Raw genomic sequence first — 576,716 nt, forward strand, 5'->3', positions numbered from 1 at the left:
GCTGCCTGCCCACGCGGCTGAGTGGCTGTTTAAAGGCAGCGCGGATCCTTTGGGAATGCTCGCAAAATGACCACACTATTGTTCCTGTCTTTTTCGGCTTGTAAATAAAGGGTGCTGCCGCAGCTATTGTCTGTGTCTTTTTTCACTTGGAAACAATGTTTCCGAGGTCGGCAGTAAGCCAGTAAGCCCCGGCGATCCCGCGATTGTGTTACTAAATGACGACTTTGTGAAAGTTCGCTGCGAACTAAAGTGCGGCTAATATTCGGGATGCGGCTTTTTTATTGACAAAGACATCAATGTTGCCAACACACCAGATATGTGGCTTATACTCCGTGCGGCTTGTATTCGTGAAATTACTGTAATTTAAAAACAAATGGATGAAGAATACATTGGATGAAGAATACATGCTCCATACTAGTAAGAGGGGTACATTCTTCCAGCATTGAGTTCATCTGAACATTGTTACAGGGACTGCAATCCATTTTTTTCAAGCTGAAATTTTGCATAGGTTACATTCTGTGCACATAGGAAAGAATATTGTAAATCAAAGATTTACACTTGGAAAATGCTTGCTTTAGATGCAGCTCCAAACAGTAGATAAACCTGCTGGTGGCCCAACAATTCTAGAGAATAAGCTTACTTCTTTACATATAGCTTAAATATACATATATTAAATTATAATCACTACCTCCTTCAACCACAGTTTGGGAGTTTCTTCACAGCCAATGAGCAGAAATCCCAAACACTTTTTTCTTTAAGAATCCCTCAGATGGTAATATTTTCTGAAACTACCTGATGGATGAGGAGGACCAAAACACTGATGTGCCAACATGTGTTACTTCATCATTGTGGCACTTTTGTTACTCGTGCCTCCAGTTACCCACACCATAAATGTGGCATAGCTTGTCCTTCCTTATTAGATTGCTCATCCTTTGATTGCAGCAGATATGCACTGTAGGGGTGAATCAGAGAGGCTGGTGGAAATCTAATCACTGACCTTGAGAATATTCAAAATAGTCTCACAAACACTTAATCTCAGAGAACTGAAGGTAGTGGTAGCACACATGGCTTCCTGTTTTGCCCTTTATGGTTTGGTCTAAAGAAGGGGTTGCAAATCGACCAGTTAAGGGGGACAATAATCTAAGTAGACTGGCTCCTGCTCAGGAAGAAGTATTAAGATCCTGACACTGTTAAATGTTACCCCTTTGTCTAATTTCACTCTAAGGAAGAGATGGACATCATATTGCTGAAAAGAATAGACGTCCTGTGATTTCAGATAAGGATAAAGCAATCCATGTATTAATGATAAAAGTAGAAGTATTATGTATAGGATTATAATTAATGGTGTTAAGATACCAATTTCTCTTAAAGTACCAGTAGAGTGAGATTCAGACACCCACATGCCTTCAAAAAGAGCTGTATGATGCAGGACTCACAGAGGTCTGGCAATAGCAGATTGTGTAACTGGAGAAGCAAACAATCACTATGGTCAAGGCTCCTATCTTTACACATGACACTGGGTATAATTCTGAATGTATGAGGGTATTCTGCTTGACTTGCAGTGGTCATTATGGCTGGACATGGATCTCCCACATTTGGTTGGTCACAGGAGGGTACACACAAGGCTGTTCAACAACCATTGTGTCATGCCATAGAGTCACCATATTGTCTGTCCAAAGCTGATGGATATAACACAAGATCTATATGTGATTTGTATTGTTTTTTGAATATTAAGTGGAATACCTAGACAGAAGTAATTTCAACCACAGGTAGGTGGATGGAATGAACCCTCAGTGCAATATTGGCAACTCCAATGTGGATGTTCCAGACACCATGCGCTGGCTGCTGGAGGTGGAACCAGGCATACATGTTTGGGCAGGTGAATCTCCTTGGTGCTGAGCTGAATCACTCTCTAGGCATGATGACTCTAGCACATATTACATTGCTTATAGATTGCCTTGAACTGTCAAGGGCTCAGTTCAATTACCTGAATGCAAGCATCTTCTGAGATGCCCTGAGGCCCCCAGGACATTAGCACAGAATTACCAAAGTACAGGGTTTTTGTAGCAAGGTTTTTGTAGAAAGGGTGGTTTCTGGGAAAACTGCCAGAAGCTTCCCACATGTTCAACAGAGCAAATGAAGATGGCTACAAGATGGACTTGGCACTGGCCGAGCCCATCAGTGATGAATGTAGACTCCTGGGATAACAGGTTTAAGAAGGAAAAAAGTTACTGTGGAGGAGCAATTGCAGCTGGAGGGAGGAGTGAGAATAAGTGAGAGGAATATGTGACAGGAATAGCCCTGCAGTCACCAGGGTCAGTGGAGAAGAAGGGGGAGGATGTTCTCCAGGCACTGGAACTGAAATTCCCCAGCAGTCTGTGGTGAAGACCATGTGGAGGGTCAGCTATACCCCTGCAGCCCATGGAGGTCCATGGGGAAGCAGAGATCCACCTGCTGCCCATGGAGGAGTCAATCCAGAGCAAATTTTCTGGCAGGACCCCACACGAGACCCATGCTGGAGCAACTTGTTCCTGGAGGATTGCACCACATTGAAGAGACCCACATTTGAGCAATTCATGCAGAACTACAGTCCATGGGAAGGATTCCATGGGAAAAGTTCATGGACTACTGTCTTCCTTGGGCAGGTCCCCATGTTGGATTAGGGTAACCACATGAGGAGTCCTCTCCCTCAGGAGGAAGGTTCAGCAGAGATAATGTGTGATGAACTGACCACGAACATCTCATTACTTGGCTGCAAAGTTAGGTACAAACTTTAAATTTCATTGCTGCAAGCCTACTTACTATGGAAATTATGAGACCTTCAGTTATTGAAGCAGTGCAGTAGGTAGCAGCGGTGAAGAAATGCTTAATGCAAAATGGCTACTGGCCATGCATCTATGCTTTCATATCTCAGAGGTGAAATTCATTGCAATAATTGTCAAGGCTTTTTTTCTTATTTTTTTTTTTTCTTTTATTAGAATGGTCTACTTTTCAAGTCTGAACTGTTACAGCATACTCCATCTTGGTTGGCCTAATCTGGTTCAACTCCTCAACCACATTTGAAGAGGCAAACCCTGTGTAACTGTGCATACTTGCGTTTTGGTAATAAATGTCTTGACTTCCTAGTGGTTTTGAGCCGATCTTGGAAACACAGGAGTAAACCCTTGGTAGAGCAACTGGAAATGGCTTCCAAGTGCATTTATGTTAGTACACAGCAGCACTAAAATGCTAAACTACTACTCAGTTGATTATAAAGCACATTTCAGTACTACGCACTTCACATGGAACCGAGACTAAGTTTTTGCTCTTTGGAAATTGATTTTGTGTAACGTAATAGTTGTGTTTATTAAAGAACATCATATAACTGAAGCTGTAAAAAAATGTTTATGCATTTGCAGCCAGTGTTGCCTGTACATTTAGTGATGTAGCAGCTTAGTGCAATATATTTTAAAATAATAGTGTACAAAGTTTCATCTCAGTTCAGTTTAATGTGATATAACTCTTAACTGCAAAAGTGTCATTTAGGCAGAAAATCTGACAAAGAATTAACACACTACAGTAGTATTTTAAACCAATCCTATTTCTTTGTGAGCAACTCTTTGCCTTGTAGTAAATGAGGCCAATATTTTCATGAGCTGAAATTGAAAAGAAATAAGTATCTGAACTGCAGTGTCATTCAAGTGCTTACTGAAGTACAGAGTTAGCAAGTACAGAAGTAGTATTATCAATTTACCTACAGAAAGTGATCTAAAGATATGATGATAGAAGCAATTTTGCAACACATTCTTCCCTCACTGAATTTAATGCATAAAATTTCAATTTCCATGTACGTAAAACTCAGCATTGCTTTTTCATTTTTGAATAGTAGTGCTTTTTATTTCTTCATTTAAGTCCCTGTGGATCTTTCTTTTCATAGAAGGTGTGGCATTTTGGCAGAAGTTTTAAAATACTGGGAATTTGAAGAGTGAATGGAAATGCTTCAGCTGTGCCTGAACTGAAGAGATAGGATGACTGTATTTGAAAAGTCACCATACATGTCTCCAGAGTGCTGTCAGCTCTACACTAAGACGCAGGATTCAAGTTTTTGAGCCATCCTGTGGAGACTGAATGAAATTGGTTCCAAAATGATAACAGTGTATCACAAGCAGAAATTAAAAGAGCAATGAGAAGAATGAAATTATCTTTCTGGTCCTTTTATACTGCATGAGACCAGAATTTTCACAGGTATGCAACTCCTAGAGTTGAGATCCAGTCCCCCCAGATCCATCATCTAAATTGTTAAATCTTTTTCACCCTTGTGAATGGTCAAGTCACTCTGCTTTCCAGGATTTTCTACCCCAAACGAGCCAAAATTCATTAGGCAACTAACTCCCTGTTTGGTCTGTAATTTCCCTTGACACCCACTGTCACTGTTCATACAGGCTCAGCAGACCCTATGGAAATGCATCTATTTCTTCAGCCACTGCAATCAGGGTTCCACTCAAGTCTAAAAACCAGCTGAAGCCTGTGGCTCATGAGCTGCATGGCTGGAGTCAGCAAGGGGCACTCTTCTACCCTTTCTCTTCTCCCTCAGCTCTGAACTCCTCTTGCCAGACAAATTCACGTCTCCTGTGCAGGACTGGGAGAGCGAGGCTGTATCCACCTCTTCATTACCCACCTTCTTAGGAGAGAGGCAACTTCTTTTCCCTTGTGTCTTTTCCCATCCCTTCTTTCACCCATTCAGAAGGCACTTTTGATGACAGGGAGATCATCTACAAACTAAAGTGTCCATGATCCAGAACAAGGCGTTGGAAAAAAATGGAGTTGAGAGTGACTTGGTGCTTAGAGATATGAGACAGGAGCCTTCAACATCTTCCCAAGCATGCCACTGCACTGCATTTACTACATCAGCAGGTTTATTTTGAACCTGAAAATACCCCATTCCTAATTTCAATTCAATCAATCACTAGCTGTCTCTAAGATCATTCTGAATGTACAGTGAATACATTTAAGTAGTGTGATCATGGGAGAAAGAAGGAACAGGTATGGAAGGCCACATTTTTTCAAGGAAACTGGACTTGCAAGAGAAAGAGCTTATGTGCCTTGTAATCTGTGGTGTTCAGGCAGGGATGAAGAAGGTAAATGTAGAATGCTGTAGGACATCTTTCCACTGGAAACAGCTATTGATGAGGAAGTGGAAGTAAAATTTGACAGCTCAGCAGTTTGCATCTAACAGACAGAATAAGGAAGTAGTATTGTTATGCAGCAATGTCAGAGAAAGCACTCAAGTCTAAATCAAGTGCTGATTTTTTAAAGCATTTTTTCCAAGTGTTAGCAAATACTTTTATGTCTTGAGATGAAATGCTGAGACTGAAAATCTATTATCCAAGGCTATTTTCAATTGGCTGTATGGCTGTATGCATTTGGAAGTATGTTTGCGAAGAGAGAAGGGGCATTAAAACAGGAGATGGTGGTTTCAGGCACTGAGATCACTTGTTCCACCACAGATGCTACTGGTATATGGCTTCTAGCTCTTCTCTGGAGATCTTAAAATGATAAAGGGGTTTGCTGCATTGAAGCATGATATTACCTCAGGGGAAGTTGTTAAATGAATCTAAAGCAGTAATAGAGTTATTTTACCTAAAATTAAGTATCCCAGAAGATTCAGCCCCTTTGGGATATAAACATAAGTGTTCAGTCAGAGCACTGTTGAGTTTGATTGCATGGACTGACTCTATATCTAGCAAAGAAAATCTCAGCACAGCCTGAAGGAAGATTATAATGGCACAGTCCTATACATTATGCATATTATCAAAAGTCGAATGTTCAATAATCACCAAAACAAATAGACTGAAAGTCAAATCCTAATCTGCTTACCTGGGGCAGAATTGAAAGTGTGCTTGCTCAGCAACATGGACACAATGCAGCCACACTTTGAACTCAAGGAGCAGTGAGGGAGACCTGGATGTCTGCAAGTGTTTGGCTGACCTTTCTGCATGGTTAATATTGCACAGAGTTTGTTAGGCTGTCTGCTAGGGAAAAGAAATATATTGGCCCACAGCACTCGGTAATTGTGTTGTCCTAAGACATGAAAACAAGTTTTCTAAGAAAAAAAGCAAAAACAACGCATGGAACTGGAGGCCACACTACACATTTTCTGTAATTTACATGCACACACAAAAAAGGATAAAGTTTTCATCTGGCAGACATGCAAGTAAAGTAACAGCTGAAGTGACAGCTTTGTGCCACCAGCTTATGGTGAGGTTTTTTCCCACAAAAATGGGCTTCTTGCTTTGGGAGTACAGTCCACTGTATCCTTGACAGTTTTTGGATAATGTAGCCTTCTTCAGAAGTTGTCTAGACTGACATAGAGTAATACCATGAGGCCATTTTTTTCCTTGACTGTTGATAGGCTCTGGAAGAAACAAGCTCCCTAGTGAAGGAGCTTCAGTTCAGTTCAGTGTCTACTTATTGGTGCTGCCCAAGTACAAATAGTTTTGACCTAAGTTTTTAGTTAATAATTAGCACATGAAAAAAGAATGTGCCATGATGTATTTAAAAATCTCATGTCCCTATATACTCGATTTTTTTTTCCCCTTAAATATTAGCAATAGACTTACCATCACTAATAACCAGGTGCTGGTGTTTCTGAGACATGCCTGTACATCCCAATTTTAAAAATACTTTGTCAGCAAGATCCAGTGAAGATACTATGCTTCCCTTGAAATCAGATCTGCAGCTGAACTGGAGCCTGGCTCTCCACTCCTCACAGAGGGACAATTGCAGCAATGCCCCAGTGCACTTAACAATTATCTCTAGTTTCTGCAAGTCACTAACAGGTGATGCCAAACCATTTTTCTGTTGTTGTATCTGAAGTTGTAATTTACTTAGATTGTAATTGCATTTCAGCACCTTCTCAGACTGTATCCCAAACTGACTCCTGGAAGACACTCCTGTTCCTGCCCTACAAGCCTCCTCCTTTAGGGAAGGGCTGTCGATTGTTCCTTGGACTGTTCAGATCCCCCTTACATGGCAATTAGTTAATAGCCACAGTGGAAAACTAACTCTACATCTTTGGTCTCTTTAAAAAAAGTACAATTAAATCTCCAAAACTGTTCTGGATCAGTGCAGAAAACGTGGAAGTTTTAGAAATGGGCATGGCAAATGCCCTGCCTGTATTTGGAAGACGTGAGAGCCCATCCTGTGTACAAAAGAGAACCTTCATTAGTTCACAACTGGCATTTAAATCCATTGACTCATTATTAGCGATTATCTGTAATTTTTCCCCTGAGGACGTTTATTTTCTAAAAATAAAAAGGAATTATCTAAAGGCCTTCATTCTGTAGTTAAACACCAGCCTTATCTCCTGGGAACATCTCTCTGTGCCTAACAGCCTGTCTAGTAGATGTATTTTATTCTTAGGTGTCCCAAATGACACCACTGAATACCAGGTTCTACAATGTGTTGGGCTGTTTCTTGCTTCGCAGTCTTGGTTGAATTACTCTGTCCAAAGAAGACGCAAAGGGCAGTTCGAGACCTGCCTTTAAAGAGCATTCTATGCCTCACGCCTGCTCACTTAGTTACAAAATGTAACTCAGTAATCAAACTTAGCTGTCTTTGTTTCCTCTCCGTAAAGATCCGTGTGGCATTTCTAACTGGAGCTTGCTTTCTGTGCAGCAAGCGAACACATATACCAACCTCCTACTCCAGGAAAGAAAGGTGTTGTTACTGGGAGGTGACAGCCCATGAATTCTCGGGGAGCGGGTGGGGAGGAACGAGTGTACCATGTCCTTGGACAATGAGTTTCTCCGCAACTGCTGCTACATGAGAGATCGCAGGTGAGATGTGACTTGCTAAAGTACCACGAAGGAAATACTGAGTGAAGGGAAAAGCGTTTTTATTTCCTCGCCTTTTCCCGCACCCCTGCCCCAAGCCCCGCGATCGCTCCCCCCACTTCGGTGCGGCGCAGGGGCTGCTGCCCCACGGACTCCCCGACGGCGGCACTGCAACGGGGCACGGGAAGGGACTGCGATCAGCCCCTCAGAAGGGACGGATCCGGCCTTCGAGGGCTGTTCCAATGGGAGGAAAGGCGGCAGGGCAGCGGCGAGGGTCCCGCTTCCGAGGGCACACCCGCAGCCGCAGCGAGGTGCGGGCGCCCGGCGGGGCGGGCGAAGGGCTGCGGCACGCCGCCCGCCGCCCGAGATCTCCGCCTTTGAGGGGCCGTGGCGGTACCCACGGGCGCTCTGAGGGGGCGAGAGGGTCCACTTATCCCCGAGGAGCCCACTCCCCGCTTCCCCCCTCTCCTCCCCGCCCGCCCCGTCTCACGCCCTGGCTCCCGCCCCCGGCGGCAGCTCTCCCCGATGGAACCGGCTGAGAAGGATGCAGGCGGCAGCTCCGAGGTAATTATTAATGGCCGTGCCCACCGGGGCGGGAGGGGGGGGGCACGAGGTGAGATAAAATGGGGCGGCGGGGAGCTGGGAGGCGGGGGCTGCCGTCGCGGAGCCCCGCCGGGAGCATGGCTCTGGCCGCGTCGCTGCTGCCACCGCTGCTGCTGCTGTTGGGGCGGCCGGGCTTGGCGGCGCCGGGGCAGGGCGCGGGCACCTGGTCCCGCTTCGCCCGGCTGCCCTACCCGCAGGACCAGCTCTTCCTCCACGACACCTTCCCCGACGGCTTCCTCTGGGGCGCGGGCAGCGCCGCCTACCAGACGGAGGGCGGCTGGCGCCAGGGCGGCAAGGGCGCGTCCGTCTGGGACACCTTCGCCCACCGCCCGGCCACGCCGCCGGGGGCAGCCCCGCCGGGGCCCGTGGACGGCGACGTGGCCAGCGACAGCTACAACAACCTGTTCCGCGACGTCGAGGGGCTGCGGCGCCTGGGGGTCTCGCACTACCGCTTCTCGCTGTCCTGGGCCCGGCTGCTGCCCAACGGGACCGGGCCGCCCAACCCCGCCGGGCTGGCGCACTACGGGCGGCTGCTGGCCCGCCTGCGGGAGCTGGGCGTCGAGCCCGTCGTTACCCTCTACCACTGGGACCTGCCGCAGGCCCTGCAGGACGCCTTCGGCGGCTGGGCCAGCCCCGTCCTGCCTCGGCTCTTCCGCGACTACGCCGAGCTGTGCTTCCGGCACTTCGGCGGGCAGGTGCGCTACTGGCTGACCATGGACAACCCCTACGTGGTGGCCTGGCACGGCTACGGCACGGGGCGGCTGCCGCCCGGCGTGCGGGGTGGCCCGCGCCTGGGCTACCTGGCGGCCCACCACCTGCTCCAGGTAAATGGCGGCCAAGGGGCCCGGCGGCTGCTCGGCCGTGCCAAGGTGCGGGGTGTGCAGGCCGCCTCAGCTCGCCCCACCGGCACACCTGTCCCCTGCTCCCACACTGGCGTGGAGAACAGATCCGTGTGCCCGACAGAGCGCGGGCAGCAGGCCTATGGCAAAGGAGGCAAAACTCATGGTGTGAGGCAGGAGCTTCGCGACTGAGCTGGTGGAGCGACGGAGAGTTAAAGAACTCTGTTTCTTGCAGCGCTTCTGCGTGGGTGAGGGTCTGCAGTCCCTGGACTGTGCCAGTCCAGCGCTGCCTTTCTAAGGTGGAAATGCTTAGTATGACAGTAAAGGGAATTTGTGCATTTGAGACTTGCTGAATTAATGGAAGTGCTAGAGATTGCCAAAATGTTGTGCAGAGACGTTTTCTTGACAAAGTATGATGTATTTTTGAGCGAGCACTTTTTGGGAAAAGAGACCCTTAATTCCCCAGTTAGTCTTGTAAGTGGCACAATTAGTTTGCTATACTTAATTTTTATTCTGTATATCTATGTGGTGTAGTTGTAATATTTGCTGGGAGCAGCCTGTCAGGATTTTCAGAGAGAATTAAGAGAAGTGTGTACAAATCCTTTCAATGATGGGAGAAAGGAGAAAACCTGTCTGGAATGGGGTGGTCATTTAGGCATGATATCTTGTACTTTTAATATACATTCACAAATTCTGATAATGTCTGTCTGCTCAGCACACACTTCCTGGCAGGAGTTGTATCCTAATGAGCATTGTGTATTAGATGTGAGCATGAAGAAAACATCCAATGCATGCATTATTTGACTTTTTTTTCACTTTCCAGTATTACTTATTCTTAAATGTTACAAATAAGTCAAAGGGAAAACAGAGGTGAAGAAAATGTGGGTAAAATTTCAGGTTAATTTCCACATCCTGAAAATTTTAAGCTCTTCATGTAGTTACCATGGTGTGTACTTGGCCGTGTTTCATGCTTGAGTATATCCTGCATTGCCATAGTATCAGAGTGCCTCATAAGCATATGCTTGTTCACATAAAAGCTCTGTGAAGGAAGATACTTTTTTATTTAATAAATGAGAAACTGGGGCACAGTCTTGCCCACACCATATCAAAAGTGTGATTAAACCAGGAAGGTGTACCCATACTTGCTTTAGTGACAGAACTGTAGTATTAAGTTCTGTCCCAGTGACTGTCAGTCAGGATTTGCACATCAGTGAACATTTCTTTTTACGTGCGGTGGAAGGCAGCAAGGTAGCACTTTTTCCCTCCCCACCTTTTATGAAAGAGGAGCTGAAACATAGATGCAGTTAAGAGCCAAAGTGGCCACTGGTTGTTAGTGCCCTTTTCCTGGTGTGTGATCTTTGTAGCATATTATATTTTTATCTTATATTTATCTTCGTAGCATATTCATTATACTTCCAGCTCTTCTACAAGTTGTATCCCCAGAGCTCAAATCACCTGCAGAGAAAATCAGGGACATACATTAAGTGCAGAGGAGCTCACATCCCTGACTTCTCCAGGTAAGAGTCTTTGTGGAGGCAGAGGTAGAGCCTAACTCTTCAGTACATTTGTGTAAGAAAGGATTAAAGTTCTACCATAGATTATAAAGAGAGAATTACATTTCACACGTAAATTAAATTCTTACACAGTTCTTGAGTGTTTGACTTTGCAATTTCAGTGTTATTCTTTAATGTGTGTCTGTGGGTTGCATAGTTTTGTAGGTGAGTTTGGTCATTTTTTGGGACTGTGCACAGCTTTGGTTTGTATCAGAAGGGTGCACAGCAGTACTGCTTTATCACATAAACTGCAGGATGTGTGCAGCACTGGACAGTGTTGCTGGGAGATACAGTCTTCTTGTACCCACTGCAAAAGATGTGGCTGAATCCTCTCACCTGAAGAAAACCCCCTTTCATTGTCTAACCTTTTACTCCTTATGTTGTAAGATCTGGTCCCTGATTTCTTCTTAATCCTTTTCCCTTCTCTTTGTCATTCTTGTATTTTATTTTTTTCTGGGGAAATTGAGTTTGCAGAACATGTTTGGGGTTTTTTTTGGAAGTTAGAATTTGTTGTCATAATTGTTTGTTTCTCAGCAAATGTGCAGTCTAGCTCTTAATACCAGATTTCTGACTTTTCCCGCCCCCTGTATTTAAAAAATGCAGTTTTAAGAGTCTTCTCTCTGCATTTACTCAAAGCAAAGACTTGCATAGCTAAAGGTAATGAAAGCTGAGGCTTCGTAATTTATTTTACTGGATGCTAATTATGTTAAAAAGCAAAATAATTTCCTTTAAGTTCTTTAAAATTCAAAAAATATAAATGTGGATTTGGGGCTTTGTTTTTCTGAGCGACTTATTTATTATCTGAAGAAATAATCAAATAAGAGTTTGATTCAATTTAGGTTGTTCAATTCAGAGCTGGTGAAAAGAGGGCAATGAAGTTTAAGTAATGCTGTTTGAATTCAGCTTGAATGGATTTTGTCATATTGTACTGAGTTTTTAAATTACTTCTCATTTTTCTGAACTTCCTTAAGTGAGTCGCTTCCTTAAGTGAGATGCTAAATTGATAGAGACACTTTTTTATAGATAGGACCAAATAAAAATAGTGTAAAAAAACTTGTAAGGAAAAATGATTTTATTAATGCATCCTTGGTGTGTTCTTGAGGGATGTTCATCAGTATTCAGTGAAAATTTCACCCTTTTATAGCATTTCCACTGACACTTGTCACTTTGGATATGTCTAAGCCCTTCAAATGTGGTAAGAAATGGAGGAAGCTGTTCATGTTTATTCACAAAATAAATGGAATGGATCAAGTATATTTCATAAAAGTTGGCATTCTCTCAAGTCAACAGCCAGAAAATGTAATGCCAGCAATCTGTCATGTATATGATGCATCTCTTTTCTCCAAATCAGAGTTGAGAGAGGTCAGTGTATTATGTTCTGGTTTTTGCAAATGCGTTTTTTTCGTTAATGGTTCACAGTATGTTGTCTGAGTTGAACCTACTTGGATTTACTCATTATAAACAGCATTTGCAGAAACAGAAGAACATGTCGTTTCCCCGAAGAAGTGAGTGGAACTGCTGCCTGGAAACCAGTCACATAGCAACAGACTGATTTCTATTCCAAAACTTTCCAAAACAGAAGGTAAGTACTCTTTTGTTGACCTTCAGTGCTAAACCTAATAAAGTATTAGTATTTCAGCATAGGAGAGTGGTCTTTTCTTGGTGTGTATTGTTTCTTTCAAAATTGAGACAGCCCTCAAACTTTCACTCAGTGCAAATAGAATAATTTGGGATTTTCCTGACACTAGCATAGCTCATTGTAGTTGTGAAGGCATACCTAGTTTTTAGAAAGAAGGAGGAATACTGCTGAGTAGCAGTACTTTTTTCTCCTATTCCTGCTTTCTTAGGGCATAATTCAAAGAGGAGCAACGAAGTTGATTCTTACCTGGGTTTGAATATTAGTTGGGTGGTATATGTTTACACTAGTGATTATTCTACTCATTAATCATTTGAATCAGGTTTCTTTCAAATACTGGATTTGAAAAAGAAGTGCAGTCAAACCACAGTGCAGGTTCAGGACTAATGTGGTAGTTTTCTGTGCCAGTAGCTGCCAAAAGTTAGGCTATGTTCACAAATTATATTAAAAGCCATAACAAGTTGTTTCTAAGCTTTAATCATGAAAAGAAAAAAAAATGCATTGAGTTTCATTTTAAAATCTGATAAACAGAGTAGTTTGCGTTTCAGTAACACTTGTTTTAATAAAATTATTTCCAAAGATAGATTACATAACTTTCCTTTTGCTATTCCTACTTGATTCCCTACACATTTGCAAAAGGATTGTTGTTTTCTAATATTCCATTTTAACAAAAAAAGCTGTTTGTTGCCTTTCTGGAGTACTTTGATTTTTCTTCATAGAAATAGCAGGACTTCATGGAGAATATAGTGTTACCATGGGAGAGTGGATCTCCCTCAAGTGTGGGGGTTCCACAACTTGAAAAGCTTTTTAGAGATTATAGGAAGAAATTTTAGCAAAACTCAACAGGAAGGATCTGGAAAGACCACGCTGAGGTGACTGAAATGGAATGGAAGCAGAATTTGTTTGTTCTCTGTGTGGAAGAAAACCAAGTCAGGCCTGTAGGTATATTAAGTCCCACCTCAGCTCTTTTGCTGTTCATTATGAGGATAAGGATTTCTTGAAGAGTCTGTTCATTATGAGGTTTTGAGTGCTTGGTAGCTGTGGCTGTGTATAGCCGTGAATCTCGATAAATTGTATTGGCAGCCCTAAATCTGTGTTTTCACGTCTCATTTTAAGTGCCACCTGCCTGATTTCTAATCACTATTGTAGCTTATTCTGGAGGCACCTAGGTGATATTTCTGATTCTGTCCAAGGTAGTCTAGTATGCTTCCTTTTTAGATAGCAGTTGTTCATGTTGGGCAGGGCTCTGCTCAGAACTGGGAAGATAATGACTGCTGGTTAACAGCAGTTTGATGCAGATAGGGGCATTTAGATTGACAACATAGAATTCACATCTGGTAAAATCTCATTGGGTACATGAGTGTAAAGCTCCTTAATACTGTTCCATTTTGCATTAATAAAACCTCATAAAGTGTATTCTTCATTCTTCCCTTCAGCCTCTCTCCTCAAACAGAAAAAATTCTGTATTTGTTGTAGTTTTGGGGTTTCCAGAATGAAGCATGTGGTAGAACTCGTGTCACTCTGTATTCCTTTGTATTGCAAACTTTTCCAGTTTCCGTTTCACCTTGTTTCTATGGACGGTTTCCAGTACTTAAAGATAGTTGATGGATATAGTTCCTAGCTGTAGTTGGGACCTGGGAAATAAATGTAGTGAAACATCTGTTGTAGTTTAATATAGTTCACTATTTTTTAGTACCTGCATTTCCTTTTGGCTGAAGGCTAGGAGCTCTTAGTGCTTTTCCCATGACAGGCCCAATAGAAACCTCTGTTCTGCAACCATCAGCAGGTTAGAAGTGCAGAGATTGTCCTTCCTTTTAAAAATGTTACCTTCTGTAAGGAAGAAATGCTCTATTATGTAAGAGGAGGTTGTTTCACTCATAATGTACCCATCTTCTAGAAGGTCAAATTGATTTCTCTCGCTTTGGTTGAAATGGCACTTACCTTAGGTTTGTTCCTCACACTTATTAACTCTTTCTTAACAGCATTTTCCCAGTGTGCCTGGGAGACACAATATTTTTCTCTTCATCTTTCATTATTTCTTCACCTAGTTAGAAGCAGTGAGTATGTCAATACAGCTGGTGGCAATGTTGGCAAGCAGTGACCATTAGGACAGGATGTAGGCATTTACAGGCATTTAATTTTAATAATTTTGGATATTGTGATGCATATCCTTCTTACTGTGGGAGAAACAGGAAAGAGCAGATGTGTATGTAGACACATCTGTAGTTTGCTTAACTCCAGTTGAAGAGTCTTGTGGCTTTCAGTTAGTAATTGGCAGAGTTCAAAGGCAGTTTGATAATCCTTGCAAATGATTGTGTCTTGGGTTGTTGCTGATGAACAGATGAAACGCTGAACTTAATCTGAAGGTGTAGAGCCAATGCTGGCAAAGTTTAAAAAAGGCCAAGAATCAGAGGAGTCTGCTTGTATAGACTTGTAGGTGAAGAAATGTACACAGGAGAATTTATTATTTTTTTTTTCCAATATGGTAAAAATAAAGAAGAGGAAATTATGAAGACATGCTTCTGAAGAAGTAGAGGGAGTGCCCTGCACATACAATGATGAGACCTGGTTGGATGGGGCTTTGGGCAACCTGGTCTAGTGTAAGGTGTCCCTTCTGCCCACGACAGTAAGATTGGAACTAGATGACTTTTAAGGTTCCTTCCAACCCAAGATATTCTGTGATTCTATGGCAGGTTTTAGCAATTAAAGGATGTGTGTTACCAGTTTTAAATAGTAAATGAAAACTCATGCTTGCATATTTGTCTGCCAAAGTATATAGAGAAATATCACAGTCAAAACTGTGCATGTTGATTTTAGATTAAATCAGAAGAATGGAACAGAAGAATATGGTTGTAGACAAAAATCTCAGGATCCTTAGGAAATTACTGAAATGAAGATTGGACAGATACCTGAAAGAGAAGATGACTCATTGAATATGACTGTGAAAGAAGAGATTGGCTTCTGGAGAACAGCTGAGTTACTTCACATGAGAGAAAATGTGTCAGCAGAAGGAGAAGGTGAGTTTTCAAGAAGGAAGAATAACTGAGTACAAAAGGAGAAAGGGATAATTGACCACTGCAAGAGACTGGAGCCTTTGGTAAAATGGGATGAGTAGAAGATGAATGATACCAAAGAAAAGAAGGAATTAGAATCACACTGTTGCTTTCTGTAAATACTCCTGGGCATAAATATCAACAACAGGAAGAAAATTCAGACTTAAAAGACCATATGCATACACACACCACAGGATATGAATACAGTTAGATTGACTCTTAGAAGTCATGGACTTTGGAATAAAGAGCTGCTGGAATGGCCTTTCAGTATTAATGGTAGGAACAAAAATCTTTTAAGACAGCTAGAGCAGTTTGGGAAAATAGATTTGATGCCTTTAGTAACAGTGGAGGTGACTGTAGCAGTAAATGTGAAATCTTCCTCTTTGCTTTGCAAAATTCTTAACAGTGATATAAGGCATGGTCTAAATCTGAGGACATAAATCAATGAAAAAACCACAAAATACAGTCTATATTAACAGTAAACAGTTTGTTTAGTCTGTCAGTGATGACAACTTCTGTATTGCTGTAGCTTCAGCTCTTTTCTGAGAGCACAAAACACTCATGAGAAGCCTGGCCTGTTAAGTTTGTGGTATGTCTCCCTGTAGATTTTGCAGGGAGGGTCCTTTGAGGTGTGTAGTGGAGTAAGAAAAAGGACTTTTAAGAATATTTAGATTTAGCCACATTGAAGCCCATTTGTGTTGCTTCATCTTTGTGTATGTTTAGTTTGAGAAGAGATAGAAGATAGACTTCTGTGTTATGAAGAATTGCAAAGGTTTAAAGCTTAGTTTTGTTTTGATTCTGAAAAAATCCCAACCTGTATTTTGAATTCTCCCAGTTACTGAAATCTTTACAGATGCTGTTTATGCTTGATACAGGAACTGAGAGACTGGGGCCATAGGTGGTTCCAGTGCCACCTGACGGCTGGATCTCTGTGTGATACGTCTCTCATCTGCATGATGGAAAGCACAGGGGCTTTTTCTCATCTCAGGATCTGACCAGCTTGGAGGGCTAAAAGGCCAGGGAGTGCTGCAAGGCACCCTGCAACACATTCTTCAGCAATGGAGGGAGCTGACAGAGGGCTGTGCATATTGCCGGGGGGCTGTCACTTCAGTCTGCGCATGATCAATTTGTTACTTGCACATTAGCTCTCATGCTGGCAGCTGAGATTTGACTTTTGTTTTCAGTCACAACTCTAAAGACAGCTGAATGGTTCAAAATTGGCTGGGAGAGACTATCCTATGGAAATGCCTTGCAATTTTGTGAGTCCAAAAGTCAACCCAGGAATTCTTTTGTAGGTTTATCGGTTTAATGCTCTTACTAAGGGCTAAAAAATGTCTGTACCACTGGGATTATATTTGATAAGATTTTTCTTTACAGTTGGGAAGACAGTAGCATCTGTTTTGATCCTGCTTCTAGAAAAGACTTCAAATGGTCAGGTGGGGAAAAGGGACAGATTTGTAGCAGCTGGTCACACATTCTGGTAAGAGTTCACAGTGATTTTCCAATGCCTTTTCTCAGTCAGCTTTTTTCTTGTTCTGTTGAATATGTAGTAGCTCCACTGGATCAGTTGTTTTTCAGAGCTGAGGGCAAAGTTTACTCAGTTTGTTTGTTTAACTTCCGGCGTTTTGAGAAATGAAATAATTTTTTTGCTGCAGGCATGGAACTGTTGAACATAGTTATTGATTAATTATTCTAATTATGGTTCCTTAGACATGTATGGAAATGGTAGAATTATGCAACATGTCTTTTCTTTTGAGAAACTAAGTTGGAAAATACTACATTGTCAGCTCAGTGATATTTTTTTTGGAGAATTTATTTTGTAAGTAATAACGTATTGCTTAAAAATCAATTGAACAAATCTGACCTTAGGTTGAAAAGAAAGTTCAGCTGACACCTGGCTGTACAGTGATGACACACTCTTTACAACACACTTATTTAATTCCTCATTTATTTTCCTCTCATAGTACAGTGTTAGCTTGGGTACAAATGATGCTTGCAGAGAGAACGACCACCACACCAGAATGTTCATGACCAGTTATGTTCCCCCTCAGGAGGCAAAATCCAGTCCAAAAAGAGTTGTAGTAAAACATGGGAAGGAGGAATGTTGAGAAAACAGATAATGCATGAAGATCTGGTGAAATATGGAGATGACTGGTCAAGAGTGGGACTGCAGGAGCTGGATTTATGAGACAATAATCCATTTTTGTGTGTATATTTGGTATTAAAAATTAAACGCAGTGTGAAATGAGATGCCCGGAGTCTTCAAGGATGAGTTTTTTGTTCCCTGTTTCCTTTTTTTTTTTTTATAAATGTCATATGAACTTTTTTGAGGAAGCTGACTGGAGGTTTACAGAAATCACAGACCATGATTCACAAGGATGGGGCCTGCTTCAAAGTCTGTCTTGGCTTATGGTGTCCACTTGCTGTCGCCATGTTGCCATCAGCACTCCCCACCAGGGAGTGGGGGACACTGTGAGTAGCCTGCTAAAGAAAGGACAGATGATACATTATATCTGAGTTTCTCAAAGCAGCTTAAGGAAATTAAGTGAAAATTGAATTTCCCTTTAGCTTTTTGGGGAACCCTGTAACTTTCAAGCAGTTAAGTAAATTAGCAAATTGAACAGATGTATTCCTCTTACCTCGAGGAAAGTGTGCATTCCCATATTCAAATAGCATCTCTGCATATGAAATGCAAGACCTTGGATACACTCAAGGAGCTCTTGAACTCAGTTTATCATCCTACTTCCCTTGCCAGCTATGAACATGTCTCTTGTTTTGAGAGAAGTGAATATTGGAGTATATAATGCAGAGCAGGGAACAGAGCTGCATATGATTCAACTGCAGTTTTGCATCTTAATTATATGCTTGGTGGACAAAAAATCCCTTTTTCTTCATACCCCCCTGTCATATCAGCTAGCTTATTCTAATCTTCCTAATACCTCCCAAATTCACAACGTAATATAATGTCGTTAGAGCAAGTTGGAAAGATCTAAAGTCTTTGAAACTAGAATTTGCTGATTCATTGGAATTAAAATATTTGAGAGACTTCAGTTTTCCAGAAAACGTTGAGAACTAGGGGAAAGAAATACTAATAATTCTTTTTTTTTCTGTAGAAATTCTTGGTTTTCCATTTTAATATGATACTGAAAAAATTCATTTTGATGTAGTGAGTCAGTCAGTCATTTCACACTCTACCGTCTGTATTCTTTCACTGGATGAGTGCCCACTGCTTCAAACTGGGTCAGTTTACCCTTGTGAAATTGCTGTTTAACCTGCTGCAATACGACTGACTTATTGAAGCTGCAGATTGATGCTTTTTATTCTTTGATGAAAGAAATAAAATGGGGCTGTCAGGACAGAGACAGAATTCTTGTACTGTAGAGGTTACTCTGTGTCTTGTATTAGTACATGGGCAGCTTGTGCCACTTTTGTGTGAAACTGTAATTATTCAGTCATTTATCCAGCTCCTTTTTCCTATTTCTGGTAAAAAGTGGTATTTGAAGGAGGCAGTTGCTTAAAAGGGGGAAAAATTCTAATAAAAGCAGCATCAAATTCTGTCATTCTGATTCTGAGCATAAGAACCAGCAAACTGGTAGTAACATAGGGAAGTTCAGAAACAGCCTTTTTCCACAGCTCAGCTTGGGATAATGAAATAGAGACCACTTCAAAATTGGTTGGTGGTGAAATAGTTATAGCAAGAGCATTGTACCAGTAAGCCATGAAAGGTGGGAATCCTAAACCACACCAGTCAGATCTCACTTTACCCAAGCTGGACTCTTATGGAGAGTAACATTTCCTGTGTTAGTGGTAATTTGGAATAAGTTTGTAGAAACCAGAGGGAGGGGTGAGCATTGGTCTGGATTAGATACTGATGCTGGCATGTAGGAGCTGATTTTGTTGATTTGTGGTCAGGAAAGAATTTAAATTGTCAAGGAACAGTGTTGTTTTTTGTTAGGTCTCTTTTTTCCCTTTCTCTGTGCCATGGCCAGGCTCCCAGGATCACTGAGGCATTTTACCTGAATAATTTGCCTTTTGTTGCAAGGGTTTAGGAGTGTGATGATATCTTTGCTTTTCCTGGTTTATTCCTGTGACCCACTGTCTGGAACATTTGGCATGTTTTTTTGGTGCTGAATATCTTGGAATTGTCTTTTTGACTCATAATGCCACAAACATAGAATAACAAAATCATGGGATGGTTTCTTTTGGAAGGAAATGTAAAGATCATCTAGTTCCAAACGCTCTGCCATGTTGTGACATCCCACCCTCAAGGGGGAGGGAGCACCCAAGATTCATGAATTCTCATGGTTGAAAAGGAATGACAACAATCAGAGTGTCTACAGCTTGTCCTCTAGACTTCCATACATGGGAAGGGACACCTTCTGCTCAAAGCCCTGCTTAGCCTGACCTTGATCAAAGGAATTGCACACCCACAGCTTTTCTGACCAACCTGTTCCACTACCTCACCACCTACAATATTGCAGGCAAATACAAACCCAAGGCATTGCAGTGATAACAAGGTGGGTTGGACACCCTTTGAAGTTACTCTTCTGTTATTCTCTACAACGGTAAGAAAACAGTACATTCTCAATCCCCACATTATATTTCTGGTAAAATTAATTATTGACCCCACTCCTGAATAATCCACTATTTTTTTGAGCAGTATCTATGCAGAAGGTTTTGAAGCAACATCCCAGAGCATCAGGGCAAAGGTAAGTCACATATATATATATATTTAGTAAGTGGGTGTCATTCTGGAGTGTGGCCAATGAAACCACTGCAGTTCTGCACTGGAAGAATGGCACTGCTGACATAAATGCTGAAAAAAATGTATCTGTAAATGCAACCATATCATAGGATGGCAGTTCAGATACAGCTAAATACCTGTTCTAAGTGAAAAAAATTGTCATTTCTTTTGTTGACTATGAAATGGTTTAACTGAAGAGTAGTCTGGCAGATAGGCAAGTAATTTTTTTTGTCGGCTTGTGTCATCCAGATTGAAAACACAGGAGAATATGCAAGGAAAACCAGTCTACCTATCCAAGGCTGGATATGGCCCATACAGAATGATCTGTTTTGGTGTCAGCTGGTCACCACCTCTCAAGCAAGCTTGAAGCTCTGTGGGGCTCATAGGAGAGCTGGGTGGAGATCAGAGCCTGCAGAGTCCCTGCACTCATCTTTGTGTATCCCATACAGCTTGGAAATAATTTGTGGGTGCAGCTGGGACAGTCTTCAACCTGCAAAGATTATCAATAGCAAATGATACTTACCCACTGGCTGAAAAAACAGTGTTAAAGTACCCATAGTTCAAGTCCACCCCCAACTACAGCTGTCGGCAGCAGGGCATTTTCTTACTTTGAGTGAGGCTGTAGTATGGAAAATTACTGCTGTCCCACACTTTAGAAACATCATCATTGTGCTGGTCTTCCAAGCAGTGTTTGCATCAGCCCTGAGACACAGTTTGGCATCTGCTTGGCCTTGCAATAGCTGGCTTTCCAGTAACCATTATAAAATGTTGTTTAGTGTAGAGATACTTCTTTTAAAGTGGTTTGGCAGCATTCCCAGCGATCCCAGAGGGAAGAGCAACTAGGACTTGTTCTCCAGCTCTGAGGCAGCTGTCCACTGGGCTGACCAGGGTGGAGCTGTATGTACTTTGGCTCTGCACCACAACTAGCGAGAAAAGGCACGGACTGAGTTGTCCTTGGCTGTCTGCAATCCTTCAGTGTAGGGCTATGTCATGTGAAGTGGTGGGCCAGCAGCTCCAGGGTTGTGCAGTGGCTCTGTGGGAGGGCTTGTGATGGCTGGGTGGAGAGGAAGTGCAATGCATGGGCTTTGCTATTAGATGAAATACAACCATCTCCCTTGAACACTGTGGAAGTAAATGCAGGGGGCAGCAGTCACACTCGATCTAATTTTAGGATGTGTTCATCGAGCTTGGTATCCTAGGTTCCTTTTCCAGGTAATGGAGAGTAGTGAGCATGGTATCTCTTGTTCTATGACCAAAAAATACAGTAATTGTCCCATTTCTGTCTGTAGGGTATAGGTAAACCTGTGGTGACAAACTCAAGCCCACACTTTTGGTAGACAGACTTTTATCCTTAGTCTAATTAGAGTGTGGAGGAGTTCAGTAGATGACAGAGGAGGGGAGCACTAAGGGAGCAGTACAAAAAATAGCTTGAGGTGCTTTCTGTTCCTGTGACTTCTCAGAGGGTGAGCTCTGGCATATGGTCTGGATCAAATGCAAATTTTGTTTCAGTCTCCCCTAGTTCAGGCATGTGGTATCTCCTGCATGTCTGTGGGGAATACCTGTATCACATACTTTCCCCTGGTTTTCCTGGGCATGGAGGTGAGTCTTCTGACCCAGGAAAGCAGCCGATATTCCCCCCTGCTAGGGTGGTCAGTAACACCTGTTTGGTTCTGCAAAGCCAGAGCAGGCAGATGGCTGTGGTGTCCCATGTAAAATGTCATGGCCATTGAGTTTCTCCATCCTGCAGCTCTTTGTTCCTTTTTCCCACTCATCTGCTGTTGACCCACTGTGCTGCTGGAGTATGCTGAAGGCATTTTGTGCTTTTTTCCAAAATATAAAGAGAGCAGTTTTTGTAAAATATTGTTAAAAACATAAACCGCCCCCCCCCCAAAACCCCAAAAAACCCCTTTAAAATAGCACAGTCTTTTTAGCACTAGTTGGAACTGATATGCACATGCAAACATGCGCTAGTTGCCACAGTCTCCTTCTGTCTGGAAACGAAAGATATCTCTCCTTTAGGAGCCCAGTTCTATTCTGCAAGGAAGTTATTGAACCCCGCATTGAGTAATGGAATAAGTATTTATTAGCTATCCTAGAAAATTTTAAAATGTGCATTCAGTCTTAAATAAAACCTCATTATTTTAAAACAAAACACAGATATCTTCCAGTCACCTAAGAAAAAGTAGCACAAGGAAAGACATACAGCCAAGAGACATACTCTTTTTCTGGGGAGAAAAAGAGTTTAAAAAATTGTACTTCCAAAATGCTTTTTGTCAGATCTGTCAAGAAAAGTGATCATGTTGAGCACTGGGATTCATAGACAGGAAAGGTTAATGAGGGTGAGGATTAGATAAATGTTGGTAACTGCAGGTGCAATGAATGTAAAATGCTGTGAATTTACAGTATCAAAGTCAAGCCAGGCCCATTTGATAACTTTCTGTGATAACTGATTTTCTAAAAAAATAAAATATGATAAATGTAATCAATCTGTATTTTCAGTAACACCCTTGAAATGGTGGCTCATGGAGAGTTACTGTTTCAGTGGAGAAGGAAGAGAATATTCAGCAGTAGCTAGGAAATTGCTAAAGCAAACATCATAGTGCGTTGTCCTGGAAATAGAAGCATCAGTCTCAAAGGGCAGTTCACAGCTGAACTTCTTAATGTACAGTAGTTTCACGAATACAAGCCGCACGGATTATAAGCCGCACCCCCGGTGCCTCGACAATGTTGCTGTCTTTGTCAATAGATAAGCCGCACCCCGAATATTAGCCGCACTTTCGTTCGTCGCGAGAATCCGTGCGCAGCTTTCACAAATTGGCCAATTAGTAACAGGATCGCGGCATAGCGGGCTTTACTGGCTCGGGGCGGGGCCAGGCAGGCTCGGCCCACTCATGGTTGCCGACGGGACCGGGTGGCCCAGCTCAGCGCCACGGCTCGGCGGGGCTGGCCGGCTGGTGCTGCCGCCGCCGCCGGGCTCGCTGGCCCCCCTCTCCCGTCAGCACCACCCCGCTGCCGCGTTCGCTCGCCCGGCTGGCAGGGCTGCCGCCGCCGGGCTCGCCGTCCGCCCCGCTGCCGCTTTCGCTCGCCCCGCGCCGCGCCTCGCGAGCGCCGCGCCCGCCCCGTGCCGCGCCCGCCCCGCGGCGCTTTCGCGGCTCGCGGCTCGCGGCTCGCGGCTCGTGGCTCGCGGCGGCGCGCTCGCAGCTCGCGGCTCGCGGCGGCGCTTTCGCGGCGGCGCTTTCGCGGCTCGCGGTTCGCGGCTCGCGGCGGCGCTTTCGCGGCTCGCGGTTCGCGGCTCGCGGCGGCGCGTTCGCGGCTCGCGGCGGCGCTTTCGCGAGCGGCGCTTTCGCTCGCCCCGCCGGCAGGGCTGCCGCCGCCGCCACCACGCTCGCCGGCCGCCCCCTCCCGTCTGCACCGCCGCCGCGTTTCCTCGCCCTGGCCGGCACTGCAGGCCCCCGCACCGCCGGGCTCCCCCACGCTGCTGGCCCCGATTATGCTGGGCTTCCCCCGCTGCCAGGCAGCCCCACCCGCCGGCCTTCCTGCTTCTGCCATGCTCCCCTGCACTGCTAGCCCCAGTTCTCCCGGGCTCCCCCGCCCTGCTGGCTCAGGCTCTGCCGCCCGCCCCCGACACTGCTGGCCCCGCCTCTGCCAGGCTTTCCCACCTCAGCCGGGGCCGGCCGGGCTCCAGCTTGGCTTGGGGCTGCCGCGGGCTCTCACTTCCGTGTTGGCAGCTTTTAGAATTTTGTTAATAGATTAGCCGCCCCGGAATATTAGCCGCACTTCCGGGTTTCCATCAAAATTTTGGTCAAATTGGTGCGGCTTGTATTCGTGAAATTACTGTATTTTAACTCCAATACCTTGATGCAGGCTACGATTGCACTATTGAGAGCATGAGCTAAAATTCAGGAAACAGTGCCAGTGTAAAGGATAATCAAAATAATAAACAGATGAAACAGAAAGAGTAAAATTTTTTTCTGCAAGAAGAGAACTTGCTGATCACAGCATGACCATCAGATGGGAATATAATCCAACTGTGACAAAGACACATTTGTTTCTAGTCTGTATCAGGTGATTTTTCCAGCAGAGAGGAGGAATTACTTTACCAGAATATGGCTTATTTACCTGAGCAAGAACACTAGGAGAGGATATACTTCATGTCTATAAATAGATCAGTGGTAAAAACAAGTGAAGGAAAATAAGTGCAGGGAAAGTTTTGCTGCAAGAACAACTGTTTGGACTGAGTATGAATAAATTTAACTTGAAAGTCGGGGGAAAAAAGCAAACCATTTGTGAAGTGTGACTCTGTAGTCATCTTCCAGAGAGAGTAGTAGTCAGCTTCTAGAGAGTGACCTTATCACTCTCTGCAACTCCCTGAAAGGTGGCTGTAGTCAGGTGAGGGTTGGTCTCTTCCACCAGGCAGCCACTGACAAAGCCAGAGGACACAGTCTCAAGCTGTGCCAAAACATATAGGTTGGATATTAGAAGAAAGTCTTTTATGGAAAGAATAATAAAGTATTGGAATGCTTTATCTGGGGAGGTGGTGGAGTCACCATCCCTGGATGTATTTTAAAAACAACTGGATGTGGCACTTGTTGCCATGCCTTAGTCGAGGTGTTAGGGTGTGGATTTGACTTGGTGATCTTGGAGGTCTCTTCCAACCTTGTGATTCTGTGATAGCATGAATGAAATATGTAGCCTAAAGTGAATCTGAATCAGGTTATAAATAGGACTGTGTCATATATTGCCCATAGAAGCACTGTATTGAATCTGATACCCTTGAGGCGCTTCCTAATTTTATAATCCTGTTTTCCTAATTCCTGGCAGATAGTAGATACAGAATCATAAATATGGTAATGACTTTTATTTTCAGTAAGGTATTTCTTGTATTTCTGTTAAAATTCCCTGCAATTTTAATTTTTTCCAGCACGGTAATATCACTCATCATTGTCTCCTCTTTACCATATCATTTAACAAAGCATTTGAAGTCTTACTCAGAATGCTTCATGCTTTTATGTGCCATCCATTGTGGGTCCACAATGAAAATATCATCTTGCAGGAACTTAGGAAGATTGACAATTAACAGGAATAACTTCCGGTCTTCAGTAGATTGGGCTTCTACTGAAAGTGAAAGGCTTCTACTTTCATTCCTGCTTTTTTCCTGCAACACAGAGTTATCTCTGAAAGAAGAGGTTATGGAGGCAGTACTCTCCGAGTAGTAATAAACTTTATATATATGTATATACTTTATATATATATATATAAAGTATATATATCTATAAAGTATATATATATATAAAAATATACCAAATATGCTCATTTGATAATAAGCATCTAATGCATCTAATGTACTTGACTGTAATACTGTATGTATTAACCAGCACATGCCCTTTTCTGTGAGGCTTAGATTAAACCATTGCCCTAATAACACACCTCCTTTAGGTGTTTCACTGTGATTTTTCTCTTCATTGCAAAGGATGAGCTTGCAGTATATTGATGTAGTAAAACCCCCCTATCCTATATTGCTTAATATAAAAATATGGAATATGGTTTGAAAAAGGAAACAACTGTAGCTCATACTTTTATATCAATTTTTAACATTCAGCTTCTTATCAACAACATTTAAACATTTACTCACTATTACGTCCTCCAGACAAGTTAAATTCTTGTATACAGGCAAAACAGCTTAATTTCAGCAGGTAATCAACAATATGAAGATTTTGTTCATAAAGCAAGAATTAGATATTTGCTTTTAAATACTTTTTGTTTGTTGCAGTTATGTGTTCTACAAGAGTCCAACTTTTATTAGAAATCGTGGTTCTTATTCTACCAGCTACAAGAGTAACGCAGGAAAACTTTTATGTGTACACTTTTGAGTTAACACTCATCTCTGCAGTAAAGCTATTTTATGTCTACCATTAAACATGCATTTAGAAACAGGCATAAAGGGACTTATTCATACCTCAAAAGTGTGTTTTCATGATTTCAGCATGCTTTGGATGAGATTCTAAATGTATTTCCTAATCAAAGGAGGTATAAATTGAATCCAGTTTAATCTGTGACTGCAGTACAGTCAAAAACTTGTAGAAAAACCTGGATAAATACACATAAATCACCCTTGCTGCTGAAGAAATGCAAAGATCCAAAGTTTGTTTCCAATCTGAAACTGGGTGCCCCATTTTGTCTTCCGTCTCTTGACTCATGTTGTTGCTCTAATTTAAAAAAGTGATACCCCAAGAGTTTCACTTCTCCTAATTAATCATTCCCCCCCCCCATCTTTCCTTGCACTGGAATTTCTCTTTCCTCTTCTGAATTTTGATTTGAACAGCTGCTCTTCTTGGTGGCTGCTGAGGAGCATTTACACTGGCTTACAAGTTTGACAGAGATCTGCAGGTGATCCATACTCTTTTGTAGCAGCAGGTCCTGGTTAGGCAGGTTCTCTGTGAGATCCTATTGACACAAAAGCTACACCAAAAGTTACTGGATTAAAGTTAATTTGCTGTATAATTTCAGCGAGTTTTGCAATTGAACATTCCTTTTGAAAGTATATGATTGAAATCAAATACTTCAGTCATTTCTATTACATGTGCCCAAACCAGAACATTTCAGGCAGGTTACACACAATGGGATAAGCCTGTAGTGGTTGCTTTTTGTTGAGTATGCATGAAAACGCAGCTGGATCTGACATAAACAGTTGCAGACTGACTGGAAAAAGAAGGAAGAATGGCGTATTCACATCTAGTCAAATTGTAGTCTAAACAGTTGTCTGAAAATTGAAAACTGGTACCTTCAATTTATATTGCTTATCCTGATGTGCTGCTTTCTGCATCAATCTGGAGGGCTGAATGGGACATTCTATCTTATTTTATAGCCTGTTGTCATTGATGCATAGTTCTAATCTCAGAAGGGTTAAATTTAGGCTAAGCTTACAGCAGACTAAGCACAGGTTGTCATGTTAAGTGACTGAACTAGATTTGGGCGTGAACAGTCCAAATGTTTGGTGTAAAAAGAATTTTGCAGCAATTGCTTCAAGCTAGTCTACTTCATTCTAGTTTTCATTTGCCTGTATTATATATAGCACAGAGCTCTATTCTAATATGTTGGTTCCTATGTGATCGAATTTGTAATTCCTATGACAATTATGTTGAGCTGAATGCCTTCATATTATTAATTTGTACCCTCCGCCGCTAGAAACTCTTCCAGTTCCTTTACTGTTGATGTCTAGTTGTTTGTTTTTTTCTCACAGAAGAACTCATAGTAGGAAAAGCTATCCACCAGTGCATTTATCGGGAAATACCTTCTGAAACCATTTGATGTACCTGGGCACTGCAGTACCTTTCTGTGGTGAGACTGATTAAGGATCTTCCATTTTATATTTGCAACTGTGGAACTGATATCTTGGAGTGCTGAAAAGAAAGAGGATCCAGTTTATCTTCTAGAAACATTTATTGTAGTACAAATTAAATAATTCTGTAGCAGTTGCTTAATACCTTCTCCCAGAGGGACCTACCTTTCTCTCGTTCTAGCCTCTTTAAAGTGACTTTTCATGTGAATAAATTGGGTGAGAGCCCCATGATATGCTCTGGAGACCACCTGTTCTTGCAGTTCACTCTTCTGCCGAGCCCACACTGTTCATACACTTAAATGTGCTGAGCTTAGTGATTGCACCTTTCACCCAGTCTGTAATTTCTGAGTCACGGCGCTGAGTCTCCCAGGAGCACCATGTGTACCTTTTTGTACAGTGAACTGACTGACTTCCTTTGGTTTTGCAATAACATAATCTCTACTGCTTCCGGAGAGGATGACAAAGTATAAATGAAATGGCTGTGCTGGAACAGCATCCCGTGTGGCTATCTATGCCAGCCTTTTTGAATGCTGCTGAGATCTTTTTTTTATGAGATCTGAGGTTTTGTCCTGATCTCCACTCCCATTCCTGCACCTTCCTTAAAACCTTGGTTAAGGGCTTAATTGTGTCTGCAAACACCGATACAGAATTCTGGGGAAGAATAAAACTTACAAAACATTGCATCTTATGTGAACTTGTAGAGCAAGGAGCTTCTTACTAATTTTTCTCATTCATCTTTCTAAGGTTGTTAGTCTGTTCCTAAATATTTTTCGCTTTCATGTACCGCTTGACCTGTTCATCAGTTGACTTAGAAGTGAACAGCTCCCAAAATTATGGCTTATATTTGGATAATTCACTCTTTCAGTGGTGTTTGAATCTGACTGCAGGTTAATGCATCATTTATTCATGAAATTACATGGATTTGATCAACCTCTGATAAATTTTTCCATGTTTGATTGATATGAATATTGCATAAAGCTAGAGCACAGTGAAATCCTGAGGCAGTAGATGCTTGTAAAATGGTATTGCTGCCCTGCAAATGTAGGGGGAAATTCTTCCATCCTTGCCCTCATAACAAAATCCCAAAGACAGCATATGCTAAATCTGTTCTGCCAGACTGTCATTTTTTGATACAACAGGTGTGGTTTATGGTATAACAGAATTAATTGCTCAGATTCCAGCCATTACCCAGTAAATCCTGCTGTCTGCTTTTATGATAGGCCAGATTGGAGCATCAGAAAGGCCTCATCTTTGTGCAACTATCTGTTACTCTTGTAAGCTTTTTTCTGTGGTTTGGCGATATTTTTACTGATTCTGTGGTTGATGATCTGGCCTCAAAGACTTTGCCATACTCTTGCAGACTACTTTCTTTTGAGACTCTGATTGTGGAAAAGCCTCTACCCATTCATCTCTAGTTGAACTTCTGGAGCTTTTTAGGGCAGCACATTCATGCACCTCAGGAATAATTTCTGACTGCCAGTCTGCCAGCCTTTCCCAACTCTGTGAACATGGATTTTCCAGTATCATTTGATGTTCTTGTAATAATAGCATGACAGGGATCTCTCTCTGTCTGTCTTTTGGGAGCATTAAGTTGCACTCAAAATGTTCCAGTACCTCTCCAGGAGCAGTTGGGTCAATTTATTTTTAATCTGCTGGTGTGCCCAGGATAAGATTCAGGGTTAATTATTAACACCAGAGCATCAGAGCATCTGTTCTGTAAATGCAGGGATGGTGGTAATGAGTTACCTGGGTTCTATATTCTATAATATTCCTGCCAAAATGTAGACTTTCTTCTGAGCTGTGTTTTTGGTTTAGCTAGTTAGATTAGGACCAGCAAGCTGAAATCTTTTTGTCACTTTCTTATCTGTTGGGTACATATATTGATGATGGACTTTAGTCTTATTTGTGTTTACCTGTATATCTCTTGCTCAGAAAATTTTTCATTCTAACGTACTATTTTGTTTTTTCAGCTTCTGCTGTCTGCTCAGACTTTTCAAAACTATTTTTTTCATGTGCTTCCACTAAACCATCAGAAATACATTTTTTTCTCCCTGCGAAACATCTGGCTTAGCAAATTTAGAGAAGTATGTTGAGGGGCTGAATATGAACAGATGAGCATTTGGCTTCTCTATATGCATCTACCAGAAAACCAAGTGATGCATCAAACCTAGAAACATGCTTGACATTAGGCAACTCTTCCAGAATTTTTGCCCTTAAAGGTATTGGAGATGTTTGTCTTTTACATTTATTTAGTTATTTTGATTCTGCATTTAACCAAAAATAGTTTCTATTTTTTTTTAAGGCTGATGTCACTAAAGTTTATTTTGTTTGTCCTTCTCACTGTTGCTTTGGAGGCCAACAGTTGGCCCAAGGAAGAGTTGTGACTCCAGGGGCTTTGGCTTCTAAAGCTGTGTAGTTTGAGAGCTTCTGTGGGCAGCCCTCCTCTTCCTCCTCTTCTGGTTTTTACTCTTTTTTTCAATCCAGTTTGTACAAATGTTTGTGAAACCACAGGTTTGAAGTCTTAATGGTGGATCCCTTCTCCTTGACAGTACTATTACAACGACTGGGAGTTTTGGTTTTTAGCATTCATTTACTCTCAGTGCTCTAATGGGGCATTGCTTTAGTACTATTGCATATTCTATATATGTTTTTGATACATCATTTTTGTGCGAGTTTTATGAAAGTTTTTCTCATTTTTTCTCGCTGCTGATTCTAGTATCATTCTTTCCAACCAGAATGTGGCTTAAAATCCACCAGTGTTCCATTTTTTTTCCTGGCTAATGGTGTATTCAGTTGTCAAAAGTGTTACCATCATTCCCATTAGGTGTTTGCCCAAAGTCATGGTGCTTTTTTTATCCTGCTTGTTCATGTGTCTGACAAATAGCAGCTCCTGAAAAGTGGTGTTTTCTTGGCTTGTGCTGTTTACTAGAGCTTGTGTAGTTCTGTGTGCTTGCTTTTCTGGATTACAACTAAGTTCTTCATGTGTTTTCCCTTGTGTCTATATTCTGTGTACTTGAGTATGGTCATGATGATTGGAGCCTGGCCTGTCTTCCAAGAGCTTCATGTTTTGGTAGAGGACTTTGCAGGTCATTCTCAGTACTGGAGCTTTTGTATGTTTATGTATCTCTAACACACCAAAAGCAATTTTGATGGTAATGATTTTATCTTGGTCTTCCCCTAAATACTGTCTGAGCATCGTGTCCCAGATTTCAAGTCTTTTATCTGTGACTATTTTAGTTCACTCCAGTACTGCAAGATTGTCTCTAAATCACTCAATAGTTCTGCACTGTACTTTTATCTTCTTTTTGTACTCTGTTTAAGAATCTCTCATATCTTTAATATTCACATGGGTCACAACATTCCTTGAACTATTTTGGTGCAGTTCCGTAATTAATCTTTTCTGTCAGAGGTAACGGAAAATGATTAAACACATCAAGTGTCTCAGAAGCACTTGTCAGAAATAAAGCTATTTTTATCTTGTCTCCCATTGCTTCACAAAGTCAAATGCTGCTTAATTCTTTTCCAGATGACCTTTATATTTTCAGAGACTGTTTTCATCTCAGGAGACTTGAAACTGCTTTCCCAGCCCACTTGTCTCTTGGTGCTTTAGTTTATTTGGACAGGATGTCGACTCCAGTGGTTGTGCCAGCCTGTCTGTGTGATGAGTGGAGTGAAACAGGCACTTTGTCATCTCACTCTTGTCTGGGCATTAAAAATGGCTTGAGTGAATTGTGGCCCAGAGATATCCCTGCCTGCACTGCATGAGAAGTACTTCAGATGCAGGTGATGGCAAACATGGGATGAGTCCCTGCCCAAGAGTGTGTCCTGTGTTTGCACAGCCTCTGATGGTGTCGGTGGGGTTGGCAGAGTGCTCTGTGCAGTCCAGCTGCTTCTCTCTGGCTACCATGCCACAGGATGCTGGCCCAGTGGGTGGCCTTTCAAAACAAGGTGAGCCTGAGGGAGGTTTAACTCTGGGCTTGTGCCATGACATCTCAGATTTCTGTACTTCAAAGGAGAGGTTTCCTGCAGCAGCCATCTGACACAGTGGGATCAAGGGTTTTTTGTTTCTTTCTATCACGCTGCGGTCACTGTCTCTCCCTGCTGCATACTTGATAATGTTCATTATGGCTGTGCATACAGTGTGTGAAAGTAAAAGCCTTCCAAGACTTTCATCTACTCTAAAATTCAATAGCAAACTGTAAAAATAACTCTTACCTGCTTTCTTATCTTTCGAGTTTGTTTTTTTCCCCTTCTGCTAATATTTTTGGAGTACTTGCAATGCATCCTGATGCCTGTGGCGTAGCTTCATGCTTTCAGGCTTCCTTCACCCTTTTGTTTTCATGCAAGCAAAGCTCTATTTTGCCTATGATGAGGAAAAATGGTATTCTATATAGCCACTGTGTCTAGCCGCAAATACTTAATGCTTTTTTTGGGTATTTTTTCTGTAAAGGTAAGTATCACATTAAATAGAGTCACTTATTCTGGAGTTAATACCTGGTCTACAACTTGGGATATCTAGTTTAATTTTTCTTTTTCTGTGCATATTGTAATATCTCTGTTCCCAATTCTTAAAATAGGAATGATATTGCTTTGTGCTTAATGTGTGGCTGCTATAAATTCATTCATGTTCATGAGGCATCAGAATGTTCCAATAACCAGCACAGTGTGAAAAGCACTGACTAATGTATATTGAGAAAGGAACTGGAACAAAGAGTGTAGTTCATATGCGTGATCAATACTTAGAGCTGTAATTCTAGCAAATTTTACATGGAGTGGTTGTAGACTGAAAAATGTTCACTTGATGTTCTATGTACCATTTACAGAGCCTAATTCTATTGCAAGGTTATTGAGATTGGTCAAAAATATTGAAATTATCATCTGTGGTAATGTTGACTAATAGATTGTAAAAATAAAACAGGAACACTACATATTTGGGAAGGAATAACTGGGAAAAAACAGAGTAACTATGTAACTAATATCTATAAAAGTCATCTGCTTAATATATGAAGATGTTATTTTACTAGTTTGAAAGTATGGGAAGAACCTTAAGTAATTTCAACATACCTCTATCTGTTATTCAGTATTAAGAATATAACTTGATTGTGAAAGAGAATGTTTACCCAAAGACTGTGTGGGTAAAACTGACTTAGGATCTAAGGGTGAAAAGTACATTAAATGTGTTGCATATTTTGATTCAAATACTTACTTTTGATGATATGGGTGAAAAAACACACTTTCCCCTTCCTGGTAAAAGGCATGTTGTGACTAATACATACTAGGTTTTCCCATGCCATTCATTCCCATGTCATTCAAATATTTATTTCCGTTTCAGAAGGGCTTTTGATGTGGAACTGAATAATGATGTTTTTGTTGGAAGTATATCAGCCCAGTTTCTACTAATCATAACCCCTTTGTACACCTTTTCCAATTAACTCTTCTCTTTGTATTGCTAAATAATTTAACTTGGAAAAAATCACCCTCTCTGGGCAGCCTGTGGCAGGGCTTGACAGCTCTTTCTTTCAGTGATGAAATTTTCCCCACTATCCAATCTAAACCTCTCTTGGTGCAACTTGAGGCCATTTCCTCTTGTCCTGTCAGTTGTTTCATGGGAGAAGAGACCAACCCCCACCTGGCTACACCCTCATTTTAAGTGGTTGTAATGAATGATAAGATTCTCCCTGTGCCTCAGTTTCTCCAGGCTAAACAGCTCCCTCAGTTGCTCCTCATCAGACTTGTGCTCCAGACCCTCTGTGAGCTCCCTTGCCCTTCTCTGGATATGCTCCAGCACCTCAGTGTCCTTGTAGTGAAGGGCCCAGAACTGGACACAGAGCTTGAGGTGTCACCTCACCAGTGCCACGTACAGTAACACTTTCCAATTCAGTTTCAATAATATGCAAAATACAGTTAATAGGCAAAGGTAATTCATCTGAGGGTGGAGAACAAGGCATTAGTGCAATTTATTTGTGAAGTGAATGGTATTATTACTGGTTCAGAAAACACAGAACTTAAAATTGAGAGAACTTGTTCTGGAGGAATGAACACAAACTATGGAATTGTGATGTTCCCAATTAAAATTCTTGATTTGCTCTTGTGGAGGCTGTGCATGATGACAGATGTAAATACTGAGAACTTGCAGAATGATCCACATCAGTGCCAGGCTCAGGAAGATCTTAATGATCATGTAATTTAGAGGAGTAGTCAGGCAAACAAATGTCTTTGTATTACTAAATTGTCTTCACATAGTGATTCTTGGACTATATAGATCTGTCTTGCCACAGAGTGGACAATCTGTGACACAGTAGGACTTTGTCAGATTATGAAGCTTGTGTGTTGAATTACTTCTGCTCTCACTGGAGGACTTTGGTAGGACCTAGCCCATGCTATGACATTGCAGGGTTTTTTTCTGCCTTGGAAATGTGTTTGACCCTTCTCAGGCTGTTCAGGTCTCCTGCATGGAAATGACAGGTATGACCTGAGTCTTCATTATTCTCAAGTGGCAACTAGTTGCCTGTGTTGAGGCAGCTGGTGGAGCCAGAAATCTCCACTGGCTGTAGTGGGAGCTTGGGCTCACATGTGGACAGTGAAATATAAGGTGTCTTCAGCTCAAAAAGATTCCCACCCTAGAAACAGGATTCATTTGCCTGAACATAGCTGTAGGTGCAAATTATCATTTGATGTGTTCTGTAGTATCTCAGGTGTCTCTGTGGAGCTAAGAGATGCTATTTAGGGTTTATTGGGAGAGTCACAGCTTTCTGAAACTGGCTGAAATTTGGGCTGGAAGTCTAGTTTGCTCTGAAGTCTCTAAAACGGTATTAATCACCTAATTTTAGGCAAATGAATTATCTTCCAAATTGCCATCTAGGCTTTCTGCTTTGTCACTGGCTTCTCCAGCTTTATATGCAGTTTTGACTGCTTCATTAATCTACATCCACAGAGCCTGGGGACTATAATGCACTGTTTTCTATGTTTAGCATTTTTTAAGTGGAAATAATATAATTCCACTTTCATGCACACTCTGGAGGGTAGACATTTAAGTGGGGTTCTTCTTGCCACTTTTCATCTGCTTATAGAATATGTTGTGTCTAAACTGAATAACATGTTTTGTCTGTCATCAGTGGAGAGAGATGGATTTATAAAGAGTGAGTCACACTTTATAACTTAGACAACAGTCTTCTCATTTTCTGTGGAGACAGACCAGGTGACTTAGAAAGTAAAGTTGAGTGAGATAATCCCGTGTTACTACACTTCATTGTTTTTCGTTGCAGTGAGAGAGTAAACAGCACCTTGTTATGCATGTAGTGGGGTAATCTGTGGAATTATTTTTGTCTTTTCTGCATGGTAGATCCAAAGCTACTAAAATGCTGGAAGATCTCTCTCCACTGATAGGAAACAGGGAGGGCAAAGAGTTCTGAGGGCCACAGTCCTCAAGGTGTTCTGCAGATGGGCAGCATCCTTGCAAATGAAGCTGATAGAGATGAAATTATGTGTTTGAGAGTGTGCATGATGGTATATTAACATTTGAGATGGTAAACTGGAGATGAGTCGTGTCTAACAGAGGAAGAATATTCGGCCCCTTTATGAGAGAAAATTTGGGTGTGCAAATTTTAGTTTGCAAGTAGTGACAAATTTGTTCCCAATGGCATTTTAAAAGTCGTATTTTAAGTGTTGGGTGTTGGTCCTGATGTGTAATGTCTTTTGTTCTTTCCTGACCATAACAGAGTTTCGGTGTGAAGTAAAACAAAGTCTGTACTTAGGTCAGCTCTCATTTTTGGCATGAGATTTTGAAGTGTTTACTATAGTTTCTCATCAAAACCCCTTGTATTAATATGGACAGATGGTCAGGCTGCATCATGTTTATTGGAGCTATTGATGTATTATAAATGAGAGCATCTACACTGAAGTCTGCAACTGAAACCTTGATTCAGAAACATGCACATAGGTGTGGACTGTGATTCACAGTTTCTGAGACTGTTCTTTTTGGGTTTTGGTGACCGCTCTGAAAGTGTATGGGTCTAGTCTCTTGTAGGGCCTGTGTCAGATCTGTGCAGATGTTTTATATACTCAAAGGCAGCAGGGGTTATTGGCCTTGCCTTTAGTTGTCCTTCACTTCCAGTAGTCTTCCTCCCAGCAGTGATACTTAAAACTCTGCTAAAGAAGTAAAATGGTAGAATTTACTATTTTGCTGGGTAAATAACAATGTTGATGTAAAAAATTATATTCCTAGTAATGCTGGCAACTAGAAGTGATTGTACTTCAAAGCTTACATGGTAAGAGTATATGAAAATAAAACCCTAAACAGCAGCTATCAGTAAATTAATGATAAAATTTGCCAACATGCCAACTACATGGAGTGGAATTAAAAGGCTTTCTATATGATTTATATTTCAGGGAGGACTAAAAATGCATGTGACATTTTGATATATGTTCATTTGGTCAGTGACTCTGTATGGCGAAAGTGGACGTTCATGTCATTGCAGCACATGTGAACAAATACTGAGTGATGAGTCTCAAAATGAAAATGTAAACTGTTAGTAGAGTTATTAGGTAGGTTTTTATTCTAATGAGTGGATCTCAGAATTACAAAATCACAGAATGGATCAGGCAAGAAAAGACCACAGTGGTTCGTCTGGTCCAACCTCCCTGCTCAAGCAGAGTCATGCTGGATCACATTGCACAGAATTGTATCTAGACAGTTCTTGAATATCTCCAGTGAGAGAAACTCCACAACCCCTCTGGGCAGCCTATTCCAGTGCTTGGTGATTTCTACAATAAAAAAGTTCTTCCTTATATTCAGGTGGAACTTCCTGTGCATCAGTTTCTGCCCGTTGCCTGTTGTCCTATAGCTCAGCACTGCTGAGCAGAGCCTGGATCCATCCTCGTGGCACTCTCCTGTGGATGCTTACAGGCACTGACGATGTCCCCTCTCAGTCATCTCTTCTCAGGGTGGAACAGGCCCAGCTGCCTCAGCTTTGCCTTGTAAGAGAGATGCTCCAGTCCCCCAGGCATCCTTGCTCTTCTCCACTGGACTCTTTCCAGGACCTCCATGTCTCTCTCATCCTGAGGAGCCCAGAACTGGACACAGCACTCCAGATGTGCCTCACCAGGCCTGAGTAAAGGGGCAGGATGCCCTTCCCTGGCCTGCTGGCAGTGGTCTCCCATCCTAATCCACCCCAGGATGCCACTGGCCTCCTTGGCCACAAGGGCACTGCTGGCTCAGGGACAGCTTGTTGTCCACCAGGATGCCCAGGTCCTTCTCTGCACAGCTGCTTTCCAGCAGATTTCCCCCAGCTTGTCCTGGGACATAGGTATATTTGGTGCAGGACCCTACATTTGCCTTTCTGGAACTTCAGACAGTTCTTCTCTGCACATCTCTCCAGCCTCTCAAGGTCCTTCTGGAGGGTTACACAGAACTCTGTTGTATTGCCCACTTTCCACCTTTGTGTTGTCAAATCTCATATTTTTACCTTTTTATCAATGACCTAGAAAAAAAAAATTACAATTTCTGCTAATGTGTAGAGTGCATGAGATGGGATATTGATTCACAGAACAGTCAAAATTCTTTGATAAGCTAGGTTCAAAGAAAAGATATGTTTTAGATCATGAAGGGCTATGGAGATATGGTAGTTTGGATATGCATATGCTCACAGTGTAATTCTGTGACCACATAAGCAGAAATGGTATGGTAAATTCTCTCTGCTTTTACTGTTGGCAAGGCTGCCACTGGCGTGTTATGTCCAATTCTGCTTCTGCAGTTAAAGACAAATGATGACAAATTGGAAGAGAATCAGAGGAGAGCAGTGAGAGTGGTTAAAGAGCTTGAAGGTAATACCTGAAGATAATGCAAGGCTTCAGGAACTTAATCCATTTAGCTTTCAAAGGGAACATCAAGAGACTGTTACAACTGACTCTGCAAGACCTCAGGAAAGAAATTTGGTACAAAATATGTTCTTACAGTAAAAGATAAAATTATACCAAGACAAGTGCTTAAATTCTGATGCTAGGTGTAAATAGTAAATTTTAGTATATTAAATTGAATTATTGGTATAATTTTTGAGGACCTGTTGCAATTTTTTTCACCAGACTTTCTAAAGTCCAGATAGGTAGCTATATATTCCTATATTGTGTGTTCTGATTCAAAAGAGTATTAAGTTTAAAGGTGTTTCTTTGTTTTGTACTGTTTCAGAGTTTGGGGCAGTTCTTAAGACTCTTCTTCATATATCCACGAATCTGTAGATAAAGTGATATTCCTATAATGACAATCTTTTTTGAAGCATTTTTGGTTAAATGCATTTTCATTTTTGTAAATACTGGTACATCTGAACTCAATAATAGTAAATAAAGCCAGAAGCATGTTCAGTCCCTGTAATAGTATCTCATGGAAAACGGAGATGCTCTTTTCTCCAACCAAGTAGCAATTTCTGGTTGATATGTGGTATTAATATGGTATTAAGAGTTAATTTTGTAAACTATCGATGAATGAATAAGACTGAGCCCCAGTACTTGAGAATAATTGTGTTACTTAAAATGGATTTTGGGTCCATTAATTACAGCCTTTCTTTTTTCAACAGGCCCATGCTAAGGTCTGGCATCTCTACAATGACCATTTCCGTCCAACTCAAAGAGGAAAAGTGTCCATTGCCCTTAGCTCCCACTGGATAAAACCCCAGCGTATGACTGAAAAGAACATCAAAGAATGCCAAAAATCCCTTGATTTCGTACTTGGCTGGTTTGCTAAGCCCATATTTATTGATGGTGACTATCCAGACAGCATGAGGAGCAACCTCTCGTCTCTGTTGCCTGAATTCAGTGAGGCTGAAAAGAAATATATCAAGGGAACAGCAGACTTTTTTGCACTTTCTTTTGGAGCTACCCTGAGTTTCCAGCTTTTGGACTCCCACATGAAATTCCAGCAGTTGGAATCAATAAGCCTGAGGCAGCTCCTTTACTGGATAAACAGTGAATATAACAGCCCCCAAATATTCATTGTGGAGAACAGCTGGTTTGTTTCTGGTACCACCAAGAAAGATGATGCCAAATATATTTACTATCTCAAGAAGTTCATTATGGAAACTTTAAAAGGTAGGATTTACTTTGTATTAATACATACTTGAAAAAAATCATACTTCCATATAGCCTACAGAGGTGTGTTGAGGCACCAGGCTAAAAAACTGCTTTTTGTGTTTAGCATTCATCTTGGCATTTGTGAAATGAGACTTCAGATCTCTTTCCTGGGTTTATTTTTTTTTCCTTGAAGAACTCTCTTATCTGCAGATAGTGTTTGGTGAGCTTGATGCTGCTGTCCTTGAAGTCAGTAGGAAAATTTCTACTGTCTTTGGTAGGACGAAGTGCAAGATGTAAACTATATTCTCAGTAGCCTTAGGAGAATTTTCTGTGTTATATATTAATAACTGTTTTCCTTATCTGAATGCATATGTACTAAACATAGGAATATATATATAGGAAGGTAAATACTATGCAATAGGAATTCTCCTGAAAAAACCCATAAGGCTGAAATAGTACATTTTAAAATGAAATATTGGAACCTTTTCATTCTGCGTCTCACCCTTGCACAAATTTTACATTTGTGCAGTTGTGGGCATCAATCACAGTAATTTGAATTTACATCAGTTAAAGGAGAACTGAATGGTTGAGGATATATAGTAAAAATAATTTGTTAGCCTATTATTTTTTCCAAGCAGTAAGAGAAATAAACCCCCTTAGATGACTTATTTGATGTTTTCCCATTTCCTTCTAGAAAAACATTTTTTTCAATCCTAGTAGTCGCCAATAAGTTGTTGGGGTTCCCATTTCCACTTTCATTGTCTTTTAATTTCTAAATTTACAATTAATTAAGTGATTTACTTGTCGACGGTTTACTGTTCTTGGTTTAAAAAGTATTATTTTATCTATTAGTTCAGACGAAATAGACATTGTATTACATTGCCATTTTCATATGGTGAATGAGAAAAAATTGCCTGCATTTTATTCTCAGCAGTAATGAAGATGCAGAGGACTCCCAAATTGGCTTCATCTGCTATTTCAGAAACCTAATTATTGCAAATAAATTAAAAGGTGAATAAATACCTGAGCCTGTGGATCCAAAATAAAAGGATGGAAGCAAAACAGTAACTAATGTTGTATAAAGTCAGATGAAAAGCTCATCTTCATGAAGGGGTCATAGTCCAGTTACCCCTATTTCTGCTTAGAATTTAAATTGCTGGAAATACATACATGCATCTGTCTTTTAATCATAGCTGGCTGGAAACAATCTCAATTTACAAAGTGTCTTTTGTATAATTGTATCACTCAATAAATAATAATAACAGCAACAATGGTATGATGGACTTGTCATAAGATACTGGCACTTGTCTAATCCTTTAATAGTAAAAAAAGGAACAAAGAAAGCAGAGACAGATTGGGTTTGTAGAAGAGACTTTGGTATCATTAAAATGGAAAGTATTGCACCCAAATGTTCTGTTGTTAAAATCTGCAGAATCCAATGTAAATACCAAAGTTCTCTATGTAATACCTTGGGGAATTTAGCTGAGAAAAATAAAAAAAAGGCATCATGCTGTCTGTGAGCAGAACTGTTGGACAGCATTAAAAACCAAACACAAAGGCACTAGCTTTCTCTCAGAGATGTAGATATGCCCATCCAGTGAAATGAAGCACTGTAATATGAAGATTTTTGAGGTATTTACCATGAAATTTACTCCAGTGTTGAAGGGACAGTAAAATGACACTGGACCTGTAACACTGAGAAGCAAGGATGATTAATTTAGACACAGGGCCACATAACTGGGATTTTGCTACTTGCTAGATCTTGCCAGTATCTGTGCTTCGTTGTGTGTGTGCACTGGTTCAGACAGAACTGCTTATTTCTGCATCTACTTTAACAAGTAAGTGCAGCCTAGTTGGTACAAACCTGTACAGTGAAAAAGAATTGGTGTTGAGGGCCAGGTGTCCACACTGTATGTATTCCCATTTCTGGATTAATTTCACCCCAAAGGAACCCAGGCCATGCATTCTGAGTCCACTGTGTCATGTGAACTGAAGCATAATGAGGGAGATTTGCTCAAAAGTGTAAATGATTTCACTTGAAGTGCTGATGTAGGTGTCCATTATGATACTGCATGCTGTAGACAAGCTCTGTACATTTTTTAAAATTCATTTTTTAATTTTCCTTTGGGAAAGGATATTTATTTGGGATTCACAGCCCTGTTTGCTAATATTTTTTCCCCCAAGCACCATTTAGGGTTGATTAGAGTAAATAGAGCTGTAGTATAAAATTTTTAAATATTATTTAGAGATGTTAATTGGTTGGAGATTTCTTCACCCATGTGTGGATATCTCACCACTTACTGTGGGGTCATATTCACTTCCCTTCTCTGTGTCTGGTGCAACAAACAAATTGATTGTGCCTTGTAAAGCAGAGCAAGTTGCCTGGGAGGGCATCCAAGCTCCTCTGGGTCATATTGACTAGTGGAGGGCAGGTCACTGTCTGTCACTGTCTGTACCAGATCTGAATTCAGAGTCTTAAGCAGAAAATGAGCAACCAGGCTCATGACAGGTAGGACCAAGCTATTCTCAGGTATGTCCAGAGGCAAAATATAGATTTTGGGCACCTTCCAGATGGAAGCATGGGCTGAGGGCTTCACACACCTCCCCTTCAGTCACTGGGGTTGGAGAGCAGCTGAGCAGAGGGTTTTAAAGATCTGTAGTTGATACTTAAGGTTCTGCCACGTTTCCTTGCATGACTTCTATACTGTTGAGCCAAGCAGGGCATGAGCTGAACTGCTGTTTAATTTTTAACCCAGTTCTGGCAGAGTTCTGGTCTGTACAGTATCACACTTGTAGGCATGCTCTGGGGGATTGCTCAAATCAGGAGTCACTTGCAGTGGTAGTATGGACGAGGCCACTCAGTTTCAGAAGCAAGGAGAGTGTAGGTTTCAGTCAGCCCTGTTTGGTCACCAGCAGACATAAAAGGAAAAAAGAGATACACACGGAAAGGAAGAAAAGAAAAAAGAGAAGAGAGAAGAGAAGAGGAAGAGAAGAGAGGAGAGGAGAGGAGAAGAGAGGAGAGGAGAGGAGAAGAGAAGAGAAGAGAAGAGAAGAGAAGAGAAGAGAAGAGAAGAGAAGAGAAGAGAAGAGAAGAGAAGAGAAGAGAAGAGAAGAGAAGAGAAGAGAAGAGAAGAGAAGAGAAGAGAAGAGAAGAGAAGAGAAGAGAAGAGAAGGGGAAAGGAGCAAAGATATATTAATTTTCATTGTGGTTTCCTAGTAATATGCGATCCATGAGGGATACGGTGTTGGAGACTTCCAGACTTTTTGGAACTTCCGAACATTTTTTGAGTTGCTTCTTTCCTAGGTGACACTTAAAAGTTAATACTTTTTTTTCAAAAGGATTTGAGGAGGAATTTTGCAAGGCACTCAGGAAGTGTGGGAGTGCTGTGTGATGACTTACAGAAGGGTGAGATGCTATTCAAAAAAGTTCTCACTGAAACTGGTTCACACAGTGAACCTGTACTGGCTTTTACTCTGCTGTATGGCAGATGTCATCATGGGTGCATGCAGAGGTTAGAAAAATAGTGACATTTGCCAAACACAAAAGAATGGTGCCTTTAGGAGGAGAAGTATTCCATTTCCTTAGACATTTTCTCATGACCTCTGACAAAGACTGGGCCAAATTTGTTGCTTATTTAACCGTATTGTTCCTTTAATTGATTCAAACAGGGTTACAATCAAGAATCCATGTGGTCCCTCGTAGCTGATTGTAATGAGGTACATTAGCAGAAAATTAGGATCTTGTTATTCTGCTTGCCTGAAATAACGCTTTCTGTTACTAGGCTGGTAAATATTATATTCAGTTAGTATCCAGTTTGGGCTGACAGAAAATGGTGAGTAATAAAGATAAACTTTGCTGGCTACAGAGCCAAACACCAGTTCAAAAGAACGTTTAAGAATGTGCTTAAATACGTTGCTGAATTAGGGTGGGTCTAATTATGTAATTAGAATAAGCACACTCCTTTGTGCTTTCCTGGAGCTGAGCCTTGCTCAGGAACATTTTGCTGAATCTCAGTGTTTAATACAGCTAAAAGTGAGTATCATATGGAATCCTATAATAATGCTGGTAAAACTAACAGATGCCAGTAGATCCTGACATTAACCTTCAAAGCATGTGGTGATTTTAGAAGTCAAACACTTGACCTAGAACACACACATATTTTTAGAAAGCCTTAAGTATTTGAGCTGTAAAATTCTGTGCCATAAAGATGTGAAGAGACAGAATTGCCAGATAAACAGAGTCTTTCTGTATTATCACTTCTACTTGGAATCTATGGTAATAAAAATTCATGTGCACACCAAACGTGCTGTGAGGTTTTTTCTCACTATGTATTTGGAGTGGAGAGGGAGGAGATGAAAAGGAGTGTAACTTTTGTTTGCATACAGGGTAGTGCTGCAGTAACAGCTACTCTGGAGTGAGCTGCAGTGTGAGCAGAGCAGAGGGCAGTGCAGGGCAGTCACAGATCCATGGCTGCAGATGGCTCAGGCTCTACTCCGAGGCTGAGGTTTGGCTGATGAGCAGCACTGCTCAAACCATTGCTGTACAGCTTCTCTTTCTAAATCTCGCTGCTTTAAAGCCAAGCAGGCACCTGTGCTGCCTTCTACCATAATCTGGCAGCTCCCCGAGTGCAGCTGAAATATATTCCCTGAATAGGCTTTGAGGAAGGCCCTGAGATACTTATCTGACCTGTTGCATTGTTCTTACACACTAATGCTGCAAACATTGCTGATTGGCTGTAATCTACAGAGGAAAAATGAGCACCCTGATAAGTTTGGGTTTGTTCTTTCCTCAGCTATCCGGTACGACGGAGTTAATGTGTTTGGCTACACAGTCTGGTCCCTCCTGGATGGCTTCGAGTGGCATAGGGGGTACAGCATTCGGCGGGGACTGTTCTATGTGGATTTTCAAAGCCATGACAAGAAGTTGATACCCAAATCTTCTGTCTTGTTCTATCAAAAGCTGATAGAAAAAAATGGCTTCCCACCTTTGCCTGAAAACCAGCCCATAGAAGGTATTTTTCCCTGCGGCTTTGCTTGGGGAATTGTTGACAACTACATTCAGGTGAGTCTGATAATAAAACCGACAGGCTGTCCACCCGTATCAGTGCACAAGTTCACAGTGATATATTTGCTAAATTGAGTGTCCTTGCCACACTCTATGTGTATTACCACAGTGCTGCAAGGAGACTGGTACAAGGCTTTTGTGCCAAACACCGTGTCTTTGATTCTTCACCAGATTTGCTGTGTGTGACCAAGTCAGATTGAGACACTATAAGTAATGTTTCAGAAAAATGTGTGAAAATGGGAAGGAGTATGGTGGTTTTTTGCCTGAACATGTGTGGTCAGTTATGGGAAGTCAGTTCTTACCAAAGGGAAGTCAATTAAATCTGCTAAACTGTAAAATACATGTTTTAGAAAACTTCCTGAAAACTGCTAAAACTCCAGTGGCATGTTTTTACATCTTATGCATATACATCCTGGTACTGTTCTTAGAGAGAATTTATATAAAAGGAAGTGAACTATACTAGATTTAAATGAAATTTCTGTATTTCTTCTATTTCATTTTATGTTGTATTGTGTCTGATGAGGGCCTGCAGTGCCCCTGCATAGAACCTAGCTAGTTCGTGACCTTCAGTCTTTATTTCAACTGATTTGATACTTTGGGAGAATTTTTCAAATTCTAAGACTTTATAACATGAGAAAAAATTGTACCTTAGTTATGATCACTTTAACTGTTGGGCTCTGTAATTCTGAGATGCTATTGTGGGTGTAGAGCTTCTCTAACCACAATAAAAAGGTGTAAATTCAAAGCCAAGGCTTCATCCAAGAACAGAATTTTAAATTTATTTTTTCCACAAAGGCAGAATCTTTCTTAAGGCCAGAGTGTGAGGAGCTTGTTAGCTTGTTTGTTTTTTCTCACTCCAAATGTAAGATTTGGCTTTGTTCTCTGGAGAAATACTGCAGCCTTCTTACCTCATGCACTGATTTCCAAGAAAATTCAAGTCATCCTCCTAGCTCTCAGATAGATTAAGAATTGGAAATGGAATTGCTGCTTTTGGAGTCAATAACAGCTATAAAGTTGTGGAGTCAGTCAGCTTACAACAGCTAAAAAATCCCTCCCATCCTCAAAACCTTCAAAGCTGAATATTTTCTTTTCAAAAGACCATTCAAACATTTTGTGCCGTAAGGCTTAGGTAGTTTGATTTGTAGATGCATCACAGTGGAAAAACTGTTTTGACAGCATTCCCACAGTATTAGTGGCAATGCATGCTTTAGTAATCTACAAGGGACAATTCTCCAGAAAAGCAATTTCCCTCAGACATGCTGTTTTTTATTACTTTCTTCTATAAGCGCAGTACTGACCTCTCCGGAGAAAACAGCAACTGATTTTCAGCAGCTTCTTTTATACAGTCTGCAGAGCCTGAGCTACAAGTTGAACACTGGTTGTAGGCTGACACCTGCTTTTCAAACAGAGGGCAGGACAAGGAATCTGAACTCAGGGGGAAACCACACACCAAAGATTAAAAAGAAAGAGAAAAGTACAAATAAAGACCATGGTGCCATTATCCTGTTGTTTGGGTCTAGAAAGAATTACACAGCATATAATGAGGAAATTTCACACTGTGCATTATTACAAGTAGTTTAATTTTTCATTTTCTAATCCTTACTATGCTGGTGATTTTCATTAAAAAGTGAAAGTATAATTGTGAACAGCCCTGAGAAACTCATCTTGTACTGTGATACTGTGTGTCATACAGGCAGTTCTGACATCTGAAACCCTAAAGACTTCTCAGAAATGCATTTCCTGTTGGAGTAACATATAGTGGGTTTACTCAGAGGCCCAAAAAATTGATTCAGACGTCAACAGCCTGCTGAAATAACTTGGAAATGACTTCAGTATGAATTAAATAAAAAGGGATGTCTTCAGCCAGAAAGAAAAATTTTGCTTGTCAACTGAATTTTTTGCTAGAAATCAAGTGGAGAGCATTACTCATCTTTCATTATAGTCAGGAAAAGAGCAGAACACAGAAATGATGTTGTATTCATGATTTCTTTTCCTGCATTCAAGGAGTGGTCTTGAAACTGACTGTACTGGGTAATTTGCAACAGAAAATCTGTCCTTAATCTCTCCTTAACCTTGAAAGAAAAACATTTTAAAAATTACGGAAGTCTTCGTTGAAGATCTCCTTCTCTGGAGAAGTTTTAGTGGCTTATCCCTGAGCAATGCCTTGTTTCTTTTGGAAACTGGAACAACTTAGAGAGGACATAAATGTGATGACCATTAGCATAAGGTTGTTTGGGAAGTATAGTGAAAATGATGTATAGATTTGGCACTTTTGTGACATCACTTGTTAACAGAAAAGTCATTCATTCATATGAGCCTGAGATGCCAGTATCAAAGATGCTGAATGCAATACTTTGACTAGGCTGTGCCTGATGGTTGTGATGTTCCCACCCACCTGGAACAAGCAGCTTGAATCTGGTGTGCTTCTTGCTCTTCCTAGGTAGACACGACACCCGCCCAGTTCGTTGACTCCAGTGTTTATGTGTGGGATGTTCACCAGACGAAGAAGCTCATTAAAGTGGATGGAGTTTACACCTCGAAGCGCAAGCGTCACTGTGTGGACTTTGCTGCTATCAGGCTCCAGATCTCTCTTCTGCAAGAAATGCATGTCACACACTTCCATTTTTCACTGAAATGGTCTTTAATCCTTCCTTTAGGTAACCTTTCTCTAATTAATCACACACTTGTACATTACTATCAGTGTTTTGCTAGTGAACTTCTCAGAGTTAACATAACTCCTGTTGTTGCTTTATGGCAACCTATGATTGAGAATCAAGAGCTTCCAGTTTCTCTTGCCAAATATGGAGCCTGGGAGAACGCAGAAACTGTTCAGGCTTTTGTTGAGTATGCCAGATTCTGCTTTACAAGTCTTGGGGACCATGTCAAATTTTGGATCACCATGAATGAACCATCTGTAAAAAACCTGACATACACAGCAGGGCACAACCTTTTGAAAGCCCACGCAAAAGTCTGGCATCTTTATGACAAAGAATTCAGGAGATCTCAGAAGGGCAAAATATCTATAGCTTTGCAAGCTGACTGGGTAGAACCAGCTTGTCCTTTTTCCAGGAATGACCAAGAAGTTGCTGACAGAATTTTAGAGTTCGACATTGGCTGGCTTGCAGAGCCCATCTTTGGGAATGGAGACTACCCAGAGGTGATGAGAGCATGGCTTCACCGAATAAATGGTGTTGACCTGTATAATTTCCACTTGCCTTACTTCTCAGAAGATGAAAAGAAGTTAATACAGGGCTCATTTGATTTTTTTGCCTTGAGTCACTACACTACAACCCTTGTGGGCTCAGAGAAAGAAGATGCAGTAAAATATGACCACTTCCTTGAAGTTCAAATGATCAATGACATCACATGGCTTCACTCTCCCAGCAGAGCTGCAGTAGTGCCCTGGGGACTGCGCAAATTGCTCAAGTGGGTGAAATCAAAGTATGGCAATGTCCCAATTTATGTTATGGCTAATGGGATTGACGATGACCAGAATATGGTGCACGATAAGCTCAGAGTGTATTACATACAGAATTACATCAATGAAGCTTTAAAAGGTAAGGAACCACAGATGGTTTGTAAGTCACAAATCCCATTATTAGTATACACTATGTGATAGAGTATGTTTGGCTTTAAAAGACATGTTCTCTGTAGAATACTCCATAAATGAAATGTTGCTATAATGTAACAGGTAATTTTCCCCTTGATTTATGATTGATTGGTGTTACTAAATGTCAGGAAAACTGACCTGGCTTATATTCTGCATAAGACAGCAAAAGTTTTTTATGGATTCAATAAATTTAAATAGAAGTTAGGTGAGTAGCTCCACATTTATTTAGATTTTCATCTTACTGCACTTCTACTGTTTTGCTTTGTTGCTTCTCTCCACTGAGGTGTCTCAGGGCTAGCTATGAGTTCCGTTCCTCAGTTGTCTCTGTATCTTATTCAACAGTGGTCTTATCCAAGAGTGACCTTCATAATAATTCATCTGTCTACCTCATTATGCCATTTCCCGGACTGTTTCCTGCTATTCAGAACACATACCAGTTTCTTTCTCTGTCTCAAAGATTCATAAATTATAAGCAAAAAGGAGGCATTTTGAGTCATCTTGTCTTACAGCACATGCTGTTTTTTCAGAAAAGCACAAGACCCAAATGAGATAATTTTTTACTGATGAAGAATTTGGCACCTAACAGTGTGTGTGTGTGTTTATATATATATGTATGTATATATATCTCACTTCTACTATTAATTGCTCTAGCTTCAGTTTTAAGCAATTTTGTTGTGCATTTCCACATGTATTTTATCTATGTAGGTATTTGCAGACACAAGACAAGCTATCTCTCATTTATCTCTTTGATAGATAATACAGACAAAGCTCTTTGTGTCCCTTGCTATTAAGCATAATTTCAAAGCTCTGAGTTGTTAACTTTTTCCCTGTATGCTGTCATTCCTCATGAGAGGGGTAAACCTAGACCAGGACACATTGTTCCTGTCACACTTAGGCAGGTGTAACATAACCTCTTACCCTCCTCATTTCTACATGCATACAGGCTGTTGGCCTTCTTGGATGTAGCAACAGGTTAATTACACAGATTCTCTGGTGATTTACTGACATTTTAAACTTAGTTACAGATTCCTACACCCCATTCCAAGCAGGATTGCCTCTTCAAAAGTAGGTCTGCTTGTTCTTCGACATCTTCACATTTGGTCATGTTCAAATGCCTGCTGCTTGTTTGTGCAAATCTTGCTGCTCTAGCTAAGTTATGTCTCTAATCTTTGTGATACTTGCACATTGTAAGAGATAATTTTCCATTTATTTCAGGTTGCTGATATATTTAAGATCATTAAATAACAGTGCTAGAAACCGAGCTCCATGACCAGGGTAGAAATACACACACTGTGACACTTTCCTGCAATTACTTTCTAGACTGACTTCTATTACTTCTTAATTCTACTTGAGACCAGTTGAAATCTGTTTAATATGGGCTTCCCTTGACCTCATAACATTCTATGTTCTTATTCCAAATGCCATATAATACCAAGTCATTTACCTTGTGAAGCTCTAACCTCAAACATCATTACTTTTATTGATCTGCTGATCTCAGAAAAAGATGTCAAATTATTTTGGCAAGATTTATTTTTCATAAAGCTAAGCTGATTGACATTAATCATGTACTATCTCCTAACTTTCATATTTATCAAGCTTTATATAATCTGTTCCACTCTTTTGATAGTAGTAGTGAATGATGACTGGCAGTTCCTGTCCACTTTATTAACTATTGGCTTTGACTTCCTCCTCTGTAATTTCCACCTCTTTCGCAAATTACTGAACATCAATGTTAAGTGCCCAGGAGTTCATTCTCCAGCATTTTGTAGCACTGGATGCATGTTTTATAAATCTATAGTTAAAAATCACAATTTGGCTATATTTGGACTTGTGGTTTCAAACTGGTTTTTTTCTGTATTGCTTGTCTCCTTGACCCTTCTGTTTTCAAAGGGTCTGTGGATATGGGCTTTTCTCCCAGTTCCCATTAGCAAGAACACCTACACATGCCTCTGTTCTTTGCAGAACTCTGCCCTTTGAACTGTTTGGTACCACTGTCCCCTAGTAAGTTCTTTCTCCCTCTTCTCTCCAGCCTGTAAATAGCTTCTATGTTTTTCAGCTTAACCTATTTTCTCATCTTTTTTTCTCACCTTCTTTGTGATGGATAAATATGTCTCTGCTAACTAGCCATAGTACTTTTCCTAAAGCTTAATCTCCCTCTTTAGACACTGTACACTCCTCCTTAGTGTTTGGTCCATCAGCTTTTCCATTTTTTCTTCTCCCTCTCTGGTATTGCACTTTTGTCCATCTTGTCATTACATAACCGTGGCATCATGACTGATTCAGGTTTCTCCAAGACTTGCATTTCTTTTTTGCAAGACCTTGTGCAGTAACTGAGATGAATTAGAAATCTTGTGTCCTTACCTCAGCGTCACAGTGTAGAAGAGGATTGGTGTGTGTATGCCTTGGCCTTAAAGTCCCTATTCTGCCTTCTTCCTCCAGCTAGTTTCAGGTACTGCATGTGGAAATTTTTGTGCGTGTAATATTGCTCACCTGCATTGTTCCAGGGGAACCTGTGCAGATAAATGATTCCAGCATACAGTACGGGACCCTTTGGACTGAGGCCGTATTTTGAAGTACTTTGTACTCTGTTTAAGTACATCTTTGCCAATTGAAAATAAAGAACAGTAGAAACCGTTTATGTAACACTGTTAAGTCCACCTGCAGTTCTGCAAACACAACTAAATATCCTCGGCAGCAGCTCTGTTAAAGGACAGGTAAATTATTTCGTTTTACACATGAAAAGTAGGTTAGAGATGCTAAAGTCTTGTATTGGGCTTCAGAAATATTTGTTTCCAGAAGCAAATGAAAATTCAGCCTGTGTTCATCTGCTTTAATTTGTTAGAACAATGGTTTTGAGATATAAAATATTGCAGTTTGTGTTTACTACCTTAGATTGATTTTTTGTGTCAAGCAGGATGGATGGCTCAAGGTTAGCACTGCAGCTGCTGCACCTCTTCCAGTAGCTGAGTTAGCAGTATGGATTTGTGGACATGTTCTCAATAAAGACTAATACAGGTCATCTTGGATCAGGAACTTGTTAATAACAAGAGAGGGCAGTGATTTGCATAACCTTTCCCCTTGCACCAGTGGTATCCTAGTACCCGACCTCAGCATGCCTGTGTGGTTTTTCTGGTGTCACTGTGCCTTTGCTAGTGAGAAGTACAGCCTGACATCCTCTGTTTGACTGTCCCCATCAGGACGTGCCCTGCAAGGGAGAAGGAGTAATCAGAGAAACAGGCTGCAGAAAACTGGGGGCAGGAAGCCCAAAACCTGTATTCTTTCATACATAACAAAGAGAGAACATCTTTTCGTGATAGGCTCCATGCTGATCATTAAACACAGTCAGTCACTCACAGCTGTGTTTACCAAGCACAAGGAAATAAATTGCAGGATACTTACAGATCACACTGTTTGGCAGTGGCTGACGGATTCTTACTTTTTATGAGAAACACTTAACAGATGTACATATACCTTACCTAATTTTGGAGAGGAGGAGTGCAGATGTGAGTTTAACACTCCCCTGCCCCTCCTTCACATGTGGACATATGGTACTGCTCTTGAATGCAGAGTGACATTGATTCATTTCTTCAACACTTTGTTTTTTTTTGCAGCTTACACCTTGGATGACGTTAACCTTCAAGGATATTTTGTCTATTCTTTTAATGACAAGACTGCTCCTAAGTATGGTCTCTACAGCTATGTTGCAAATCAATATGAACCAAAGCCTTCTCTGAATCATTACAGAGAGATAATTGGCAATAATGGTTTTCCTGGTCCTGAAACTCCGGAGTTGCAGTGTCCAGAAGAGGTTGCCTTGTGTCCTGAATGCCACTTCTTCCGAACAAGAAAATCGTTATTAGCCTTTATCTCTTTCATATTTGTTGCTTTTATTGCTACTATATTCTTCATTACTTACTACTCCAAGAGGGTAGAAAGAGGGTATAAATAGAGCAGCTCATTTGAATACATCACTTACTGTCCTTTTTCTTGCATCCCCTTGAGAAATCTGAAATAAGAATGCACAATGCTGTGATTGCTTCAGCATTAGGAAGGCATTTACATTGCCTGATACTACTGGATATTGACAGAGAGAAGCTACTGCTTGCATATGGCTTCCAGAAATAATGTTCTCTGTTACAGTACCTTTGGTGTATAAGCAGTCCTTGATTCCTGTAGTTGGAGTTGTCCCACAGCTTTGCCTGGGGCCTTTTGTTGAGCAGATGCTTTCTCCTTCTTGGATTTACCTCACTGAACTGGACAGGTTTTGAAAACAGTGTGATAGCCTAAATGTCAAATTCTCCAAGACTGGGGTGGAACGAGTTTACTTTTCCTGATTAGGTTTAACACTGATGTTTCTTAACCAGAGCTAAAACCTAACTGGAGCAGGGATCATAACTGAGAAGAAAGATGGAGGAGAATGGCAAAAAGCAGTGCCAGGGGAAAGATTGACCCCTTTCCTAAAGCAGATGCAGGAGGAAGAACAGGGGGAAATGAGTCTATATTGCTGGGACCTCTTGGTAAATCAGTTAACTAGTACTGAGACTACATCTGACTTCAGGATGCCATTGGGGAACTTCAGTTAAATGAACTGTGTCCTTCTCAGGGGGTTAAGCAGCAGGGATATATCCAGGGATTGCAGGGATCATGTCAACTACAGAGAAGAGATGGGAAGGGTGAAAGGGCTTCCCTTTGATTTGCTCAGAAAAAAAAAGCAGAGAGCAGGAACTGGGATGTCTCACTGTCTCAGTTGGCAGAAAGGTCTGTGCCTGACCCTATGCCCTCTTGCCCTGTACCCAGGGACATGGAACAGCTGGGACATCCCGTTTCTGCACCTCTCACAGCCAGCTGAATTCAGCTGCCACTGCTGCTGCCCTGCTACTTACCTGTTGGAAACCTGTGGTAACAGCATGGATGGTCTCTGCTTGCTATTTGTGTGAGTGCAGAGACTTTAAAAGCCAGCATTTTGGTGTAATAGTGCAGCACTTTATGCTGACAGGGACTGAGACTGTGGAGCTGTTGGGTCAAACCTTTCACAAGTTGGCTGGAGGTTCTCCTTTGAGCAACTGGACCTGGCAGTGTTTCATCTTGAAGCATTACTGCATGTCTGAGGTCCTCTTGTTTTTCTCTCAACAAGATAAAGCAGCAGAATGTTAGCACCATTGTTTATTAGTAGAAATAGAGAGAGAATGGGGAAAAAACCCTGTGTCATTTTGCCTGTCTTGTGAATTGCTGCATTTGGAGGGTCCTCAATATAAAGGAGTATGGGCATTTTTCTCTGCTCTCTAACTCTAGGTCTGCATTCCCTTCAGCTGTAATTGTATTTTTATTGTTATGTGAACAATGTCACTCACTGGAAAGAACATTTTAAAAGAAATGTGCTCTGTGTTAATCAAGAATTATTTATCTACTAAAGCTGATTATGCTGTATTGAATGTGATCTTTATCTACTAGATTATTAGAATAATCTCCCAGGGTTCCTTTCAACCTGAAAACTCTATGATTCTATATTGTAATTTAAAACTTACATATGAAATATTATTTTAATTTGTAATTTAAGATTATATTTTTTCTTAAATAATGTATAGGAAAAAAAAAGAATTAGTATCTTCTCATAGTGATTAATATATTTTTCCTCCGGTTCCAGTCTTAAAATGGTCTTTCTTCGCAATTACGTATAATTTTGGTGTTGAGATTAAGGTGCACATTTCAGGGATGAAGTATTACAAATATGTATAAAAATTATTTATAGACTGATAGGACTTGCTGTAGAAGAGAACATTTCAAACTGCTGTATATTTATGCATTGGTGCCTGGTGCACTGAGGATTATGAAGAAATAGCTCTCCCTGAGTGTATGAAATGTGGAATGGCTTTTCCCTGGCACGGCAATGAATCACCGTGCAATACGTTATGCCAGCTGCCAGCTGCCTTTGCAATAGGTAACAAAAAGTGACATTCATTTAGCACAGGCTGTACCCAGGTCATGCCCAGCTTGTGCATTTTGTGTGTGTGTGTGTGTGATGTGTGTTTTGCTGTTGGTAAACGTCGGGGCCTGATGTTTCTGAGGAGCCAAGTGTACCTGGGTGGTTCCTGCCTCCTCTGAGTTTGAGGGGGCTCCGAGGGCCTGGGCAGGGCAAATCCAGAAGAGCAGAGGTGCCATGGGCACAGTGCTGGTGGACACTGGCCTGACCCGATGCTTCACAAACAGTTCCCATCCCTCCAGCTGCTGCTGGGAGCTATGGAATGGCCCAGGTGCAGCACAGTGTGTGAAACAGCAGTCCTAGCACGGAGGAGACAGGCAGGCTCTTCCCATAGAGGCTGGGTGATATGTAGCCACCGACAGGCAGATGGCACCAGCTGGATAGCTAATTTGTAGGTAAACTGGGATTTGTTACTGTGTGATTTTATCCGCTCATGGAGCCATGACCCATGGAGCTAGCACAGCCTTTGGCATAGTTACCTTCAGAAGAGGTTTTAAATATCACTGCAGAACACAGCTGGCTTGAGCAGGGCACAGTGATTGCCAGAGCCTTCTCCCAAGCATCCTGCCTGTGGTGCTGCCTGGGCCAGTGAATTGCACAGTGATGGGCTGTTCTGATGGAGATAAAGGTATGGTTTTGCCTCTGGAATCAGCCTTATTTTATGTAATCAGGGGACAGTGCAAGTTTCCTGTCAATTGTCTTGAAAAAAATCACTCTTCACTAACAACAAAGAAACCCTTGAATAGGCAAAGACTGGGTACCTTTAAGGTGTGCTTATGCAAACTGATGTGGCAATCACCTCCTCTGTCCTGCTGTGGGGCACTTGCTGCCTTCGATGCCCACACTGGAGCAGTGATCTGGCACTCCCGACCCCATCTGTGCATGCTGAGCAGAAATGCAGGCAGCAGCAAGGACTCGGGGCTGAGGGGCTCCCTATTCAGCCTGCAAAGACAGCTTGGTGGTGGCTGGTGGTTTGTTTTCTGAAGAGCAGCAAGGCTCGGCATGTTCAACTTGCAGTTTTTTAGGTAGACTGCTTTCTTGATTTTAAACTGTGTTTATAGAATGAAATACTGTTGCCAGTTTGCTCAGTGCTCCAGATTAAACATTATATCTGTTCAAAATATTTTTGTGATATGTGTGCAAAGCTTCTGGTTTATTTCTTGAATAGATTGTGCAGAGTGACTGTGGGAGGGATGTCTTTGCTAAATGACAGGATGAATGTTATATTGTTTTTATAACAATCACAGAAGTGAAATAAAGATACTGAATGTAACAAATTGTAACATGATTTTACTGTTTAATCTGTCCAGTTTCTTTGCCTGCAGCATGAAGTACAGAGTATCTCAGGAGAGGCTATTGTGATAACTCTGCAAGGAGTTTATGTTGCTGTTTGTTTTTCCAGTGACACAGAAATAACTCTAACTTTTGTTGGAGATTTCTGGGGCCTGTGGCTAAACAGATGTTTTTCCAACAGACCTAGGAGTTTGGAGGGTTTTTGTTATTTGAGGGTTTTTTTATTTTATTATGTTTTAAAGTGACTGTTGCTATTTAGAAAGTCTGTGGAAGTAACCATACCAATTTAAGAGTGCTTTGGTGCGATATCTTATTCCATAGTAACACTGCAGTAAATCTGAAAACCCTTTTATTCCAGTAGAGTTACTCCCAGGCTTCAGGGATTCTGTCAGCATAGTTCAGCACTAGGCTGTCTGTGGCATCGTTGTTAAACATCCTAAGGGTAGTAAATGTCAAGATTAAGGGAAGTGGGAGTAGAATGGGACAAACCCAATGAACGGAACAGTCACCATACAAGTCTCAGCATGTTAAACACACAATTTGCCCTTTTCTGTTTGCATTGTAGGTGTTGCTTTCAAGTCACTTAGAAAACTTGATCTGTTCATTCTCCTTGCAGAGACTGCTGAGGTGAAAATTCCCTTATTCGGGTTGAAAAAGTCAATTCTAGGTGCCAGACTTCAACTTTGGCAAGGAAAGTTCAACCCTGTTCCTTCTTTGCTCAAGCAAAGCCAAGAAAAAGAGGCATGGAAAAGAAAAGGGAAAGCTCTTCCTGTCTGTGATGTGCCAATCCTGAATTGCCAAACTATCCTTCCTCAACCCTCTCAAGGCTATGCTGGTGCAGGCTTGTTAAGCCCACCCTTTATAAGAGTTTGGAAAAAGGAATAATGAGGTGAGAAGAAAGTGTCAGTGCCCAATGTATCAGAACCTTTTACTTCGCTTCATGAGTTGAACAGAAACACCACTGTCAAGCAGTTCTGAGAAAAATTAAGATTTTTAAGAAATCAGAAAGTTGAAATAACAGCAGCCTGCAGCCAGGACAGCTTGTGGGTGCTGACATTTCACTGGCTATTATTTTGTGATGCTTTCTGTGTTTCTGAAGGCGCAGCAAAAGCACCAGTGAGGCAGAGAGAAGACAGGGAAAATACTAATGAAGCAGGGCAGAAAAGCCACAGACACAAGCAGATGTGCAGGTTCCTCATCCTGGTAGCTAAGTGAGCAGTCCTGTTCTGTGGGGATGGGCCATGTGACTTCGAATATTCTTTGTTAAAATAATTTTTTTTCCATATTTCTCCCTCAGTGACATACCTCCTTCAATGATACACCTCCTACATGAGGAATTTGACTGTCAAAAGCCTTTTTCTTGTCTCAAGAATTACTTACAACATGGTGAAACCTCATTATCTGATCCTAGCTCTTCTGAGATCATCCAAATCTGGCCCAAGTCCCAGGAGATCCGCAGGAGTCTGAGGTGCAGGAGGGGTGGTCAGTCACCAGCACTGAGCTAAGCAGTGGGAATTACAGCAGTGATGTTTTCTAAATGCTGCAAATTCACAGTGAGTGGGATTAGTTTCTACTTTAGTTCTTTTCTGTTAGTGGAAATTTACTAGTGGAAATTTAGTGTTTTTTTACTAAAAGTAACACACAAAACTTCAGATGTTTGGGGTTTTTTTATTTTTTTGGGGCAGGGTTGGGTTTAGTTTTGGTTTTTTGTGGGTTTTTTATTTGTTTGTTTGATTTTTATTTAATGGGGAAGGGTGATTTTTAACATTTCCCCTGTAATCTGGGGTGTATGATGGACTTCTCCCTGATGTTTTTTATTACATCAGTCCTTGCAGGGGAGGAGAACACCTTGGTAGTGACTTCTCAGTCCTGCCTGTTTAGTTCTCAGGAGCTTCCAAGGCAGAGCTCCCCTTGGGGCTGTGGTTTATGAGGTGCATTTCCAAGCTGGAGCACACCTCCCAAGTGGGACTTGTGCTGGGGCCTGGAGGAAAAGCAGGGCCAATGGCATGTCCTGGCTGAAATAGTGGTTTGGCTCTCAGCACTGAGCTGGCCAGTGCATCACTGCCTTCTGCATCCAGGTCTCTGTAAAAGGAACTCGGCAGCTCTGTAAACCAGCAGGGCTGCACAAACACAACACCTGACCCAAGAAATCTGGTTTTCCTCCCACCAGAGGAAACTGTGAATTGGCTGAGTGTTCAGTTCAAGAGGTGTAATGGTATAAACTACCTGCGCTGTAAAGTTTTACGAGGTGACAAAGTTTTGTAGTCTGGCAATAGTGCAGTTGAGCTGGAGGCCATGGGGTGCCCTGCCAGGAAAGGGACGGGGGCAAGAAGGTGAGGAGGGCTTCCCAGCAGGCTGCAGCCTCTCTGGACAGCCTGGAGGATGCCTTGAGGGGTGCAAGGTTGCTGGTCTCCAGTCTGGATAGCATGGCCCAGGCACTTAGTGCTGTGTGAAGAATGGAGCAGAGCGAACTCCAGCTCTTTCATCACCCCTTCTTCCCGCTTTGGGCACATACCTTTGGGCTATGAAATGGGGAGCTATAAATACGGAGGTATGACAGAGGTATGTCAAGGCATATAGCTTACTTAGGAGGCAAAACAGGCCTTACAGATTCTTTGTCAATAGTTTTCCCTTTGCAGCAATCCTTCTGCCTCCCTCTCTCCACTAGGATCTAATGGGTCTTGTTTCCAAAAGCTAAGAAAATAAGTGCTCATAAAGGAAACTGCCAGTATTGCAGCTGCCTCTCCCAGCACTTGCTGAGCTTTTAAGTCCACTTGTGATGCAAGTTTGTGAATTTTATAGACATTTGTAACTCATTTATCTGCCACATTGCTGCGGGATCCATGAGCGGATATTGCCTTTCCTTGCACCTCACAGCAGGAGGCGGCGGGGTCCTGCTCCAGGCAGCACGTGGTTGCTCCTGCTTGGTATTCACAGGCACATTCCTCTGGCTGATGATATATTATTATTGGGCTGGAAGAAAAATAATGCAACCAAGCTCTTATTATTTTCTCCTTTTATCTGTTTAGTCATATTAATGTGGGATCATCGTTACATAAATGAACAAGAGATGCAGTCAAGGACATGTTCATTTTTAAAGTCCTCCAATGCTCTTGTACTTCAGTCATTCATCTTCTGTCTTTAATTACAGCAAGTGATCTCAGAGGCACTTAAAAGATTAAATTACTCAATTATTTGAAAAACCCAAATGCAATAACTGTATCTTTTTGCTGATAAATACCAGCCATTGCTGGAAAAGGTTGCCCAAGGCAAAACTTATTTTAAGGCCAAGGAGGCCATATTGTAACATTTTGCCTTAACCCAGTGATACCCTTTTAATTTTTCATCATTTGCAACCTTTATTTTTATTTGATAATAACCACAAACTTTTCCGTTGCTGTCCTGGTGGTTGCAGCAGTGTGATGAATGTCACTGCCCAGCACTTTACAAGTGTCCTGGCACCTCCTTGGCTGTGGAGAGAAGGACATGAGGACAACCATAGATTAAAAAGGCTGGGCATCAGCATGGCCAGGCAGTGAACCCCATCCAAGGCAATGCTTGTGGATGGGGGATGGTTCAGTGTTTGGGAATGGGATGTAATTAAAACACAGGTAGTGGCTCTCTCCGTGATGAGGTGGGTGAGCTCCCTGTTGGCAAAGCTGAGCATCCATGCTGTGCTAGTGGGCAGCTGGCTTGGGCTTCCATGTAAGAAACAGGAAAGAGGGACAAAAACTGGCTCTGAAATGGTGTTCTGGGTGTCCCATGGCCACAGAGGAAGCTGTTGATGTGCCCTGCATGTGGGTGTTGCTGCCAATACTGCATCAGTGCATCTGCAGCAGCAGTTTGTCCATCTTGACCAGCAGCCCTATTGCTCACTGGAGATCGCCAAGAACAGCCACTGAACAATGGGAAGTTTTCTCTAAACCATTTTTTGGCCTCTTTTGCAAAGCAACAGGTGGGGTTGAATCCGGTTCTGGCAGCCTGGTTAAGGCCCTTGTGTGATCCCTCCTCCCTGGGCCAGGAGAAAAGAGACATGATTCTTCAGGGAAAGAGAAACCCTGGCTAAAGAGTTAAAATACTGTACTTCCTCTTTATAGATCCAATTCTGAGTTCCTGCTGGGCACCAAACAACACTGGGTGAAATACCAGAGAAGCCACGAACCCGGAGTGCTCTACACTTTGGCTATGGTGGGCTTCTTTCTCATGCTGGGTGGCCAGCAGTGTGGCACAGGGATGGGTTTTTCTTGTTAATAAAAACTTCCCACTTTGGACTACCCCCATGGTAAGTCTCTAAACTGAAAGGATCTGGGGGCAAAAGGACTCGCTGTTTGTTGTCAAGCCAGATCAGCTGTGGTGCTTCATGTCCTGCTGCCATGAAGAGCAAGCCTGGCTGGTATTAGCAGGGAGCAGTGAGGTGGCCACATGAGCTGTGTGGGTCTGAGGGTCAGGCTGCCCTCAGCCAGCATCTGTCCCGTACGCGTGCTGGGGCACTGCTGGCCCGCAGATGCTGCTGCTGAGAGGGTTACTGTCTTCTGCTCCACCACCTGTGGTTCCCACGTTTATTTAATTAAAAAAAAAAAAGAAAAAAGAAAAAAAAGAAGTAAGTAATTTGATACATATCCTCTCAACAAAGAGCAGCCGTTCCAGCAAGGAGCAGGCCAGTGGTCTGGGGAAGGACAGATGGCCCTGCGGCTAATTTGCTCCCATAAATCGCAAGCTGTTGTAAATCCTCACTGCAGTAAATGCTGGCTCTGTGTTTGTGGCCATGTGTCTATCTTGGGGCTGCTATGAGCAGGAGATAGAGCAGAATCTGTAGTTTTAGGCTGAGTTTCCTTTGTGCCTTTTGCAGAATTGAGCATTTTGATTAAGAAAAAGGCTATACTCCTGTAGCTGGATACCAGCAGAGCTCCGTTCAACTGCTTTTGCAGCAGAACCAGGTATTCTCTTGAATATACTCATTCTCTTGAAGCACCAGCACAGCCAGGAGCTCATCCTGTCCCCTTGCAAACTGCTAGGGGCCTGCAGACTGCAGTTTGAGTCTCTGCTTACGGCAGAGAGCAGTTCACTGACTTCAGCCTCTCCATCTTGCAGGATTCTCATCCCTGGGAGAGGATCAAAAGCCCCAACTTGTCATTGCATGGGACTGAAGCTTATAGCTATTTCAATGCTCTGGCCTTCCTGAAGAGAAGCAGAAATCATCTCTCCTCACCCTGGAGCTTTGTCCCTACTGTGGGACACAGGACATTTTGTACTCAAGCCCTGACAGGCTGGCCATGCCTGCCTCCCTGTTGCAGCTGGAGCTGATACCACTGACCACCTGGCCATGGTCACCCGCCCTAAAGGCTGTGTCCCCCTGTGCATCCTGTCTGGGTGAGCAGGTGCTGGGTGGAGCCCAGCCTGCAGGCAGGCATGCAGGGACTGAGTGGGACAGAGGGCATGCTGGGCTCAAGGACTCTGCTCAGGCAGTAGAAAAGAGCCATGAAAAATAACTACCTGTGAGAGGTCAGTACTAAGTTATGGGGATAGAATCCTTGTTTCAGAGTCAAAGGGGTGGAAGGAGCTAAGTGTCCACGTTACTTTTTCTGCAAGAGATGCTGACCTTCGTCAGAGGCATAGAGGCTCTGGTGTCTGGGACCTGCTGTGGGGTTAGGGAGGGGATCTCAGGTGTGTGAGACCTCCCCAACATCAACCTATGTAGGACAGGCAAATAGTTCTCTGCACTGTTGTGACATTTTTTCTGTCGTTTACTCATTAACCCGGACCCACTGCTCTGGCCTGCATTTGCCCTTGAGTTCCACACGTCCTTGTGTTTGCTGAGCAGAGTCTTGCACAATGGAGCAGGGCAGCCTGCAGTTACACAGTGGGCTCTCCTTTGCATCCATTGCTGCTCTGGGGGACTTGTTGGCTTTCTACATTGTATTGCTGAGTGGCCCAGGATATTGAGGATCACAATATAAAATGTATATTTTAGGAAAATCCAAAAACCTATCTTGTTACCAATCTGTGGCTTGGTCCTGTCACACCCTGATGTGTAACTCTGTTGTAACAACAGTCTGCCAGGTCTAGCACCCATCAATATGACCCCCATATGCAGCTGTGGCTGACACACATCTGGCAAGGAGACCATGACAGGATCATGCTGAATTCCCATGGGATCATGAGTGGGTCATGCTACTTTTTGTCTGGCAAGGTCTGTGTTCATTCCCCAGCATTTTCACATCACGACTGAGCTGGAGCAGCAGTACGTGTTTTCATCCTCTTCTATCTGATTGGCAGGACCCAGCAATCTTCTGGATATTTATTCCAATATTTTCACCTCACAGTCATCTCAGGCTGCTCAGTCTGTGCTTTTGTATAACAACTACCAGCCACTTTGGACAGCAGCGCCTCTAGGGCCTGCCAAAATCCTCTGAGGTGACACTGATTCTGCAGTGTAAATGCATCAAGCAGAGGGATTGCCCTGCCGCTGACTCCTGCAAGGATGTAGAGAGGATGGGCTCCCAAGAATTCAACACTATAAAGTCTGTGCATACCAACAGCTGAAACATCAGTGCTGTTAGGGCTAAGACAACCTGACTGCCCTGACATTGCTGCAGGTGGGGGGGAGGGAGAAATGGGAATGAGAGCGCATGACATACAGTGTTTTTTTGCAGCAAAGGATGGACTTACACAGCTGACCATCTCTGCCATGGCAGACAACTGGAAGAAGTTTCCTTTCAATCCAAAATTTAAAACAGAGCTTTCTCTGAATGGTGGGATATAAGGGCTTATCTCCTCCTAGATGGTCTCTCATAGCTGACTCTGCTCAGCACCCTGCTTTCTGAGACTCTGCTTCTTTTAGTAAGTCAAGTGAGAGCTGGAGGGATATAGGCACATGACCTGCTTACAGCTGCAATAGAGTTAATTTTCTTTTAAAAACTGGTATAGTGCTGTGTTTGTATTCAGTATGGGAATAATGTTGGTAACACAGTGGTGTTTTGGTTGTTGTTAAGTGGTTCTCACCCTAAATCAAGGACTTTCCACTTTCCCATGCTCTGCCAGTGAGGAGCTGCACAAGAGGCTGGGAGGGTGCATGGCCAGAACAGCTGACCTGAACTGGCCAAAGGGATATTCCATACTGTGGACCATCATGACCAGTACATAAACTGGAGGCTGTTGACAGGGGGGCACAATTGCTGTTCAGGGATAGGCTGGGCATCAGTCACTGAGTGGTGAGCAATTGCATTGTGCATCATTTGAGTTTCTTGCATTTTATTCTCTTTTTATCCTCCTGTTGTTGTTGTTAATAATATTAATAACAATAATTATTAGTAACAACAACAACAACAACAATAATTTTGCTTTATTTCAATTATGAAATTATTCTTAACTCATAGGTTTCACCTTTTTCTGATTCTCTTCCCTATCCCTCCAGGTGGCAGGATAGAGAGTGGTTCTTAGTTGCCAGCTGGGGTTATAACACAACACCCATCCAAAGGAACATTTAATCCATGTGTAGAATGTATAAGACAAACCACCGAAATCACTGTCATGCCACTGCATGTTTTACTCTTTTGCACTGGCTTGATGGATTTGAGATGGCTGATGTCTGATGATGTGAACCAGCACTCATCCTCCCAGCTCCAGTCACTCCTGTGAATCTAGACCTAAATTATTGACAAGAAAATAGATGCAGAAACATGGCTGAATTTGGAAAACATAATCTTTGCCATGAAGCTCATGTACGCATAAGGATACTACAGGCTAAGTATAATGGACAACAATATAATTTTGAGCCTGCAGTCGTTACTGAAGTTCCACACAAGAACAGTTTAGTGTATAGCAGGTTGCAGTAAAGAAATCAAGGGCAGAATTTCTTGAGCCAATGGATGAAAAAAGAGCACAAAGAAACATGATTCTTTAGTGTATGCAAATTTATTCAACTCTGAAATTATTTATTTACAAGTAATGACTGATACCAACAGATGAGGTAAAAATATGAGGTATTGATACAACATTTAAAAATGCAATTATAATGTATCATGTAACAATACAAAATACTGTGGTAGCTGAATGGTAGACATGGCATAATGTGCATTTTAAAGAAATCTTATTTCAACAATACATGGCTTGGAGATGCCAGAAACTCACGACAGAGCTTCTGCAAGGGCAGGAAAACAACCCTACCTTGCTAAGGGTGGCAGGCAGCACAGGGCCTCTTCCAGCTGAGCAATGACTTGTGAGATAGGATAAAACCACTGTCCAGGTTTTCCCTTCTTTTCCTTAAGAAATTATTTATTGCCAGACGCTGCCATTCCTATGGCTAGAAATTCTGTGCCTTTTAATGCTGAGGCACTGCTGTATTTATTTATGTAAACTAATGTAGCAGAAGTACTCTAATTGCTCGTGTTTTGGAAAACAACCGGCATGGAATCTGCTGCTATGGCCACTGGCATTTGGGAGGAGGTGCTGCTTTCTGGAATGGCATTCCCAACTGGGGAGGCACTGTTTGCTCCTGGGAAGGCTGAGCCTGGACGGTGGTGGTGCCCAGTGGGTGACTGCCAGACCCCACTATGGCCACACAAGGGCCCCGTGAGTGCTCCCCTGTCTGCAGGACTTAAAGCTTGTGATAATTGCACGTTGCAACTATTGTTGGCCATAAACTCGAGGCAGGAGCTCCCAGGCAGCCAACATCCCTGATCCTTTGCACAACCAAATATGAGTGACACAGCTCATGGGTGAAGATGACAGTGACTTTTTGGAGTCCTGCTCCTTCACAAGGACACACTGGAGTACTGTGGGTCACCTTGGGTCACCCTGTCTACCCTGAGCTCCCACAGGTGTGCTTCCTCAGCTCACAGGGCTGTCCCCTTCCATCACAGCCCCCATGTGTGTGCAGGATGGCATGTGGGGTCATGCTCTAGCAAGCAAACACAGCCACTGCACAGCTCCCACACCTGGGGATTGTTCAAAGCTCTGGCTTTGAAGAGATTTCCTCATTCACTGAATTGGGGCACAAAGCTGTAGGAAATGCATCCTGCTTAATCGACCTCATACTAATCCTTCTGGATTTTGTTGGCAGGACTGAGCTGAAACACTGGCTGTGAGTGACTGCGCTGGTTTATGCAGCAATAAATAAAGTCTAAGTGAACAAATGTGATTAATGAAGAACAGTATTAACAGACTTGTACATTCTTATTGAGTCATAGATGTAATAACATTTTGGTCGTAGGTTAGTTAAAAACAAAATGGAACCCTGCCTCAAAGGCAATGGCGACAAATTATTATTATTACTTTTAAAGCATTCTTCCATTAGCAAAATAATAGGTCCCTGAAAATGAAATTATATAATAGGCTTAAATGGCTCCTACTCCTCATAGTCCTAATCCTGCTCCCACCAATGCCTCCAGAGGTGGGATCATGCAGATCAGTGCAATATAAGATGAAAATGCTTGCTGTTACTATAAAAGCAATCTTTCCAAGAATAGCATTTATTTAGTCTCTTAAATATCCAAGATGTATTTAAAATCTTAAAAAAGCATAGTTATTTGTATAGTAAGAATATTAAAAGGCATGGTGTTCATCTGCACGTCTTTGTGTCCACTGGATGTGGAAAACCTGCTTTGGATTAGCCATCTCTACGGGAGAAGGAAAGAACACAGAAACACTCAGAACCTAGACAGAATGCTTACAAAAAATAAGTAATTTACAGCTTAATAAGTTACGAGTCTGATTTCAGCCATCTCAGGACACACAGCATTACCTTGTGCTGTCCGAGGATGAGCAGTTTCCTGGAACACTGCACGCAGTGAGGATCTCTACTGACAAACACCAGTCATTAAGGCAACAGGTAAGATTTCAACACCTTCTACTAAAAGTCACAATTCTGCAGCTGAACATAAATGGCCCCCACAATGACTGTCTCAGATGCATCTCCATATATTTTATTTGGTGAGACTGATTCCCTCAATTTTTAAATGCACTGTAACCTCCTTCTTCCTTAGTTCCTGTAGTTCTTCCTACATCTATTTCTAGGTACCTTCTCATAGCACACACGAACACAAAACATATTTGAGCATATGTATCTGTTATCACAGAAATTATGCCTGGTAGCCCTGTGATAACAGCAAACACAGCTTATGTAGCAGTGACACACTAAGAAACAAGTGACAGATCCACTTAAGGTCCAACTGATGCAAGTGATTTGCACTGAGTTATATACAAAATAATTAATTTATACATATACATATATATATATGGATAGAATATAGATAAATATATACATACTGTACATTACTTATTTACAATTAAAATATGCTTCTTAGAAGCCTTTAAATAACAGAGTTACATAACATACAAGTAATGGCAATAATCTGTTTTTAAAGTAATAAAAGCTCTCTGAAGAAATGTTTAGTTCAATAATCCAAATTAATACAGAGTGGACATGTGGGAGAGGGAAGGTGAAGTCTCCAGAATAAAAGAATTTTCCTATAAAATTCCTTTTTCAGCTTTGTATAGACCCAGGTCTGGTCAGATTTCTGCAGCTTAAATAAGAGCTTTGCTTTCAGTATACCTGTTCCCTGCCAGACCCTGATTTATGCTCATATGCTCCCAGGAATACTTCCTCAGATTTTTGTTTCTGGTCCCTCAGCAATCAGAGGTTGAAATGAGTTTCTGATCCTGGCAACTTCTGCTGCACACAGATGTCCAAAGCCTTTGTTGTACCACTCTGGGGAATGTCCTCTGAAGAAATGAAAAGAGAATTATTGAGAAACTCGGCTACTCAAGAAACATGCCCCACAGAAACGTGCTTGTCATGCTTCCTGCTTCCCACTGCCCATGGTGGTGGTGGAGATTCAAATACTTGTCTTTTTACATGTACTCTGAAGTTCTCCCTTGCAGTAACCAAACAAGCAGATTCTATTTCTAAGATCGTGTTCTAACAGTGGTAGGCACTGAGTGGAGAAAAGACTGCAGGAAAATTCCAAAGCAGCAAAGCTACCCTAACCATGCCCTCTGTTCCCAGCATCTCCCCTCCCTGAGCTTGAGGGTTTTGTCCTGCTGCATGGACATTACTTTGCGCAGGTGGGATACTTACTTTAGGTCAATCCTGCAGATGTGGGTCAGCCTGGCTTTTCCTGAGCCACAGGGCTCTATCAAGTACTGGGAGTCCATTACAATGGCCCGCACAGCTCCCATGAGAGGAGCCTCTTCATGCTCCACAGAGATGGCAACCAGCATGCACATCCCCTTGGGCAGATCTGTCCTCCATGTCCTGCAGGAATGGATGCAAGATGGAATCACATTAGCATTGAAACTTTTGGGCACATGAGTAAGAACCAGAACTGAAGTTTGTTTCTCTGCCCATCCTTGCTGCCTGCAATGCCAGGGGACTGTCCTAGAAGTCCCTGGTGGAGTTTCATGTTCCCCAGCTGGTAGTCTGACCGTGATGTGGAATGGCCACCCACCTCTGTGGCTCCAGGTAGAGAAGTTTTGCTTCTCCACTGGAGTATTTTGTAACCATTAGTGTTCTAGGGCATGATAGAGCCTTTTGCAATCAGACAAAAGTTTTGGAGAAGACAAAGATCGATGATAAGCCATTCAGCAAAACCTGAAACTGCATTGCACCCATGCAGGCTTACAGAACAAGAAATGCAGTTTAGTACAGCAGAAATCCTCATTAATACCCAGAATATGTTTCAAGAGTGTCTGAATTAAAAACAAAATGTCCTTCCATTTCTTTCCTCTCCCAAGTTTCTAGCCTCTCTTACATGCTGGAGAAGTTTTCCACCAAGTTCAAGATACCTAGACTTTAGTACTTAACATTTTTTTATTGTTCTGTAAGCATTCTCTACATCCCCTTGTGTCTCACATCTTTCTCATCTGCACTCAATCTCAGAGGATAGGTCTGTGCTCTTTCCTATGCTATGGGGAGAAATGAAAAATTCCCACTGTGCTGTGCAACATGCATCATCTTGCTGTGGATTGTCTGAGACAGGGATTATGCTTCCTTGGGAAGTATCATATTTTAGCAGGTCAGCTGCTTTCAAGAACTGTTGAAGTTTGGACTTCAGCAGATAATTTTAACATTCTGCATTTTTCTTACATGAAATGGAGCTGTTATTCAAGACACTGCAGGAAGACACTGACCTGAAGGTTTTACATATGCCTGGGCATTAATGAAATTGATGAGCTATCTTGGCAGATGAAACACACGGGAGAAGGAAATCAGAGCTGAGATCCAGTATGAGAAATGCTGAACCACCTCCTGCTTGTGCTTTCACAGTGTTTAGATGAACCCACATCATTTTGGTAACTACCCAGCACTACCTGAGCCATTTGGGAAGTGGAAAGTTCTCTCTCCCAGAGATTTCAGAAGACTTATGTTTCCTGTTCCCATTCATATGGATTTAGGCTAGTTTCAGTAGTTTTTAAATGCCTTACAGTAGTAAAAATCAGGCATGGCACCTAACTCACCAAAATGCTGTCACACTTAATGAACATTGAACACTTGTGGATTCTTTAATAAAAGTGATGCCTGTGCAGGGCAGTTGAGAGCTGTGTCATATCCCAGGCATATGAAACATTTCCCCTCTCCTCTTACCATCAGAGTGTTCTCTAGGGAGCCTAATCCCCTTGTTATGACTGTCACATTGAAAAAAAAGGGATCAACTAAGTTGATCCTTTCACAGCCCCAAGTTTGACTGAGAAGGAGAAAATTGCCATCTGTTAAAATATATTTATTCATGTCCCCAGAGGTGTATTATAATTTCACTGTTCACTTCCCACCAATCATAAGGTATCAAATTGACTGCGGTATTGCTGGCTAACCTTGCTCTAGACTTAATGATATCAATCAAAAGAGATAAACAACAGAACCTGACAGATCTGCCTGATGGCTGTTTTCAGCCCTTAAGAACCCACCAGGATTCATTTTTATGATATGTATTTCAGTCCTCGGGGGTCATTCTGCCTGGGTTAGTGAAAAGAATGAGAACTTGATAGCAGGATTTGCCTTTAACTGATGTGACTGCACAGCAGGTTTTTAAAGAACATAAACCACCACAAAACCTAATAGTGAACTAAGTGGCAAATGAGAGGACCAAATTACGGCCATCAGAACCTCCCCGCTGCTCACAGACAATCTTCTCGGTGCCATGCAGAGGGCCAAATTTATCACTGGTTCAAGCTAATGACATTATATAGGAAGATCATTTGTAAAATAATGATATATATATAATTATATAAAATATATAATGTATATTTGATTATAAAATAGTTAATTTTGCCCAGTATACTGTGGGAAGGCAAAGGAAATAGAGTAATGGGAGCATTGGTTACAGAAATCATTTTTTAAATCTTCCCCTAAGAGTTCCAATAATTTTCCCTTATACCAATAATATCTGTATGTTGTCATCCTTTAAGAGACTACTAAAGTTCATAAAAGGGATGTACTTTTGTAATTCTATTTTATTTGGCTCATATTTTTCCTTCAATCTTCATTCCCTTTAATGCAATTCTGACTCCCTGGACTATTTCCTTTGTCAGAACTGCTTTGTATTTCTCCAGCACATCCTTTCAATCAAAGAAAGCAGGGACCAAAAATGTGAATGCGCAAAATCATCCTGAAATAAATAACTGTAGGACTGACCCTGTAAGTGGAATATTTCAGCAGCTCCACAATAGCACCTAGCAAGCAAAGGCTAGGAGTTCAAAGACAGAAGGTGTATAAGAGGGGTTTTTTTGACTGTTCTGTACAGGCAGATAGACAATGGCAGAACTGGGATTGAATGTGGCATATTGATACACAGCTATACATTTATTTGAGAGAAGTCATCCCCTGGAAAAGAGAATACAAATCTACTGCCTCTTTCTGTTCATTTCCACATTAGGATTTTTATGGATCAGCATTTCTTCATTTACAAAGACTACAACTGAAAATTTAGGATAATAACTTATATAGACACTGTATAACAGCCTTAGCTTAAAAGCACCACTATCTTCTCTTCTAAACATTTGGCTCTTAAACATCAAACATTCCCCAGAGAACAGCAAAAGCAGCGTAAAAAACAATTGGGTTCTATTTGCACTGTTTTGACAACAAACAAAGCTAAGAGAGAAGAGCAGCTATTATCAGACATCTGTTCTGAGGAAGAAATGATATTTATGGCCTCAGGAGTATGTGCTGCTCAAATTACATCAGAGAAAAGGTCAGCATGCTCTAGGTGTATGACTAATTCAGTTTGAGAAATCAACACTGCTGCCCAGAAGTAGAGTTCCTGGAGAGCAATTATACAGATGTGAAGGCTGAGATAAGTCCAGATCTTCCTTTATGCACTGCAGGAGACAAAGGTACCAGAGAACCGCCCTCAGCTTACCTGAGAACAACAAAGTCTCGGACAGGGTGAGGAGCCATGCTGTTCAAAACATACTGGTAAACTTCTGTCTGCTTGTCCAGGCTCTCCACCACCTTCCACTGCAAGAAGTCCTCGTCCCAGAGGTGACGTTCCCTCAGCACTCGGTTCAGGACAACTGATGGGGGGGCTTCAACTTCAACTGAGGCTTTCCAAAGCCTTAGTGGGTTCCCATCCCCAACCTGGAGAGAAGTGACCAAGAACACAAACCCTGATAATTTATATGCCTATGTTCAGCAGATGATAACTGAGGACAAGATCTCAATGTGTGTATCTGACTTTGCTGCCGCTCTATTAGTCCTGGATGGAAATCTGAAGTGATTCATTACTCTGCTCTCACAACAGAATATATCTGGACTAGTTCCCATAGTGCCAGTGAGGTTCTGCATTACATCTGGTGTGACAGACAGTTTTCCAAGAATTTTCCAAGTCCAAACATCCTAAGTGTAATGATGAATATGTGTCTGCGGAAGTAAAAAGAGATGAGAGACTGAAACCCTGGGCTGAAATAAAGCAACTGCCTTAGGCAATCTTATACACAACCTGGGACTGAGGGTCAATTAACCCTCCTGGTTAATTCTAGGGGAACAGAACATATATTGATTCAGTTATATGCCAGGTACACAGATGTTTGCTCCTCAAAATAGCTGCAAGGGTGGCATTGGTAAAACACCTTTCAAAGAGCACAGACTGATTGCTAACTCCTCCTTGCTCGCAGATCCTGTTTCTTGAAACACCTCCACAGCTTACAGAAAGGGGAGCAGAAAGTGCTGGGCTGTGCACAAGCTGAATGTCCTAGATTGCACACATACAGCTTTTCTGCATGGTTTTAGGGGTCCTATTTCAGGCAGTAAACAAGTTAACTGTAATGATTGGATCTTTAAAGCACTGCTTTTCTGACCCTTCCTACCCTACTGTTCTCATATACCAATGTGAGCACTTCGGAAACCTCTAGTACCTCCCACAGACCCCAGATTGTTTCTCCAGAAACCCACCTTCCACACCTCCCACTTTAAATTATTTCATGTTACTGTAATTCTTTCTCCCCAAAGTTTTCAGTTCCCCATTTCCCCTGCCCTGGAGCCCCAGGCTCCCAATCCCCTCTGTAGTCCAACAGGTCCTTGACCACTGGTTGTTCAGGCCTCTATTCCCTCTCTCCTATCTCCCACATCCTGCTCCCACCTGAGCTCTATAACTGTCCCCAGCCTTCCAGAGACCCTCTCTGGAGAGGTCACTCATGGAACCTGGCTAAAAAACACAGTAACTGCAATTTCTTCGCCCTGACAGAGGGGTTGCACTTTCCCAAGCTGGGGTAATGCTGCCTCCTGCCCCTTCACTATCCAGATCTCACATTCTTCCCAGTGCTCTTATCCCACCTAATTAGTGTCACCCACCCCTGATCCATCCCCTCCTCTTGCTAGCTGCTGCTGGTTTGGAGACCTCTGCTTTGCTATTGCATTTCCAGCAGCCCTGAACTCCACTCTCTGCAGGGACCCTGCAGCACCCTCTGCCTCACTGCAGAGCTATGGCTTTCCCTGAAAAAGTGATGGAGCCTAAAACAAATTCAGAAATTTTAATAAAAGCTGCAGTATCAAAAATCCACATGAAAAAAGGACAAAAGGATCAGGGATAAAACTGGCCTGCTTAAAAAAGCATAGGAGAACCTGAAGAAGTTTTTAAATTACCTATATTCTAGCTGTGTTCTCCAAACTACCAGCAAACATCAAGAACTGGTCAGAAACTTTTCATGTCCCCCATCCAAAGAGCCTGTCTAGATAATGTTCTCTGTTGTTTAACACCTCAGCTCAGTCTCTGGTTGTGTTGTTTGCTGTATCACTTACTTGATCTATTTGGAGACCTCAGCTTGTTTTGTGTGCCTTTTTCTGGAATCTCATACATGAATCACTATTATATTGCATTTTTAACTTCTTTTAGTAAACTTTTAAAAAAATAATAATAATAATAAAAAAGAGTGCCTTTCCAGAAAGAAGGGTGTGAGTTTTACCATGAAACATGCCAGAGTGCCCCATAGCTGAGCTGCATTTTGCTTTGGTTTTCTTACTGCTTCTTTCATATGTCCCCAAATTACCTTTTTGTAGGCGAGTTCTGCGTTCTCTACACTGGAACATGTGACCCATCCTTTGAATTTCTCTTTTGCTTCTTTCTGGAGATTCTGCATGAGAGTTTCCAGGTACATCTGATAGTTCCCTCCTTCCTCATCCACTTGTTTCCCAAGCTCGTCCAGGGTAGGAGAATGCACTTCTGCATCAACATAGGAGTTTCGGGATTGGGTGATCATCTCGTGTGGGACCTGTACCACAGAGGGAGGGAAAACAGACAAGGAGAATCTCCTGCTGAGAACTTTTCCTCAAGACAATGTGTTTCTAGGCTGATGGAACATTCAGCATCTGACTGGACAGACCTATGAGCTGTAAAATGCACACCAATTTCTATCTTTATGCAAGACAAAACATCAAAGTAGTCTAATGAAACAGCCGATGAACAGAACAGCACTGCCCATGCAGAGCCCTGTTAGACTGTTCATCTGGATGCCACTGTTACTCCTTCAGCCCTCAGAAATATTGCCTTGTGCTTCTGGGGAAACAAGATATGACCATTTGCTCTCCTCCAGATGCAGTGTAAGCAGCTGCAGAATGATTGCAGCTCTCTATGTGATTTTTTGCTTTATTGCATGACACAAAGAAACAAAATGTATAAGCAATTATTTTTAAGACTAATAAGTTTTCATTGAGGCCTTAAAAGCATTGTAATAAAATTTTACACTTTTTACTGCTTTTTTTAAAGCAGATTTTTATTTGAATTAGGCTAAAATTTCCTAATCCAATGGTTTTAGGTTGAAAACTGTCACAGAATAATTACCCTGCATCTTTTGAATACTAAAAGGGAACTACCATAAAGAAATGAGATGAATAAACTTTGGATGAAGCAATTTTACAAGTCAGTGAGGCACCAATCTCTGAGCTAACACAAAACAGAAAATATAAGCATAAACATAAATACTTCAAAGGGTGCTGCATTATGTGCCCATGAATAATGCTGTTTGAGTCTCTCACTCACCTCAAAAAGTTTGTTGCATTCCATTATCATGTGAGCAAGTCCCTGAGTAGCTGCCAGGTTTTCACTGAGGTCCTTCTGATCTGGCTTCCCTGTTGCATATTTTTTCTGTATTACTCTGTAATTGAATTCAGTATCTCAGGTAAAGAGCTGAATCTTTTTAATATGAAAGCAAAAAGCAGCAGGATATTCCCAACATCAGAGAGAAAACCCCCTATCTTTAGTTTCTATTTATCACCAAGACTGCTCAAGCTGTTGGGCATTTTTTAAAGGAAAAATGTTTATCTAAAATATTGCTCACCCAAAGGTAAAAGCAGGGAAAGTTATGCATGTCCCACATGATGTGTTGCACATTTTGAAATGGATTTTTAACAGACATGATGTAAAGTGGTTTACATTGTTACTGCTTAAAGCCCTTGTTCAGACATGGGTTATAGATGTACTTGACCAAGAATCTCAGTGTATCCTGAACCAGGTGGGAGGGAAAAAAGTCAAGAGGGACAACTAATGTTTACTTGGGCTATGCCCTGTTTAGTCTACACTCACCATGTTACAATTTTAATGTGGCCTGAAATAAACCCTGTTTCCCAAATGGCAGAATGTAGACAGTAAATTGAAAGTGAAAAAAACCACTCATTGAAAATCTACCATTTAAAGCATGGTTAATCTTTGACTTCACCAGAGAAAAAATCAACTCCTTTTCCTTTACAGAAGTTAACATTACTCATGCAAAACTCACTAGTGCCCCATTGAAAATTTCACATGGAAAGCAGGCACGGCATATTCACAACAGACAACCAGAAATGCCTGCTGGGCTTGTGAAAACAAGTGTGCTTCTGGCTCTTCAGCAGGGGTTTTCCCCTCTTATTGAAGCCATGCCCTGTTTAATGTGTGCTGGAAAGCAGATGGTTTGGAAAATTTTGTCCTGCATACCACTGAAGGCATCACTCCATATTCAGTATGTGACTATTTATAATTCTGAGAAAAAACATACCTTGGGGAGCTTTCTTTCTTCACTATATTGAGATGGAAGAGGGAAGGGGCCAGACAAACAGCGATGTTCATGGGAGTCATCTGATTTTCCTCCACAGAGGTGACGTCGCTGAGGAAGCAGAGCAGAGTCTGCAGAACCTCCCGGTTCTCATCAGCCATGAGCATGATGGCAGCCTGCACCGCCTGCAGCCGCTGCTCCTTGGGGACATCTGGGGGGAGCAAGTGATGGTCAGGGCGTCAGTTGTAGGGTCAGATAAGGAGCCAGAAAGATAAAGTTACCACAGACATTCACAGTCCCCGAGAGTGCTCAAAAGCCACGCAGACGCGGTGCTTAGGGACGTGTTCCCGTGTGGACCTGGCAGTGTTAGGTTAATGGTTGACTCACAGAGGTCTTTCCCAACCTTAGTGATGGCTTTGGGAAAAGACAGATGACAGGAGATCAAGGGGAAAAGATCAGCTGGCTTCTGGAGAGCTCCACAAAGCACAGCTTCCCTTGCCAGTGTTTGGCATTTCTCTGTTTCTTGGGAAGGCTGCTCCCAAGAAGGACACTGGACTTCATTTGAAGTTTAATAAAGAAGAACAGTACACAGTACTCATAGCTTTAAATGTTATTTTTCAGGTTTTCTTTATCCCCTGGCAAGACAGGTCTAAAAGTCTTAGGGAAGGTCTGGGAACACTTACATTTGTGTCTTAAACCATAGAATAGTTTAATGGAAGAAGTTGTGGATATGCTGAAATAGCACCTCAGACAGATTCATTTCTGAAACTACCCTAAGTTCTCTCAGTTTGGACTTCGAGCCCTCCTTTGGGTATTACATACTCTCTATAATTGAATGGAAGAAGAACAAAAGCAGATTTACAGTAGAGGGAACAGCCAGCTTTTAAGTTTTGACTGCTAGCCTTGTACAAGCGCTTTATTTTAAAAGCTTTCAGACGTGAATGACAAAATGAGCACAACTCAATACTTCTAAAGTTTCTGAAAGCAGCAAGGCCAGGTTTTTCTAAGAAGTCAGGGGAGCCTTTGCTAAATCCATGCAATGTGTCTTTTCTTCCCACAACACCTTCTGGCACTCCCTCCCTCCCCTTTATTGTTGCTCTGATGAGTCTGGTACATGAAGTAGAAGATCAGCCAGTGCTTCAAGTCACAGGTAAACATTAACCAACTGGGAGTTTTAGGAAAATGGAGAAAGTTTCATCAATGCTATGTCATTAGACTATCTCATCCCAAATCCTATGTGTTACAGCAATTCAAGCCATTCTGGATACATAAAAAAGGACTTAGATACATGAAAAATATCTTCAGTGAGTCCCAGAAAATCAGAAATCCCCTGCAAATTCACTAGGAGAGGAAAAATCCTTCCTAACTTCACATTAACAATTTGTTAAACAAAGCAAAGGGCAAGAAAAAAAATCTCAGTTACAGATTAGTTTAATTTCAGATGTTTTGAAATACAACTGGTATCCCAGAAATGTTCAACATTTTTCTTTCTGTGAAAGAACATTTGTCAGTACTTTCTGAAATGGAAAAATATATTTGTTGTTGGCGACACGGAAAAAAACCCCTGCTACTCATTCTTAATCCAAACAATATTTTCCGGTGTCTACAGAGCCCATCTTTTCTTGCTCCTACCTTGCTTTAAAGAGACTCATCCTCAAGTCTGTCTGAAATCCTTTAACTCCTGGTGCATTTTGAGAACATCTTTCCTAGCTATTTTTTCCCCCTTCTGACCAGTGTAAAGGGATGTTTTTCAGACTTCCCACTGCAGCACCACTCAGACATTACAGAGTCAGCCCATGCCTCTTCTTTACATTTTTTTGTTGGCTGGTATTAATGCTTCCCCGTTCAGCCTCCTGTCTTGGAAAAGGGGAGCCCTTCTGGCTACAGACCTGCTTATGCTGATGCCACTGGGATCTGCCACGTCTCCCTTTAGCAAGGGGGTAATTTACTCGCAGTCTCTTCTGTGCAAAGATGGGACATCCCCAATTTTCATCAAGCAATAGTGTAAAGGTGATTTGTTTCCAAGGACATGTAGAACATGTCCTTGTAGTGGACAATCTTCTCCTTGGCCTCCTCCCCATGGTAATGATTGCCATTTTATTAGAGGCCAAAATTCCGGTTGCTTTTCTGGACAAGCCTATTAATGTGTGTGCAGGCAGATAACTTGTGAGCAGGAAAGAAGGGGAAATGATGGTCCAGGGCTAGGCACCAACTCTTGGAGTTAACTTATGTTCCAAGACATCACGAACAGCCAAACCCACTAAATTTATTTGCAGTGCTGTCTCTCACATGCAGAATCCCAGCATTCTCTACCAGTTACAGACACTGTGATGGTAAATTCATTAGCAACTGTGTGCCACAGACAGATTTTTACAGTAAAGGGAAGTGACGGAAGTATCTGAGATTCTTAAGCACTGGGATTATACAGTGTTTTAAAATGGCTTTCTATTGTTTTGGCAGCTGAAAATGTCTGCAAGTGGAAAGACCAGACACACTTCTCTTTAGTGCTTCCAATTATTTGGCTTAGGCTGGCTGCATCTGCCAGAGTGCTGGCTGACTGGTCCTCATAATGGACATTGTCAGGAAAAAAACTAATTCCTCTGGCTGTTCAGTGCTTTCCTCACTGTTTATTTCTCCCTCAGTCTGGAGAAGAGATACACAGTCATTTCCTGACTCACAGGGACTTTCATTATTCTGATATATCTGAGTCTCAGATTTTTCTGAAGATTGCTTATGCTGGAAAGAAAAGAGAAATCCCCTGGTTTTATTCTTTCTCTATGAGTTTTTTATATAGAGCTTATGATCTACATGAAGGCAGCTTGTTTTTTCCTGTACATTTTGTTGACTATAATGAAAAAATAAATAATCAAAAGCCACATCAAGGAAGGGGACTACAGAGACATGTATTCTCATGGTCAAGTACCACTTCTGCATGCCCAGAAGAATCACTTATGTTGAGATACAAGTGCATGAAATGGGCCCACAGTTTAAAGAAATCTGACAAAAAAAATGAGTCTTCATGCTTTTTATGTCCAGCAGCCTGTTCTTCTGACTTCTTTCTGATTGTGAGGCTAGTATGAACATTGTCTTACCATTAAATTTGACACTGAAACATTTAGGTGGTTCTAAAGACTTCTTAGTTAAAGATTTTGAGGGCAGAGGGTTTTTTTATATCTTAAAAGTCAGCAGAAAGAAACACATCCACTGTTAACATGCCAGAATTATTTACAGTATATTACTATATAATAGGTAACATTTTCTAATTTTTTATAATGATAGAGATATGTAGAAATATCAACTTACATTGATAGATGTGCAGAAAAGTCTCTCCTAGTTTACTTGTGAGGAGAGGTTCTGGCAAGTCCCTGAAGAATTGCTTGACCATGTCAGCCACGTCATATGCTGACTGGTCTTCATAGTTGACATTTTCTGGGGAGCTCTCGTTCATCTGACGCAGGGCCTGGATTCGGGATTTCACTCCAGATTTCCGAAACAGACCCACCTGAAAATGTACCATATTGAGTAGGTAACAGGGAAAATGGCAATTGAAGAATATATATGTGTTATATACATTTGTTTATACATGGAGATTTTGATCATGACCAAAGCTTGGGTTGCTTATTTCACAAGTCTCGTAGGCATGCACAGGGTCCCACAGCAGGATTGCAGGGGTTAACAATGCTGCTGCTCTCTGTCCCATCCTAGAGAGAGGGTTCAGAGTGCTTTGTGGTTTCTCTGCTGCCTGAGAAGTTTAAGCAAGATGCTCTGCTGATATAAATCAGCCTGGCTTGCTTGGCTTGGGTGACTGTCTGTTGATTTACTCCAGCTGAGAATCTGGCCCTGCATGTTTATTTGGGTATATATTTTGAAGACTAACAGAAAATATTACGCTTAGCTAAGTAATAAATGCTGTGGCAAAAGATTAGTACCTCCTGGTAGAGCTTTAAAATCAAGATGAAATCTATCTTTTCTCTCATGCTCTCTGCTTCCAAGAGTTCTCCCAAATCCCACTGAAAAGTCCAGTTCAAAAGTGGGGGCCACAGAGGGATTACTTGTGCAGTGTCACTAAGATACATTTTTATGCTGTTTGCTTTCTGTTTTGAAAGGAAGTGGTAATTCTTCAAATGATGCCTTTGAGGCAGGGCTGCCCTTTCTTGTCCTCTGCCCCAGGAATTTCCCCCTGGGTGAATTCCTGGGCCTCAACCACATTATTTATTCCCAAGTGAGTTTACAGAGTTCCATTTGGAAAATGTTAACACTGTTTCCCTCCAGTTTTGCAGGGGAAAAAAGGTGAAACAGAGAGATGTATGGAACAGGCACATTTCCAGTCGGGAATTATATACCCTTGTTCCTCTGTGATTGCTGTCTTGGTGGTGATCCATGCAGCTTCCTGCATGGCACAGTCCATCAATAAACAGTAAAGGCGAGGGGATAACGCCTTCTGGCCTTCTTCCCCTTACTTCTGAGTAAGAAGCAGCACAGAGCTCACAGAGGACCCTCCTCTCTCTAGAGCACCTCCCATGCTCGCCTGGAGGGTATTTAGGACTTTGGTTAACTCACACATTAATGGCACTAATTGCATAGATCACAGCTCTGTGAGGGAGTATATTTATTTAATCACTTATATGGAGATGAATCGCGGCACCAGACTGGCTGTAGGCAGCTCTTCTATGTCTTCTTATTGATGAATTCAGTGTCATTTGAGAGCTAAATTTATGTATGACAAGTAGAGAACTGGAGTGTGCCCTCTGCTCTGTACTTATGATCCCAAGTGAAGCTCTGCTCCTCCTCCTGACAAGAGCATACAAGAAAGAGCATCCAGCTCTTTTCATCTGGTTTTCCCTTTCCCTTTCTCTTCTTCTTTTTAGATGCCTTTTCCTCTTAGATGTGTGCTGAAGATGAAGAACGCAGACTTGCTAATTCTGTCCAAAAAATAAAGTTTTGGCCTCCAGTAGATAAATGTCAGAGCAAAGGCTCAGTTCTCCCCTTTTGATGGAAAGTGTCCTTGCTGGCATAAACAACCATTAAAAACTTCCAGCTAAGTCTGATTTGAGAGGTCAGATGTCAAATCTCACCCATGCAATCTCCTGCTGCACATCATTTTGCTACTCCTGATCTCTCTTTAAAGACATTTATCCAAAATTTTATTTCCTGTTTTTTATTTTTATTATTGGGAAAATTAATAATTAATTAAATGAGTTCTTCATTCAATAGAAAAAGATGTTTTAGGCTCTGTTATGCATTACAGACTTATTCTGTAAGTAAAAAGGAACTAAAAATCCAGAGGTTAGTCTGCCCCAATCTCTTTATTATCCTCATGCTGTGTGGATCATCTTCCCTACCAGCAGCCATATGACACATGACAGAAAAAAAGATGCAGTTGGAAAAGGCAAAGCAGTTTCTATTTCACAAGTCAAACTGAATTACATATCCTACTGTGGGGCTCCTCATGCCAGTTTATGGATTTCAGGGGCAAGAGCCAGACCTTGCAATGGTTTAGAGCAACCTCAGCTTTACCAAGTGTGTGCAGTAGAAGCTGTGACACCTGTTCTGAACTCTACACCACCTTCTGCAGCGCACAGAAGAGATGCATAAGCAAGATGCTGGAGGAGACTGGAGGCTACCCAGGTCTCTGCCCATGCATTAGGAGACTTTGAATTAAATGGGAACAAAGGAAGTAACTGTATTGTAAGGAAGCTGAACTGCTTGTAGTGTTTTTCCTAGAAAGGTTTTTGGTGAAAAGATATTTTAAAGGATCCAAATTTGTACGTCTCCTCCTTCTTTTTTTTTTTAATTCAGTATTTTCTCAATTTCACTCCAAGAAGAAACCAAAGCTGAGTTGAAATGGCCCTTCACAGATGCTTCTCAGCCCGTAAACACAAACAGAGCAGAGAGTTGTCTGAGACTTGCAACACCTTTTAACTGCCTCAAATCTCTCAAGAACTTTTTCTTTCTCTTTTATACTCCATTTTACATTCTCCCCAATTAATCCTCTCTCTTCTCTTTCTTCCTCTTGCTCCGCTTCTTAGCTGACAAGCCCATCCCTATCCTTATATCTCCTGTTCCTCTTATTTGGGCGTCTCCTCCTCCAATCTCATCACTAATTCCAGGCTTGCTGCATCACTTTTCTTCCTACACTGGCTTTCCCAGCTCAGTACACAAACCCAGATGAGCACTGTGGCAACCAGGCATGTTAGCTCCTGAATATATCACTTCTACTTGTCTCTATGCATCTTTCCCTTTCATCTTCTCTTAATAAATTTCTGACAAGCTGTTCATCCCGCCCCTCAGCTCCCGCACTACATGTGGCTGGCAGAACTCATCTCACCTCACTTTTGACACTGTGGAGTTAGATGGCAAGGTCTGAGCATTACGGGATCCCTTTACAGAGAGAATTGATAGGAAGGACCTGTGTCTTTCCCACTGGCTGCAAAGGGAAATGGTTGTGATTCACTGGAATGCCTTCAGTTTTTTTCAGATTTTTTTTTCAGATTTCAGTTTTGGACAAGATGACTGTCACCCAACAAAAAACCTGAACAGCAACCAGAATGGTGATTAGAAAATGTGAAGATTCGGAACAGACTAATTCCACCCTTTTCAGGGTGGAACAGATTATTTCCACCCCTTGTGCATAGAGCCAGGAAAGCAGCAAAATCTGCAGAGCAAAGTGCTGGTTGCTCCTTTTGAACGTACAACTATCTGAAGGCAGATATGAAAGAGGTCATATGACATGAGGTCAATAACAGTAGAGGGCTGAACATAAACAGCCAGGGGGTTTCTCCCAGTCCTATGTTCATAAAAATACACATCCTCATCCTTAGGGGAAGAACAGTAAAGATATGATTATTATGTCCCTCTGTAGCTAAAGAGAATAAAAAAATGTGAAATACTTTGAGCATGAGGGTATCCCAGCTGGCTTGTTGTAGCTAAGAACGCTATAAAAGGGCAATGCACCATAATGGCTTTGGCATTGAACCCCTGCTGACCTAACTATCTGGATATATCTGACTCTGTCAACAGAATACTTGGAATGTTTTGCTGAGTTTGCTCTCTATTCTCTTTTCTGTCTTTGCTAAGTAAATAAAACCTTTTGTACCATATCTTGTGAAATGGTGAATGCAGTTAACCCTCAATGGCAATAGTCAAGCATAAGCAGTACAGATACATGTAGGAGTGGGGAGTCCTGATCTCTTCCCAGGTTTCATTCAATATACATGAAGATCTAAAAATGTTCTTTGAAGTAGACTGTGGTACACAAATCAGCAGGACTGTTATAGCTACAAAAATTCAACAGATTAGCTGGATACAAATCTCAAAATGGAAAACTTTTAGTATTGGCACCAACTATCAAATCACCAGAGGAGATTGAGGCCCAACATGAGAGATAATAATCTCCAAATAATCCTGGCACTTAGAACCAATATGCTCACTGTTGCCTGCTTAAAGTGGCTTTTCAGAAGAAACCAACAAGTCCATGGAGTAAAGTTCCCACCTGGTCTAGACAGTTGCTCCGTAGGTAACGCAGAGCTTGTTGTATGCTCTGGGGAAGAGGCTGCCCCGTTCTCTGGACATGAACTATCAGGGGCACACCAAAGACATTCTTGTCCTTGTAGTCAGGGACTTTCATCCTCTTCATGAACTTCGGCACAGACCTGAAAATTAACATGAATAGGCTGCATGAAAAAATCAGGGTATTTACACACTTTCTGAGTAATACTACTGACAGAAATTGGTAACCAGGACCTTTTTAATAAAGATGGTGAAATAATGCTTCATGCACAATACACAGACATTTTACAATTTGCATAACTGATTAATTTCTCAATATCTATAAGTGGATGGCCTCTAAAGTATAGCATAACATCAGTTCTAACAAAAACATTTTACTATGCAGATGTCATCCTGATAGAGCCAACAAGGTTTAAAGCATCTTTTAGGGACTCACAGGAATGGCAGAGCAAACCTGAGTGGAGAGGGTATCTGAGGGAAAAGGAGGTTCAGTCCTCTAATATGCTGAATGATTTTTGTACTACCAGTTATATGATTTAGTATTTCTATTGACTAAAAATTTACAATAAGAAATGATGGTGGGAAATCCCTATGTGTCAGATTCCTCTCTTGTTTTATATGATTTATTCTAGTTGAGTAACTTAAATGAAGCGGGTGAGCTTGCTTTCTGCAAAAAATTGTGATGAAAACAAGAACTAACTGGATTCCCTTTTTTGGGAGTCATGACTGCCATGGAATTAAAATAAAAAGGAAGAATATGACCTGAATATGACTAAGAGTTTTGTCATCTGTGTGGGAAGAAGTGAAAACTCATTTTAAATTACCTACTGAAGAAGTACAGTGCGTAACTCTACAGCTATTTAGACTCCCTATCTTAAAAACCCTTAGAGACTGATTATAAAAACTGAAGAAATATCTCTCAGGACAAAAACCCTGTACAAACAGCAGGACCTAGAATTTGCTGTATTCTAGTCTTAGGGACTATTCTAGGCTTATTTGAAGTTGGATAAGGTGAGATTCATTTCAGTGCAGATATCAGCTAGCCACAGGGAGTACACCAAAAGAGAACAGTGAAATAGGGATTAATCTTACTGAATTTTATATCTCTTATTAGAAAGAGTCAGCAGTCTGGACTACCTCTGTACCTACTCTAGAGAGAGACACCTCTGGAGATGACCCAAACCCTCAGCCTTGGATACAATGGGCTGCTTTGGGGCTGCCTGTCCTTTTCCTCTGACCACAAACAGCCAACCCGACTTTCTCAGATTGGATTTGTAACAGATTACTCTTTTAACTTTTCCTAATGACTGATGCCAGTGAGGTGAATCTCACATGTATCTATTGCATCTATTTTTCTATTTCTAAAGGGAAACTTGTCTTATGTAGCTCACAGATTAATTTAGTGGGATTTTGGAGAGGTGTTTTGAGCATGAAAATCACAATATAAATATCAAGTCATACTATATCTGGACTGGGTGCCTCAGTGTATTAGGGAAAGAGTCTGTCACCCTTTTGATTATTTGTCTGATACTTTTAAACTCTTATCCATGTCCATTTCCATTTCTGGTGTACCTCAATCTGTGGGGCCCACCAAGGTTTGTGTACCATGAAACATGCCAGTTGTTACAGAAGGAGCCACATTTGTGAGCATTCACATCCATGTGCGCTTCCCTCCACTCCCTGAGTGACCAGGTAGCTGCCACAGCTGCCAGGGCTGCAAGCTCCCTCTAACAAAGGTCCAGGCCTAGGCTAAACCTGCATCTTTGATTTCTAGAGAAAAGTCCCATAACTACTCTAACCCTTCTTTTAAAGCACAAACAAAGCAATAACAAACACACGAAGCAGCAGCTGTTTCTTTTTGAATCACCAAACGAATTCTGGGTAGGACTTACTGTAAACTTTTCCTACTTTTTAGTCACTCTCTCCTACTCCTGTTTATTTTTCTGGAGCTGTAGCATTGTTCGAAAGGCCAGGGTTGTCTCTCTGTTAGAACACAGGAATTTACATTTCCAGGGTCTATTCTGATTTAGCCATTAGGCAGCAATGGATTAAAAGGGACAGTTTCAAATCCTACGCTTGAAGTCAATGGTTCCTTTCAACTGAATTTACTTACTAATGGAGTAACAGAATTAGGAGAAACTATTTTCTTCTAAAAAGTCTCCTTCCAGTTACCAGTGGTACTCACCAGGTCCAGCCATGCTTGTTTGACATGGAGTACTTTTCCATGATTGCAGTGAGACGAAGCAGAGAGAATTTTTGCAGTAGATTCAGCTGGGCTGCTGACTGGTTGCTGATGTGAAGTGATGCAATGGAGCGGCTCAGGCGATGAGAGATTTGGAAACTATGCCATCGTAATTGCCTTTAGCAGAAGAAATGATAGAAAAAAATCAGAGAACTGCTTTAGTTGGGCAGAAAAGATAGTGTGCTGTGAGATAGGACTGGGTAGTATATAAAACATACATAAACACACTCATACATGATGGCTTGTGTAGTGTCAACTAAAAGAAAATGTACCTTGGAGATAAAGAAAACAACTCTTTAATTTCTGAAATGCCCAAGTTTTGTCTTTTTAACATTAGATTCACAAATGGCTATGGGTCCTGTCCATGTGCTTGGGGAAGCAGTGCTGCCTGCTATGGTCTTTAGCCCACACACTTTCAACAGGATGTGGGAGATTTAGATACAAATGTTCTTTGCCTGACTCAGAACTGATTTGATGCCTAGTCCCTCACCTCCCAGGGGACTGACCTGACCACTGAGGTATTTGGAGATGAGGTTCTCGAAAAACCTCTGCTGTTAAATGCTGAAGGATTTTTTTGAAAAAGGATTAAACCCTGTGTCTCCTTAGCTAGAGCTATAACCACCAAGCTATTGAACCACACACATCTTTTTACTCCAATGCACTTTCTCTATATACTGGATTCATCAGAATAAAAAAAAAACCAACTCTAATTTTATTTTCTTGTTTCACTAAATATAAATTCTGGCTCAAATCCAAAAAGCTTTGGCACTGCTCATTTACTCAATAGTTTTCTCCAGTACACTTTCACTTTTGTGGTGGTGGTGAGCAAGCACAGGCAGCAGCAAACCATGGCATGGCAGAGTCCTCTGTCAGGGTGTGACAAGACTGACAGCAGATTGGAAAATGCCAGTATTATCAGGAATACCAGTATCAGAAAATACTAGGTATAGTCTCCCTGCTTTTTCACTTACAAAGGCACCCTACATGCAACAGGTTAGACCCACAAAAGCTTTTGCCAGGTCCATTGGTACTTGGCTCAACAGAAGCTCATCAGTCTGACTTAAAACAGGTCTGCAAACTTGTAACAAAATTCCACCCTACTGAGAAGTCACCATCATTTCATCCCACCCATGTAAGGGGCTAAGGGAGAGTAAGAAACTTCTCTTTGAGCACAAAGGGGCACATTTTAAAGCAGATCAGTGCAGATTCATAAAGACCTGGGAGCATAACTTAGAAGACAAATTAAAAATACATCCTACAACATATACAGGGTCCTACTAAATAATCAATGGATCAAGGGATACAAAATGCCTTAGTTTGCTCTATTAAACCAATTCTGACTCCATTCCATGTAAGAATCTCCACAGCAGGATGTCCCTTCCCTGAAAGTCCCCCTTTTCCCTGGGAAGTCCCCATCTCCATACAGGATGAGCACTACTTGTAATGCTACCCTGTGCCTTTTGACTCCCAGGCTGAGAACCTCTGCCTCATTACATTGTATTTCACAGTTGGTGGATTTGTATACAAAATTTTGCTACTTACCTGCTTGGCCTTGTGAGTGATGCTCCCACCCCAGAGTCCCTCCTGTCCCTAACACCAGTGGGTTCGGATTCATTCAGGGATGTTCCATCTCTGTCCATGTCACTCGGGGTGGTCCGGCCATCAGATACAGAGTTTCCTTCAAAATCGAGAGTGATCTGCGTAGGCGACTGGAAGGGCAATGATGGGGATTCCCTGGCTGACACTTCACCAACTGGCAGACCTGGCAACACCTTCTTGGACCAGCCATCTACCACCTCCTGCAGTCCATTGACATGTTGCAAAATGTCATCTAACTGAGGAAAAAGGACATCTTTCTCTATGTCCAGGAGATCTCCAGTGCTAGCATACAAGTGGGAACCTGGCACATTGTCATAAATACTAATTCTGCTCTCTTTAGGACAGCAAGCCATCAGTCCCGATTCCTTTGGAGTAGAGCAGTTCTGCTTTCCCAAAGAGATGCTGCCTGTCCTCCAGTTTACATTGCTACTGTTGTCTGTAGGTGAGAGGCTTTCGATGGAAAGTGCCTTTGGGAAGGTCCCTGGTTTGTGATCCTTGGGAATGTGCACAACCAAGCTCTCCTGGGAATGAAATTCATTTTTGCGGTTTTGGTCCACCACTTGCCGTAAGGCCGTTCCTGCCAGAACATCCAGGTCTTCCAGGTACATCCCACCTCTCTTGTTCGCTTCATGACATTTGCGTTCCTTCAAACACGGCGTGCTCACCCCACTGCTGCTGTTTTCGGACTGACTACTGTCACTGCTGGATTTGGCAGAAAAGGGAACCCCTCTTTTGACTGAATCTTGCCCCAAATTTTGGAGATCACCATTCACTATCTGTACACAGTGCATGTCTTTCAAGGATTTGGGCTCAAACTGGAGAACCGGTCCACTGATCTCTAAAGGACCTGTTCTTCCTGAGCCTTTTAGTTTTCCATGCACAGCCTTTGCTTTCAGTGTCTCCATGCGTTTCAGAAAGGTTTTTGCTCTGGCTCGTGTTGGATTTTCATTCTTCAGGCCCTCCTTGGAGGACAGGGTGGTGTTTATTGCAGTGGAGTCCTGCAGCAGGGTGCTTTCCACATCATGATGGGCAGAGCAGTCGCAGGTTTCCCTGGCAGCGCTGGTGGTGCCAGACTGACTCCTGTTGTCACTGCCCCCACTGCTCTCGCTGTGAATCGATGAGACCTCAGGCTCACTCAGATCTGTAAGGACGCTCTCACTGCTCGTCGTGTTTTTCATTTTAATGTCCCCAGAAGAGCCATGTCTGTCAGGTCGGTGAAGCAAAGCGTCAATGTCGTCCACCCGAGACCATCGTCTGCTGGTTCTTTGGAAAGTCCATTTATTACTGATAGCACAGAGGTCTTCTTCATCTGAATCGTCACTCTGGAAAAAAAGCAGGTGGCACATGTTAAAACTGTGTGCTTTAACTTGATATTTGAATTAACGCAATTGGGCTGCTCCAGGTGAGCAACAAAGCCTCTCTGAAGCAAGTTTATGGAAGACTAGGCAGCACTCCTTTCATAACACCCTCTTTCATTTAATTGTGAACACTGCAAACATCTTAAAAAGAAAGGAATATAAGCCTGCTCCATGTTAGGAGTCCCACTGACACATCTTGGATTCCATGGACTGCCTGTGCACTGAATTGTGTAGGGCTGATGCCCACAGTGACTGTTTAGGGGGGAACAAAATGTTTTGAAAGGCCAAAGTAAAGGAATCCTGATTTGTAGGGGCGGTGTTAAGATACACATAGTAAAGAGAGGGATACTTAGTAGGATACTACAGCAATGTGAGCTATTTAAAAATCCAAGACAGCAAATATCTGGTGCTGCATGTAGTTTTTCAGTGAGAACTAAATAAACATCTATAAATTTCACAGGCCAGATATATCTAAAAAGATTTATGTTTCAGGAACATAACTGCAGATAAATAACCATGATGCTTAAAAGAACAATAAAAAGTAGTATTTGGCAGTATTGCTTAGGGTGTGTCTGAGTGCAGGCAAAGGAAAGCAGAGAAGGCAGCCATGGGGGTGTGGGCAGGAGGAGCAGCCAGGCTCAGGCTGGGATGGGGTAGCATCTGCAGCTGAGGTGAGCTTTCCTACAGTGGGAACCACTGCCTTCACTGCCATCACCATCAGAGGCACCCCAAACTTGATGACCTACAGCCTGCCCCATTGTCTCTGGCTTCCTCCAACCTCTCCCAGGGCAGCAGCAGCCCCACAGCCCTTCCTGGTCTCATCCGTCAGCCTGAGCTGTGCAGTGCTATGCTTATGTTTAGGCAGCTCCAGCAATGCAGAGAATGTGTGCCTTGAAAAAAAAAATAGATAAAAAACTTCACTCTATGACATTTTTCTCATCTGTTTGCTCAAACAAAATAGATACATCTCCAGCATGAAGCCCACAGTTGCTAATGAGTACCCTTTTCCTGACTTTGAACTGGACTTATACTGCATTATTCTTGTGCATTTGTTTTAAAGCAGAACAAACTAACTTCACCTACACGACATCCAAACAGCTCTTCACATTCTTGGAAGCAGTATGAAGGCAGTAAAATATGACAGGCTGTCAGACTAAAATGAGGTGCTAAACCAGAAAGACTATTTCGGGACTGGAAAAATTCTCATTTTAAAAGTCTATTATTAGACGTATTTTTATATGAAGTTTCAATGGTAAAGTTATCTCCAATCTCTGACTAGATCTTCTCTGGCCTGTCTAATTGAAAAATGTAAACCAAATTTTACAAGAGGGCCCAAAATCTTAAAAAATGTGAAACCTCAAAAGCTAGAGATTGGGATCAGCAGCATGCCAGTTCTCACTGATGCCATAAACTTTTGCCAGTTTATCACTTCAAGTTAGCCAGATGTTTTAGATCATGTCCAAACCATAAAATAAAATATAGCTGTGAAATTTTGGGTTTAGGCATTCCTCTTTCTTTTGTTAATGTTGAGGTGTGCAGTGCTCCTGTGAGTTTACAGGAATGAATGGAGATCCTCATTCTGTGGCTTGTTAGAGAGAAAAATTGAGCACCTAGTGAAGTATGAGGGAAGGGGCTAGAAAAGGCTAATACTGCTTTGGCTATTTTGTCTGCAGGGAAGAAATGGCACATCAGACAGTGCTATCTTTGTTTTTACTCCACAGCTTGCTGTATGCATATATGGACCAAAGGACTGCACAGCCTCAGGAACTTAAAAATCCATTTATTGTGGTCTTAGTAGTGCCACAAAGTGGATATTTTAAAAACCGCAAGGGTACGTACTTTTAAATATTTAGCAGTGGTAATTATATCTACAAAGCATACCACTGCTGAAGCGTTGGTGGCACCAGCCAACACGATAAACATATTTTTAAAGTTTGTTCTACATTGCAATATGCCAAAGGGACCTTAAAGAAGATTCTTGGCTGACACAAATCCCTGTAGCTGCACTGACATTACTGTATGAGCTGACAGGATTTAGCCTGTATTTTGTACAAGCTGGAATCGATTAAAGTAGCCAAAGTGGTAGAGACATTGCAAAAAACATCAAGAAGAGAGCACTGAGCAGAAGACAGAAATAAAAAAAAATTCAGTGGTAAATATACTTTAAATCAAAAGTTTGTGCTTTTTTTTTGGGTTTTTTGTGTTTTTTTGTTTTGTTTTGTTTTGTTTATTTGAGTTTGTTGGTTGGTTGGTTTGTTTTTTTTTTTTGACAAAGCCAAGATGAACAGAAATGGATACTGTAGTAAACAAGTTTTGCCTCTAACCACAGCAAAGACAGGATTACATTCTGCCCAAGAATCACTTAGAAAATACAGAGGCTTTTCGATGTCAAAATTTGCAGCTCAATTAAATAAAGGCTTAGTTTTGGATTCTTTTTAATTGATAAAGAAACATGCTTGTGTTTCATCAGAAGCAAAATCAGGCAAACATGAAATGAAATATCTGGATGCTGAAATACTGCTGTGGTGACTCACTACAAATTCAGCTTCTCTGTGAGTCCTATGACATACTGTGCTTTTCTTTTGATGAAATCAGTAGAAATTCTGGAAGCCACGAACATTCTGAATGACCCACTGTTCTTGTCAGATATCTGAGTGTCCTGACAAACAAAACTGCCCCCAAAAAAAAGTTGAGAGCATTTAGCCCACCCACATGTCACCAGTTAGGGGGACAGTGGATCAAGAGAAGGTCTGAAAGCAATGATTCATCTGACACAGGCAGAGCAGACATTTTGGAGCAGTGACTGTATATTTCTACTGACCTGGGGTGAAATCAAGTGCACAGCTTTGGAACATATTCAAAAGTCCAGTTAATACCATTATGTTTGGAAAGATGAGAAGGGGCAAGTTTCTTGAGGGGTGACTGGTAACATATGCCAAAGAGAAAGAGGTTTTGATTCACAGATTTGTCACAGCAGATTTAAAATAGTACAGCTTTTTGACTAAGAGTGTACTTGCCTGAAATACAGAGGGATGCTAACAAAAGGCAAATAGTGGATTTATTTGCAGTGGAATTCTGCCACATTTTTCCAGCTGGGGGCAGGAATTCTCATAAATCGACAGCTGCAGAAGGCAGTTAATCCAAAGGCTAATCTCTGTCTGTCCAAATCGCTTACGGACATATTTGCAACACATACAGGAGGATTTCTGTTCGCATCTTGACAAAGCCAAGGGAAGACAGCAGCCCAAGTGGGGATGGCCTGGGCGGGACAGTGGGCAGTGGGGAATGCTCATGCTGTGCTGGCTTTCACAGGAACCTTGCCTGGCAGCTTGCTTGGTCAAATTTTGTTGAATCATTCAAGTAGCTCAGCTAGTCCTGTGCATACCTGTTATGCTGAAGTTCCAAAGCAGGCTGATTTTGCATTTTGTTGTTCAGATCACCATAGAGACTATTAGGAAAGGCAGTATCTACAGCAAAAGATTTATTTAGTTCGGTGATCAATTTCAGACCCAGTTTCTGGCTTTTACACTTGCATTTACATTTCCTCCTGTCAGCAGGCTCTCCCTCTTCTTGTCTCACCCATATTCTCTTCTACTTTCAGTTGCTCTGTATCTGTGGACTAAAATCTCCTCTGGCTCCTCTTTGTCTACATTTTTCTGTGCTCAGCTTTTCTGTGGCCTTGTGCAGGTATGGACTCAACTAGCTTCTGTCCTCTTGAAAGAGTATCAAGCAGGGCCATGTGTCTTCCACCTCAAATTATTAGTCATCTGCAAGGAGAGCAGCTGAGGACTTCATTCAGAACAGGGAGGAATGGCAGCAAAAAACTAATGAAAAACAAACATTAAAAAAATCCTCCCTTTTTAACACAACATAAAATCCAAGGCAAGAAAAAACCCCTGATGCAGTGAAGTCTCTGCAGCTCCAGGGAACAAGCAAAACAGAAGCTAAAGAGGTTAGTACACAGAGGAACAAGTAGACATGTGCCAAAGCAGGATATCTGGACATTAAAACCATCCTCTGTTCAAGTTCCCTCCAACACTGAATAGACTATGATGAGACTGAATTTGCAAAGACATCAAAAATGCAGCTCTCGGAAGCAGTTTTTAAAAAGCACTAGACAAACACTCTAGGAAGGAAAAACAGCAACCAAGATTTCTCAGAGCTGACAACTACCACTGTACAGCACTCAAGGACTTTGGGGAATTTGTGACCAGAAAACCAAACATTCAACAGTTAATGCTGGACATGTTACAAAACTCTCAAAATCAACAGGCTGTTTCTGCAGCCTTCACTGAAAGCCTTTATGCTCAGATAACTCCCATGTTACACAGCAGCTTGTAAGGATGACAGAGTTTATTTTCATATTCTTAACTGGAAGAAGTCAGTACAAGAAACAAAGAAAAGCTGTTATTTTCATCTGAGGAGCTTCAATTTTTTCTGAGCAGGATTTTCCACTGTGTACTCATAGGGCATTGACAAACAAGCCAGTCTAGTGAAGCTTTACTGTCTTTTCACCCACTAACTTTAATTGCACACATGTAGAGTCTAAGTACTGCATGAGCCTTTCTAACACACGTAGTATTTACTCACAGTTTCTACTCTATTTATGATTTAAAGATTCAACAATTCACTTTATCATGCATCCAGATAATGCTGACATGCATGTTCAAAGTAAAATAAACTTAACTTACTTTTAAGAGAATTACTGAATCAAAGGCTAAACTGGGGTGGTCTTATCTCAAAAGTCAGGGTATATTTAATGAATTTCCCTTACCTTTTTTCTTTGGAAGTTCACATCGAGTTTCATTGAGGCGCACTTGTTCAGTGTGTTCAGTCGTCTACAGGGCAAAGCAAATTCAAAAGATTAGCAGCCTCTGACTAAAGGGCATGATTTTTTGCAAGTACAAAACATTTCCTCTTATCTTACTGTAGGGTGCCAACTGCATATAACAGCTTCAGAAAGGTTACTGGTCATCTATTCCAGCTACATGACCACTGCATGAAAAGGGATCCCTATTTTCACTTTACTTGACAGTCAGGTTTGATAGATTGCTTTTTAATTCATAGACATTTCCATACTTAACACAGGAAACAACTATAACCAAACACATGTGATAGCTGGGGAAATGACAGGAGAAGGAGGTGAGTTGCCTTATGCAAGACTATAACATAATTGGTGTAAAATGGGGATTTCAAAGCACTGGTGAAAGACCAAACAAAAAACCAGCTGTAGTTCCTCACTTTTGGCAGTTGGCATATCCTTAAAAAAGTTGACATTAAGAACTTCTAGTTGCTACTTAAAAGTTTCTCCAAAGTCAATAGTTTATTTTCTCCTGTCTGTGGATCTTATACACAAGTTAACACACCCAATGTGTAACAAATCTTATATTTTAAAAGAAATATTTTTAGCTATTTTTTTATCATCAGTTCATACTGATGTTACTAGAGTCCCTGTAAGGCTTCTGCTCCTTAAATCCAAGGTTATCCTGTGATGACAGTGAGTTGAAATGACAATGTGTGTGTGTGTGTGTGTGTCCCCATGTGCAAGGACAGCCAGAGGACAAGTAAACATGCTCTTTCAATAGAGAACCTACTGCGGTAATGATAATTGATTTTGTTTTATTTATACTTAAAGATCCTGATCCATGAAACCATCCAACTTATAAAAGCAGAGGCTCCAAGTTAAATATGTTTCACTTTGAATATTTTCCATATCTAGGACTGAATTTCAAAATAAAGGGAGGCAGAGTGAGAAAGCCACGTGTCCACAAGCAGTCCTCTGTTGGCTGCCTGCATTTCCTGTCCTTATAGCAAGACCTGTCTCTGTTGTTTTTGGGTCACAGGGAAAGGCCTGCAATTTCCACAACTTTACACTTGAAATGCATGTGATAAGTTACAAGGACACATGAAAAAAGTATCAGATCAATAATATAATCTCTCACATAGCATAAGAAGATTATGGCATTAACATATTCCTCTGCAGAACTTCTAATATTAGAATACCTTTCAAATTGTCACCACTAACAAAGAACTGACCCACCAAATGTGGATCTTCCTTAAAAAAAAAATTCCCTCTCAAAATATCATCAAAATATCACCTACTCATTTTTAGATTCCTCTCTAACTCAAGCCAATAAATCCATTATGCTGCATCAGAAAAGTCCTGTGCTCCTGGTATTAATTTGGGTATAATGTATGCACAAGCACAGCCTGCATTCATGATAGCAATGTTGAAATAAATCCCAGGGTTTGTGGCTGTGTTGCTATATCTGCAGCCTTCTGCCCACAAATCTTCTTCTTGGATTACATCCATTATTGCAAAACTCCTCTTTTGCCCAAACACAGGATTTCTCAACCCAAAGTGGCATTATCTTGAGGCCCGGGGGCTGAATAATGTTCAGTGCTTCTTTCGAGCACAAAATGTTTAAATGTGTGTATCAATATCAATTCCAAGTATACAGAGGCACAGACACATTTTCAAAGGAGTCCAGCCCAGCTTTCTATCTTTGGGGACAGCTTCCTCTGAGTGGTGAATACTGGCTAATATTGGAGTCCCTGCACTTCTTTGTCAGCTGGCCTGTGCTGAAGGGAAAAGTCTGTAGCTACATTTCCACACTTGCCCCACCAAAACCAAAACTACTTTTTACTGGACGCCAGGGATTTCAACCCCAGGTTTTAAATTCATCCCTCTATGAAACACTGGTATGGTTTTTTGGGGCTCTTCCAGGGCTGGAAAGATTTGCCAATGAAATTAGAGAGCTAATGATCGTATTTGTGAGTTTGTCTGGTACTAACAGCTCAAATCAAAGTCAGTCTGCTTTAGCTTCTTTCGCCTTGTTGATGTGCCAGTGGTGGCAGAAAGTTTTTCTCCTCAGTTTAAAGCTGTTAGACGACTGACAGACAACTCCTCAGCAAGTCTTTCAAAAAGAAAAAAACCCCAGAAGTTTCTGGCTACAGAGGCTGTCACCAGTGTCCCAGCTTTTACACTTTTATGCCACTGCTTAAAAACATGGGAAAAGAATGTCTGTTTGCAATGTTAACAAAACACTAAGTCTGGACTTGAGAAAAGGCAGGGAAAAACACATTAAATAAACACATGAGAGGAGGCTATATAAAACCCAAATAATCTAGCATGCATTTTAAAGTATTTCTGGGAATTTCTGCATTGTTCAGGGAAAGACTGCAAAACATGTAGTACAGCAAGTGTTCCAGTACTGTTAATTTTATTTCTCCTCCAGAGCATCACAGGTAATTTAACACTTTGAAATAATTCTTAAAAAGCCAGCAGAGATATCCAGGTGCCCAAACAGATGTTACTGGTGCTACTTTAGATCCCCTGGAGTATCAAGCCTGGCCTTCAGCTGTTGCAGGTACCTTGGACCAGACAACACATGAAGTCTGGACTATCTAAGGAGATTTAAGATGGCCATAGACACAAGTCCTTAGGGCTCTGAATCCCAACCTCAGCGCTGTAATTCTTAGCTCTTAAGACAGAATTTCTTCAGAAGCAGAAAATCTCCAACTTTTGCATCCTTTACAGCACTGAGCAGTGTTTACAAATAAATACAAGATTGTAGCTATGCAGGCTCAGGCCAGCTGGGAAACCTTGTGGGGTACCTGTTGTCCTGCTTTAAGAGCAATCCAAGCAAGAGGTAGCAATCTAAGCAATAGGGAGACAGCTCTGAAGTGAGCTGAAGTTCCAGGAGAATCCCTGGACCTGTTCTGCTGCTCTGTCAAGCAGGTGAAGCCAGAGCCAGTCACAAAGGAGAGGCGTCATGGGGAGGACAAGCATGGACAGCACAGTGTCTCCTGCATCAGCAGATCAGAAATGCCCTCTCTTATGGATTTTGACCAGGAAAACACACTATGGTCCCTGAAGGACCCACAACACTGTTTCTTTGCTTTATTGTTATCCCTAGCCAAGTTTAGGTGCTGCATACACATGTCCCTGCCAGGCTTCTTCTGGCGCTGCCAGCTTTGGGAAGAGGACATCAAGCTCCTGATGCTGGGCTTTTCTGAGGTCTTAACACTGAATGAGAGCCCTCCCAGCACCATTAGGGCTGGTGTGCAAGGCTGGCACTGGTATGTCCCTGCTTCACCAGTTTTATGCATGAAGAGAATATACTGTTTCCCAGTCATACCACCTTTTTATCATGGCTGCCACTGAGGGAGTTACCTCGTAGGCTCCGTGCTCACATGAGATGAGTAATTTCTCCTGGAAGTCAGTGGGAGCCATTCTATTGCCTCCAGAGCAGGGCTTTCTGTCCTGCATGTGGAGAGCCAGGGTTATCCCCCAACAGCATCTAGAGCAAGGTAACTCAGCAGATGTATGTCCCATCCCATACAGCAACCTTCACTTTGTTTACCAGCTGAGACAACAGCTATGGAAAAAAAGGCTGCTGACTGCTTGACACAGCTCAGATTTTAAGAGCTTGGTTTAGGGAACTAGGTATCAGACTGTTATATAATTGTGTTTCATGTTCTTAGTCACTGTATTTACGTGAATACAAAAAGTACAACGTGGCTTGGCTTCTCCTTCTCACCCTCTTATCACAGCAGCCACAAAAGTTCCCAGAGCAGAGTTGGTTGCTGCTATTTTGGAAGTGACACAGCTATAAAATTTTCATGCTCAATTATTGTTTTGGCAGCCTGACAGCGTTTGCCTGCAGATTGCCTGGCAATTCTCTATTGTTCATTACTCAATAAAATCTGAGTGGAATCTCTTGATAGATACGCCTCTAACTCAAAGGCCTCAAATTTGGTTTTTACTCTGCCAAATTTTCGAATTATATTGTAAACAGTAGGAATGTTAGAATATCTCGAAAAGGTCACTGAAATCTTTTACAACAGGGAGTCTTAGAGTTTCTGACTAAAGTACTACCAGCTGCCTTAAAAAAAGATTCCTTCTCATTTGTGCCTCATGTTGTCTGGTATACTTCAATGCCATAGGAAAACTGATTATAAAATGAGATCGAGAGTCTGATTTCAACACACAAGAGCAGAGAAATTCAGTGTTTATGGTATTACTATTCAGAGCTAAAACTGTTCAAACTGATTATCCATGCTGGCATTTCAGCTTTAGAATTATCTTCCAAAAAAAAAAGAGAAGCCCATTTTGTTCAGCACGATGTGCTGAATGCATTATTAGCCAGTGTGATGGCTTGGTCATGCATAGCTTTAAGGGCAGCTTTGAATGTTTGAAGAATGGAAGTTTGACTGCCAACTTGGGAATCTGTGCACAGAGAAATAATACCCAGCCTTTTTTAACTTTCTCTTTCCTCAAAGTGCAGCTCTCATGTGGTACCTTGGCATGTACCTTACAGCAACACCATCGCAGAGCAAAGGAAGGGCAGAGAACCGGCCACAGTGGTCAGCTGAGCTGTGAGGATTTCCATTGCACTGGAAAACTTGGGAAATGCTGGTTTGATAGCTCACAGAGTAACAAAGCTGGCACTGGGGGCAGCAGCTGACACTGTTCACTGTTTCTGGTGAATCTGAATCTTGGCATTTGGTACAATGCCTTTTTATGGCTTGCTTTCAGGGAAGGGTTTGAAGCTGCTGAGTTACATCAAATTAAATGTCTGCAATCCGAAAACATAACCTGTATACAATACTTGTATTTCTAATATTGTGAGGAGTTATTCTTTTTTGAGATCTAAGCTGTTTAAAAACTCCCAACAAAAATTCAAGTCAACAGATGCTGTCTTCTGAATAAAATAATCACAGAAAAATTGTTAGAAAGTCATAAACCCATTTATCTTCAAAGTGTGGAAATATCTGTGTCTATGCTTGCCCCTTGATTGTCCCTTGATTTAGGCTAATGTAAAGCATCTTTCTCCCATGAGCACATCTATCCAGCTGCTAGTTAATTTTTCAAACTCTCCTATTTCAATAAAAGAGAAAAAAAACCCCAACCCAATGAACTCTCTAGCTTCTCACCTTGAAGAATAATCCTCATAAATATATCAACATAGTGTAACTGTAGGTGTATCTGTGAGTCCACAGAGGGGCTGAAGGAGCAAGAGGTGAGCTGTTCCCATTTTTAGCTGTGTAGGTGTTGGATGCCTGGTGACCATGACTGTAGCAGCACCATTGCCAATCACTCCAGAGAAGAATGATTAGGGAGAGTCACAGAGCTCTGAAATGACTGTATCTCACTGTTCTCTCTCACAAGAAAGGGGCAGGAGCAGACATCATTATTGAATTTTTTTAGTGGTCCTTCAGTTTTGTGGTAAAGGGCAGAGGGGATGAGATCTCCATCTCCTATCTCTATCACCTTCCAGTTCCCAAATTGCAGCAAAGTATGTCTTCCATCATGTCAGACTGAAGCAGGGGGATGTACATATGTATGGGATGAAGGTTTCTTAGCTGTGGGCATAGTAATCTCTCTCAGCAAGCAGCACAGAACAGCAGTGGATCAAGTCTGCAGTTAATTCTGTTCTCAGGCATCTGTGAGAGAGATATCTAGAGAATCCAAGTCTTTCCTACTGATTTATCTTCAGACACAAAGGCTATTACACAGAGAAAGAGAATATTCTGCTCCCCATAGCCATTATAGACAGCATGAGAAGCAACAGATCTTGCTTGCAGCGGGAGAGTTTTGGGAAAGCAATCTGACAGCCATGCCCAGAAATTACCTGGATCTGCCAGGAAGTGGGGCATAGCCTGGAATGGAGAGGCAGACTAGATGAAGTCTCTTCCAATCCTATTTTTGGTGATTCTCAGAAGCCTTCTCTGCCTTCCTTCACCACAAAGTCATTAATCCTTGCAATGTACAGTATGATGGGGAATAGCACCTCCTAAAGCCATCTCTGCTGACTTTAGCCACAGTTGCAGAAGGTGAAATAGAGTCTTGTCCAATTATATTGATGTTAGTGTTGTGAAAGTTTCCATAACATGTAATGAAGCCTGCTTGGTTAAGGGCCAGATGCTCCTTTGTCCTGACTTGAAGAGCAGAGGAGCTGAACCCAGCTTGAGCTGAGCACAGGGGAAAGAAGAGGGGAACAATGTCTCTGCAATGTGGTTTTGCAAAACTGCAACAGAATTGCTGTGTCTTGAGTCCTGGGGGACAGGACTTGAGCAATGCAGTACGGTATATTCATCACAGAGTATGAAAAAAAAGATAAACAGCAAACACAGGGGAGGGGCAAAGCACCAGTCAATTGTAACATCTGTAGTACTGGGTCTGGTCCCACTTCTGTTACTGGTGCCAAATGAGAGTACCAAGGGAATCACAGCAGCATGAAAACTGTGCCTGCTGCCAGAGAAAAGGGCCTACAGAATTCTCTGCAATGAAGTTCCATCTTTTTCGCTGGACTTAGACATAAGAGTTATTAATGTGCAACTCAAATGTGACTCTCATTTATTCAGGGTTTGCTTGCACTACTGCTAGTTCTTAAAAAGCATCTGTTTCAAATCCATTGAATTTGGGTCTTCTAAATCATGTGATGCTTTCTGTGAGAGTAGTGGGTCTCCTACTGCAGCATCTTCTGTAAGAGAAATTAACTCAGAATGGTGGCTTTATAGACCTCATCACTTAATGCACCTGGACAAGCACACATCTCTACTGCTGCTATACCAACCATTCAAAAATCAGCTCATAATTTTAAATTATGAGAAGAGAAACTTTTCTGTTATTTACCTGCAAAGAGGTTCTACAAGGTCCTTGTCAAGAAAATCATGATCTTTCTTTACTGCAGCAATGTCAATGGGAAACCGGGAGTCTGTAAAAGGACATTCAATATTAAGAAGACTGCTTGCTACTCAAATGAAAATACATTGTCTACATCTAAATTGCTTTGTAAGTGCTTGCTCACTGAAATCTAGTATGACCAATTTCACTCAGCTCTGGTTCCCTTCCAGCTGTATCTGTGACCCTTTCCAACACCATATTGCTTTTCTTTTTTTCTGTTAAAGCTATAGCTGAACATCCAGTACATTAGAGTGACAGCAAAATAATTTCATTTTGGGTTTAAAAAACACTCAACTGTTACCTGTTCATTTTAGCCCCTTGCACAAATGGATGGGATCAGGGAATTACCACCACCTTTATCTACATGAACAACAATGTTTTCCCTTCTCATTACAGTGACTTAATGAGTTACTTGCTAGACCGACTTTGCCCAAGCCCAGAAATGTTCTGTGCTTTTTGTTTTAAAAACAGATCCAAATAACGATGATTTCAGACAGAGGGTTACTCAAATAACAGACAGAAAATCTTCATGAAAACCCACCAAAACTGAATTATAATCCCCAATATTAGCTTAAAAGGCAGAATAGTATGCTGAAAGCTGACATTTGTAATGAAAAGCGACACAGGTCTGTAACAGTGGGATGGGTTCCAGGGCTGTGGCTGCGCTCCAGACTGCTCTGCCATGCTTAGGTACCTCAGCAGGATGCTGGGATACAGGAACTTCAGCCAGCATTTTCAGACACTACTGCTCAGCACTGACATAATAGATGCCTGAGAAAAGCACCTTGTTTTCTGAGACATAAACTGTCTAGACCACATATTGACTGCACGGGAACTGCTGGACCACAGCACAGGTTGTTTTTCTGGAGAGAACATCCCTTTGAGTTAAGCAGGCAGCAGGTGCTCCTTTCTGTGGTGGAGTCAGTATCTGACATACTCTGAATACAAGCAGACACAAAAGTACTACTGGCTACCCAGAGACTGATAGATACACATTTGTGTCAGCTTTGGTCTGGCAGGCTTATGGGTCTTAGATCCTTGTTGGATTTAACAGAGTCTGCCTGCCTCCCGTGGAGCCACCTGAGCATCTCTGAACGGAGCTCCTGTCCCCAGGCACCTGAGCAGCCCAACAAGACCCAACACCTGAGCCCTAATGGACCTCAGCTGGCCATGGGAGGATCCTCAGCATCCCATTCCCTGCCATCCTCAGCCCTACACGAGGGGAGGGATGGCATCCAAGCTGACTCCCTGCAGACTTGGCTCTGACCCACGAGGCTCCTTGGCCCTCATTCCATGCGTGGATCTGTGCTGCCTCCAGACTCATGCTGACCCTGGAAGGTGTCCAGAGGTGTTTGGCAGACCTGCCTTTTGGCTAATAAGCCCAAGTGGGCCTGAGCTGGCTCTGTCTCTGCCAGGGAGAACATGCATTTTGGGAAAAATGGGGCTCAGCCACAGTTTCCCTCTTAGCATTGAGCTGGGGAGAGGAGGAAAAACCCAGCTCCAGTCCCCAAACTTCTACTGAACACAGCAGCAGTGCAATCACTCACCCTGCACTCAGGGACATTGCTTGCCTGGGCATGGACCTTGTACCTAGGAAGGGGCACGACCATTTGCACCGAGTTAGCACTGAACTATCAGCTTTTCTTGCTCTGCGAATGTGAAGTACAACTCCGATTACTCACTTTTGGTAACTCTGCAGAGTTTTCAGTCTTACTTTCAGCATGATTGAGATTTTCAGTAACTTCTAGTGTTTTAATCTTATTTCAGGCACAGTTCAGAAAGTTTTTAGAAAATCGACTCATGTTTCTAGATATTTTGTAGCTGTTTTTGTTAACCTTTGAGGTTTACACAAGCTATGTCCCTCTTGTTTTTTTTGTTTTTTTAAACTTCCCATGGCTACGAGGGTAAGAATCTTACTTTTCTTTACGCACTGGTATGACTCCAGCAGCTGAGGCTTTGTGAAGCATCCAGCCATGGCCATAACTCAGTCAAATGTGGAGTTGGCTGACTGCAAGCTCTCCTGGCAAGGGCCCAGTGCACTTTCAGAACCACACAAAGAGGAGAAAGACCTACTTACCCTCATAGAACTGAGCATATTGGGGAAATCCAGCTGCACGTAACCAGTCACACGCTTCCTTTGCTTCGATTTCTGAGCAAAAAGAGGAAAGAGAAAAAAGTTCACACTTTGTTATTTTGAATTAGAAGTTCTTTCAATTACAAAGAAATAACAAAGAAATTTGGTAGGATCTATTTACTGAATCACACTTTGTATCATCAGAAGAGAATCCCCCTGAGAAATTTGCGCATCTCCACAGGACCCTGGGGTGCATAAAGCCACTGGGTGGCTGGGATAAAGTGTTAACCATCTGCTTGCAACAGAAGTTGCTCAGCCAGGTTTGTGGCTCTGTGATCTACTTTCCCCTAAGGGTAAGTTGCTGGTAAGAGGTGAAGATGGAGCAGGGTGAAAACGGGGTGACATGGAGTAGGCACTGCGTTCTCTCCTGTTCTGACATTTCTTGTGGAGCAGAATGCCATGTGAAATCCATGGAAAGCTCTGCCAGGAAAACCCCAGTGCAGGTGTCGTGATACTGAAGGGACAATTGCAGGGGCACCTCTATTTTTAGCAAGCTCCATGGGCTCATATCCTGGATAGCAGTGTGCTGGGTACAGGTCTGCCCAGCACCTGCACTGCCTGTGTGTGCAGCTGCTCTGGGACCAGCTGGGGGAACAACTGAAAACAGAGGCTCATCCACACAAATGTGGGTTTCAGGGGAAACCTGGGAAACATCTCTTTGCTGTCTAAACCTAGATCAGGATCTACCACTTGAACAGCTTTGGTTTACTGGATGAAAGTCAAAGCCACATATCTGTACCTCTTACATTTGCAAAACACGAAGAACAGAGCATGCAGGTGTTGAAGAAAGTAGACGTTTTATGCAGCTTATTAATCGACCTGAATAAGCCAGTCAGGGGTTTTGGCACATTTGTGGTTGTAAAATCTAGAAAGCCATAATACAAAACCCTAACTATAAAGAAACAATGGAACTGGAAAACTAGGATCAGGCTCAGTTGCTCTTCTGCATATTTTGCCTTGGATGGGAAAAAAAATTCCAGTTGTGAATCAGTTTTCTACTAAAATGCATTTTTATAGGTAAGAGATGCTGGCGTGAATTTTTGCCCATGTAATTCTGTTCAGATCACTTGTCATACCCTTAATGACTTTACCCACTGAAGCTCACTATAAAATCTGCTTTGAATAGACTCTGCAGTATGTGACCTGCACACCTTTCTGATCTCCCAAATAATGAATCAGACCAGCAAATTTTGTAGCAGAAATCAAAATTCAGAATACAAAGTCTATGTATCAAAAGCTCGATTTCCCAAAGACGATTAGACAGCCAGGAACTGCTCCACAATGGTCACAATCATTAGCAGTGCTGAAAAGGATTTACCACAAGGTCTTCATTTGCTTTGACATTAGTTCATGTCAAGGCCAAAAAACGGAGTATGAAAGTACATTCAGTTCTTGACACTGCACAAAAGAATAAGCAGCTTACATAAAACGTGGCTCTCACTACAGCACATCTGTGTGCTGAAAGCACATCTCTATTATGTTCCAGTTAGACTATTTCTATTAAATGCTTGGAAAAAAGACAAGTCTTTATACTTTGTTCCTTTTGCTTAATTCAATCTCATGAAACACAGACAAATCAATCCCATTTCAAAATGTATTTTACAACTCAGAACAGCTGTACGTACATTCTAGCTTCATCTGGCCTGGAAACACAACTGACAGAGGCTGTGGGTGATGGAGAATGCTACCATTTAATGCTCTTATACGCTTATCGTATTTCAGTGTTTTTTTGCAGTTGGCTGCTCTAGGAGCTTGCTGAGAAATATTCCTGCAGCCCAAATAAGATCTAAAATATCTCAAGTTGCAATGGGTGAGTAATTATAGGGAATAACCAAGAAAGTAGATCTCAGTCTTTTCTGAGGTCTTGTGTTTAGTTTTTTGTGGTGTTTTTGTTTGTTTTTTACATTTTTTTGTGAAGTTGTTTGCAACACACTGTATTCAGTCAAATATCATTGGCTGATTAACTTCTGCCTTCAAAACTTTGACTCTATATCCTCCATGAAGGCATTTCTGGGGGGTATTCTCATTTTCTGAATGACTACCTCAGACCTAAGTAAGATTTGCTAAGCTTCCAGGATACTGGATCTCAAGACACATATCAGTTCCCAGTTGTCTCCCATATCTCTCTTTCTGGTCTTATTCAGAGGACAGCAGGGGGAGAGAAGTGCACCAGGTTGCTGGCACAGCCCAAACCATTACTTTGCTCATACAAGTGTGTTCCCACTGTCTAAGGGCACCTGTTCCAGTCATTCCTTTCTTGGCCCCTCCTACATTTTAGGTGAAAAGGCACAACAAAGAATTCACTCCTCAGCAGACATCAAAGGTGATTTCTACTATTTTGCCCTGGGCATGTAACCCACGTTATAGTTCAGAATGCAACACAGATGCTTTTACTATTGCACACTGCAATGTTTGAACAGTATTTTGACATGCTAACTTTAGCCTTCTCTTTTTGTGCCCATATCTTAATACTTGCTTTTTCTTACTTCATAGTGAAACATCAGTGAAGATTGCTTTGGGAAGAGATGTGCAGCACCAAAAAGACCTCAGTGGAGATGCCAATGAAGAGTGGTAGAAATACTTTTGGCAATGTTGTCCCAGCTCTGTTCCCATGTCCAGGCTAATACAGGGGTTGGATCCTGCCTGCAGCAGATGCACTGTCTCGGTGCAACACTGAAGGACTTAGAAACCCACGTTTCCAAGTTTCCACATGTGTTCACAGGTGGCACCAAGGCAGTTTGTCAACGGCACAGAGAAGGGCTGTCATGGTGAGAACAGCAATTTCAGAGAGGACATGGCTCAAGGCAGGCAGGAGGCACAGTTCCTCCAGTTCCTACCAGAAACACGTGAGCCACCACTGACCCATAAGCACATCTCCATTGGCAGGCCCAAAAAGGCTGCTTGCCCCAGCACACCTGATGATGGGTTTGTCCTTATGCACTGCTGTTCTGCTCTGAGGCTGGAAAAAAATAAGGGATAATTTGCCTACTGCTTTCCACCTGCTTGGGCAGCAGCTAACAATGATCATTAATTATTAAGGTTAGATAATAATTCAGTCCCAAATATTGACAACTGCCAGTAAGTCTCACAAGACTTGAATTCTAAGGAGTTTTTTTTCAGTTTCTAATTGAAGCTTGGAAGAAAACAAATTTCTCTTTTCCATTTCATATTTTCACTAGTAGTGAGTTATAATTCAGAGCAAAATGAGGAGAGAGGTTCACTCAGGAAATGTGACAAGTATTCAGAGCACAGCTGGGTCTTGTCTAGTATTAAACAAGTTTGAGCTTATCGCCTACAAACCGTGTGGGTGGCTCTGGCTGTTCTGGGGTTGAAATGGACATAGGTGTTTGCCATCTTTCCTGTTACTCCAATACTTTCTCTGATTCTTCACAAACCACTTTGTTTCTGCCCAACACCAGACAAACAGTCTAGCAGCCAGCTGCCACCAAAGGGGACATCCTTGCCCTGCCTATCCAATGCTAGATTGCTTCTCCAGCTTCACTTTGTGCCACCTCAGCTCCTGGCTAACCCTTCAGGGACCCAGCTCAACCCCCTAAACTGGTGGAAAACCAATCCTCCAAAAGTGGGAATGGTCTGCTGTTGGATTAGCATGCTGACCCAGATCTCTAAGTTACTCATGTAAACAAATTAATTTTCTGGCTTGGAATCTTATCACCACCTACAAATATCAATGATAAGACCTAGTTACTATAGTCCTTTCCCTTTTCCTGTCTAGATATCAGTGTTTCATCTTATTTCTGCCTTTCTGCCATTGTCCCTGCCTCTTCTATCTTCTGTTTTGGTGTTGTTCCTTTTTTTAAAAAAACTAAATTTTTATTTAAAATTCAGCTGTCCCTTTGCACAATGCAGTGGAAGATTTAGCAACTAGAATAAATAAGGTACATAATTACCCCATCTATTGTGTTTATGTCAACTTTATGTGATAACCTTTACTGTTCATCTTCTGTAACAAATCACTGTTAATGTTCACTTTAGTATTTCCCCTGTATTGCTCACCACCTAAATCTAATTTACTAGATTCAGATAAAATATGTGAGAATGTTAGAGAAAATGATTATTAAATTATTGGAAAGAAGTGCATTTTACTGTGGAGCCACACCAGTGAGCAAGTGGTTACTCTGGTGTTACTAACCGAAGGTTACATCAACTTTTGGTCCTTGTCTTGTTCTTTCCTGCAAGAGGAGAAAAACTGTTGGGATGAGTTTCTACTACATCTTCCAGAACAAAATCTACCTGGCATTCTAGAGTCAGTTTGGAGGCCTTTTACTCTCAGGAATTGCTGGGGACTTCTATGAAAGGTAAACCAGAGAACACTCCTGGTGAGGAAACACTGATGATGCCTTAGACCTGAGGCATGCTCTAGGAGCTGTAGACACTGAGACAGCCTTTTCTCACAGGTTCTGGTACATCCCTTGTGCCCCATAAACCTGTCAAGTCACCAACAAGCAATGTCACCACCCCGATGTCTTCTGAGAAGAGCACTCATGAGGGAAGATGGATCCTTTAGAAAAGTTCAGCTCAGGCTGAAGCTGTGTAGAAAAACTCTAGCATGTTTCAGCTTCTTCATGCAGCTTAGTCTGAGATACTTCAATGGCTGCCATTACTCTCCTGGCCCTATATCTCACAGTCTTTAGGATATTTATCAATGTTACTCTTATTTTACGGATGGGGATTTAAAGCACTTCAGAAGTACATAAGCAGGTTAGAGGTAAGGTTGATGGGAATTACATGCCTGACACTTATCTGGCCATAAAAATAGGGTTATGCCACTTCTCAGTTACCCTTAGAAATCTAGTCTGGACAATTCAAATTCCAAATTTCTAACACTTAAATGCATCACTCTACCATCCCTGAGCTATGATGCAACATTAAAGGCAGACAAATGCCAATGAGTGGCATTTGAAAAGCTTCTTCAGAGCTCAGGAATTAGATTACAGTAGGGTGTAAGGGTGCTAAATTGGAAAGAACAGGAATATATTTGTAAATACAAGAAAATATGACTTTTCAACTCAAGTGGGAAACTCACAGTAAAACAAGAGTTCACATGTGAACAACCTGGTCTAGTGAAAGGTGTCCCTGCCCACTGCAAGGGGGTTGTAATCTTAAGGTCCCTTCCAGCTGTTCTGTGGTTTTATGACTCCATGATCTACAGCTTGCAAGGAGCAGGTTAATACCTTAATTACTGTATTATCATCTCACCTCACTAGTGCAAGCGATTAGTGTAGAGCATAGAAACATTAAACTTGTCATGTTCCCTAAGAAAAAATCCCCACATCAATTAAATAAAGACAGATACAATTTTCAGTAACCTTTCATGCTTTTAGGTAGAGGTATGATGGTTTACCTCATACCCATCCACTCTGTAGGACTGTTACAGAATAATTCCAATAATAATGCAACAGCAATTGTACCATGTAGCTGTAAAATTACCCTTTATAGTACAAATATATAATAAATAAAATAAACTATAAGCATACAATAAATTTATGTGTTTCACTGTACTGTGGTTTATACTCGTCAATAAATCCTGATAATAAGGTTTTCAAAAGTGGAATTTCATTCGAATTATTTTATATCATGCCATATAATTAGTGTTAGAGACAAGGTTATGTTTTGCAAGGAAGGGACAAATAAAACTGCCAAAGTGTTATTTTAATAGTCCTAAACCTTTCATGGAATATTGTGGTACTAGTAATATTGCAATAAAATATGGACCTTTTAAACTACTGAGGCTAAATATAATTTAAATGTCAATAAAAAAAATCTTTCATGAGTAGTTCCTTTATGTGTAATTCTTTATCCTCGGTGAATAATAGTCAAATGATGTCCATTCATGCTCTGACTTCTTAGGGAAGTTGAAAGTGAGAAGCCTGATTATTTATGGACATGAAAAAAATAAATCTGGTATGCTGAGAGATTAAAAGAGTGTGACTGTTTACCTTGGAGAGCTGATGAATAAGGAAGGGTTATGCTAAAAGGGTATAAAATCAGGGGAAATACAAAAATAGGAAATTGAGAACCACTATTCACTCTACATACAACAAAGAGCAGGGAGATTAATAAAATAGAAGGGAAAAAAAAAAGAAGCGAGGCGATCTGAACTGACATTGCCACATGACACTGGTATCAGGAGACAAGTTGGAGCTGGAATCTTATCTCACTACTCACTGCTACCACCACAGATTTGGAAAAGAATTCTCCAGAATGGAATAAATGAAACCAAACTAAAGACAGTGTTATGAAAAGGTTTTTTCCTGGTTAGGCAATCAGCTTATACAGCTTTTCCTTCTGAGCTACTGACACTTCTCTTACTAAGACATAGTCTGGGATTGCATAAAATGTTTATTTCAATGACTAAAACAATTGTTCTTTTCTCTACTGCAACCAAATTCTGCACAGCCCAGCTGGGAGACTTCTCATCAGCCTTTTATCTTCAGCAAGGCTGCATTTCCCAAGAAAAAAAGGTGTGTTATTCCAGCAAGGAGTTAGGAAGCTATGTCCCCTTGGGTGAATGGATTATGCTGAATTCCTTTCTCAAATTAATGGGATACTGGTAGAAGTGGTAGATCTGAGATTTGTAGCAGGTTCACCAAGCACAAAACTTGACAGGTTTGGGAGCAGTGTCTGCATTAGTGTTTTTCACATCTAAGTATTATCAGAGCTAGGTGTACAACACAATGAGTTTCCTCATGCAAACAGCAAGAAGGCAACTGCGCAAACAGCAAGAGGAAAATCAGAGTTTGCAGTGCAGGACAGACCTTTGTGCAAGGTGCTATGCTCCACATGCTCTTTAAGCTGAGAGGTGACTTGCAGGGGCCACCGAAGCAGTCAGCACACCAAAACAGCAGGGACATACAGTAAATTCACGAATACAAGCCGCACTGAGTATAAGCCGCATCTCTGGGTGTTGGCAAATATTTCGGTTTTTGTCCATAGATAAGCCGCACACGAATATAAGCTGCTCTGTCGTTCACAGCGAGGACCCGCGTGCAATTAGTAACAGAACGGCGGGAGGGCGGGGTTTACTGGCTGAGCTAAGGTTGTGCAGGCTCGGCCCGCTAGGGGCCGCTGACGGGGCCAGCTGGCCCAGCCCGGTGCTGCCGCTCGGGGCCGGCCGCCGCTGCCACTGGGCTCGGTCACCCTGGGTCGGCACTGCCCCGCGGTGGCAGGCAGGGACGGAGCTTCCCCCGCTCCTACGGCAGCGGCGGCGGGCGGGGACAAAGCACCCCGCCTCCTCCCTGGGCCGCGGCAATGGCGGCGCCCCCCCCCCCGTCGACTCCCCGGGCCGCGGCAATGGCGGTGCGCTCCCCCCCCCCCGTCCTCCCCTGGGCTGCGGCAGAGGAGGAAAGAAGAGAGCTCTCCCGCCTCTCTCCCCGCCCCCCGTGCTGCCTGCAGGGAGCCAGGGCAACACAGTAACACTGTTACAATCGCGGAATGCCGGCTTTTACTGGCAGGTGCTTGGCTCGGCACCCTGGCTGGCACGTCTGGGTTTGTAAGTGTCAGAAAATTATTCACATATTAGCCGCCCCCGACTATTAGCCGCACTTCTGGGTTTCCACCAAAATTTTTGTCAAATTGCTGCGGCTTGTATTCGTGAAATTACTGTAATAATGACCTTAGGAATAGGAAATGTCTTGAGGGACTCCCACTCCAGACCAATTAGCCACTCTATCAGGCAGACATTACTGTTCCAGAAAGTCTAGCATAAAATCAACTCCCTCAATTCTATAGACTTCCAAAGAACTCCTTGTAACAGGGTGTATGGCACAATCAGGCAACTGAACACAAGAATGCAATGAGATTTAAATGCCAACTGGTTTAAAAATTTGAGAGTTTCAGACATAACATCAATAACACAGCAAAGGTGTTTAACAGGTGTTTAATGCTGAAAATCCCATCCATGTTATATGGTCCAGTAATGTGATAAAAAACAAGAGATTCAGGTCTTCCTTTGAGCATACACTTGAGATTTTGGGTTGCTCATCATCATCATCATCATCATCATCATCATCATCATCATTCCTATTTACTGCTATTCCCTTCCTCCTTTCCTTCCTATGTCTTCCACTCTGAAGTTACTTAAAACTAATTTCCTGTCATTCATTTCTCTGACATCTTTGCTACCCAGTCCCACTCAGTTTACACAGCCTTACTCCAAGCTAGTTTGTTTCCCACTTTTTGCCATCTTCCTTTCAAATTCCTGAAACATGATTTTAAATCCCTCCTAACCAAAAAAATCTCTACCTTCAAATATCACTTCGAAGCCACTCTTCTTCTTAGCTTACAAATGATTTGTACAATGCAGCACTTCGTGATGACATTTATAAAACAATAGTTTGCAACCTACATCTGATCTTGAGGCACTTTAAATGGTTATAAAAACTGAAGAGAAAGTTATACATAGGGATCACTTCATCCATGGGTGAAATGCAGCTGCATTAGGATGAAATGCAGCAGCTGCACAAAAGAATGCTGCAGCAGTTTATGACAAGAAACAAGGAGAGTATTTTATCCAGCTGAAACCAATAACAGGATTTATGAGATAGAATAAATTTTGCATTATATATATGTATATATAGCGAGAGGGAGCTGACAAGGACATCAGGCTCTCCTCCCTTTAGTCTCAAGAAAAATATTCTGGTATTGCTAATGTATAAAAGTGATTAAGAACTTGGTTCCCTTAACATCCTCCTCCTTCCCCATTAGGATTTATGTTCCTTTTGCTGCCTTCTGACAGCCCCCACGAGCATTGGTTTTGTATATATTTCGAGGACAGAGTACCACCCATCCATTCCTCAGTACCACACTGCCCATCCCACCTATTTGGCCTGTCATTCAAGAGATGATAACTGCTGACTTGAGAATTAACAGAGCTCTTATACATTATATGCCCACTGAAAAATGTGTTTGGAAAAGAGTCTGGAAAATGTAAGTCTTTAAAGACTTTATACAAAGTATATAGTATTTTTAATGTGGAAGAAACACTATCAAACAGGTAGAGAAGAGGTAACAATTCCACTGCTTGGGATCTATTTAAAAACTTCTGGCGACTCCTAGAGTCACTATGAGACAAATTTTGAAAACAGATTCTTCTTTTACAAGTTTCTGGCTTTGGGTTCCCAAACTAAGAGATCTAGGCAGCATCTAAACTTCCATGTATTATGGACCAAAGAGTGGAATAGCTGCTGAGCTCACATTGAAAAGGGAAATGTTGAGTCCAGCTGGTATTTAGAAAATTTCTGGCTCCCTGGATGTGTAATAAAGTGATTTTTGCAATGTACCATTGCTAGTCCAATACCTACAGATGTTATTAGTAAGTAGTCAGTGAAACTGCAGCTATATGTACTTATTCAAGCTGTATATTTCTGTTATATACTCTTGTCATGTGTCTTCTACTGAATCACTATTGTTGAGGAGTGAAGAACCCAAAGACTACAAAGCAGCTTTGCAGAAAACAACCTGGGTGCCTGGTGGACACCAACAGAACACACAGCAGCCAAGTGCCCTTCTGCCAAGGAAGGCAGACAGCACACTGGGCTGCACTAGGAGGGGTGACAGCAAGTGAAGGGAGGTGACTCTTCCCCTCTTCTGACCACTGGTGAGGCCACATCTGGTGTGCTGCGTCCAGTTACGGATTCCCCAGTAAAAGGAAAATATAGATTTACTGGAGTGAGTCCAGCACAGGACTATGAAGATGATTAAGGGCCTGGAGCATCTGAGAGATGAAGAAAGACTGAGAGAGCTGCAACTTCAGCCTGGGGAAGAGAAGCCACAGTGGAATCTTCTCTGTCAGGATAAATATCTGAAGGGAGGGTGCAAAGAGGGTAGAGAGACAGGATGTTCTCAGTGGTGCCCAGTGAAAGGCAATGGGCACACACTGACACACAGAAGGCTCTGTACATCATGAAACACTTTTTTCCTGAAAGGGTAACCAAGCACTGACACATGATCCTCAGGGAGCTGGCGGAGGCTTCATCTTTGGAGATATTCAAAAGCTACCTGGACACAGCTGGCTATGGGTTGGTGGCCTTGCTTGAGCAATTGGGTTGGACAAGATGACCTCCAGATGCGCTTTCCTACTTCCACCATTCAGTGACTGTTTCAAGAAGTGACTCAGCAGTAAGGAGTAAGATATCTTCATCAGCAACACCATACTTTCTTTAGCAAAGAATTTCAGATGAAGACTCACTGTAAGCTCCTCTAGACCTCTTTTCATCTTGAGGAAAACTAGCACTATTGATTTTTGAACCCAGAAAGTCACAGGAGGGGCAAGAATAACACCAAGGAGATGAATAGCTAATAGGAAGTATATATGTAACAATTCCAGCTGTGACACTACTGGAAACTTGCCACAGCTTTATACTTGGAATTTTAAGTGTTATTATTTTTGTAGCTAGACCAACTCTTTTATTAGATTGCTAATACTTTAATCACTAGAGCAGTAAATTCTTCAATTTGTACACAAGGTATGCTTCTTCACTGCACATAAAGTGCCCAAGGTGTTTTGTCTGCTACTCTGCCCTTGAGATCTGGTTTGAATTTGGATGCAGCAGATGGACCCCACTACGTGTAGCTTGCAGCTACCCTCTGTCCTTGCAAGGTTTTGAAAAATGTCATCTCTTGCGGGGCTAAGGGAGACTTCCAGACAGCCTGAACTTGAACAGCATACAAGATGTCTCTGGAGTGCCCTGACATTCAGAGGGCTCCCAAGAGGATACAGTGCTCATCTGACCATTAGTTTTGACTCTCATATGTATTCGTAACTCCAATTAAATACAAAGATTTAATGTCTCTGGAAGTCAGGGTTTTCAAGCTCAGTATCCTAAACTGGATGTCAAGTTTCAGACTTCAAGGCCTTGCTTAGATTTTCCACAATACCCAACGTGGTTTGCCTGTGTGCGGTACTGAAGTTAATTGGCCAGACAGTAATTGGAGCTTGGCAGATGAAAGGCACTATGGAATGCAGGAGAATGCTTCATGTTATAATTTGAGCGAGAATGTAAACAATACCCCAAAAGATAGATGTTGTCATCATAAACTTTCTCTCTGAATTATGCAGATAAGTAGAACAAAATGTAATTCCTTATCAACATATTAATTATTCTTTGATTACGCCCTTCATGTTCTGTAGATGTTCAAATTACATATGAGCAATCAGATATACATCAGAGAAACTCTACCCATCTGAGGTGCTCTTCATGCTGTGAATTTATATTAAACACTGAACATTAATATGAAAGTAACTCCCCTTGGAGATAATACTTTGATGTATTAATAAAAAAGACTTCACAGTTCTTGTTTACCATAAATTAAGATTAAAACACTTTCTTTTGCAGTTCTGTGTGAGATGAGTAATTTGTAGTGCAAGGAACATTGATAAAACACAGCATATGCGGCAGAGTTCAAATATTCAAAACTGAAGTCTAAATCCATGTCTTGCTCAGCAATGCAAAGTCCTGAGCTCTCACCTTGTGTTGTCAGCGTTATCTCCTGTTATCAGCTGATTAACACTACAAGCAGATCTGTCTTTAGATCCCACTGTTTCCTTATTATCTCTTTTCATGCAAGGGCCTATGGAGAAAGATGTCCTATGCGTTTCTTCCGAAAAAGAAGAACCCCAAACAGCAGATGGTGACTTATTCACACAGTTTGTAAGAAACTGTCATCTATTTTAAACCCAGGAGCAGGCAGGTTGACATTATCCTGAAAGTACAGGCAAGACCTACAAACCCAGATGTCTCTTTCTGATTCACAACTATACAACTATTGTTGCCATTGAAGTATATTAACATTTCACCATGCCTTGAGACTGCAGGGAAAAAATATTCATAAAATGAAGGTTAACTTTATTTGTAGATAGTTACTGTTTTATTATGACTATTTCTGAGAGGATCAAGCACCCATATCTGTTTAATGCTTTATCCCAGCTGCTATTTTCTGTAAGAATATTACTACGGAAAACTACCATGATGTCTTTTATGACTCTATGAAGAAATGAAAATTCAGTAAATTAATACTCAGTGCAAATTATTATTTTCTTTTATTGGACATTCTGAACTTGATCTACCTTCCTTTTTGGAGCTGAATTGATCCTGTGTCAGTGCCAGATGTGACGTGATAAACTGACTCTGCCCTGGGCAGGGGTTGGGCCAGATGACCTCCATTGTTTGATGGGTCCACTAATTTTTAAAATTATTTCAGTGATGAAAGAAATAACATATGCTTACGGAAAGACATTATTGTGAACTAAATTTTACCCTTAGCTTTATGCAGTGCTGTAAGAACAGCGGAGTCACACCAGTGTGTTTCAGCATGATCTAGTCCAGAGCTACTAATTACATGGCTGTGTTCTGATCTTTGTAGAGTCATGAGAAAAAAACAAAGAGATTAAAGGAAACAATTACTCACCTACTAAAAAAAGAACATCTTTCCTCACTCTGTTTTCACAAAAGCACCCATTTTTACAGAAGTGCTTTTCAAACACTTTTCTCCAACATGTAAACAGTATTAACGTGGGAAAGTAAAATTAAGGTTCTTTTTTAGACAGCAGTGGAGCTACTGCTCAGACAGCTGTTCAGTTTCCATGATCCACCATGTGATGGAAATTTTATGTAATTTTACTGAATAGATATAGATAACTTTCAATATCCAAAGTCAGAATTTTAAGGGTATTTAAATTTCTGAACTGGTAGGGTACAGATTTCAAAGATGTTAAAAGTATTTAACCCTCATTAAATTGCCTCCTCAAGCACACTGGATTATGATTTACCCAGTCCTGTCTTCTACTACCAGATGGCTGCAGACATTTTTTGTGCACTCCAGCACATACACATCTAAATGTTCTTCAAACATCCGAAGGGATAATACAGAGACAATGGTTTTCCCAATGAACTCAGATATTCTGGATATGTGAACTAACAAAATTCCATGACTTTTCTTCACCCAAATAATTAGATTCTTTTTGTTCATTCCCCTTTACAATGCAGTCCATATGGTTGCAGAGCAATGCACAGAAAACAGGCTAAAACAATTCTTACATGATAGCTGCACATAAACATTTATTCATTCATACCGGAGGAAAGAAGGAACAGACAACTTGGCTATGATGGTATAGTTATTATTTTTAGCCTTTTGGCTGAAGCCTTTAGTTTCCTTTCCATACATTTTTAAATAGAAGGCTGTGGGGGTTTTATGTGCTCCTCCAAGTAGGGAACAGACTTTGGATATAGTAAAAATACTGATTTTCCATTCTGCAGCTCACCTAGGTCTGTTTCCATCTAATAAGCCATTGTACAAAATAACTGTTTCCTATAACAGGGAATTCTGCTATGGCAGAAGTAACACTGGGTATCCGTAGTACTGACACTTCTCATTTCCTTACACTTGTTGCACTGCAGTGCAAATGGGAGCCAGATTCATAGGAGCCCTGTAATTACTTGACAATAATCACTGCCAGTGAAGCAGAGTTAGCAAAGAACTAATTAGCACACCACCCAGGACTAACAACACTCTACACCTTTTTCCTGCTATTTTTAGCTACAAGCAGGAAATATACAAATTTCTGTATTATCAAATAGCATGAAAGAGCTTAGATAAGTTAGATGTTTGCAGTTATCACTCTATAAAGCTGGACTCTAGTCTTCCGCTATGTTCCATATATTAGCTTGGAAGAAGACAACAGAAAGGCTGGAGACCTACCAGTGCTTGCTCCCTGCCGGTGACAGAGAGTGGATCTGTGGGGTACCTGTCAGGAGACACCAAAGCTACCAAAGAAGGACATGCCTCCTGTTTTCATGTCAATGTCTCTTGCTGGATAACAGGAGGGAATACTGAAAGGTTGGCTCTGCATATATCAGTGAAATACAGACACTGTCACTTTTTAACTTGCTGGATGAATTTCAACTATTTCTTAATCTTGCCATGGTTGATGGGAAGTCACTTGGATAGTTTCAGTTGCTATCCCATGGATGGAGTCCCTTTCCTCTGACTGCTGGAGAGCACATTCCCACTCGTCTGACTCATTACTGGCCTGACTGTGCGCAAAGATGGTTTGGTCTCTAGACAGTGCTAGCAACTAGACATTTGGAAAGTAAATGAGTAATCCCTTGCCCAGCTAGACTTTCAGTGGGAAATGAGACACATCACTTAACGCTTACACTTCAGTTTAAAAATGGAAGAATTATTCTTCCCTCCTTAGGAAGCAAAATCATTAGACTGCATATGCTGAAGTGTGTACTATGCTCAAAATATGCTCCAGATCCATGAGGGCCACATAGCTAGCTTGCATGAGCTCATCTTCTCTTACCACTTTAACAAACAGGTGGCCTCTTAAACTGGAAAGATTTTTTTTAGTGCTACTTAAGATTTAGTCCAGCCATTGGCTGATCTCTAAATGAATTTATTTCACAGTATCCTCTGCCCACAGACAGACACAAAATACTTGCTTTTCCAGCAGATATTACCCAGTTAGTCAGAAGCTGCCTTAGGCCATGACCTGATTCAGAATCAATTAGAGAGCATTCACCAGGAGATCAATGAATGTAAGTCCATGCTATAATTTAAGGTCAGTTTAGTCCAGGAGAGAGGCTAGCAAAATAAAAATAAACAAATAAATACCATGGGTTTTTATAAAAAACTGAGAAGAGTGCTGAAGGGCATACTTGAAATATTTCCTCTGAACTCCACAGTGCAGCTGGCACACCATGGGTTTAACACTCGGTGCCTGTTCAACGTGTGCCACGTGGATGCACCAAACCTGCACACACAGAATGCCAAACAGAATGACAGAGGTAATGTGACTATTTCTGGAAAATGAAGTGTTTATGGCTTGCTCAGTTTCAGAGTATGTTTCATAATCTTCGACACTCACAATGTGTCACTCATGGGCTTGCAACATGTTCCCTCTGAACAGAAGCTGCTTTGTGCTCATCACTGAAGAAGCATGTGCTGTGCAAGTGCCATACTGTATTTTGGCAGTAGCTGTTAGAAGTAAATTTACAGAGGATTAAGGAGATGGAAGGCAGCGTGCCTCACACTGTAATTCTCCAAAGCACTAAAATACCCTGTTTAAAGCAGAGATGAGAGATGGCAGCTATTCAAAATCTTGGGGCCTGAGGTTCAGTTTGTTTTGACCAAATTTGCATTTGGTCCTTGAGAAGTCTCTGCAGAGCAGCTGCCCTTGCCCAGAAGGAGTGTGTGAAGACACCTCCCTCCTTTGGCAGTCACCTTCAGCACAAGGTGGGAGCTGTCCCCAGGGGCACAGAGTCACTCAGACCTGCTCCAGAGGGAAGCTCCTGCCAACTGCTGTGCTGCCACTGGGATCAGCCCTTCCCCATCTCCAGATGCGCTCCATGAAGCACAGGATTCCAGGGCTGCCCTCAGTTTATGTCCCCTCAAGGCCAGGAGAATGAAAGTATGTGCTGAGGACATGAGACATTTCTGGCTGTCCAGAGCTACAATAATGACATACCGATATGCAGATAAACACACAGACTGAAATTTGGTTGTGTGTGCTTTGAAGGAAACTTTTTTTTTTCCAAGCATATTCTTTTTCTAGACTTGACCTTGGTCTGCACTTTTAAGAATTTGACATTTTTTGATGGTTTATTTCACTTTCAGATTTTGGCAGGGTGTAGCCTTAGATACGCCAGAAGTATGATGAGACAAGTTATTCTCCAGACAGAAATAGAAGCAGAAAGCAGGCAGTTGCCTACAAAAGAGGGTCTCTCCTACAGATTTTACCATAAAAAATGCCCAGCTCATGTTTTGAAAGGAGAAGACTAAATCTGACTATGAAATCTCAGCAAAATGGCAGTTAAAGACCTCAAATAAACACCTTAGAGCCCACATGTTGCTCTGAAACCACTGAAGACTGAAGACATGATAAACCACTGAAAAACTGAAGACATGATAAAGGTATTTTGATTTAGGAGATGTGCTGTATCAGGCAGGGAGTTTTGAAGTTTTAAAGTTTCTTGTGATGTTTTCCTGATGTTTTTTCACACTGTAATGGTATTTAGAAACCCATTACCCACAGTATTCTATGGCCAGGGCATTAGGCTCTGAATTACTTATTGGTAAGGAATCACATTGGTGTACTGAAAATTACAGTTCCATATTTTCTGGTACAGCTTCATCCTTAAGGACAAACAATAATCCAAACAAATCAGCCTGGAAGTCACTGTTTTACCTGCACTGGAGGATGTGCAGGGAAGGTAACACTGCCAAAAGGTGAAAATTATAATTCTGATGCTCCATTGCCTGACACTGATTTTGGGAAGAGAGCTGGGACTTTCATTAATCTTTCCATAACTACAAGCCAAAACCAATTTGAAGCTGCTAAAAGTAGCCTCAAAGCTGAGACTACAACGCTCCTATTTGTTGTATGTATTTCAAAGAATTTCCTTCATTCATTGTTTACCAATCTGACCTTTCCTCATTGGGAGTAGAAAAACATAATGAACGCTTATCACCTGCAAGCTCAAATCCCACTGGAAAGCTTTTTTTCAGGAAAATGTTATTGTGGTGAGGACTTTCAGGGAGTGTTGGAGTTTTAAAGTTTCTCATGATGTTTTGCATTTTTCTTCTAAATGAACAGGAAAAAACTCATCTGGCTCTCATTTGAATTCTCAATAGGCTTTAGAGAGGAAATTCCAACCAGAGCAGTATTCCTGCACCTAAAATCTACATGGGAATGATACAGCATGCTTGTTTTAAATCCACAGCAGCCAGAAGCAGAGTTGGGTCAGTGGCACGCCCGTGTGCTCCACACAACAGTAATGGTCTCAGCAGAGGGGCTGGTTTTATAAAACAGCCTTCAATAGGACTTAAATACCTACATATCCTGCCTTCACAACAGCCATTCCATCATGCATGCGAAATATTTATTAACATACATGGGGATTTTTGGATATAAAGAATGGAAATCATCTCTATCTGCAACGGCATTGGAGCTATTAATCCTAGGTGCTACTGAAGGCTGAGAAGAAGGTACTTCCTTTAAAATATTTATCTTATCTTAATGTGTGAAAGAGGTAAAATGGCTTGTGCACAGAAAGCTCATTCTTCTCTATGGTTTATACGGAGAATATGGGATGTACAAGCAGATAAAGCTAAAGACATTCCCAGTGAGATTCTTCTTTGAGGCACATCCTGTTAATGCATGGTGTGATTTAAGGTCCCTAATTTCACTTAATTGCACCTGATATTCACCATCTGCAGTGGTGGCAATAGTGATCCATATCAATGTTTGCAATGGGATTTGAGATTTATGTAGGAACATCCCTGTGTAGGTGTTTACCACAAACAGCATGTATTTCCCACACAAAGCACATAATGGAATTAGCTACCTGACCTCAAAATCCACTAATCTGAAACATAAACAACATAAATGAGTACTTATGTTGTTCACCCCTTAATCACCACAATGCCTCATTGATAAACAATTCATCTGTTGGATTCCATAAGTATCTCTATCTATATATTCCATATATATGTATGCATACATGTATTATATGTATAGCTCACCAGAATTAAGCTACAATTATCAAGATTCCCCCCATCCAGTTGATACTATAGATTCTTGGTATCCAGGTTTTCTTAATTGTTTTATAAGATGAAGTACCTGAAGTGCATAAACAACTCCCAGTACTTTCAAGTTTTAGTATTTGCCAGCAAAATGCTTTTCTTTCCCTAAATATGTAGGCTGCCTCTGGACAAAGATATTAACTCAAAGGTGATTCCAATTAAAGTCAGGTTGAGGGCAGGTCTTCTCAGACAGATGAGCAGGGATTTCCACTTTCCAGCTTCCTAAGAGCCCTGTTCCTAGTTCTTCCTAGCCATAACAAGGGAACTGATTTCTCAGTGCACAACAGAGACTAATGTGAGAATGTAATCTTGGCAGAGCCTCACCAGAAGATTCTTGTAATTGATGTGAAGACAATATAACTGATTTGTAGACACATCACTCTGTACCATTCTTACTTTATCAGCTTCCCACAACTCTTGTTGATTGCCTCCTTCTCCAAGCATTTTCTTCTCCCTCAGTTTAGAAACTCCGGGAAAAAAGTTGTAATAGCAATTTGTTTGTGCCATGCCTATTTGGCATGCTGCGCCACACTCTTACACAAATAAACAGGGAACATGATGTAACACCACAGCAGCAGATTTAACTAAGATCCAATTGTGCTTGGTGCCATCTGAATATGGGAAGAATGTTCCCTTAAATGAAAATTCTTCAACAGAAAAACAAGTTCACCCTTCATAAGTATGTACCATAACATGGGACAATGCACCGTCTTTGACTTATGACTTCATTGGTAAGAAATTGGCCTGTTGGAGCATTTCTCCTCTAATAGGCAGCACTGCTCTATATTGTTCTTTCTGTACAGATCTGAATTTGGGGTGTCTTTTAGAGCTAGTATGAAGCCAGTCTTTGCTAAGAAGTAGTAGTCTGTCCAAAATCACCTCTCAAATAATTTACCTTTGGCTGAACCACCAGTGTTTGGATGCGGGTGGCTACCGGCTCTTGATTTATATTAGGAGATTGTAAGCAACTAGAACAAATAGTTTATATTTCAAGGTGCAATTTATGAATTTAACGTCTCACTTTTACTGAGTTACTCACACCAAAAGCTCAGCGACAGCCTGAGTAAATGCTCTGGCTTGAAACTTAAGTCACCTAAAATATTAATGATGAATTATTTTCCCAAAAATCTTAAGAACAAACACATTTCCAGGGCCTCTGAAGAGGAAATACCTCAGGGAAAATATTGTTTTTAGGTGACACTGAGCAAATGCTTAAGCAGGAGTGATTGAAGCAGACTGAGTACCCTAAGAATTTAATGAGCAGCTTGAAGGAGTTGATGGCCTGAGGCATAGCCCCAGGTCATTAAATCTCAAATGGTTATTAATCCCTAGGAAGTGCTTTCTGTCAAGGTCATTAGTGCTATTATACAGTGGAAACTGAGGGTGTATCAAGAAATTAGCATATAGCCTGTTTGCAGGAAAAATATTCTCAGAGAACATGGGCAGGTCATTTCCAGGAGGATGCTGCAGTGTCCACAAGTCACCTGGCTTGGCTGAACTTTCATGTACCTCTCTGCACCACTTCTAAGCTGAGCTGCTCTTTCACAGTACTACAGGAGCTTTACCATGCACCGAGCAGTTTGGCATAAGGGATAACATCAGCTGAAATCCCTCCCACTTAGCATACGATTTTAGATTGGAATCCTGCTCTACTGTTGTTCCTTAGAATAAATCCAGGAAATCTGATTCAGTTGAAGCGTACTAGCTACCAAAGGCTGAAACTGTACAGGTGTTGGGATCACTGCCCTTTTCTCAGAATTTCCTAGGATAAAGGTAATTTCACTGCCTTCAAGCAGAAATACCTGGATTTAGAAAAAATATATCAATTGGCACTTGTGGGGTTAAGGCCAAGGGACTGATCAGCAGGCAGGGAAGAGCAGGAGGTGGTGAGATCCCAGTCTGGGGTTTCCCTCTTGGATCCCATCCGTGTATGGGACACCTTGTGAATAAAACCTCAGTTTCACACTCATTACTACAATCTTCCAGTTAAGCATAGACAGTGTTGGTGTAGAGATCCTCAATTTTATGAACAGTCTAGAGTTCAGGTAGTTATTTGATGCATTTTCCGTAGCTAAAGTCATGATTAGGTGTCAGATTTAGTGATTAAAGTTTTCCCGATTCTCATGCTGGTTTGTGATCTGAATCTGGCAAACCAAATCCCGTAATTCTGTTAAACTGTCTTTGTGGAACAGGTTTTCCTACACTGCAGCTATATCTACAACAGTGGTTATTCTGAATTTTGAATTAGGTTTATTTACAAGTGACCTGGATACCTTATACAATATAATTGTTGTATTATAATGATCAATGCTTGACTTTAAGGTAATGCAAGAGATTGCAATTACCTAAATCTCTTTCTTTTGCTCTAAACTAAGTAGAAAACCCTGAGAATTGTTACATAGCAGAATCATCCCTGAGGATGATTTAGCACCCAAATTATGCAGCTGTCGAAATTAAGTGAAGAGATCTTTCTTTATTAAAGACCCTGAGGAGATTAAGAAAGCAACAGTATATTATATTAAATAAAAAGAAAGAACAAAAGGACATCATGATCTATTTAATTCTTCTGACAATGTCTGCATTAACTGATCAATGCTTAGACATACATTGCTATTTACTGTTTGATTAAGTGTTTCACATTCACTGGCATCAGCTAATGCATCCTATCTAAATGGAATTTATGCAAATGTTATTTCAATTACACATTTCTACATAGGCGTCAGGAACATGCTCATATATGGGAAGCTGAGAGCAAATTCACTCTTTCTTTTTTTTTTTTGACTGCTTTCCTGAAAGATATTCATTGAGTAGAATTGGTAAATTATTGAAGTAGAGAAAACTACTTTCACAATGATAATAAGAAAAAACCCTCCCTTGTAGGATACGACTCCATGTTTTTTGCATGTGTTGAGTCCTTGATTTTGTTAAGCACATCATAGATATGTTTGAGCACTGATACTGCAAGAAATGAAGTTACACTTTTAAAATGTAAAAGGTGAAATTGCACCTTAAAAGTATAACTGAGTATTTTTAGAAGGAAAATTTTGCATAATTTAAATGTTAGCATTCCAAATACCTTAAAAAGAACTGCATACATATCACGGTAAAGAAAATTTTATTTGGCACTACTGACTTAGACATAGCTGTGAAGCCATAAATCAGATAAAGTACGTATGTGTCCACTAAATTATTTTTGGACTTGGAAAATTCCAGTAATGCTATATTTTTACAGCAGTATATTCTTGTAACCTAGATCACAATCAAATGATACATGTAATTTTCTTCTGAGGAAAAGAAAAATTTAAACTCCTGTTGTAAGGGGTCCAACTATGCAGTTTCACACTGTCTTAAGGAATATGGTTGTTGTCCTGACCAAAATTGTTAACAGATTTTTGTTATTGAAATCACTGCACCTAAATATGTCTAACATTCATTTCCATCCTTGCTTTGCTGGATTATGCCATAAGGTATGCATTGTACTATTTTACGTAAGAAGCAGATCTGAAAAAGAATCCCACATCCTTCATCTCTCCTGTATTTTTAACAAAATAGAGAATTCCTTACTGCTGAGCTCCTTTTTGCTTTTATTTTCACAAGTATCTTTTCCTTCTGGCTCTCCAACTGTGTTTTTTACTGCCTTGGTTTTCACAGCTATCCCACTAATGCTCAGGATACTTCAGTGAGTCTCTGTCAAATTTCATTCCTCCATGTGCTCTGTCACTGAATTTAGGAAAACACTGAACTCCATTGCCTGTGAAGGCAGTCACACTTTCTTCACCAGATCTTATGCAAACACTGAGAAGGGAATAACTTGATAATTCCACCATCTGACTCAGGTACTGGGACTGATAATAACTGTGGCCACATCCTGTAAAATGGCCAGTTTACAACACATTAAAATAAATAGAGATGGCTTTTTCTCCTCCCAAGGATGGCCATGCTCATTTTTATTTTAAAAATATTTCATTTAAAAAGTTGAAATAAACCATGGAAAATAAGGCCAAAGTGGAGAGTGAAAGTTCATCTAATCCACTCTCTTTCAAAACCTGCAGGACTAATATTTACTCTTCCTTAGAGGAATCCTGGGTTCAGGACAATTTCTGAGATGCACCTGACTAAACAGGTTGCTTTGGTCTCAGACCAGCTAGGCGGCAAATTTACAACTCTTTGCTGAAGTTGATGTTTTGATGATACAGTTCCAGCTCTGTTCTCAGGAGGAGACATTAACTTGAGCAGTGTGTGGCTGGAATGCAGTGCTTACTTTTCCAGACCTTGCATTTAACTACCTCTGGATTGCCACACCTGTAGCAGAAACTCCATAAACTTCTCTTCTTTGCTTGCAAGCAGTATCTTATATTCCTGCCATGCTGGCATCTCAACATCATTTGCATCCCTGCTCACAGAAATGGTGTCATTTCATGCAATGCTGCTTTCCATGGTGTGTAAGGGGTGCTGGATGATAACCTCAGCTGCAGTGCTCAGATTCGTTAACCCTCACTTCTGAAGATCACAAAAGTGCAGATCTCCCCAAACTATCACAGGTTTCTTTGGATCAGAGGTCTGCATGACTGTGAGTTTCAGAAGGCGGAAGAGCGGATTCCAGGAAAGCAAAACCACCAGTGAATGAAAAGCTAAGAAAACACTTTGGGTGAAGCATGGAAGAGGGAATTGCCAATTCCTCAAATAACATTGTTTATTTAACAGTATCCTGTCGGGGAGAACTACGCAACTGCAGTGACTCTGAGTAACTGTGCGTACTTATGTCATGATAATGTAATGGATTATCATGGAGGTTTACTCTCAAGTGAGCAATATTTTTGTCAGGAAATACAGTCTTCTAAATAGCACATGGTTATCCTGCACAGGGCACAACGAATAAAAAAGTGTGTCTGATCAACCAGGAGTATGTTCTCTAAAAAAAAATAAAAAATCCCTAAATCATAATCTTAGCAATAAATACCTCTCCTTTTACCAAACACCAGACACTCTCACTACTAATAAATAACCTGAAGAGTACATTCCTATTTAGTATCAGTAAAAATATCAGCATTTAGCCCTAAAAGCTTTTGCATTTAAAACCTTGTGAGTAGTTCACAGAAAATGATGACTGTGTTTCTCTGCTTTGGCAAAGAAAGATATTCAATCAAATATATACTCGCTTATTTATAGTTCTTTGAAAAACCTGGCAGAATTTGAAGAACAAAATCTCTGTATAATCAAGTCTCTGCATTTAGCTGGTGTCTGCAATCTGCAGCACACGTAAAGTAGTAAAGAATTAATTAGTATTAATTAATTAATTAATGTCAAATAATTGTTTTTCTTCAGTCTCAGGGACTGAGCACTAATATTCTCCAATAACGTTCCAAACCATCAATGCAGAGACTGCACTCCTCCCCACCACCTGCTCTTTTCTACTCCCTTTCCTTTTAGAATATTTGAAGGTTGAGGTAGTAGAACATAGAAAAGATGATATTTAGTCTCTCTTCCAACACAGACGGCTTTGAAGGAAAGCAGTATAGGCTTATTCCAAAAAAACCAGATTACTTTTTGGAAAACTTGCACACATTGAGTGTGAGGTTTAGTAAAGACACCTCCTGTAGCACTAAACAGATGCAGATCTCCTTCCTCACTTAATTCCTCAGTTTCAGGTCTCAGTTCATAGTCTTGATAGTTCATACTATGTGATGAACAAAATCCAAACAGAACTTGCAAGGAATGGCATTTAAAAAAATCCTCAAATGTCCTCTACTATAATTTTCCATTTTTATTGCTAAGGAAGATGTCATTGTGGTCAGACGAGAGAAAAATACAGATGCAAAAAGAATAATTTAGAAAAGTAGTCTTAGAAAAAGCTGTTACTCAAGAGTCTGTCAAGGGGATGAGGTACAATTGTTCTGTTTCATTAATTTTTAATCACATCTGGCAACTGGCCTCAAAAGTCTCCAAGACTTTATGATGCCTCAAAATGAAAAGGGCAAAATGCTCTCCTCCATCATTTTGGAAGACATCAGGTGGTAAATGTAAAGCCCCTTCCAAAGTGGCCTTAAGGGCTGAATGCTAAAGGAGCTGCTCGAAGGACAGCAATTAGCCATGAGACCAGTAGCACCAGCTCATTTTTATCAGAATGACACCGTACCCCTAAGGCAAATATTGCTTTCAGGAGAAGAAAAAAGGAGAAATGACAGCATCACAAATGAGACCCTAGGAATGTTAAGATGGAAGATGCCTAACTAAAATATAATAAATACCTTTACTGTGGGGTTTTGCCTTTATTTATTTAATATTTAGTTAGTAATTGTTTCATGCATAAATATACAAAATTTGTAAGTTATTTAGATCGATTCTGCCAGACACCTTCTCAAGCAATTTTCTACTGGAAAAAATCTGCAGTAGCCATTGAAATTTTAAATTCTAACCATAGCCAGATTTTTATTTTTTTTTTAAAGCAGACTCTGGACTTCCAAATCTGATTTTATCTATCTCTTAAATGTTATTTAATAAAATGGGCACATAGAGTTAACAACACTTTAATAGTTTGCCACTTTTAAAGGTGGCAAAGTAGTAGATGACCAAAACAACTGTCACTTCATAGGTGCGATGTACTGATATAATTTTAACCATCTGTGAGCTGTATAGGTGTTTACTATGCTTGATAAGTTCAGACCAAATTCATCATTGGCTAGGCTGGAACAGATTAGAATGAACTGGTAGGATGAGTCGCACATTTTCCTCATGCTGGAGAAGTAACTCAGTTGATGAACTGCTCAATAATTTTTCAATATAATAATTTAAAAAATTTACAGCAAACCTAGAAATGTATTCCTTCTATGTCTTCCTTTACAACACAACTCACACAGCTTCACCCACTAATTTCTTCATAAGTCTTTTAATTTCTGCATGCATTACAGTATATTTGTACAACTGCTTCTTAAAGAAATAATATCCATACCACCTGTCTCTCTGGGACACTCTCCTGCCCCCCATAATAAATTCAGAATTTACTGGCTAGTTTCAGTAGAATCTGACAGGAGGAGTCATGTCTTAAAATATTACATTTCAGAAAAGTTGGAGCTGAGGAAAGTACACAAATTAGCATTCCAGCAAGGGAAAAGCATTTGTGGGGTGACCCACTGTGCATGCTGAGAAGCAGCAGACAGTTGGCTGAAGAGTACATGACATTCTGCATCAGTATCAGTGTCTGTACCACTTCTCTTGCAAATATTTAAAAGATGGGAGAGAGATCTGGGAAGTGACATGGAGGAGGCGAAGGACTTATTTTCAGAGAGGTGGGGGAAAAGAACGCAAATTCGTAGGAAATCAGGCTGCACTGATGTCAGTGCTCAGAAAGCAGAAATTCATATAGCTCAGTTTTACAATAATGTCTAAGATGGAAATAAAGGTCAACCACTAGTCACCCCTGGGTAATGGGCTGTTCCAATTTTCGGCTGCTCCAGGATGACTCATGAAAGGAACACATCACTGCTGCATTCTTCGCCAGTGTTGCAGGAGTGAACACATAATGTCCCCAGAGCACAATGTCCCACACTGCTCTCAGCCACATCCATCCCTCCCTCCCACTGCTTTCTTCTTTAGAAACTTCAAGAGAAAAGGATAGTGAGGGGCTGCATCACTGAGTAGGAGCTCTGCAGCCTACCCCTGCCCTGAGCTATGTACATACTTGCCCAGGTCCAAAAAAACCTCCTAAAAGAGTAATTTGCAAGAAAGGCCCTTGGAGCATCATATTTCCCAGTCCTACAGATCTGCCAAGCTCCAGTGTGAATGTCTCTAGAAGAGACAACAAAAATGAGGACATAATAATGGCCATATCAAACCATCAAGCAACTAGCAATTCCCCAAAATCAAATCCAACACCTCTGCAGAGCCATACTCTATTTCACAAACCATTTCACAATGAAAGGCTGTACAAAACCCAACTTTTATCCGAACCAGACAAAAATATGTAATGCATTCACAAGAACAAAGTTTTTACTCAGCATTTTTGTGGTGTGAAGAGACAAATTTGCACAAGTATTCTCATCAGTTATATTTCATTACAAAGCCAAAATCAGAATCTTGCAACAGTCAGTGATGTTCAAATGCTTAATGACAAACTTGCTGGTGCCCTACAGAGTTTACAATCCTCACAGACAAGCAGAAAAAGAAAGGATAAAAAACCAAAAATCATGGAGACTTACGGATGGTCATCCTACGAAGGGAGGAATTTAGCTCTTCTGAGTTAAATGTAGGAGATGTGAGCTCACACTCAGAACAAGTAGAGCCCAGGACTGCCTCTCTCTGGGGGGAGTGCTCTAATTCCTGGGCTATTATGCAAGAGGAAGATAAGTCACATCCATCTTCAAATGAGTAAAACCCAACTGCATGGAGCTGCCAGCATTTATTTCCTATTGTTCCTCCATAATCCCAGTGGAAGAGGCATTTACTTGAATGAGGCAGACTGACTCATCCTTGAGTGGGTGGGTGGATGGATGGATGGATAGATGGATGGAGAGGGGGAACAGATTTTCCTCCTCAGATCTTCAGTAAGCAACTGCTGCACTCAGACTGTACAAGGAATTTAAGCAGTTGTGACAAATTGACTGCATCATCTGCTTAACCCCAGGTACCTAAATCTTGAATTAAATGGAGTGAGCTCTCCACAAGACACGTAGTCTCTCTAGCAAATGCCACTTTTTCTTGATTTTTCAGACAAATACCTGGTATTGCTAATTATGGTGGGCCTGACTTTCATCTGGAATAAATGAGTGTTGTTGCTGCCAGTGATTGACCTAGAAAATCCATGTAAGACTGAGGGATCCTTGTAAGAAAATGAGGTTCTGTGTTAGGTGGGGCCTTGTTGTTAGGAAGACCTGTTGCTGAATGTTTTAATCCAAAATATTAAAAACATTATTTCACATTATGGTCTCTGACTTAGTACAGTAAACAACCTTCAAAACCACAATCCAGTAACAGTGCCTTTGTCCCTGCTTGCCATCAATGGCAGATTCTCCTCTCTTTTCTTTTTCTTTCAAAATTATTGAGAAAAATACAACAGGATAGACCCAGGAACTAACCACTTTTTCAAAAGTAAAACATAATTTATTCTTTATAACAGAGAACAGAAGAGCGTGGGTTTTCTCTGACTGTGGACTTCTTGTAATTTCACTGAAGATAAATATTTAGATAGCAACCAATGGGATATTTAATTGTCAGGAACTATTATATTTAAAGAAAGTGCAAGAGATTTTCAGAGTTGTTTTCCTATGTGTGTTGACAACTTATTCCCATAATTTACCTTCTGTATGACACATAAATACAATCACTGCTGTAATATGTAAATTGTTAATATTAGTACTGTAGGGATGGCTATGCTTTCAGTTGTACCTAGCGAAAGACAGCTTTTACATCAACATCATCAACATCTGGATGACCTTCATTACTTTCCCATCCATTATTTGTACTCCTCCTCCTTCTCCTTGGCCTTTCTATTTTTTTCTTGTTGCGGCCCTGTCTGATTTCATCCAGGAAGCTGCACACCCTGACTGCTCTTGGCTCCTGTGATACTCATAAACCATGAGACAAATAAACACAGAAACCAAAGCAGGAGGAGATCTGGCAAACCTACCTATGTGGATCCTCCAGCTGTGCACATAATCAGTCCATGGCAGCATCTGAGCTGAGAAACAGTATTCCGCCTACTCCTTCCATCCTTTCTCCTCCTCAGGTCAGGACCAAAACTTCGCATAAACCTGACCAGCACTCACAGAAATAGAACTGGCAATGAGACAACTGGTTTGCTAAATGATACAGTCCTGTCAGGAACTAATCCACAGATCTGATAAACCCCTAACAGGTAGAATAAGGTGTCAGATTTCAATTTCAGGAGCTATTGTCAGTACTATTTACTCTTTAGGGTACGTTTTCCACATCGTAGCTTATCTAAGTGTGAAATATATTCTATAATAACATGTAGTTCAAAGAGATCCTGAGAAGTGTTACTACTTGGAACTTCAGATCTCTGGAGGAGGAAAAGCACCCTGAAGGTATGTAATAACTGGAATTGCATGGACAGAGTCTCCAGCTGGTTACCAGTGAAGTTACAGATTAAATACTAGGTTAACATATGCAGCAAAAGAAGTTGAGTAAGAAATGTACGTATCAGTAGAAATGTATTTAATGACTTTATCAGCTTACATTAGTCAAATCCTGTTGTGTTTTGAGCACAGCCACAGAAACATCCCCCAAAAGGATCAAAAGAATGTTATTTCTCATACCAGAAAAATAATTTTGCTTGGAGAATAAGAAAATGAAACAACTTCTCATGAAGAAAAATGACCTTGTAAGATGATGCAGCTCTGAACCAAATTACATATATTCCACTAATCAATAAAATACAGTTGTCAAGGAAACACTGACATCAGAAAGTGAAATACAGAAGTCTGTCTTACATAAACACATACACATACCAATATGTTATGTGAACTTTTGTAATCTAGCAATGACTTCAAGGAAAAATATGTTTTTACAAAAGAACTCATATTTTCCCAGGCTTGATAGATTCTTGTGGAAGAGCTTTTATGAGATTTTAGACAAGTTACATTTTGTTTGGTAGTCTTTGTTCTTATTCTTTTTTTTTTAACTGGAAAAGAAATGTTGCAAAAAAACCTGCTTTCAGTGAAAATTTAGTCTTGCTATAAAAGTGATTTAAGACAGTGACAATTAGATGGGAATTAAAACTCAACCAAAGCATTTGAATATTGATCCTGAACATAATTTAGACTAAAAAGAAAAGAATTTGTAAATTCTATTTGTATTATACTATGCAGACTTCAAGGGACAAGTTCTGAGAACAAAGACTAATTAGAAAGGATTTTCTTTTCACAGGTCTTACAATTCTCATTATCTGGGTTTTCCACCTTCAAACTCACTTCTGATGCCTTATTCAACAATTATAATCCCAGTGAGCTGAGTGGAGCAAATTACAGAGCGGAATATTATTATGACGATAGGTGATACCAGCCATCCCCGTCTAATCTCTGATCCTGTCTTTATTTTAAACAGATCATTAAATTATTTCATAGCTTACCACCAGAACCTCTCAGTGCATGTGCAGGTTGCTGGTACAGGCAGTTTCTCTGGCTGTAGCTATATAAAGCCCAGGTTTCCCAGCAAGGTTCACAACTTCTTGCCCCTTTTTGCAAAAACCGTGGACAATACCTTCTGGTCACAGGACACCACCTCATGGCTCCCTAAATTACAGTAATTTCACGATTATAAGCAGCACTGAGTATAAGCCGCACTTCTGGCTGTCAGCAACTTTTCATTCTTTGTCCATACATAAGCTGCACCTGATTATAAGCTGCATGTTACAGTACAGAGTGTGATAAAAGGTATCTATTCTATGACCATCTGTTGAGGGTGGGGGCAGTGATCCTTATCTCCACGGGAGATATTCTGGTAATGGGCCATCCACTGAAACCAGGCAGGGCATTGTTCTTTATCTTTTCACAACCCATCCTTCCTCCAGCGAGTCATTTTCTGCTAATGGCCCATTGAGTCCCACTGTGTGACTGATAAAATTACTTCATCCCATTGGAAGTTGCTCCAGCCAGGGGGAAGAGCCCAACGTTTCTTACCAAGATAAAAACAGAGGCTTTGGGACACTAAGGGAGCCCCTTTCTCCACTGGACTCCAGAGGAAAACTGGATTTCTCCACATCACCACTGGACCTCTGGAGGAAAACTGCACCTTCTACAGGAGCACTGCTCCAACTGAATCACATCTGTCACTGCAAGAGGATGCAGCCACCATTTAATGGGACTGCTGCCAACACCCTGCCTGACGGGGTGTCAGGCTGTACTCTGACTTTGTCAGGGTTTGGAGTTTTTTTCTTTGTACTACTGTATTTCTATTTTAATTTCCCTAGAAAAGAACTGTTATTCCTAATTCCCATATCCTTGCCTGAAATCCCCTTGATTTCAAAATTATAATAATTTGGAGGGAGGGGGTTTACATTCTCCATTTCAAAGAGAAGTTCCTGCCTTTCTCAGCAGACACCTGTCCTCCAAACTAAAACAGCAACTTTTTGTTCTTTGTCCATATATTGGCCGCATCTGATTATAAGCCGCACTTCTGGGTTCGGACCAAAATTTTAGTCAAAATGGTGCGGCTTATAATCGTGAAATTACTGTACTGTTCATGTTTCACCTACCTGTGTGCTCAGCCACTTGGAGCTGGCAGATATTTTCCCAACCTGGATGCTATAGCAACCAGGGCTGCAGAATCAAGGCAGACTACAGCTGTCTATTGAATTTGCTCTGGAAGTTTGTGTGGACAATATAAATGTAATATAAATAAATAATATGAAGCATGAGGATGTTTGACTCCTGCCTTAGATGTCTGCAAGCATGCTCATTATAAGCATCAGATTTTCAAGACTCTTTTTTCTGAAGGATGGTTTTCCAGCAGTTCTTAAAAATTAACTAGTTTAGCTCATTTTCACTGAAAAACTTCTTTGGAGACATCCCACTGAGATCTGGGTCAGCCTCCTAATTTTCAGTTCAGTTAAAAAATGAAGCTAAATCATTATGCAGCTGTCTGAAATATTCTTGTAACTGCAAACCCATGGTGTTTTTACAAAGAACTGAGAATATGGGATGGTATTTTCAGGTATAAGCAATTATAGTCCAAACAAAATATCATCTTCATTCCTCATTGGGTTAAGTGATGAAAAGACCGACTGTTATGTGTGATTACCTCCATTAATTTGGATGTACAAATTAGACATGTTCCTGCAGGTTGATGGAGATTAAATGCACTATGCAAGTGCTAAATATTAACATAAATCTACATTTTGAATTCAGTGGTTCAGAAGCACAAGAGAAGTGTACATCATTGTGCCTCTATCAACCACATTCACTTCTGGTAATCTTGTGTACACGTTCTTGCAAACCAAATTAATGCAACAGAGCTGCTCATGCAGCTCATTAGCCACTGGTGGAGGGATGTGACAAACTAAACATCTCCTGAACAAATCTTCTAAATCTTCTGGCCAAAGAAGTTGTGGGTGCCCCATCTCTGGCAGTGCTCAAGGCCATGTTGGGTGGCCTGATCTAGCGGGAAGCATCTCTGCCCATGGCAGGAGTTTGAAATTAGATGATCTTTAAGGTCCTTTCCAACCCAAACCACTCTGTGCATCTATGAGTGTACTGAACTCTCCTTCTGTGACAAGTGAGGGCCCATCCCCTGCTCTAGGTGCACCAGCTGGGGTTCACAGACACAGGAGAGACACAGAAGGAGCAATGCCTCAATGCTAGCTCTGCTGTGCTGGAAAAGAAGATGCAGAGGCTGTTTTTGGAACTGGAGTTTAGGTACAGAAATGGGGGCCCCAAGGTCACGGGCAGGAGAAAGTAGGTGCAATCTTCAAGTATTTCCCTGAAACTAAGCTAGTTTGAGACAATTTTGTGACTTTCCAATGGCACATCAGTGCTCATGGCTGGCAAAGGACTGCCTTTTGTAGTTTTTGTCCCTGCCCAAAGCCTGTATAACAAGTGCTAAAGCACACAGTGCTCCTATTTCCCACAAAGTCACCCCCGAATGGAAGAGAAATTTCACACTGAATGGGGTAAGTTCAGCATCACTTCTCCCAACCCCTTTTGCAGGATTGCTGGTTCCCAGGCTCCTTCTGCCTAAACTGTTGGCTGCACTGGCAGATTTAAAGAAATGAGGCAGCCCTAATTAGTAATTTCACAAGACCTTCCATTCATTTGCAATTCAGTAACTCAATTCCACTTTTTAGAGATATCTACCACTGGTTTTGCCATCTCCACAGAAATTCCCTCCATCAGTCCTTTCCTTTTGTCTATAGCGTCCACAGATACACAGAATGATTCTGTTTTACTGAGTCTACTTGCCTTCAAAAACATCAATAAATCAACAAACCAGAGGTAATTAAGGAACAAAAACAATGCTAAGGGTTTGATTTAAATACATAAACCCCAGAACATTCAGGACTCAACCTCAGCCCATCCTGCCTGTTCCTGTGCAAAATGTTTAAATAGCAAGTGAGCTTATCTCTTCTAGATGTGTTTGGTGGATGGAAACTTAATTTAATGTAGCTTCCCTGTCTTTTATCTGCTTACATCAGAACCCCATTATTATTTTAACCTTACAATGACTTAATTAATGTCCTAGCCAAAAAAAAATTTGCCTGGGTGGCCTGAATATTATACCTCCATATTTTTTCATGAGGTGACCTTTCTGAGTTCAAGAAACCATGTTTGATCACTGGTTTTGGGTGGGAGTTTTGCTTGTGAGGATTATGAGTGCATTACAAGGAAAGTCTACTTGATTTATGCATAATTTTTCACCAAAGGTACAAAACAAGTAGCCATCAACTTAATGCCACTTAATGCTGAAGGTTTTAAAGGGTCACATAAAGTCATCCTTCTTACAGAACAGCAAACAGTCATGATTCTAGGTTAGAGTTATAAATGAGGAAGTAAATCATTGCATTCAGTTGGCCCCCTCTCTGAACTCATCTAGTACATAACAGCTTGGCTGTTGCCGCATGTCCTGCGCAGACATTCAGTAGGTGGTTTCATCATGTTCCACAGCCTACAGAGCTCCTTTAATTTTTTTTTATTTAATCTAATTTACTGTTTTTATCAGTATCTGATAAGAAAAAAAGAGGCAGCTGTAGCTCTACCACCCGCCCCATGCTTGTCACATGCTATATTACAAAGTACGAATGGACAAAATTTGTTTAAAAATGGGATAATATGCAGCATGTCTAAAATACGGTCTGAGATATTTTGTTTGTAAGAACTTGCACACTCAGGAAGGCACTTTTGTGGTGGCCACATGAAAAAAGATTCCATGTAATGAAGAGATTTAAGAGCTGGCTAATAAAAATCTAGGGACTGCATGGGCAGCAGACTAAATGGCTGGAGCCTGACCACACAGCCCTACCAATCCTTACGGAAGAGGAATGATCAGAGGCTAAAAGCCCTCAAACATGCTCCAAATTACTAGGAGAATGCACTCTCATTGGATGGAAAAACAAACTTGCATCAGTTTAGACCACTCTTTTCCCCTCCTGACCAAATTCAAGATTAAAGGGAGACACCGGATTTACAGTGGATCTGTTTACCAGCACTCTCTCTCAAGGAAGAGAGACCCCACCAAGATCCCCGTGGTAAAGACAAATCTAAAAATGTAACTGGGGCACTAAATTAGCTCTGGATCATCACGGAGCTCAGTGGCATACCCGAGGAAGGTAACTGATACCTGCCCCTAGAACCCATGGCACTACCCACTGTCCTCTTGAGTTAGATGTATCAAAAAGCAGGAAAGGCTCAAACTAAGTTAATGAAGAGCAAAAGTAGCTATGCCTCTGTGAGGGTGCCTACAAGGAACTATTCTGTGGGAGGATAATCAGAACATGAAGTGTCTGAAAAGGAAGTGAAGGAAATGAAGAAAATAGAAAAGGTTACAATTAATATAAATTCCTGTAAACTTAAAAATCCAAATCAGAGGTCAACATATGAGTAAAAACCAAATGTCTGATAGCCATAGAACACCCTCAAAACACAGAGAAAGAAAATGAGTGCACATTAAGATGACATGAGGAGCAGTGAGACTGAAGAATCTGAATGGGCTGAATGATAGTACATGGCAAGATGCAGTACAGAACAGAGGTGATGCTGAGTTTATTCTTGGGATACTGTTCAAGCACAGTGCTTAACTGTTCCTACTGCTCTGATAAAAATACTTGGTAAATATAGGAAACTTCCTCAGCAGTTAGGGTACATTACAAGATTTTCTCTTTCTTTCTTTCTTTCTTTCTTTCTTTCTTTCTTTCTTTCTTTCTTTCTTTCTTTCTTTCTTTCTTTCTTTCTTTCTTTCTTTCTTTCTTTCTTTCTTTCTTTCTTTCTTTCTTTCTCTTTCTTTCTTTCTTTCTTTCTTTCTTCTTTCTTTCTTTCTTTCTTTCTTTCTTTCTTTCTTTCTTTCTTTCTTTCTTTCTTTCTTTCTTTCTTTCTTTCTTTCTTTCTTTCTTTCTTTTTCTTTCTTTCTTTCTTTCTTTCTTTCTTTCTTTCTTTCTTTCTTTCTTCCTCCCTTCCTCCCTTCCTCCCTTCCTCCCTTCCTCCCTTCCTCCCTCCCTCCCTCCCTCCCTCCCTTCCTCCCTTCCTTCCTTCCTTCCTTCCTTCCTTCCTTCCTTCCTTCCTTCCTTCCTTCCTTCCTTCCTTCCTTCCTTCCTTCCTTCCTTCCTTCCTTCCTTCCTTCCTTCCTTCCTTCCTTCCTTCCTTCCTTCTTTTCCTTTCTTTCTTTCTCTCTCTCAGATCTCTTGACTGTACTAAGTGGTTATATCTGGGAAAGTAGATGTGATGGGGGACACACAATAATTTTCCCTTTCCTGTTTGTTAATGTCATTCTGCGTTGGACTTGGCATTGTAGTCATTAGTAGAGGACCCTGTGAAGAGCCTAAAGGGCACCAAATGAAGTAGCATTGTCAATTGAAAAATCCATTTTCCTTTCCATTTTTGTTAATGCAGTAGCAGTGTTAGTAAGTAGCAGTACTTACAGACTAGAAAACATATCCCCCACCCTTTTGTTTCATCATATGAAAATCTTGGCACTCATTCCTTGCAACATGAAAGCAAATGCCTGTAGACATGCCTGATATATAACAAGTGCCTGTCATGCTGTGATGTGAGCTGAACTGATTTGAAGGCAAACACCTTGACAGACAGGCCGTTAGAGCACACATAAAAAAACCAGAGAGATAAATTAATAACACTGATGTACAGCATATTCCTGTTGTTTCTAATGTGCTTGGCAAGTTCTTTACTCCGTATAAATAATATAAAAAAGACAGGAATTGTGGTTTTTTTAACAAAAAAACAGTATCATCACACTAGCATACAAATCTTATGTGTTGAAGAGGGACAAGTTATTTCTGCAAGCCTCACACACTGAAAACAGACTTTCCCCCCATACCTTTCACAAAGTCTTTCCTCCCTGTTCAGTAACAGCACCCACCATCACCCAAGCTTTTGGCAGGTTACAGAGACCTGTACCCACTTCTGTCCTTTCCCCTTCAAACCTCTGCAATCATAACTTCCAGAATGTGCCTGGCATTAATGGAAGCACAACTTGCAACTCTCAGCTGACTGTGTGCAGTAGCAAGACATGTCCAGCACGGTCCCTTCAAAAGGTGCCAATAACCCCAACCAGAACAGGATGTCAGGATAATGCAAAGAATCCACTTTTTGCCCCAGTTGTCCCTGCCATCAGTCACTGTGACCCCTCCTCCTAAGTAAATGAAATCAATCAGCAGGGATTTCTGTAAAATACATAAAACAGTCATCTTCCAGACTCTACCAGAAGATAAATGGTTCCAGACATTGGACTGCAGCCATTTTCCCACACATGCTACAGTGTTTTGTCATCCATATTGGGCCATAATAGTGAGTGGGTTTTACTTTTTGGTTTTTTTTTTCTCAGTCAGCAGCCAATGCTTCTGCTTCTAACTCGTACACTAAAACCACAGCAACAAGAGTAATTTTTCTTTACAATTTGTAATAGAACAGTTTCACTCCCAATCAGACAGTCTGGGGTCTTGTACAGAACTTTGACACTTTTCTGCTACAGATAATATCATCTTATCACTCCCAGCTGGAGTTCCACAAACCTTTTTAGGATTAAAACATATCACCCCAAATACAAGCCACTGAAGTGAAATGAGCATGAAATTACAAGCAATGCAAACCTTATCTGAGAACCTGCTAACAAGAAATAATAGGATTGCTTACAATATCTCATGCTGGCTTTTGTGCTAATTTCAGGGAAGGATACAAGTATATGACAAAAGATGCATCACAGTGTGAGTTTTCAATTAATTTTAACGTATTTTTGAGCAAGTCCTTAATAATCTGTTAACATAAAATGCACTTTGGAAAGAACCATGGGGCTTTTTCATTATTAAGAAATGTGCAACCAAATTCTATCCTTAATTAAATCAGGAGTAATTTTATTAACTACAGTAGACTTAAACCTGACTTACATCAGTGTAACTGAGGGTAGGATTTAGCCCCGGGGTGTTTATACACTGTAGTTCCAGTTAGTTTAGATCTATTTGGGTGGGAACTCCTTTCCCCTTTCCAGAAAAAATATTCTTGCCTACCCTTTTTCACCTCGCAGCTGGGGCCAAAACAGCCTTTTCTTCTAAAATATTTTTCTGAAAGGTTATGAACAAATCTTATCCTCGACAGGAGGTGACCTTATTAAACAAAAAAACACCCTCTGAAGTAAGGGACACCAGCAGTTTTAAAGTTTGTTTACAAGTTTTTAAACAAGCCACCTCAAACAGATAAGCTTATTTACATCTTACAAATAAATAAAAACTTTAAGTATAAGCTACTTAATACAGGAGCTACTTATGTCTGTTCTCAAAGCTGAAAAGCCCTTTCAAACTATTAGTTGTATTAAACATCCCTGTTCCAGTATAGAAACTTACTGTCCACAGATATCCTTGGGCTCCCACTGCACCTCTGAACCAAAATCACTTTCTTCTTTACTTCATTTTCTGCTCTCTTGAAATCAGATTCCCAGCTCCTGACAGATGGCTCCTCTGTCACCGAGCTCTGCTTCCGCCTCCTTATCGCTGCCAGCTAATACTTGCACGATGCTTAGCTGTTGTCTGCGGAGCTGTGCTCTACATCATTTCTACTCTGATCAATGCTCCGCTTGGTTTTAGGTTGGTTTCTAGTCCCGCCTCCTGCTCTTGAAGAAACGAAAACTCACAGCTGGATTTTCTATAAATCATCCCTTTTAAGAGTGGCTCAGCAAGTATGGCAAATACTACAGCTAAGACCTGCTGCTCTATTTGAAACTTCAAAAACAATTCCTCATTTTAATGATGCACACATGAAAGTTAATCATGTACTAAAATCACTAATACTGAAAAATAGTGGCCAGATAATTGTGACCTTCAGGGCTTAGATGCTGATTAATGTAATACAAAACTCCTCTCTGTTCTGGGGGTGGGGGGATATGGTAAAACCTACTGCCTCGGTGAACTGCTTTATATAGTGCTGCACTCTGAACAGGAGCTTGTCGTTCTTACAAAGATAAATTTACATTTGCAGTACAGAGCTTTCTGACAGACTAGCCCAGTGTACTCACTGTTTAGGCTGGCAGCCCTAAGCTTGAAAAGAGACTTTACCATCACAGTAGCTCTTCTATAGTGTGGGCAGGAAATACTTTTATTTTCTGCACAGCACTAAGTGCAGTACACAGCACTGAGCTCATTACCATGTTTAACAAAGCGTGGAATATAAAAGCAAGGTGTTACCATAAAACCAGCACTACGAACTTTGTTCCCATGAAAACAGCAAAACAGAGCTGAGTTTTTGTAAACTGTTAGTTATTCTAATCCTCCACCCTCCAGATCTTAAGAAACTGTGCTGTGGAAATGAAAAATGACGGTGCAGATCTGGATACAGTCTGAATGGGCTGTGAAATCCTGGTGTTTTCTTTAGGGTTTTTCTATGGTGAGAGCTGCATCCCAGCTAAAGTGTTGTCAGGGCTAAAACCAACTCCTTCCTTACTAACAGCTGCCTGTGTCCTGGTGGCCCATGAGTTTCTCTGACTGCTGCCCACACTGCAGAGCAGTTGAGCTGCTGCTGTAGCCTTGATGAAGAGCTCCTTGGATTTCCAATCAGGGAAGTGTGCAAGAGCAGCACGTGCCAGCAGTGTCTCTTCCTTAAGTGTGCCACTCAACCCCCAGCAAACTGGGCCCTGTGGGTTTCTCCTGCCAGCTGCTGGAGCTGGACTATTGCGTCACTAGTCTTCCATGAGTGGATCTCAGTCCTTTTGGAGTCTTGTTCATCCTACCCTACCATGCTACAAAAATGCAGTGGAAAAACACCAAAAAAAGCACTTTTATGCATTTATTCTGACTCTCTGACCACTTCATTACATGCCCCACAATTCTCCCAAGTTTTTCCACATGATAGATGACTTTGTGGGCTTCTGTCAGATCCAATTTGAGTGTCTTTTTCCCTTAAGCTGAAGAATTTCCTCTGCTTCATTCTGGGGCTGCTCAGCCTTTCTGCTCATCACCGTAGGTACTGTTGCTCCCATAAGCACTGCAGCCAGCCCTGTAGTTCACCTGATAGAAGCTGATGCCACAGCACCCGAGCTCAAGCCTTGCTCCCAGTCCATGACTGGCATGTTTGAAGATATTCTCACTTTCTTTGCTTTCAGTTCTGCACACAGTGAGTGAGGACAGTCAGTTGTCACCTTGTGATCTCCACCACCATGGCATGAGTGACCTACGCACAAGAATTTCAGAACAACCACACCAGAATAATTTCCAAATGCCTACTAGCCTGGCAGCCCAGGAGAAAGCAGTATGGATTAAGTAGCCAGGAATGCTCTGAGCCAAGGACAACACCACTCTGAAGCAGTTACTACTCTCTTAACCAGCAGCCATAAGACATAGGTCCTGGGCTCCTGTCCAAGCTGTGACTCAGATCAGAAGCGCTGCAACGACAGTGCTCTCCTGTGGATGCACTGGTTGATCAGTGACAGTAATTTGATGATGGAGAGTGAAATGAGTGTGGGCAGAGCACTATCCCTACACCTAATCAAAATATGCAACGGTAAATATAGCAAATCTGCTTTCCAGGTGCTGTGGTACATTCAGTACTTATCAGCTGTCAAAAAAACCCATATAACCGATTAAAATTACTTGTTTGACCTTTAAAATGTACTTGGAAATCCATAACTGAGACCCATCAGTAGTACTTGAATAACAACAGAATTTTGAAAGGTTTCCAAAGAGATTAAATATTCAATACCATGGTGTGACATGCACTATATGGATGGAGATCTTCCAAGGACTTTTATAGAGCTTTTTGTTTGTCTGGAGTAATGTTTATGGTACAGAGGTCAAAATTTGCTCTTTCTCTGTCCTGAGATTGCTGGCCATCACCTGAATAACAAGAAAAAGAGTTTGCTGCGGGTGAAAATAAATATATTTATGCTACATCATTCTCTGTGTTCTTTAGTTCCAGGAAGTGCACTGAGTTCTTGGGGGATGAAAAGCAAGATGTGCTGCTACCATTAGTGAGTGTTCAGTTCACACCCTCAAACTAGAGTAAATCCCCAAAAAGGCAGCAAAATGTGATAACACAGATGATGGTTTATCAGGACTTTTTCTCTTTTTAATTGGGCCACACTACTTGCTAATTTTGAAGAGAGCCCTACAGCAGCCAAGTATGGCTGAACCCAAGGCCATGGAACGAGATCAGGTCCCAGGAAACAATCTCCTACATTGTTGGTCCCTGTTTTGGACCACTTCTACCAACTTCTTCCTAAGCAGTCTGTCTGTGTTCCCTGGCTGTGGATCCCTCACTCTCCCTTGTTTGGTAGTGTAGATCTTGTCCCAGGGATGAAGGACAGTGGGATAGTTCCTCCTGTCACTGTTGTGCAGCCCTCACTTCCCTCTCACTTGGAGATGGTTGTGAGATTTGCTGAGACCCTGCTGGCACACCAAACTCACAAATGGTTTCAGCTCCCTATAACTACCTAGGGAAGGGGAAGAAAAAGGAATAAATGACTTGCCATTTCCCTCCAGTGACTTGTGACTAGAAATGCTCAGACTTCTCCATGCAACCAGAATAGCCCTGTCGGTTTGGCTGTGAACTCTTTCTGGGAATTGTAAATATTTAACATGTCAAGTCTTCTACCATGAGTCTGTCTGGGGAAAACTTTTATCAGTTTAAAGGCACCCTGACTGTAGTGTATTTGCCTATAATATGGTAGATAGAACTACTAAAAGCCTTGCCTTTTGCATCTTAAAACTCTAAGGTACTCAAAAACACATTATTTCTTCTTACTGTCAGATTTTGCTTTGCTAAGACAGAATGTGAGACTCTAGACAGATGTGGCAAAGCCTTAAATTCTTTGAAAAGAAACAGCAGGTATGAGGACACTGATGGAAAGACGAGCAAGGTGAAGATGCTTATCTATGAAGATGAGCACTTGTGTCTGCCTACAGATCCTCTGCACCACTGGTCTGCAGCCTTCCTTCTCTGATAGTCTGAACATCCATTTTCAGCTGAAACTTCTCCACAGCTGAGCTACACTTGGGTTGTGCAGCTCAAGTTTGCCTCATTAGTTTTCACCATCCATTTGAAGGGAACAAGACCAGCCAGGAGATCTTTGGATCCTGGAGCACAGTTCTGTTCCAGTCTCCTTTGCTGAAATAAGCCATCCCTTCTACCAGCTTTTCTGAATCCTCTGATGCAAGCCGAATGGGGGTTGGACCACGAGGAATGAGAACTGAGTGCGGCATTGCAGATGTGTCCCCCTGAGCCATGTACTCACCTCTCCCATGGGAACACACTACCAGACAGAGCCACGGGCAGGCTGCACTGCCAGCCCACATTTCAGGAGTGACTTGCAATTATTCTCCAGTCTGCAAACACACTCAAGCCTTTGATCTCCTCTGTTGCTCCCAACTGCCAGCCTCCCAGATTCTGCCAACATTTCCTGCTGCTGCTCCCTAGTCACGTTACCACGCCACTGATAACCATGGTACAACTGCAAACTGAGTTGCCTGGAGAGGAAGGGCATGTGGAGCCAGTGCCCCACTGCATGGCCCCTTCCTTTCATCACACTTTCTTATTGCATGTCCTCTGCTAATCCTGTGAGATTCTGGAAGAAAACCTGAGGTTCTTAAGTTTTTTTTTTGAGGAACTTAAGGTTTTACTTTGTGCTACTAGGAATGGACAAACCCTGCTTTCAGGTTTCCCCTAGAAACATACTCATATTTTTTCCTAAAGATGATGGAATTTGGTAAGTTATAGAGATGAGGGAAAATAAAGTGCTGCATCATTTTCCTCAAGAAGACAAGGGGGAAAGTAAAAACAATACTGGGTTATTACTATTTGAAACTGCATCAAAATGGATATTTGGAGGCAAAATCAAAATGAAAAAGCAAATTGAAAACTTCCTATCTAAAACAAAAAACTGTAATAGTAACGTGTTGAGTGGGGATTTTCTCCTGGGCAACTTTCATACAGTAAATGCTCTTACCGCTGACTGCCATTTCCCAAAGAGATCCTGAACTGTTTGTCATTCATTTAGTATTGAGGTTGTTACGTAAAGTAGGACAAATGTGCTATCACCACCTGATGAGAAAGTCATACACTTTTGCATTTTAACATTAAACACATTCTTTAAAAAATCAAAATATGCATTACCTAACTTTTCAGAAAAACCTTTCTCATTTATACTTGGTCCTCATTTAGTCTTTCTTCTGCTGGAAAGTCTCTAGAGTTAACATGGCATACCTCTGTGTCACATGTGTTCCCTTTAATAGCCAACATAAATGTTTTTCCGCTCTGGACTCTACAGCTCGAGTCTCACTTAGGAAAGCCAAGCAGCGCCTCTCTGCTTTACTCATCAGGTGACTGAAGGACGCCAATCTCCCGCCTGTCCACGGGCAAAGCAGGGCTCCCAGAGCCTGGCACAACACAACTCCCTTTGGTTTGATCCAACTGATAAACTCCATCCTGATTCCAAACACTCTACAGCAGTGTTTCCCAGTATTTTTCCCTTCCCAAGGACCAGGAGTGCCATGCTGCCCGACTCAGTGTCACCTCCCCCTCGCCCCTGTGCCCCTCAGGCTGGGTCTGGGACAGGGCAGCTGTACCCTCCTGCCAAGGGACACTGTGTGACCAAACATGGCAAAGGTCCCAAAAGTGCTACTTGCCACAGTGACACAGGCACAGTATTTCATTAGTATGTTAAAATGCTTCAAAGAGTTCAGAAATAAAAATTCTTGGAATTGCTGTGTGAGTCAAAACTTTAAGAAGTCTATATTAAAATATGAATCACTGGCTTGCTTCAAGGGAGGAAAAGAATTCTTGTCTTCAGCAGAAAGTTAATTGGGTGTCCTGAAAATCAGTAATTAAAAACACCATTAGTAGACAATAATCATCTGCAGTGCTACTTTCCTTCTGTACATAAAAGGGTTTAAAAGGACACAGTAAGAGAGAAAAGTTCAGCATCAGCATTTGCCTCAAGACCCAACGCACCTGGGGGCTGGCCCAGCATCCCTTGTGCAGAGAAATGAGAGCTAGAAAAGATATTTTTGTTGCTGTGAATAAAAGTTGGATTTCTGAAGCTATATGCCTACACCATTTAAAATGAACTTGTTTACAGACAAGTGAAACCTGAAATGTGATCCTGAGGGACAGCACCACCATGGCTATCATCCCCTACACACATCAGAGAGAAGTGCCACCACCCTGGGCAGAAAATGTAGCCACTCTGCTGTGCAACAACACAAGGTTGGAAGCAAAGAATATGGTTTCCAAATTAAACAGCAGGAGTAATTTCTGCCAACAGGATGTAATTACTCCTCTTGTAAAAGGGCTGTGGAACACTTAATGGTTTCGAGCACTAATACATGTGGAAACAGAGTGTTCCACAAATACACAGCCAAGTGTTAGAGAGCACCACTGGCTTGGAGAGCAGAAAAAGGCCAAGAACACATCCTGTACTGCCTAAAACTTCAAGGGCCTCTTTCCAAATGTCACTCTAGCGGGGCTGCTGAAGTTTCTGTAACAGGTATGGTCACTGCCCAGGGTGAAATTTCTTGTCTCTCACAGCAGCTGTAGCTAAGGCAGCTGACTGTGTCACAACACTAGGCATAGATTTATCACCATCATATCTCAATGTTAGGTCTGTAACTATTTCAGGTAGTTAGCAGAGTGCTATCCTCCCAAACATCTCTTTATGAGCAAGCAGGATCTGAGACTATGTCAAATATATCAAGGTAATTCCATAGGATATATGGAATCTCAAAGTTGATGTGCTGATACTAATTTTCTTAAGACCTGACCAAAATACATTTCCAGATCAGAAATAAATAACAGGACCTAAATGCAGGCATTTTAAAATTATGGCCAGAACATTCCGAGCATCTGAAAGCCCATTCAAAGAAAGTGTATTTGTTGAGTGAAGGATGTTAGGCCTTAAAAACCCCATGGCAACTCAGCTCCCACATTTACATGCAAAAAATTAATAGCCGTACTTAGGAAAACAGACAAGCAGAGTTCTCCACAGAGCAGTTCTCCTGGTACAAGTTTTTTACTACCTTTACTACTGCAGACTGGAGCCTGGGAGGAAGCAAATGTCCCAGCACCTCCACTTTCACGTCCACATCCACATGCATAAAACCTCCTACAACAAAACCAGCTCCCCTCACAACTCTCACAGAGTACCATGCATTTCAGAGATTTTAAGGTGGGATTTGCTAAAATTAAGAACAGTCTTCTTATCACAGGAGAAAATTGTCAGGAAGAAAAGACAAAGTTTTTCTGCACAGCCCTGCATCAAACATCAGCAGAAAAATTGCTTACATCCTGACAACTCATTTGAGGAACTGCTCTGGAGCTTAACAGGCTGTAATCAAGACATCAGATGTTTATTTTGAACAAGCACTTGGGAGAATGGGCGTGAATTCTCCACGAAAGCAATGCCCCTCAGTGTGTGATTCTCTCATCTGCACACTGACTGAAGAGGAAGCAAATGAGGTTGGTTGGTGACTATTTCATTATATAAAATTTATTTCCTAAACATGCAAAGATTCTTTTTGAGCCAAATTCAGCATGATTGAGGTGTATGCAACATTGTCTTCCTGACCTTTCAGAAATCAAAAAAATATAACATTTGGTTCTTTGGTCAGTTATGCTATTGACAAATTCATTTTCTTTCAACACACACATGCACAAAAAACTTTACTAATCATATTTCTATTACCATCATCCATCAGATCTTTTATCATGATTTACAGAGGGGGAAAAATGAAAGAAAAACAAAAACTGGCAGTACATTATGCAGCTTTGGGCAAAGAAGATGATGGATTCTCCCAAAGTAATTTCCTGCAAAGTGAGATTTGATATAAGGATCTTGATTATGTATGTCAGTGCTGGGAAGGTACCCAGACATGTGAGACTATCATTTACAACCAACGCAGCCAAGACAGAGGCCACTACTGGGTTTTAGAAATGAAGAGCATTAGTAAAGAGAACAGAAAGGATTTTTTCACAAGAGCCAGAGACAGCAATATTTGATTTAACTTACAATATTACCTCCTAAGATGGTCCCAATTAGACCTATTTCTGCATACCACACTTGGTGAATGATGCCACACTTGGTCTTGTCCTCCTCTCTTGGCAAAAGCAACAAAGACTTCCTAGCACTAAAAGGCCACACTGTGGTTTTGCTTTCAAAAATCACTTCTAGGAAAAATGAGAGGGTAAAAAAAACCTCTGTGAGATACTCTGTATCCAAGGACAAAGCAGAATGGTTCCATGTGAGTCATTTTCAGTCTTTGCAGGCTTGGCATTTGTGGTATGAACTCAGAAAAGCCATTACCAGTAATTCTGTCATTTCAAGTGTTTGCAACACACGAGAAATAAATGCTTCTAAAATGAAAATCCCATCCTAACCACTTCAGTAACACTTACAGATCAACTTCCTACAATTTCAATCTAAATCCATTTCACTATACTTCAAAAAATATTTCTGGATGCTCTAAGTAAACCAAGGAATTCAACCTCTGACTTGACAAAGAGGTTTTCAAACAAAAATGTTGCAAGAAGCAAGATGTTTAAGGAGACAACACATTTCCGTTTGTTCACTTGAAGGACTGCTTGTTGGATTAACCGAAAGTGAGCTTGCAGTCCAGCCATATATTTTCTCCCATCTTTAACAAGCAAAAACAAACAAAAGAAAAGGTATCACATGTGCAGTCACTTTGCAGGAAAGTTTTAAGCAGTCTAAATTAATTCCTTTGTTCCTACTGTCATATGGAAACTGCTTCACTGAATTCTGACGAAGAATCCATATCTGAGTTTCCTTTTTATTTGCTATATTTAATGACTGCTGTAATAAACCAAGCTAAAAACAGAAAGAAAGAAAATACAAGATTTGGGTCTTTCAAGCACCAGTTTAGGTTTATAAGCAACAAAGTTGGCATTGTGCTGTGATGGTCTGGGTAGTCCCAGTAACCTGGCGTCTCCCCTCTCCCTTTCCAGCAGGACTATCTGACAGTGTCATGGAAAAGACATGATTTTAAAGTCTCAAATTATCAAACTAAATTAAAGGTCAGAATTTCTATGGGCGCACGTGCAAATGTGACTCACATTTCAAGGGATTTCAAAGCAGCTTTTTCCATAGATGCAAACCCTCTCTGATACCATTATTTTGGGTGCCTTGTATGGTAATAATCTTGCCGTCAGAAAACACCGAATTCCCCCTTGATGCGGGCACACCTATTGACACAAACTGGAGGCACCGGTTGTGAAATCCCTGCGCCTCTGCCGAACCAACCTGGAATCAGAGTCGGTGTTTGCACAAGCCTTGTTTCCATAGGAAACCAGGGTAAACACACCCCCATTTACAAAATGCACGGTTTTCCATGGCAGTCAGTGCCTGGGAGGTTCTGCAGCTCTGGCCATTCCCCACTAGAGGCCGTGAAGCTCTTATGCCTGCCCTGGCCCTGGCTGTCACAATCCAGCAAAGAGGAGATGAGGAATGGGAAGCACCAAAAAGGAGACTTTTTTTTTTCCCCCTGACATTAAAATCTTAATACTTAGTGCAGCGAGGAACCCCAGTCCTGGCAGGCCAGTGGGAGCAGCAGGACCTGCTGTGGGTAGCCAGCTCCGCTCACAAACAGCTGGAAACCTGAGGAGGAGATGGATGAGGAGGATGATCAGAAAAATGAGAAGCTACAGCTGGCTGGAGGGAAGCTACTCCTCTGTAGCTTTCTGACAAGCCCAAATTAACAATGAGTAGCCAAATTTAATGGGTCACTTTTAAAATTAATCGTGCTTTTTGAACATCGCTCACTGGAGCCTGGCAAGCTGCAGCAGTCAACAGAAAGGATGCCAAGCATAAGGGAAATTTAATGAGCAGTGTTTGCTGGAAAACTGAAGCAACAAACACATGTGCACAGAAAACACTGTGGAGGCTGTTTGTGGGGAAGAAATCCGAGGGTGTTTCTCAGTATGCTGAGAAACACATAGGAGTAGTATAACAAAAATAAGCAATATTCAGTTTCTCCGGTTTAACTCCAAATGGTTACTCAGAGATTATATCTCACTTCTCTGTGAGACGAAAATTAGGAGAGGAGACCTGCCCAAATCTATGCTCTAAGAGAGTACATCAAACCTGAACTTCCACAGGAGGCACAAGAAAATGGCCCCTACAGAGCCTAAGGCTGGAAATCACATCTAAATGTCTTCTTGCAAGCTTGTGACAGGTTATCTAGAAAACTATTAAGGGTCAATGTAGATCAGATTATTCTTCTTATTATTCACAGCTATTGATTGCCCTGCTTTTTGCAATGTTGAATTTCATCTGGCATTGTGCTGTGCATACACCTATCTTAATTATGTCCCATTTTAAGTTCCTTTATGTTCTGCCATCTGGATTAGTTAAATACTTTTGTGTCTTCTGCAATCTCTGTCATGTTCCACACTTTTGCCACAGAACATTAAACAGCATAAATATCACACAATTCTTAAAATGAAATTTCAGGTTAGCCCAATAAAAACCAATGACCTTAGTAAAAATGTGTATTTATTTGTCTTGCATTGTTCTCAAGTACTTGGCAACCTTGTGGTGAAACATTCTATTAACACTGGGGAATGTGGGTTTAAGTACCTTCTGGCTGGTGGTCAGACATCTCAAAAGCATTAAGGTATGATGCAAAATGTGAGTGCCACTATGTCCTTGGACAGCCATTTTATGGTTCAGTGTGGAAGAAGAGGATTTTGGCTTTTGATTTCCATAAGGATATTAGTGGCAGCTGTTGGCAAGTACCTCAGTGCAGGAGGCTGTTTGGGTTGATGCCCCTTGCCCTGCAGGGCTGAGGCTGACAGCCCTCCTAGCACGACGTGATGGAGATCCCTGGCCTGTGGCAGTTGGCTCGTCCTGAGGCAGCACCAGGGATGCCACAGCAGAGCTCATGCTGTGACAGCAGCTCCAGAGCAGGAGGAGACCAATACACAGTTTGTGAAGGTGCAGCACACCCTGCACACCCAACCACTGTGCTGGGAGCAGTGTGCAAAGCACTGTCTGGGGCTCTTGCTGGGATTGGTCCTTTATCAAAGGAGGGCAAATAAATTTAAGACAGATCTGGCTGCATTAATGAAGACAAATTTTTTCTGGTGATTTGTTAGCAAAAGAAAAAATGTGGGAAGTGGCACAAGTGTTTTTCCACTTTATGAAGGCAACTATGAGGGAGGGGGGTGCCTGGAGATGTGGAAGCACATCTCCACCTCACACTTCCAGCCACAGCTCCACTGGGCAGCTTGCAGTCCCTCTGGCTAATGCTCGGGGAAAAGCTGGGTCCTTATCTCTAATGTGTTCCAGTTAGGCGGTCCTGAGAGCAACCCCAGGTGTTCACACAGTCTCTAATCCCATTAGGGCTCTTTTAAAGCAAGTGGTTTGTTGTTTTTTTTTCTGGTGTCACAGAATTTAGACTTAATGGGTTTGCAGTTATTAGGCAGTTAGAAAAGTTATTTGCACTTTGTGGTTTGCAGCCAGAAGTGTAGCAAGAGACAAGCACTGAAGTCCTTGTGAATCCCACAGCTGCTGTGACTTTTCCATGTGAGGAAGGAACAGTTGCCGGAGGCATTTCAGAGAAATGCAAGAACACAGGAACAGTTCATTAATACTGGAAGTGAATTTGCAATTACTGAGAGCAGATGGCCAGCTCACACAGTGAATGAACCTTACACCATCTAGACTTACAAGACTACTGCAAACATTGAAACACTACCAAATTCACATACAAAAAAAAAAAAAACCCAACAAATCCTACATGCTCACAGTCAGAAGTCAGCTCAGATTTGGATCCTATATACAGTGGCTTAAGTCCAGATAAAGTTGTCAATATTAAACTGAGTCAGTAGATTTACCACAGAGTTCATACCCCTTCTTTTTACTTGCACAAAAAACCTCTCAGAGCTGTCCAAGATAAGCAAAAATAACAAGAACCTTAATAAAATAATAGTATCAGCATCATTAATAAAGCTAGGAATCAAGCTAATCCTCCCTTGTACCACGGCAACTCAGTTGTATCAGAAATGGGGTAGCAGCATTAATAAGAATAGAAATCAAAGCTGAAGTTACATGATTAAGTTATTCATTGCTTTATACAAAAAAGCCCATACACACACTACTTTAACAAATGTAACTGTGATGCACTCCAGAGCTGTTGAATTCTTTCCATATACATGCTGCTTGTAAATGCACTGTGAAGGAGCTTAAGGGAGACGTGTACCTTGAAAGAACTCCTAAGTGCAGCTCACGGACAAATTAGAACTATTATTGCTATAGGCATGTAACAGTACATATGTGCAAAGGGAAGGACTTAGCCCCACGTGCATTTCCCCCTGCCAGCTCTTCATTTGGCCTGGCAAACAAGGCTATAATTACTGGGGGGAAGAGGGAGGCTATAAGCAAAGAGCTGTGTTGCATGGTTCTTCCTGCACATGTCCAGGGAGTGAAATGCAATGGCTCTACCATCTCTGAGGAGGTCATGCAGCCATCCTTCAAAATCTTTTCCCCTATGACAAAGAGTTTCAGCAGCCCAGCTGTGCACCTCTGGACAGCTAACAGTGAAGGCTCCCTAACACGACCTGCAGTTTACAGGTCTTTGTGAATGGGTGCACAAGAGCTCCAGCGCTGTGTGGATGTCAAGGCATCTGGCAGGGAGAGATGACACATCACATTTGCCAAAGCCTTGTGCAAGAAGATAACTGCAATTGGACTGCACTCTGAAGACCAGCTGAAAGGTTGCAACAGCAACAAAGGACATAGGCAAGGTATGTAACTTAAAAAAGAATGGTGATTGGATTTTCAGATGAGGAAGGGTTGTTGGCCTGGTGGCACTTGTGATCAGTGCAACTTGCTGAGCAAGGAATAGTGGTAACTTAGAGACAGATCCCTCCAGTCAGGACAACTGCCAACAAGGCATCCAAAGATTTGTCCTTGGTCTCCCTCACAAAGTTAAGGGAGCATGAACTTTTACTCACAAGCAGGATAGAATTTAAATTTTCAGGGATGTACTTGGGGCAAAAAGCTCAGGTTTACTTTGCACAATGAACTTAATTCTTCTCTTAAGCCAGAAAACTGCATAGCAGGTCAGTTTATTTAGAGATTGTGAAATAATTCAGCAATTTCCTCGTCTGGCTTCATGGCATAATGTACAAAAATATGTCAATGCATGTGATGAGCTTATACTTAAACCAAAAGGCTACTCTCATACCTGTAGCAATAGAAAGTGTGAAGTGTTGTAGCTACTTTCAGATACCTTCCTTCCCTTTACACTTCCTTTTCTAAAAGAAAAAGCAGAAAGCACAGGATTCTTGAAGAGTTCTGCAGTGCCAGCTATTACATGGTTAAGACATTGTTATGTTGATTCAATATCTCAGAACTGCTTTAAAGTTTTCCAAAACTTTAGGAAAACAAAGTTTATATGAGAAGTTATTTTGACAGAAAGTGGTTTACATATGCATCTATTCAGTATGCTGAAATAAAGTATTAAAAAACCTGTTGACTATAAAAAGCTATTTCTAGAAATATCTTAAAAACCCTGGCTATTCTTTGAAACATTTTGCATTCCTCTGAAATTGTGTGATTCCAGAAGTATTTTAAGTAACCTATACTATGGCATATGCCATATCAATTCCACTTAGCCTCTGGGTCCAATTCTGCATCTGGCCTTGGCCATTAAAAATTAAATTGAAATTCTTTTTCTCCAACATATATTTATCCCATTGTAGACTGATTAAATATATGGTAGCACTTGTAAACTTTGTGATGACACAATGCTTGGACCTCTCTCCCTTAGCAAAGACAGATCTGGAGCAGACACTGGCTTACATACTCAAGGATTTCAGATTTCCAGACACATTTCTAATTTTGTATAAATCATTTTTTTTCCTTCTAAATCTGACATTACTCTTCATTAAGGGCTGGGATTTAGGAAAAAAAAAAAGAGCAGAAAATCCCATGGGATTGAAAACAACAGATGTTGTCTGTTTTAAGCTTCCTTTATTCCAAATCACTGAATTTTATGCTTTTAAGATTTTCCTGCCTCTCTTTTCAGAGCCCCATGATTTGCTCTTTAAATAGATTTTCAAGAGGCTGACTCTGACTGGAATGTATGTAAGAGAGATTTTCCACCTAAAATGCACCTTTTTTTTTTTAATTGAAGTTACTAGAAACATACTAAAAATATTATAGAAGCACTTCCAGGGCAGTATCACTGTGCATCCACACTGTGAGCAATAAACCCCCACAGGATACCATCCCGACAAATAGGAGGTGTGTGCTACTCACTCCCACCCACAACTCCTTCCTTCTTCCTGCTCCTTCATTTCAACACTGCTGAACTGCCAACCTCAAAATCCAAAATACCACCCCAGGACATCCACAAAGGGATTTTAAAGCTTTCCTTAGAATCAATTTTCTTCCCCATAATCAGCAGCTTTCCCGTACTTGCCTGCCCTCCATCCATCCAAAGAGCCCCTGCCCTTAGGAGGTAAAACTCATTCCTTCTTCAGGTGAGTGACTGCATCCTTTGAAAAGATGATGTGATCATGAAGTCATTGATTCCAAAATGGTCTGGGTGAAGAAATAGCTGTGTAATGCTGTGGAAAACATGCTATGTAATTTGATCCCTAAAGATATGTCAGGGAACTAATAAACAGGCAAGGATGTTGGGGACAAATTTGACACCCTTTTTTAAAAAAAAAATTGAGAGGTTTCAAAGACAGCTATAGGAATTATTTATGTATTGGATAAAGTAATAGCACAGTGTGGAGCAGTAATTTTGCCTATCCAAAAACCCAAAACTTGATAAATAGTTCTATCGGAATGCAGTGATATCTGACAGTGAAAATCTCTCGATTCCAGAAAGAAATCACAAGAAGAATGTCTGAAATGTGAAGTCAGAAAAATTCAAATTAGAAGTTAGGCATATGATTTTCATACATTATATTTTTCAAAAAATTTTGTCTTCTAGTCAATACAGGGTGAATTTCTAGGAAGGATATTGAAGCCAAGCAACCAAATTCTGTTTTCAACACATTAGATAGACAGGAGGCCAGGCTAAATGAACTAATGAGTTTAAGCTTTACAAGGTCAAACCTTTCTATTAAGTGTCAGAAACTCCGTGTTTACAGTGATTATATTCATGGTCATTAATAAAAATAATTGGAAGTGACTAGCCCTTTGATTTAATCAAATTTGCATTGGTACAAGTCCATTGAATTGCAGATGGAAGAAATAGTAAACCTCACCCCTTCACAGATGGTAAGATTTTAACAATGCCTTCACAAAGTCTCAATTGATATTTTATGCCTTGACTTCCTCTTGTATACCAGTTTTTTTTGCAACAGCACATGCACTACAGAAGCAATAGAAGCTAAGCTGTAATACAGTTTTGTTTTCCAAGACTGAGTGGATGCAAACATCCATCGTTTGAGAATTAGTATGTCATTCATGTTCTTTTATAAATAAAAATCTATTTTCAAGTTAGAAAATAGGAAAACAAAGATGGATTTTCTGGTCATCAGTAAGACCATCTCTGCTTCCACCTTCCGTAAGCTTTTGTTGGTCCTGAGGCTCTCAGATACTGATTTCTCCTGTTCATCCATTTACTCTGGTGTTGTTGAACAGCTGGAAAAGTTAAGTGTCTGCAATACCTGACACATGCAGGAGATGCAGAAATTCAGTTGCACTTTCTGTAGGATCAAAGGTGATTTTTCTAAATTTTCTTCCAAAATGGAATTCTAACATATTCACCCTTCAGAAACACCAGAAAAAGAGTGCTTGGCTCTGGCCTTTGCTAATGCCTCTAGATTTCCCAGCTGAAGGACAAGGATGCAACAACACAATCTTTGACGTGAAATCAAAACCCAGGTCGCTGACAACAGCAACACCAGTAGCAGCCAGCAGCTATCATGAGCTCCAAGCCTGGCAATTCTGAGGTGTTTAGAGGTCATTTATCTTCAGTCTGTGAACTCAGAAGACCCTCATATGAATAGACGTGCCCTGAGCAGCAAGTATGAAAGCCTGTGCCATGATTTCCAGGATGGTGAATAGGACACAGGGAATCTGGAGAATTGGCCTTGCATCAGCTCAAGGGACTTTGGCAGCTCTGGCTTCCTCAGCAGTTCACCAGCTGAGATATTGAAAGACACATTGGTTCACTGGAATACTGTCAAATCTGGCAAGCTTTTACTAAAAGTTTCAAGCCCATCACATCTCCCAGACACAAAAGACCTGAGAGAGTTTAACTTTGATAGACTGAAATACCAGCGTTCCCAGCAATACTCTGGGGTGTGTGTTTGGAATGAACTGTGGCAGCTGAGGTGGCTGAAGTGTTGAGTAGCACAGCAGAGGGCAAAAAGACTTCAAACTTAATTTGATTCATATACCTAGATTAGACAGGAGGGAGAAATGCCCATTCAGAGATATGGGATATGCCAGCATAGTACTGGCAATGGAACCACAGCAGCTGGGGGGTCAGGAGAGAGTAGCGCACAAAATCACATTGGATAACTACTGATAAGTGACTTAGCTAATATGCATATTTCTGATTTTCATTGATGACTGAGGAAACTCTCAAATATATGGCAGTTCAGCCAGTGACTGTTGTCCTGTTATTAAGAAATTGCCTGTGAAATGAACTGAAATTTGGAAAAATGTACAAGACAAAAATATTGAAGTTCAGCACTTGTTAACACATTCACTCTTGATGTCCCTTCAGAAAAGATGGGTGGGCTTTGACATGTTCCTTCTTTTCAGCATTTTTTCCTCATCTATATAACTTACTGTCACAGCTCTGCAATTTTACTGACAGCTCTGATCTGTGAATTGCAGACTTGCTGTAGTTTGTGGGTCTCCTCTTGGTCTGGATTGTTTTTGTCCTGCAGAATATGGGACAGTTTTGGAAACAACATGTGCTGATAGTGATTAGGATTCTCCACAGCAGCTTCCCAGAAAACTGTGGAAACTGTATTTTGTCTGACAATTCATGTGTCAAAGCATGTCCTATAAATTTTCATAATCAAACTTTAGGAGAAATATGCAAAGGTTTCATAATCAGTAAGGGGAAAGCACAGAAAAGAAACAAATGTCTATGTCTATGTCTATGTCTATGTCTATGTCTATGTCTATGTCTATGTCTATGTCTATGTATATATCTATATCTATATCATCTATATCTATCTATATCTATATCTGTATCTGTATCATCTATCTATATCTATAGCTATATCTATATCTATCATCTATAGATATCCATATCTATATATAGACACATACAACACATAACACAGTCATCTGGGGAAGTCAGCTACTTTGAGGAGAGACATAATGGTTAGATGTTTACAAGAAGCAGAAGCAAGTTGTATACCTCCAGCCTGTTCCTGGGAAAATCCTGATGAGTGCAAAGAGAACAACTGTGAAACACTAAACATGCTGCTAATGTGCAAAGCCCTATGTTCTGGGGAGAGAAGAGCATTCAGAAATAATTGAATCATCCAGGGCTGTGCTCAGTGCATACCCTAAGGTGATTATGTTCAGAATAGACGCTTTCAGAATGTCATTTAGTAAATGAAAACTGAGTTGGATACCAGTAATAAACCAGTGCCCTCAAGCTACTCATTTTTTATAGTGACTTAATTGAAACTAACAAATCACTGAATGCCAGATACTGGGAAAGGGGGCAGCACTGAGACCAGGGCCAGAGACACTGAGATCCAGCAACAAATCATGATTTTGCCTCCAGTTTATGGCTACAATTTTCTTCCTCTGGTGTCATGCTTTGAGTGCTCAACTGTACTCCCAGGATAGGTACAGAGCTGGGTACTAACTTGTTTTTAACTTTCTAATTGCTGATCAACCCATTAAAATGAAACCAAGCTAAAAGTTTTGTTTTTGTTATTGCAACAAGAAGGCTTTTTAAAACTGCAGTAGCTCCTTAATCACATTTCTATTACCTAATTTGCAGGAAGCATAATTCTATTATCTTTAAAAAGCAAGCATACATTTAACTCTTACTCATTGCCATTCAAATTATATACATCGGCATTTCTGTCTTTTTTATATACATTTAGCACTTTCTTATCATAAAAAAGAAATAAAACTTAAGCAAGATTTCCAAGTTTTTTAAATTAGTACTACTTCTTGCAGAGAGATGTCCCTAACATAGTTGTTCTATTAAACTTTACACAAGAACTAAATTGGCTTTGAAAATGTAGCATTGTAGTTTTCCAGAGCTGAAGCCCAAGAAGAAAAAAAATATTTCTTTGGATGTAATAAATCTTCAGTGATGAATAAAACATGAAGGAAGCCTCTCTCTTCTTGAAAGCAGGGGACACTCCCTTCTTTTCTAATAACGTACTACAAGGCAGAACTCCCAGCCTGTCATTTTACACACAAATGGCTCATCAGAGTGGTTGAGAATGGACATGAGTCTGAACATGAATTTGGGCACTGACATTACTTGCTCAAACCTGAATTAAATCATCCTGGGAGGGGAAAAGGCGTCAGGGAAGATCCTCACACTCCAAAGGCAAAGAACCACCCCCGGTCTGCCCATGCAACCCTTCCTACCAGGCGTTGCTTCACTGAGGAGTTTTGGCTGCAAGCCTTCTACAAATCCGAGTCTCCAGCCAGTGTTCCTCATTCATCCTACCTATTCTCAGCCATTTTTCCATTGCTGAAGACTGAGCATATCACACAACTGCAGTTAACAGAGGATTTTGCAGCCTGCCTCTCCCAACCAAGAGAGCTTCATCACTTTCTGCAGAAGATTAGTTCAGTGTTAGTTGCTTTGAAGATAATTGCTCAACAACAAATTCAGTTCTTAACCCTCATTTACATTTCCTAGAAGTTCTGTCAAGATAGTGCCTTTGGGGTTGATGCTTTCTGGGCTTAATCTCAGTCCAAAGGTGATTTTCATGCATGTAAATGTAAATCCAAACACTTTAATTGTTCTCAAACCAGACACACATATGACATGATTTTTCACAGTACCTCTATCCAAAAAGCTCTGTAATTGCTCAGTATTAGGAAAATATTTCCCAGTTCTCACTGAGCTCCAAGGAATACTCCAAGTTAGAAGAAAATCCTATTTCAAAGACATGAAGAAATGAAATAAGAAATAAAAGTAATGAAGAACAGCATTGAGCTGCCTGATTTTCTCACTGGGTTAGTGTGGGAAACAAGAGTGACATGGAATATCCAAAGCAAGTACTTAATTTACAGTCTGAGACACTCAGTTCTATCCCCAGCCTCTCTGAAGGAGATGTGACAACTTCTGGCTCTGCTCAGCACCCCTGACTACTTGCATCTACCCCAGTATGTGGATGGCCAAGCCCCAGAAAGGTTCTCAGTCATCACACACTGTCAGAAAATATTAATTACCCAGGTTTTCAATAATTCAGACTCCCGGCCATGTCAGCACCACAAACATCTGTGTCCATCCTGATTTTATATATGTACATACATACATACATACATACACACACATCTTCTTCACTTCCACTGAAAGGTGGGAGCTGGGTGTAAAATCTGGGTTTATTCATTGCACATCAAACCCCTGCCTGTGGTCTGCTATCATCTGTTCACATTCAGGATAGAGAGCCTTAATTATGGCAACTGGTGTGGGGAAATTAATCACTGAACACTACAAAATAGAAATCAATGCTTCTGTGTCTTTCTGAAATGGTCTATTGCTAGATAGATATTCATGGCTATATTTCTCTCATCCTGTGAATATTAACAAGGTAGCAAAGACTACAGATATATATATATATATATATATATATCAAAGCCTTGGAAACAAAGCTACTGCTAATGCAGGTCCTCGGCAGTAACATGTTATAGCTACCAGCTGACTGATTTGTGGGATGCTAAGTAACAGCTCCAGTATAATACAGTCTTTCATTTTCTATTCTGAAACTTGTTTACTTCTGTTGCCATTTATTAAACTACTGTCCAGCTGTAATTAAAAAGGACAGGACTACAATAACCTTTAGTACCTCCTTGGAGTGATAAGCGAGATGCTTAAACAAGAGCTTAGACAGTTGACAGGCAAGTACAAATGGGGCTAAATTCACTTTGATGAGCTGTGTGACGGCTTCTTCCACAAATGAGACACAACAGAGAGGCAGGTCTTTAGAAATTACCTTGCAATGGGATGACTGGCACATACAGCTTTTGCAATCCTGTTAAGCTATTGCCACTGAATGAAAGCACCTTCTTATTGCAGGAGTAGGCAAGAGATGTTTATATCTGGTGTGAAGGGCTGCCTGTTCCTGAGACACCATGCTTGGGTAAATACGCCCAATGCCTCTGGCCTGATTCAGCCTGGGTGGTGATATAGATCTTAAATGAATTTCAAGGCATGAAGCTATTAAAAAATGGATTTAATACTGAAAGACTGTCTTACTGTATTTGTTCCACTGTGTTGTATCATAATTTAATAAATCAGAAAGTGTAAAGATGACAAACAGGTAAGCAAAGGGTAAAGTACATATTGGTGAGTCACCTAATGCATGGGCCTCTAGGATCCTGACATGGGACCCTAGTGGGAAAAAAGCCCCAGCTTGCTTCAACCTCTCACCACGATATCTGATCCACATACAGGGTATTTGATATGGTAGCCACAACCCATATAACAAACACACAATGAAAATTCCGATTTTTTTGCAGCATTAGACTGTTTCTCAGATGCCCAGGAGTACAACCAGTGACACTTGGTGACCTGTTTTGTGGGATTATCAGGCATTCCTAATCAATCCTGGGCATGGGCTTTCCATGTGGTCATGAAGTATTCCTTGTTGTACAGTAACATAATGAAGCAACTATTCAGTTATGACTAAAGTCCATTGCTATTTATGCCCTAAGAATACTTTGTCCCTATTACAGGGAAAGTGGAGACAAATGTTATATGATAGTCTCATTTTACTATCTAATGCAATTATATACCAGTTTTAAGCATGAGAAACCTAATTTCTCATCAGGCAATGTTTTAATTTTTTTTTAATTACTGAGTGTGGAAGAAATACTGTGTATGTACTCATACAGAAGCCATATGTACATATCATTTGCCTCTGGTCTTGCTATGTTTTCAATTGCTGATAGTTATATCTTTCTTAGCATGTGCTCCTCCCATCTGTTGTAACCAAATGTTGTTCCTAAGCCTATGCTCGGTTTGGAACCTACAATGACTCACTCAGTTGCTCAACATAACCTCCTTTGTTTGGGTGGAACTCTACACAGTGCACCAAGATAAGGGTTAGAGCCATTACTGTAAGCTTTTTGAAGCACTAAAGTTATTTTGTCAAATGACTACTGAAAGCCTGAAACAATGGAACTGTGGCTGCAATGCAAATAGCACTGTTCCCTGAGCTGACATGGGCTGATTCAAGAGACTCAATGTGAGCAGATTTAAACTTGACAGGTAATGCCAGAGCTCCTGGACAGATATAACAATATGAAATGTAAATGATGGCCTTGCAGAAGAGGTCTGTGAACTGGCAAGTCAAATGTCCATGTCCATCAGCTGCAGGTTTCTGAGCAGACCCCACTGCCATAGCTGGACAGTTCCTCCAACTGAGCAGGTGCTTTTTGTACAATATCACTTCTTAGTCTCAGGCCTATTTTGAGCTTTCTCTCATACTGCATTTGAAAAATGGGAGAAAGATCCCATTTATATGGTGAAATTCTCTTCTACCTATTTTTATAAGCCAATTTTTAATACAAAACTTGGAGAAACTTATATGAGAGAGATCTAGTCCACAAAGACCTTTTGAAAGATTTTTTTGGTTCAATCTATGTTTAGACCGATTTCCTAAGGAAAAGCCACTGACGTGGCCAGACTTTGTGTTTTTAGTCTGTCTCCCTTTCTTGTGTCAGGCTCCTTATTACCCCCACCAATAACTTCTGAATGAATTGGCTGATTTGAAGGAGGGACAGATGGTTCAAAGGTATTAAACTCTTACAAGTTTTGTGAAAATAAGCAGCAGGGTAATGGAAAGAGAGCCTCTTAGTGGCTCACTGAAGAAAAGGCTTCGGCACAAATTCAATCCTTATTAAGCCAAAGAAAATCTGCACAAAGCTGAACCCTGATGTGCAAACGCATCACAAACAAGCCTTTGCTGCGGCCAGTGTTCAAGAACTAGTTTGTGTTATCCATTGCAAAGCAAGCATCATCTTGATCATCTTGTTTACTGTAGAAATAGCAAGCTAAATTTTTAATAGGACATGGCTGAGGCAGTTAATATACAATGCAATGATATTCATTACAAAGACACTATAATCCACAAGCCTTGTTGAACTTAGACACTGCCTAACTTTGACAGTGCACCTGAGGAAAGAGTTGTATCAGTACTTAGGACTCAGTTTAAGATATTTGACATTGGCACATACATCTAACCTCATACAGCAGGTTTGATATTAAACAAATCGCACTTGGCACTTGTTGAATCCACTTGTTCCCCCCACCACACACACATTGTCCTACAAAGACCCTAGGTGGAGAAGGTCTGCACTTGAATCTGACAGGAAGCTTTGATCAGACAATTAGGACAGGCTTTTATACAGAGTTCCTGTCTCTACAGACTGTGTTTGATGGCAGTGTCCCTGCTGGAAACTCCTCTTCCATCATCACTCACCTCATGGTGCTCAGCTTACAAAGGACACTGCACTCCCCAATTTTTTTGCCTATTCTGTGCCACTTAGTTGTTATGAGGACACTTGGAATGTTGGTATTTTAATGCTTACTTACTTTTCAATTAAATGTTATGACCTAAAACTATACCAGTTTCTGAGAGCTTAGCTAAGAAAGAAGAGGCACAAACCTGTATCTAGAGCTTTTAACCACATTTCTCAAATAGGGACACATAAACAGTGTAAAAATAAACAATAGTGATATCACACAGCATTGCATCCCCTGCTGTAGTGGTACTGAGTGGCTGCAGTGAGGAAAACTGCAATTTCTGGGCGCATTTGAAGACACTGAGCACACTGGAACTTTTGTAGCACCACCATTGAGTCTTCAGTTGGACAAATGTCCTCTCCACCACAAAACAGTGAATAGGATTTTCTTCCTCTGTTTGCTCTTATCCCTTGATGCAGTTTCATACACAAAAGCAGCAGGTAACTGATGGCACAGACAACTGAGAAAGGTAATTATTCTCAGAGCAAAAGGAGATTCCTTCTCCTCAAGCAGGTAAATGCCAGACTTCCTGGACACGTCAGCACCACACACTGCCAGCAGAACCTCAGCTACCTGCTTTTGGGGCCACCTTACATCTGCAATCCTTTCTGCTGATGTGCTCCTCAAGGCAAGCAAATATTGCCACCATCAGCCCAACTCACCTAAACTAACTTTTCTTGAGGCAAATAGTATATTACATACTAGCCACTAGTTCATCATACCTGGGTCTTCTCTCAAATCCCCACAGGATCACTGCTTATTGACTTCTAACACCAATCTTTGAGCCTGTGACAGTGTAGTGATGGCACCTAACTTCTGGGCTGGGATGGTGTTCAAAACTTGCATCTGCATGGTTGCCTCTGGCTAACCTCAAGAGCCTTATGCAAAACTACTTGATGGTTGTCTTAATCTCCATGAGCATGTAATCCCCTCACTGGTGCACTCCCTCCATGCCAGACATTCCTGTCTGCATGCAGCTGTGCCACAGGGATTGCAACAGGCAACAGCTGCTGTCCCAGAGGTCCCTCAGTGCTCATGATCTCACCATTCCTGTCTTGGGTCACAAGCCATTTTGTAATACCCCACAAATTCCTCCTAGACTGGATCCACATCATGTTGCAAGGAGGGCACAGCCCACTGCAGAACAATCTGTCTCTGTGCACTGGCTCTGCACCTGGCCATAGCTAGAGACACAACATAGCTATATAACTATACATATATATATAACAGAACTAAAGGGAGTATGCACAGCCAAAGGTCTTTCTTTAGTGTGTTACCCAAAAGCTTAGCAGGGACAGCCACAGAGCCCCACAACAAACTGTCACACGATTTGCTGAAGGCTCTAAGGAGCTAAGAGCCTGCTCTGTTATGCTGCTTGAAGTGCTATCCTTGGGTGTCCACAGGGCAGAACTCTCCCGAATGGGTATGAGCTGGGACATTCACAGGTGGAACTGGCAATAAACCTTGCAGGAGAGAGGAAGGAAACAGGTGACTGACTGATGGATACATTGCTGCTGGAGCACTCCCAAAATTCTCATGGGCGAAGTCAGCAGTACAGAATTTCTTGCATAAATGAATTTCATCTTCTTCATGGCATGTGGCAGAGCTATTTAGGGCATATTGAGCATATGTTATGTGTTTATATAGCTGAATTTTGCTGCATTGCAAGTGTATTAGAACATACATGGGGTAGACAGGAATCCTTATTCAGTCTACCTTCAGTGAGCTTTAATTCCACATGTATTAATTATTACAGTGCTTAAATAACTAAAATTATGGGAGGATGCACTCAAATGTGTGATGTGGCAGTGTAGAGTTCCCAAGCAGCCACACTGCTGTAGTTAATTCTTGAACAAGCTGTGGACAAGAAACCACCTTTGTCTAAAGGAAAAAGATCTGAGAACACCTTGAATGAAGTAAATCATCCTAACACTACAAAACTAGGAAATTTTCCTGATTCCAGTCCGGCAATGTCCCTGTGGGGTCAGCTGTTGCCAAGAACAGCACATGGCCCTCAAGGGGACTTCTAGAGGGCTGTGATGAGTTCCCCTCTATCACAGAAGCTCTGTTAGTGCTGCCTTGCACTCTGTCCTGCTTTCCCAGCTGCCAGGGAATTTGTACTACAGACTCCCCAAATGATACCACTTGGGAACGTGCTATTTTTGCTCATGAGTGTGTCTGCAGATGAGTGTTCATCTGATTTGTAAATGTGCAGCAACAAAGGCTCCCAAATATAAAACTTGTATTTTTAACTACAGCTGATACATAATAAAAACATTCCAAATCCTTGATTTTTTAAAATTATCAGCTTAAAGGCATATTTCCATTTCCATTTTGTTTAGAGAGTAGGGAGGCAAAATGAGAAGAAAAAAGAAGAAAAAAGGGTTAAAGGGGCAACTACATAAGCAGACTCTGTGCAGTGAAATTAAAATGTGCATAAACACTGAAAGAAATGTCCATAAAGTAAAAAAAAAGTAAGATTTTGTTCAGACAGTTTTTTAAAATGATCACTGATGTTATGCATGCTAGTGTTCTGTCAAACATGTAAAGGCACATTGCTAGCATACTTTCTTAGCAGATTTGGAAGAGGGAGCATGTGCGTAGTGTGATAAGGAAGGGGAAAATACCAAAATGAAAATGGCAGTTATGGAAAGTTATCTCTGTAGGCAGATGCAAAACATAGGGCCAAAATCTGTGTTATTATTTCTTATGGCAGAGAGTGATAAGGCAAGAAAGCAAAGCAAATAGAGGAGAAAAATCAGACTAGTAGATAGATAAGCAATTAAATCAAGAGCTTAGACCTGTTCTGAACCTCTGCATTTCCCAAACATGCTTAAAGAGCACTATGATATTACTGGCACATTGCAGCCTCCTACCTCCTGATTCACATGGGGTCCCAATATTTCTCTTTATGAATAATGCCAGAAGAATCTGGCTTTTCTCTTCCTAAGCACTGTATGCTTTGCTTGTGCTGATCTTGAAATGTCAACTTTACATTTCCAATATCCACAAAGAAATTCTTAATAAAAAGATATGATCTGCATTTCAGAATGAGACCTTTAAATCCTTTAGCCCTGCCAGTTTCTAGGGAACTTTTGTTAAGAATTAAACACCCTGCTTAATAACTGCTTTCCAATAGTAATCAAGAGAGTTGCAAAGATCAGTGGACCACAGACAATAAAGGCAGTACAATCCAGGCAAGGGAAAAAGGGATTTTACCCAGGATTCTTGTAAACAACTGCGAACAACAATTTAAAATATGTTCTGTGCATAACCTTGCCATATTTTAATTAGATTTCCAACTAAGATATTCTGAAATGTCTATTTAAAATAATTCTATTGAGTTATGACATAAGGACACATTAGAAATGTGCAAACAAATCTAATACACCCAGCTGCTTTTTTGCCTTTCTCTGTATTGCTTGTGCAGCTACAATCTTTGCTTTTAATTCAGTAACACTGCTGATTGACATTAAACAGAGTTGTCCCATTCCTCACTAGGCATTCTTATCACCTACCTGGTAATAAAACCATACAAGCACAATCTTTTGAGCCAATGGCCTGAACAAGTCATCCCGTAGTCACACTTTTAGCAGCCTCCATCCAGGGGAGGGAAGTGACTGGGAACAAAACCAGTCCTTTTGGCAAGAATGTGCATTTCATCTGGATTACATGTCCAGTGACACTGCCCAGAGCTGGGGCTGAACTGTGAGCTGCTCCCTTCATCCAGGTTACAGCCATGGCTGCAGAAACAAGCCCCAGACCTTGCCCCACTCACTCCGAGACTCTAACTGAGCACAAGAAATTTCATTCAGGTCTTCAGTGGAGATATTTGTGGTTGGAGTTTCAGTTTAGTTATAAGAGGTGTTACGTGGTGTAATTTTTATATAAGGTCAAGGATTTCCCCCAGGGTGCTCCATGCAGCTACTGGCCCAGACTGATACCTTCTGGCTGATGTGCAGAGATGTTATGCACCTCACTGGTGCCACATCTGTCACCTTGCTACTGCCATACCCTTGCCAATTCCTTTGGAAAGAGCTGTAGGTAAAAGGCCCCATGAAATAAATAGTAGTATTTTAGTGTCAGAATGCCTTTTGTCTTTCTGTTCTTGCAAAGCAGTGTGATCTAATGTACTTGAACACAGTGCTGGGGACTTTGGAACTGTAACTCTGGTTTCGCTGCTCTGCTGCCATCTGTCCTCCGTCAAAATCTCTGAGCTTTACTGTGTCCATCTTCTGATCTTGAAATTGCAGTAACAGCTACAGAGTCCAATTTACAGAGATGCTACCAGAGTTTTCTAAGGGTGCTGAACACCTGTCACTTCTGCTTACCTCAAAGGTTTCAAATGGTCTGAGGAGGAGGGTTAGGGAGATTAAAAACCAGCATCTTTAAGGTCATGCTTTACTTCAAAAGCACCACTTATAAAAAATGGTAAGCTTAATTATTTCTGCTAGCCAGTGGGAACTTTTTACAGTTTTTGATGTGGTACAAAACATACCAATTAAGAAGAGACTAGTAAAGTTTTCTAGGTTTTCCAGATACAGAATCACAGTGGACTCCTTATAAGCTAAAGTCCTCCAGGCTTTTTAAAGTTAAAATATTTTAAAGCCAATACTTCAGAGGCACATTTTTTAAATGAGTGATTTACTTTATTATTAAAGCAAATAAAACTACTTATCTAGCTAAGTTAATTCCTGCAGTCCAATTACTCTGATTATATAAAGATATCTGTGATGGTCTTTGGCCTTTTAAATGTTTCCTAGAAAGAGTAAGCAATTTTTTTAACATGTTTGTTTTCTGGGATTTTTTTTCTTCCTCTACTGATAGGAATTGGGACAGATGATATAAAAAAAAGTAGATAACAATATCTAGATGCCTATTTTTAGCTCCAAACTCTTTTGTCTTCATAGGACTAAAATCCTGTGTAGATTCATTTTCTTATGTGTACCTCCCTGCAGTGGACCTGCATTTACTTGCCCTCCTTTACCTGAGTCATATTTGTAATCCTGGATAGATAATGACAGTTTGAATACAGCATCTGTTGCCTGGGGCAAAACTAAGACTCAGATGCCAGAGTGAAAAACAACTTCTGATTCAGCATCCCTGGATATTTTTTGTGGACTCCTCTACCTCCTGCATTAATGACAACAGTGACCTATCTACCTTGCCTGTCTCCTTACCCCTCATTTGCCTTAGATTTGATCACTGTTGTGGCTTGTTCAGTTGCTCTGCAGATGTGGCCTCATCTCATGCTGCACACTGGAAATGAAGATACTGGGAAGGGTGGAGCAGACATGCTGCTCCCCTTTTATCTCACCCTGTATCTCTTTGCTCCAAATTTTATTAGACTAATCTGCAGCTCCTCAGGCTGGCACAAAACAACTTAATTCAAATGGCATCAACTCATTGGACTTGACTGAATATACATTAACAGCTCACCAAGACAAATCACAAATAAACAAAGCTACAAATTCAGTTTATTTTTTCTCTGCTTTCATCCTATTTTCTTTTTAAAGACTGCAGAACCACAGGTTAGTTTCATTCAATGAATTATGGATCCAATACCATGTATGCTACCGAACTGGAAGGTCTACTGAGACTGACTATGCAGCATAGTGCTTATGGCACAGATCAATGAAATTGGAGGTCTTGGTTCAATTATCTGTGCTGATGTATAATTATTTATTTATATAAAATTGAAGCTGACAGTAGTTACAAATGAGAAAGGTTTACTGTTGCTTATGCCATAGGAATGTGGGCAAGATCTTGAACTTGAGTAATTTGTAGACACAGCATTAAGTATGCAAGAACCCATGAGCTGTTAGGGACTAGTTAGTGAAGGAGACAGAACAAGGAGGCTTGTCTTTAACTCGGTCCCACCACATCCTTACAGCCAAACCAGGTAAATGAATGATAGATTACATAGATAACAAATGGTGAGACAAATTACTGGACCACTGGTCTCACAGTTGCACTACAAAGTCCAGCTGGTTTTTGGTTACCATTGGTATCCCTGAGGCAATACTGGGCTGATACTGTTTAATGTCTCTAATTACAACCTGGATGATGGAATAAAGTACACTCTCAGCAAATCTGTGGACGATACCAAACTATGGAAGAGTGGTTGAGATGCTGGAGAGCTGCTTTTCAAAGTACCTTGACAGGCTGGAGGAATTGCTGACAGGAACTTCATAAATTCCACATGAGCATATGTAAAGTTCTGCAGCTGGGATGGAATAACCCTCTGCAACCAGGCAGACTGGGGCTAGCTGGACAAGGACAGCCCTTGCAAAAAAGTCCTTCGGGGTTCCATCTGCAACAAACTGAACATAATTTGCCCTTTTGGCCAATGATACCACCCTCACATTAGGCTAGTGCATTAGGAAGGATGTAGCCAGCAGATCAAGGTACATGATTGCCTTTTAGTTATGCACACTTGTGAAACTACAGGCTACTCTGTTCATTTTGGGGTTCCCCAGCACGATGACGTGATGAGCATATCACAGCAAGTCCTGCCATGGAAAGACTAGCAGAGCTGGGTTTGTAAACTGTGAGAAGAAAAGGCTTGGAGAGCTACCTGATGGCTTCATCTACTTAACAGGAAAGTGAAGCCAGGGCCTTTTTAGAGGTACACAACTGTAGGATGAAAGGCAACAGAAACAAGGTTGCAGAATTTTAAATCCAGTTAGACATAAGAGAAAAGAAAATTCACCATTATGGTGATCAAATAACATCACAAGCTGCCAGAGCATGTGTGGAAGTTGATATCAGTCCTTGGAGAACTCAGAACTAAACCTGAGCAACCTGATCCAGCTGTGCCTGCTCTGACCAGGAGCTGGACCGGACAACCCCACCCCCAGTGTCTCTTCCAACCGGAATTATTCTGTGATTCTGTAAAGTTCTCAGTCTTGTCGCCTGGGCAGTTCTTGTACGTTGAAGCTTTGGAGGGCTTAGGATGTAGACATATCAAACAAGAAATCATGGTTTCTGCTACTGCCAGGATTATTTCTTGCACTTAGCGGTGCTACAGTGATGCTCCTACATAGATTATTTTTATGCAAACTAGAGCTATTTTCTTTCAGCACAGTGTTTTTCTCTGCTGGGGATCTGAACTATGGGTCCCTAAGACAGCAAAGGAATATGTGCCTTACCCAGCTGGTGTGAAGTCGTGTAACCACACAGACAGAGTCAGAGTGAATGTCGCCCGAGTTCTACTTAAAACCAGAATCTGGACTGTATTTCAGTAGATTGCAGTTTGATTAAAAACAGAATGGGTGAAAACTCAAGTCCAAAAGTCAATAGTCATTTCAGTGAAATAGAACTATGTGGAGTCTCATGTATATTTTTAATCCATACTAAAGAGTTTCATAAAATGTCAAGAGTCCAGCCTGCTGAATGTAACATTTCCCTCCAGGTTAAGCCTCAGAATGGAAACCATCAAATCTGTCAATCTCTCATGTGAGCAAGAAATGGTCTAAAATTGCCTTGGTGCCAACAACACATTTTACAGATTGCCTGATACCTTTTGTACTTTTTCAGTGCAAAATTAAAATAGATCACAGAGAATATAAGGTAATGGAAAATCGAGTTATTCATAAATTTTCCATTTTAGAGAAGATGCAGGTTCATACCCATGTGCCTTTCTAAACATTTCTGAAGCATAAATGACTCAGGTATTTATTGGTGTCTCAGACTGAAGAGTACACTAGTGCCCTTAAAAAACCAAACTCTTCTAAATTACACAATAAACAGAATGGCAGTGTCTGATTTGACAGCTGCCACTGCCATAACGATCTCCACTTCTGCTAATAAAAGGATGACATGTAAATACTTTTGCTTAAATCAGCATATTAATTTGTAACTTTTTCATTGCTATAAAGTTGCAGGAAGTAAAATTTTACACTTACACAAATGCTAAAGCCATGACAACAGGCAATTAGATTATTTTTAGTAGATTGTTAAAAAAGCGTCGCAGTTCAATATTTTAAACTCCTGGTACAAGCTTTTTGCACCTCTTAAATATTAATCCTGATTTTAAATATTTTTTTTAATGGTTACACAAAGAAGCAGACCTAAATTCAGTATGAATTACATCAGTAGTTAAATATCTAACAAGAAATTAACATCACTATAAATCTATTTTACATTTTACAATGATTATTTAGGACAGCTGAGCCTCATATATGCTGAAAGAGTATGTCAGCATACAGCAGCTGCTGATAATAACCAGCATGTGTTGGCAGGAGCTTTTTGTTTTCTGAAGATAATTAAAACTTGCTATAGTTTTCCAGCTGCTACAGAGTCAATAAGGAATAGTTTTTAAAAATGAGAGGCACGTTTTTGGTTCACTTTAAATGGATTGTGGCTATGTCTATTGAATATTCACTAAAGAAAATTATTCTACAATTTTGGGTTTTCATAAGTTTTCTAAAAAACAAGCTATATGGCAATAGTTTCAACCTATTCAGAAATTCAGATTCAGGTGCTCAGGAGGAAGAAAGCATTCTAGTAACAGGAATGTTTTACTGAACAAGAAAATCTATTCACTCAACTACTTGCATCCTTAAAATTCTGTGTACTATATATTCAGATTTCATTTTAAAAGCTCTCTTTATTGGTCTCAGAAGTTTTTTTTTAAAACTTTCTGTTCTTAGAAACATTCACAGGCACCATGGAGCTGTAAAAGGCCTTGCTAGTGTGGGAGTCAGTGGCTCTGCAGAGCTACCATGGAAATGCAAAAGTATTGTACTGATCCTCATTGAAGACTCAAGATGGGGGATTTTCCAGGACTTTAGACCACAGTCTTCCTCGAGTTTTCACAATTCATCATACCTGGCGATGAATGAAAACTGTCTTTCTGCTTGGAGAATGACTTTTAGGCCCCATGCCCAATGAGAGTCCCAACAGCAATATAGCAACTTTCTTAACCAAAGTCTTCCTCAGAAATGGCCCAAAACCCAACTTTCTAGAACAATGCAGCTTCAAAGGTCTGAGACACTTCCGAGTAACACATAATTACAGTAATTTCAAGACTACAAGGTGCACTTAAAATCCTAAAATTTGATCACAACCCAGAAATGTGCCTTATAATCCGGTGTGCCTTATATATGGAAAAAGTTTGGAAATTTACCATTAAATGATACTGTGCCGCACCTTTCCCAAGCAAAAATGGGTTGAAGTGGTGTTGGGGGTTGGGGGGGGTTTTTACTCTTTTCCTCGGTGAAGGTAGAGAATTTTTCCCATTATCATGGTAAGAAAGCTGTCTGGGTGGTTCCCTTAGTTTTTAAATGCTCAAGACAAAAGGGATGGGTGGGGGTGTTGTCTGGCTGGCTCAGTTGCTTGGGGGGGTGGTTTGAGGGGTCGGGGTGGATGGTCGTTGGTTGCTTTGTCCTTCTGGGGGGCACAGTCACCGGGCTGAACGATATGGAAAAAGTTTGGAAATTTACCGTTAACTGATACTGCACCTTATAATCCAGTGTGCCTTATAGTCGTGAAATTACTGTACTTAACTGAATAAGCTGAGTAATCTAAGTGACCTCTCCTTGCAGCTCTCATTGCTGGTGTCTTTCCATGAGCACCTGGGAACTGGTGGAAATTGGTTTGCACTCTCCAGCTAAAAAGATAAACCAAATAACAGAAAAGGAACTGAATAGTCCAGTTCTGTCATATATTTTGACAAGCTGTGGATGTCAGAGGCCAGATTATAGCCCTGAAATATGGATCATCTGCTCTGTCAGTCTTAAAATAGACTTTCAGTACCCAATATTAGAGAAAATAAGTATCACTGAAACAAAATGTAATTTAATTTTTTCTTTAGCAGTTGCAATTTTTTCCTTTTAAACTTCAGAGGCCAGAACTAATGAATTGATCTTCAGATAAGAGGCCACTCAAAATAATAAGACTTTCAGCAAATAACACTGCCATTATGCGCCAGGGAGCTGAAACGCTTATTATGCAGTTCAGTGAAAACTCAAAAGACACAAAGCATTTGATATGACTGGCAGCAGCACTGTCTAAAAATAGCTCTGCATAAACGGGTATTAAAATGTCACCGGAAATCTCTTCCTTCCTTCAGAAGCTGCTGTGAACAGACCTTTCTTAGTCTGAACTGACAACTGCCCCACGTGCAAGTGCAAGGGTAGCCCTTCTCCTCTTGCTGGCACCCATGGCCTTCAACGAGGATGTCAGGGCTGCGAGCTGCTGGGGAGGGATGGCCTCGGGGCTGAACTGCAGCCACGGATCTCCCCAGGTAGCACCACTGATGTGATGGCTGAGCAGCCATCACCGTGATGAAGGCAGCTCCAGGTATCAGCATGAAGCACTTGAAGAAAATAGAGCAATCCTAGCCATGAATCAGTGCCTGTATTATTAGACCCAGGCTACAGCACTCAGGCAGTAGTATGAAATGTAGCTTTTGCTGCCATGGCTCAGGTTTTGGCAAGGTTGTCTAGCTTTAATGCAGAATCAGCAGTTCCAACGATAAAGTTTTGGAAAAAGTATTCTGATATCTCAGTCTGTTAATCTAGAAGGAGCTTTCAAGACAGATATATACTGATGCTTGCTGACTTTAAGAGACAAGAAACTCTTCTTAACTCTGGATAAGACCTAGGCAGACTGCCACACTTTTAATGAAGTGAAGCTGACAGAACAGCAGTTTTAAAATGTCCTCAGAAATATATATAAATATAACTGTAAAAATGAAAAGAAAAAGGAAAAAAATTTACAACCAAGGACTTACTGCCTCACCCTGTGTGCCAAGCACTAACTTTTGGATTTTACATTATCCTCTTTAGATAAATGTTTGCAGGAAGAGAAGGCCATTACCTCTGAAGTTACAAAATGATTAGATATTCAGCTGCCGCCATCAGATGCAATTAAAGACACAAAACTCAGATTCATCCCGCAGAACATTAAAGTTTGCCAAATGTATTATGAAAAAGCCACATTGTGTGGCTCTGAGAATCTTGTCCTGTCCAGACTCCCACTCCCGTATCAGTTGGGGACTAGGGAAAATGAAACATTCTGTGCTTCCTGAAGCTGAAGCGATGGAAAAGGACTGTTCCTTTCACACGAGTCCTGCCCTTGTGCCATCTGACTGCTGACAGAGATACTGCTTCTGCCTCAAATCTAGAGTCATCTTACGTCTTTGGTCCCTTTTCAAATCTTGGGTCTTTTGGAAGAACACTTTATGATGCTGTCGTTATTTGGATCAGCAATCTGATCTAATTATTTGGAATGGTTTTTGCAAGTTCTGACCTTACACAGATTTAGGATACTGATTTCGAAAGGAGAAGGATGGGGTAGTGGTTAGCTAATATGAACTGTCTGCTTCACATGGTATAATGAAAATTACTTAAGGACTTGGCTTTTTACAGAATTTATTTCTGCATTTTTGCAGGAATGAAAAGGCACTTATTGACAGGATACATTTACTATCAAGCACTTTCATCAGAAACATCAAGCATTAAAAATTGTATTATCTCTTTTGGGGGATAATGCTACAGAAACTTTAATATTGGATCTTTAGACCTCGTGAGCAAGGTTTCTCCTCATTTTGCCCCTTCTGCGGCAGCAGCAAGAGGGGTTACAATTACACTGCTAAATGAAACACAGACTAATTCTCGTTTTTTGGTCAAGTGGCATCACTCAACTCGCATCCTCACTACCTATGACCAGTCCTCTCTGAGGCTTAGTCTGAGCTAAGACAGCTGGAGAAGCCCAAAACAGAGCCAGAGAATCAGCTCAGCAGCTCAGGGGGTACTTGAAGCTCACCTCCCACCTCTTTTATTTAGCAGCACAGATATGCCCACTCTGACTCAGATGGACATTTTACTGCTGTACCAACACAGGAACATGATGTGTTAACACCGAATACCTGCAAGCAGGAGTTTCTGGAAAATAATGTGGATAAATGGACATTGAAGTGATTGGCCCAAAGGATTCATGCAGTAAGGAAGGGAGAAGCATTTTCAGAGATCTACAGAAAAACCACATGGTTCAGCATGTACTGGAGGGTATGGAGAAGCAGAAGTTCCTTGCAGAGAAGTGTTACACAGGAGTAAAAGCTGTACATTCATCCTCACTTCCCAACCATTCTGTAATACCGGTATTGCCTTTCCTTAAAGCCGAGGGTGCCATATATTCCTGCAAATGATTCCAGGAAGGAAGCTGAGAAACCTCCCAGAAAATGGCAGGTCTGGTGAGTGCTGGATGCCAGTGGGTGCGTGTTTGTGACTAAAGAGGATAAAAGCTAGAATTAAATTAGAGATTCCAATTTGCATTTACGGCTTTTAGCCATATTCCTAAACTATTCAAGTGGTGGAGGACTAGAAATAAGCACAGCAAAATCAATAAAATAAACAAACCATGAAAGACATTAGTGACACATTAAGGGGGAAAAAATCAGATACCCTTTAGGCTATTGGGACTAAAGGAGAGAGATGACAATAAACATATAGAGATTTTGGCTCCAAACCCTGAAAACTTTGCTCACGCAAACAGACCTTCCTCCAACCACAATCCGATTAAAAGAGCACAACTGTTGCCAAAGGCCTGTACCATCTAGCTAATTAAAACAATACCGGCTGACATTATTAGGATGTATTATTTTGCTCTCCTTTAGCACAGGGGAAGATTCATCCGAGTAAGTAGCAGGGCTGAGTCCTTCTTTGGCAAAGGGCTTTGACTGGAAAGCAAAATGTCTGGTATGTTCCAGGCAGGCAGTTTCCATGCCTGGCAGATGGTATTTACTTAAGACATACTACACAGCCCAGTATTTTAAACCACGTTACTCTGATGAGTTTACCTAACTTATCACAAGGACAGAAATTTTTGTTCATCTCTCTGCCTGTATTAGTCAAAATCCCATGGATTCTGAACTGTTATGGAGTGATTGTTTTCTCCCAGCAGAATTAAACTGAGTCCTGTAACAAATGAGAGGTGAAAACTCACAAGATGTTTTCAAACTGAGTCACACACATCCTTTTCAGCCAAGCCATAATACTCCCAAGTCCTCTGAATCATACTGTCTACTCTTCAACAGCTTCTAAATAGTCCAGCTCAAGGTGCTCGAGCCCTTCTCTCTCCCACCATATTATGATGTGCTCAGCTGACCCATTAAAATGAACCTGAAAGGAGAAACTCCTCAGATTTTTAAGCAAAAAGAGCACCACAAGGCACAAAGATGAGAGTTTCCTGACTTGCTCACATTTATATATCTATAAAATGAAATGAAATGACACACCTAGTATATACTGGATCAAGCTCCCAGGATATGTAATTCATCATTTTATGCTCAAAAGTAGCCATTAAAAGGTGTAACAAACTCAACCATGGGCAATTGTTTAATAACCTAGCAACAAGGGTCCTGTTTGCTCAGTCCCTTATGCACTAATCCAAATATATGTGATGCCATATATGAAGCAGCTCACATATTTGTTTAAGTGCAATTAAATGTCAGAGAATATCATATGATAGGAGTAAGATAAAAAATATGAGTGAGGTTAAGATGCTATCAATGACTACACAGCTTGCACAGAAATAAAAATTAAAAGTACATAGCTATCGATTGCCAAGAAATAACAGTATCTGTTTGGAACCTAAAACTGCAGATTTTTTAAATTAACATTTACAGTGCTCATGGTACAAATACCAGACTATATTTTCAGGGCTTTCTGCATAAATATAGATATAACAAACTGAGTAACAAAAATGCTATGTACATATTCTCTCAATTAATTCACTTTTGTGAGTCATTTCCATTTTACTTCTTTTATGTAGCATTTTATATGCCACAGTGACTTATCACTTCTAAATTTAAATTTAAACTAATTTCACTTCTGATTATTATTACTCTAGTGATTCATTTATTGAGCATAAATCTTGTATTTATTGGCTTAAATGTCTTTTAATATTACTATCTCTACTTATACAATGGGGTTAATATGAAATTCCATCTCCTCCATGATCAATACAGAAGATATATAGCACAACTACAGCTGTTCATTTCACTATTTCAAAACAAGAAGGCCTCAAGTTAAGATTTCACCTTGGCTGAAATGTTGCTTTCAGTGAAACTGAGAGCAAAAGTCTCCTAATTCACAAGAAGAGACAATATTTACTTTTTGGTGTCCAACATGCATGTGCCAGCTGAAGTGCCCCTGACACTTTGTGGCTGTGAAGCTTCAAGGTCAGAAATAGCCACTATTATTGAATCCAATCTCCAGTATCACACAGGCCACTTCTAGTTACATATCACACAGGTATTTCCAAATAACTTCAGTTTTTGAACCTTTTCGCCAATAGTAGCTCCAGTGAAGGTTTCTGCCTTTTAAATGTCCTGTTTATGAAGAACAGCTTTCTAAAACTTTAATTAGCTGGACTGCGCTCCTATACATCAACATTTTTTATATAAGTAAGCACATCTCGGGGCACTTTGAGCTTATAAATACCTCTAAGAATGCTCACATTTTTTGTGTTAAAAAGTGTATGAAACAGACAAACCAAAATCCCTCTGCTGTGAGCACGCACCTGCCCCACACATATCTGACAGTGCACAGGGATGGACCATGTCCCAGCTGAGGTCTGCAAAGCAGCTCTGCAGCTAAGGAAGTTCATCCTGGTGCTCCAGGCAATGCCAGCTCCAGTTCTGTCCTCTCCTGCGTGCCTGGGCTGAAGCGTAGACACAGAGGCACCACAAGAGGAGGCATTGGGGGATAAAAAGTAGCTGCAAACTGCTGCTGCTGCCCTGACTTATTGACTTGCAGGCTCAAGGGGCAGTAGACCACCAGCACTGGTCAGAGAGGACATAAAATGAGGGTGTTTGTATTGTTACCACCAAGGCTGAATCTTGTCGGTTAATTTTTCACTTTCCAGTGTTCAGTCAGTGAGGTTTAAACATGTGCAGGTAAAGTGGCCAGCATCCAGAACATGAGAAAGGCTATGGTTCAGGTTGCCTGAACAACTGTATGTTGTTCTCTTTGTATGTCTGACCAAACTCACAGTCTTTAATTTTTCAATTGTATCCCATTTCCCATCCCATAATCCACATCAGGAATTTGATGTGGGCTTCTTTAACGCAGCCTATGACTGCAACATTTTTCCCCTACATGACTTCCCTGTTCTCCTTTTGAAGATGACGGTATATTATCCCTTATGGTACAATAATAATTGAAATTTAAGTCACTTGAATAGCATAATTTTTTCCAAGTCACTTGTATACCTCTGTAACACTTTTCACAAATCTACTCATGCTTAGAAAAAGAGAATTAAACACCTTGAACTAATCACCAAGGGAAGATTATAAGACAGAAAAGTGCATTTGTTTGCACTTCCAAAACTTGCTGAAACCAGACAAATCCAGGTGACCCAAAGGTAATAGTAGACATACAAGATCAAAACTGAAATTACAACACATAAGAGTATAAAACATCTGCTGAGCATTGAATGGAGAGTTTGCCTTGAAAAGTTGAAAGTCTGATTTAATATCGCTCCATCGAACAATTTTCCTCAACTGTTCTTGCCTGTGGACATAAACTGAGACAAATCACAGAACATTACACACTGTGGGCAGGAATTTACTCACTGAGAATAGGAATTTGTCTTATTTTCATTTCTTTCTTCATATTATTGTCTTACTGAACATGCAGGCTAAGAATCTAATTTTATTGTAGAAGAAAGAGAATATTTCTTTACCAGTCTGTCTATGATGGGGCAGATGTGGCTTCATTCACCTTGACTTGCACTCTACCTGTACTGCACAGTCAATTATTTCAATTTAACATTTTCAGGGTAAGGCCTTAATTCTTCATTACTTTTTACCTACAGCTGCTTTTTATATTTTCTGTTCTGCACTGAGTTTAGCCATGTACTGTGAAAGAAATAACAACTTTGTGACTCATGTAATATAAATTCTTGAAAGTCACCACCTTATTTATTTAAAGAAAACATGAGTAATCTTTAATGAATTCTCATACAGTTACTGCATACAGAGTTTGAATAAATACCTCAGACCAAGCATGCTACACCCTGTTCCTTTATGCTGAGATGTATTCCCTTCAGTGTGGAAACTAACAGGCTTATGGGGGAAAGGGAATCATCAAAAACATCACATCTTGAAATTACCTGTTTATTATCAAACAGATAATTTCCACTCACATTCACAGGCCATGTCATAATTCTGCCTCAAGGAGTTGGTGGTGTACATGACCCAAATATTTAGGACTTTCAAAGTATGATCTGATTGAAATAACAGTCTGGTTCCTGTCATTTCCCTTGTGGTGATTTTCTTTTTAGAAATGATTAAATAGTGTAATTCCTCTAATGACTCATTTAGTTTATTTTTAACTAACACCAAAGGAAAATACAAAGGAAATAGTCTTCCTCAAATGTGTTTTTCAAGGAGGAAAAAAAAGCTGTATAGTGATATGATAAATTAGCATAGTTTAGAACAGTACATGCAGCTTATGACTGAAAAGCTAGCAGTATATGCAACACTTTGTATCACACTGTATTACTGACCAGAAATGGAAGCTTTGACTGCTTCCTACATTGCAAATTGCATATGTTGTGATTTTGTAAAACATTCTTTTCACTAAGGAAAAAAATTTCCCTGATATAAGAATCCTGCTTTAAGTGCCTCCAGTCTGAAAACCAGCAAGTGAAAAATAACTGGGTAAGCAGTAGAGAGCAGGTATTCAAACAAGCCCCAGGGCAGCTTAGTACTTAAACATGTGGCAGATCTGTTTTCAGCAAAGTAATTTACAAGGCAGGATTCACCATTCCAACAATGCAAGCTGAATCTTTTTCTAAACATATGCTATAATTCAAATTATTAGATTGGAGGTGCTAACACAAGAATTGGGGTAGCTATGCTCAAATACTTTATCTTAATGGCCTTAAAATGAAAGATATACAAATTCAAGTAGCTAAATAATGATTTACATGCTTTATTCAACTGGATGACTGAAAGCAAGTTTTGGTTCTCATCTTGCATCTCCTAATCTACTTTTCAATACGTTATTGATAAGTTTCTCTGTGGCGCTCTGCTAGTTATGAGTCCCATTTGTTAATGGGGTAAAACTCATTCACCCCTAAAAGCACAGACTGATAACTCCACCCATTTTAGAGTACTTTTCCAGTACTCTTTCCCTCTGGGAAAGGGTTAGGGACTGATTCAGTACCCTCACATTGCTTACACCAGCAAAACTTGGTGAAAGTCTTGTGAGGGATTGATGGATCTAGGTTTTTCATCCAGCATCTAAACTGGAGGTTTCAAACTGAGTCATATTATCTAGGCTTCGATTTTTTGGTATTGCTAACACAACTATTTGTATCAAAATTATTAGTCATTACTTGGGGCACTGTAGAAAAACTGTGTGCCTTGGTTTTGCACTAGATGTGTGTCTGCCTACATATGGGCTTATAGACAGACATCAGCATTTATCTGCACACATTATTTCCTCCCTGCTAATGAACTGACACTTGACCAACAGTGGATCCCGTCCCCAGCTTTCATCAATAAAAGAAATGAAGGAAGCAACAACGTGTTTATTCTTAGTGACTCAAAATACATAGATATTTAATACACTGAACAGTAACATACATCACATGATTGAGGTACTATACAAATATAATTTCCATCTGGAAAGCTGTAAAAGAGGAGCAGAGGTCATTCAACACAGACTGACCATCCATGCAACAAGCTGCAGGAAGAAAAGTTACAACTTTGAAACTCCTCACTATGCAGCTTCTCCAAAGTCCCAGCACCACTGGCTGGCTTTTGCAGCCTTGGCTGGCCCAGACAGATCACAGGTAACAAGAAGGAATGTTAAACAGCACCATGACAGGTAGAAGAGGTGTGTTAATCCACCCATCCTCAGTTAATGCTGTCTGAAGACTAAGTTGGTACTAGCACTGCACCTAAAACATTTTCAAATAAACCTGTAGAGAAATAAATTACTCTTCCTTTCCATTCAATCCAGGCCATACACTGGGTACACAGAATGACATAATATCCTTCCTGAAATCAGAGCTGCAGTGAGGACCAGTATCCTTCAAACACAACCAGTTCCTGACACTGCCTTGCAAACAACCACATTTTCCTAATTGCCACAGAAACTATCTTTTTCATCTTTTTAAACCCAGCCAAAGAATTATGCATTGTTTTCTTTATAAATGCAATAAAATTTCATCACTATATTCTGTATTTCTGCCAGAGTTTGACTGCCACAGGTCTAAAGAATCTTACTGGAAAGCAGCACACAGAAATAGCCACTCCATTTAACTGCTGCTGACCAAAACCTCACACCAATTACTGTGATATTTGCCAGATATGACAGTAAATGATGTTATCTCTTTGCCTGCCCCTAGTTAGCTGAATCGAACACCTTTTTGCAAGCTGTCCATAAAGTGGCTATTATCATCAGGATTTTTTTTCAACATGACATTTTTCTGCATGTAGGACCACATCCACTTTGGAAACTGGCGTTCTTGAAAACAGGATTCCATACAAAACCATGATCAATACAGAACTATGTATTGATTTGCTTTTTAATTCAGAAAAATCAGTACAGTTGGTTAGGGTTTTTATCTTTGCATTAGCCTTTGTGAAGATGATTTTAAATTGTGCGCACAGGCCAAAGATTTGTTCTGAGGCCAATCTGCATTTAGCTTTAGTGCCATAGACTGGCGATCAGAAAAAAACAGATCGATACATTTGTAATGACTGCTTAGACAACTGCTTAAGCAGCTGCAGAAACCCAAGTCAGCAATTATTTTTAAGGATACGTGACTTTCTAATGCCCTGACAATTACACACACTTGTTTCCAAAGGATGTTATCCCAGTTGCCTTCTTCCAGTCGCACTGGGCTTCTGCTTCTTTTTTAATTGGGTGACCCTCTATTCTTCGTTTGTGGGTTACCACGGGCAGGTTTGACCTGTAGCAATTGGAGCAGATGGACTGGTGCCAGTAACTGCTCAGACAGTCAGACAAGATGAAGTCCAGCACCTAAGATACCACAGTAGTTTATGATTAAAAGATAATTCAGTTAAATCGCTAAGCACGCCCTAGTGTTTGTCTCCTGGTTGTCGGTGCATGAGTGTATGCGTGGAAACAGAGAGGTATGAATGACTATGTCTAACCCTGTCTCTAGCCAGATTAGTTTGAAATAGAGACAGGAAACGAGCCTGGAACATGAGGCATTAAATCCTGCTCTCTTACGAAAGAGCAGACCTGCAGACCCCAGCTACGGAGCGCTCCTGGCAGCAACTCACCTTGCTGAATTTTCGCCACCAGCTGGTGCCGGGCGAGGATCCTGCTGGTCCTGTAGGGAGGGCGGCGGGCGGGCGGATCGCAGCGCCAGAAGAGCTCCTGGCTCTCGGGGGACACGGCGTTCAGGTAGAAGCAGGCGGTGCCCGCCGCCCGGGGCACCTGCTTCAGCATCGCCGCTGCCCCCGGCGCGCCCCGGCCGTCCCGCGGCGCTGCTCCCGGCCGCGACCGGGCAAGGAGAGCACGGAGCCGCCAAGCCCCGGGGAGCTGCGAGGAGCGAGCGCTTTAAACCAAGAAGGAGTGCCAAGAGCTACTACAGCTCGGGATTCCGGCTCTCTCCCACATGATCTGTGCGGGCCAATCGCTCCCAGTGCAGACTGTGGAAGTGAGTCTGTGGAGCGGGACAGACAGCCTGCCCCAGCCCGGCACAGCCTGCCTCAGCCCGGTACACAGCCCCAGCCCGGTACACAGCCCCAGCCCGGCACACAGCCCCAGCCCGGCACACAGCCTCAGCCCCAGCCCCGCACAGCCTGTCCCAGCTCCAGCCTTTCCCAGCCCCAGCCCCGCACAGCCTGTCCCAGCCCCGCACAGCCTGCCCCAGCTCCAGCTTGTCCCAGCCCCAGCCTGTCCCGGCAACCCCCCGGCTGGCCGGAGTTTACCCAGCACGGAGGGGCTGCACCGGGCCGCTTCAGAAAGCAAAGAAGAAATAGTTGAAGACACTCGAGAATGCGTGTTTTAGAGTACTAAGGGCTGCCGAAAACCTTTTTCTCCTCTGCTCTATGCTGCCCAGAGGTTGACTCATTTCTGGAGATGATGCCCTCTCTTACTTTTCTAAAAATCTTACGCCTGTTTGCCAAGAAAAAGTCCATTTACGGAAGGGCCGTCTGAATCTCTAAAACCGCACGGTACAACGAGCACTGGAACAAGCTAAGCCCTTGGGATGAAAAAAATTCAACAACACCTAGCAGCAGTCACTCAACAGTAAACAAAACCCAAGAGTCCCTAACATTAATGCTACCAAGGACTGCTCACAGCCTGGAAGAGGGAAAGGGGATGGAGAGGTTCTCTGCTATTCAGGTTCCTTGCTATAACATCTTCTTTTTTTTTGTCTTTTTTTTTTTTCAACAGAGGGACACGTGTTTTCATTCTATCCTCACATATCTACCACTGAGTTAGCAGAAGATGCTATTTCTTTGATTAATCATACGGAAACAGAACATTGCCATTTTTATCAGCAGGTGGGCAGCAATCTGAGTGAAAATACACTAAAAATGTCCTCCTAGTCAAATAATTTTTCATTGTGTTTTAAAATACCAATGTTTTGGATTAATATACCCATAGTGTGTGCTGATTTCTAAGAATCACGGGAAATGAGTGATTTCTGAGAATCACAGATCAGGAATGATGCTGTCACCTCCATGCCCCTTCCCATGAGACCAGTGTCAAGCTGAGACCTGGCAGCTGACAGCACTGTTGGGGTGGCTGCAAGCCCCAGACAGAAAGGGCTCAACCCATGGGGGATCTTGACCTCCTGAAACTCTACCTGGACTTCTACCTGTGGTGACATTATTGTCTATGTCCTGTTCTCCAGCCTGGAGGCCAACAATATCTCATGCCGTGCCATGGTACAGTGGAGCTCTCCTCCCACTCTCTGCCTCACAGATGCTGACCAGGGCAGGGCCATGAGGTGGCACTGCCTGGGACCCACCTCTTCACAGGGCAGGGCAGATACAGTCACCTAAACGTGAGAGGGCGAAGGACAGCTCTTGTTCACAATTATTCACTAAAATTTTGCTCCATGCAAACCCCCTTAGGGCACTGTTTTACTGCAATGCAATCTGTTCTCATTACACCTTATGAATTTTATTGCTCATCAATGTGAGACTTGCACAGTGCCATAAAATGGAGAATTATAATTCCAGGCACTAGAAGTTTAATGTTTTAGACTGGAAACCTCCTCCATTACCTGTTATTACCATTAACAGCACCTGCAAGTGCTGTACATGTTACTTTTTGCTCCAGGTATGGCTGCATAGTCTTTCTTCTCTGAGACTCTGAGCAGAGACTTCAAACTCAAGAGCAAAGACATGGCACCACTTCCATCTATACTCCCAAAGAGGGCTGGGCACTAGCAGCCAGGCAGTAGGACTGACCAGTCCCCTCTCTGTCTTGCTGTGCAAAGACAAGAGGCAGGATTGCTTCACAGGTGTGAGCAGAGAGATCCTGAACAGCAGGGAAGAGATGGCTCCCATTCCTACCCCAGCTTGCCAAGCCAGGGTGTCAGTCACTCTGCTGCCATCTCTTCAGCAATAAATATCCTAGAGACTTCCAAACATCAATGACAGACACAGTCTTTATCCAAAGAGACATCACCTCCATGCAGGGAAATTCTTACTTGATTAATCTACAGTTCTTTGATCTAATTCTATTTTAAAAATGCTATTGCTAATGTAAAGCAAGTATTAGCATTTAATACCACTCTGCTTAAATATTCAGAAGGATTTCTTTTTCTGTTGGAAAATGCATTGACTTTTTCAGCTAATGGGATTCTCCATTCTTCCTTGCAATACTTCAAAGTCTAGGAAGCTGTAATGCTTCAAAAACCAGTCCAATGAAACAAAAACCACGTCAAGAGCCTAAGTAAGGTGTATACTAGTGAACAAGTCCACTAAGGGCTCAGCAAGCCCAGTTATATGCTTGTAACAGGCAGCAGAGTACCAGCCTCAGTGCCCCCGTGGCTGCCCATCCTTCCCATGTCCCAACCAGCGGGTAAGGCAACAGGGCAGAGCTGCCCTGCCAACTTCCCAGCAGCTCATCACAGAGGTCGCAAAGGACAGAATAAGAAGCCTCTGTTGCAGAATGATGACTTTCCTCCCAGACACGAGGGTCCAAAGACAACTTCAGAGCCAGAGGGTTGCCCCAGGCTCCGTGCTGATGAGTGCTGAATTCTTTGGCTTCAGTCCAGTACTTGCATAGTAGTCAAATAAAACAAGAAACAACAAGAGTTAGCTGGTCTTGTGGTGCGTGTTTGAAAGCTCCTGTGCTTGAAGTTGTGCATGGCGAAAGAAAGAAGTAGCCCTCCTTGCATACTTTTAAAATGACTGTATCCTTGTTTGGTGACTGCCTTGATACTCACTGTTTATTTTCAAAAATGTGTCATTCAGATGAGGAAACCCCTTTGGCCATCAACCTCTCAGATAAGAAGTACTACAGACGTCTAAGTTGTTACATCATAACACTAATTAATATTTCAGTCTCAGTCTACAGACTGTTTCTGGAATAGTTCATAGAGCAACACTGAACTTCATGCTAATGCAGCTCATAAAATCACTTCAAAATAAAAACTTCCTTGTGCATTTTACAAGGACTATGAGGCAGCTCCAGCATACACCTGAACTTGCTGCCAGTCTTGACAGAAGCACAGCCTGCGAGATGAAAATCCAACCCCATGCTCCTATGCTGTGACTGATCCATGCAGGAAAGGAGATTCTTTCATAAAACCATGTCTGGGATTAGTGTTTTGGTTTATTTTAAACAAATCAAAAATGTCCACACTGCTATCTACAGTGTGATAACCACATATCACATCTAACATGACAATCAGTGACTTGATGGATACTGAAATACTCTGGGATATCAGGAATCTTTAGTTAAAGGCTTATTCATACAGCACAACACTTCTGATGACTGCATGGACTTATTATAACTGGGAAAGTCAGCTCAAGGAGTCATACTCTTCTCTGTATACATTCATAGCCAGAACTGTAACACTTCTTTTCTGTTAATTGATTTTTTATGTCTCTCTGCCACCTTTCCTCCCTGAAAAGGTGTTTGGTATGAAAGAGAAGGAGTAAACTATTGTCTGGAAAAATCACCCCAGGGCTGCCTGTAGATACTGCAGTAACTCAAGCAGTACTGGAGATCTGCTTGCATTGCACTACAAGTGGGATGCTGACATCAGCTGGAGAAAACAACTCTAGAAATGCTAAAATATATTTGATAAAAAACTATCTACTTATGACTGGCTTTTCTGGGCAAGACAACAGTGTCAGTTTCTACACACCACCTTGGCCTTGGAGTATTACTCCATGAGGCAGTGCTGCATTGGGGTAGTTGAGGATAAATTGACATGAATAGTGCTTTCCCATTTGTATTCCTATAGATAAATAAAAAAATAAAAAAAAAATTAAAAAAAATAAGTATAAATACAAATATATAAAACAGGATTGCTAATTTACATCTTAGAATGCATGCCTCGCAATGGACTGTGAAATAGGTCTGTGATGTTGTACCTGGCACAGAGCTCTCCAGGCTTGGATTGAACCTGCTGTTCTTACACAGTAATCAGGCACTTGATCTTCCCAAAGTGACCCATTTCCCTTTTATTGTTAGTTGCACTTATCTCGTTATTTCACATCTAAAATTTAATGGCAACTTGACAACCTCTCTTCATTAGAAAGCACAGGCTATATGAGAACAAAACAGTTTCCTATCCACTAGAGGAGCACATTTGTTATTAACATTAGTGACATGTAGTTAGAAGAAGCAGGAAACTCTTGTTTTCAAGTCACAGAAGAAAAAAACCTCAGGCATCTGCTTTCAGCTTTCTGATCTCTGGACTCCCTTCTATAATTCTGCAGGTAGAAGAATAGCCCAGTTTGCTGGACTACGGCCTAGCTCCAATACCTTATATATGCAATATATCCTGGATACTGAAGTCCTGTCCACATATCCCTATCCTATCCACACGTCTTATATTTCTTGCCTATCTCTGCCTTTACAGATTCCTGCACAGCAACTCATATGCTAAGTACAGGCAGTTTCTCCTTTCTCAAATTCAAGAAGAGAAAAAATTCACATGCAGGGAACCCAAAGCTGTGTTTAAGATGAAGCTGTCACTTCATGTATTTTGAATCCTGTCTCTGGGACCAGGACTTTTAAAAGCAGAAGTTCATTGCCTGCTCTTTAGGAAAAATGTTTTATGTGTGAACACAGACATTTGTTTGAGAGTTGTTTTCTTGGGTTACTACAGGCTGCAAACTCTTTCATCCAGGGCATGAAACAGCAGGGACTCTAGAGCAGCCAGAAAGGTTTCCCTCTGGCTCAGTGGCACTCTGACTTTCTTCCTGAGGCAGTGCTGGGGCGCCAAGGCTCTGCAGTTCAGCTGGGGCTGCCAGGAATCAGACTGGGGCAAAAGGAAAATAGTTTGTATGAGATTTCTGCATCTCCAGGAAGCGAGATGGAGACGGCTAATAGCCACATGGAATTACAACAGAGGATTGTTTCACTGGAGAGCCTGATACTGATGTGTTCTGGAGGAAAGTCAGCTGCTGTGTCAACTGTGTGATAGTGAGTTTTAAAAATGAACACTGCTACTCAGGCTTCTTATGCATGAGAGACAGGGTTACACAGACCCTTGAAGATAAACTACAAACCGGGAGATGAGGCTTCTGAATAGCACATTTGCTTCTCTTCCAGTGTCCCTGCTCCAGCATCAGAGGACTATCCATTTGCATTTTAAAACCCACGTGTTCAATGGATAGTACTGCTACATAAAATACTTCCTAATTACAAGAACATCATTGGCCTGGCCATAGCACAGAAGTAGAGGGTTAGAAATTATGTGCAGGAGTACAACAGAAGTACATTTAGAGAACAAAAGGATGGTGGGAAGTGACTGAAGGACCAGTCACCCAGACAAACTTATGGGAATAAGGACATATGCAAAAGCCAGGAAGATGAGGGTCTAGGCAAGAAAGTGTGATTTATCTCATTAATTCTTCTGTGGAGGTGCTCAGGGTGTTAAATAAGCAAAATTAATAGTAACTGATTTGATAAAGGCTCCTCCAAGATCCTCTACCAAGCAATCATAAAGAACCTCAGCTATGACAGATAAAAAGGAAAGGGCCACTTGTGGTTTAATGACAGCTTAAAGACAGGAAACAAAAGTAGTAATAAATAATCTATGTTCACAATGGGATTAGGTTCCCAGAGGATTCACACAGACATCAGTGTTGGAAGCTGTTTGGTCCACTGTCCATATGTGGTTTTTATAATGGGACTGAATAATGAGTTGGCAAAATAAATGATGATACCAAATTAGTCTGTCAGTCAAAACAGAAATTGATTGTAAACACTGAAGGTGTTTACTACAGTATTGACTGAGAAGGTCTTAAAATTTTAGCTTTTAAGGTCTGACAAATGTATGGAACAAAAAACAACCTAAAGATAACACAGTGCACAGTGATGAGATTTTATGGAGCTGTTATCGCTAAGGAAACAGATCTTGGATAGGTTTATGAAAACTCAATACAAGTGCTCAGTAGGAACAAAAAAAAAGTGAAGTGGATTTTAATACTTTTTGGAAAAGTGAGTGCAAACCAACAAACCTGGTTATACTATTACAAATGTCTGCCCACCATTTGGTAATTAAGAGGTCTTTTCTCACAGTGGATAAAGTTGGGAACAGTAAGTGTGGGTAGGTTCAAAATGAATGAACATAAATAGTTCTCCATATATGCATAGCTGACCCCTGGAAATCATTGTTAGAGGATACTGTGATTGCCAGAAGTTAGCAGAATTCAAAAACGGACAAAATCCCTGGAAGAAAAATTCAGCATGAAGCACAAAATTCTAGCTCATGGTCCAGGTCCTCCTTGAACCACACGAATGCAGGTAGGATATATGACATGTACAAAATCACTATATGCCTATTCTAGCATTATATTGTTCCAAAAATAGCTGCATCTGCCCACTGGCCAACATATGATACTGGGTTGGTGTGACCTGTGGCCACTCCACTGGGACTGTTCTGAGCAGGAGTGGCCAGTCTGTATTTTCACCTGAGCTAACCAGATGTAACACCCCTTGGCCAATGTAAATGTGGGCTACTAACAACACTGCTAGTGCATAAATGCATCAAAATAACTGCTCCTGTGGTCTGTGGCTGCAGACTGTGGAATGACAGTATTTCCCTGGGCACAGCCTCTCCGTGCCCTCCTGTCACATTTGCTGGTGAAGTGTAAGCTGCTGGCCTGTTGGCCACCAATGTCAGGCTCAGAGGATGCGACCTCTCTGGCCTTCTGCTCTCCCACGGGCTTAGAAGGGACCAGGAGCTTCTGGATGGTTGGTAATATCATTGGAAGGGGTCAGTTGTTTCATCCAGTGCCTGACTGATAATTTAGGCATTGTGGTCTCCCTCCTGTCCAGTTTTTAAACATTTTTACTCAGTCAAACCACAACAGCATATGAATAGAGACTCCAATGGCCTTAGCTGAACTCTTCACAAGACAGGAATAGCCAGCATCTCCCACTATATAAAGTCCCTAAAGACAGTGGTTCTCAAAAGTAAATTAAGGAAAAAACACAACAGTTAGGTAATAGAGTTCAAAAGAGAGGAAAACATTTCAGATGGCAGATCTCCTCTGCTAAAGTATTTGGAGAATATTATGACAGAAATGAGCTAAAAGTAGTTTCTATACCCTTAGTGCAATTCCATCTGCTGAATCTATATGCAAGTTCCTAAAATTAAACTCACAGGAACTCTGTAAATATATTTAAGTGGTGGTGGGCTTACACACATCCTAATCTCATAGTCTCACTAACAAAGTGTTTGGATAAAACACTGATAATGTAAGAAAGTGTTTAGATAAACTTAGTTTCTCATAGTTATCCAAATACATTGTAAATCCCCACACAGCCCTACTGCTCGTGCCACTCAGTCACAGACAAACATTCCTATCTGAGCTGAAGGTTCATGCCTTTGCAGACTTCAGGTAAGGGCTTTGCTATTCATTTTCTTTTCAACAGGACTCCAGCGCTATCATGATCTAATGGGCAGGAGATGAAATACTCAGGTTTTGATCTGGTTTTGCCAGAAGGTTTTTCCCTCTCTCTGTGCTAGAGAGCCAATGCCAAAGTTAGATTTTGTAAACATTTTTAAAAAGCAACAAGGCAGAACAGAATAATTCTTGGCAACACTATTTCAAATACAGCAGCAGGGGACTGGCGTCTGGGAACATGAAATTCTCCAGGCTCCTTGAAATCAATGAATACTTGTTGCATGATTTCAGTCTTTGGCCCAGTAAGGCAGACAGACACGATGGTCTGGGCACAGGGCTAGCTGGCAGTGACTTGCTGGAAGACTTGAGGGAAGTTGTATAACCTGTCTCTGTACACCAGTGTCCTAACCGATAACAGTAATCTTTGCCTTTCTTAATTATTTTGGTACCTATAGGTAGAAAAAAAGGAAATACAATTTTGTAGAAAGATTCATTTTCTTTACAAGCAATATCAGTCCACTAGAGGAAGGTTAAAATCTACTGTTACGGTACGAGTTAAGGAGAAAATAAATACCTTTTAAAATGATCTTACACCTGTAGTGGATTCCTTCAGATGAGACACTTATTGCCTAAACTTGCAAAATGCCAGAGATTTCCCAATATATTATTAAATGCATGCTATCAGATCTTTTCAATTCTGTGTAACAAGGATGTAGGGTTGTACACGTGGTTCCGCAGAGCAAGGTGCACCAACCAATAAGTTGAGTCTGGACTCTAGGGCTTGGTCAAGCACTGCAGCCTTGCATGTAGAAAAGTACTCTGTAGGACACATATAAATTATTTTGTTCACTGACAGTTGGAATTCCCCTTTTTTTATTCTACAATCCCCAAGCCATCACCACCAGAACAGGGTGCACACATTTTCTTCCCTTGCCTGGGTCACCAGAACCAGAACAAAAGCCCAGCACAAAAAAACATCATGGGTGAGCAGAAAATCTGGTCATTGTCCCAGGTTTAAGGCTGAGCCACCACTTCACAGCAATGCAACCAACACACCTGCACACTCTTCTGGCTGCACAGTATCAGCCACACTGGTGTCTGATTAGCAACCTCACAAATAAAGGAGTCAGGGGAATATGAGACATGCATGGATCACTTGTTCCTTACCCAAAGCTAGAATTTATAATGATCTACAGAAATGTTCTCTATAGCCTTGTCTGTTTGGAGCAGAAAGCATGATGCCTATTTACAGTAATTTCATGATTACAAGCCGCACCGTTTTGACTAAAACTTTGCTCCCACACTGGAAATGCGGCTTACACTCAGGGGCGGCTAATATGTGAATAATTTCCTGACATTTCCAACCCCAGAAGTGCAAACCGAGGTGCCGAATCGAGCAACTGCCAGTAAAACCTGGCTTTTCACGATTGTTACAAACTGGTTACTCTGTTTCGCGGCGGGTGGAGCCTGCAGCCCCTCACGGCCCGAGCCGAGCCAGTAGACCAATCCCCCACCCCACCCCCCGCTTCCTGATCCTGCGATTCTGTTACTAATTGGCAACTTTGTTGCATGTGGGTCCTCACTGCGAATGACAGAGCAGCTTATAATTGGGTGCGGCTTGTGTACGAACAAAGAAAAAAATGTTGCCGACACTCGGAGATGCGGCTTATAGTCCATGCGGCTTGTAATTGTGAAATTACTGTAATCCTAAATTATTTCTTTCTTCACATCATAAAATTTAGGAGTATAAGTTGCATATATGACTTTTTTTTTAATTAACAAAAAATAAAAAGCCCAAACAAATCCCCACAATAATTCCTGGCAGAACATCCACAATAAAACAGTAGTGGGACAGTCTACAATATTGCTATTTATGAACTGGACAGTCCCTGGACAGGATTTTCTGTCTTCCAGAAACCAACTGCTCTATGAAAATTTAAGCATTTTATTTTCAGACTCCATATTTATTGCATACTTCTTTTCACTCACATTTTGCACTGTACTAAATACACACCACAGAGCTGATGTGTCTCACTGGATAAATCTGCAGGTGGCTGTTTTTTTTTGACAGAGTGGAAACCCACCAAACAGCAGGAGCAACAGAGAGGAAACGGCTTCCCAGAGCTCCCTTTCAGCCACCATGCTGCTCCTTCTGAAAGAGGGCAGGCAGCCTGCAGCCCTCTTTCCCTATAGCCTACCTTTGGAGAATGCTTCCAACGTACAGGAAGGGCCAAAAAAAGCCTGGAACCTGCAGCAATGCAGGCAAGATGAACTATTTTCCAGCAAACATTCCTTCCTTCTCCTGCAGTCCCCAATACAGGCGTACTTCCCTTCTCCCCTCCCTAGCTCACACACTCCCTTGCACGCCCTCCTCCAGCAGCCACTTACCAAGACTCTTCCTCTGCTGATTCCCCCTCTGCTCGAAATAGGCACACCAAGAGAGTTGGTAGATAAGTTCCATTCCAGCTGTGAATTTTTTACTCTCTCAATTACAGAGTGATGAAAATACTGCCGCCTGCCCTCATGTTTATCCTGGCATCCTATCACATCCTTCTCATAGGCTTTCTTCCTGTCCCACTGTCTGAATACACAGCTCTGTTTCAAATCAACCTCATGGTGTTCCTCATTTGTTGTTGTCTACTTAAGGTGTTGCTCCATGTTTATGGAATGTAGTTTTGCTGGAAAAATTCCTTGGCCAAAACCTTCAAAAGGAACTACTCATCTTGGGTCTATTTTCCATGACACTTGAAAAGCTCTGACTTTATGGGAAGATTGGTTTCCTCAGTCTGGACATAAGAACTCTTTGAAGTACCTCAAGTTGGGCAACAAAATATTGCAAAACTGAAATTGCACCTGACCTGTGGAGAAGGTTGGTCCTGTTTACATTTGTCAAATTTTTTTGCCTCTTGTTCCATCAGATCTTGACACGAGAGTGCTGTTCTTAGCTATACGGACATGAAATTAAGGCAAGCCTACATCCTGAAAAGTTTCCAGACCATGCTGCTGTGGAGATCTTTTACTCCAAGTCAGAATTCATTGTATACCCTGTAAGTGCTCAGGATTTCCACATATGTACCTGAGACCAGAATTGGTCTTTAAAGTACTTTGTGTGTACTCTCCTTGGATTGCAAAAGAACGAAGCAGAGATTTGTGTATTTCAGCCTTTATTTTTTCTCCTTTTATGTCGCGGGGAGTCTATGACAAATAATATACTCACTGGTTCCTAATATGTTACCAAACATAACAGGTTGGATGACAAATTAAAACCAAATGGAGTTCTGAATGTTTTGCTTTCAAGCCATTAGCAAGCTTGTATTGCTTTAAAAATAAACTTTGTTCCCACTTTGCTCAGATTAGTGGCACTTCACTTTCCTGAGACTAGTGACACAGAGGCAACTCTGACCATGACACCTGGGAATGACATGAAAATAACTTTTTAAAAATAGCAATTGTGCTGTGAGGGATTACACGTCTGCAGAACATTTCAAACGGGAAACAGTCGGTGTGTCTCACAAGCTTAGGTGTAGCTCAGCTAGGAAGTGCACAGTCACATCATAAACCTCCCATTTACTTTGCTCCTAATTGGCAGCCCTGTTAACAACATCAGCAAAGAACTATTTACTGAAACCTGGAAGCTAAGGGTCACACCATAAACTTGTCATGTTGTTATAGTCTTTCCTAGGCATTCACTAGCAGCTGTGGTAAAAAACAGGATGCCTAAGCCTGATGGACTTTTGTGCTGACTGAGGATACAGTAAAACAAATATTCATACATCAAATAACTACCTACTAGTTTGAAAAGTGAATCTCAAATTGCACTTTAAAACATGCATTATGAATTCTGCATGGTTGCTGCCCCCTTAGCTAAGCTTGTTAGGGTTCACAAGTAAAATCACACAGCTTTTATTACAACGAATTCAGAATGTCTTCTAAAGATGTGTAATTCACAATCTGCCTCCCCAGAATAAACTGGAAATCAAGAAATACATTTAAGCAAGGTTCAGGTACACTGGCAGGTTACTATCAGAACATCTACATTTCAGTGCATGTACAAGTGCCACTGAAGTCTCAGGTGCCTCATCAGCTCCATCTCCTGTTTTGCTGACTTGAGCAGGTACCTTAAAATTAAGCCAGAGATGATATGAGCAGCAATCTCTAAAATTAAACTTCTGCACTGCTAGTGGCTCACTGATTTCCATATCAAAGGCACTTGGGTGGCAGCTGAAGAGATGGCTTTTCCCAGTCTGTCACTGCAAGCAGGTCTTTTGTGCTGTCACTTGGCTAGGATTATGGTAAGAAATAAGCACCACCGTAGGGCAATTCATTCCCCTTGTCTCACACATCTATTTCAGTATGACAGGACTGGCTTTCAGAGGTACCTATTTCTGTCTTGACTGTAAAGGACCTGGTGTGACTAGCTCAATCCTTTTAGAAGGCATCCCCACTAGACTCACTGCTTTCAAGTCAGGGTAGATGCTTTTCATTCAGTATGTTATTTATAACATGAATCAAGACTGTGTGGATAGAGCATAAAATAGAGCCTGCATTCTGAAGACTAAAAGAAGTCTAAGTGGAAAAGGAATGAATATTTCTTTTCTCAAGTATTTCTGTCAGTTGGTACAGCTTAGTTGACTTGGCTGCTACGTTTCCATTTTGGGGTCCTACCTTAATATGGAGTTCAACTTGAAGCTGTGCTCCCACAGGGCTGACAGGTACATCAGTGTCTGTATCACACAGCTTGGGAAGCCAGAGAAATGCCAACATGGACTGCATTCACACTGTCATTGGCAAAATCTAAGGATGCTGTCCTTGGGATAGCAGCCTCTACTATTTCACTAGTAGGGTCTGCACAGAGAATGGCTGAAAACTGTTATGTGCTAAGAAACCCAGGGAAGAATTAAATGTTAACTTCTTCCTACTGAATATTTCCTACTTATGTTATTGCTGAGTGTTTCATCCCTACAATTGTGTGAACATGTATGTTTTCATCAGGCATCTACTGGCAAAACTGAGATGAGACTTCTGGTGTAAAACAGTGCCCCTCTATTAAAGAAGTAAGCCATCAAATAAGGGCATCTATAAATAGAAAGGGTTGTAAAAACAAATAGGGGAAAGCATCTGGTTTGCAATATCTTTGCACGATTTGCAGTAGTTAAATCTGGAGGCAATTAATGACCTGTTTATTTTCCAAAATTTCAGTAAAATGCCTTGGCAAAAACTTAATCTGTCTCTGGAGAATATCTTACTTCCTTCCATATGTTGACCGATCTGTCACAGCAATAAACTTCTTCCCAGTTTCAAGATCCCTAATGATTGCACCAACTGATGCTTTCCATAAAAGAAGAGATAATGGCTCCATCCCTCTACAAGTTGTGGTTCTCTCTTAAGAGAAAGCAACATAAAAGAGTACAAAAGTGAGTGCCCTGTGTTACAGCCTCTTTTGTGACCTAGAATCCAGAGATTTATAACAGTCCCTACCTACATTTCATCCCAGCTGTTTTATAATCCCTCTGAATTTGATAGTTTCTTTAAAATGCTGCCATACCACGATTAATGTATATGCCTGGCCTTGTAAACCCTTGTCCTGCTGTCCTTGTTTTTTAGGGTGCCTTCCAAAGAAACAGCTTAGGCCATTTAGTAACTACGCATGTTTATGGTTTTGTATAAAACAAACCAGATGTTTCAGAGTCAATTTCATTTGGTGGTGTCTTGTCTAACCTAGATTCTGGAATGTATTTGTCCTCTCTTTGAATCAGATTAGGTATAGTATCTTCTGTTTTATTATATGTTGGAAATATGGATGTTCTTGTACCTTGCTTTTTCGGATGAACTCACACATCCAACCATACTGTTTTAATAGATAATCTTCTTTAAAACAATCTACTGTTAGTTTAGAAGTTAGTTAGTTAGAAGTTAGTTTAGAAGTTAGTCCATATTATTTGAACATTTAATAATTTAAATTTATACTCCATTTAAGTGCTCTGCTGCATTCAGACTACAATCAAATTATCAGTTTTGTTCTGAAACAAAAGCACTTGGAGCTGTTAGGGATAGACAGGGAGTGCAAATGTAATTACAAAATACTCATCTGCCAAGCTGATATAAAACTATATGTTTCGGATTCTCTGTGGACTAATGTTTATGTTCAGGAATGATGGAGTGGGTCAAGCCAGGATAATAAAAGTCATCCTTACATCAGAATTCAGTGTGTTTCTGCTGATTTTAGAGAAGTTCTTTATTTTCCTCAAAGTGACTGGCAGGAAAACAATGATCCAGTTCTTTAGCTGATAATGAAGCTGTGAAAGTTTCTTCCCCGAAAAGAAACTGGGCAAGTCCCAAACACCTCACCATGTGGCAGAAATTCATGCAGAGGCTCAATGTATGTATGGCTATGCACCTTAAGGGTGATTACTGACATTTTGAATTTTCAAAATGTGTCTTTTTAGTAATACAATTTCCCAGGTTATTCAAAGGAAGCTGGTGGGCTCAATGCTGTCATGGGGTTTGAAAATTCTCAACTGAGAAAAGTAAGAGAAGATATGATAAGAGTAAATGAAGTAATAAATAATGCAGAAAAGAGGAATCAGTTGTCATTTTTGCCTTCCTATGATATCAGAAGTACAGTGTTGTTGAATAAAACTTTAAACCTACAAATTAATGTTTAACAATTGAAGAGAAATGGTTGCTACACATTGGTTTTACTTGCAAGTACATGATCTGAGTCACTAGTTATACTGTTACCCAGCAGTTCACCACCCATCATTTTTCTTTAACTACAAACTCCTCTAGCAGCTGCCTATATTGTATAATTAATTTCTGCTGCTTTGTTTGATGAGCTATTCTGAAGATGAACATGTACCTTTTCTCAGATGGTGACTTCAAAAAATAGAAGTGGTGCCTGCCTTCACTGAAAATTGTCACTACACCACATCTACAGAGACACCCTATCCCCTGTGACTGGGGCAGAGGCCAGGAGCAAAGGATTTAACTCAGTGTTACTGAAACGAGGAGCCTTGAGCCTCCAGAACCCACATCTAGCATCACAGCAGCTGCCTGGGGACCACACATATAACACAAGCCCTTGGGGAATACTGGTGAGCAGGGTGTGGCACAGCAGAGTGCAGGAAGCCCAGGCAGCAGTGGTATCCACTGGCAGAAAGCCACGGCCTCGCTCAGCTCCACACCCGGCACAGCTGGCGCAGCTGCCCAGACAGCTCTGGCAGGAACACCCTGCCACCCAGGTGCCACCTGCAGGGTCAGCCCTGCTCTCCACGCCAGCATGGGTGGCACTGAGAGCACAGATGTAGGATGGTGCCCAGTGGAGGAACTCTGCTTATGACAGATTGGAGGCATCAACAGTCCACCTGAGGTGTATCTACCCCTGTGCCCACAGCATGGGCAACAAACAGGAGCAGCTGGGAGCCATTGTGCAGCAGGAAAATGGTGACATCGTTGCCATCACAGAGACGTGGGGATGATTCAAACAACTGGAGTGCTGTGGTGAGTAGCTATAGACTCTTCAGAAAGAAGAGGCGAGGAAGGGGTGTTGGTGGGATAGCAGAGAGGGTTAGAGAGAGTTTTGATTCTCCAGAGCTTGATGACAGTGATGATTGGGTGGAGTGTGCATAGGTGAGAATCAGGGGGAAGGCCAAGAAGGCAGACATCCTAGTGGGAGTCTGCCGTAGACCACCCAAACAGGATGAAGAGTCAAACTAAACATTCTCTAAGCAGCTGAGAAAAGTCTCACAATCACTAGCCCTTGTTCTCATACGGGACTTCTGCTCACCAGACATCTGGAAACAAAAGAATATGGCACTTTCCATTATTAAACTTCATATTTTTGATGATTGCCCAGCCGTCTATCAAGATATCTTTGCAGGGCCTCTCTGCCTTTGAGGAAGTCAACAGTTCCCCCCAGTTTGGCATCATCAGCAAACATAGTATACCTTCTGTTCTGCATCCAAGCTGTTTATGAAGACATTGAAGACAACTCTATCTTTTATTGGATGCAAGGAGAAACATAGTGACAAAGGATAAGAAAAAGGCTGCAGTACTTAATGTCATCCTTGCCTCAGGTATGAAATAGTAAGTTGTTCACGGGGCACTCAGTTCCCTGAGCTGAAAGACTGGGACAGGGAGCAGAATAAAGCCCTCATAATCCCAGGGGAAATGGTCAGCAACCTGCTATACCACTAGATACATACAAGTCTAGGGGACCAGATAGTATCCACACAAAAGTATTGAGAGAGCTGGGAAAAGCTCTCACTGAACCACTTTCCATCATCTACCAGCAGCTCTGGCTAACTGGGCAGGTCCCAGTTGACTGGAGACTAGCCAGTGTGACCCCCATTTAACAGAATGGTCAGAAGGAGGATCCAGGGAACTGCCAGCCTGACCTCAGTGTCAGGGAAGGTCATGGAGCAGACCATCTTGAGTGCTGTCATGTGGCACGTACAGGATAACCAGGGGATCAGGCCCAGCCAGAATGGGTTTAAGAAAGGCAGGTTCTGCTTGGCCAGCATGATCTCCGTCTGTGACAGGGTGACCCGCTTAGCGGGTGAGAGAAAGGGTGTGGATGGTAGCTCTTCAAACCTTTTCCCATGGCATTCTTCTGGAGACACTGGCTGCTTATGGCTTGGACAAGCACACTCTTTGCTGGATAAAAAAACTGGCTGGATGTCTGGCCCCATAGAGTGATTGAGAATGGAGTTACATCCAGCCGGTGGCCAGACACCAGTGGTGTTCCCTAGGGCTCAGTACTGGCACCAGCCCTGTTTAATGTCTTTATCAAGCACCCGAACAAGGGGGATGAGTGCACCCTCAGACAGTTTGCAGGTGAGGCCAGGCTGGGTGGGAGTGTTGATCTGCTGGAGGGCAGGAAGGCTCTGCAGAGGGATCTGGACAGTCTGGATCAAAGGGCTGAGCCCAATTTTATGAGACTCAATAAGGAGAAGTGCAGTGTCATGCACTTGGGTCACAACAGCCCCATGCAGCACTACAGGCTGGGGAAGAGTGGCTGGGAAGCTGCCCAGTGGAAAAGGAACTGGGGGTGCTGGTCAACTGCAGCAAGACATGAACCAGTCCAAGTTCTTGGCCAATGGCATCCTGGCCTGTATCAGCAGTGGTGTGGTCAGCAGGACCAGGGCAGTGATTGTCCCCCTGTACCTGGCACTGGTGAGGCCACACCTCAAATCCCACGTACAGTTCTTGGCCCTTCATTACAAGAAGGACATTGAGAGTGTGTCCAGAGAAGGGCAACAGAGCTGGGGAAGGGTCTGGAGCACAAGTCCTGTGAGGAGCAGCTGAGGGAGCTGGGGGTGTTCAGCCTGGAGCAAAGGAGGTTCAGGGGAGATCTTATCACTCACTACACCTACTTGAAAGGTGGGTGTAGTAAGATAAAGATTGGACTCTTCTCTCAAGACAAGAGGGAACAGCCTCAAATTGCACTCAGGGAGTTTTAGATTGGATATTAAGAAAAATTTCTTCACCAATAGGGTTGTTAGTCATGAGGCTGCCCAGGGAAGTAGTGGAGTCACCATCCCTGGAGGTATTAAAAAGCCATGTTGATGTGGCACTGAGGGACACTGTTCAATGGTAGACTTGGCAGTGCTGGGTTAATGCTTGGACTTGATGATCATAAAGGTCTTTTCTAGTCTAAATGATTCTATGACTTTATATGTAATTTAAAACATTTATTGAACCAAGGTAAGCTTTTGGGAGTATTTTTAAACACTACTTCTAAATTCCAAGAGTATCATATGCATAGTGAAATTACAATATTTTAATGTTACTCATGACTCTTTAGTTCTATGCCTTGAGATAGATGGTTACATATTTGTTTCTGAAGTAACATTTGCAACTTGAGATTGTAGCAAAATATTTGCTAAAAAAGAGTGTGAATAGTTCACAGACTTGTCAGCATCCATCTGTTTGTGTCTATTAATGGGTGCATTCCCAGCTGTGCTCTTTCTAATGTAATAAATAAAAAGTTTCTTTCTTACTATAAATCCAATGGCTGAAATCTCCTTGTAAAATTGATTTATTTCAATAAAAATCCGTGCTTATGTTAAAGACACCTCTTAAAATGAGCAAGACCGTGAGATGCCATTGGCATATCATTTCAGCAGCTATCTGACACATAAACAACTCAGTCTCAAATAATTTACTACAGCATTTTCCTGGATAAGCTGTGAAAGAGCATGCCATTCCGATCAGGATGAGGGGGACAGGGATGGGAAAAAAGAGGCATATTTAGCAGAGTAATGAGAGGCACATCCAAAATAATCTGAAGGTAGGGACAAAAGCTTAGGTCCTCACTCCTTCATGCAGTGAATCCAACACAAATGTACACTTCAGAGAAGACCAAGCTATGAAACAATGCAGGATGTCCCTAAATCTTTAGGAACGCTTTTTTGTAATGCTATGTGTAATTTTTTGGTATTTTGACTGAGAGAAGTTATATTTCTAACTTTGGTTTTGACTTACATCTTTCACCATTCTCCTAAGTTATCCTTTTATGGAGCTGGCAGCTACCCTACACTTCTTCATGAATTGCAGCAACAGAAGAACGTATACAAAGACATTTTAAACTTATTTTTGCTCAAATTCAGACATAGCTACACGTGATCTAAGGTACATTTCAACTATGCTATTGTTCTGAGGTGATACATCTTTAAATTCTTTCTATAACCAAACCAATACTCCAGTTTTGTGGCTGTCTTTTAAAGTGCTTCTGTATTAAATGATCTGTGAAGGTTCAGTGCCCTTCTGTATCATCATGGCCTGGAAAACCAGTCCTCCCCAGAAAACACTCCTTAGTTTATCGAAGCACCAGTGCCATTCATTTAGCTCAGGCAACAGAATAAATTAATTATCCCCACATTGTTTTACATCTATGACAAGTAAAATTTGTGAAGTGTTTATAAAATTAATCAAGCTATTTTGAAGTTAATGAACTTATCTTGCTGCTAAAGAAATACCTACAACTTAAACAACTTTTTGCTAAGTATAAGTTTTAAGTCATAGTGTTTTTAAATAGATTATGAATCAAATTCTTACAGCTTGAAGAAAAACAACATTCATGAGTTCCAGTGCCTCCTCTTCCACTGTACTACAATATGTTGCTGGATCTGTAACAATGATTTCTGTAAAAAAGGTTTTATAGAAAATCTTTTCTACATACTTACTGTTAAAAGCAACAAATAAAAAAAATCAGTATTTATATGAAATGATCCTTTGAAATGGAATTCACTCTGGTGATTATATACAGAAGAGTATGTTTAGTTTTGATCACCATGCTAGCTGAAAACATTTATTCTTTAATTCTCATAAAAACTTTGTTCTACTTCAATATTGCTAGGTGTCCTGCTGCAAAAGCTCAGGAAATAAGGCTCCTGGGTGGCACTCTGTCCTTGAGGACAGAGAATGCCTTGAAGATTGCACTACCTTAATAAAACCAGCTGTTGTGTCTAATACCGAGTGACGCACGACATGTGCGCACACTAATTGACATTACTGTATGTAAATTACTGCCCTCTACTGGAATGACAGGCAGACTGTTTCACGTGAAATGGATTGTTTTGTAAAGTAATTAAATTGATTGTTGAAGTCTGGTGTTTTGTGGAACCAAGTGCTGTGAATTCTGGGTGTTCCTGATCCCTTCTTGGAGCATAGCTGTTTGCTGCACAAGTTTCTGCGTGCATTCAGCCTTTGCTTATTTGCAGTCCAAAGTGCACCAGGTTGGTCTGATTGTCAAAATATTTTCCTTTTTTAACTGTAAACAGGATGTGCAAAGGAGCTACAGAAATGCACTCTTCTTGTGAATGCTCTAATTTCAGTCAAAGAATCTTCTACACTGTCATATTTTTAAGCCTGTAATAATCAAAAGAAAATATCACAAATTCTTAATTATTGGAAATAATATTCCTAAATCCAAATTTTCAAGAATCACAAGACAGGCATCACTTCTTTATAATCATGAGGTTAGCTTGAAACTCACATTTTATAAAATTATTTTTTCTTGGCTTTTCATATTTTGAAGTTCACATTTTCTTTTTAAATTTGCTATGCAAATGCTTAAGTAGAAGTGAAAGCTGGGTTTCTCAATGAATTGTTACTCAAGGAGATGATTTTTAAAGGTGTTATGATATATAGCAGCACAAGATTTGGCCATGGTATGACAGAAAAACCAAAGAAATAACAATAAGAAGACAAATGTGAGTCAAAGCACTGCTGTGAAACAAGGCCAATGCCTGGCAAGAATTGCACAAAATCAAATTGTTAACTCACCTAAGTTCTTGGAATCCCTAGAAATATGACAATATGGGACATTTTGAAGGGTTTTTTCATTAAAGCAAAAAGCAGTAAGATAAAATTCAGAATTGAGACTTAATAATTCCCAAAACTAAACATCACATCCTACTGTAGCTGGGAAAGCAAAAGAATGGGAGTCCAGAAATTTCACATGTTTTGAAATTAGCTGGCTAGCCACCAATAGACGACTGATGTTCACTAAGCAGCTAAAAGTTTATTGTGGATATAAATTTTCCATATAAATGTTCTGGCATAGGTATTATATAAATAAAGTCACTTGCATGGGGATATGGAAGCAGCCTATAGGATTACAGTCATATGAATAAATGCAAAAACACCTAGTAGGAAATAAATGAGAAGACACATTATTTAATATCCCATGACTGATCTAAAGTAGCAGTCTTGGAATGGAAATCATCATCACTGTTTAATGTCAGAGAAATGTCTTTAAGTTCCTATATATCTTAGAAAAATATGAGCACCAATAAACACATCTATCTAAATGTACAGCAACTCAAACAGTATTTTGTTATATTTACTGCTTTTGGAAAGATAGTACTATGAATTGTTTCCAATATTTGGTCTGCAAACACCAGGATAAGCACAACGCTTACAGGAATACCCCATAAAGCCACAGTGTGGAGAACTGGCAAGGTATCAGCCTTCTTCTTGTCACATAGAGGCATCTGCAGGTGGAATGAGCTGAGGCCATGTATATACGTAGAGAATAAAGGAGAAATATTTGTTTACTGAGAACTGAAAGAACCTTTTGAATGCTCAGGGAACCACAGAAAGCCAGTAGAAAAAAACCCAAAAACAAACCAAACCAAAACCCAAACCAAACAAACCCAAACCAACCAAAAAACTGTACTATAAAAAGAACTGACATCATAACTTTCTAGGAAAAGAAAGTGTATTTTCTAAAGATTAATGTGTCACTAAAATCTGTGAACAGCCAAGCTCCCGAAAGAGGAAGACCTGTCAAGAGTATTTTTTAAAGCTATCAAACAGAAACTGACTGATTCAAATGGTATCCAGTTCTATTGCCAGCATTGATTCCTCATTTTATTGGCTGAGATTTGTATCTCTTACTGTCAGGAAATTAAGTATTCAAAACTGAATTTCTTTTAGGAAAATATTTCCTGATACAACTCTCTCTGATGGAAGCAGTATCCATTTAAATACAAAATCTGTGTAATAATGTAAAACCAGAAGATGAATGTTGTTGTCACCCTAGGAACCTCTGCTACTTCTCTATGATCAGTCCAAATTTTACGTGGCAAATTGCAGCAAAGCCATGGGAATGAGTATGAGGAAAATACATATTTTTCTGGACTTTGAGACAGTGGAGAGTCCTCCATCGCCCCCCTTCACAGTCTCATGCTGATACAGAAATACTTGGCTGGTCAAGCATATTGGTATTTTTGTAATTGTACTTCTGGAATTAACTTCTTGTTGCTGAGGATCATGAGAGCCTGGCATCAGCAGAACTAACAATGAGGGTATTTTGCCACCACTGCCCCCTTTCCAGATTCAAGCCACTGGCCTCCAAGGAGTGCCTGGGGAAGGAGATGGAACTTAAAGGATACTGACATAACCCATAAAACGTAGGTGCAAAGAAAAGCCTCTACATACTTTAATCAAACTAATCTAAAACCCCTCCTCACATTAATAGAGAATGTATGGCACAATTAATTTAATTTATGAGATCAATGACTACTTTTTTGGCTACTACATTTTCTTTAGGACTGAGAGCAGAAAATTTCCTGGCATGCCTGGCCAAATGAATCACTCATAAGTCACTTTCTTTCTTCCCTAAAGCACTCCATCATGAATAAAGAATGTCTTTCATAACTTTTCTCCTTGACAAAGGACAGTCTTTTCCCATTGATGGGGCTGGGTTAGGGAGGAATTTACACATACACATCTTATCAACATACATGAGAATCAGTATCTTGTACTCTCCAGTGCACTGGTGGGGACACAGACTGCAACATCTCCACTTTGCTTTCTAAAAATGTTATGTGCATGATTTTAAAATAGAACATATGAGTATGCCCACCAAATACCACATTTTTCACATAAGCATTTCCCACACTTCTTAATGAAAACTGATCTTACAAAATTATTTTATTTCAAAAATCCCCTCATTTCGTGAATGGCTTTAAAGTAGATTAATCTGCTACATTTGCACAAAGGTCTTAATTGAGAATAAATTTCATTAATATAATAATACCAAGATGCAGCTGACTCAAGGTTGTTTCCATACTGGGATACTCGCCTTTGCTCAGGGGTTCTCAGAGGACCTGGGAGCCTGGTACATGTATTTCCTTTGGAGTTTTCAGTGATTTCACCCCAAAATAAACTTCAGCTTTGCAGAGTAAAAACATCAAAAACAAGTTGTTGAAAACTTTTAATTTCAAATGAGAACTAAAAACTTTGAGAAAGCTATAGTTTTGATGGTTCTTTAATTAGGCTGCAGAAACATTGCTGCTCTTGTCTCTATACAGGCATGACAAAAAACTGTGCTAAAATTCACATAGTTCTGGTTGTGGCCACTAGTTTTAGTTTTTTAAGACCCACTTTTCACTTCTGTATTCCCCAGGATCAACAGATCAGCAGGTGCCAAGGAATACCATGCTGTCAGAGGTGCAATTACAAACTTAGGTTTGTTCATTTGCACCCAATAAAACCACAATAACCCATGAACCAACCACAATTTACTTTTGAGAGGAGCAGGTGCATTACCTTGTTATCTTTGCCACATGCTGAATATGGCATGCTTTCTGCTGGACAAATTATTCTCCATTTTCTACCTATGTCAGATAATGTTCCATTTCATGTCTAATATAAATGCATTTCAGTCACATTTGAAGAGACGCTTGTAGGTGCTAATCAATTCATAAAGTCCTCCTGGACAGTTAAGGACACCTAAGAGTAGGACTTCTAAAATGTTCCACTGAAAGGTCTTAATTTTGGCTTCTTTAGACTGAGATTTTCTTTTACTCACAATCCTGCCTCATTCCTGTTTCAGTTTTGGAGCTTCGGGTACAGTAATTTCACGATTATAAGCCGCACTGAGTATAAGCCGCACTTCTGGGTTTCAGAAACTTTTTGGTTTTTTGTCCATATATAAGCCGCACCTGATTATAAGCCGCATGTTACAATACAGAGTGTGATAAAAGGTATCAGTTATATCACCATCTGTTGAGAGTGGGGGCAGTGATCCTTATCTCAATGGCAGATAATCTGCTAATGGGCCATCCATTGAAACCAGGCAGGGCATTGTTCTTTATCTTTTCACAACCCATCCTTCCTCCAGCCAGTCATTTTCTGCTAATGGCCCATTGAGTCCCACTGTGGGACTGATAAAATTACTGCATCCCATTGGAAGTTGCTCCAGCCAGGGGGAAGAGCCCGACATTTCTTACCAAGATAAAAACAGAGGGTTTGGGACACTAAGGGAGCCCCTTTCTCCACTGGACTCCAGAGGAAAACCGGATTTCTCCACATCACCACTGGACCTCCGGAGGGAAACTGCACCTTGTACAGGAGCACTGCTCCAACTGAATCACATCTGTCACTGCAGGAGGATGCAGCCACCATTTAATGGGACTGCTACCAACACCCTGCCTGATGGGGTGTCAGGTTGTACTCTGACTTTGTCAGGGTTTGGAGTTTGTTTCTTTGTAGTACTGTATTTCTATTTTAATTTCCCTAGAAAAGAACTGTTATTCCTCATTCCCATATCTTTGCCTGAAAGCCCCTTGATTTCAAAATTATAATAATTTGGAGGGAGGGGGTTTACATTCTCCATTTCAAAGAGAAGCTCCTGTCTTTCTCAGCAGACACCTGTCCTCCAAACTAAAACAGCAACTTTTTGTTCTTTGTCCATATATAAGCCGCACCTGATTATAAGCCGCACTTTGGGTTCGGACCAAAATTTTAGTCAAAATGGTGCGGCTTATAATTGTGAAATTACTGTAATCAATTTCTAAGTAACATTTAGTCCACAGTATGTTGCCCTACCATACATTTTCATTCTACTTGATTTGAGACATTAAGTGCTTCAAAAATTGGACACGTTAAATCAGTTTGAAATGCCAGTCTGAGCAAACCACTGGATGTGTGGTGAATAAATTGATCACAAATGTACCCAAATTTACCCAAAGCATGGCCAAGCCAAGAAGAGAGTGGCAGCATCTGAAACTGGTCCCCAAAACCACCCCAGGCTCTCAGCTTCTGGGGAGCTCTGTAGCTGAGTATGAGCTGGGACAGTGCTCAAGCGTGTCCTGTCTGGTAGGGCTGTGACAGCAGGCAGTAGAGGGGATGTCAATGGATAGATAAGAGGAATTGTACCAGAAGAGCTAGAGAAGATCGAGTAAGGATTTAATCTCTTCGAAAACACAGAACACACAAAAGATTGTGGGACATGAAGCTCAGGTGAGAAGAGATTTGTCAAAAGGACTGAGGGTGCATCTGTGCCACAGACACAGTGGAGGCAGCCTCACAGAGCAGAAATCCTGGCAGCAATCTGTGTTGATTGCTAAATAACAGCTAAAAGCTAAACTTCAGAAACTAGAGGCAAAGCTTTCTCTTATCAGAAGAATGTTAGAATTGCTACTAATTTTGCAAACTTCAGTAAGTTTCAGAATTGAAGTCACCTGCTTAATTCTAGCTCAGCCCTCTTTCCACTAGGCACTAAGACAAAGTCTCATCTTCATCTGAACATGCAGTTTCTAAGGATCCCATCTGATGATGGGCAATGGTCATGTATCAGCTCTGCTGAAGCTTTTGCAAGTGGGAGACAGAAAAACCCCCAGGCTTCTGAGACTATGACAAGTAAATAGTGCCCCTGTGGCAGAGTACCTTCCACTCTTCTCTGTTTTACCCCAAGTCACTTGAAACAAAATCTGACCAGAGCACCAGAAACTGCAAGTTATTAATCGCCTGGGTGCAGTACAGTTAGAATCCAAATGCTGATTTGCACAAAAAGTTGTGCAACAGCAGCTACTGAGAGTCATAATTTGAATACTAAAGTGGATAATGCAAGTTCTATCTCTCAAGACCTGATATTTCTAGGGTTCAGTCTCATGTTTCTATCTGTAAAATAGGAGCAATGTCACCTTGCAGCTTCTAGGAATAGCTAAAACATCAATGGTATGACATGTGCAAGACAGTGCTCCTAAGCACCAGGTTCAGGAACACCTGAGGGAATTTGTAATTCTGTGCTTAGTCCAGTATTGCAGAAAGCTGGCTCTAAGTTAAGACATTCAGCAACGGGGATCATCACTTTCTGCAGTAAATGAGACTGAAAAATTCTGAGCAACAAAAAGGGTGAGGTAATCATGTCAGTCAATCATGGCAGTCATGACAATCCTACCCTACGAGGGGGGCTGTGCAATACAGCCAGAGGGGTCCTTACCTCTGGTGTTTCCTCACTTCAAAATACTGAATTTAAAAACTAAATTTTTATTTTAGTGTATAGTAACTGAAAGAATGCAAGATAGAAGGTGGCACTTTCCCCTTACATACAAGAATGCAAGAACTGCAACTTGTTGTTTTACTGTAATAGGTAATCGTAATTTAGAGTAGGGATCTAGGTGATCACTATTGGAGGATCTGTTAAATACTTAAGTAAAATTCCTTAAACAATGTTTTTCAATAATGGCAAAGTGCTTCAGGATTACATTAAACCCACAGTATTTAATGTAATTTTTCAGGCTAATAGGTCCCCACAGGGAGTTAAAATTCTGGTACATTTCCCATTCAGTTTGTGAATTCCAAATTAAACCATAAGCACAGTGGAGGCAGTGTAAAATACCTCTGCAAAAATTACAAAAAGCACAAAAACCCCCTAAGGGTACAATTTTTGGCACTGTAGAGGGTACACCCATTGTTTAAAAAACAAATCCCAGTCAGTGAATCAGAAAAAGTGACTAAGAGCTGCTGGGCACCACGGATCTGTCCTGAATAAGAGACAGCATGGAGCAGCCCTGTCCAGGAGCATGCCAGAAGCCAGGCTGCTGCTCATCACCTCTGCTATAAAGGGTGAGGGAGGGAAGGAAGGAGCACACTGTAGATGTCTTTTTATGTACAACCTACTTTCCACAGCAACCCAGCTATGCTTTCTGCCTCTTTGGGAGCAGCTGAGTGAAAGTTCAGCTCTCTCCTTGCTCTAGCCAGTACTCAGGTCCAGTTCACACCCGTGCCGCCCAACAGTGTTCTGCTGCTCTCTCCTCCAGCACATGGACATCAGGGCAGAAACTCTTCCCAAGGAGCACTGGGGAAAGCCCTGAGTAACCTGCTCTGCTCTCAGTGCTGATCCTGCTCTGAGCTGAAGACCAGACCGTAGAATTTCCAGCACCTCATCCAACCCTAACAATTACATAATTTTCATGAATTATAAAAATGTGCTTGCTTTTTTCACAGGTGTATCTTGGGCAACTGGTGTCCTCATCCTTAACATGTAGATAAAAGACTAAAGCAGACCAAAATAGTAACTCTGTAAGTGCCTGTGAAGCTGTCATTGCAGCGAGGATTTAATCACTTTAATTTCATTAAAGTTTTTATTTGGCTTGATGGTTGGAATATGACAGCACACTGATGGTTAAAATGGCATTTCATTTTGATCATTGCTCTTTAACCTTAGTCACCAGTTGCACTGCTGCTTTACTAGTCAGAGCTGAACTACAATGTCAGCTTTGAGGAAAAGCACAGAACTTGTACAACCATCTACCTGATTTGGATTGCGATGAAGAAGTTGGGTTGGCAACCAGCAGACAGTTGACACATTAAATTTCCTGCCTTGTCATTAACAAAAGCTGGAAGACAAGGCCAAGGAATATACACTGCAACTATGCAGGTCAGCACAACAAGCAAAATAAAAGCAAGGACAAAAATGACAGAGGCAGAAAAGCAACAGAACAAGAGAACACATCTGGCATCAACAGATATTTATACACATTTCATTACATTTTCAGATAACTAATTTAATTAAAGGGTAAGTGCATCAGCGTCGCAGCAGAGTTTATGAATAGCACTTAAATTATGGCAGTGCATAAACCCAGGACATTAGTATTCCATCCACCTTAAAGAAAAAGTTTTGACTCCATCAATTTTAATACCCAGTTGCTTTAAGAAGTTGGCTACAGTATCATGGCAGCCTGCCCAGGTTCTTTGCTCAATCAAGCAATAGTTGTCTTTGACCAAAAAAGAAAAAAATAGCCAGTAGTATCCTTGCAGAATGTCTGTTGGCATCTGCTATCAGTATAGGAATAAGAGAATTAAAATTGAATAAAAATGTTAGAAGTTTAGTATTTTGGTTAACCATAATAGTACAAAATTAGTTGTTTTAGTAATTCATTGAGGCTACCCAGTTTAGATTAATTTAAAAAAAAAAAAACAAACTACCATGCAATTTTTATCTATTACTTTAATTATATGTACATAAGAACTAATGTGCTGTAGACATAGTCTGAAAACCTGCATCATTTACCTCTGTATTATACAATACCAGCATGTCACAGTGCCCTAGGCAAGGTCACCAAACTCCTAACAATGCTGTAGGATGTGACAAAGGAATCCATCTTTACAAATTAGACTTCATTATACATGATCCTGCTCATAAATCTTGATGTATTGTTGTCTAGTATAATAACTCTACCTTGCACTTGCATGCACGCTCTAGATCTTCTAATTCACAAAGCATTTTAAAAATACACATTGGATGTATGCTTGTGTGCATAAAGTGACTGTGCTGCTGAAATAGCAGTGCTCTAAATGAGACCCGACCTCCTGGAGCACCTGCCCTGCTCTGTATCCTTCTAATCCCCACCTGGGGATGGAAAAGCTGCAGGAGGCCGGTTTTCCAGAGCAGGTAGGTGACCTGAAGCTATAGCAGCACCTGAAATGAAACAGACCAATTTTCCTTTGGGAGTTGTGGTACTTCTCACATGCAAACCCTACGAGAAACCAACCTGGTTGGTTAGACATAGAAAACTGATCAGAGAAGCAGGTGAGCCTGCTTCCCGGAGGCAAAGGCAACCCTCTTCATTTCGGAGATGCTCAGAAGGTGCCTCCGACACGGAGCGACGGGGAGGCTCAGCCGCGAGTCCGAGGGCTGGTGTGAGCAGCCCCGGGTGAGTGCTGCCTGCACGGGCTGGGGGGTTCGACTGCCCGTGCCCGGCTCCTGCCCGTGCCCGGCTCCTGCCCGCAGCCCGACCGCGCTCCTGCCGGAGCTCCCCGTCCCGCCGGGCCGAAGCCGCGGGCTCTCCTGGCTCCGGGGAGGCAGCGGAGATGGTGCCCCCAGACATGCCCCTGGAGCGGGACCCCTCCGCGCCGCCGGGGCCGGGACGTGTCCCGGGGCGTCCCCCGGGGCGGCCGCGCCGCGGCGGGGACTGACCTGCGAGCCGCCGCTCCCGGACATTCCTCCACAGCAAGTCCCAGGCTTTGGCGGTGGAGTCCCGCAGCTGCTCGCTCAGCGACCTCCGGAGCTGCGCCTTGGCCGGGCGGCGCTGGCTGCTCATCCTCGGCGGCTCCGCATGCCGCCCCGGGCAGCCCCGCTCAGCGCCCGCGGCCGCTCTCCTCGGCGGGGACGGGCGGCGGCCACATGGGGCCGCGGGGCAGCCCCGCCGCGCCGCACCGCGTCACCGCCGCCCCGGGCGGCCGGCCCTGCCTTCACCTGAGCGCCGCCCGCCCCGGCCCCCGGGGCAGCGCTGCCGCCGCCAGCCTCCCTCCCTCCTTCCCTCCCTCAGCGCCCGGCGCCCTCCGCCCTCCTTCCCTCGGCGCGCCCCGGCCCCCGCGGGGCGGGGAAGATGCCCCGGGTCCCTGCCCTGACCGACCGGGACCCCGCGCCCCTCGGGCTCAGGCACCACCGACGGCGCGGGACCTCGCACGTCGCGCGGCCCCTCGCCTAAATTCCGTGTCTGTGCTTGTGCCCGTGGCTCTCATTTGGGAACTGCCCGGCCAAGCCCCGCGGCTGCCCTGCTGTCAGCTCCCAGCCGCCTCCCGCTGCCGCCTCTGCGCTCCCTGGACAGCGACCGGGAGCTTCCCGCCGCTACCCCAGCCTTGCACCCCGGCGCTGCGAACAGCCGGCGACCGCTGCTCCGCGAAGAGGTCACCCAACACGAGGTGACAGAAAACCTGGCCGGCAACCTTTTCCCCGGGAGGCTGCAATAGGTGCTTCGCCCATGCTTCAATTTTTGCGGAAAGAAAATTAGGGTGTTTTTTTTCAGAGGCCTAGGTACATCAACTCTCCACTCAAGATCAAACCATAGTCCTTGCAACACAGTCTCTCCCGTTTCTTTGCCACTTCCTCTGCATTCCACTCACTTACGCCCCCACCTCCTTCCCCCTGCATCACTCCTCTTACAAGTTCTTGCACTTTTGAAAAGGTTTCAAAATCAAACCCTGGCAGACACTTTTTGTACACTTTACAGACTAAAATGAATCCTGATTTCTTCATCTGTAGACTAGACAGAAAGCAATAGCAGGGCCCTTATCCCGTTTAGGAAAGCCATTTTGTGTCTCTGCTTCTTCTTGGCTGTGGGAAATACTGTTTTAACAATGGCCCCTTCCCTATCCTGGATGTTCCTCCAGCAGAGAGTTTGATAGCTGAGGACAACAGCACCTTCATTTCATTTAGTCACAATCAATTACTTGCTGCTTGCTCTTTTGGCAGAGCATCTGTGATGTGCAAAGCAGAGGCTGATGTTCCTGCAAGTGAGTGTCCTGCTCTGAAAGAGCTGCCTGCCCAGGTAAAGCAGTCATGTTAAACATTATCGATATCCCCATCTTGTTTAGATATAAACTGTAACAGCAATGTCAGCAATACCCATAGAAGCTAAAAGCAAACAGACTGATGTATTCCATGCTACCACTGTTTTAATAATGTCTTCTGCTTACTTTGTGATTGAATTTGTTTTCCTTTGTCCCTGTTCTTAACAGGTTAATCAAAAAAGGTTCTTAAACTACTCTAGTTTAGCTGATATAGTGGAGACGATGTGCTTGTCCAGAACTTGTGCAAATGTTGTATGTCACTCCTCTGCCTGCAATTCCAGCTACAGTGTCCTCCAAATGACTGGACAAACACTTTTGAGAAAAGGGATGCCTTCCAGGGATAGATGCATTCAATATCTGGAAGGGAGACAGCATAATTATGTAAATACTCCCACATCCCATGACCCAGAGCAAACACCTGCTGATGTTAATGGGAGAAGAGAGGATTATGGTTCCTACAATCAGCTCCTCTGCCCAGCAAATCTGCCTCTGACCTCTGCCTCTCTTTATTTAATCTCTCACCAACACAGCCATTACCAGTACATAAGACCTACTATGCCTGTTTTCTGTCACAGGCTTTTATCAGTTAGGAACCAGGCAGAGATGAGAAATTAATTCCCAATATTGTACTCAGCTGCCCTATAAAGATGAGCCATGACACACAGTTGAAAGGTGAAATAATAAACTCAGTTTTGAAGGTTTTGTATTGTACTGCTGTGTCACCACCCACAAACACCAGCCCACATCAGCCAGTACTGCAACCTTCAGCAGCACTCTTTTGGCAGCCACACTTGGATGCACCATCTTAGCATGCCCTGCCTGTCTGGAAGACAGATCTCCCTTTCTTCAGCTGCTGTCTGCAATGCCAGAATGCAGCAACAGAACAAAAGGTATTATCTTCCCTTCTGTACCGTTTTTGAAGATCTTACTTTATCAGAAATATCCCTTGACTTCCAGGTTTACTGAAAGCAGCTAATTAGTGACTAGATACTAGCAATTGCTAATCCCATGTTATCTCACCACAAGTTACTAAGATAAACTGCAGTGATATGGCTGTATTTCATAATCAGCAACAGAATTGAACTGGCAAGCCTAGACCAAACTCTGTGGCAGGCACTGACAAAAATCTTACTAATTTCAGGTACTTTATTGTGGAAAACTAAATCCAGAGGCAAGATCAGATATGGTAGTTTTCTCCCCAAAGAAAACAGTGCTATTGAGTAATGAGAAGATGTCTCATGCAGCAACTGGCCTATACCTATTTTATGCTTTTAATCATAGTCAGCTGTTCAGAAGTTGAATTACCATCACGAGTATTTTTGATGTATTACACCTCATAGTAGCAGTTACAATAAGAGCTACTCTACAGAATCAGCTTGAAGGAGGGTACGTGTTAGGAATAATTCATAGGTCAAACATGCTTAATTTCATTTTAGAATGTTAGAAAACCTGACAAAATGGTAAAATTCTGGTCTCTCATATTTTGTATGGTTGGTTAGGTGTATAAGTAGCAAGCTGATAAGTACTTTTGTTTCCTGCTTGAAATATTCTGACATCCAGCAGAAGATAGCTAATATTTCTGGGGGAAAGAAAAGGAAAGAACATTTTCCACAGAAAATGCAGTTTTCCCACTTGATACTAGTCTTGCCAAAACGGTTCTTTTCAGAATAATTGCAATGAAACCACTGTATGTGATGAACAGAATGGAGGAAGTTCCCAGATGCCTTAAAAGAAGCTGAACTATTATATTTGTCTTTGCTCATTGATAACAGAATATTGGCAGGAATTAAAGTACTGTCATTAAAACTTGCAAGCATGTAAAATGTTGGGGAAAAGTCTAAGCTAGTTATACCCATGATCTGATGCCATTGTGGCACAGAAGTCTGATACACTAATTATACGTTTAGCAATTTATGGTTCCTTCCAATCACCATGGTAATTAAACGCCAAGTTAATTGATACTGCACAGTATTCCAGCCTCTAATTAGCAGCATGTTTTTAATTTGTTACAGATTCCATTATGTAGCCTAATGTAGTCCTAACAAAACTCCAGTGCACCTGGTAAAAAGAGAATCAGACCTAAGGAAAGAGAAATATGACTACGTCTTGGTTTGCCACTTGTAAACTACTGAGAGACTATGATAAACGTAAAACTTCTTTCCTTTCCATCCTCTTGTCTTCAATTACCATGAGTCAGGATTTTTTTGTTAGTTTAATCACCTCCCCATATTTACCTACTTGTAGAAGAACAAAACAGGATATGTCTTGTGGAGGAAAATGCGGGAAGAGTGCATCCTTGGTTACTATGTGCTGTTTAGAGGACACAGGCTCCTTACACTAGTATCCCTTAGAAAGTAATACTAAAGCAAAAGAGAAAAAAACAGGATCTACAAGATCAATGATGCGGTCTGGTGCTAATCAGTGCAATGCCAGATTTTATAATGAATCTCATTCTTCAGGAACTGACTGTAATGAAGCTTCTTGAAATTTACTACACTCAAAATGGTGTTGCTGTGTTTTTGTAGCTTCAAATAGTAGCTCAGACAGCCTAGACATAAACAAATCAAGCAATATTTATAACTTTGGTAGTGGTTTTTATATCTTTGGGGGTCCTAGAGCTCTGGAATTTGTTTTCTATCACAGGTTAAGTGGTCTGAGTGGGATGTTGTAAGTCTGGCTTACCACTGGAAGGGAAGAAAAGATTTGAGGTTTTCCATTGCTTGTTTTCCTAACAGCAGACTCCAGTAAATTTCAGACTTATTCTGTGGTTGAAGTTATGTGAAAAGCACCAAGGGCATATGAGTAGGTGTCCTCTTTGACATCTAAGTAAACAAACAAATATTTTAGATAGAGAAAAATAAGAATCACTGTGAATGAGGACAAAATGTTCTAGCTTGTGCCCTGGTACTCTCTCCTTGGTTTTTATTTACATTTACAAATTATCATCATTTTAAGGTAGCTTTAATAAGAATAAATTATAAATTAGCTTCACTATTTTCTGGTTTATCAAGAGATCGGCACCTATCTGTTCATCCTGCTTCATTTTGGCTTTCTGAAGCTCTGGGAAAGGATTGCTCTGCACTTTGCCAACAGCAGAGCACTCCTGGCTTTCATTACTGGGGGCCAAATTCTTTCACTTTTGTTCACAGTGATTAATGCTGAAATAAATGGAACTTCTTGCAGTATTCACTGTGAAAAGACTCTAAGTATGCTCAGATACAGACTACAGTAACAAAGTGTCTGCTGTTTGACTGTGCTCCCTCTCCCTGCTAGAAGAGGCATGGAGGGCATGGGGCAGAATTAAGCTTTAATTCTGTTCATACAAAGGATGGTATTTTATTGTTATTATTAATAACAAACTGTGTTCTCTAAGTGCTTGGAACCAAAAACTGGATGGAGCTGAAGCACAATCTTTGCCCTCAGGAGATTGCAAGCTAATTATAAAACAGGACACCAATGGAGAGAAGACCTGATTGGGGTAGGAAGGGTGGAGTATGAGACAGCAGTGAAATAGTACTGGCCAGAGTAGTAACTGCTGGTGTACTTCTGGCACACCAGAATTAGTGTTTGGAGGCACTGATGCAAGGTGGGTTACCAAGAGAGTCTCCAAGGAGGTTATATATTCAGAGGATCAACTTCCAAAAATGAGGGGCATTTTTAACAAAAGCACACAAGTGTGTATTTGCAAACATAATAAGTAGACAGCAAAAGCTGGGATCCTGTACACACACAGGCTGTGGGAAGAAAGCTTTTAGTATTGAACAAATAGATGAGGCAAGGGAAGGGCCTTCAGTCTTCAGTCAAGCAGTCTCTAGTTGATGCACCATAAAGGCAGGATGAGCTGCAATGAGCAGTGATTGCAGAGAAATGTCGGGGTATTTTCATTCAGGATGCAATGCAGTAGACCAGATTGTGTCTATCAAGGCAGAGTAAATGGGAACAAAAGTGAAATGGAAAACGTGGGATGAAATTTTTTCTACGGCAATCAAAAATTTTCAGATGGAAACCTCCTTCTGACAAAACCCATTGTTTCTTAAAGAATAAAAATTAGAGAAATAACTTATTAGAAAATAACTGATTTTCCTAGGTTTAACACAGCAGGATTTTCACATTCTGTCCAGCTTTAACATGCACTTTTATCTCCATCTTGCATTCTGTTTATATCTAGCTCTTGCAGCTTATTTCTTTAGTAACCCCTCTACCTCTCCAGTCTCTTGTACTAACACAGCCTAAATTGTCACAGGATGTTTTAAACTCCAGGTGAAGGTCCTGTGTGACAGGTAGAAGGTTGCTCTGTTATATGAGAATGGTGAAGAAGGGGACAGAGAGGCAGCTGTGGTACAAATGATGATTGGATGGACTGCTCTCTGAGTAAACAGGGCACTTCTGTGGAACAGTAGACAACAAAGCAGATGCTCCAGCTGAAATTCTGAATTGCAGCCAGAAGAGCCCTTGCACATTTCTCAGATAACAGAGGAGAAGAACGGACAAAACAAACCAAGTGCCAATAAACTTTCACTTCCTTTCGTAAGATGCTCTGTGGACATCTTTAAAATATATTACATTGAAGATATGAAATCTTGTGCTGAGCAAAGCCAGTCTCTGTAGGAATAGCCAATTATTCAATGATTAAGCAACTGGGAAAGTGGACTACATTTTATATGTGTAGATATATTGGTTTTTTACTGGAGCTGAGCTTGAAATTTTGAAGTGATTAATGCACTTGAATAAGTGAGCAGCTATGTTGAAACACAAAATGTCTCAGCACAGAATATTACCCCTGCCCTTCTCATTCCAGCTTCTGGTGTCTGATTTTCCCCCTCTTCTTCAGTGACTTGAAAAAATATATTGTTTTAAACTACATCTTTCTTTTCTCTCAAAGTACTAATTTCCTTAATATTGTATTGGGACTTTGTCTAAACCACAATTTTAGGGGTTTTTTTTCCTAATCTTCTAACTGTTATTACCATCACAGTAGAAATAATTAGAACGTTTGTGTAAAAAAGCCTTGCCTTGCAGCAGTCAATGGCAATTTAGCACACACTATAGCAGGATATTGGTTCAGAGACCTGGGAGCTTTTTCTCTTTTTATTTTTTTATAACTCTCCTGGATTACACAGGAAAATGTGATCAATCTTGACAGCAGGTTCTAACAACAATGCAAGCAAATTGTTCCCCAAACCAATTTACATATGAGAGCGAGAACATTTTTTCAGATACGCAAATACTTCTCTGCACACACGTTTTGAGTAATCAGGCTACTGACTGATAGCAGCATATTGCCAAGTATCAATATATTGCAACCTTCATCACTGACCACACAGCTACTGTTTCAATTAATTTAACAGGTTTTAAATACATATACTTAATAGAATTAAAAAGCAATGGCACTCATGTTTTTGGTCAGTAAATAAAGAGTGTTGTGGTCAGTTGCAATAGGGGCTGGAATTTCAGGTAGGAAGATTATAATGACCAGAATCAAAATTTGGCTGGGGCCCAAGCCAATCCCTATTAACCTAAACAGTTCAACAGGACCTTGAATCACTAAAGCTGATTTTAAATTTCTTCTTGATTCCACCATAAAGAAGGGCTAATTGTCTGTCCACAGCATTGTCTGAGTCTCATTTGAAGTGAAGGCTGGTGACGATTCGATTGTAAGCATCATTTCCCACAGCTCCATTAGGAAGGTTTCCCAGCCAGCTCAGAGCCGGCCTAAGCCCACTCCATCACCCAGCTCTGGCATTGCAGAACTCTCTGTTGCAGCAGGCTGAGTGGTACAGCCATTCCTGGGAATATAAAGGAGCTTAAGCTGAGGAAGAATGCCTGTTTCATGACATTTAACATATCTGTGTATTCCCACTGAGAAGAAGGATATTCATGCTGAGAAGAAGGGGCCGGACTAGGTGGATCTGCAGCTCTTTCTGCCCGAAAATGTCCCTGTTTCTGTGAGAACGTTTTGGTAGTGTCAGGCAGCACCTGTATTCTATTAACTCCAAAAGCATTTCAGTGTTTACAGTAACCAGGAAATGTCCATGTCTGTGTTATATTAACAAGTCAGCAGTAACAACTGCAGTTTCAGTTTGTAGAGCTATGCAGAGAAGGGTTTACTTTGAGTTGCTGAGTGTTTTACTTTTTTTGGTTGAAACACAAAGAGCCCTGTAGTACTGCCCTTGAAACCATTAGAGAAAGCTTTGGGGAAAAAAGTTACCAAATGATGTCCAACAGTGCTTCAGTAATGGTTTCATATAATGAGGTAGGCAAAAGCATAGCTATGAATTGCAAGTCTAAAAAATACTTGTGACAACAAATTTGTAGCTCCTTCACCTTAGTATTATTTTCTTCTACTCTTCCTGCCTACTGCATGTAAGGGGTTTGCACAATGGCATAGTTTCATTCAAGATTCATTATCTTGGAAACAAAACTGTGTTATATTTTTATGTGTACTATACTACATAAGCTCAGAGAGGTAAGTCGTAAGGTGTCACTGCATAGTAGGCAGCAGACTTTATAGGAACAGTGATGCTTGAGAATTACAGTCTGTGTAAAAGAACTCACCTCTGAGAAATTAAAGCATAACTTTTTGTAGTTTTCCAAATACGCTCTAGCTTTTGCATGCAAGAAGGCAAAAAAAGCTAAGCTATGCACTCATGTACTTTTCACATAACTAATTTTAATAGTCACATTAAATTACTATTATATAATACTAACATCAAAGACCATGGGAGAAAGCTAGAAAATGTAAAGATTTTTTTCTTTTTTCTTTTGGATTGAAAACAGTACATGGTAAAGGAACTTAATTCCCAAGAAAGGCAGTAGCAGGGACTGCTCTGTAGCTGACCAAGTGTAGCAAAGGTAGAGAGAGCTGGAGTAGATGTTTCCCTATCACCTGCTGCTGTGTAGACTGATGTGACCAGAATGATGACAGAGATCACAGCCAGATCTCTCTATTGAGTGTGCCACCACTTGCCTGCCAGAAAGCACAATCTTTTTTATTTATAATTACTTGAGAAGCTGATTCCAGAAAGAACGGAGCAGGCTTCAGCTCCTCCTTGCATCCCCCTGAAACACTGCATTCAGCTGGCCTGATCCCCCTCTTATTAACAGACACTTTTTTGAGACTCCACCAAGACATTTCTCCTTGACTTCATTTAAGTGCCATGCAAATGAAGGAGATATGCATTCAGGACTGTTCCAGGAGGCAAGAAAATGTTGTTACTTTGCTTGTACACATTGCTGTTAATTTTTTCAGTACTGCAATGACTTCTAGTGAAGTCAGTTCCTACACGTGATATCAGAACACCTTTACAGTGCAGCTGTTGCTCATCTTGTTTACTTACACTACTGTCATGCAGATTCATTTCAACACCTTTTTGTCATTTTGGGCTGACACAAATCTGTTCAGCAATAATTACCTGAGATTGTTCTACATTTCAGGGAATATTTTTGACTCATTTACATTACAAAAACCCATGCAAATTGCTTGGAGAATAGGTGGTAAAGGGATTATAACTCAGCAGGATCTTACCAGAGTGATGGCTTTTGAGACAGAAAATAAGTTAATTTACCTGACAGTGAACATTTATATTAAGTAATCCTCGGTTTGATCAAAGTCATCTGATACATACTTTCAGAGTTCAGACCTTAAAAATATGTGACTGTCAATGCTAAAGGGAAAAAAAAGTCAGAAATAAGTATGAAAACCAAAACCTACTCTAATTCTGACTCATACTGCAGGCTATTCCTTATTTCTATTCTGAAATGTTGCTAAATGGTTTTAAAATGATCTAAAGTACTTCAATGCTGCCAGTCAAGTAATAAAGAAAACTGTTTTATCTGGGAAACATTATCCTTCTTTAGGACTTAAGTTGATTTGGGTTTATCCACCTCTTTCCTGTCCTATAGCTTATCTTTTATAGCTGGGCAAGATAAATGCAAAATAGGTTGTATGTACTGCTAGAAAGTAGCAATAGGCTCTTACTTTGCTTTGCACGAGTATAAATTGCCCTTTTGATGCAGAATTGCTGAAGCTTAGGGTCTTCTCAATAATCACCAGGGACAGCCTCCATTCCTAAAATAGGTACTCTGATAATTCTTTAAAAAAACCCAACAAACAAACACCACAATTAAGACCAAACAGTACTAACAGTCTCACGTAAATGGTGAAGTTATTAATTTGATGATGTAACTGCAAAAGTTGACATATGCTTCAATGGAAAATTCATCTAGTATGGGTAACTCTCACCAAGTTTGGTAAGAATACATGAACATAAAGCCCTCCATTTCTTGCTGATTGATGGTCCTCATTAATTGGGGAAAAAGGTTCCAGCACAGAGAGTGTGCTGCTTCTTCTGTATCTTGCATACATTGGATATCCCAATGACTTAGCAGTGAGTAGGAATTTAGTGCCACATTTTTTCATGGGGCAAGTAAAATGATTGTATCTTTCCTGCTTGCCATCCATTGCTGACTTCTCTGAATGTTTCTTTTTGGAGACAGTTTTGTCATGTTGATGACACTGGGCATTACTGTAATATAGTTCCCTGAATTTATATGATTACATTATAATAATATCAATGCTGGTTTTTATGGTTCATATAAATCAGTGTTTTATTTGCTTTCACAACTAGTGCTGCAAATTGAACAGCTGTTTTCACTAAGCAGTTTTAATTAAGCTGTCCATAATGCTGCCTAGATATCTTTCTGAGCTGGTAACACTTCATTAAGTATGCAGTATCAGTGAACACTTAGATCATTCCTGAACATTACCTCACACTCAGGTAAATTGAAATCCCACCTTCACTGAGGTTGTCAAATCACCTTGTTCTGGTGATTTGAATTTGGCTTTCAGAAATCTTTCTAATCTTCAGGACCCTAGGAAATCTTGAATTTGCTACAGATTTTGCCATCTGTTCACTCACTTGTCAAGATGATGAAGCTTTAAATGATACTCGCCCTAGTAAAATCCTTTGGGCAACCTATTATTAGCTTCTCTTTATTCTGAAAACTGACAAGCTCAATTTATGTGTCTTTGGATCTTTTATGAAGTTTATGTTCTATGACCAAAATTTCCTTCCCACACTGATTTCTCACATTATTTCATCTCTGTTTTGAATATCTCTGGAATATTAGTTTGGAAAGCCAAGATAAGTTTTATCTCTTCCTGTTTTTCTGTGCAAAAGCAGCTTCTTTTTTCTTTTTACAAACCCATACTGGATTCTACATCTGCATTCTCATTTGGGAATGTTATATATTGCTTTGTTGTTTTCAGAAACATATGATAATTAATATGGGAAGCAGTAATTATTTTTGTTGCCTACAATGACTTCTTTTCAACTTTAAATATGGGTATCATTTTATCTCCCTTGGACAGCTGAACCTGATGAATGTGTTCCAACACTTCCATGTTTAGCTCCATTTCTGACAGTGGAAATTTCTTTGTCTCTTATTTGCAAAAAAGACTCCAGAATGTGCTCACATGCAGGCATTAAGTCTGTTAAGGAGATATTCTGTTCAGGCACAAAAATGTCATGGTTTTATAAACTATGACCCTAAGTTTTAGAGTGTAAGTCCCTTTCCAATTTTCAGAAGTGGTTACAAGTCGTCATCTGGGAGTATAAACAGAAATCGGGAATTTCAGTCCTTTTGGTCCTCAGTTTTTAAACCTTGCTTATTATTACCCACAATGAGGGCTAATCCCCAGCTGTTCAAGGGGACATAAACCACAGGTGATGTGACATGCCCATTAACCAGCAAAAAGAAAAGCAATAATTTGTTTATTGCAAGGGGGAGAAGAAGTATTATGCCTGGGTTTAGAGATCTTGCAGAGCCATTTGCCCATTTCACTGAGAGGAGTAAGATGCTCTGGACAACACAGAGCTATGGAATAGAGGCAACAGGAAAGGCAGAAGGAAGAGAAGGAAGGAAGGAAGACAACTGTAAGGCATCCTGAGAAGGAGAGTAACCAAACTCTAAGGTGGCTGTGACTCTAAGAGGAAACTAAGCTGTGGTAAGGAGGAAAACTAAAACTGGGTTTTGCAAAGATGGAAATGTAGAGAAGGGAGCAGATACAGGGGAGTCCAGAAGACTATCACAGACAAAACCAGTAGGTGGGATTTGTGCATGGTGTAGAAAAGTGAGCAGAGCAATGAACAAATGCTCTGGATGCAATGATCTCTGTTTGCACTGCTAGTCCAGGTTAACAGAATTAAGTGAGTTAACTTTAGAATGCTTGGTTTTGCAGTTCATTCATTTTAATGTATCTTAAACAGAAAGGTTAATAAAATTTCAAAAGCAATAGATTTCCCTTCCTTGAATTTTGGACAGCCACTGTTAAAAGAGAATTGAGGGAGGTGGGAAGGTGGGTTGGAAACACATGTCCTTGAGAGGATGTCTCATTCCATCCCAAACCAGCTGCCTAGAAGAGTTGCTAAAGTAGGCCTATGGAGCAGGACTTGATCTAGCTGAAAAAGATATTAAAATTTGAAAATGGCTTTCTACCACTAGTTACAGGAGAGGTTCTTAGAAAGCCGTCTTGGAGTGGAACTAAAGCCGCAGGTATCAATTCCATCTCACATCTCCTGTTTCTGTGTAATTCTAATAGTATTTCAATATTCAACCCTTTTAGATTAATTTGAAAAATCTCAGGTTGAGTGTGCTTTAGTTTCACTCCAGTATTTTCAAAGTCTCTAATAGATCTAAAAGCAAATTAATCATGATTCTCAATACAATTTGTGGTCTGAAAGCCTGTAACTTGTTTCTTCCTTTATTGCTTTTTAACATGGCCTGTGTTTTGATGTGGAGACATAGGAATTGTTTTGCTGCTGAATAACAACTTTTCTTTTGCAGCACCAGCTGTAAAACATGAACACCTTGTTGGATCACACTCCAAAATCTGAAATGGGCATCCTGCCAAAGCTCAGGGCTTCCTTTTTGTTTTGACTGTTGCAATGTTCTTGTTTCTGTTAGTATCACGTTCCTACCACTTGTGCTTTTCAGACACCTACGGCCAAACTCAGTGTAACTCCACTGAGCTCACTGAAGCTGCAACAGAAGTGAATTTGTCTCAGTATGTCTGTAAATTAACCAGTCATTTAAGCTGGAGAGTGCCATTGATAAGCAATAACAGCACAGGAGTGGTGAAAGGAAGATATCTCCTAGTTAGTTTTGGACAGTTGACACTAACTCTGTTGTCAGATAAGTCTTACTGACTGTGGGAAAAGCTGAGTGGGAAAAGTCACACTCGCCGCTTGCTAACCGTAGGAGGAAAACAGATCTGGAATGCAGAGGAAATCTTGACATTTATCTGTTCCCCCAACCCCTACCAGCCAGGCAATCAAAATGACTAGCTGAGTATCAGCTGCCTCTGTTCCTGGCTCAAATAAAAGTGCTTTCTTGACAGAGTTTCTGCTCATAGGAGAGAAAGGAAAAAGAAGGAAAGAGTCTGAAGTGGGTGTGGGGGAGTGTTTCCTGCCAAAACCCAGGAACAGCTTCTCTGTGACATATAAAAGAATACTGATGACATAAGCCTAGTGCTGTAAACGGAGGTGGCTCTGTCATTTCCAAAGGACAGCAATTCATGCCCAACAGCCCTGCAGCCCAGAACTCCACTACTTCATTGCTCCACTTGGCCTCCACTGACATCGTCAAGGACAGTGCGCCAGACTCTGCTAAAAGAAGGATGAAACCCAAGGGAACAAAACCACTGGGAAGAACTTCTCTATTCCTATCCAAATTGTGTTGTCTAAGAATAAAGTGTAGCCATTTCAAATGAACACTTGCAGAGTAAATTCATTTCCTTCTGAACCCTCATAAGACACAGGGTTTTTCAAGACCTAAGGAAGCACAGTATACTAGACTTACATCAATGTATCATATATACACCACAGCAAATTAGAGACACACTCACATATTTCTGTAAACTCTCACTTACCTAGGTGCAGCTTAATACTCTGGATATCATTCCTATAAGGTTGTTAGGCTTAAAAAAATCCAGAAATACGGGGTCATAGAAGAGGATCACAGCAACAAAAGAAACAAATGAAAAGGTGCACTTTAAACTATGCTACTATATATTGAGTTCTCCAATACATCATCCAGCCATTGAGTGTACTGCATCAGTTCTGTCTTATAAATACGTGAAAAAATAAAACAGAAGTTTATTTTAACTTTGGAAACTCATCTTACCTTTTTCTTTACACATGAGAGTCCAGAGAGCTGTAAATTGAAGGTTTTGACCATGTGTTGGTCAGCAGACAAGTAAAGTGTGTGAAAGTAAGGGCTAACTTTATGTGCTATATGTTCATCAAAAAACAGATCCCAATATCAGTGATCTGCTAGTGATGCCAAAATACCTATGACCTTATGCATGCATTGCCTACTCAAAGAGCCTGGTAATCAAAATTTGTGTCTTCTCTTGATGGAGTTCTGGCATGGACAGTAAGGTAGCTACTTTTGGGGAAGACTGGAAAGAAGACCACTTGGTTGGGGGATATTATAATTATTTCTTTCCATATTCCTTCTTCACTGCTTTGGGAAGCAGGCACAGAAGAAACAATTCTCTGAATTTCTTCCTCCTGTTTTGTACCCCAGACCCTTCTGTGTTTCTTTGACAGAAGTGAATCACCAACATCCCGTAGACACTCATTCTCTGATTTTTCTGTACTAAGGAGCCTTGAGCTGCAGCTGGGTGAGACAATGCTGACCACTCATGTGAGTTTTAAGGCATGCATGAGCAGGTACAGAGGCTCTCCATACAGCCACAGTGCTACTGTAAGCTCCTCCTGGAGCCAAGCACACCGTGAATAAATGACATGGCAAAGAACACCTGTCAGGATGGGGAATGTAACCTGGACACCAATCAGTTCATAGACCAACATGCATGAAAATAAGCTCCTGACAAATTATTTGAACGCTGAATTAGAAATAAATGCAAATGTTTTAAGTCACCTTTTAAATTAAAACTATAGATGATAATGTAAGGTTTGTGAGGGAAGGACTTTGTTCTGTCTGTACAGTGCTCACAAGGACACTACTCTGGGCCTGAGGCCAATTGTCACTATCTCAGTTCAAAAAATTTTAAAATAATAAATGACCTTATTAGCAATCCAAATAAGCAGCATTTTTAAGAGTTTCCTGAAAAAAGTACATAAATTTTATGAAATATATTTCCCATTATATATATGTATGAATAATATTTCCCATTTCCTCAGCTACTTAGAGAAATTGTTTGATTCTGAAATCTGTGAAAAGTAGAGGCTTTTTTTTTCTCTTTACAGATACAAATAATTTTCTCTACAACTAAAAGTGCATCATTAAGAGACTAACTATAATCCCAAAACGTTGCTGGTGACTGCAACTGACACAGAGTTTCACTCTACAAAGAAAAATCCCTAATTTTCTACAGGATATACCTGCAAGATGCTATGCTAGAATCAGTTTACTTCTCAGAGTTAAGTCATAGAAACCTTATATAACAGTCCCTTTGGGAACCAATAAATACTCCACGGTAGGTATGTACCCAATATAGATAAATATCAAATAAAAACCTACAGCCATTACCTTCCCAAACTCTGTCAAAAGCCTACATTTCATGAAGGCTGGAATAGCAGATTCAGATCCACTTAATAATACCCACGTGTAAAGCAACCTTTCGGCCATCTGTTTTCTTGAACTTGCCTTTCCAATTGCTCTGCCTTCATAAAGACATAGAGCCAAGATCACAATTGGCAGATGCCATTATATGCAGTGGAATTATATATGGAATGGATTTGGTATGTCTCCTGCAGCCCTGTCTCCTCCTCTGGCTGCATTTCAATAGTGGCTTGACAGCATGGAGGAATTTACTAATTTGTTTATGCCTTGTGCTGAGCACTCAATAAATACCAGAAACTCACTGGCCTGGGTGGAATCTAATACAGAGAAGAGGAAGGGCAGAGACTGGATGGTTTTCAGCTGAAAAGCCTTCTAAATCAAGCAACCCTCCAGTTTCTTAGTAGTTGACATCAACACTACATAGCTCTTTGTCCTCCTCTAGTGGTCCCATTATATTTAGGGAGAGGCTTATGCAGTGATTATTTCCTTCAAATTAAGGCAGTCATTACCACATTGAAGGCTGCTGAGGCTCATGCCTAGAGGTCCTATGTTAGGTTCTGATATAAGCCACAGCTCCATTGAAGTGGAAAGAGGCACCTCTGCTCATAGCCAGTTGCAGCTACACAGACGCTGTGTCCTTGAGCCATGGCCATCTCCTCTGAGCAGAGGCTGCACCTCAGCATGTTGTTCAATAGCAGAAAACAGTGGCATGGTCTGACTGCAGCCCCACAAAAGGTTCTGTGTTGCAAAAGTCCAGAAGCTGACTGCTTTGTTTGATTGCTTTATTGTCCCAAATGCTTTGCAGTATGTTCCAGCCAGAAGCTTTTCACTGTGTTTTCCTGCCTGACTTGCAAACAAAGAAACAGGACAAAATCCATCTTATGTGCTGAGCTGTTCAGAGAGATGATGCATGTCACTCTGATGCAGCCCAAAACCTTAAGCATTAATCCTTAGGAACTGATACTAAAGAGCTAAATAAAAAAAGCTGAACCTAAAGAATGGTTGCAAGGGATATGTTTTCTAATGCGAAACACTAAAATTGCTGGAACTGCTACCCATTAAAAATGTTTTCTGTGAAAACAAAAGATTCCTACCATATAGATTATTCTTTGTGTGTGTCTCAGAGCTGTAATGCTTAGTTAGCATAATAAAAAGCTAAAGGTTTATTTTTCTGCTTGTATACTTTAACATTGGTTAAAGATTGCCTAACCTTCAAACTTTTGCAGTTATGTCTTGCACAGGAAACAAAACACAAAGACATAACTTGCATTGTGGCCATCAGAGAGGTCTGAGGCAAAGGTCTCATCAAAACAGAAAATAAATATACTTTTAAATTACAGTAATTTCATGACTATAAGGCGCACCGGATTATAAGGCGCACTTCTGGGTGTCAGAAAATTTACAAACTTTGTCCATATATAAGGTGCACCGGACTATAGGGCGCACATTTTTTTTGCAGCGAGGATCTGTGCACAACAAAGTAATGAATTAGTAATGGAATCGCGCGATCCCGGGGTTTACTGGCAGGTGCTCAATTTGCAAACATTTTTCACAGATTGGCGTAGCCTTTAAACGCAGCCCCAGGCGCCCTCCACGTGCCATGGGCCCCTGCACTCCCGCCCGCCCCTGGCACCGGCTGGCACAGCTCCCATGGCTGCCATGGCTTGGGGCTCCCGCGGCGCTGCCGCGCCTCGGGGCTACTGTGGGGCCGCCCCCCCTCGCAGCTCGGCCCCCGTGCCCGCCGCCCCTCGTGGCTCAGCTTGCAGCTCGCACTTCCAGGTTGGCAAATTTCTAAACTTTGTCCATATATAAGGCACACAAGATTATAAGACGCACTTCTGGGTTTCAATCAAAATTTTAGTCAAAAGGGTGTGTCTTATAGACATGGAATTACTGTACTATTATTCAATGAAAGTTTTCCAGGCATTTGTTGCTTTTGGAATAAATATTAAATGGCAAAATGTGTCCTCTGCCCCCAGTTTAAAACAAGTTGGCTGCTCAGGAGCAAGGGAGTTGAATATGGCTGTCTGTCTGCAACCTTTGTCAAGCAATTGTTCAGTCACAGAAAAAAATGACTCAAGAATCCTGTGTGTCCATGAACTTCATTGCTGGAAACCAACATCACCTAATTCCAACTGAGGCAAAACTTCAGAGCAATTTATCAATCTGAATTAGATCACCTTTTACAGCAAGGTTCCTGTCACATCTTGAGAGTTGTTATAAACCTATGCTCATCTACCAGCTGCTTAGTGTTCAGTTCTCCTTAGGAGTCCAAGCTGTAGCCAAACTGAATTAGGAAAAATGCTTACAATATTTTCATTCTGAAATGACCTGTATTTTGTATAATTATGGGCTAGATATTATTTTTAACATTTATCATCTCTATTTTCAGTATTTTTCTTTCTTACTTAAAATGTTGACTAAAAATCAAAGTCACAGAAAGAACCATGGAGCAGGGAAATAGAGAAAGATATTTAGAATAACATTGAGTAGTTGCATGTGCTTTTATACAGTGCTGCTTTATTGTTTTAGAAATGTCTTATATAAAATTCAGAGTATTTCTTAATGGATCAAGTTTTTGTCTATAATTCACACGCTAAAACATATAAATATATAAATATTAAACATATAAACATATAAATTTCTAATCTATACCTGGCTGTTATGGTTACTATTTTTAAGAAACAGCAATATCTCATTTTCCTTTTGCTATTGAGAGCAGATCTCAGTGTGCCCTCAACTGCTCCAATACATCAGTAAGAGTTGACTAGCATAGATTTCCCTTTTTAGAAGAACAAAGAAAGGCTTTATTCTATCATTTCTGATTATGAAAGGAAGAGGCAATCTCACTGCCTAATTTTGGAAGCCAAAAAAAGTTAGAACTGGAGCCAAATGAAATGACCCTCTGATGCACTGACTGCAGGACAAGCACCAACTCTACCTACTTCTAATTTGAGCAACACAGAGCATAACTAGTTAAGAGGCCAAGGCTATCAAACAGCTGGGTTTATTCAGTAGTTTACTTTCACTCCTCAGGAAAACAGCCTAGTTTGTTTTTTTTTTTTTTTCATTCCAAAGTAAGCACCTCCACTTCGTGCTGGAAACATGTCAAAGTGACCCTGCTCTGCTTTCTAGTAAGTGCAAGGGATCATTGGATGAGGATATTTTATTTTCCCCAGTTATTTAAGGTCAGGTTTTCATTTTGGGTAAACTTTTATAGCTGGAGTAAAGACAGCATGAGACACTTGCAAGGCACTGCTGAATGTCTAATCCAGCTGCTGCTCCCTCCTGAAGAGGATCAGAAGAAGGGTTTCACAGTCACAGCCTCAGCTCCACCCAAGCACACTTGCCAGACATCTGTAGCAAGTGAAAGGCTGAAAGAGATCACCTCCATCCCCCCACGAGCAAGAGGAAAATCCCAGAATAGGATACGGTTCTGTGAGCTACATCCATTTCCCTGTTCAGACTGTGATTAGCCCATAATTCCTGCCCAGGGACTGCAGCAAAGGTAAAATAAAACCATGAGCATAAAACCTTATATGACTAAGGAAACATAAAAATATGTAATCAGTTGAAAAGTACTGTACTCAGGTTTGATTTTGTGATGAATCAAGCACCTTCAGTTTCTAACAAGAGCCAGATGGAGTTACAGCTCCCTCCCATTTCCCAGAATCAGGCCTGTTGCTGGCAGTTGTTCATATACAGCTGCTATATAACACTGTTCTGTTTCTTACATGGTGGAGACCTCTCCTTGGAGTCAATTTGCATTATGCTTGGGCAAATATTGCAGCATCAGGCTGCTCATTAAAGCCCTGGGACCACTACTGCCCCTGTTTGAATTTTGCATTATATCAGTCAAGGATACACAATTATCCGTGGAGTACTTCTGAAATGGCCAAGGTCACATGAGGATTTTATCATATTACTGCAGTGCACCATCTTCCTTGCCAGCCCATTGCTGTTCTGCTACAGACTACATTACCATGCATCAGCAAATACACGAGCACGCTGCTATATTTAGTGTTTCATACATACCACTAAAATAGAGGATGTGTCAGCTTTTAATCCGACTTCAAATTTTTGTCAGCAAAGTGAGGGCTCATTTTCCCTACCAGTGATGAAGTGTGCTCTGTGTTAGTCATCTTGAGCTATGTGGTGATAACTTCAAAATAGAGCAGCTAGAATGCTCAATCTGAGTGGAATGTTTTTCACTAAGACATATACAGAGAATTAGTAAGGACACACAGCATCAGTCAGCCAGGTTTTAATAGTGATTGCCACAGGCTACCTACAAACCCAGTAGCAGTCTGGCAGCAAGAGAAGCAGCTATGCAAGGTGTTCTCTGGGGTACCACAGCATCAGGAGATCCTACATGCAAGGGCAGAGAGATAGGTGGTGCATACTGGGTTTGTTGTTATGTACCTGGCAATATGAGAAGAGAGGCATTGAAGATGATGACTTGAACAGACTTGAACATGAACACGACTTGAACTTGGTCTATTGCATGGTGACGAGACTGGGGCACTCCTATTAATGGCATCATCTATTAATGACAGCAGAAACGTGGTTTAATGGCTGAAACCACAGGCACCACCAGGACAGCCACATTCATTCCCAAAAACAGCAGAGTTCAGTGGATGAATCTGGTGTTTTCACAGCTCTTGGTAAGGCCACAGAGCAGGGTATTTTTTATATATTTGTAACACTTGCTTATTAATGCCATCACATACAAGTAGTACAAATGTAAATTGCCTTCCTGTCTACCACTTCTGCAGAAAGCCAACAGACAACTTGCTCACCTCAGGCCAAAGGTGAGCCTGTCTGAGAAACCAGTTTTTTCACTCTAAACTGCTTGTCCTCTTGCAGCTGTCCCTTGCATTTTGCTTACTACATCTAAAGGATGTGGGCAACACCACATTTGCAGTCTAAATGTAAGATCAAATAACATTGTATTTCCTTAATAGTGTGACATTATATAAATGTATAAATTTCCAGGTCTTTGTGGAACTCCATTTCAGCCAAATGCAGAGCTCTCCATCCCAGCCCCATAGTGCTGTGGCAGGGTTGCTCTCTGCCACAGCCCTGCCCAGCCATGTGACCCAACTTGCAGACTGACATCCCATCCCATCCTTGGCTCATCCCTGCCCCCAGGCCTCATCCTGGAGCTGTCTGACCTCTGTTCCTGTGTCTGCCCCAGTCCCCAGGGAGCCACCAGCTCATGCTGCATCCTGTCATGATTAAAGAAAATAGAAAGCAGAATAAATTCATGCCTCTAGAACCACATCTCATCATAATTTAATTTTTTTTCCGAATAGTTAGATCATCATTAATTCCAGTGTGTTCACTGTTATAATTACCAATGTTATTACATCTGGAAGTAATGACACAAGTCCTGGTAAGCATGCAGTGACACTGCCAGCAATGCTGGTACTTCAAATGAGGTTCTCTGGTGTGGCTGGGTGGTCTTTGCAGCTGTAGCTTTTCTTAGACACCTTCTGGACATCCTGCTTAACATATTGCGAGGCACCTACTACAAATCCAAGTAACGGAAGCCCCAAAATATTGCATTTATTTGAGGAAGCAAAAAAGTAACATAAAATTCATCAAGAGAGAGAGCAGCATTGCAAAGGGCAGGGTTTTCCCCTCTCACATGCAGAAATGGTTTACATGGAGAATGACTGGAAGCTGAGGACAGCCCAGTCTTGGGGAAAGGGCTGTAGCAGCTGTAGCAGCTCTGAGCTGCCCTGTGCATCCCCAGCTCCTGACAGGGTGGGGTTATAGGTGCTCTTTGGTGGGGAGGCCAGAGTGACCCACTGGCACTCTGAGAAAAGACTCTTTTGGCCCCTAAGAGCTCTGCAGCTCTCACCAAGAAGAATGGGTCAGAAGAATAATGACAAAAGAGAATGAGAAAGACTAAAAAGTAAGGATGTAAGGGGAGAGTGCAGAAAACAACCTTGAGTGAGTGCTGTATTCTGTGTGAACCTGACACAGGCAGGACAGGTTCTCTCCTCATGCAAGAAATTCCATAACAGAAAATTTATCATCCAGAAAGCACAGAAAATATCAGAAATGTTTAGCAACTGCAAATCTGGAACTGTCCCGCAGTTCAAGACATAGATTTGCCCTTTTTAAAAATTTAAATAATGTTTCCTCTTTACATATCTCTCTGTTTTTTTAATACTTCAATGTAACAAATTTCAAAGCTGAAAGTTTCAAAGTTAAATAAAAATTAACACTTCTCACTTTGAAGACTGTTAAATCATTGCATGTTGAGACGTGTGTGCCTATTTTACAGAAACTATTTGAAATAGAAATCAATGGATGCTAACCTTTTCCTGTAAAATGTTCTATTTGAAGAAATGGACTTTTTTTCCAGAAGCATTTTAACGATAAATTTATTACCAGCTTTACCATATGCTAGATTTCTACGACTAAAGTTTCACCTCAGTGACCCAATTGTGTTAGAAAATGACCTGTCATTCTTCTTTCATGCCTGCAATCATCAGATTTTCAACCATCATTCTACAGTTCTAACATTAGGATGAGTGCTAAAACTTTATCTCTTCTAGTGACAAAATTAATATTGTCATAAAAGTAAAACAATTAAAAATCAATCATACTATAAAATGGGAACACTGCTGGAATAATTAGTTTTATTTAAAATGCATGTGCCATTGACATGTTTCCCTTTCCTTTATAAAGTGAGCCTTCAGTGGCACAGAGAGGTTTTGATCCAACAATGAATACAATTAAAACAATTGCTCAATCAATCTCAGAACTTCTGAAATATTTTAGCTTTGGAAAAGCCCAGGCATGTGTTTCATTGACAAGTACCATCATGGAATAAATCCACATGCAAATCATAAAGCAAGAAAAGTTAATGCGTATAGAGTTTGAATGAAAATATGTACATTTACACTATACTCAGCAGCCTTCATGTTTTGTTGACCTGAAGTTAAGTACATGAGGGTAGAGTTTCCTATGGAGACCTGAGTTTTCTAGCCTGGGTTTCTGGAATTTAGCTAAGCCACCACATTTTCCAGCAGAGCCATTGAATCATTGAAATTTGCTCCAAAAAGCTGCATTCATCTGAATCTGAGTTAAGGTTTGCCCCTGGAATGAACTGCAGATGCAGTTTAAATCAGAGACAGATGAAAGAAGAAATCACTGAGCAAGCAAACTGGCTTAAACTAGTCCTTCAGGCCAAAAAAAAGATGCTAAGTCATCTAGGGACAGAGGGGTAATTACAGCAGCCATGTCCAACTGCTTTCCTTTTAATTGGCACACACTGCATACATCCTGACTAACAAAACAGAAAATACAGTCAGAAATGGGCAACTCCAGAGGTCAGTTTGGTTTATGACTGAAATATTTCTAGCTGGCAAAGAATTTCACGGGAAGAAGGATTCATCTAGATTTGGGGACATTTCTTTTTGCAAAAGTGTGAGGCTGTTATTAAACCCCAGTAACCCACATTCTGGAAAGCAGTTCCTTTTCTCTGTATTTCTTAATTGTGCTTCATTACAATTTAATAAGGACATTTACTCTCAATTAAGCAAATCATCCAAGCAGTTTCTTATGCCTGTTGCAATTAATTGGTTTTGTCAAATGTGGGTTTAATTGTGTGTTAAGTATCTTGCTGAACCAGGATCTATGTGTGTACATATCTGTCTATCCAAACCTTTCCTTAGCTGCTGGAATCATAATGTATGTGCATTTCATGTATCTGAATCTTTAGCTCTGCTTACTGCTCTGGTCTTGGTGCTTTGCTGGCCCTAAGTACAGTAATTTCACAATTATAAGCCGCACTTCCGGGTGTCGGCAACTTTTAGTTCTTTGTCCATACACAAGCCACACCTGATTATAAGCCGCACGTTACAACACAGAGTGTGATAAAAGGTATCTATTCTATCACCATCTGTTGAGGGTGGGGGCAGTGATCCTTATCTCCGTGGGAGACATTCTGCTAATGGGCCATCCATTGAAACCAGGCAGGGCATTGTTCTTTATCTTTTCACAACCCATCCTTCCTCCAGCGAGTCATTTTCTGCTAATGACCCATTGAGTCCCATTGTGTGACTGATAAAATTACTGCATCCCATTGGAAGTTGCTCCAGCCAGGGGGAAGAGCCCAACGTTTCTTACCAAAATAAAAACAGAGGTTTTGGGACACTAAAGTAGTCCCTTTCTCCACTGGACTTCAGAGGAAAACCAGATTTCTCCACATCACCACTGGACCTCTGGAGGGAAACTGCACCTTCTGCAGGAGCACTGCTCCAACTGAATCACATCTGTCACTGCAAGGGGACTGCAGCCACCATTTAATGGGACTGCTACCAACACCCTGCCTGACAGGGTGTCAGGTTGTACTCTGACTTTGTCAGGGTTTGCAGTTTGTTTCTTTGTAGTACTGTATTTCTACTTTAATTTCCCTAGAAAAGAACTGTTATTCCTAATTCCCATATCTTTGCCTGAAAGCCCCTTGATTTCAAAATTATAATAATTTGGAGGGAGGGGGTTTACATTCTCCATTTCAAAGAGAAGCTTCTGCCTTTCTCAGCAGACACCTGTCCTCCAAACTAAAACAGCAACTTTTCATTCTTTGTCCATATATAAGCCGCACCTGATTATAAGCCACACTTCTGGGCTCGGACCAAAATTTTCGTCAAAATGGTGCATCTTATAATTCTGAAATTACTGTAATTTCTCCATAATGGTCAAACTCACTAATTCTGTTAATATTGAAATATGCTTCAACCAGATAGTGGGCTTCTGCTAAGGGAGAAATCAGGCATTGTGACTCTGCCACTTGGGACATGTGGATCCCAGGAGGTTGTTAGAGTTTTTGAAAAATGTGCCTTTGTAATGAGCCTCTTCATCAGATTCAGCTGCTGAGTGACGACTGAGACAGAAAAAGCTCTGAGGAGTTCCTCATCTTGACTCACCTCTCTCTCACACACACCAGTGCCATGGCAAGACCTTGAGTCTCACTCTGATACCAGTAAAAAACGCTTGGGTTCATCTCTGTTATTTCAGAACCTACCTTGTAAGGTGTAAGTCGAAAGGTGATGAATGATCAGCTTTCCTAAGAACCACCTTAATCCTACACCAACAGGTCACATACAGCAGCATAGAAGCGATGGTCACAAGTGCACTGAACACCCATTTAATAGCAGAGACTCCCTTGATCCTCCATCAATGCATGCATGGTTACACAAGCCACCCAGAAACTTTCAAGAAATGATGCAGCCTTACCTGCTTTTTCCTTGCACAGCTTCTGAAACAGCATCTGTAAGAAAGTGATTTTTCTTTAATAGTGGTACATTTTTCCTTCAAATAAATTCCACATTTCAAGATGACAATCTATGTAATTATTAATCATCACCACCTTATACAAGGCATAAAATCCAGAGCTTACCAATAAAAATCATGCAGAATAGCTATTTTTGCTTGCTAATGACAACCTGGCACCCATTCTCAAATCAGGTTCACCTGTTTCGCAGTGAGTCTAGAAGCATACTCTACAAGCAGAATATATGCTGCAAGAATACATGAGGTACAACACACTGGAACATGCCTGAAAGGGTCCTGCAATGGGGCTCAAGGAGTAGACAGGCAGTTGGAAAGTTGTGTAGGCAGCTCTACTGGTGGGCAAGAAACAGGACACTGTGACTCAGAAAAGTAGATGCATGTTTCCTGTTCATTTGCGACCAAGAGAGAGTTGCTCTGCCTGAGGCTCGTGGCCAAACTGACCTGCCATGTTGTTTTCTTCATATTTTTCACTTTGCTGCTTTGGGTTTGCCATGCTAAATGAAAGGGGTGCCATTAACACCACACTTGGATGCACCTCTTGGTCCATTACTTTTCTCTTTAATAGCTTTCAGTGCTCAAATGAGGACGTAGTTGACAGTGATTAAATGTATTTCCTTTCATAGATCCATCAACTCTTTCAGCAATGCAGGCTGTAAATGAAACTAGTCTAATGGGTGAAACTGCACCTGATTTTTTTATATTTTTAAAATTAAACAGAAGGCTGAACTGATTCCTCCAGGTACCAGAGTGAAGTGCCCAATATGCAGGCAACTGAAAAGACAGCCACTCCCATGGCCTGCAGTGACACACTCCTTGTTCCTATTATCTGCTTGTCCCCACATGGACAACTGTCTGCACCTTTCCATCAGATACACCAGGTGCTCCGTTATCTCTTCAGTCAATATTGCTTCTGCAGCCTTGATAGGAATCTGTCTATGAAAACATGCTTTTTATTTACCTTTTATTTAATGAAGAATTTTACCGAGATATTGGGAAATTCCTCCTCTGAGCATGGAACTGAATTGAATAGGCATCTCTCTTAATAATAGGGAAAACACAGCTAGGCTAGTTTTTTTTTTTTTTGCCTTCTGCAAGGGAATTTTGTTCAAAAAGACCCTCTTGTTTCATTGCTGCCTGAGCAGCAAACTGAAGCTGACCTGCCTTTAGCCAGCAATGATCAAGTGGAGTGGTCACTTCTGATGGGAAGATAACAAGGGGCTAAGTCCAAATCAGGTTTCATTAGTGGCAAAGCATCTCATTTCCACAGAGAAGTAAGAAATTCAGGCACAGGCTGTGTCAATTGGCAAGGGACAGGCAGGTCCCACATGAGTGTGCCAGGTTTTTGGGATGTCTTTCTGAGTGAGGCATATCATATTGTCTCTCCACTTCTCAGTGAGCTGCAGTGTTATCACCCTGCCTGGGGACAGGCACCTTATTTTTAGCATCACAACTCTGGCATAAGCCTGGTCAACGCCTAAATTGTTATGTTGAATCTTTGGATAAGCACTTCTTGAAGAATACATAAATGATACATGAATCAAAAATAAATATGTCAGTCCTTCATGGATAGATGGTTTGTGTGTTCTAGTGCTGCCAGAAGGACAGCTATTAAAATCATACCCAGGCTATGTTAACTTCCAAGATCTTTTTAGGATACCATACAAAAAGGATGCAAATTATTGCTGGAAAAATCCCAAGTGGCAACAGAAAGCTGCCAACTAAAGTGATTCATGGAAATGATAACACACTCTATAACTGATTGTGTAACAAAATACATTTATTGGAGGACTAGCAACCCATCTGAACAGCATGGCACCAGCTAATCAAATATATAGAAACTGTGGACCAAGAGAGTACAACTCTAGCCAAAAGACTGCTGCAGCACCTGCTGCTATGAATAATAAAGAAATCATTTGTGTACAACTCCAGCTGTAACAATTTTGCAAGTGGAAGTGTCAAACAGAAGCCGAAGATAAACACACTCCACTGATATATCCATGTTTTATTTGCTGAAGCATGTAAAAAAGCCCACAGAAACCAGAAATGCTTAGATGCTGGGTCCATTTCTCCCCCTCAGCAGTCCTGTGTTTCAGCACAGCCATCCCACGTTCACCACTGTGAGCAAAGGTCTCCAAAAGCTTGTCTGGGCAGTGTCACCCTGTGATCAGAGCAGGATGAGCCAGTGACATGAATGAGGCAACTGTGCTCTCAGTGTCGGTGCAGCTAGCTCAAGAAAGGCTGTGAATCCATCGGTGGGAGGAAAGTGGACATGTTGCATTTATGGAGAACCTGACATAGTCTCAAGTTTCACTGGGGAAGTTTTGATTGGATTTTAAGAAAAGTTTCTTCACAGAAATCATTGCCAAGCATTGAGACAGAGTGCTTGTTCAGGGAAGGGTAGAGTCACCATCCCTGGAGGTATTTAAAAGATGTGTAAATGCAGATGTGGCACTGAGGGACATGGTTAAATGGTGGACTTGACAGTGTTAGGTTAATGGCTGGACTTGATGATCTTTGAGGTCTTATACAACCTAAATGATTCAATGATTCAGTGGTTTTCCTGAAAGGTATTCCATGTGGAAACAAATTACTCATATGAACTCCTTGGATGAAGTGGAAGTGAAGGTAGAAGCATAACACCAGCATTATAAAGTCAAGGAAAATAAACAAATACATCAAAAAACTGTTTCTCTTATGTATACATAATCTTTCATGGTTGTAAGTGATCAGGGCATGGAACTCATCAAACAACTGGATTAAATTATTTAATAACATGCCAGAAAGCTTATTGTCACATAAAAGCTTCTTTTTTGGACAAAGATAAGGAATGGTTGACTTGAACAATTTCAAAGCCATTTTAATTTGCAACAGCACAGCAATTCTGCAATGCCAGCCAATCCTGTAATATCATACGCCATTTCAAAGAAAAAGAAGACCCATTTTGCATCCAAGTCTTTTGCCTCCCTCTTCCCCATCAACCTCTATTAGTTATTAGCTCATTTATGCTCCCATTTCAAATATGCCCATATCTTCCACTGATATTTCTGAGTACCTGTCAAACTGTCATCATTCACTCTCAGGAAATCACACCCTCCAAAAACAAATAAAAAAGGTAATTACTGTATTGTTCAGCATGCAAATAACTCTTCTAGACATTTAATAAAAAGCCAGAGAATTTATTCAACATAGATATGGTATCAAAAATATCACTGCTGTCAAATAAGCCCTGGCATTTGGACAGGACTACTTTACATCTGCTGTTAATAAAAAAGGCTTTGGATTCTGTAAGTTTATATTCTGCAGTGAGCAACCAGCAGCACCACTCTGAAACATGACACTCCTTGCAGAGGAAAAAGGATAAATCTGTATGACTTCCTACTGGTTCACTGATACTGAAGGAAAGCCCTCTAAACTAAAAAGGTCCTGCAAAGTATAAAGATGGAAAATCATGCTGGTTCTTCATTCTAGCAATTTAATAACCTGCTAGGCTTTAATTAGAGTGACATATAGACAGTTTTAAAGGAGGAAAACAGCAATTTACATACAAAACTCAATCATCTGCATAGCAGATTTATTAAAGCCTTTCAGAAAGATGTTGACAGAAGGAAAGAAAATCCTAGTTCCTACTTCAAAATAAAATTCTACAGCCCAAAAAGGGAATATTATGACACTCAGCAATGTTAGCCTTAACTTGAAGTTACCTAGTCCCTGCAATGAGATCTTCAGTCTAGATGGCACTTGCAAGTTCCCTAGAGCACGTTAGTCAGCTGAGAATAATGGCAATACTGAAGCTATTTCACAGAAAATACTGTTGAGACTGCTGTGTCAGAAATTCAATTTCTCTCAGAGACATGGCACCCATCCTTGGTTCAGGGTTGAAACTGCTGCTGGATTTTAATGCTTAAGATGGATCTTCAAAGGCTGACAACAGGGTTCATAATTTTCCTTTAAAATACAACCACTGCAGAGGTGTTTATTAGAGACCATGTTTAATACATGGTCTGAGTGCTATTGGAGAAGTCTGGCATGGAAGAGAGATCTTGGTTGGATGGGATTCTGCCTCTTATCTGTTGTATCACAACAAATTGGCCTCCTCCATTCTGATCGGGTTAGAAAGTAGGGGGAAGGTGAAATTCTCCTTTTCTTCCACTGAACCTGAGATACTGTGCTTCAAACTATTCCTAATGCGGTCAAAGATAGAAAATTAAACAGCTCCCCAGTCTGCAGTCAAGCAAGTCTTCTTGCTTGTTCACAAGAAGAGTGGCCAGCAGGTCAAGGGAGGTGATTCTGCCCCTCTACTCCACTATCATGAGACTCCACTGGGAGTGTTGCATCCAGCTCTGGGGACCCCAGCACAGAAAAGATGTGGTTCTGTTGAAATGGACCCAGAGGAGGGCCACAAGGAAGATCAGAGGGCTGAAACAACTCTCCTAGGAAGACAGGCTGAGAGAGCTGGAGAACAGAAGGCTCTGGGGAGACCTCACTGCAGCCTTTCAGTACTTACAGGGGGGCTTCAAGCATCTGTGAGAATTCAGAGGACACAGACATGTCTTTTGAAAACCCTAAACTCAATATTCTGAGCTATATTCTAAAAAGGTAAAACTGTAAATATTGCTTACAGATATAAACACATAGTTAATAATTGTGCGCAGCCGTTAAAGAGCACTTAATGAAAATTTGAAAATTATTTTCCCTAGTTTTGTATTTAAGTTGGCAAAATTACCCTCACTCACAGTTTTTCAAAATGCAATTTACTTTAGTCTAAATATTTATTTTATTTAATGTCGCACCAAGATCAGTGCTGATTCAAAAAACTGTCACAAAAAGAAAGAGTTATTCAATTGCTTTTTTCTATTTGCTACAAATATCTATCTATTTTGCCAATGTACTATTGATAGAAGTTTAGAAAATAATGTGACATTTCTTATGTCTGCTGTTTTGAAAGCTTTGATCAAGTAGAAAACTGCCTGGAAACTATTTTGAAGTGAAAGCTTTTGAACAGCATTTTAAAAAAGAGGTTTACAATAAGTGAAGTAGGGCAATAATAAAATATATTAAAAATGAAAACCATTTCAACAATGCTCCAAGTGAGATTAGAAGAAAATGAGCTACAAGACTAACAGTAAAGGAACATGCATCTCAGTGAGTGTAATTTATCATACTTATCTAAAAGAATTTATTATATTAACAGACCAGGGAGATTTTACCTCTAGCAGCTGCTAATATGATTTCCAAGTGTCAAGCAATTACAGCCCCAGGGGTTATAACCAAATTTTTATTGAGGAGGATTCAGTTCCAACATGTGACGAGCAGCCACTTGCAGTGAGTGCTAGGGTGTGCCTCTATGGTATTTTTTACTGTATTAAACCATTGTAATTGCTCATTTTGCCATCAGATCGGATGATACCATTCATCTCTGTGGCTCAGTTGGTCATGCTTATTTGTCTTGCACCAGCACTAGCACTCATCTTGACAAATGGGAATCAAAAGCAGCAGAACATTAATTTTATCCCCAAACAGTTTGTGCTGTTTCATTTGCTGCTTTCATCATAAGAGCTCCATTACAGTTCCATTTCCTCAGTCTCACATGTTGCTCTACTGCAAGCACTTTGTTTAATACTCTGTAATATTGGGTTTTTTGCTGTCATTCACTCTACATTACCTTTGCTTCTCCTATGATTTCCCTTATGGGATAAAATGACTGTGTTTAGTATTCCATGGTCTTGAAGAGTGAAATATCTGATCTCCTAAATTTGGCCCCAGTACAACTAGTGGAAGTCTGAACATGAAAATTTTCCTACTATTTAATGGATAGCAAAAAGCCTCTGTGTTGACAGGAGTCTCTTTGTTGCTGACTATGCCATACCACATATCCAGGTATGCTCAGATACCAGCATTTACATTAGGGTAAAAAAATGTTGCAGTAGTTTGCAACTGATCCACAAATCCCACAGAAGAATGAGAGCAATAATATGGGAATCAGTAGAAGTGGTAATTTAGAGCTTGCAACTATTGAGGACTTTTTCCGCACTCTTTCTCCATTTAAAAGTTCGATTTTCATGACTTTTCAACAGAGAATGTAAATTATCAAATAAAAAAGCAAATTGTCAGGAGCTTTCATTTTGATAGCTTTAACAGAAAAAAATCCTTTTTGTGTTGAACCATATAAGAAAATTTTACAAACTGGCAAAGCATATCACAGAACAGAAAGACTATTTCTATCAATATTTGTACTTGAAACCATGAAAAAGGGCACCATAAGGGTATCATAAGTTTAGATACCTTATTCAATTTCAAGGATTTTATTATATCTGTGATTTTGGAGGTGACTGTAAATAATTTAGAAAATACCTCTGAAGAGGCAAATTTTTTTTTTTATATTATTTTGGAGATGCAGATATTTAAAACTCCAGAAGGTTACTTTGCTGTAATATGTCCATGGTAATTTTCAGGTATTCTGTACTGTGCTCATGGAAGTCTGTGTTCTAACCAAAGCAAGCTGTGAGAACAGCTTCTCTGTTGTCAATATTTTGCCCTTTGTGGCCAGCTGGATATACCTGAGAGACAGAACACAGATGTTTCACTGCCGAAACAGATGCCCCTCTGCCCTTCAAGGTGACCAGGGCAGCCAAACAGGTCTGGTTCCACCTGGTGTAAAGTGGTGATACACCCCCATTCTCTTTCACTTACACAAACTCTCAATAGCACTTCCCACTTTTGTGCTTTTAGATATGCTTTAATAGTAGCCAATATTTTAAAATCTAATTAAAATCTAACCTGACAGTTGGGTATTATTTTCTTGCAAAGCAGCTACAGGCAACCTAAAGAATTTAGCCAAGAAAACAACTTGTGGAATATGAATGCACTTTTGGTTTGCATGCTGTCCTAAATGTTCAGTTCATCCTGCCCAATTCCCAACACTCGCCCTTAAGGATCACTTCCTTACAGGATACAGTTCTCAGCAAATTCCATCCTGATAAAATCAAAAAATATCCTCTTCATTATGCTTTCACCTTTAGCAAGTCCCAGAAGTTCTTAGTCATTCTGAACTCTCGACTCTGCAGCAGGACTAACATCAACATTCTCAGAACTGTGTAAATAACAATTAATGCTCAGTCCTGTGCTAAGATAACCAGCCACGCTTCTGTATAAACAAAGACAGGACTAAAAACTGGAGATAATGCAGTTGTCACAACATATGTGTGGGGGTCAGGTGGAAATGTGATGGGGTGGAGGTGGGAGGAAGAAAGACAAAAAAGAACAATGACTGCCAAATGGAGATGAATAAAAATAAGAGGGCAGAGTAGCCCCTGCTTTTTACAATCCTGGAACAATACAGTGAGTCACACATTGCTATCATTTTTACCCTCTCGAGTAGGAAGAAGTGCTATATCTATTTTAAAGATAGAATTAAGTGGGAAAGGTACAAGAGGTCACACAACAACAAAGAGAGGCATGAAAGCTGGGGACAGCTATCCTGCTCTGGGAAATGAGTGACTGCTAAAGCAAACAGCAGTTAGCAGTAATCCATGGCAGCACATGAAAACCAAGCCCTGAGAGCTCTGGCTACAGCTGTGGTGTTATTTTAGCTTGGCCCAGAGCAGTACTTAGCTGGGAATGAACTTCAGACTGCCATTAGCAGCAATTTGTTTGTTTTCACTACTGGGTGTCCACAGAAATGTTTCATCATGGCTAGGCTCTAAGTGGATATCAGGTATTCTCCTTCACAGTCAATAAAATTCATCATTGTAATTTAGTCTTAAACAAAAATGCACTTTTCCCAGTAAATTGGTGTATTAGCCATCAGTTAAAATCTCAGTCAACATTTTAGGCTTGTTGAGGAAAACCAGCCCAGGTTTGTTTAGTGGTCATTTTTCAGTAGAAGGTAAAGCAGGGATAAGTGAAGAATAAATTGTTTTATTTTTTTAATTTTGTATTTATTTTTATACACTAACTGTGGTGGTGCATTTGATTTAACACACCCTGGAGACACTGAATCTAGAAGTCTTCTCTACAGTATACACATCATGCACCCTAACCACTCCCTCTTCCCCTCCCAAGTAAGCATATGCGCACATATATAGACAGACACACTTTTAGATATATACATGTGTGTGTGCCCCTCTGATTCACCCACCCTACCAATCTTTTCCTGCAAAAATTGCTGAGGTTGTGAGAGAGCATAAATTTTTGTGCCCACATACTGAAGGGGCTGCTGGTTTAATCTGTGACTTCCAGCATGTCAGCGCAGCACTGACTGAACTAAGAAATGAATGCTCTTCAGCTAGTCATGAGCATCTCCACTGCTACAGTGACCCTTGGATTACTGCTGTCCAGAGCAAACCCTTCAGCAGTTTGGTTTCTAACTTCTGCAGCTATATCACTCCTAATACACAAGTCTAACTGCAAGTCAGAGATGTTAAGGTTTCCACAGCCATAACCATATTTTATAATTTATAATTTACTGTTTTACAGACATCACAAAATGCCTGTACAGAAGCATTGACCTTGACTCTTCTGTGTCATATCAATGTTTAACATCATTGGCAAAAGTCACAATGAGGTACTTAGTCACCTGCATGCATTCTTCTCTGACAACACGAGAGAGCAGAAATTTGTTAGGAACTAGCTCAAATTTCCCCCCCTTGCCCTCCGTACTCTCCCCCTCCTCCCCATTCCCACATAGCCTAAAGCAGATTCAAGCTAATTTCAATATATTTAGTATTGGCTAAAGCTATTTTAAAGAAGAAAAAAACCAAAACAACAGCACAAAAAAGGAACACTTCACTTCTTGAAATGGAGTAAAATAACTGCACACCCACAGAGGGGTTATAAAACTGGCATGTATTACTCCTGAGCTGTCATGGACAGCCAAAACAAATATATTCACAGAACTATCTCCATACTTTGTGCTCCTATATGAAGAACTTGTTTTATGGTTCTCTGCAATGCAGACAAACAATTAATTTCTGTTCCCCTTTTTATTTTTTTGATAGCTAAGCACCATGACCTTCTGAGAAATATTCAAGGATCCTTTAGTGGAAAATTCCAAAATCTCTTCACAATGTTACTGTTATCCATGTGTTATCCATAGATCAATATGATTTCTAAATGGAATAAGCTGAACTTAAAATTATAAAATTATAAAATGTGGTAGACAACTGAAATTAAAATAAATTTTTCATAGCGTTGCTTGACATTTATGACATGTTTGTTGAACAATTTTTACACCACTCACACACATATCATGGACTACAACTAAATGCTGATGGAAGGAATGGAGATTTTTCTATCACCTTGCATGCCTTTACCTTTTTGTCCTTAATCACCATGAGACAAATATAATTTTTCTCTGTTTTCTGTTGTGTAATTCAAGTGAATGGCCACTGCTTAAAATTTGTTTTTACAGTTAGATTTAAGGCACTATTAATCTTTTGAAAAGCACTGATTTTACAAAAACCATCATTCCTTCAGCTGATCTTAAATCAAGGCAGGTCTGATTTATATGAACTACAAGTCAGGCCCAACAAGAATAAACTTTTAAAGTGAAAATTATTGTGTCAACCCAGAAAATTGAAAAACCTCACAGTAAAGGGTGCACCTACTGATCCACATCTATTTTCTGTCCAGTTTTACTCCCTCAGTCACAGCAACTAAAAACAATGCCAACTTACAATGCAACAGCTGAGATCAGAAAGCAGTTATTGATATTCAGTCTCAAAAAGTTATCCCCTAATTGGTATGGTAATTTCATGACTATAAGGCGCACCCTTTTGACTAAATTTTTCCTCCGAACCCGGAAGTGCCCCTTATAGTCCGGTGTGCCTTATATGACGGACAAAGTTGTGAAATTTGCCAAACCAGAAGTGTGAGCTACAATGGGAGCGCCGAGTCGTGAGGGGGGGCGGGAGCGGGCGGCAACAGCCGGCAGGAGCCGCACAGGGAGGGAGGGAGCTGCCGCCGGCCCTGGCCCAGGTGGAACGAGAAGCTGGGCGGTGCCGGCCCCGGCCCAGGCACGGGGGGAACGAGAACCCGAGCGGCCCGGGCCTGGGCGCGGAGGGGACGAGAAGTGCAAGCCCGCAACAGCCCTGAGCAGAGCCCGCCCAGTGGCGGCATCGGAGCAGCGGCAGCGTGGCCTGGGCAGCTGCCGAAAAGTGGCAGCGGTGAAGCGGCGGCGGCAAAGCCCGTGCGGCTGCCAAAAAGTGGCGCTGGCTGAGCCCCTGCAGTCACTGAATAGTGGCGCCGGTTGAGCCCCCGCAGCCGCCAAAAAGCAGCGCCAGCCAAGCCCCTGCGGCCACCGAAAAGCGGCGGTGGCAGAGCCCCTGCGGCCACCAAATAGCGGCTCAGTCGAGTCCTGCGGCCACTGAATAGGGGCGCCGGTTGAGCCCCTGCAGCTGCTGAAAAGCTGCGGCGGCGCAGCCCCTGCAGCCGTGGCAACGTGGTGACAAGTGGCGCAGTCGCGGGAAAGTGGCGAGAAGCGGTGGCGCTGCCGCTGGCCGTGGGGAAGCCGGGACGCAGCGTGGCCGTGCAGTGGGAGCCGGGAGCCATGAGCCTTGAGCCATGCCAGCCAGCGTCGGAGGCGGGCAGGAGTGCCAGGGCCCGCTGCACGGGGAGGGCGCCTGGGGCTCCATTTAAAGGCTACACCGATCTTTGAAAAATGTTTGCAAATTGAGCACCTGCCAGTAATTCGTTACTTTGTTGCGCTCTATGCAGCTCCTCGCTGCAAAAAAAAAGTGCGCCTTATAGTCCGGTGTGCCTTATGGTCGTGAAATCACTGTATATTCTAATGTTCTAAGAAAAAAAAATTGGAATGGAAACATCTGAAAAGGGCTTCTCAGTGGGCAAAACCTACTAATTAATGCAAGAAAGGAATTTCAGCTTCCTATTCTCCCTGGCTGGGCTTCTGGACTATTGTCAGAACGCACATCTGCAACAACCTGGTTGATACCAGCTGCTGGAAAACTGGATGCTCAGATGTCTCTCTACCTTTACAGTTTGAATTCTGTTTCAGCATGGAAATGAACATTTGATTAGTAATTGTTTTATTAATTATTGAGAGAAGTGACGGTGGCTGTCCCAAAGTCTCATGGCTGTAAAGATGAACCAGTTCCCCATTTCTTGGGACCTCCATGCTGTCTGTACAAAGAACAATAGTTCTCAGTTATTGAGAAACTCAGTTTGCTATTCTATAGGACAGATTTCCTACCCAAATCCTTCCTCCAGAGGCTGGAGCAATTGTTTTGTACTTCATGGGTTAATGACATGAGAATAAAGGAGAGATGCCATATTACAGTCATTCTGCTGCCCGTGCTACTATTCCTAGTGACATATCTGAGGACTTGTCCAACTGCACTAGGAATAAGACAGGACCTTTATAGAACTATAAGTAGCTCCTTAGCCAGAGAAGCATGTAAATTTATCAATGTAAATTAAAGCAAATGAGTTTTCAGAATTTGCTGACCTCTTGACAGTTGATGGAAAAAGGTTTGAGGGCTTTCTCCCAAGATTAGCTGTACCTCAGGAGTGGAGCCTAGGTCTTGATTTAATCTAGAAGCTACAACACACATGAGAACTTTAAGGAGACCATCAAATACATAGAACCTTACTATGAGGCTCTAGAGTTAATTATAGAATATCTGGAATTTTGATCTGCTTATTATATAACTTCAAATATTTCACCGCTTACAGCAATAGCTGGGGCTTCATGGCCACCTGCACCTTCACATTCAGGGCTCTCCAGTATTTTAGGTTGTCTTTAAAAACCATTTATCACCAGAAACACCTACTAGTATTTTACAGCTGATGAAAAGAAAAAAATCAATTAAAACATTAATGTTTATGCCAAGCCAAATAGGACAAGTATCAAAACAGGCTCAGTGATGTACTTTATGACAGCATATTTTAGCTCACCGAGTATAACAGCTGTGCAGAGTGTCAAGCTTCCTTATCATCTACATGATTAAAGAATGAGAATATGTAATTCTAGGAAGGTGATTTAAGAAAGGAGAAAAAGATTTAAATATTAATAGACTGTGAGATTAAGGAACTACCATTATTTTACAGAGTTTTTTATATTTCAGAATCTTAGTACCCCTTTAGTCTGAATTCATAGCTATACAAGCCCAAACAGGCAGCAAACACTGGGTGTATGGAGCACCATGATGCACTGCCTGGAAGTCCTCCAGTCTTCATGCTAAACATTCTTAAGGCTCTTTATAGATAACAGCTTGATTTCTTGCTGTGTTTTTTCCACAATGTATTGCAATATTCACCTTCATTCTATGTCAAATCTAATATAATTCATATCTAATCTTGAGCAAGCCTAAGCTCTCTCTTGACTAAAATGCATTCTAGCATGAACCTTTTTATTTTAGTAAATAAGCAGACAATGACTTTTCTATTTTTATTTTATAGAGTTCTGAAGGAAAGAAAGAGACACTCAAATTACCTTCTGCACAAGGGCTTTTCCACATTTGGTACCAGAATGTACCCACCTCTCTTATCTCTAGAAGTTTTAGAGTTTTTGATCTTGTGTTGTAAATTTTCAGTACACTACCTGTCAGCTTTTTGATAGCCACAGTGCTTTGGAGCACATATTGAGAGCTTTATCCATATGAGATTAAAGTACAAATTCAAGACAGCAACATAGAGAATGCAGCAATTTACCATTTATGTAGTGTTATTTTATTTTATTGCTTACATTACAGAGTATCTCACATTCAGGATTCAATCGGAAATAAGGTCACTTTTATAACAGGAACACACAATATATGAAAAACTAGGTCAAACCCCATGCATATGTATAGGATGAAAGGATCATCCTTGGATCAAAGACCTCACACCTAGCTTAGGCTTTCAATCTATATGCTATGCTAAATGTGACATTTTGCAAAGGGAACACTCATTGCTCAGTTGTGTGCTTATTCTCAAAAGTACAATCCGATCTTGGACCTTGAGAGGATGGCGAATAAAATGTTTAGTCAGGCATTTGAGTTCCAGAGAGGACAAGGAACTCAGAAACCCCTAGAGCTCAGCATTTCATTACAGCCAGTTGTAGATTTCTATGCCAAGATTGGGGTTGTACTTGGGCTGCTCAAGAACTGTGGTTTTCCCCACTACAGGATCTCAAGTCCCTGAATGTCTCTCAATTCCATGAACCTGCAGGTGGGAGGTGGGAGAGTGAAGTCTCTCCCACTATAAGAGAAAAAGAGGTTCAGGACCACTTAATGAAGCTGAATAGCCAGAATTTCATGGGACCTGATGACATGCATTTCAGGATTCTGAAGAAGCTGGCTGAGGTTGTTGCAAAGCCATTCTCCATGAAATTTAAAAAGGCATGCTAATCAAGCAAACTCCATGGTCATTGGAAAAAGAGAATCATTAGTATTAGTTCTTTAAAGATAGGAAAGGAAGACATGCTGAACTAGAGAGGTTCATCTCTGTACTTGGGAAGGACGTGGAGAACATCTTCATGAAGCCAATGTTAAGGCACATGCAAGCCAAGGAGGTGACCCAAGACAGCCAGCATGGCTTTCATAAGGGCAAATTCTGCCTGACCAATCTGTTGGCCTTCTATGACGGAAGGACTGCAGCTGTTGAAAAGGGCAGACTGACAGACGTCGTCTGCCTAGACTTCTGTACAGCTTTGATATTGTCCCATATGATATCCTCATCTCTGGAGAGCTGTAGATTTGAAGGGTGGTCTATTTGGTCAAAAGGAATTGACTGGATGGACACAGCCAGAGAATTGTGGTCAATGTGTCCAGGTGGAGGCCACTGAGAAGTGGTGTCCCTCAGGGCCCTGTCTTGGGACCTGTGCTCTTCAATGTCTTCATCATTGACATCGACAGTGGGATCGAGTGCACCCTGAGAGTTTTCAGATGACACAAAGCTGAGCAGTGCAGTTGAAACAACAAAAGGATGGGATGCCACCCAGGGGACATGGACAAACCTGAGAAGTGGGCCCACAAGAACCTCATGAGGTCCAACAAGTCCAAGTGCAAGGGGCTGCACCTGCATCAGGCAAATTCCAGACATGAGCACAGACTGGGAAGGGAACTCATTCAGAGCAGCCCTGCAGAAGAGAACTTGGGGGTTTGTGTGGATGAAAAGCAGGACATGAGCCAGCAGTGTGTGCTCACAGCCCTGAAGGCAAACCACATCCTGGGCTTCCTCCAAAGCAGTATGCCAGCAGGCTGGGGAAGGTGATTCTGCCCCTCTACTCTGCCCTCATGAGACCCCACTGGGAATGCTGTGTCTTGCTCTGGGGTCCGCAGCACAGGAAAGATATGGATGGAGCTGTTAGAGCATGTCCATAGGAGGGCCATGAAGATGATCTGAGGGGTGGAGCACCTCTCCTGTAAAGACAGGTTGAGAGGGGTTGTTCAGTCTGGAGGAGAGAAGGCTCCAGGAAGACCTCATGGCAGCCTTACAGAACTTAAAGTGGCCTATAATAAAGAGAGAGACACTTTTCATACTGATGGGAGCAGGCAGTGGGTTTAAACTGAGAGGAAATATTTAGATTAGGTGTTAGGAGGAAATTCTTACTCAGAGGGTAGTGAGGCACTGGAACAGGTTGTCCAGAGAAGTTGTGGATGCTCCATTCATTGAAGAGCTCAAGGCCAGGTTTGATGGGACTCTGAGCAACCCGATCTAGTGGGTGGCATCTCTGCCCATGGCAGAGGGATTGGAACTACATGACCTTTAAGGTCCCTTCCAAAATTAACCATTCTATGATCAGGATGTTCAGGTGCCAAGTAAAGATGTTTACAATTTCTGAACTGGTGCCAGTGGATAATGGATACAAAAATAGACATGGCCATCTTTCTACCACTAGTTCTGCCCCAACAATGTAATTAAAAACTGAAATATGCCATTTTACATACACAAGGAAATACATATTTACAGGTGGTTTCAATGCTGCTTTGGTTTTTCAACATACTCAGCAGCTACTTTAGATTATGAAGTACAAGATTACAAAAAAAATTTAAGAAAAAAAATTAAGGAATTCCTGGCAAGTTTTACATTCCTCTTTAAAAAAAATTACATACGCCCTCCCTTCCTCCCTTCCTCCCTTCCCTCCAGCAAATACCACTCATGTTTAAGATTAGATTACTTTTCTCCCAATTCCTCTTTAGCTGCCAGAGAGTGACTCATTGTCAGATTGATCTAATTACAATTACAGACCTTGTTCTTCTGCTGTTACAAGGGAAAACTAGGAAACATAAAGGAAAAGGTCAATACAGAAAGACTCTACAAGTCAGGATACGTTAAACAGTGCCACTAGTGATTTCTGTTGATTTTTCTACAGCATTTTTTTACAATAATGCAACAGAAATCAGTTACACTTCTCAGACGCCTACCTGAAAGGTTGGTTTTGTTTCCATGCAACACATTACAGATTTTAGTTCTTTGGCATAAGAGTGAAACAAGAGAATAATAGTTTAATAATATAGTTTAATAATAGCACCATACAGTAACTGTTAATAGAATAATAAATATGAGGTATTTATGCAACATGCATTTGATATTTGGTAGCAGCTATAATTGGTAGTAGGGATAAGTCAACACCAACCGTTCTCTTAGGACATAAGCAAAATGGGATTTTTTAAAAGATATTTGCAATGTTTAGCTTTTTAATATTATTATTCTGAAGATACTATAATGCAAGCTCTATGCCAACTTACAGAACAAGACCTATTGAGCATATAACATAGTGTCCAAGCAGTATAGATAGTTTATGACTAATTTATACACTTTGAAGGCAAAAGTATACTTAGAAAGAGTGAAATTATTTTCCTGAGAAGTCTGATCTGATGCTTGCCTTCAAGCAACCAAGCTAATGAGAAAGGCCTAGTCTAAGGATTTTGCTTTGTCAGAAAGTTTATTTAATATTAGTAACCAAGAGCACTAAATTTGTAGATTACTGTAATAACTTTTGTGTTTTCATATACTTCTAATTTTCCCAGAGAATGTAATTAGAGAATAGGTATTTAACTGCACTGTCCTTGTCACTACCTTTATCTAATAGCTGACATTATGCAGCTAAATATGTCACCCTCGAGAATCTTCTCAATTTGTTTTGAGATTCTTACATAGTTGTAAAAAAAGCACAGCTATCCTAACAGTTTTGCAGGGGAAACAATTAGTAAATCTTACTGCTTTGGCATTTCAGAATACGTAAATTAACTTTGCTGGAGAAGTTCAAAATACTGAACAAACACAATACTGATGCAGTAATAATTTGGAAGACATTATTAATTGTAATTAGCAAAGTAGGTTGTAAAGGCTATTTACTGCCTAATTTTATTAATTATGTTTCATTTTGGTTAAAAAACCCCAAACCATAAACCTCATCTGCAGATACTAAGATTTTGCCTTTTTTGTTTTGGAGAAGAGATATGAAGTATAGCAAGTAATATTGTTTTTTAGTGGCTAATTAAACAAACATAAAGGAGGCTAGGAATATAAAGTGCAGGCCACTTGAAAAGCTTTACTGCAAAGAGACATCTCCTTGTAACCCAAACTCCTTTATTCCCAGGAAGATGCCTATTACAGAACATGACTGTCCACAGTAGTGGCTAAGGCAGTTGCATAGAAGAGACTCATTTCAAGAACAGAATAGAATAAATAAAAATGAGGAGTCAAGAGAAAATCAGAATTTCCATTGCAACATTTTTGTCATAAATAATGAAGAATCAAATTAATGGAAGGTATGAAAAACCCCCAAACCTATATTGAAAATATGTGATTGATTAGTACATTTAACTGAAAATAAATGCTTTTATATTCCAAGTCATCAAGATGTTAAATTTTGGCACTTGTAACAAAACATTGAGTTAATCTAACAGTACATTGCACATGTGGGATTGACTTCATCTAGTAACAGGTGTCTACAATAAAAACATTTACAGCTGAGCCACTTATTCTGTATGGGGTGTTGGCCATCTCACAGAATAATCTCCTGAATAAAGCACTCTCTAACTGTGCCTGTTTTTGCCTTTAAAGAGGATGACCACCTCTCCTTACATGTAAAAATTCAAAAAAATCACACACATTTTGCAGAAACAGCATTTTCCACAGAACTGCAGTTTTGTGCAGCATTTGTCTTGCTGCACATAATATTCCCATGAAGGTTTGCAGTGGTACTTCCTGACCTCTCTGAGTCACTTCTAAGGTTCAGACAAGGTAGCTAATAAATATGGAAAATTTGAACCAGACAAAAAAATGTAGCAGCCATCACAAGAGGTGTGAAAAGATTATGTGAAAGTAGATGCTAAAAGACAAAGTTGCTCATGCCAAGTTGCTTTCTTCAGTGTAAACACACTTCAGTGAAAAACATAAAGTTAGTATGAAAGCTGCCTCCAAGGAGACAGTAGACATTTGTGTAAGTTTTTCAAAACACACATATTTCCAACTATCTGAAGTTTAGGATTGGATTCATGTAGCAGAGCTAGCCCTTACAAACATATTTACTGAATGCCCAGCAAGTGAATTACAGAGGAACTGACAGAAAAGATGTTGATAAATAAGAAGTCATGCCTTGTAATGCAAAATAATGTGAAAGAGGCTGGTAAATGGCCTTGGCATGCTGACACAAATTCTCAGCTCTTGTGGAATTCCTCTGGCAGTTCCTGGTCTGTGCTATTCAGATACTATCCTCAAGGCCCTGCCTTCTCTATTTACCCCTACTTTCCTCCTTAATCTCCCCAGGATTTGCTGTTGGAACAGTTCTTGCAGGCACCTCCATCACCTCTTCCACTGAAAAGGCAGCAGGTTTCCCAAGATCTACCATTAAAACCACTGCAGCCATAACAAGTTACAGCATCTGAAATGAGCAGCTTGAAAATGAGACCTAGGGATGTAGTAACTGGCCAGGTGGTGAAGTGTAGGACAGTATGGAAACATTTGCAGCTGGGATAGCTACAGCAAGAAGAGAGTCTGTTTATTTCCTAAATAAATGGAGCAGTCTGTCACCATCACAGCTCAGTGGCACTCCTCTCTCTGGCTTGCTCAAGCCAACAAATGCTCATGAGATGTTAGGACACACAGAGAGGAGAAAAGAGAATGATATTGATAGCAAGGCAGTGTCTCTCTGTGAATCAGTGTGCAGTGTCATGAAGGACATCAGAGAAGAAGCATTGATCATCTCCCAAAAGAATCACAAACTTTCAGAGGATTGGCAGAGGAACCACTCAGTGTTAAAAACTATGGAGAGAGTTTCAAAAGAAGGCAGCAGTTGTTCCTAGGAGGAAATTACAACATGGAATATGTTCAGAAGTGCTTACTATAAAAGGTATATCAAGACCTCTGTCTTAATTTGTAACTCCAGAACACCAACATCTAAAGAAATGAATTTTAAAAATGGGAATAGGACACAGAGTTTTCATGAAACAGGAAATTATACCATGACATATATTTCTACAGGAGGTTTTGAGTGGTAGTGTTTAGCAAAGAGACAAAAGAACTCAGCTTTTTGGATGTCAGAAATATCCATATCCATTATTTTTCAAGCCACTGTATTTTTGAAATGAAACTGCTTAACAAACCTATTTCTAGGAGCCAAGTTTTCTGGGTGGAGGTTAAGTCCCACATTGTCAGCAGCATCTTCCATGTAAATCCACTCACCAGGCTATAGTGATGCCCTTTGAAATTTGTGTTTCTGGCCACCCTGAAAAAAGACACTGTGGATCCCATCCAAATAACAAGCCTCCCAAAATGCCTAGCAAACATTCAAAGAAGAGTTAAATAGAACACTACAAGGTGCTTAAAAAGTTGACATTAATTACAATTACATTTTTAAATAACAGCCACAAGTGAAGCACCCTAATTTTCTTCACTTAATTTTTCATTTCCTTAGTAGAAAACTTTAGATAACATGGTCTGTGCAACACAATCCTCTCATCAAACTAATTACAGTATAAATTTCTACTCAATCTGTTTAACTAAGCATTAGTTGGAAAGTTCTCGGGAAACCTCTACCAACATAGTGAAAACCTTCCTTTATATAAATCATTTGAAAGAATATAAGAAAGGGAAGAAAACCATTGAAATTTAGCTCTTAGAAAGCTGATGAATAAGCTAATCTGCTACTGAGTGACTCAACATTCAACTGTTTAAAAATGGCATATGAACAAAACCCCAGGAGAATGCCATTGTCAGAGCTATTTTCTTTTCTTAATTAGTCCTAATGCTATTTTATAAAACTATTATTCTCTTTTTAAGGTATGTTTGATCTGAACACATTAATATGCAAAATATATTAAAAAATCAAATTACAATAACAAACAATTTCCAAAGTTAAAACTTGCACCTTAAAATGGAACTGCTGTACTGAGAAAATTACTGAATTTGGGCTTCTTTTAGGATACAAATTGAATATGTTAATTTTATTCATCAGAAACAATGGCACAGTGCACATACATACAAAATCCAGTAGAAATAAGAGAAGGTCACCAGGCTAATCACTTTGGTTTATTTCCCTTTTCTGTACTCCTTTTCTCTGCTCTTCATATTTAAAAGGAACAACTTGAACAAAGTTAGGCCAAAATTGACATACGTTTTTTGTTTGTTTGTTTTAATTTCTTTTTTCTTTGCAGCATCTCTACATAAGGTATAACTTCTATACCTTCTGCTTCACACATGGTTTCTCTTTAAAGCCATTTAAATAATGTCATGTTTTTTGCCACTGATGAGAAAACCTGTAACAGTACAGTACTGAATCATCCTCACCAGGGATGGATCTTTGCATTCAAATGGTGTTGTATGCAGGATGGGTATCTCTACATTGAGAAACAGCTCACCTTAAGCCTACATGAAATTAGAATTAGCAAGTCTGCAGATCAAGCTAATAGAAGCAGAAGAGCATGTTTCAATAACATGGTTTCTTGGAAGTGTATTCTTTCCACGTAATTTGGTGCAAATAGATTCATTTCACTTCATATTAAAATGCAGCACTTTTCTCTGAATCCTCTCCTCCCAAGCCAGCACAGTCCATGTTACTTATTAATCAAAGATTGTGGAAAAGGAATTTTATCAGTAGGTGAGTACAGTCATTTGAGAGGAAAGAAAACAACCTAAAGTACAGAAATCAAATCAAGTGCTACAAAAAGTACTCTGTTCTGGTATCAGTGATGCCAGCTTTTGAAAATGAACATTAACAATTTCTCTGACATGGAAATGGAGCCAAAACTCATTGCAGAAACAGACAAACCTGGCAACTGCTTATAACACAGCTCAAGACCTAATAACAGGCTAATCTGCCAGTCAGTTCCTGCAATGGCAGGAATTTTCAGATCAGTTCAAGAGTGACTGGGATGCACGGACTACAACAGCTGCCAGCTCATGAGGGCTCAGCTTGCTGGGATGCGCAATGAGGAATGCAAGATAGAGACTGAAATTGGAAGAGATCCTAAATTACAGCTTTCTTCCCCAAACCTACTTTTCCAAACTTTGTTTTCTATTTTGCTATGAGAAAAGAATAAACAAAAAAATCTAACAGAGCTTTAATGAGGATTGAATACAGGACAAAGAAGAGATTATAGAAGCAGACCTAACTGGAAAGGGAAAATAAAAAAAAGTATAAAGCTAAGATTCTTTAAAAGCACTGCTTTTAGATTTAATGGCCCCACTCAGAAATCAAATCCCAGCCCTGACTGAACTGTCTTTCTAGCCACTTTCTGTGCTTGGTAAGTGAGATGCACAAGGAAACAGTTTGAGTGCAGTTGCCAACCTGAATTTTATGAGACCATGCTAGACTATCCTAATCACATTCATACCATGTTGCTTTGGCTTTCTCAAGTCTCTAAGAAGAAGCAGATTTGCAACGCAAGGTGGCTTAATGAAAACAAAAGGAATAGAGAGCCTGCAAACAGACTCTGGCACTGAAGCAGAAGAGTTGGTGTTCCCTGTTATTTCACATGGATCCAGAACAAAATAAAGTGTGACACAGTTTAGTTAAACTCAGAGCTCACATCAGATAATCTGATGGTGGCAAACCAAGTAGCTGGGGCTGGATTTAACTTTCAACCACATGCAGGAGTGTCCTTTCTACGACTTCTTGGCAAAGCAGAGTGCAGCAGGTACTTTGAAGTGCATTTCACTGCACAGCTACATTCACATATCCTCCAAGCAGACAACAATGTGCTCTTCTGAAGGCTGTTGGGTGGGTTCTGAAACCCTCCAGAGAAGAACTGCATGAGGCCTCTGGATGAAAAGTAAAGACTTAACAGAATCTCCACCCCTCTTCCCTGCTGGTGGCTGGAACAAACTTCTGCACCTTGTATTTCTGAAATTACAGGAGTTCTATCCTGTTTGGGCAGTACTATACAGGTGAGCAGAAGAGAACAGTCGGGTTTCTCCAGGAGAAGGGGAGAGGGAAGAAAGATATTGCAAAGAAAGGAATTCTTCATCCTTCCAGCACATCGACAAAGAGGCTAAGCTGGGAATTCTAAACGTGGTAAATAGATGTGGGCAGAGCTTCAGGCAGTGGTAGCTCTACTAGCTACTCAGACAATATTGTCCACAAGACAAGAGTGGACATCCTATACTACAGAAAGTTCATATGATAAACTAAATCCCATAGAGCAGTTCCATCACTGCAGTCTCTCTTTCTAAGAAAGGAAACCATTACACTATCATGTGTCATGCATCCATGACAGCCAGCAAGGAAAATGTGACAGAAAAGCTGTTTATTCCTGGAGAGGTACTATCTTCCATCCTCTTCAGAGCCATAGAGTTTCATAGTGTTAGGATCCTGTCCCAGACAGCATAGTTTGGAAATTTGCTATTCTCTACTGGAGAAATGCTAATGAGTTTAGCCTTTTACCCAAAATATCTCAGTGTCTGAGGCTCTTGCCAATTTGTTTGTTTGTTTTTTTAATTAAGAAATAAGTTTGCTCCTCATGCTGAGAAGCAACTGGAGAGCCTGCTATACCAGGGAATGAAGAGAAAATGTGAGTCAGGTTTGGCAGCATCTCTCATTACACACAGCCAGTGCTTGCTAAAGCAAATGAACTAACAGAAATAGAGTCTTATCCATCAGCATCACCACATAGGTCAGAGGAGGCAAATGCAGCATATCAATTTGATCTGGGATGCTGTATCAAAAGACCTCAGGAGGGCTTTCACAGCCCTCGTAACTCTAGAAAGTCCCCAGGCTATCTGAACTGAATAGCAGATGTAGGGATAGATGATATTCCTCTCAGGTATAGAATGAATTGGCATTGTTGGAAATGCCACTAGATATTCAAAGGAAGGAAGAATACAATTATGCTGTCCTTTCCCCTTTTCCTGAGGCTATAGGATGGAAACTGGGAAGCAGATCTGCAATCAGAAGCATTTTTGCCTTTGACCACAAAGGAAACAGTCACAATCTGGATCACAATTCAGCCTGTGTCTAGAGTCATAGCCTGGAATCTGGAGTAGGAAAAAAATAACTAGTCAGAAGAAAATTGTAGTGCTCCCTTTGGTGCTCCTTTTCTTTCCCAGGTACAAACCCTGAACATTTGGAGGTGTATTTGTACACCTCACTCAATAAAAAGGTGCTTTTACATTAAAAACGTATCGAACACATAAAAATACTGCAAAAACTTAAACGTGTAAAATTCAGCATAAAAAAATAAAAACCAATAACCAGACACCTGTTTTTCTCATAATAAAAATAAGACAAAATAAATCTAAAATCAGCTAACCATCATTAACAGAAACAAGATAACACATATCATAGAATGACTAAGGTTGGAAAATCTCTTTCAGATCATCAAGTCCAACTGTCAACCCTGTACCATCAAACCATGTCCTCAAGTGCCATATCCACACGTTTTTTGGAATACTTCCAGTGATGGTATCTCCATCACTTCCCTAGGCAGTCTGTTACAATGCTTTATAACCCTTTCTGAGAAAATATTTTTCCTAATACCTAATCTAAGCCTCCCCTGGTAGAACTTGGAGCCCTTTCTTCTCATCCTGTCACTTATTACCTGAGAGAAGAGGTAATGAAGAAGACCAGACCTGAAGACTAGTAAGATACAAAATATAGTGATGAAAACTCTTTGATTTTGGTAGTGTTTTATAAAAGCAACACTGAGAGCACTGAACTCTTACTTTGGTGATGAAAGCAGGTTTTCTAAACTGAAAAGATGGGATCTGCATCAAACAGGTGGAGAGGGCCTCTCTGTGGAAGAGTACATATGCTAGGAAGAAGCGAGGCAGGGAATATAGAGATGGATATTAATATCAAGAGATTCAAATTACAGTAATTTCACAACTATAAGACGCACTGGATTATATGGCACACTTCCGGGTGTTGGTAAATTTCTGAACTTTGTCCATATATAAGGCGCACCGGACTATAAGGTGCACTTTTTTTTTGCAGTGAGGAACCACGTTCAACAAAGTAACGAATTAGGAACAGAATCGCGTGATCGCAGGGTTTACTGGCAGGTGTGCAATTTGCAAACATTTTTCACAGATTGGCGTAGCCTTTAAACGCAGCCCCAGGCGCCCTCCCCGTGCTGCAGGCCCCGACACTCCCGCCCGCCCCCGGCGCCGGCTGGTGCGGCTGGCGCAGCTTGGCACACGGCGCAGCTTGGCTCACGCCGCAGCTCGTGGTTTGGGGCTCCCGCGGCGCAGCTGTGCCTCGCAGCTCGGGGCTCCCACAGGGCTGCCGTGCCTCGCGGCTTGCACTTCTGGGTTGGCAAATTTCTGAACTCTGTCCATATATAAGGCACACCGGATTATAAGGCGCACTTCTGGGTTTCCATCAAAATTTTAGTCAAAAGGGTGCACCTTATAGTCGTGAAATTACTGTAATAGTACTAGTACATCCATAAAAGTACCTTGTTTCTGTTTGGGAGTCCCTGGATAGAAGGATGCACAGAGGTGCTGTGTACCATATAACGATAAAAACATGTAGTGTCAATCCTCCTGTACACAGATAGCAAAGTTGACAGTCTACTGCCAACAAATCTATATTAAATTTAACTACATAAAGCAAATTCAGTTTTCTGAATGTCTGGTTATCTTACCTATTTACCCATACACATATTTATGCCACCAGTGCACATTTTGCAACCATTCTTTCTTTATGTCTATGTGCATATTTACATATGCATGGATAAATGAGAAACAGTTATATCTTCTGGCCTTCCTTCCAGTAATGTAACTGTTAAGCAATGTCTTCAGCTGTTACCTCTCTAAAACTGTTCTTCTGATCCTACCTCATTTACAGTTTGCAGCAGCTTGTTTTCATTATGTTGTAAAACTGAAGCAGTGAAGGAGGAGGACTGTAAGAAAACCATTTGTTCAATGAAGAGCCCCTCAAAATAGCAAATATGTTTTATCGAGCTCTTTTGGTAGAAGCCATGCTTTTCTGAAAAGTTAACAAAGGAAGTTTTGTCTCTCTCCCGATGCAGGAAATTTCATTTTTACACACACACACATAGATATCAGAAATAGATGCTTGATTTCTTACAAATATAAATATATCCAAAACCAATTAATTGTTGTACTGTATCATAAATGTAGTTCTATTTTTATGAGTGTCATATCTTTTACTGATTGAGTGCCAAAATCTCTCCTCAACCGTTTCACTTCCAAGACAAATTGTCAGTATCCCCACTGGCATGTATTAATTTATAGATGAGCAGGATCTCCATGGAATTACCAGCTGTTCTTCACATTTACATCCTAAGCCAAGATAATATTTCACAATGTTTTCTTGAACCACTCGATTACATGGAAAAGCCTCTGTAATGACCGGTCCTTGGCTCACCTTGCTCTCCTGTGGAAATACCATTAAAGCATAATTCTATGGGTTGGAAAAACATATGTGAAGATATAAGAGTTGTCTCAAAATACTTGGCTCTTTGTGCAAGGAACAGTGGGACCTGAATAGGGCCATATCTCTCTAGAATATTTACCAGCATTGTTGCCAGGATTATCATGTTAACTCTAGACCTATCTATTGTGTGAAGTACTTCTCATTTGACACATAAATCATGGCCTATATTCCAAAAAGCTTTCCTTGTAAGTGTAAAGGAGAGATGCATGCAGACCAGAGAGAAAAGAGAGTTGTGCTAGGTTGCTGCACTGCCTTGTATGGTGTACAAGTGGCCCAGCTCCCACCTAGGTCTGCAGAAACAGAGTTCTAAGAAGGCTTTAGAAGGAAGGTTGTTGCTGTGCCCTGGCTGTTTACAAACAATTTTCCTGAAGCGTGAGGCCTCAGCTAAAATAGATCACAAAGGAACTATTAAATCTAGGAATTTGGGATTGGGGAATGGAGAGATAGAAGGTGAGCGAGTATGCCAAGAAGAGTACACGATAAAAAATGAACAGTGTATTACAGAAGTTGCAAGTGAAAATAAAGACTTTACATTCAATACAGCAAAAGACAGAGGCATGACTTGGGGAATAAAAAAAAAATATGACTGAAGTGATGGATGAGGAAAATGAACTCTGCAGTAAAGTCTGGTAGATCTGAGAGGTAGGACTGCACTCCTTTCTCACAAAGAAGCACTTAGTTCAGTGTCTCTGCTGAATCCAGGGGGATTACTTTTGTGAGTTAAGACTCTCTGGTGTCAGATAGAGCTCCATGAACTTTAGTGTGCTTCCTATTGAACTGCATTTATCTGATGTATTCAGTTTTGGGCAATGCATGTCAAAAAGTGCATAGACCAGAGATCAGAAACAAAAAATTATCATGGATGTAAAAAACGTTAATGGCAAAGGAAAACTGGATGAAGTAGGACTGTTAATCTAGCCAAGAGTGGGCTGAAACCTGAGAGTAGTTTCCAAATGCATGTTATAATAAGAAAGGAAAAATCTTTTTTCCACAACTGAGGAGAACAAGAGGAAATTAATTTAATGTGCAAGAAACTTCAGGTTACACTTAAAAGAATGAAATTTCTAATGTTAAAACATAGCGAAACTATGGTTGCATGGTCAGATTGTGGGGTCTCCATCATCTGAGGTCTTCAAGAAGAGAGCACACAAACATCTCTCAGACGTGACATAGATCTACCTGATCCTACACTGTGGCCAAGGAAATGAAATATCGTTTACAGGAATTCTTTAAAGTCTTTTTTTCCATCTCTTGCTCTATTAACCTTCAAATAACCAGTTTATAACTCCTAATACAAGGTATTCTTCATGACTTGATCAGTACAATGAGATTTATTTTCATCGAATTTTACTTCTGTAACCTCACTTAAAATACTGATTCACAAGTCCAAATACTGTGCTGTACTTTTTCAAGTTAGAAAGCTGAGAGCTGAAGTGGATCATTATTCTTCAGGTCTTGTTTTACAACTACTTCACACACTGACAATGGCAGATGTGTTACAGAAGTTTTTCTTTCAAAAAGGTAAACAGTAAAGGTATAGTCCTTGGAGATGTGATCAGATGGGATAAGTAAGGAAAAGACTGTTACCTGGGTTTAGTTTTGTCCCAAAGAGTAAAATGTAAAAGCTCTCCAGTAAAATGAGCCACTATCATAGTAACTGTTGCTGATTCAGAACTATCATCTTTCCTATAAATTAAGCCAAAACCATAAACAATCATTTTTTAATTTTAAATAACTTCTAAAAAGCCCAAAGGCTACCTGATTCCCAGTATGTCATGTTCTTAAATAATTATGGCTACACTTAAAACAGAAATTTGATATTTCTTATTTCTTCAAATGTGGCTTTACATTCAAGTTCTGTGGGCACTGTAATATTTTCAAGAAATGAAGTTTCCTGGACAGTTGGAAGTGATTAACCTTTATGATACTTTGAGATTGTAGTGGGGTTGAGGAACTACAAAAAGAAAATACCAAAAGACTCAAATTTGGAAAACACTATTCCCATTCATGTCACCAAACTCACTACAGATACTTGAAAAGCAATGATTAAAAATAGCTAGACTAGATGCATGTGTGTCAAGCTGCAAGTGTTCCCAGAGGGTAATCACACAGATGTCCAAGCTCACACAACGGAAATTACAAGGCAGGGTGCCTGCCACTAAAGAGACATTTTTCCTTCACACAGAAAATGGTAGACAGTCTTCAGAGAAATGCTGAGGCCTTGTTCACACAGATTAAACGTTCCAGTCCCTAAGGGTCCTCATTCTACCAAGAGCTGTGAGATAAATGAAGACAGAGAATCTGCAAAGAAACAATTCTTCCAAATAAACCAAAACAGCATTATTGGAAATCTAAATACAAACAAATCACAGCTGAGGTCAGGATGCTGCTTTTAGTTCCCATGCCAAATCTTCCAAAACCAACATTGTGGTTTGGCTGTATGTTATCAATAATTGCTTGCCATGCATTCATCTGACATGACTCACTGACACTCAGCTTCCTTCCTGCACTTCCTCTGGCTCTCAAACATAGCTCTGTATTCAAACTTAATTAGTACTGATGTCACACACTGGCCTCTCACAGCAGCACTGAGTCAAGCCCGACATACACAGGCAGAAGCTGACAAGTAGGTATGGCCATGCACACTGGTAACGTGACTGGCTTAAAGAGACTACCAGGGATACAGAAAGAGCATGGAATTATTGAAATCTGAATTTTAAAATCAATATTAATGCTGGGTAAATGTAAGTGTCTGAATGAATTTCTCTGCCTTGTGTGCAAACACACAAATGCAGCTGAGGAGCCAGGCCATATGGCTCACGCAGCTTAACATTTACACTGCTAATCTGCACAGTAATAGTCTTTAGCTCTTAAACTTTCTCACTTTAATCATGAGCACATGACACATTTTTTGTGGTTTCAAGAACTTCAGATTATGTCCCAAGTAGAAATTTTATATTATTTACTTGAGAAACCAGTAGATATCCAGGAAATTTTGTTGGGACACCAGACAATACAGGATACACTGTCTCTGCCAGTCTATGAATTTCATTATTTTGGCAGAAAGGCAATACTAGACTGCAGCTGGGGGGAGAAAAAAAAAAAAAAAGAAAAAAGAGTTACTGCTGAAGATGTCAATGCAAAGCAGTTGTTTTCAGGGAAGAGGAAGGCTACACTTTCTGAATACTGACTTCCAAGCTACTTTGCTGTATGTATGCATGTATGTATGTATGTATGTTGTTATTTGGAACAACTTTATTACAGACATGTTTAGCAGAGAAGTATGGCAAACATTAGGTATAACATAAAAACAAACAAAAAAAGGTGCTCTGCAATTTCTGTTTCTGGAGAGAGCTTTGAACTGCCTTTGCTAAATGCTTTATACCAAAAGCTTTTTAGGTTCATAATTCTTCACAAACACTAAGCAAAAATAGATGTCTGCCCTTGAGTCTTAAGCCAACATAAAATATTTACAAAGATGGCATGACAACCAGCATGCTCCAGTTTCTGTAAGAAGTTGGAATTCCCCTGATAAGTGGAGGTTCTGTGAAGTGTTATCACACTATTTATATCAAGTGTTATAAATGAAATTCTTATGCTGAGGTACATGCATCCAAAGAAAATACAGCCTACCTAAACAATATTTTTACTCTTGATTTTCATACAAATTAGCTTTTTCATCTGCCAGCAAGTTCTTTCTGATTATTCTGCAATTATTTCTAATTTCTCTGAAGCAGCACATTAAGTAAACAGAAATAAATTATTTTCCACTGTGAATGAACTGACTCCATATCTATTAAATAATTTCTACTGGAGTTAAAATGTGAAGGACTCTTATTCTAAGTTTTCTGAGGGATGAGGTGGACCTGAGTGGTGACTCATGGTCATGTCACAGATGAAGTACAGAGATCAGATGCATACAGATCCTTATGAAGCAATGTTGAATGTCTGTGTTGTATATTCCTACATCATAACCACATGGGAGCTTGGTGAAGGGACACCCAGTGGCTCTGGGTGATTTCAGCGATATAGAGTTTTCAATCTCACTCTCAGTCCTCAATCTGTCAGCAAAGCTGGCAATGAAGAAGTAAGGATGCAGAATGTGGGGACAGTCATGGAACAAGAAAAATTATAAAGAAGATGTACAGTAGACCAGAGAGAGATTTTAGTGAAGAGATGAAACAAGACACAATACAGTATCAGTATACTGTAGTGAAGAACCAACTATCTGAAAGTTGGGAACCTATGGTCTAGGTGTTGCAGTGTTGCTGAACTTTCCCCTGGGCAGGGTGCTCTGAGGCCTTGAAGAAATTCCTGTAGAAGGGCTCCTGCTAAACTCCATGGGAACAAATGTATCCCCAGACCTGCAGGACTAGAACTAAAGCCTTCATTTGCACAGTGTCTTTTTACACAGTGTTGACAACACTGTTCTCAAATAGCCACAATTTTGCCTGCTTTTGTATTATGTGCAAAACAATTTTAAGTTACAAGTACACATCTTAAATTATTGGTCCCAAGAGTGAGCCTGTAATGTAGCAATGATTTGCAAAACACTTGCAGACTACCTTCTGAGGAGCAGTTAATGATAGGATGTTGTGTAACATCAATGTACTCACTCAAAAGCCATGAATCAAACAGAAAATCTTCAACAATAAAATACCCAATTTATCTTTTGTCTTTCAATATGCAAAGTTCATCAAGAGTTCCTTGGATAAGGTAGGGCTAAACAGAGAAAATAGATGCCTTTACCACAGCCATCAGTAGAGTTGCTGCATTCTTGAAAGCTTTTGCAATTTTGCGTCAAAGTCTACTGGAGCTCATTGTGCAGAAGGACAATTCAGGGACTGAACTGCCTCCAGTAAGCCACTGTGCCTTATGCTTTACCTGTGCATCCCACAAAAGCCCAGTGCCCACTGCCTGGCTACATCCATGCCCGAAACTGAGATTTTGATCTACTGTGTGCTTTGCTGAGGAGCCAGTTTTGATCTTCACAATGTGAGATTCAGGGCATTAGTTTTCAATATAAAAAGCAGTGTAACAGCACATTGGCAAAATGTCAGGTAAATACATAGGCTCATTCCCACATTGAGCAGCATTATCATCAGGAGAAGTCTGGAGGAAAAGGAAATTCAGAACCAGAAGTCATTACAGTCATAACTCATACACAAGACAAAGTAGAATGTTTATTTTAAAAATTATTTAAAGTGAGATATGCCTGAACACATAATTTCCCCAGGGATATCTGGGTCTCTGGCAAGTACTTAAAACATCCATGCTTCTGGGATAAAGTTTTTTGAAGAGAAAATGCTACCATATTGATTACCATGGGAAAGAGAATAATTGATTTTCAAAATCAAATTATTTCTCAAAGTTCAAGCTAGTCAAGAAAAGTGATCCCATATGCCAAATGCGATGGACACTGCTGAGGATCTGGCCTTGTCTCTTAGGATTCAGTTAGAGTTTAACAAGAGCAGAGTTAGTGAGAAAATAGTAACAATTTAGTAATTTTGAGTCATTTGCTGCAGGAAAAACAAAACAAGACCAGCAGATAGCAAGCAAACAAAAAAAATCCCAAGCCATCTTTGCTTTGGTTGCCTTTCTTCTCCTGCATACATGCATGGTGCATGAATTGCACAACTCTGAAAAGTTTAAATAATTCAGGAACCAGAACCTGTCTTTCCCACCCTTAACTGCAACTCAGTCTTGTTCTAGATCCTCTCAGAAGGAAGGCCCATATCGGGTCTTCTCCTCACACAGCTCCCCTCATAGCTCACTGGGAGCTTCAGTGAAGGCAAATCTGCCGAGTATGGGGCACACAACCATCTGACAGGGCCACTTCATCATTCCTAGAAATCCACTGCCCTTATTCGTACCCAGACGTGTCTATGGCTCATCCCCATTTATTTTTGCCATATTGTTACCTCTAAAGGCTTCCAAAACTCCTACAGAGGTTCCATCTTTACTGGCTGTCACTCTAAAACTCAACCTTTTTCATACTTGAGGAGCTGTGCAAATTGTTTTTGCCAGTCCCTCTCCCACACGTGCATCCTGCAGTGGATGTGGGAGCTGAGCATGCTGCTGACGATATGGCAAATCTAATTGTATAATTATAGCCATCTTAAAGGGAAAGACAAACTTGCATATGCCTAAGGGGAGTGGTTTAACAAATTTATATGCAGATGGAAGCTTATCAAGACCAAACAGCTAGTCATTGACAGAATAAATATTCCCATAATAAGTGCATAACAAGGAGCGATGGTAGAGCATGTAAAGCAGATGGCTGATCTGTGCAACTAAATGTGTGGCTCCCAGCAGCCTCATTCATGCCTGCACTTTCCCTTTTTCAGACCCTAAAGAATGAAAATAACAAAACAAGCAACAAAAACAAAACACTGCCCCCTCTCCCTACCCTCTTTCTCCCAAAAACAAAACCAAAAAAACTGCCAGTCAAAACCAAAGAGAAAGAACAGGCCATTCCAGGAGATGATCTGCTGATCCAATGAATGAGAACTGCCAGATGATACATACACTAAAAAGTGAAACCACACTGATTTTAATGGGAATAAATCTATCACAGTACCCTGAATGCCTCAGACAGCAATGTTCAAGATGTACCTGATTGTATTGTAAGTTTGAAGGAGCAAATAACATTCCAAATAATGGTATTTTCTATATTTTGGGTTAGGTAGGAAGAAGCAAAGCAAATGTTGATGGGAGTATACAAGAGAGTCCAGCACATCAGGAAAGACAATCTTGTGACTGGCAGTGCAGTCCTTCCAGTACTGTGAGAGACCTCATGGAGGATGCTGGGCAATCACTTCCATTCTGACCTTCTGCCTTCCAGCTGCAAAATGATGACAGTCAAGACCACGAAATGTCCTTCTTAGGTCTGAAAACTTTAATATTGCAATTCACCTCTTTGCATGTGGCTGTCTTTCTCCTGACAAAGCAAGCAGGGAATGTGAACATTCCAGAATCAGATGAAATGTATTATTACAGAAATTCCTGTCAGGAAATGCTGGGTATGAACTCAGTCATGCCTACAGAAAGCTTTCAGGTCCCTACACTAAAATGCTAATCATCGTTAGTTTATAGTTGAAAAGATTTTCATGTCTGCTTATGTACAATGAAAAGAATACAATCAGTCAAACCTACATTCAAGAAGCGGCATAGCGTACAAAACATTTCAATGTTTTGTCCTCTTATTTCTTTCATGGTGATTTTTCAAAGCTATAGAAAATTTACAGCTTGGTTTGCTGTAAAATTTGTTTTCAACAAACCATCTCTTCAAATTACTGAGTATTTAAGATGTGCCATATGGTACATCCTTTTAGTTTCCCACACAATTTTTGTTTACCCCATAATAAACTTGATGTCTTCAAAGCTGGAAATGTCTGATACCAGTAATTAATTTAAGAGCTTGAGGGGAACTTTTGTAGAACAATTTTCAATATCCTAGAGTATTACATGTCTTAAAGGGAAAAAAAACCTTCCACAGGCTTGTTTGATATAAGAATGTCTACCATGCACATGCACTTCCAGTCAATGTGGTTTAATATTAACATTGGTTCAGATGACTTTATTGTCAGGGGAATCTGGACCTACTCTATCCTCACTGCAGGTTTTTAGTTTAGTCTGAGACCATGCATTATGTCTTGGAATTTATGTCTATTGTTGAACCTCATGAACCTTTGATATGGCTTAAAAAATTAATCTTGAACTTCAAGCACTACGGGCTGTATCTCAAACGATCTAGGAATTATGGCTATTTAATGGATATTCCAGGTAAGATATTGGATATTATCAGTAAGATATGTTTATACCTGCTGTGAATAAAGCAGAAGTACTTCCTCTGACGGGACTCCCCAAGAAGCCCACACAAACTAGGGATGTACACTCCTGGGACACCACCCCCTCAACCACTGTGAGAAAGGTTGAGTTACTTCTTTTGCAATCACCTTTTTAAGACTCCCCACTAACAATCACTCTTGTCCAATAGCCAGTGACTGGGTGGGCAGCTTGGCCACAAACTTCCAATGGAGCTACAACAGAAAAAAAATTCATCATCCCAATGTACTTTGTGTCAGACAGTCAATAAAACCCACCACACTCTCGTTTGCCACATCCTAAGAGAATGGCATTGCAGGAGGACAGTAAGTATGTGACACTCATGGCAGTGAAAAGGAATGGAGCCACAGGTATGACAGCCTAGCCAGGGCTCTGGGGAACAGAAAAACACTTTTGTTTCCCCAAGAGGCACAAGCTATTCTTGCTGATGGGATTTCAATCAGTTCACAGCAGCTGGAACTCCACATCACAGAGGCATACACAGCTGGAGAGCTAGGCATCAAAATCAGTCTCTCTCAATGCAAAAGAACAGGCCACCTAGTAGAACATAAGTATACTGAAGCTGGATGTCTAAAGAAGCCCTCTAAAAGAGGTGCATACAAAAAAAAGCAGTGGTTAGCAGAAAAAGTCATTCTTCTGATATGTCTTAATAAAAATATACCCTGAGGAGAGAAATGCCAATAAATCAACTCAGAGCTACCTACTAGCTGAAACTCCTGAAGAGACTGTAACAAAGGGAGGCTCCTCAATTAAAGCAAAGTCAACAACTGTGCAAGCCTCTGTCAGTGAAGAATCAGACAATCCTGACCCTGGGTTCAATTCCTGCTGTGATCCAAGGACTCAAATGCAAGTCCTTGGTGAAACTTCAGATATACCTTCAGAAAACAATACTTAAAGCAGGCAAGAAATCCTTGAGGCTTTGGTACAGGTACAGCTTGGGGATTAAAACTCCTTATAATCATTTATTGCCAAATTTTTTTATTTTCTTTATAGCGCCACAAGGGGTAGGTCTAGGGTGAACAAGACACACAGATCAGGTTCCCTGTTTAAAGAGTTCATTAAAAAGTAAGAGTATAATCATACCATGTTACATTTCAAGTTTTTGTTGTTTAAGCTCTCACTAAATTCACTGCAAACAGACTGACTAGCTGAAAAGCCAGTGCAACACAGACCACAGTCTGTAGGAATACGAGGATTTAATCTCAAAATGCCCCTGCTGTACAGTCCAGGATCAGTACTGTCTAGATGTCCAACATCAAAAGCACAGTTGCGTTAGGATTGCAATGCCTGAGCAAGGAGCAAGGAATAATTCACAGAGCCACAGCTATAGATAGACATCTCATTAGGCAGATTATCTGAGTTGAAATTTCAAGAACCTTTAGTAAACTATTTTTATACATGAATCAAGGACGACTCCATATAAAAACTCAGCAATCAAAAGAGGTCAAGGCTTTGGATTTCGCACTGCATCCTGAGCTGGTGTGTCAGCAGAGTGATGCCGTGCACTGCTGTGAGCGGCTCCCTCCCCATGCTGATCCAGAGGGAAGAGTGCCACCTGCTGAGGTCCTGCCAGCCTTCCTGCATCAGTCCTCTCATCATCCCTGTCACTCTGTTCACATCCACCCTCCTCTGCCCGTGTCCTACTCCAGATTGCTCCGGGGTACCATGTGCCTTCCATCAACAGAGCTTCCTGCTGTGCTGAAGTTAGTGAAAGGAGAGAAAAGACATTCAGCCTTAGGAACTTAAAAGACAATAGGATTTCCTTTTCACCTGAATCAGGCTGCAAATCTCCTGGGAACCAACATGGCAGGAACTACGTTTTGATTAATTTTCTATTTATCTGTCCAGTGATCCTTTGTAGTGTAGGCACAACCATGGATTAGTTTTAGTCCATTTACACAAACAAATGAAACGTTCCTTATGACACTCTAGGAGTAAGGAGTCTGTAAACCAGGACCTACAAGAAAATCTAGATGAACCAGACTGACCTGCAGAGGGAAGGCAGAAGGCAAAGAACAAGAACATAACCTGTTCCGCATACTGATGATGAACACAAGAAGATATTATGAAAGCATAGTAAAACTTTCTAATGATCAGTGGGGTACTGAAATGTATAATTTGAACAGACTCTATAGTCTCACAGTAAGGGGTCTTAAAAAAGCTGTCGAAAAAACTTACATTAGAGCGACACAGGTAGAGGTATATATAAAGGGGAATAGCCCAAAAGTCATCTTGAGGTGTCTCAGACTATAGGTTGCTGCAGTTCCTCTCTGAGGCTGTGCTAACTCTGTTTCAGTGCAAACTCACAGTCCGAGATGCAAACTCCAATTTTTTAGCTCAAGTTTTAAGACATGCAAGTCCTTCTAGAAATTTTCAGCCCAATCTGCAGCCTTCTGGCTAACCCAAAACGTTCTCAAGCTTTAATTGAGTGGTTCATCTGAAAATTTATATTAGGACATTTTGCAATAAAGAAGCTTCAGCCACTTTTATTTCTGAGCACTTTGGTTTTGTATCAAATGATTTTATCAAATGATTAGTATATTTTAATGCAATACATGCAATACATGCAATACATGCAAAAAAAAGGTTATCATTATGACACTTGGCTGCCTCAGATAATATGTGACCTTTCTCCTACAGTGATTATCAGCAAGCCCCATCTAACAATTAATCTCAAAATCACTACTTTATCACTCTGTGTTGAGTTCTGATAATTTACAAAAAAAAGGCCCTATGAGTGGTAATAAGATAGAAAACTTTACCAAATAATATTTCTGAAGTTGTACTTCCCTTGTGTAAGTGCACATCCTTTGCACAAAGGGCTACATACATCCCAGGACAAGGGAGTGGCAGTTGGGCAAAGCTGCCTCCTCCCAGTAGAAGCACAAGAAAAAGTTGTACCTAGTTTTGGGGATTATCTCTGTTAGGGAGACGGGATGCACAATTTGCTCCATTCATTTGCATAAAAAATGCTCTCCCTATGCATTGTGCTGGCCTCTGTCTCTGGTGTGTTATAGATGGAAGTTCCTTCTTCCTCAGCGTGGGAAACAGGCAAAAACAGCCTACAGGCTCTCCAGAGTACAAAGAGCCAGAGGCTGGTATTATGAGAGACCTTTGCACCACTGCTTAAGTGGGACCCGGGGTCTGTCTCTGCCCAAGCTCTGAAATGCTACAGAAGCACTTTGTCAGCACAGGCAGGACACATTTTTAATTATACATCTCTGGTAATATTTGAATCACTTTGCTTTGCTCTTGCTGTGAACAACAATTGTAAAAGTCAAAGGCTCCATCTCAATCATGCGTCATCTGATCAACATGTGAAATAGCCGGGAAAACCCTGCCTGAATAAAAATTACAGAAGTACTAAAACAGAGGCCAAGATGAAGAAAATGAGTAATAGCTACTCTAAAAGAGGCATTATGATAAAATCATAACATAGAACATGCTTACTCTTTTTTTCTTTTTTTTTTTTTTCATGCTGTTGTAACAAATATATCACAGGGCCAGACCAAAGAAAATGCAAACTCCTGGCCAGACGGGCAGACAGATAAGGTATGATTGCACATACTTCCCTGAACAAAACTGTGCTCAACCAATCCCACAAGCAAAAATATAAGAGACAGTCTCATAGGTTTGAACCCAGCACATTCCTGCCATTCTCATCCATGGGAGCTGTCGTACTCTATCATCTGTTCTTACCTCTGGGTGCTATAAAAACACAGTAGAAAATTGTACTGTCACCCAGTTATATAAACTGTGTGTTGCATCTAAAAGCATGAGCCCAGTGGATGGTATAAAACATGCAAAGAAAAGAAAAGAGAGGGAAATTGTTTCCCCTTTGCACTTAACTAAGTACAAATTTTGCTGCATGGAAGTGAGGTTCTCTCTCTTTATATTTGCATAGTCTTGGTATAATTTAGTGGTATGGTTCCAAATCACCTCTTGTTACACATGTATAGAGATTCTTATTTTCACAACTTGAATCTCATATCTATGGACAAAGAGTCAGGACATTTCAGTTTGTCTTGAAAAGCAATGCATTTCTGAGGCTCTGTGCTAACACTGAAATGTAAGTCAGCAAATTTAGTGTATATTATTAGCAAGACTGCACTACTATGAAATGAAATTATGTTCCTGGGAACAGTCAGTGTTATCAGAAATACAACACTAAAGCGTTCCTGCAAAATAATTTGGTCAGAAGATCAGTAAATAAACATAACAAATTTCATTCTAGAATATTTCAATTTACATATGATAAATATGTCTATAAAAGTCGAGTAGCGCATGAAGGATTAATTTAGTATGTAGATACTAATTAATCAATACCAGCCTGCAACTCATTTTGTCACTACAGCTGGACCTAGATGGCAAATCTCACCGTGTGAGCTTGGGACAGTTATAATGAGAAAGGGATTGGGCTGGCACAGAAAAGTGCTCACTCAATAAATTTTGCTGGCAGAATCTGCTCATGGGGTTTTGGCAAAATCACCACCAAGCCCAGCTGCTCTGCTGCTACTGCCATTCCCTGGTGGGCTTGCTGGCTGTCCTTGCAGAGGTGGGTGACCTCTATTTCCCAATTGCTCCTGTGGTTCCTCCCTTGTTCAAAGCTTCTCTTGCAATATAAACAGACACCATCAGTTTGAACTACATAAATAGCCATGTAATGCTGAGCAATAAAAAGAACCAATTCTAAACTCCTCCCAATACAGATTTGGACTTTATATACCTTTTGAACTACATTAAATGAACTTTACCCCAAAATCAGTTGGAAACTTCAATTTTACTTTATACTGTATATTAAAAAAAAGCATATAAATTATCTTATTGACATCCATCCGAGAATAATTAAATGTTTAAAAATTATTTTTCAATGGCATTTTATGAATAAGACAGCTCTTTCCGTTCCTCCATAAATAATTCAATTTTAAGAGTTTAAAAATAAAATACACAAAGCATGTCCATAGCCTCCAGGTAATCCTTAAGAAAACTAAATTAAAATAATGAATTTGATGCAAAATACTGTGTTAAAAGGATACCACTAACATAATTTTAAATTAAATAAATATTTTCATAGATCAAGAGACTTAACCATAGCAGTTCGAAGTAATTTTAAATGCTGCATAGCTACGTTAGGATTATCATCTTCAGCTGATGACAGCATTTTTGTCAGGAAAAACAAATGAATTGAGCAATTAATTAAAGAAAATAATTTGTATTGGGTCTGGCTGAGATGGAGTTAATTTCCCCCAAAGTAGCCTCAATAGGGCTGTGCTTTGTAGCAAGAAAGGTGTTGATAACATGCCAGTATTTTGGCTACTGCTGAGCAGCTCTTGAAAAGCACCAAGGGTCTCTCTCCAGTCTTACCCCCTGACTCTCAAAGGCTGTGAGCTGGGGGTAGACGAGATCTTTGGAGGGGACAGCTGGGACAGCTGACCCAAGCCATATGAGGCCTGCTCAGCACTATAAGCTAAGAGAAAAAAGGAGGAAGCAGGGAAGGGCCTGTTTTACTTATGACCTCTGTCTTCCAAAGCAACCATTACATGTGCTGAAGCCGTGCTTCCCCAGGCTGAGCATTGTGGGCTAATGGGAAGTAGAGAATAAATGCTTTGTTTTCTTTTGCTTCTGGATGCACAACCTTTTCTTTTGCTTTATTAAACTGCCTTTACCTTGACCCACAAGTTTGGTTTTTTTTCATCTAATTTCCCCACTGAAAGAGCTGACTGTTGGGAGGAGGGAATAAAAACAGAAATGAAGAGCAGGGGCTATGCTGGGTTCTTACATTTGCAACCAGTCCTGGTTAGGAGTACGCTGTGGCCAGAGTGCTGTCAAGTGCACTGGAAACAAAGCAGATGAGAAAGTCTGGAGTATTATAGACGTACAGCTCTCAGGAAGGAAGGGAGGCATCTGCCCTTCACTCCCTATTATTGATTTTCATTAGACTGAGCACAAGCTCTCCCTGGGCAATGAATTCTTTTACTACCAAGAAACTACTTAGTCTTAAAGCAGGGAAGATTTTGTCTTTGAGCACTTGATCATTTCAGAAATGACAGCAAGTCTAGAGTGCTCCCAGGAAAGAAGGGTGTCTCAGTGTCCTCACTGTGCAGGCAGAGCAGGGGAAGAACAAGAAGGTAGCCATCCTGTTCAGAGGCACAAAAATCCACCATAGTGGGGTACACTTGGAAGTGGAGTGGGTCACCTACCTAACTACTTCAGCAAACTCCATCCCATTGAGACACTGGTGAGATTAAGTATGGAACACAAGAAGAAAGATTATGCAAAGACAAGGTTTCAAACTACCTGCGTCTGTACTGCAGAACTATTTTGCTGACATAATTAATAGTAACATTAAGGAAAAAGAGGAAAGCAATTCACATGACTAAAGGATACAGTTTGAAATTTGTTTTTCCAAGAATGGGAACAATTGGATTTAGCAATCTTTACAAGGAAGGATGGCCTGGTAAGTAAAACCAGAGACTGTATATAGATTCTGCTCTTGACCATGTTGCAACCAAAAAGCTGGTTTTGAGATTTTGAGAATGAAAACCTGATTTCTGCAAAAATTTTTGTACCTCTTCTGAATGAGTGATGCTACTCTTACAAGTGCATTTAGTTGACGTATAGGCAGAAATCTTCAGCTCCAACATAGCTAAATAATTGTGCCTTCAAACACATTACCTCTTTGAGGAAATGGAGCATTAATGCCATGTCTTCATCATTCAGGTCTAGGCTTCCTACTTTGTCTTCTTGCACTTTGTCATACAAAGTAGCCCAAATCCAGGATGGGCATAAGAAATCTTTGCCCAGAGATTGCAAAAATCTTCTTGGGGCTTTACTATCAACTTTGTCAATGAGAGATGAGGTCAGAGTAAAGCATGATCTGCCTTATCTTCACCTTGGGAGACACACCCTAGTAGATAATGGATGTAACTGTTGCTATAAATTCTACTCTGAATGGAAACACTTATGACTGCATCCAGCAGTGATAGTGTGCAAAACTTATTTCAGAGTCAGGTTTAGGCACTTCTAATCTCAGATGTAAAATTATGACTGCTTACATATTTTATGGAGAAATGAAGGATCAACTCAAGGCTTGTAAATAGCATAAGATCCTCAAAATTCCAAAGAGCGCTAGCAAAACTAAAAACTGTTAGGAGTTGCCACATGATAACTTTTTCTGCCTATCACACATGTTCACTAATGGAATAATCTCCGATCCCTGGTGGTCCAGGGCCAGCAATATTGAATTAGTGCATGAGAAACACAGTGATTCTGACTTTGTTTCAGTTATTTTTATATTTTAATTTCTCTGCCTCAAATATGGTCAGAGGGTCAGACAAGCATCACACCTACTATAGAGAGATAATAGCCATAGATTACTGCCTTATTAGTTTTATATTTCTTAACAGTGTCAGAAGATATCAGACATCCCTGGAACCTTTGACCTAAACTCTGAAACACTATTTATAGCATCAACTTTCATTTCTCAGGAAAAAAATAAATCTTGAAGGAATCATAAACACTTCAGTCATGTACATTTTGCTCCTCATTTTCTGAATCAAGTGGCTTAGCACAGATAAACTGTAGTTCACAAACAGTTTAAACTACCAGAATCTGACACTGATGCGAAAGAAGCAGTTTGCCTTGCCTCATCTTCAGCTACTCTGACCCTCTCTTGCACCAGCCTGAGTCTGAGAAGTGACTCAGGATGAGAATCCAGACTAAAACAAGCCCTAAAACTGTAAAATAATTAATTTTAGCCCTATTTACTTAATATGTTTAAGCCACTTGTCAGACTAAAGCATAAGAAATCAAAACTGCGTTCCTCAACTGTGCTTAAAAGAAAATAAAAATGCAGACTTATAACAGATAAGGGAAAAAGCCCTTTTTACCAATACATGAAGTTTTGTTTTCTTGCTCATTAACAGATTGCATAGTGCAGAGCATACTGCAAGAGCTAGAGGGTATTTACTGATGGGTATTTCACACCACCATCAGACTCCTAAATTAGACTATCAAAGTGTTCTCTGCTCAGAGCATAGAGAGGCAGACACTACCCATCAAATGCCAGATTGTAATTTATATGCCCTGGGAGGGATTTAGTTTATCCAGCTCTAAGCAGTGATGCTTTGGACAGTCACTTCTTCAAATACTTGACCAAGCAGCATCAGCACATTGGGAGCACAAAGCACGTCAACAAGAAACCTCCATTCAGGTGACTACTTCAAGGCAAGGTGTATCTTGCTGTAGATGAGCTTTTTCCTCTCCATTAATAGAAGCTCTATAATGTAGAGATGTATTCACAAATTCCATCAATTTTCAGGTGAAACTTTGCTGTTTGTCTCTCAAGCACCTGGCTTCCCTGCCACCTTAGGTATGTATTTCCTGTAGTACCTCAAAAAGAAAGTTTCAGGGAAGCAGCCTTGAGGGGGGAGGGGGGAAGGAAAGATAGGAGACATCAGCCCTAAACCCATGATTTACTTTTTTATTCCACCAAAATATCATAAGAAGTGTGAGTCATAAAAACAGGTGTACAAACAGCATACCTACTGTGACAAGTTTGCCAAAGAACACATACATCATTGTACCTTTCAGGCTTTTGGCCTAGTTGGTATCCATGAAAAGTGTGCAGCTAACATCATTGCCTTGTATTGAGAACTGAACAACTGTGTCCTGCCTAATCTCTGCATATGACTCCTGAATTGAAGCATCCCTGCTATTTCTAGAACTGATCAGTGTTATATTTGCTAATCTCAATAACTTAAGTATTTGTTTCTTTAAATCTCTTGGGTATATGAGCTCCTGGGGAGTAGAGACAGATGAGTTCTTTTGGACCTTCCGACTCACAAAAAATTTGAAGAGAAGAAAAATTGGATCATCAAAATACAAGAGGTCTGATTTATGTCTGTGTTACTCCCAAGTTATGTATTATACCATCTGGATCATAGGAGTTAAACAGATGCACCCTGGGTGTGCCATGAAAGGAACCTTTTGTTATTCAGTCCCACCCCATTTACTACAACAAAAACAACTTCAGTATACCCTTTCAAAAAATATGGAAAAGTCTGTATCTTAAGAAATAAGCAGTGAAAAATCTGTGTATTGGAGAGATATGACAGACTCATGCAGACTGCATGCCTGGAACTAGACATAGCATTATTTGAATTTGCATGAAAAAGGACACCAAAAGCAGCACTTTGAGGGAAGTAAAATGATCAGCTCTCCTGAATGACATTTGCAAACACTCAATGTCAACATTTATTCCTAATTTAAAGCACCGTCCAATTAAAAAACAGCTCACTAATTTCTCAAGAAATTCTTGCCTTCAGTAGGTTTCTAGATTCGCTGGTGCCCTAGGAAACATTTGTACTTTCTGCATTGCCCTGCTCTTACTCCAGTATACAAAAATGATTGGACTGTACTGATGAGGATTCATGGAACTGCTTTTTATCCTACTAATATTTCCTGATTTTCAACAGAAAGAAAAAAAAGCAGACTGCAGAAAAGAAAAATAAAACCCCAAAACTTACTTTCTTTGCCTTTCCCCTCACACACTGCTAGCCAAACAACAGTATTACTGCAACACCACTTTGAAAATATTTACACAGTACTAGTGGGAAGGCAGCTAAGCTGACTTGTACATGCCTGAACATTTGGCCAAGGTAAAAAAACAAATAAAGTTGGTAAGTTTCTTTTTAATTGATTCTGTTATCTATTCCAACTAGAACAGGCAACAAATCAGAACAAATGTTTGTGCTTTTGCAAAAATGGAAAATAGCAAACTTATTTTCCAAGGAAAGGAAATAAGTAGTGGGAAGACAATCACGTTTTCAGTTAGAAAGCAAGTGGAGTCAAACTTCAAATTTCCTTTTCAGTTCACAGGAGTAGGCTCATTTAATGATATAGAGAATTTTTATGGTGGCGTGCATATCATTCCTTGGTAGATGAATACGACAGTGTTCAAGATCTCTCCAATATAATAGATTTTGCTTTAATCAAAATTGCATAGATAACTTAAAATAAGCACCTCATTTGGAGAAAGAGAACTGCTGAGATATTGGCTCAATGTGTAATTACTGCAACACCTATTGGCTTAGATATAGGAGGAAAAGAGGGTGGCAAATGTGATGCCAATGTCTGAAAATGCCTCTGAGGTCATTTGTGGAAGAGATGCTAGTAGAACCAATATACATCATATACATAAAAGTGCCAGGAAGTACACTAAAGAACACGGACAATAACACAGGATAATGGGTTAGGATAACTGGGATTTTGGAGGCCAACTTCTTTGAATGATTGTGCAGATACAGGCAATTTGGCTGCTACACTTCCATTCAAAAAAGTTTCTGATGAAGTTAACTATCAAACTCAAACTATATTATGAAGGAGAAACTACAAAAAAGACGTCAGGAAATAAAAATGAATTTTCATTGCTAACTAAAAGTGATAAAAGAAGGTTAAGAATAATTATTTTCTTTTACAGTGGATGGATATTACCTGACAGTCTCATGGATATGTTTTCAGTACACTTACAAGTGAACTGGAAAATGGAGGAATAAAAAGGGACAGAGTTTTCTGATGATATTCAACTACAGAGGTTAATAAAAACAAAAACTGACTGCATATTGCTGCAAGAGGACCTCATGATGTTGAATGACTGTAAAATAAGCAGAAAAATGAAAATCAATAATAAATATAGTTGCTTGCTGGAGAAAAAAATGAAAACAAACAAAATCAACCTCACTACTTCCTACAAGATGCCTGAGATTCAGTTTTTGCCAGTACAAGAATTACAGCCAAAATAATAATTCAGTAACAAATTAACAATAAGAAAAAGGTCTTGTATCACCTACTTCACAATTGAATTTTGGAAATAATTGCTGCAAGACATTGAATATCAAAAGAAAAAACGAATACAGATGAGTACAAAGGGTACAACTAGAGTGAAAAAAGACTCTTAGGGGCTATTAATTACAAAAATGCAATATAGTGGCTGTCTTCAATGTGCCTGCATGATAAATACCTCAAAGGACGTTGAGGTGGCTTACTATGTCCTTTCACTTCCTTCCTGCCAAAGAAAGGATACAGGGCAATAAGTACTTTTGATTCAATCCAGTGCAGCCACTTTTTATGCTGTATGATGATCACAAGTACTGTTGGCACACAAGTAATTTAAAACAAGGAGACAGAAACCATCTACATTTTCAAATGAAGTCACTGATCCTAAAGTAGCTTACATTTAGCTATTGGGAAAGTAAATCAAAACCTTTTGAGAAAACATTGTGATGGATTTTGATGGACTTTGATTGCCGGCTGCAGCCATCACCTTAAATAAAAAATAAAACCAAGTAAATATTCTATTATTGGTTAGAAATAGGATTTAATGAAAACTCCAGAGCTGAGCACTCAGGCTTGCAGAGAATGCAATGCAGAATTCACCATGAATTGGGCATAACCAACTGTCAAGCTAAAAAATCCTAAGAGAGCACTCTAAAATAAGCCATGAAGAAAAAGCTATGGTAGTGGCTCTGATGCCTGGAATTCATCACATGTTACCTCCATGAATTACTCTTTAGAGGTGCCTGTTTCTTTCCATTGACTACGAAGGTGATCCAAATTACTAGTTCAGATACAGAAGTTTTCATTGCTGGTCTAAAATCAGATTAGATGAATCCCACAGCCCTGGAGCCTCGTTAACTGAAGTCTGACTTAACTTTTATTTGTACCTTCTTTGCAAACCAAACTCCTCCATGTAGAGCAATATTTGCAAGAATCAAACATTTTATATATGTGGAACAAATTATTAAGAAGAAATGAACAGACAATTTCATTAGCACATAATAAATTTTGAGGTTATTGAGTCAGATAATGTTGTAGCTACTTACATCAGTTTTAGGTCGTGCTCCAGTTGACACTTGGTAAGGTAAACAATTTAGATCCTGGTAGTCTCCTCTTCTGTTTTTCCAAGATCCTTTTTCTTGATGATCTCCATAAAGGCCTGTCTCTACTTGAACAGGGGACTGTAAGAAAATTTTTAAAACCCTATAAATAAAGACAAGTCAGAAATATTTTTAATGTGAACTCTAAGATAAAACCTCTGGAATTTTATCTTTTCAAAGCCTTTTTTTTTTCTCTGATGTAAGGCAAATATTTGATTTCAATCCTTTTTGTTTGTTTGTTTTTGTTTTAAAGCAGCTGCTGCATCATTTTTACACTTTTCTAAGCTAGACATCCAGTCATTATGGGAAGTCATTTCCTTAACATGCAGTATACACAGCTGGGGAACTAATCAATAATAGCTCACCTTCCCTAAACTTAAAGGAACAAAATCACTTTGTAGAAAGAGAAATGGTTTTATTAAAATTATTTTTAAACTTTTACTTTGTGTTAACTTTGTATATTAAACAGACATCCATCAAATTCCCATTTTTGAATTACAGATTCTGAGCTTTTCAAATAAATTTTTCCTTATTCCTGGGGAGTTCTCACTCAGTTTTCCACTTCGACACCATTTTTAAAAGGTGGATGTCCTAACTCTGGGACCACACTGAATGCAGTGTCAGGAAGAGACCAACTGCACAACATTCTCCCATGTTTCACATATCCTGGTTTGCTCAAGGAATAACTGGGTGGGTAAGCAAGAAGCAATACAAGCTACAATCCAGCAGATTCATACTACAATGAGGGAAACAGGATCATGGGTGCACTGCAAAGCAGTCCCAAGTTGGGAACAAACATTCTAATCAGCCCATTTTGAGGCTCTTCCCCTTCATGAAGTGACAAATGTGCTGCTTATCTTTAACAGCAACTGCCCAATTCCCAGTTAGTATATTTTGTCGGGATGTAAAATGAGGAGGTTTTGAAAAGGTGACAAAATAATTAGTCTGCAGCCTCCCAAAACTTTGAAGACATCATACTAATGCAAAAGAATTAAATGAATGTATTAGATAAAGTTTTGTTCAATGGAAGTCATATCTCTAATATAAGATGGGGTAACTATAATCAAACAGAATTTCCCTGTCATTCATGAACAATAAAAAAAAAAAATGTGATTCTTGTTCTTAAGATTTCCTGCTTTTTCTGTACTGAAACTGAGTACAAGATACTAAGTCGCAATGAAACTGATATATTAAACAACAGGGAAACACACTGAAGCAAGAGTGATTTATCTCTGATATTTCATTTACAAAGTGCCTCCTTCTATACTGCTAAGAAAGATTTTCTTAATAGGAAAGGTATAGATTTTACAGGAGAGGAACTATTAAATGTGCTTTCCAAAACTAGCAGCGTTGCCATTTGTAAATTCAGACAGTACAGCTTTTTGCACTTAAATAGTATTGGTGAGACAATGTTTCAGAGAATAATTTGATAGCCAATTATTTTTAACATCTTCTCTGGATCAGCTACTGAGGAATCCAGTTAGTGCTACCTCCTTGTAATACTTGCAAACAAAAAAATGACCAGTAGTAATCTATGGTTTACACAGACGTAGAAACAAGTCATCCCTTAGCATTCATGCAAAAGTTATGATGTTTTAGAAAACACCTTGAATTTGCTCACCAAAATACTGCAAGACTCCCTACTCTCACCCAATCAGTCCCATAATATTTATTCACTCAATTGATTTTCATTATCACATATTTTGGCTTCTTCAGTTTAAAAAAAAAAAAATCTGTTTAAATGAGTATAATTACAGTAATTTCACGAATACAAGCCGCACCAATTTGACCAAAATTTTGGTGGAAACCCGGAAGTGCGGCTAATATTCCGGGGCGGCTAATCTATTAACAAAATTCTAAAAGCTGCCAACACGGAAGTGAGAGCCCGCGGCAGCCCCAAGCCAAGCTGGAGCCCGGCCGGCCCCGGCAGAGGTGGGAAAGCCTGGCAGAGGCGGGGCCAGCAGTGTGGGGGGCGGGCGGCAGAGCCTGAGCCAGCAGGGCGGGGGAGCCCGGGAGAACTGGGGCTAGCAGTGCAGGGGAGCATGGCAGAAGCAGGAAGGCCGGCGGGTGGGGCTGCCTGGCAGCGGGGGAAGCCCAGCATAATCGGGGCCAGCAGCGTGGGGGAACCCGGCGGTGCGGGGGCCTGCAGTGCCGGCCAGGGCGAGGAAACGCGGCGGCGGTGCAGACGGGAGGGGGCGGCCCTGCCGGCGGGGCGAGCGAAAGCGGCGCTCGCGAAAGCGCCGCTCGGGAAAGCGCCGCCGCGAGCCGCGAAAGCGCCGCCGCGAGCCGCGAACCGCGAGCCGCGAAAGCGCCGCCGCGAGCCGCGAACCGCGAGCCGCGAAAGCGCCGCCGCGAGCCGCGAACCGCGAAAGCGCCGCCGCGAGCCGCGAACCGCGAGCCGCGAGCCGCGAGCCGCGAGCCGCGAACCGCGAGCCGCGAAAGCGCCGCCGCGAACCGCGAGCCGCGAGCCGCGAGCTGCGAACCGCGAGCCGCGAAAGCGCCGCCGCGAGCCGCGAAAGCGCCGCGGGGCGGGCGCGGCGCTCGCGAGGCGCGGCGCGGGGCGAGCAAAAGCGGCAGCGGGGCGGACGGCGAGCCCGGCGGCGGCAGCCCTGCCAGCCGGGCGAGCGAACGCGGCAGCGGGGCGGTGCTGACGGGAGAGGGGGGCCAGCGAGCCCGGCGGCGGCGGCAGCACCACCCGGCCAGCCCCGCCGAGCCGTGGCGCTGAGCTGGGCCACCCGGCCCCGTCGGCAACCATGAGCGGGCCGAGCCTGCCTGGCCCCGCCCCGAGCCAGTAAAGCCCGCTATGCCGCGATCCTGTTACTAATTGGCCAATTTGTGAAAGCTGCGCACGGATTCTCGCGACGAACGAAAGTGCGGCTAATATTCGGGGTGCGGCTTATCTATTGACAAAGACAGCAACATTGTCGAGGCACCGGGGGTGCGGCTTATAATCCGTGCGGCTTGTATTCGTGAAACTACTGTAATAACAAATACCTTTTCAACAGGAAAATGCAAAGGAGTAAAAAAACAAACAAAAAACTTCCATAAACGGGTGAAAAATCCTTCAGTAGAAAACTGACTGGCTCAATCAAGTGATTAAATTACAAAATATATTTCTGAAATAGAGAGTTTGCCATAAGAAATAACACTGTCATATGTTAGAAATTGTCCGCACTCAAGAGAACAACTTTCAGAGCAGCAGCTCTAACAAACCCTGTTCCCACTCATACAGTAGTCACTTGCCTTGGAGGCTTGGGTCTCCAAAGTCAGCCTCACATCTTTGAACAGTTCACCCAAAACCACAGTTCACCCAATCACAATTTCTTGTGTCAGTACCCAGTTGAGGATAAAAACATACGAAGAACACAAAAGCAGTTCATTTTATAGAAGCCAAATTTACACAGTTACTAGTAAACATATGTTTGAGAGAGGCTTCCTTCTATTCATGCTTCATGGCAAGTGACAAGAAGAAAACATTTGATGTGTGTGGAACAAATTACAGGCTAATTTTTGACTAAAATTTTGGTCTGAACCCAGAAGTGCAGCTTATAATCAGGTGCGGCCAATATATGGACAAAGAACAAAAAGTTGCTGTTTTAGTTTGGAGGACAGGTGTCTGCTGAGAAAGGCAGGAACTTCTCTTTGAAATGGAGAATGTAAACCCCCTCCCTCCAAATTATTATAATTTTGAAATCAAGGGGCTTTCAGGCAAAGACATGGGAATTAGGAATAACAGTCCTTTTCTAGGGAAATTAAAGTAGAAATACAGTACTACAAAGAAACAAACTCCAAGCCCTGACAAAGTCAGAGTACAACCTGACACCCGTCAGGCAGGGTGTTGGTAGCAGTCCCATTAAATGGTGGCTGCATTCTCCTGCAGTGACAGATGTGATTCAGTTGAAGCAGTGCTCCTGTACAAGGTGCAGTTTCCCTCTAAAGGTCCAGCGGTGATGTGGAGAAATCCAGTTTTCCTCTGGAGTCCAGTGGAAAAAGGGGCTACTTTAGTGTCCCAAAACCTCTGTTTTTATCTTGGTAAGAAATGTTGGGCTCTTCCCCCTGGCTGGAGCAACTTCCAATGGGATGCAGTAATTTTATCAGTCACACAGTGGGACTCAATGGGCCATTAGCAGAAAATGACTCGCTGGAGGAAGGATGGGTTGTGAAAAGATAAAGAAAAATGGCCTGCCTGGTTTCAATGGATGGCCCATTAGCAGAATATCTGCTGTTGAGATAAGGATCACTGCCCCCACCCTCAACAAATGGTGATAGAATAGATACCTTTTATCGCACTCTGCATTGTAATGTGCGACTTATAATCAGGTGTGGCTTATATATGGACAAAGAATGAAAAGCTGCTGACAGCCAGAAGTGTGGCTTATAATTGGTGCGGCTTATAATCACGAAATTACTGTACTCACACAACTTGTGTGAAAACCAGAATGTCATTTTTCCACTGCAACTGTCATTTTGAGATCTGTGGTATCTGTTTCTTTCACAGTACATTTATGGAGAGATTTATGAGGATCGATCTCTTCTTGACTATAAAGTAAAACTAAGGCCACCCATTCTCTGGCAAATTATTCATTAATATTTAAATCAGAGGAGATTATTCCCTTGCTCTACAAATTCTTTTGCAGGAGACAGCAAATGGTATCCCATCATTAGTTCCACAACAGATTTTCCAAGACTCCTTTCTTGCTCTGATCTTGCTAGTCTCCTCAGAAAGACTTTGTATTAAGTGACCTGCGCAGCTTCTGTATTGGAATTGGCTCTTGGAGGTTTCAGGTCATTCCTAGTTTGTTAATTAAGGTTACAATAAAATGTGGCTGACTCACATATTTGCCTGTCCACAGACAACCAAAATGAAGAGATGTCTTACAGTCATTAGAGCAGGAAGAAGATGTGGCTTGATAAAGAGGACTGCAACTGCTCAAATATAATATTAAGCAAAGTAACTTTGGTGCTGGTGTTGGGAACATCCTAACACCCAAGCAGAGGCTTTTGGTGGGAGCATATGTCCCAGGAAAAGGCTGTGAGGAAAGTCCTGGTCTCTCTGTACTCAGAAGATGTCTCAGGACTATGCCTCAGGAAGAGAAGTGCAAGTATCTGGGATGCTGCTGATGGCATTCTCTGTGCAACCATTTCTAATGATGCTGTTTTTATGTATCAAAATTAATTTGAAAATGTCACCTATTTAGAATTTTTCTGCAGTTTATATGCAATATGCCCTTCACTGAATGCTTCAGCAAAGGATCTGAAGTTGTATCCTATGATCTTCAAGCCATCATGGAGAAAGAATTATGCCTACCAAACCACAGATTTTACCTTAGTAGAATAGGCACAGCCATAAAACAATGTGTATTTGGATCACTGGTTACCAGACTGGCTCACAATGGGAAGTGTTTAAACTCTGATGGCTGGGATTTCACTTTCAGACAGAAAAGCAGACTACACTGTCACTGTATTTTGACAGAAGACATTGAGCACTCTCCTGCAAGAAGACAGAACATTGTCCCTTAATAGGCAAATTAATTTTGAAATTAATTCAGTTGGACAGAGCTGGTTCTGACTGGCTGACAAGTACAGTAAGAAAGAAATGAGAGACAGTGCAACATTCTGAACATACCACCTAGAGAGACATGAACATTTACATTGTGATGATCCACAAAGATGCTTACTTTAAGAATTTACTTTTACAAAATGAAGCAGTAGTGACAGCAAAAGCATTCACAGAAGATTACCTTCCATGAATTTCAAGCCAACATTCAGAGTTAAAAATCCACACAATTCTACCTTAAGAACTGAGTTTAATGAATGCCTCAAGTAGAGAACAAACACTTCTGTTTCTCATGCTGGTCATTCTCCATTAATTGCTTATATAAAAAAACCTTGCTTATTCAAGAATTAATAAAATAATATCATTGCTCCTTTAATCCTCTTTGCTCTAAACATAAAAGCTTGAGAAACTGTTTGTCATCAACTCATGACACCTGTAATCACAAAATATTCTTAACTAGAGGATTGCAGCTCTAAATCAACTACTCAAACAAAAGAAAGAAAGAAAGAAAGAAAAAATCTAGCTGTCCTGGGGTGACCGGGACACTAGTTCAACTCTTAATGAAGATAGTGTCTCGCTTGCTGTTGTATCTTTAAATAAATATAACAAGTATTAATAGGCTAGCACTTAAATTAACAATCTGAAAAACATGAAAGCAAATATTCCTAGGAAAAAAAAAGGTTTTTACTGATTTTAATTCATACAAGCACACCCTATCACAGTTCTGGTTATTTGACCATTAGTTACTAATGAAATTAGAGATTTCATTTTATTTAGTGAAAACTTTTAACTTCACCCTAACACCTGAGCTCCTTGGCTTATACAGAAACACAGCTGGATCTGAAAACTATGGCTTGAAGGATGTTGTAGCTAAATGTTAGAGAACGTATCATATGACACACACACACACATTCTTACCAGTTGCTTGTGCCTTTTAGAAGAAGGAGTACTGGAGGGAGAAGATCCAGCACTCAGAGCTTCTTCAATATCTAAGTTCAACTGTTCCAGTTTCTTCATAAGCCATGACATAGAGTCTGGCCATTCAGATTCTTTTTCTGGTTGGATCTGAAAGAAATCAAACATATGTGAAGTCTTACAATATTCAAACTGTTTCTAACTTGAAGATGCTTGTTTTCTCTTCCAGCCCCCAAGGAAAAAGCTGACCAGTTCTTTCCCTGTCCTCGAGCAACATTTTTCCATTTAGAAAGCTTCAATTATCACTCTTGACGACACATATTCATAGCTGTTCTACATACTCGAATGACTTCTGTATATATGAATGGCTTTCTAACACTTCATCTTGGGTTACCCACTGCTATTTCAAGCTAAGCAGAACCAAGACTAAAACTAAAGTCACTTTAATGCCTCTTCTTAAACCACTTCTATTTCAGCATCTCTCCAGTGATTGCTTGTTGCCAACAGAAACCAGAATACTGAAGGTCATCATGTGCACTGTATTATATTCCTTACTATAATTCTAGACTTGTAAAATCCTCTGCCCATAGGATGGGAATACTTTATTCTTCACTTTGTCACTAGGATGGCATCTTTCCTTTTTATCCGAAGAGCTTTACTGTATAACAAAAATTTTAATCCATTGTAATGTAATCAACAAAGGTACTTCTCTTATTCCTTAGTTTTCTCAAAATCCTTTCCAGTATTCTCCTAAGCACCTTTCCATGGCAGTCCCTATGCATACTGCTGCATTATGCCTTGTTTTCCTTATTCACATATTTTCTAATGATCCACTATAAAAACAAGTCACACTGACCTCCCTGTCAACACAGGCAGCTACTGTTCCCCAGATGTCTCTGTCCTGAAGCTACTTCAGCTCTTTCATCTTCCTTCCTTTCACAAACAATACATATCTTTGCACAGAAGATAATTCCATAGTGAGCATGAGCAGACAAACAGTAATAATGCATTTTCATCCTGTCATAATCCTAAGAGCATCACAACCAACACTCTCAAAACCTAGAGGAGATAGATGAGTACTGTTATTACTCTTACCTGATAAATCTGTATGGCGCTTTGTTTCCTTAGGAAGGTTTCACAAGTGGGACAGAATGATAACTGCAATTGGCTCTTCATTGTAGGAAAAAAACCTTTACAAATAGAATCCAGGAGATTCTCTCCACTATTACACTGACATATATTATTACTAATGGAATTACTCATCTTCTCCACAGTAACTAAGGCTCCAAATCATCAGACACTGAGTCCCATATTAGCAACAAATGCGTATTCCCTTCAGAAGGGTTAGTATGATCTTCATAGGGATTGTTTCAAAGCACAGAAAAATAAATACCCAATTTTTACTTTTCCAAATCTTTATTTGGAATTTCATATTTTTTTACATCCTCTGAGCACTTTGCCTGAAATGTTGTTATAACTGCTAAGCTGTACTTCAACACTACAGCTATTAAAATTGTTTAAAGAGGTACTTTGCTTCCCATTGTCTTCCCAACTATTTCCAAGTAAACGACACGACGTTCCACAGAAAATGAGTATCAAAAGACACTTCTCATATTTAATCCATTCTGAGTGAAATGACTTCACACAGGAAATGTGCATATTGATGTAGGTCCACAACACTGATTTGTAAACAAAGCGAATGCTTTCCTGTGGTTTTGTTTCCTCACATACTGATCTTCCCAATACTAAAGAATGCTAAAAAGAAGACTCAACAAGGACAAAACATGGAAACCCGCCCAAATTCCACAAACAATAATGTATAAATTCCGTGAAAATCTAATATGAATGTTCTATTTCTCAACGCAGTTAAAATGCAATTTATGAAAAAGGGGCTGGAAGAATACGTTTTCTTACTTAACAATAGGAAACAATTCTGAAGCAACAATCACATAGTGAAATAACCAAAGTGTGTTTGATTTCTGTGAGCTACGCAAAAATTGTTCTTGCCAGGTGACAAGCACTGAAGGTTACTTTAGAAGTTTGGATTTCTAAGTTTAATAAGACACAGGAACAACTTTCACATGTTGAAACAGACTACTTCCTGTTCCATTTTGAGGGGTGTTTGAGAGGGGTCTCCAATTTAGCATTTTCCATTAAAAATGCAAAGATAAAAATTCATTAGGACTTAAAAAATTTCGAAGACTCCAAATGTATGCAACAGCACACATGATATTGCATTACAATAATAAGTACAGTTTCATGCACAGGGAAGCATATTTCACCTTTATCTTGACAAACATTTACCTACTGGAACACTACCTCCAATATTCAAACAACTGTATGAGTCCAACCCCCCTTATTTTCATAAATTTCTTGTTTTAATGCTACAGAATTCAAATCACAGTGATTTATAAAAATTACAAGTCCTAAGGAGTTTTACCAAACTATAATTGTATTAGCATTCTCCATTCAGTTCTTTTTTTTTTTTAGTTCAGTAAGACTCTATATTGTGTCTATTAAGGGGATGAGGAAAAAGATGGGGTTTCATTATCCTTGAAGATAAAGCCAAACGGGGCTAGTTAACAAATGCCATTCACTAACTGGAAATTTGGCACAAAAGCACCATTTGGAACAAATGCTGATTGGCTACGTATTTCAAAGGTTGCCTGAAATTCCTGCTAAACAGAAAAAACATGATGCTACTTACATTCAAAAATATACAGCCTGCACAGTAGGACTTCTAGCCAGTGAATAAATTTTGCCTAATCCATTCATGAGGAACACAGCTCCACAGTGTTCAGCCCCAGCAACTAGGTTGGACACTATCAAAGTGCTCCGAAGATCTGAGTACCAGTGTTTCCAGCCCATAGCAACTGCAAAGGCAGCAGGGTCAGGGAGCCTTGGAAGCTTTTGTGTCTTGCCCTTCAGAAAGAAAAAATCTCACTTTAAATTATCTAGAGAATCACAGCATGCTTTATTCATTGGGTTTTTTTCCCCTAAAAGGTTACAGGGAGAACACTCCTTTCCATATACTCTCAAGGTCTTTCTTTGTTGGAGCCATAGCCATTCAGCAATGCATAGGAATGCTGTTACCTTTTGAAGAACCTTGAAAGCATAGAGACAGAAGTGCTCTACAGAAACATTTTGTACATGATACCTTAGAACACAGAATAATTTCATTTGGAAAAGACCTTTACCATCACCAAATCTAACTGCTAACCCCGTACCGCCAAGTCTACCACTAAACCATGTCCCTCAGTGCCGCAGTACACATCTTTTAAACACCTCCAGGGGTGGTGACTCCACCACTTCCCTGGGCAGCCTGTTCCAAGGCTTGACAAACCTCTCAGTGAAAAAAACCCAAAAAATTCCTAATATCCAGTCTAAACCTTCCACGGTGTAATTTGAGACCACTTCCTCATGTCCTATCCTAGACAGATGAGCAGTTATAGAAAGTGAGACCAGAGAATCCTTTGCCAAACAAGTGTTTCAAGGTAGAGCAAAATTGTCTATGAAGATCATGGCATATCTTAGGCCAAGAACAAATTATTTGCCTCGAAAGTAAACTCCTCTGCCATATAGATTTCTAAAGTCTCACATACTCACAGTAGATTAAAAAACCTGTAATCATAGAACAAGCATCATCTTCCATGGAAAATAGAAAATTAAGTGGTATGAACTTCCTAAAATCAGTTACAGATGCAGCTATTGTGCTTAAGATGGCTATTGTATAGAATAATTATCCCAACAAATAAGATTTACTAAGATATATTTAGCAATCAGCCAAACATAAAACTCAGTTCTATGTTGCTACTTCCTACAGCAACCACAGCCCATTTTAGAACTGATTAATGACTTTGTTACATGCACACATTCATATGTATCCTGACTCTGTATTCATTCACATAGCTGAAATTTCATTACTACCAATAAAATTTTAACAAATTAGAGGTAAAACAAGGTGCAAGATTGTTCCCAAACATCTAAACACTTACTTGGTCATTTCTAACATCGAGAAGAAAATACGTTCCAAACATTCAGAGGTTAGTGCCTTTTGGACCAAAAAAGGGCTTCTGCACATTGTTTTTAAGCTTTCAAGTGTTCTTCACTAATCTTATTCGGCAAAAACATCTGTGATGAAAGGCATATTTGTTTCAATGTTTGGTCATGAGGCTTATTGCAAGAGGCATAATAGCTGCCAGCAAATCTAAATTTAAACTGAAAGAATGTGGCAGAAATGAACAAGTCCATATAGAACACTCAGGGGTCAGGGTTAACCCTGCTGCCAGACCTCATCCTATACTGGAAGCAGAAAGGCTTTCCAAGTGAAGGGTTATGAGAAAATTACACAACTCTAAATTTATCTGATAGTTTCTGGCTTTCACTTCAGAACTTCAATAGGTCCAATTGTTCTAGTAATTAATGTATTGTACAACTTTGGGTAGTAAATCAGTAACCTCCAAGTAAAAAATACCAATGCTATTTAACGCTCCTCCCTATTAAATCTGCTCAGATAAAAATTCTCTCTGATGTACAGCTGAGATCTGTAAATAATGATTTTGTGGAACAATTTCAGGGACCAAATATCATACTCTGCTCTTGCTGCACAGATGGGGCTCCTCTGTTCTTAAAAGAATCTCTGTGTAAAAGAAGGTCTCTCAGTTGTTGATGCCTTTGCCTACAGGGACTGGGGGAGGAAGCCAGATTAATTCCCAATGCAAAGTCCTTTAAAAATAATTTAGAATACTAAGGACTCTTTCATTCCAAAAATAGATTTATGTGTACCTTTTATATTGAAGATAAAATATTTCAAAGGCAATATTCCTTAATATCCCATCACAGTGTTGCTTAAGTATTTACAGAGTTATTGGACAGACAACTAAACTGTGGCACCTTCATCCTGGAAAACAAGTGAGTAAACTCAGCAGATAGCAACAGTTTCACTTCTAAGAACTGTATGGATATATATCTGAAATTATCAAGGAAGTCTCTTCCATCTCTCAAGTCAGCAGGCAAGGCCATGCATGTAGGTTTCTGGGAAAATGCAAACTCATCAGGGACATCACATAAAATTTAGAGGAAGCTGGATCCTTCTGATCCCCAAAACATCCACATAAGATGGGCTGTAAACAGTTTTGAAGAAGAAAAGCTGCATAAATACTAACATGAAGATATGTGTTAATCTGTTTTAAAGGGAACACAATTTCCAAGATGAATAATTTTCCCCTAAAGTTATTACACTCTTAAATGTGTCTGTGTATGGAGTTTTGATTTTCATTCCTATCCAGTCACTTTTTGCTGCTTTCCTGCATGAAGGCTTTTGCCTCAAGCTACTGATTTCTTCAGACAAGTTTTCAGAAGTGACACAAGCCATACCTGTATGAATGATAAAGCTTTCTGTGTTTTTTGATGCTCTAGAGCAAACTAAATTTAATTTTAAACACACTTAAGGTGGTTTCCAGCTTTTCTGCATTTTCCCTTACAGTGGCCCCACACACCTGCCTTAATTTTCTTTCACTAAGCTCAAGTGTGCATTTCTACGATTTTATGTCTCTGTATTTAAGCACATCACTATGTCTTTGAATAATGAATACAGTAAAATATAAAAAATAATGTGGAACTACTAACTTCAAGATATAGTACAATAAGGATATATGCTTGGATTTTTAAATGATTAATAGGTGCACATGAGATAAAAAGGAGCCCAAAGAAGTCATGAGAAAATAATGTAACATAACCCTTACTTCATTACATGTATTTGACTACTTGACTTTTCAAAGTCAAAGGAGCTCAGAAATTGACTAAATTCTTTTTTATAACTGCTTTTAATTTTTCAGACACTAAGATGGAAAATTTGACCTTTAATTTGTATTCAAAACATTGATCTTGCACAGTGATAATGTCCATTGTCCATTGAGAGAAAATAAAATTCTGAAGTCCTATCTCTCTTTTAAGGGTTCTTGCATCAGTTTTTAAAGAGTACTGCTCTAATCTACGAAGGACAGGACAGAAACCCTTGTATGAATGCAATCTTCCACATCCTAAGTCTAAGGAAGATTTCCCAGATGAAGAAACCCAAGTTAATGCCTACAACTGAAGGCCACAAACTGCATCAGCATGGTATTTCACCCAAGACGAGAGAAATTGGAAGAGGTGAAAAAAAAGAATTTAGTTGAAGACAAGGTTAGGGGCAAAATGTATTGGAAAACAGTTCCACACTGCAGCAGAAATTTTGAAGTGCAGTAACCTGAACAGTCTAATATGAAAATTCTGTTACAGCTTCATTTTGTTTCTAGCAAAAGCAACTAGTTTTGTATTGAACTTCTCATTAAAAAAACAAACCAAAACAAACCAAAACAAAAAACAATGACAACTTAAAATGACATCTAGTTGGTTTTAACAACAAATTGGAATTTGGGTTTGCTTCAATGATTAAATTTTCCCCAGCATCTCCACCTTCTAAAAAATTATGATGTCAAGCAACACCAAATTTCACAAACAAGCTGTTTGTCAAGCCTGTACTGATGACACACTACAGAACTGGCACCCAAATGGCCAGACAGGCTGTCTTAATTGACATCTGCTCCTATTTCGGCACATGAATTATCCTCTTGGGTTATCCCATCTTCACAACAGATGCCAGCCCATCATTTATCTATTCTACCATTTCCTCCACCTTGTGAGGTGGAAGAAGTGAACTGCACTTATAATATCCTAAACACCTGCACCAAACATTAGTCAAATTCCTGACACTGTCCATATTCATTTGGTCTGGCACCATCTGCAACAGAGGTTGTATCTGCACCTCACAATCAGTGACAATGAACATCAAAGTACTTTACACACATAGGTATTGAGACACAATTAATTTCTTCATGAAAAATTAGTAATTGCAAAATCCTCTCTTTCCATGAATCCCACAGAGAATGTAACCAACTTCTGTCTGTTCACAGTGGGTATTTCCCTGCAGTGCTTCCTGACTAATAAATTCTAGGTTTCAGACTGGGTTCCATGAGACTGAGGGATCTCACGCCACTAAAATCACAAAAAGTTACAGACCAGAATAAGTAATTTACAGATCCTTCTCCCCAGTGTGGTTAGTTGCACCTTTTGAGACTGGGTAAGACTTAACCAGTTTTCCTAAAACAAAGTTCTCTCTCTAAAAAACTTTGTGGTTAGAGCTATCCAGGATGTGTAAAAGCTGGGGTCAGCTTCACGTTTGGCCTGATACATTTTATATGCTTTAGGGGCAAGGGGACTACTTCTGAGTGACAGAGAAGAATCAGAAGATACTGATATTCTAGAAGACAAGAGGGAAATACTCGTAAATCATCCCAGAGGAATTAGGGAGGGCTCCTCCCAAAAGCTGGGGCAACCCACAGCTCAGCTGAAATGCCTCTGTGCCTAGGCATGATGGCATGGGAAACAAGCAAGTGGAGTTGGAAACCATGGTGCAGCTAGAAAACTGTGACATAGCAAGGAAAGATGCTGGGACAGAACTGTAGTCAAAGGCTATGAGCTTTTAAAAAGAGACTTATAGGGGAGAAGGGGGCAGAGGTTTTGTGCTCTGTGTTAGGGAAAGGATAGATTGTGAAGAGCTGCCTCTGAAAAACAGCCATGAATAGGTTGAGAGCCTGTGGGTAAAAAAATTCAAAGACAGCACCAACAAAGGACACCTGCTGGTTGGGGTCTGATCGGGGGAGGCCAAGGTCAAGGCCTCCTGCTTCAGATACAGAAAGCATCACAGAAGACTTCCACCACCCAGGCATTTGCTGGGAAAGCAACACAGCTAGCTGTAAGAAATCCAGGAGAACCCCGGGGTGCATCAAGGACAACTTCCTGGTCCAGGTATTGAACAAACCAACCAGTTGAAGAGCACTACTGGACCTGGTGCTCACCACAGTGGCTGAGCTCATTAAAGGGGTTAAGACTGGAAGCAGTTCAGGCTGCTATGACCATGACCTGGTTGTGAGTTGACAAAATCAATTATGTTGGAAAAGACCCTGAGTGCATAGAGTCCAACCTATGACTGAACATCACTATGTGAACATCAGACCATGGCACTGAGTGCCACATCCAGTCTTTTGTTAAACCTTTCCTGTTCATGATCTTGAGGAACATAGACCTGATTAACTTGGGAAAAAAGAACACCGGTAGTTAAACATAACATGAACTAGAAAACAGTAACACCAGATAAAAGGGATAACAATAGGGTGTTTTAACTCAAAATTATTTTGTGATCCATAAAACATTCAGGAGATCCTGTCCGTAAACCTTATGAAACGTAAAGCAATTTTGGGAAGGCTTTTTACTTTAGGAAAAAGCCTTCAGAAGTGCTAGGGAAACGGCACCAATGGGCCTATCTACAGCATAAAGCACTGGAGCCTCCAGAGAGGAAGCACTCTTGCCTTACTTTTGCAGCTGGCCCCAGAATGAAGAGAGTTGTGTGGTGTGTCCCAGTGGGGAGCAGGGTCAGCACTACTCCCCCTGGAGCAACAGGAGCCAGTGTGGGTGCCCTCCTCCCATGCCCTGTCAGCTCCAGCTGGGAAACAGCACACACATTTCACTGACTTATTTCACTGTTAACTGGGGTTTTGTTTGGTATTTATTGGTAAAGCAATAATCTTGTTTAATACAGCAGTTGAATTAAGCAAGGCTTTGTCTGCTGCCTTTGCACACTGGCAGCCACGGTGATCGGTCACAACTGTCACAACTCCCTTGGACACAAGCTGCTGCTCGGCGTGTGGGCACTCCAAGGCACCAGAACTGGGAATCAATCCCTGTGCTGGCACCAGGGCTGCCCTGGCAATCCAACACACAAGCTGAGTCATTTCTTCTAAAAATACCAGTGCTAGTGTTTCCTTGAAGAACTCCAAAGCAGATTCTACAGATTAAGATGACAAAAGATACGACAGAGATCTCATATTATCTGGCAAATTTCTAATTGTTAAGAAAGGGACACCAGTTGCCATCATACTTTTATCACAAAAAAACCCCAAACCTGACGTAGGTAACTACAACCTTAACACTTTCTTATCTTAACACACCAACATCCTTGTTTTCAGTTACTGGAATTTTAAAAATTTGTATCTATAGTGAAGGAATTTCCAAGAAAACAGGTACTAGAGATTGTACTCTAACTACTTTGGAACTTCAACTGTTTTCCAAGTATGCTGCTTCTTTGGTACCTACATTACACACAGAAACATAACTCATAAAAGCACTATTGATAATACAAAACCAGTAAAATCACAGCAATATTATCATCATATTTATGACAAGCTACCACACAAAACCCTCAAACCCACTACGGTGGATTAAAAGGATGTCCTTTCTAAAATTCCCAAGCATTCATGGAGTTCTGTCAAACCTGACATTGTTCCCTGCCCAATTTCTTACAATGCACTAATGAGAAGATATATTAATGCTAGCAAGCCATTTGTATATACAAATCTGAAATTAATGGAACAAACGAAGAGCAAAAGGCACCTTCTGGAATTCAAGGGTATTTAAGGACAAAGATGAGAAAGCTTGGCAGAAGGGATACTATTTTCAGTGGCTAAGGATAGGTGGTGATGGAACAATGGATGGAACACAAATTTATGAGGACAAGAGAATAGATGATAATTGAAATAATGTAAACCTTCTAAATTATATCCTGAACCAATTTTCATCAAGCTAACAATGAAGAGAGGGCATTAATCCCAGGCCCAGAAAAGTAATTAGGCACGATTCCCAGATCTCCGCAGGAAGTTTGACACCCAAGTATCCAGGTTTAACCACTGGGCTTCAGTATTATTCAAAAACAATTCAGATGCCATCTATGCACTTGTTGTAAGTATTTAATGATGTCTAAACACATTTTAAAAATGCACAACCATTCCTGAAACTGTTTAAGTTTCCAGAGCAACAAAAGTAACAAAATCTACATAGCTCATATTGCTAACATTATTTCAAAAACTTGTACAATGCGAAAACACATTATTCTTCAAGACATGCAACTACAGTTGCAAAGACATCACAGTGTTATCTCACATTAAACTAATAATAAATAAATAACAACAAACAAAAAGAATTATGACACGTTATAGCTCATGTGTGAGCTATACAAGAGAGTCATCCGAGTTTCCCCACATTACTGTGTGTTCGGTGAGACAATGGAACAAGAGAAGTTGTGGATGCTCCATCCCTGGAAGTGTTCAAGGTCAGATCAGATGGAGCTCTGAGCAATCTGGGGTAGTGTAAGGTGTTGCTGCCCACAGCAGCACTGTTGGAACTGAATGATCTTTAAGGTCCCTTCCAATCCAAACCATCATGATTTTATTATACCCATGTAGTTCACGAAAATTCTTGTGGTTGTCCCAAAATAACATGCACCTGCATGTTATAAACACCTTGGTATATTCACACAAAATGAGAGCTGACACATTGAAATGCTGACACATGCTTTACATGCAAACTCAAAACGTCATGCAAGATTTGCAAAGAAACCAAATTTTGCAACAGAAGCCCTTGCAGCAGCAGGGAGCCTCCCTGGGATTGGACACGAGACAGCAGCACCATCCCAAAAAAGGCTGCACAAAGGCTTCTTCCTCCAGAAGTCACACAGGAGAAAGAACAAAGAAAAGGTTTCTCCAATCAAAAACTAATTTGTGAGCATTGTGACCTGCAGGCCACCAGACTTTCTCAGATCCCTACAAACAATCTGAGTAGCATACTTTACGGAAAAAGAAAAAAAAAAAAAAGGAAAAAAAAAATCAAACCTAAACAAACCCAAGCAACCAGAGAAACAAACATAAAACACCCTCCCAAACAAAAGTGGTGCTTTTCCCGATCCTTCTCTTCGGGGAAGCATTATTTTACACTAAAAAAAAAAAAAAAAAAAAAAAAAGAGAGAAAAAAGGAGCCCCCCAAAACAACCCCACAAATCGTTTCCACAAGCTCGTGCTCAAGGTCACAGCACACTGGATCCGGGGGCAGGGCGGGCCGAGGGGGGCACGGCATGAAGGCTCGGGGCGCGTGTGGGGCACAGCGGCCTGTCCCGCCACCGCTGCGGCCCCGGAGGCGGGCGGCCCTGAGACCCTGAGGCCCAGCGGGGCCGGGCGGGCCGAGGGCAAGGCCGGGGAGGAGCGGCGGGGGCGCTGAGGGGCGGCCGCACCTTCCCAACCCCCCCCGCCCCCGCCAACAATGGCGGCGCCCGCGCGCGCCCAACGGTCCCGGCCCGGCCCCGCCCTCTCCAGGGGCTCTCGCGCGGCTGGGGGGGGGGGTGTAGGGATGGCAGGGGCGGGGCTCGCGCGCGGGCCAGCGCCCCGAGGTGCGCGCGCAGCACCTCCCCCCTTTCCCTTTCCGCTCGCACCGCTGTGACGTCGCCGGGCGGGGCGGGGCCAGGGCGGGGGCGGCGGCCACCGGCGGCTCGCGGGGCAGCAGCGCCACCTGGCGGGCGGCGCCGCCCCGGCCGGGGGCGCGCCCTAGCGGGCAGGGAGGGGAGCGCGCCCCCGGCGGGCAGGGCCGGCGGGAGCTGCCGGGGCAGAGCTGGGGCCCGGCCCTGCCTGGCTCGCCGGCCCCGCACCGGGAGGAGAAAAGCCGCTGGCAGCGGGGAGTGGCTCCTGCAGGGGGCGAGGCTGAGCCCCAGAGCCGCCTTCAGGGGCGCGGCGGCCGCACGGGCGGGGACCAGGGGTCGCCGGGGTACCCGGGGCCTGAGGGGCCGCCGAGCTGACCCTGCCTCAGGCTTGCCCCGAGAGCCTCCCCCGTGGTGTGGAAACTCTGCCAGCCGGGTCTGTCTTTGCCTCTCCAAGAAGTGACTTCTCCATAGCGCCCTGCCTCAGGTTCCGCCTGTGTCAGAGCACTTCAGCTGGAAAGACCTGCCTCATGTCTTGGCTGGGCGTGCGGAGGCTGCTGCTGCTGCTGCTGCTGCTGCCTTGGCTGTACAGCTACGCAGAGGTACACAAGGCTAAAAACAATCTAAACACAAGCAGGTAATTTCTCGGCTCCTCAGTGCAAGACAGCCGAGAGTCCTGGTGCGGACCCAGCGGAGGGTTGCAAGGGGCTGGGAGCATCTCTTCAGCAGAGGGTTGCAACGTGTATCAAGGGACTGGAACACCTCTCTTACAAAGAAAGGCTGAAGGAACTGACCCTATTCAGCCTTTAGAAGAGACAGCTGAGAGGGCTTCGTCAATGTCTATGAGTATCTGAAGGGAGGGATCAGGGGATGGAACTGATGCACAGAAGTTCTACCTGAGTATGAGGGAGGAGTTCTTTTCTGTGCAGGTCAGCAAGCACTGGAACAGATAGCTCTTAGGGGTTGTGGAGTGTCCCTCTGCAGAGATTTTCAAGGCTACAGTTGCTACCATAAGAGCATTGCATTCAAAATTTTAGGTTTTTTTTCTTGGTGTTTTAAGAGAACAAAGTCATGCTGTTCTCAATTTGTATTGCTCAGCTGCTGTGACATTTCTCCCAAAACTTTTGAAAAGTTTAGATACCTTCAAGCAAGTTTGAAAGATGTGAAGAAATATCACAGATGACCAAGTTTAATAAAAATTTAGACTGTACAAGGGACAAAGCGATGGCCCACTATAAAACTAAGAATGAGATAATAGTCAGTATAATTTTTGAGTAGCTGTTGATGAACTTATTTATGTGTGCTAATTCACAGGCAGTGGGAAGGTACCACTAGGTAAAGCACAAAAAAAGATTGTCCTTGCTGGAATCATGGAGGGGGCTTGGGGACCTTCTGAAGGAAGGGAAGTAGAGAAGAGATTGGCAGTGTTGGGAAAATAGCGGGAAGTAGAAACTGGAGATAATACAACAACAGGAGAGGACTGGAGCATGATGGAAAGCAGTGAGAGGTGTGGAATAGTTTGGGCAGCAGGAGGTCCTGAAAGGGGTGAGGCAGGAGGCATTAATTCTGCAGAATGTCAGGGTGGTAATCTTAAATCTAAAAAGCATTTTGGAACAATTAATTACTTTTCTGAGATAATCATCATGGGGTCATTAGGTGAATTCTGTAGAAAGAGTAGGACAATAAATTTTCACTTCCTATCCTGAGATGCTTATTTTTATAAAGGACTTTTTTTCCCCTCATGAAGGGCAATTAGTCTCTGATCAAGAAACTGAAGAAAAATACATTATAAGGATTGTTCAAAGCTTATTTGCTGATTTTATAGGATTCATGTCATTCATCCCACATGCTCTTTTATTTTTTCATAAGCAGCAAAGCGGTTTCTGAACAGCTTCTGTTTAGGTGTCAGCCTTGCCAGGTTGCTCCTTGCAGAGCACTCAGGGAGTGCAGTGAACTTCATTAGATGCCTGTCTCTCGTGGCCAAGGATTAAGACAGGGATTTAGTTAGTCCCCTTCTGGATGTTAGGCAGGGGAAGAATAGTGGATTAAAAACACATAAAAGAAAATTCTTTTTTGTGGCAAAATTGCAGCAGATGAATGCATTTTTGAAAATATTTTCTGGAAAAAACCCTGTCATTGGGAATGAGAAAGGAGACAAAATACCTCTGTAAAACTACAGTGTAACGCCAACAATAAATTATATCTCATTTTTTGTTTTGAGTTGGCCAAAGTTAAAGGGATGTGGGAGCAAGTTTTGAGTATGCAGTTGAAATCAGAAATACCGTTATGCTTGGTGGCTAGATAAAACTAGGTCCAGGTATAATTTATAGTACATGTACGTTGCTCAGTTTTAATGTTCTGTCTCCCTTTGTTTTGAACAGGCTGTGGATTGTAGCATTTCAATTATAAGAAGCTTGTCAAAGTGACATAAGGACACTGATCAGAGCAACAAATAAATCTCCTTGTATAAATTTTTGGAAGTAAGAATGACGAGTAAAGAGGCACATTTTTCTTTTCATTGTCTTAAGTTTCTTAAATGCCTGCACTTAATCAGATGGGATCTCCCTCTGGAGCTCTTCAAAGACATCAATGTCTTTTCCTCAACTGTGTAAGAAATTTATGTGCTTCATTTGACAGCCCACTTTCTCTATAGCGTGGAAACTGGATACGTTCCCTAGCACCCAGATCCAGATAATATTCTGCTGATGTCTTAACTCTGTGTTAAGGCACGACGTGCTGTGCTCCATCCCCAGTTCCACTCCTTCTGGTCTTCCTCCTACATTCCCAGTTTCTCTGAAAGAAAGTTATAAGAGCTGCGAGCCTACTCTAGCAGCCTCCATGGATGGTCAGGAACCATAGATATTTAAATATCTGAGTGTCAGAGAATTAATAGCCTAAACTATAGAGATTTCACTCCTGCCTGCCTAGTAAAACTGGCAAACGCTTTTAACCTGGAGAAACGAAGAGTCTTACACCTAACATTCTGAACAAGCCATTGGCTGTACCGGGGACATATCTTGCAAGTCATCTCTCTGTGTCTCTGTTTGGGGTTTTTTTGCCATCTTTTGTTTGGTAAATGGAAGTATATTTCTGCTACCTGCCTATGCTAAAAGCTACAGCATCAGGTGTGCTACTATTATAATCTGCTGTGGTTTAATGCTTTTTCTTTTCCCACTAAATGACAAGAATAGCCATGACAAACATAGAAATTAAGAAGTGGAAGGAATTGGGCAGAATTTAAATGCTGAATTAAGATCATCACAAAATGTACAAGAAAAGTCATCTGTCTGTGCATTCATCCTTTATTAATTTATGTAGTGTGTAGTTATATCTTTAATTATTAATGCTAGTTATGCACCTAAAGTGTTCAGAATTTGAACTACATTTCTTCTTTCAGATATTAGAAACAGACATAAATACCATATGAATGATCAAAACAACTTTCAGAACTTTAACTACTCATGGTATTTGCAATTATTAATGGTATCTGTAAACAGCTGAAGCCTTGTCTTGCTAGAATTAAAAATAAAAAAGGAACTGTGAAATAAATGTTGTATTATTACCACATAATACTGACTGCGTATAGTGGCTGCATATATGTATAATACTGATTGCATAATATTTTGCTGCCTATGAACATCTTACTTGATGAAGACTCTTTTGTGACTTTTTTAGTCACAAACAGAAAAAAATAGTGATTACATATTTTAGCATGCCCTTTTTAGCTTGTGAAGAAAATAGCTCAGTTAAAAAACCTAAAACACTTTCTGTTCAACAATCAGTTTGATCTCAATTTTTGAAGAAAAGTTGCTTTGATAAAACAGCCTTAGGCATCATTCCTGAAGGAAAATAATAGTTTCTGTGTTCCCAGAGCTTGTAAACATATTCCTTATACCATGTAAGTGCTTTTGTATAGCACATAGATTGGAAAAGGAAGCCTGGAGCTGAAAAAAAATCTGTCTTGCTGTAGGACTATGATGGTCACTAAATAGCAAAAGCTACTGTTACCAGAACTTATAAGGTTCAGGCATATTCCCTGTCCCTTGTTTCAGACATTGTCTCCTGGAATGGGAAGGGTTGAGGGACAACAATGACCTGTAGCAACTACTTTTAAAATATAGAAGAGTTTTGCAAAATCTTCAAAATACAAATGCACTGAAGAAGTTCTGAGGCAGGTGAAGCTGAAAGCATAAGCCTGTCCCAGGGTTTCCCTTTCCAAGATTTAACCTGACTCTTATTGATTCCCTGTTCTAACATAGCTTGTATTTTGGAGCACTTTAGTTTTATTTGTACTTGCCTATCTCTTTGTGAAGTACCGTAACAGAAAGCATTCAAAAATTCTGTTTGTCCTTGTTAAGGTATTTGGTAAGGTTTATTTCTAAAAGTAATGGATATTAAAAAGAACAGGAAAACATTACTGTTTGGAGTTACTAGGAGAATTATAATAAAGAGTGAAAAAAATCCTTGCTGTGGGATGATTACCAGCAGTGATAATTCTATTTGTAAGAATTTCAGTTCCCTGTGATATGGCATATTTTAGAAAGGCCCCATCAACCACAAAATCCGCATAAAGAGATCTATTGGTATTACTCTGCAAATAACTGAAACCAAACAATTCCTAGGCTAATTCAAGGATTTCAGGTAGTTTCTCCAGTTACATACTTCAAACAAGTGTATTTTGAAATGCAAGATACTTAACAGTAGCAAAAATAAGCAAAATCTTGCTAGAAAAATGCAGTATAATGTAGAATTGCAAGATTTGCAGGTTTAGGAAGATCTCTACATATCCCTGAGAAGAAAGCTTTATGCACACCTGGGGTACATCCAAACATGCCAGGATAAAAGCTGGAAGAATCACAGTTTGTATTTTAGTGTTTCATCTTTATGCAATGCGTGAGTAAATTTAAAAAGTGACAAGTTCTCCCAATTGCTCACAAATCCTGCTGACCTCTGTATAGTCCCGATGTTATATTGCCACCCATTAAAAAAACCCAAAAACCCAAGCAACAAAACCCCAAACCCCAAACCAGTTCCAAAGGGAATTGGGCTGGACAATTCTGAGAGGGAAAATGTGCATAAACTGATCAATGTAGTTTAGCCCTGATGGAAAAACCCTGCTTAGACAGTGTAGAAACTAGGATGTTTGCAACCCCCCCAACATATATTTGAATTTAAAATGCCAAAATGATAGCAATTTCATATCTTACATGATAAGTGATTTTCTTTTTACCTAATTGATATTTGTGAATGCATCAGACTTGAATTACTTTTCAAAGACAACTTAATTTTGACAACTTTCCTCTGGGGAAAATACCTTTACCTGCCATTTAGGCTATCCAAGCTCCTTAGCAGCCCACCTAGCAAGCTGCTGGAGGCTCCTGACACATCACATCCAGGGTAAACAATTATTCATGGAGAATTTTGAATCTTTGAGGAGTTTTTTTCTGAACTAAAGTAACCCCAAATTTTAAAATAATTACTTCATTTGAAAAATGGAATGCATTGATTTGCCATGCTATACCTAAGAGGTTGGCTTTTTTTGATAGATACTGACAATTTTAAATTGGATGCATAACCAAATTTTCCTTCTCAAATTTGTACAGTTTTCAATCTCATACTTGCTTCTTTTACAGATTCATTGTAATTTGCATTAGAATTAAATGCTGCAGGTTCCAAGGTGCTTGTGTGAGCACTCCTTAGCATTTGCAACCATCTGAACACAATTTCCAAATAAGAAAAAAAAGCACCCATCAGAAGATCTAGTCTTTTTTATTTTTTTAAATTTTGGCTTAGATATCTTCACTCTGTTTAATGCTTAATTTAAAGTCATCTTCTCAAGAACTTTTTACAAAACTTGAAACATTGCATGCAAGAGAAGATGATCGGAGATAAAAACTGTGAATGTATAAATTCCAATTTATAGCAATTCTTACTACTTTAGAGTTTGCTGTTATTTTTTGTTTGTATTCATGGTAAATTCTTTTACTTGAAGAAATGGCAATATTAGAGTTTGCTGTCTGTCATTCACATGCAAAAAGCAGGCTTTGTCATGTCTGAAAAGTCTGGTTTCAAAAGCATTTTCTGAACTTCTCTAATTTGTTTTTGCCTTTATTTCAGAAAGACCTGAGTTAGTCTCTGCTTGCTTGGAATACTGGGGGTTTCCCACTAAGGGTTTTTAATGCTATTTCTCTCTTTCAATTTTTTTTTCTTTTATTTTTTTTTTTAGCCTCAGTGGTTTTATGTGTCCCCCAAGACAAAGCTTGGACAATTCAAGATAGCATGTGATCTGTGCTACACAAAACACAAAACAGAGGGTTATCTTGATACCCCTTGCATTAGAAATGCATCACAGTATTGAAACTTTTATTTAAAAAAAACCCCCAGGGCCTTTGGAAGGTGTCTGTCTTCCAGGAGTCATCTCTTTTAGTTTAATCATCTTTTATTTCACAAACGTGATAATTTTCCATATACCACCAGTTATTTGTAGTACCTTGGGAAAATCTACAACACAGCAGATAAAAGTACAGCTTGAGGTGAACTCAGAGTCTAAATCCTTAGTTGCACAAATACTCAGTACTCCACTTCCTCTCAGTTTAGGCACCTATCTTGGCATGTTAATAAAAGGTAGCCTGTATATTCTTTTTTCTAGTTACTGGCTTTGTGTACTTTTCTCTTGATCTTGATATGTGATGTACATCATAAAGAATAAAATACATACAAGTTGCGGTGTTCTTTTGTTTCTTGGCGGGTTTAGCAGCTTTTCTTATATTTTAATTTAAGTAAATCAGACCCCAGACTAACTCCCAAGGCTTTTGCCACAGTGAAAAGTCCTGATGATGTAAATACTGAAATGTCACCATTACACTGCTTGAATAGAAGCAATAAATAGTAACTGCAAACCTTACAGTAGTTTATTTACCATATCACTAATTGCTTCATCACAAAGATTAAAGCCAAACAAAGTTTCCCTGCACATACATTAGAAACAAGCTGTTAAATCTGTAATACTAAAACATTGCCTATTCTAGACCTGATCTTTGAAACATTGGATTGATAGTCTAAATATCAAAGAATTTCAGAATCCTTAGAAAGCACACATAAAGAGACCCCGGTAATACAACACAAAAAACTGGTGAGATTTTACTGAAGTTAATTTTTGGAAGAAAAAGTACTTCAAATGCAGACATAGACTATAGTCTCCTGTCTGATTTATTTCAGAACTCCGAGCTAATTCAGAGGAGATTTCCCTTCACTGCAGTGCAAAAGTCTTAGCTCTAAGATAATTCAAAACTGGTCAAGAGTTTTACAAGGGCATCAGTTTGAACACAAGCTTGGATAGAAAGAACAATCTGTTTCCATTTTTATTCCAATTTGAAATACTCCATACTTGGAGAAATTGTTAAGAAAAAGCTTAAGGTTTATGACACTTTCCTAAAGAAAGTAACCACACAAGAATGTTGTAAAATGAAATCTCAGATCCATCAACTCTCTGTGAAGTTAATGACATTTTTTTTTTCAAAGTCTCTCTGCATTGGGTTCAGTCATGTGTCTGTGTTCACACAGATTTCTGGTTGTATGGTAGCTTGTGATGTGGCAGTACCAAAATGGTCATAGATCCCTTAGCATGTCAGATCATATCAGTTGGGGTCCCATGGCACTACCAAAGAAACATGTCTGTTACAATATCAAGCTAAGATTACTTTATTAAAATTTCTGAAAAGAAGGATAGATGGATCCTAGCTATATCACTAGAGTCTGATTTTCATTAACTGGACATGTGATACCTAGGAAGAAGTTTCAAAACCACCTAAATGCCTTCTAGGAAGTGCTACAATCTTCCAGTGGGACTTTTGTGTATGAAGAAATTTGTAACTAATTTTTCTTAATCCCTCTAAAGAACTTTTACATATTAAAAAATATACTTTGCAAAGTTGTTCATTCAGTAAAGTTCTGTTTCTTTCTGGGTTTTGTTTTGTTTTGTTTTGTTTTTCTCTGCTTTATTCAGTTCTGTTGGCTGACTCAAAAAACATACCAAATCCTCACTTGTCATCCAAATGAGCTTTAACATGCAACCCTTCTCCAGTCTCTTAATCTTTTGTGCAAGTTTCTGATCTTACAAATTCTGCTTACTGCCCATCCCACAGTTTATCCAATGTCTCCTTGAAGAAATATCTTAATTTCAATGATAAGCAGATTAACAGATTTCTACATGTTTCTTCTGGTTCCCTGCACCTAAGACTAAGTCTGTAATTCTCACAGTTGCCTCTTCCCATGCTCTGACAGAGGAATGTTGTTCATCCCAGCCTTGACTAAGACAGGGCATATTTTCTGTTGACTTTTTCTCTCCTTCTGTAGAAATACATGAAATACCCGAATGGGCTCACATTGCACAGGTTTCGGATATTTTGAGATACTTTTAAAGAAGAATTTGGTTATACCTCTTTTATTTTATGGTCTCAGTACAACCATAAACACATGATCTTTTTTATGTTTTCTGGCATGACCAATAATAGTGTTACTCTTTTCTGAGCTGCCCCTGTGATTCTAAAATATTCAAATACACAACAAATAAACTTGTCAATACCTGGGAAAAAAACCGTAACTAAAGTTACAAGTAATGAATATTCTCTCCTTTTAGTATAATACATCTGTTGTATTAACTATTTAGTCTTCTGAAGCTTTACAGATAAATAAAACAATAACAATAAATATAAACAATAAACTGTGCACTAATACTCTTGAACACACTAAAGCAGGAGTTCCCAAAATGCTGTATGTGGGGTCTTTTAATGTGTGCGCATGAGCTTTGATGAGACTGTGCAGCAAAATTTGTTATCAGTTCAGTATCTTCTTGGAAGGACGGCTATAAAGTTCTACACATTAACCTGAACAGCTCAAGGGTTTCACTTTGTTCAACATAAATCAATAATCTCACCTTCTATAATATATATATATGTATATATTTTATATATATGAAATGTATATATAACCTAATTCAACACCAAGTTGAAATGTACTTTTAAAATTTTCTAAAGGAGTTTGAGAGTCAAGATGAGTTGTCCCTTTAACTAATTATCCAATTTTCTTCATTAAATTATCCTAATTTTAATTTTCTCAGAATCTCACTATGTCTGTAATTTGTATTATATACTACACATTTTTAGAGTGATGGTATTCCTCAGCAGAATCAACTGCAGTGCAGCCCGCTGAATTATTTGAGTGTTAGTCACCCCATCACATGGAGATTTGTTTATCAGCTTTGCTTTTGATAAAGCTGGTGTCCCCTCGTATTAGAAATTTTCCTCAGGAGAATTTTGGCAGAGCCCAAGCTGAAAGGGACTGCTCTAAATATGTATGGGATTTATTCTACAAAAATCAGAGTGCATCTTTTCTCTAATCTCAAACCCATAGCTACTGATGCCTGCCAAAGATGGTCTTGTGACTTAAAATAGGTGTACCTGCTAATGGCAAGTACTGTATCTTTTCTAGGGCCATACACATTTTATTTTTTTTAATTCTATATTAATTAACAATGAATGATGCATGTATATTAAAACAGACAAGCAGCATGCAAGTATGCTGAAGTGATAAAGGGCCATAATTTTGATACTATCTACATGTTTTCCTACATTATTTCAGTATAGCAATTCTTTTCAGTATGATCTTTAAGCATGTCCTTAAATCACTGTTCTTCTTACAATTTTACTGTTATTTTCCAAAGTTCCTATAATTTCTCAATAGAAACAGTCATGTAGCTGATGTCCACAACAAGCAGGACACAACAAATGCCACATTGTAATGGGAAATGGTTACACTATTAAGAACACTGACAGAAAAAACTACTCAATGCAAAATGCTTATTAACCATTAGTCCCTCAAATTTGTAAAGATAATAAGAAATCCTTTCATTAACTCAATAGTTAAAGTCCCTAAGCCAGCATTTATCTGACTCCTAATAATAAACAGCTTATTGTGATTATTTATTGACTGATAGTAATGCATCATTGCTAAAGTAATCAGGAGTTCTCCAACCCCCTCTCCAAGCAGGCAGAAAACAAGCATAAACACTGAAAACCTTGCAAAGTTTGAGTCACCTGATAGATATTCTTATCTATCAGCTCTTGAGAATGTGTCACTGAAATACAGAAAGCGCAAATCTTACAGACACACAAAGGAAATTAGAATGTATAAAGCTCACTGCATCACTCCTTTCTTAGACAAGTAATTTCCCATTTTCCTCCCCTTGACTTCATAGCCTGTTTTCACTGGGTGTTGTTATTACAGTGCTCAGCTCTCCTACCTTGGTAGGCTTCCCATGTCTGTAGAAGGTGACTAAAAGGAAATAATAAGAACTGCATTATTCCTCATGAAGAAGCCATCACAAGTTTGCAACTGTTCTCCTCTAGCTTTGGAGTCTCAGTTTCATAGAGTAAAATGAAGTACAAACTTCCAAAGTATGGGAGGAATGAGAGTAGGAATTTGTACTTTACTCTAATATGTTCCTCTCTAGTTTTTGCTCGTGTACAACTGAATTAGAGGAGAAGGAACTATTGCAGGGCAATTTTCAGATAGCTTGAATTCCACCTAAGTTCCACTGCCTCATTAATGAAAACAGAAAAGCACCTCTCAGAAAAGTGCTTCAGAGTGGCTAAGCAAGGCACGGAGCAGAGTGTAAGCCACCCAAGTACAAGGGTAAGAAGCTTACTTTGTCAGGTCTTGTACCTCATCACAGGCTTGACTGCTGCTCTGGTTTGATCCTTTAAATTGAATGAACTCAATATAATCTAAATAAGGAAAACTCACAGGATCACAGAGTCATCAAGGTTGGAAGATACCTCCAAGATCACCTAGTCCAACCAGCAATCCAGCACCATAATCACCCCTAAACCATATCTCCAAGTGCCCCATCCAGATGTCTCTTGAACACTCACAGAGATGGTGACTCCACTACCTCCCTGGGCATGTAATTCCAATGATTAACCACTCTTTAGGTGAATTTTTTTTTATAATATCTAATCTGATCCTCTCCTGGCACAGCTTAGGGTTATTTCCTCTTGTCCTTTCACTTAAGACATGTTGGAAGAGACTGACTCCCAACCTCACTACACCCACGTTTCAGGTGGGTTGTAGAGAGTGATGAAGTCTCCCCTGAGCCTCCTTTTCTCCAGGCTATACCACTCTATCAGTTGCTCCTCATCAGACTTGTGCTCCAGACCCTTCCCTAGCTCTGTTGCCCTTCTCTGGACATGCTCCAGCCCCTCAATGTCCTTCTTGTAATGAGGGGCCCGGAACTTGCACTGGATTTGACGTGTGGCCTCACCAATGCCGAGTACAGGGGGACAGTCACTGCCCTGGTCCTGCTGGCCACACTACTGCTGATACAGGGGAGGATGCCATTGGCCTTCTTGGCCACCTGAACACACTGCCAGGTCAAATTAATTGTCAAAGACTTAAAACTTTCTGATTCCTTTCTCATAGGGTATAATTACTTGATTAAAATATTTACAAGTCACACAGAAGGATACATATAATAAGGAATGATAATTGACTTTAAGGACTATGGCCTTTGAATAAATTGTATGGGATTTATCTCCTCTACTTGTGACTGCAGCAACGGGAGAAGGAGACAGGAGACGACTGACCAGTGTCATCTACCTAGACTTCTTTATGGCCTTTGACACAGTCCCCCATGACATCTTTATCTCCAAACTGGAGTCAGAGGGATTTGAAGGGTGGACTACTTGGTCAATGAGAAATTGGCTGGATGGACTCAGACAGAGAATTGTGGTCAATGTGTCCAGGTGGAGGCCACTGAGAAGTGGTGTCCCTCAGGGCCCTGTCTTGGGACCTGTGCTCTTCAATGTCTTCATCATTGACATCGACAGTGGGATCGAGTGCACCCTGAGAGTTTTCAGATGACACAAAGCTGAGCAGTGCAGTTGAAACAACAGAAGGATGGGATGCCATCCAGGGGACATGGACAAACCTGAGAAGTGGGCCCACAAGGACCTCATGAGGTCCAACAAGTCCAAGTGCAAGGGCCTGCACCTGCATCAGGGCATTTCCAGACATGAGCACAGACTGGGAAGGGAACTCGTTGAGAGCAGCCCTGCAGAAGAGAACTCGGGGGTTTGTGTGGATGAAAAGCAGGACATGAGCCGGCAGTGTGTGCTCACAGCCCTGAAAGCTAACTGCATCCTGGGCTGAATCAAGCAAACAAAATGAGGGACAGGTGCTATGGGAACTTCCATATCACATTTCAGCAAATTATTCCAGCCTAAATCTTGTGATTTAAGCTGATACAATGACTATCAAACTTTTCATTTGGCAATGAGTGTTTAATGAGGATAAAATTTACCTAACTGTACTACAAGGATGGAACAAGGAAATTAATGTCAGTAAGTGAGTAATCAGAGAAAGAGAAACTGATCATCCAGTTTTTTTCCCAGTAAATGACTGTTTTCTGAAATGTTTTTCAGAGTTCAGTTGCCTTAGCTTGCTTTAAATGTCAAAAACAATGGAGCTTTCACAAACCTCCTTTAGAACGCTACAGTTTTCCTTGAAGATTTACTGATGGTGAAAGGTGATGGCAAGGCTCCCCTGCTAACACAATACAGAGCTGCACACAGAGGCTGTCTCTGACATTGCACTGGCCACTCCCATGCCTCCTCCAAAAGTCTTTGAACTTACAGTCTGAAGGCCAAATCCTGACAAAGATATTCATTGTGAGTACTACCTTAATTACCTAAATTATCTCTTTTGGTCATCTTGTCTCTCCTGGGGAGTGGCATCTCACTCTCTGTTTGACCCGGCTGAACACGGCAACATTCAATGCAAATATTAGTCCATCCTTATGGTGCTTTAAACAAACGAGCAGGTTTGGTTTAGATCTTCCTGAATGTGTTGAAAGAGGCATGATGTAAATATGAGTGCAGACAGGGAGGCTGCAGAGGGGCTGCTGGAGCACCTAGCACGTCCTAATGATTACTCTAAGCAGTTCCTTTCCAGAACGTGGCCTTCCTGGCTTAGCCCCTTGTCTCTCAAGGGAGAGAGAAACAATGGAGGAAGCTGTGACAATGCTCTTAGGTGCCCTAAGTAATGTCAACAGCAGCAGAAACCTTTTTGACTGTTCCAATTGCTAATATGGGCTGCCCAAATAAACTATTTGAAATTTACACAGAAAGGATTTTCAGTTTGCAGCTGTAGCAAACATTAGCAGGATTTCTATACAATCCCCGGGGTGAGGGAAGATCCATGAGAATTCACACTGTCAAGAGTATGACTTCATAATACTTTCCTATTGCCTAATATGTATCAAATAGCTTCATTTATTTACTTGCCTGAAATGTTACTTCTGAAAGTAGCACATATTATTTTCAGGCTATGTGAGGATTGGATAAGCTTACTAGTAGAAAGTCGAATAGTAGCTCCTGCTTAAATATGGTCTTAAGCTGTGCCCTGCTCAGTGTGTTTGAAGAAATAACAATCTAGAAAAATTTTATGTTTCAGAAGCTATTCTGAATAATTTATTGCCCTTGCACACAGAGCTGGCTGCATGCACAAACACTGTGTCAAGTTTGATATGAAGACTTGAAGTTAAACAAACAAGGAAAAATGGCTGAAGGTCCACTTCAGAGCTGCAAAAGAATCTCTGGACAGAACTAACCAAATGATTATAGAATTATTTAGGTTGGAAAGAACCTTTAAGAACATTTGGTCCAACCATTAGCCTAAGTAATTGGGCTGAACTGTGTTGGACATTAAATGTACTGCTGATTGCAGACTCCTGACAAAGAAAAAACAGATTGCCAAATTTAGATTTTATGAGAAAGCAGAGGAAATGTATGTGGAACTGCTGTAAGGGTGGAAACTCAGGGACCATGCTGAATTCATAAATTGAACAGAAGTATCATTTATTTTGTACCACTCAAAAGAGGCAGAAGCTGTATGCCTTTGGAAAAAGAAGAAAGAATTTTTTTTAAAGGTCATCATTATATGAATTGTTTTCAGCAGTTTCTTCCACTTGATATAGAGTTGGTAGCATACACAAGTTGAATTTTTTCCATGTTCCCTCTAGTTGTTTACTGCTCAGTGCACTTGAAGATTTGTCCCTGGTTATTAATTAGAATGAAACAAGAAGTTCAAGAGTTGTCACCTATTAAGAGGAGACTGGGACACTGACTCTGCTTGTGGTGACTGCCTGCAAGGGCCAGTGCTTCCATCTTGGAGAAGGTGACAGCCTTTCCTCCTTTCTAGAACTCCAACAGGAGGTTTGCAGTCAGTAACAGGTACATCTGGCCAGGAATGCCCCTGCAGGATAAATCTTAAACACAATTTCACTGTGAGCTCCAGTAGCAAGGATCTTGTGCAGGGTGCTGTGTATGATTGTCTGTATCTGTATGGCTAAAGTAATCTGTTTATTATATGATTTTTAAGTTTAAGTTTAGCTGTAATGATTACCCTTGTCAGCATTTTTACCCCATGCTGTCTTTATTTATTTAATTTCTTTCCACTAGAAAGACATTTCTCCCTAACACCATTTCTAAACAATAGAAATAAGTAACTTGACAGTTACATTCATTTGCTTCAACCAGACTCATGGGGAGAAGTTTCAGTATGCATAGTAATGCATGACTGCTGCTAAAATTTGAGAGACAAGATAATCTTAATGTTTTTTTAAATTCTAAAAAAATTCTTGGAGGCTTTCCTAGAATGATGCATACTTATTTACATAGGAAAAAATCAAAACCAGGACTGCAACATTGCATCCAGTTTTTGAAATGTTTTGACACATTTACTGAGATTTACTAGGTAATTTCACATGCTTGTCTGGCAATTTATAATCCATTATTTTGCACTACAAGCTGCATCCTTGAGTTTATTTTATGGCATAGATATAAAGTAAACTAAATGACAACATCTCCTGGAGTCTCCCTTTTATCTATGGGAATGACCTTCAGTAAAGAAAACCACATCCAAAGGATGTTGTGCATACATTTTGAGATATATTATTTTCATTAATGTGAATGTTTCTGAGTAAATGAGGAAGTAAGACTTGGTTTAGGTTAGAAGAACAATGCAATTACTTAATAAGCCATGTGTCATGAGATTCAGGGTAAGTATTGCATTAAAAGTCACACTGTTTGTGAACCATCTTTGGGCCTTGGGATTCTAATATTATCTGCTGGGAAAAATTTCTAAAAATCTGGTTCATTTCTTTGTGTGCTAATGGGTTTCTGAAGTGAAGTTGGGATATTTATGAAATATAACACAAAACGCCCTCTCAGTTAAGGGCATAATTAGTCACCCCAAACTGGAGATAGATTAATACTAAAGGAGAGAAGCAATTAAGTATTTTAAGCCATAGTTTTGACATAAATATGGACATTATAGTCCAAATTCTACTTCCCTTCATTTAATCAGAAATCAATGAAGCAACTCATTGTTATAAGCATTGGAAGCAAAAGGAGAACTGCAGGCAGAGTAAAATAAAACACTGGGTTAAAGACCACAGGATTACAGCCTGGTTTTCAAAGCATAGAGCAGATTTACATGGAAAATAAATTTTAAAAACTGGAGCAAGAAGAAGAAGAGAGAGGAAGGAAAGATATGCCTGGCCTCCAGGTTAAGATCAATTTGTGCTCAATTTGTGCTGCAAGGCCAGGAACACTGGAACTCCAAGGGTTTGTTTTTGCCCACTATTTGGAGTCACTTCATATTTTTTTACTAGAACTGAACTTCTCCAATGATGAATGTGTTTAGCTCCAGTCATTTGGTTTGTCACCAGCTGCGAGCAGGGGGAAACTGTGCTTATTGTCCAAACTAGTGACAATTCAACTGGGAGGCTTCTGCTCCTCCAGTTCCAATAAACAAAGTTAATTTACTCAACGTTCCTCTTCTAGAAAGGTTATATATAGTCAGATGATTTTTATTACATAGGGTTTTTAATCTTGTCCTGAAACTTCTGTTTTCATTTTGGCCACTGGTCTATAGAACATCATGATATATAACAGCACCGATAGAAAAAAACCTAGAAAAATCCAACCAACCAACCAACCAACCAACCAACCAACCAACCAACCAACCAACCAAACAAACAACCAACCAAACAACCAACCAACCAAACAACCAAGCAAACAACCAAAAAATTATTATATACCACTCTTTAATTTGTCCTCTATGTTGTTTTAATGAAATAATAGTACAGAAAACAGTTATTAAGTGGAAAAAGTGCTGTGGGTTGGGTGGCTCAGTGCTACAGTGCCACCTCACTGAAAGCCTATTTTTCAGCATGAAGAAATATATTCTGCTCTCAGACTAAACATGAGCTCTATTCCTTTGGAACAATCTTTATACTGTGTGCTGTACATGGCACGAATATGATCTTGTAAGAATGTAGGAAATGGAGCCAGTGTTCCCATTTAAATAAAAAAGAAACCAGAAAACCAAAGTTTGAAGTCCAGTTAGTAGTGAAAAAAACTAGTATACTTTTACTGTAGGTTTAGATTCTTAATTTTGTAATTCACAATAATTATCACCCTATATCAATTTACACAACTCCTTTTCCTCCTGTGACCAACCCTAAATGACACCACTTATTTAAAACACCTTCAAAACTAAAGAGTAGCTTGTATTACCTCCAGCTCCATGTGTTTTTCTTCCTTGTCATGGTCCTTCAATGCCTTTGTGGAATTATTATTGCCGTCTTCTAAATGACAGATGTGCTGATATTTAGTAAGTTCATGTTTAGCTTGTTTTCTTTGAGAAACAGTCTTTCTTTGAAGACCTGTGAAAAATGCCTCATACAGTGGCAGTTCTGTAAATGTATCATCATCACCTCTGTTATCTGCTTCTTCCTCTTCAGAAGAAAAATCATCTACTTCTCCTACCTCACAAATATGGAGCTTAGTGTCAGTTTCATGTGATAAAAATTGGAAATCAGAAAATGTGATAGCACAGGGTTTGTGTTTTATGACTCTGATCTCATAATTTGCTTGTGGTTTTTTGTTTGAACTTTTTCCTGCGAGGACTGGCCACTCTGTGTGTATGGGAAGGTTTAAAGGATCTTCCTGTGACGTGTGCCTTGTAGAACAGGATAATTCTTCACAAAGGTGCTTTGTGTGGGGCTGGTTGGTGGTACTGGCACGCCCTGCAGCCATGCCAAGTTGTAAGGATGTCTCATTGTGGTCCGATAAGGATGACACAGACAGCAAACTCAGCTCAGGTTCCAGTAATGCATTCTGAAATTCATATGGACTTGTCTGATTTTCTCTCTTTCTTTGGTTTTCTTCATACTTGGCTTCCTTTGGAGCTCTCAGGCGCTCGGCAGATGGAAGATAAGGTGATCCCTGTTCTTCTTCATAAATGTTAGTTTCCATTCCAATTGGTTTCATCCATCAGAGACCAAAATTACTTCATTCTTGCTTTTCTTAAGAAACATAAATCTGCAAGTGTAGCCAGGAAATGTATTCTTAATTTTCCAAAACCATGATCACACAGCCATTATTAATGCTTGTATTCTCATATAATGTGTCTGAATCCTTTCAGCTCCTGAAAAAAAGGCAACAAAAGACAACATGCATGGAGCGTACCAGCAAAAGTAACCCTGAAACATGAAATGTCCATATCAAATTTACTTCACTTTACTATTTTACTTGTGCCTCCTCAAAATATTTAATGTATGCAGATTAAATAAACTTAAAACATGAGAATTTTGACTTGTTTTGCTTAGATACTGGGAAAGAAGTGGCAAATTCAGAAATGTTTTTTAATTAATGACTGTAAGTTGATTATTGACACAACAGTTCCAAATCATTTAAAGTGATATTAGGCATATGCTTGTTATCTAAACATGCCTCTGTTCTCTGTATTTTCATTGTCTGTTAAATCACTGACAACTTTTGCACTGCTTTGATAAAACTACTAAAATGCCATAGGGAAGACTAAGAAACAAAACTTAGGGAAATGTCATAGGGAAAACAGAAAAGAAGATGTCAGTACAGATACAATTTTCTCTGTCTCAAATTTAGTGAATTGCCAGTGCAGTGCAGCACTTGCCCATTTCCAGTAGATTTGAAAAGGAAAAGGAGGAGGCTAAAAATAACAGGGAATTCAGTACTACATTGGAGTTGACCTTGTCTGCTTTAAGTTTTAACATCCGTTCTCACATCTGAGCACTGCACCTCCAATGCACGGGGAGAAGGGAGCAGCTGAAGAACTGATCTTGCATCACTGAATAGCTTCCATTCACTCATACATATCATTTACTTCTTGTGACAGATTGAATATTGATAGTATTTATTTTAATGATTGTTTCAGTACTCCATCTGTGAGAGAGAAAAGCAGAACAGAAGCTTTTCAAAATAAAGAGAGAAGCTTAAGCCTTTGCTGTATGTGGCAAACCTGTCAGTGATGAGGAAGATGTGTCAGAAGGCAGCACTGTGACTGTCAAAGTGGGAAGCAAGCAAAATAAGATGCTGGCATGTGATGGGCCTGTCACTGCATGTGCCATTAACTGAGCAATGCACACCAGCTAGGCATATTTTAGTGGTGGTTAGTGTGTATTTTACTGTTACATGCATACCTTTGGTGATAGAAGGAATACTGTTACACATCCAGGAAATTTGGATTTATTGTATTGCCTTTGTCATTTGAACTGCAGCTGTAATAGACGTGAGCAGGCAGGTACTCTTTTATGTAGACCTCCTCTCAGCTACTGATAGCTGTTTAAACGTCAGACTTTATTGTAAACTAATCTCCTGCTGGAGTCAGTGAAGAGAGAAAAATGCTTCCAGAAGGCAAATGCTCTCACTTATCTTGTTTACCTATTTTGATGTGGGAGAAGTCTCCCTCCTGGCTTGACTGCCTAATACAAAGCTATAGACGATGTCTAGACAAAAAGCTTACACCAGTCATCCAGCCTTTAGTACAAATAATGCCAAGAAGAATTTCAGTCCATATTTGTGGTACACAATAATAATAGCTTACATTATCTATGCACGAATGAGAAACCTACTTCTGAAGGCCTCATTTTCTCAGGTGCTTCAGGTTAGTCATCTACATAGAACTGACTTCAGTTCCAGAAATGAGAGAACTAATTGAGCACAGTGTCTTCTAAAAAGAAAATCCATTCCCACATTTAGGTGGAATGACTGGAATGGCTAACTTTTTACACAATATCTTGTACATTGTGGGCACAATGAAAAAGCCTCTTGCCTTTTCAGGTGATTATTATCTGTGCTTCACTATGAGCCATCACTTTTGCTTCTGAGTCCCTGACACTCAGCACTCTGGAAGGAGCCACCACACAAAGCCAACTCTAAGCCAAAAAGTTCTGCCTACTCTGGCAGACTGCCCAGGGCAGCAAAAGAGTTTTGGCCTGGCTGCCCACATCAGGTGGGAGGGTGGGTTGTGCTCACCAGCCATGGCTGCTGGTGGCTGTCCCATTCTTCCTCTGATGGTAGTTCCAGAAGAAGTAGCAGTGCTCAGGTCTCCAGGTACTCCTCCAGAGACTCTTTCCCAGTCTTCACCCCTTCCTATTGTCACTCTTTCTTCCCATCCTTGGCCCATTTCCTGGACCCTCTTTAGTTTTGGTAATGCTGCCAAGGAGGATCTGCTGTGATGACATCTGTGGAAATACACCTGTGTTGATAGTAACGTCTTTGCTGTAATAAGCTCACATTTAGCAAGAAATGCTCCAGAAGCAGCTACAGGAATTCACAGGATGGCTTGGGTTGGAGGGATCATCTGGTCCAACCTCTCTGCACAAGCAAAGCCATCCTGGAGCACATGGCACAGGATTGTGTCCAGACACTTGTTGAATATCTCCAGTGAGAGAGAGATTTCACAACCTCCCTGTGTTCTAATCACAGAGACTAGAAGAATAGATAATAGTAAATAAGTTTTTACATCATAAAGAAGTTCTTCCACCTGTTTAGGTGGAACTTCCTGTGGGTCAGTTTCTGCCTTGTACACATCACATTCTGCAGTAGGCATGCACAGAATAAGTGAATTGTATCTTTTTTATTTCTAATACTTCAAGATGATGCTTTAGTCTCCCAAACATGAATTATCATCCAAAATATTGTATTTTTCATTATCTCTCTATATAACTGTATATAACTAGCATTTAAAACTAATACCCAACTTCTTTTAAAACTTTGCTTTTATTTCTGTCAAATGTGTTTTGGTTTTTACAGGATATGATGTAAAGCTGTAATTTTTACAGTTTAATTGCAAAAATAATGGAAGAGTTTTTCTGTTTACTGGATTTGCTTATTCTATTGTACTCTTTGTTTTTCCTGGGATGAGACTGGAACAAATCAAGTATGCAAAAGCAGTCTGTTTCTGTGCAAGTATGGCAAAAAATCTCTGAGGAGGAAGTGGCAAGAAGAGAGGATGTCAGTTTACCCTTGTTCATCCTGTGGAACATATCTTTTTACTCAATCTAGCAGTGACTATAAAAACCCCCCACACTTTTATGTGTAATATTAAATTCCATGTTTATAAAGAGTTCCACATAGGCATTTCTAGACCATAAAAATGGAGCATTCTTGGCAAAGCAGAGAATTTAGAAATCCTGCCCATAGCAAAATTTGTAACTGAGAGTGCTCTGAACATTCAGAGCTAAATCTGCACATGTCACAAAAGGTCTCTAAGACAGTCCTGCAAAAGAATGTAATTCTCACCACAATGATGAATGTAAGCACATATAGGTTCTGAAAACCAGTAATCTTTCTGGAAAAGGCCTTCAAGGCTTTTTAAATAGGGAGATTACTTTCCTATGCAAATGCAATTCTAAATACATACTGTCACATTAGCTCTACTGGTAGAAGGTAGTGTAGGTAAGGATGTGGAATAATGATGGTATATGTAGGTTTTTCAACTAAAAAGGGAATGCAGGGCTACCAGAAGTATCTGCCCAACCTGAACTGACACCAAGAAGCATTAGCAAGTGCAAAAACAATAAAAAGCAACACAGATTTTTTTTTGCTAAATGTGAAATGCATATCTGAGTACAGCAAGTTCAGCTGTTCACGCATGTGGGTTTAAAACTTAGAAATAAAATGTTATTTATTACTGAAAACTCCTTACAAATCAGCAGATTTGTGATATAGCTAGTGACATGCCATGGAAGGGAAGTTCTCATATGGTCTGGCACACACAAGTGTGTATGTGAAGCCTCACAGATCAACTTCTGTGTATCATGCTCTACTGGCTCAATTCCCTTTTGCCTGAAATAAAATTATTATGATTTATTTCATTGTGTTACTCTAACAGCAAGTCACCTAAAACAGCTTCTCAAACATGGCTTAAATTAGTGCATTTCAATACCCATTATGTATTTTGGCATTATAGAGCATGTGAATAAAACTTTTTCAGTTTAAATTCAATTCAAATCTGAGCTGACATAGTAAACCAGCAAATCAAGTCCTGATCTTGGCTGGAACCATACACTACTCATCTAAAATAAAAAGTTTCTACCTCTCAGGCCCTAGTGCATTTTTTCCCTTTCACAATTACTTTGCTTAGTATTTTCTGTTGACTTATACAATATTCCCCTGAAAAATGAAGCAAACAAGGCAAGAGAATGCGAGACACATAGACTAAGAGAAAATTATGAGATTAGGATTTTTTCCTGATGATAATTTTACCTGTTTTGCAAGGTACCCCCATGTTTTTCAATTCAGTTAATTTCCATAAGTGTAACAACAGGAACTGCGTGAATAGACAAAAGATCCTCCAAGCATTGGGGCAGAACAGAAAAAGAAGTGAGCAGATCCTTAACAAAAGACATTTCAGCTTCCTTGCTGCACAAGAACTCTGTCAACAGAAGTATGTGTGAGAATCCCTGGGGCGAAAACAGCCTTCTGCACACATTGGCCAAATTATTCACAGAAAAAGACAGAAAAAAAAGGAGAGGGAGGGAAAATATATAAAAAGAGAGTAAGAGCATGTTTCATAGGAACACCAGACATTTCTAAAAATACAGCATGACCTCATTCTTCATATTATGCCAGACCTTAACATAGCACTTCGCTTTATCACCTGGAGCATCTGGAGTCAGGTTCCCACTGCTCGAGTTTGGATGCTGTCAGATTTTGAAAAGGTAGGCAGTGAAATGCCTTTTGATGTAGTATAAAGTCAGTGTAAAGGAGTCCCAAAATTAGCTTCCATGTCACTTGCAAATTCCAATTATTTTTTGCCTATGTTTCGTCAAGACCTACATTTGCTGCCAAAGCTTTACAAGCCATTCCTTTTTACTGTATTAATAGAATCATAGCTTGCAGACAGACTTCTGCATACACTGAAAAATGTAGCTGCAGTGCAAGTTACTGGACACATGAGCCTCTGAGTTTGATTATAAATCAGTAAAATAATTTGCATACATCATTTGCAAATTTAGCCTGGAAAGGAGAAGGTTGTATTGTCACTGGAGATACAGGGTGAGAAGTCTGAGTTGTAGTTATATTTTGAAATTTTTTTTCTATAGTGCCTTTGAACAGAGCAAACAGCAAAAATGGAAATGCTGCAATACCCTTCTACTCGTGTAATGGATGTATTCATGTACCCAGGCTTGTAGCTGTAGATTACATTTTTCACCTTGAGATATCTTTGAGGCACAGATACTTGGCACAGATGCTGCCACATCCACGTCCACCCTGACTCATTTCAGTGAGTGAAGGAGGTGGCTCTGAGATGCTGGTTTCCCTTACACCTCATGCTCCTGATTGCCTCCACTGAAGTCGAGCAGTATTTTATTCAGCAAAAAATTTGGCGCAGTTATGAATGAGTCAGTCAGCAAATGAAGCCACATCTTGAGGCAGCCATTTTTCAGGAATTACTTGCTATGACAATTTAGTGAGGGCTGTCTCAATTCAGAAGTGTTCATTATCCCAGGACAGCTGCACTACCAGGTCTGTCTACCACCAGCTTTGCCATCACTGCCTCCACCTCCACTGTGTCAAAAGCTCATTCTCATTGCCAAAGAAAGTAAAATATCTTCTCAAATGCAATAAACTAAAATGATAAAGAGACACTTTGTTAATTTAATACTGCTTACATTTATGTTTGTCTTAGGTGCAACTGTTGGTGGCAGATGTGCTGTTTTCCAAGCACTCTCTTAACAATGTCAGCAATTTATTTACAGCTGAACTTACTTCAGTATATAGGAGGGAAGACTGGTACGAGAGGAATCGTTGACACATTTTGTGCTATTAGTGAGTCTGAGGCTGAGTTTAATCCAGCAGAGGGACTAAAATCCTGCCAGTATGCTGACTCAATTGTATTTCTGCCTAAACCAGCATTTCTAAAGGCACTGTCATTGTCACCTTACACCACGTGGTAATTGCAAGTAAGGTGAGAAAATACCCTCTGCAATACAACTGTTGCCCTTTCTAAGAGCTTAGATCCATGGGCAATGTTTAGTTCTTGTTAGTTTACATAAAGTGGGCCTCAATTTTGCAAATCTTTCTGTTCTGTGCAGCTCGTGAGCAAAACCAAATAGCAGGAATGTGTGAGTAGCAGTACTATATCTTCAAAGAATAAGATCCATCTTTCCTTCTGCCAATAGGCAACTTTTCCCACTGCATTCAATGTGTTACTTTTGTATTCCCTGTTCTGCCTCATGTACCTTGTCTTACATGTGAGGAGATATTGGCCAGAGATTGTTTGACTACATGCTTTTAGAAGGCATTTTTGAGTGAGTTGAGATTACACTCTGAATTGCTTGAGAAATTAAACTTGATGTAAAGATATTGCCCTGAAATACTTGGGTTTTGTTTTTATATGGACAGTGCAATCAGTGTGGAACAGGGAGAGCAACCAGCTCATGGACACTGTTCATAAACACAAGCTCCAAAATGAACCAACACCTGATAAATATTTTTAAATAACACTGATTAAACCACATAGGGAAAAAAAAATATCTGTGTCCCTTCAGTTGATGAGCTTCACATTGGTAAGATCCCAGGTTTTTATCTAAGCTGACCACACCAAAGCCAGGAAACATCCTTTCTGCAAGCAAAGGCACATAGGTATGAGCTGCTTCTCCTTCCTGTTCCTTCAGCTTGTAAAATGAATTCCATTATGTATGTTCATGGGATGCTCAATGGACCTTTTGGAAATTAATCCTCATTTTGCACAAGTGAAAAGAAGCTGGAAGGACCAAATTTTTTTCATATTGGAGGATGTCTATGACAACATATAGTTATTTACATAACACAGTTCTATTCATATCTGAAGGAAAAATGACATAAGAACAACCACTTCTCACTCTGTAAGTTAGGTAAATAACAAGCAGCTTGGTTTTAGGCTTTTTCCCTGTTTAGCTCTTGTCTATTCTACTGTTTATCAACAAAAAATTCTCTTTCACAGCCTGCGTCTTCCAAAATTGTACATAGCCCTCTGAGAAATATCTGCTGAATCTGTGACACCAACTAGCATCCAAAAGCAGTTATTTTGGCATTTCACAGGGTCAGAAACGGGTGTGGTCTGGTTTTGTATGGTTCATAACTCCTTAAAATAAAGGAAATTAAGTTCTTTAAATTTGTTTCCCTCTCTCAGAAAGAAAAACATATCACTGCCTTCAGTGCCTTCATGAGAAAGTATCGGTTCATATTAATTTCAGTTTTAACCATTATTATCCACAGTCTGCATATAAGGAATTGGCTGCTGGCATCTGCTCTGACCACACAGCCAATAGAAGAGTTGTAAGCTGGAATCAGAATTTCTCTATCACTAAAACATTATCTTGATCACTTTGCATCTTCCATCAGTAAAAAATGTTTTATTTACTAATCATCATGACTGAGTTTACACAAAGAATATAAGAGACTGAAGCTTCACCAGGCATCATGACTGAAGATCAGCACTTGTTTTCATAGGATGAAATCTTCTTGCTAATATAGTTTATGGAAGAGAGTTCTATTTAATTGGAAATATGTGCCCTTGTTCCCTTGTAACTGGTTGTCTTAAACAGGAATTAACAAATAATATTAAGTAACCCTATAATCTTCAGTCACCCCCTACACCCCTCCAAGCTTCTGATTTTCCAATAATCTATTAAATCCCCCCAACAACTCCAACACCATCAGTAACTCTTTAGTGCAGTGCTTCTGCTTCAAGCCTCCTTTACACCAACAGTTCAATTTCAAATCCTGGTCCTGATCTTCAAAGTTATCTCCGTGCCTTGACTTTCGCTTCAGTGCTCTCTGTCCTTGCCACCTGTGGCTATAGCCAACAGAGGGGTGAAAACCTGGTGCAGGGGAAGAGATGCCCCAGTAGCCACCAGGAGCTACTACACTCATTCCAGGAGAAACCACATAAAACTACATCTCTCCTACTGTTTTCTGAGTGAAGTACAGGGAGAAGAATAACTCACAGGACATTGGTGTTCAGGGTAAGTACTGCCTCAGTTGGTTTGAAACCAGCCAGTCTAGAGAATGGGAAGCAGCCAGACTCCAGTAGCTTCTGAACCCTGCCCAAGAACATTAATCCCACTTACAAGACCTGATTGCTTCTGATACTTAAGCCAGCTGGCTGAATACCTGAAGGAAAAATAGGCAAATTCAACTGCCTATGCACAGGCTTCTAATGTCCTTTGAGATGTCCTAAACTGACCCACTTGGCCTTCAGCTGGCAGCTCAGAGGTGCAAATCTCCTCCAGCTCCTCTGACATACCCACTGTGTGGATGTCGTAGGACAGCAGGGTATCTCAGGGGCACTGCTTGACACCTGCAGGTGGGCACTTGTTTAGGCAGATGAATTGTACTTTCAGATTCCTTAGCAGGCTATTCAAAGAATTTAACTTCAGTAACCTGATTTTGATGACTAACTTAGGTTTCTTGGCTAAAAGCCTGAATCTCTCCTTCCCCTTAACAAAAAGCCTGCATTCTTAATGTATGCACCTCAATTCAGCTGGCATGAGTACTGTATTGCCTCCAAAAAGAAGTGTATGTTAGTCTCCTGGTTAAGCAAAGAAACTGCTGAAGGAAGCCAGATTGATAAAAATTGCCAGCAGCTCCCTGCTGCTTAAGGACCTGTTTCTGTGCTTCAGTAAATTATTAGGGAAACTCGCAAGGCTAGATCAGAACATACTCAGAAAACAAGCAAGAACAAGCACTTTAGTGCCAGGTTTGCAGCACTTCAGCTCCCCAGGTTTGCACTCCTATCAGTCTTACAAAGTTTCTGTGGTGTTTTGGCAACATGCTACATTTCTCAGTTGAAATATGCTGCTTAATGCAAGACTGGTAAACAGCTTGAATAGGCAGGGCTTTGATTTATGAACTGCATCAATATGGTAATGAGCACGTTGGCTGGGCAATTAGTTTTAAATTGTATAAGCTCACACTAGCTCTTGTTATTATGAGTACAAAGGTTTGTCAGTGTACCTCTGAGTTCAGTATTTTAGAATCCTCTGGTGCCTTTATGCCTATTAGACCAGAACTGAAGCAAATTAAAGCCTCTGCTACACCTTCTGAATCTAATACGACAGAAGTATGTGTATGAAAATATCAGCAGCACATAGATTAAATAAACGCATCCATTTAAAATGCTACTTTGCATGCTTTTTTTTTTTTTCCTCCCAGTCCAAGACGGGCTTTGATCTCCAGCAATGTCTTTATCACCCTCTCTAATCAGTGTCTGTAATGAATGCTGAAGAAATGGTGACTCTGCAATAAATGCCAATTACTACTAAGCCCGTGCTGCAGGGCACAAGATCTGCTGGGTCCATGAGATACAAATGGGCAGCAAGGGAGGACTGTGTCAGCTGCAATAAAGATCAGTCATTCCAGAGGGAGAAAAAGTTATTTTAGAGGAACCTCCTGTGATCCCTATGTGTATGTGCAGAAAGGCCAAATTGAATTTTGGTCAAGCAACACTTTTTGGTGTTGCTCAAAAACCAGCATATTTTTTGATGGATAACCCATGTATTTTTGTTTAATTAAAAAAAAAAAAAAAGAAAAAAAAAACAAAATAGAACGCAAAGTACATTTATGTTGGGAGATATTTACTCCTTTTGATTACAGTAGTTTCACGAATACAAGCCGCACGGATTATAAGCCGCACTTCCGGTGCCTCGACAATGTTGCTGTCTTTGTCAATAGATAAGCCGCACCCCGAATATTAGCCGCACTTTCGTTCGTCGCGAGAATCCGGGCGCAGCTTTCACAAATTGGCCAATTAGTAACAGGATCGCGGCATAGCGGGCTTTACTAGCTCGGGGCGAGGCCAGGAAGGCTCGGCCCGCTCATGGTTGCCGACGGGGCCGGGTAGCCCAGTTCAGCACCACGGCTCGGCGGGGCTGGCCGGGTGCTGCCGCCGCTGCCGGGCTCGCTGGCCCCCCTCTCCCGTCAGCACCGCCCCGCTGCCGCGTTTGCTAGCCCTGCCGGCGGGCTGCTGCCGCCGCCGCCCGGCTCGCCGGCCGCGCCGCGCCGCGTTCCCTAGCTGTGCCGGCGGGCTGCCGCCGCCGCCGCCCGGCTCGCCGGCCGCGCCGCGTTCCCTAGCCCTGCCGGCGGGTTGCTGCCGCCCGGCTCGCCGGCCGCGCCGCGCCACGTTCCCTAGCCCTGCGGGCGGGCTGGCGCCGCCGCCGCCCGGCTCGCCGGCCGCGCCGCGCCACGTTCCCTAGCCCTGCGGGCGGGCTGCCGCCGCCGCCGCCCGGCTCGCCGGCCGCGCCGCGTTCCTTAGCCCTGCCGGCGGGCTGCCGCCGCCCGGCTCGCCGGCCGCCCCCTCCCGTCTGCACCGCCGCCGCGTTTCCTCGCCCTGGCCGGCACTGCAGGCCCCCGCACTGGCCCCGATTCTGCTGGGCTTCCCCTGCTGCCAGGCAGCCCCACCCGCCGGCCTTCCTGCTTCTGCCATGCTCCCCTGCACTGCTAGCCCCAGTTCTCCCGGGCTCCCCCGCCCTGCTGGCTCAGGCTCTGCCACCCGCCCCCCACACTGCTGGCCCCGCCTCTGCCAGGCTTTCCCACCTCTGCCGGGGCCGGCCGGGCTCCAGCTTGGCTTGGGGCTGCCGCGGGCTCTCACTTCCGTGTTGGCAGCTTTTAGAATTTTGTTAATGTATTAGCCGCCCCGGAATATTGGCCGCACTTCCGGGTTTCCACCAAAATTTTGGTCAAATTGGTGCTGCTTGTATTCGTGAAATTACTGTAATTTTCAAAGCTTTCAAAGAAAGAAGTGTTCGAGCATAAAGTGCTCAGATGACTATTTCAGTATTTTCAGCCTTTCTATCTATTGCTTCCCCATGTGATTTTTAAAATTAAATTAAGTATTCAGTTATTTTGACAAAATCGCATAGTTCTTTCAAATTTTTCTATTTGGAGGGTAAGCTTTGTTTTGTATTTTTTTCCCAGATAAACCAGGCAAAAGCCAAACACCCAGCAATACTTAATGACAGTTGCTTTAGAGATACTCAAAGTTTTATTTAGGTGCAAAAGAAAGTGTTTCTTGAGCCAAGGTGCATATTTGAGGCCTGAATAACTATTTTGAACAAATTCCCTGATTGCCTTTCTTCTTTTAGGTTATTTCTTCTCCTGTTATTTGAGATCTTCTAATAATTGGTTGCAGTCATCTGTTTTCCAGTCTCAGTTCTTTATTTCCAAATTTATGCTTAGTCTGATTTCTTGTTTGCTTGCTAAATTAAAGAGATTTATGGTATCAGATGTTCCTTCCACATAGAAAGGGTCACTTTTTAGCAAATCACAGCTCTTCTTTTTGGATAAACTCAAACATTTCAAATGGTTTGACAAATGTAGTCTAAAAATATCTAAATTAGCTCTCAGCCCACTAGTCTAGGTTCCACAAATAATGAAGCAGTTATGCCAAGTTCAGAGGTACTTTTTGAAGCTACTGGATCCTTCTTAAGTTTGGTTTCTAATGCTATTTTGTGAGACTTCCTCAGATTTTCACCACCTCTGACATCTTTCTTCTATGGAGACTGAAACTGCCTGGGGTGTTTCCACGTGGCTTTGTGGAACAAAGCAGCAAATAAGCATCCCATCATGAAAAATTATGCAATACACTAGCAAATGCTCCTAGAAATTTTAAAGGGTGTGCTACACCTGAAGTGTAGTCCACAAATAAATAAGAGATGGATTTTTATATTTTAAGTGATTTGGAGTAGTAATCACTGAAACATTTTATATACAGTCTAGCTATATAAAGCAAAAATGTAGGATAATTGTTTCTTAACTTTTTCTAGTTTTTCTTTCCAACCTTTAAAAATAAAAACAAATGATAAGTAGAAACCTCAGTCAAAGGGGATGTCAATTGCCTGGCAGGATGAGGTTCACACAAACATGAAATGAATTTACTCTGATTTCCATGGGAATGTGGTATTTATGTAAATTATGTTATTGAGTCCCTTAAACAAGCAGAATGGTTATGTCCAGGCCCCACACAGCATACAAGTATTAAATCAAATGGTCAACACCTTCCTCTGGCCAGGCAAGGACCTCTGCAGCTTTATTCAAATAAATGAATCTCTGACAGAGATGGTGTGTTTCACCTTAATTTTTACAAGTACAAAGTTTTGCGTCAACAAAAGAGAGATTTTCTTTCCTTCAGAATGCTGAAAGTCATTAATTCAGATATCAGAGAGTAGCAAAGTTAGTAATTTTTCCCCTTTGTGACAAGAAAAAAAGACTACTTGCTTTGAGTTTTAGAAGTGCCACAAATTAAGTTTCAACCTTCTTTCATTAAAAATGTGAGTGTGCTCATTTGTGCATGTACAGTAGTTTCACGAATACAAGCCGCACGGATTATAAGCCGCACTTCCGGTGCCTCGACAATGTTGCTGTCTTTGTCAATAGATAAGCCGCACCCCGAATATTAGCCGCACTTTCGTTCGTCGCGAGAATCCGGGCGCAGCTTTCACAAATTGGCCAATTAGTAACAGGATCGCGGCATAGCGGGCTTTACTGGCTCGGGGCGGGGCCAGGAAGGCTCGGCCCGCTCATGGTTGCCGACGGGGCCGGGTAGCCCAGCTCAGCGCCACGGCTCGGCGGGGCTGGCCGGGTGGTGCTGCCGCCGCCGCCGGGCTCGCTGGCCCCCCTCTCCCGTCAGCACCGCCCCGCTGCCGCGTTCCCTAGCCCTGCCGGCGGCCTGCCGCCGCCCGGCTCGCTGGCCGCCGCCGCGTTCCCTAGCCCTGTCGGCGGCCTGCCGCCGCCCGGCTCGCTGGCCGCCGCCGCGTTCCCTAGCCCTGTCGGCGGCCTGCCGCCGCCCGGCTCGCTGGCCGCCGCCGCGTTCCCTAGCCCTGTCGGCGGCCGGTCACCGCCGCGTTCCCTAGCCCTGTCGGCGGCCTGCCGCCGCCCGGCTCGCTGGCCGCCGCCGCGTTCCCTAGCCCTGTCGGCGGCCGGTCGCCGCCGCGTTCCCTAGCCCTGTCGGCGGCCTGCCGCCGCCCGGCTCGCTGGCCGCCGCCGCGTTCCCTAGCCCTGTCGGCGGCCGGCCGCCGCCGCGTTCCCTAGCCCTGTCGGCGGCCGGCCGCCGCCGCGTTCCCTAGCCCTGTCGGCGGCCGGCCGCCGCCGCGTTCCCTAGCCCTGTCGGCGGCCTGCCGCCGCCGCGTTCCCTAGCCCTGTCGGCGGCCGGCCGCCGCCGCGTTCCCTAGCCCTGTCGGCGGCCTGCCGCCGCCCGGCTCGCTGGCCGTTCCCTAGCCCTGTCGGCGGCCGGCCGCCGCCGCGTTCTCTAGCCCTGTCGGCGGCCGGCCGCCGCCGCGTTCCCTAGCCCTGTCGGCGGCCGGCCGCCGCCCGGCTCGCTGGCCGCCGCCGCGTTCCCTAGCCCTGCCGGCGGCCGGCCGCCGCCCGGCTCGCTGGCCGCGCCGCGTTCCCTAGCCCTGCCGGCGGGCTGCCGCCGCCGCCGCTGGCAGGCATGCCGGCCGCCTCGCTGCTGCGTTCACGTACTCGCCGTGCCGGCGGGCTAGCCGCTGCCGCCCCTGCCAGGCTCGCTGGCCGCCCCCTCCCGTCTGCACCGCCGCCGCGTTTCCTCGCCCTGGCCGGCACTGCAGGCCCCCGCACCGCCGGGCTCCCCCACGCTGCTGGCCCCGATTCTGCTGGGCTTCCCCCGCTGCCAGGCAGCCCCACCCGCCGGCCTTCCTGCTTCTGCCATGCTCCCCTGCACTGCTAGCCCCAGTTCTCCCGGGCTCCCCCGCCCTGCTGGCCCGGGCTCTGCCGCCCCCCCCTGCCCCGCCATGCTGGCTCAGGCTCTGCCGCCCTCCCTGCCCCGCCCTGCTGGCTCAGGCTCTGCCGCCCGCCCCCCACACTGCTGGCCCCGCCTCTGCCAGGCTTTCCCACCTCTGCCGGGGCCGGCCGGGCTCCAGCTTGGCTTGGGGCTGCCGCGGGCTCTCACTTCCGTGTTGGCAGCTTTTAGAATTTTGTTAATAGATTAGCCGCCCCGGAATATTAGCCGCACTTCCGGGTTTCCACCAAAATTTTGGTCAAATTGTTGCGGCTTGTATTCGTGAAATTACTGTAGTTTTACAGAGACCCTCTTATGATGCTTGTGCCGTCTTAGTGGAAGTTCAAGATCAGTTTTTCATGAAGCTCAGACACTGTAAATCATACCAGTCTAAAGTGTTAGTGTATATTTGTAATGCTAGATATAAAGTCTTATTTTAACACTGAGAAATAACCACCACATTGGTAATATTTAGTTTAAAAGCATAAAAAGAAGTAAATATTTGACAGTTTTATTACCTCTGCTCAAATAAACGGTAGAACAAATGCTCTAACTTTAAGCACTCAGTGTGTACCTACTCTAATGCTCCAAACAGCTTAAGGCTAAAGGTTTTGATGTTTTTATCACTAAATATATAAGGAGACTTGATCTTCAAAAAGCTACAGGGCTTTCCTTTTGTAAAATGTGAGCCACTTCTAAAGTGTGTCTCTCTAAAGGGAAAACGTGTCTGGCAGCAAACACTCCGATTTCAAACTTCAATCTCTCTCTGACTGTTTTTTCATACGTCTTGTCCCCACTGTTCTTAAAAGAAGCTTAAAAATGGTAAAAAACTAGAATTAATGCAACTTTGGCTCCCCAGGCCAAAGTGATGGCAAGGCAAAGCAGTTGTGTGAAATAGGGACTTCCCTGCACACCTCATCCAGGTGTGAATTGCAAACCACCCACAGCAGGCAGAATGGCCACAACAAGGAGCCAGCAAGGAGCCACCCACACCAGGGCACTTACTGCTGACAGGTTTTTCTCTGCCACCTCTCTCCCTCTTTAAACTGCAGCAAATGAACAGTTTTTATGCTTTTTCTGGTGGGGGAACATGGAATCGGTCTTGTTCATCTTTCATCGCCAGAAGTTATGTGAGCACGTGGCAGTGCCTGCAGCCACAAAGGCACCATGTATTATTAACCACAGGGCTGCATTGCTTTAGTCAAGCCATGCTTTGTAAGATGATGCCAAAAAGCAGTGCAAAGCAAAGTACTTTTAGTCTTTCCAGGGGAAAAACAGAGCCCTGTGTAGAAACAACACAAGGACACACAGTAAGGGGAGAGTAGCCATGCCACTTCCCAAAAATATGTCCTCAAGGCTTCAACAAGCCCTGGAAGAACCATGCTCTGAGGTCAATAAATAGGCTGCATGATAACAAATAAATGGTCAAATGAAGATTTGCAATAATTTAAAATTTCAGTTGCTCCAGCAGACGAAAATTAACTACCTTGATCAGATTATGTATACAGAAAATTATAACACCCCTCTAAAATTGCTTATATTTACAGCTTAACATACTTATTAACCTTTTGCCATTGCTTTATAGGATATTTATTATTCTTAGAGCATAACATCTCGTATGCTAATGGAATATTAGCACATATGCAAATACTCAGGCAAGGACTCTGCTCATTAGACAACCTGGGACGTACTCCCCATGTGTTTGCTAGAATGCACTACTGTCATCCCTTTAAGTCATTGGGAAGGCTGCCATGATTTTATATTCCTTGGAGTTTCCATTGTGAAAATGGAAATTCCAGTGAGAGATTGACAAGTATCAGACTGAGAGGTGTTTGACAGACTTTCACCTCGCTCCCACTGAAAATGTATATTACCATATGGATTTTAATGACTTGTCCCCACCGTTCTGTAGCCTGGGATTTCCTGCTGCACCCTGCACACAAGACAGACAGCCAAGGACGTGGCAATACAGGAAAGGAAATGGTGAAACAAGACATGTTAATCTTTGATTCCATGCTGTGATAAGTAATTAACATTGCTTCTGTGTTATTTACATCTAATTGTGTAATTTTGCAAAAGGTTCAGTTTCCCTTTAATTCTGATGCAGTACCAACCTGGCAACATCAAATTTTTAGTAAATTCTTGTCATAGATGACCTTCAGCTAAGTAAAGAAATGTTAACTTGCATAAACAATTCCAAAGATATTTGAAAGTACACTAAATAAACACCATACCTGTGAGGGTACAGGCAAGTCAACGGCTTTTATGAGTTTCTACCTGAAATGCTGTTGAGTTTACTTTTCTCAGAGCAAGATGCAGAGTGCCATAGGGTTTACCTGCTATGTGTTTACTGCTACAAAGCCCCCTTACTACACCCCATTTCCCTATACAGTGTAGATACCTGGTAAAGCACCAGTGTCCACCATTCATTTGCATTCTTCAGGCTGAAGACATTGTCAGTACTGTGTGTGTCCAAAATAACTCTTTCATTTATGAACCTCAACCTATGCAAGCAAGATAAAATACTGGGACTACTAACTTCCAGGATTTGTTCTGGGAGAGTTTTTATGCGATGGTGTCAGTCAAATAGTGTATATGAAAGCAGTTCTGCAGACAGTTTAAATGCTACTGCAGAAATGCCTACCAGACTGTGAAAATTGTATTTTAAGGTATATTAAAAAGCTGACAAGGAAGGTTCCCTCAAGCATGTGTACTCTGTTCATACATGGCCATGACAATTAGTGTAAATGCTCTTTATCCAACACCATTTTATCTCAAATTAAAATTTGTGTGGTGAGATTTCTGTTTACTCTGATAGGTACTGTTAATTAAAGAAAAACCTTATACTAATTTCAAGATTTTTGAATTCTCCATTTCTACTTATTTCAAGAAAACTTGATAGCTGTATTGTGCACAACATTTTCCATATGGGGGTGTGCCTCACTCATATTTGAGGAGCTTAAGACAAACAGGAGTACACAAATGAAGATAAGTAGTCACATGTTTGTGTGCCTGTTGTTATGAATTCAGCAATGCTGAGTGCCTCTCATTCTGTAACAGCTGGTATGAGACTAGGAATTTCAAAACACTAGACGCTTCTACATTTTGCCAGAAACAGTGGCTAAATTAAATGCCTTCAATTTTTTTCCCCTCTTCCAAAAGATGTGTGATAAATCCACAGCCATAGAAGTGCAGAGGAGTGCAAAAGTGTCTCTGGCCTGCATAACTGGCTGGGACAGCAGAGGCAAACCGACCACTAGTGATGCTGAGAAACCCCTTCAGGTTTCCTTTGTCCTAATTATATCAAACACCTTAGTGCTGCTGATGTTTCCCTTCTCTTGGTGGATGCTCTGCAGTGAATGATGCTTTGCAAGCAGGGACAGACTCTCTGTGTAGCCTTGGTTGGGCAGGCAGGAGGGAGCTGCCCATGATCCATGACCCTCCACCACCAGGAACAACTCTCAGGGCACCCCAGAGCCAGGCAGGAGGCAGCTCAGGCACAGGTGCCTTCAGCAGGCCAAGCTGCTTCACCCTGGAGGATTCTGGATCATGGATTTGTACACTTGCTGAACATGAACAGCATCTGTTATTAGGCATCTCTGTCTTGACCTGCAAAGAGAGCAAAAAGTCTAAAGGAAGGGACCCAAGGACAGAATTGCCTAATACAGAGAAAGAGGGGTTTGGGGGTTGCTCACATGGATTGAGACAAAGGCTTGCTTTCACAGAAAGTTGGAAATGCCTTAGATTTAGGGTAAAGCTTGATAATTTTGAGCTATGTGTTACTTTTAGATATCTGGTACTGGTCAGAGGATGGGTGAGCTCACACTCTACAGTTACATGTGGAGCCACAACTCAGCCCATCGTAGAAAGACTATGACCCTCAGTGTCACCAATGAACTGCAAAAAATAGGTAAGTGGGAGCAAGGAGCAGGGCCTGGGACTCTCCCTTTCCAGGGTGATTCTTCTGACAAAAGGCCAAAGACCCCACTACCTTCTTGCTCACTAGGTTTAGCCCTGTAAATCTCATTTCCCTTTCAGAGTAGTGTTTGCTCGGAGGAGGATAGTGCCATGCCAGAGGATGTTGAAGCCTGGTGGACTTTCCTGAAAAGTTTTTTAGACAATGGGTTTAGAAAGCAAATGTTTCAGCTCCTGGGCAATGGGAAGCCTCTTCTGCTGTTGCCATTAGAGCATCATTTCTTCTGAGTTGATGAATGCCATTAAGCAGAAGATCTGCTCCCAGGAAAGAAAGCCCTGCTTTACTCACAGCCTGGGCTGCTCTCAGCACAGGCCATTGGGTGGTCTTGCTGTGGGATGGGGGCAGATGAGCCAAAGCACTGGGAGCCACTGACCAAGCCCAAGTGTCCATGCCAGGCAAGGGAGCAGGTCTGCTTTCACATGTAAACTAGAATGGAAGCCAAAGAACAGGTAGCATTAGTGAACCTGGGAATCAAAACAAAGGGCATGCAGAAGCTGAGTTAATTGGTGCTTAATGCACTTAAAGCAGAAATTCAGAAATTAAGATCTGATGCAAAGATGACTCAGAAGCAACACACTGGGTTTAGCTGGCATGCATAGGGAGCTTCCCTGTTAGGGGGAGCTAAACATTTGTCAGTGCCAGAGGGCTTTCATAACAGGAGAGTTGCTTTAGCCCCAAAATGGTGTTTTCTAACAATGCCCTGTCTCCCAATAAGGGAACACCAAAGCTGACTCAGAGAACTCTTAGCTGAGACTCTGCCCAGAGGAATAATATGAATCATCTAAACCACTCTTACAGCTCCCCCTGTCAATTTACTAAAAGCATCATATCTGCAGTTGGATCTGTGGCTTAAAAAATGTAGCCTAAGGCACAAATTTTTTTTTGCTGCTATGTCAATACATTAAAAGATACAGAATGTGTTTAAGGGTAGGCTGATGTGTATTAAAAAAAATCGGTAGAGTTCTCAAAGTATTGTTCTTGCTTTCTCTGGATAACATCTAACAGAAAGACATGCTTCACACTACATGATTTTAAAGTGATGAAATCTTTGCTTCTTCAGTGCCTCTTTTTGTGACTCCTCCTTTGGCTCTAAAGAGTTGTGCCAATAATAAAAAAAAAAGTTATTTATACTGTGGTAGAGGCAGGATGCCACATAAAGAACCTGTTCTTTATTGTGTGAAGTGCAGTAAATTCACAGGAATGAGTCCCTGCCCAAGGAACCCACAGTCTATAACTCTGAACATGGCACGGCACTAAGAGCTATGGGAAGCACAAACAACCATTCAGAAGGCAGATCCTGATGGGCATAAATAACCACCAATGTTGGCCAGCGAGCCCCTAGAGGCTCATGAGTCTGCTTGGAGGCTTTAGCAATACTGATACATCACAAAACGTTAATTTTACAGTTACAACCCCGGATGATTTTAAAAAGCATTAGAAAACATTTTTTAAAAACCCATAAAAACATTACTGAGTTGTGCCTCAGTACTAAAGACATGAGGATGTTCCAGGGGGTTTGGCCATTCTAAATTCAGGTCAGGAAGCAAAGAATAATTTCAAAATACAGATGAAAATATTTTCAGTGATCTTGTGGGAATACCATTCAGCTAATTACTGCCTTGTGTTTCTTTATGCATTTTGACTTAGGTGAGATTTGGATTGTTTAACTCATTCAAATTCCTTCAATCACCTAAAGTAACTATTTGTAGAGTTTTGATTAGTCAATGTATTCCCAGTTTACTGTTATGTATTTAATATCATTCTTTCTTCTAAGTGGATTTTAAATCTATTTTGAAGAGTAAAAGTTTATTCTCAACCAGAAATTAATTAAACCCCATTCATTAAAATGAAGATAATTCCATCTACTCAAGGACATTTTCTATGTTAGTGCCTCTTTTCCAAGATTCCATAAAGTACTCAACAAAATAAGTATCACAGTTATGGAGGAAAGACCATAGAGGAAACAAAAGAAGAAAAGGCTATGTATATAATTTCTGGAACATTTTGCACCTTAAAACTTCTGGAATTAAATATGATATCAAATTTAAAGACATAAACCTGTACATTTTACACTACATCTTATCTAATGTATTACTAGAAACAGGATTGAATTTTACCCTCAGAGCATCTTGTGAAGTAATTCTCAGTCTGTCACTATGTTTACCCTTAAAAATATATAATTCTGGAAAACTGCTCTTCAGAGATGCAGTTTTTTTTGGCAAAAGATGTCCTTACCAAGCTTCTTTTACTACCTTAACATAAAAATATTTCCTTAGGGAAATAAACTGTATGGTCAAAGAGCACTGTTTGCTATAATAACTGAATCTAGGATTTCTTCTATTAGAAATCTCTTGGTCAGAGATATTATTTTTCTCCATTAGCTACTCAGCTCTTATTTACTGTAGTTATAAAAGACAGTTCTTCAGATGATACCACACCAAAGAGCAACAACAACAACAACAGCAAACAATTAAACACAGTGGTTTTCTCCAAATGGCTGGCTGAATCAGAGCAAAACAGATTGCTGAGGTGTATCTTCTGCTGAGGCTCACAGTCTTGGTTTGGCATGTTTATGGCTCTGCTGTCTCATTGCATTTTGTTAAAGTTGATTAATATAACTAGATTTTATAGATATCTCATCTACTAAAACAATCCATAGCAATATTTTGAATTTTTTGTAAAAAAGTGTCATTGCTGAATTATTCATTCGATTGACTAGTGCACACTAAAGGCAATTAATCAGTTTGAGCTGGAAAATAAAATTAGATGCAGTAGGGGTTTTAGCATAGCTAAAAGATGTGGCTGAGGAAAGATGTGAGGAGATGGGCTGAAATAAAAATTAAAGCTATTCAAAGACTATTTATTAAAAAATTCTTTTCATGGAACTGTGAGAAAAATGATTGTAAACCAAACCAAACCAAACCAAACCAAACCAAACCAAACCAAATCACACCATTAGAACAGGTCAAATACTCTAGTTCCTCTTTTTAAAAAATTAATCTAGGAAGGCGTTTTGCCAGCATTAATAATATGCCTTTTCAGAAATAACAGAAACTAATTTTAGAAGAAAGTATTTTTTAATATTGATTCTTTCAGGAATTCATGTTTTAAAGAAATTAACAAAGTTGTTCCCATCCCTATCTGCAGCAAAATATACTTTGAAATGCTAAATTGTCTTGCAAAGTCTAATCTATGATTTCTGCTATTCACCAGTCCAAACCCTAGAGAAAATAGTCTCTGCTCTAGAAAATTAACAAAATTGATAACGAAGCATTAGTAACAAAATTTAAAGTAATATTATTTCTGTCACAGATACTGGATTAAAAAACCTGAGGTTGGTAGCTGACAATCTCAGTTTTCCTGTATTGGAACAGAAGTCTCAAGGAAAGCCTCAGAGAAGACAAAACTATTACTCCATAATCCAGGCTTGGAAACAAGGCCTGTTAGGCACAGTCTGTGTGACCAGTTTTCAATGCTTTTCTGAAAATAAGCTGCCTATTAGAAGAGTCTGTCTCTCCAGGGATGTCAGAAGGACCTTAGGATGACAACTACCGATGGGTTATCTTTGCTGCCCAGTTGGATCTCAGCAGGACAGTCCAGCCCAGTTCCACCACGAGATACCAAAACTGATCTCCTGGGAGCATTTGATTTAGTTTGTCACATCTCCATTTCTAGAAGGGACCAGTGCAGTCCTCTGAGAAGCTGTAGCAGGCAGTCAAAGTCTCAGTACTTCAGCAGGGACCTTTGAAGGATGTAGAGGTCCTAGGCATGACCCATCCCAAATTAATCTATGCATGCTGTAGTCCTGGGATTAGTCCTTCAAGCTTGTTAATGGGACATTTGCCATTAAAAAAAATAAATGGGCAAAGCATACACAGCAATATTGGCAGAAAGAAGTGCTGCCTTACTCATTATTTTCTCAAGCTTCTGGCAGAGTGAATAAATCAACTCTGAACATTGTTTAGGAAACTTGCAACACTGATACAGACTGCCTAAAATAACTTGCTTATTGATGACCTATAAATCCAACTTAAATCTCACATTAACCTTTTCTCTGAGTAGCTTTTTCATTAGTAGATGATTAAGTGATTGGAAATGGTTGAAAATGAAGCCACTCAGCTTGCAAAAGGGCAGACTAATGTCCCTGTTGCCTCCACAAGTTCTGGTGTTTTTCAGAGTTGCAGGCACCAGATGAAACTGGGCTGTTTCCTGATTCAAACACTTAAACACAAACCATTGCAAGTTAGTGGAGAGACAACTTGTTTGTTTTTTTTAAAGGCAGCTTAAGTTCATATTTCCCATGCTGTACTCAGGTCCCAGATTGGATCTCTTATTTTTTCCCCACTGCATTAATATTAATAGGGTGGAATTCCCATTTATGTCAGTGCCACATTACCATTTGTAAGAAGCCTTACTTTTCATCTGTCAGAAGCTCATCAGAATTGCATAGTATTAACTGTGCTTTTGTGCAGCACCAGACCATAGAGGGAGTGATAGCATTTTGCCAAACCTACCGTACTATGTGCATAAATTTCAAAGCATTTAAGGAAAAAAATAACGAGGTATTTCTTACTGCTAGCCTTTAAATATTGCCTCTATTTTTAATCTCTGGAAGCTTAGTTTTGAAGAAGCCTCCCAAAATAGCACAGTAGATTGAAACACTAGAAAATACAGAAAAAGAACTACTGTTAACTGACAAGAACCATCAGCAGGGCCACATGGTCACACTGCAGTGGTAATAAATTGGTTCCTCCATCTACTACCAGTTTCCACTGCCTTGTCTGCCAGATTATTACATATGCAGAGAAGCCTTCTGCTGGGATACATACACTTCAATTTCAGCCCATGACCTCATATTTTACCTTATTGCTAGAGATTTAGGCCTAGTTCTGTGTTCTACCCTTAGGTACTTGTACAGTGTAATTAAATCCTATCTCACCTGCTCCCTTTTCACGGCCCAACATGTTAAGGTCTTGGAGCCATTTCTTCAGAAGATATATTCTCCTGTCTCCTAAATAAGCCTTGTTCTCTGGACCCGTTCCAAGTTTTCCTTAGGGAATGCACCAAATTACAAACCTCTTGAAAGATTTAGAGGTCCAGCGGGGTTTCACGTGGTGCAATAATTGGGGGAGATTGGCTTTAAAGGATATGGTTGGGCAGGTTAAAGTCAATGGAAGTTCAATGTGTGGAGAGATTAGAGGATCAAGGCTTGGTAGGCTGAATGCACTATGTGACCTAAAAATGTTAGTAGGGATTCAGACAACAGTGTCTGTTCAAATCCTAAATCTAGGGCTGACTTTCATTCTTTGGTGTTCATTTAAATACCTGTGTAAATAGGTGTGGTTGTGGGGAAGCCCAAGGAAGAATTGCAATTTGCCCCAAGTGGTGTGCAGCTGGAGAGACACCTGAGTGTGCATAAAATGCTGTAGGGACAGAGAACAGTAGGAATCCCAGCCTCAGAGTCTGGGCTGAAGCAGCAAGATAGGACCAGCTATGGAAGCTCTTGCATTCCCATTCTGTCTGAAATCAGGGTCAGGATGCTGCCTAAAGTCCAAAACTGCTGGCAAGTGAGAGAGAGGGATTGGACCTGAAGGGCCAGCACCCCCATCTCCTTACCCAAAACCTCCTCCTTCTTACCCTCCACACTGTAGAAGTGTAGGGAATCTGCTCCTCAGTCAGGTCAGCTGCCATCCATCCATCCATCCATCCATCCATCCATCCATCCATCCATCCATCCGTCTTCCATCCATCCATCCATCCATCCACCATCCCTCCACTATCCATCCATCCATCCATCCATCCATCCATCCATCCATCCATCCATCCATCCATCCATCTTCCATCCATCCTTCCACCATCCATCCTTCCACCATCCATCCATTCACCATCCATCCATCCATCCATCCATCCATCCATCCATCCATCCATCCATCCATCCGACTTGACTGGCCTTGAGTCGCAGGTCTGTGCCACCACAGCTATCATAAAACACTTACAGAGGATGCCTGGATGCAACGAATTCATCCCATAAATAAACCGTAAGTGTAATTTGCCCTGAAAGTGAAAGAAATGCTCTGTTTAACGATGTCCTGATGTTCGATGATTGCAGCGACAGTCACAATGATGAACTGTGCTGCTCTGAATAGTCTCTCAATAATAGCTGTGTGACAACTCATAAATGACATTTCTCATATACAATGCCTGATAATGTCAGTTTCACTACACTAATACACTCATTGCTCTAATATCTCAGCCTTTCAGCTTTAGAATGCTGCCTGCCTACAAAGCAAAGCAGTTTTTGTGCTGTTTATCAGAAGACTTTGTGCTTTGTTTTCCATGGAAAATGAGATTGTCCTTTCTGTGTTGTAGGATAGTCCTTATCCCAACAGATAATACAAACGAATAAATTAAAATAAGGTTAGGAAAACGGATCACAATATTTGCCCATTTATGCCATGTAAATGAGTTTAATAAAGAAAGGTATTTTTATAAACCAATACTGAAAATCCTCTAGGGGAAAGGTCAGGAATTTCTGAAATGTTATTCAAAGGCCCTACCTGTAAGAAGTGGACTCCTGGGGCTGGACATTTCCAAAAATTGAGGAGTTCCATGAATGTTATATATCAAAAGCAGGACTGTTCCTTAACGTCATGCCATGCACATTACACTAAGAATCCTTACAAAATATTTCTGCTGAGGATCCCTACAAAATATGTGTCAAATCTAGTACTTTGTGTCTCAGCTCTGCCCCATGTATGAAAATCCCTGTCCACACAGCAGCTAGTCTTGTTTAGCCTTTATCTTTCAAATATGTACTTGAACCCCTAGAATCTCTCCTTCCTTCTATCTTTTATCCTACTTTTTGTAGTTTTTATTACATCGCCTTCCTTTATATTATGTGTGGGATGAAGAAATACAGTCTAATTCAATACCAGGAGAGTACTTCTTTCTAGAACCCCTGCTGAAATTCTGTTCATTTACTTGCAGTCTCTCATACTTGGCAACCAGCCAACAACACTTTTTGATTTTTAAAATGTTAAGGGAAAAAGTTCAGATAATGAAACAAAGTTCAATTACAGGGGCTAATGTCAAAGGGTTGATGTCTTTGCAAAGGATTAAAATGTGCACAACACCAGAAGTGGCCTTATTTCAATGTTTTAGTCCAAGTGGAATAGAACTGCTGAAATCTCCCACACAAGTAGACAGCCTTTGCCTTTGCAGCCTTTGTGGTTGTTTTTCTTGCAGCACAACCACAGATGACAGACTCTATAAATCTGTGGTGAGAAATGGACCTTGTCTGAAGGCGCTTGCAATTTAAACATGCAAAACAAGAGGATGGAAGGAAAACAGTCAGAAAAGTCAGGCAGCAGGTATGTGATAGAGGCAGCAGCCACACAAGTCCAGGTCCTGTTCCCATTTGGTTTCAATCAAGTATTCCAAACCTTAGGTTTTTCTCACAACAGTACAGAGAAGTGGCAAATCAAGGCAACCAAAGTCATCACCATTATATCTGAAAAGTGCTAATATCCAACTGAAGACTTTTTTTCATTATTTAAATGAGTTTTGAACAAACCAGGAGCAGGCACTGCAAGGCTCCTACCTTTGGCAAACCCAGTAGTACAGTTTAAGAAGACCAGACTTGGTTACAGCCCAAGTTGCTGCTGAATCCGCCTCACTTCTTAGTCCTTTGCTGCTGTCTCCAGCTTAAATGAAGGATTAAAAAGGAGAGCACAGTTGCATGCTGCATTGATGTAAATCTTTCTCCTCTGCTTTTCTAAAACTACATTTTCATTTTTCTTTGTCAAAAGATTTAATGTTTAATTAATCTGTTTAATTAATCTGTTTAAACAGGCAAGAAAATGTGTTCTAGCAAAAAGTTCCTCCCATGTATGTATGGTCTGTTCAAATAACCTTTTTCCAAACTTCTCTGCAATCAGAAGATTTGAATTCTAATGCAAAATGTTCATGCTAGAACCTGATCATATCCCAGAGCTACAATTCTGAGTGGCATCAGTCCATGGTATCTGTCAGTATTTGCCAAAAACATGTCAGGACTCCCCTATAGTTCAAATCACCCCATAAATTCTACACTTACACAACATCGGTGACCTCATACCCAAGGCATGCCTTAATGATCAAGCAAGTGGAAACGTTCAGTAAATACATTGAATGTTTGACATTGTTATCAGTGGGTGTTCCCTGGGTCTCTTGTGAAACAATCCCAAGATTAATGCAAGGCCAAGAAGTGTCAGCCAAATGAAAACCTTAAATGTTAGTTAAGAAATTTAAATAGACAACAGCAGTTTTCCTGTGTTAGAATTCAGCAAAGTAGTTCTTAGAGAAGTATTGGGGGGAAATCCCTGAATTTTCTTAACAGTGAGTTGTGTTGCTTTGGCTGATTTTCTTTTAAGTCATTGCTCCTGTCATCGTGAAGCTGGAGGAAGTATGCCAGTCTCACGAGAAGTTCTGAGAAATTAAACATTAAAAAGTCTCTACAAACGTTTTGATAAAGTCCATGATAAAAATTAGGCTTGATATAGACAACTATTTCAGCCTTTCAGCCTCTCTAAATCAGGTCTTAGAAATACTCCCAGGGAAAAGAAGGTTGATTCTCTAAACCAGAGCACAGTGCCCCCTCTACAGTGCACAAAAAAACTTGGATACTTCTATTGATTCCCATGTCAGCAGAAGGCACTGATGTGTTGTAGTAAAATAATAGAGAGGAAAAGGAATACAATCAAAATGAAAAGCAGAGTTTTCTTTTCATTTTTCTTTCTTATACTTCACTTTACAGGCTAAGTTGAATTTAAATACATGTGGTTGTTTTTGCACACTGGGCATCCAGTGCCATCTAACCTCAGAGCTGTGGGGCAGCCTCTGAGGGGATGTGTGGGGTGCTGGCAGGGGGTCCAACCACACAGCTTTTGTGCCCCGAGCAGCACATAAAAGAAACATTTAACAGCTTGGTGTTGCAACCCCCATGCTCAGCGTTGCCTTTCCTTGGCAGTCTTGCAAGGAATTAAAGCCTTACCCTGTAAAAATGTTATACACTCCTCATTATGAGCCTGATTAGGCTGCTGAAGAGAATGGAACAAACCAGATGCTTTAAGTACATGTAGGAAGGACATACAGGGCAAGGGTTGAGTTTGGAAGCTTTGTGTTAATGTATCTTATATCAATACAGAGACATAAAAGAGTCACTAAGAAAAGAGTCACATAGCTAAATTTATCAACAGCAAAAAATGCAAAACTGATTTCCCAGCCTGCTGGCTGACACTCAGTCACAACCATCACCTGGTTGTCTTAGTACTGAAATTATTTCCATCAAATAATTCACATTCATAAACTAAAGAACATAAATGGAACACTGCAATTGACAGATTTGCAATGGCCTGAGCTGAAAAGAACTTACTGCCTAGGTCATAGAGGTACTTGGATGACCCTACAAGTTGGCTATAATCGTGTTCAAGGTGGTGGTAAAAATGATGGATTACAATCACATTTGTGTGCTACATTACTAAGTAATGAACTGCACTGTACTACATGTTTTGCCTCCAGGAACATCTACTTATGTCATTCTTTTTAGTCATCTTTTTGCAGCAGAACATCATAGTTTGATAACCAACATCTTTAGTTTCAGGAGTTCAGAATTGTGCCAAATATTTAGTGTCAATTACTGTGTGTTAAATGAAATATTTATGGATTCTTTGGACAAAAATTTTAAAATCCAGCATGAACATCCATTAGCAGAAGTTTTTCACTTTTGCTCCCAACCTCTGAATTCAAACCCTTGACATGTCAATGAGCACAATGAGTAAGCAGGCATGAGAGGAAAAGCAGGTCAGCGTCCTCCCAGCAGCATCCCTGTTCTCAGCTCTATCATGCCTTTAGCATGGTCTTTATGGTCTGATTTCCAGCAGTGTCTAAATGCTTAAAGAAGTAGGAAATAATATTAAGGGATGCACCAAGCACCTAAATGAATTGAGTGTCCCATCTGGTTGTCTGCTTCAGGAAGGAGCTCTGGTTTGAGGAAAAGCAAACTTTGGTTTGAAGAAAAGCTTTTCCTTAGGAAAAGAACTGAGCCTGCATGAGGAAATGAGGAGGCTGACATTTGCTGCTGCCCTGGATCCCAGAGCACTGTAAAGGCCTTATGAGCAGCCTGATGCAGTTCTCTGGCCCAAGGTAATGCTTCTATTCCTCATCAAAGATGAATCTTATGTTCACTTTTATCGTAGATTTTTTCAGCTTAGGGACTTCACATGGATAACACCTTATTGGAGTAAGTGATACCAGCTGTTATGTGATAGAGAATGTCTCAGTAATGATTTTTAATGTGGGTAAAAGACTGTATTACAATAAACAGAAAATATGTTTATCCTATTACAGCTAGTGCCAAGGATAAAATCCTCTGTGATTCCTCTGTGTGCACACAAACCAGATGCTGACAGACCCAGCTGCAGACCCCATTTTACCAGTTTATCCAAGTAATTCTCAGTGAATAATTGCATCTTGTCTAGTTTCTAATTTAATTCCATCTATTATCCAAAAAGGATAATTTCCAGGGATACATTTATAGTGGCAGAAATGTCTGCAAAGAATAAAAATTGTGCAGATCTACTTTTTGATATATGCAGTGCACAAGTCTTCTGCCAGCCCTTCTTCCATTTGAGCAGGTCTGAACATGCAGGAAGAGGAAAATTAAAGGCATGAGCCACAGTCTGAATATCCAGTGTTTATGCCTCCCACATGGCAAAAATGAGTGTATGGCAAAAATCACTGATTCTGGTGATGGCATGCTGGTGATGACACCGCCTATAGCATGAATTTATATATTTACCCACACTCTCTGCCTGTCCATAACTCTGTGTTAGATGGGAAGCTTATTCATTCAGCTGTCACTTTTTTGTTGTGTGCCTGTATGGCAGCCAGAACAGGGGATGGCCTCTGCCAAAAAGGTAGCCCAAATTAAAACACCTCCACGTAAAAAAGACATGCATTAAGTCTTTATCTGTATGAGGTAAAGCAGCCTAGCAGGGTAAAACTATCCAGTTCTGGTGGGGCAGAGCTCACATCTCTCCAGCACTCTTTTTCTCAATTTTTGTCCATATGAAGACATCTGAGAACTTAAGAATGTCCTAGCACCTTCTCAATAAGTGCCCTCTATCACAGTGCCTCAAAATTCAACCCAGTGTTTTAACTGGGAAGTGTCTTTAATTGGAAAATAACCTGAAGGAGCAAAAGGTAAGGTAACTCCTTGTGTCCAGGAAAGAAGAAAAAACAAAAAAGCAAGAAGTCCTCTTTGCCAAAGGTGTAAATCAGAATTATAAGCTCACAGCCCCAAGGGAACTGCATGTCCTATCCATAAAACCAAATTGGTTATGAAATTGGATGTTTGTTTAATTCAACAGCATTCATGTGCCTGGCTCATCATAAATCTTAATATGTAAATCCTCCAACTACATGGATTTCAGCATGAGCAGATTTCACACTGATTTCCATGCAGAGAATTCCTGATTTAGTCATTAGGACTGTTTTAAGGGGTATTTACAGGGGTAAAAATGTGTCTCGTGTTCTCAGTGGCCTCAAATCCTATAAGCTGAGGGTGGGGTTAGGGACCATTTCAGGTGCAAGCCTGGGTGCCAGTACAGACCCTCTGCTCAATCCCCAGCTGGGGCAGACATAGCTCTAAACCACACCCATGCAGTGCTGGGGCTGTAAGCCCACGTTGTGGTTTGGATCCCTCGGGAGTCACATTTGGGCATTAAGGCAAATTCCTGAATCCGAGAAGGGCTCCAGCAGCCAATGGCATCTAGGGCATTGAGCAGATGCATGTCTCCATGCTGCAAGGACGAACACATGGACAGAGGGAAATGGAAGACGGCACCAACTCTGCTAATAGGTGGTCTGAGTTGCGTTTTTTATCATGACAGTTGATGTATTTTAAGGTTGGATGCTGCTGAGCTCATTCATCTCACAGAAGGCGGCAGCATGATGGAGCATAAAAACACACCATGACACAAAAGGAGACTGAAGTTAATTTAAAAACAAAGCTTAAGCATCTGCTCCAAGAACCAGCTCTCTAGTGGATCGATGGGAGCACTAAAGTTTGAAACATTACCGAGTGTTTAACCAGTACCACACCAGCTGTTAGACGTTTTTGGCAATGGTGTAGATATTATCTGGCAAGTTCTTGTGAGCAGCTGACAAGAATGAAGAGTGACATATAAGAAACAGAAAATGCCAGCCATATGGCATGAATATTATGCTAATGTTTCAGGTGTCAAGCAGTAGTCGCTTGTGTTTAATTTGAGTGAACAAAATTTATATGGATTTTAATGATTACACGATGTTATACACAATTTCATTTACATCCCCATATTGTTACAACTGCAATTTTGCCACTTAACAGTAATATACACTGAACTAAATTTCTCCACTTAGGAGCAATGTTGTTATCTTTATGGCTTTAATAACACATCTCCACCTCACAGGTGTAATGTTTATTCCTACAGTGCCACTGCAGTCTGTGAACGGCTGTGATCCAGCCTCCAAGGCACCACTGGCTGACACTGAAGCCTGAGGCTGTTTGGTAAATAGCAACAGCCTAAGAGAAGTGCAGCAACCAGGCTTTTTATGGGTGTGTCTCTACAAAACTAAATTGCCATGATTTGACCCCCAAACCTCAGCATGCTGGTGTTGTATTTACTGTGCATTTTCAGGAGGGGTTTCTCAGGGCAGGCTGAGCTTCAGACACTGTAGAGGAGCCCCACTGGCAGCCCAGCTCCCCCACCTTTCCTGAAGGAACATGCTGACAAGTTGCTTTATGAACCACACGCCACATCAGAACCAGATTTTTTCACTGAGAAGTGGAAGTAGCAAAGCCTGGTGCTGTAAAATTTGTGTCCTACTTGCTCTGCATCTCACCCTTAAAGAAGCTTCAATCAGCCTCATATCTCTGACAACAAAGGGAAAGGAAAACCAGCCTGAGCTGCTGGATTTTCGATAGCTGCTCACACAGACAAAGCATAAAAATGGCTGTGAAAATGAATTTGTTTGATGATTCATTTTGGGCTGAGGCTACTTCTTGGTCAATGCATAGAGCAGCACATGACATGTGTGACATCTCTGCTGAGGAGTGAGGGCAATGGTTGGACTGACTGAGAGGAGGGCCAGCACCACTTCTGGGTCTATTTAATAGAAGGAATAAAAATTACAAAAAATTAAATTAAAAAGAAAAAGGAAAAGAAAAAGAAAAAAGGATGGAGATTAATTAAACAGCAGTAAAGGTCCTACTGAGGATGAGATCACAGCCTGCTTACTGTGACATTATTTGCATCCATGCAAAGGGTTTGAGTGGTAAAAAATCTCCTTATAAACAAATTTATGGGGGAAGCTTCCACTCCTTGTGGCATTATATGGTGACTGTATCATGAAGGTATAATCGACATAGGCTGAAGTGTCTTATGAAGAAAATAATTAGACAGACACACAGAGTAAATTGTGGAGCACACCTGGGAAAGATGCAGGTGGGCTAGGAAGGCTGGGTCCCCCTTGGTTGTGAGAGGAAAAGAGGAATTCCTACATCTTGCAAACACTCCTTGATGTATTTGTGATGCAGGTCTTTGCTGTGCACTCGAGCTACTCTGAAGATTAACTGAGTAGGTAGAAAATGTCTGCCTGGTGCCACCTGCCACAGTTACAGGGTTATTATTAAGTGGAAGGAGGATATTTTGGCTGTAGCGAGCACTGTCTGTCATGAAAGCTCCAAAAGTTGGCTCAGATGTTGCAAGACAATCCGCCTGGAGCTACAAGCTGAGCCATTCTCTATCGAGCTCCTCCTTACAAAAGCTTGATGAAGGACAGGTTGCCCTCCCCATAACCTTGGCGGTGGCATTGCCAGTGTGATAATGTTTCCATTGCCCTTAGATGCAAGACACAATTTCCAGGTTCTTTGGGAGCAGCATCTTCGGTTGTTTCTAGCAGGCTTTGTAGTCTAGGCAGCATCAGTGTCCTGTAAGCCCTCCCTGTAAGCCCACTAGAGCCCCTCAATTTATTGCCTACTTGTCACACTAATGCCATCTCAGAGCATGTCTGCCTGCTCTTGACTGCTGCACTGGTGCTCCTATGAGCAGTGTGAGGCAGAGCAGCTCTCAGTAGTTTTATTTCCTTCTTTTCCTAAAGGGCAATGCATAACCAAGTTTTTTCATAAGAACAGTCTGGCTTCTTCCCCTTTGAAAATCTTCAGACCAAGCCTGCATCCCATTTTTTCTTCTCTATATAGTTTTGCACTTACAGGAGTGCCAGGTCTACAACATTTTCAAAGCATTGTTCAATGTATTATTCATATAAACCCAGGGCTGATGCTGGTCCACACACCCATCTGTGAGGTTAAGCTCTGTGAACTGCATTTTTATATGTAGAGAACAGCTCTGGTCATAATGCCAAGTGCAATAACAATTACAAAAGGAGGAAAAATGTTACCCTCCAATTATCCCATACGTACTTCAGAGACAAAGCAAGGGCAGTGTTTGGGTAGAGCCAAAAGTGAGATCCAAGCCTCATAAGTGGGGATAGGATGCATCTGTCCCACAGTACGTCTCTGAGCTTTCAGTTTAGTACACTGTCAGTCTTGCACCAAAGATATCTTAGATCTATATATATAAGATTACAATAATTTTAAGTTACCTGATTTATTTTGCTCTGAAGACAGATTAAGCCATCTGGTCTCACTTTGGAGGTGACAACCAACAACTGCTGGTAGCGACAGCTATCAGCTCAGTGATGGGAACAACACTGTCTTCTCCCAGGGTAGCAAGAGGCAGGATGTGAGGAGATGGCCTCAAGTTGCACCAGGGGAGATTTAGATTGGATATGAGGAAAAAAGTCTTCACTGAAAGGGTGGTCAAGGACTGGAACAGGCTGCCCAGGGTGGAATCACCCTCCCTGTACAGCTCCAAAAAATGTAGATGTGACACTTGGGGATGCAATTTAGTGGCAGACACAGTGGTGCTGGATTAACAGTCGGACTTGATGATCTTAGAGGCCTTTTCCACCCTTAATTCTATGATTCTATGGAAATAATGGAAGTCAATAATTTTGGGGTGCCACAGCAGCAGCAGTGATGGAGCAGCTGGATGGGAGCAATGCAGCTGCAGCACACAGAGGGAGAGGCAGAGCTGTGTCTCCTGGGCAGAGTTGTGACATGTGGTGAGGCAGGAAGGTGCCAGCCCCTGGAGAAGAGGACATGGGGAGGAGTAGCAGACAGAAGTGTGAATGTGGTCAGGCAGGAGCCAGGGGACAGGAACACTGCTGCTCCCTGTCCTGGTGCTTGTCCTCAGGTTACAGTGAGTATTGCATTTCACATCTCCATGTTGCTGTTCATCCTCCCACCTTTTGCTTGTGATCTTTTCAGAGCAGGACCGTCTACTAATACATGTTTTTACAGTGACTTGCACTGTGAAGCCCTGATCTTGCTTGAGGCCTCTAGTCATGACTGCAATACAAATGATAAATCATCATCATAAAACAGGACTGCACAAATCCATAACTCCTATCATAACTCAGGGATGAAGTGTCAGCAGTGCACAGATGCGACAAGGTCAGGGAGACCACGAAGGGCCAGAAGAAGTGAATGTTCACAGAAAAGGAGGGGTGCTGAATGGCTTTGAAATATTTCTAGTATGTGTCAGTGTTATATCTATGTCAGTTCACAGCTGATTTCCTTTATTGATGTCACCTCCTGACATGATGTGGCCAGGAAAAGGATTGAGCCACACTTCACAGGCAGTCACAAATGCAGCTGCATAAAAACATGCACACACTGTTGGTGGGTGTTTCCCATCCTCAGGCTGCTCACAGGGCACCAAGCTAGCAACTTCAGGCTTCACCATTTCTGTGTCCTTTTACTGATGCCTAGAGACGCTTACTTGTGTCTCCTCTCTTTTTTCCTCTGTCCCATAGAGGAAAGCTGTGTGGGTATCTCATGCAGGGGATTTTGGTAGCTCTGGAGAACTATTTCCCTTCACCTGTGAGTCAGCTCAGACATACACAAGGATCATTGGCCAAGGAACTGCTTTCCCAGGCAGCCTCTGGGCTCATGGCTAAATTCCCTGACAGATCCCATCCATTGCTTGAATCTGTACAAGTCAACAACATGCTTTGCAAAAGCTGTCATCACTCTCTAGGGTTACACATTTTTTCAGTGTCCCCTAACCTGTAGAGGCAAGGAGTTTGGGAGACCCAGAGCATAACAGGAAAGATTTGCTGCAGGAATGTGAGGAGATGATAGTGAAAAACCCAGCAGTTCTGTCCATTCAAAGCAAATCAAACAAACATAGAAATATCTTTGAGCCATTTTATTTGGCAAGAAGTCATGCTGTCTTTTCAGCCAAAGTGTGATGCTTGGAGAAAGTGTAGCTTCAGTGAGCTGAATAACAGGTGAAAAAGAAGCATGAGGGGAGAGTCAAGCTGTATGTATGGAAAAAAATATTTTGTTCTTGATGAAGGATTTATGCTATTCCTTCCTGTAGCTTCACAACTTCCAGGCAATAATTCCCAGTTTTCCTCCTTATTCCTGAGATTAGAACTTTCAAAATATTTTTAAGTGTTTCAGAATAAATGTAGTCTTTAAAGCCTTCCCTGCTGTAGGCTGCTGAAGGCTATGCTGTCTGCCACATTGGTTTAATGGCTTACACAACCAGGAAAAATCCATCTTGTTCCCAGCTTTGAGTGCACTGTAAGGAGCTTCTCTAGTGACTCCTGTTTGCCAGATGACTTCGTTTGTAGACAGACAGTTACAATACAATGTTTTATTTTTTCAGAATTCATTGTTGTTAAATTTTACATTTGGTATTGAGTACTCTAAATGAAAGCAGGTTCATTGTTCAATGACATTGCCAAAATCACGCATGCTATTGCAAGAAAGAAATCAATCCCAGATTCAGGTCCTGATGTATCAGCAACACCAGAATAACTGCTCTCACTCCATCTTTGTGGTGTACATTTCCATAATTAGGATGAGAACTGGGCCAAAGAGCTTTGGTACAGATGACACAGTAAATCAGATGAACACAGAGAATTAAAACAATGAAGCAGGAAGGAGAAAAGCAGGAAGGGCTGAGGGGTGACATCAGATAAAGAGATGTGAAACAGATGTGCTTGAACCTGAGCAAGGACATGCTTTGGGATAAATGAAACAGACAACAGCACATGAGGCAGTCTTCCCTGGAGAGCTACCCAGAAGTAAAGTGCTTTAAAGAAGAACTTGAATTCAGAGAATATGCCATAGTCAGTATGATAACACATGCATTAGGCACTCAGAGAGATCAGCACAGAAAGTGATCCAGAGCAAGAAAAGGAGAAAGAATGTTCAATAAATTGGAAGTCCAGACAGAAAGCAGAAGCTTTGAGAATATACAGGAACCAGACCTGTGAAAGCTGGACACTACCTGAAGGCAAAAAGCACATTAGTCTTCATAAAAAAACTAATTACAATAATTTGGACTGCACTTCAGTATGATGTAAATGGGCTACTGACTTAGCATTTGATGCAGTGCCACTGAAACATTGCTTAGACATTCTTGTCCTTCATTTTACTGCTGTGACAATGCAACAGCCCACAAAGATGCTCTTTCTAGGCTGTCAGTGCTTTTATCTTGCTCTAGGAAGGTCAGATCCTGGCAATGTTAAACCAGCACTCCATCTTCATTGTAATATTCAGGCACTCTCTGAACCACCTTGTTTAAATCCATACAAAACACAGCTCTTTGCATCCTGGTTTCAGGAGATCAAATTGCCATCCTTTCTTATCCTCCTCATGGACACAAACTTGTGGTGCTCCCTGCTCTGAGCTCATCTTTTCTATCAAAACTTACAACTAGGAGACTGACTATTCCTTACTTTTCCCAGTTAACAGCAGTAGATTCAACTTCCAGACTAACACTTGCCTCTCTGGTTCCCTTTTCCTCATATTTAAAGTTAACATAGTGAACATTAAATAAATATTTTATGTATTTATACTATTTATATAGTTTAAATCTTCAAATATAGTTAATTTTAACTTTTAGCATAGCTAACAGAGTAACAATCTTCAAAATAACATCTTCTAAACTTACTTCTGTAGTACCCTGCAATTCATGCTCATCTGACTATGGTTAAGTGAATGTACACTTTCATTCTTTTTTCTTCTTTCTACTTTTTATTTCTACTTCTACCTGTTGTTTTTTGTTGTCATCTTACCTCCCCAGTCCTCAAGTGAGTTTGGAGCAGAGTGGGGCTGTGAAGACAGAAGCCCATCTGTCTGTCTGTTGAGTCACTGTGCTGCCAAGTCCTCCTACCATAGAAAGTCTTCGCTGTGGGCTGGGCTAGGAACTATTTGCTCTCATTACCATCATCTCCGGGAAGGCTAGGAGACATCTGTTGAACCTGTGTAATAGGCCTGTCTTCCATTTACCCTTTGTCTTTCCAGCTGTAGAGACCCACCCTGATGTCTCATTAACAAAGTAAAAATAATGACACTGTTCTGTTTTCCCACCTCCAGGCAGCTGCAGAACCTTCCCTGACCAACTGTAAGCCAAGTCTCTTGTCCCTGGAGTCCTAATGCTTGAGAAACCCACTAAGCAGTCTTGGTTTGCAGTTTGTTTCCCTTGTGCTCCCTGCCTTTCAGCTGGCTTCATCTGGGATCAGCAATGAAGGCAGATGACGCTGACTGAACTCATGGCAAAGGAATGCAAAGGAGAGAATGTCAGTGGCAGAGGAACAAACTAGATACTGGGTAATTTCATTCCTCAGCTGTATAAATTGATATTTTAAATGATGACTACCTTGAGTTGCCCTCTCTTTTGTGGATTCCAGTGTTTCTTTACTGCAATGGCCTACAAGGCTTGGGCTCCTCAGAAGGCTTTTCCTGGCTATCTTGGCTTTACAAGGGGTTGACAGTGACAGCTGTGAAGCTGTTGGATGAGTAAGGTAGCTGACAAAGGCTAGCCTCCTTAATTAACTCAGCCACAGACACCTCACATGCTGAAAAGATGTGGGATTTACTAATAAGTGCAGGTCCACCAGGAGAACCAGGTCTATGGTCACTAACATTTTTGGATGCTTTCTAAGCCCTGACAAACTTCTGGAGACTTTCCCATAGTCGTTCTGCTCCATAGCATCTCTTGGAGAAAAGACATGGAGCTGGCCAGAGCACAGAGAATATTGCTCTCCCATGTCACAGGAAGATTTGTTGAGGCTGCCTCCAGCAGACAACCTCATGGGAAAAGAAGGAGAGGGACTGGGAGTTAATCACTCCCACTCACGCCAGGGCTGAATCCTTGCTGGCGGGTGTGGCCTTATTTCCATCATTGGCAGTCTGGAGGTTTAGCATCAGATAAGATTGCTGAACAGATCATGGGTGGGTGCCACAGCTCTGGAAGCACAGCACGAGGAGTTCCTCATCCCTGCTCCTGCTGAGGCTGGGGCAGAGTCCCCGAAGTTGTCACACACACACGGACATGACCTTAAAATAACAAATTTTCAGACATTTTTGAGGAAAACAGATTACTGACAGAGAATTTGAGGCAATATAAATCTTAGGCGAGGACAGAAATTCTGTGAAACTGGCTTCAAAAAGGATTTAGTTTGACCATATCTTTAACCTGGGGGTCGATTAAAAATAGAGAAGTTTAAGTGACTAATTTCTACAGGGTTTGAAATATAAGAGGTTATTAAACACACAACCCAACAGCTGCAGAATCTGACATTGTTCTCCCTAAGCGTTTGGTAATAGAGTATTTCAAATGATTAAATAGCTAATAAAGTCAGTCTTTGCTAAGTAGATGGATACCAGCAATATTGCAAAGGTAATTATAGATTTCTATAAAAAATTCTTGACTCAAAATATTTTATTCTTAGACTGAAGCTAATACTAGGGTCTCAGTTAAAGAAAAAATATTTTAGCCACTATTTAAAAGGTTTCCAATTTGCTTTACTGTAGCGGCTTCCAATTACAACCAATTTCAAGGTGCAAGTTTTCAGATTGAGTATTCCTTTTTTCAAGGTAAATCCTCACCAGTTGTCACATAAAACTAGTTTTCCCATTACTCATGTTCTTAGGCTTTTTGGCAGCACGGGGATGCTTATTTCCTTTGCTCCTTCTCAGGCATTTGGCAGTTGTGATAGTTGTACCTCTATAAAATTACAAAGTTGTAAGAAAGGAGCAGAAAACAGTGTTGGGGTGCTTGCGAAAAAACCACAGGAGGATCCCTCATGCACAAAGTTATTAATTTGCTTCTTTGTTGCTATTTCAGTCTTGTCTTTTTTTTTTTTTTTTTTTTCCATTGATCTTTCAGATCCTTTACTCATTCTCTATGAGGGCTGCTAGAAAACGAGGGTATGTTTTAAAATCTTGCATACTCAGCTATGTCAGCTAATTCACAGGCTGCAGAAAAAAATTCTTTACATCTGTAACTTATCCCATGATCATGGAGGAGCATGCAGCAGAGCTTGTACTCACACTCAAGCTGGTTTACCTCTACCTCTGATCATTTTTACCTAGTTTATAACAATGTCATGGATACTCGTTTCCATTTAGTTGAGCCAAGCCACATCATACAGCACTGCCCATGTCTGCTTTGCTTTGCATTTCTAAGTGTCACCTCCTTTGCAGGCTTTATTAACCCCATGCCCTGCCTCAACACACTCCATTTTCTTCTTTGAAAGCCTGTCTTGAGGACTCATTGCTGTTGTAAAAACTGTGAGCAATGAGATGGCAGGGGCTCAAGTGTAGAACACTCAGAAATATTTTAAATATATGCAAAGAAAAGATGTTGTTGCATTCTTCTCTTACCATGTGGGTAGTGCTGCATTTCTCAGAAGAAGCATTTCTGAGAAGCAGGGAGTTTTTGGGCACATATGTGTGGCACCTGGGCTGGAAGAAGAGCATTGGAAATGTGGCTGCCTCTCCCACCTGTGGATCCAGCATCACCATCCCTGGGGAAAAGGACAGCCCCTGTTCACCCATAAAATGCAGCAAGGTCATGACAGTGACTACAGCAGCATGGGCACACAGATTTCATGTCCACACATAGTAAAACACACAAAAAGATGCCAGATCTGAGTTGCAGCCCTCTAGGAAGACCTGCTAGGATCAAAGAGGACTGCTAGTGGGTTCTATCACGCTAATGAGCTGCAAGAATATCAAAACCATAAGCAGGACTGACTTTATCTAGGCACAGGAAGATCACCCTTATGCACAGGAAGATCAGTTTTACAAGGGAACTGTAAATAAAGGGTGCCAACAGCACTCATGGTCAGAGGGGGTTGTTGCACCAAGGATGCAGGCACAGGGCGTGTTACAAATCACTGAAAGATGTAGAGTTTGCTGCAGATTGGTGCAAGTACTTGTGTGTGCAGTTCCAACAGGTTTTGGAGGCTACTACAGTGCATATTAAACAACATACTCTTCTGCATCTAAATGTGGTTGCGAGGTAAATCAAGAATTAGGTCCAAGCAAAATCTCAATTTATATGACAAAGTTCAAGGAGACACGATTTGTTTGGTTTTTTGTTTTGTTTTTGTTTTTGTTTTTGTTTTTGATTACTGGCTATGGAAAGAGATGTTAGCTGCTAAATGTTTGCTTAAATTTTCAAGGCACTTTCACTTCATGTATCTTGTGTTTTGTTCCCCTTTCTAGCAGAATTTGAGCCTAATGAGTATTCTAACCTCCATTTATTGCAGAGGCCATCAGCTAGCTAGATCTTTTATTTCTATTGTCAGTGGCATTAAGAAATTGGTGACAAAAATGACTATTGTGGCTGTAACTGCAGTGTTATTTATAAACAGATAGATGCAGAAGAAATGCAATTTAAATTTCATTGTGAGCAATATCCAGTTCTAGAGCTCTCTAATGCACAATTCATAGCTGCTTAAATTGTAGTCATTACTCTCATACTACAATATTCTTTGTCATGACAAAGGGAAATTACTTTTCTGTCAATTACTTCTGCAAGATTAGTTAATTTACACTTGCAAAGGGTATGGAGCAACACCTCGGTTCCATGGAGATGTTTCTCAGAAGCATTTAGCAATTAAAGTTTGGGGGAAAAAAAAATGGAAGTCACCTTCAAAATGTAAAAACAGGAACAGTGCACGCATCCCAAGGTGTCATACACCAGTGAAGAGCAGCAATGAAGAGCAGATCCATCACTGACAAACTTTCAACCTCAGAGCTGCAGAAACCTGTACTGAGGACCTGCAAGAAGAATGCTCCTCTCTGTTTCAGTACTGAGCAGCCACTGAAATCACTGGCAGCATTTGAAATCACTGCCCCTGACTACATGGAGCTGTGCGTGCAATTATCTATATAAAACATCCTCCTCTTTGGCATCTCCTGCTGCTGCTATCTGTGTGTTTGCTTAATCCATGTTGGAATGGAGATAGCAAGAGCCAAAAACATGAAGAGGAATGTTATTTTTACTTACTTGCTTGGAAATTCTGTGTGAGCTTTAGCATGGCTGGCTTGGATACCCGCCTGAGGCACCACAGCTCCTGACCCTGGCAGCATAATTTAAGGTGTTGAAGTTTTAATGCCTGAATTCCTTGGAGGGGTGATGGAGTAACTGTGCAGCATTGCCCAAGAGACAACACAGTGCTCTTCCACAGCTCTTGAAAATCTGCTTCAGGAAGGTTTTCTCTTCTTTTTCCTTCTTTCCTTTCCTGTCTCCACAAGCAGGTGTGGCACTTAGGGACGTGGTTTAGTGGTGGGTTTGACGTTGCTGCCTTGATGGCTGGACTCAATGAACTTAGTGACCTTTTCCAAGTTTTTCCACTAATTCTATGATTCTATGAGTGAGTGTTGGAGTATTACCCAGATCCCTCTTGCTGAGATCAGGGGTTTGTGGGCAAGAGGTGCAGCTGTGCCTTCTGCAGCCTGCTCTGGCTGTGGGCCTGGCATGACATGGTAGCGTCGCTCCCCAGCCTGCAGGGATTCACACCCACAAAGAGAGCAAACAGGACCCAACAGAGACAGCAAATCTTCTCTTCCCTCCATGAAAATTGTAGAGAGGCCTTTGCAAAATGGGGTATTCAAGAGAGGCCTCAGATTTAGCATGAAGAGTGGATGGGGTTTTATACCCTACCTCTGCCCTGCAGCCAGGCAGGGTTTCTTAGATCACCTCAAAGTTGAGGTCACAGGTGTTTTTTTGTAAGTGGTGCAGAACAAGTGGAGTGCAGACACACCATGTAGCTGTATTGTCATGCACTACGTGCAGCTGGCATAGCACAGCTTCACCTCTAGGTGTTATTGCAATTAAAATGATGAAATAGCAACAGCACAGGCATCCTCAACAATGATGTTTGTGTTTAGGCATGTCAGACTATGCTGATACTGATATCCCAATCCTATATTGGCATCACAGCTCTCATGGAGTTTTGCAATGTTTTAAATCCTAACCCCTGCCAAATTCCAACAAATTCCAACACAGTCCTCCTTCCTGATACTGCTCTCTTGATACAGCAAGGGGCAGAGCATTCTTATCTTTCCTCCCCAGCCTGAGCTGCCTGCAGGTGCTGTTGCTGTGCTTTGGTGCAGAACATTTCAAAGGCAGAAATTACACAGGAGGGAGTGCTCAGGAGAGTTTACAGAATGTTTCAGGGCAGCTTAATCATATGTTATTTCTGTTTCCATTAGGTTAATAGATTTGCAGCACTGCTCAGCCCAAAACTAGACTCTGCTCCAGCCACCCATAAAAACTTTAGAAAGTATTTAAAAATCATGAATGTTTATGTTGCCTTTAGTTATTTTCCATTTCAATTGCCTGGATTTTCTTTTGAGACATGTGTTCTTGGTTTACATCAAGGCTATGATCCTACCTTGCAGAAAAGATAAATCCACATTTGTTTCCAAGAATTAGAATTAGGTGGGGCTAAATTCTGCAGGTTAATAAAGATAGGTATAAAGACATGAACACAGGTGTAAGGATATAAAAGTGTAAAGATATATATCAGGGTGTAAAGATATATATCAAGGTATAAAGATATAGGTTGGAATTTTCAAAGTTTCAGCTTGAGATAATAACAGACAATATCCTTTTTAATTTTTTTTTTCCTTTGGCTAAACTCCAAACTATTAGAGTCACTCCCACTTGTTTTTTCACAACCAGTCTTTAAATGCCCCCTGTTTAAAATATACTTAGTTCATCTATTTGTGTCACTACAATAAAATGCCAGGGAAACGACTCTTAGCTCTTTATTCACAGAGGGACAAAGAGAAACTACATCAATTTCTGTTTCTATATGATACGAAAACTGTTGAAAAAAGTAGGGTTTTTTATGTTTAGATATGCTACTCAGGTTGCTGTAATTTCAGGACATAATGCAGTGGTACTCGAGCATCTGGGGTTTGAATGCTGAAAAAGCCAGTTGTGGCTGTAAAGGTTTTGGGATCAACAGTGCTTGGGATCTCTGTAAATTTTCTGAATACAGCCAGAGAGCTTGTGGTCTGGGTTGCTCAGTGGTGCACCTCCCTACAGCCCTGCACATTCCTTTTACATGTGTGATCTCAAATGATGCCCCACCTTTGACATATGAATACAGTTGGGTTTTTTTCTGACAACCCACAACCAGCAATTTAATTAAGGTAATTTAATTTGTCTTCAAAACAATGCACTATGCATTAATTAAAGTAACTTAATTTGTCTTCAAAACAGAGTATTATTCATTTACCCTAAAGGCATGAGACACATAGCACAAAGGGCAAAAAACATCAGAAGTACATGACTCTTACTCATACCCTCATCTTTCCCCTTGACAGCTTTTGTGCTTTCTCATTTTCAGCTTCAAGGAGCATTTGTGTTGTATTAGCACCAGCCTGTTTTTACAGCGCTTTCCTTTGCCCTTAACTCCCTTCCTTTCACACATTGCTTCTGGACAGCTTCTCTCAGGTGACTCAAAGTTTTGCAAAGCTTTTGTGAGAGTGTAGTGTGATACCTCTCAGTCCTGAAAAAACAGAGATATTAGCAGTGTTGTGACCAAGGTGTTATCTTCTAGGTCCACAGATCTCCTTGACTTTGTGGACTCTTATGTATGTTCTCAGCTTCTCTTCACCTGCTTGATCATTTTCATAACCTCTGTTGACTGCACAGCAAATATCCTCATCTCACAAATGCACAAATGGAAGTAGAGTGTTCATTTTAAAAATAAAAATATCAGGCACATTTTTCTAATTTCCTAGTGGAACTATTTGTTCCAAAATAACAGCCTGTGATACATACCGTTTATCAGCAACAAAATGCTACAGAATACTAAATAGTTACAAAAGGTAAGGTTTTATAAAACTTTAGGTTTTGATAATTTTAAAAAAATTATAAAATTTTTAAATTAGGTTGCATACATCATGTCAGTATTTTGTAAGGTAAACCTTGTGCCCATACAGACAGAATTTAGTAAGTTACTTTTGATTAATAGAGTGCTGTCGTTGAGAACGTGCCCACATAGCACAAAAATATCTGATATGCAATGATAAAAAGTACTTCAAAACTATTTTAGTGACAGTTCAACTGAGTCTTAGCTTCGTTTAAATCCCACTTCAGTGGTAGATATGAACATACTTCATTCTAGGAATTTGGGAAACACCAAAGAAGAACAGGCCTGTTGGCTTCGCTGGTGTGTTTATTTCTTGGTGATACTGAATGTTTAGAGAAGTGTGCGTTCCTGGAAGTCCTCACAGCAGGTAGCATTTGTAATGAACTCCTTAAAATCTGGACATACCATGTTGTGTTTGCCCTTTGGAGTAACTAGGAAACCAGCCTCACCCAAGAGCCTATGCAGAATCATCCCCTTCAGACCCTTTTGTAGCTTTGGCATTTCCAGCTAGCTGAGATGAATTGCTATTGGTAAAAATACCCCAGAATTCAGTTCTTTAGCTGCAGCAAGAGAGGTATAAACTGGATATTGCTGACCAGCACTATCAGTCAGAGCTGGCTGTCCCATTTGAAACAAGGTCAGCTAATGCCTTTGGGATGAATCTCAGGAGAAGGGACAGGGCCTGCAGAAAGCCACAGAAAACCTCTCCTCTCTGTAGTGCAGGAGCTCTGGACTGTCCTATCGTGCAGAGCAGGGAAATCACAACGATTGCAAGGAAGCCCCACCTATAATACAAAATAATCCCATTAGTCTCTCCTCGACAAAGACCTGGGAGTTATTTTGCTGGGTAGGTGGCCATGGGAACAGTGAGGTTATCATCACACAACAGAGACGGAAACCAGAATTTTCTCCAGGAATGGGGAAGCAGCTTCCAGGAGTATCACAGAGAGCAGCACATTCACAGCTAGAAGACAAGCTTCCTAAAACAACATCACCACTACAGAACACCACAAACATATAAATTATCAAGGAAAACTTAAAATCCTTCTGAGCAAGAGGAAAGAAAGACTAACATATACGTTTGCTTTCTTGAGATAGAAGTCAAAAGGTTAGACAGGTATGAAGGCACATAGCTGGATTTAGCTTCAACCTTCCATAGACTGGAAACACAAAGCTGAAGTTCGTGGAATAAAAGTGAGATTGCTCTGTTTAATCTTTGCTTTCAGAAGAAGTTGGAGCCGAAAGCACAAGTGAGAGTTGGCAGGTCCATCCTTCTGCTAGCAACACACACAACTGCAGCAACTCTCAGTTTATCTCCTCAGTCAGCCTGGCAGGGATGGCAGCTGCCTGTATTGAACCACATTCCAACCCTGGTCATGCTGGAATGAATCCAGGGTCATGTCATTGACTTCAATGAAGTTATTCTCTATTCATGCTTGCTAGCTGAGAATCTGCCTCATTCTATCTAGGCAGCAATATCTAACATAGAAAATACTGCCAAATTAAGGGAACAAGAAGAACCAAACTATGTGACATGAAGAAGAAACATTTTACATTATAAGGATTATAGAGGCCCTTTAGTGTAAGGACTTTATCAGCATTTATTTTTTTTTATTTTATTTTAGGACAGTTGGCTAAAATTAATTTCTATATATGCCTAGATTTTCTTGTAATCCTCCTTTGCTATTTTAGAAAGTGAAAAGAAAATTTATTGATTTTAATATTATTGAAATAAAAATGCTGCAGTTTGTTCAACACAGAACACTCATTCATTATACATCTATGAGCAGGACTCTTCTGTTCAGGATTTCCTCCACATCAATTAAGAAGGCCTCTCTAGCCAAAATATGTTGAGTTTCATGATTCTCTGTGTGGGAGCACTTTTCTGTTGGCGCCAAATTCAATTTTGGGAAAAATGTTGCGTTTTTCTCTGTTGGGTAAACCCAGGTTTACCCTGCTGTAGTGGCCAATAAAAGACAGAGAAAAGGAATCAAGGTAAGGGAAATTTATCATCACTCTATTATTTTAAATAAATTCAGATTAATTCTCAGCAGGACTTGATGATGTAGTATATCTGACTTTAGAGAAACCAGTGGTAACAAAAACTCCAATGATAAAAGAGTAGCAATGAGTTATAGGTTTGCTCCAGCAGTTCATTTGTTAAAGAAATACCGACATTTACTTTTTAGCAGGCAATGGACTGAATTGCCTCACCGCCTGCTGTACTAAGTTGGTATCATCCCATGTTATGTGCTCTGACTAATGCAACAGAAATGCACTTGTATGCCCACACCTCATCTGGATGCTGTTTGTGTTGCTGCGTGATCTGGAGGCACCCAGATGGGGAGTGAGTGGTGATGGATCCACCAGGAATTGGGTTTCTTCTGTACCAACTTAGCAGTAACTTGCCACTTATCCACAATTTTCACTTAACCTTTGGATTTCACCTGGACTCACCAGAATATAAATTTATAAACTGATGCAACACCCTTGCCAAGAAAGAGAAACATGAAGAAGATAAGAAAAATATGCATGCTTACTAAAGAAAATGTATGTTAAATTGAGAAAGGTGTTGGATTGTTTTGGGTTGCTAGAAAGACCTGCGGAACAACCCAGACAGGATTTAAGACACCTTTTTTCTTTTTTTTTCTTTTTTTTTAATTTTATTTTTAGGTCATGTATCTCAGCTTGCACTAACATCAAAGCAAATCAAGAAAAGTTGTAGCATATAGCTCTTTTGATACAAGATTGTATATAAAATAACACCCTAGGATGACAGGGGTCATTTTAGACCATCCTGCACAGTTCCCATAAGGAAGTGAAAATATCACAAACCTGGCAAACTGCCTGATCAGATTTGTGCTCCTGGTCTGGGTATCAACCCCTAGAGATCTCCCACAGAAATTAATTTCATTATTCCTATGCAAGAAAGAGTGGCTTATTAATGTTTCAGCTACAGAAATGATCCTCCTGTGCTAGTGCAATGTATCTGTTAGAATTAGTTCTGTAAATCTGCATCACAATGGACAATATTCTCTTAAACTAATTTCCTGCAATCATCATTAATTGGCCAGCTTTCTAACACCTGGTACCAACACATTTTTCATCCAGCAAGTGCAGTGCCACACAATGGTAACAGCAGGGTTTTACCTAATCCCTCTCCATACACAAGCAAACGTCAAATGTGCCTGTAACAAAGACACACAGACCAGCCTGACATTTGCTGATAACTCCCAGGAGATTCTCCCTCAGTATAACTAGTCCTGCTCAAACAGATTTTCCAGTGGAAAAGATGATTTGAAATAATTTCCAACTAGACTAATTGCACTCACTTGAAAAGAACATCCTTCTCTTCCTCAGTGTACACATCTATTAGTCCAGCTGTAAATGCAGCTAACACTTTGTGAAGTTTTCCAAAGCAATAATTATTTCATCTTAGGAGAATTCACAACAGCTTGCTCAATAATGAAGTTATGCAGATATGTATACTTCATGCAAAGTTGCACACACACACATACGAGCATACACCAAATAAAAGTAATAATAATAAGGTAGGCATTTAAAACTGCTTTTAAATTCCACTCACAGTTTTGAAGTTCAAGCATAAAACTTCTTGCCTTGCATCTGTAGCTCCAAGCTGTCTGTAAAGATAACACAGTCCATCAGATATCCTGGTTTTGTTTTCTTGCATAAAAATATCATCTGTCACAGGCACAGGAGCTGACTTCAAGGACCAGCCCCTTCAGCGGAGCACACCAATCGGGAGACCCCAGCAGCACATGTGGAATGTGCTGCTTGCCTGCACGGCCACGGCCACGGGCAGCATCTGCTCTGCGGGACACAGACCTCAGTGCCACTGCTCCTGGGGACACAGAGCCCAGGCGCTGTGCCTTGCCCCTACGGGCTTATTCTTTAACGTTGTAATAAAAACACTCTCATTTACCATTTCATGCTTTTTCAATTTTCCTCTTAGTTGATATTCTAACCCCATTTAGAGCTTTATATTCCAAACTTTATCCCTACAAAACCATGCCTGTGGAAAAGCCCTGGGCATTGAAATCCCCTCACACCAGGGGGTCTGGCAGTGCTCCTAACCCTTTGGGTGAGCCTCACCTGGGGTTTGCTCCCTTTGCTGGTGCCCACAGGCTCCCTGCTCCTCTGCCTCTGCCACAGCTGCCCGGGTGTTCCATGCAAGCTACCCTGTGCCCGCCAGCCAGAGGGGTCATTTTCCTCTTTCGTCTCTTTAACTTGGTGACACTTACACGCAAAGCGCTTACAAATCGTATTTAGGGGCACAGACCCGCAGGTTCCCCTGCTGCGTGCCCATGCCTGGCCCGGAGCCGGGATGGGAGGAATGCGTGTGCGCGAGCCCGGGCTGGGAGCGCGGCGCTCAGGGCTCGCCCACCGTGCAGAGGTGAGCGTGACCAGCTCACATCTGCACATCTGCACATCTGCACATCTGCACATCTGCACAGCTGCTCGCGCTCCTGGAAGGGCAGGTCGCGACGTGCTGGGAAGGGGAACCCGGAAACACAGAGTGCAAAAGCCGTGCCTTTTCCAGCTGAAGGAAGAGACCGAAAGGCCTTTCCCCCCTCACACCTCTCATAACCTCAGTGCTGGTTTTATTAACTCAGAGGAGCAGCTTTGCCTGATCAGGTGCCTGACTTTTGCATTCAGGGTGCAGGTTAGAGTAGACATGCTGCAATAAATACTGCTGTCTCTAGTCTGGGAATAACTTACTGGTTTATTTAAATTAGTTCTACATCTAATTTCTAGTTTAGTAGATTAGTAAGAAACTGATGTGCTTCTGCAATAAACAACCTTTTGGCAGCTAGTAGCTGCTTTGCTCATTTAGAAGATAACCCCACAAAGTTGGTGCCTCAGAGCACCAGAGGTAAAACCTCACAAGTAACTCATTAAGGGTTCATTTTACAATGTTTTCCGATGGTGGATTAAGCAGGCTGGTTAAAAACCTAGATAAAGCTCCGTTTTGCACTCTCAGAAACCACTGGTTTCTCAGAGGAAAAATTCTCACAGAATGTCACTGAGACAGGACGGACTTTGGTCAGTGAAATAAGCTCCCGCCGGATTCAGGGTGGGATTTCCCATTTCCAGAGTCTAAGGCCAGCACACCCCAAGCAGGAAATAACTCTCCGTTAGCAAGAGCCAAGAACCTTGGTGGAAGTGCTTTCTTTCATCGGCCGCCGGTGGGGCGGGGAGGAGCCAGGAGGGACCGTCTTTGGCCTCTGGAAGGTCTTTTGCAAATCTGCAACAAGGAGCAAACTCCAGTTTTCAGTTCCCAGCCGAGAACATTTTGTTCAGAGGTTTCCGAGCTGGGAGCAGCTGGGGCAAGGCTGGCCGGAGGTTTTCCTGCCTGATCCTGATGCTGGTTCCGCACCCAGGGCTGGGCAGAGGGGTGGAGTTGGGTCAGCCTGCCTGGCCCTACCTGGGGCTGGGGCAAACCTTCACCCTCTTTTGCTGCTGGAGGAGATGCACTGTCTGGCAGCACTTTGGAGGGAGAGGCGGAGGAAAAAATGTTGAGCCTTGTAAAACGGGTATTTCCACTGTGTCTGAGACCTTGCAGGGGTGGTACAGGGGAACCTGAACAGAAACCTTCCTATACAGCCAGGGCAGGGACCTGTTCAGGGGCTCACTGGCTTCCCACAAGCTTTCAAAGGGTCTTGCTTCAATTTTCATTTCTTGGTCCTACATGAGGTCAAACCTCCCAAAGAGACATCCAGACCCATGCCCACATGGCACCACTGGCACTGGTGGGAGAGCTGCCTGTGAGTCCCTGCTGTGGCTGCAGAGGGGGCAGAACAGGTAGCCCAAACTTGCCTGGGAAACTCAGCCTGATAGATGGTGTTCAACGTGCAGCCAAGCCAGGTTTTTAAGCTAAACATGTACACACATAGATGGCTGAGATTTAACAAGTCGCTATACCACAGCAGTGGGGGGGATGGACATCTCTCATAGGCTGACATCTCTCTCAGCCTATTTACTTATCAGCACTTTCTTCCCTGCAAGACAGGTGTGCCATCTATTACAGTAAATTCACGATTACAAGCTGCACTGACTATCAGCCACATCGCCGGGTGTTGGCAAACATTTCGTTCTTTGTCCATACACAAGCTGCACCCAATTATAAGCCACTCTGTCGTTCGCAGCGAGGACCCGCGTGCAACAAAGTTGCCAAATAGTCACAGAATCCCGGCATGGCGGGGTTTACTGGATTGGCTCGGGCCATGAGGGCTCAGGACTGCCGACGGGGCCAGGTGGCCCAGCTCGGCGCTGCCGCTCGACGGGGCCGCTCGGGGCTGACCGCCGCTGCTGCTGCTGGGTTTGCTCGCCCTGGTCCGGTGCTGTCCCACGGTGGCAGGGGGGCACAGAACCCGCTGGCACCCGTGGTGGTGGTGGGAGGCGGGGATGGAGCCTGCTGGCACCCACAGTGGCGGCGGCAGGAGGGGACGGGAGCTCCCCGCCTCCCCCCGAGCCGTGGAGCCCACAGGAGGGAGCTCCCCCGCCTCTCCCCGCCCCCCAATGCTGCCTGCACGGAGCCCGGCTCCACCCACCACACAACACAGTAACCAATTTGTAACAATCGCATAAATGCCAGGTTTTACTGGCAGGTTGCTTGACTTGGCAGTTTGCACTGACTCAGTTTGCACTTCCAGGGTTGGAAATGTCAAAAAATTATTCACATATTAGCCGCTCCTGAGTGTAAGCCACATTTCTGGTGTGTGAGCAAAATTTTGGTCAAAACGGTGCGGCTTGTAATCGTGAAATTACTGTAATTCTCAGCTGCATTGCATCTCACTGAACTGTCCTTTTCCTTTACTCCCAGCATGTTTTTTTTCCTCTCCTTTTAGTCCTGATTATGTCTGTGTCCTACCAAATTTCTATCCTCGGTATTTACAGCCTGCAAATATTTGTCTGTTTATCACATTGCCTCTGAGCCACCATTTCACCAAGGTCTATGTATATTTTTCCTCATGAATCAGTTCCTCCAGACCCCCTATTTTTTGCTGCTTTTTCCTGAAGAGTTTGCAGACTTTGGTTTTAAAAGACAGCAGAGGGAAGTGTATTTATTTTTTTCTTTAAAGAAGGGCAATAACTGGATGAAATTAAACACATATTAAGGAGAGTTTCAGGAAAACTTGCATTTGGGATGGCCAGTTCTAAACTTCATACTTGTTCCCTCTTATTTGCTACATTTGTTTGGATCACTAGTGTTTTATGCTGCAAGCTTTGGCATCCCCTTTTGTCAAACGCATGAAACATATAATTCATTGTCCTGGGTAAATTCATTGACTCGCATGAAGCCCCCTGGACAGGCAGGTACATGTGTGGGTAAACAGTTGTGTGATTGCAGTCTCAGGATGAGACCTTCAGTGGTACCTAGGAATCCAGCTTGCACCATTGCCAGAGAGGTGGGGTCTTCTGCAGCTGAAATGCAGAGCCCAGGAGGAGCTTCAGCCCTGCCTGAAATACCAGCCACAGGCAGCTGCTGGGTCAGTGGTCACTAAGAAGGTCACACTGGTACCTGTCTCTATCTCTGTCTCTGTATCTCCCCTGCATTACCCCAAGGCCAAAGTGCAAACAGGCATCTGAGTAAAGAGAAATCTGTTGCAACATCATGTGAACACAACAAGTCTCTCCAACCTTTGCCACCAGACACTGCGTGGTTGCCTTCGGCACAAACTGTACTTTACTCTGCTAAGGATCCCACTGGAATCTCACTGTGCTTACTAAGACTTAGTGGGAGCTGAAGGAGAAAAAAATAATCTCCAGAGACCTTAAGTAAGGTTTGATTATTCATGGGAGCAGCAGGGGAATGGTAAAATTCTCCTGGATTTGTTGTGAGCCTCTGGCATTGCACCAAACTGCTGTTTTCCAACCACTTTCTTTTTTTTGGAAGCCCTTAAATCCAGACTGTAACTTTAGATAAGTGAAATCCTGCATAGGTGATGAAGAATCAGAGGACAACTCAGGGCTGCCCTCCATCTGGTGTATTTTTGGGTACTTTAAGGAATTTTGACTCCTTACAGATCCTGGAAATAAAGTTAAATCATGCACTTTTTGTATAACTCTCTCCACCGGGGGCTGTTCCCTGTGGACTCTGTCTGCAATGCAGCAGTCAGAGAGAACAAGGTCTGTAATTTTAGTTCAGGTATATTTGGGCTTATTTTTATTCACATGAGCTACAGCAAGCTGTAGCAGGGCTACAGATGCCACTTCAGCTGCAGTGCTTCCATTAAGGCTGATTTACTACTCAAAAGCAAAAAAAAAGCAACCTAAAAACTGACAAGACAAAGGCAACTAAATAAGTGTTTAACAACGATATCTACTTGTCATTGCAATAGTTTTCATGGTCGTGTGGTTTAGGCATGTTTTAGGGTCCTTTTAATTTCATGAAATGTGCGGCATGCTGTCAGTATTTTTTTCAGCTCTTGAAATAACTGATAAGCAATTTTTATCAAAAATCTCATAGCAAGGATTTTAAAATAATACCTGAATTGAATTCAATCCTATCATATTGCCCTAGAATGATTTCTTAAGAGTGTGAAAATGGGGAAAAACAAATTCCTATCTAAAATTCTTCATGACTTACACCAAGAAAAGGCAAGAATGCCTTCCAGCTGGTCTGATTAACAGCTAATATGTCATATAATGATATCAGCATAACAAATATGTTTCATTTTTCCCCTAGATAATTTCAGTAAGTAGCTGGAAGTATCACCCAGCTAATAAATTAATTTTAAAAAGTAAATATAATTAACTGCTGAATTGCATTTCCCTCCCAGAAAGTAAGGTCAAAGTTCTGGTTTAAAAGACTTTTTTTCCAGTAAAGTTAGCAGTTTTCAGCTGCATAAAACCAGCACTTTGAGGATGAATCCAAATATTCTAGACTGAACTTCTAAGGGAAACTGTTTCTATGAATCAGCTCAACCAGCTCCCCTCAACAATAGAGCACTTGTAACTGTGATAGCACTGTCCACCTTTCATTAATATGCAGCTATCAGTGTGGTGAGTCACAGTATAAAGCATTTAACAACTGTTCTCATAAATACCATACACCATCTGGTAACTGAATCAAAAGGCTACATGCCAGTTTTACTTTGGGATAGAAAGGTCTGTTTTAAATTTACACCAATAGTCTCAGGGTGGACACATAATACAAAAAGTTAGTATAGAAACATGTCATCCCATCTAATTCCCCAAAAGTACAGCTGAGAATGAAAAAAAAATTATTCAGTGGAAAATGTTGACATTATACTGTTTGTTCTCATTGCAAGTCAGAATTACAGGACTTGAAATTTTCATTATTCAAAAGATATAAATTTTTTTTAATATATATATGTTCTTGGGGAAGATGTCTACATTAGGTTTCTTACTAAATTATATTGTAATGGAGTGTTCTGACATGCCCAAAATACAAAAAAAAAAAGGTTTTCTTCTGAATTTGCTGGAGTGACATAAAATACTTTGCTTCATAGCAATTCAGTCTGAGATTTCCACTTGGTGACAACATCACCTCATCTTGCAGGAATGCTGGCTCTTGCCACCATCCCATCACTCAGGCTGGACTCTGATTAGGTCACACAAGAAGGCCTGGAAGTCCCCTGATGCAGCTCACTCAATGACAAAACATGGGAGACTTAACAAGAGGAAGCTTTGGACATTATCACGGCATTGGCAAACTCTGCACAGTTGGAATTCAATTTCTATGAAACTCAGATAACTCAGACTGCTGAGGTTTATTGTTCTGGCATAGAAGTTAAGGGCATTTTGGTCAGAATGGGTTTAAATGCTTATAAGATGTATTAATTAGTCAAATGAAATGTACTTGTCAGAATACACATTTCTTCTGCTACTCATACATTTTTCAGTTTCCATTTCTCAGAAATAAACCAATTATTATCTAACCTCTTTCATTGAAACTGCCTCCAGTCAATTATAGAGTGTGAACTTAAACTGGCTGCACCCCAGAGGTTATAGTGGGAGGGGAGGAACTGTGGAGGTGATGGAAGGACTGAACGTGACTCGAATATCCCATGGGGAGCTGGAGGTGAAGATGTATTATAGTGTGTGGGCCCAAAGGAGTAGGCATGCAAGAGGTAAACAGGAACAAATCAATATTTAGAGTACAAAAATAAAATCCTACCAAATGATGTATATCTCCTTGTTTCAAGTGAATGTTGGGAAAAAACCTATTCAGAGGTTTCCCTGGGCACAGTTTCAGAACAAGGGACACAAACTCCCAGGGGAGGGAAACTTATGTGCAAGTTATCTGTCCTGCTTTGGGGTAACTGTGCCCCTCAAAGACCAAGTGTTGCCTTCTAAATGCAAGCAGAAAACTCTTTCTTCTAAATGTCCCTGTTTCTCCCCTTCCCACCCTGTCAGCTGGCTGCAGCACTATTCCATTTCTGAGCACCAGCTTCACCAAGTATTTCACAGACATATCTAAAAGCCTTCCACATTCCCCATACAGAAACGTTGGTCTTCAGAGGCTGACACCATCAGCTTTGACCACTTTTGCAAGGCACTGACAAAAGTTTTAAAAAGGAATACTGAAGTACTGAAAACTCTCAATGAACCCTGAAAAGAAATACAAAACTGAAAAAACTTCCCTCCAATTGTGACAAATGCTCTATTGCTGGTGATAAGATCTTTCTTTAATTATAAAACTGCAGGCAGCAACACTCTTGCATGTTTATTTTCCACTGTTTTTGATGGTTGTGCTTTTGTGATTCACCAAAGCAGCTATAAACATTCTGGCTTATTTGAGACTGGTGTTTATAGCAGTAAGAGTTCATACAATGTCTAAGAGATCATCATATGCAACTATGAACAAGAAGGATAGCCCTTTCATTCTCAGATAGTTTTTGTACAGGGTAAAGCTCTCAGAAATGGAAGTGGGAGAAGATTCAGAAGAGAAAGAGACTCTGTTTCTTCCCGGTCTAATCACAATAGTTATATTGAAAGCAGAGGTGAGATAAAGTGACTGGCATGAGATCTACCAAAACAGGGTCCCAGCCTGTGTAGGGTATGTACTTCAGCACCTCTGCAGGGCTCATGCCATTATTCTTTATATGCTGTGATATACTATTATTCATTATCCCATTTAATGTAACGTTCCTGCTTCTTTGCCTAGCATAAACGTTCTGGAAATTAATTGCATTTCAAAAAATCTCTTGAACCAATTTGGTTTATGAAGTTGTGTTTCCATTCATCTCCTCCTTGATCACCTCTGTCTTAAAGCAAATGAGCCACAGCAAGCGAGGCAGCTCTCTGTCATGCCTCCACACATCAGAACAGCTCTGACCCTTCAAACTCCCACCTAAACCTTCCCAGTGATAGGCTTTTGGTTTGCTGCTCAGGTTTCTTAAACTCACAGACAAAAGTAGAGCTGTGGTTTGGAGTTTCATCACTGAGTCCTGGGTTGCAGCCTGTGTGTTCCCTGAGAAGCAAAGCCCCTAGTTACATGTCTTTGTTCTTAGAGCCGAACTTCTAATGCTGTCAGAATAAAACAAAATTCAGAATTCTCGAATCTGTCTGTAACGTTATGATCTCCTTGTTCTTTGAGTATATTAAAAACAGTGAATGTGCCAGATCAGGCTCACCACCAGTGTGCATATTGTGAGAAACACATGTCCTTGCCATGCTCTGGGCAGAGCTGAACCACTTCTGCCTTTGATCCAGGCAAAGGAAGGGAAAGTGGATGCCTTAGGAGCTTGCCAGTCTTAGGTTCATGCATTATGCTTGCCAAGATAATATGGCTTTCTGCTTTTGGCACAAAATTGTGGCATGCTTTTCTCTTTTTGGCAAGTGGACACATCTTGGCAAAGGCACATTTCAGGCTTGTGTGTGCTTGCAATATACATGGAAAATGTACTGTCCCAACACCCCACATGACTCCTGCAGGAATAATAATCCTATTTTTTTTTTGCCAGAGGAACATTCTCAGGAACATATAATAAACTCATAGAACTGTTGGCTGGGAGGGACCTCTGGGGTTCACCCCGCAGCTCTCTTGCCAGCACTTGGTCAGGTCAGCCATGCTTTTTCTAATTGAGTCTTCAGGACCCATTCCAAGCGTAAAGATTCCACCGCCACTCTCATTAGGCTCTCAAAGTGTTTCCCAAACTCTGTCCTGAACCTCTCAGAACATAATCTGTGGCTATTGCCTCTTCTGCAACTGGGTGTCTTCCATTTCCAATAAATCCTTGATTCTGTAGTCTTTGTAATACCCATTGACATGTCTGTGGTCTGCTATTTCATCACTTCTTGATGTCCTTTTCACCCTAGACCCCTCAGCATCTCCTTCAGATAATGGGCTTTAGGCCCAAAGCTGGACACTTTCAGCTGTTTTCACTGTTCCAGATGGGCCAGTGTCAAGCAGAGGGGATAATAACAGTCCTTGCTATGCTGGTTTTGGTCCCAGCAATAGAGCTGAGGAAGCAGTCTTCTTCCTCTGTGATGGAAGCTCAGGCTGGATCATATTTAACCTGGCACCTGGGTCCTTAGGTTCTTTTCAGTGCAGCCTGCCTGACTCAGACAGTTTTTTCCACTCCGTTCTGGTGCAGGGGTTATTCTGCCACACACAGGGCTTTGCCCTTTTCCTTGCTGAAGGGAAAATTTAATGACCTCTCAAGGCTCTCAAGTCATTTCAGAGATAATTTTCAGTATTTAACCTGTAGTGCTAACCACAGATCTCAACTAGAATTATGGAGGCATCATGCCTCTGTAAAAGTGGCCAAATGGAGTTTTTTATCTTAGAAACATATAATAGTTCAGGTTGGAAGGGATCTTTAAAGGTCATCTAGTCCAATCATTGTACAATGAGAAGGGACATCTTCAACTAGATAAGGTTGCTTAGAGCTCAATCCAGCCTGGTCTCGTGCTTACAGGAATCTAAAGGATTTGCATTCAAGAAAAGAAAAAGAAGAAAGTACATAGAGAAGTGAATGAGGGATCCTGAGGTAGGTTTTGTTGGTATTATGTTGTTGGTATATTCAGGGACAGTCAAGGTCATAGAATCATAGAATCATAGAATCATAGAATGGCTTGGGTTGGAAAGGGCCTTAAAGATCATCTAGTTCCACCCTCTCTGCCATAGGCAGAATCACTAGACTAGGTTTCTCAAAGCCCCATGCAACATGGGCCTTGAACATTCACAACTTTTCTGGGCAATCTTTTCCAGTGCCTCACTATCCCTACAGTGAAGAATTTCTTCCTACCATCTCATCCAAATCTACTCTCTTTCAGTTTGAAGCCATTCTGCATAATCCTGTAAAAAAATTCTCTCCCTCTTTCTTGTAAGCTCCCTTTAAATGCTGAAGGTCACAATTAAATCTCTCCAAAGCCTTCTCTTTTCGAGGCTGAACAATCCCAATTCTCTCAGCCTTTCCTCATAGGAGAGGTGCTCCACTTCTTAAATTATCTCGGTGGCCTCCTCTGGACTTGCTCCAACAGGTCAATCCTTCCTGTGGTGGGGACCCCAGAGCTGGATGCAGCAGTGCAAAGTGGAGTAGAGGGGCAGAATCCCCTCCCTCACCCTGCTGACCATGCGCCTTTTGGTGCACCTGGGACATGACTGGCATTTTGGGATGCAATCACACACTTTTCTGGCTCATGTCCAGCCCCTCATTTCCCAGCACCCCAAGTCCTTCTTGGCAGGGCAGCTCTGCATCTGTTCATCTCCCAGCTGTATCAGGGGTTGCTCCAACTCAGGTGCAGCACCTTGCACTTGCTCTTGTTGAGCCTCACGCAGTTCCCATGGGCCACTTCTCCAGTTTATCCAGGTTCCTCTGGATGGAATTCCATTCCTGAGGTGTGTCAACTGCAAAGCTCAGCTTGGTACCATCTGCAAATTTGCTGAAGGTACACTCAGGTCATTTGAGTGTGCTTTTACATGTTTATATGCTTGAATGCTGTAGCCTTTTTTTTATTAATTACAACCCTATTCTGAAATGTGGGAGGATGCATTAAAATTCCTGATACATTATTTGAACTTTACAGTTTATGGAATCCAATTGGTTGTAAAATAGAATTGACCTTGTCATTTACATTATCTGTCCTAGCAAGTAAGGAACATATTGTTCACAGCTCTTTCCAGTGTTCTCACATAACAAGATCACAGAAAATACAAGCATTTTTTCCTTTAGCTAGAGAGAACATTTCACGAGAAGATGGCAAATGCTGTCACATTGATGTTAAAATCAGACTGTGGTGGTCATAAGAATAAGAAATTCTATTGGGTGAGAGAGAGAAAAGCTGCTTTGTTCTTAACATATCCCTTTCTATTTTCCAGAATGCTGCAGCAAGCTCAAACTCTCTGTATTTCTTTGCAGCAAAGTTGTCAGTAACAGCTTCTGCAGAAAATTTTAACTGTAGAAGACATTGTACCAAACTTGTACAAGTCAGTACTATTTTTATTTTCCATGCATATGAATTACTGGTGCATGCAGTGGTGACAACAGCATTTCAACATATGCGTCTCTTCAGCACAGCGATACTGAAATACTCAAGAAACATCTAAAAGTTGGGTGCACAGAATTTGTTAGAAAATACAGAGCACTAAGAGGATGTCTCAACATGAAAAGGAGAGAAAATTTTCAAAGAAAAACAAAAGTAACAAGCATGGGGTTTCTATATTCCAGTATTGCAGACCAGTGCCTTATAACAGTTCAGAGCTCTCAGCAATGCATTTTCTCTTGTACAGAATAACACCTGTCAGACACAGCCTATTACTTGTAGTAAGGAGGATGTACAAAGAGGGGGTGCTCAGAGAAATGTGGAGTGAGAGATGATCAGTTCTCACTCAGGTACACAATGAGCAACAATCACAGCAGCCTGCTCTGCAATCCAATTGCTCTTGTTAAGTAAAAGATCGCTGCATCCTCCAGCCTCCTGAAACAGCCTCCTCTCAACTCATTATGATATGACCCATCTGCTAGATTTGTAGAAAAAGGAGATGTTCCATCATCTTTAAACACAGTCCCAGAACCACTGTCCATGTTTAACCCCTCTCTTGCTCTCTGAGGTATCACCTTTGTACGATTTCTAGAGTCCTGGTACTAGGTCTGTATATATAGTAGCAAAGCACCTTTGTGATATCACAAATTCTTTAATGTGTCATCCTTGTAGTCAAGAAATCCTTGGGGAAAAGACAATGGATAAGTGAGAAACGCATGAAATAAAATACAGAGTCCAACTTGGGTAAAAAAGATGAATATTCTGCTTTAAATGGGATGTGTCACACCAGTATGTGACAAGGCCAAACTATTTAATTTAGGCGAAGAGTGGTGAGCTCAGCTTTAAAGAGGATAGAAAGAGATAGTTACATCCTTAGTCTATAGAAAACATCTTCTGGGCCTATTTCTTTTCCCACTGGAGAATTACAAACATGAAGGAAGCATTCAGCCCAGATTTTATGACATCTGCTCAAGAGAATGTCTTTTGATGAGGCACCAAGAAGAGATCTCTCTGTATCACAACACATTCCGATCCTGTGACCGTGCAGCATTTAACCTTTTCTTACACAGGCGCGAACATCCCTGGAGAGCTGTTCTCACCAGGAATCTCTTGGGGTATAAGCAGGCATGCAACCACCAGCAGTGCTGCTTAGCTCAGCTTGCCCTTTGCAGCAGAAGGTTGAGAGACAGCCTCAGGCACCTCAAGTGTTGGCCACCGATTAATTTGCCATAAGTACAAGAGCACCACCTTGTGATTCCTGAATGCCAGCATGCCAGCTGGAGGAGGAGGATGGCAGCAGTGGGTTCCTGCCACTCCCAAGACTCCTCTGTGCCTGGGACAGCCATCACCACACAAACCTGGAAGTGCTCCTGCTTCATTGCTTACTGCCTTAGCAATGTGAAAGACCACAGAGACAAACGTGGAACAACTGAGCACTGATACCTGATCTGGGAGAAGATGCAGTCCTGCTAACATTTCCTGGTGTGCATGTCTGGGCGAAGAACAACTTCCAGTGCAAGCAATGTTATACATCCACTCAAAAGGATGTGTCAGTGGCAGTAATAAATCACACGGCTGCAGCTACAGCCACCACCAATTGCCCATATGGTACAAGAGGATGCAAAATTTATTTTACTGGACAGCTGTAAACCAGTCAAAATCCTAGGCTATGGCAACAGATTTATTTTTCTGGGTTTTGTAGTGCTAACAGCATGGCCTTGCTCTGCGTAGATGACTGGCCTTTGTCTTTTGTTCTGTCTTCAGCAGGACCATTAAAATGGTCAGCCCCAAGTTATAGACTCCACTTCAGACAAAAAAAGAAAGCTATTTTCCAATTTTTAGAAATTACCTTATTCACTCAGAGATGTCTTTCATGTTATAGCTAAATTTCCATAGCTGTGGGGAATTTAAAAAAAGTTTGTACAAGCTGAGGGTACTTGTCTGGCAAATAAGATGTAAAGGTAATATATAAAATGCAAAACAGTGCCTAGATGTTATCTGAAACAATATTCTGGGACAACAAAAATCTGGCCTCTGAATCATGTTTGCAGAAGAAAAGCCGGCAAAGCAACTTAAGAAGTTCTGAAATACTGTCCATTTTTTTTTTTTTTTTAACACATAGTTGTGGTCAAATCAATGAAGAGAACTTTGGAAGTGCTGGATTAATTTAAGTCCTATTCTGGCAAATATGTTAGGAAAATGAGGGAATCTAGAAAATCCAAACATCACCTCCTACTCATTTACACAGAAAAATCGGAAACCATTTGAACCCTTGCCATATTATTGAAACAAGGTATTTTTATAAATTCAAATAGTTAGGAAAAGATTCCAAAAGCCTTTATCTGCCTATGGCATAGCTCAAGCAGAATTTAGATGCCTGCATTCAAGGGAGTGAGTCACAACAATTCTGCCTGTGGCAAGCATACCTGAAAGGCACCTAAGCTGTCATCAGTAAAGTTATTTAGGCACCTAAAGTACTTCAAATGTGTATTCCCAGGGGCCTTCTTATCTTGGATGAGTGTCTCAGCAGATATTTTGTTTCACGGTGTGTTTAGGCATTCTCTAACTATTTGGTGGGCTGCCTAGAATCCTTTGTTTATTAGGAATGGTTACACAACACCCATCCCGTGCCAACAGCACTGAGCTCAGCACAAAGCAGGGAGTTCATGTGCCTGCTGCTATTCCAAAGTCATCCGAATGAACACCCCTGTGAAATGGTGTCCATCATCTGCTCTCTCTGTAAGGTGAGGAACGATTCCATCACTGTAGGCATCTTCTTTTAACACAGTTAAACTGTATGGCTGGAGGTTTTCAGAGCTATAAACCCCTCTCACTCAACTGTCAGGAGCCCTGGGACAGGGACAGGGACAGGGGTCTTAAGACTTATCTATTGTTTCATCATTTTCTCTTCATCCCTTTGCCTGGTACCCTGGCTGTTGTACATCCCACAGTCTGGTGCCTAACTCTTTTCTCAGCTGTATAAGATAACTAAGGTGAATAACTCAGAACTGCAAATTTCTGCCTCTGAGGTGGCGCTGGAAAGTCAGGTTGGATGTCATCATGCTGGGGTCCCTGTGTATCTGGGCTTCGGTGACTTTTCATCCTAACATATGTGAGTACAAATAGTACAAATTCAGATTCTGGCATCCACTTTTGCAGCATTGCTAAATAAAGACGAGACTGTCCTTTTACTGCCATTCATTCCCTGAGATAGTTCTGGAGGCTTTATAAAGCATCAATATGCATGACATTTCATGGTCAAAAGAACAACCTGAAACTTTGAGTTATTACTATTAAAAAAAAAGAAAAAAAGAAAAAAAAGAAAAAAGAACTGCTTTTGAAGGATACCCCTTTTAAGACTAAAATACCCTAAATGGAGCACCCTAGATCACAGCAATCTTACCAAGTATTCCTTCCGCTATACTGCAAAATGCCCCTCACAAGTCTGAAATCATTATTATTGGGATGTTTTCAGACACTAGATAGCATGGCAGTACTCTCTGTAAATGAGAAATGTTCTAATTATAGAGCAGCAATACAGGAACTGTAATGGTGAGGACCAAACCTTGTATGTCAGTATCTCAGCACTGTGGCTGGGAAGGAGCAAGGCGACCTGTCAGTCTGCAGACCCACAGTGAGTGTTATAAGCTGCTGAAGGAGGGGAAGAATGGCCAGTTTGCATCTGTCATCTGACTATCTTTGGACTGATTTGGTTTTTTCCCTTTCAGAGTTAAAATAACAGCTTCTAGAAGAACGTGACCAGAAACGGGATTAAAAATAGCACATCCATAACCAACAGCTCTCAATGTTGTGAATATGTTCACATCAGTTGGCAGAATTTTTTCTTTACTTGAAAACACTTGAAAATTATTGTGCCCCAAAACATAAGCTATGGAAAATACTCCTTTGTTTAGGGCAAGAAGAGAGACACGGTGAAATGAAGGTCATTATTTCTTTAGGTATCCCTCTTCACATTTTTTCCCCTGTTTGTTTTGGGGTATTTCCCTACTATGGGTCACTCCAGTACTATCAAAACCACCCCAGTGGCAGATGTCCAGCAGCCCATTCCACCTTCTCACAAAACCCACTGTCCTGACCACTTGCTGCTTGGGACAATCAGGCACCACCCCATCCTCCTGAGAACAGAGGACGAATTGTCCCTCTGCCCAGGGACAGAGGTTGAAATTAAAGGTGCAGCTAGCAGAGCTTTTACAGGTACCTGAAATGCTGCACTAATTGTGGCTCTGTGTGTATCTACCTCCCGGTGGCAGCTCTTTGAGCTCTGAAGGTCATGAATGCTCACAAATATTTAGCAGTAATAACCCACCAGAAATGTCAAAGCCAGGAAGGGAAATGCTACACCCACAGTTCTCTGTGCATTGTATTTCACTTTCACTAAAGCATAACAAAGCAAAGCAAATAGCCTCGGAAAAGTTCATTTAGCCAGTTAGAGAAAGATGGGATTTTTTTAGTATGATTCTGGCTTATGTACATATCTGTTTTCTCTGCCTGACCTTTTCCAGATCAGTCTCTGCTGCTCAGAAAGTAGGCTGTCTTTTATTCATGCTGGGTTTCCACTTGAAATCAAAGAGGTTTGCATATGTGGATCAAGAGATCAAAGGTGTTGATAACCTCCTGAAATCTGCTTGATTGTGCCATTCAAATGAATACACTGGTAAGAGTTAGCTTCAGTAGTTATTATATTAGAGAAAACAGTGAGTTTGGGAAGTTTTGCTTGCAAGGTTTGTTGCCATTCACAGGTATGAGACAAACTCCACTGGGTAGTATCCCTAATTAGCCCAACTGTCCCACTGATTTCTCTTCTTTAGCAATTGATGCTACATTTAATTTCTTTTTAAAAAGTGAAATTGCGAACTAGGAAAGTTTTCAGCCTGTAAACAGACACTCTCAGTCTGTTGACGCTTGAACAAACGCACAATTCATGAACTGAAACTACATGATATAACAACTCAACCATTTATTGACTTGATGAAGCAAAGCTTGTTATTAACAATAGGCCATTCAGACCATCTCTCTTTTCTGATAAACACACAAGGACAAGAAAAGATTTGGAATTCTGATTTTTGAAATACAGATGAAGCCGGTTTAGCTCTTATCATAGACGGAAAACATTTACTGGTTTATTCTTCAGATAATTTTGAACTTGTTTTAAAAATACTTCTGCAGCTTTTCCTAGAGAAAGATAATCCAGAGCTATGGAAAAGTTTTACATTTGGTCATATTCTCCATCAGTTTGCTCAAGATTATAACACAGTTCATGCCAAAATGATTTTAATAGTTAATGGCAGTAAACATCTGTGTTTCTAATACATGGAATAGTTCGTAATGTACATGACTCATATTTAATTCATTCAATCCAAGTCCTTGAATTATCAAATGGAAAACAAGAAATATGGAACAAAATTGCTGCAACATTTTAAGAGAAAATCAACTTTGAAAAGCCGCAGCATTCTGAATAATATCACAATAATTTAAGATGGTCTGCAGCAACAACAAAAAGCAGCAAATGGAGATCCTGCTGCAAATTGTGTTGCAATCCGTGTTAGATTCTCAGTGATGCTGGAAAAACATGTATCTTTATATCTGAGAAACATGCATATTTAAAAGCAAATAGTTGGATGAAAACAAGTCTCAGTCAATACTGACACAAAGTTTGACCTCCTGATTTCACTAGCAAAACTGGAAAAAGTGCTGCAATCACTGCATCAGAGAAGAACATTGCACTGAATGTTCAGCAGTTTAAGACCTGCTGTGGATGTAGTTTTTTAATGCAAAGCAGGCACTGAATTTTTTTGCATGATTAAGATGCATTTGGAGAAGGACGCTGCAGCTGCATAAATGAAGAATAGTCAGCCAAACAACTAGGAGGTCACTGCTGCAGAAACATGTTTTTATTTGGCTGGGAAGCCATCATATATTTGGTAAAAAAAGCATTGAGACTCTTGATTTCCATTTAATAGACACTTCAAGTCTCTCCAACAGGAATGACTGGTGCATACCTGTGGAAACCGTGATGTACTCCAGATTGGAGAAAATTCTCTTGGGAAATCTCAGCACAAATTCACTTGAATGAATAAGCTTTCCAAGAGAATTATATCAAAGTTTTAAATTTATTGGTAGTCTTACTTAAGTACAAGCCTCTAGATTATCCTTAAGTGGGAACTGCTTTTGTGCTTCTTGTGGTACTTTTTTTGATGCATCCAAACTTTTTTTGATGCATGCAAACAGACATGGAAACACGAGTGTGAATATCAGTATGGATGTCTAATCCAGTGGGTTGGATATCCTCTTGGAAATCTGCTGCCTTGGGTTCTCAGTAATGTTTCCATGTGAAATCATGTCATCAGGAGAGGAAGATTACTTTCTCCTTCCCTCTTGCCACATTCAGTTGGCTGAGATACTAGTCCAGGGTATGGGAAACTTTAGCTTGGTCCCCACATCCACCATGAGCTACATGTCAAGATCCTGGAAAACAAGTCCATTTACCTTTGGGTAAACGCAGTCCAGCTGAGGTGATATGAGCAGTTCCCATCCCATGAGGCTGGTTTCTTAGATTGCCCTGCAAAGGCAGGGCTGTGGGTCCCTAAGGCCACCCCTAGCTGCCACAGTGGCAGGAGAGGGCAGTGGCAGCTTGTGGGTGGCCCGTGGGCTTTGCCACCCCTTTCACTGCTCTGCCAGGCACTGAGGGTGCCTTGGGATCTCTGCTGTGACAAAGCCTTGGCACTGAGTCCCTAGGAAGGAATGGTTGCAAGGACACAGGAGTACAGTGCCAGGCTTGCTGTGCACTCCCAGTGGTGTGGCTTTGGTAGAATATTTCCCTGCCTGCCTGGAGACTGTGCTTGGGCAAGGGGCATCTGCTGGGTAAAAAAAAAAAAAAAAAAAGCCATGTGTAGCTCAAGGCTTTTGTAAGTAGTCACCAAGAACAGAAAAGCCACAGATGCCTTGCTGTGCCTGCTGCTCTGACATCAAGGTCAAGCAGGAAGATTCCACTATCAGTCCTTAAACAGGGACATGAAGAAGCTAGAAGCTCATCTCCCAGCAGAATGCTGGGATTAGTTCTCTTGCTTCCCAAGAGATCAATTCTGGTGATTATCTTCTCTACTGCTCTGGCTTTTGATGTGGGATTGCAAAGATACTTCATATTAGCACTTGTGATATACACATTGCCTTAAACACAGCGTATTGTTTATGAGATTTTGCAGTCAGACACATTTTATTAAACAAAGAATGTAGCAATGCCATTATTTGTAACTAGATATTGCAAAGAGTATGTGGATACCAAGGAAAATGTATTTCTAACCCAGATCCTGGGCTAAGTCTTATAATGTCATAAAATTCCCTAGAAATATCTTTTCAAATCATTATTGTTTTCTGCCTTCATCAGTTCCTGAAAGCTCAAAAGACCCAACTAAATTTCTTTTGAAAGGAATTACAAATTCTGAAAAATCAATAAATACAACTGCATTCCCAGAAGAACATTTTTATACTGTGCTAGACAAGGATGAAGATGCATTTCCTGTAAACTTAGCTATGAAAAAGACAGCTCAGAGACTACAATTTAATTACTAAGATATAACAAGACATCTGGGGAAATGGCTAGATTGGCAGCTTTGGAAAGTGTTTATAAAGTGATTTTACAGAAAAAAAAGGAAAGGATTAATTTTTGGATAGGGATTTTTTTTTTTTTTACTAAGGAAGTTTAGATGTTTATTTGGAATGGAAAGTTTGTGAATATTTTAAAACAGGAAACAAAAGCGTTTTTAAACTAAAAGGCTGATATAACTCAGTAGAAGTATGCCACTTCAGAAAAGTAGATGCCCTTTCATAGCCAAGTGTTTGTTCTTCCTTTATTGTATGGATGACATTTATAGCAGATTCTATAGCGCACTGTTTATTAACATGAAGAACCAACAGTTGAAATTATCACTCTCTTACCCTTTGAAAAGTTTACTGAGAAGTGAATTTACAAGGAATGACATTTCTGTTCAAATAGCATTGCTAATTTTTCCAACCTAATCATATGTTCCATGTTCTTGCAGCATTTATTTTATTATCAAAATAAGCAAACTAATCCTTGATCTTGTTTTCTCTTTGAATTCAGAATGTCTTTTTTTTTCCACTGTGTTTTTAAATGCTGGTGAAATTCCATTGAATTTATGGGCAGCTACTCTGCTATAAAACTGATAGAGTAAAGCATTAAGCTTTTCTAATCAGCTTTTCTTTTATCACCTCAGATAAATAAAACTCTTTATAGAAATACACTCTGTTTTTTATGACAGCTTCCCCTTGTCTAGTTTATTGTTCAGAAGTTTTAGTAGATGTTTATCCAAAGTTGGACATAATGGTTGTTCTCTCCACATAGATAAATAAAATGTCACCAATTTCCTTTATCCTTATCCTTTATCCTTTATCCTGCAAATTCACTTCTATTCCTCAAAATCTGCAGATATTTCTTGTCTTTACATCACACCCTGAAAGTGGGAGATGTGTGTAATTGGTCAGTGTCACCAGCTCACCTTGCAAGAGCTGCCCAGGTCTTTGCAATGCCAAAATCACAGACCAGTGCCTTGCAAGAGGCATTGGTATGAAACCAATTTAGATTATCCCAGCGGTACCAAACCAATTTAGATTTATTGCTCTAGGAACCAGCAGGTACTAGAGCACTCTGATTCATGAATGAAGTGTCAGTCCACTGGCATTCAGAGGTGCTCCAGGTTTGTTGATCTCCCCATCGTGGTGCCACAAGCAGACAGGAGGAAAGCACAGACTTGAGGCACATCAGTCTGTGAGACAGTAAACTCCCATTCTCCATTCTTTGCACGGTGGTTTCTGGTGTCTGCTAACCCAGTCATGTCCAGAGAGATCCACAGCCACCACCTGGACTGCATCAACAAGGGAAGCAGAGAGTACTGCATAGGAATGATTTTGCTTCTGCGTTATAATGAATATTATGTAATCTGGTGAAATCCCTCTATTGGTGTCATCAATAGCTGGGGAGAAATCAAAAATTATGACCTTTTGGTCACAGGTGCAGCCAACAACTCTTAGTTAAAATTGTGATGCATAAAGGGCAACAGTAGCTTGTCAAAACCCCTGCAGATTCTTGATTCTGAGACAATTGGGATTGTGTGTGACATTGGGACACTGGGACCAAATCATGCTGGATTTCCTGTCCATCAGTGGCTTTTGTCCTCACACAAGCAGCATTCCTAAGCAGCCAGTCATGAAAACCTCCTAGCAGCGTTGTGCCATCAAAGCAGCACAAAGTAGCTGGAGTGTCCTGCTGAGTGAGGCAGCCAACCCCCTTGCCTGCCCAGACACAGTTTTGGAAAGATCTGATACATTCCGTACTCACATGATATTCATTACTCATCCTGAGCACAATATAGCAAGTGTTACTCCGTGCTAGGGTGACTCCATGTCCTGTACTGAACGCTGTAATAAACAGGGTGTTATAATAGCCCTTTGGCAAGAGCTTGATTCTCTCTCAGTGACAGTATCACCATTAAAGCTACGCCTGTAGGCCTAATCTCTCTGGCTGCTCTTTTTAAGCCGGCAGTCTTTTCTGAAGTCCATTTTCCTTCCTTGCCATGTTATCATTTATTACTGACAAAGGGTGGAAAGCTCAAACATTTGCAAACAAACATGGTAAGACAGTCCCTACCCTGAAGATAGCATCATTTACTCTGGATATAGATAAATTAATAGTTTATTCTGAACTTCTGGCTCCCTTATCAAAACTTTACCCGCCCTGGTGCTCAGTGATCAGTGCCAGACCTGTGCCATGGGAGCAGAACAAACCCCAGCCTGACCTGTGGGGCAGGAGGGGAGATCAGAGCAGTCCCATCCCTGGTCAGGATCTGATCCCTGACTGCAATTCACACTGAAACTGCCCCTGTTTTAATATTCTCACCATCAGCCAAAAGGAACTGCTCTGATATACAAAATACCTGTCTGTTCTCTTAAAATCTGGCCATGCTGAACTGTTGATATGACCTTCTCTAAAATAAAAGGCATCTCCAAGTAATTCAGACTTTGTAAGAAGCTGAGAGGGAAACACAGGTGAATCCCATTTTTTTAAACTTCCATATTAGCAAAGAAAGGCATTTCTAGAGAAAAATAAAATAAACCTCCCTACCACCTTGTCCTTCAAATGCTTTTTCTAGACAGTTGGCTTCACTTTCAAACAGGTTTTATAAGAAGAGCAAATAAGCTGAAAAAAATTGATGGTAACCCATCCAAAGTGCTTGGAGTTTTTGACATGCTTTCACATGTACTTTTGGCTGCTATAAACAGCAGGTTAGTGTCAACGTGAGTTCCTCCTGTCTGTTGCCCTTCTGAGTCCCCAGGAGGCAAAGGCACTTCATATCAGTCTTCCTGAAGGTCACATTTTCTCCCGCTCACACATTCTGCAAATAAAGAGTTTCATATCGGTCAGGGCAGGGGCACTGGTAAATCTATGTGTTCTGCCACATCAGAGGAGCTGTTATTACTGCAGCATTATACTGAGATTCACTCTCTCTGTGTCCTCTGTGTCAAACCACACACAAATTATTTTTTTCTGCAATGCAGTTTGGACTTCCTGTATACTTGCAGGAGAATAAAATCAAATGTTATTTATGAGAAGGTTTGAACCCTTCTCCTGGACTCTGTGTGTTTGTCATGCTTTTTTCCTTCGTGCCTTTGCCCTTTAATAATGTTCTGCTTGTGACTGCACAGATACGATGTTTTCACTGGGGCTACGCTGCTTGTCCATAAGTTCAGAAGTTCAACCTTTCAAATGGTGCATACAAAGGCAAGAAGTGGTGCAACCTGCAGGTGCAGGTGGGAGCACCTGAAATTTTAGGCATGCATAAACTGAGGCCAGTGTTGGAGAGAACAGGTCCCACTCCTCACAGTACTGGTACATATACATACTCTGACAGGCTTCTGGCAGTAGGTAGCTGAAAATGATGAGCTGTCTCAACAGATTAAAATTAAATTCTATTGAAGAAAACAACATACAAAAATTATGTTTCTGTATAATCTGTGTGATTAAATGCTACTTGTTTCAAAGCTAATGTTTCTGTCACTTTGAATTACAGCTTTTGGAAGCTTTATTCTGCATCATTTAATCTCTTTAAATAACTCTCCTGTACAGCTTTGTTACAGGAATTGGCACACTTAGTATGAATATTGCACTGATACTAACTCCTACAATAACATCGCTGACTCTGATTTCGAATTACATTAATCATATCTGCTCTCCCTGTCATGTCTGGAAGTTGGAAAAAGGAACAAAATCAAATGGAGTCATATGTTGGAACTTCTTTACTGGTCAAGTAATATTGAGCAGGCTCATGTCAAGTATCTAATAATCAGACGAAAATTTAACAATTTCTAAACAGTGACAGACATTTCTTGTTGGGGAATTATTTTTAAAGCTCTTTTTTAAAAAAATATTTACTATTCTAAAAGTTGAAGGGCTAAACCTTTTTCACTTGGTTTTACCTTTTCCAAATTTTGAGACAAACACTGAAACAGAGTTAAATTTTAGTGAGGTTAAACAAATTACAACTTACTCAACTAGTTTGAAACTCCTGACGTAAATGAACTTAGACAAAAAATCTTGTGTTTGTTGACAGAAGAACTTTTGAATCAAAATCAATATAAAAACTGATCTCCATGTCTTCATTTGGCTGAATATTTGCCTTTATTTGTCTAAGGAAATTACTATTTATGTGCAAAAAGGAAGCTACATTTGCAATTAATGAGCAAATGGAATAAAGCCGGGGAGAGAGCTTTGCTAGCAAAATTTAAAATAAAAGTTTTTTTCACCAAAGGCTGCTCTCCAAGGCGAGCTCTGCCACCTTGTGGGCTGCAGCCCTCTTACAGGGTAGCACCCAGAGCTGGGGGCAGGAGAGCACAGTCGTATAGGGAGACATGGGTCTGTAAAAAAACCCAAACGACCCAGCATCTAAAATAAATTGCAGAAAGAATTTCAATAACATCAGCGATTTGAATAATAATTATTAAAATCAGTCTTTCGCTGGAAATGAAATTATGTCAACAGGATAGCAAGAAATATTGGTCTAGCTGATTTTTCCAACCATAATTCCTGGATTGTAGCTTTTAAAGCAACATCAAATATAGTGCAGCTACTCAGTGTCAGTATTAGTGGATCTGTGCAAGTCCCAACTCCCTGCTGCTGTGCTCCAGGCATGGGCCCTGGCACCCTGAATCACAGGGACATGAATCCATACACACCCCAAAGAACAGGTTGCACCCTGGCAGGCAGAGGTAGGGGCAGTCCTAGTCCAGCCTTGTGACCCAGATATACTTCTTTTGCAGATGTTTGTTATTTTTTTCTAACAGAAGGTCACAGAACCATGCAAATCACTGGGTTTTTTTCAGTTTGCTGACCTAAACAGAAACCTGAATCAAGTTACAAACAAACAAGGAAAATCAATTCTCTCTTATGAAATGAAGAGCTGGAAAAATAGTTTGGATCAACCCACAAAATTTCTTTGACTGAAAAGAATAGTCACTAAGCAGTTGAAAATACAAGCTTGGTGATTTCCAGCTGAGAACATTATTTAGTGGATGTTCCTTTTCAGAAATGTTGTGCTGTTCTGACTTTTCTTGCATTTTCAGGAAGCAATACAATTAAGACAAAATAAGCAAATACTTTCAGTGGCCTCCAGTTTTAGCATGTTCCTTAATCAACAGACAGACAAACACAGACAGATTTGGTCTAAGATTCGAGATCCTAATTGTGACCTTCCTGGCTGGCAGCATTAAAAGGAAGGACTGGATAAGTGTGGGGTGACCCCATGTTGTACAAGGGTTTCAGTGTTACATCAAACAACAATCTCATCTGCTGACAGAAATATAGCTGTCACACTTGCATGCTATTTTTGCCATATTGACCCATCAACAGTTTGCAAGTAACTTATCATTAGAGGAACAAGCAGATTTTTAATATTCAGTTTAACCATTTAAACGGAAAAGCCATGAGAAACAAGGAAGAGGAGAATGTCTGTGAAAATGCCACATTTACAGGGACAAATCTTTTTGTTACAGAGTTTGACTATTATTGCCTACACAAACATGCTCAACTCTCAGAAGAAATGGTTCCTTTGTAATTTTTCTGTGACAAAACCGAAAAAAGAATGAGCTGGAAGAAAATTCTCAGACAAATCCATATGACTTTGATCATTTAGGGGTCATTTCCAAAGCATGTTGAGAACTTCAAATACCAGGTGCTTTTTGGGATTGTAACAACTTTCTATAAGACAAATCTGAATTTTGAGCACTTGACAAATGGCTAATGAAAACAAGGAGCTAAAGGAGATGTGCACAAAATGTATTGGTCAATTTTGTTTCTCTAGTGACTGAGCACATAGACAATTTTGCCTGAATTACTGTATGCCACTGTAATAGAGTCAAAAAATGAGGGGAGAAAAGTGTATTTCGACAGATGTAAAGCAATGTACTTGGAATGACATTTATCTATTATATATTTTAAATGATAAATTAAATATACTGAAGCATCAGAGATTCTAGGTGACTTTGCTGTTATAACTGCTTTAGCGTTGAAGGCACAAAAAATAGTTAAAGGGTAGCAGTACATAAGGAAGATGTGATTCTGCTTCATTTATTGATGAATCATACTTCCTTGATGGGGGCTAAAAACTAGACACACTTCTGTGATGACACAAAAGTAGGAAACTCTACATTTCCACTAAATATTTTTCAATGAGGAATGGTTTTTTAAAATTAAATAGTTGTATGAACTCCTGAGGTAATCCATATTTTCCTGTTAACTATAGAGTTTACACGACAGATTGCTACATTTATTTTTATTTTTATAATGTTCATTTAATGGTATGATTAATGAGACAGTTTTGAGGATAAAAAAGTCATGTAGGTAGCTTGGATAAGGAATACAGATAATTGTTTACCATTAACCAGTGGCAGCAAGAACAAGTCTCTAAGCGATGGAGCAGAAAGTTAAAGATCTCCTGTAGGAGCTGACAAAACCTTACAATTTGATTTCAAGTGAAGAGAAAAAATCCTGAAGAAAGCCTTTTTCTTTCCTAGCACCACTAGCAGAATATTTATTATATATAGGACAGTTGTAGTTTAATAAGCACTACACATTGTATTTGTAGTCACAGAGATTTAAACAAGGGGCCTGCTGGCTCTCCAGATACATGGAAACAGCAGGCAATGGACTCTAGTTTTCCCTCTGCGTTCTGTCAGCAGCTGTGTGATTCCTACTGTTCTCACTTCAGAAGGACTGGCTGCTCTAGGAAATATGAGGTGTTACTGGGCCCTTTAAAACAGGGCCAGTATTCATCATCATAGCATTCATGTTGTAATGGAATTATTTTAATCTTGCAAGCAGAAATACAGCAAGGCAGATTATTTGCATCTTTTCAGGCTGGTTAGGACGAGGAGCAACCACATCAACATTACTGAAATGCAACCTCTCTGTGGTGGTTTTAAAACGAATTTGATGGACTGCTTCCCTTGATTGTTGATAAGAATCTACATCATAGAACTGCCCCAGAATCATACGAGTCTGATACCTTAGTCCAGAAAGAGGACACCAGAAAAATACAGAAAAAGGCCTCAAAGGGCCCAGAACACGCTGCCTTCTCTGACTGTAGAGAGGATCAGCTCTGTTTGGCTTGGGGATGTGAGGCAATGCTTGCAAGAGGTAAAGTCAGGACCAGAGGAGCACACACAGCTGCAGCCAGATTTGTATCACTTTACCTATGGAGAAATGACCTGATCCTTTAGGGTAGTGCAATAAAATCTCCTTTTCTGTACTACAGACAAGTACTTAAATTTTTGTTAACATTTGAATTCTGCCATAGTAGGAACCTTCTTGTACTGCACATTATTCTTGTGTCATGACAATAAAACATCCACCTCCTGAATTTTTTTTATGAGCAATAATTTATTTTTACAACAAAAAAGCACTTCAGATTATTTTTAAACAAAAACAAACCTGTGGGTATATAAGTAGCAGCAGCTACAGCAGAAAGATCTAATTTGTTTTTCTCATCCAGAACCTCATGAAGTGTCATTTTTCTTTTTCACATCCCTGTGCTGTTCAAAACACCAGTTTATAGAGCTTACAAATGCACTTTCCTTTGGAGTCTGGTATGTATTCTCCTGAGGGTCTCAGACAATTACACTAAAAAATAGAAGCATCAATTGCAATATTTTTGCACAGCATGGTATTACTCCTGCTGAGGTTTTAATTTGCCCCAAGACTGCATATATCAGCAGATTTTCAAAATTACATTATAAACTGATATTTCATTTGGCCTAAAATTCTACTTTGTTTCTTATTGTACCAAGGCTTCCTAGACACCAAAATCAGTGTGATTCCCAAGCTCACAGGCAAAGGAACTTGGGATTTGGGATTCAAGCGTAATTACAGAACTTGCTAGACTGGGGAAGCAGCAAGGGGCTAAAAATCTTCCTCTGCCCATCATACTACCACTACCAGCAGAAAGTGTTAGAGTTAAATACAGGACAATATTATATCCTGGCATAGAGGGGAAGAGAACAGGGATGGAAACTAGTTGAAGAATGGGAAGAAAAAATCTCCCACCTGTCTTTCTGTCCAATTGCCTTTGCTATCCTATCTAAGCCAAATTTTTCAAAGCCATCTCCTACTCTCTGCAAAATCTGTGGGATTTTTACTCTACTTGCAGTGACAAGAAGACTGCTTGAAACATCCTCCATTCTAATCAGTGGGAACACTTGAATTTACATAGATTTGAATTAGATTGCATCTTTGCATTTGCTTTTAATATAATAAAAAATCCCCAGTTGAGGGAGCTGGGTTTGTTCAGTCTTGAGAAGAGGAGGCTCAGGAGGGAGCGACCTCATTGCTCTCTACAATTCCCCAAAATGAGATTGTAGTGAGGGGGAGGCAGTCTCTTGTACCAAGCCTCAGTGAGAGAACCAGAGGAAATGGCCTCAAACTGAGACAGGGGAGATTCAGATTAGATATCTGAAAAATTTTTTACTGTTTAGGTGGTCAGGCATTGGACTAGTTTGCCCAAAGGATGTGGTGGAGTCACCATCCCTGGATGGGTTAGAAATGCATTTGGATCTGGCATTGGGTGATCTGGTTTAGTGGCTTAGGGGTTACAGTGATACTGCCAGGTAGACTTGATGATCTTGTAGGTCTCTTGATGATTGTATGATTCTATAATCCTATGTCATTAACGAAGACATTAAACAACACTGGTCCCAGTACAGAACCCTGAGGGATAACGCTGACATCCATCAGGACTCTGAGCCATTGACCACAACCCTTTGGATGCAACCTTTCAATCAATTACTTATCCACTCAATAGTCCACCTACCAAATCCACCTCTCTCCAGTTCAGAGAGAAGGATGTTGTGGGTGATGCTGCCAAAAGCTTAACAGAAGTTCAGACAGATAATAGCTTTGTCCTTTTCCCCTGATGTAGTCACTCCATTGAAGAAGGCCACTAGGTTGGTTAAGCAGAACTTGCCCTTGGTGAAGCTGTGGTGGCTGTCACCTCTCCATCCTCTGTGTGCCTTAGCATAGCTTGCAGAAGGATCTATTCCACGACCTTCCCAGGCACAGAGGGGAGGCTGACAGGTTGCTGGTTCACAGGGTCCTCCTTTCTAACCTTTTTAAAGATGGGTAAAATGTTTCCCCTTTTCCAGCCACCAGAAACTTCACCTGGCTGCCATGACTTCTCAAATATGATGGGGCGTGCTTGACAATTACATCAGCCAATTCCCTCAGGATTCTGGGATGCAACTCAGCAGGTCCTATAGACCTACAAACAATCCTCAGGTGGCCATGAACATGATCTTCTCTTATAGTCAGAAGCACTTTGCTCCCCCACAACACAGTGTTACCACCCAGTTTCAAACCACCTTTCATGATCGGCAAACATGATAATCACGACAATACAGAAACTCCTGCTACAAATGATACTCTGTACAAATGATCCACTGTGTAATAGAAGTGGTTTTTAAATCCAGGATTTCCTCAAATGAAATATAAAAATCAAAGATGACATTCAACCAGATCAAAAATAAAGCAACATGTAATGGGACACACTTTAGAACATAAAATATAATCAGTCCTAAGAGCAGATCTACATTAATTTAAAATGGAAAAAAAATTTAAAATCTGTTATTACTTCCTTAACTCTTACATCCTACTCAATACCTTCAAAATATTTCTGTAGAAACTTGTAACCTTTACAATGCTGACAAAATGTAAATTTTGCTAATTACATCTGCCCTCTTCCTTGGCAATCCTAATAAAGATGACTGAATTGCAGAATAACTTATTCTAGCATGCCTGTGTGTCTCTTAGTTACCTACAATATAATTCTAAGGCTTAAAAAACGTAAGATTCTAAATTAGAAAGACAGTAGATCAACAGATAAAATCTTGTTTCGGTCATAAATCAGTATCTGAGATATTGAAGAAAAAGCCCTGTTCTTAACCACCCACCTATTTATCAGTTACTGCATGGGAAGAATGATTCTTTCTGATCTTTTTAGGCAATCTGCTTACTGTTTGATGTATAAGATATAAATAGCTCTATTTTTACCTTTTAATAAATTTAATGGTAAATAATTCAGTTTACATAAATAATTAATCAAGTGTTTCATTGTTGGAAACAAAAAACCTTTGGACAATCCCTTTATTCTGAAGCCAAGATGACTGACAGCAGCACGTACAACAGGGGAACCGAATGCATGATGCTATATTGATGAATGATGTCAAGAACCTGCACCATATGGCATTCAATGATAAACACAAGTTGCAAAACCTAAAGGGAGAAGAAAGCAATGACACTTTACCTGAGGGTGCTTCTGTAACATTTAACAGAACAGTTGGATTGCCCAAGAATGAATATTCCACTATATTACTAAACATATTGCAAAGTATTAGTAAGATTTTAAATCTAGTTAATCAATGTTCCTTTGTACATTATAAATAAAAACCTGAACTTAAGGAAATCAACAGCAAAATAACAATTTCCTCCACTGTGATAAAAATCCCTCCCATTTCTATATTGATTTAATAATTAAAACTTTTGATAGTACCAGAAACTTCAATGGTATCATCTTTTAAATTTGCATATCTGACTTTTCTCAGGGGTTCTCGACTACAGATACAGGATGGACCTCACATAACCAGTGAAGTTGATCAGCTGCCTTCTGAAGCGGAAGTCTCAGAATTATTCTGACGATCACAAATTTGATAAAAAAACAAGTTTCCTGAAATAATAGTATACCTTCTGTAACAAGATGAAGACTTTAGATGTCTATTAAAAATACATGAAAATTTCTATTAGAAACAGAAGCAAATTTTGCTTGTATGTTTAGCATTAACAAGATTTAGATAAGGCACAGCATGTAAGATAAACCCAGCGATATGGTGCTGAATGTATTTGATGTCTATGTCTTTGTCTTTTTACACAGTCTTAAACATTTAGTGCCTATATAAGCTTGTGAGTTCACACTTGTATCTATGTGCAAATAAATTTTCCTCTGTGATATTGCTATAACTCATTTATCCCTATCATGTTCTCTCCTTGTTGTTTATTAGCACTATTTGTTATGTCGCATTTAAAATTAGATTGGGAGATATTTGGGGGAGGAATCATTAGCAGGTTGCAATCAGAACTCTAATTATGCTGCTACTGGAGGGTGTTGAGGAACCCATAGCTGAGTGAACAGATGTACTCATTTTTAATAGGGGAAGTCATGTCAGAGTAAATTACAGCTCTATTTTCTAGAATATGGGCCTACTGGAGGATTTGCAGGTAAAAAGTGGTAGCAGAGCTGAAATTGAAAAGCTGTGACATATCTGACACGCTAAGTGCAGACACTTCATGCTGCTGCTCAGACACTGCACACTGATGCAGAATGCAAATAGGCACAAGACTTCCACTAGCTACCAACAAAGCTTTAGAAAGGCAGACTTTCTGGAACAGATAAACAAAGCGCTGACAGGAAAAGTTACAAGAGAAAGGAAGGGTTTATTGCCTGGAAGTGTTAAAGAATTACAGTAGCTTTTTCTAGGGGCAAGATAATTTACAAGCAGAGGCACTAATGGCCTAAAAAGCCAAATTTCTGCTTCCTAGAAGAAATAGTCTGCTCTGGCTGAGTGGAAGAATGACAGAAAAGTTAAAAAAGAGCCTACTAAGCTAAGCAGAAAGCTCATGATGACAAAATGCCCTAGGTCTGCAGGTGCTGAAAAAATACATGACTTGATCCTGTCTGGACTAAATCCCCACAGAAAGCAATGGAAAAATAATGAGCAGTCTGAGCAGCAGACTCTGTATGTCTTGAGTTCACTGGATGTGTGCACAGTGATGGAGATGAGACTGAAGAAAAAATATGGGAGAGCACTGCAGTTGGACCAGACAACTCCAGCTCAGTATCCTGTCTCTGACAGCAGCTACAGAAGATACACAGGACAGAGTATATAAGGGGAGGCAAATATAGAGTGCTTACTTCCCTGAACATTCTCTCAAACTTCAACAATGCTGTCATAAGGGTTGTCTGTGCCAGATGTAGCTTCCACAAAGCCAGTAAACACTGCAGCTTTTTCTTCAGCAAGTGGCCCTAATAGTCCGTAAACTTTTAGCTTCCCCAGTATCCTGTGTCAAGGACTTCTGAAACGTAACTATGACCTGTGTGAAGAGCCAGAGTCTTCTCATCTTGAACCTTTGAAAGTGCTACTTTGAGTTTGTGGCCCTTATTTCCAAGAAGCAACATAAGCAGACTGCTTGCTGTGCTGAAGGTTTTCCAGGAGAAATCAGCAGGCTGGCCAGTGGGTACTGCTGGCTGCCAGGACCAGCAAGTCGTATGAGACTCATCTTCCTTTACACTGGTAAGGGATAAAGGCCAAAGAAAGTGTGTCAGCACTACACCCCTGCTCATTCATACTCACCAAGACTAAGCATGTTCCTTGGAATCATTCTGGCCCATTCTAATACTTCCTAAGCCAATGCCAAGGCACACTCTGGAAGACAGCATGTGCTGTTTCTAACAGGCAGCACAGAAAGACTGCACCATGTCCTACTTCCTTCACACTACCCCCTCCTCCAGCACTGCCCTAGCAGGCCCTTCATGCCCTAAAACAAGCCATATGCACTTATGTCATACCCCAGGATATACATATGTTCACCTTATACTATGAAAACTTTACTCTGGTGGTATGCAACTCAACCCACAATTCTGCATGTCCCATGGATGGGAATAAACATTTTAGTGTCTTCCTCTGTAACCTTTGGTGACAGCTCATCTCATTAACTCAGAGTGGCCATTCCCTACTTTCATTTGCTACTACAGGTTTTTGCTGTTGCTAGCAAGAAAAGGCCACTTGCACAAGTAGAACTGTACAAGTTCATGTAGCCTTCCAGACATGATCTGCAGGTTGTATGAGCACTCCAGTGGAACCCACTGGCCAGGTGCAAAAAGATGTAGCGGCAGTCAAAGACGCAGGATACATGATCTTGCTCTTTACCTATTTCCTATCAAACTTATTAACTTATCTTAAAGGTACAAAGAATTTATCACAGTTTTAACCTCTGATACAGATGTCTAATTAGCCACCACACAAGGATTTTATGGACTGATAAAAGGGATGACTGCACCTAAGTGCAGAGGACAAAGTAGAAAAAAAAAACAGGTTTCAGAAAGGAAAGACCTGTAGGAGGCAGAAAAAGTGACAGCCTGTGCTTTGAATGCTACTCACAGCCACAGTATCCCTATAAACAACTGAGTTAAAGAACCATTTATAAATTGAAAGGTCCCCCATTAGATAATTTAAAAACATATAAATTATTAGCCTATGCACTTATTTCTCTATTACAAACAGTACAGTCACATATGTGCAGCTAGAAAATAATCTATAAATTTTAACAACTGCATCTTCAATGGACAGACTTAATGGTTCTTCAAGGTCTGCATACGTTGGTTTAAACTGGTTCTTCCAGATGAGAGACATCTGAGGCAAAACAAAATAAGAGTACAGCTTTGTCATGAATACAGCAAATCATTCATATGAACTCAATTTTACTTGCACCAAAGCTTGAAAAGAGGCTCTTCACACAGTTGAAAATGAGTTCTCTTCACTGTAAGGAAGTGTAAATTCAGACCGATATCTGAAGAATAGGAAGGACAAAATAGATGAAGACAATGAAAGCAAAATCTTTAATCTACTATGTCTTGTTTTCTATAAATTCAACATCTTAATAGACTGCTCCTCAAGGTGTGCTTAGCATTTGGAGCTGGGTTCTGCATTGCCAACTTTTAAAAAACCCACCAATTTTAGTGTCCTTGTGAAAGAAATGTAAGAACCAGAGGAATGATCGGAAGACCTTATGATACTGTCCTTGTTTTTGTTTGACAAAAAGAAAAGCAGCAGTTTTGTCCCTATAATGTTGTAATGCTGAAGAACAGAAAGTCAATCACTTAATCTCCTCTGGTAAAACCTTCCAGCACCAACAATACAGCTGCATGAAGACCTATCAATACTAATAGCTTTTCATAGTGGGTTTTGCTCTGTGGTAATTTTGCAAGATCTCAGCTAGGTAATAGTGTTATGTGCACAAGTCCCCTGCTACCAAAGGTGGATAAATCTGTGGCAAATGTTTTCAAACTAAATTTCTACTCTAGATTTCCTTTGTCTGTGTGTATTGGACATTGTAATGCATTAAAATAAGAAGTGTAGCATGATGCAGCTTGTTATGTTGTTATAGACGTGTTCATAACAGAAACACATTTGCAGTGAGGATGTGAGAATACACTGTTTTTAAGATTCCACCTACTGATACATGAACAGGCCTGGCCTCAGAATCAGCTAGTAAATCTGAGTAAACCTCTGATGACTGACTGACATCAAAACAAAACTTGAAAGATTAGCAAAATTTATGGAAACTGACACTGAACATAAGATGAAGGTTCTTCTGAAAATGAAGAGTCTCTGGAGAAAACTAGGAAATTCAAAAGCCTTGGTTTGTCCATTGATTCAACAAAAATGTAATTACTCTACAAAGGAAAAGACAAATTAGGAGTGATGAGCAAGACTGCTGTGGCCTGAATAAAAGAGATTCTACAAGGGTAAGTTGTTGATTTTATAGCAGATAAAATTGTGATAGATGTGAAATATTACCATGTTCAAAAAACATAGTATGTGCTATAGAACCTTTGAGTTTCAGTAAATGTTTGAAAACCATGATTAGGACAAGCAATGTGGTCTGCCAGTGGCATAGGATAGACACAGGTTTGGGTAATATTGTTTTTCTTGTAACTTACTTTAACAGAATTCAACAGAAATGTGATTTTCACATGCCACATTTATTGCCATCTTTGAAAATATACTGAGATGTGTTCAGAGGTGTTTGATTTTAATACATTAGCATTCTGTGAATTCAAAGGAGCTGAGACATTTATCACCAAGAGAAAAACTTAAAAAAAAAAAAAAGTATCAACAGTTAGAAATCTAGAAACACTTATTATCCTCGCCACACCACTTGGGACATAATAGGCAAAGGGATCTAGGATGCAACTTCTTTCCTCTACACTTATATAATTTTTTGAAAAAGTGCATTATTTGTCATTAGTTTTTTCATTGTAAAAGTAACTCAGATGAATAAAATAAATTGTAGTTCAAGTCCTGATGAGAAAGGAAGCAAAACACCTGCATTTAAAAATGATCCTTAGTCCACTGTCAGTGAAGTTTACCCTCACCTAGAAAAGGACAAAAAACCATCACATGTTAACTTCTTCTCAAAACTGATTTCTAATTACAGGAAAAACACCACATTTCTTTATAAACATAAATATCTGAGAGCGTGTCATTCTTTAAAGATTTTATGGACTAGTTTCCATAAGGTACTTCTGTGTCTTATGTAAAATACACCCAGAAAATAATGCTGACTATTTCTTAACTTATTGAGTCATATTCAGAACATTTTCAGGAGACTTAAATTCAAATCTGCCATTCTTAGCGGACAAGAGTTTCCTTTCTTTCCAGTTCTGTTATTGCAAAATGCAGGCTGGTGGAAACTGAAGAACTTAAGTGTGTATTTTAGTCAGTGACCTTATAAATCTCTGAGGGAAAGACCCAAAATAGATATAAAAATAGCCAATGGTTTTCAACAACACCCTCAGCAGAAAAATGGGCATGTATTCATGCTGAAGTTCATCTGAAGAATGGATCTGTAACTCTACATGTCCCCAGACACATGTTTGAATTTATGTTCAGGCTATTTAAACAATGTCAACAGCCTCCTTATGTTTTTCTATTATGATTAACTATGCTGCTGTAAATCTTGCTTTAAACATGAAGCTAGACAATTCTTACTGTCGGGGGGGGTGGGGCAAAAGGGTCACAGGTTTGCACAGCTATGCACAATTGAGGCCACAGAGAGAGAGTAAGAACAGCAAGACGTACCTCACCTTTTTTTTCTTGGCTTCTCCAGGTACACTTAGAGACTAGGGAAGCTGAGCAAGGTCTGGTTCTTAACAGCAGGATTTGGAACATGAAGAAGTACTGATTACATCAGAAGAAGTGCCCTGGCTGGGTTTTTTTAAAATACATCTAATTATTTTCACCTTCCCACATCTTTATAAAAGGGTTTTTTTAATTTTTTCCAGATGGAAAAATGCACAAAAGTTTACAGTAATGACTAATGCACAGGATGTATCCTCTAATTAAATATTAATTTCATAGCCTTTTCCAGAATTCAGTTTTAATGGTTGTAGAGAAATATCTTACACCTTTTTTGCCTCATCCTGGCATGGAAATCTTCTATAAGGTTCTTAACACTTTAATTTTCCAGATTAAACAAAGGATTGTAAGATAAGACTCCTGAAGAAAAAGGATTTCTTGGTTTTACTTCTGTTATAATGGAGCAGTTTCTTTGGTGCTGCCAATCTATAGGCTTATTTTAGATTTTTATTTGGCTATCACCACTAGTTGTTTTTTTCACTGTCAATCTGCATGACATCAATATATCACCAGTAGAACAGATGTCACCTTATTACGATCTTTTCTTTAAATGAGTGATCTAGTCTTCCTTGACATACTACAATTTACTTGCAGCAATATAGGGGCTCTGATGAGGATAGGGGGACATAACCTAGAGTGACAGCCAACAGAGTGGCAGTGATCTGTTGAAATATTTGAAACTGAAAAGAAAAATCCATCTCAGTCAGATAAGCAGCCTGAAAGATCAAAGGATGCCAAAAAGTCTTCTGTTTGAAAAATATAAGTCATTATATAACAAAATGGTATTTGGACCTTTTAACAGCTTACCTGGATTGCTACAAATCATGCTGTAAATATATTTAGGAGGTCAGTGCAACAACTCTCCAATTTGTTCTAATGCTTCAATAATTGGTTTAAAGCCTGCTAAAAAATTATAGGTAGATAGATAGATAGATAGATAGATAGATAGATAGATAGATAGATAGATAGATAGATAGATAGATAGAGAGATAGATACACAAACACAGAACTATATATACATTTAGACACAGGACACATATCTATATATATTAGACAGAGGTCTCACAGTTTTGCTTCAATTTGGGTGTAAAATGGAGCTTCTCTTACAGTACCTGACATTGTGTCACTTTCTGATAACGTCGCTGCTGGTAGTAAGAGGGTCAAAATGCCATTTGTAGTTAAAATCTATTTTCAGACATATTGTCTAGTTTATTCATGCAGAGAAGTAATTTTACCTTTTGACCTTTCTGCTGGACTGAGTAAAATGAGTGAAGACATATTCTAAAAGTCTTTGTGTTTGAGTGAATTGTGACTGCAGCTGAAATTGCCAGAGTTTCCCATATTATTCACATTAATTTATTTGCAATACAGTTGGCCAAACCATTCAATTTTAGAGAGTTATTTCATTTTGTTTAGATTTATAGTGAAGTTAAAAAAATTAATGAAGCAGAAAATCAAAGCATTGTAGAGCATTTTAATCAGATATAAAGTACCACAACTGCAATGCTTCATGCAGGTGCAGGTTTCAAAACGATAAGGTTTTTACTTAACAAATTAATTTTGTTCATTTGCCTAATTACTTTCTGTAGCATGAAATAATTGAAAGTTTAGGTATAAGCCCATGCTTAAATGCATTGCTGAGGTAGGGCACAATTTCCAAGATTTTCTTTGCAGGAAAAGAAGAAATCTTATGGAATTTTAACAATAAATAGAGCTAATAATAAAAAGAGCCTAGGGCTTTTCAGACATGCTGTGTCTTCACTCTTCACTCCTTGATCTCTTCAGGAGCTGAAAGTATCTAAAGGACTGCTGGATTCAGTCCTATCTGCTTATGTCTGACCTCACACAAAAAGGCTTTGTTTCCACTGGTACTTTAAAAACGTGGAGTACCTGTCAGAGCACTTGCTGGAAGTTGTGTGAGTTAGCAAAAGCTCTCTGGGGATGGAAAAACTGTGTAGGTTACAAGGAGTTATCAAGAAGTTGCAATTAAGTGACATTGATAGAGACAAGAGCAGCACACTGTTCAGAAATTATGAAAAAGTCAGGCAAATGTGTCAAGGATCTGGAAAAGCATAAAAAGGCAAGTAATAAAAACAGCTAACCAAAGAGAATACCAAATAAATCAAGGGTCAAATTCAGAGATTACCTCGCGGGTAGGGAGCAGAGAGAACAGCCATGCATGAGAAATACTGTAGACCTCAAAATGTAAATGTAACTCTCCTGTCAGGTAGTTGTAGAATTTGCTAATTCATGGCAATCTGCAAATAAAACTGATTAACGAATGTCCATGAAAGCAAGCAATGTAACTATTCCAGGTAACATGGTATTGATGAAAATGCTCTATTACCTCTTGCCCCCAGCAGGTTTTTTTGATCTTCATGAGTAACTTGAATGCCTAGGTTAGAGCAGCCATTGCCTTCATTATGCTCTCTGACTGTGTGAATAAATGTGCACACAGACCTGATAAAATATGAACAGCCACATGAATGTTTCATTTACTTTTTTTTTCCCACAGAAATCACATAAGCAAAAAAAAAAAAAAAAGCTGACACATTTCAGGCTATTCATGTGTATAGATATCCAATACTTCAAGGAATTCTACTTTTAAATAATATACTTGTGCATATATTTCATTTATTAAGGCTACAAGACAAAGAGATACAAAGACAAATGAAATTGTCTATTACATACATATTTTTATGTAATTCTCTGCATAGATATTCTGTATATACACAAAGCCACACACAGAGATGCATATATTGTGGGCAACTCATTAATTTATAGGGAAGCTGCAGAAAAAGTTTTTGAGAAAGGGAAGAAAATAATCCAATCCTTCTGAAAGGTGTTTTTTCCCATAAAACTAAGTAAAGAACTGGCGCAGGAGATACGTTTTTAAGGATAAAATGGTAAGATGAATATAATCCGATCACAGTGGACATTATCAATAAGATAATAGTGATGACTGCACCAAATAACAAGAAATAAAACCAAGCCTTTTTAGGTGTTGTGGGCTTTTGGAGAATTCGAAATTAGCGTCTGATTACAAACTTTTCGACCAAGTCTTTATGGTTTTAAGTTGCTCCAGGGGAGGTTTAGGTTAGACATGAGGAGGAATTTCCCCACAGAAAGTGTGATTAGCATTGGAACGGGCTGCCCAGCGAGGTGCTGGATTCCCCATCCCTGGAGGTGTCTGAGGAAAGGCTGGACGTGGCACTCCCTGCCACGGTCTGGCTGCCTTGATGGTGTTGGGTCATAGGCTGGATCTCAGAGGTCTTTTCCAACCTAACTGATTCCGTGATTCTTTGAAATGAGCAGCAAGAGGAATGATTTCAGACGGGGCTCGGGGCGCGCTGGTTTGGGCTGGCGGGCGGAGTTAGCTGCGCAGGCTGGGTAAGGGGCCCTCCTGTCAGAGCCTTCAGGGAGCAGAGCCGCTGCAGCCGCCAAGGCCCAGGGCCGTGCCCGTCCCTCCGGCAGCTCTGGCGCGGCCCGGGCGGGCGGCGCTCGGATCCCCGCCTGGGCCGGGCCGGGCTGGGGGCGCGGCCCCGCGCTCTCGGAGGGAGCCGCGGGGCGGGGCCGCCGGAGTTTGTCCCTCGGCGGCCGCCGTACGGAACGCGCCTCCCGCTGCCGGCCGCGGGCTTTTGGAGCACCATGAGCCTCTGGGCGGACAAGCACCGGCCCGGCTCCCTCGCCCGCCTCGACTTCCACCGCGAGCAGGCGGCTCGACTCCGCAACCTGGTCAGTGAGACACGGGCTCTGCTCTGCCCGGCTCGGCCCGCCGCGCTCCGGCGGCCTCCCCGCCACACTCTGCCCGGGGCCCCGGCGGCCTCCCAGTCCTCTCAGTCCTGTCCTCCTCGCAGCGAGAATCCCCCGGGGTCGGCATTGCGCCTGAATAAGGGGGAAAACTTTGCTGTGCGGGTGACCAAGCACTAGAACAAATTGCTCAGAGTGGCCGTGAAGTCTCCGTCACTGGAGATAGTGGGGAACCATCTGGATGCAATCCTGTACCCTGTGCTCCGGGAGGTTGGACCACTGTGGTCCATTCCAACGTGACCTATGCTGTAATTTGGATTCCTGTTGGGCTGCTCCCGTGGGGCCGGGGTCGGCATCTTTCCCTCCGTGCAGGCCCTGGCTTTCCGAGGAGCCCCCGTGCCGCGGGAAGGTGTCCCGGGATAGAGCCCTGCTTGGGAGCGAGGCCTTCGTGCCCAGGGAATCAGTGGCTCAGCTCCTTCAGGAGTGGTGTGCACATGTTCTTCCTGCTGGTTTCAATGTCCCTGAGAACAGAGCTTGGCTTGTTTGCCTGATGTTAGCACAAATGTTTGAGGCGAGCAGCTGGGAGTGAAAGTCAGGACTGCTTCCCCTGCCAGATGCACCGACTGGTACATTGACTTCCTCAGGGATTGGTGATATCTAAGTGCTTTCCGTGGGGTATGGTCACATGTGCTCCAAGTCATGTTTTTTGCCTTTCCAGGAAATAAACTAAACCTGTGTGTGTATATATTTATGTGTATACATATATGTGTGTTGTAACTGTGTGTATAAGCATCTGCTTTAAACTTTGTTTCAAACCTTTTTTCCTGTGTGTTTCTCACAGCTGTCAATCTAGTAATCATGGGAAGCATATAAATGTTGGAGTGGGGTTTGTTTTGTGGTTGGTTTGTGCTTGTATTTTTCAAGCAGTGAGGTGTTTGAAGTTAAACGAGTTGCACATGTCACTCAGATAAGTATGATGTTCTATAGGAAATGTAACTGCAGGAAAGGATTTCAGCAGTTTTGATTCTAGGCGCTGTGTTGTGATGGAGCTGGAAAAGTCATTTCATGTAAACTCGGGTGAAAATGGAAGGATAAATAATTGTACAAGGAAAATACTGTGCTAGCTAACTGATCTTGTTTCTTTTTGTTCAGGTTCAATGTGGTGACTTTCCTCACCTGTTGGTATATGGACCATCAGGAGCTGGAAAAAAGACCAGAATAATGTGTTTGTTAAGGGAATTATATGGTGCAGGAGTGGAGAAACTGAGGATTGAGCATCAGAGTATAACGGTAAAAGAAATAAATTTCCCATCCTCTGTGAAGTAATGTGGAAATACTGACATCTTTTTGTTGTGAGACCTTTGATTTTATTTGAGTTTTAAAAATCAAATTTTTTATTTTGCACTCAGTATCTTCAGCCTTTTTAACGTTATTAATTATACCAGTTTGGTTATATGAGCAAATTATTTTCCAGATGTTTTTTAGGATGTGGGGTTCTCTCTTGTTTTCTGTGCCTGTTTGGCTGTTTTTGTGGTATAGGTGTTTTTGTTCAGAGTGGTTTTTTTATTTATTGTTTACAGCTCAGTTTGGACAATAGCATCTCTACTGTTTCTATTTTACAGGCTGGATGATGTGTCAGTATTCCTTTTTTCTTTGGAGATGGGGCTGGGACTATAGTAGATAAGAAGTCTGTGTCTCGGGATTCTTTGATCTCTGAGACTCTTGGTCTGCCTGTGACTTAGCCAGGTATAAGCTGTAAGAGATTTTTAGAACACTTTTTGAAATTTAATGTGCTTATTTTCTACATAGGCACCTTCTAAGAAGAAGATTGAAATTAGCACCATTGCAAGTAATTATCACCTTGAAGTTAACCCAAGGTAAGTGTGCAGTAAAAATGGCTCAGTTTAAAGGTAAGGCACTGTGAATGCCTTCAGTCTGGGTGTATGAGGGACTGATTGCCTGATTTGTTACCTGAGCAAGTTAGCAAATGAGAGCAGGGAGAGAGTTTTTAATTGAACAGCTCTAAATGAACAGAAATTTGGATTGCTATATACTAAAGGCAGAAAAGTTCTGTTTAACTGACTGCATAAGCATGCTGATGTTGAGGACTAGGTAACGGAAGCAATTCTGGATTGATAGATTTCACCATTTCTATTGAAATTGAGAATTTCTACTGGAATTAGCACCTCTGTATTGTTAGTTCTCTCACAAATACAAAAAATTAAAGAATTTGAAAGAAAGGAAGGTTTACCGTATAACTTTTAAAAAAAAGTGTTTAGAGCATGGAAAGGACCACCACAAAATACTGTGGATCCTGTCTTGAGTGAGGTCAGATACTGATTTAAACAACAAAAGCTCTAGTGGGAGCTATCTCCATCTTCTGTGGCAGTTATGAAATTGCTGGTGATAGTTTGGAGACCCAAAGCAAATATTTTTATTTACCTGAAGCCCCATAATGTTGCTTTAAATCACAGTGAGTGAATGTCATTGTGCACTGGGAGGTGTTGGTTACTGCTAAACCATAGCTCATGCTGCCTTGTGTTTTAAAAGTTATTCTACTGTGCCAGTTCTCCTTTAAAAACCTATTCTTCAGCTAATCTGTTTATTGGTTGGTGACTATCTGCTGGTGTTCTAATACAGACACAAATATTTATCAATTAATTACCAATAAAAGCTGGGGCTTTTTGGTAATCCCTCTTTTGAATGTGTTGTTTTGATGATATCAAATGTGTGACCATGCAGTCCAGCTCTGATAACCTGATACCACTAACACATTTCCTCTTACTCTGTATAGAGTACTTAGAGCTTGAAACATAAAATTATATTTCAATTTAAATACTAAAGTGCTGAGTTTTGATTAAGAATTAATATCCTGATTCTTAGGCTTTCAGTGACTGAGCAATTGTCATATTTATGTCTGACCAGACAGTAAACCTCTGTGCTGTGCTATGGCCTGTGAAGTTTGACTGAATTACAACAATGGTGAAGTCATGTGCATCTTGAGTAACATGGAATGGGGCTAACAGGGAGAGGAAGTGAGTTCCTGGGAAGGGCTCTGCAAAAGAAAACCCTGCATTTGCATCAGTCCTTTGAGTCAGGCATCCTATTATGGGGTTAGGCTTAACTGTTCTTCCCATAATGAGCAAAAAGGTTCACATTGTGTGTCCTTGTTCAAACTGTAGGTAACAAAATTTAGATTTCTCATCTGAAGAAAATAAGTTCTATTTTAATGTATTAATGAAATGTTTAACAATGGTTTTACTACAGTAAATTGAATACGGTGCTGCTAATCTAGTTGCGCCCGCACAAGCTTTGGGCTGTTTTTATTACAGAGGAGGTAACTTCCAACAAAGTACAGTAATTTCACGATTATAAGCCGCACCATTTTGACTAAAATTTTGGTCTGAACCCAAAGTGCGGCTTATAATCAGGTGCGGCTTATATATGGACAAAGAACGAAAAGCTGCTGTTTTAGTTTGTAGGACAGGTGTCTGCTGAGAAAGGCAGGAACTTCTCTTTGAAATGGCGAATGTAAACCCCCTCTCTCCAAATTATTATAATTTGGAAATCAAGGGGCTTTCAGGCAAAAATATGGAAATTAGGAATAACAGTTCTTTACTAGGGAAATTAAAATAGAAATACAGTACTACAAAGAAACAAACTCCAAACCCTGACAAAGTCAGAGTACAACCTGACACCCTGTCAGGCAGGGTGTTGGTATCAGTCCCATTAAATGGTGGTTGCATCCTCCTGCAGTGACAGATGTGATTCAGTTGGAGCAGTGCTCCTGTAGAAGGTGCAGTTTCCCTCTGGAGGTCCAGTGGTGATGTGAAGAAATCCGGTTTTCCACTGGAGTCCAGTGGAGAAAGGGGCTCCCTTAGTGTCCCAAAACCTCTGTTTTTATCTTGGTAAGAAATGTTGGGCTCTTCCCCCTGGCTGGAGCAATTTCCAATGGGATGCAGTAATTTTATCAGTCACACAGTGGGACTCAATGGGCCATTAGCAGACAATGACTCCCTGGAGGAAGGATGGGTTGCGAAAAGATAAAGAACAATGCCCTGTCTGGTTTCAATGGATGGCCCATTAGCAGATTATCTGCCATTGAGATAAGGATCACTGTCCCCACCCTCAACAGATGGTGATAGAACAGATACCTTTTATCACACTCTGTATTGTAACATGCGGCTTATAATCAGGTGTGGCTTATGTATGGACAAAAAACCAAAAAGTTGCTGAAACCCAGAAGTGCGGCTTATATTCAGTGCGGCTTATAATCGTGAAATTACTGTATATGGATATTAGTTTAATCATAACTCAGCAGCTTCTGAATTCTTTTGACTGACATTCTTGCTCATTTAGTTGACTTTAGGAGGATGTATTTTATATGCAATAGAAGGTTGTTTTAAAACAAGATTTATTCAATCTGCTGGTACAGTGATGCGGGAAACAATGACCGTGTGGTAATTCAGGAGCTCTTGAAGACAGTGGCACAATCCCAACAGCTTGAGACAAGTACTCAACGAGATTTCAAAGGTGAGTAAAATAGTTAAAACCAGTCAAAATACTTTTTAAACCTGGGGAAAAACAGTTCATTGTTTTGTTTGTACCTGTATATTGCATGAAGACTGTACAGTCAAAAAGGCACGCAGGTAATCTTAATTTATTTTCCTGCCTGTGGAACCATGCTGCCTTTTTCTGTGTGCTATCACTTATTTTGGTATTACTACTTGTATGTCAAAATATTTTTTTCTTAGAAAGATGTGATATTAATATAGAACCCCACTATGTTTAATCCTTTTTTCAGTGGTGCTGTTAACAGAAGTTGACAAACTCACTAAAGATGCTCAGCATGCTTTGCGTAGAACAATGGAGAAGTACATGGCGACCTGCAGGTTGATCCTGTGCTGCAACTCAATGTCAAAAATTATAGGACCCATTCAAAGCAGATGTCTGGCTGTACGAGTACCTGCTCCCAGCATTGAAGATGTATGTTGAAACAGAAGCAAAAATAAGTTACTTTAAAATTCTGATTTGATAAGTTCTTGCTGTGGACTTACATTTTATTTTCACCTTCGTTTTCCTTTGTGTCGGATGATTTGCCAAGCATGGTGTATGAAAGACTGGTCCATCTCTGGTCCAGAAATCTTTCTAACAGGAGAACCTGTAAGAGCTGAACAGTTTGCTAAGTGTTGTACTCCCTCCTATCTCTTTTCTGGCTAGATATGCCATGTCTTGTCCAGCGTGTGTAAGAAAGAAGGCCTGACCCTTCCTCAGGAACTGGCTCAAAGGATTGCAGAGAAATCTGGCAGGAATCTTCGGAAAGCACTACTTATGTGTGAGTCCTGCAGAGTACAACAGTAAGTCACTGGAAAAGATAATGTATATTATACTGTCAGACACATTAAATGACCTTGCTGCTAAGGCCTTGTTAAAATAGGCAAAAACTTGTTTTCATTTTAATTTCTGAAAAGATATTATTTTGTAGATATCCTTTTACTGCTGATCAAGACATTCCTGAGATGGACTGGGAGGTTTATTTGAGAGAAACTGCAAATGCTATTGTTGGTCAACAGACACCACAAAGGTAGGTGATTGCACTTGTTAAGAGCTATAAATGATGTTTTCCATGTACTGTGGAACCTAAAAACAAAAGTTATATTCAAAAATGTGGTATATCCAGTTATGTGTAATTTTCTGTATTTCTTTCTCTGTGACTATCTGTTGCATAAAGCACCTTTGTAAAATAACTGGAAGTGAGAAATTGTTGCTTTGTTTGAACACATCAGGAGGTGACCCCTGTATCCATCTCGCTGTCATATCCAAAGCCTGATCCTTTAAGTCTGTTCCATTTATTACTTGCATGAGATGTCACTTAATTTAAATGCTTGTAGCATCTCTCCTTCTGTTATCAAAAGCTGAGCGTTGACTAATTGTGTCAGTTCTGCCACCTAATTGTCTTACCCCATCTTATAAACAAACAATGAAGACAGAAAAACAGCATAAAGAACTCTCTGGCTCTGATAAATCGTTTGTGTCTCCTCACTAGTCTTAAGCGTGAATAACTTAGATATGAAGAAGAATTAAAGGGAAACAATCCTGATACAGATTATAATAGTCTTGTAGCTTCTAGATTAACTGAGACCATTGTAACAAGGCTATGTCATTTATCTTTTGAGTAAAAGGTGATATGGAGCCTTTGAATTGAAATTGACTCACGCAATGCTTTTGGTTTTAAAATAATGCCCAAAACCAAAAGCAGAAGAGAAACTTTGCTTGGATTGCCTCTTTTCCTGCACTGTATTTCACTAGTTGGGAGAAGACATTAATATGCTTTGGGTTCATACTTCTCACATTTTGTGGTGTCTTTTCAACAGGCTTTTAGAAGTCCGTGGACGGCTTTATGAACTCCTGACACACTGTATCCCTCCTGAGATTATAATGAAGGTAATTCAACTATCTAGCTCTTAATGTGTTATAAATTTTAATACTGTGACAGTCTCAACTAAAGCATTTTTTAAAAAAATACACCAAAACATCATAAATTATTCAAATAGTGATGAAAAACTGTGTCCCTTCCAGTCTAAAACTTGTTCAGTGGTCAAAGAAAAACATCATCGTAACTGAGTAAAAATAAAGGAGGACATTGTTAGTTCCCTTGATTTTTCAGGCCAGTTACTATATTAAAGCATAGTTGATGATCTTGGTGGTCTTTGGCAGCCTTAATGATTATGTGATTCTGTGGGCAGATCTTGATATGATTGGTTTTCTTTTATAAAATTTTGTAGTTATAAGTTCAATATTTGCTATGTCTTTGTGGAGAGGTGTGCTGAAGGATGTTAGACCAGCAGGACTATTCAAAGAGAGATGTCACCTTGGGAGGAAAAAAGCAAGTGGGATGTGCATGTTTTTGCTCTATGCAGGCTGAAAGCATGCTGAAGACAGCTAGAGTAGAACAATGATCAAAAATAATGTTTGCAACTTAACCTAGTAATATTTATTTTGCTGTCAGACATATTTCTTTTCAAGTTAACAAATTTCTGCTTTCTGATGGTTTTGGTACTTGGGTGTTTCTTTAACCTTCCTTTCTTGCAGTAGGTTAGTGGATCCTGTATTGATGTGCATGAAAGGAAAAAGATGCATGTTCTCTACCCACTCACTCTTCATAAACTTGAAATGGTCTAGAGATACTTCTCACTTAATCCTAGGTGTTTTAATTGAGATGGATTTGTCATGATTTTATTGCTGTCTCTAAAATAATGCATTTTGGAGTGTTGTATTGACTAAAGTATTGCAGTCAAGTTGTCTTGTGTGTTTGCACTTAAATATGTTCATAAATGTAGAGACACTTAAATTCTAAATAACCTTTTCCTTGTTTTTTATTAATGTTGTATCTCTTTGTGCTTGATGCTGTCAAGATAGAATTTCATGATTATAATAATTATAATAATTTCATGATTATAGTAATTTCACGACTATAAGCCGCACCATTTTGACTAAAATTTTGGTCCGAACCCGGAAGTGCAGCTCATAATCAGGTGCGGCTTATATATGGACAAAGAACAAAAAGTTGCTGTTTTAATTTGGAGGACAGGTGTCTGCTGAGAAAGGCAGCTTCTCTTTGAAATGGAGAATGTAAACCCCCTCCCTCCAAATTATTATAATTTTCAAATCAAGGGGCTTTCAGGCAAAGATATGGGAATTAGGAATAACAGTTCTTTACTAGGGAAATTAAAATAGAAATACAGTACTACAAAGAAACAAACTCCAAGCCCTGACAAAGTCAGAGTACAACCTGACACCCTGTCAGGCAGGGTGTTGGTAGCAGTCCCATTAAATGGTGGCTGAATCCTCCCACAGTGACAGATGTGATTCAGTTGGAGCAGTGCTCCTGCAGAAGGTGCAGTTTCCCTCCAGAGGTCCATTGGTGATGCGCAGAAGTCCAGTTTTCCTCTGGAAGTCCAGTGGAGAAAGGGGCTACCTTAGTGTCCCAAAACCTCTGTTTTTATCTTGGTAAGAAATGTTGGGCTCTTCCCCCTGGCTGGAGCAATTTCCAATGGGATGCAGTAATTTTATCAGTCCCACAGTGGGACTCAATGGGCCATTAGCAGAAAATGACTCGCTGGAGGAAGGATGGGGTGTGAAAAGATAAAGAACAATGCCCTGTCTGGTTTCAATGGATGGCCCATTAGCAGAATATCTCCCGTGGAGATAAGGATCACTGCCCCCACCTTCAACAGTTGGTGATAGAATAGATACCTTTTATCATACTCTGTGTTGTAACCCAAGACAGTTGCTGACACCCAGATGTGCAGCTTATAATCAGGTGTGACTTATAATCGTGAAATTACTGTAAGTGGTTTTAATACACTGGCTGTTCTGGTAAGAATTCTCAGGCCATGTGCTTACATCCAGTAGAGGTTATAGTATTTGGAGATGAGTTAATTTTCTTTTACTGAGGTATAAATTATCTTTGCTGATGGATTAATGAGTGAACTGTTGGTTAATACTTGGCTTTTTTCAGAGAACCAAGGTTATTCTCTTAACAAAAAACATCTAATTTTCCAAATATTGCCCTGTTTTTTTCCTATTTTAGGGTCTCCTGACAGAACTTCTGAATAATTGTGATGGGCAACTGAAAGGTGAAGTAGCACAGATGGCAGCCTTCTATGAACACCGCTTGCAACTGGGCAGCAAAGCCATTTATCATCTGGAAGCATTTGTTGCAAAGTTTATGGCAATTTACAAGAAGTTCATGGAGGATGGGCTGGATGACATGATATTCTAACTCTGATGCCCAAAGTCATAAACAGAATTTTGGGTCAAGATACCAATGGTGTTGCAAATATCTACTTGTCAGTGTTTGATTACATGTGGGTCTAGTTCTAAGTCAAGTATTTTTATTTTGCTATTTAGTAAAACAATGTTTGTTCAGCTTTAGAAACCAGATGGATTGTTTGACAACCACAAATCCATCTTTAGATCCATACAAAATGCATTAGCCTTTCAGAAAGACAACGCGTTACCTTGGAAAATATGTAAGATGAGAGCTGCTTTGCAGTGTTTGTAAGCTGCCATTAAGAAGGGAGAGCACAGGTGCTATGTGCTTGGTTTTTATTTGTTAATCACAGATGGGCATTGCTGAAGGAAAAAGATGTTTATTCCATGTTCTGCCAGGTACCACCTTGAACATGTATGTTCTGCCTGCTAATCTATACATCTTGATGCTTGTCTGGCTTCTTTTTTTTTAGTCTCAGTGTTTTCTGTGGTGTGCTAACACCAAATTATTTCTTTCTTTTTTCTTTGTAAGCAGTTGCATTGAAGTTGTGGAGGAGCAATACTTTGGTGTTGCTTGTAAATCACATGGAACACCTTGTTTAGAAGGATTATGCCTTCATATAGCAAGTCCACTTGCTTTCTGACACTCTTGGGTTTACCTCAACCTGCAAAATGCTGTTCATGCAAAGTTACTCCTTTGACTATTTTTTTAATGAAATGCAAAGCTTCAGCTTTCAAAAAATATCTTTCACCTCTTAAACTGATACGTGACATTTTTGAAATGACAAAATAAATTGTGGAAAATATACAGTGATTTCACAACTATAAGGCGAACCCTTTTGACTAAAATTTTGGTCTGGACCCGGAAGTGTGCCTTATAGTCCGGTGCGCCTTATATAATGGACAAAGTTGCGAAATTTGCCAACCCGGAAGTGAGAGCCATGAGCCGAGCCGCAAGGGGGTGCGGGACCGGGCAGCCCCTGGCCAGCAGGAGCCGCACGGGGAGGGAGGGAGCAGGTGGCCCCGCGCCGCCCCGAGCCGATGGTGGCCCCGCCCTGCGCCGCCCCTGAGCCGAGGGCGGCCCCGTCCCGCGGGGCCACGGTGCCAGGGCCGGCGGGGCCGTAGCTGATAGGGGCAGGTGTGGCCAGCTGGCCGTGGCTGATAGGGGCAGGCGAGGCCAGCGGGGCCGCAGCCAGCACGGGCAGGCATGGCCGCAGTGCCTGGGCCAGCAGGGCCGCGGTCGGTCTCCCAGTCCAGCCAGTTTTCCCCAGGCCGCACTTGTTCCAAGACACCTGGCCCCTGCCCGCCAAGCCGGAGGCTGGCTCCGGCTGCAGGCACCATACCAGCAAGCTCAGCCCTTTGGGAGAAGTTTGCTCCGCGATGCAGCTCCTCGGGTCCAGCCCTGCGGGAGCCAGCAGCAGCAACAGGGAAAGGTTGTTCTCCAGGATCGCCTCCAGGCTCGCACCCGCTCGCAGCGCAGGGCAGGACGCAGTGTGCGTGTCTGTGCGTGTGCATGTGTCTGTCTGTACAAATGTCTGCCTGTCTGAGCTGGGGGGGGCGGGGCACAGCCGCCGCGCACGCCTCACCTCGGATGTCTGCTCGCCCTCAACTTTGCAAAGCTCAAATAGAGGCGCTTGCAGGGGAGGAGGAGTCAGCCAGGCCGATGCTCCATTCACACAACCTCCGCCAAGGGGCTACCCACAACCTGCTCTGCTGAACCCAGCCGGACCAGACCCGCAGGGGGGAGGGGAGACACAGGACAGCCGAGGATGGATGGGGAGAGGTGGCTGTGGGAGAATATATCTCCCCTACACATCACTCCCACCCTTGTGGTGCAAGCGCCACTAAATCTCACCCTAACGTCTCCCCGCTTTAGGAGAGACTTGCAGGACTGTTAGAGGGATCCATGTGGCCAGTAAGTACGTGCTGGCTGACATCCCCTGCCAGCTCCATGCGTGTCCGTGGGGATTCCTGAGGGTGGCGAGGTCGCAGGCCCTGGGGACCGCGCGGAGAAGCCTCTACCCTTGCAGGAACCGGGGGAAGTGGCACGACCCGGGGCAGGCGGACCCCGTTCCTGAGAGGGAAAAGTGTCTTTCCAGGTGCGTCTCCCACTATGGGAGGAACCTGTGTGTCCATGAGCTCCTGTGGGGTGCGAGTTGCTGGTCCCTGGAGGGCAGGGCCGTGGCACATTGCCTGGAGCTGGCTGGGAGGGATGCCAAGGGCTCGGAGAGGGGAGGGGTGGGCACACTGGGTGACCTGCCTGTATGTGAGGGGAAGGAAGCAGCTGGGCGGGAGGTGGGAGGACAGCAGCGCTGGGAGTAACCTGCTTTTGAGAGATTCACCTGGCACTGCTTCTGGGAAGGCCCGGAGTCTCTTTTTTCCTCTCTAGCCTCCAGCACAGCGGGTCCTCAGCGTCCATCCCAGGGGCGGTGGCCGGAGGGCCTCAGAGGGCACTTTACGCAGGTGGGGCTGCGTTGCCACAACTGGCAGGTGCAGGCGGGGCTGCAGTGCCAGGGCTGGTGGGGCCACAGCCGATAGGGGCAGGAGGGGCCAGCGGGGCCATGGCCAGCACGGGGCCACAGCCGATAGGGGCAGGCGGGGCCGCGGGTCTGGGGCTGGTAGGGCTGCAGCCAATAGGGGCAGGCCGGGCCGCGGCTGGCAGGGGCAGACGGAGCGGCGGCTGTCAGCCGTGTGGGCGGAGCTGGGGGCGGATCCTCGCTGCAAAAATAAAGTGCGCCTTACAGTCCGGTGCGCCTTATGTGATGTACAAAGTTACAAAATTTGCTGACTCCCAGAGGTGCGCCTTATAGTCCGGTGCGCCGTATGGTCGTGAAATTACTGTAAACAAAAATGCTGAATTGGTGTTTTACACTGTCTGTGACTGCCTAGGTGCATTCTTCTGCTTTGATGTTGGCATCTTTTAGAAAGGTGGGATATCCCACATACACTGTAAGACTGAAGGGAGCCACTGAAGTTTAAAAAAATCCAAAGAAATACAAGCCACAAGAAGAAGTGGAAAAACAACCTCCCATAATAATAATAATAATGATAATAATAGAAAACCAACTCTACCTGTGCTGCAGGTCTTTCATGTGTTAAGTCTGTGTACCGTGGTACTCTAAAAATTACTGAATTCATGCTCTTTATTACTTCACTGTGCTAATTTAGGCTGTTGCTAGACAGTATTTAAAGCTTAATTAAATACTGCTGCTATTCTCAAGGACTTAAGGGTTCCATGTGGGGTGTTAATGCACAGCTTGTATTCAGATTCATTCTCAGTAAGATGCCCTGTTTCCTGCTCAACTGGGTTCCTGAAGAAGATGAGGTTTTTTTGTTCCATATGCTTGTCACCCAAATCCACAGCACTGGTAACTTGTCATATTGTGAATGTCTTCACTGTCAAAGGATCCTGGAGAAACATTAAATTAGTCAGTGGTAGTGGAAAGGAATAATTAAATTCATTAAAAAGTAGGGCACAACTTTGTCATAGAGTGGGCATAATTATTGCACATAAAAACTGCCCTGCTCTGTCTGGAGCCTTGTCTAAGCTGATTTTTTAAAACTGAAGAATTTTTATGATTTCACTACTACTAAAGTATAATGGGTGATAAAGTAAAAGTTCAAAGGATGATGAAACACCTTCCCCTCCCAAAAAACCCAACCCCACAGCTAATGTGGGAGAAGAGGAATGTATGTAGAGGTTGTGAAATGCACAGGGGCAGTGTTGCTGTGAAGGGAGGAGAGGTAGGAGCTGTAGTAAAGGTTTGTCGGGGCAGAGTAGCAACTTACTCTTTCAAAAGGCCGCAGCAGCTTTACCTAGGAGTCAAAAACCCTGATATTAATCTCTCTAGGTGTTTTTGATGCTTCTTGTTGAAGTTTAATTTTTATCCTTTTCTACCTGGGATGAATCAAGAGTACCCAAGGATGGGAAGATGGTAAAATGACAGAATTTCTGTGATAGAAAATGACAATCACTCTTCCTGAGAGCCACCATTTCTCCCTGCTGATCCTACTTCTGCCTCTTGTCTTCCACAGTCTAGAACATAAACACATGAGCACAGTATCTGAGAAGTCTCTTCACATGTCTTTGCCTGCTAGTAATTTTTCAGGAAATTTTGACTTGGTGTCCGTAACAGGCTTCAGGGGAAGTGGTCATGCCACCAAGCCTGTCAGAATTCAAGGAGTGTCTGGATGTTGCTCTGTCATGTGGTTTAGTTTTAGTTCATCCTTTGAGGAGCACAGAGTTGGACTTGATCATCAGGAGTGACTTCCACCTTGAGAGATTCCATAATGATGATCAGTAAATGTTGTGCTTTTTGAGAACCTTTTAGAGGCTCACTGCCTTAGATGCTGCTTCCCCTCCCTTAGGGGTAGTTGCAGCTCTTGCTTTAGAGGCACTGTGATGCAGATCTGAGATGCTGGGCTCTGCTGAAGAGAGCAGGAACCCTTGAGCTTGTGCAGGTGGCTGTCAGAATTAAAACTGAGTTTTCTGCTATTTTTTTCCTCTCTTGGGGCTCCTGTGCAAATCCTTTTACCAAAACTACAGAATGTTAACCTGGAAAGCAAGCATCTCCTGGGGTGGGCACAGCTGCTTTTTCAGCCTGGAAAAGAATCGCAGAATCATTTAGGTTGGAAATGACTTCTAAGATCAAGTCCAACTGAGCCTGCACACACGTGGCCCAGCAACAGTGCTGTGCTGGACCTACATTGGGCACAGCACACCTGCCTCACAGATCAAGTGGAAGAGGCAGTGCAGATAGACTCCTGAACACTGACTAGCACAGGGCCAACCTCTAGATGATCCATTTCTTCAGCTGATTTCATCTTCTGAGACCTGCTTAGAATTGCTGCTGAATTGCATGCTGAGAGGATTACCCTCGCTTTCATCCAGCAACACCTCCTTCTAGCTGGAAATGAAAACTCCAAGCTGCTCCCTCCCATGTGGGACTTAAGCACTAAAGGTGTCTGAGGGGTTGCAAAGGAGTCAGCTTCATGCTAGCACAGAAAGCCAGAGGTGAAAATGGTTTAAAAAAAAGGATCAAGAAACTAAATGCAGCAACTACTTCTGTTGAAACTTTCTCTGCTCTGCAGAGATCAGCTGAGCAAAGGGTGAATGGAACATTCATACTTTATTCCCCATCTCTGAAGTCCAAGTGTTAACTCCTGTGAGGAACATTATTAAAGGAATTTGACTTCTGCTGTTGAATGTACCCTGAAGGCTAATCTATAGTATGTCATGCAAGGTGCACGCTAGGAATTAGTTACATTTCACAAAATGGCTAAGATTAAAATAATTTGTCATTAACTTCAACACGTTGAGAAATTGACTCAGAATTTTCTCTGTCATCAAAATTGAAATTCTTTTCTGTTCAAATTAACCAGGAATCCTGGCTCCTACTCCATGTTTTTCTTTTTTTCTTTTTTTTTTTTTCTTTTCTTTTTAATGCTGTGGAAGCTTTGCTTGTTTGCAAATTGACCCCAGTAACAGTTAAACATTCCTATAAGAAGTTTGTCTGTCTTCTACAGTTGCATAAAGTGTGTGTGCTGAACTTCCGGAAGAAATTGTATGCTCTGTTTCAGCAATCCTGGAGTTATTATGTGTCCCAATCATTTGAGCCTTAGGTGGTGTTTCAGTGGAGGTGGATTTGGCACCTCCTAAACAGGAGTGAGGCACTAATTATTACAAGCATGTAGTTTCATCACTGACACCACTGGTCCATCTGTGGGTCTCCAAGCAGCCACTACTTCTGTCCTGGTACTTTCTTGGAGCTTTCTCTGGTTCTGTCCCAAGACATGGAGTAGGTGTTGGTCTTTCTTGTATGTTTTAACCTTTTCGAAAGTCACTGTGTACAGTTATAAAGAATAAAGTTTGGGCGTGGGAAATTTGAAGACTGAGAGCTGGAGACGTACTGTGCTGCTCTCTCTTTTGGCTGACCTCATGTGTCCCCAAATAATTTTTCTTGGTTTTCCCTGGGACAATCTATATTGCTGTATGAAATGTGATGCTTTTAGTTGGCAGTCTGTGACAGCTAGTGAATGGCACAGTTTCACTAGAGCTAAATGTTGCCAATGTGGGCTTTCACTGCAAGCAAGCTGGTGTTCTTTTTTTAAACTTGTGATAGTATGTTCATGTCAAATGATTTTTGTGCCAAAGTATAAAGGCAACACTTAGCTCACTCTCGGACACAATGATATATGAAAAGCATGCTAGTAAAGCACATGATTTTAGAAATCCATGGAATATTTCCTGTGCTTTTTACCACTCAGAATCCTTCTGCAAAATGTTATTTCAGTCTTGAGTGAGAAGGAAGGGAAGAAAATCAGAAGCCCCATCAAAGAGAAGAAAGAAACAATCAGAATGACAAAGCAGGCAAGGACAGATCCTGAGGGAAGACAGGTACACTCATTAATTGTATTTACATTTCAAAGACGAGTCACCTGGGGTGTTCTCAATCATACCCTATACTTATATTCCCTGCCACACACCATGAATAATAAATGCACTTTTGAAGATAGAGCCAGTAACCAAATAGGCTTCTTCCAGATTTAATTTTGTGGATGATCTTAATTTGAGAGGTCAGTACAAATGCCTATGGTAAGTGACAATTTTAGGGCAGTAATTGCTAATTAAGACAGAAAGCAAGATGCTGGCTAAGGCACTTTCAAATAGATCACAGATAACCTTGCAGGAGCTGATTAACTCAAACGGAATGCCTCTTTAGGTGATAGCTACCAAATGATACTTGGAACAATTTTTAAAATTAAAAAGGATGAGGGGAAAAGATTTATGAAACTCTTGGCTGCATTTTCTCCGGAGAAACAATTTTGATACGTGGGGTTAGTTGTTTGCCAATTAGCAAACAATTAGAAGAAAGACATTTACCCAGCGGGCAAACATCTTTTATGATAGACTCACACTCATCAAACCTGTTTATGCTGAAGGAGGATAAACAATGCTGTGCTCACCGTACCTCAGTGATGTGAGCAGCACTGGCTGCTGCTCTCTGCCACCTTTGCATGGGCTGGATGGGACTCTGTGACAGTGCTTAATGTAGCAAGCACAGAACAGAGGACCCCGAGCTGTGCTTTTTGATCCTGGGGTAGCTGTGGACAATTTCCTACAGCTCCACAAAAGAAATCAGGAGCAGCACAGAAACTGTCTGTGGAGAAAACACAAATCTCCAACATTGGGGAATTTTTTGGGACCTGCAAATCAGAAAAAGAGAGATCAGTTTTATTTATATTAGTATCTGTAAAGGAGATCATCAGTGATACATCAGAGTTAGTTTCAGACATTGGAAGCTTTTCTGAAAGTGTCCCTTGGACAGCTGAGGCCTCCAATGACCATCAATTCAGAGTGGCGGATGCTGTAAAGTGAAGCAGAGATAAGACAAAAAACAGAAACGTTTCTACAAAACAGGGATGTGTTGTCAGCGCTGCCTGGTGAAGAGGTGGAGGGGATGATGAATCTGAGTGTTTAAGGTTGAACTCCTCTCCGTGCTCCTTCCACAAGCATTGGAAAGAGATGAGCAGGTGCTGAACATGACCTTGCTAGCCCAAACAAGTCTTCAAGGGTTTTCCTTGCCATTAACTCCACAGGCAATAAAGCAGTACAAAACTAGACTTACATACAGATCTACTGACTTGATGCCTTAATGAAGCCAGAAACATTGTAGCTATCTATTCTAGAATCCAGTGCAGAACAGCAAAGAATACAAGAGGAAAACAAATTGGATCAAGTGCTGCCCAGGAGTGCAGAGTATTTCCCTCATATATCCCTTGGCATAAGGTAATGCCTACTCTGTGCACTGCAAATACAGACAGTATTGAAGAAATTAAGGAATGCACTCAGTCCTGGTTTTGCTACTGGCATCCTAATCAAAGCAAGAATTTAGAACAGAGCTTATAGCTTTATAACATTTCTGACATGCGTTAATGTGAAGATTTGTTAATATATGATCTTTTCAAATAAATACATATTTAAATTTTTTTCCCCCACTTTGAGGGCTGTGTCTGGGAGTAGTTTCTTTTGCAAGAGTCTGAATTACGCCTGATCCCAAGAAGCCCACAGGTAGCCATTGTGAGTGCCAGGCATCCCATGTGAAAGCAAGTCTAACCCATCCCTTGGACAGAACTTCCCTGCAGAAGACGTGGCCCTTTGCAGTTCATTTCATTGAAAACAAAGACATTTAATTCCTTGTTTGACATGAGAGTTGCTTTTAGAGCTGCTAACACTTGTCCAGAGATTAAAAATCCTTCCAGCTAGGCTACTATTGGCCCATGGCATGGATCTTGTCTGGAAACAGCTGGCATGAATCAGGTAGACAGGGATATCAGCGTTAGGAGAGATCTAGTGGTGACTCATTGCAGGGAACTATTTGCCAGGAATTTCACTAAGGAAATGCTGGAACAGGCTAAAACCTTCCAACAGGAGTAGTCAGGTGTTCAGTTAAAATACCTGTGTTGGTCCAGGAAAACCTAAGTATCAGGTATGCTTGAGGGTAAGGACTGGCATCACAGGAATTTTTCTTGTGCAGCATGTGGGTAAACAGCCTGTTGAACCAGGAGAGCAGATACGATGGAGGGGCTCAGATCTGCTTTGGGAAACCTGAAGATGCACTGAAAAATACAGAGGTGCTGTTAGAGAAGGAAGGGTGTTAGTAATGCTAAAGTTGTTCAGTTCCCCTGTGGGCCACTCATTTAAGAGTTGGACTGGGTTTTCCTTATGTGAAATGAAGGGAATGGTGTCATCAGAGCTGCATGGCAGCAACATTTTGTGGCTGAAAATTATTTTCTCCATTTGCACAATGATGCTAAACTAACATTTAGGGGGAAAAAAGGAGCACTGCAGAGGCAATCATTACAGATGGAGGACACTGATTAGCCTATCTAACTCTTCCACCTGAGAATAAAAGATGTACTATGATGGTACCATGGAAGGAAGTAAAGGAAATGTTATTACAGATATTATATCCAAATTGAATTAAAGCTGCATTAAAAACCAGAGATTACTGCACTTTTTCATGCTAGGTTTGAAAATATGATATACATCTGCAACTGACAGGCATGTAAAGAGCATACAGGGGCTTATTTCTCAGAAAACAAGTTTGCTCTCTGACGTGCTGCTTCACAAATCCATGGAAACAAAAGCAGGAACTAAAATTATGAAAAGACATTAATAAATAAACATCAGCAAAGCAGCTGTGTTGTTTGGGATTATTGTTTGTTTTGCTTCCAAATATTTACTTTACATTGCAACCTTTGACAGTAAATTGTTACAGTTTCTTTTTCTATAGAAATCAGATAATGAATCTGATCTTTGCAAAAGGTGAGTCTTCAGATAAAAGCATTATGTTAATATGTTAAATATTTTCTCAATTGACTAGTGGTCGCTGGAACACTTTTCTGTGCTGTGTTCTTTCACTGTAGAGATTTAAACAAATTACTAAATCCTCTGGCTTCTAATTTTATTGTCAGGGTGAAAGAGCAATCCTTAAAACATGAAGCCCTCTTTCAAAACTGTGTTTGAGGGGTCATGTAGTGGCATACAGGAGGGCAAATATCTCTTTGCTTCCTTGGCTGTAGCTGCTACAAGTGAAAATATCTCTGGAATGTGACAGTGTCATGAGTTACTGCCTCTGCCACGAGGGCTCTGTACACCCAGTAATTCTCATAAAAGCCAGTCTGTCTCATATGACTGGAAATATCATATGGGCTGACAAAGAGGAACTGTAGTAAAATGGTGTATCTTTCAATTACTTCCCACGTTATATTACACCAAATGGCAGAGTACAACAAAATTTTAAAGTAAAAAGTTGGCGTGAATGATCATATAGTAATAAATGAACAACAAAGGCTTTTGATGCACACATAAAGAAATATCCAGCAACCACCTTCCAACTGTATTTTTTCTATTTTCAAGCAACCAACCACAGCTGGCAACTGTTTATGAAAAGGGATCAGTGTGCTAAAGTGTGCTGAGCCTGAAATAATAACTCTAGGAAAATATTTCAATAAAGATGTATTTTAAGAACAAAATCAAAGAAAACAAAGTCACAGAACCTGAGTTTCAAAGCAGTTTCTTCCTCATACAAACCTTACTCACCAAAACAAACCCAGGGCTATAAAATTCAGGAACGGTTTTCAAAGGCACTGAGCTTTCAAAAGAAAGAAAATCTCTAAGTATTCCCTGCGCACTTCAATAAGGGAATTTTCCCTAGAACTTCCACACTTTAGTGTTTTCTGTGATCATGCAGCAGTTGGTGTGGTAGAAATGAGTAATGCATAGCTCAGGAATATGGTGCTCTATCAGCTTGGCTATGCAGGGTCAGGGCTCTAACTGACTTTTTTCTGCATAGTAGTGCCTACTCTGCTTGTGCTCTGAGGTTAGCAAAAAAGCTTCTTGTTTTGGGTGATGGTCTATTTTAAGTTGTTGTCTGACAGCTAATTCTTTCTGACGTGAAATCAGGTCAGGTAAATACATTCTGCCGCAACCACGCTGACTACCTGCAGCTGTTAGGGAGCTGTACAGTTGCTTGACTAACTCTGAATAGCAACTTCTGAAAGCCTTTCAGCAGTGTGGTGACATGGGCAGCACAGGTTTAACAGCCACTTCAAAAGTTGTTGTGTTTTAGAAACTCAGTTTGCAATGCAGAAAAAGCAAGAAGCACGTTTCAGAAAGCCATGCTCTCGGGGTTTTTTCGGCTTTTTCTCCCCTTTTTAATTCATTCAGCTCAACACCGTAATTGCCATAACTAATGAGCCGTTCTTGGTGCCACTGATCTCCCAAATCGAATAATGAGTCAAGTGATACTGAGAACAGAGAGCATCTCAGAGATTTCTCTGACACTGTGCACAGTGCTTTTTTCTCCTCTCTGCAGGATGAGCTCCTCGCTGTCCTGCATAGCTCAGAAGTGCCATCCAACTTATGACAGGGCTGTTTCAAAGCCAGTTCTTTGTCCCTGTGAAGAATTGATTTTTGTACTCCATGTGAGCAAGGCTCACCTGAGGAGCAGGAAGGAGGTGAAGGTTTCTAAGGAACAAAGTTGTCTTGCTTTTCAAATCTTCCCAATTCTTGCTCCATTGCCCGCACATATATCATTATCTGGCCTCCTACTCTCAAGATGTGAACCATCTCTTTTATCACTTGCATGCACCTCTCTTCCAGTTGAAAAATGGTGTATCACTAGAGCAGAACAGATAAGGTGAATAAGTGTCCCTTGAGGTGCTAATGAATACAAAGTGTAGGGACAGGGATAGGCTCTGACACACTGGAAGCTGATGGTTTGCACCACAGGAATACATCATTTATCTCCTGTTGTGCTACCTTTATCATCTCTGACATTGTGCTAACTTTAACTCTGAAGAGTCCCTACCTAAATGACATATTTTAAAAACATAGCAGAATTTAGAAATGTTGAAACAACTGGCATCTGTCAGGCTGGTAATAAAGAACAAAATTATCTTTTCTCAATAAATGGCTACCACCTGGTCAGTGGCAAAGCAACCTGGAATATTGAATCAACATGTTGGTGAAAGACACTTGGTCAACTGGCGTTTGTCTACTTCTTCCTGGTAACAAATACATATAATTAAAACAAATAGATAATCTCACTCCTGTGTGATATTGACCTCCTTGCAGACAAACATGCAAGATGTGGAGAACACCTCATCAGTAGGATGATGGAACTCAAGCAATAAAATTTGCCTTGAGCAGGAACACAGTTTAAATTTCACTCTCATTTAAATAAAAATTTTTGTATTAGAAAGGGGAATTGGTCTCAGACTTTGGCAGGAATTGACTATGCTGCAGGTTAACTCCTCCTCTCAGGCTGAGCAGCTTTGGAGCAACTCACAACAAACATTGAGGTTGATTAGGTCTTGGTGCACAGCAGGGACTCCAGCAAAGGTTCTGTTACATCAAGGGAATGTTAAATCCTGTAATAGCGCTGGAAAGGAAGGGCACATATTAAAGACACTGAAAACAAAATGCAATAGAATTAATGATAATTATCCAACCTAATATTTTCCTCAGTGAAAACGCCCTATGCTAGACGAGCAGACAATCCTACACATACCACTTCAAGTTACAATGGCAGACCACCTTTTGGTTAAACTTTTGAAATCATGGCTTCCACAGAGAAATAATGTGTCTTTCAAGGAAAAATAAATAAAGTGCAGGCTTGATTCTTTCTAGAAACATAAATATAGAAAATGCTAGCAGAAGCTTTGTATGTATGCCTCTAAGTGCCTGTCAGGGTAGCCATTCAGCATCAGATCCATTTTGCCACAGAAAAAGAGACACTTTACAATTAAAAGAATAACAGCATGCAGTCCAGCTGTCATAGGAAAACACTGCAATGAATGATGCATTCAGAGTCTCAGTGGCAATGTGAGGATCAAAAGGCAGGCTTTGAAGAAATAGGATGTTTTAACATTCAGTTATTCCACTGCCTGTAGGTTTCCCTTTTCTGAGATCAACAGAAATAAATTCCAAAAGCTTAGGTCTTCTAGCAGTAGTTGAGGTGTTGATACTGAAATATTATGGCCTTTGTAGTTAAAAATGCATCAAGTATCATTAAGGAAATTACAGTTTATTAATACAATCTCACACTGAACAAAACGTTAGTGTTGTCAAGATAAATATGTCAGATAACTTTAAAAGCTACAGGCGATATATTCCATTTTAAAAATGCATAAATCTAGGAAATAGAGAATTTGCATGGGACAACATCACACCATCTAGAAGTCACAGATTACCATGTGAATTACTGCACGACTGTTTTTAATCAGAGCCAATCAGAGACTCCAAGACCACCATGAAGCCAGATTCACTTAAATCAAGCAGCTCACAAAAAATAATTTTTTTATTTTCCTTGACTTCAAAGTCGTTGTTTATTGATATTGTTTAAACTGAACCAGTTGCACTGTGCAGTATAAGTGCTGCTTCAGAGATGGAGCTGAGCTGTCAGTGAGGCACAAACACCAAGACCTGACTGCAGCCCAGTGGTGACGTGAACCTGCTTCCCTCCCCTCCAGTGGGAACAGGTCAGATCTGCTTCTCCTGCAGCTCCTCTCATACTGACCGGTCAATGGCACTGGAGAGGATATTTCATAGACTCATAGGATAGTTTGGGTTGGAAGGAACCTGAAGATTCCCTACTTCCAATCCCCCCACCATGGGCAGGGACACCTTCCACTAGACCAGGTTTCTTAGAGCCCCAGGTAACTTGGCCTCGAACACTTCCAGGAAGAAGATATCCAGAACTTCTTTGGACAACCTGTTCCAGTGCCTCACCACCCTCATCATAAAACATCTGTTCCTATTATCTGATATAAATAAAGTTTAGAATGTCCCTCTCCATCTTTCTAACAAGCCCCCTTTAATTGTTGAAAGACTACAAAAAGGTCTTTCTGGTCCTTCAGTGCTACCCCCAGCAATCTTTCCCCATCAGTTCAGCATATTTTAAGTTGATTTTCCACCATCCAAGCACTATTAAACAAGGGTCCAGATACTCGAAAGTGCATCGAAGTTGTAGAGAATGGCGCTTTAAATCAAAAGTAGATTTCTTGTAGATTGCAATAAATGCAGGAACTTGCAGTTGTTGAAAACAATATCAGGACACAGGAAACTTATTCTGGGTCAGAGCAAAAATCCCTCCAGCATGGTGCTGTGGCAGCAGCCAGCACCAGAGGTACAGGAAAAAAAGAATGGAAGAAGAGAGATGCTCTGTCCCCTTGCCTCCTGTGGTCAGCAGCCTAAGGGCTGTGTGTGATAGCCAGGGATGGGTCTGACCTCCATGGGTGCTTTCTTGGACTCACCTGTACTTATGATTACACAAACTCATATGTCAAACTAACTTCCAATTCCATTATATAGAGATTTTTTTTCTGTTTTAAATCTTTCCTTGTGGTTCTCCTGTTGCAATAAAGCATGGAAATTTACTCCTTATTCACTAATTTAATATAGTTTGTAGCTTCCAGGATGCTATCTCCCTCAGGAACAGTATGAATTACACACTTCCTTTAAGACACTTTTGTGATTACACTCTATATAATTAGGCAAAGAACCATAGCCCATTAATCTGTCCTCATACATAATCTGTTTGTGCCTTTGATGATTATAAAGACCTTTACTGGTTCACCCATATCCTTCCAGAGATGGAGAAAACTTGAATTTCATGAAGTATTCAAGATATGGGTGCATCAAGTATTTATTTTCTACTACTCTTCTGCATTTTAATTTTTGTTCTTAATATTTGAATACTTTTTTGACCAGGTTTGAACACTCATCTAATACTTTTCAAGGCAATGAAAATGTGTCTTATGATGATTTCAACAGCTTTCCTGAACATGAACAGAGGGAACCCCTGTGCCTATATCCTTAGTTATGTTTTCCTATACATATAACCTGGCAGTTATCCACGAATACTTTTCTGACATTTTGCACCCATTCATTAGTTTCATGTGAGAATTTTTCTTGCAACTCCTTGCAGCCAGAAATCCTGAATAACTCTGTGTCAGCAGCAAACTTTATCACTGGTCTAGTAATTTCCTTTGTAATTATAAATTGGTATCTTTTGGAGAGCAGGCTCTATATAGGTGCTGTACACATACAGCATTGAGTCCTTCACCACTTTCACACTCCTCTACTAGCCTTTTACCCTTCTGGGTTCCCCTTCCAATTTTTCTTGAGTTTCTTCCTTTCTGGTCATCAACTTTTATGCAGCGAATTTTTTTAAAGAATTTTCAAGCAGGTGATAGGATTACAGTCCCATTAAATTTGGTGAGAGGATGTGGTTCTTGCACAATTACTTATTGATGTGGGCCTGATGTACTGTTTCAGACTAATAAGAGTTTTTTTTCCCTTCTGGGGGTTCTCAGATTAATCTTTTCAAAAGTCTTTGTGCCCCTGTTGTACCATTTACACAACCTACATATGAAAAATTATGGTTTCTCAATATTGTGTTTACTGCCCCCACTGCCCCTGTAGTCTCTTTTAATAATCTGTGGTCATTTTCTCCAAGTTTATCAAAGAGTTGGTGATACATCCTTGTTATTGCACTGATCTCCTTTGTAACTTTCTACCTACTCTTTTTTCTTCCAGAAATTTAACCTCATGCTACTTTTTTCCCACAGAGGAATATTTATATATATATTTTAGCTGTTTTGCAATCCTTGTAACAAAGGGTAGAAAAACCCCTTAAGGGATTTAATGAGCATTATATCATTATCATATTAAGTAAAATCATGCTATGGTGATGAGGACAAGTAGGACCACTTTCAATTTTTCAAACATCCAAACAAACCATTGAAAAAAAGAAATTTGCATGGGTTGAGCACAAGTTCTTGACCAAAATTGCTGACAACTCTACAGTAGCAAAGCCTTGCTTCATGGATTATGGGTTGTTTTAAACCAAAATCTTTTTCATTTTGCCAATATATTCCTCAGCCCTACTAAAAAACCAATCCAAATTAATTTTGTGTCATATACTGCTCGTTCCCACTGCTTTTGTTTAAATTGAAGACTGAAAGTTTTTCCACAGCTGAAAAATACATAATGCAATTTTATATTTTAAATAGAGAAGGTGAGGAGGAAACATTTAAAAAATTCTTCTCTTCTTCATTTCACAAGAATATAATTAATTACTTCTTCTCTTAATTGAATACTGTGACTAATCCTACTAAAAGGGATTATTTAGAACAAGCAGACAATGCTAGATATGTTTTTGTGCCATTCAGCTGTCTTCAGAGAACAAAACTGAAAGCATAAACAACTTTTCTGAATTTTTTACAAGTCACTTTCAAAATTAATATTTTAGGTCAGTGATTCAATTTAAACCCTGCTAAATGGCAAAAAAAGAGATCTGTGTAATCAGAAATTGCTTTTCTCTGTTAAATTTCTTTATTGAAGTTAAATCCTTTTGGAGACATTTGGAAAGTATTTAAGGATCACAGAATTTTTATCTCAGAGACTCTTTTGTATATACTATATATACACTTCAGATGCCACTTTATCTCTGTCAGCTGTAATAATGGGAACAATTGGAACATATATAAAGACATGGTTCTAAGCTAAATGTTATTTTAGTCTCTCCATTATGGTGATATCAAAAATCAAAAGAGGAGGACAAATACATATATACCAAAGTATTATTTAAAAGCATTATTGAATGACTTCAAACAGTGTTTCCACAAAAAGCTTTTTCCTGTTGAAAACAGAACTCAATTACTCAGGATGGAAAATTTGTACATTCTTTTTTTTTTTGCACATTTATGGCTAACATGAGGAAATAAGGATGCTACCTTTATAAAACCATCACAATTGTGGAATTTAATTAACTTTATTAAAGTATTGATTCAGGAATAATGTGCTTTTTAAGCATTTAAATAGCTACACTCTTTCAGCTGCATTACTTCTGTATTTATTGAAGATGATTCTGAAATGTTTGTCATGGCAGCATAAAAGTGGGGACTCCTATAACTAAAACCAGCAGAAGAAGATAATAAAATAAGGTAAAGTAAAGCAGTCTTCATCAAGGCCTCCCTCTCCCCTGCTTTGTGTCATCCCCGAGGTGCCTACCCTGGATTACTTCCCTCTTCCCCTGTCAGAGCAGTGTGACCTTTCCTGGAGCTGCTGGCCCAGTCTCACCAGCTGCACTACCTGGGGCTCACCTGGCTGGGCTCAGAGATGGCTCTGCCTGCCTTCAGGCACCATTTCATCTTGCTTATCTGCTTCATATTAGTTGTCATTGCATAGAGAGAAAATTATGCAGGCAGCTGCTGCCTCTCCTTCCCTCACAGTAGTGCTTCTGCACTGGCCTACCGGGTAAGGCTCCTTTTCCACCTCCTTTGGGCTATTTGGCTGCAGCTTCCAAGGACTGATGGTGGTGCCTTCCCCACCACTGCAGACAAATATGGAAGGACTGGTGCCCATCCCTGAGGAGTGGAAATGTGGGTCTGAAACCCCTCCAGCTGTGGAAGGAGGTGAATCGAGCTCTTCTGCTTTCTGTGTCTTCTGTGTCTTGAGGACTTGTCTGTACTAGAAAGAGAAAAAAAGCAAAGTCTCTGTCATAGTTCTGTTAGACACCAACCCCAAAGGGACCTTGGTGCTAGGGATCCTTATTTAGTGAAGAAGGTGTAAAAGTGCACCTAGATCAGGTGCCTGGACACTGTTCTGGATCCATTCCGGATCACAGTGTCTTATTCATTAGGACAACAAGCTTTTGGCAGTACTGTGGGAAACCCCCCTGGTGGGGAGCCCTGCTCTCATATGACAGTACAATCCTGACAAAACTGTGATGTGGAGGCTGCTCAGCCATCCCTCCTTCCACAAACACAGCCATGTTGCTCTACCCCGAGAGAGAGAGAGGAAAGGAGCTGTACACGCGCAGCTTGTGCAGCTGCTGAGAAGTTGTCACCTCTTTTATTGACACCCAGCAGCTGGCCAAGACCTTGCAGCCAGGTAGTGCTGTTAAGGACATATAGGTGAGATTTAAGACAGATATACTGTCAACAGGGTGACAGTGATAAGGCCACAGATTGTGGTCTAAGATAAATTATTCCATTTAAAGGTGATAAACAGGCTGCTGGCTGTTACTGTGAAAATTAAACTAAATATAAGGGTGTATTTGTTCTGAACTCTTGGAGCAGCAGAGTGAACCATAAGGGAAAGAGTTCCTTATACTGCAATGTTTGTTTATCTAAGTAAAAAAAAAAACACCAAAAACCATAAAACAAATCCCAGCCAAGTCTAGTTTTCTGACCTGAACACATCCTGAGATATCTACACTGGAAATAAACTTAGGATATTTTTGATAAATCAGTTATAGCCAGCATGAAAATATCAATGCAAGAAACACAGAGCTCCTGATTTGGTTGAGATAGAAATCCTTGCTGTGGGTGATAATTGCCTAAACAGACAACACTGTCAGCTGTTGAATGAGTCCAGAGAAAAAAATGTGGAAATGACAGAAAAGCCTGCAACTCCTATGGAGCTTCTTAGCATCTCTATGAATTTGTGATTACTAGCTTGAAAATACTGCATTATTCACTTTAAATAAGACACTAACATTGGTGAGGCCAAAGCTGAAATCAGGGCTGGCAGATGTCTCAGAAGCAGCAGAGGTACTCTGTGGGTCGCCTCATCAAAACCAGAAAATCCCACAATGGGTGGTATTTCTCCTGTGTCTCTAAGACCTCTTGTGATATTCAGATTTTGTTAATATTTTGCACATCTGACTTCCACCAGGGAGGAAGATTCACTGCTGTGAGAGGAGCTGTATTAACATTAGGCAGCAACTGGTTATAGGAGAGTCAATGGATTTTTCTCAAAAAGCTCAGATGGGCTTTACATTACAATAGATGCAGAAAAATAGAGATTATTCATTTGCTGTCTCCATGGAAGACTTAAACACTGGTCTGAATGTGACCTAATTTCCTCCAACCTGCTCTTAAAATCCTCTTAATATCTGAGGTAAATAACCTTTGCTGCAGGGTAAGATTATTATATTTATTTTCTTCCTATGTGTAACAAAGAACAGCTTTCTCTAAAAGTCATTTATGTATTTGAAGACTATTATGTTTCCTTCAGTCTTTTTTTTTCTCTTTCTTGACTAACCAGATCCAATTCCTTTAGCTTCTTCTAATAATTTAGATTTTCTAAACATCAGTTGTTTAAAATGTCTCAATACAGATTGCAAAATTTCTAAGGAATGGCCCCCAAAAGCAGATAGGATATTCCACCTAACATCTCAAACACACCCAAGCACAGGAGAGTGACTCAGTTTTCTGACTTCCATGAAACTGTTCTGTCACCATCCCAAGCAGCTGTTTGTGTGTTTTTGTAGCAGCATGACACTACTTGCACCTTTTTGGCCTGTGGTCCATCTTGCCTGGTCATTATTTCTCATTTTGTTCATTGAATGTTTCCTTGCCAAGCATAGTATGTTTCTTTTGATGGTTTCTGTATGGCTTCTTGATTCCAGAGAACCCTCCTATACTTGCCTTTGTCAAATCCCATCTTCCAAAAGAATTCCAGCTCCTCCTATATAGGACCCATTCACAAATGGTGCAATATGCTCTCTAGCAACCATCAAAGTTATTAATTAAAATTTTGAGTACAAATAGAGGTAGGGTGGCTCTGAAGAGCATGCCCTTTTTCAAATGTGTACTGTGTGGAGAGTGAACCACTCTTTCATTTTGAGAATGGACTTTTTTTCCCATATTCTTAGCTCCATTTACTTATTTTACTTGCAAGGCTGACACAACAGTCAAGATGTATCATGTCTTCTCCTGCTACCCTGTCTATTGGGATGATTGCCCTGTCAAAACCAGAAAATAGATGGACTTGCTCCTGACAAACCCATATTGGCTGTTTCCCCTTACATTACTATTCTGTAGGTTTAAACAATGTAGGTTTAAATAATTTATTCTATTTAAATTAGATTATTTAAATTATTTATTCTACTATCCTTGCATAAAACTGAGTTAGCCTGGCTTCCCTTAATGTCCTTTCTCTCTCTTTCGGAAACAAATGTTATATTTACTTTTCTTCACTTGCTGAAGATCTTAATTATGATCTGCTAGTTCATAGTAGTTTAAGATTAATTTCACTAGCAATTTGTGCAACCAAATTTATATAAATATTCTTTAAGACATTCTTTCACTTTGTATAGTTCAAACTCTTGTTCTTTCATTAAGACTCTCCAAATTTGTTGGTGACTGTTACTAATTTTTTGTAAAGACCAAAGAAAAATGCAGGATTCCCTCTCATCTCTTATTTGCTCTTATTTCTTTTTTGTTTTCCTCTTGCTATGCATACACTTATAAAACCTTAGTCTAGCTCTAATTCATGTTATTTTGTAGTCATCCAGATTTTGGTTCTTCACACCATGCCATTTAATTATTAACCACCATGTTTTTTTCTGATTTCTTTTAAACTTATATGGCATTAAAGAGTTCCTGTCATAGCAGACCTCTCTCCTTTCCACTGGGACAGATTTCTTGTTGTGCCTTTAACATTACCTGTTTAAGGGAATTCTATGACCTCAGTGCCTTCTTGTTGGAAAGAGTTAAAAGACTTTTAGAAAATAATGCTTTGGAATCCTTTGATCCTTTGGAAAAATGGAATATAGGAGGACTGGCAGGTAGTGGTGCCATACCTACCTGAAAAAACTCTGTGTTATGCAGTAACCCAGGTTGCATGGAAACATGAAGTTTCTTTATGGCTTAAGGAACTTTGTCATTATGGCAGGGCAATATTATGCCTATAATATTTGGCACAGCATTGCAGTGTAACTACACTGAGATCTGACAGTAACTCTTGTTTTTCTCTTGCTCAGTATTTCTCTGAATTTTACCAGAAAGAAAGAACCTTATAGACTAAGGAAACTCTCCCAGACTAAGGAAAATCTCCCAGAGCTTTTATTTGGACTTTTTTTTTTCTCTCCCAAGAGACAATTCCACTTTGTGTATTTTAAAGAATTATACTATTTGCAATTACACAGACTATTTTCTCAGACAGTATAAATTAGAACTATTCATGCTTATGACCCTTAGGTTACTGTCGCTTTTTCTGTTAAATTACCACAAGACTAAAAGATCACAGATTAAGGCAAAATTATTTTTCATATATTGGTATTAACACTGAGGAAAGCCATTTGATGTTCTTCACTCCAGGAACCCTTTTTTCCACTGTGCTAAGTCTGAAAATATATAAAACAATTTTACTGACTTGAGTATCTGACACTTTATTGGGAAGGCAATTATGATGTCTACACCTTTGGATTTGCAGGAAAGAATCTATATTAATAGTAAAAAGTGCTTCTTATCCCTTGCCCATCTCACAGTACAAGAGGTCAGACTTTATTAACTCAGAACATGATTTCTACATATAAAGGAAAAAAACCACATTAACAGAGGTAAAGTCATGATAAGTCAGTCCTGTATTATAACTTGGAACAATTCCTTGGCCAAAGGGAAAACAAGAGTTCCAGCCCACCTCCCCTGATCCACGCAAGCACGGCCAGCCGCGCAGCCACACAAGACTGAAAACACTTAAAAAAGAGAAATAGAGAAATATCACACACTTTTATCAAACTACCGAGAGAACGCGCGGAGGTAACTCACCCTGATAACATCCCCCGCCCCTCAGTAACGCCGCCATCCACAGGCAGGCAATAAGCTGTTCTCTGATTGGTTCATCATCAGGACACTGGGAAACCATGGATTTCAAACCATTTTTGCTCGGGACAGGACCGGCATGGTACCAGGTAAGGGCAGATATCACAATTTTGTTAATATATTAGCCGCCCCGGAGTACTAGCTGCATTTCCGGGTTTCCACCAAAACTTTGGTCAAAATGGTGCGGCTTGTATTTGTGAAATTACTGTACTCCTGAGGCACAGACTTTACACCTTCTGAACATTGCTGCATACCCTTATCAACAAATCTGGTTTGTCCTTCACTCACTTACCCTGGATTTCCAGAAAATGCCAAATCACCTTTGGGCACAGGATGATCCCTCTGGGCAAAGGACGTAAAAAGCCAGTAATAAGGACTATTAGCTATTGGTCATGTTTCTTAAACTGTGACTGAAGAATTTCCAGGTGGTGTAACTGAGCCTGATTCCCAGCCCTGGACAATGACATAACAGTGACAGTGTCACAGAGACAGATTTCCAAATGGATTTGGACTTGAAAAGTAAAGTCCTTCAGGGCTTAAAGGAAGATCACCAGAGACATGGAGAATAGGATGTGCCAATATATCCACTAACTTCAAAAGATGTGAGACATTAACATTTTGCTTTGATTTGATGAGGCTTGGAGACCTTCATGTTCCTTTGGTTGAAAAAAGGAAAATCAAGTTTGCTGAGCACTGTAATTTATTTTTTTTACAGTACTGTCTAACTTTTAATCAATATAGGCTTAATACCAAACTCTTAAAAGCTGGTTGAGTAATTCCAAGGCTCCAAAAACAAAAGAACTCTCAAAATGTAAAAGAGAACAAAGCAGAGGCTAATGCTACCATTCAGTGTTTGCTTTAAATGTGGCCAAAAGCAGGTAGCTGCTCCACTGTTAAATTAGGATGAAAAGGGCAACTAATCAAAAGAGAAAAATCTGACAAGAAACGAAATCTGAGGTTACTCAATGAATGTAGTGCTGAAGTGAGCACTTCTGCTTGATTTTTCATCAACTTCTTGTTCTTTGTCTACATTATGCTCTCTTTTGCTGAAACAAGTCTCTCTGCAGAGAAGGAACCGGTAACTGATTTAGCAAAATGAACCTTTCTTTTTGCTGAGTTACTTTCCAGCTCTATCAGTGTCATGGCCATCCTTTTTCATAAACACAAAAATGGTTGTGCTGGCTGACAAGCCATGGACCATGGGAGTAAATCCAGTGATTGGGCAAGTTCAGAAGGATATAATATTGAGCTTTGGATGTGTTCATTGCTCTTAAGCAAGCTTCTTTGTTATTTCTTCTTCCTGAGATTTCAGTTTTCTGCCATGTGATAAGGCACAAACAAGTCTCACCTCTTCTGTTTTTCACACTGTAGTTCAGTTGTGCTTGGGCTAGGAAAAAAACCTCACATCTGTGTGACTTACCCCTTTTGTAGTTTTTCACTGTGTTTGCAATAATACACATTTCTTGTGCTAATACAGATTTACCTGGTCTACAAAACCCAGAATATTCTTTTGGTCGCTGAAAAAATCCCAAACAGCAATGGCAGCCTAAGTCTAAACCACTTCATAAGTCTGTCCTGTAGCCACAGCAGCACATAGATCTTACCAGCAATGGACAAGACAGTGATGAAGCTCTCATTCCCACAAGGCAGACGTGAGCTGTGGCAGACCACTGCTTCATGGCCTCCAATGTGAGCAGGAAACAGCAGTCACAACCCAGTTTATCAGCTTGAGAGCTGATGTGAAGTTATTTGCCATCCCTCCAGCCTGAAGGAATAATGAGGAGGAGAAAGGAAGGGCATTCAGTGTCTGTACGAAAGAAAATGTGTTCCTGACATATGCCATGATGCATACCCTTGACTGGCCTAGGTTGAATTCTCCACCCATTTTAACGGAGATGCAACTGCAGAGGAATCCAGGTTATTTTTTACCCTCACAGTACAGTGAGCACAGGTTGCTCTCTCCTGCCTAGCAGGCTCTCTGCTGTGTGACAGGAGGTGCTCAAGTGAGATCACTACAGAAGGCCATTTACCTTGGCCTGCCCAGCAAGGATGAAATCAAAAATATTTATGTCAATGATGCTGCTGCAATTCTGATTGCAATAGACTCAAAATGGTAAGTGAAGGCATCACGTAGTGGGAGCACAGCACTGAATTATTCCTGTGTATTGAAATGCTGATAGAGAAACTAGGCTGGTAAGTAATTAAGTCACTATTAGACCAAACCATTAAATCCATTGTCTGCTGTTCTAACTGCTGCTAATTGCTGTCACCATGACAACAGGGGAGTTTCTTTATCTGATATCTCCATGTATTTTCCTTTTCATAATGGAGCCTGCCACATGGAAATTGACATCTTCCCAACTTGAAATGCTTGTGCTGAAATAAAGGCAGACATCCTTAGATAAGAGTAACTTTAATATCAGTGGATCTTATCTAAATTTTTTATAATTTCTTTGCAGAATTTTCTGGATCTTAACACAAAGTGCATTTTAAACTAGATTATTAATTTAAAAAGATTGCCTTCTCACTTGCATGATAAAATTCATGGTTCATCTTAAAATCAGGGGAGTAAATGCATCAGGCTTATATAATACTCTGTACCTTGCGTAGATTTTAGTTCATATCCTCTTTATGGCTACCCTTGCATCAATATTAACCTTGGTCAGAGCCCAGATTTTATCTCTAAATCTTTTTTTTTCTTAAAGAAAAATCCTTATTTAGGAGCCTTTCAAATATTTAAATCCTCTATTTAGGTTGCAACCATCCCACAGCACCTGTTCTGAAGCCCCATCAATCTGTTATTCCATTTGAATGGAGGTGAATCACTGCTGAGCTGCAAATGGAAGTCTCATCTGAACTGCTTGTCTAATGCTAACTACTGATGCCATCACCTAAGAATGGAAGAAGGATATCTAGAGAAAAGCTGGAGCTCTCTGTCCTTCCCATGTTTCACTTCAGCACCAGCTGAGAAGAGGTGCTGTGAAACAGTGCCAACACTTGGCTAATATTAAACTCTATTTTCCAAGGAGAGAGGATAGAAAGAGGACTACCCGGGAGCTGTGTCTGGAAAAAGGACTTCAGGACTTTTTCTGTGTTTGACTTTTGAAGAGATAGGCTCTGATATAAACTGAGCAAGAGCTACTAAAAGGATTCCCTCTAATCTGACACCAGAGGCTGCTTCCCAGGGCTGCAGGGAGAGGAGGAGCCCTCCGGGTGGATCCCTGTCCAGTGCCATGGCACCACTCTTGGCAATTGTGTTTCATCTGAAAATCGTCTCTGTCCATGGACACCACAACAGTTTGGAAACAGACTGAGCTTAAACTACAGCAATCAAGAAGTTGAAAGCCTGTGGCATTGGTAAAAATTCAACGTAATGGTTCTCTATGTGTATTTTGTTAGTCCATATTATAAAGATGGTGAAATCTGCCAAGATCTGGTAAAAATATGCTTCCAAACATTGAGACTGTGATAAACTGGGAAAAGTGTATGGTGAAGTTTGAGGGACACCCAAAAAGCATCCTAGAGAAAGGCAAGGGAGAAAAACATGCACTGTAACTCGTTACCAAAGTACATTTCCTTAACTTAAGCTGTATGACCTTGTTTATTTAGGAGATAGCATTTCTAAATTTTATGTTGCCATTAAAGAGAAATTGCTGAGGCTTTCCAAGGAAGGCCCCCTCTTCTATGTTTTTATAAAATGTGTTGATTTCTCATATAAATCTGAAAGGAATTTTATTACCTTTAACACATTTATTAACTTGTTTATATTGTACTTAGAAGCTGTTAGTTTTTGTTTCATAAAGTCTTCCAAAGTTTTAAAGTCCACTTGTTAGATGTTTTCTAACAAGTCCATTGTTTATAGACACATCTTTAAAAATGGCAGCTAAAAATGATGATAAATACCAAAAGAATCTCAGAGTCTGAAACTAAAGCTCCAATACATGCCATTTGTCCTCTGCTTCATTCAGCACCCAGGAATATCTATCTACAGACTTCCTACTGAACAATTCATTGACACCAGGTGTTGCTGGGGACAAAAATCTTTCCAGCTTTCCAAGCATCCATTTTTTTCAGCCGTTCTGGGTTGGCATGGTGCACAGGTATTAGCAGTGCCCCTAGGAAAACCCTATGACATTGAACATAGTTGATTGCATCCTAAGTAATTTTCAGCTCAATGTGAAGTCTTACACTGACAAGCTGTAAAAATGGTGATCTTCATTGAACACATACTGGCCATGACAGGATTTCATTAAATTATCGAAGATTTGGGCCACCAAGACAGACTGCCCCCACTCTACTAGCATGATTCTAACAACTCTATGCAGAATAAATTCTCTGAGGCAAAAGTATTAATGGCAGAGCCTAACCCAAGATCTCTGCACTGTAGGCTGGCCATTAATCTGACTCCTGATACAGTCCTTATTTGGCCCTTGGTTTCAAACCCATGTACATTTTTAATCCCATCAACTCAAAAGACTATCTTCTGTGTTTTCCTGGGCAATTACATCACAGAGAAACACTGGAGCAAACTAAGCCCAAATTCAATCTTGCATCAACAGCAAAAAACTAACTCTAGAGGAGGTTTGGTTATGTCATTTATTTATCTGAAAAACTGTGCTAGGATTAAATCATGTAGCCCTTAGTGTCTTCTGTCATATCAGATATTCAGTCAGCATCACTGGAAAATTGCCTAGATCAAAGTGATGACAAGTATTGGAGTGGTATGAAGAAATTCTCTGGAAGTTCATCACTGTTCTCTTCATTTTATGTGTTACTAAATAACAGCCACTCTAGAAACACAGATAGTAAAAAAAAAAAAAAGTGTAGATGAGTTAGATGAGTTGCCCTGGTTTAGTCTCTCCCGCAGAGCAATGCATATATTTTTAGCTTCTAGTGAGGTTGAAAGCCCTCACCTTGCAAGTACTTACACAGGTGCTTAACTCTGTGTGTGCAAACAATACCTCTGACTGACTCCAGTGGGGATATTCCAGGCATGGAGTTCACGACATGCATCAGTGAGTACAAAACTGACTCTCTGAGGCAGGAGGATTTTTTTTATTATTGTTCTTCATTATAACCCAGCTCTGCTGTAGAAGCCAGTTTTTTAAAAATGCCTTCAGAAAGACCCTGGTTGAAATAGCTGAAGTGCTCTACTGGGGATCGTTTCAAGAGGAAGCTGATGTACTATCAAATATACGGGGAAAGGCAGAAGGAGGCTAGAGAAGGAAAAGGAAATTGCTCTTTGGAAAAGCTGCAGCCTCATTTCAAAGCTTTGCTATTGCTTCATTTGACAAGGGGAAATAATAACTGGTGAATTGATGTAAGATCACAGGAGTGAAGAGCACAGAGATTTTTAATTCTAGCACACACTCAGGATAGCTCACTTAGGCTGAGGGACAGCCTGGGATTTGCCATTACCTTGATACTTAACTACCAGGAAAAGAGAGAAGGTGCATATCAAAGCGCCTAGTAAGCGAAACCACACAGCAAGACACCCTTTCAAATTAAGGCACAAAAATGTTTAAATGCAAGAAACCTATCATGAGCTGTAATGCAGTATCTCCTCTGAGAAGGGAGAGAAATATGTTGTAGCAGAAGCAAGAAGAAAACACAAAACCAAGATGGAAAAGTAAACAGGGATGTCCACCAATCTCGCCTGGGGGAAGATAATTTCTAGGGGTTTGACTCAGATTCAAGCACATTATTTATACATGCCGGTCAGAACCTCAAAGGCTCCCAGTTTCTTGATCATCCCCAACATTCTTTCTCTAGTCACAGGGAAAGCCATAAAATAAATCTGGAAATCAAGCTATGCTTCAGGACAAAGGACGTTTTCAGCCCAACACAAAATCAGATATTTGCTGGTGCAAATGTCACACAAAGGCATTTTACATTGCTGTTGTTTGCTTACTTGCAAAACAAAGGCTTTGGGGAATGCAGATATTTTTTTTGGGCATGCTCACCCCTACCTTTATGTGAATTAACAAAAAAAAAAAGCAAATCTGTTCATCCACACTGAAAAGCAAAGAGGTACAGAGCGGCAGTTCAGTCTTAATGCCTGTCACCTAATCTTCAGCTAAATTTGACACAACTTGATTGAAAGTGAAGTTAAATTCGAGTTTAAAAGCCATTGAAAACTTCTGAGTTCATAAATGATTATTAACATCCTGAGCACTGTGAAGGCTCTGACTGTTCATGTGGGACGTGTGCCTTCTGCAGGCTGTACCTGATGCTTCTGAGGGCCCTTACACCTCACAGCATTGCTCCCCGGGGGAACCACAGGCTGGCTCCCACATCCAGAGCAGGAGCTCATCCTCTGGCTGTGGCATGGTAGCTTCTCTGTGTTCTTAATGCCTTAAAATTACCTTTGAATTTTAAAATAAATCATTTGGGACTGTCCTGTTTTTGGCTAGTAGAGTTGATTTTCTTCCTAGTAGCTGGTACCTTGCTGTGTTTTGGATTTATTATGACAATAATCTTGATAACACAGTGATGTTTTGCTTGTTCCTGAGTAGTGCACACTCTGCCTTAAGGACTTTTCAGTTTCCCACACTGTGCTGGTGAGCAGCTACACAAGAGGCTGTGAGGGAGCATGGCCAGGGCAGCTGCCCTGAACTGGCCAAAGGGATATTCCATGCTGTGGAATGCCATGTCCTGTGTGTGAAGTCTGGGGAGTTGATTGCTGCTTGGGGACGGGCTGGTATCAGACATCAAGTTACCCATTACTTGGGTTTCTTGGGTTTTATTTCTTCCACTACTGCTACTACTACTACTACTACTACTACTACTACTGCTACTACTACTCCCACCACCACTATTATTGATGTTGTTATTATTATTATTATTAATGTAAAAATCACAATCATTAAACTGTTCCTTTATCAACCTATGAGTTTTCGCACTTTTACCCTTCCAGTTCTCCTCCCCCCATCCTGGTGGTGGAGAAGAGTGAGGGACTGGCTGTGTGGTACTTAGTTGCTGCCTGGGATTAAACCACAACAGGGAGAAGAATAGCCTTTCTAATTCTAAATAATGTCATTCTTTGGGTAACACCCAATGATGTCAGTTTAACTCAGCAGCTTTGTGGTTCAACCTAATAGGAAAGAATAAACTGAATTGGTAATAAGCTTGCTTTTGACAGGGACAGTCTTCTAGAAGGATGTGTCATCAGAAAGCTCCCCGATGGAATGAGTAATTCCTGATTTCAAACAAAAGCCTATTCTTCTCCTCTGCCCCTGAGCACTTGCAGCTGTGGGGGCAGCCACAGGACCAGACTGCCTGGAGTAGCACAGTGGTTCTTGCCAAACTCTCTCCAGCTCTACCAAGGCCCCTCTGGCCCCTCCAGAGCCCCATGCACATGGGATATGCCATGGAAAAGCTGGCAGGAGCACAGGGGAAATGGAGCTGACTCAGAATTGTGTGCCAGCACCACTGAGCCCTCCCTGATGCCAACCAGAGACACAAAACTGGAGCTGCCAAGCTGAACTGGGCTTCTTCAGAGATGATTAGCTTAGTCTTATGGCAATTAGTGCCAGCAAATGATGTAATAGCTGTCCTATCATAGCAGAAAATCCAAAACAGCGACTCCAGGACCAAACTATTTCCAATATCTATGAAAGAGATGATGATGTTTTACTCCCCTCAGTTAAATGAGTATTTTTCTGATGATTCATTTGGAAAACCTGCTTAATCCTTCTCTCTCTCTGTGCCTCCTGCACGTCAGTATTCCCATGTTATACACAGATTTCACATTATGACTGCACTGAAATAGCTTGCCTTGAAGCAGCAAATCTCTGTGTGAAACACAGCAAATATTCATCTGGACCTTGTTAGGGTCCCTTCAGAGACCTTCACCAAGTGTGTTCTTCCACCAGCAGGTGCAGCCACCCCAGGAACACTCTGCCAGTCAGACTATCAGCCTCTACCCCTGCCAAGCAGATAATAGGAGAGCAAGAGAGGAAAAATCAGCCTTAAAGCCCTTGAAGGACAGTTCCTATGAGGTGTCAGAATCTGGGGAAGGGCTTATTAACAGAAAGCGAAATGCAATATGGAGCACAGAATTGCTATGAGAAAAAGAGAAATGAAAGTACTAGATGGGAAGAAAGTGATAAAAGGGAATTTTATAAATAATAGAGAGAGAAAATGAAGGGCAATGATGTAAATGAAAAAGAGAAGACCAAAACTGAGAAAAAGAAAAGGGGATAAAAAAGCAATAATAGGTAGAGAAACTTCAGGTTAGCGTTTCAATTACAGTAATTTCACAATTATAAGCCGCACCATTTTGACTAAAATTTTGCTCCCACCCCGGAAATGCGGCTTACACTCAGAAGCAGCTAATGTATGAAAAAAGTTTGGAAATTTCCAACCCCGGAAGTGCCAGCCAGGGTGCCGAGCTGAGCACCTGCCAGTAAAACCCGGGATTGCACGATTGTTACAAATTGGTTACTCTGTTGCGCGGTGGGTGGAGGCGGGCTCCGTGCCTGCAGCATCAGGTGGGGAGGCAGGGGGCTCCCTCCTTCAGGCAGTGCAGCCCAGGGGAGAGGCGGGGGTCTCCGTGCTGCCATCCCTGCGGCTTGAGGGGGAGGCGGGGGCTCCCTCCTGCCGGCTCCGCGGCTTGGGGGAGAAGTGGGGGGCTCCCGTCCCTGCCTGCTTCCGTGGGAGCAGGGGGGCTCTGTCTCCGCCTGCCGCCACGGGGCAGCGCTGGCCCGGGGCGAGTGAGCCCGGCGGCAGCCGGCCCCAAGCGGCCCTGTTGAGCGGCAGTGCCGGGCTGGGCCACCCAGCCCCATCGGCAGCCCCGAGCGGGCCGAGTCCGCACGGTCTGAGCCAAGCCAGTAAACCCCGCCATCCCGCGATTCTGTTACTATTTGACAACTTTGTTGCACGCGGGTCCTCGCTGCGAACGACACAGCGGCTTATAATTTGGTGCGGCTTGTGTATGGACAAAGAACGAAATGTTGCCGATACCCAGAGATGCGGCTTGTAGTCAGTGCGGCTTGTAATCGTGAAATTACTGTAATTGGTTTAGGTGCATTTTTCCCACATACCGCCATGCATAGGCACAGCACCATAATTTGACAGTTAATCAGCTATTTGTGGATTCCTCATAATGCCCTATTAATATCAGTATAAGGTGGTAAAACCTTCCTACAGCCTCCCAGTTTCTGCAGCACATCATACTGGCCTTTTCCTCACCCTTTTAAACAGCTGAGAGGCAGCAGATCTGCATCTTTTCCATATTCCTAAAGCCACCAGTTGGTATCATGCTTTCCCAAATCCCTCACACACTGCAAGTCCAGTCAGGGAGGCAGCTACATGCAGAAGAGAAGCAGGAAAAAAAGAAATAGAAGGGAGGATGGGATCTGTGAGACTGAACCAGTGGTCACTCAGAAAAAGCCACAACTTTTGGAAGACCTGACATGGGAACACGTTCACTTAATTCAGGTAATTAACCCTGAAGGGCAGCCTCATTCATTGCCAATACCCAATACAGTTTCCAATACTGCAGGAATGGGAGAGAAACCAACCTGAAAAGGACCAATGTATTTTGAAAGGAAAATGAGGGCAAAGTTAACTCCAGAGGGAAGATGGTGGTGCTATATGGATATTGTCATTGAAGGCTGGATTGTGAAGCCTGATCTATAGTCCTGGATTCTGAAATGCAATCTCGAAGCAGGGTTGGAAGCTATGGGAAAACTTTTTGGCCCTCAGACAAGTGCTAAATTTTGAAGACCTGAGTTACACACTGATGCCCTTCGTGACTTTCAAAATGTGAACTTTGGTTGCAATATAGAAATTAATTTTATCAATATTTCCGTAATGTGGGCAAAATCTGTTTAGGGCATGTGGGACACTGGATACTTGAGTATTAAACTAAATATTAACTCACGCTGTTAAAACTGATGCATGGGAGTCACCATCCCTGGAGGTATTTAAAAGTTGCGTAGTTGTGGCACTTAGGGACATAGTTTGGTAGTGGACTTGGCAGTGCTATATTAATGGTTGAACTCAATGATCTCAGATGTTTTTTTCCAGTCTAAAAGATTCTATGATTCTAAAAGTGTCAGTGCTAGGTTCTTGGACTTCTGCTTTGTTTCCATGTTGTCTGCACTGCCCTGACCTCAGGCATTACCAGTCATAAGATTCCACTTTATATTCTTGATGTCTTCATGGACAGATAGATGTCTTCCTGCTTACTAGCCCAGATCACAGTGGTAGAGTTTGATGATCCCAGCCCTTTGGAGATGTAGCATTACAGCACATCTTTTCTTAGGACCCCATTGCAAGTCTCTAAGTAAACACAATGCATGAAAGGAGCAACATCCAGCTCAGAGTAAAGGAAGAAAGAAGCAAATCCAGACCCTGAAAAAAAACAAAAGCAGGCACATTTTCTTAGTCCTAACGTGGAAAGAAAATTGACTCCACAGAATTTGAAAACCTACTGGTGTAGTGGAGGTGTCACCTCTAGAAGCTCGGCTGCTGTGCCAGTTACAGCTTACTCTCCTCAGCTGCATTTGTGACACAAAATTTATGTCTTCCCCAAGTCATTGGACATCTGAGGAGAATTTTTATAAACACATTGGCAACAGCTTTGCACTACCATCACAGCTCCCTCTTCCTGACTTGGAGCTGTCACTGGAAGGGGGGCTTAAGCAAACTTCCCTTGGAGATGCATCTGTGCGTCCCTTAGAATGCTGATGCTGCCTAGGCAGCATCACTCTAAAGGGGACAGAAGAAAATTCCCCCAGAGAAGATTGACTCTGCAAGCTCTGCAGTGTTCTAAAAACAGATACATGTGAAAACAAAGGCAAATAGAATGATATAGCTTATGGTGCCAAGTGTATATGTGAATCCATAAAATCATCACACTCGATGGTTTTCTCTCTAAGAATAAGGCATGCCTGAGAGAGCAAAGCAGTAATTGGATTAAACTGGATTGAGTGTCTTAGTGCTACTTTATGCCATTACAAAACTGACATGATTATACAAATGGAAAGCATAAAATTGGACGTATTAACTTGAAGTTCTTGTAAATTTAGTGTTTGATTTTCCTGGCTCAAGAGACCTTGAAAAAAAAAAACCAACATATTTCTGTAGGTTGCATTATGGCTGAACTTTCCCTACCCAGCCTGGGGTACTGAGAAGGGACTGCACCTGGAAATAAAGAGGAGGAAAGATTTCCAAGACTCTGCTTAAGGTTTTATGCATTCAATTTCCATTAACAGAGCTAATATTTACATTCAGAATTCTAACCTTGAGGAAGTGAATTATGTTCAGAAAAATAACAGTTAATTTAAAAGAGTCCACAACCAATGAACTGGATTTTAATTTTCAGTGTTTTATTTAAAGAGTTATTTAAAGAGAAGAAAACAATAAGATAAGCCTCTGGCCACTGAAGATCTGAATCATTTTATAGATGTAGATGCAAGTAGTCAGCAGAACAAAACAGTACATGACATCATTTCACAGTTCAGGGATTGCTGGAAACAGACATCATGTGAAATAATTTTCAATATACAGCTTTCTGTATAATAACAAAAAAACAAAGAAATAAGCAAAGAAACAAACAAAGAAACAAACAAAGACACAAAAAAAGAAACAAAAAAGTAAAGGCAAAAACCAGATAGTCAAGAAATCACACACTGACCACAGCTCAGTGAGCTGGTTGTTGCAACAAGAGTTACTAGAGAAAATTTGATTATCAGATTTTCAGAGAAAAATGTGATTTCAACACTGCTTTTTGCAAAAACTCAGATAATTTCCTGAATGCAAACCAGTACCAGGCTTCCCGAATGCAAACAGAGTAGCATGCAAGGCAAATAAATTAAATAACATGAATACGCAACCGAAACACACTGGAATTAACCAGACACCAGGTATTTTTCTGTAGCAGAGCATCAGTCATGTGGTCTTGATACAGACAAGTCAGAATGAATTGCTTACATGTTGTAAATCTGAAAGTCTGATAGTCTGCTCGAAGTGGTTAATTATGTGCTTGAAAATACATGTTTTTGTACTACCCAAATTCCAATGCTTTCCAGTTTGGGTTAACAGACATGGAAAGTTATTACCCCGTTCTTTTCCATTCTGACAGATTCTACTGTTACGTTATGGATCTCAAATAAATATGGATTTTATAGAAGATCTGATGAGGGTATCAATAGACCTGCTAATGTTTTAATGGTATTTACATTCCTTGGCAGCTTTAGGTTAATGGTTGGACTTGATGATCTTGGAAGTCTTTTCAAACTCAAATGATGGATGCATACTCCATGCGAAAGTTTTGCCAAGACATTACTGAAATATCACATCTTCATACTTTCACCTTTTGCTTTGGAGTAGGGAGAAGATGCTGTGGAAGAGTGGAACTGTCAGCCTGTTCAGCTCTTAGGAATCTCTGTGAGACACGTTGTCCTTCATGCAGATCCCGGTGCACAAGGCTATGATAGAGTGTGAGCAATGCATGTAGATTTGTGAGATTCCCTAGTTACACAGCATTATACTCTTTAATTCCTTCTTCTCCTCCCCATCTTGGGCTTGAGACAGTGCAAAAATTGGATTAAAAGGCTAAATCACATGAGAATAGCTCAAGCATTTTCACTAATATAGTTTACAATGAACTAGGCAGTAAAATACTGCCAGTTGCCCGTGTTAGTGACTTTTCCGCATCTCCCTGTGACAGCTTTCACTTCCTTTATGTACAGTATCACAGTCTTCACTTCTTAGTACTACATCCTTTCTCTCCAGATGTATAAATGAGCACTGCCATCTGTGCCTGGTAATCCCTTCTTGCATGCATCCAACATCCCCTTACAAATCTGTGTTTTTCAGATAGAAGCAATCTATAGTAGCACTGGTCATCTGCACTTAAACACATGTCATCTGATCCCTGTTTATTTAATAAAGAGCTTGTATTGGAAACCACTGGCAGTAATTCAACAGTGAAGGACTCTGGATTTAGGCATTATGGATTTACGTAAGCGGAGAGAAAACCAATCTAGTTCGTGCTTAAATGATTATGTTGAGTCCTGCCAATTGAGCTGGGGGGAAGCTCTTGCCTTGCAACTCCCCTGCTTAGCCTGGGGGATATTTGCCATGAGAGAAAATGGGAGCTCCTTGTATCATATTCCCTTCTGAGGACAAAAGAGCCAAAGACATGGAATATAAATAAGTTTATCTTCATTAAGATTTTAGTATTGTAAACAAGGCATCTTACAATAAACTGAAGTTGCACAATTTTACCCAAATAGAATGGTGTAATTAATTTTGTTACTGACAGCTGCAGTTTTGTCACTGTAATATGTAATTTCTTAACTTTTGATTTACAATCATTTAACAAGCTTCTTCTTTCCCCAACTATATTCCTACTTTCTTTTAATTGAAGAGTCTGAAAAAGAAGCATCAAAGCAGGTATGGAGGCATCATCAGGTGCTGAAACAAAAGCCAATAACCTGATTTCACTTTAGTTTGGACCATCCTTAAAACTTCACATCCATTAAAAAGGGTACAGCTTCGCAGCTTAGAGAAGCCATTCTGAATTTCCTGAAGCATCTCTCCCTACCCCTGCATCTTCTGCACTACTGCATGGGCTTCCAAAATGACAGGATGGCTATGAGGCAATAGGTGAGACAGTGAGAGAAAAGAAAATTGCATGCATAAATATAGCAACAATATCCACAGAAAAAGTATGGGAAGAGATGGTTAATCTAATCCATGTAAGGGCAGGGATAAAAAAGCAGTTGTCCAATATATTAGGGCCCCTGTGAAAAGAAAAAAAAGTGGTGTTCAAATTTGGATTCTACAGAAATTGTGAAGAAGATGTGTTTGTGTGAGTGGATGCAGTGTGGGGAGAGCTGTCCATCAGCCTAGGACTGTGGTCAGGAAGGTTTTGAATGTCTCTAAAGATGGAGACTCCACAATTTGTCTGGGTAAATTTTTCTAGGATTCATCACTCTTACAGTAAAAAGATATTTCTTGTGGTCAAGCAGATTTTTTGAGAAGTGTCTGACTCTCCCATCTTGTATTTACAGACATGAATAAAATCCCACTGTGAACTGAAAGAACACACGGAAGCATCATCACAGTGTGTAGTCACAGAAGCATCACCCAGGAGTCAGAAAAGTGCTAAAGCCACGGGCTATGTAGTGTGTACGTGGCCAGCTTGCTCCAAGAGATGCTTAGCCCAAAGTAGCATGGACACAAGCCAGACTGCGACTTGACCTCTTCCCTTTGGCATGACAGACATAAACCTCAGGTAGCCACAATGAGTAGCAGTTAGCTCACCCCCGTGCTCTGACTGGTTTTCTCTGAGTCTTACTGCTATAAAGAGGAGGCCCATGATGAAGGGGGCAAAGAGCAGTGCTAGTCTAGGGGCTAGGGGTCAGTACCTCACCTATTAATTAGCAGTATGGATGAACTGAATTTTCAAAAGGCCTGGTGTTTCCACACAGGATGTCCTGCTAACTTAATATTAGACACTGTAGAGCAGAGAGGCTGAGAGAAGCCATCATCTCCTTGATGAAGTGCTCTGAGAAGTGCTGTAATTGCTCTGCTGAAGTTGGGAACTGAGATTTCATACTGTCCTGAGGTCTGCTCAGGAGGAGAGTCTGCAGTGTGGATCCCAGAGAGATGGAGACTCAATTCCTTCTGGCTGCATTTTCTTTCCACTCAGACAACCAAATACCAGATTTAAGTCAAATGGAGGTGTCCATTACAGAAGTGTATCAAGCAATGCACTATTAACATGGAAGGAATCCACAGACTCCGTACAGTCAGTGGAAGACAAAAGCACTGAATTTAAATGGGAGAATCCAGTTTTCTCCACTGAGGCTGAGCTATGCAGTTCTATTGAGTTGCCTGATCCACTCCCCCTTCCTGCTTGCTCTCTCCACCTCAGAGCAGTAATGTGCAATCTGGTTGGTGTACCAGTGCCCCAGCTAAGCAGGAAGGATTTCATCACGAACAATTGCAGCCCACTGAAATATGCACATCCAACCCCACAGAAACTGGCAAGGGTTTCCACAATGAATTTCAGCTGCAGCCTCCCCTTGCTGGCTTTACAATGCTCAGTTCATCAAATTTACAGGGGCAATATATACAACCTGTTCTGCTCTCAGAGATAGCTGTGGGATTGCAGCAGGGCCTCTGATAATGCTAAAATTTTTTCCTGGATTTAATACTTGAGGGAAGAATAAGGACTAAAAAAGTAGGAGACAGTGCAAAATAGCTTCCTGCCTCACAGAAAGGATCATGAGAATTTAAACTAAAATATCCCAAGCAGGATTTACTAAATAGCCCCTGGCTACAGAACTTCCTCTCCTGCAGCTGCTTTCAATAATAAAGCTTCAATGCCTATTGTTTTTTTCCTTACTTACAAACAATTCCAAATGGTTTATTTAATTATGCTGAATACAAAGCTGTGATGTCTCCAGCCAGAATCGCTTCTGACAGTACAGCAGTTGCAAGGCCCCAGTCTCACAGACCTCCAGAATTTAACTTGTCTGCAAAGAGTAGTTTGCACAGCCCCCAGGTTCTTTTTTCTGGGATGAAAACAGACAAAATGATGCTTCCTAAAGAAGATAAAATTTTAAAAACCTTTCAGAAATAGAAAGCATGGGAGCTCTTGTCTGCTACCTCATATAACAGAAAGATTGGCAGCTTGTTTGCTATTTCCTTTGAATTTCAGAATAAAACAAACCCCTCTACAACTGACTTAAGACCAAAAAAAGGAAGAGTTATGCATAAATCCTGAATTATTATCTTAAGCCAAACCAAACAAACATGATATAGAGAGAACAGGCAAGATAAAAGGGAATTAATAAAAATTTCAAAGCAGTTTGGAGCTACTTGTGAGCTAAGGTTCGATCTGTGTAGAGATAATGTAGTGCCAAAGCAACTCCTCCAATGACATCAACAGAAACACTCTGGTTTTATACCAGCATGGCTGGATTCACAACTGGGCACTGAATGCATTTGTAATTAAAATACCGGTGCACTTGCCATACTCCCCAGGTTTAGAGATGTTCCAAAACTGTTCAGTGAGCAGCAGTTATATCCAGGATATGGATATAGTAAAAGATATTAGCCAAAATTGTCTAGGCCAAATCTTAACTGATGGAACTCTACCAATTACTGAGAGACGTGACCTGTGTGTCTGCCCCTCTGTGTATTGTTGCATATCAGTCAGGGCAAGATGGGTCTGCAGAGTGATCTCATCTTGCCACGTACTAAAAAAACATAGTGAGAGCAGTGAAAATTAAATGTGAGGTCAGCAAAGACTCAGACCTGGGACTGTGAATATCCCAGCAAATCCTATCCTCTGGCATGCAATTGAGGCTGAGCCTAGTGTAAAGATCATGTCTTGCTCAGTGAGCTTATGGGATTCTTTTGAGCGGAAGCCTGGGCTTGACTCAGGGTATCCCTTTTCTGGTGAGGGGCCTGTAATTCTAGGCCAAGAAATTGAACGAATTCCAGCCCATGAAAGCCTCAGTGTTTGAGAAATTTGGAACTCATGCTATATGAAGGAGCCCTGACCTTGGCTGCTGCTGTGGAGAAATGGTGGGTGGGTGTTGGAAGTGAAATGAGATATCAAGGAGAATGAAGTGCAGGATAAAATGGAGGAAAGGGAGCTGTGGGAAGTCAGAGCTCTGTTTTCTGCATCACAATAGAAAGAAATAAATCTTTTATTTGTATTTATTAAAGAACCTGGCTATTAGTAGTACATCAGCTTTTTAGATCTCTAGGCAGCCCAGAAAAAGTCAGACTCTGCAGCTATTGCCTGAAGAGTTCTCCATGTCTTAATCTCATGATTTTTCCTCCAAAACATTCCAACAGGTAAGTTCCTTATGGTCATCTGTTGACTCTGCACTCTGTATGGTCCCATTTGGCAGAGTTCAACTAGCTGTGGTCATTCACTCCATAAGGACTTACTTCAGGATCAGCTGTGTTGTTCTTGTGGTTCCAGTGTCACCAAATTAGCTCCTCACTTTCTACGGTAGCTGGTGCCATAATCTGGTTTCACATTTTGCTTTTAACTTCATAATTTTTTTCTAACACTGTTTCAATTGACACTTTCAGACTTTGGAAAACTTTTTATCTCTGCTATGCCCAACAGCTTCAGCCAAAAGCAAGAAGAAACAGGGTTGGACGGCTGATACCCACCACTGGCAGTGGATAAAGGTTTTTATGGTTTAGAAACAGTACAGAAAAATATGCTCCTGTTACAGAGAGCAGCCAAAATCTTGCAGCAACATTAGCAGTATATGAAGTAATTTTACATTGGCATAAAACCTAGAGAGTGGTGACTGTTCCTTTCTGCTCAATTTCATGATATTGGCACAACTTAGCCTTAAAAACATACAAATAAAGTCACAAAGAAGCCCTCATAAATAGGTTAAGGTAGTGTGATCTGCGAAAAATATATTTGTTAATATATGAAGGTAAAAAGTTACGAGTCACCTTGCACTATAGAATCCTGAACATTATGTTTTAAAGTCAAACAAATTTTCTAAAGCATTTTTGGTATACAAATCACTAAACAAAAGCTTCGCAACAAGAAAGAGAAAAAAAATAATAGGAGTTATTAGCAATTTATTTCTCATGAGTGAACTTGCTTCCAATTCCCCAGTCCTTTTACATAAAAGAATATAAAGAGATGAAAAAAACCACAGTCTGCTGTAGGAAATTCATTCTGAAATAAATATGGTTTTAAAAGTCAAAATAAAGAAGGTCGTTCTGAAGCCAAAGGGAAATTTCAATGTCCCCAACAGAACTATAACTGATGACAAAGAATAGCAATTCTCCTGCTTGTGCAATCTGTCCTACTCAGTGTCCTTGGCCTAAGGAATGATATAGGATATAGTGTGCCAAAAATGCAGTTGCATTATATCTGAAATTAAAGGGAAAAATAGCTAAAGAAAATACCTCATAACATTTTCTCCACATTTTTGTCTTCATTGGAACAAGAAAAGACAGAAGAATAATGACCAGCTGGCGAATAAAGTGGCCTATAGCTTCTTCAATGGCAAAATCACCAGAGAAGTTCAATGTCAAAGCATCTGCTCCATGCAGGATGTCATCAATCCAAGTTTCCAAGGGAAGGGAAAAACCTTTGCTGCTTAGACAGATATTAAACCTGCCTAGAATCTGAAATATATGTTCCATATTAGAACGGTCATTCATGCTTTTCAGAAGAATTGTCTCCTGCTGTAGCTCTTAGATGAAACCAGGACAATTGAAAATATTTATAAAAGATGGGCATGTTTGATATCATGACCTATAAGAACCTGATAAATCAATAAAACTTTCAGTGTCCACTCAAGAGATGAAATTCCTGGTGAACTATGGCAAGACAGGAAAAAGATATTTTTGTAATAATAGAATATAAATATTTCAGATGTGCAAGTCTTTTTAAGGCTTCTCATTTCTCTTTGAAGAGCTCTGGGGAGAAGGGAGCTTGGCCTTGTTGCAGAAGGGTTTCCAGTAAGGTGCTTGGTCTCGCCTCAGGGCTTGGGCAAATGCAGCATGCCTGTGTCTTTGTCTCTTACTGCACAAGTGAACTTCCACGGCAGGAATGACCTTGGCAGGGTCGAGATGTGGGAGGGGGCACACACAGCGCGGAATGAAGCAGCTACAGGACCAGCTCACAACGGAGGCACACAAGTTTGTGGGACCATAAGTGAAAAAGATGGAACAAAGACACCTTTGTCACCCCTTCCTTCTAGCTATATTTCAGAAAAACCTCAAATATCTCTTAGCAGTAAAGATTCTGAGACACATGGATGAATGGATTTGATTCCACTAGCACAGAGCACTACTATGCATGTAAATTGGCGCTAATTATAAGATAGTCTGTCATTCAGTATAATTCATACCTTGGGAGGCCCAAAAAATTATTTCATAGAAAGTAAAGGTGCCTTTTTTAAATTGCAAACTATAAGTTATGCATCTGGAAAACTGAGAATTCTTAGAAGTGTAGTTATTCTCTACTGACTACCAAATTTTAATGCACCATTAACTCGAACAGATAAAATAAGATTAATTTAGATCATATTATGTCAGTAATGGCTCATAAACATTTCTGCAGTCCCCAGTTCTATCCTAGAAGCAGAGCAAATGCTGCACTGGCAGGAGCCAAAGGTTCTTCCTGCCCCAAGGTCTGGTTCTGATGGTAGCACATACCTGAAACCTGTGGGGAAAACTGTAGGTAACACCATGGCAGCCCCACAGGAGAGAGGAGAAGAATACCTCTGGTCTCCTGAGTTTCTGGAAGTGACTATCTTTATAATCATCCTACTTAGAATCAGTCAGGGATTGCTCCATGTCCTTCCCCCCAGTTTGAAAGAAACCACAACAAACTACAAAAGGCAGCCATATATTAAATGCCACAGAATATGCTTACTGATATATATTAGTATGTATGTATTAGTTATGCTTTCAAAAAAAAGACAAAGTGTTATTTGTCTAAAATTGATGTTACTAAATTTATATTAGTCTTCTCTTTTCACCCTACATGGTGTTTTTCCTGTTTAAAAAATATTCACTACCTTTCTACAAAAACGGGTTACTTCTATTCTGTTTTATGGCATACTTTTTGTTCTTGTTTCTACCTGTGCTATATGACTTTTCCCTGTATAGCATCCTCTGTATCTTGCTGTGCTATTCTTCCTAGAAATATAAATGCCAGCTGTATTAAATCTGCTGTGACACCAACCTTACACAGAAGTACAGTAATTTCACGAATACAAGCCGCAGCAATTTGACAAAAATTTTGGTGGAAACCCGGAAGTGCGGCTAATAGTCGGGGGCGGCTAATATGTGAATAATTTTCTGACATTTACAACCCCAGACGTGCCAGCCAGAGTGCCGAGCCAAGCACCTGCCAGTAAAAGCCGGCATTTCGCAATTGTTACAGTGTTACCGTGTTGCCCTGGCTCCCTGCAGGCAGCACGGGGGGCGGGGAGAGAGGCGGGAGAGCTCTCTTCTTCCCTCCTCTGCCGCAGCCCAGGGGAGGAGGGGGGGCGGGGCGTGCCGCCATTGCCGCGGCCCGGGGAGGAGAGGGGGGGGGCGCCGCCGTTGCCGCGGCTTCGGGAGCCGACGGGAGCCCTGCGCAGCCATTGCCGCGGCCCGGGGGGGGGGGGGGAGGAAGTGCACGCCGCCATTGCCGCGGCCTGGGGAGGAGGCGGGGTGCTTTGTCCGCGCCCACCGCCGGCGCCACGGGCGCGGGAAAGCTCCATCCCCGCCCGCCGCTGCCGTAGGAGTGGGGGAAGCTCCGTCCCTGCCTGCCACCGCGGGGCAGCGCCGACCCGGGGTGACCGAGTCCAGTGGCAGCAGCGGCCGGCCCCGAGCGGCAGCGCCGGGCTGGGCCACCTGGCCCCGTCAGCGGCCCCTAGCGGGCCGAGCCTGCACAGCCTTAGCTCAGCCAGTAAACCCCGCCCTCCCGCGGTTCTGTTACTAATTGCACGCGGGTCCTCGTTGCGAACGACAGAGCGGCTTATATTCAGGTGCGGCTTATCTATGGACAAAAACCGAAATATTTGCCAACACCCAGAGATGCGGCTTATACTCAGTGCGGCTTGTATTCGTGAATTTACTGTATTTGGGGCCCTAGTCACATCTCATTGATGCCTATGAGAAAATAATTGTCCTCCAAATCGATTGATGTTGGCCAGGCAATAGGCTTGTCATGTCAATAAGGAGAAGTTGTTGCCCAGCTGTTAAATTTAGAATATTTATAAAGAAAGAAATCTAACCATTTTCCAGATGACTTGTTCTTTTCCCACTCCCATCTCCTGCCCTGTGTTTGTGCACTTTGCTGCTTCCCATTACTTGTGTGATTCTGGAGAGGGCTAAAGCAAGTTGTCTGCATGTGGTCAGATCCAAACCCTTGCAAAATAAACCAACCAGACAGATCTTGCTGTTTTGGTAGGTTATAGGAAGCCCAGGTACGTGCTGACTCAGGCTTAGTAGCCAAAAAACTCAACAGCCCCATGACTCTTGTGTCCTGAGGATTTGACTGATATACAAACATGAACTAAAAAGGCAATTCTCCAAACTGCTCAACTATTTAAAATATAAGTTAAAATTTTAATGGAAATTCTTAGTTTGCCTTGTCTTCCAATTACTTATCTGGCAGGTTACATTTAAGTCTATAAATGTCACTAGTATATTTTCCTTTTAGTTATTTAATCTATGAATACATTTACCATTGTTTCAGCTCACAGGACAGCACACCATAAGCTCATCTGCAGCCTAGGGTTTATTACTGCACACATTTTTTTCTATGAGATAGTCTGTTTTTAATATATGGCAAGACTTCATCACTCTGTGGTCTCTAAGTTCACTCAAACTCCTCCAAAGCACTTTTATCAAACTTTTCAGAAGGGTAGAACTATATCCTTTTGTTCTTCTTTCCACACTAAATTGAAAGTGCTTTCAAAGAACACTAAAGTACTAGAGAAACACAGTCTTTCACCAATGGATGCATTCTAGTTTTCATTTTAGCACTCCCTGGTACTTGGTAAAGTTTTTTGAGCTGTGCCTCTCCCAGATCCCAGAAGCAAAGTAGATGCTGTGAATTCCAGGCGGATGATGGTGCAGGAGGACCTGAGAGCACACATCACAATGATCATACCTGTTGATCAGAGGAGGTTATTTTTCACTGCCTCCCTAAGCTTAGTAGAATCCTTCCACGCAGCAAAAGCAAAATGAAAACTCCTGGGCTTCAGGTCAGATATTTTTCAAACTGCAACCAAGCATCTCCTTTTTTTTTTTATTTCTTTTTTGTTTGGGAGAAATTTCCTATCTTCTTACTGTAGAACATAGCCCTTGTTATGAAGGAATTATTTCTGTGCAGATGTAAGCCCATCTTTTTTTACACCCACCTTGCTCCCTTCGAAGTTTGCCTGGGGTCTGTCTGCTCAAGCAGGCTGATGTGCAATGACACTGAATCAAAAGGAGGCAGCAGGGGCCTGCAGAGTATGAAGTGACTTCCCAGCCTGATCCCTGTTTCCTTGACATGCAATATGCCCAATGAAGGCTGGGAAATAAGTTCAGAATCCATCCTGATGCCACAAAATACTAGACAGTGTTTAGGCCGCTCTCTGATACTGATGCTGACCCAGAATTTTCTCCCCATTTCGTTTTCTATCTTGCCTGCCAGAAATCCTGTGCTGCTCCTTGGATCACTGCCCAGGCCACCTTTATGGTAGACATGAGCACACTGTTCTCTGCTGATGTGAGTTATAAAATATTCCTTCTGATGCAGTTACACAAGGGTAATCCAATTGTGCTGGAAATTGAATAACTGAATTAGCTGAGCTAGTACAGTTTTCCTTCTTTGAGCACAGCACCGTGCCAAGGAAAAACCCAGTTCCTGGAGCATGGCCATTCACGTTTGCGTGCGAAAGACTACAGAGGTGAATTGCAAGCTCTTTTGTTTGTAGCTTACCACTGTTCTGCACAACAGGGAGCCAGTCCATGGCCCAGCATCCTAAGCACCCCAAAAGTGCTGGTGTAACTATGCAACAATAACTATTAATGCTAGTAGGCCAAGTAAAATTCATTGTAGCCTCTGATTTTATTTAGTGTTCTTCTACTTATTTTTTAAAAATAATTTAAAATAAAAAAAATCATGCCATTTACCTAAAATCAGTTAAACAATGCACTCTTATCTTTGGACTACACAGGCAGGAGTCTGTGTAGACAGGGACCAACAATCTAAAACTATCCTGCCAGAGAAGAGGTCACCCCATATCAAGGATGAACAGTGCTGATGCACCAAAAAGTACAGGTACTTTACCTCTGAAAAGCTGCAGAACCATTCACATTGTGCATGAACACAGTGAGGTTTTATCTCAACAAACTGTATGACAGCCTCTCCACTGAAGACTAAATTTCATCTGAATACTAATGCTGGCATTGTGTTGACTTTACAATGCAGAGTTCTCTCACTCCCACTATCAGCTCAACCACCATACAAATTTCCTTTATTACTGCTGTGACCTCACATTCCAAAACTCTCCCTTGCAGGAAATTACATGCATTTCAATGGTGGCAACAAGCAAGGTCTGAAAAATATTCTGCTGCAATGGGATTTGAAATCTGGACTTTGAATGCTTTCATCTCCAGATGATATCCTACCATAGGCTTTTTCACAGGAAGCTTTAAAATCATGTGTCCCCCTTTGCAAAGACACAAAAAGAATCACTGAAGGGTATGAAATTGTAATTAATATTGGCTTCCAAAAGTTAAGCCAATTAGAGAAAGAAATTCAATTTATATGCATCTTTTCAATAGGATGAAGATAAAAAAGTCTTTAAAAAATCATTTTGAAAGAGGAAGAAAAGCTTCCTGTCTTCTCAATTACATGAATGAAAACCCAAGAGTGTTAGAGTTGCTACTTCAAGATGCACAGGTAGTATGAAAAAAAAAATCATACAGGAACAGTATGAATACTGTTCTCATTATGCAATGATAAGAATTTATTCCACACAGCCAAAATCCAAGTTCTAATTTAAAAAATAATCCCTCATGTCACAGATAATCTTAGTCAGTACTTCAACAATACCAAAAGCCTTTATAGGGGGAACTGTTATCTACCAAAGTAGGGAAGGATTGTGGATGGAACGTGCTGTGTTTTGCCAATTCCAGGCTAAGAAAAATTCCTTTTAGGGTCACAGGGCAGGTTTCAGTGTTTTTCAGGCTGTGAAATACTGCAAAACTTCTAGAGCCTAGCAGAAAGGAAATTTAGTTGACTCCATCCTTCTCCTCTGGTGTTCCTGAAATTGAGCATCCATTTTAGACAATGAAATAAAATTTAGCTCTATGGTATCAACAGGAATGATTTCCATCCTTCAGACTCTTTCTGCCACGACTCTGTGCCAATACTCTTTAAAGGCCCATGGTCAGCAGGCTGTAAGCTGCACCTGAACCGTACCACAGGCACCAGTAGCGCACCACACTTACCTTACACTCCCCTTTTATGTTTCAGCTATTATCTGTGTGGGTAAAAAACATCTTTCCATTTTCTGTTTCATATGAATCTCATAATTTCAGAGGTCTGTTTGTGCCACTGCATCACACACGCCTATAAGCAGACCGTGGTGGGCATAAAACACATGAAAGAGCCAAATTCTAAAATGCTCAACTATAGCTACCAGTCTTGTGGTGGGTCTGGATTTCTTTCCTCTAACCTCATTCAGTTCATAACACAGGTTGGAACATGGTACCTGTCTGCCCTTTTGGTTAAAATCAGACAGCACTTTCAAAAATTACTGGGGAAAGGAGACTGTGCAACAGTTCCATGAGCCATGCATCCTTTGGAAATCAGGAAATGAAATAAGTAATTGGATTCTGTAATACTTGAATTTGTGTAAGTGGGTCTGAATTGAACCAAAGGATTAATATTTGTGAAAACTTGGAAGGAAAAATCCATGACCCCATATATTTTTTTCCTCCTCAACTCTTCTCTCTTTGTTTACTGCAGTTCATTTCATCTTCAGGCAGGGATTTTAATCTGAGCTGTTCCAAGAAATTCTGTAGATATTTTGGAGCAACTATACATTTTCACCAAGGTAACTAAACTCAGAAGATATATAAATATATATATTTTTTCTCACTATTTTGTTTGTTTTTCACTTCTGTTCCCAGGCCTTCAGTTCTTTACATCTGCACCCCTCCATCAAGTCTCCACTTCAGAGCCATATTCCCAAAAGTCCCAGTTCCTTGAAACACAGTATTTTTTTTAAAGGCAGAAATGACTTTGTGGTCTGACACTTGAATACCCGAGAGATTTCTACTGAACTTACTGTGTGAATGTTGACAGAACCAGCAGGAGACAAATAGAAGCTTTACTCTTCTAAACAGGGTCAGGGAAATGCCACTGTATTTATAAGGGAAGGTATAAATCCCCAAACCCCTTTGTTCATTGTTCTGCAAGAACTTGCTTAAGCAAAACTCAACAAAAACCACTCGTGCAGCAGTTCTGTTAGGTTACACCAACAAGAGAGGAAAAAATGACTGTGGAAGACACAATCTTTTTCCAGAATTTCCTTGTTTTCCACCATACTTTTTTATGTCCACTGAAGAGGAGGACTTATCATGCACAGATGTATTATTAATGTTATGTTTGAGGTGATATATGGCAAGGTCTGCAATAATCAATCACTGCACATTCTTTGACATAACAGGAAAAATCACTACCTTTGAATACCTCCTGTGTTTGAGTTGTTTGACTGAGTTGGCAGAGCTCCCAGCAGTCAGAAAGTCCCTGTGCAACCATGCTCCAGTTTACTAATATACCCTAGTCTCATCTTAATTTGGAGGACATATGGACAGAAGAGGTAAAACAGCCACATCCAGCTCTATTCATTCCTAAGTAAAGCTCAACACCAAGCAGAAGACAAATGACTACACAGTAAGCATGGTGAGAGCATAAGAGGACAGGAACAAGTGAATATACAACTAAGATTAGATTAGGATAGATTTATACCTCATTCTGACACACTTCTCCTTGCAACACAGCATGGATTACTTCAGACATCTTTTGAGTTTTATGCGTGAATTCTGTCCCACTGTATGCTTTCTGCCATCTTTGTAGGCAGAAAAGAGACACAACATTTGAAAAGAAATGCATGCAATTCCTCATCAGAAAACGGCAATGGGGCATAGTGAGATATGCAAGACCTTTGCTATTTATTCAAAACTGTTGACCAAATTTACATTTGGCATCTACAAGCACAATAAAACCCAGGGTAGAGAGAGCAGAAATTCAGCTGTACACACATACGCACACAAAAGCAAAGTAGGGGTAATAAGTGGGAGCCTTACAATTCTGAGGACCATATTAAGGAAGGATAACATCTCTCCCATCTCTTTCTGGGTTGCATGTATAAAAATATGACTAGCCAACTTCTGCTCCTTTGATGCAGAGAAGCTTGCAGCAGTGAAATTTAGGGTATGTCAACAGAGTATTCAGAGACTTAATTTTGGATTGTATGGGTATACCCAACTTTTAAAATGTACTGAAAGCACTGTAACTGTGAATAGAGTCCAACACATATTTTCTGACAGTGTTGCCAGAAAACATAACTACTGAAATTCTGTCCAGACTCGGTCTCATTTTGAAACCCATTCAACCTAATTTTCTTTCAAAACCTTCCAAACCCAGGATAAATGAGATAAATGAGATTTTTTTTTTTTTTTAATTAATATGATACAACTCTCTGTTTGGGCTATTCTAACTGTAGTACTGTGACACCACATCTGGCAGCATTACTTTTGCAGCCAACAGCAATAAATAACGTGTGCTTGAGCCTGTGCTGGCACTGAAGCACACAGATAGCCAATACATGATAGCCAACAGAGACAGAGCAGCCATGCAAACCCTGTTACCCTTCTGTAGTGGATGGCTGCACCCATATTTCCACTGAGACAGTTCCTGGTCCATGCCTACTCCTGATCAACAGCCAGGATTTGTGTATGATTGCAAGCATACTTATAATTGTGCCAGCACAGCTCTGAAGTGAGCCAGAGACCAAACTAAAGACAGCATCTCTGCTCACATCTGTTATTTGACTCTTGAAGCTTGTTTTGGGTGGTTCAGGAGTGCTCAAAGACAGGGACAGCTAGAGGAGAGCTCACTCTAGGCACTATCTGCAGCAGGCAGCAGAGGTGTAACTGTACCTGGCTTACAACAATCCCAATTTCAGCTCCTCAAACTGTCCTGACATGTCTCGGGGTACGTCACACACCTTGTGTCACACTGTGCACACAGGACAGTAGAAAGCTGCAACACAGGTAACCCATTATTTCAGGCAATCCAAGCTGAGAAGGAAAAGGCTCACGAAACAGCAATTACATCTTTGTGCCTCAAAAGCATCACTTGAGAAGTCAATGCACTAGATAAAGAACAAGTAATCTGGATGTGAGACAGTTCCCCTCAAATTGCTCTGTAGAACCTCCTATTAAGCACTACAGAAACAGTTTTTGAGATATTGCAGAGATTCGGAATAACTGACAGATTCTTCTATTCCCTTTTCTACGTCCATTACATCTTGAACCTTCCCTTCCTCACCCTGAAATGTTGTCTCTGAAACTTTCATATCAGGGACAATATGAACTTCAGTGTAGCAGTCCCTTGAAATCCTTTACAGACACTCTTTTGCACTGGATGTTAACAGAAAGGATGTGAGGGCCTTTGAATTGTTCTGTACTTTTAGGTAAAATTTAAAGTTACCCTCACATGTAGGCCTGCAAGTCTATCAATACCATAAACATCTATATTTGCCCTAAAATATTGAGTTTGAAACTACCGTGCTTCCAGTTCACCCTGATTCACCCTTTGACTATCTCATCCTCCAGTTTGTTCTGCTTACGCTGAGGATTTGAGAATGAGAGGCCAGTAAGTGACTGAAACACAATCTCCCTCATATTCCTCATTTCTGACCTTCAATACCTCTCTCTGCTCTCCACATGAAGAGACTAGCTGGAAAAAGAGCCAAAAATTTCACACACCATTTGTGAGGAGCCCTCTATTTTGCAGCTAAGAAGGACAAAATATGGGTTGCTCTGCTGTGCACTATGAGGAGAGATACAGATGGTGTAAGACAGCTCACGTGGTTCACAATAATTGAGAGAGAACCTCAGGATAGACCTGACATATCAGTGCAGACATATTATAGTTCCTCTGCAGATGGTGTACACCGTGGCATATAGATGTACCAGAAGCTCTTCACCACACAGAAGTAAAAGCTGCATGCCTTCTAAATAAAAAACCTCAAACATAGCCACACAGCTAAAATGAAGCAATCAGTAATCTTGCCACTAGGTCTATTTCTTGAGCTTGACAAGGTGCCTGACTAAAGGAAAATAAAAAACATTGTCTCTTATCCTCAGTTATGGACACAAAGTGATTTCTTTTTCCCGGGTACATGCAGAAAGGAGAGGATTCTCTCCCTCCTTTTTAAATGACACAAAGAATATTTAGTTTAATCCATTAAAGTCTGATGCTGCTACACTTCAATTAAAAGTTCTGAGTGTATTATACTTTAGTTCCCTTTTAAAAACTGTTTCTACTTTTCCACTGCAAGATGCTTCGAGCTGCAAATTATTTCTGCGTTTCAGATTTATACAGAAATATGTATAAACCAAAAGAAGAAAAATGAAAATATATTCATGCAGCTGTTTCTGCCTATCACCTTTAATCTTTCATGCACTTTAAAATATGCGCTTCCAAAAAAGGGAGAGAGAGATCTATTTTTGTTTTATGTGAATATAAAAGTAATTTGTTGCCATAGCAATATTTTTCCATCCAAATGCTCTGAACACCACAGTTGCTTCAGGTTTTGAGCAAACTGTAACTATCCCAAAAAGCCATGTAAAGTATTATGCTTCAATAACCTTTTCAGTTCCATTACAATCACATCTTTCTGCTAGACATTATTAACAAAAAATAATTCAATAAAGATGTTTATGTCTATACTAGCTTAGTCCCAGAGATCACTTTCAAAATCATTTGCTCTGATCCTGTTTAATTCAATTTGCTCTAAATTTCTTCAGAATGGACTGGAAAAAAGAAAATCTCTCTCCAGTGGGCCAAATTCTGAAGCCCATAGGAACAGTGAACAGATTTAGAGCAAGATGTTAATCCCCTACATGCTCTACTTTCTTAAATTCCCCACCTCGTGTAGTGCTCTTAGTAGGGTTCTCAGAGATGTTAGCCCTGTTCATTTCCATAGCAACCCTCTCCACAGTGTGGAACAATTTGTTAAAATTGTTGCGGTTCAGCCTTTGGAAACAGCAATACCACAAAGACTTGTAGGAGAGCCCTCACAGAGCTAGGGCTATGAATCATCACCAGAACACCATTATTTTCACATGAATTTTGACCCTGTCCTGGAAACAGGGAGGACTCTGGGAGGACATTTCATGCAAATTGGAACTATGGATTATGCTGCACAAAAAGCAGTGCCTCGGTGAAGCTTACTATGCCATCTTATTGCAGTATTATGTAATGTTTAAATAAAAATAAAACAGAAACCAGATGAAATACATAATCTTCAAGATCTTAGTAAAACCGCAATCCCAGAACACAGACCTGTTGGCAGCTTTCCACTCTCTTCCACCTACACCATAGGAGCAATTTCACAACATGGGGGTTTGTGTCAATTGAGGTTGACTGCTCCAGCCCACCGATGGTGCTCCCAGGCATGCTGACACATCAAACTCCATCAAAACCTCCACACTGGCCACCTGGTGCTCATAGGTCTGCTGAAGTTGTCCTGATGTGACCACGGGTGAATCCCTGTGCCATTCATTTGTAAAGAAGGCACTGCTGGTGTGTGTGTGTGTCCATTTTTTACTGTTTCTGACTGGGCGAGATTTGTGCCTGCCTGACTGTCTTTGTTCCTTGCACACATTTTCACCAGCCCATGAATGCTTGCTTGTCTGTTTTGCTGCACATTCCTGAGCTTGTAAACCCTTTGGGGTTTTTTATGATCTATCCCTCAGGGCCCCAGCCTGGCAAGCTTTTCTGTGAAACTACAATATAAACACTAAATAAACATGCTTGTTACAGCCCAGACACGCTAACACAGTATCTTATTTCTTAAAAAATCTGTCATGGGCTTTCTTAATCCAGATGTAAATCATGATTTACGGTTGTATTTAAATTATCACCATCTGTTTAAACTGGACATGAAAAGCAAAATGGTCTTTATTTCCATGCTCTCACAGCCAACCTGAAATGCAATATGCATTTAGTACTTCTAAATACGCTGAATCTGTTGTGGATGGCTGTTCTGTGTAGTCATCTGCACTGGTGGTGCCTGCATGTGTGTTTTATACAGTGGCACAGAGAGGGAAAGGAGACAGCAAAAAACAGCAATGTAATAGCAAGCATGAGAAAAGTGATCAGGAGGTCTTCAACTGAGAAGATATTTGCATAAACTAAATAAAAAACAAAATATAAATGAAATAGAAGATATTTACATAAACTGCCATAACATACTTGTCTCAAGGTGAAGTTTCATGGTCAGCTTAGGACAGACTAAATCCGCATAGTACAAAAACATGAGCGCTCTTCCTTCCCTTCTGTCCCAGTCTGCAAGTTTCCTTGTGCTCCCTTCTGCCAGCATTAGCAGGAGACTGGGAAAGTGATCTAGACAAAAGCATTTTTCTGGTTTTGGGTTTGGCCAGGTTAAAGTAAGGTCAATTTCCAGACTTGATCATGCAACCAGCCACATAAGCCCCAGTACGGGATTGAAATTACCCCTTTCAAGGGCATCACACTTAAGGCAGTGGAGGTCAGTGAATCCCTGCTGTGGAAGAACACTTTACTAAACACTTAAGTTTCATATGGATAGTGTTCTCTGATGGGGAATGCACAAAATAACTATCCCTCAGTATGTGTCAGGCAGTTTACTGACAGAGGAAACAATCTGCTGTAAACAATGTTTCTGTAAAACAGGCACATATTTAAATCACTGTTTTACAGATAAGGAAAGAAACTGAGCCACATCAACTTTTATCCCTAAGGTCAAAGAAGAAATACAGAAAGCATGAGAGGTCTCCCGCCTTTGTACAAGGCTCCTTTTCTTTGTATGTGCACATTTTTTCATGTGTGAGTGCATACATATGCACAGGGATTTATGCTACATAAAGAAATGGATCTAACATTGTCAAAAATTGATTTCTGTCTCAAAAAAAGATAACAACTGACTTTAGTTGCAAAACTGTAAACTGGCTTTTACACCTTGAATTAAGCAATAAAGACCCATTCTATATTTTATACTGCTGACTCCCAAATGTGTTTTGAGATTTTTTTAAAATTTGTAATTTAAATAATTCTGCTTTACCAAGGAACAACAGGTGTCAATATTATTGCAACAAGTCATAGTGTTTATTAATATTATTTTATTGTTAAGTTCAACTAAATACTACTTGGTATATGGTGAACATTAACTGTTTTAAACACAGTGGTGGATGAGTTCCAGTCGTGCTTGTATCAGTGTCATAGTTTTAGAAACAACAGCTAACAATGAGCTTCATTATACCCAATGATGCACTGAACAATTTTCTTTTTTGACTGTCTGCTTTCTCTCCACAGTCAGGCAGTTCGTCTGGCAAAGCTCCAAAAGGCATGGAGATTCATAAATGCAAATACATATCAAATATGCAAACATTATGGATCTATGTGCCCTGAAATATGCATGCTCTTAAAACACAGCAACACAGTTTCCTGATAATACCTAATGACATCTGACAGCTCATATTATAAGCAGATTTCCTTCTGGAAGAAGAATTAGTGGGGAATACTAATGGAGGGATACAAAAAAGTAAAATAATTATGTTTATAAGAAGGAAAATAATGCAAGGACAAGTACAAAACTCCCCAGTGTTGATCATGCTGCAGAAATTCCTTACTATATTGCAGTACATGGGGCAGAAGGTCTGTGTCCCCAGATTGCACTGCAGAGTGTTTGGGAAACTCTGGGAAAGGAGAAATGTGAACTTGGGAGCAGAGGTAGGTCAAGGAACCTGCAAGCATGCAGGCTTCTCAGCCAGACTGCTCTGGAAAGAAGGATGAAGGTACTTGAGGGGCAGACACCCAACCCTGGCAGACCTCTCCAGCCCACTGCTCATTATCATGTGTTAGGACAGGGATTTGCACTTCCTGGGGCTGGGATTTGTTCCTCTTTCCCACACTGAAGCATCCATCGAAGTTGTGCAGCAAGCAGCTTCACCAGCTGGAAATAATTGGCCAGAGGAAGATTTTATTTACAGTAATTTCACGATTACAAGCCGCACTGACTGACTATAAGCCGCATTTCCGGGTGTTGGCAAACATTTCGTTCTTTATCCATACACAAACCTCACCCAACTATAAGCCACTGCGTCATTCGCAGCGAGGACCCGCGTGCAACAAAGTTGCCAATTAATAACAGAATCGCGGGATGGCGGGGGTTACTGGCTTGGCTCTGGCCATGAGGGCTCGGGGCTGCCGATGGGGCCATGTGGCCCAGCTCAGCGCTGCTGCTCAGCGGGGCCACTCGTAGCTGGCTACCGCTGCTGCTGGGCTCGCTTGCCCCGGCCGGTGCTGCCCCGCGGTGGCAGGCGGGCACAGAGCCCGCTGGCACCCACGGCGGCGGTGGTAGGAGGAGACGGGAGCCCCCCGCCTCCCCCCTGGCCACGGGGCCAGCAGGAGAGAGCCCTCTGCCTCCCCTGGGCTGTGCTGCCTGAAGGAGGGAGCTCCCCCGCCTCTCTCCTGCCCCTGCACTGCCTGCATGGAGCCCGGCTCCACCAGCAGCGCAACAGAGTAACCCATTTGTAACAATCGCATAAAGCCGGGTTTTACTCGACTCAGCACCTCGGTTTGCACTTCCGGGGTTAGAAATGTCAGAAAATTATTCACATATTAGCCGCTCCTGAGTGTAAGCCACATTTCTGGGGTGGGAGCAAAATTTTAGTCAAAACGGTGCGGCTTGTAATTGTGAAATTACTGTAAACAGGCAAGATACTGGGAGGGCTGCTCTCACAGTAGCCTAAAGCCCCTCATGCCGCCCTGACAGCCAAAGCCAGGCATGCAGAATTAAGAACCCATGCAGCAAAGGCAGCTTGGTGTCAGAATGGCAAAAAATCTGCATTTGTTGCATGCGTCCTTGGGAAGTCTGAGGAAGTGCAGCCATGGGCAGGGAGGGTTGGCTGGTTGGCTGCTGGCCTGAGAAACCTCTCTCAAGGGGCTCAGGAGGGAGCAAATCCTCCCTGGTTGATGGCCCCTGACGCCCATCCTTCCCCTGCAGCTGGATTGACACCAAGGAAACCTACTCAGCACTCCCTTCTGAGGGCCTGGTTTATGCTGGAAGATTGGCCATGGGCCCTTGGCAGTCACAGCATTGCCAGTGGTGTCTGAGCCTCCCACTGCACAGGAGCCACTGCCCAGCCCAGCTGGAGAATGTTCAGCACAGTATAAGAAAGGAGTCAGGTCACTGAGGTGGATATGGAAGAGAAGATCTTGGGGATTGTCATAAAAGATAAAGCCCTGAGACCTCATATGTCTCATGAGCTAAAACAAATGGAGGGTCACACACAGCTCCATCCAGCTCTGGCTCTAATCACAGTTTCACCACTGACCTGCTGCACAAAATTGCTCAGATTCATGGACTATCCACATAAATTTTGTTCCATTAGAAATAGAGATTATGTGTTTTGCCTTCCTATGAGGTGCTTCATCTTCCATGGAGGAAAAGTAGAATGAATGAATATATATGAATCTTCTTCATAATTAATATATGAAATCTGCCAGGCAAATTTCATGATTTTACTTTGTTTTTGTACAATATCTCATGCAATATGGGTCTTTTTATTTTTTTGCTTTAAATAGGGCTTGCAGGCACTTGCAGGTCAGCAACAGTACACAGAGTTAATTATTCCCTTGCATGGATGCATGAGGAAAATTATTTTTTAGAAATAAAAGTTAAAAAAAAGTTCTGCAAGACTGTCTCCTGAGGAAGACTATTTGCATCAAACCCCTTCAAAACTAACTGAACGAAAAAGCAGAGCAAACACAGTATATGAATAATAATTAAAAACAAAAACAAAAACAAAAACAAAAAACCAGTCCTAACAAATATAATGTCTACATAAAATTTTAAAATCCTGGTCCTCCTTAGAAAACTAAACAAACATACATAAGACCTATTTTAATTTCACCATTTGTTCAATTCATTATTTGATATAATGCAAAAAATCACCCCTAAAAGATACCCAGTTAAAATCCTACTACTACGAATATATGCATGTGTAGGTTTTCTGATATAGTAAATTCAGGTGATCCATTTGTACTTGAAGAAGTTAGAAATAAAATTTTAGTTCCTGATCATGTTGATTCCTCAAATATTTCCTTAGATTTGTAATACTCACTCATCTAAAATGGGGGCTTAGTCCATGTTTCCTTCCTTCCTTCCTTCCTTCCTTCCTTCCTTCCTTCCTTCCTTCCTCCCTTCCTTCCTTCCTTCCTTCCTTCCTTCCTTCCTTCCTTCCTTCCTTCCTTCCTTCCTTCCTTCCTTCCTTCCTTCCTTCCTTCCTTCCTTCCTTCCTTCCTTCCTTCCTTCCTTCCTTCCTTCCTTCCTTCCTTCCTTCCTTCCTTCCTTCCTTCCTTCCTTCCTTCCTTCCTTCCTTCCTGTTTTCTCTTTCTGCCAGAGCTTTTCACTGATTACAGCCCTTTGAGGTGCCATCAGCATGTATTCTTGGCAGTAGTTTTGTTTGGACAGATAGAGAAGCCTTACTTACTTAAAAGGAACAGGCTTTTCATGTCAAATTTCAGTACAACTGGACTAGTGTTCTTGATCTGGTGTATGTAAGCAATAAAAAAATTATACTGACCTTGCTATTGGTCAGTGGGTGAGGTCAGTGGGAACCAGTGTTTGTCACCAGGCTATGGTGACTAATATTTAAGAGAGGAAATTTAGTTCTAAGCATCCCAGCTCTATTTTGAGCCAACTGTACCTTGGAGAGCCTCCAAAGTTGTTGCAGTCCAGCTAAGCTAGCCAAGAACAGGAGTTATCTCCTTCTGGATCTGTCCTGGTCTTTTTAAAGTTTTAAATGCTACCTTTAAAGGTCTGCAATTTTTTTTTTCTTTACTCTTACACTGCTGTCCTCCACTGTGCTCTTTTTTCACCTCCTCACCAGTAAATAAACTTCTCTGACACTACCACGGTTGCATACAGATTTTCAAAAGCAGAACTCTTTGTTCAGCCTCCAAAGGTCTTAAAGAAGTGGCTGCTCATTTATATGCCAACCCCACCGAAAGCAGAAGGGCAAACCCTCCGGGTATATGAGCAGAGCTCATTAAATTCACTGGAACCATGTCTCCAAGTCACCCAGAAGTCTGCTGTACACAGCTGTCAAAGCCAGGAATTCACAAATAAAATGATCTGGTAAGAAAATAATTTGGTAGAAAAATTAAAGTCTTAAAGGATGTGTCGTCACACCTCTTGCTAACACTTTCATATACATTGTTTGAATTCAAAGGTGTCAGGTAGGGAAATTCCTGCAACATTAGAATATGAAATTAAGTAAAGGATCCTGTTATTTCTCTAGCATGTAGGCTTTTATTTTTCATTATGAACACGGCCTCGTTTGTGATTATGCTGACCCTTTGCTTCCCCTGGCTGTGCACTTCTGCCCTTATTCTACAAGGCTCCCAATTTATCTAAATTGGATATTAATTCAATAAATTTATAATATATTTGTAACCTAAAACACAATTGAATTGCAGTTCAAGTAGCCAACTTTCTTGGCCTATAAAACTGTTTTCAGTGGTGTATCTTTATGTTACAGGAGGAACTGAAAAATTATAAGGGACTGACTAGAACATTTCTGACATTTTTTTATTGATCAGGGACTTTTTTCATCAGAAATTTCAGAATGATGGTTGCAAGAATTTTTTTATTGAGAACAGAACTCAAAGACCATTTCTGTCAGTCAGGAAACTCCTATTACCTTCAGATATATTGCTGGGAATGTCATATAAGACATTATTGTGAATGTGTAGTACATTTACAGAGCATAAGCAATAATGCTTCTTAGCACTGTTGATGCTAGAAGCTAAAAGGAATTGAGTAGAGATGCTGAGCTTGGGAATCAAATAGCTCAAAAAACAAATCTTGACATGTGCTACGAACTAGAGTTATGCACAGATGTAGCATTCTATTTTGGCATGCTAGCATTTAGGTAATTTATGGCAATATTTACAAAATAACAATGGATGTGCTGTTGTATTCCAGTGAATTGTGCTTGTGTTAAGTTTTATCCAAAAGCCTCTGTAATGAGCCAAGAAACTAAAGTTGCTAGTGAATTTTCCAACTCCTGTTAATTAAACAGGTGAGATGAATCTGAAACCTTGACTACAGAATCAATAGGATGATAAGATTTCCTCATGTCATATTTGCCGTAACAGGAGGAAATCTGACATTTTTTATATAACAATATTTTATTTCCAATAAACCCCATTAATATGGAATATGTTAGTGACTTAGTGTTCTGGTGATTTTAGTGATAAGTTTTGGGAAAGTCACAACAAGAGTACCATTCATAAAGAGCATAAAAGCAAATTCTGGGTCCTAAAATACATAGAGGATTTTGTCTGATTTCAAAGAAATTGTGGAACATCAGAAAGGCAGAAAATTTTACCCACTACTATAAATTCTTGCAGATATTTTGACAATTATCCCCCTAAACCCATGTATATTATCAGGTGCCTAATAATGGACACTATAATTACATTTTATGGTAAAGGATTAGTGGGCCATAAAATTTGCTGATAATGTGACTGATGATCATAGGATAGATGAAAGGTGACATATATGCTAACATTTGCTAAAATGCTATGCTAGAATTATTTAGCCATGTAAACGACAATATTCAGCTGCTATCAGATGTTGTTTTTCAAAGATTCACTTTTTCAGCTGAAGTATGGTATTGTCAAAAACGAGATAGTATTTTTAAAGGAAAGCTTGTTTTCTAGATGCAAAGAAGATGAGAAGGTGAAAAAGCCCTTTTATTCAACCTTCATTTGAACAGCACTCTCATTGCAATGAAAACTGCTGAAAAATTGAAATTGTCAGAGACATAGTTCTGGAATGTAGATATGCCTTTCATTGGTCTGCTGAATAATCAGATTTAAGATTATGGTGCTTTAATAACATACATTATACACAGATAGTAAATTATATTAAATGGATAAAAGAAAAAATCCTCTGTTTTTATGGCACTCTACTCCTGTGAATCTATTAAATAAGTGAATATTGATTAGATGATGTCTCACAATTCCATTAGCTATGAAGATGCAAGCCCAGAAAGGTGGATAGAATTTATTACTTATTTGAGGATTGAAAATAAGATCTGTGAAAGATTATATTATATAGGTTCCAGAAAATGCATGATGCAGAAATACAAAGAGGTTTCTGCCATGATGAGAAATATGAAGCATGTAATGTTGTGCATTAATTCATTATCTAATAAATTGCAACATGCAACATTTCTTTTCCTAAATGGGAAAAAACCCATGTGTCTCAATAAAGCACTTAGAAATTAGGATACTCTAAGCTAAACATTTTGCATTCTGCAGGAATTTGGGGTGAAGAGTGTCACCACACTCTGGCTTTCATTATAGAAAGCCTTGTGTGTGGGCATGGAGGGAAGTGGGAGTGGTGGGGATGCTGCAGGTGATTCAGGGATTGATACAGTCAGCACAGGAGCCATGGGCTGCAGGGCATGCCAGAAGATACGTCCTCAAAGGCTTAAGGGAACCGTGTTCCATGGTGTCTGACCGGCTTCTCAAGAAAAAAGCTGTGACGGCTGCTTGCAGTATGGGTACAGCGTTTCTAGGACGGTAAATTGCTGCACAGAACTCTCTGTACACAGAGCTCTGCACAGAGCTCACCATGGTGACTTCTAAGTCACTGAGAAAAAAACACAATGCAAAGCCATGGCCCTGTATGCCCTCAGTTAAAAGGCTGGAGCAATTCCTGAGGCAATCTGGGAATCCAGGGTTTAGCTAACTCCTGAGTCAGAAACCTTGCCCAAGAGGGAGGTTGGATATGGCTATGCTGCCTTGCAATCAAAACAGCCAAATAGTACGGCCATGGCTAGAGCATGGCAATTCATGTCAAAGAACAGACCCTGGCACAACCTTGCTAGGAGAAAGTTAAAAAGTTTGGATTTCAGGGGCCTTTGCTGACTTCTGAAGCTTCTTCTTTCCTAAGACAAGCACTCTGGGAGCCCAGCATAAACACAAACATTGCTGTAGGCTGTTAGCTGTGTCTGATCTTGTTGGTCCTTCCTCGTGTAGATATAAAACTTTTCTTCTGGTACTACCCATAATAGAATGAGCCCCCTTCCCTTCTTCACAGTCATCTCTAAACCCTTGAAGTTATTTGCTTTCCAAGGTACACCTCTCAGTTCCATGCTACTGATTGCTTTCTTGTTCTGAGCTTTTGGAGCTTCAACTTGGTTTTCTTAAAGTGCATTTTTAATGGTCCACCTTATAAATGTCTTCAATGACTTCCCTGTGCTTGTTACTATTTTTTCAATATGTAGAATAGTTGGCTATTTTATGATATTCACATCTGAGAGGTTTCTTTTGAAATCAATTTATGATTTTTTACTGATCATTGCTTTCTGAAATTTGTCAGATAGTTTCCAACTGTTGTTGATTAGGATTTTGCAGTGCTGATTGTACTCTTACTCCCATGGAAGCAAGGTACCTATTTTTGCTTTCACCCCCCTGCAATATTTTTTGAGGTTGTTTGTCATTTTCAAGCACATTTCCTGAAACATAAATATCCTAAAGATAAATATGTTTCATAAAAGTAGATATGTGCAGGAAAATATTACTAGAGTTCAAATATCACTCTCAATAATTTCTGAATCCATTGGGTAGTTTCTGTAGCTACAGATGACAGAATGTTTGTCATTTTGAAATAGCTTGCAGCAAGAAATAATAGTCCTGTGTTGATATATGCAGAGTAAACAGAAAATCTAAGTGTAATACTGTTGAACAGTCAATTAACCAAGAGAGACACAATTCCCTAGAAAGCCAGGTTTTGTTAGCTCTCAGAACTACTTGTTTAATCAGATTGTCATGTGGTTCTAAGGCAAATACCTTACAAATGTCTGCCACACATCCTTTATCAAACAAATTTGTAGCACAAAAAAATGAGATTAGTTTGGCCAGACTGTTTTAACATCCTAAAATTATTTTTCTATCTCTTGCTATAGATTCAATCTTTCACTAGTTTTTCTGTTATTGGCCCCAGACTGACTCCATGCTGAAAGCCTTATCAGCCATTGCACAATCCTTTTTTGAACATTGACTTAACATTGGCACTGTTTGGCCTTCCCGAATTTCCTTAATAATTTGATATTTATTAAAAATTCACCTAACCCATTTGTTCTCTAATGTCCACACCTCAGAGGCACTCGGTTAAACGTCCTTCTTTTCTGGGGATGGGCTGGGATGGGCTTCTTCTTTCACTTCTTCTGAAATTAGATATTTATTGAGTTCTCCTGCCTTTTCTACATCATTATTTAAACAGCTCCTTGATTATATGTCTTATTAATGAGACCAGTGTCAAAGTGGTTCCTGAATTATGCATGGTAGTTTGTGGTGATGAAACTGTGGAATATAGCTGAAGATGAATGGTTTTGTGGTTATGATATCCTCATACCATTAAGAGATTTAAGTTTTATTCCTACAGGTTTCCAATGACCCTTTTGCATCATATGATCACTTCCTTCTGGAGTTGCTAGTGAGGAATTTAAAACATTGCCTGTTTTCCTTGGTCTGTTCCCACTGCTTCCTTCAGGAAGTCTTAATTCAGTCAGACTTTCTGCTCTCAGTTCTCAACCTCCCTCCTTCCTAAAGGCAATCATGATCCACTGTTTTCTCATATCAAAAGACAATGAAAGATAGTCTCAGACATGCCCCAAGATCTCATTCACCTTTGGCCTTACTGTTTCTCCTTTCTTCTCTTCATGTCTCAGTTAATCAAACACGTGGTGTACAACCCTTGAACTGAATTACCATTTATCAGCTTTCATGTATGCAGGCCTGGCCTCCCTGTGCTGTGGCCTCTCTACCCTTTCCTGCACTGAAACTTTTCTTACATGGTCTTCTGTGATCTCTTCTTGTGCTATGGACATTTCCTACATCACCACATTCTATTTTCCTTGGCAACCATGTCTATCTTACATTGGAAACACCCTTTTCTCCATTTTTCAACTATTTATTTTCAGGTTTTATCTATAGCTTCTCTTGCTAAATTTTTTTGTTTTTGCAAATAATTTATTAGTTGAACAAGTCAGGAACTTTTAGGATCATAACCACATCAGTTGCTACTTTATTCTGTTTTCCTGGTAATCTTAATTGTACTCCATTTACCTGATAATGTTTGTATCTTTCTTGCATTGCAAATAACCTTGATGATCATTAAAATTTCTATTATCAGCTTCATGCAAGAAATAAAAAACTTCACTGATAATCCAGCAGGTCAGATTTGATGATAACTGGAGCTGGTAAGGATATCTCAGCAAGCAAGACTGGGTCCTTGGGTAGCAGTGCTTGAGCCTTGTCTCTGGTTGAGTGGTTTTGGATGACAGTAATGTGAGCTATTTCTGTGTTCAGGGTCATGAAGATGCCCTTCCTCTCCTCCTCTTTCTGGACATGATTGCAACTAGGTGCATCCAAAATCAGTCACTTTATCCAGGTGTTACTACTAAAGATCATCAGCAAGTTTTCCATTCTTTATGGCCAGCATGTACCTGGCCCTGGTGCAAACAGGTCAGCATTGCTGTTTTTGAGACTTCCTCAATTTACATTCTGTTCCTTTTTTGTTCTATCCACCAGTGTTTTCCAATTCTATTATTTCAGGAGGGTTTCAGAGAGAAAACTCTATTCACCATTTGAACCACAAAGTAGACACAGCTTATCCCTGCTAAGACAGTTTAAAGATAACTTGCTGGCATGTGAAGAATTTATTGAGAAAAGTACACCGGAATTGCAGTTGAGCAATTCTGTCTGCAGTTCAAGCCTGTGGAATACAAATGCTCTAGTGTGGGCATAGAATTCACAGTTTGGGTTTTTGCAACTTGCCCTACTCAGCACTCACAGCACACAGGCTTTTTCTCCAGCCCCCATCCACTTTTCAAAAGTGTAATTTAACACAGACAAGAAGATGATCTCAAGGAGGAGTTCCAGGTTCTGAGTAGAGCTATCATGGATCAGATGCAATCAATGAGACTCAGACATAATAAAAAAGCTGATATAATAGATGACTTCTAATAAATGGAAGACTTACATAGGGAAAGATCTGGGAATGACACTAGGGCCCAGGTAGGGGAATGCATGGACTTGAAATACATCCACAATTCATTAAGACTATCTATCCTATTTATTACTACCTTTAAGCCCATACAATGTAAATAAAAAATGTATTTGAGAATAATTTTCTGGGCCTTGCCCAATACATTAAGTTCTACAAGAAACAGAATACTTTTGGAGTGCACTTAGTTTCAGTTAAGAGCAGAGAATATGAAGTGATTTTTCAAAATTAATTTTCTGTCTCCTACTTCCAGCTACATTCTTCTGATCTCATATGTTCAAAATGATGGACAGCGAGAGAAAGAAACCCCTCAACATTCAATCCTGCCTGTTTCCTTTGCAATCTTTACCATGATTACAAAATTATTTTCACAGCCTGAGTAGGATTTTTTATATAATTGATTGCAGAGAGTGGGTACATCAGCCATTGCTGGGGCTTATGCCTTTGCAGTAAAAGCACTGATCAGGTTTTAAGAGCATGTCAGCTAAAATAATGTGGTAAGTGCCAAATTGTTCAGGTAGTAGCTATAGCCAGTCTTCCTCATTTTGACTGCTCCCTGGGAGGGGGTTTCAGAGGTCTGGTATTTCTTGCTTGGCAAATATTAGGCTTAAAATGTTCTGATTTAAATATTCTGGGCACAGTCAAGATATGAAAGAAAAAAGAAAGCATAAGTTATTATGCATCCACTAAGAAAAACCTATGCCAGCAGAAAAACTGAGAAGTCTGGAGAAAGGTGGAGTGTGTTAAGGGACATTCTGCCACTGTCAATTCCCCCATTATTCATTTAGAATTAATCTTTTTTTCTGATCATAGAAGATAATTCCTGAAATAATGCCTCAGTCATCAGCTCTGGACACTCTATTGAGCTCAGTGCAAACAGATTCATCTGAATATCTTAAAACAAGAAGTCCTGTCCTTTTTCCTCAATAATTTTTCTATAAGCACTAACAGATAGGAAAGAGAGTATAATATCTATTACTGGCATATGGATATTTTTCAGATCTTTTTATTTCCTTACCTAGAGGGCTCATCTACTCTGGATTATGTGTGCTCCTCTCTGCAGTAATGATTTTCAAGCTATCATTAAATGAATGAATAAGATAAAGAGTATGAGAAAGTAAAAACTAAATTTCAAAACATAAAAATCATCAAGACTTCACACGGGATGCCTCATGTGACTCTCAGACAAAGATGCTGAATGAAATTGATTATGGTTATACTTTATTCTTCAACCGCTAACAGCAGCCCTCCCTGCCCATCCTGTGATGATAACAGCTCTTTCCCTGTGCTTTCATAGCAATCATGCAGTACAGGTATATTTACAAAGTGTTTACAAAACAACTCACCAATACATTATATAACAGAACATATGGAATTCCTCTTTTTTTTTTTTTCTTTTTTTTTTTTTTAATTAATGTATTTGGACTCCCATTCCACTTAGCCAATAATGTATTGCATACTTTTCTGAGTTGGTCTCCCCATTATCAAGCTGTTGATAATGTTGGAGTGTTGGTTTTAGAGGAAGATATGATCTCCTTTGTGCCAGCTCTGAACCTGCCTCAGTATTGAATGCCACAGTTTTCTGTGTGTGTGACCAGTTAAAAAACCCTCTGATTTTCCCCAGATACTTTCTCATAAAAGTGCTTAAATTTGCTCCTGCAGTTCTATTGCAGAGTTCTACAGTCTGGATGATATTTGTCACAGTGGTATCCAAATGCTCTTTTAGTTAATGTCTGCTATGTAAATGCATACTCCATTTAACCTACTAAATGTGTCTGCCTCCGTATTATGGAAACTGCTTTGTATTTAACCTAAACTTCTTGTTCTAAGATATATAAAGCCAAAGTCAGTCCTCCAGAATAGCTGTTGACACTAATACCTCATTGATAACAATGTCAAGATGAAAATTACAGTAATTTCACGATTATAAGCCGCACTGAGTATAAGCCGCACTTCCGGGTTTCAGCAACTTTTTGGTTTTTTGTCCATATATAAGCCGCACCTGATTATAAGACGCATGTTACAATACAGAGTGTGATAAAAGGTATCTGTTCTATCACCATCTGTTGAGGATGGGGACAGTGATCCTTATCACAATGGCAGATAATCTGCTAATGGGCCATCCATTGAAACCAGGTTGGGCATTGTTCTTTACCTTTTCACACCTCATCCTTCCTCCAGGGAGTCATTGTCTGCTAATGGCCCATTGAGTCCCACTGTGGGACTGATAAAATTACTGCATCCCATTGAAAGTTGCTCCAACCAGGGGGAAGAGCCCAACATTTCTTACCAAGATAAAAACAGAGGCTTTGGGACACTAAGGGAGCCCCTTTCTCCACTGGACTCCAGTGGAAAAACAGATTTCTCCACATCACCACTGGAGCTCCAGAGGGAAACTGCACCTTGTACAGGAGCACTGCTCCAACTGAGCCACATCTGTCACTGCAGGAGGATGCAGCCACCATTTAATGGGACTGCTACCAACACCCTGCCTGATGGGGTGTCAGGTTGTACTCTGACTTTGTCAGGGTTTGGAGTTTCTTTCTTTGTAGTACTGTATTTCTATTTTGATTTCCCTAGAAAAGAACTGTTATTCCTAATTTCCTTATTTTTGCCTGAAAGCCCCTTGATTTCCAAATTCTAATAATTTGGAGGGAGGGGGTTTACATTCTCCATTTCAAAGAGAAGCGTCTGCCTTTCTCAGCAGACACCTGTCCTCCAAACTAAAACAGTAGCTTTTCGTTCTTTGTCCATATATAAGCCGCACCTGATTATAAGCCGCACTTTGGGTTCGGACCAAAATTTTAGTCAAAATGGTGCGGCTTATAATCGTGAAATTTTCCCACCTAATAAATGCCAAGCTTCCTCAACACCCTGATATCGTATGTTTTGCCTTTGCTTCCCACTTGAGTATCAGTGAAGTGAAATATCTTTTGCCTCTGACATTTTTGACTCCTCTTTCCTCAGGGAAAATCCTAGCTATACCCAGGACAACCAAAAATTTTAATTTCACTGACTTTAAGTTCCATACCTTATCCCACCCAGCATGATTCCCCCATGATAAGATCTTATTGCAAACTTACAGAAGTTCACTGGCCAGTATCAAACTGCTTATACACTTACCTGTGCTCTTGTGGTTTGTCCTATTCCAGCAGTGAACAGACATCAACTTGTGCACCAGAGCAAACACTATTTGTTTGGAACTGGGACAAGATTTTGCAAGTAGTTTCAGGATAGTCTGAGTCTACAATTGAGCTATCTGCTTCCACTGCTGATATCCAAAATGTGATGGCCCTAGTCTCTAACTTACAGCTGGATAATTTTGTGAATCACAAAGCTATAGCCAGTGTAGCCTCTGAGGAATACGCCATGTGAAATGAAGAGCTTTGCTCTCTAGAACACACTCATTCACTATCTCCATTATCCTTTAGGCAGTGTTTTCTGTACTGCAAAATCATTAGCAAACAGCACAGTAACCTGATCCCAAGACATAATCTGGCTGCCAATTTTGAAGCACCATGTGTAATAACACAGTGTGGTATAATAACCTTCCCTGAAATTTATTTTTGAAAATGTTCTTTGCTTTCCACAGTTCTCTTTCGTAAAGACATAAATCCCCAAAACAAAAAAGCAAACTCAGAAGCGATCACAATGCCAGTGAGAGTGAAAAGCCCAGATTAGTTATTGCTATTGTCAGGAGCAAGCTACTGTTGAACAACAACCACGACTGCACTTTTTAAGTCTCTTGACTCATTCTTGAAATTGTGTCCCAAAGAAGTGTAACAGAGAGCAAGTCTGACTGCAAAGTGTGCAAACATGCAGTTGTGGGAACTGAATTCAGAGCTGGGCACAACCCCTGAAATCAATGTGGTTGCGCCAGAGTAGCTGAAAACAGAAAGTACTATTATATATGTACTACACATTGGAAGTCCTGTCATGAGTCAGGCAAAGAGGAAATATATAGCACACACAAAACTAATTTGAACTAGCCATTTTATGTGAGGAAATCTTCTGTGTTCTGGAAAAAAATAAAGCTTTATTTAAAAATACTGAGACTGTTGTACAGGGCATCTATGGAATGGTTTGTTAAAAGTTAGTTTTACTTCATGGTAATTGGTTTGCTTTTATTACAGTAGGAGCTAGAAGCTGCAGCAATGGCTGAACAAAAGTTAGAATTTCCATCTACTTTGGGACAAGAAGTGAAAATATCAACATGGGCCTTGGAACAAAATGTTCTGAAAAACATGGATTCAGAAACAATTTAACATTTGATCTTTTCCTAGCTGAGCACAAAATCTGCAGGTTCCTGCAGTGTTACACTGCCTGGTGGGGTTTGGAGATTGAATTGCTGGTATTGGCACCTGCCCTGGGTGGGTGAGACAGTGGACTTATCACAGCCATGGGGCTGGCAGTGAGAGGAGAGTCAGGGCTGTGTCCATGTAGAGAGAGCCCAGCCTGGGAGTTCATCACCACAGGGACAGATGAAGCTCAAACTACAAACCCAGTTGTAAAGTACTATGTTGTTACAAAACCAGGTTTCTACTGAACTGAGTTAAAACACAATGTCTTGACTGAAAGAAAAGCCTCACTTGGGAGATATGGAAGAATGTTTTACTTTTTTTGTGGCTGTTTTAATTTTTTGTCCAAAGGTACCCTGAAGGTATTAGAGGCTGCACAAAGCTAATTCGACAAGACAGCATATTTTTAGGTGAATTAGGTATTCCTGTCTCCATTTCATGAAGCCAGCACTGATGCACCATCAGGAGATATTTCTCCCTCTCTCACAGTGCTCTGTCTACACTAATAAACTGAACCTAGGCTAGGCTACCCCAGCCAGCTTTTGCCAGCATCATCTAACATTCTGTCTGGCCATGGCTCAGGAGACTCATCCCAGTGAGCAGTATGGATGTGATCTCCTTCCCTGTTTTGGGTGAGAAAAAACCCTGTGGGGGTCTATAAACAGGTAGAGCTCAGCACACCTCTGTGCCCTGTCTGTGATCTGTTCCACGTGCTTGCATGTGCCCATGTGGTAGGCAGGATGGGCAGAAGGTCTGAGTGGTAGTAACCCTTTTTTTTTTTTTTGCAACATCAGTGTTTTGCAACATTAGAACCTGTCCACAGTTCTCTTCATCAGGCAAATCCTGACTGCTTGTGCAGTGATATGAGAAGGGGAGGAGTGGGTGTTGATGAGAGCCAGGAGACAGGGAGGAGTGGGACTGCAGTATTGGCTTAAAATATTTGTGCATAGTAATATCCACACCTAACTTTAGGTATTCAACCAACTAATTTTTTGAGCTGTCATTGCTGGGGTTCCACACTGCCTTTCATGAGCAGAAGGAGATACTTCATGTGAGCACAGAGCATTCTCAATTTGGGGACTTTGTTAATTGCCCCTAGTCAGCCTGGAGGAGCAGTTTCAAGGTGGTTTGTTTCAACAGCACACAAAAGGCCTGTGAGAGAGCAGGAAGGTGGTCTAAAATGCCTGATGCCAGCACAAATGACTTAACTATAGGAATATATTTGTCTTGTGATAGAGGTTTTCTTTATTAATGGAGTCATTTCCATGAGCATTTTATAATTGGTCCAGGTACCTGGAAATGAATATGAAGTATTGAAGTTACAGAGCAGAGTATGCACGTACTTATGAATTGAAAGGAGAAATTCTAGCTGAAAAATGCTTTACTGAACATTAAACCTTCCTCCAGTGAAAATTAAAGGGTTGCTAAGGACTGCCTACTTTTGCTATCAAAAGGTACATCAGATGTTGACGTGCAATTAAAATCCAGTGGGGCCAATTTTGCAGCTAATAAAAATTTGTATAACTCGAGTTCGTTGGAGCAATTTTGATTTTCAGCACCTGAGGATCTGCCTCTTGGTTTTAATTATTTTTTCAAGTGTTCCTCTGCTGTGGCCGAAAGGGAAAAGAGGCAGAAAGAATTCAGCATGAAAGAGGAAAGATGCATGTCTCTATTACTTTCCAAAGCAAAGGTAGCCATAGGGAAAATGGAAGCTTTAATTCAGACTAATACTAAGAGATGCAGGAATATTTGTTTTCTCTTTTGTTTTGCTTGGCTGTTATTTTGGTTTCTGTTTTACCTAAAAAAGATGAAAATACCCTTCAGAGCGTAGTCTTGAACAATCTGTTAAACAGGCACTTTTATCTGTGTAGAAATAGATATTTGTGAGATAGGCTTATTGAGAAAATTACAAAAGGCTTGCTTCTCACTAAATGAAAGGATGGCTCTTCCTTCAGTTATCATTACTGTGGTTTGGTGCTTTCCATATAAAAAGTAAATATAGGTCTCAGTGAATTGACCTGCCCTTTAACATCAGGGTCCTCCTTAGGGTCACATAAATGCAGTAAGCTGTGTAAGGCATGCACCCGAGGGACAGGGAGGGTATATAAACTACTTATTACGTGGGGTCCTTAATTTGTACTCATCCATATATAATACATTTCTGTGGAAGGAACGCAGTCTTAAAATCCATACTTTAGTCATCAAGCACTTGCTAAATGATGCTTTTGTGTTGCTTTATCTGTAGCCAAGGATAATATTTGATATGATCAAATGACAGCTGCACTGACTGTATTTTCTCTCCTTTCTAATACGGTTGTGCAAAACAGCTTTGATACACAACACATGGATGAACTCTCAGAGAGGGTTTGGCACAGCTTGCACTAATTTAAGACAATCTTTTAATAATTGTTGGCTGCATCTGCAGAGCGAAAATGTGTCCTATATAAACATCAAAAACAGATGATTTGGAGTCATGGGGAAGTAACTCCTCTCCTAAAAATTTTCCAAGGCAATGTCAGAAAATGTACCTGCCCCCTTGCCTGGCTCCCATCCAGCCAGATGGGAGGCAATCCCTCTGCAGAACTGCCAGGGCTGGGTATGCTTCTTCCCACCCAAGCCTGGGAAGTGGGGAAAGAAAGGCAAGGCAGACTGGGAAGCACAGGGCTGCTTTGGAGGCCACAAAACAGCTGCTTGTGCCCCTTACTACCCATAAAGAAGCAATTACTGAAAACGCTGAGTGTAATTAATAGTATATAGGAAAGTCTTCAGAGGGATATTTCAGGCGAGTGAGGCTTGTTTCTCACCATAATGGTTGCTGCCTCTGATCTGCTCCCTTCACTGGATTCAGCAAGGGTGTGTGGGGAGCAGGGGTGTAGAAAAGGAAGAAAATGGTTATTTTGAAAACATTTCAAATCTTTGGTATTTGCATAGTAATTTGATCATTCAGAGAAAACAATAAACCTTTTACTAGAACCGGAGTCCTAAAACTAATCTACAGACAGCAAACAAAGAGGAGTGAGAAAGAGGGGGGAAAAAATAAAAAAAGCAAGGCTCTACCTGCTACTACCATCTAGTGGTAAAAAAAGAAATAAAGGACGTTTCTGTAGGAACACTGTGGGAGGGAGGAGGCAGGTGAATAGAATTAAAAAATCAGAGAATTGTTATCTGTCAGCCACTAGCTCCCCCCAAAAGCAAACACGCACATAATCTGCTGCACCCACCCCTTGCTCTGGTCATGAAAACGAAGCACAAAGCCAGAGCCGTGAATTGAAAGGATCAGTCAGGGAAACATATTTATCTTGACCTCAGAATTCACATCTTTGCTTTTCTCATACGGATATGATTTAAGATCTTCCACCCACGGCCGTGTCTGCACTCAGATATACACATGCAGCAGCTAGCAAAGTAGAACCTGGGGGAGCTACAGGGAAACACAAGGCCATGTACATAACCCGAGAGTTGCTCCTGTCCTGGTGGCTCTGTGTGGTGGAGGTGCTGAGATAACCCTGATGGCCTCAGCTGTCCTCTCTCCCTGCTGCCTGCCAAGCCCTACCACCCGCCCATGGCATGCTCTCCCCTCTTGGCCCGACTGCCTCTGACCTGGCACCTCAGGGGAGCAGAGCAGGTGCTCTGCTGGTGCTCCTGGCTGGGGGCTAGGTCTCCTCATGGGAGATAACTGGGACTCCACCAGCACCTCACCTTCAGCACACCTCTGAAGCTGCCAGTCTACCAGGCTGCCAGTCTACCTCCCAGGAGAATGTGCTTACCAATCTGAAATGCAGGGCTAGGAAAACGTGCTCTATTTAGGACAAGTACAAGGAGGGGAAATAACAGCAGATTTTACAGCTGCACTCCTTGTTGGCTTTGAGCTGTGCTCCCTTCAGCTCATAGATGAGCTGCTTCTCAAGGTGATGCACATCTCTTCACAAGCCAGTGGGAAACTCTTTCAGTTCTTCCAAGCAGCTTCATCACAGCCTGCTTTCTCTCTATCATGGATAACCCTAATCCATTTTAGTTTGGTTGGGAATCTCAATAGAAAATTCAGTAGTAGACATGTGTAATGCAAAGGAATTTTAGAAGTAAGATATACAAAACAAGAGCACTATAGTTACTCTTTTTAAAGACAATGATTAGCAGGTAGGATTAATTAATTTTTCTACACATGGAAGACAGAAAAAAATTGTCATTGTCACCCAAAGACTTGGACTGAAGTCAGCTGCTGCTCTCTCATGTTTCAGTAGGGTTCCTGATGCACACGCATGAATCTTGGCAGCTTCCTGCAACCTTCAGTAGTTATTCCATCAAGGCACCAGCTTCAGTGTCAGGTGTAGTTGGAATCATGCACACCATACCTGCAGCTGCTGGCGTGCTGTGTGTCCTCAGATCGCCTCTTCCTTCTGCCTTCTGGACCAGGACAGCTTCCACACTACTGTAGCTCACTGCAACAAATACATCTATAAATTGTGCCTTTTCCTTCTAGACATCTCTGAGTGCAATCAAAAGTTTATATACCTCAGTTCAGAGCACACTGGTACTGTCTGGGCGTGCTGTCTGAGCAAAAGTGATTTCAACCTTAAATTCAATGCCTAAAATTAGAGTAACCAAGTGCTGTAAGTACAACCTGTACCCCCTCCAAGGGGGAAAAAACCCTAAAAACAAACAAGAAACAACCAACTAAAATCAACCCTGAAAGACATATATATTTTAAACTTTTTGTTTCAAACTTAAAGTTGATGCCAAAAATAGGTCAAGAAACCACTAAAGTGCTTCTCTACATTAAATGTAGAAGAAAGTGAGAGTGAACAACTCCAGTGCAAGATATAAAACTAAAGCTGCTGAAGTTCAGCATTAGGTGGATGGGGATTTTCACTCCTGTTGGAACACTGAAAAACATTAAGAACTGGACAGGGAAGAAGTTCCTTATCGATAGTTTCCCTGAGAAGGAAACAGCAGGTACCAAAAACTGATTCTTGAACAAAAACTGTGAAAGCAGCTCCATAGGCAGGTTGATGTCCTTTTACACCCAGATGGGCAATTACTGGAAGGCTTGTCAGGGGTTTGTTACTGAAACAGGTTCTGGTCCTTCTATCAGTAGTCAAATTCCTCCAAGTTAGGGGGACAAACTCTGTCCCATGTCCCAGGTGGCACTCAAGAATTACTTTTTTTGCAAACAAGCTGTATCAGTGAGAATGATAAATAATTCATGATCTGTCTTCTTTACATCTCTCTGGCTGCATGACATACAGTCATTTATTAGAATGATGCTGTCTCACATTTATTCAAGTAGCTATTGCTGAGAGATCCAAGAAAATAGAAAAATAATTATTGTTCATCAGGATGCAGTTACATTTATAGAAACATTTGTTATATTTATAGAAGTGTTATTTACCTAAACACTTACTCATGTAAGTTTGTATGCTGAGAGATTCTATGGTATTTATAGCTAGAGGAAATAAGGAACTTGAAATAAAAATTACATGCATATTTGTTTGATAATGATTTAGTTCTGATAGAACTTGCTTGTGCCATAGCATTTAATTAATCTATTTATGCATTTATTAATCTCAAGCCTTAACTTAGATATTCACTTGCTAGATGGGTACATTTTGTATAATCCTTTGTACTGGTAACTGTTTATTGTTCTTCTCATGAAACATCTGGAAATATGTTCTTTCTTCATGAGACAGCCACAAAAACCTTTCTGACCAAAATGTGTAGATTTGATTTTCAACCTCCTACACAGAATTAAAACAAAAATAATGAATACTGCTGAGATCCCCTAATCATTCTGATTAGATGGTTGACATCCTGATGACTCAAAGGGACTTCTATACTTTGAAAAATATTAAGCTTCTATGTCAGGATTTAGTCTTATGATGATGACATGTTTTTTTTTTTCCTTTTTTTTTTCTGTTTCCCCCTAATGAATACATTACACAGTTAAATTTTTTTAGTCTGCTTTCATGAGAAATAAAGTCAATAAAATTGTTTTATCTCACTGTTCTCCTCCACCTCTTCTCCCTCTTTCTCCCTTTTAAACCAATTTAGGCAGGGGCCTCAAAAACTTAAAAAAGTCTTAAAAATTTTTTAATAATCAGGGGCTGGTTAGAGAACACTGGCTTCATTGATTCTGCTTCTAAGTAAAAAGAGCAGAGGGTTTGGTCATGCCTCAGCTCTGGTGATCAACCCCCCCAGTGGTCCAGCATGGGCAGTCAGTGCGACTGTGGTCCTGTCTCTTGCTCATGCTGTCGCTTGCCCAGGCAGTGTGCCCTGAGAGTCAGATGGGGAAGGGATATTTGGGCAGGTGGGGGTACTGTGCTGTGGGAATATGGGGAACAAAGAAGTTCTAGGAGACCTACACTGGCTCTGGTGTAGGTCACACTACTTACCCAGCTGGTATTATTTTCTGCTTTTGTTGTTTTCCATAATCCCCTTTCAAAAGGAAACTCCATGTATCCTAGGTTATTGTTATAATTTTTTTTCATCATTTTCTAATGTGCAAAGCCACTGAAAGTAAATGTATGCTGCAGCTTTGTTATTACATTTCATTTACCAAGAGTATTTTTTCTTGTGTGTAAATGTTTTGTGTCGCCTTTAGTTTTCTTTGTGTTTATTTTAGCTCCCCATTTCTTGTTTGCTGCACAAAAATAATTTATTACCCTCCTCTCTGTAGTTTCTAGATACTCGAGAAGCACAATGTCATGTGCAAACTGCATAAGTACTTTTAATTTATTCTCTGTAATCTTACTGCAGTACAGTTTTCTGAAAACTTCCACCAGACATGGCATGCAGAGAAGAAAGGGATGGATAGAATTGCACTAGAAAATTTCCCTCTCTTCTTTCTCCTGTTCTTAAAAAGTAGCTACCTCATGCTCTATTATAATTGTTACTATGAGGAGATAAGTGCTACTTTAGCCCCAAATTGATGAGCTCCACGTGGCAATTACTTGGTTGAATTTCATTGCCTATGGTATGCAGGTCAGATTAGATGATTCTACTGGCATTAAAATTTATGAACCTATAAATTTCTGTTTCTCACTTGTTCTCGTAATGCCTCCTAACATTTCCAGTGAGTAACAGCCCTCTCATCTATCAAATACTCAAAGCTTAGGTGAATTATCCTGCATGACCTTCAAAGCTTTTCTGTCATTTTAAGTCTGGTCTTCCAGATGTTGTGCCCCTAAAGCTCTAAGTAGGTTAGAAATTATGAGTGCCTAGGGATGCTGGATGAGTGTTTGATATAGTGCTTTAGTGTGAAAAATCAGGTGGCTTGTCCTAGCCATAGGTTGCTTGCATTGCAAAATCCTCTTTAACTAGCTAGCTTACAGGAGTAACTCAGAGTGAATTTTATTTTTGGGGGGGTGTGTGTGTATGTGTGTGGAGACATTAAGATGACAGAAACTTATATTGATGTGTTCAGGAATTTATTATGGTTGTTTTCAACCAACCCCCTCTCTGCAGACCCAGCTGTAAGCTCTCTCCTGCCACCCAGGGTCTCTCTGACCATGTATTTGGGCGGAAGACTCAACTCTGATGCAGTACAGCTGCATAACCTCCACACAGACAAGTCTGAAAGAGATGTGAGAAAGTCTGTATGGAGATAAGAAAGACAAATTTACTGGCAGAAGTAGGACTGTTGAGATAAGATCAGAAGTAGCTGGTGTATTCAAGAGGAAAAACATCAGCATGGAAAGGTATGAAAAAGTAAAGGAAAAATGTTAGGACACTGATTGTGCTGTTTGGGGCTGCAGGTTGTGAATGATCAGCTCACCAGGTAAGGAGCAGGTGGATGTGGATAGCCCTGTGACAAGGAAGCCCTGCTTTGTGAAGGTGCAGAGGCCAGCCCTGCCCCTCCCTGCTCGCGCCTGCTGGGCCAGCCAAAGCACTCGGGGTGCTTTGTTAGGGGTGGGGAGCACATCTGTGCTCAGCCTTACACCTGGTTAAGTACTGCCTGTCTGCCTTCTCTCTGCTTGTCGTGTTTGCTCTGTGCTTCAAGTTGTTTTCTTCATCTTTCTGCATAATCCCTTGTAGCACAGCACCAGGATGCTGGAACCAATGAACTTTGGAGAGGATCAGTAATAACTTCCTTAAACACCAAGTTCAAAACCTCCCAACTTTTAAAAAAAAGTTAATTAGCATTTTTAAAGTCTGCATTCTAATTTTCCCTTTTGTCACGATCTTAACAATGCTCCTGTTCCTTCTTTCTGCTGCTTCTATTGTGTGTGTTGTATCATTCAGAAATTGTTTATAATGATTCATCTTTTTTCTTCAGGAAGATGACTTCTGTAGTGAAAGCTTTAAGTCAGAAGCAGGCTTAACGTACAGATTTGCAACATCCTAGTGCAGCATTAGCTGAAATCTTCATGAAAAACCTTTGTGTTGTCACAGAAAAGGTGTTTGGACTACAAGGCTAGATCCTGGGAGTTGACAGAAATGTTCCTAAGTTTGTGCCAAGCACAAGTTCAAGTCCAAGATGTCCTGATTAGGCAGCTGAAGATTCCCCAGAAGGGAAGACGGAGAGAGTCTGCTGGTGAAAGAAAACTTTCAGAAATCAGCTGTGTGCCCTTTGCAGCCTGCCCGACAATTTTAAGTGCTCTTAAAGACTCCTTCATTATGGGCTGTAGGAAATTAAAGCTTCAAAATCACGGAGAAAGCCTGTGTGAGAGGGCTGAAGGAGGGACTTTTGGGTGCATTCGGGCACATAGCACTTGGAAAGACCAAGCTACAGCTGCCATTAGGTGCAACAGTTTGTACCTAGTTGCTTGGCAGGGCAGGCAACCTCAGCATCAGAACTGACTTATCTAAAGGAGTTTCCTAATGAGTGATCTGCATAGAGATTTCAAAGGGTGGAAACACACTGAGGGAAACAAAGAAACATAAGAGGCAGATCTTGAAATACATTTTTAAGTCAGAAAATACTTTTTTTCCAGATTTGTGAGAGAGAATATTGGAAAACACCTTTAGAGTATATTTAATATATATTAGGATAAATCAACTTTGTTAAATGAAAATTATATAGATGGATGAGGGCTGTTATAATCGTTTATAAAGACAGACCCACACAACTGTCAGCATAAAGACATGGAAGGCAATGAGAGCCAAGATTTTCTCATGGAAGGAAAATTGAAGCCAGAGAAATAAGACATTTGTGTGGGCAAATGGGTTATTAGTTTTTGATTAAATTTCATTGTTGAATCAATAGCTCTATTGTTTGCTAATGAAGAATCATTTTTAGAAATGATTTATATTATCATTTATGTTTAGTATTGCAGCATTTTTAATAATAGTGAGCACTAAGAAGTTGTGAGAGGATTTAAAATCTTACTATTTTAGAAGTATTGGGTTCTCTGTATTTGTTTGAATGTTCAGGTTTTTAAAAATTTCTTCCTCTAAGCACAAGAGCTAAGAACCTGGCTCCTTCACCCTGTTATTTAATTGCTTCAGCTGAAGAGTTTAGGAACTTCAGCAAAACCACAAATTATCTGTGATCCAAATAAAAAATGGCAGAGATGACAACAGGGATTATCTCCTTAAACCATGTACAAGAAAGATCTCAGTGTACATTTGAAGAGCAAAATACCCAGAAGGAGTTAGGCTTTAAGTAAGAGAAAGAACCCAATGGTTGAAGAAAGAAAAATATTTTCCCAGAGCCTCAGCTGTAAATTACTGACAGACTCCTCCAGGGAGACTTTATCAAATAAAATGCAGATATCAGTTGTTTTGCAGTTTGGAGGAAGAGAGTTTGCAGCACATAACAGTTGAGACATAAACCAAATATCTCTCTGATAAACTTTTCTTTCTGGGCAAAGATCTATTTCCAAATGTAGTAAGCAGAAAAACATTTGGCATATTCTCCAGGGTAAGAATGGGATTCTTAGGTCATTAAAGCTAAGAGAAAGATGTTTGCAAGGTATTTTTAAAATTAACTAATTTCTGTAGCTATTCTAAATAAGATTGTGTCTTACATTAGCAGCAGCTTTTATCAGTGTACTCACTTATTCTTCTGATGTCTTCTTAAACAATGCAATAAATCCTGTGTAAGAATCTCATAGTCCAGGTCATAACCCAAACAGAAAGTGAGATTGAAAAAAGAAACCAGAAAAGATTAAAAGCATTCATTTTTACTTTGCTTTTTTTTTTTGAGCAGACAAAAAGAATTAAAAGTTTTCCACCTTAATACTTAAATGTACTTCAGCTATTGCATTCTTTTACTTGGAAAGCAAAAGGACCATTAACAGATTTTGAGGATTACAGTAATTTCACTAATACAAGCCTCACGGAGTATAAGGCGCATTTCCGGTGTGTGGGCAACATTGATGTCTTTGTCAATAAAAAAGCCGCATCCAAATATTAGCCGCACTTTCGTTCGCGGCGAACTTTCACAAAGTCGTCATTTAGTAACGCAATCGCGGATAGCTGGGGCTTACTGGCTTACTGCCGACCTCGGAAACATTGTTTCCAAGTGAAAAAAGACACAGACAATAGCTGCAGCAGCGTACCCTTTATTTACAAGCTGAAAAAGACATGAACAATAGTGTGGTCATTTTGCGAGCATTCCCAACAGATCCGCGCTGCCTTTAAACAGCAGCTCATCCAGGCGGGCAAGCGGCCGAGCTCCAAGCGGAGCTGCTCCTCCGTGCTGGCACAGCCACCCTGCTCATCTGTGCAGGTGAGCGCCCCCCCCACCCCTCTCATTGCGAGCCGACCACCTCCCCCACCCCTCTCCGTGCGAGCCCAGCCAGCCGCGCAGCCGCACAAGACTGAAAACACTTAAAAAAGTACAGAGAAATATCACACACTTTTATCAAACTGCCGAGGTAACTCGCCGAGGTAACTCACCCCGATAACAACCCCCGCCCCTCAGTAAAGCCGTCATCCACAGGCAGGCAATAAGCTGTTCTCTGATTGGTTCATCGTCGGAACACCGGGAAACCATGGATTTCAAACCGCTTTGGCTTGGGACAGGACAGGCATGGTACCAGGTAAGGGCAGATATCAAATAAATTAGCCACCCCAGAGTATTAGCCACACTTCCAGGTTTCCACCAACATTTTGGTCCAAATGGTGCGGCTTGTATTCGTGAACTTACTGTACTTTCCTTGAACCAGTCAAATGAAAATACTATCCCTTGTGTGAGGCTGTCATGATATATACCTGATGAGTAAAAATGTTTCATTTCATTTTGTCCTTCAGGGAAACTTCTGTCCCAACAGATTGCCCCCCCCCCCCACCTTTCTTTTTCTTTTGACTTTCAACTATTCTTTTACGAGTTGGTAAAATAGAACATAAATTAGTGTTGCTGGAAAATAAAAAGCAAAACAAGGTATAGATAATTAGATTTGTGTATGTATAGAAACTAATCTGCAGAAGAAATTAAACTGTTACTTTGGAACCTGATCATTTTACCATATTTTTCATCTACTTTCTACAGAATTAGAGGTTTATTAAAAAGCTTTTAGGAAAAGCTTCTAAATGCATTTTCAGAATTTTTTTATTAATATACAATCTTGCTGCTTACACATCTGTGTTCACCATTATCTAACACATGATAATGAATCCCTACTTCCTTCCTATACCTTTGAAGGTGGGACCTTTTCCTGTGCTATACTAACTCATTAAGCGACATTATATAGCATACTTATTAATTGCCTTTTTCTGTATGTGCTTTAAAGCAGGATTAAAAAATAGCAATAATAGAATTTCTATTTGTCCCAAAGATAATCTGTGGAAATATCCTTTGTGACTTTGTGATCTGATAACTTTTAGTTAATTCCTGACTTTATAATAATTTCTACTGCTATCTCTCCTAAGCTTTTTGTTTGTAGGATTTGGATTTCACTTTTCCTTTAACAATATCCTTATGGCAGAGGGTAAAATGGGTCAAATCCTATTTTTAGAGGCAAATGGTGGGATATTCAACTGACTGAAAAAAACCAAACTTTGGAAGCACTGTTCATTGCTCTTTACCAGAGCTTGATTTTATGTTTTACTTGTTGACCACATTGCTTCAGGGCCTCAAAACAATCTGTGCCAAGAGTTAAAACTATATTTTCCCATCTATTTTTCATTCTGCTAAAAATTACTGGTCTTTCAGTTGTAAACAAAGGGTGATTTATCTTCGTGGCTAGAAGGAATGGAATTAGCCCATCGTAAATTCAGGGTAATCTGTTTTTCCATTACTAGCTTTAGTTCAACAGCTAATGAAGGCAGAAGCCAGTACATTAGAGCATTATTGTAAGGTGACATTTTAATGAGAACATAACTTTTGGGAAACTGAGAAAGGATATGCAGTTACAAACCTCACTAAGACATTGAGGGCTGACCTGACTTTCTTTCATCTGAGGCAAATAACTGCTGGAATGGTTTTACTTAAATGTGCCTCAGACTGGCTCTACTTGCTCTGCATAAAGAGCAGGGCTGCCCAATTCATTAAACAGCAAAAAAAGGATGCCTCTATTCAGGCCAGGCATGGCTGCCACACAGCACTTCAAATCTTGAGAAAAACACTCTTTACTTGAGGCGGGACCTCAAGTATGATGTTTCTTATGACCAATTTGCTATAAATGATTCATTTCAGAGCATTTCAGAACAATACCCTCGGTGAAAAAAACCCCAACATTATTTTTATGCATGCATCCAGATTCAAATGTACATAGATACATTTTTTGTACTTAGAAGTGTGCTAATGTACATAAACCTATGTCCTTAATCCACCTGCTATATCTTATTGATTCTTCAGTTGGATTTCCCTTCAGTTTGTGACGTTAAATACCACACTGCCTAAATAAAATGTCTGTATTTCTTTATTTCCAGCCATTGAATTGGCAGTGTCCTTCTTCATATTGTGTGCTTTTGAAAGTCTTCTAAAATGTCTATTTTTCTCTTTTTACAGTTACAGTAATTTCACGATTATAAGCTGCACCATTTTGACTAAAATTTTGGTCCGAACCCAGAAGTGCGGCTTGTATATGAACAATGTTCTGAAAGTTGCCAACCTGTGAGAGAGAGCCTGCAGCAGCCACAAGCCAAGCTGGAGCCTGGCCAGCCCCGGAGAGGTGACGGGGCCGGCAGAGGCAGGCTGGGCCAACAGAGAGGCGGGCCAGAAGAGAGGTGGGCCAGCAGAGAGGCGGGCTGGCCTGGCAGCGTTGGAGGGGCCGGCAGAGGCGGGGAAGCCCGACAGCGCGGGGAAGCCCGGCAGAGCCGGGGCCAGCAGTGCCGGCCAGAGCGAGCAAACGCAGTGGGGCAGTGCAGGCGTCGGGCGGGGGGTGAGCGAGCCCAGCAGCGACGGCAGCCGGCCCCGAGTGGCCCCGCCGAGCAGCAGCCCCGAGCTGGGCCACCCAGCCGCATTGGCAGCCCCGAGCAGGCCCAGCCCGCCCGGTCCCAAGCCAAGCCAGTAAACCCTGCGATCCCGTGATTCTGTTACTATTTGGCAACTCTGTGAAAGTTGCACAGGGATCCTCGCTGAGAACGAAAGTGCGGCTTACAATCTGGTGCGGCTTATTTATGGAGGAAAAACGAAACGTTGCCGACACCCTGGAAGTGCGGCTTATACTCAGTGCAGCTTGTAATTGTGAAATTACTGTACCTTTTGCCATCAAAGCTTGCCACATTTCTGTAATTAATCTCTATTATAAAAGCACACATACATGTCTGTGTGAATATAGAAAGAGAAAATGGGGCTCAAAGACAGGAGCTTTGGTTCCTCCAGAGCAGTGTGAAACAGATTGTGGAGCAGCGCCCATGGAGAAGGTGTGCCTGTGTCCCTTGTGTGCCTGGGGGTTTCACTGTGAGCCTGGGGGGACAGTGCTCTCTTCTGTCCTGTTTCTCCAGCCATCAGTGGCCTTGGTCAGCAATGCCCTGATGGAGGTGGAAAGCATCACTGTGTCCATTCTAAACCAAGGGTAGAAATATCCAAACTCAAGGGCTAAAATCAAGTTCTAAATATTGGCCAAAATCTTTACCTTGCTGTATTTATAAGTATGAGCCATCCTGGATGGTGAAATCTGGAAACCCATCCCAGGCTGGCACTGGAAGCTTGTCAGGTCCTTCCCCATGGCCAGCTCTGGCACAGCCAGTGGAGCTGCACGCAGAAGACTCAAAGAGGATAGTTGTGCTTGAGTGTGGTGGGCTGGAGTTCCAACTTGGTGACCCTGCATGTAATGGGGAGATTTCTGCTGAATTTAGTAAAAAACATGTCCCTTTGAAGATTGTTTTCAATAGTGCATGGTTTTAACAGCCATAATTAGGCTAGGACCTCTGTGACAAATTGGACCTAAATCAGCAAGAACATTTTAAAAAATCTGAATGAAACTAGAATAAACAGAAAGAGTAACCTTCAGTGATGAAAATTATGTTTAGAAAGACTTGTTGACTCAAACATGTCTTATTTTAGGCAGCAGCGCTAATCTTAAGGTTTGCAATTATAAGAAAGAAGGACAAGTGCAAATGTCTTTGTAAACATTATATTCAAATGTGAGCAATTGAAAAAATGAGAACATTCTGTCCCTCAGAGGAACTGCGTGAGCTTTATAATATTTGCTCAGATTTAGATAACATAGCAAACTGAATGCAGCTCACATTGCAGTCAGTGAGAAGCATTATTTTCAAAATCAAAAGGGCAATTATGAATGAAGAAAAGAGTAAAATTACACAGTGCCATTTTATTGTACTAGCAAAATAGAATCAATGAAGCAAAGTCAGAATTTAAGATATCTGGATGGCTGTTATTTAGGTTGGCTGGTTATTTCTAAGGGTGTCTGGGAGATATGGAATTCCTAAATGCTCTTGAAATGCTAAGGATGAGAAATTTTGTGCTGTTCTACAGCTATTGGGGCAAGAAAAAAAATTTCCATTTGAATTTTGATTAATAATGTGCCAGTATAACTGGAAAAATCTAGTAGTTTTGAAATTCCTGTTACTTTTTAGGGAGTGTTGGGACTCAGCCATGAGATCCTTTAGGTGAAATTTCACACTCTGTAAGAAACTACAGAACAAATTAAGTTCTAACTCTGAAAGATGATCTTTGACACAGATGAAGGAAGGAAAATCAAATCAGGAAAGCCAAACTGACAGAGCTGACCTTGTGGGACCCCTCCCACAAGGAGCTTTATCAAGGAGGCTACTGATACAGTAATGAAAGGGTTAAAATGCAGCTAATATTTGGAACAAAGGAAAGACAGGAGAGTGTAGGGTTTTTTAAGGAACTGGAGATTGCTCTTTTCAGCTAAGGTTAAACAAAGTAGTGAGCATAAAACCTACAGCAGCCTGTTTATAGTCTCTGAGGAGAATAAAGATCAGTCTCCAACAGAAGATTGTGGCTGCACTCAGAGAGGTTTAACAACCTGCTGCCCCCATGGTTGAGAGGTCCAGGAGACATCAAAACTTGGTCCAAAGACTGAACCATTAAAAAACTTCCTCAAAATGCACACATTTCTAAGTGAAAATGTGGAAAAAATAGAATCAATATGCATGTGGAAAAATAGAATTAATAAATGACTACTGAAAGTTTAGGTTAAATTCTATTTCGCTGCTAATGAAAAGGAGTGATGTTTTGCAAAGACATGGTGATTTTCCCTTTAAAAAGCTGAGAAATAGTATCTGAAGCAGCACTTCTCCTTGGTCTGTCTTATCATTCAGTTTTCAAGAAAAATTTATGAAGCTTGAAGTGTCTTTTGGCTTTCCTCTTTCCTGAGCAACATAATTCAGCAGCTACCTACTATAAGGAATCATGAGAAAAGTTCTTCATGGATTGCAGTGAAGCACTGGCTATAATAAAACTGAGGAATTTCTCGACCGAGGAGCATTCAAGGATGACAAGAAAAATGAAGAAGGAAGAGCAACCAGCTCCATTACCCTTTTCATTTCCATCTGAATGTCTCACACTAACATGGCTGGTGTGATAATCTTGAGTACTTCACAGAGCAGTGTGCTGGGATACCCATGCAGCTAGATGTTGCTCTGAGGTGAAGGGAAGAAGCAGTTTTTCACTTGTGCTGTTCTGCCCATGGGAGATACAGGAATTCCGGCCCAAGGGATGACTGTCCTCGACAGAAGGGATGCTTTGTGGCTGTCTGACAGTCATTTCAACAAAGGTCAGGAATTTCAAAGTTGAAAATTCAAAGCTAAAATAGAAATGCTGCAAGGAAGGATTCTTTACTTCAGCTTTGTCCCATTTCCTGCTGTTAGTACTGTATTTTTACTCCATATCTGCATGCTTCAGGCATCTATCTGATGTTGGGAGGGGCTGTTTTAAGACAGACTCCTATATATTTTACTCAGGAAGTTTCATGTGCTGATTCAAGCACTTTGCTCAGTTCTTGTCATCTAAAGGGAGAGCTAACTGAGCTCAAAGTACTTTTGTTCCTCATGAAAATGGAGAAAATGAAGACTTTAAAAGAGAAGATGTTGCTACTTACATAATAGCTGCCATCTTGGGCTAAAGCAACTTTGTAAAATTTTCCCAAACAAAATGTAATGTCATTTCCTATCAGTACTTACATGTCCTTGTGGCTTTAGGGGAGATATAAAAAACCTTGGACTATTTGCTTCATTCTCAGCCTTTCAGCTGATGCATAGCACTGTAAAACTATCTGACAAGACAAGTTATCATGTCACTCGGTTTATGACAAGGATGTGATAACTTTATACCTGTGCAGAATTACATTTCTTACCTGAATGTAAAGATGAAAAGGTGGGAGGAGGTAATGAAACCAAAGATATCAATGAAATCCACCTGACATGATCACTCCATGCAAGAAAGTCTTTTGAAGCTAAGATCTGTGGCAGAACCCGTGTCTGTATAAGTGGTACAACTCAAGAGGAATGGATCAGAAAAGACAAGGAGCTGAGCCTGTGGACTGGGTGTTTATCTACATTTCAAGAGGCCTTCCCTGGCCTAGCTCTAACCTTCCTGCTTGGACTGAGCACTTGAGTGGCTGGTGTGCCTTGGGTGCTTCCCTGAAAGGCATCTCACAGTTTAGCTCCACTGGGAGTGGCACAGCTTGCACATAGTGACTCCACTCATCTCCATGACATCACCCGAGGTGCTGCAGGTGGGGACAGCTGGGGGACTTTCAAAACTGCTCACCTGCTACAGACCAAAATTCTGCTATAGATGCAGCCCACACAGAGTGATCTGAAAAAAGTTTTGCAGTTCTAGTGTTTTGGGTCACTGGACACAGGTGAATTTTTAATCATGTTTGTGCTGTTGATGAGTGGTTTGCTGTTGTTCTTTCTCTCCTTCTGCCCCCACTTCCTTCCCTTTTTTTCCTCTTTCCTTTAAAATATTCTAGAATGAATAAGTAAAGCAAGATAATTCAGTGAGATGAATTACCATGCTATGAACAGGGAATTATTCTTCAGGCAAGAGATGTATTACTGTTTGCATATTTTCAATGGAATGAGAAGAGATTTGTTTCACTGCATCTATTGATGATTGAGTGGTTTGGTTCAGAGCATCTCTTCATGCAAAAATGATTTCCAATGGACTACGAGGTGAGACTGGATAAGGACTAAGTGCCTATATTTTCTACTTCATCCTCTTCCTTCATTGTTTAGAAAAAAGAGGATGGAGTACCAGAACTTACAACTGCATACTTGTCTTATCTTTATTGGGCCAACCTTCTGGCATATTTTCATAAAATCAGAAATGAATCTAAGATAATTTTCAAATTGAAAGTGTCACTGTTTGTTATGCTGCTACCCATTCTGATATTTTTGGCCATCTGAATTGTATAAACATAAATAGGATAGAAGGATCCAGACTAAAATTGCCATCATAGAGGCAACAGATGGCTATGGGAACATTGACTAAAGTCTGATTTGTTGCTGATTACAGAATGGAAAACGGTCAACAATAGCAGATTCTGATCATCTCTCCAAGTTTCAAGACCATTGGAGACTACTTTTAGCCTGGAGAGGTTAATCTGAACAGGTGAGACAACCCCCAGTCTGAGTCTGCACAAAACCAAAACTCTTCAATGTTCAAGACCCAAATCATACATATTTTAAAGATTCAGGATATTAAAACCATGTTACTAATGGAGGCTGCATAGCCCTTATTTATTTTTTTTGTAGTCCAGCTTTGGAGGCACTGACACTGGCTGCCTTTAAGTTGCTTCTATGAAAGATTGATCACAAACAGCCAGGCGACTGTTGCATGCTGCATCTGGATTGTTCCTGATGAAGGTTTCTTTTTCAAAGAACCAGGACCAGGATTTGGAGGTGAGTGAATGTATGTTGCTGCACTGAAAAGGCTGGGGAGCAGTGGGGTTTGGGACTCCTCCTGCTCTGTCTGGGCTTTGTAGCTCTATACAAAGGTTTGTAGTCTGTATATTCTGTCACTCTGTTAAATTAATTGAAAACCTGCCACCTTGAAAATGAAAATACTCAAAAATTTCTAACCACCACCACCACATAGATGCAGAATTATGAAATTAAATACACACTTGCATATAAACATATGCCTCAGGCCATTTGTAGCTGCTGAAAAAACTCACCTGTTTTTAAAAAATCGTTTGGAATCCACCCCCAAAATGACATCTACTCTCCCTATCCAAAAAACTATTGGCTGAATTGGCTCAAGGTAACAGTCTCAACAAATAGGCAGAATATATTTTAAGCATGGATTGAGCAATATTGTTGACCTTAAGATGATCTTTTCTGGTCACGGATGAGACAGTGTACGTAAATAAGCAGCTGAAAGTTCATAGAATTTTGATTTTGAAGTTAAGAAAGAAGTCAGGATATGATTGTAAAATGCAGTTTTGACTCAAGCTTTTCTGTAACAAAATATATGCATATGTTGTTTGAAAAGGGAGTTACTATGGTAATTTGTTATTTACCAGAGAGGAGTAATTGAACAATTTTTTCCTAACTGGTTTATGAACAAGTCACACCTGTTCCTGAGTGGGTTTAAATTACTCACCCTTCTTTTCTATGCCAAACTTTTCATGTTCAATTGCTTTGCTGTTTCAGATTCTATCCACTCCTTCCTCTGATGACTGATGCCACTTCTCATTTGGGGAAGTAATTTTTTTTCTATCCAACATCTCAAAGGATAATTTTTTTTTTTCTAATTTAGAACCTCTGTCTATAAATTAAAAAAAAAAAAGAGCATCGATCATGTCTTCATATGTATATAAAATGCATATATCTAGGTAGATATATATCTACACATCTGTATTTCACTGAAACTAGGTAAGCACTACTCTCTTTAAACTTTCATAGATTTAATATGCATCAGTTTTACCTCTGTTCATGCCAAAAGAATTCCTTGAGCAGATGAGAAATTTGATCCATGGAAGAGAGTGTATGAAAAGAAATTTTTTCCAAAATTAATTGATTTTCAACTTTGAGCGGTGTGGTGTGCACTAAGCCAGCTGCAAAAAAACACGGAGATGTAAATGTCATACCTACTGAATTATAACCGCTGGAAAGCTTCCTCTGCCCTTTAGTTCATATGGAAATTTCAGGTGGGGTGTTGGAGTTTTTTTTGTTTTTTTTTTTTTTTGGGTGGGGTGTGGGTTTTTAAGGTCGCACACAAAAATAAGTTACAAAAATCAGCTTACTTTGTAGGTCATAAGAATACATTAGTACCCATTGGCAAACCCCTGCCAGAAGGGAGGAATGAGATCACCAAATCATGGGCATATTGTGATTTGATCCTACCGCAAAGTCAATTAGATCAAAGCTTACCAACTCCAAATGCCCATTTTTAATTTTATAGTAATGCCTCAGGCCAAAGAAATGGGTGCCATGGCAGGCATGTTCTGTGATGATAACTGAGGCATTTAAGACTCAAAATATTCATGATTTTTAGGGCTATAATGTCAGCTTTAAGGATTTTTAATTAACACCTTCTGCATGCATGAAGTATACCCCTTTCACCAACAAAGATTTTTTTCCTCTTGAATTCTCTGAAAAGAATTTTGCTTCAGGTCTTTTAGCACTATCAAGAAATAATAGCAACCACCACATTAAAAAGAAATTACCCGACAAAATGAAAGATTTGCTTGGCTGAGAACATGAGAGAATGCATACAGTTGTGAGGTAGCTCTTACTATTAATTATATTGCTGCATTCTTTGGAGGAGGAAACAAGATGTTTTTGTCAAGATGCTGGGGAATTATAAGGTCTATGGTGAGGTTATGGTAAAGGGGTGGACAAATGCAGAACTGCCTCCAGAGAGATTACAAGCAACTTCAGTCCTATACATTTAAATGCCAGGTGTGTTCAAGGCAGATGTTCAAGGTATTTTCATGCACAGAAATCAGCACTCCTGACTGACACTCTCCTGGATCTCTCATGAATCCATGGGGAGTGCAGGTGTGGTTCCCCTTCCAACCTGCTGGTCTGTGCCCCAGAGCACCCCACAGACCATTGCTGGGTTACTGTGAGACTCCTCTTCCAGGCAAGGTGTGTAGGGAAGCACTTTTGCTGCAACCATTCTGGTTTTTGTCAATTAGAGAAATGGGTAAACAAATCCATTGCTTGTTTGTGTACCAAACCCCTCTGGTACACAGGGCACATCTCTGCTGAAAAACTATCAGCCTCCAGAGAATGTACTAGCTTTTACAAGGGAAGGAAATATTGTCTGTAAACTGTAAGAGGGATTCACTCACTGACTGCTGAGAAAAAAATATAATTTCCTTCTTGCTTGTCCCCATCTCCACTTCCCCAGCTTCCCCTAATCTTTCTTTCACAGATACTACTTTCCTTTTTGGTCCGAATCCTCCTCTTACCTGCTTATTTGCTTCTTGGCTGCAAAATATGGGACAGCCTATGATGTCTCCTCTTTCATGGTATTTGAACCTCTTTTTCTCTAAACCCTTTGGGGCACAACCCTTCTCTTCCTGCTCCTTTTAATCACATTACCATGGAAAATGGCTTTCTCAGCCCATCCATTTTTCTCTCCTCACTCCTGCTTTTTCTTCTGCCTCTATATCATCCCAGAAATGTCAAGTTTTATGTGCTCTTTATGGGACTCCAAAGGGGTCTGACATGAGTAATCAAGTCCAAAATTTCAGGCAGCTCTTAGTACGTGTCACACTTTTCAATAATGTCCTTCCCAAACTCCTCTTCCCTGTCCACAGACAGGGAAGCTCCAGTATTTTACCAGTGTGGCCTGGGGATGATTTGAGAGACCAGCTGTTCATTAGCATGTTGGTAGAATCAAAAATCTGACAAAGAGCTTAACAATTTGGGACAAAGTATTATTGATTAACCACGTCAATTTCCTCATATTACTTTGTATGTGCTACTGAATTCTGCTGTAGCACTGCCTCTGCAAGTGTCCCAGGGGCACTACTGTGCTAGGTCTTAAAGGAAAGTAAAGACCCTGTTTGGGAGACATGTCATGGTTTTGCAGGATTCATGTGGATTCAGTGTGAATCCCTGGCACACTTCATCCTGTTCCTGGGTGATGTGCCAGCAGAGACACCTCTAATATCTACCTCTGTGCAGGATCAGCTGGTGTTTATTTGTACCTCTGGAGAATCTCTGCCTCTTTATAACAGTATGATCTTGGTGACTTGACAGAAATTAAATTTAAAAAAAAAAAATTGTTGGTTGCAGCTGGAATTTGCAATTTGAGATGCATAAATTGGCATGGCTCCTCCTGTGCACATGGAGTGCTCAGTGACAAGAGGAGCAATGTGGAAGGTTTGTTATGTTTCATGTGCATAGGCCTGTAGAAACACTTCTTTCAGCAGTATCAGCTCTCTCCAAGATTTGAAAGACAGCTTCTTCAGTCTTCCTGCCTTTATTCTCTATTTTAAAACAGCTGTTCTACTCAGATGCCTTTATAAAACATTTCTGAACTCCTTATAAAACACTTCTGAACTTTTTACCCCCCTAGGTTGTGCACTTTGAGTGCCTATCTTGTGGCCAATACCTCTTTCCACCTCAAATATCCTTAACAGTGGGATTTGGGGAAAGCTTTGTCTAATGGCATCCTTCTGGAATGGCTCAGAATCAACCTGGGTCTTTCAGGTACCTTTCCCTCTGGGAACTATTAATCTATTTATATCCTGAAAGGCTGAGCTTTTTACCTTTGTTTTTGATGTCACTCTCTAAGCTGACAAAAATGAATGCTGAAAAGCCCCAAAATCTTGGAACAAAAAGAAATCTAAACCACTCTGGCAAAGCAGATTCAAATACTCATGACTTTTAATACCTGCAAGAGCTGTTGCCATCATATCCTTCAGCTGTAAAATGCAGGCCCATAGCACAGACTTGTCCTCTAATTGAGCTACTTTGTTTAATGACTTTAGGTGATGACAAATTCAGCACATCACTTCAAGGGTTATTCCCATAGTTCTGTATTTGCAATTCTGATCATCATAGATGCAAACAATGACCGTGTAAGAGATGTCACTATCAGAAATATTCTTCCCCAGCCACTCTTTACAAACTGATGGAATCATTACAAGGACTATATTTGCAGATTTAGCCCTCACTTAGTTACTTACTTACTGAAAAAAACAAAAAAACTGTGTAGGGCTGTTTCTTCAAAACAGTTTTCTGAGTGTGGAGAAGTGAGTTTCATCCCACCTTTGTAGTGGCACACATTTGTTAACCTAAAGCCTGAATTCAGTTATGTAGCTGTTTTGGAAAAGCTTTTTTTCTTTGTTCGTCTTCCATCCTGTTCCAAGCCCGAAGGAGCACTGACACAGTTACAGCTTCAAAGTGAAAGCCCACTTTCGTCCCCCCTGTGCTGGACAAGTGGTGCAGGAGTGTTGGATCCCAGAAATCTGGAGTTTTTGAGCCCATGCACAGCTGCCTGTGAGGGGAGCAGGGCTGGCAGCCAGCCCTGGACAAGTCAATGCTGGAGCACAGAGAGGGTGTCAGCAAGAACAGTGCCCCAGCTTGGGCTCCTCATCCTGCTGACTGAGCACACACTGGAGGCTGGTGAGCAAAGCTGGTGCCTCACACAGCTGACGACCTCTCTACTCGCCACTGCTTGTCCCCCACCTGCTCTGTGGTGCCTTTGTTAGCCAGCATGACTAATGCTGCAATTACGTGCCAGGATTTATCTGCTGTGAACTGAGAGCTGACAATGGGAATTTCTGTCTCTAAAATCCTTTTGTGCTGGCATTTTGCAGCCAGCAAATATACTGGAATTTGTTTTTTCTGTCTGGGTGTTCACCATGTATGTTTTGGTTAGTCTAAATTGAAATGTTAGACACAAACGAAGACTACAAATTCGTCCTAGTTTTGTACAAATTTGCCAGATGTCAGTGTGAGTTCATCTTGGCCAATAATGCTTTTAACATTTGCTTTGGTGCTAGATATACCAGCTTCCAGCAGAGAGTTAAAATAGCCTTGACCATTCCATTTGGCCTATATAGCATTCAACCTGCAGCTTCATTTCCATGCTTTCTTCAGACCGTTTTTCACACCGCTGCTCAGTGCTAATAGGCATTTATATATTGACTGTCTTTTATTGATGGAAGAAATCAGTATTTTTAAAAATGTATTGTTGGCAAAAAAAAAAAAAAAAAAGTGAGACCTTATCTCGATAAAAACATTTTATAGGAAGTTATTCTATGGAATGATTTTGTAGCATGCCCGGTGCTGTTAAAGGGCTTTCATTAGCACAGAATTCGCTTGCTCCTGATGTGAACAGGAGTTTTACTATTGGCTCCAGTGGAGCCAGGGTTTCAACCATCATTTAAAGGCTTTTATTATAGGAAGAGGTTTATTGAGTGATTTTGCAGTCTCGAGGGAAGAAAATCTGTCCAGTTTCCTGTCTGTAAAAACATCCATGGCTCAGAAGAGAGATGCAGACAAAATCTATAAAACACAAATTCTTTTATAGACAATGGGACATGCACTGCCCTGAATTTATCATGGTTTTGCTTGATCAGCTGCTCCTATGACTCTGCATGCACTGTCTGTGCATAGTGGGCACATGGCCAGCCTGCTTTAAATGAACTGCACCAACAGAAAATAGAGACTATCTTTCTTGAAATAGCACTATGCAATGTACTGTTTCATTTTACTTGAAAGACAACACACAGTTACAGCAAAGTGACTGATGTCTTCCAGCTAATTTTTTGACTAACCTGAATACAGGGGGAACAAGCTTCAAGTCATTCAGTTGATGTGTTGCTTGATTAAAAGGGACCATGAAAGGAACAGGGAGTAAAATATTCAGTGAACTTGTGGTGTGCAAAAGGAGGGAAGAGGGCAGGTGGAGAAACAAGTACAGAATGAACACGGCAGAAGAAAGGCATTCAGAAAAAGAGCTAATGAAATATTAAATACCCATAAGTAGTCAGTGAAACCTGGGCTGTGAAGTGCAGCATTACTATTATGCTAACTCTTGAATTAAAGCTCTTCTGCAAAGAATTCACCAAAAGCTAAGTACAATTCTTCCCTGTCATTAGATGATTTTTGAAATGACTGGTTCATGTCTGTTTTGATGAAGCTGCATGAAACACAAAACATACCTTACACGTGATAATACCTTGAAGCTAGTATCTTGTTGACTTTTCCTCTGGACACTGGGTTGTGAAGTGTGTTCCCTGATGACTGAGACATAACACAGGCTGAATAAATGTGGAAGATCACTAATTTTTCTCTTGTATATGGATTTAAGAGATGCAGAATAACTTACTGGATCCTGCAAGTCCTTTCTAGTAGTTTTCACTGTAGGTGCTGATGCAACAGTTGTAGGATTGCTGTATTCAATATGCCTGCCTGGATGAAAAATAATTTTCTAGCTTTATATTTTTGACAGATTTGTAATGGATGCTTACATGAATAGCCTTATTTTCCTACACAGTCAATTAATATTTTTTAGGTATAATCTGTATTTCCAGATGTGGTACACAGACCCTGCTAGAATGGGGTTCTACCTTCAAGTCTGAAAAATGAAGGGAGAAAAAAGGCTCCTAGTAAAGAAGGATTTAATTTTTCCCTTTTGAGCTTGCAGGATCTCTATAAATATGAGGAATTATATTAGGTTTCTAGAAGGATTTCTGTATTTTCTCCCATGGGGGCAAATTTCCAAAGTCAAAGACCAGTGCATGCAGGACAACTGATCTTGGCAAGGAGGAACTGAAGACTTGCGTATCAGTGCCAGGACACTCACTCCTCGTGCAGGTTGGCAGCAGGTGCCAGTCCCCAGGATGTGCTGGGAGGTGTGTGTGCATGAGAGGCCACAGAAAATATGCCAGAGAGCCAGAGGGGTTGACAGACCCAGCTTCCCACATTGCCTGCAGAGAACTGTGAGCGTCGGCGCTTTCTTTTGCCTCTTGCTCCACAGCAGTGCAGGTGCTCAGGTAACCCCTGGCAGCTGTGCAGGCAGAGTTCATGGACTGCAGCCCAGATGTCATCACCAAAGGAACAAATGTTTTGGGAAATGCATGACTCTGTAAGGAGGGTACTGTGAGATTGACCCTGCCAGATGATCCCACTACACGCCAGCTGGAATAGCTCCTGCTGAACATAAGACATGACACAATGGCTGCCAGAGCCTTGTAGTAGGCATTTAATTTTGCTTGGCTTCCTTCAGGATGGGAGAAGCCTTCTTTTTTATAAATTACTCAGTAGGCCCATCTGAAATTATTTTCCTCTTGAAAAATTGCTCTGAGGACATTGTTTATAAGCTGCTGACCTTTAAATAGCCTTCTTGTTCCATTACCATGGTTCTTGGGTATTTAAAGCTCCAGGTCACTTTCACTTTTAATTGTGCTTTATTATTCTACATTGTTGCAGAATGTTTCAATCAATTTAACTAGAAGGGAGTCTTATACTCTTCCCTTAATGGATTGAATTTGGGTCATAAAAAAATGAACAATTATCCTTGCCTATTTTATTAATCTTAGCCTTGTCTCATTTATTTTTAAGTTTCGGTGGACCTCCTTTGAAGGCAGCTATAAGCAGAGTTTATTGCAGGTTAGCAGGAGAGACTGTTCTCTACTGCTGGGGGTGAAAGTATGGTGAGGAAGAAGTAAAAGATGGGGAAAGTTTAATACTGGTAGCGTTTTGAAATAATTGCATGGTTCATATATTTTGTTTCAGAGTAAAGTGAAAATTAATAAAGCAGAGGCTTTATCTGACATTTAATCCTGAATGTACATATAAGCTTGTTGAGCAAAGCATCAGCTTGCCTTCCTTTCCTTTCAAGATTTACTAATTAAACTTTAGTGGTAAAGTACTAAAGCTTAGTATAGATGAAATCTTGCATCTTCCTATTAACAAATGTGATTATGAAACACATAAAACACATGATGGTAACTTCAAATGCTGTTTCTGTAATACCCTGGCAGAATTGTAAGATGCCAATCAGCTTACTAGCTGTGAGATTTCAACATGGGAAGTGGTTGGAGTTTATTTTTAATTATAATTATTCTTATTTTCTTCCACTTCATCCCAATTCTGCCTTTTTCTTCTTACACCTTTTTGCTCAGTTTCTTCTCTCACTCTATCTTTACTCAGATTCTATGTGCTTCTAGTACATTGTTCCCCATGTAAATTTTAAATATTATCTTGCTTCAACTGCAAGATAGTTTCTGTTTTAAGTACTGTGAAAATTGCACAAAGGGATTTGACCCTAGGGGAAAAACTACATGTCTGAAATTCCCCAAAGTTTCAGTCTAAGCCAACCTATCTAGACATCACGGGACTCTGGGGTACCTGAGCCATCCTTTGAAAGTTTCCCTTTATGACAAAATTTCCTCAGGTCTGAGATATTTGTGGTTAGTTGATGCCTTAGCCCAATGATGGCCCAGAAAAAAAGAATCCCTTCGCCTGCAAACTCTAGGGTCCCAAATTCAATCAGAATTCTCCAAAAACGTACAGTGTATGTGCAAAGATTTGATTCCTCGTTAAATGCATCTGTGGCTACCTCCCTTTAATACACAGCTATAGGCTCAGTACTTGAGCACAGTAGGTAAATCCCAGGAGGTGCGTATGAAGGAGGTCTGACTCCTTCCTCAGCATAAATGGTTTAACACATTTATCTCCCGTGTCCTACAGGAGCATCCAAGCCAACAGAGGAAATGAATGAGGAGAAAAAATTATGCCCCCAAAAGTGTTTATGAATTGTTCCTGAGCACTTGAATATGGGAACTGGAGTCCCATCTTTTCTCCTTCCTATTCCTTTTCTTTTCCCTTCCTGAAGGGAAACTTCACCAAGTTCCTACTCATGCTCCCTTTCTGACCTCTTTCCCGTGTGCGGTGAGGAGATACTCATGCAGGATGTCGTTCCCCCTCCTCCATCTCGGCCCACAACAGGTTTTGTTAGGGGAATTGACTTGGAGAAGAAGGAAGCAAAGGAAAGAAGTGGCTCCAAGTGTGTGTGAGGATGTGTGCACCTAGAGCTTACTCTGATACAGCATCAGGCCAAGGTGCAGCAGGTACTGGGCCCTGGGCACTGAGTCCCACAGCTGTGGCAATCTTGAAGACCTGGGATGCAGGCAGAAGAAAGCCAGTGCCCTGGGTTAAGTGCCTCAGCTGTAATCCAACACTCAGATCATTTATGCCATTGCTTGGCCTTTGTGCTGCTGAATAATTCCCACATGAAGAAATGCTGATGTAATGAGAGTAGTTTTGGTGTCTGATGGCAGTCTAGAAAAAATTCCAAAGTGAGTTTTGTTTGCAGAAATAATACTTTTTTACCAAGTCAGATAGTAATGTTGGAAAATATGATGTACTTTTGTGTGCACAGGCATCCCTGCAGCAATAGTAGCAAACTGAAAAGCTCCTCTGATGGTGAGGACCATGCAGAAGTTACCTGCAACAGTCTAGTCCAACTGACGACTGCATTATAGCATCATGTAAGCTCCTGTGGGATTCACCTCCCTTAATGGTAAACATCTATTGTAGTTGTTAATGTCTGAGATAAGTCTCTGTGGAAGTTCTATAGAATTGATGGAAAACCATTTCAAGCCATTAGATTTCCATTAATTTATCTGTAGAGCTTTCTATTCCCTTCATGACTGATTAAGAGAATGTAGACAAGTCACATTCGATCATATTCTCAGATGCTTACCTTTGATCCAGCAATTCTCTGCCAATGTGTTTCAGTTGCAGGAGGATCATGTGGTGGTGGGCAAGATGCACTTTTGGTGTTTAGGCCAGATGACATATTTTGCCAGGAGACAGGCGTGGATTGAGGGGATCAGTCTAATCCTGAAATGCTTAATGTCTCCTATTCTCCTTAAGAGGAGCTAAGGACACTTATTTCATTTGGAAAGCACTTGTTAACAGCAAATTCATGAACCATAGGAAGCTCTTGTGAGCAATTTACATATTCTAATTTGATCATATGGTATCTCATGCTGGAAATAGGTTAATGCTTTACATTAATGAACTTCAAAGAGACCAGTAGTAGCAGAAGAATTATTTGACCATCCTGTATTAAGAGGTATGTTAGCTGAACAGAAACTGACTGGATGCCAGTACTAGGATCACATAAGTTTCCAGACCCAATCCAGATAGTGGGATGTGAAGATTTATACTAAGGAAGATGGGAAACCATTGTGGGAATTACGTGTTTTATAAACTTGTGTACTTGGTAGTTTCTGCTAGGAATCGTGGGATTTTTTCACAGGAATTTTGGTAACTGCTGCCCTGAAACATGAGAGTCACAGCTAAGGTAATGTTTATTTTGTATTCGATTTAGCAGTATAGGTCCTCATGCTCTCTTGCAAACATCAGATACATTTTTGGTCCTCGTAATTTATTGGTCTCATTGATTACAGTAATTTCACGACTATAAGGCGCACCCTTTTGACTAAAATTTTCCCCTGAACCTCGAAGTGCGCCTTATAGTCTGGCGCGCCTTATATGATGTACAAAGTTGCGACATTTGCCACCCCAGAAGTGGGAGCTACAATGGGGGGGTGATGCCGCAGGAGCGCCGAGTTGCGGGGGGGGGGGCAGGAGCGGGTGGCCATGGCCGGCAGGAGCGGCACAGGGAGGGAGGGAACCAGTGCCAGCCCCAACTGCTGCGCGGGGAGAGAAGGAGAGGGCGCTGGCCCTGGACGTGGCACAGGGAGAGAAGGAGGTGGCACCGGCCCCGGATGTGGCAGGGGGAGAGAAGGAAGCAGCGCTGGTCCCGCGCAAGCCATGCGGGGAGAGAGGGAGGCGGCGCTGGTCCCGTACATGCCGCACGGGGAGAGAGCCGCACCGCCCCAGCCTTGTACGTGCTACGTGGGTAGAAAGCGGAGCGCCGCCACACCGGCCCCGTGCGTGCCGCGCAGGTAGAGAGCAGAGCGGCACCAGCCCCGTACATGCCGTGTGGGTAGAGAGGGAAGTGCCGCTGCTGGCCTGGCGTGAGCCGCGCGGGGAAGGCGGGAGCGGGCGGCCATAGAAGCCACGAGTCGCGCCCACCCCGAGCCAACCCAGACCACAGGCAGCCCCGAGCCACCCCAGACTGCCGTGAGCTGCGACCGCCCCAAGCCCCACCTCGCCAGCTGGCGCTGGGGGCGGGCGGGAGTGCCGAGGTTCATGACACGGGGAGGGCGCCTGGGACTGCATTTAAAGGCTATGCCAATCTGTGAAAAATGTTTGCAAATCAAGCACATGCCAGTAAACCCACGATGGCGCGATTCTGTTACTAATTCTTTACTTTGTTGCGCGCCATGCGGCTCCTCGCTGCAAAAAAAAAGTGTGCCTTATAGTCCGGTGCACTTTATATGATCTACAAAGTTGCGAAATTCGCCGACTCCCGGGGGGTGCGCCTTATAGTCAAGTGCGCCTTATGGTCGTGAAATTACTGTACATCTATCTGGTAAGAAAAAAACCAAAAAAAAATGCACACCTATTGTCTGCCTGAGGGTAAAAGATGTGGCACATCTCATGGTACCAACTGGGTTGTACTCACACTGCCTGTCTGCAGCAAAGTATGTCTACTATGTCATGTTTTGGCCTAAATAGTGGTTCAGAGAGATAGGAACGATTCCTTCTGTGGTTTCTTTTATCTTTTTTTTTTTTTTACTCAAAATATCTGCGATAATGTCAGCAAAATGTCAGATCTTTGAGAGTGACATTTTCACAACATGAAACTGAGGACTCATCTCTCATGGCCTGGAGTGCATCTGGGATTATTGAATCCTTTGAGGATATCATTGGAAGGCAGAAAGAGACAAACTGATGCATTGTCCATGCAAGAACAGATGCTCAAAGGTAAATTCTCCCAAATATGTCTTTGAAAGAAACCAAATTTGAGCTGCTGAGAAAGGTGTGATGTTTAAGCAGAGGCAATGCCTGAATGTCCAGTGTGTGAGCAAACTCCCTGCTCCACTTCTTACTCAGCAGGGGAGGTTCTCAGAGGCACCTTGCAGCAGTGAATTAAATTACTTTTCACGAAAAGTCACATACCTTTGTAGCTGCTGGACACCAGTGATTTCATTGAATGTTCTTTGCCTATTGTGTAATAAGTAGAGATAAAGCAATGGAGGCATGTATGTTCCTTATACTGCTTATTGGTCTATAGACCTTTGCTGTTTCCCCTCTTAATGCAAAACCGCTGTTAGGATTTTAGGTTGCAAAACATTCAGAGAAGAAAGTATCTCTCTCTGTTTTTTGCACAGATGTGTCCAACAAAGAGAAGTGTCTGGCTTCTAGGCATTATTCTATTAGACATCATAAATGGTGGTTTATTTTTATTTAGTACCTTCCCATGTATAGTGGGTTGACCCTGGCTGGATTCCAGGCACCCACCAAAGACACTCTATCACTCTCCTCCACAACTGGACAGAAAAGAGAAAATATAACAAAGGGTTCATGGGATGAGACAGGGACAGATCAATCACCAAATACCTTCACAGGCAAAACATGCTCGACTTAAGAGACATGAAGTGAATTTATTACTAACAAAATCAGAACAGGATAACAAAAAATAAAATAAATCTTGAAAGCAACTTTCCCTACTCCCTTCTTTCCAGCTTTACCTTCTCGCCTTCGGTGGTGCATGGAGTTGGGTAATGGGGGTTAAGGTCGGTGCCTGCTTCTGCATGGGTTTTCTCCCACAGGAGATAGTACTCCATGAACTTCTCCATCCCACAGGCAACAGCTCTCTGTGAACTGCTGCAACGTGGGTCACTCTTCCATGCATGCAGTCCTTCAGCACAGCCTGCTTCAGCATGGATCCCCCAGATCACAGGTCCTACCAGGAAACCTGCTCCAACATGGGCTCCTCTCTCCACAGGTCTGCAGGTCCCTGTACTCCATTTGCTGCCAAAACCTGGCCACGTAAACCCAATACACCTTATAAAAGTCTTTCCAGATTCCTGATTGCTTCCATTACCTGCAATTACTTTAAGAAATCAGATAACCAGATATGAGCCTAGAAAACCTTTTTGGTCATTCAATGTTTTATATTAATTTTGTGAACTCCCTTGAACTAGGAATAAACCTCCCAGATGTTGGCTACCCCAAAGTAGGTGTCTAGCCTCAGGGCAAAGCATGAATCCCAATTTTCACAGACCTGAACACATGCACTTCTGTGTAATTGGGAAGTCTGGTGCCGCTGGAAACCAGGCCACTTTTGTTTGTATGCTCCCATGCAGTCTGGAATGCTTACCTTGAGAATTCCAAATTGGAAAATAGACACCTAAAGTGGTTTGGCTTTTAAACCATCTCCAACCTTATAGTTTTTGTGAAACATTAATCTCCTCTATCATTGCTATATGCACCCTTTCCAGTGCCTTTTCAGTAAATCTTGTGGTATATCCACAGAAAATGGATACAATACAAAGCTGTTACGATACAAAGCAGTGTTGCACTAAGGTATATCTGTGATGGGCCTGACCAAAACATCAACACCCTTGCAGGGGCACTTTTTCTTTAGAGCTTTTTAAGTACTTAAAAGAGTTTATCTTCTAAAAGTCCTCCCTTTTTTTTTTTTATTATTTTGCAAATCCTTTACATATTGTCCCATCATTTGGTGTGGTTGCACTTAGAGCTTACAAACAAAGTATAAGTAGAGCTTATTAGACAAAGTATTTTTCTTTAGGAAACTGGGAAGAAATACCTGTTAAGGCTCTGTGAGTGGTAAGATATCCCAATGAAAATAGAGTTAATCTGCAGTTCTGAATCATATATGTTAATAAAGGCAATCTATTCATGTGTTCAGCATAATCGATGGTACCACTGGTGCTACATAGTCAGGTGCCTGTTGCTTGGGGGAAAGGAAATGTTTCCCCCTTGCCTCTTTTACTTATTTATGCTTCTTGTACCTTTAGTCAAGATTGAATTGAAGTGCCTCAGAACACAGTCCAAGGTCCAAGAACGGTTCTTGTAAAGTAGATAGAATACTTGTTTCTAAAAAATGAATAAACTCCTAATCTATTCTTGAATAATAAATCTTGATTTGCATTAATTTTTTGTTAAAATTTGCATTTGCGAAGTCGTCTTGCATTGAAAATCCTTTCTAAAAATACTTTAAAGGGGGAAGAAAGTAATAAGTATTGCAAGAATAATGAGAATAATCAGATTAAGAGTATCTTAAATGAAAAGGAAATTAATAATTACTTTAAGAATTATACCATGCTTAGGAAGGGAAAGGAGAAGAAAGTGTAAAAGCAGAAAAGTCCCAAATATCCTGTGGTCTGGGACTTCCCAGCAAAGCATTCAAAAACTGAAAGGTAATGATGGGAAGAATAGCATAAAAACTGAGTGCAACTGCTGGCCCCCATGGTACATTCTCCCAAACAGCGTGGTGGAGTTTCAGAAAGAGCTGGCCAAGTCAGTCCAGTTTAAGACAAGAAGGAAATAACACACAGCAAAAAACCCTCTCCTTTGTCTTAATTTAATTCTGTCATTTTGGTGATCTCAAATAAAGCAGGAAAACTTGACAAAAGCTGGGCAGGAGTTTTGTGAGAATACCATTTCCAGTGAAGAATGAAGTCTGTCAAAACAGAAATATTTTATGGTAGAAAAGCTACTGGTTTGATCTATGCTGTCACTTAATTGTTCATGTAGCTTTCACAAAAGTAGCCCTACTTAATGGCTCCCATGTGTAAAGCACAGAATCAAAGCTGCATTTTAGTGTCTCCTGAAATTACCTTTTCCCATTATTTTGCTTTCAGTTGTATCTGTGATGTGAGATTATATTCTTTGCATAAAGCAGTGGCAGTGCATCAGAGCAGTGTTTATAATCCGTGATAATCCATAATTGTCTAATCTCAGGTAAAGACTTTTAACTCCCAGATAATAAAATGTTCACAAAATTTAATTGATCCATGTCGGATCCCTTACTGAATCAGTGGTGGCCCAGGGCTGGTAGCTGAGCTTAAGATACAATTATGTGTATTCAAACTATTCCACTTAACAACCACCTAAGCATTTATTTCAGATGGAGCCATATGCAGTGGTGATGCCAAGGCTATATAACCTACTTACTGTGGATGGCAAAGTAATTGTCCCAAAGCCAAAGAACCGTGAATTATTTGCATTTCTTTGGGGAGTTGTTTTCCTGCAGGACAAATAGCAGTTGGCAGAGGAGCAAGCCCCCAAGACTAATTTAATTCAAAAGAATACATTTGGATACAAATAAATGCTTCAATATGAAACATAGCTGTGCATCTTAAGGTGCAATGGTACTAGGAATACCTGTGTTTTCAGAAATTCTTTTGAAATCCATGATTAAATAATAATGAGGGAAATAAAAGAGAATCACCTCATCTTTATAGTCTGGATGATATGACTGTATTTTTGTCAATACCTCTTACCAGATAATATAATACTAGAAAGGAACTATTCCCTACCCTCATGTGGATCAGAAATAAAAGATACAGAATGCTGTGTTTCAATGAGATGCTGATTTCTTTGCCCTTTGATGAATTAAATAATTTTGAAGACATGAGGTGTGCTTTTGCTTATTTCCCAAACACCTACATCTAGTATGGTCTCAGAGGTCTGGTTGTTTCTTTCTTCAAAAATGTCATTTATTTTGTATTGAAAATCCAATTTCTTGCTAAGAAACCTTCACAAGAACAGACAGTATTTAACTCTAGCTGTATTTGCTTGGTCTTTTGAGGTTATCTCAGGCACATAATAAGCATTTTCAGCTCATCCATTAATAAGTGACTGTGAGCCCAAGACAGCAGAAATGCTTTGCCCATCAGAGCATATTATAGACCTCATACTGTGGTCTGACTACAATGCCTTGTCTTTTTTGAAAGCCACATCAAAATGAAAGACAAATCAGAACTTGAAGCTTAGAAAGAAAAATGTTTTGATATGTAAAATACTATAAAAAAATAGGTAGGCATCTTGACCAACATATCTGTTACTCTAGAAATTTCTCTTTTATTTTAAGTTTTATGTGGGTGGTTTTGCTTGTTTGTCATTGTTGTTGCTGGTTCTGCTTGTGTGTGTGGGGTTTTTTTGTTTGTTTTGGGTTTTTTTGGGTGGGGCTTTTTTGTTGGTTTTTTATTTTTTGTAGATAGCGAGGTTGCGTAGGTATTTATTTGCAGTTTATAAATCTAATTACAATGACATCATGCTGCTTCCACAGTAACTTTCAGTTTTCTTGAGAACTGATCATTGATGCTATAGAGAGGCAATTCTGTCTTTCTTGTTTCAGTTTTGATTGTAACAGGCTTTGTTAAACTCATGCTGTGGCACAAGGTAAGTTCCAGGTTCTGATATAATCTCCTTTTTGCCAGGATAGCTTTTTTTTGAAATACGTTGTATTAAAATAGTTTTTTAATTGCTTTTGTTCTCAGCAAGGATGTGCCAGAAAATCCTGAATCCATTGTTCTTTGCTTATCTCTGTACAAATTCATTAAATGTGATGCTAGTGTATTGGCACTTTCAGATTAATTTTCAAAATTTTGCCCCAAACCATTTTGCAGAATGAAATTCAGAATTTCATCCTTATTCAAGAAGTCATATAAGAGTGACTTAATTACTTTGCTGAGATGTGCTTATTTTCATGGTTAAAAGCATGTGTTAACTTATGCTTGTGTTTAATCAATACTAGAAGCTGTAATTCTGAAATGAAGAGGGTGTTTTTAGCACCATATTTTGATGTTTTTCAAATGAAAATAAGTCAGACTATTTTCTTTAGGTGTATTTTGCCTCAATCCACGAGTGAAAACAATACCCTTGCATTGCTCCATTAGTTTAGGTTGTTTCCTATTCTGAAACCTCACCATCTCTTCTGCAGCTGTTTCTCCAAAACCTCTGACTCAGATCCATTTTCTTTTATATCTGCTATCTTTTACTATGAGGTAACTAAATAAATTAGTGGACAAACAAAGAAAGCAAATTTACGTCTATTTTACAAAAAAAAAAAATCTTTGTCAGAAAAATAAGCATTTGAAAACCTACTGCAAATGCTCTTTGGGGGTATAATTACTAAATTATAGTGAAAGAAGTTTGGCATTCAACTTTAATTTTCCACCTTGCATGGTGTTTCCTTTATTGAGAAAGGCATTTATATGAAGTGGCAGCCTGGAGATCACTGTACATAAATGTTGGTACATCCTCTTATTAAAGTTCATTAGGAAGTAGAAAGGAGGATGCTGAGAACAGGAAGTGTCATAAACCATTTTTGCTTCTGGACTATGTCCTGGCTTGTTTGTGTCTTGGCTGCAATGCTGACTTTTTGTGAATGCTGCCTCATTTAAAAACTATAAATGTGATTACCTTGAATAGGCTGCTCGGAGTGCACTGTAACAAGATTTTCCCTCTTTGCATTATGAGATGCTTGTGAAATGTGTATAATATTTTCTTCCCCTGGCTCAGGATTCACTTATCAGGCCAAATAAATGGAGTACCTGATGAAGAAGCCATTGGAGTCAGGGAGAGCAGAACCCAGGTTCTCAGGACAGGCTGCTGTACACAGTAGAGAGACTTCAATGGTTTCATCACTGCTGTCTCCAGCCTAAAACTTCTGACATCTTCATCACACCCAGGATTTTTAGTGTGAAACCAAGGCAGAGTAAGGTTATGCAGTGAAGGAGGAAATCTGAAGCAGTGTAATTCATAATGAAACTGATTTCCCTAAATGCTAGGCTAATTCTTTATAAGCAGCTTCGTTGATTAAAAAGATTAATAAATTCTCCCCTTCAGTTGCTTGTTAATGGTTATAAGAGCCTGATGATTCTGTGCATGTTCAGAGAAGGCACAGGACAGTAACAGTTTGAACTTGGACACAAACCCTGTGGGGCATTAGAGAGCCTTGCACAACAGAGGAATAAACATATGGAGGCTAAATACCAGACAGGAATTTGATTAGAAAATCAATACATAGAACAATTTCCTTGCACTTCAGCCAATTAAGACAATGATCAACCAAAGTCCCTGGACTGCTTACGCATGTTACATTAGATCTTTATCATATAAAGGCCAGAGGAAGGAACCAGAACTCTCTTTTCTCACCTGAGTGTCCTAACATTGAGGCTTTGGGGCCACAGTCCTTTGCTCCAGGTATTTCTGGCTTGTGAAGATTCCTCTTTGGATGTGGTTGCCACAACAAGAATCCCTCCCCTCTCCCTGCCATCCAAATGACCCAAAAGTCTGGTACTTTAGAGAACTCCTTTCACATAGATTCCATCAAATCCAGCGGGCAACCCAGTGTGGGGTCAGGATCTCAGCCCCCTGGTAGGTGCCTGCCAAGGTCACTGTGTGAAGTGCTTGTCTCCTTTTGCCCTTTTTTGCTTTGCTCAGAGCCCTGTGCATGGGGGTGCCTCTCCCTACCTGGGACATCTGCACTATGAGAAGAGGTATTTTGTATTGGTCTGACTGGCCTCCTTAAGCTCCACAAATGGGTGGGAGGTTTTCTATTGTGATTTTCCTACTGGTTGTCTCTAGGACAGGGCTCACAGAGAGAGATTCTCTCTGGTTCAGTTTTATCCACCTCACTGCTTAAAAAATCAAGTTTGGGTGTCCTTTCTGAGAGTCAGATTCCAAATTTGTGTCCTGCAATCCACAGTTTGAATACCAGGAGAGGATGGGTTGGATCTTACCCAGTGTTTTACCTTTTTCTCTTTAGACTCTATAATTTTTTTCCCTGACAAACATTGGAAGATCTAGTGCCCATCCTGTTTGTTTTCTTTTTCAGAATCCAGATTCATTATGTGAGTGCAAATACTGTGTGATTTCTTTCTTTCTGCATGAAGACTCTCATTCCCTAACCTGTGAGTAAGCAGAGTCTAGGATTCATTTCTTACAAAACATATTTTAGTCATTCAAGATTTTTATAATCTGAATGCATACTGGGTATATGGATAATGTAATTAGATATTAAATTTCAGTTCATGTTCTCCATTTCCTTAATGTGATTGGATGGTCTTTTTTTCCTGATTTAAGATATTGGTTCTGGATGTCAGGCTCCTCAAAAACCATTTGATTGGTAACTGCAGAATGGTGGATCAAATCAATGATATGAAACCGAGTGTGCATTTTACACATTAGCTGAGAGTTGTACTTGTCTGACCTCATTCACGCTCAGTTTTATGCTGCTGCCCTTTTGCTGCAGTAATGGAGTTATTCCAGACTTAGGGCTGTATAGGGAAGAGCACAAAGAGGATGAAAGGATGGCTTTGTGCAGCTCTGGCTGTGGATGTGTGCGTGGGGACAAGGTGGATGCTGCTGCATGCCTGTGTGCCTGCTTCCTGGGAGGTCACAGACACCTGAGGCCACAGTGAAATCCTGAGACAAGAGCCCCCAGTATATTCCTAAGCAGGGACCTCCTCTGGGAGCTGTGGGCTGAGGGGAGTGGGAGGAAGCAGAAGAGGACCCTCATAGCTCTTTGCCTGGTATTTTCCTAATTTAGAGGTTTTCCTGACCTATTTCACATCATCAAAGTACCATGAAAAGACCTTTAAAATGAGACTAAAACACAAACACTTGAGTCTTTTGGGAGAGACATAATTTAAGGGAAGCATATTTTCCTTCCATTTTGTGTGGCACTAAGCCTTTGGATTAATAGTGTTCATTTTAGTGATAGCAATTGTACGCCCAGAACATCCACTGTGGTGCAGTTGTTGTTAAAAAATTTAGACCTAGTTGAAATAAAATTGATTTGGTTTAAGACTGGGTTTCCTCTACTTGGCCTCAGGCATGGATGGAACTTGGTGAGCTCCTTGCTTTTTGTAGCTTAGTACGATTAATTTAATTCAATGAATTCCATAAAGAATCTTGATGTTTCTTAACTGGAAGCTTTATTTTACTCTATACATCTTTTCCACTATTTAGTTTTTTATCACCTTGGAAGTAGCACCAGAATTAGGCATTCAATTACCCCAGCTGATGTTGCAGGGCTCATTTATTGATGACTTGCTAGTCCTTTTCAGCTGTTTGATGTGTGCACTGAGGGTGATGATAACATTGTTGAACCAAATGTGTGTTCATGCTGGAGATGTTATTAGTGTTTGGTGCCAGTGAGAAATGTGATGGTACTGGGTAATCCCTTAAGGTTGGTCCTTTGTGGGCTGAGAACTGGTTGCTTAATGCGTTACTTGTTTGTCCACTGTGATGGAAGACATTTGGAGAACCCTAAATCCACTCTAACACACTTTTGTGGAGGAGTTGCCATTACATTATCTCAGATAATGTTTGTATAGTGCTCATACCATCCTGTGTGCCTCCAGGAGTAAAGACAAAGTCTGTGCCTTGAAGAGGTGGCAAATTAACGTTTCCAGAGCTCAGCAGCCTCATAGATTGTAAATTGCAAGGACAGGCTTTAAAAAAAAAAAAAAAAGAAATAAGGTGGTGCAGGGAAATGTATCAAATGGTGTACAGTGAAACTACAGGGTAGCAGCCATCAAGCTTGTGATTTTTCAGTTCTGCTATTTCTCTCTTGATTTTTTAAGATTATTTTTCTATTGCTATGATTTTAGACATTTAGCATACATCTCATCCAAGGATAAAACAATAGCAGTACATTGTGGAAGGCAGGGCCAGGTAGAAGTTTCTTGAAAGGCAAATTAGCATAAAGAGAGGAAAAACCCCTACCACTGGTACTTCCTTCCTTGGATATAGCGTTTAAATTTATCAAACTTATTTTTAACAGAAATTTATCAAGAATTTGTTGTTATTTAAAAAGATTTAGATTAAAAATGGTGCTCAAAAAATACCCTCCTGATTTCTAGAACCTGAAATTTCTCAGTAGAAGATTCTTTAGTAAGAGTTTTCAGTGGAAACAAAATACCTCTAACTTTTTTTATCTGGGACCACAGATCTTCTGGTTTGGATTTCCCTGCAGAGCTCTCATAAAATTTTCACATTTTTTTCAGTGTTTTTCCTCTGTCTCTGTGCTATGTGCCAAGGCTTCCCTACCTGCACATGAACAGTTTCATGGGCATTTGCATGGCCCTTCTACTGCCTGAACACTTCATAACCATTGGGCAAGTCATTCTGCATCTCACCCCACTTGGCCACCCAGGAATTGGGTATCTGATCTGAGAGAGAGAGATCTCTCTGTAGCCAGTGGGGTGAGATAAGAAGGAAGGGAGCTGGAAAAGACATATCAGAGGCATGTAAAAGAAATATTTATCTGTGGAAGAGTTTCTTTCTTTCTACTCTGCTTTGGAAGAACCTCATTTTTACATGGCTAAAATCACATGGGATAATTACATCTTTTGTTTATTTTATTTTCTTAGGTGGCAAATTCTTCATGAGGGAAGTATTGCTTTCTAATCACTGGGGTAGTAACTAGTGTAATAGCATCTAATTTCAGAAGAAACTTATTACACTACTTTTCTGCTTTCTGTTCTTTCATTACTGATTCTTTAATATTTTGAACAGCTTTTCAATGTGGCTTTTAAAATGTTTTGTTTCTGTGGGGTACCAAACATAATTACATAATTACATAAACCTTCTAAATGAACAGCCATTGTTTTGGGGAAGATTTCTAGTATTTGAAACAACTTGTAGTTCATTGTAATGCTCAGATAACTGAATTAGAAATACTTGATGGATTCCTAAGGCTATAATTTATTCCAGGTGTTTTATATACAACAATCCCAGTTGCAGAGTATTCATACCTATCCGTGGGCCTTTTATAGGCAAAAATGTTCTATCACATTTACAAAATTGGAAAGCCCCAAACAGTAAATTTACATGGGAGGGTGTCTATAGGTATTGCTGGAGAAAAAGCATCACAATCCCTCATTTTCCCCTGTTTTTCTTCTTCTCCCTTCCCCTGCTAGAGGATTCTGCTGTGAAGTCTTTATTTTCTTTTGCTGGTTTATTTTTGTTTGCTGAATTGGGAAAAGACTCTCTTCTTCTCTCCCAGGTACTGCAGCACTGTTTGGGCCTGGGATTGTTGCTTTGCTATTTCCAGCACTGCAGAATACAACCAAATCAGACCAGCCCAGGCTTGGAAATGACCTCCAAGGGTCATTGATTCTACCTTTCATGGGAAAGGAATCCTAGCTGATATTATCTAGCTCCCTGTCCAATCTCATCTTAAAAGCTCCCAGTGGTGGGGACTCTATCACATACCTGAAGAGGTTGTTTCAGTGACTGGTCTGACTGTAAGAAAATTCTTTTTTATGTCAAGGTGAAATCTCTCCCAGTACAACTCATACCCATTGCCTCTTGCTTTCCCTACCTGGCTCCCAGTCAGTAGAGAGTCTGTCACCTTTGCAGCTGCTCTTTAAGTACTGAGGTACTGTGATGAGGTCCCCACCGAACCTTCTCCAATGAATGAACAAATGAACAAATGAATGATCTAACTCCTTTGGTCTTTCCTCATAGAGGAGGTTCTTCAGCCCTTCTTAATCATCTCCACAGCATTCCTGTGGACCTTCTCCAGTCTGTCTGTATCTCTCTTGAGTTGCGTGGACTGGCACACTACTCTGGATGCAGCCCGATCAGCTGACTATTGTAGAATGATCATATTTCTATACTTCTAGTGATGCCCCTGCAAATGGAACCCAGGAGCTGATTTGCCTTTAGTGCTCCAGTGGCTCTCTGCTGACTCATGCCCAGCTTGTCTTCTGCCAGGACCCCCAGGTGCCCTGCAGCAAGGTGCCCCCCAGGCACACAGATCCTGCACTGTGCTCTTTGCTGCCCCTTGTTCCGGGTGCAGCACTTTGACTCGTGCTTGTTCATGCAGTTCCTGCCAGCCCCCTCTCCCAGCTGCCTCTGAAGATGTCACTCCCCTCTGACACATTTTCCTTGCCTCCCCGCTGAGTGTCCTCAGCAAACTTGCTGAGGGTGCAGCAAACTACCCAAAGGCTCCTTTCTGTTCTGTCTGAATTTTCAACTTCTCATTTCTTTTAGATCCCATATACTAACACACAAATGTCTCCACAGAGACTTTGCCTCCTCTGTTCACCAGTGCAAAAGCTTTCATTAACAGTGGATGGCTTGGACAGAGCAGGGCACCCTGGCTGTTTTGGGAGTCTCCTGGAGTTACACATGACAGCTGCAGCACTGCATTCTGTGTGCAACAAGGAGAGCTGAATGCAGGTGCTGATCATTATTGAAACTTTATTGCTATACCTTATGTCATCCGTAACTGAACAAAAAATCACTAAATTTTCTTCTTTTCAAGTAGAGGAGGATAGTTACTCCTTAGGAAACTCTTCCTCCATTCCAAATGTTCTCCCTTTCACATGGCTGTGAATCTTCCTTCCGTCTGATCTTCCTGATCCACAAGAATATGCAACAGACACTGGAGCAGACACTGTTCTTGATGATTTTTCTCTATTTTCTATCCTTTGACATTATCCTTTACAGTGAAGCCCAATATGGTGTTTAATATTCCCTTTATTCTTCCTTAACCTTTAATCCTTGCTTTTTAGATTCCTGTCTGCCACCCGTGTAGCAGCATTACACAGTGAATAAAAGTTTTCTATCCAAATACAAAGCCACTGGACTATTTCGTTTCAGATGCTAGGTGCAGCCTGTGTGCTATTACTGAAGGACGTGTTTGGCAAATCAACTGAATGCGCTTATTTTTTTCCTTCAATATCATCAGAGAGTTTCCTCAATCAAGAGGAAGCATATGTGCAAATGAAAGTGAGAAAAGATTCTGAGTACAAATAAAGAATGTATCTTATACAGTAATCAGGTCTGCTAAATGTAAATATAATATATAAATGATCAGACTTAATAAACAGGATAGATGTGCAATTTTTTAGTACATAAATGGTATTGGCATTCAGCCATAAGGAATTTAGTTCTCCCACATTATAACACCTTTATTTATTGCAAAGTGCTGTTGGGGCTGGTAAGTGGTTATAGCAGGCAAAGGGCAGAATAACTGCAGAAAACAGGACACTGGGCAGACAGCTACAGACACTTTCCATCAGTGCACGTTCAGGAAACAGAAACTCCAGGTACTCCTTGAGAAATGCATGATATAGGTCACTTGGGCACATTCCAGAGAAAAAAATCAGAAACTGAAGGCTGTGTGTTAATATTTTGAGCCTTTATAGCAGAAGGGAAGGGAAGTTCCGGGAAGTTCCGGGAAAGGAAGTTCCGGGAAGTTCTGGGAAGGGAAGTTCCGGGACGGGAAGGGAAGGGAAGGGAAGGGAAGGGAAGGGAAGGGAAGGGAAGGGAAGGGAAGGGAAGGGAAGGGAAGGGAAGGGAAGGGAAGGGAAGGGAAGGGAAGGGAAGGGAAGGGAAGGGAAGGGAAGGGAAGGGAAGGGAAGGGAAGGGAAGGGAAGGGAAGGGAAGGGTGCTCACCCTCAGCTTTGTGTGTCTTGTGTGATTTTTATGATGTGTTTTAGAGTGCTGTGTCTGTGTTTGCCAGAGGGTTGTGAAAGGTGCCAGCTTACCTCCTTCTCCTTGAGGTTGTCCATCTCGTGATGTCTCTTGATGCCTGTGCAGCAGCTGGGGCCTGTGAGGCAGGCTCAACACTTCCACTGTCACCATTTCTCTCAACACTGGCAATCTGCAGGGGGACATAACAATTTGGAAATTCATCCTTCTACCAGCCTCAGTGGGAGAATTTGAGATGAGACCTGCTAAGCCCCACGTGTATTTTTTCTAGGAGAATCTCACTCTTAATGATTATTAAATCCATCTGTTGATCAATTGGTGTTTCTACCCTGCTGCTCCTTGGCAGCTCAAATACATTGCGAATGACTGATTTAGACAGCCAGGGCAGAACAAATTGTTCTAATTGCATGCAAAAATTTTACTTCTAAATTTCTGCCTGCATAAGAATATCCTAGAGCTAATCTTAGGAATAACACCTATTTGATTATTTTCCTAATTAAACACAGTTGACTGCATATACGAACAGTAGTTTCAAACGGTATTTTATTTGGGTAATGACTGAGCTCTCACCGTCCCTCTCTCACAAGGTGTTTTGGAGGCTGCTCTGTGGTGTGTGCTTCAGGCTGCCTTCCCCAGCAGCATCTGTGGAGTCAGCCTCATTTAGCATCTCTGCCAGGTGCTCTCAGGCCTGCCCCAGGACAGGGAAGAGACAGCAGTGAGCTGAGCAAGGCTCTGCACTTCCCCAATTAGGTGCTTTTCCCTGGGGAGGGCAGGGAATTGAGGGAGGGCAGGCAGCAAGCAGAGCGAAGCATCAGCTCCTGTTTTTCTCAGTTAACTTGCAGAGGGACCTTCCCAGCCCAGAGGGCCTCGCTGCTCCCAGGGGAGCTGTCCTTACCTGGCTACGAAGCCAGGCAATGTGTCCGTCTTACAGCTGGATTTTTTAACAATGTCATTTCCAGTGTCTTCAAGACCCATTCTGTGCTCTCTCAGGAATACCTCACACGGCTGTACAGAGAAAAAACCTTTCCATTCAGAAAACTATGAGGTGACAGCTGTAAGGAAGTGTATTAAGCCTTTCCAGGAACAGTCCCTCCTGCTTTGTTTCCAGTGAATATGTTACTGGCAGGGAGGTAGAATATGTTTCAAATGTGGTGTTGAAAAAAAATGATAGCTTCCTTAAGGAGCTGTGACATTTTTGAAAAACCAGAGCTCTGACACCCTTCAGAGCATCAAGTTTTGGAAATCCTGAAGCTGCCCCTGTCTCCATATTTTCATGGTTTAAGAACGCTCCAGTGGGAGAGTTGCTTTCTCTGATTTGGGTCTAAATTTATAATAAAAAGAATCATAGAGTCATAGAAACTCTTAAAAAAACCCTCTCTCATCTCCAATGAATTAGAGATCACACAATAACTTTATGAGGACTGTCTCATAAAAGTGATATTTGGGGCTAGATAGGTGGTCAACAGAAGCAGCCATCTCCTGGGATGGCTCCTGAGACATGCTAGTGGCAGGAAGAAGCCCAGGGGGTTCCTTGTCCGCCCTTTTCAAGTTTACATGCTTCATAGTCTTGAGCCACTGAGCTTCCTGGGTGCATATTGAGATGTAGAAGTACCAGTGAATAAAGTAATTTAGCTTTGAAGGCTAAATATACAGGAAAACCACTGACAGATCTGTGACTATAGAGGTGTGAGGAATTTTACGGTAATCACAAACTGCAGCCTTAAAAAATAAGTCACGTACACCAGATGTAATAATTTTTGTGGCTGAATAATTTTAAAGAAATTCTATATTCTTTATTGTAGAGTTCAAAGAACACTAAATGTGGAATATTTTATTTTCAAGCAAAGTTTTTTTTTTTTAAAGACCTGTAAAATCTTGCTTATTAAACATACTGAAAAATTGTGATTAGTATAACACCTCAAAGGTCAAAAAACGCCACATGTCATATTTAAATCTCCTCAAACTGTCAGACCTCAAAGGTCACAATTTTGGTTGGAGATTTTAGTTTCACAGTTAAATTTCTCCCCTTGTTTCACAAAGAGCATCTTTTCTGTACAACAGAATTTATTCCTTTCCTAAATGTTAATTTGTGAGTCTAGATTTGATTCAGTTCTTTCCATGGATTATCTGTCTTCTAGGTCAGCAGCAATATGAAAATTGAGCCCTTCTTCGCCAAGGATATAGGAACATTTTACTGGAGTGGAGGGACAGCACTGGGATCTCTATTCAGTTGTAGTCTAGGTTGCAACTCTTCCATGCAATAATGGAGTCACTGGTACTTGCCAGCACATCTGGAATACATCCTCTGGTTACAGGCCTTCAGTAATTGATATCAGAGCACCTGGAATAAATGTGTAGGCTGCTCTGCTAAGCAGGGGAGATGGGTAGGCTGCAAAGTGTCTTGGCATATGGGATGTAGACTGGCTCCCAAATGTCTGTCTTTCAAGAATGACTCTAACTGACTCACTAGGATTAGATTAATCCTGCCTCTTTGTCATTTCAGCCAAAGTTTTCTACAGCTAGACTCCTGCAGGAAGTTTATTGTCTGTCTCCTTAAAAGGTCGAACATTCCCGATATAGATATCCTTCCCCATGGAAAATGCCGATACTTCAAGTCCAGCTTGTCATGGGTTGGATAAAGAACACAGAAAAAAATTGCTTTTGAGGTGTTCAAATAATGAGTATAGACAACTTAGGTAATCAGATAATATATTCAGTGTGTTTTTTTAATAGAATATCTTCCTAGGAAAAATAAAAGGTCCTGCTAACATAATATTTTATAGGAAAGTGTTGGGTTTTTTTTCAAATATTTAATGGGAAGAAGTAATATATTTTGCTTCAAAGACTTTTTTGGCATTTATTTTTGTGCCATTAATACATTATATATATAGATGCTTATTTTATTACTATTCAAATATTGATATGAAACATAATAAATCTGAACACCACAATTTAAACACAGCACTCTGAGCATCTCAGAGCTTTTTGGAGCTCCCAAATGGAATTTCTTTTTTTTAGAAGCCTGAATTTTCTGTGAGATTCTAATGATCCTTTATTTTTGAGGAAGAGTTTAAAACATATTAGTTGGCAAAATTGCATCTGCTGTCCCCCTAACTAGCACGTTTTATCTCTAAGGATAAAGTATTTATGGGTGAACAGAACTATATAGCAAACACAGGTGCATGCTATAACAGTAAATGCCTTGTTGTTTACTTAAATTAAGACAAATTTCAGAACACAACTGCTTAGGACTAATGTGTCTTCCTTAGGTATTTTTTTTAACAATGAAATGTTAAAATAAAAATGTTTTTAACAGTGAAAGCTGCTCAAGGAGTTTTTTGTCACATCTGCTAGTCGAGTATTGAGCATGTGATAGAACAGTTATATGTAGAATAAAGAGAAATTTTGTTTAAAATATCCAGATTTCACAATTATTTTTTTTTTATTAGATGAGGGCTTTGAGCTTGACTAGTAGTGATGTATCAATGCACAGATTTCTACAAGAAAATAAACCCCAACTTCTTTCTGCAGTAGGGATGTTTGGGATATGTGTCCACTTCCAAGTCTTGGCGCAAAAATAATGATCTAAGGATTATTAATTCCCAGTATGCAAATGAGCTTCATACAGTAGAGAAGAAAAGAGCAGGTGGTACTGAGTAATGGAATAAGAAGATAGTCCTTTTATTGTTGATTAATTTTTTGATATGGAAAGTTTGAGTAAAGAGTTGGAGGCAAGAGTGTGCTGGAGGATGGTCACCAGTGGATTCCTGCTGAGGTTGAGTGGGCACATGGGCTGCTCAACATAGTAACGAACCACCTGGGGGAAGGTATGAACAATGCTAAGACAAAGGGTGCTGATGATGTAAAATTATTCATTGCAGGACTAACAACAAAGGCGAGGGTTGAATGTGAAACTGACAGAAAGAATTTATGAGACTGACTGTAGAATAAAATGACATGTGAAATTCAGTATAGAAATATGAAAGAAATGCACAGATGGAAAAATCCTAGCTTTTCATGCAAAATGATGGCCTTTTATCTGACCATTACCTCTCAAGAGTAAGATCTTGAGGTTGCAATAAATATTTCCATGAAAATGTCAATCTCGGTGCTCACTAGCAGTCAGAAGCAGCTGTAAATGTTAAGGATCATTAGAAGAAAACAGAGAACAATAACAGAAAATGTTATAAAGCTGTTTTATGAATTTATGGTTTGCTCACATCCTAAGTGTTGTATAAATACAGGTACCTTCATTTTCAAGAAGAAATGTTAAGGCTGAAAATCATTCTGTGAAGGACAACAAAAATTATCAATGTATTAAATAACTTCCAAGTGAGCACCAAATAAGTAAACCATGACTCTTCCATACTGGGAAGCAGGTTTTATCCTCTACAGGAGGGGATAAAACAGAGGTATGAAACATTATATGTGAAGGTGATAGTAGTTGATATATTCACTGTTTCTTCCAATTCAGGTATAGAGGAATTTAATGGAGACTGTACAAGAGGTTGAAAACAAACAAAAAGGGGTATATTTCACCCAGTAGGCATTCAGCCCATATAAACAAAGTCCCTGAGGCTATTGTGCTGCAAAACAAAAAGATAATGGTTTTGGGAATACTGTGAATCATATTTTTGGCCTAAATTTTTTCAATCTTTGTCTCTGGTTCCATGGATTCCCCCATTATATTTACAAAGGTTAAAATCTCTTCCATATTTAGACAGCAACAGGAGGACTGGTGGCAGCAAGGACTCCAAGCCTGGGAAAATTGTTGCTATCCCTGGTAAAATGTCTCAATAAGTATTTATTTTTTTCTTGCCACAGAAGACACCTATAGATTAAGAACTCTGGTTGTTCACTCATTTATGCCATCAAATGTTTGCTTTACATACTATGGAAAAATAAGAAAAGGCAGACATCTCCAAGACATTTTAATGGCTGATAGTAATAAGGGATGAAGCTAAAATGATAGTAAAAGAGTATATGAGTTTGGAGTTTGTGATCATAAAACTCTGTATGACCTCAAAGACGTGCTACTTTATCAAGGAGGAGTTTCAGGCTGCTCCTGAGGCTTGATTTGTGACTGTACAAGGAGACAAACTGTTCTTTCCCCTATGTTAGGTCAGTGATTTGCAGTCCAGAGATGGCTACAGCTCTGCTGTTGCTGCTGGAAGCTGATGTATTCCTCCACCTATGGCCTTGAGGACACTTGAGTATTTCAGAGCCTGAAGGACAATGCTTTTTCTCTGGCAGGCACATCACAGGTTATAAAGTGTTTTTGAACTGGCTAGTAGGTTCATATATTTTTCATCTTCCTTCTGATGGGACTGTGTGGAGACTTCCAAAGACTGTGAGAAAGAAGGAAACCTACTGGGTGCTGCTTTTTTTACAAACCTGACCATTAGCATTGCAAAATATAGAAGGTGCTGCAACAAAGTAGGGTCGAGAAGAAAGTCTTTCAGATCTGTGGGGGAGAGTAAGGAAGGAAGGAAAACAAACAAACAAATGACAACAACAAACAAAGAAACAAACAAAAAAAACCAACTAAAAAACCAAAAAACAAAAAAAAACCAAGAAAAGAAATTATTGAAAAACTCTGAGATTGTGATATTATCTAAGCTTTGTCAAGTTAAGTTGAGGAAAACATTTTTCTCCTAAATATGATGAATCATTCTCAAAAGCAAAACAATGATCTGCAGATCTCAAGAAGATCAATGAAGAGACAGAAGTGTAGGTGAGAAAGATGCTAGAGGAATTAAAGGAAGCATCAGATTTTTATTCTTCCAAAAGACACAACCACAGGTCTTTTCTTTTCTTTTTACTTTTCTTTTTACTTTTCTTTTTTTTTCTCTTATTTTTTCCTTTTTTGTTTTCATTTCTTGCATATATATGTATTAGAAGGTATCGGTACAGTTCTAATAGTTTGGTAATGCTTTCTATTTATTGTTAACAATGGAATATTGAGTTAATAGACATTTTTCTGCTTGCTTATGAACTTCATTCCTTCTAGACAAACACCCACAGCTTAGTTTGACTGACCCTCTCCATATCTCTGAGTCTCTGAGGATCTCTCTAAATCAGAAATGACTTCAGGAATTATCTCCATGTAGTGCAGTCAGCAATGATATTAGGAAGAAGGATTTTAGAGAAAGTATTTAGGAGCCTTTCAGTCTGGATTAATAAGAGTTTCATATCTATGTTGCTCTAAATAATTGTGCTTATCAGCATTTCAAAAAATGGAAGTTAGTATACACTTGTAAAGTATTAGTGTTATAAAGTATTACTGTTATTAGGTAATTAGCAATTAAAATATAAGTTTTTCTAAACTTAGGTGTTTTTAACTAACAAGAGGACATATGTTTTACTTTAATGTGAAATATCTAAGAGAAAAGCTTAAGTCTATATTTGCTGTCCAACCAAAGGGATGAGTTGGCTTGTTGAAGGGAAATTGCATTAAGTGTAGAAACCCAGCAAAAACATCAATTGCAGTGTTAGCCCTTTTACACTCAGCTTGAGGTTGTTCAGGAATCATGTGGGAACAATTATCTTTATGGATTATTGATTATATTAAACCCTCAGGCAACTGTGGGCCTCATAAGGCACTTTGTGGTTGCAAAAAAGGTAAATTTTGTTGGCTCTTTCAAGAGCCTTCCTGAATAATTTGAGAATGTATTAATCAACCTCTAGGGGCAGTTACCACTAGTAATCAGAGGAGATGGATAATTTGATTAATTACAGATTCTTCAGAACATAAATAGGTACAGTAATGAGATTAGGTAAACTAAAAATACAAGATACTGAGACAAAGGTCTAATTAATTTATATATAAGGCAAGTAAATTGTAAACATGTTGGGACTGGTTGTTGGAAACAGCCAGGGATTGTCAGAGGGAAGGAAATGATGGCATGTTTTTCTCCTCATGACTGCCTTAGTGGAACATACAACTGCAGAGTTTCTTCAGTTGTTTCTGAACAAGAGAGGTCTTATTATTTCCAGTGATGAACTGGTGCAAAACAACAGGATTTGAAGCAAATCCCACCAAGGTCAAGGGAAACCTTTCTGTTTTGAATGCTACTGTACTGATATAAGACTCTTTAATTGTGAAAAGTTTTACAGGCAGTTCTTGAGTTTCCAGTTTGCTACTCTTAGGTCTTTAAGGGTTTTCTCACACTGTTTCACACTGTTTAAGGGAAAAAAATATTCCCTGCATGCTTAAATACAGCTATTCTTTTTGTAGCATGTCCATTGTGAATATTTAGCACTGGGTTTCTTCCTACCTACCATATACACTTTTTTCCTTTAATCTTCTCTTTTTGTGTATGCATTTTTGTTTGTTTGTTTTGCTTGTTTATTTTGTTTTTGTTTGCTCTCACAGCAATTTAAGCTACTCCAGTCTAGTCCAGAGAAGAAAGGATTTTAAACCTTCCAGCAAGTCCTTCTGGAGAGCTCTGTGGGGCAAGACTGCGTAGGAACCCAAGGAAAAAAATATGTCATCTCACATCCTTGGCTGTTTGCTCTCAATAGAAAATTCCCTCCAAATTTGCAAATTGGTGATTTCCACTTTATCCTCAAAGGAGTGTCAAGATGTGTTTGATACATATACCACTGTTTGGAAATGAGCCTGGTTGGGTTTCACTGGTGATACAGGTCTCACTGCAAGTCACCAAATGAATTGGAAATAATGAAGATTGTACTGCGGATTGAGTTGTACCCATCATAAACCCTGTCTAACTGCAGGCTGGACACAGGCTGGACACATGTATCTCTCAATTTCTGCTATTTATGATAAAAATCTCTATCTTACAAACTATCTATCTAAACATCTCTATCCTGCAAACACAAACAATATCAGTCATATTTTAACTCAGTGGCTTGTACACCTCTGAAGAGAAGCAATACTAAAAAATTGGGGTTTGAGCTACAGAGCCAACAAGCCTAGGTAAGCTATAGGAATCCAGATCTCTTTCTCTGTGATAATTCCGGCAGTGATATATTTACACCATAAAAAAGCAAAAGTACATGGACAAAATTTGCTTGCTATTGTACAGTTGTGTTACCAGTCAGAGGCCTAAGAATTAGCGGAATAAAACTGGAGGATAATGAATAATAATAAAGCTGGATTTAGATCTAGAGCCTTTTTTTAAACACAGCTAATTTTGGCTGAACATGTTTTTGCTACAGAAGAGCATACCTTGTATATTAGATTTCATCATTCCCATCTCAGGAAAATTAATATCTGAAACACATAGCTGTGTTCATTCTTAATTACAGTTACAGAAGATGTAAGCGGAATCCTTAATGTTGTATAAAATGTCTGATTAAAAAAAAAAGTGTTTTATTAAGCAACCAGCTTAGTACTCCTGATATATTACATCTTGAACCAGAACCTCATGCAGTGGGTATGAGACCTTATCCATGAGATAAACCTGTCCAGGGTATTTATGTTCCTATAATTTCCAAGCATTTGAAACTAAATTTACCTTATATTTTTAAGAAAGAAACAGAAAAAAAAGGAAAGTTCTTATATGGTGTAGCTCTATACATTTGCTGAGTATTTATGGAATCATAGAACCATCATTTGGGAAAGCTGTCTAAGATGACTGAGTCCAACAGTTAACTGAGCACTGCCCAGTCCTCCAATGAACCATGTTCCTCAGTGGCACATCTGCAATGTCTATTAAATATCCCCAATTCTAGATGACAATTCTACCACCTCCCACCTCTTCCAACGCATGACCATCCTCTTGGTGAAAAAATTTTTGCTAATATGCAATTTAAACCCTGCCTGGTGCAACTTAAGGCCATTTCCTCTTGTCCTTCCACTTGTTACCTTGGAGAGGAGACTAAACCCCATCTCACTACTGCCTCCTTTCAGGTACCTATAGAGAGCATTAAGGTTTCTCCTGAATGTCACTTTTCCTCATTTTCTCATGTTCCCTGGGAATCTTCCCCAAACTTGTGTGAGAGAGGGGTAACCAAGCCTTTTTATCTGACTGTTTTCCACATGTCATAGTGCTACTGTATGTAGTTCCTGAGCAGTGATAAGGACACTAAAATGGCAACTTTCTTACAGGAGCAAGAAAGAGCATTTATTCAAGGAAATCATGGATTTAAATAGTATACATGTGCAAAACAATTTAGAGAAAGTTCATTGGGCAGAGGAGCAACCCCCTTTAGAGACATCCTCCGTGACTAGCATCACATACTCTAGCAAGTGTGTAATCTTTGTTTTGGGTTCCTGTCCTTGAGCATCCTGAAAGCAAAGCTCGAGCAGCCTGGAAAAATCCTGGCTGGATTTTCCTAGGCCCCAGACAGTTGCCCACATCATAGCAGTGAAATTCCTAGAAGGTATTGAATTCCTTGAGGTATACTAAAGTGACAGGAGGCAGTTTATGCTTACATTGCCATCACTTGTATCTTGATAGAAAGAAGGCAGAAGAGAGGAATAAATAATAATGGAGTAAGTGCTTTTGATCATGCTTTAATGAAAGCCTCAACACAATAGGAAAGATGCTGCTCTGGGGCCCCTTGGCTGGCACAGACAATGCTGCCAAGTGACAGGGATTGCAGATCCAGCTGGATCCCATGGGGCCAAAAAGTACCTCCCAGGGCCGTGGACTGGCACAGGTGTCAATGTCAGTAATGTGCAAGTGATGTCACTTCAGGAGCAGATGCTGAACATCTACAAAGAGAATTTTAGAGAAGGACTGCCAATTTGGAGATCAAGTGGCAGCATGGAAATCTTATGACTACCCTGCATCACAATGAGCTGAAACTCATCCCAAGGTCAGGGCAGCTAGTGAAAGGTTTGCATAGCTCAGCACTTTGTGTCCAGAAGTAGCTGATATTGTCTGTCCAGAGGGGTCTGCAAAATCAGGGCATGTGTGCAGGGTGCTTTTTCAGGGATGTATCACAATGGGGCTTGCTTAAACCAGCAGTGCATATTCCTCTACACTGCAAGCTGTGAAGCAAAGAAGAAAAGTGTTACTGTGTGGGAGAGGAAAAGAAAGAATAGTATGCCTGTATTGAGCAAACCACGACTCTGCAGGCAGCCTGAGGTGTTCTTCAGCTGGAGAGAGATTTTTAGAAGTGGGTTTTTCATGCACCTTCTGTATGCCATTTCCTACGTTAATTGATACTCTTCTCCATAAGGCTTGTACTGCCTATGTTTGCCATCTGAGAAGCTGTGCACCTGTCAGACCTTCTGCTTGTTATCTAGTATGTGTTCCCAGACTCCTCTCGTTTGCAGATCTAGATTTGAACTCATGAGAAGATGAAGCATCCTGCCTTATCTATTTCTCCTTCTCCCTGTACAAGCCAGGCTGTTAGCACATGTGGGGGCAGTGCATCTCAATTGCATCCTGCTGCGGCCCTGATAAATTCAGCAGCGTGTGGCAGTGAAGTGCTTGGCAGACCTCTGAGATAAGTAAGATAAATGCTGTGCACTTTTCTGGTGAAGATCTTCGTACAAATGTGAAGTCACTCAGGCTGTGATTTGGGCCTCCTCCTCAGAGAGCTGCTGTGTTTCCCCATCTGCTGCGTAAGGGCAAGACTTATTTGTGAAACTTGAGTTTGGGGAGGGGACAGTAGATCATGTAATGCCTATTGTAAAAGCAATTAGAGTACTACTTAAAGACATTATAGTTACAAGTGGTGGGAAAGCTAGCTTGATCTATCTCTTGTGAGGATACAAAATCTTCAGAGAAGCCTTGAGGCAGTTTCAAGCAGTGTAAGTCTCATTTTGATTCAAATCCTCTACAGAAAGACCTGAAAGTGTTGAATGTGCACTGCTGTGTCAGGATAAATAAAAAAGAGAAATCAGCAGCTGGAATACAGGTTCTTCTTCACCAAATGTTGCTGTTTATACCTGTCTGGTTTCAGGTTTTACAAATTCTTCGAGGAGAGAACAAAGCATTAAAAGATCCTTTTTTTTTTTTTTTTTTTTTTTTTTTTTTCCCCACCCAGACATCAGCCCAGGGAAATACATTGCTACCAGGGCTGAGACTGACAGGAACCTTAAGCCAAGAGTCAGTGTCTTCAGCTTTGTCTGTATAACTCAGTATTGAGTTGTGGATGCCTGCAAGCCTGAGCTGGTATCAGCTGCGTAGTGAAAGTGAAGCTGGTATTTACAGATAGGACAAGCCTGTGGTTGCCCCAGTTTACAAAGCATGGCAGGAAAAATGATTGTCATGCCTGCCTGCTACTTCCTGCCTGTCCTGTTCTGTGCTATGTATTTATGCTATGCTACCCTCTCTGTGCTATGCTCTGCTCTCTGTGCTGTGCTAGGACATGATGTCTGTGCTTGCGACATTCCTCCCACCCCAAGGTACTGGGAATGAGACTGTTATTTCCTGAATTGCAGTCACAGGGCAACAGAGAGAAGACAAAGATCTGATCTCTTCAATCCGTTATATCGCAGCAGATAGACAATTTAATTCTCTAAGGCTGATGGTATTTTCACAGACACTAAGTTTACAAGACGAGGTGAAGAAAGTTAATTAAACTGAAGCAGACCATTGAAGGTGGGCAGAAGATACATTTTTGTTTGTTACATCTGTTCAGGCAGAGTTTTAAACAAATCATGCCCTCTTTGCCAGATAGATTTTCAGTAAATACTTAATCTACTAGTCTGTGTGATTTTAACACTTCATTTTGTAACACACATTGCAATATAACAGAATTATAACAGTGCCTCACTGAAAAAAAGCCAAATTCTTACTGCCATGGTTTGAGCTCCAGTTAATTTGAATGAAAAACAGCATTTCAAAATTAGAAATTATTAATATCCCTCAACTACAAAATCAGTAGATATTCGTGAGTCTCCTTTTTACTATTGAACTTCCTGAAATACAAGGTAAATCTATTACATAAAGACCATAAAACCGTCATTTTTCTACTACTATGGAAAGTACCCCCAGAATATGAACAAACACCTGCTTTTTCCAGCTGTGCTTTAATTTTATTGGCATGTATTATGCTATCCTCTGCACTAACTCTTGACACCTTCCAGAAACAATGGAATAATGCATCAGGGTTTCCTTTTCTTATATGTACTAAGTGAAGTACAACTTCTAGTCACTCCCTGAGTCGTACAGGCGTTTCCCAGGCTTGTTTTCCAAAGAAGAAACTGTCAGAAGCACACAAAGCCTGTTGTTGAGTCATTTATTACATTTGAACTGGAGCCCCTAGCTGAGATCAAGACTCCATCAATCTAGACAGTGTATAGCCATGCTGTAGAAGACAATTTTTACTTGGTGGCTGGGCAGAGTGGGCAGAAAAGACAGCACTGCAGGGGCATACTATACCTCCACTATCAGCTAGCCCTGAGAGGAGTCACTGGCAGGCACCTTCCAGACTGATGGTCAACTCCTCTGCCACCCAGCTCCCAGCATCCTGTCACTGTGAAAGCACAGGGAAACTGCATCCCTATTCCTTGTGCTGAGCCCACTGAGCTGTCACAGAGAAGTAGGACATGGGGTACGGGGAAGAGGCTGCATCCTGAGCTTTACTACTTTACCTGCTGTATTTTGGGCAGGTGAGATTCATAGAAAACTCGAGGTTTGTCTGCAGTTTTTAATAAAAAATACCCCAAATGAGACTGGGTGCCATTTAGCACAGCCGTGCACACCAGGAGATGGCATGAATCTTAGCCAGTGCCACTGGGTAAGACCCAATGTCATGCTTTCAGTATGCGATAAAGCTTCCTCCATTCTACAGCAAGGACAGTTTCACATCCCCATGTTGTAAGAGCCCTTCTGAGAAACCTTTGCCCAGCACAACCAGAGGCATTGCCCATGGTCATGGCACACTGCAGTGAAGACAAAATGCACCATCAAATGGTACTGCTTGGCACATGCAACAAGCAATGATAGAGGCCAGGAATTTGTGAGGAGCAATGGACATGTTCCTGGACATGGTGACTTAGCTCAAAGAGCGGAGAAGGACATTGTCCCATTTGCCTCCTTCATACCTGTCCTCTAAGTGGGAGAAGGAATTAGGCTTTCTTAGCTGCAGCCCCAAAAGCAATTCACCATGTCTTCCAGTACAAACCAATAGGTCATGCACCCAACAGGACTGTTTGGGTGGATCAGGAATGCTTTGTGGCATTTATAACAAGGACAAATAGGAAAAGTACCATCTTTCATTATGTGTTAAGGTTGTGCCTGAGTAATTATGCAATTGTAACACAGGGAATGTATTATAATGGAGTTAACTGATAAAGGTTTCTTCACTGCACACGATCACATCAGTTTTTCCCCACCACGTTTGCCTTTTGAGGGAGATGTAATGCAATTTGCCATATGAGGGTTGTGAAATAGAAACCTTTAGTTTAATTTTTGATAGATCTAAGTTTTTTCTTGGAGATGTGTAAGTTGGATTTGACCTAAATCTGTGAAGGTCAGAGATAGCTCTTTGGAGTTTTCATTTCAAGGTATGTATTTCACTAGCTGTGGTATAACATGCTTTATTCTATAAAATAAAAAAGATAATGAATGAAATATTTTTGCTAGTGAAGTCTGACCTTGGTAGGAATTCATGATTGTTAAGTGCATTTGTGCGTTTCATGCTTAAATATAGTCATTTAACAGGAAAAAAAAACCCACAAAAACCAAAAACCAAAACTCAAAAAGAAACCATGTGCTAAAACACCATGGTCAGACATATGCAAAATAATAAATCTTAAAAAAAAAATTCCAAGTACCAACAGGGAAATTCTTCATGATTGGTGGGCTTTGCCTGTGTCCAAGATGATAAAGTCAATGGTCATGCAGTTGTGCTTTACTGCATATCATCTAAAAAGCAATTTTCCTTTCGTTTGCAGGAGAGCGTCATATTTGATTGATTGCATTGCTTTTTGCTTGCATTTTGCCTGTACAGATTGATGACTACCATATTATACATGTAGAAGCTGAGCAAATAAACAAATGTTGCTATCATTCTATTTATGGGGCACCTTCAAGGGATATTTACATTCTTCATATAATATTTACATTCTGATACATTTGCCTGCGACAAATGGTTTTCCTTCAAGTTGTTAACTCTGTTGTGTGACTTGGCAAAGGTGATTTCACTAAACAAGGAGTAATTTTGTTTGTTTGCCCCAGGTTGGTTAATTTGCCAATCAAAAGTATGCCTCACAATAAAGGACAGGTGTTGTCTCATGGAGCATGCCAAACATTTTACCAGTTAGAGGGGGAAAACTATACCAGAACTGACATAATGATTTCTTTTCATTCTTTTCCAATCAGTTTGAGTTAATTGTCTTAGTGTAAGTTGTACTGTGTCTTCACTGCTGCAATGAAACACCGTGACCTGTAGAACACCTCTTTTCTTGGCATGCTGTGTGATCTTATCCATTAGGATGGAGCAGCATAGGAGAATACAGATGCTTCCATAGGTAGGAGGCAAGTCGGGAAAGGGCACATTTCTGAACACCTCCTTGGAAGTTGTCTGCTCCATCCATCACCTAAGAACTTCTAGGGATCGAAAGCTTCATTCTTACATTTCCCAAAGGTGAATGAAAGGTGTAATTACTCAGCTAACTAGGGTTGAAATCCAAAGTCAAGTAAATAAATCAGACAGCTGCAAGTCAGGTAATGCAATAGTTTCAAGTCAAGTAGTGGCATGAAAGTGAGGAAGGGTAGGTTTAGATTAGATACAAGGAAAAAATCTCTATTTTGAGGGTCATGAAGCAGTGGAACAGGTTGCCCAGAAAAGTTCTGGATATCCCATCTCTGGAAGTGTTTAAGGCCAGGTTGGATGTGACTTTGAAAAACCTGCTCTAGTGAGAGAGTTCCCTGTCTATGGCAGGGGATTGGAACTAATTGATCTTTAAGATCTCTTCCAATCCAAACCACTCTATGATTGTGAAATTTGGGGATGTCCCATGTTTTGCTGGTCTGTTGAACATGCTCTTAGGATGCAGACTGGAGCAAACAGCTGAGGTTAAGCAGAGGGTACCAAACCAATCTGGGCACTGTGTTAGCACAAAGGTCACCAGGGAAGCTGATGCATCTCACTAACAACTGACTCGAGTCCAAACGATCTGCATGGAGGAGTTTTCTGGGCACGAAAAGAAGCAACTGTGCTACACACACGGGTGGGAGAACCATGGTAATTTTTTTTTTAATAGGTAGGGAACTTGGGATTTTATGTGTTTTTCTGTGGTTCACTTCTTGTTTTCTGCTTTTATCTTGATTTACTCTTGTTTTTTTGTTTGCTTTGATTGTTTGTTTTTGAGGGGTTTTGTTGCTATATTTATATATTTTTTGTCTTTTTTTTAAGGTGAGAAACTCATTCAGAGAATATAAAAAGCATCTACTGAGAGGGGGATTTTACCCTATTGATGATTCATCATCAATATTTTTTTGTCTGTAGATAGTGCACCATCTTCAAGATAGGAGAAAAGAGGCAGAGGTCCTTAGCAAGCCATAATGCTTCCCTGAAGATCCCCAGCTACTTCAGGGTCAGACCTCTGACTTACTGTTCCTTGTTATGAGAAATGCCTGTATTTTCTCACCAAGTTTTTTCCGAGTCAGGATGGTGAAGAAGGAATTAAAGTCTCCATCCCCTGTTTTTCTGATAACCCCACTGGCAGCAAAAGGCTGAAGTCTTCCTTGGCAAGCCTTACTCAGAATCCTCTCAAATATTCCTATAAACAAGGATTTCACCAATTGATGTTTCAGAGTAAATAAAGCTTTTATTTTATTTTAAAGAAAACATTTGGAATAAATTTCCTTTTGAATAAAGATCAGTATAAATAAGAACCAAAAGCTATCTGAACAACCTGCCTAGTGTATCCCAATTAGCACTGGATTATTAGTCTGCCAGAGTGCCAAAAGTCACTGGCTGCTTTGTAACACAGCTGGACAACTTACTAATTGTTTTTATTAATGAAGAAAGCTTCCCTTCCTCAGCTGTTTCTTAATGAAATTGTGGATTCTTCCTTGGTTAGCAAATCAAATCAGACTGCATTTGTACACATTTGTGTGACCAACAGATTGCAATTTGAATAAGAACATCTACGTTTCAAATACAGCTCATGGATAATTAATGACCATTCATTGATAATAATTAAATTTACTCACACATGAGATGCTATATCTGACTGAGAGAGTTTTGTTAGGTTAGGAGTACTGGATCCAATACAGAAAGAGAAATATTAGGAAATAAACTTTGGCATCAATTTGGAATGTATTTATCTTGAAAATATTACATAATTTTATAGTTCAAATAAGTATTTCAACAGCTCTTTATGGAATTATGTGATGTAGTTTGTAATAAATATGTGACACCAAAGTGCTACTGAGAGACTGTTATTTCTTGCCCCAGTCACTTGATGCAGGTGATAGTTTTGTGAGATTAATACTCCTGCCACATAACACTTGCTTCTGCCTAGTGTTATATCTTCCCCTTTATTGTGCCGGTGAATCAAATGCAAATAAAATTATGGTGCCAACTAAATTTGACAAGAATAAAATAGCATCCTTAGTCAATTTTGTGATGCCTCTGAAAGGCCAACAGGGATTTTTTTTTTTTTTTTTCAATTTTACTCATCATATTTAGTGATGGAATAAACAGGCATTCCCTCACAAGATTCCAGGCTGGATAGGGCTGGCGCAGACAGCAATCTCCTGTTCTGCTCTTTTGGCTGCTATTTCAGTTCTGTTCTGATGCAAGCTCACTGCAGCAAACTTGCAACAGCTGAACAAAGAGTGTGTGTCCATTTGTGATTTCTAAAATTGCCTTGTGGTAACAGAGGAGGCTGTGAACTGTGTGCTAACCTGAGAACATTAGTGCATTGAAAGCCACGCTATTTGGGACATTGGATCAGTCATGAGAGTGCTGAAAATCAGAACAAACTTTCCAAATGTAAATAAGAGTATGAGACACAGTATGTAAGAATTTATCCTGTGTGATTAGGCTGCTATTCCTGGAGCAGGAAAAATTGTGGGAAGTTTTATACATCACCAGTCCCATGACCTACTGCCCCACTTATGTGTGCCTGTAGGATGGGCTCCACAAAGTGACACAGAGATCAGATTATAGCATGGACCACCTTGCTACAGTGTTCTGTCAACCCTGAGTTTTCACAAAGCCCTGTCACTGACCCTTTTTCACCTTTTCTGTCAATATTGTAAATAAAGTATCTTCTCTGGGGTGCTGGACTAGCAGATCTCTATTCATAAAGGAAAACAAATAGTAAAAAGGCATTGAGAAGTCAGGGAGAAGAGTGAATTCTTGGGGGTTGCTATGAGGCCAGAGTGTGGGGCTCTTAATTTTCTGACAAGAAGGTATCTCATTATTTAAGTCCAAGATGACGCTAACAAGAGCAATTGTTAGGTATTTTTTTCAAGGCATGTATTCATTGAGAAGTGCTGTTATTTTGTAACAACTTATGTGAGATTTTAAGCAAGAAAGAAAATTATGAGAAGGAAAAATATCCAGAAGGGAGTATAGTTACCTTCTCTCTTCCCTATTTCTTATCCACAAGGATGAGAACACACCGTGAGGTGAGAGGAGACCCAAGTTCAATGCAACCCTTGCACCCTCTTTGGTAACATAACATTGGACTTCAATGAAAATGGCTGGGAGGGTCACATGGACAGAGAAGTTTTATCAGGCAGAAGTGATAAAGCAGGAGTATCTTGCAGAGTGAGGACCTGAGGAAGGGAAGATGCTGATAGTGCTGTTTTCTTTCTGCTGAGAAGGTAATCTAGTTGTGACTATTCAGTGCACGTCTGCCTACATCCACATCAAACAACTATTCCCCAACTGTTCCCATGAGTTAAAGACCATTTAGCTGTTTGTAAGTCTGTCCCATCGTTTCTCTGTTTGCTTTTTTTTTTAAACCTCCATTCTGGAACAAAACTTCAAATCTCAGCAAATTTCTGTTAGCATCCAGTAACTTGTTCTTGGTCATAACCTGGGAAATGAAGTCACCAAATCAGCCAAGAAACTGCTTTTCTGTGGGTTGAACTCTAATTGATGTGGTAGGAGAGAAATAAAAAGGCCACTCAAGTCCAGATGGAGACCTTGAGAACCAGTATGTCCTGGGTTCTCGTGAGGAATTCTGGAAGCTGTGAGAGGTCAAGATCAGCAAGAGTTCTCTATACTGATTTCAGCTCTTTTAGCCGCAGCAAGAGAGAGAAGGGTATTCAGCACTGATCCCAGGGTAGCTGGAGGGGGTCATCCTTTTGGAGAGCTGCTATCCTTTTGGAGACACAGAAATCATCCAAACCCCGGCAGGCAACCACTCTGACCTAAGCCTCGTGTGCCCAGGGGATACAAGAGCAGGTTGCACTTCTAAAGCAGAGTTCAGTGTGAATGGTAGATGTAGTACTAAGTGAGGCTATGCAAAAAATATTATGCAAGGTTTTAACATTTACAAAATAATGCCTATTTTTCAAGCAGAATCTGTCCTCTCAATTGATGCATTAAGTGGGGAATTTTCGACAGACCACTTTTTCCGAACGTACAATAAATAAAATGTCAGCAGCTACTAGAAAAGACTGAAAAAATATCTCTTAAAATAGTTACCTAACCTGCACCTTTTCCTTTCAGCTGCTATAATTTCTCTGCCACTCAGCAGCCCAGAGAGCAATGCTCAGCATGTTTTACAAGCACTTCATGTAACTTGTGGAGAAGAATAAAAAGGTCATCTTTCTAATGCCGTGTAATCCTGCACACTATTAACTACTAAAGGTACTTCTCTTTTGAACCAATAGTACTGAAAAACACAAGAGTGGGAGTCATGAGCATTTAAAAAGGGTTCTGTTGGGCATATATATGATCAAAGCCAGGAACAGTCCTTTGCTGAGAGAGACACACTATGCATTTTCAAGTTGTAGGACTTGTGTATTCTTGCCCACATCATAGCATATATCCTCAGCTGTGTCCAGTGGAGCTATGCAGTGGGTACCAAAAATAAATTAGAAAAATGAGGCAGCTTTCCAATAAAAAGCACATCTTATCCAAGTTTATGCTTCTCTGAAAGGATCCAGAAAGATGCTGTTGGAGGACGAGTTCCTGGGGCAGGGTGCTGCTGCAGGGTTCTTGTGGCTAGTCCTTGCCCAAGTGGTTGTGCTGCAGAGACTGCTCTGAGCAGGCACCCAAAAGGTTTGGCCTGGGTCTCCTCCCATGACAGGTCTCCGTTGTGGGGTGGGCACAGGTGGATGAAGAGGGGAAGTTGGTGGAGACATCCTTGTCTCTTCCCCAGCTGCACTTCTAAGTAAAGCAGGAGCACACATCTGGGCGGATAGACCCAACAAGCTTCTGCAAATCATGCCTGTGTCTAGTGCCACTTAGGACGGATGTGAAAGAGAGACAGCTTGTTAGTGAGGTCGAAACAGAGCCCATTTATTTATCAGCATAAACATCCCCAGGGGGCTGGATTAAATGTTTGCATGCTGGGGAAAACAGACTGTGCCAGCAGAAAGGATGAGTCAGTCCTAAAGAGAGATGCATCTTGCATTCAGCTTCTGTGCTTGCCAAACTTCCCTGCACCCTATTACTGGGGAAGCTCAAGCCTGGAGTGTGATTTTCTAGTACTAGTAGATATTTTTAGTCAGGTTGTCTCTGACATCCTCTCTTAAATGCTAACCATTAATGCAATGCACATTCTGTTTGTGTCATTTTGTCCTTAGGGTTTTTTTTCGATGGATGGATTGTTCTGTAATGCAGGTAACCCTAATGAATAAATAAATGTCAACTTGATATTTCATGAAGTAAAATACTCAGTAACATGCTGAAGTAATTTCACCTTTACAGGAATTCTGATCTCAATTTCAGTGTTTTCAAATCTATCCAATATAAATCTGAATGAACAATTCATTTTGAATAATTTATGCAGCAGATTTGACCCACTTTTCCATTTGCAAATTACTATAATTCCTCTGTAATGGTTGTGTTTTCCCCTCCAGTTTTCCCCTCCAAACCTAGATTGAGGCCAAACAAGGCTCTCTAAAATAAATGGTAATTTAACTCTACCTACTGCTTGCTTCCAGGCTACGGATGCAACACTTCCATGAGAAAATATTATATGGAAAATACATTTTGATTATTTAAATTTTGTATTATTCCTCTTTGATGAAAAAGCATAAAGGTAATTGGTTGTTTGCTGAGAGTTTTATGTAACTATCACTTGCACATGTATAGAATTTTTACCTTATGATTAGTCATCTCTGCACTACTATTGTTATTAATTAGTTCATAAAGTTAATTTTGTAAGGAAGCGCTAAAAAACATCAGTAACATGCACAGAAAATTTAGTTGAAACTGCAGAATAATGTGTTTGCTTCCTCTTCCCAAGGCTTTGTCTTCAAGCCTCAGTTCTAGAAAATTTCTGGCTTCATTCCTGATTGATGCAATACAGACATGGCAAGCACATTTATCTGTGGCTCTTCTGAAGGCTTTACATTCTTCTTTATCTTGTCATAATTTAAACAGCGATACTATATTTGCACAGAGTTTCTCATGAACTATATAGTGATAATTTTCCCTATTTCTGTTTTTGATTAATTATTGTTGCATCTGAATGCTGTCCCCAGAAGATGAGGAGCTCTTGAGTGTTCTAGTCTGTATACAGCTCAGGAAAGGAGTTTTTAACTGTGCATGGGGGAATGAAACCACATGCACCTTTTATAAGGTGGTCCCAGTAATTCTGACACAGAGAGTTGTTTTATCTGTCAAACACCTCTTCTGAAATCTTTTGGCTCTTCAATTTGTTCTTTTGTTTGCTTTTCAGAATACAGTGTGGCAGCCTGTATTTCAGCCTCAATAAAGTGCAGAATTAGGCACTCATTCTTTAAAAGGATTCTCATCCCTTTATAAAGATGGATAGCTCAGTCATGGAAAGCAGAATATAGCTTCTGAAAGAAATGGGAACTATGTACAAATGAGGCAGTAAAAATAAATGACACAGTACATTCACTAGCCAAGCAAGATGTTACAGTCCACATAAAGGCTAAGATGCTGACTTCACAGGACCTTGTTCTCTAGGCAGAAGCAATTTACAATTATTGGTACATTAATGACAGTATGTGATAAGTGAATTACTGGGACGTTGGTAAATGCTATTCTCATTAAAAGTCAATCTATTGTTGGCACTAAACCCATAGTTTTCAGATATGCCTACATATTGAGCCATTAAAAAAAATGTCAGTCTGAGCTATCATCTGGCAAGAAGAGTCTCAACTGAGGAGTGAAACCTTATTTTAGTAGTTGCTGTAGAATAAATCTTTTTTTAAGCCACTGGAAAATCATACATATATAAGATACTGGAAGATACCTTTCTATTAATTTCCTGCAGAAATGCAGAGGAAATAGGTTAATGGTCTTTGAGTTACAGGTTCAAGCTGTTGAAGTGCAGCTAATTTTGAAAAATGAAGTGCCCTGGCAAGAGGGCTTGGGGCATTTTATATTTCAGGTGTTGAAAAGATATTACCAGAATCTCTCCAAGATCCAACCTTGTTCCATCATGGAGTGGATTTGCCTTTTAGGTGTTATCCCCATGGTGTTGATTACTTGTATATCTGAGAAGACTATAGGCTTCCAATTGGCTTAGGTGACCTGGTGATGATTGCTGGAGGAAGTATTGCTAAATACAGAACCTATGGAAGGGGTCTCCTCTAGAAAAATACTGAGCTAGCAAAAATGTGGGGGAAATAGGGGGAGGGGGAATAACTGTGATTAGGAATAACTGACAATCACTCCTCACATAAAGCTACATTTTTTGCAGTTTTAGACAATTGTAAGTGTGGAATGCTACCATACTTCTTCTCAAAGGATCTGGTCAAGGAAGTCTGATAGGCAAGTAGGTCACTTAGTTGATGGTAGTTGAACAAAGGTTCTAACACGGGCTGACCCTTGGAAAGCATTCTCTGATCAATGATGGATCAAAATGTATTCTCTTTGACTTCCTGCTTATGCAAGCACCTGCCAGCAAAGATTTGTCTCAGCAAATTGACTGGAGGGCTAAGACTCTCTGAAACATGAAGAGTCCCTGGGAGATGTGAACAGGGACACTAAGATACTCACATCCCAGAAAAGGGATTTCTGACTGGGGAAAAGACTAGTGGGACATGCGGAATAACAAGAAAGAAGACATTGCTGAGTCACCTGAGAAGTTCCATTTATTGTCTATTTTTTTCTTAGTCATCAAGGTCCATAGATAATCATAATTAGCATCTTTCATCCTCAGTCTTGTTTACTCTGACTTTTAAATAACTATGGATAATAATCCTGCTTCCTTACTGATTATTTCATATTTGCATGTTTTCATATTAGGTAACTCTTGAGACACATGACATTTTAGGGTTAAGGCCCTTTCTGATTCCCAAATTATTCTGAACTGAGATCAGACCTGACTGAAGGGAAGTTGTTAAAGCAGTAGTGTGGTACAATAAGGCCCTGCTGCCTCAGAAGCCTGCTGGGAACACAAATGTTCTGTGAAACTCATAGACCCAGGCAGGACAGCAGTATTTGTATGACTGTAATCCTGAGGTAACGTGAATTCCTTAGGGATGGGTGCCGTGCCTGTGCTGACAGACTGTACAAAGAGGCTCTGACACTGCCTAGATCTCAGAGTCTCATAATGAAGCTGATTAGAGCTAAAGGCTTCCTCCTTCGCTGCATTTGGAAAACATACCCTCAGTGAAGAGTATGCTGGCTCTGGGTTTGAGCAAGCTCCACAGGGGGCCTTTTTCCCTGGAATAATTTCTTTCTTCTTGGGTTGTTCTTCAATCTTTGTGCGATTGCCTCATGTTTCTCATTGACATGTTGACATAATTGTAGTAAGCTATCATGTAAAGAGGTACTGCATGCAGATTGAAAGCATTGGATGTCTTGTGCATCTTCAAGAACCTCTTAGGAATGTTAATGAATTCCATTGTTACTCATTCCATCAATGGCCTTTGGGGTTTTTTTTTGTAAGAAAAAGATGAAGTGCAAAATGTTTTAAGATGTTGACTGTAAAGTGCTGAAAGTTGAGCCTTAAAATAAGATCAATACTCTTCTCCATACCACACAAGTTTAAAAGAGAAAATGTAGTTTGAAATGCAATTTCAGTTTTCTTTTCTTGGGATTCCTATTCAAAGCTCATGTGAAAATAAACTGAATTTTCCTCCACTATGTCCAAAGGAATTACTGTATTTTTACTGATATCCTAATTAACATTTTTTAGTGTTCATATTGCAAAGGAACCGGATTGCCCACCACATATTTGTAACACAAAAATGTTGGAAATATGTTTCACCCCAAGTAATAAAGAAGATTACATTAAAATTTGATTTAGGGTTTTTGAATGGCACTTCATTCATACAAGAAAAAACAAGCGGTGTTCTGTACTTGAGAGGTGGTATTATGTGTTTTTAAGCAAAAATCCAATTATCTGGAAGTTAAAAAAGTGGGAAATTGAATAGAATATAAAAAATTCTTCATTCATGTAATGCAGATGAACATGTAAAAATTCTAAATATATTTTGTTTGTACATCTGTATATATATACACACACAAAGGCACAATATGCTTTATACATGATTAGATTTTAAAGCCATATTTCAGTTTGACAACTGAATTAAATAATAGCTTGAATATTGATGAGTAGTCATTCCTATTTTACCTTCTTTGATGAGTTTATAAGTTCATATGACCCAAGAAGTCTTTTCTCACCCTTTCACCCTTTTGATTGGGCAGGAACTTCAATTCTGCCTATCTGGCTTTTAAATAGGAAACTACTTAAAGTTATTTCTGCTTTTTAAAACTTCAGACTTAAAGTACAAATCTCTGAAGGTATATTCATTTGTCCCGTTGGGTCACAGCTGGATTTCATACCCAGTCCTCATCTGCTTGCAAGATGTCGCATGTTTGGAAGTTTCTATTTGGACCACAAGCTCCTCATTAGGATGAGCCAATCTGAACTGTGTGGGTGGCTCCAACCAAGTATTCCCTGCCCACACAGAGGTCTCCAAGGGTACCCTCGTGATCTCTCCAGCCCCCACACCCTCATCCTTTCCTGCCTTCACATAAACATTGCGCTGTACACTGTCTTAAGGGTTGTTTCTGATGGAAAGCTACCAACAGTCTCTGCCTGCAGTCTTCTCTCGATTCTACACCTAAAAGAAGTAAGTGGCCAGGAGAAAGTCCAGAGAGCTCTAGAGAGCATGTGATGTACATGGTGGCTTTAACAGCCCTAACCTCAACTTCTGCTTAGGTCCAGGAAGCCGGTCTTAGCTACTAGTTTAGACCTAGCATAAGACTATGCAGGAGTTGTGTGAAGAGAGGAATTAGTGGGGGCTCTGGGTGGCTGTTTTGGAGAGGATTGGATTGAAACCTCAAACGTCACATTTTTGGTTTAATTGGTGTATATGGGGTTTTTTTTTTAAGGCTTTTTTCAAGCTGTTCATCTTCAGTACTTGGTCTTACTCTTTTAACTTTTTTTTCATCAAAACCAGCACACGTCAAGTGTTCTTATGGCCCACAGCACTAGCCTGGCATGGTCACTCTGCTGGGCCAGGTTGGTAGAGGTCATGAGTCCAGCCATGAGCTGTGTGGGGCTAAGGCAGAGCCAGTAGCATAAGCAAGGGTGCAAGGACTGGCCACTTGCCTTTCCTCCCTTGTGCCAAAAACAGCATCCAGAAGCTGCGGATAGTGCAGCTATTATGTCAGCACTTGGGATGCCCTCAGTACCAGCACTGAGGGTACTTATATTGATGACAGAAGTAGACATGTTCCTTCATTAAATAATTGGTGCTGGAGCCATTAGTAATCTTTTTATGTCCAATATTGTGTGGCCTCAGACAACAGTAGGTAGGTTTATCTACAGCGTGGTTGGAAAAAAAATGGTTGGTGTTTCTTTCCAGTGATAAGGAGAGAGTGCCAACCTACACGCTCCCAGCTAGTGTGAGCAAATTTTCTACATTTGGTCAGAGTGCCACGGGGTGGTATTTGAATAGCAATAATCTGCCTAATGACAAGCTAGTAAGGTGCTCCTCATGGCTTCTGCCCACAGTTAATTCTGTACACAGAGGAAGGTAACTAGCAGCTTTGTCAAGGAAACCTGGTCATTAAACCTTGCAATGGCCAAGCACAGGAGCAGAATGTTCCAGATGACTTCACACACTCATTTGAATGAAGCATGTCCTGCTGATTTCAAAGACAGCTAAAACTTCTCTTCAGTAACCATCAGCAGACATGCGCCTCGTGTACACTCATGGTGAAGGGTTTCATGAAGGGCTGTAATTTTTACTACAGATAATTTAGGTGGCTTCTTCAGCATTTCACCAACACCATATTGAATAATGATAATAGTGGTTACACTAGCAGCTTTCTATGATCTCTTTACATATTTTCCTCATGTCCTATACTTTTTGTGCTATGTCCTCAGATAGTTTTTCCCAGGTTAATCAAATTAGTCTGTTAATACAGAAAATTAAGAAGTGCTTTTGTAAATGATGTGTAATATAAGAAATTATTTGACTACTATTAGTGAAAAGAGAAGGTGTAGAAGAGAACAGGCAGAGTAGATATCTTGGTACTAGAACGGAAGTAGAAATCCTGTGTAATACACCCTGTGCATACCCCCAGGGGAGTCTGGGACTCAAAACCTCTCTCTGGGTAGGGCAGTGTCTGGAGCTAGCCTGCTCCAGAAGCTAGGAAGGATGGAGTCAAAACACTTGTCCATCTCCAAATGCCAGAAACTGAAGCAAATGCTGCAGGGAAGTGCTTTTATTAACTCTGTCTGTAAAACATATTCCTGAATGTGTGATACTGTAAGTATTCTTCTGAAGAACCAAAACACATTCAACTGGATACAGATATGCAACCCAATGCATTTTATACACCACTTTAGATACTGATAGCCATGGAGCCAGAGACCTGGACCCCAGTCATCCTTCGACTGTTACATCCCATCTCACACTGGAGGGTTTTCACCCTGCCTGAGGCTGCAGAAGGCTGGATGAGATAATGTCTTGTTCCCTGTTCTTATTTTCCTTGATTCAAAAGTAAATGTAGGAAGTGGTGCTCTTCCAGGGTTTGGGTTCTTTCCTGGAATGATAAGTTTGAACATTCCCAGGATGCAGAGGACTTAGGCCATTTTCTTGGTGACCAGAGTCTATATTTCCTTCTGTGTAAGAAGTGAACAATGCTGCCTTCTCTTATATGTCAAGGCATAAGACTCAGCAACCTTATTTTAAAAGAAAGCACAGTTTTCACAATGATTTTAGGCTACTAAAAAATTCTCAACTAAGGAGTAAGGTAAAAATGCAAGTACATACCACGAAGACCAAAGAAGGACAAGATTTTTGACACTCTGTTTCTATATTATCTTCCAGTTGAACTAGGTGTACTTCATACAATGTGCTGGCTTCTGTGACTCCTTTTTAAAACTGATTATCTTTCCTAGATATCATACAGTAACCTGGATTTTAAACTCATATTTGTGATCTGAATTTTCACTCTTGTGTGCCTGAATACCTATAACATGGAGTAAAATCAGAGCTAAAGAAAAGGCACATTGCCCATGGGATAAGTCATCACTGACAACAAATGTAATCTCATTATCCTTTTCTTACCACATTTCCCATGGAGGAAATCTAGAGTGAGATTTTCCATAGGGTACTTCAGTATGTCTCTTATTTATTTACACTGGGACAACAAGAAAAAAAACCAGAACAAAACAAAATTCTTCACTGTATCCCTTGGCACTGCTGTTCTGATGTCTTTATTCTACAACTGTTGAGTTTTTTCCACTGGGACTGACCACAGGAAGAAAGAGAAGAGAGAAATGTTTTTTTTTTTTTAACTAATGAAAAACATCTGATTAATGCTGTCAACTGGTCTGGCATAAGGAAGCTTCATTTTTTTTTTTTTTTCTTTTCTTTTCCCCCTCCAGTTGCTGCCTCTACAGCCTCTGCCTCTCTCACAAAAATATTTCAGTTCTGGGCCTCAAGTGGCAAACATTGTGTGGTAGCCATAGGCTCCCTGACAAGTTAGATCAGAGAAAACATTCAGTGATTCCAGCTTAACACAGTGAAGTAGTTGATATTTTGAGCAGACTAAAGCAAAGCTGCCAGTATGATCGGGCATCATGGTTTTGGCTCTTCTTGTCTTGGAAAGCAGAATGGCATCTTGTCGTCCAGGAAAGAGAGCTCTGATAGGCTCTGGAAAAGGTTTAGGAAATTGCTGCCAACTCTAGAAATCTGAAAGAACCATAGTCAGACTGATTATCAGAGAAACAAGATCTTTGGGATTCACTGTGAGATTTTCTGACCTTCAAATATCTTAAATCATTGAGATAAATGAGTCTATTGAACAACTGCAGTGACTGGGGTCATTGACCCTGACTGGATATCAGGTGCTCACCAAAAAAACTCTGTCAGCTGCTTCCTAGCTGGGCAGGGCATAAACAATAAAACAAAAGGCTCATGGGTCAAGACAAAGGTAGGGGGAGATCACTCAGCAGTAACTGTCAGGAGCAAAACAGGCACAACTTCGGGAAATTACTTATTTTCAATCAAATTGAATTTGGTGAATGAAAACTAAACCAAGTTCTGCCAGTATTCCTACTCCAGCTTGGACTCCTCTCTCCCCAGAGTCACGGGTCCTGCCAGAAGCCGCCTCTAGTGCGGAATTCCCATGGGGTCACAGCCTCATTCAGGCAGCCACCTGCTTCTGGATGGTCGCCTCCAAGGGCTGTGGGTGGATATCAGCTCCCCAGTAGGCCTCCAAGGGCTGCAGGGGAATCTCAGCTCCTATGCCTGGAACACCTCTTCCTCCTCCTCCTTCACTGACCGTGGTGCCTTTAGGGCTGCTCCTCTCATATAGACTCACTCCTTTTTCTGGCTGCAGCTGATGTTTTGCAGGTGGGTTTTTCCCCCCACCCCCTTCTAAAATCTGTTGCCCTAGAGGCATTACTATCAGAGCTGTTTGGCTTGGACTTGAGAAGCAATGGGTCTGTCTTGGACCCAGCTGGCATTTCTTTTGTCAGACATGGGGGAAGCTTCTGGTCTCTTCCCACAGAAACTGCCCCTGTAGCAAAACCTTGCCCACACAAACCCAATACAATGCAGTTTCAGTGGGAGCAAATCCAATTAGACAAAATTCCAGGAGAAGAATCATATCCAGATTAACACAATCAGAAAATTTTGTCTGTTGAACACACTTTTCACCCAGCTCAAACAGTAACAGCTAAACAATAAAAGCTCAGGAATGCAGAATCTAAACAGGTGCAACATGTTACTTCATGATATTATTAAAATCCTAAATCTAAGTCCATGGAGCCAAGTCTCCCAGCTTTTTCTCCCTTAGTGATTTGCTGTTAAAGGAAAGGAATAGTTCCTACATTGACCAAAAGTAAAGCTTCAAGTACACCAATCACACCAACTACTAAAAGTAGTAATCTAGAGCTGTCATGATAGCACTGCACTTCCTTCCATTGCTTGTTTTTCTTCAAACTTGTAGAGTCATAGAACCTGCTGAACTTTGCATATATCACCAGTAGTAATACTCTTTCAAAGGTAATCACAACATTAATATCCCAGGCAGGGCAAGAAATAATTAAAATGTAGTAAATTCTGTATAGAGGTTTCCAATATTAATGTGAAGCACCTTAGTCAATAAAAAAGAACAGTAGTTTTAGTTCATAAAAATAAATATTTAAAACCAATACTATAATGCATTTTCTTTCAGTTTCATTTTTTCCCTTGCAATATTCATTCTTCTTGACAATAATGGCATTGTTTTCTCCAACTAACATCTTTCATTTTTCCCTTATAAGAGCTGAAATGATGACACATCTCACACATCCCTCCCCCATCACTGGGCAGCAATATATAGTCCATAGATATATCTCAAATGCCTAGATAGCTCTTTCCACAAAAAGAATCCATCTTCAAAGTTCTTTAATATGGGTCCAGTTTATCTGCCCCTCTTCATGCTGAAGAGTTTATATAAGAAAACTGAGACTCCCCACAGGAGGTGGCAATAGCTGGTCCATGTCTGCAGCTGTCAAATAGAGCAGCACTTCAGAGAAATGCTTTCGCATCCTTCAGGGTTTTGTTTTCTAATTAGCTTTGATATATAGCCATCTCTGAGTCTGACCCTATTCATGCACAAGTTACTGCAGCATCTCGTTACTGTTTACAGGCATCCACAGTACAAACACAAAAGCAGCCCAGGGTGAGCTCTTCAAATTCCTCACAGATTGAGGTATTTGGATTCAATAACAAGATTAGTGATTTTAGATTACTAAGGAAGAAACCAATTACCTAGATAATGCTTGATCTGTCTCCTAGTATTAAAAAAAGGAATGGAGTAACTTGGCCACTTGGAATTTTCTGTGGCTAAAAAATGGCTATTTTGTAAATAATTGAATTAAATGCAGAGAGCTAATGATGCAAACTCAATAGTTTTACTCTTTTAAAAATAAGTAATGGACTGCCCATGCATAAGGCAATGGCACAGCCAAATGCCAGTGTTGGAGAGCTACAGTCAAAACCAGGCTTTGACATCTGGCCCCTGAGTTTGCCAAACTTATTCAGGCAGGGATTGCAATGGATGACAATGTTAAAAGAGAGAGAGAGGGAGAGAGCTGAGTAGGGATGCAAAACAACCACCTTTCACTCCCATCTCTTCTCCTCCTCCACCCCCATATGTCACAGTGCTAGTGAAAAGAACTATATCCTGCCAAATTAACAGTTCGATCCCATGTCTGTGACAACATTTTTGGAACATGAAAGCTGTTCTAAAACCTAAGCTTGTATCAAAGCCTGATCTGTGACCTACAAGACAGGATGTGTTTGGAGTGGAGCTCAGAAAACTGGCCTTTTCAAGCCCTACAGAATCGGGTCATCCAAATTCATTGAGATCATGCTGCTTTAAAAATAGTGTTTTCCAGTGCTGTTATCACTTGTCAGTGTGTGGTGTCAGCAGGTTGCTGGTGATGCTCAGGGTGCCTGATGATACTGGCCATCATTAATGGCTGATGGATAACTGCTAGACATTATCTCGTGGTTCTCTGGTAACTGGAGTTGGCTCTTTTTTATTTCTTTAAGAATATTATTAATCCTTTCTAAAGGGCTTATGAAATTTAACAAATAGCTGCCATTTAGAGCCTCCCTACATTATGATGCTGAGAGAAAACATTCCAAATTAAACATAGCGATATCGAAATTTATTATCGAAGTCACATTAAACCCCCAAACCAGGCAAAACTATTATGTGAAATGAAACTTCCAGTCACTACAATTTGCTTTCCTTTGGATTTCAGAAATGATTTAAATTGAATTGAATTTAGCCTTGTTTCTTTCTGAATAAGAGTGTCCATATAAAAGGTTTAATCTGGTTTTATGGTTATTTAGATTAGCTTTACTGAAGAAGATGAGAGAAATTACATGGGAAAAGATAAATAGAGACTACAGAAAAGCTCTTTAGAGTATATAAAATGCATCTTGTTACCCAGCTTTATTTTAGTCTTTCTACAGAAGATGCAGATTCAGTGGTCATTTTCTGTAATTAAACTGTCATGGAAATATTGAAATAATTTCACTGTAGGCTTTAATCACGGTAAAATGTGTACATATGCACATTTATCTTTGAAATCAGCAAATTACACAAAAGTATGAGAGTCAGCCACCTGGGCTAATGTTCACAAGGTACAGTCCTGGAAGTACAAAACAGGATATGACAAAAGGAGAGGCCTTGTAACTCTGTTGTTTATCCATTTCTAAGCTCATATGAATGTAAAGAGTAATTTATTTATTTCTTCAGCTCTCCCCAGGGATTCATGCCTCAATTTTCCTACAGTGGACATCAATGACTAGCTGTGAACATCTGCAGTGGGGTCTCTTTTCCACAGTTTTTTTTCAACTTTTTCCAACTTCTTTTTTTTTTTTTTTTTTTTTTTTTAAGACAGCTGTAATAGTCTTGTGCCTTACTTGTGGAGGACTGTGGAAATCACCATGTGTAAGTGGCCTCTGCTTCCCAGTTATCAATGATGGCCCAGAAATTAGGCTTATGATCCTGCAGAACTTCAAACTGACAGTGGTTTTAAGGGAAGAGAAAAAACTAATGCCATGATCTGAAGCACCCTCTTTTTTACTCTATCCTTTTAAAAAGACTGGAACAAAATGCAAGATGTATCTTTTCTCGTAAAACAGTTGGGAGATTTATTAGCTACAAGCAGTGCCTTGAGCAGAAGTCAAATATGTACTAACAGTTCAGGCTTTGACCCTTCCAGTTATGAAGTTTTCCAAGTTGGTCAATCAGTAACAGAATACTACAGAAACCCTAAATGTCACCATTCCAGGTGATACCTCTGCATGATTCAAGTAAAGCCCTGAGACCAATAGGGTGAAAATTTGAGTAATGGTTCTTGTGTTTGCTCTCTGCCTTTTTCAAAGATTCAAGATTGCTCACATACTCTTATATGTTCTTGGTACCACTGTACTCCTTTCTCCTGAGCAATTTATTAAGCTTATCATTGGGTTGCTCTGAGGTGTGTTATTAAGTGTAAATATGCATGATCCATGTGGGGATTCCCCTCTCTGCTAATTCAGTACTCCAGCATTTTGAAGAGCATCCCATTCTCTCTAACAGAGAAAGAGCGATTTTAAGCTCTCCAAGGAGCCACAGGAAGTCTGGCAGTCTAGCCTGACCTAGTAGTTCAACTGTGGCAGTGACAGACAGAAGACAAACTGGACTCAGCCAAAAGTAGAGCCACTTGGAGATAACAGAAGTGTAGTGAAGGTGGGGCAGAAAGCAATGATTCACCTATGTAACACCACAGACAGCTTTGGATTTGAAGCATTTTATTACATTGCCAACTTCACACTTTTATTCTGTCCAAGTAGCCAGTCAACCATATTTAATGCAGCAGATGTTTGCCCCGTATCCAGATGTGCTTGTGTCACTAGATTGGAAACACCAAGACCGTGTTTGATCTGCATTCATATTTTCCAGAAGACCATGGCTGATGATCAAAGCTTGGGATAATTTTTTTCTGGCCTTCCTGTTGGGGATTTGACGTATCAGAATTTAGACTGGGTCTTGAACAGGACATCGTCTCAAATAAGATCAAAGAACAATTGAGAGGTTTCTCAATGGTGTTTGTAAAAGTCTCATGATGCTTACTCCCTGACCAGACTCATTTTCAAAGGCTTTGGCAACAAAGAGTATTTAAGAACTTTGAATGCAGGCTACACATAATTTGGTACAAGAGAGTACTTCTCCTTTGCCTCCCCATGGTGCCTAGCTTGCTGAAGCAGCTGAAAGGCCTGAGTTTTAGTGATAAAATGTTCTCAAGTGCCCAAAGTTATGCTCCACTGAAAGGCTAAATGTTACTACTTAGATGGAATTGAGCATCCAGCTCTTTATTTTCCCCAGAAACCTTAACAGTTTACTTTTAAACATGCAGCTGACAAAAGAGGTCCTCCTCTCCACGGTGACAGCTGACACAGCCTGTAAGGAGACCTGGGCCAACAGTGCTCCTATCCAGCAAGTTTGGCTCTACCTGAACTCCAGCAGAGCACTTTGTGGATCTGCAAGTCATGGGCAAGGGCATTGTGCCAGGACCTGTAGGGGCAAACATGAAAGGGATAAGGGAACAGTCTTCCACCAAAATGGTAGTATCTTCTGAAAGGCATGGCATGCTTGTTACAAGTTTATTCACCTGGATAAAACCCCAGAAGGGATTTTGGATATTAATATCAGAGTCTGGGTTTTCTCTTTTGGAGGTAACTACCACATTTTCTGAAGTGCACATGCTCTCTGATTTTTCCCAGAGCCTTGAAAGATTTCCTACATAGTGTGATCACGTCAAGGAAAGGCATGGACACTGAGCACATCCAGATTAACGTTCTTCCTTACAGAAATGAAAGAAAGTACCAGAAAGTTGTTGTTCTGTAACCACACAAGATGAAGAAGGAAGTTGCCTTGGTTTCCTACCTTCTTCATTGCCACACTGGCACTTCCAGTCCTGCTTGTGCAAAGAAAGGACTCTCTGTATCATTGCAAAACTGACTGTAGGCTTGTCTCTAGTGAGCAGGACACAGTGCTGGGGAGCTAGACTGCCTGCATGCATAGATATATATGTACAGTAATTTCACGACCATAAGGCTCACCGGACTATAAGGCGCACCCCCCGGGAGTTGGCAAATTTCGCAACTTTGTAGATCAGATAGGCGCACCGGACTATAAGGCACACCTTTTTTTTGCAGCAAGGCTCCGCCCCCAGCTCACCTCGCGCAGTTGCTGACCGAGGCCCCGCCTCAACCCGGCAACCATTGGCCCCCGGGCCCACCTCCACCCAGGACTGCCTGGACCCGGGAAGGGGGGTGCCATGGCCCCTCTGGGCGGAATTCATTCGGCAGCCATGGGCCCCCGGGACTGCCTGGACCCGAGAGGGGCGGTGCCGCAGGCCCCCTGGCCTGCCTCCATCCGGCAGGGGCGGTGCCGCGGGCCTCCGGGCCCACCCCCAACCGGCTACCGTGACACTTCTGGCTCCCCCCACGGCTCACAGTTCACACTTCCGGTTTGGCAAATTTCACAACTTTGTACATCAGATAAGGCGCACCGGACTATAAGGCGCACTTCCGGGTTCAAGGGAAAATTTTAGTCAAAAGGGTGCGCCTTATAGTCGTGAAATTACCGTACATGTGTGTCTAGGTATATATGGATGTGAGTATGGGGGTGTATATATCTCTCTAGTCTTGCCTCAGTTAAACTCTGTTGAGGGACTGGGTTTGAGACATTTCATTGTGCTTAGTGTCTTCTAAGGACAAGCCTTAGGTGACTTCTACTGAAGGTAGCATTTCTGTTTAAAACTGTCCTTTTGAGGCCAAATCTTAGCTCTGGGTTCCACCCCAAGACCCAGAAGTCCTGGCAGAGGCCTTGCAGAACATTATTTTCAAGTACCCACATCTTCTATTGGATCAAGAACTCGTACCAGAAAAGGCTTGTTGTGTGCTTCTCATGTAACCTAGTGCTATGAAGAACACAGAGATAATTCATATATATTGCTACACAGGGAACTGGTTATATACCAATAGGAGCTAAAGAGCACAAGAGGTCAAAGGATATGTTGAAAGTTTTGCACCATGTTGTTATGGGCACCCACATTTTGGGAAAGGGAAGAGAGGATTTAAGGTTTCTCACAGTTGGGCCACATTCCTTTCATGATTATTTAAGTATTACACGAAGCAGATTCCAGCTCACACAAATATCCGATTAGTGAAGATAAGATTGGCAAAGAGAAGGCACTCAGTGTGTGAGGCCAATTATGTTTTGCTGGAATGAAATGTGCTTGTGAACATTATTCTGGTTTAGGCATCTTGATTACTACCTGAATTTTTTTGTTGGTTCAGAATGGCATAGACTTCACAGAGTTTATGAAATATTTAAATGTAAAGTTCTTGCTAAAGAAGATATACTAGCTCAGAGTGTGGAAATGCAAACTTATATGAACTTTATTCTGGCAAAATATGCCAATAAAGAGTGTGTTATTTAGAATAATGGTATAGTGTGGCCTAGAAAATGGTTCCTTTTTTCGGTATGAGCTGCCTGTTTGTTGGGCAGCTTTGACAGTCTAATTGACAATCTCAGTAGTACAGGCTAAGCCACAGAGAGTCAGATCTTCAGGCATGTAGTTTTTATTTGCCATAAGTTTGTGAAAACAATGCCTGGTGAATCTAGATCAGTACTTCAGTGCAGACCGATTGTCCCTGTTACCTCGGTCTGGGTAATAGAGCAGTCTCTGAACTGGTCTTGTTTGAAGTAAAAGTATGTACTTCAGGAGAGAGTTTAGTGTGTTCCAGGCAGTGGTCCCATTCAGTCCATGGGACAAAAGTAGACCTAGATGAGTTACTGCTCCCTGAAACAGGGATAATGTGTCCTACAGACCCTTACAACCAGCTGTGGGTTCACTCCTATTACACATCACTTCCTACTAATAGTACAGATAGGAAGCAGGCTTTGCAACCATGTCTTTGGAACAGAAGGGAAAATGAGACATATTAAAGCATTTCTACACCTCATCCCCATGTGGCTTCAGTGCTGGATTTTGTCACTGAGCAGCACAGGCATTTTTGCCGCTTAAGATCAAGATTTGCAGATTTGCACGTGGCTTCAGTGCTGGATTTTGTCACTGAGCAGCACAGGCATTTTTGCCACTTAAGATCAAGATTTGCAGAGTGATTAGACTGGCATTAGGTCTTTCATACTGCATTTATTATTTCATAAGAGATTTTAGTTTCCTCTGCATGAGTAAGTGGAACAGCATGACTCCTTGTCTTCCTTTGGGACTCATGGCATAAGCTAGAGAAAAGCTGTTGCAAATAAATCAAGAATATTTTGACCCTACTGAAGAAACCTCTTTGTGTGGGAATAGAGATCTGTGACTCGTGTTGTTTGCAGTTTCAGTACTGGTCTTCTCTTCTGGCTAGCACAGTCTATTCCCTAAAAATAGATGCAGACTGTAGGTTTGTCCAGATGAAACAAACAGGACTGTGAGTTTGTCCAGAAGAGCAAATTGGTCTAAAATGAACATTAGTTTCTTCTGTGAAATTGAAAGTTGTATCTTGCAAAATAGTTTTTGATTTAAGAATGGAACACAAAGGTCAGTTATGACATGGTTACTGCTTCATTTTTTGGAAATAAACTGCCTGGAGAACTGACCGAGGTTGCACAAGGAGACAGCCCAATGGGTAGGTACTCCTATGGTCACCTTGGAAGAGGCAGCACTAAAGGGAAGACTTCAGGCTTTGGCTGTCAAAATGCTGTTTGTTCAGGCTGGCTCAGCTTCTGACAGGACCAGTGGGGAGAGACATCTTTGGCAGGGAGCATGTCCCAGCCATCCATCTAAGTGTGTGATGTGCTCTGCTTGGGAAACCTCTCCTGTGCTCTTAGAGCTTATTTTATATTGGATATTTAGTATTTGAAGTACTGAGGTGACTTCCACCCTAAATTTCTGTTCCCTCTTCTGCCCTCTTTTCCTCAGCATGTCACGATAAGAATTATATCTGCCTGCAAGACAAACTTACGTTTATAAAACTGAAATGAAACATCTTCTCTACCTCTCAGGACTTTTTGCAGTTAACTTCAATATTTTTTGTGATCAGACTCCTTAGTATTGGAGAGAGAAGATACTAGAAGATCCTAAAATTCACCATTATGAATTATGAAATAGAAAGTATTATCACATCTCATATGACCTTATGCTGAAAACATGATTTGATTATTCAGTGACAATAATTTCTCAAGCATGTTCTTGCAAATATCTTTAAGAGAGTGACAGAAATTACACCAAATAGTTGTCTTTCTGTGAGGTACTGAAAAATCTTTATCTTTGGGCTGATTTTCCAGGGCTTAAATGAGTTTGTTAGAGAGAGGCCAGGCCACAATGTAACTCGGGGCATTGTGATCGCTAAAGCCATTACTGGTTATATTGCTTGTTGCAAGCAGTGTGGTGAGAGAATGTGTCAGTGCAACGAGCAGTGCGGCATCCTCAGCCCGTCCTTTTCTCTCCATCCTCTCTTTCACTTGCACAAAAAGAGTTTGCAGTGAATTGCTTCTGAAAAATTGAAGACCTACAGAATAAACAGCGGGCAACAATTCATGCTGTAAATGGAAAGGGATCTAATAAATGTGGTGTATTCTCTACCTGAAAAACACAGCAAGCTGAAAAACAGGGCTCTTGGGTGCTTTATACCTGTGCTTGATGGGACTGTCTCAGATCTTATAGGTGTTTTTAATGCCATCCAAAATTAGTTTTCTCATGCCAATTACACTTTTTGCTCTATAGCAAAACTAGAGCTAACTACTCACAGCAAGAAAATCCACTGGACATATGAAATGTCTCTGTTCTGAGCTGCTAGGAGCTTGCGATCTCTTTCTTCTTTCCATGGAGTTGTTTCCTATGCAAAAGCTAATTAAAGTACAGTAAATTCACGAATACAAGCCGCACTGAGTATAAGTTGCATCTCTGGGTGTTGGCAAATATTTCGTTTTTTGTCCATAAATAAGCCGCACCTGAATATAAGCCGCTCTGTCGTTCGCAGCGAGGACCCGCGTGCAACAAAGTTGCCAATTAGTAACAGAACGGCGGCAGGGTGGGGTTTACTGGCTCAGCTAAGGCTGTGCAGGCTCAGCCCGCTAGGGTCTGCTGACGGGGCCAGGTAGCCCAGCCCGGCGCTGCCACTCGGCGGGGCCACTGGGGGCCAGCCGCCGCTGCCACTGGGCTCGGTCACCACAGCCTGGCGCTGCCCTGTGGTGGCAGGCAGGGACGGAGCACCCCCCCCGCTCCCGCGGCAGCGGCGGCAGGCGGGGACGGAGCCCCCCATCACCTCCCCGAGCCGCGGCAGGGGCGGCCCAGGTCCCCCCGCTCCTCCCCGAGCCGTGGCAGGGGCGGCTCGGGTCCCCCGCCGCCTCCCAGAGCCACAGCAGGGGCGGCCCGGGTCTCCCCTCTCCTCCCCAAGCCGCGGCAATGGCGGCGCGGGGCCACCCCGTCTCTCCCCCGGGCTGTGGTAGAGGAGGGAAGGAGGGAGCTCTCCCGCCTCTCTCCCCGCCCCCTGTGCTGCCTGCAGGGAGCCAGGCTCCACCCGCAGTGCAACAGAGTAGCAATTTGTAACAATTGCAAAATACCGACTTTGCAGCTGCTCGGCTCGGCACTCTGGTTGGCACTTCTGAGGTTGTAAATGTCAGAAAATTATTCACATATTAGCCGCTCCTGAGTATTATCCGCATTTCTGGTTTAGGAGCAAAATCTTAGTCAAATTGATGCGGCTTGTATTCATGAAATTACTGTATTTTAAAAACTACTAATTTGTACATATACAAATCTTCAGATGCTCTAATATCAATCAGGACAGCATCTGAGGACCTTCACCTTACTTTAGGTGTGTTCACCTTTGGTGCAAACTGTTTGTTTACTACTCTAGATATGTGTTTTAGCAATGCACAAATGAAGTAGACTTTTGCATAGTGAAATAAAGCTCTTTGATGGGTTCAGTGTTTGTTCTGAAAAAAAGTAAGGCACAGAGGATTATTGTGAAACACATGCTAGGCAAGTGGCACAGCCAACATGTAGCACTGCATAACTGTGGCAAAGGCAAAGTTCAGAACGATGATGAGCATTGTCAACTCATTTCCCAACCTGTCTCTAGCTGCTGTGTTTAGGAGTCCTGTGGACACCTATGGGAAATAATGATCACTTACTCCAACCTGAGGTAGCAAATGAAGGCTTGAGAAGGTAAATATGCTCAAATAAGGTGTGCTCAGCTAGAAGAATCAGCCTGCAGATCCTTATTCTCTGGGGAATTTTGGAAGATGGTATCCAATAATTTGATTGTCCTGGGCATCTCAAAATATGTATAATGTTGAGTCATGCTTGGAAAAAGAAGGCAGTATATCTCATTCTGGATGGGACTGACAAATAAATAGGAATTGTATTTCTAGGTAGTGCTTTCACTGCTGTCCTTAATATCCTTTGGTTGATATTATTATCTTTGTAGTTTTGTTTTGGACAATGCCAATAAAATGAACAAGTGCTGTCTGGAGAAAGGACAGAGACAAATCCTGAGCCTGACACTGATCTAACTCTTCAGCTGGGGCCTTTTGGAGGGGAACAGCCTTGTCATCAAGAGGCCACTGTCAGAGGAACAGTTCCTGGATGCTATTTGAAGCTTCCCCTGGTGGCTGCTTATTTCAAGAGCCTTGGCTTCTCCTTGCTCTGGAGCTGGCATTCAGACATGAATAATGACAGCCAGGCATTTGCTTTTCAGGTGAACATCCATATATCTCAGTCAGGGGACAAAAGAGCAGCTGAGGGAAGTGGGGTATGTGAATATTTATAGACACACAGAATGCATGATTTCCTCTTTAATGTTACACAGGCTTGAAAAAAACCCAGAAAAGATTGGTGAAGGAAAAGCATTACTCCAGGTTTGTTACTTGGCTGACAAACAAATAGGTGGTGTATTTCCATTCTAATGTTTTTGCTGACAGTTTTAGTATCATCTATTTGGTGTTACCCTATTTTGATCCATAAATACATGCTGACATATATTTGAGCTGTAAAATACACACTCTGTGTATTTTTAGAACAAAGTGACCCCTACCCTATTTTTACACAGGAGAACAGCAAAATGTGGAACGGTAATTGAGCTTTGAGTTTTGTATTTGCAGGGAGCTTTGCATACATTAATGTGTTTGAAATTAACGATCCTTTAATTAGCATGATAAAACAGAAAAGTAAAGCAAATATAGAATGACCAACTCTGCCTTTAAAATTTTCAGAATCTGTGAACCCCACTGATACGAGAACTATCAGTGTTTAAAAATGCATGTTTATTAAGATGACAAAAGCCTGCAAATTACAAGATAAAAAAAATCTGCTCATTAAAATAAAAGTAACATTTTGAAAGTTTTTAAGAACTATTTGCATATCAGGGAATGGAATCCAGTTTGGAAAGACTCTTCTAGCACAGTTCACTAGCTGGTTTTTCTGAGATTAGACTAATCAGCTAGCACGGAAAGAGCTGGCATTTGGTCTTACTGATGCATTGCAAAAGTACACTGTAGGCTTTGATTAAGGTTTTACACTGCTGTTAGAAAAAGGCTTTGTTGCAGCAGCAAGGAAATTTACATTCTCCAGGTCCATGTGGTTGGATATTATGAATGAGGAAGAATTGTGTAAGGAGTGTGATCTGGATTAAACCAGGGAGACTTCTGCTTGTCAGCTCAAACAACGGAGCAGGCTGCAATTTACCTTGTGTTTTGTAAGTGGAAATGATTAAAACAAATAGGGTACAGCAAGAAGGAGGTCATGAGAGAAGAAACTGCCTAAAGAAACTGGAAGTTTTGCAGCTGATACCCCCAAGTTTGGGCGCAGTCAACATGCTCAAAGGCAGGGTTGAATTCAGCCCGGAGGATCAGCCATCACCAACCTCTTGAAATTTGATAAGGAAAATTAAGTTCTGCCCCTAGACAGGGAGAACTATGGGGATGGATTGGGTCTCCTGTAGGGCAGCTCTGCTCTTTGGGTTTGGTAGAGCTGGGTATGAGCCAGCAGTGGATCTGACAGCAGCAATATCCTGGTCTTTATGAATAGAAACAGCCAGCAGAGCAAAGGAAGTGATTACTTCCTCAGCTCAGCATTTGTTACACTACATTTAGGGTACTGGATCCATTTTTGGCTCCCCAGTTCAAGACAAACATTGATAAACTGGAGGGAGTTCAGCTGAGGCCACCAGAGTGGGAGGAGGAAGAGAAGCTATGCTTGGGAGAAGGAAGAGAAGCTATGCTATGAGAAGCTGAGGGGGAACCTGAACTTGCTCAGCTTGGTGAGGACACAGCTTTGGGGCACCCAGCAGCAGTACCCAAGCACCTACAGTGAGGATAGAGACAGATCCTTCAAAGTGGTCTGTGGTGGGAGGATGCTGAAAGCTGACCCTGCATGGTGCAGGAGGCTGCATTAGAACATTAGAAATAAGAAATCCCTCGGAAACTGAGCTGTCCTTGTAGTCCTACAAATAGCATGGATCACAAGTGCTGTTTGTGCACTGGTGTGGCAGCACAAAGAGGCAGTGTAGTAGAGTAGCAGATAGATTTCCTGGTGGCTGAGCACTCCAAAAAGACATCTATTCCACTCAGTGAGCAAAGCAAGGCTTCTAAAGTCTCAGAAGGGAAGTAAACCTGGAGAGAAAAAGAGACTTTAAGGCAGATGGTGAAACTATGAGAGGTACTCAGGTAGGCACAAATACTCAGCCTGGGGCTGACACAGGTCTCTGAGTCCGCATGGATAATAAGAAAATAAAACAACCAAAAAAGCCTCAGGAACATGCTGGTTGGTTTTGTTTAGGACTGACTGAGATCTTTGAAGGTAAAAAGTAAAATTGGAAGACAAGATCAAATGCATAATTCAAAGTTATAAGAGAACATGAGTCACATGCTGAATGCCACAAAATCAAGTCTCAGGCTCAGAGATACTATTAAAATACAGTAGTTGAAAATCAGCATACTGTTTGTGAAGGAAGTTGCAGCCAATTTGCTGATTAATCCTCCTTCAATCCTGTAGAACAAGTACTCTTTGGCCTACATAAAAAGCATCAGAGGCTAAAAATCCAGGGCCCTTGAATACATTTTTTAATGAAGCTATTTTAATCAATATTGAAGAATTATATATATTCAGGGAGACTGCATGTTTTGGGTGATTTGCAATGGGCGGATGAGCTTTTTGTTTTGTGTCACTGAATTGAATACTGCCCAGCACTGGAGTGGTTGGATATCATGAGTACTATCTGCTGGCTTCAGTCCAGTTTCTAGTGGGCAGGTGTCTATACTATGAAAAAACATCATCGCCACTGACACTAATTTGTATCTTTATCGAGAATCACTGTAGAGAGGCTAATATTCAAATGCATATAACTCTTTTCAGATTTTTCAGGGACAGAAATAGAGTACTAGGACAAGATGGAAGCATCACTGAAAAATACTCATGACATATTTTTGCACACACATAAACACACAACACGCATGCCCACACACATATATAAATATAAATATAAATATAAATATAAATATAAATATAAATATAAATATAAATATAAATATAAATATAAATATAAATATATACTTTATTTAAAGACAACCAAAAAAATACAGTTTTCAATGATTTAAATTTTACTGTCTCCAGAAATTCATATTGAAGAAAGACCACATAAAATTTACCTTGCAATCAAATTGCCTTTCTGATGTTTACTTCATCACAGTGTTTGCTTTATTTAATGTGTTCTCAAGCTATTCTCCCACACAGAAGCTTTTCCAAATAAAAATACAGAGTGGAGAACTGCATCTCCAACTCTTAACTAACCTTCTGTAAGTCACAGAAGACAATGCTTCCAGAGCCCCACTAATGCTCACAGCTTCCACCATCAGTTAGCTGCTGCTTTGCATAAGGGGTGTGTTTCAGAAGAAGGTAATTGAGTAGGGGTCTGGTTATTGGATTAATTTCAGGCTTTGGTAGCCTTTCTGTATCTGAAACTGCAAGGATATAACTGTTTCCTGGATGAGCAATAGAAAGGGAATACATCTTTGGGCAACCCTGATGGAGTCCAAGCTTCCCTCTCAGCCTCAGGGGGAGTAGCCGGAGGAGGGGTTTCTGAGTGGTACAAGAAAACCTCATGGAAAAGAGAATCGTAAGGCTAGATTTCTTCTGTTGCTTCTAAATAAAGAACCAGAGCCATTGTTGGGGCATGAGAATGAAAGATGCAGCCAAACATTTCATAATATGGTCCATGCTAAAAATAGAAATGCTTCCTTTGGTGTTTTCACCTCTGTGAAAACGATGCACTCACCTACACCATCCAGCTGGCATCCTACAGCCTTTGGTTATGATTTTAAAAATTATTTATATGATCTGGTGCTGATAAAGAGATAGTTGGCAAAGGAAGTAGCATAGAGAGACATAAACCATTATGTAGTTTTTTTGAAAGTGCAATGGTTCCATTAGAAGTGCTAGAGTTTCATGATTTTGAATCATTTACTCTAACAAGAGTGTATCCAATTAAGCCAGTAAATATAAACATCTCCAGTCCAAGGGGATTACTTGCCTTACCCTTTTTATTCCTGGCAAAATTTCTTCTTGTGATTACTTTCTTACTGTGGCATTTGAGGGTACCTAAAACTTATGGACCCCAAAGAAACCTATTGTGGAATTCAATTTCTGACTGCTTCTGGATGTTGATGAATGAAGAAAAACAAAACAAAACAAAACAAAAACATTTAGCCTTGCAGGAGCAGCCAAGTCTATGGGAACTCTTTCTGCTTTGTCACCTGCCATAAATACCTAACTCTCAACAATTCATGGAACACTGTCGCCTGGCTTTGTCATTTGCAGTTTAAAACAAATACATTGCTGCATTTCTTCCATCATTATATTGGTTTATTCCCAGAAGAATGAAAAGTATATTCAAGATTGTTTTGAGATGGGTTAACAGCTGTCAAGAAATTTAATTGGACTTTTGTTGAGTAGTTTTGAATACTGGCTCCCTTGTGTCTCTATAAACACTCTCAGAGTCCTTATACCAGTGTCAAAAATCCTGCATGAAATTACTGTACTGCCAAGGGGACCGGGCTTGGAAAGAGTGAGAGAATTGGAACATTTATTTTTTGCTGATGTTGCTTATTGTCCCTTTTGACTGTTCTGAACTAGTGTACTGCAAAGTATCTGACTTGGGAGAATTCTAGAAAAGTATCCAAGACATATAGCTCACAGCCCACACAATTTGTTAAAATTAGGCACCTCACAGAAACCCACGATTTCCAGGGCAGCATAGACTTGAGGCATCTGCCCATTTCCCAGGCAGGGCTGGACATTTTCAGTCAAAAGTTGCAAGGTTGGTTTAAAATTTATTAATACATTTTAGGTAAGGGAATTCATAAACGCCAAAGTCGTGTAACTACCAAAAATCCAATAAAGGGTTTAATTTCTATGTCCTGGAAAGTCTTCCCCATCAACTATAATACATCAGAGTTCTGTCTAGAAACCTAGAAGAAACTTGCTTTATGTGATCAAGGAAAGATATAAGATATTTTTTTCAAGGTTTGCTCATTTTTATTTTGTAATATATGTAAATGGAGCATCCTTCTTTTCCTTGCTCATGCAGTTCAAGTAATGGACCAACAAACATCAGGTTGTAAAAATTGTGTCATCCCTAATAAACCATACCATGTCCTTGACAAGGATATAGTCCATCAGATTTAAATGGATGGATGGATACCCATGGTCTACTGGGATCTGCTACAACCTGCAGGAAGACTAAGGAAATGCCTAACTCAACCCAACCAGTCTCACATTCTCAGCCTCTTTCTTTAGTTCCTTCATTTCTGATTCACACTGAACAGCACTTCCCAATGCTTTCATCAAAGTGAAAGGGATTATAAATCACTCACTTATATTCTACAAGTACAGAAGATTCGTTTAATTGTGACATTGGGGTTAGACCTTCGTTGTTGCTTAAAGCTCCAAAATCTCAGAGCAGAGCTCCGTTTCTAAGCAGGTTATAAAGAACTCCCTTTATAAAATTAAGACTTTTCCATATGCAGCTTTCTTACAGAGAATAAGTTTCTTACATTTAAAATGACAAACAGAAAGAAAGCAGCATAAAAAGGACTTGGAAATCACTTGATTACAGCATCACTTGGTTGACACTTTTATTAAAGTGACATTGAAATAATATCGGATAGTAAAATGTAAGATGAAAATAAAGGGAACTTTTGGAACTTGGGTTTTCTTTTATCAACATTGAGTTACTTTGCAATGTTCCTATCTTTATCTGCAGATATGACTCAAAGGAAAATCACAGCTTAGCACCATGAAAAATGTTGAATGGAGAAAGCAAAGCCATAGTACATGCAAGAATAAGGATTTCTCCCCAGTGTAAATACAGTTTTACCCAGACTTCTGTTTTATAGCAAAATACAACCTTACCAGCACTAAGAGAGCATAAGTGAGCCCAGAGTTGTCAATTAGACCATTTGTTTGCTATTCACAGACTCTGGCCTTCCTGAAGAGGTTTTCCTTTTTATATTTATGGAAAGGACTGAAGTTTCTCAACACTGTGGTATGTACAACACTGTTTCAATTTTCTGGAAAAGAAAATCAGTTAAAGTGTAAAGTGCCATGATATGCTCCATCCTATACCTGAGTGTCTTCCTTATGTTCTACTGACAAAAAAATTATGACAAACATCAGCCTTGTAGATTCAATTTAATTCTGGAAAGCTATGCTCCATTTTACCACTTTATCATAACTTACATTGTTCAAATTATGACTTCATTGAGAACATCATTGTCTGTAAATAAATCTTACAATGAAATTAATTCATCTACTTCCTTTGGTGACTTTGTGGATCTGAGATTGTAATTAGAAATTCCAAATTAGAATTGGCAATGACTGAACGTTGATAAACTGTTTTTGCACAGCATCTACTCCAATGCTTCAGATGTATTGGCTTCATAGAGTTATCACAGACAAAATGTAGTAAAAGCTTACTTTTGCCATTAAAGTGAACAGATCTACTTCTGAACACATTAAAGTGACAAATCTGATGAGTTAGTAGGTGACATTTTTGGATAGTTACTCTCCAGAATAGAGCTGCACTTTAGAACATGTTGTGCTGAGCAGGAACACATTCCACCAAAGGAGAAGATGGGGCCACAATCTCAGTGCAAAGGGAATGAGGGAGGCCAACCAGTTTCATTGAGATGGTGGCCTTTGAGAGTGTAAAGCCTTTCATCCCAACAGCTTTTTTCCTGCCCACTGTACTTTGTACTGCAGAACAGCAAAACAAGACACAGACTTCAACAAGGTGGGATTCAGCGCTGCCTAGTGTGGAACACATAAGCCTGGGGTACCCTCTGCTAAAGTAGCAAGTTGACCTGGAAGTCACTGCTAGTCACTCATCTGGTCTCTCTTTTGGAGCTTCATGGCACTAGATGTCTTCTAGGCATTCTTCTGGGACAATTTTTTGATTTGGTTTGCCCAGCTCAGTCTTCATTGCACCCGTTTAACTCAGTTCCCTGAATAATAAAAATTCTTCCCCGTTTTGGTGTGAGATCATCAGTAGATCTTGCTAAGAAATCCCAGGCACTGATATATTCTCCTTCTTTTATCAGGGCAAAACCTGCAATACCCACAAGTATCAAGGAATAATGATCTGCATGTGTTTGGTAGACGGCATTTTTTTTCCCAAGTCAGCAGGGTGCAAGCTTAGAGTTGTGAATTTACAGTGAATGTGTCTAATATAGTAAAAAATGCCATGTGTGAATGTTTGGGGTTGTACTATACCCTCTCCCCACCCATCACTTTGCTTTATCCTGATACTAATGTATTTGCAAGGAAATGATGAAGAGAGATCTCCATTGCTCTGACGCCGCTTGCAATGGCATACAATACTCTGGACTCCTAATTTTCAAAGCATCACAGTGTCGTAGACTAATTAGGGTTGGAATGGATCCCTGGACATCATCTAATCCAACTCCCTCCTATAGGCGTTCACCTAGAACACAGGATGGCATCTGGGCAGGTTTTGAATATCTCCAGAGAAGGATACTCCAGCAACCCCTCTGAGCAATCTGTTCCAGTGCTCTGTCACCCTTGAGACTTCTTATCTCTTAACTTTTTTTCCCCACAGGAGAATTTGCAAGTTGAATAGAATTAAGAATAAAAAATAAAGTAGAGTTTAGCATCTCACAAGCAAACTGTGAAGAAAATCTGGAAAAGATGAACATATTTGGCAGTCATAAAGGTAGCTAAGGGTGTTCAAGACAGAATTACCAGTAGAAACCTGCAGGGAAAATCCAGTTTTCCGTCTTCATGATAATAATCCTATTACTCAGGACTGTAAATCTACATATGGCAAGCAAGGTGTTTTTTATTAGAAACTGCTTATTACATACCTGATATATCTACAGGAGAAAGAGGCCTAACATTTTGTGCTCTTGGGAGCTGTGGATGTTCATTATCAGATCAGAAATATCTTCCATAAACTTCGTCTGAACAAATCACTTCACTTTCATAGTCTCTCTTGGGGCACGATCAATTTACACCAGCCAAGGGTGTCGCAGGCTGCCTGCAATCTTCAGAACTGTTGCCTGATGCTGGAGTGCCAGATTCTCATTCTCCCAAATGCCAAATTCATATTTTGAAATAGAAACAATACTAACAAATTACAGAAACTGTGTGAGAACTAGCAGGCCTGATTTCCCATTATGCTGCCTCAGTCTGCACTAACATGGAGGTGAATGAGACCATCAAAGCACGCTGCAGTGCAGTGCAGGAGTGTTTATAAGCAGATTTACCAGGCAGGCTTGTTTTTCTTGAACAAACTGAAAAATCTAAGTAAGGAAAGCCAGTAGATTATGTGGATTTGAGTCATGCACGCTTACTACTGCATATCATTAAACTTTATTCTTTAAAATGTATTCATACTCTAAAGACTCACAATCCATGTGATTGTGCTATCATGTAGGAAAAAAAGCTAACTAAATACGACTTGAAAAAAGAACTTTAAGTAGCACAGTATCTTGTGGGCTAATTATATGGTGAGGTAAGTGCTGGAAGGGAAAATAAACAGGACTAATGAAAATACCAGATGATACTTTATAAAGACTTCAGCACTCTTGTGTGAATGGAAAAATCATTCCTTGAAGGGTTCAAAACAAAAGCACAACATAGGATCTACTCCAGAAAAGTGAGAGGAAATACCTGAGACAGAAATTTTAATGAGAGAAAAACTGAAAAATAATAGCAGCAAGATAAGGGAAAGTTCAAAGCCCTAACTACCCTGGCCTTTAATATTTCAAGGGATGGGGCATCCCTGACTTCTCTTGGCAACCTGTTCCAGTGCCTCATTACCCCCTCCACAGAGAATTTCTTCTGAATATCTTGTCTAAAATCCTCTTTTATACTTAGAGGAAGTCAGGAGGATAAAAGCAGACATTTTAAAGTTTGCACTGTAGTCCTGGAGACAACTTGCTCTTTTGCCTCATGAGCATTCTGAGAACAAAGCAGCACATTATTGAAAAAGTGACAAAGTCACTACCCACATCATAATCATGAAGTACAGTAATATTCCCCAAAGTCTTCCCCCTAATGTTAAAATCAATATATGCAAACTAATAAGAAAATATGTGGCAGTATTTTGTCTGATGATTGCAATATATTGAGTGTGGGTGGTGCAGGGAGATACTTTCTGACATGGAAATTATTTCATTGCAACCTGCTTTAGATTGAGGGTTGCACTAGTCAAACCCACTGTTTTATCCTTTGTAATGATTTAGTTCGTGCACAAACACTTCCAAACACCCATTTGCAAAACTTTGTGGATGCATCTCCTACTGGTGCCTGGAGTGGCTACCTAGAACAGAGGCTAGAGTTAAAGGAATAAAGTAGGCATTTATTAAAGGTCTTCAATAGATACACCTTGGGCAGTGTACAAGTCTTGCAGAGGCTACACCCAAGGTGGAAGGTGGTCACAAGTTGCTCAGACAGCTATAAGTTTGGTGTATTTGCATATCAGAGCTTAATTGTCCAATTACAGCTTCAGGCAATGAAGTCACATTCCCCCAGTTTGCTCCTCCCAATTCACATTTGTTTATATTTTTCTGGGCCTGAGGCTGTGATGGTGATATTGGTTCTTAGGCCTGGAAGGATTGTTTTGTCTGACCAAAACGTGAAGAAAGCTTGCTAACACTTTATATGGAGTTCAGACTTACACACTAATGCAGTACAGGGATTTGAAAAATAGAAAAGCTAAAAACTTAAGGTATCATTGCATATGCATAGGCAGTAGCTTATCAGAAACAATAAAACTTTAGAATTTTCACAAAATGTTTCATGAAATACCCAGTTAAGGAGGAAATAGAGTCACAAAATGTAGAAGACTTCAATTTTATTATATAACTTGTTCTGTGAGCACCACAGCTTAAACCTTATTTACATTTTTAGCAAATTTTTTCAAACGTCCATAGACTTTGCTCATAGTGACCAAGTACTTTTTGCCTATACACTCATTTGCTACCTAAGGATATTCTCTGAAGACTTTTGCTCATGATATTCTTTACCTGATTACCATGTTCCTTATATTGCAGACTCTTTACTTTCAAGGCAAGATACAGTGATAGAAATTTATCATTCTGATCTCTTGGGTGTTCGTATTTCAATAACAGATAGAATTTCCTGGAGTGGGTCTGCCTTTCTACCTATCTTTTATTTTTATTGTTATTACTGTTGTTGTTTTTTTCCCCAAAGCTCCATGCTACAATGCAATAGGGCATGTAACCACCAGCAGAAAAAAAAAGAAAAAGAAGAAAAAAGTGTTTCTAGCTTGTTTTCTTGTCCATTTAATTATCCATTGTCCCGTTTTATATGGGATCTTAATGACATAATTATGAGGTATGAAATACTGGCAGATAGATTTCTATCACCCCAAGGGGAAAACATCAATGCTCTTATTAGAAGTTTATTGATGCATTTCTTCATATTTAGAATTATCCTACATAAACTTTCAGAATGTTTTTCTTTGCAAAACCATGTAAATAAGTATTATTTCCTGAGGCCATTTATTAGTCAAGAGATAGAATGTCTAAGGACATACTGCTTATCTTTTCATTAGGATAATGAAATATAAAATTCCAAGTAGTTTATAATTTTTCTGCAATGCCTCTAGGTTAGTTTGAATGCTCCAGGGTTATGGACCTTGAATACTTTATCTTTTACATGATTTTATACCTTGGGTAGCATTTAGGCAGTGGACAGAATGGGCTGATATGTCATATTGACTGTTGGTCATAATGACACCTCTCCAAACATCAAAGGTGCATATTGAAGCTTTTTGGGCATGGGTTGTTAGATGGATAAGCTTCAGGATTCCTAGACTTTAAATTTGACATTCACATTTAAATCTGCATGAAACAACTGTCATGCACATCACTAGGACTAAGGACACCATGCATTTTCACTTGGAGTTATTCTGTGTCCAATTAATTTGCTTTTTGCATTTGTTTTTGGTTGGTTTTTTTTGTTTGTTTTTTTTTCCCCCCCTCCAGTGACAATCAGAAATGTCCTGTTAAGGAGGAAATAGAGTCACAAAATGTAGAAGATATTATGATATTTTATGATATTACTTGTTCCATAAGTACCAGAACTTAAACCTTAATTATGCCCCAACTCCTTGCTCCTTTTTTAAATTATTCATTACTTTTCTTTATTTATTTATCTTAATTTTATTTAAGTGCCTGACCTATAACCTGAACACAAATTGAAGGACAAGCCAGACATTTTTCCTTCTCTGTTAAATATCAAAAGAGGAAAGAATTTAGAAGAAATAAGAAATGTCTAAAGAGGACCCAATTAATTTACCTCTATGCCAAGTTTGCATTTCTTTTTGCTTCCACACAACCTCACAAGAGAGATAATCGGGCTCAGCCAGACAATTATTCAGAGTGGGATGCAGTCAACCTGATGTGATGTGAAGCACCTATATTAAGCTAATTGCCAACCATCCTCAGAGCCTCGGGGCTTAATACAGTTGTCCTTACATAGATGTGGTTTCAAATGCCAGAGTCAGACAGGACAGCTAAAGATGGCAAGTAGATCTGACACATTGCTTACGTGGTGGAGCATCCAGCCCCATGCTGGGCTGCACTATCATCTCAGAAATGCTCATTAGGTCTTGGCCTTGGCAAAAAGCACCTGGGTTAAGCTCTTTTGACCTTATTAGAAACACTGTGTTCTCCCAGGAACTTAAGCTAAGGAGTTCCTGGGGTTTTTTTACAAACAGCCTCGGAAACTCATTTCATGTTGTTCATGACTGAACAACAACTTCAGTAGAACAACAATTTGGTTTTTAACTTTCACAGGAAGTTACTGATCCGTGTTATGGCCAGGATGGAAAATTACCATGACTAAAACAACACTCTTACAGTGGTCCTAAGTGAGGCCCCACAGCAGGCTGTGTCCAGGATTCCTGTTCTGAGTGAGGCTTGAGAGCCAGGGAACTCTGAAGTTTGCTGTGCCTTGAAGAATTGCCAAATGACGATGATGAATCCTAGACTGATATCTCCACTCCTTGAGGCTCAGCTCTTTGCCTGTTGAAAAGATGTGAGGGTATCCAGCTTCACTGAATTCAAGGGGAATTTTTCACAGATATATACCTTGTACATTTTCCTTAAGGTCTCTGTGTGTGTGTGAATGTATTATAGCAAATGCAAATAATATAGCAAATTTTTGTCTCTTGGATTCTCAAGTGCATTAGATTCCTAAGTAAGTTGGGTCTATAAGTGAGCTTGTATAAGCCCTATCATGCTTATAATAAATTCTGTATAATATTTTGTTAATTTTTTAAAGTTAGGCTGTTAATTAAGTGCTGTTAAGTTAAAGCGAAGTTGAAACTTTTAGGCTTAAACATTTGACTAAATTTGGCAAGAGGGTCCATGCTGAACTTTTTATCCTTACCTGTCCTATCCTTATCCTTTTTCCATTCCTAGCCTCCACGTAGATAACTGTAGGTTATTTTAGTTCTAGCTTGATTGATTTTAGCTTTTAGTCCAATTTCCCTCTGTATGCTTTAAGCAACTAGTAAATAATAGAATGAACCTTGCCAACAAACCTTATTGTACTTTAATATTAAAAATGCTTTTGCTGATATCTTGGCTGGTCATTTCATAAGCAACCTAAACCACTTATTCATGACAAATTAAAGGAAAAATATGCCTTCAGGATAGGCAGCTAGAGGCCAGATGAGTTCCCTGAAAACTTCTCAAATTGTTTCTCAGCTTCCATATCTAGAAAGAGGCCTATTGTGAAGTCTTTTTTCCTCTACTTTCCTCAAAAGGTGAGATTTGGCTGCCTAATGCCTCTGCTTTCATAATTTTCTCTGCTCCAAAGCAACCTGCATAGTCTTTAGTTCCTGTGAAGGAACATGGATGTCCCATGGAGAACTTTCAAGTCAAGCCTCTAAGTCCCAGGAAGATGTCTCATTTTCCACAAGTTATCTGAAAAGCCCTTAGAAACCTATGTTTAGGTATTCTAAGGGTGCCTTAGGGAATCTAGTGAGACCGTACTCTTACCACAGGAATCTATGCTGGGAGTCTAAAACTAGGTGTTACAAGTCCCATGAACTCAGTTCTGTTGTCCACAGGTAACTTCTTATTGATGTCATACATAGGGTTCTTTTGAGATGCCTCTAAGCATTCCCACTAGCCTCTAGCAACTGTTCCAGGTGATCACCAGTCTCTCATGGGTCCTGTGTTGTGGTGGATGTCTTCCAGAAACCCTAAGGCATCTAAAATACTCCAGTGTAAGCAAGGGAATCAAATATCTTTCTGCAATAAGACTGCAAGAAGCCACAGTATGCCAAGTATCTCAAAGGATGTTCTGTAAATGTCAAACTAGTGCTATAAGCCATGCTTAAAATGGCAGAATGGTCTTAGTTATGGCCATTCATAAAGGACTTGAATTATGGAGGGCACAACTGAATGACAGCTGAAACATATATGCTTGTGAAACACCGAGGGCTTAATGTCTTTTCTTGTTCTAAATTGGAACTTAAAAGTCTTTATGAAATACATTGTGTAAAATAATACAGAATTTAAAAAATACTTTCATAAAAATGACCAGAAGGTTCTTTGAAACACTTTGAGTCTACTGAACTGTATACTGCTGGGGTTTTCTTGAGTGTTTTTCTTGGAGTTTCTGGTTTAGTTAAGAGTTCAGCTACTTTCACTGTCATGGCTCCTCCTTCGAGATGTAGCTGTAATGCTTTTCATTCCCATCATGTTAACTTTTCTGGTCTACCTGACAGGTATTGTGGTTTATTTTTCGTACCATTTACAGAATTCAGTGTGCAAAGTTCTGCTTGAAAACAGTAACTTGGTCATGCATATTTTTTCTTCATTAAATCTGTAAGTTAATATGTAGAGTAATACTTAGAAAAAAAATCTCCACTTCATAAAAATCCTGACACATATGCCATAAGGAAGTGAAAGGGGAAGGAAAAGAACCTGGTTACATTTTAAAGTGACCTTCAGCAGCACACAATTAAATGTACATTTATTTACTGTAAATAAAAGGGGAAGAAGAATGACTAGATAAATACTCCACAAAAGAGTGTTCAACTACTTTTTGTCATGGATAATATTCATCCCTACATTGGCTTCATAGAGAGAAGACAACAAAGTCTTTGACATCCTCACTTTTCTTAAATTTATGTGATGAACAACATTTGCCTTTTACACCAGCATAATCAGTAGGTAGTCACAAAATTTGGCAATCTTCTGGACCAGGAGGTAGATGCCATGCCCTGTGCAATGTTCCAACTCAGGAGAAACTCTCTTTTCCATGGTCAATATCAGTCATGCAGATCTTGGAAGAAGTGGCTAAATAATATGGAAAAAGAAGAATGTGTGCTTAAAGTGCAAAATCTAAAAACTGCTAGTATCAGGCTGTAAAAGCAGTTACAAATATCTATTTCATTTTTTTCCATTTCTCAGAAGACTTCTTAGTTAGAGTGAGGACATCATTCCTCTTGCCCAGCTAAGAACAACTGGTTTAGGATTTTCTAAGGTTAATGTGCTTCTGTGACACATTAAAGAAGAATAGAGACCATGTGTTCAGAAAACATTGAAAAAACTTCAAGTAACCATAATTCCATTTAATTCAGAATACAACAGCTGGCATGTAATATTGAAGACTTCAAAATCAAATTTCCACTGTCACCCACCCTTTTGATTTCAGTGTGACCAAGTAGGTAAAGTCCCACTGCAGATAATATATAGTTTTTTCAGACAAAGATTTCTGCCTCTTTGAGCTTCAAGTCATGCTCTTTTCACTAGTGGAAATCACAGTACAAGGTCTGCATTACTATGGTAAGCGATGAAAAAAAAATGATAAAGATTTGTAATAACCTAGAAGAAATTTCATACATCACTGAAGACACAGAAAACTGAAAATAAAAGAGATTGGGGTTATACTTCTTTTTAATAATGTCAGTCAAAAATGTTCCAGTCAGTGGTCTGAACACCATGGATGAGGACAGATTTACCACTTCATTTCACTGAATAACAATTTCAAAGTCTAGCAAAATCTTGGTAAGAGGAGATGGTGAAGCCTAAGCTGACTGTCAACAAATCACACTAGACAAATAATGCATTTTGATAAAATTGCTGCATGATCCTTGAACTAGAATATCTAAATGAGACAAAAGGTTTTAGAGGGAGGATGAAAGGAATTTGTAAAGAATCAGTGACACCAAATAGGCTCATGTGCAGTTTTGCTGCCACAAAAGAAGAGGCGCAAAGCTGGGTGATACAACCTTGTAAACTCTGAGTAAAGGGCAAAATAGTAAACTCTGTTAGAATAGATGTGGGGAGACTTCTGACTTAAAAAAATATAAGGACAAAAGTGTAATCAATACTGTTACATCAGTGGATGCCCAAAGGGCTGCTCAGAAGTTAATCAGAATACCGTTCATATTGTAATATGGGCCTAACTTTTTTCTATTCAGGGCGAGGTTTTACAAGTAGCTTATGCAAAAGTATGAAGTTTGTATTACCACTAATACAGTACCCTGGTTTCCATCACCCCTATAGCTATTCATATCTGCCCCACACCATGTAGGTGGGTGACAATCAGCTCTGCTGAGTTCCTTGATCATGTTTACAACCAGTCCTACAAAAATATGACCCTCTTTGTCATGGGTCTACCGCTGGATCTCGTGCACTGAACAGATTTGTGATTGCTGATGGGAATAAAATGGAGAATGTGGGAACACAGAATCCTTACTGTGGTCTCAAGCAGTGAAACTACACTTTTATCTCAGAATTAATTTATCATCAACAATTGTGTGCAGCAGCAACACAGAGATATTCCACATTTGGATTCTTAACATTATGCTGGATTTGATTGCTTTTCTTTCACTGAATAGTCTTTCTGTTTACAGACTGAACAAAGAAAACTTACAAAGAGGGAGATAGCAAATATACAAATTGACAAAAGCATTTTATATTAGATTTCCAAACTTTTGAGATTTTATAAGCATTTCCATAAAAAAGGGAAAAGCCTAAGTATTTGTGAATTAACAACACTGTGGCAGAGCAGAATGAATGCCATTTTATTTCTTTGTGTTCATTTATTTCTCCATTCTTCTTATTTTTCACATTGTCTTTACTGTTTATATTACACAAACACGCTCTGCAGAAATGTGAGTTAACTAACAAAAGTAGTTAGTAGCAATAGGGATGAAGTTTGACATCAGCTGCAGGATACAAGAACAAATTAAAAAGATGCATGGAAACACAATTCTATAAAAAAAATTAAGAAGGAATATGCTATGGACATTGTTGTACCCTCAATCAACATATTGTACAGATCTGATAAGGTAGAATGTCAAAAGCATGCTTAGTGCTGGGTATCACTGGAATTACATGGAAATGCTACAACAAGAAATATATACCTATGGAATTAAAAATACAGTATACAAAAATAAATTACTGTATTATTGACATTTGGAGTCGTTCTCTCAAAACCGTTGCAGAGCTTGCATAGTATTTGTTGAGTGATTCTAACCTTAAATGGAATTCAGAGAGCCATTTGTACAGAAAAAAATATTGTGAGATTTGGAATTCTATACCCTTCTTAAATATAAATATTGTGTCAGATAACCCAATAAAGTCTTTAACTGTACCACTGAGAACCAGAGTTTCTCTCTTTGAACAACAAAGGAATTTTTAAAATATCTCCCAACGGCACAAGACAGAATAACTGTTTAAAATATTTTAATTCTGTTTTTCATCTGTTTTGAATTCATAGACATAAAAATTTGAGAGTGTCTGAAGCCAGTAAAGCTATTCCATTGTGAGATCAGCTTGAGTTTTGTCATAGTACATTTAAACTTTTATTTCCTCATTTCATTCATTTACCTTCAGTAATTTTTGTTGGCTTGACAGGACTTAAGCCAACTGTTTTGGCTTTGATACAATAAAGTAATTGACTTTCAGATGTTCAAGGACATCTTGCCCCATCAACACCTTCCCATCTATAGATGTGTATGCAGAGACATATGTATATATGCAAGAGAGATGTAGTTGAGAAATGAAGCTGAGAGATCAATGTGGTTCACTTGAAAATTTCGTAGACCTGATTATTCCCAACAGTCATGTAAGTACCTGGCAAGATTAAGTAGAAAAGGTTCATCTCAAAGGTTAGCATCCTAAAAATTACCTTTGAAAGGGTGAACAGTTGTAACAACACAGAAAACTGTTCCTGGCAGTGCCAGAACAGCAGCAGTAGTCTTTTGAAAGCTAAAGACAGCCCCACTGACCATGGCAGCCAGCTGCCTCAGGTCCTGGGCTTGGAGAGAAGACAGCCCCAGAGGTGGCCACAGGCAGCAGCAGTACCACACGTGCTAAAAAGAATAAATTAAAACATTCTTTGTTAATGTTCTTGCTTGAAAGTTAGTCTCTCTAAAGGGTCCATTTAACACTAAAATAGCGAAAAGTGGCCGTGGTACACCTGGAATAAGATAGCAGAAAGCAGGGTTTATTTTTTGAAATGAGAAGGAAATGCAGAGAACTACATTAGAAGCTCTGTCAGAGAGCTAGTCCTCAGGATAGCCTCAGGCACTGGCAGTAGATGGGTGAGGAGTGTGGGGGTTTGTGCTTTGAGGGAGTCATGCCTAGTAATGGTGACCCCCAGAGAGGCTAGTAAGACCAGGTGAAGTGAGGAAAAAGGGGAGAAAATTAAACCCAGAAATCCTTTCTATTGTGCGAGAGCAAAGGAGTACAATGCTGCTGGAGGCACATCATGCATTATGCAAGTGGCCACAGCTGCCCAGCTCCTCAGAGCCTGTGTGGTGAACACCAGTGCAACTAATGATGCCAAATGTATAATGAGTGGGAACAGGCTTAGTCACTGAGAGATCTAAAGCACTACTGGGCTTTTCTACAGAAGCAAAAGGGTAACCAGAGAAGACCTCTATGCACATGGAAAGATACAAAGCTGGTCCTGGAACTCTCATCAGGGAGCTGCAGGGCACTGTTCCCACCTGGATCTGAGCCCTGATGTGAGCTGAGCAGTGCTGGGGGATCCATGGAGGGCCAGGTGTGGGAGTGATGTCAGGGCAGTGGGGGAGTGGGTGCCCAGCGCATGGTGACATAAAGGAATGATATTTCTGAAGGGCAGTCAGGGGATGTAGGGCTCAGCCTGGTGCGGAAAATATGTTTAAGGACCTGCACTGATCTACATGGCCCCATGGACTACTCCAGTTGTTCATTTTTTCTCCTGCCCAGGCTTATAAATCCTCACCTGCAGTGGGCAGAATGGCTCCAATATTACCATGCTGCTCCTTATCCCAATTCCCAAAAACACGATGGATTTTCTTGTGTTCCTGTGCTCCCCAAATCACTCTGGCAGGACAACAAGGCATCAATGTCTAATTCCAGAAGCACTTGAAAGGCCAAACTGGTACTACAAAAAGTGATGCTTTTGACAGACAGAAGTCTGCTTTGATATCAGTGAAAACAGAATTTTCCCAAGGTAAACAGTAATCTGCTAGCAGACATTCACCTTATCTGCAGCTGGTGATATAGCTCAAGAATGATGCTTTCTATGTTATCTTCCTTTTCCGTATAAATGCTGAAAATGCATTATGAAAAACATGTTCTCTTCACAAAAAAAGCACTTTAGTTTGAGAACTTGCTTTTCCACAGCTCTACGTGCATGACAGATCGCCAATGTAAGCGGGACAGTTTGGGGAGAAAAGGTCACAGCAGCAGTAGTTCTGACATGGTCCAATTTCTCCACTACTCACAGCTTGCCGCTCTAGAGTACTTTTCTGCTCCATTGTCTGTGTTAGCAGCCCCTCAAGCTTCCATGATGTAAAAAATCTGCATAACTAGCCATTTCAGAGACAGAAGGAAAAAAAGGAATTTTTCAACCCTTCAAACCAATTGCCTTTATAGATCTGGTTTCTGTGGTGGTTGAAGTGGACTTGGTGCCTGAAAGCAAAGTAAACACATATGTTTGGGAAGGCTTTTAAACTGCTTGGCACCAAATCACCTTGTGCCACACAGAGAATATTTTTACAGCCTTACAGACTTCTGATGTGTGTGAAGCACTGGCTTTCACGTGTCTCTTTGAGATGCAGTTGGTGGTGTGGTGATACGTGCGACCTCACGCATCTGGACTAGCTGTCAGCCAGAACCATTAGGGTTTGCAGCACCATACTGAGGCACTTTCACATCAGATGGAGAGGAAAATATTCTCAGATATTGGCTCTCTCCCAAAACCAGTACTTCCCTTGGATCACACCTCATGCAAAGCTCTGTATGAACTGAAGAGAAAGATGGGTTATTGGCATATTTTGCACATGCAGTCTGTTGGCTTTACTGTAAGTGACGACAGCTCTAGCCTGGAGGAGGCATGACTGCATGTTGCTTTGCGCATATATATACTACTTCGCCTGCTGTTTCAATTTGATTTTGTATTTTCTCATTGAAAAAGATAAGGCAGATAAAAATCATCTGACTTCTATGGCAAAAAGCATATGCCAGTTGCAGGTATTCCTGCAAAAAAAGAAAAAAAAGGAAGTGTACACATACAGAGAAAAAGAAATATGGTTTTCACATATAGTAGCAAATCAAATTAAATTTGAAGGTAAAATTTATTTAATCCCTCTTCCATCCATAGTTGCTGCAAAAATAAACCACAAATTGGTGCTAACACTGAACAACATCATTGAGACTGTTCTACAAAGTGTCCTCATTAGAAATTTGCATCCAGATCCTGTAGGCTTTTGGAGGAATTGTTGCAGTATCAAGACAGAGCTATCATTTGTCAAGTAATTCTCTAGGGTAAAATTCTCAGGTACCTGCTGACTTTAATCAAGCAGAGACCAATATCCATGGAGCAGCCCATGGAACTCGTGGTGTCTGGCTCATCACTGTTCCCCAGCAGGGAGAGAGCAGGCTTGCCCTGCAGTGGAGCTTGGCTGCAGCAGGCTGAGGGCAGTGCCCACCTTGCTCCAGAGCAGGTCTGATGGGAACCTGTGACTCTGTGGCTGCCAAGGTCACAAGTCACAAGTCGGTTTTATGCACTCTGGTGACATTTGTAAGTTTTCGGTCTATAAGGTGACCTAAAGACAGTGTCCTGAACAGCTAAGAGCAGTCCTGTAACCCAATAGATGCCAACTGTCATTGCCAGCAACACACCAGAGATTCACTCAGACTCCAGGAGGCCCTTGGACTTGTCAGGGCTTGGCTGGCTTTGTCCTGGGCTGCCTGCAGCTTTGCTTTAACTTGCTTTAGCTGTTACCAGCAGCTTCCTAATGAACACGTGGCTAATGTATAACTTGTTTTGATTAGCTTTATATAATCATCTGGTACAACCATAATTTTTACACAGCTACTGTTTAGCAAGCTGTTCTTTTATGCAGGACAAAATATTATGCAGTAGCAAAATGATGTGGTGTAAAGGAATGGTACTGTAGTGGAAGCCTTTGCCAAGAGGGACAAAGAGTGGAGGATTACAGGCATGGAATAACCTGCTGTAAACAAATCATCAGTGGTTAGTTGGGGAAATGAAATCCTGAGGACTGGGTAAACTGGTTTTAGGGTTATCAAAGAAAACAAGAAAGAAATATCCAGTGTATATGAAATTCGTGTATATGAAATTCATTTATATGAAATCTCACATTTCCGATGGTAAAATAGAGAAGTAGCACATTGTAATAGAAAATTCATAACTATAGCCCCATAGAGTGAGCAAGAAGAAATCCCACTCCCACCACCAACATCATACTCTGCTTGGCAAGGGGCCTGGGTTGCTGATGACCTGTGACACTGTAGCACTGAACATTTGTGTGCAGGAAGAGCGTAGAGGGAGAGCACAGAAATGGGAAAAGAGGCAGCCATTAGGAAGGGAGTAGAGCCTTTGTCCTACACTGAGGCTTTCAGGAGATAGCTCTGAAGAACTATCTTGTGTCCCATAAGGCTGAGAGTGGCTTTACTTAGTGCAGAACAATTTACTACTGCAGGCAATGAAGATTAAATTAAGAAAAAGAGGAACAGGGTGCATGAATGCAATAAAATGCTGCTTACTTCCTGCTTAGGGACTATACAGTGGTTTGGACAGGCAAATGCATCAGGGCCTGAAGAAGCAACCAACAGAGCCAAGAGCCACTGAACAACAGCATAACTGGCTCTAAAATTACTTTAAGAGATTATACTAGAAAGAGATCTTTCCCACCTCAGGTGAGTGCTGTGACTCCAGACAATTTGTTATTCCTGAAAAACTCTTTTTCACTTTTCCTAATTTTTTTTGTGCTTTTGTTTATGGCTTTTATTGACTCAGTTTTATTCACCATCAGAAAAAAGATCAGATTTTTGTTTTCCATCCTTGCTGAAATACAGTGCCAAATTCAATTTTCTGTCACAGGTTGACTAACTCACAGTGAGGAACAGAAGTAGAAATGTGACATTATATTGGGAGCAGTAAGAGATGATGGGAGAATTTTAATTTCTTAGTTCAGGGGATCCATGTTAGAAGTACACTGTCTCTGAGGCCACTATTAGCAGATTTTCCTTCCAACACAGTTTGCTCTGGAGTAGCTGCAGAGCTCTGGAGTAGGGAACCCCCCCTCCAGAACCAGAGGCAGAGTTTGCTGCCATTTAGGCTCATGACATGGCATAATTTGTTGACATGTATTAAAAAGCTTTTGCTCAGGTGGTGAGTTGCTCTGTCAACCAGCTACATATAGAGAGAAATGGTACCAAAGGTTCCTTGTTATTGACATAAACACACCAGCATAATTTGGCTGTTGTCAGAAGAGACAACGCCAATGACAATGTCATATCTATTTTGTCATGTATTATAGTATAGGCCTCATGACTGTTTTTTTTTTCTGGCAATATCACTTAGCAGCGAGAAGAATACATGGGAGAATGACAACAGTCATCCGTGGCAAGAAAAGTGGCTTTAAAAACGTTCTTAAAGCAATGTACATTCAGAGGGATTATTCTATAAAGCAAACAATTTGCTTGCAAGCACACTGCGATGATGACTCTCTCTGTGAAGAATAGCTTTGCTGCGTGCCCTTTTTTGGCAGTGTGAAATGTATGAGGTCATGGATAATTACCACTAACCCCACTGGGTGCCCACTACCAGCAATTCCAGTTGCACCCGTGTGCACCCATGTGCACTGTCTGTAAGGTTACACATAGCAGAAAAAAAAGTCTTGTTGGCTTTTATTAAGTCATTTGCTTCGTGTGACAGATGTCCAAGGTTTTAAATAAGTGCACTGTGAAAACAGAAAATGAAAACAGCTTGGATGACTTCATAAGAGGTTACAGGATGAAGCACTTTATTTCCTTTGATGCCAGTGTATGTGAGTGTATTAAGTACATTTCATAAAGGGCTAAATGTGTTAGCATATTGTTGTCCAGTAGGCACGTCGATTGCCAGCAACAAGTGCCTACAACCAAAGCATGTGGAGATAATTATGATTGACTGGACAGCTCCTGCTGTAATGAATCTAAAATAAGTTCAAGTTGTCTTGGAGACAAAAAGCAGAATGTACTAAAAATGGTGAAAATAAGGGGAAAGTACCTAAATACTAATAATCCACAGGGTGATACTAAGAAATCCAGTAAGAATCTATGGGATGGATTTCCCATGTGCAGAAGCCATGACCTCAGTTTGCCAATGTTTTGGAACTCCAGATTCAGCACTCACAGGCACATTTGTATGGGGAGCACGCAGCCCCAGCACAGTTTGTATGGATACTACTGGCCTGAATGTTTGGAAAGCATGTCAGCATGGTCCCAGGTCCAGCCTACAAAACCATAACCTGCCTGTTCAGCAGGATGTGTTAGCTCAGGCACGGCACAGCACTCCAGGACCAGCTCTGCGCACGGTCAAAGTTAGCTCAGATCTCTCTGCACATACTCATTTAGACATATCCTCATGGTTCTCAAACACATTTTTGCTGTGTTTGCCAAATTCCCAGAGGCAACAGTTTTGACAGTCACAGTCAAAATGCAACTGTGTAATAATAAGTTTTCTTGTGGCAGTTGCTCATAAAGTCCTCAGTGACTACACATAGATACAGAGAGAGATTGTGAAGTGCTGCTTTAAGAATGGTGTGACTTTGGTAAAATCTTTCTGGGTGTTAATAAATAAAATCATATTAGAAAGATCTGGAAACCTACTACGGTGACAAGAATTATGGTTTCCAGTATTCATTTTCCTTCTTGTGAAAGATTGGGAAATTAATTTCAAAGACCCTCCAAGCAGAGACCACATAAACAAATTTAATGGCTTTGTCTTAGAATAATTAAGAGGCCTGGTCAAGACAGATTGATGTTTCCTCTCCATGAAGTTCTCTGTTGCCAGAAAAAAAGGTAAAATCAAAGAAATATAAGAAAAGCTTGATGTGTAAGCTTCTTTTTTTGTACTTTTTTTGGTTTGTTGTCTGTTTTTTGTTAAATGGATGGAAAAAATGGTTGCCACAGTAAAAATAAGATGTTGTTACATGTGCACAGCTGTGGAATGCAGTGAATACTCTATGTGATAATTCTCATCCTAACTTGGACCTGAGAGTCTCCCCTCATAAATACAACAAATCATGATCTGTGCAATTGGCTGAAAACATTGTGTCAACCTGATCTTTCCTTCTGCTTCCTCAATTGCTGCCCATTCCTTCATCTTCATCAGGCAATACTTGTTTATCTCATCTACCTTTTGAAAAAAGAATGTCTTAGACTTATTTTTAACTTTTTTAATCTCATCAGTTAGTTCCCATTCAAGAGCTTTTTAGACATAGAAACAGTCACTGTGCCATTTTATTTATGCTAAGTCCTGCATAAGATTTCCCAGCAAACCTATTAGACTGTTTCTGCCTTCCCCTCTATCCATGCCATCCTGAGATGGCACAGGTGTGCACTGCCTCTAGAGGTGCAGCCACTTTGTACAAAAAAGCCACCTGTTCTAGTGTTGGAAGCGAGTGAAGTATTTCACATTTTTACATCAAAGCTAACTAGAAAGGGAATAGGACAAACCCTGATGCCCATCACTCCTTTGTTATACAATTTTGCTTCTTGGGGGGCTGTAGATCAATGTAATGAGGCACTCCAGTTAAGTTCTACAAAGGGGTCATGCTGATACAGCTACTCTGATGAATAGTGATGGGACCAGGCAAATTCTCCACACCTGAAAATTGCTCTTTTGCATCTGGCTTTTGTTTTGGACCACCCTGGGCCAGTCTCTAGAAACTGGTGTCAGGTATGGGTAGGCAAGAACTTCAGTGGAAGGACCAATTCCAAAATCCAGTATTGATGAACCTGTATGAGATCTGGCTCACTCCTTTCTGCACAGTCCTAAGGATCCCAGAAGGATTTTCATTCTCACAAACACCCACATTTCCATCTCAGTACAGCTCAGGTTCTTATTGATGGGCTGCAAGGGGAGATTTATGTTATTTCTGAATCTAGAGCTGAGAAAACATACATGCAGTAATATTAATATCCCAGACCCCAGAGCAGTTTCTGTGATACTCATGACAAAGTTCCATTCCCATTACTGTGGTATAACTCTTCTCTGGGGCTCTGTTGTTATGCAACATCCACCTGGCTGCCCTGTTCTAGGTCAGACAAGCCTGAAATGCTATAGAGGGCCTCTCTACTCCACCACTTGACCATGGAGTGATGAGCCATTCACTGGAGTGAATGTAACCCTCGTGGGGTTTGCAGAGCAGGGACTCAGGGCCATCTTTTGATGTCCTCCTCTATTGCTATTCATTTAATAAAGGAATTTGAGAGTAACTCTTTACCTAAAGCAAGCAGCTCTTACTCCTATTTGGAGCTATAAATCTGCCTTATTGCTGACATGAATGATATGCCCATATCACCTCTAAACCCTGCACTCACAATTAATCTTTCCTATGTTACAGCTGGTTCATTGAATGAACCTGTTTTGATTTTGGGGATGGTTAGCTTGTTGTTTTTAAGATAATGTATTGATGTGGAAGGAGGAAAATGTTAGAGAAAACTGCAGAAAGATGGGAAAACTGGTAGAGAAAAACATGTACCAAACACTCAAGGATTTAGGACAGTAGATAGCAGCATTTTTGGAGGCTGACAATGTTTTCTCTTTCATTAAAATTCTGACCCTATTCAGTGGTGATTTTTTTGGTGTTTTCTCATCTAGACTGTGTCAGGTTATTTTTAATTGTGTAATTCTCCAGCAGCTTGCAAATGGAAAACTTTCATTTTTTATTAAGAAGTTCTTTTCAGTTCATCTTCTATAATAGAAAATGAAACTTCTATGTGAGCCAGCCACTAGAGAGTCTGAGGGAAGCAATATCTGGGTTAACAGACTGTTTTAAAACCATTCTCTCAGGACCTTTCTCTTCCCCTTCAGCATTTTCAGTCTGCCTGCCTCTTCTTGCCTGCCTATTTCGTCAGTGCTCAGGCCAGTTGTGATCTACTTGAAAAGGTAGGATGGATACATTAAAGAATGGCTTTTCATACCAAGTGAACATTCAAAATAATCTGACAATAACAGAAATGTGTTGGAGAACAGCACCCAGGGCAGGACTGGAGGAATGGTGGCTGGATCAAGGCACATTGCACA

General features: G+C 40.9%; 3 protein-coding genes and 1 long non-coding RNA gene across 9 annotated transcripts; 3 read left to right on the forward strand and 1 right to left on the reverse strand.

Annotated features, from left to right (window-relative positions):
* Nucleotides 1-8,437: 8,437 nt before the first annotated feature.
* KL (klotho) lies at nt 8,438-52,830 on the forward strand. Its single transcript, XM_033084340.1, has 5 exons — nt 8,438-9,241; nt 38,150-38,660; nt 43,436-43,704; nt 46,148-47,264; nt 50,929-52,830. The coding sequence occupies exons 1-5, from the start codon at nt 8,438-8,440 to the stop codon at nt 51,264-51,266; spliced, it is 3,039 nt and encodes a 1,012-aa protein (XP_032940231.1). The 3' UTR covers nt 51,267-52,830.
* Nucleotides 52,831-62,507: 9,677 nt separating this feature from the next.
* On the reverse strand, nt 62,508-356,649 carry STARD13 (StAR related lipid transfer domain containing 13). Of its 4 annotated transcripts, XM_033084301.1 has the most exons (18): nt 356,570-356,649; nt 309,134-310,046; nt 281,162-281,308; nt 274,633-274,767; nt 230,005-230,038; nt 99,527-99,598; nt 97,399-97,480; nt 90,532-90,595; nt 84,343-85,721; nt 82,744-82,917; nt 80,542-80,701; nt 76,353-76,551; nt 73,053-73,260; nt 72,062-72,176; nt 71,073-71,294; nt 68,948-69,165; nt 65,668-65,844; nt 62,508-65,312 (listed from the first exon to the last, which is right to left on the reverse strand). In XM_033084301.1, exons 2-18 carry the CDS (start codon nt 309,887-309,889, stop codon nt 65,195-65,197), a joined length of 4,260 nt encoding a protein of 1,419 aa, XP_032940192.1. In that variant the 5' UTR covers nt 309,890-310,046; nt 356,570-356,649; the 3' UTR covers nt 62,508-65,194. The 4 variants fall into 4 exon arrangements, with proteins under 4 accessions (XP_032940192.1, XP_032940212.1, XP_032940202.2 ...); XM_033084321.1 differs by lacking the exons at nt 230,005-230,038; nt 274,633-274,767; nt 281,162-281,308; nt 309,134-310,046; nt 356,570-356,649 and adding an exon at nt 205,784-205,930; XM_033084311.2 differs by lacking the exons at nt 230,005-230,038; nt 274,633-274,767; nt 281,162-281,308; nt 309,134-310,046; nt 356,570-356,649 and adding an exon at nt 177,292-177,459.
* On the forward strand, nt 205,177-219,048 carry LOC117009961. 3 transcript variants are annotated; one of them, XR_004420570.1, is made up of 4 exons: nt 205,385-205,520; nt 207,062-207,137; nt 207,945-208,049; nt 209,172-209,294. It is a non-coding gene; the product is annotated as an uncharacterized LOC117009961 (long non-coding RNA). The 3 variants fall into 3 exon arrangements; XR_004420569.1 differs by lacking the exons at nt 205,385-205,520; nt 207,945-208,049; nt 209,172-209,294 and adding exons at nt 205,177-205,258; nt 218,005-219,048; XR_004420568.1 differs by lacking the exons at nt 207,945-208,049; nt 209,172-209,294 and adding an exon at nt 218,005-219,048.
* A 37,954-nt stretch (nt 356,650-394,603) lies between the features above and the next one.
* Nucleotides 394,604-404,348, forward strand: RFC3 (replication factor C subunit 3). The gene is made up of 9 exons (XM_033053405.1): nt 394,604-394,746; nt 395,914-396,051; nt 396,571-396,638; nt 399,197-399,294; nt 399,566-399,747; nt 399,982-400,118; nt 400,247-400,345; nt 401,136-401,205; nt 403,355-404,348. Exons 1-9 carry the CDS (start codon nt 394,660-394,662, stop codon nt 403,544-403,546), a joined length of 1,071 nt encoding a protein of 356 aa, XP_032909296.1. The 5' UTR covers nt 394,604-394,659; the 3' UTR covers nt 403,547-404,348.
* Nucleotides 404,349-576,716: the final 172,368 nt, after the last annotated feature.

This window comes from Catharus ustulatus, chromosome 2, assembly GCF_009819885.2.
Source record: "Catharus ustulatus isolate bCatUst1 chromosome 2, bCatUst1.pri.v2, whole genome shotgun sequence".
NCBI classification, from domain to species: Eukaryota; Metazoa; Chordata; class Aves; order Passeriformes; family Turdidae; genus Catharus; species Catharus ustulatus.

Coding starts and splice junctions, on each gene's coding strand:
- RFC3 (XM_033053405.1), top strand. CDS start 394,660: ATGAGCCTCTGGGCGGACAAGCACCGGCCCGGCTCCCTCGCCCGCCTC. Junction 396,639..399,196: donor CACCTTGAAGTTAACCCAAG/GTAAGTGTGCAG, acceptor CTGCTGGTACAG/TGATGCGGGAAACAATGACC. Junction 399,748..399,981: donor CTGCTCCCAGCATTGAAGAT/GTATGTTGAAAC, acceptor TTTTCTGGCTAG/ATATGCCATGTCTTGTCCAG.
- KL (XM_033084340.1), top strand. CDS start 8,438: ATGGGGCGGCGGGGAGCTGGGAGGCGGGGGCTGCCGTCGCGGAGCCCC. Junction 9,242..38,149: donor CGGCCCACCACCTGCTCCAG/GTAAATGGCGGC, acceptor TTTTTTCAACAG/GCCCATGCTAAGGTCTGGCA. Junction 47,265..50,928: donor CATCAATGAAGCTTTAAAAG/GTAAGGAACCAC, acceptor TTTTTTTTGCAG/CTTACACCTTGGATGACGTT.
- STARD13 (XM_033084301.1), bottom strand. CDS start 309,889: ATGAAACCAATTGGAATGGAAACTAACATTTATGAAGAAGAACAGGGA. Junction 80,702..82,743: donor AACAAGCATGGCTGGACCTG/GTGAGTACCACT, acceptor GTTAATTTTCAG/GTCTGTGCCGAAGTTCATGA. Junction 65,845..68,947: donor CGAGACTTTGTTGTTCTCAG/GTAAGCTGAGGG, acceptor CCATTCCTGCAG/GACATGGAGGACAGATCTGC.